Source organism: Centropristis striata, chromosome 23, assembly GCF_030273125.1.
Source record: "Centropristis striata isolate RG_2023a ecotype Rhode Island chromosome 23, C.striata_1.0, whole genome shotgun sequence".
NCBI classification, from domain to species: domain Eukaryota; kingdom Metazoa; phylum Chordata; class Actinopteri; order Perciformes; family Serranidae; genus Centropristis; species Centropristis striata.
In genome coordinates, this window is record NC_081539.1 from 10,113,505 (window position 1) to 10,683,115 (window position 569,611).

The window sequence follows — 569,611 nt, forward strand, 5'->3', positions numbered from 1 at the left end:
TCGAGGCATCTCAGAGCACTACGGATAATTACGAGAACAAACTTTTGACACTCTTTGGTGCATTTAACAAGTTTTTAGAACATGCATCTTTGAAATCACTAGAACATTTATATTTGATTTGTCTTGATGCTGTTTTATCAAGAGCATGTCAGCGTTGCAGAGTTGAAATCGGTGTCGAGACCGCAGGCGTTTCAGAAGCATTTCTCCCACTATGCAGTTACGGTTTCATTCTAATTAATGCAGCTGTCTGCACCAGCTCCATGCTGGCTCGTGTCTCACTTTCGTAAACACGACCTGAGGCTTTTATTTACACTTCAAGTTTATTTTTTTGACAATATGCAAATGCACAATAAAAAGGCAGTTATCCACATTTTTCAACCCAGGCTCTCTGGCTCTGAGCAGACAGCACACTGGGAAGTAATACAGGAACTTCTTTGGTTTTTGCTCTGTTTAATCGCAAACTGTAACCTACACTGTACTTTTTACTGCCACACACTGCACAGAAAGTTCGGCTACTCCTTCTCTGCTTATCGCTCTAAAATGGTGGAGCCGATACTTGCTACTGTGTGGTTGAAACTTTCTACCCTGGAAGAAGCTCTACTCAGTTGTCCTTGCAGAGGTCTGAGGGTGTACTTTTGTTCACTGTAAAATTTTATTTTAATTTTACAGAGCTTTTTCTACATTGAGTGCAAATGCCATAAAAAATTAATTACTTATTACAAATACTACATTAAAATCTGTAAATTATTATTATATGTACATTTTTTAAATATTTTTAAAATGTTAAATTACAGTGATTTAATGTTAAAATACAAACAACAGTTTTTTACAGTAAAAATTTTAATTTAACTGGAAAAAATGTAATAAGAAATCATAAAAAACTTGACAAACACATATTTAACAAAAAACATATTTAAGTAAAAAAAGGCAGATATTTACTGTAGATTATCTTATTTTTAAAGAAATTATCTGTAAAATAACATCTGGTTGTTTACCATTATTTGATGGCGTTGAACTTTTTTTCTACAATTTTTTTATTAGTGTAAAAATTTCCAGGAAAAATATATGATATGATAAAAAAATTATTTGACAATGTTGTTATATTACTGTAAGAAAACAGACATGGTAAAAGCAAGGAAGAGGAGCTAGCGTTTAACTTCTGCCACCTGCTCCACTTTAATCTTATCAACATGATGTTAACAGCGTAAAAGCTGCCACTTTAATTTGCCTCATGTCCACGTGTCCTTTTCATCCGTGCCAACAGATGTGTGGGAACCATGCATGGTGCGCTGAAACTCGATTTCATTTGATCGGATTGGATTGATTGAAGAAGGTAAGTGATTGGATACATACATATTTACAGAGAAAGGGAGAGAGAGGAGAGGCAGAGACTGGCCGAAAATGACTCATCCTTGAACTGGGTTGAAATCGATTGTGTCAAACGGAGAGGAAAATGTGTTCTCCCTGAGGAGAGGTAAAAGGATAAAGGACAGAGAAGAGGCAGGAGGTGCAAGAAGAAGAAAGCGATGAAGGGTGGTCAAAAAAGAAAAAAGGTCGTCACACAAAGGAGTAGAATCCCACAATAGTAAGAAGCATATACACTGCATTTACAGTGAACAATGAGGTAATATTCATGGCTCCTATACTGTGCAAAAAGTCATGACTTCATTTTCAGTCTGAAAACACCCATCTTTTTTCCTCAAGCTCAGCTCCTTTTGAGTTCTTTATTTTTGTTCTTATCTTGACTTTTTCTCGCTGTTTCCAAGATCTAACTGAAGCCTATTTACAGATGTTTTCATCTCGTAAAATGAACATTAAAGCCACCTTCCATTCAAAAATGTGTTTTTCTTATGTCAATGTCCCCTTAAATGTCTGACCTTGACTTGTATCTCTGCAAAGTAGGGTTGTCACGATACTAAAATTTTCAACTCGATACCGATACTCAGAAAATATTCGATACTCTATACCATTTTCGATACCACAAGGATAAAAACAAAGACCCCAAAATTTAACAGAAATATTTTTATTAACAAGAAAAATGCAACATGTAAAAATGAACAGAACCACAGGTTAAATATTTATAATAAAAAACAGTTGTGCAAAAAGAAACTACAACTATGACAACAAGCTTCAGGTCTGAGGTAGTGCAAAAAATAAATATATACAATAAACAATAACAATAAGAACAATATTTTGAGGTTGTATGGTTTAGCTGCTTAATAAGTTGTTGGATCGATCCTTTGGAAAATGAGTATTGTATCTGGATACAACGTTTTAGTATCGATACTTTTTTGAGTATCGATACTTTTGACAACCCTAATGCAAAGTTTATCATATAAAAAGGTTTTTTACGTTCTTCTACAGAAGGTAATGTCTGTGTTCTTCCCGAAACATTCACAAAGATTCTGTGTACATCAAAAGCTGCAAAAGAGACCTGAAACCTCCAGCACAGAGTGGACTTGTCAATCCAGAGAGTAAAAACACACGGTAGCATCGTAGCAGATATTATTATATGTGTATATAACACTGTTTCTGCCACTCTATTAGGGAAAGACTCTCTTTCCAGTTTGTAGAATTAGACACGCCCACTGAAAACCTTAAATATATTTTTTAATCCAAACTTTTTGAGATCTGAACCAATTTATTTTCAGTGGAAATGCTTTGAACGATTCAAAATTAGGTGCAGAAATCGGAACGGAGTCCATTCCATGTCGGTGGAAAAGGAATATCAGATTTTTTTAAGCCCTCCCTGCACACTCATTGTCATTGGATTGCAATCATGCAGACTTTACTTGAGGGAATTAATCACAATTTGCAGCACTCTCATGTTAAAAATCAGGGCTGAATGAGAAATCCAAATATATTAAATTACATTACATTAAAAGAGCTGACAAAAACAATATGGGCACAGAATGTCAGGATTCACCCTATTCCTCATTAGCTCCAATGAACATATAGGCTGAGCACCATTTGACCATGCCTGATGCTGAATCTTCATCAGCTGAAATCCAACAGAAAAAGATTTTAGAGTTTAAGTGTTGACGGTGCAGTAACTTCACAACAAGCCACGGCTGGGTTTATCTTTATTATTTACAGTTGTCCAGCGTGCCCTTTTATCAAGTTTTTATAATTTTAATTCTCTCTATTTTTTGTGTTATTTATTGTTTCTTTATTTTATTTATTAGTCTTTTTTGTTCTATGTCTCTGATATTTATTATTATTATAGATGATAATAATAATCATTATTTTATTTTTCTATAGATCATTTTTCATTATTTTATTTTGATTTATCTATTTTTTATTTTGTTTCTCTAGTTTTTGTTTTTAATTTTGTTTTTTGCCATATTTTTGTGAGGGCCTGACAGTGGCTATTTGAAGCGCATTTAACAATTATTAATAATTTTAGTAACAAATTAAATTATCTGGTTGCCATCAGTTAGTTTACGTCACGTGATTACCTGCGGCAGGTGAAAGGTCATCATGTGACGCGGCCTCCGTTTCGCTAACATGCACGCGCTGCAGGCACAGCGGGAACCTTTAGATGGTGAGTGTGTGATTTAATTATCACGTTTGATTTATACTGGTAGCGGCACGCAGCGTCACTTTAAAGTCGTGCATTATGCAGCAGTACTGACTGCTGCTTCTTCTGCTAAATAATTAGCGCTCACAGTGACGCTCACCTGTGGCTGTCTGTGAGGATTTAACTCTTTGCTGTGCAGTCACAGTGGCTGATGTTATGGAGGTCACATTATATGCTGCGTTTGATTTCCATGTGCACTGAATTCTTGATGTCTGCAGACATGGGGAGCAGTGACAGTGAGTCTGCAGAACTCTGAGTCTGAATTATGTTTTTTTTGCATTGGCAGTGGTTTTTCAGTCACCTGTTGATTTGTGTCAGTTGAATGAGCCTATGCAGCTCTGCTAGTAGCTTTGAGGATTTAAGTTCAGTCCTCTCCTGTAATAAGATCATGTGTTTGATACATGCATTGAAACTTTTGGCACTTTATTATGCTTTCTGTGTTCAATCTTTTCAGTATGCAGTACTGATCTGAGCCTTGTATTTGCATATATACTTTTGCAGGCTAAGAAGTAAGTCATGTGTCTGTGACATGTGCGTTATATGATAAACAATTTTAATGTTTTCTACAATATCTGCTGTATCTTGGTTCTGCATATCATTTAAATCAGTAATTTAATTACTTACTTTTTATCAGCTCCTCTTAAACGGGGATGAGATTAGAATCCAACCTCGGAGCAGCTCATCTAAACAAATAAACACATTCATGTATATATCTTTTTGAAATTGTTTTGGAAAGTAGTTTATTTTTTGGGTCTGATAACTTCAAAATTTCTATGAAAGAAAAACTTTTAATCGGTGCAAACTTAACATTGCCAAGTCGGGACTTGTACAACACTGTCAGTCCAGTTTCCAGGGCAGTTAAATTATTATAATTATGATATATTATAATAAATTATAGAGTGTTGAAGTAATTATGTATTTTTGGAGATATTCCCTTGACACAGCCTATGGGATTTTTCCATGGATTAGAAAATAAACTTTGTTGCAGACAAATGTTTATGACACCTATACACATTTTTGATTTTTGAAGCATGAATGCAAACACCAGGAGCAAAAAGCTGAGATAACATAAGATAGAACTTTATTTATCCTGAAGGAAATTCTGTTCTGTTGACATTCCAGAGTGCTCCAAAGTTACAGATCAATAACAAAAACAATCACATTATAGGATAATATAAGAAAAAGAATGAACAAAATAGGTAACAATATATAATATAAATATTACAGTATAAAAAAATAAATAAATAAACTGTTTAAGGAGTAAAGTGAATAGAGTGCAGATGACATGACAGGATGTAATATTCAGATATATTGCACATGATAATGAACATGATATAGTCTGTAAACATAATATAGTCCGTAAAGAATCTAAAGGAGCTACATCACGGTTTTAAGACTTCAGCATCACCACCATTACAGCCCCTGTAGTGCCATTATACCACTTGATAGCAATTCCCGTTCTTAATGGGCATAAAAGCTCTAAAATTCTCAAGTGGGGTTTTTTACTGAGGCAGAACAAAATGTGAAAATCACAGAAGTTATATTAACTACAGACCTTATTTCAGGCATCTAACCAAAACCCATCAACCTGAGACTTTTGGGTGGCCGTGGCTCAGTTGGTAGATCGGTCATCAACTGATCGGAAGGTTGGTGGTTCGATCCCTGACCATGGCAGCCTACATTTCAAAGTATCCTTGGGCAAGATACTGGACACCAAATTGCTCCCGTTCATTAGTGTATGAATGAATTCCCAATGGTGGCAGGTGGTCCCGTTTAGGGTAGCCTCTGCCACCAGCATGAATGTGTGTGTGAGAACAGCCTGTAGTGTAAAGCGCTTTGAGTGGTCACAAATCGACTAGAAAAGTGCTTCATAAGTGCAGGTCCATTTACAATTTGAGAGGAGGGAACCAAAATGAAAAAAAAAATGCTAATTCAGTTTCAGGTTTTAGGGCTGCAACTCTCTATTGTTTTGTTATCTGCTGCAGATCCTTAGACAATAGTTAACTCCATTACAAGAAGTAAAAGAACCCTCTGTTAACCCCCGATGGAAACAACTGGAACAACACAACTCCTACTGGAAAGCCTTTGGGGTTTTAGCAGAGGTCAAACCTGCGACCTTTTACTTGCAGGGAGTAATCCCTTGACACTGCTTCCTGCTGCAGTAACCTCAGAGTGCAGAGGTTGTTAAAAAGAGAAATAACTTCAGGCCTGGTGTTATTGATTGGCAGAGCGAGCATCTGGCTAATGCTGTTTGCCAGGATCTGTTGTTTCCTTCAGGTGGAAGAGGAGAGAGAGAAATCGTTTGCCGACTCTGCATCCCTCAGGGAGGTCCCGGGCTTTGTTTATCCTCTGCTAAGCCTTTATCTGATGCTGCTCTCTGTTTACTTATTTACATGAGGATCCTCTCCACCCAGTCAGCGGCGGCGATAAGCTCGACTGCCGATATTTAATTTACCCGCAGCTCGAACACATCGACACCGATGATCCTTTCATTACTGTTAATACTGACGTCAGGTGTGTTGTTAAATCTCAGGAAAAATATTATAAAAAATACGAACTCACCTGACTGAAGAGATGGTAATCCTGCTAGTGATTTATAAAGGGAAAAACGTGTAAATGCATGCCTGAATAATCAACAATTAATTATTATACAATGATAAAACAATATTGTTTGCATTTTAACACACTACAGCAGGTAAGCTTGCAGGCAGTGCTTGCAATTATTATTATTTGTATGCCATTATCTCCATCACAAGTTAATTATGTTGTTATCACACAAAAAACACCTTTTTTTTTTCTCGTGATAAGAAGATAAATGACTTGTTACCATGTGAAAATAAGCAGCTAAACAAATTGACATTTCCTGTTATTACTTTTAGTGTTTGGGTCAAAGTATTTTGATAATTTAAAAACATAAAATAAAGGACGCTCACATTCATTAGCTGCAAATTGCATTTATAAACATGAGCACCATCAATGAAAAACCTTCTTTATAAGCGTTCAACAACAACACTGCTGTCATGTATGGCTTTGTATATATATCCATTGAGGGGATATAGGTGGTACGACTGAAAGCAGCTGAAAGGTTTTGCAATTGCTGCGCATTCACGAGCAAAATATCCTATTATGTAAATGTGCGCACCACATCCGGCATGTATGGAGGCTTTGACAGCTACTGACAGTAAGTACAAGGTTGCTCCTAAATGGACAATCGTCAAAAAGACATTCTTCAATTTTAAGCTGTTGATCTTTTCAATCTGGACTCAATGCATCTTCAATCCTTGCTTTTTCCACAAGGTCACAGGGGGGGATAGAGCAGGAACAGGGTGACAATACAAGACCGGAAATCAATTTGCATGTCTTTTGGGCCGGAAAGTCGCAAAGCCTGAGGAGAGAGAGGGAGCAAGAGAGAGAGAGAGAGAGAGAGAGAGAAAAGAAACACTTGAGCTGGACACAAACTCCCCACAGAGAAACTTGTAACCTTTCTCACTTTGCAGAAAACCACCACCACTGGAGAGCTGTTTTTAAACCACAGCAGTGCTTGTGGGGGTGATGCATCCAACCTAACTGCCATAAACACATCACATACTTTGGTGCATTTTTGTTGTGGCATCTTGCAGCAGCAATCTCAATTCCTCCATTTGTGTTCAGATCGAAAATAGTTGCAGCAATGCATGAAAAAAAAATCACCTTTAAAAGCCCACAAGGGATCAGCAGTCAGATTCATGCATGAATATTATGACCACTGTGAACGGGGTGAAATAGGCCCCAAAAGTATCTCCCCAGCTCATTATTAATGTCAGGGCCTGGGGCAAAAAACGCCCCAAGCCCTTATTAATTTGTGACCCCGATGTTAACCCTCACTAGAATTTAATTGGCTGGGAGGTGAAGAGCCTGCAGATTCTGCTCGGAAAAGTTTAAGTAGTTTCTTGAAGTTTTTACATAATATCTTATACATCTCAATTAAAGGAGCACCGAGGAGAACTCAAAGACGAAATGATCGACTCATTTCTTGCCTCATCTGAAAACACCTCGTACACATATAAAGTATTTGTAGGTTATGCTTTTGGAGAAAACTCCTTTTCAGTGGCGTTGCCACATGTTTTTGACTGGGGTGTCCCAAGAGGTGTGAATCAGCAGAGTCCCCACGATACGATTTTTTCCCGATACTTCAGTCACGATATGATATTATTGCGATTTTAAGCATTTTGCGATATTGTGAGTATTGTGATACAAATATATTGCGATTTAGCTGTTTAACTGTGTCCACAAAATTAAATTTAATCAAGAATTGTTTTGTCAAATAAGAGAAAATTCTCAGTCTGTTCCTCTCACTTCAGTCTTTTTATTTCTCCACAATGAGAGTCAAACCCACAGACTGACTTATGAAGTATGTGTACGCTCATGTTGGAAAAACCCAAATTCATCATTTCTGGCTCCGCTACTTATGTGTTTAACATTTTAAATTTAGAATAAATAGGCCTACAAATCAAAACACCACAGATGCATCATATATCTCGGTACTTTATTATTTAAGTTCGTAAAAAAGAAATTGTGCATTCAAAAGTAGGCTGCATACAAAATACAATGCACATTCAAAAATTCAGTCACAGCACAAAATTTAAATAAGTAAGCCAAAGGTCAGGCTTATAACCTTACATCTACGAATACTTTTCATGCTTTGAGTAAATTAAGATCATAATACTTGCATACTTTAAATTAAAAAAGGTTTTGAATGCAGGACTTGTCCCAGCACTGCTTACTACTTTATCCTTATGTAAATGGGGAAAATAATGGTGCATTAAATCCATATTTTGTTGATTCAATGCACAGTCTAAATCCATATTGGAGTTGAGTTTTTGAGAGAAAACTGGAGCTTTTGTTATATTCACAACTATTCAGTAAATCCAAGATATGCAGAATTGTCTTTATTATTGCACAGAGCCATCAGAACTAAACTAAAATATCCATCTCTGTCTTTTCATAAAGTTCTAGTTCATTTCACCTCGGCAACATTGAACTTTCAGCTCTGTCTCTCTCTGCTTCTGCTCTCCTGTAATCACACGGCAGCACTTGCCAGAGGTCAAAGTGTCATCTTGTGGACTGGAGATTGGAGAGTGAACTCTGTGTGGTGCTGGTTGATGCGGGTAATGGTGTGGATAAATGGATTCTGATGCTTTTCCCAACTCAGCTGCTCACTCACGGCCAGACGAGTCCCCTGGCTGAACGAGAGAAAGAACCCGAGAAGGACGGAGAGAAAGCACAAATAAACTGCCTTTCATTCCCTCCTGTCCATTTCACTCGCCCCTCAATGAGAAGCAATCAACAAAGAGCTTTGATTGAAGGATATTTAGCTCACCCTTCTCTCCTTGATGCTTCTTCCCTCGCTACCCTTCCTTTGCTTTCCTGTTCAGTCATCAATTTTTTCACCCGACATGAAGAAAATCATCCAAAACGTGTTTCCTCACTTTGATGCTGTTGGTGTGTGATGAATAAATCTTGCATATCTTTGATTTTTTTCCCCTTATTGATCTAAATGTCGAATTTTCATTTGAAAATGTCTTTCAAAGGGGGCGGGCAACCAGCTGGCAGCTTTTTATAATATAATGATAATGATTTGAATCACAACTGGAACCATAGACTGGCGCTCAAAAGTTTGGGGTCACACAGAAAACGTCTGTGTTGTTTTCCATGAAAACAAACTGTTTTCATTAAATAAGCTACAAGATGAATAAAAAATACGTATACTAAAGACATTGACAAGGGTATAAATAATAATACTAACCTGTACAAATCTCCAACTTTACCTCTAGATACTCAACCAGCCTGAGGAAGGATCATTTTATTGCTTCTCAAATCAGCACAAAACAGATTTCAGCTGTGCTAACATAATGCTCAGGTGTTTTAATGCTCAATGAGCCTTTCAACAACTATAAACGTGGATTAACACAATGTGCCACTGGAACACAGGAGTGATGGTTGATGACAATATATAAAAAATATTACAACAAAATCTGCCATTTCCAGCTTAAATAGTCATTTACCACATTAACAATGTCTACACTGTATGTCTGTTATTTTAATTTTTTTAAAAGTGCTTTTCTTACAAAAATAAGGAAATTTCTATGTGACCCCAAACTTTTTGAGTGGTAGTGTAAAAGAAGGGATGTAAACAAGATCCCTTCTTTCTATAATGTTACACATCATTAATGTGCGGTGCTGCTGATGTTAAACATCAACAAAATGTAACATCTAGTGTGAGTCAGTATTGACATTATCAAGCCATGAATATGTAGGATAGCGAGTGGGATACCGACTTAACGGCAAAAACCGTAACCAAGGGTTGGCTCTTACTTGTTGGCCTCGTGCATTAATGTCTTTAGGCATCACAGAGCCATGATTGGCTTTTGTCATATGCAAGACACAGGAGATGATGTATCCATCCAGAGGCCTGAGGCTCAGACGATTCTCGGAAAAATGTCTAGCACAAAAGTGAGGGTGAAATTAATTTCATTTTCCATTTTCACTGCTAAAGATTGTTTTAGAGTAGTGGCAGCCAAACTTTTACCTGCCAGGCTTCCCTTTTATACAGAACATTCAAAAATATTCTAATCCTTGTGTTGTCTTAACTTTCAAAAATGACCCACCCTCCCTAAACCCCTTAAATAAAGCAGCTTGATTGAAACCCCATGAAGAAACAACCTGTCGTTCATCACAAACTTTGTGAATATCAAGGTTTTCCCTCTCACAGTGCAAAAAAATGGATTTTTTTTTTTTTAAAGATATTTTTTGGGGCATTTTGTAGCTTTATTGACATTACAGATATTGAGAGTGAAAGGGGGAGACAGAGGGGAAGACATGCGGGAAAGGGCTCTGAGCCGGATTCGAACCCGCTTACGAGGACTGGGCCTCTGTGGTACGCGCTCTACTAGGTGTGCCACTGGGAACGCCCCCCAAAAAATGGATTTAATCAGTGGAATCCACTCGTTTTTATTACAACACACAGAAATGGTTTACTGTTTTAGTAAAGTAGCGGATTATTTTTATTACTAAAGGTACTGCATAGGTGTAGACATAATTTTTTAGCAAGCGTGCATGCATACATGCATGTATACGGTCATGGTTTTTATGTTTTTTGTGGCATGATATTTTCTTTTTATAATTTATAGCTGCCAGGTCAAAAATGACCCCAAAAACTTGTAGGTACCCCGTTGTTACCTACATATTCCTACCCCGTTGCCAACTTACAAACAGTAGTAGAGCAGGAAAAGGTTGATTCTGATTGGCTGTTGTCACGCACATTTCCGACATGTTTGAGCGAGAAAATATGCTCACAGCTGATCACCGTAATCGACCTGAAATTTATTTTATTTATACACTAATCGCGATCATATAATTGCCCAGGCCTAGTCTACACTCCAGCTCTGTCCAGTTAGAAAACAAAACAAAGTGGAAACTGGGAGGAAGCCACAGCTAAGTTTTTAACAGCATATCTGATCACATAGTTGAATCAGACTGTGCTGTTGCATAACTGAGATATCAACTAAAGATGCAGTTCTCACATGACACACTTTACTGAACTCGGGGCTAAAGAAGAAGACAAGAAAAAAAGGAAGCTTGAACATCGTCTGTTAGGATTTCCATCCATGTCCTGTACTTGATCAAAGTAGCCTTTTTCGCCTTGAGGCAGGAAGTGCTGTTAATCCCGCCTCCCTGTCTCAACACTTGTCACTCATGTTGATGAGCTTAAGATGACGTCTTGCCTGAGGCGGCGGTGATCATGCTCCATGAAGACACGGCAGCGGCAGAAACCGGAGGAGCAGATGGTGAAAAATTACAACATCTGCTGTACAACTTTGAATGATTCTAATTAGGTCTCCTATGTGGCATATTAAGTTTTGCTGCCTTCCATTAATGTAACTACAACACACTTTATTCCAGATACACATAGATTTCATAGTATGCACCAGGAAGATCAGAAAACTGTGCATGTAATCAACTTAATCCAGAAACAAAGAGTCTTATAATAACGCAGATTATGTATTATTAATGTGCAAAGGCTGCATATTAAAGCTTTGATTTAAAAATAATTAACACTACATAGAATTCACGTAACTCTTTCTTTGTGTACGCCTCGTCCGCACACTTGAAATATGCCATTTTCAGCTCTGTGGAATAAAGCAGCTCCTTCACACTGGAGCCCCACTTCCGAATTCCTCTCTGTCGCTGCAGAAACACCTTTTTAAATGGCCACTGCAGCTCTCTCATTATGGGCACCTGGCCTTCTCCCCTTCAGCTCAATTAGCAATTAGATGGAAAACTGAGATCACATGCATTCCCTATAGAAACCAACACCAGGGTGAATGGATGAATCACTCAAGGCCGGCCTCCCTTTCCATCTGCAACCCTGCAATCTTTTATTTTCATTCTTATACTTTTCACACATTTAATCTTTCACCTGAGGTTACCCGGAAATTAGAAATCAATACAACCGCAGCGCATTTATTTTGAAGGCGATTCACGTATGTGCATGCTTTCCACAAAAAACACAGTAACCTTGTGAAAAACTCTACTTGCATAATGTTAATAAATTGCTGGTTTACTGCATAACAAAGGTGCTCTATATTGTTTTTGTGGTTTGAATGTATGTTGTGTTTAAAATAAGTGGAAAAGTGAGATAACGATTGGAGTTTTTACTATTTTTTACTGCTATATTCGACTTTAGGGGTGGGCGATATGGGCAAAAAAAAAAAACTTGATTCTTTTTTTAAATTTTCTGATAACGATAATTGAACGATGTCCTTTGAAATGTGATTTATTTACCAACAAATGCTGTTAAAATTCTTCTTGCTTACTTTAAATCATATTAAACATCTGCAGTAATCTGAGCAATTTCGTCAAATATGTCAGAAAGTTGCAGGAATTTCAATCCATTTCACAACCTTCAGCTATCAAAACAAATGTGATATATTACACCACATCCTGAGGTAATATCTGATTCGGGAGATTAGATTTAATGAATTCAGTTCACACCACTTCAAGTCCCCACTTGACCTAGAAATGCCAGAGATTAGTCTCCAGTGGATGCAGTCACGAAAACTACCTTCATCTCCATCTATTTGCATTGTTATGTTCCCTGTGCAGCGTTTTGATTATGACACTGAATACTGACAGAGTCCATTTTCTTTTGTAACTGAGCATTGACACATGTATGAAACAGTATTTTTATGTGTTTTATTTTGTCTTTGTTTGAGTTTTGAGGCCACAAGAACAGCATAAAGTAACGATTCTTCCAGGATTTAATGTTTAGACTGTAATATATATATATAAATATATATATATATATTACAGTCTAAACATTAAATCCTGGAAGAAATATATAAATATATATATATATATATATATATATATATATATATATATATATATAGGGTTTTTCTTGTTTTTTTCCTACATTAAGTTTAAACGTCAGTCTCCAGTATGTTCCGTAATCTTTTTGGTTTTTTCTCTTTTTTTCCTATTTCCTTTACCTTTATTTTTTTCTTTACGTATTTTTATCGTTGTCAAATGTCAAAAAGGTTGGTTTGCTGTTTGCACAGTGCACCTAAGTCTGCGGCCCTTTTCTGGATTTATTGAGACATTTGCTTGTGCTAATTGCAAATTGTCCGTTATGTGCATCCAAATTCAGATCGAATGTGATCAATTCCCATTATCTTGTAGCCAATACAGTATTGGCTGTTGCACACATTTCATGAATCCCAAATGAGATTTCATTATTTTTCCTCTTATTGCTATGTGTCAAATAGGGATGGGAATAATTAATCGATGATCGATGATTGATTAATGGTTGTTAAGAATTTGATCGATCACATGGAATTTTTAATCAATCTGTGTATTTTTTAATTTGTCTATGAATGCATATCAGTACTCACTGAACTGAAACACGCCGATCGTTCAGTTCTGTGGCTGTACGTCAATAAGCCAATGAGCTGAGAATTAAGTTGGATAAAGCTACAGTTTGCAAACTGAAAGTTGCACCAACAATTATAAAACACACAGAAATACAAGAGTATTAATTTGAGCAAAACTAGCTTAATGTATCAAACCTTTCTAGCATGAATTACTGAGTTTAATTTATCCAAAGCTTATTTATACACAAAACACATTTAAATATGCAGGATTACTGTTAAAACTAACCTCATGCCTCTTCGGGGGCTAAAAGATAACATTGAACTCCTTGATGTTGTCTTTACAGTTTAATCTTGCTTGAGTTAGTTTTACGATCGACAGGAAGTCTCTTTGCTTCCTTTTCAAAGTAAAAGTGTCCATTATTTATATATGTATATATTACTTTTATTTTCTCCCATGTATGCATGTTTTATACAATTTGGAGTATGTATAAAAACACAGCGATTAATTGATCGTCAACGTTATAGATCCTCAAGTTGGCAGGTTTATTGAAAACGCCCATCCCAAGTGTCAAAACAAAAATAAGAGGGAAAAAAATAAGAAAGCATTGATGCATGAGGTCCATCATCTCAAGCAGCATTGTTTGTGGCAGTTTAGCATAGTTGCTACAGTTCATGTTCGCATGATTTTTTGCAATTTATGGGTTGTAACCACACGTTTGAGCGCACTTTTTGGGCGTATCATAAGTTTCTTTGGATAAACGTGTAAGCTAACAAAATGTATTGCAGAGCCAGTGACTTTGCCTTTTAAGTAGCCAAGCAATCAGTCAAGTCACTGATCAAGTGAATGTCAAGTGTGAGTCAGTCAACAAATCAATCAAGGTCAAAGGGCCATTCAACCATAACATAACATTAACCCCAAATTAACCTCATCTTTTGACCAACATACACAACATTACACACATGCAACAACAGGCAATAACAGTGCATCATCTCTGTTCCAGTCTGATTACTGATCCTGTAGTTTGATTCCAGCTCATTTTCCCAAGGGCAGTCACTGCTCAGCTTCCATTTAGCATCAAACCGCGTGTTGTCTGGAAGCTCTAGTTCCCATTTAGATAAATGCTGTGGTGAAATTAGGTTTACACTAGGGATGCATGATATTATCGTCATGTTATCGGTATCTGCGGATATTGGCTTGAAGATGAACTATCCAACATCGAAGCTGCTTATATTTTTTGTACTTTTTGTGATTTTGTTTGCACGGTGCAGATTGAGTCACATATTGGGCTCCTGTTTTAAGTTAAATTTGAATTTAAGCAGCAGTCTGTAAGGTACATGCAGTTTTATTCAATTTGGGTTTAATTGCTGTACAGTTGCACTTTTCACATGTTCCCAGTGAACACAGGTTATGTTTACTTATTATGTCAATTGGGAAATTGGCCAAATTTGCCCTGATTGTGGGTATTAGTTGCGCGGGAAAAAAAATTGGTATCTGTAATTGGCTAAATGAGTTGTAAAAAAAATCGGCATGAAATCCAATATCATGCATCCCTGATTTTCACACCTATAACTTTACCTCATTGTAGCACAGGGTCAGATGCTATAGATTTTCATGAGGTAATCCAAAATTCAATAAAAGTAATTATCCCTTTTTTGGCAAACAGCATGGTAAGGAACTATCCGTGGTCATTTTGAAATATCTTGAAAATATATCTTGAAATTAGATGATTAAAAAAACCCTATTTCTGATATTAAAACATTAAAAGTTTGACCTGAGGACAAGAAGAAGGTTTTAAGTTTCCTAAATTCTAAATGACTTTAAATGACGCACTATCCTAAGAGGAGCGCTTAATTCATAATCTGATGTTTTTCCCCTGGGGTTAATTTAATGCCACATGAGCTCCGAACAAAATGTAATAAAAGTTTAAAAATACAATGTTTTGGTGGTATCCAGGGTAGCACTACTTTGATGGTTAAAAAGTGTGGAAAAACTCATGTCAAGCCCAGAATTTCCACTTTAAAATGACTCCACATGATGGTAAAACTAATCTAAAAGTCTGAACAAAGTTTTAAAGAAAACATTATGAGAGAATAAATCTTCTTATATTGTGTTACCCTGATTGCACAGCCGTATGTATAATGAATAGGTAGAAATGACAGGGATATTAGCCCTTAGGCCTCTGAGAGAAAAGGTGGCCTCTGCTTAAGTTTTCATGAACACAGCTGCATTTTTGATTAGGCAAATGTCATTAAATTAACTCATTTTGTTTAATTAATAATTCATCTCTCTGTGCAGGTGCAAGGGTGCATCTCTTAGCAAGGTTACAGTGGAAATCAAAGAAAAAGACTCGAGTAGGTGAGCAACACGTGTGTTATTACTACACGTGTTTCCGTACATGTAGTAATAAGTATGCAAGGCCATTATTTTATCTGACCGCCCCGTCCAGGAAAAAAATGACATAATTGATCCTTTTATTTAAATGTCTAAAAGACTCGCATCAACGATTTCCTGATGAGTGACAAGTGAATAATGCAGCCCGGTATATAGACACCTATAGGAAATGACTTCAAACCTTATGATTGACATATTTTGCAGATGAAGCACCTCTTTCATCACAGACCTTTTTATAGCCGTCTTTTCCAAACTTTGACTGTGGTTGACGTGTGCAGATATTGTAGAATAAAAGGCTTTTAAAGCTTTATTGCAGCACTTTAGTCAACATTGGTTTCTTTGGACCCCCGTGGAGTTATGTTTACATTTAGTGTTTCTTTCCAAAAGGAATTGTCTACAATGTAAAAAAAAAAAATTCCCCCAGAAATGTACTGTATTATATAAAAGGGTTTTTTTCTACATTAGGTGCAAATGGCTTTAAAATAGGATAATTACTTTTATTACAAACATTTCCCATAAAATAGAAGTTGAAATTTGTAAATTAATATTAGTATTATTATATATACATTTTTTACAGTGTTATTCAATACGTAATGGTCTTGAATGTTAAATTACAGTGAATTCTATGGGGGGAAAAAATCACATCATATTGGTGAATTTAAATGAAGGCAGCTTTCAGTTTCTTACACTTAAACTTTAAATTTGATGTAAAAATTTGATGGAGAAGCTGCTAGTGTCCTTCGACCGCTGCCACATGTTTGTTTGTTTGTTTGTTTATTTGTTTTTCCCCCTCTTTTTATATTTATACCATTTATTAATTTAGCTTTTTTTAAAATTTTAACAGGAATGCACTTAATTTTGTTGTGTGTGTATATATATGTATGTATGTGTGTATATGTGTATATATATATATGTGTGTGTGTGTATGTATTTATATATGTATATAAACTGTATATTATCTGTATTTTTAAAGAATTTATCTTTAAAATAACTTGTTTTGTTTTTTTGACAATGTAGGAAATGTTTTTTGTTTTTCATCTCTTAAAACACTTATAAACAATAATTTATTTTTAATATTTAAAATTCTGCATTGTTTACGTCTGCCTTCACTTGCTTGCGGTCTTAGTCACCTTCTTTCAGGTGAATCGCTGCAGTTCTTTGCACCTTTCTGCTACCAGCTGTCAGTCAGCTACAAGTGGCCAAAAACTCCACCGGATACCTTTTTTTGCAAACAGTGAAAGTTTGCTGATAAATTAAATATGGTCATTTAATCTCTGGGAGCTTCTCTCTGAGAGTCCTTCCTGTCTGCCCAGGGACTGAAAGCTGAACTCGCTGTGCTCCCGGCCTCTGCTGATGTGCCCCGTCACTCAGAATTCACACCGATGACGACCGACGGACCCACACTTTAAGATGCTTGGATGAGTTTTAATCTCGGAGCCCTCATGCATATAGTAGGTGTCATTTTCTGGGCCTGTGTCCCCAAAATCACATTAATAATGCAACTCATTTGCAGGTTTTCCCGAGCATAATGCTGCCTGGATCACATTCAGTATATAATTCCCCTTTTCTTCCAGTTGAAGCCATCGAGTGTCTGTATCTGTGTGCTGCTGTCGATGACGGACAGAGAGAGGAGAAGACATCTGCAACAAGTAGTGCAGAATAAGAAAGAGCAGAGGGAGCAACGGAGGGAGTTCTTTCACAGAGTAAAGGCAGTGCCATTGATTTCCCATGCTTGTGTTAATTACTTTCCTCGCCCCCGGACATGATCAGTCCATAAATCACTCTGACTCGTGAGAAGACTTCAAGTTACCCACAAATAAAAGTTATTACAATGAATATTTAGTCCAGATTTGATGCTTTGGTGGATGAAAAGCATCAGCAGAAACCAGATTTCAAAATAAATTTTATTTCTTACTGAACTATGTTCTGTTTTCTTAAAATATGACTATGCTTCATCTATACTTGAATACACTTTTATTGGAGTTAAATTAAAGACAAACATGTATATTAGTATATAACAAAGCACTTGAAAATAAGTATAATATTCCCAAGAACACTAAATAACCACCATAAGAAGATGAAGGAAGAGAAATCTGATCAACCAGAAAATCCAGGAGTCAAATGATGAAGACTAAAAATACTTCACTGCATGGCAGAAAGGAGTTCTGCACACTGTTAGGCTCCAAATAAATAGTTAATTTCTCTTTTATCATTTCAAGGCATAGGTCTACCTCAGGCGAAATTCTGCCTTCAAAAGTATTTATTTTAACCAAACAGTGTGTCTGCAGTGAAGTATCCTCATGCAAACATTGTTTGATGCCCCAAGTTCTTTCTTACTTTTCAAGCTTTTCTTGATTTTAAAGTAGCCGTGTGGAGGATTTATGGGGATCTATTGGCAGAACTGGAATATAATATCCATATTTTCATTAGTGTATCAACACTTCAAGCCTGTTGCACTGGCATGTTTCTACAGTGGTTAATTATCTACATCTTTTAACAAAAAATACTTTGACGATAAACAATTGAATCGCTGCAACACGTTTTCATTGTGACAGGTGACTACCAATGCTTAAACCATGCTGTAAACACTGGACGACTGCAAATCCATCGATTTAAATGGATAGTTCAGACTTTTTCCTGCGCATTTCCAGTTTGGAGAACCAGACGCACAGTCCAGGCAGGAAATTAATAAATGCATTGCTGCTACCCTTATATGCTTTGCACACTGCCGCAGATTAGGTGTTTTGGTAAGAATATGGTGGAATTCTACGGTTGAGAAAAGTCGTGCCAAGTGAAGTGGCTGTAGCAACAAAAATGGCGTACACATTAACGGGTATAACATTTTTAGGTTGGCCTTTAAGTGGTTCAATTTTTTATCCTATCTGGACCGTGCATCTGGTTCTCCAAACACACAGACCATCATCTACTGCAGCGACTGCGGGTAAGTACATCATATAATTTAAAAAAAATAAAAATTCCAACTATCCCTTTAAGGTTAGGTAAATATGAAAGGGTTAGGCTTAAAAGGTGTTAATTCCATTAGCCCGCCGTCTGAGTGACATTGAATGTATGCAGCTATAAACATATTTCTATGTCACAATCACACAAAAAACCTTGCTAATGGATGTATTCAGGTACAGTAGTGTTCAAAATAATAGCAGTCCAATGTGACTAACCAGATTAATCCAGGTTTTTAGTATATTTTGTATTGCTACATGGCAAACAAGGTACCAGTAGGTGCAGTAGATTCTCAGAAAAGCAACAAGACCCAGCATTCGTGATATGCACGCTCTTAAGGCTGTGCACTTGGGCAATAAGTTAAAAGGGGTGTGTTCAAAAATATAGCAGTGTAGCATTCAATCAGTGAGGTCATCAATTTTGTGAAAAAACAGGTGTGAATCAGGTGGCCTCTATTTAAGGATGAAGCCAGCACTTGTTGAACATGCATTTCTCTTTGAAAGCCTGAGGAAAATGTGTCGTTCAAGACATTGATCAGAAGAACGGCGTACTTTGATTAAAAAGTTGATTGGAGAACTTGTTGCTTTTCTGAGAATCTACTGCACCTACTGGTACCTTGTTTGCCATGTAGCAATAAAAAATATACTAAAAACCTGGATTAATGTGGTTAGTCACATTGGACTGCTATTATTTTGAACACTACTGTATGTTCAATGCCAACATTCAATTAGGAATTCAGTTGGCTGCAATCTGCAACCTCACCACTAGGTGCCACTAAATCCTACACTGGTTCTTTAATGGGGCAGCTTGACACAGAAGTGGTCACCTGTATTGATTGATTACAAAACTGGGCACAACCACTGATTACATGATGATTGATTTACTGGGTTTGAAATAATGATTGACCTTTTTATATATTTCAGATGAAATCAGTCCTTGTCCCTTGGCTGTAAAATAGTCGGCTGATTTCCTGTCAGATACTTTATCGACTCCCCCCCCTCCACTACCGACGTGAGAGGGTTTCTTTAAGTTAAACACATGGGGCATACAGTAGTACAGCAGTACGGCGCTGAGATCGACCATGAAGGTTTGCTCTGTGAAGAAAAGTCCTCACTCCTCCTTTAAGCTTTTCAGCCAGCTTCCTTTTAAGTTGCAGTGATTTATTTGTCACTTTGAATAATGTTATGCAATGCTTTCATTGACGGGTCTGCTGGTGGTGGTCTGAGATTGTTACACACATGCTTGCTGGCAGACACACACATGCACGGACCACCCCGCCGCTCCATGTTGAGAGGTTTTTGTCCCTGAGCGCGTTGAAAGGCGCTGTGAGTGATAAAAGCTCTGAGCGCACCTCTCCGAACCCGGAGCGCACAGCAGAGGGGCGGATCTGACCAGACACCTGCATCTGCCCTCTGAATTTTCACTTATTTGCCAAGTAGCTCTCTTGGACTGGATACATTCCCATTATTTTCCCTTCTTCACCCTTTATCAGAAGCTGCCACATGCGGTGCAACAGAGGACTCCACCGCGCACCTTCGCTTCTCCAGATGAGTTGACAGACTCCACGGACCGGATGGTTCCGTCCCGCCGTGGAAAGTTCGGGCTGGTGCAAACTTCGCTGCTCAGCCCGGTATGATCGTTTGCAACGTGAGCCTGAGCTGTGCGCACTGTCCCGGGGGAGGAGCCGGTGGCACGGCGGCGACGGACGCGTACGAGGAGGTGACCGGATCTCTCCCCCCGCCGTCCCTGAGCCCGAGGGGGCACCTGGTGGTGGCGGTGTGCCTGGGCTTCATCGGCACCATCGGGTTTCTCAGTAACTTCCTGGTGCTCGCGCTGTTCTGCAGGTACCGGGCTCTGCGCACGCCCATGAACCTCCTGCTGGTGAGCATCTCCGCCAGCGACCTGCTGGTCAGCATGCTGGGCACCCCGTTCAGCTTCGCGGCGAGCACCCAGGGGCGGTGGCTGATCGGACGCGCTGGGTGCGTTTGGTACGGGTTTGTTAACGCATGTTTAGGTGAGCAGTTGATTTCATTTTATTGTGAGTCACTGGAGACAGAAAAGAAACACCTTTCAGGTTCTTTAACGAATCAAATCTTTAAATTGCATTGTTTCTTTCTTATTTTCATGTCTAACCGTTAAAAAAGAGATGGAATATTAACGTGGCAGCATCTACTACTTTCCAGTCACAGTGTTTGTGTGTAATTTTGGACATTGCCTTCTTTTCTCAAAACATTTACTCTAAATGTTGCAGAATGTATGAAAATCTGGTCTCCAAAAACTCCTTTTTTCATTTTAACCACTTTGCACACCATGCACTTTCATCCAAAACAATTTCCAAGCACCAAAAGTAACATCATTTAATCAGTTCATCATCTTTAAACAAGAATTTATACATGTAAATGAACAGAATTCAGAGTTTTCAGCTTAAGCAGCAGCACGCCTCCCTTATAATATGTGAGATTTACTGTTCTATAACGTATTCTTCCTGTTCCAGCTTGCAGGAGCATGACGATATAATTTGATCGCTTTCACCAAGGGGCAGCATAAAACTCAATCAAAGCGTTAACATGATTAATACTCTGTTAACTAATTTTTATTCTGCAGTTAATTCCAATCAAAATCCCATTAAGTTGTGAAGTTAATGTGCTGTTCACAGCTCTCCAATTTCCTTCAGCAACGTGAATAATATGATAGGGTAATGTGTCATAATTCCTATTTAGTCCCCGGGGGTAACTTTACATTTTTGAACACTGTAAAAAAAAAAAAAATAATAAATAAAAGGACATGGAAAATGCATTTCTGACTGTATTACACAATACAGGGTTCATACGGATGCTTGAAATCCTTGAAAATGCTTAAACATTTTTTAATGTTGTATTTTGTTTGAAAAGTGCATGGATTTTGGATAAAGTGCTTGAAAATGCTTGAAATTCTTACTGTATTTCTCTTCTATGGTTGAGTGAAATTACCCCTTTTAGCATGTAAGCACTGATCTAAAACATGCAACTTCCAACCATTGTAAGGTCCTGGAAAAGCTTGAAAACGGACCTTGAAAGTCCTTGAAAAGTGCTTGAATCTGACCACTGAAAAAGTGTACGAACCTTGATAATAACTCTGCTTTTGTTTCGGCTTTTATCTTGATCCTTAGAGGAGTTGTTTCCTGGTGTTTAAATGTGTGCACACAGCTCTGTTGACAGAGCTCTTCTCCAGTTGCTGGGATCAAACCTGTGACCTCTGAGTTCCAGGACAATCACTCTAATGACTGCCGGGGCTTGATTAATGTCACCTCTGTGCCCGGGAACTAGGATCCTTGTTTTCCAGCCACTGGAGCAGAGATAACTAGAGAACAGAGACGATGATTGGGGGGTGTGCCTGCTGAGCCCGTCAGCTCATGACAGCTTCACTAAATGTAGATTTTTATCTTTTTGTACTGAAAGGACAAATGTGAATGGGTGCAAATTAAAATGAATAATCAATTTGTACAGACATCTCTCCTTCGATGCTCTCCTCCTCCTCCTCCTCCTCCTCATCTATCTCTGTAACTTTTACTGCTCTCAGGAGTGTTGTTGTTGCTCTTAAATCTCTTGTTTTCTCTTTGGGGTCTGGAATTGATCACTTAACAGTGCGGTAAAGTATTGTTGATGTTAAAATCAGTTGTTTCCTCTATGGAGTCTGGACTTGCGGTAAGTTGTTGTTGTTGCTCTTAAGTCAGGTGTTTTTTCTATGTATTCTGGTCATGCAGAAAGGTGTTGCTTTTAAAATCTGTTGTTTTCTCTGTGGAATCTGGACTTGCAGGAAGGTGTTGCTTATAAAATCTGTTATTTCCCTGTGGGGTTTGAACTTGCAGTAAAGTGTTCCTCCTCTTAAATAACTACTTTTCTCTGAAGTCAGGTTATTCACTAAGGTGATGCTGTTAAAAATCCTATTTCTCTGTGGAGTCCGGACTTGTAGTTAGGTCTCACTGCTTTTAAATCAGGTGTTTTTTCTATGAATTTTGGTCATGCAGAAAGGTGTTGTTTTTAAAATTGGTTGTTTTCTCTGTGGAGCCTTGTCATGCAGTAAGGTGTTGCTAATAAAATCTGTTCTCTCCCTGTGGGGTTTGAACTTGCGGTAAAGTGTTCTTGCTCTTAAATAACTACATTTCTCTGCAGTCAGGATATATACTAAGGTGATGCTGTTAGAAAACTCTTTTCCTTGTGGAGTCTGGACTTGCAGTTGGGTCTCACTGCTCTTAAATCAGGTGTTTTTTCTATGGAGTCTGGTCATGCAGTAAGATGTTACTAGAATCTGTTGTTTCCCTGTTGAGTTTGAACTTGCAGTGTTGCAAGTGTTGCTCTTAAATAAGTTGTCTTTTCTGCAGACTGGATATTTACATAAGTGTTGCTGTTAAATCTGTTTTCTCTGTGTAGTTTGTACTTGCAGTAAAGTGTTGTTGCTCTTAAATCAGGTGTTTTTTCTATGGAGTCTGGTCCTGCAGTAAGGTGTTACTAGAATCTGTTGGTTATTTGTGGAGTTTGAACCTGCAGAAATTTTTTCTTGCTCTTAAATATGTTGTTTTCTCTGCAGACTGGATATTTACATAAGTGTTGCTGTTATAAATCTGTTTTCCCTGTGTAGTCTGGACTTGCAGTAAGGTGTTGTTGCTCTTAAATCAGGTGTTTTTTCTATGGAGTCTGGTAAGATGTTGCTTTTAAAATCTGTTGCTTCTCTGTTGAGTCATGCTTGTTGCAGTGCGGTGCAGCACAGTGCTTTAAATATGTTGTTTTCTCTGCAGAGGTAAGGTGTTGCTCTTAAATCTGCCGTTTCCTCGGTGCAGTCTCGGACATGCAGGGAAATGCAGTGAAGAGTTATCGATGCTTTTAAATCAGTTGTTTTCTCTGCAGACTCTGGACGTGCACAAAGGTGTTGTTGCTCTTAAAATCTTATGTTTCTCTCCGGAGTCTGGTCATGCAGTTTCTGTTGTTTCTCTGTGGATTTTGAACTTGCAGTGAGGTGTTGTTTCACTTAAATAAGTTGATTTCTCTTTGGTATTTGGACTTGTACTAAGCTGCCACTGATATGAAATAAGTTTTCTTTGCAGCAGGGACTCTAGAGTCTGGTGTTTTTGCTCCTAAATCAGTTGTCTCCTCTCTGGAGTCTGGACTTTAATAGCAAGCTGTTGCTGTTGTTTCTCTGTGGAGTCTGATCTTAAATCAGTCGTCTTCTAAATTGAGTCTCATCCCACAGTAAGATACAGTAATGTTTAGTTTCTTTAAAATGAGTGGCTGGACTTGCAGTAAAGTGGTGTTTGCTCTTAAATCTGTTGTTGCCTGGCTGCAGTCTCCAGGACTTCCAGTAAAATGCAATGAAGAGTTATCGATGCTTTTAAATCAGTTGCTTTCTCTGGAGACTCTGGATGTGCAGGAAGGTGTTGTTGCTCTAAAAATGTTCTTAGTCGGTTCTTAAATCAGGTGTCTCCTAAATTAAGTCTCATCTCATAGTAAGATACAGTAATCTTTAGAGTTGCTTGACTTGCAGTAAAGTTGTGTTTCCTCTTAAATCTGTTGTTTTATCTTCAGAGTCTGGACGTGATGTAAGTCACACTAAGGTGATGCTCTTGCTCTTAAATTGCTTGATTTCTCTTGGGAGTCTGGACTGACAGTAGGCTACCTGCTCTCCTCAGACCTCCGCTGACTTGGACTCTTTCCTCAAAAACTCCTGGATCCATAACCCAACATGCACAGTTGATCTAATTTGCAGTTTATCCGTGACTTTAGAACTTTCATGATACATTTTGCACAAGGTTTCTCAGTGACTCAGCAGGTGATTGTTAAAAAAACAATAACCAATACCATTAAAACTGTATGTGTTAGGATCATCAGCTTGCTTCTGAAAAACATTCTTTAGAAATGTATTTCTGGACTTGCATCAAAGATTTATATGTGTGGTTTGGTCAGAATTGATCAGATTGAGGAAAAAAACAACAAAATGAAGGCCAAGTTGAACCAAGTTTTTCACTTTGAACCAGCGCTGATAAAAAAAAGAAGAAGAAGCTTGTAAGCGATAGTAAAGACAGAGTTCAGGTGTAACTGTGTAACTCTAGAAATAGTAATAGTAATTATTACCTGACACTATCAGGCGATTAACTGAGGCCGATCAACAAATCCTATGTAATCAATTATTCACATTTATTTGCTGCTTTCAGTGTCTTGTTGATTAAATCTCATTTGGTTTGTCTGGCAATAGAGAATGTAATCAATAATCAATAATAAGGATAACTGATCTGTGAAAGCACTTAAGTGAAAGGAAAAGCTATGACCTTTAGTGTAATTGAATTACTCTTATGAACTGAGTTAAATTTGATCTTTTCACATTCAGCAGGAGGTTTGAACTCTGCAGAGTTCAGACTAAATTGTATTTTAAGTGGGAAAAAACTGCAGCCTGAGGAGAAATCTTAGCATGAATTGCATTGCCTCTTTAAAGTGCACATTTAGCTGCCTTTTCTCTTGTGAAGTGCATTAAATGTGTGCAATAGCCGAGCAATTTTTCTCTGCATTCAAGAGGCTTTCCAGTGTACCTTTTTAGTCAGTGAACTGGTTAAAGTTTACATGCAAACTCCTGTTCAGTGGCTGGCCATTTGAGAACAAATTTTTATGCGCAAAGTGATTTCAACTGTGCGAGGTGCATCACAGTAAAGACCTATGTATCAACTAAAATGACCCACTCGGGGTTCATGCAGGGTTCACCAAGTTTAATGTAAGACTTTCAAAGGCATTTTTGACCTTGTCAGCCGACTTCCCAGCCTTCAGAGGCTGCAGCAGGCTCATGTTTAATGCTGCAGGGGAGATATTGACATCGTATGAGACCAGACCTCTGGAATCCATTGGTACTAACCACGTCTTGTCTAGCTTGTCAGTGTTTGATGTTGGATTCCCCAAAGTCACACAATAACGCAAATAAACTAACTGATGGAGGCAGCTGGAGACCAATTCACGTCCTCTTCTGTCTGGTAAAATTACTGTTTTAGTCATTGGAGTCTTTGAAGAGAGCATAGATAAAGGCTTCAATTACCCTCGTGTAAAGTTAAACAGGGCTGTTTAATGGCAAGGTAAAAAAAAAAAAAAAGATACATATATATACACTCATTTAAAGTACACACCTATATAAAATGTTAAAAAAAAAACCCTAATAATGAATAAAATATATTAAAAAACAACTTAATACATTTGAGACCTTTTTAGTCAGCTAAATTAAAAATTTTTTAAAACTTTTCAATACCTAGAAAGTCTGCTATTTAACCCTCCTTGTTTTTTCAGGAACAGCAATAACCTGGGGCATGTTTAATTATCCAAAAATGTCAGAAACATACCAATAGACATTGTTTATATTTCATTAATAACTCCATTGCTAATCATTTCAATCAATACTTAGTACAATGGTGTTCTGTACCTCTCACAGATCATGGTTCAATGACGATAATTCACTCGTTTCGTTTTTTTTATTTATTAAAAAAAATGCATGTTAAACCTTTTTTCATGTACATTAGAAAGACAAAATACAATGGTTTTACATGACATTGGTTTAAAAAAAATGTATCTTACACTTTTATTTTTTTTAATTTTTATGAAAAAATACTTTTATCTACTTTTTTTAAATTATTATTTTAGATTTTTAAACTTTGACCCACAACATAACAGGAGGGTTAACCAAAATCCCCCCCCCAAAATAAAAATGTACAAAAAAACCTGGGTGTTCTTGTTTCACCTTTTCGGAGCTCCTCTATTCAGAAGGAAGCTGCTAATCAAATAGGAAGCTGGTAATCAAGCCTCATCAGGTCAGTCCTGCTGGAGAAAAAAACCTTCATGAGCTCACACTGATGTGTCTGTCTTGTCTACTCTTATTCTATTTTTAGCATCTTTCTTTTCATCTGTATCTGTCTGCAATCGTCCTGCAGCAGTCCATAAATGCTGTATGGAGCAACAGGTGCAGGGGAAAAGTAAAGCTGGGTAATATCTGAAAGATATCCAGCATTATTAGTTGTAAATCTTGTGGGCATTTGTGCATTTTTTAAACTGCGATACAGAGAAATCTGACTCATAGTAACCTGCTTGTGAAACCTGCTTCCATCCAGGTAGCAGGTCAGCTCTAAGATCTCCCTCACACATAGTTTATTTTGACAATAAAGCTTTACTACTCTGTACGAGTGAGACAAGATGCACTTGTGGCTGGTTTTTACAGGCAGTCAGCTGCTCGGCTGTGAGCTGTTCAGACTTCCAGGAATTCCCAGCGTCATGGTTTCAGTCACACTTTGAATTAAATTATTTTGAATACAAGAAGATATTTCTCCATGCACAGCTTGGACCATTAATTGATTAATACACTGACAGCAAAATTATCAGCAGCTGTTTTGATCGTTGCCTAAAGGTTTAAAGACATCTCTCATGATCCATGAGAAGTGTGTGGCAGTATCTGTATCTGCAGAGACTCTTCACTCTGCCTGTATGTCTCTTTTCCTTTAAGATATTCCTGGAAGTGCCCCTGCTCTAAATATATATTTGCAGAATGCTAAAAAGCAGGCCACCTGTCACATTAGAAAGGTGGAGGGAAAAACATAAAATCTAAGTTCCCACGACTCTGATGGGACTTCAAATGCTTTTCAGTTGGTGTCCATAATAAAAGAGTAATAATCTTTTGGTTTAAACTGACAGGATAATCAATCTCAAGATGTCTCATGAGGCTTTATCGACTGAACAACTGATATATAATTCAAGAAAAATCTTTATTTGCAGCCCTCTGTACTCAAAATGTTTCCTTTCATCCCATCACATTGGTTTAAAAGCGATTTTTGTCATGCACACGTGCAAAAAGTGAATTAGAAGCATGAAAGATCATGTTTCTCTAACAAATGTAACTCTTGTTTCACTAATCAACAAACACATCAGATTATATGCATGATGTTTAAATGCACAATATGTCATTTTCTATAAAATGCATAGGCAGGAAGTTTTTAGAAGCAAATTGGTGCTGGGTGATATGTTTCATATTTTAGTAATGATATATGTGTTATGATAAAGCATGATTTCTGGTAATTCAATCTTTCTATGTGGTATAACCACATGGTAAAGCATTTTTCTATACTCTATAATCCATGTTACCAAAACCACGCCTCAGCTTTACTTCAACATGCACAGATCAGAATACAGACACTTAATGTAATTTGGCTGCTGGTTTATGATAGAAACAATGTGGGGAAAAATATATACGCTAGGCATTTTTATATTGTTTTGATGCTAGATTAGTCGTATTGCCCAGCCATACGCTGATTTATCTGCAGAGGTCTCATCCTCTGCTGTGGTTAAAATAAGCTCTTATTTAAGACCCAGACGTTCAGGAGGTTATACCAGGAGCTGAATTATCCACTAAGGTCTCCACCTTTGTTTTAAACCAAATGGACAAATCGATTAAAACTGTTTTAAAAAAAACCACACACACACACTGAATAAAGCAGTTTCACATTATAAATCAAGTGTTTCTCAGACATTTGCTCAGCTTGTTTCTCCTGTAACTTAAGATGTTAATCTTAAATAAATCCTAATAAAATCTGTAATCCTATTAAAGTATATAGTTAAAAATGATCACAATCTAAACTGGATAGAAAGTCAGTTTATATCAGCTTCAAACGCTCATTGTAACTACACCGGTCCAGTGAAATAATGGCCACGATTCATACAGATGTCCTTGAAGGTTTATTTGTTCTCTCTCTCTCTGTGACACACAAAACTCCCACTCACATAAACATAAAACATACAAAGGAAAAACACTAGAGGTGTGAATCAGCAGAGGCCCCACGATACGATTTTATCCCGATACTTGAGTCACGATACGATATTATTGCGATTTTAAGCATTTGCGATATGGTATTGCGATACAATATATTGAGATTTAACTGTTTAACTGCATTTTGTGTCCACAAAATTAAATTGAATCAATTGTTTTGTCAAATAAGAGAAAATTGTTTTGTCAAATAAGAGAAAATTCTCAGTCTATTAATCTTACTTCAGTCTTTTGATTTCTCCACAATGAGAGTCAAACCCACAGACTGACCAACAAAGTATTCAGTCAAACTGAACTGAACTGATATCAAACATGTATGGACGACAACAACTGCAGCATTTTATCAAACTTTCAAAAACTTTAAGCTTCACTGCTCTGAATTTTTTTTAATGAAACATTAAAAAAAGCCTAACTTTGCAGATGATACCAGTATTTCCAGTATAAAATACTGACTGCCCGCCAGCAGATTGATATAATATTGCCATGCAAAATATCCTGATACTATGCTGTATTGATTTCCCCCACCTCTACTCTAAAAACTACCGTGTGCACCACCTGCACCACCACATGCGGAATTGCCACTCTGAGTCGCACGTACATCTGCAATTATGTTGTTTTGACCCACAATGCACTCAACCAGACTGTGACCCTATTTTAAGTACCCTTTCGACACACCGCCCATCAACCTCTTTAAAATCGTATTTATTGCATTTCAAACCACCTTCCAATTACTTAAATGACCATGAACACTCATGCATAAAGGAGATTTTTACACCATTTAAAGGCAACCAAATTAACAGGAAAAGACTGTTGTGTAGATTAAAATTCTCAACAAAATATGTAACATTCTTTTTTTGGGGACATTTTAATGCAGGAAAGACATTATATTACTGCAAAAAGACTTGAGATCAACTCCGTCTCAGTGTGCTGAATCTAGCAAGTAACACCCAGATGTTGCACACTCAGCAAAGTGCTTTTGCTTTGCCATCATTTGGATCTGAAACAAGAGAGAAGAAGAGAGCGAGACAGAGGTGAGGTAGAAACTAACAGAGGGAGAGAAAGGAATAGGGTCATATAAATTGCGAGACACAGAAAGAGAAAAAGAGGGAGACAATGAAAGATGATTAGTTCCTGTGCTGACTCAGGCTTAGGACACCGGGTCATTCATTTCACCATAAATCTATTCCGCACCACTCCGGAGCTGTGTGAAGAAGAGTCAGGCCTCAGGTGAAAAAGCCATTAAAATGCATGGAGGAGAATCAAAGTGGGCCATGTTTGAATCAAAGCCAACGTTAGGGACCGATACGTCCCCCAGCAGGCTCAGAGGAGAGAGGCCGTGCAATCATTACGGGAAATAAATGGAAAAATGTTCACTGTTAAGAGAAGTTTCCCTGTTGCTGAGGTAGCAGACATTTCATAATAAATCAATCCATAAGAGTAGGCTGGAGACGGCGTTCAGTATTTATTTCTCCATGTTTTGTTTTCTTGACCTTTATGACATACTGCTTACATAATGACCCTGCAGGTGATCGATAGTGTGCCTGTGGCTATTAGCACAAAGGAGATATTGGATAATCTGTCAGCTGATTACGTCCAACTACATCATTATGTAAAGGTCACAAGACTTTAACGATCAAAAGAGAGACATAGCTAGTTAGGTGCCAAAAATATATGATTCCATGGTCATGGGAAAAACATTAAAGCTGCACTAATTGATGTTTCTTTATGTCACAAATAGATCAAGTGAAAATAAATGAGAGTTTCTCTGCCCCTCTTGAGGACTTCTGTTCTGGATACTGCTCAGAAATCGAATTATTGTCAATAGGAAAGCTATTCATACCCTTGACTTACATCATCACAAATTAATTTATATTTGTGCTCATTGAATCAATCAGAGTCTCAGTTTTCCATTTATACCCAATTTATGCCACTCCTAGACCGTTTTGGGAAACCAGTATACAACAATATATATAAAATCAGGGAAAATAAAACATTAGCTCTGCAGGTAAAACTGCATGATTTTGTTCCCAAACTGTGTGAAATTAGCAGAAAGTAAAGAGAGTCCCAAGGGTACCCATAGAATCAATTTTACAATTTTTTAAATAAACGTAGGCTACTTTTTGAATATTTTACATTTGAAGCACAGACTTAAAGTTTTCACATGGTTTTCTTGATAATGATTTTGGTAATTATCATGAAAACTATGAAAAATGGCTATTATATTTCCTCAATTTTTAAGCCTGAACAGAAACAATGCACACACAAACCCAGAAGAAAACTTTTGGATAGTTAAGTCAACAAAGACTGAAAGTATGGACACAGAAATGGAGGTTCTTTCCAAGCTGGTGCGGTAAACACTGTATAACAGTCACGTATGATTATTCAAAGCTGCAGGAAAGACGAGTATAATGTTCACTATAGCCGATGCATTCACTTAATTGATTAATTGATCATTTTCTTGATAATAACCAAAATCATTATCAAGAAAACAATGGAAAATGGCTAGATATCCGCTCTTAAATTAAACTCTTATGAGCTATTTTATTGTTATCATTATATTTGTCCAAACAAATGTACCTTTAGTTGTACCAGGCATTAAAATGAACAAGAAGTTTAAGAAAACAATGGTCTAATAATTTTTTCCATGATTGTATAATTGTCACCCTGCAGGGGTCCTGAACCCTCGGCTGGTAACCGCTTATAAAGCTGAAACTATCTCTCTTGATTTATGTTGTAAATGCTGCAGAACATACTTTTATGATTAACCATGGATGTGTAGATTTGCCACTTTTGTTCCTCTGTAATTTAGTTGTAGCTTTATTTCTTAAAACTCTTGATTAGTAGGATTTGAAAGTAATTTGATTTTGGCGACTTCTAGTGGTGGTAACAAAAATTGCAGGTCATTCAAAAGCCGATCGATCTAACAAGCTACAACTTATTCAACCAGAGTAGATTGATATTAATTAAGGACATCAATGGCATTATTTTGTCCTTTATACTTCTTCATAAATCAGTTTACTAATTTATCACAGAAAGAAACATCTTTTATTATATGATCATGGTATGTTGATGTTAAATAAGCATCTGTTTGACCCAAAAGGGCAGACCAGTTGAGTTCACATGTGTTATCTAACTGCCAGAAATGAAGACGATTCATCTCAATTATTCTCAAGATTCTCATTTATTGTTGCTGCAGACCTGTCTGCACTAAATATGCCACGGTGTCGGCCAATCAGAATCCTTCATCATGCACAGAGGTGCTGTGATTGTCTGTAATCAACGTCTCTGTCCCTTATGGAGCTAAAGTGCTCTTCAGCCTGCATGTGCTGATGAGCTCTGATTTAAGACTTCAGCAACAATTCACTTCAACACAACTCATTAATCGATTAGTAATTAACATGTAGAGAAAGACTTCACAGGGCTGTCCAGCTGTCTGCCCCCGCTCACAGGGAAATTAGTGTTTCTGTGCATGTTTCCTCTAGTGTGAACAACTGAGGATGTAAAGAGCCAATTAGCTCCCAACTTGTGTAGTCACGATTCACGACACAGCTAAAAGTCTACTTGCAACACTTTGACAGTGTTTAACTGAAAATGTAATAATGTATGATGGAAAATTTGTTTGTTTTATACAATATTCATTAGATTCAAAACAAAATGAATCAGTATCATTGCCAACAAATAAAAATGTCATAAATCATTCATCTCAGATTTTTCTTTTCTTACGTTACAGTAAATTGACTCGCTTTGGATTTCAGATTGTTGTACTTAATTTCTTTCTCTTATACTGTGTTACCTCACTTCTTCCTTAATTTCCATCAAAATTATGACCACTAGAGGTCACTGTCTACACTAAACGTAACAAAAGCTGTTTGTACAAATGACTCATGGGGTCGTTTTTGGAGAGGACAGTCTCTACTAGTTTTTATATGATACTTGTAATTTTAACTTCTTAAATACTTATCATCCTGTCAGAATTATTGCCGTTTTTTTTCTTTTCTGGAGGCCATAGCGGGCTCATTTTTAGGAATATACTGGAGATACTGGTATCATATGGAACTAGAAGATCTAATGAATCCATAGGTATATATGTGTGGGAAGTTTTCGAAATAACGCTGGAAAGTTATGTTATTTTTTTATGTTTCATGGTGATTTTCAAAGTGGTCATGTGACCTCTGATGTTATGCTATCTCAATGGAAATGGGCTCTCTGGTTTCCAGCAAGTCTCCTCTTTACATACATGGTTACTTCTATGTGGCATTTATTATTGACCTGCTATCTCCCCCTAAACATCCACATCCCACAACCACCAATTCTCAAAAAAAGTACATGGAATCGCACACTATCTATGTTAACAAAGTAAAGTAATGGAAAGAAACATAAACAAAACGATTCAGGAGATTCAATCATGAGAGACGAGCAAAGGGAGTAAACAAAATTGTTTATTATAACAGATGATATGAAGATTATTATAGCAGAGAATATGTGATGATTATCATAGCAGATGGTTAGGGGATTGGCAGAGTCTCTCGTGCTGAGACTCAACAGGGAGATTTGTTATAATCGTGACTGGAGGGACTGCACTGAGCAGCAGCAAGAGAAGAGCCCCCTGTGGAGGCTGGATGCTGGTGGGATGATGGAGCTGAGAGTCTGGGAACACTGGGCGGTGGAGAGGAGGTGGATGCTCGTATCTGTAGCATGAACTAGGGCTAGGCGATATGACCTTAACTCAAAATCATGATAAATTGAGTATTAACCTTGATTACGATTAATGAATGATTATTTCGTTTTTTGCCCTCATAGTTCACTGGCCTGACTCGACTGTAACTGTTAAAGCTGGGAAATGTTTTCTAGTGTAAGAGTGCATCTCTTTGTGATTTTAAATAAACGAAGGAAACACACAGATTAAGTATTTTGTGGTTATTTATTGAATATTTTCAACTGAGATCAAAGCATCGCTTGTAATGAAAACATCATATTTTATTTTTCAAGTAGAAATGAACTTCTCTAAAACAGTAGAAAATTAATAACTTGCATTTCTTGTAAACATTTGTTCTGCAGTTTTTACATTTGACTTTTTTGTTCTTTTTTCAAATCAATCAAATCAAAATTACTTTATTGATTCCCGAGGGGAAATTCAGTTAGTCTGGTAACTCTGTTAGAATGAGACAGCCTGATGGCTGTAGGAGCGAAGGATCTTTTGTATCTCTCCGTCCTGCAACGGAGAGAGAGAGGAGCCGTCCACTGCTGTTTTTTTGGTCCATAACGGTTTTGTGTAGCGGATGATCTGGGTATTTCAAGATAGCCTTGAACATCTTGACAGGTCATCTCTCCACCACCTCCTCCAGTGTGTCCAACCTGGCTCCAACCACAGAACCAGCTCTTTAGACCAGTCTGTCCAACCGCCTTGCATCTCTGTGTCTGATGCTGCCTCCCCAGCAGACTGCAGCATAAAACAACACACTACCACCACAGACTGATAAAACATCTGCACCATCTTACTACAGATGTCCAGAGATCTGAGCTTCCTTAAGAAAAAGAGGCAGCTCTGCCCCTTTTTGTAGAGAGCGTCTGTGTTTAGGGACCAGTCCAACTTATTATCCAGGTAAACACCTAGTAATCTGTGATCCAGGAGATGAAGGAAAGAACCACTCCCATCTCTGTGAGCTTGTTTTTGAGTTTGTTGGGTTGGATGGTGTTGAATGCGCTTGAAAACAAAATGTGTCCAAACGACAGACACAGCATTTTTCTCTCTGCCCTGAAAATAATCCAAATAATGCAATGGGCGAGATTACGTCGGTTAGAGAATCTGAATGTCGGTTTTGATTAATATTCCATTTATTGCCCAGCCCTAGCATGAACTAAGGGAGAGATCCTTGTTTCTGACTTCGGCTTAGGCTGCACTTGTGAATCCTCGCTTATTGCTCTTCTGTAAGTGCACGAAGCAATTAAGACATCCTTCAAGGTGGTTGGTCTTGACCGATTTACGGGTCAAGTGATGGAGGAGAGAGGAGGGATATTAAGATGAAGCCAGTGACTTGTTTAAAAGAGACAGCGGCGAGATGATAGGCTGACCACAAAAGTGTATGTGTGTGTGTGTGTGTGTGTGTGTGTGTGTGTGTGTGTGTGTGTGTGTGTGTCAGAGTGCTGTTGCATTGATATGATCAGCTGATGAGAATGCTGATAACACAACCCTTTGACAATGGAGGAAATGATGAATGAGCATGCCTGAGAAAGTTGGATGTAGGATAAATTAGAAATAAACTGGTCTATGCATGCAAATTACAGTCCTCACTAACTGAAATAAAGCTCTCTCAAAGGTTCAGTCAGAAGAGACAAGCGAGTGTTAATCATCACTTATCTGTTATAGTTAAGACTGAAAAGGACGATGAATGAGAAATATATTGCATGCAAATATATTGTCTTCCTGACTGAACTTTTAGGGTTTTATCTCTTTATCGTGCTGCAAATTAGGGCTGGGCGATATATCAATATAGTTCTTTTTCCCCCCTGTCTTTATATTATATTACTAGAGTTTGCCATATTAAGTTATTTTGTAATGTTTGTTATTCTTTTTTATTATAAATATATTTATTTCAGAAAAAGATTGGCCTATTTATTTTCATAGGCTATTTTTTTATTCAAATGTGCACTTTATGGAGCTTTGATTTTAAATACTCCTGATGTTCACTTAAATAAAAAGTTTCAATGAAACTACTTGCGGCATGACATATTTGGCTTTGACTTTGACTGAATCACTTTGCGATTAAAACATCAGGATATATATCATATATGGATACTCAGCCTAAATATATCGGGATATGACTTTTGGTCCATATCGCCCAGCCCTACTGCAAATTGAGACAAAACCTGCATATGCATGAGTTTTATGACTTCAATGACAAAAGCAGAAATATTTACTTGATATTGTGCTCCTTTTTTCACCCTTTTGTCACACACTTTCTCTCCTCCCCTTCCTCAGGCATCGTCTCCCTGATCTCGCTGGCCGTCCTGTCCTACGAGCGTTACTGCACCATGATAAGGCCCACCATAGCCGACGGCAGGGACTTCCGCCCAGCGATGGGGGGGATCTGCTTCTCCTGGCTCTACTCTATAGTCTGGACTGTACCGCCGCTGCTGGGTTGGAGCAGCTACGGGCCCGAGGGTCCCGGCACCACCTGCTCGGTGGACTGGAGGACCCAGACGACAAACAATGTCTCCTACATCCTCTGCCTGTTCTTTTTCTGCCTGGTCCTGCCGTTCAGCGTCATCCTCTACTCCTACGGCAAGCTGCTGTACGCCATCAGACAGGTGAGATCATTTGGGATCTTTTAGTAAAACATAATGCATACTGAGGTGGAGTCTGGGAGCAAAGAAAAACACTTCAAGGATGCATTTTTTCAGTATTTTTGTTTCTTTCTGGGGGTTTTTTGGGGGGTTTTCTGCTGTTTTTACATTTTACTCATTGTGGCCTTGTATTCCACTACAATCTATAAATCCTGCACCTCTATGGAATCAACATAATTATTGCTAGATGTGGGAATAACTCAAAAATGCATTTTGGGCAGAATAACACAGTTATAATGACATAATTCATAAAAAAAAAGAAAATGCAAGCTGAATTTTCTTTTTTTTCTTTTTTAAATTGGAATAAAATTTAATTTTTATACAAAATACTTTTCCAAGAACCTGCAAGTGTCATGAATATTGGAAAAAAATATATTTTTTTAAATTGTGTCTCCATATGCTATCCATATTGCGCTATTTGCATTTTTACAACCTCTACTTGCAACCTCTCCTGTCCTCTCCTCTCTGCTCTGTGTAAACAGATTTTCAGTGATTATTTGCCATTTGACCGTTTGCCTCAGCAAAATAAATCAGTTTCTTAGTTGCGCTGTGTAGTGCAGAATTTGATGTTTTTAACAGCATCTAGTTATTCCAAACAGTTTATTTCTGGTGACGTTTTCAATGAGACTTGTAGAATAAAGTGATTTGGACACAAATATCATAATTTTAAGCTTTGTTTTGGTTAGTTTTTATAACAGAACCTTTCTATGATACGTTCAAAGTCTGTTGGAAAGTTAAAATTCCAACAATGCCTGTTTTTCACAGTTTCTTTCTACAATAAAGGTTTAAATGTACACCAGCAGTGCAATCCCTTATCAGTGACCTCAGCTGTATCAAAATAAATTGAATGCTCAATCTGGAGCTGTGAAGTTGACAAGAAAAATAAAGGCATGCATAAGCTGAATTTAACAATCTCCAATCAGGTTTGACATCTCAACAAAGTTGTCTATTAAAGCTGCCAACACCAATTTATTCTGCTGTCGTCTGTCTCGCTCTGCCGGAGATGCCACTGTGAGATTTCTCAAACCTTTCTGCTGAATGTAATTTAGAGCTCGACGTAAGAGCAGTGGGGGACAGGGAGAGGTTAAGACATGATCCAATTCTCTGGATGACAGCCATAATTTATATGTCTGCTCCTGTCATGTATTCCTAAAAGTGCATTCTCTGCTCTAAAAGCTTCACTTTTAAAATTTTCATGGTGCATCATGCAAACAGCAAAGATGGAGGGTGAAAGTTTGGCCAATACTTTAAGTAATCAGTGATGGAAAAGTACCTTTACTGTACTGTTTTTTAACTTTATGCTTCTTTCTACTATTACCACATTTCAGAGGGAAATATTGTATTGTTCACTACACTGAATTAATCTGTTGACTTTAGTTACTTGCAGATAAAAATGTTAAAAACCTTTTTATAAGTATATAACAAATAATGCATTGTTATACAGTAGATTAAACCACACAACAGTATAAAAAATGAATAAAATGATCCCTATTGCACACATTAAAATGTTAATAATAATTAAAATAAAATAAATATATAATAAGAATATTATTATATAATATATAATAAGAATAGTTATAATAATCTAATGTTATAATAATGTTCCTTGGGCACAGATCCTGGGGGGACATGTCCCCTAAATATTCAGGACATGTGTCCCTCCTGAATAAAAACAATATTCCATAAAATGAAAGAATTGTAAATAAATGAGTTCAATTGGTCTACAGGAGAATACTTATTTAAAAGCAATACAGAATATATGAGTGCCTTAATAATAATAATTATAATAATAATAATAATAATAAATAACACATAATAATTGAACAATTTAGTAAACTGAATGAGGATGTAATAATAATAATAATAATAATAATAAATAACAAATAATAATTGAACAATTTAGTAAACAGAATGGGGATGTTATATGAAATGTTTAGGTACAGTATGCCAGTTTAAACATTTATTGCATTTTATTGCATTTATTTTATTTCTTCTTATAATTAGAATTTTGCCTAAATTTTGCTGGGTTTTTTTACGTGAATAATGGCATTCCATCTAGTGCATAAAGTAATATGCAAAATGTAATATCCATTAGATTTGTGTATTACTTTGAGGAAGGATACATTCTTCTCATTGCTCCACATAGATTTGATGTTTTTGTCTGCTGCTTTTTTCTCTTTAGTGTTGAATGACAAACATGCTTCATGCATGTCAGGATTTTGTGAATATAATTATACAGCAGCAATTCTCCACAGCCGAATAGAAAATATTCAATTTTGCAATATTTTACTTTTAAAAATCCACTCAGGGTTGTTTTCATGCACATAAAGGTGGATGGAGACACACTTACTGACAGGAACTAATAAATAAACGAATCCTGATAGATTGGGTGCTTTGAGCTCTCCTTGTTCTGTACGTGCTGGACTTTCACTGTGATTTATTGGATTTTTTTTAAAAGCTAATTTGAAATGCAACCTTGGTTCAAAGTTTCTTTGCACAACTACCATGCACAGAGAGCTAACCTGGATAATGTTATGGAGCATCATGTTAGTCTCAGGCAGAGTGCTCGCATTAACTGATTGGCACCAGCTGCTTCACTCAGGCTTCACCCTCAGCGCTCAACCTCGCTCAATAACTGCCTAGCTACCAGATGACAATCACACTCAGACACGTTCATGCAGGTGCACAGCTCGGCCTGATATTCATATAACAGGACACTTCTCACCACTGACGTATGGTCATATTTCTGTTAGATAAAATTGTGCTGCACTTTTCCCCCAAAAAGGACAGGAGAGGAGAGCAATGGTACAATTTTCTAGTCTGGTAATGTGATAATGTTATAAATATAGGCATGAATCACTTTTAAACAGTGTGTCAGTGTTTCTATTGGCTGACTGATGGAATCTGCTGGGTCAAAGTCGATCTTTGACAGGAAAATCAGCTTGAAAAACAGAAAAATGCATGCTGTTTTCCCCACCATTTGTTCACATTTTAATAGAAAATAATGGGCATATTCGTAGGCCGTAGGTGCACACTTGGGCAAAATACTTAATACACTTCACTGCAGGGCATAAAGGAGGCCTTTACACTGTTAGTCTTCAAATAAAATAGTTAATTTCCTCTATTTCTCTATTCAAGGAAGAGATCCTCTTCAGGTGAAGTGCTGCCTTGAAAAACAAAAGAAGAGAAAAGAGAGGAGAAATAAAGTATTTATTTTGAGCAAGCAACAGTGTGCAGACTGTTTTTGTGCCCTGCAGTGAAATATTTCTAGTACAGAAATGTAACACGACCGTACTTTTACTGTTGCAGACGTGTAAACACTGTTTGAGGCTTTTTCTGACATGTAAGCTTTTTATTTTTGTTTTTAAAGGAGCAGTCTGTATGATTTAATGGGGATTATTGGCAGAAATTACATAACTACATTTTCATTTGTCACCTGAAACAACGAATCATTTGTTTTTTGTTAGTTAGAATGAGCTCTTTATTCCTGAATGTCCAAATCAAACTGGCTGCAAATAGTGTCTTTTGATTTTGAATCATCTTAAAGGTATACTACACGATTTTCTGTAAAGCTGCGTGTTGATACGAACCATATTGGTGTTTCACATGACATGATCAGCTGATGAGAACGCTGATAACACAAATAGAAGCGCTTTGAAGGACATGATGAATGAGCGTGCCTGAGAAGAGTAAATGCATGATGAATGACAAATACACTGTGGCTGAAGCACGCAAAAATAATCTTTGTTGACTGAACTTTTCAGTCTTGAATTTCAATCAGGAGAGACGAGTGAACGAAGAGGAGAATCGTTAATCATCACTTATAATCTGGTGTAATTAAGACTGACTGGCAAGATGAATGAGGAATATATTGCATGCAATTATATCATCATCCTGACTCAACTTTTACTTTGTTTTATTTGTTTTTTGTGCTTGCATTTGCACGAGTTTCATGACATCAATATGCATGCAAACCTGTCAAGCTTTTGGGCTCCAGGCAGTATTTGGCGACCTGACATTAGATCAGGTTGTTACATGGCAGTGTGTTGTTATGTGCTTCAGTGTTTCCTCTGTCTTTCTCCTCTGCAGTACTTTTCTCTTTGGCTGCATTTATGCAAAATCCGGCACTGCTGCACCTTCCTGCAGGGTTGTGTGTGGAGGTGTGTTTATTTGCTTTTAAAGACGTACCCACTGTGAAACAATCTGAAAATAACGTTGTTTTTCTCCTCCGATTTACTGCTTTGTTCTGCCTGATGCTGCTCCTCTCTTCATTCAATGCCAAGCTCGCTCAACCGCCTGTGTTATCTCTCTGTCTGGCTCAGGGGCCTTTAAATGCCATGTTTACATACACAAACCAGTAATAACATTATACCTTAAAGGCCACTGTAGGTTCAACTACCTGCTTGGAAAGGGAGGGGTGATTGAAGGGTTATTCAGCTGGTTGCAATCTGCAATCTCACCACTAGACGCCACCAAATCTTACACACTGTACCTTTTAAGTCTCTGTTTGTTGAGGGGAAAATCAGCAAAAATGTTGTTGCTGCTCAGACTTAAAAACGTCCCAAAAAAGAGCATTTTTCGGCAAATCTAACTCTATAAATTGTCAATTTCTGTGCCGACTGTGAAGTTTTGCTGAGTTTTGATTTGCATAAAACAGAGTTGAGAACACTGTAAGAAAGTAGGTGCAAAGTCCCAGTTAAAAAAGACAAAGATTCAAAGTCTGTTTTGTCTGCACTCGCATGTGATTTTCGCACTTTATTCCTATAACAACTTGCACAAATTTGCACATATATCCTCTGCATTACATTACATTACATGTCATTTAGCTGACGCTTTTGTCCAAAGCGACTTACAATAAGTGCATTCAACCTGAAGGTGCTAGCCTTAGACCACAGGAATCAAGTAAGATAACTTTTAAGAGCCAACTGTAATCGCTACAGGAGTGCTTTGCATTAAAGAGCATTTTTTTAAAGGTTTTTTAGGTGACCATGACCTAACCAAGGTATTGTTGCACTTTATGTATTTTAAACTCAGCAGTTTTTGTTTTTTTGTTCTTCCTTTTTACCTGGCTGCAGCTAAATGTCTCCGATGGGTTATAATAAAGTTTGACTTAACTTGAAGAGCAGTTTAGAGAAAAGTTGAGTGTGATACCTACTGGTGGGAGATATTCAAAAAGTAAAGTAGAAAGTTGAACAGGAGTGCAGCACAGAGGTTTTGTCTACACGCTGGTGTTAATGACAGGATTACAGGCGACAGTGTTCATTACGCTCTGCAGAGGCGCCTCATTAAGCCTCAAGGCTACAGATCTCCACACCCACTGTCCGCTAATCACAAGAGACAAAAGCTGTGTGTGTTTGTATGTGTGTTGCAGTGACCACATTTCATATTGTTTTCTTGTAATGTGGGGTTTTTATGCACCCCGAGGAGGAGTAGATATTCTACATTTACGCACAAATTATCCACAGGTTTTGCAAGTTGATTATGCTATTGTTTAACTCCATTACTTTAACTTTAACCGGAGAGTATCTGATTTTCTGTTGTTTGCAGAATCAAAACGGTAACAAAAGACGAGAAGAGTTTGGTGATGTTGTGAAGTCGTGTGGGATCTTGTGTGGGAGTTGTCAGGATTCCTTCAGTGTTCATCATTGAGGTTTTTTTACCGGGAGCCAAATTATCCACAGAGGTCTCCTTCTCTCCAAAAACAAATGGACCAGGTAATTAAAATCTATAAAAGTGCAGAATAAAGCAGTTTCAAGTTTAAAATTTAGCGTTTCTTCAATGCTGTTTGGTGGACTGCTGCAACTGTCGCTCAGCTTGTTTCTCTGATAACTTCCAAACGTCCAATTAGTTAAAATACATAATTAAAAAGACAAGTAAGTTCGAAAAAATGATATTGAAAAAATGTGGCTTGAAAGTCAACTCATGACAACAATTAGAATTATGAATTCCTCTGGGTTTGAAAATTGTCATTCAACAAAATATATAACTAAGGTCTAGTTGTTGTTGTTTTTAGACATTTTAATGCCAAAAAGTTATATATTATGACTCTAACTATTTTTAGGAATTTGATAGGAGATGAAAATTGCAAGACAAGTACCGAGCCATTTTGACAAATTTATGCATTAATCTGAACAGATTGCATTGGTAGGTTTTGGACTCATTATGTCCAAAATCCTTGTTATAAATCTGTGTGTTTGTTTATGTAAGAGTGTAAGTGCTTTTACCTTCACCCTGATGATAAATGATGGCTTTTATTTGGCAGCTACATGCCTAAAACGAATTAGAGTTGCCTCTGCGTCATATGTCTTCTCCTAACTTTGTGTGTGATGGTTAAATGTGTTTGTTCGCGGCCGTGAACCTCACTGTTGGTCTCTGTGAGCCCTGGGTGTTGACGTGTCGATGCTGTTTGCACAAGAATTTAATTTGTCACACCATTTGCCGGTTCATGTGCCATGCCTCTTTTGGTGTTTGCAAAGCCTGCAAGTACACCAAACTATTATTTTGCTTGTGTGTTTTGAGTAGGATTTTAATTAAAAACTTAATAAATAAAGTAATAAAACTTAATTAAATAGAAAGCTTAAAATTGGTTAGGACTTCCTGAATCATTGAGTGCCCACTAGAAGGAAGTGGAAAAGAAGATTACACAAATTAATGTTGCAGTTTCATTAATGCACCTGTTGTGATAGTTGTATGAACATTAAATGGTGCATTTCCTGTTCTAATAAAAAAAAGCATAAATCAGCTGTGATTGCATAATAAAACTAATCTTTTTTAGTCATACTGATGGCATTGCTCCATGGATGGCAATGGCAGGGGATCCATTAATTTGGTCCAGACTAAACTGTGCACTTCTTGATAAAAGTAAGGACAACTAAACTCAACAACTGATTGGATGGATTGTCATGAAAGTTGGTGCAGATATCCATGTTCTCCTCTTGATAGATTGTATTGCCTTCTGTGATTTTCTGACGTTTCTTCTAGAGCAGTGGTCTCCAAAGTTGTGCTGAGTAAGCATTTTGAAGATTTGCATGAGAAAAGCTTGATGGAAACACCAAAATTTGAAAATGCACATTAAAATGTTTTTACTATTTTGAGAAGATGGAAACACTTTTTCCGAATAAGTTCTGACGTATTGAACATTTAACTGATCAGCTGATCAGAACTTTAACTGAACTGATCAGTTTCTGCTCTGCCCGAAACCCAAAAGAAGAAAACGAAACTGTTTGCGCTGTTGGCGTCTTCTCTCCATTTTCTCTCGTTGGTGGCAAAAGTTCTCTGATTAGCAAGCTCTTTTTTGTTCTTCTTTCTCTACTTCTACTTCTACTACTTCTTTCTGTTCTTTTCCTCTTTGCTGACGGAATAGCCAATAGCAATACGTTACACTGCCATCTTCTGACCAAAGTACGTTACTGCAGCTTTGTTTATTTGCTCTAAACCCGCTGATGGAAACGTCTCTAATTTGCATTTTCTGTAATGCAACATTTTAAACATTTTTGCTTTAATGGAGACATGGCTAGTGTATGTTAGAGGGTATTTATTGAACCAGTTAAAAACTCTTGGACTTTTTCAACAGCAGCCTGTATAAAATGTGAGCCATTGAAAGTAAAAGCAATTAAATAGACAGCTCAAGATTAAAACATATCACCTTCGAAGGCCGCACAAAATTTCAATATATGTAAAAAAAAATGCAAAGTACTTTCAGGAAACAAACAAACACAAAAATATATTTATTAAAAATAAAGGCCAAATAGCAGAAATTTATGTATAGAATGTCTATAGAATGTATGTATATTATGTATATATATGTTATGTATATATATGTATATTTTTTAATTCTTTATTCTGTCTTCTATATCTATGTGCCTGTATCTTAAGTACATTTCCCCACTGGATAAATAAAGTCATATCTTATCTTATCTTATCTTATTGCTCTGGTGTATGTACAAATGTTCACAGAACTGGTTACCTTCATTAAAAGCACCGTGGCGTCTGAGTATGGCTGTATTAAGAAAAGAACACAGCTCATAGAGCCTCAAGCATGACTGTTAGACTCTAAATTTGTTGTTTGTTTGTTCTACAAATCCGTTCTTGATTACAGATAAATTATTTCATTCCACCGCTGTATTGCAAGTTGTTTGTTTTTTTCTTTTTCTGACGTTTGTGTGAAAGTCGACAGGAAAAGCGTCCAAATCATGAATCATTTTCAAACCCCCTCGAGGGAAACATCTGTCAGGAGTCCTTAAAAAACATTCATGTGATCTAGCAAATATGAAAATGTCATGGTTTGTGTTTTCTCAGAAAAGAACAGTTGCTTCCTGCAGTATAAGGGATGATTATGCTTATGCTCTTAAGTCCTGATGCACTAGATCAGTGACTTCTGCCTGAAATTAATTTGAGCAATTTTCACCCTCTGGGGATGGGATGTTCTTCTCCATCGCAGCCTGAATTTGACCTTCGACAATAATAATAAATGATAAGGAGCATTTCCTTTAATGGTGCAGCTTTCAAAGTAGCAGATTAAATCACATCTTAAAACACCTTGAGGGAGTCAGGACACAGAGAGCGAGAAGGACTAACTTCTGAATTAATTAAACTGAGGTAAACAGCCATTTGTAGTGAGAAGTACAGGTGCAGAGTATACTGATGGATCCTTATAGGGAGGTTTAAAGGTTTTCGGTGATAACTTAAGTTTTGATGCATTATAGATTAGTTATGATTGGAGAAGGTTTTGGGTTGGCAGAAAAATTCCCCTGGATGATGTTTATCTTCCTGCACACTTTGCGTTTTGCTGCAAAGCATCTGGACAAAATGAAAAACAATAGCCCCCATAACCAACTCTGCAGTTCCACTCTGCATTAATACCATCTTTCAGTTCATTGTTGTACATTGTTTTTAATCCTCAACTTTACTGTTTTGTTTTACTTTCACCACCCTAATCAGTGCTGTTTCCATGCCCTAAAAACCATACAAGCATATCAGTTGTTTTTTCCTACCCTCAATACAACCCAAAATGAGTTCCCTTACCGGTAAAGTTGACTTGATATGAACATCACTGTAGAAAAATCCATCCACAAGTGCGTCCACAAAAATAAAGCCATATATTTCGCAATTACAGAGAAAAATGCATCTAGTAGATTCATATCTCCCAAAACAAAGTTAAAGAATGACTCAATATTGGACAAATATTCAGCTGGTGACACAATTCTAAATGGATGCCAATAGTGTATTGTTTGCTATCTCGCCAGCCATGTAAACTTTATAAGATATAGACACTTTTATACACAGTGTCACCAAAATATGCCTTTTAGGGGTGTGGCCTATCGGATCATTCACGATAATTCCGGTATGTTTTTCTATGATTAAAAAAAAATGCTTCTTGACATAGTGTCTGTCCGTCCGTCTGTCTGTCATATTCCAACAGCAGATTCACGTTGGACATTAATCTGAAAGGATCACGATCATTTCAAAGCAACGGGTGTTTCAGTGTAAGGAGTGACCGTATTAACTGGTAACTTTCTGTCTCACTAAATATTTGGTGTAGATCGGGAACACAGAAGTGTGGAGTTTCCATGTTCTCCCCGTGTCAGTGTGGGTTTTCTCCGAGTCTTCTTGCTTCCTCCCACAGTCCAAAGACACGCAGCTTAGGTTTTAATTAGTGACTCTAATTTGCCTGTAGGAGTAAATGAGAGCATGAATGGCTGTCTGTCTCTATGTGTCAGCCCTGTGATACTCTGGCAACCTGTCCAGGGTGAACACCGCCTCGCCAACGTCTGGTGGGATCGACTCCAGCCCCCTGCAACCCGAGTTCAGATACATGATCAGTTCATGCTTTTAACAGCCGATTGCCCTACAATAACCTCGACCCATCCAATCAACACGGTCACTTGTTACCCTGAAACAGCACTGGCGGCATGACTGCAAGTTGTGAAACGAGTTGGGCTCGATCAAAACTTCTCCTGTTTGTTGGAGCCCATTTAAAAACTGTGAAACTGAAAAGTATGATTTTTTATGATGTTCTGTACACCACAGATAACATGGTTGTAAGCAATGCGTGACTTTTTTGCGTCACACTAGGTTACTCCACCAAGAACATGAATTTATCCGGCCCTTAAACATTTGGCTACTTGTTAATCTATTCTCCGCACTCGCTAACAGCACACGGATCTGGAAGTCTGTCACCATGTGTCAGTTTGTTTCCGTAGCATTTGTGATCTTCGATGGTTAATGCACTTGCATCACTAGACACGCTTTTGCAATCTGCCAGACTGCATGCACACAATTATGCACACCATTAATGTTTACAACCATTTAAAGGTCTATGAACTGTCAGTTTTACTAACTGAGCAAACCAGTTTTTATCATTTCTTTTGACCACATCAGATGAACTGCTGAGCAATACAAACAAATTAAATAACAGTCAGTATGCAGTTGTTGCGACACATACTAATGACATTGTGGGAAAGTTTAGAAAGCTGTTTATGATTTTGATGGTAGATAAAAGTCCCATCTTTTTGCGGAGTTGTCAGCGAGCCAGAAGGGAGACAGATAACTGTCTTTATCTCACGTATTCGATTTGCAACTGCTTCGTCTTGCTTGGAGCTGCATGCAACACACACACACACACACACACACATACACACACACAGCTGATTTAAATCTTAAATTCACTGCAGCTGCCGGCTATCCGCTGCAGGCTATTAGACTATCAGTGATTCAACTCATTAAAACAAACATGTTGCCGGAATCTGAAAACAAGATAACGGACAAATAACAATCCTAATCATTTTCACAGCTTTGTCATGATGTGATGTTTTCATAATCTAATGTTGTGTGAAGATCTTTTGGCGGAACTGTTAATTAACCAGAATACAATATAATTTAATGGCGAGACAGACAAGAGAAAATGCTCAAGGTGATCAAGATTGGCATCAGTCGGGGACTGTGTCTAATTTTCTGCTGTCTGCATATTGCTTGTTTGGGCGAGAGTGTGTGTGTGTGTGTGTGTGTGTGTGTGTGTGTGTGTGTGTGTGTGTGTGTGTGTGTGTGTGTGTGTGTGTGTGTGTGTGTGTGTGTGTGTGTGTGTGTGTGTGTGTGTGTGTGTGTGTGTGTGTGTGTGTGTGTGTGTGTGTGTGTGTGTGTGGTTTGCTGTTGTCTCTCAGCAGCCGTGGTGTAACGTTACCTGGGGGAAGATAATCCCCTGCCAACACAGCATGCATTTTTCTCACTTGCATGGTGTACAAACACACACACACACACACAAAGTAATTCTCAGAGTTTTGCAGAATATGATTAAATCTCGTGTGTGTGTGTGTGTGTGTGTTTATACTGTATGTTGAAACTTGAACCTGCACAAGAGAAAGAAAGTGAGGGGAGGGGTGAGTTTCTGCAGGCTTCCACAGTTTTTCCTCTCACTGTGAGCTTAATTTGTTTTCATTTGGAATTCATAACCATTATTAAAAAGTCCATCTGCATATTTCTCTGTCTGAATTATATTAGTTTTTTCATATCACAGATATTACAGTAATAGCTCGCATTTGTAACAGTGATTACATATGCATCAGTGCTTGTAATACAGCAGCAGCACTGTTTCCTCTGCTTCCTCTGCTACATAATAGGTTTTTTATACTGCTAACAAAAACAGAAAGTGCCTTCGAATACTACCTCTGAAAGCAGGAACCACTTGGTCCTCCAATTATACAAAACATCACAAAGGCTTGAATATCGGCAGTCTAAAAGGGGCTTAAGATGCAGCTTCACAACAACTTATCTACAATTTCTCCATAGGTTTTCTTGGCCTTTAAATGCATCTGAATGCAGACCACTTCAGTATGTAGAGAAACCCAAAGTATGGTAGACATGTTGTACCTAGTTACAGTTGCTGAGCCATTATCGGACAACTGTTGCTGGGAGATGGCGTTAGGGAAACGTTAAATCAACCAAACATCAGCCACTTCATTGTTTTAACTTGTTTCATATGGAAGAGGATAAGGGCCAGGTAAGAGAAAAATGACAGGAATAATACAATGTCGAGAATAAAGTTGAAATGCGGAGAATAAAGTGAACTTTTTCAGTTTGGTAAAGTAGACTGCAAGCCACAACCTTATTTTCCTCAATACGTTTAATAACTTATAATTTTTTGTAGTGGCCTACTACAAAGAATATTGATTTTTGTGTAGGGGGATTTTAGTATTACTACACCCTTAAATGTTGAGGTTATTGCTCATTTTAAGACATTAATGGATATCAGGTTGTAGCTTGCAGTAACTGTTCGGATAGAAAACAATGTTCCTCTGACTTATTGACACTGGAACAACAAATCTGTGAATATCTTCACAACTTTACTGAACAAAAAAAGTTGTTTATATTCTTGCCATTTTGACTTTTCTCTCAAAGTGCATAATGGAAAAAAACCAAAACCTTCTCATTATTTTTTTCTCCTACCTCACCCCGATCCTCTTCCGACAAACAACTCTGAACTTTTCTTCAAACTTTTCTGACCCCTTACTTCATCATGGGTCCCCCACCCCTATCTGTGTCCATCCCTCGGGTTTACATCATTCTGGGTTTTAGGCTAGACTTCAGTTACTTATTCCTATCTTGTGCTCTCTCAGCCATGTGTCTTTGTAAGAAGAGAAAGGAGCTGCTTTGTCTCTTTGGCTGTCCTTGCACATAAAAAAAATGCAATAAATAGTCATGAAGGGGTTTGTATGATTTCCTACGAAAACTTTTGCAGATCCGATTCAGATATCCTATGAACTGCAACACATTGTTGACACGTGACTACCAGTGTTTTAATCATCATCATCATGGGCATGCAAACTACTTAGCTTTCAACCATAGACTGTATAAATAATGGAAGTAGTCACTGTGACGTCATTCATTGGTTTGTGGATTGCCCGTTTGAGGCATTGAGTTTGGCATTACACTTGTCGCCATCTTGCTTTTGGAAACAGGGAGCAGACCATATTTGGACTGTGGAGGAGCGAAAGGGAGCTGACGCCTCTGACTACATGCCACTCTACGCCTCAACCTGACTGAGCGAAGCCGCTGCTAATTCATGTTAGCATTAACTGGGATGTTAGTTTTGGCTAGCAAAAAACAAAAACAAAATGTTTGTTACTTACCTCAGAAAAATTAACAGTGACTCCTTGGAGTGTCTGTTAGTCCAACCAAACGCTGAACAAGACATTATAAAATGAACAAAATGTTCAAATAAACTCTCATTAATTGAAAAAACAGTGTGAAATGGTCAAAGTTATGATTCCAAACCAGTAAATGTTGCACAATTAACATCACATTGTCTTGAAGAAGATTGTTTACTAGCGATTAAGACCATAGTGTTGTCCTAAAAAAAAATTCTGAGGTATTAAATCAAGTGAGAAGTTTTCTGATTTTGTATTGAAATGGATGGACCCAAATGCTTTTGCAGCCGCTGTCAGCGCCCCCTGTTGGAATTTTTGGTAGAATGCAGCTTTAGGCACTTCCTGGTTTGCCTCACTGCTCAGACCCGGAGATTGCCGCTTGTTTTTAACACAACATTGTTTTGCCTCCGGTCAAAATTTTGTGGAGAACTTTCTGATTCAAGTATGTTAATTTGCTGTTCATAAGGGCAGCCTGAAATATACATTAAGTGATATATGAAGCAAGGAGAAGAAAAGTAAGATTTTTGGGGACATCGTCAAAGCTTTGCAGTTTGTATGAATATCGAGCTGTATCTATTTATACACCACAAAAAGTTTTGTGCATGCAGCTCTGACACAATGCATTTATCTCTAATCTCTGCCATGTTTCGGGACTTCTGTGCAGCTCTGGGGCGCCTCAGCGTTCCCCGCTCTGCTTAGTCAATTTAAGTTTGAGATTCAGGGAGGATTTTCAGTCCTTGCTTCTGCACAGAAATGCACAAATTTTCTCTCCTTTTGTCCTTTCCTTCAGTATGATGGACAGTCAAGCCGAAAACTTTCCACCTATTCGTGCCTTTCTCCTCTGAAGCATGGGCCGCTTTTCTAATTCGTTTTGTTTGGGACGAGTGTGCATGGGGACTGAATTGGAAACTTGCCCTTGGAGCGACAGGGTGACAACACAAAAAAGTTTTTACTTTGAGGAAACTTTATTCTGAAGTAACTTAAAAGTCATAATAATACCTCCTAAATATTAAATAGATCTGTAAATATAGAATATTTAAAGGAGTAGTCAACATTTGACATTTATATATTTGTAAATGCAGGGATTTGGTGTCTTGCTAGAAGTTGGATGAGAGGATCAATACTACTTTATTTAGGGAAGAGTGGCATTAACGTTCTCATGCATAAAAGCAAAGAAGCACCTTTCCTTTTCTAATTTTCTCCAAAAGTTGTTTGCACTTTTTAGAGCCATGTCTGCAGGGGAAATTGGGTAACACTTTGTATTAAGGTCCTTGTAATAACCATTAATTAACAAGTAATAAGGCCCTTGTAAGTCCTTACAAGATGCTTATTAACATTATTGTGTGTTTATAAGCTAATATAAGTGTTAATAATGGCATTGCAAACACCCATGACCCACCCATTATGTCTTTGCCATGCCTTTATTAATCTTATTTTGTTTGCTTATTGATATTAAAATATACTTTATTGCTCATCTATTATAAGTTAACTATAAGTTAACTATGCTTTTTGCAACTACCTGATCTAAAGTGAGAACAATGCCTTATTACTTGTTAATTAATGGTTATTAAGGACCTTATTATAAAGCGTTACTGGAAATTGTGCTGATTATTACCTAAAAACATGAATTTTCTGATACCTTGTTTCCCTGATCGTCCCATGTGCAGCATCGCTGGTGTTTAGGAAGATGATGGAGCATGTCCTTGATCATGTGACAGTGACAATGACATTATTGTCCTGACACTGTCACATGTTTTCACCACTTCCTCTGCACTCTGCCGTTAAGAATGACTCGGGGCAGTGGCTGCAGAGGCCTGAAATATTCTTTGACAAGCCGTCTGGCTGACACAGCACCTGTCACATGGATTGAGAGGCTGCAGTTTGCTCAGAGTCACATGGAAGAAAATGATTTAGTTCTGCAAATCTTTGTTTTAGAGGGTGGCAGCTCAAAGATTCAGACCTTGTGGAAAAGCAGTCTGTCTTCACACTGACACATTCAAGCTGCTTTGTGCTTTAGATGGACAGTCTGGGCATATTTTGGGTCCTACACTAATAGACGTGTTAATCAGCAGAGGCCCCAGGATATGATTTTATCCTGATACTTGAGTCACGGTACGATATTATTGTGATTTTTAAGCATTTTTTAATATGGTGACAATATAACATATTGCAATTTAACTGCTTAACTGCATTTTGTGTCCACGAAATTAAATCAAATCAAGAATTGTTTTGTCAAATTAGAGAAAATTTTCAGTCTATGATCTCACTTCAGTCTTTTTATTTCTCCACAATGAGAGTCAAACTCACAGACTGACCAATAATGTATTCAGTCAAACTGAACTGAACTGATATCAAACATGTACAGTATGGACGACAACTGCAGCGGTTTGTCAAACTTTGCTCAACTTTAAGCTTCACTGCTCTGAAATTGTTTTGAATGAAACATAAAAAAGCCTAAATTTGCAGCTTTATTTCAACAACTTTCCAACACGATATCCTGACCACTTGGTGCCTATAGATTCCTTCTAGATCTTCCAGTTTCATATGATGCCAGTATCTCCAGTATATTCCTAAATGTGAGCCCAATATTATATTGCCACGCAAAATATTGCGATACTATGCTGAATCTATATTTTTCCCCCACCTCTATACACTAATGAATTTCCTGTTTCAAGTTTCTTTTTTATGCCTCTGCATCAGTGACAGTCATGGCCAGAGGGGTCATGTAGAGAGGTTGTCTGTTCATATGAATGCGATATCTCAGGAATGGCAAGAGGAAATTTATTTTTTCTCATGGTTTTCAGTTCAGTTTCTACGCCCATATCCGCACAAGTCATTGTAATGTTCAGCATTAAGTGAATCAAATCAGTGAGTTAGTTAGCTAGTCTTCAACATTAGAAGATTTGATTCATGCCGCATTTAGTTTAAGAGCTCATTTCCATCTTCAGTCCCTGCGCAGGTTCATGAAGAACAATTAACAGACATTAAAATGATTCATTAACATGCAACACCACAACCCAGATTCTGTCACAGGACACGATCATGCAGATTAATCTACATACACACGCCAACATGTGTATACAAGCACACTCATATGTACGACGATAAAAGACAGTTTATTGCAATTAAATTCAAATCAATTAAATGAGTCAACTCAATCAAAATGAAGGATAAGCACCTGTGACTGTGACATTAGATAAATAATTTAATTATATTTCAGTACGAGTGTTTACATGTTTCTTCTCCTAATTGGACTTTCTGACATTGTAGTGTGTCAATGTAATAATTGATAGAAGCAATCAATCAGTTCTTGGAGCTGAAAACATCCCTGAATTCACCTCCAATAAGAGTCTTGAGAGTTCTGCTTGCAACTGCAATACGACTGTAACTTTTGCAAATAAATAAAAATTGAATTTTTGCATATTTTTGCATATCTTTTTAGAAACTGGTTTAGTACAATTTGTAAAAATGAATGTCTAAAAATGACAAATTATTGTATTTGGACAACCCAACTGTTTACTTTAAGCAAATGGCAATACTAACAATAAAAAGCAAAACCAGGAGTTTTTCTTCAAATTTTCTTATTTTTTATTCTTTTTTTTTTTTAAGAAACTGGTTAAGTTCAATTTGTACAAATTCACTACAACAAACTCAATTTTTTTTATCTCTAAAAATTGCTGTTTATATTGTTTGGACAACAGTTTTAAGGGAATGCCAATAATAATAAAAAACAAAACATTTTTTATCCTTTTGCGCAGCAAAACTAGGACATTATCTAGACAGAATTTCTTCTAATTTTCTTAAATTACATAGAGATTTGTGCAAACTGTGTGCAATTAAGTATGATATTATATAATGTTTTTTCTCTGCAAAGCCTATCAGGAACATTTCTGTAAGTTTGTTGGGTTTTTCTTTCTTTTTCTTTTTTTTTTTACATTTAAAAACAAATCAGAATACTATGTATATGTATTTATATTTTACAGCTTAGCTTTAAGGCAAAGATATTAAGTTGGTAAAAATGAGTAATATGTGAGAAAACATGCCTTGATTTGAAATGGGAAAACAATTTGGCAACGTTGTGCCTTTATCTCTGTAGCAGGTGCATTGCTTCATAATGCACTATGGGTGAAAAATGACTGGTCATGCATAAGCAGAAAATTGCACATGACATTTCATGGCTGTGTGAGCAGCCTGTAGCTTCTTCCCTCAATAGAAAAGTTGGCAGCAGTGGCTCTGGGTCTGTCTCTTCTCGTCTTGATGAGTTTGCCACTGATGCATGAGTTCAAATTATTACCTTAAACAAAAATTCATGAACCTCGAACACAGTCTAAATCTACCTTCTCCTGACTCGCTCATGTGTTTAATTTAGATTTTAAATTATATCGCCCTATTGTATGAATATTTAAGAGTTTCTTAATGCAATATTTATGTTGGCAGAAGGAGATGTGATTGTTTGGGTTTAAATGTCACTTGAGCATTGGCAGCTCCTCCTGGAAATGAAGAATGTAATAGTTGTGTTGTTGTGTCGTGGGATCTCTCTGTCGATGTACTGAATGATGGATTTATTGGATGTAACAAGCATCTGTTTCTGGCAGGAGAGGATTTTGGCAGCGTGTCACTCTCTGGGAGTCTCTGCAGTAAAACGAATCTGCAAAACAAATACCAGCATAAGACCCATAAACGAAGAGTATTTCTCAGACTTTCCTTGCTGGACGAGTTAGAGTAGAGAACATGATAACAAGAGGAAACAGCAGGGGGCATGTTCATGCTTGAAGGCTCCCTCTGGGAGTGTTAAATCTACTGCATCCCCCTTCTAGGCAGCATGATTGAAGAACCGTTGCCCCTGTGCACCCACAGCAGGGAGACTCCTGCCATCGACTTTATTGACAAGTCTTCACAGTGACGTTTTGAAGCCTTGTAGTGGTGGTTTGTTGTATACATAACACCGGAGAAGGAGGAAAAAGGCTTTGAACTTCACCCGCTTTTTTTCCTCAGCATCACAGATCAGTAAAATCTCAACGCAGAGACATCGTACTCACACTATTGGAATCAACAGGAGTTACACTTTACGCAGTTGGTGGTTGTTAATATAGGTGAATGTGCAGATGAAAGGGAATAACAACTGTAGGAGTTTTCTCCTCGGTTACCTCATAGTTGAATTATTTGGAGCTGGTTTCTGATGGATGCTACAGGGGCTGCGTCTTTCAGGCAGTTCAACATTGACATTTAGCAGCGGGAGGCATGCAGAGAGAAGTAAATGTCCTGCTGAGCCACAGTGGGAGCAACAAATAGACACAGCTTGATCCTATGACAGAGATTAAAACCACTGTGTGGAAAAAATACAGATCTTTCTCGTTAAAAAAAACTAAAACGGCCTCAAATTTGTCTGTGCAAGCAGATTATTACATTGATATTTCTGTTTGTTGTTAGGGTGTGACCTCTAGTGGCTCTAGTGATTATTACAGAAGCAAACTAGGATGTCAGGTTATGTGGTATAAAGAGTGACAAAGTCCGCAGAGGGAGGAGGTCAGGGTGGAACAAACACAGGACTCTCACCCAGGGAACTGCTGTTTTCCTTTACACAAAGACAATTTTCCACTATGAATTGATGCATAAAGTCACACCAGAATGCAGGAAATTATTTGTTTCATTCTCAAAATTCTTTTGGGGAAGACACCCTGTTACTTATTTATTTATTTTCTGTTTTTTCTGTTTTCCACCTCCAATGAAGAGCAGCAGTTTCTTCTTATGCAGTGACAGTCCCAAGCAGGATCTGAATAACAGACGATACTGAATTACTGATTTTTCTCATTAAATCGAAACTTTTTTCTCAAATTATGACAAATCTATTTCACGAAATATTATGGATTTATTCTTAAAATCGCAAAGAACACAGATATTAGGGATGGGAATAATTAATCGATAATAGATAAATGGTCGTTAAGAATTTGGTCGATAACGTGGAATTTTTAATCAATCTGTGTATTTTTTAATTTGTCTATGACTGCGTATCAATACTCACTGAACTGAAACAATGAGCCAATGAGATGAGAATTAAGTTGGATAAAGCTACAATTTGCAAACTGAAAGTTGAAATAACAATTATAAAACATACAGAAATACTGAAAGTATTAATTTGAGCAAAACTATCTTACTGTACCATACCTTGCCTTATCTTGCGAGCATGAATTACTGAGTTTAATTTGATCCAAAGCTTATTTAAACACAAAACACACTTAAATATGCAAGATTACAGTTAAAACTAACCTCATGCCTCTTTGGGGGCTAAAACATTAAACTCCTTGGCGTTATCTTTACAGTGAGTTAGTTTTACGATCATCAGGAAGTCTCTTTTTGTCCTTTCAAAATAAAAGCATCCGTTATCAAAACAGGCTTTTGCATAGTACTGTATATATATCTTTTATTTTGCCCATGTACGCATAGCGATTAATCTATTAATTAATCATTAACATTATAGATGCTCAATTTGGCAGGTTTCTTCCAAACGTCCATCCCTAACAGATATGAGATTTTCTTTTAATGTGCAGAAGAACATGAATAGAAAAGTTGTTGAAGGACATATGAGCTAAAGAACAACTAGAATTGTTGGCTGACTTTTCAAGCTAAATTGATTTAAATTGTACTAACAGAGTGTTCTTTCCGTGCCTCAGGTCCGCAGTGTGAGCTCAGTGGTGACGCGCCGCAGGGAGCAGCGGGTGCTGGTGATGGTCGTCACCATGGTGGTGTGCTACCTGGTCTGCTGGCTGCCCTACGGAGTGGCAGCTCTGCTTTCAACCTTCGGCCCCCGTGACCTTTTGACCCCGGAGGCAAGCATCACGCCGTCGCTGCTGGCCAAGTTCTCCACCGTCATCAACCCTTTTATCTATGTATTCATGAACAAGCAGGTGAGTCATCGCTCTTCTTCTCAGTTCCTTCTGTCTCCATCTCTCTGCTGAAGCTGTCCGTGTGTCTTCTGCCTCTTCTCCTATTATAACACATTTTTGCATTTTGTGGAATCAATACTGTCGACTTCGTATATGGGAGTGGGAGAAATGATTGAATGCACAAAACGTAGGTAACATCTGAGGACGTGAGGAGACATCAAAGCTCAGGAAAGTTATTTTAAACATGTTCAGTGATGTTGTTTAGCTAGATTTACACACGGCAGACCCCCCCAAGCTTATGTGCACATCAAATATGTCTTTTGATGAATTATTCTACAGTTTCTTTTGAAAATCAACAGGTACACTGACAGCTGAAAACAGCTCAAACAGCTCTATGAAGAACCGTGACTCACTGAAAACTCCTTGCTCCACTTATAACTCCTTCAGACCAGTCTTTCACCTGCTGTCTCTGACCTAAACGCATTTTTCCATGATACTAACAACACTAACAGCATCTAAGACCGACCTAAGTGGTACAAGGGAGCTCATAATTTCTCCTAATTTATTCAAAAATAAGAGGTCAAATTTAATTAGGTTTAAATGAGGCCTAATTTAATGGAAATTGAGTCTAAAAGTTGTGGTCATGAGTTGGAATCAATGAGGATCATTTATTCTTTATGCTTTATGAGCAGTAAAAACAGACCGGGGAGGACAAAAGTTGATTGGAGGAAAATACGAGAGTTAATATTAACGTAGGGAAAACCAGTCATCCTTTCAATTGTTGATGTATGATTTCATCACCAACGGGCACAAGCCTATTTAATACAAGTAGATTTGTGGCTGTGGCGAGCAACGTGATGTAAGAGAGATTGTCGAGAGAGAACACAAAGTTTTCTCCGAGGAAAAGTCTTCACAGGATTTCTAAAGTGCATCATGACTGGGAGAGTTTTATGATTAAGGAGGTGAAAGTAATGAATGTGATAAGCCGTGACTGTCAAAGCCTTTAATGCACTCATCTATAATAAAGTTTGTGAACGCACCTTGTGCTGAAGTGCAGCAGAAAGACTTGAGAAAGTGGCGGGGACAAAAAGTCTCAATTCCAATGCCAGTTCACCCACCTGCTTTCTTTAGAGACTTTACAGTCCCTTCTTCCCATGTCCAATCCAATCCACATTATTGATATTGCACATTTATAGCAAACACAGGGTTCCCAAAGTACTGCACGAAAAGGTAAACACAGTAAAAGCACAATAAAAAAGATAAGTAGGGATTAAAACGATAAAATACAACAAGATAAAATAGAATAAAAATTAAAATAAATAAAATGAACTGCCCGCACAAAATAAAATATGTATGTACACACATAAAATCATAAAATCAACATGTGTCTTTATCCACTATCACAGCCAACTTGGCAAAGCAAGCTGTTTTTGACAGATTTCTGTTGCTGTTTTGCTGAATAAAGTCACATGACTTTTGTAACTACTTCACTTCCAGCATTTACATGTATTTATTTACTGTTTAAACTATCTTTTATAACACATTACCGGGACGTTTTTTGCCCTAAACATACAGTCATGGAAAAAATTATTAGACCACCCTTGTTTTCTCTAATTTCTTGTTCATTTTAATGCCTGGTACAGCTACATTTGTTTGGACAAATATAATGATAACAACAAAAAATAAAGAATTTAATTTAAGTGCTGATATCTTGCTATTTTCCATGGTCTTCTTGATAATAGCCAAAATCATTATCAAGAAAACCATGGAAACTGGCTAGATATCAGCTCTTAAATTAAACTCTTATGAGCCATTTTTGTTGTTATCAGTGGGTGTTGCAGCAATTACCAGAAAACAATGGGTCTAATAAATTTTTCCATGACTGTAGGTCAGTGGTTTTACACATAAATCCACAAAAACTGCAGCCTTTTTTTTACAACCGCGGACCGCGGTACTGAAACACGACCTCTTCTGCCGCTTACCTTGGAAAACTTGTTGGTTCTATATTTAGGCAAAGACTGAGACACACACAGGTAGAGTTCACAGCCAGGGGAGGTTAATGTAGGTGTGAGCAGACCTCCATCTGCTAGCTCCTCATTTACACCTTCAGTCAGAAACACACACATCAAGCAATGAACACATGGACAAACGTACAGATAAAAGAGATGCAACATTATTATCAGGTGTAAATGCCTCAACAGCATCAATGCATAATGCATAACACCAGCAGCAGCTTCTGTGAGCGTGTGATACACACCTCTGACATTCAAGCACAAGAGGAAGTAATCTGGTTGATGCCGCCAGCCGTCCTAATTGACAGCGGAGCAAACTTCAAGGTTCTTTCTGCAGCATTTCACCTTCAAGAAATCATTAGCATAGTCATTAGTAGATTAGTTCAGTAACCACAAACAAATATGAGATCAGAGAGCGGGCAGCTCAGGCGTGACTGCACGCTGTGTGGGACATTTCGACAGGATCTTCTTTAATCTTCCTGTAAATAATATTAAGAAACAGTAAAAACAGTGTGAGTACTGTGAATATTTAGTTCAGATTATACAGTCCCTCTGGACTCTTTCTAATCACCATTTTATATGGCAAAACCCATTAAATGAAAGATGGTGGTCAAAAGGGAAGGGAAGAAAATGGAACACGAAGAAGAAGAAGCAATGAGATGGTGGAAGGAGAAAAAGAGGAAAGGAAGGAAGGGGAAATCAAGAATTAAGGAAGAGTTGAAAGTGGAAATTAAAATGGGCGGACTAAAAAATGACAGAAAGTGCAGTTAGTTTGGGTCAGAGGAGAAGAAATGATGAAGTAGAAAGATGTGTGAAGGAAAAAGAGAGAAAGAAAGAAAGAAGAAAAGGATAGGAAAGAAGGAAATAAATGAGAAAGGAAAGAAGGAAAGTGTATGAAAGAAGGAAATAAATGAGAAAAGAAAGAAGGAAAGGATAGGAAAAAAGGTGAAAATTGGGAGGAAAAGTGATGAGGAAGGAAAAAAAGTAGGCTTGAAAAGAGAATAAAAGAAAGAAGGAAAATAGGTAAGAAAGAAGGAAGTATAGAGAAAGAAAGAAAGAAAGAAAGAAAGAAAGAAAGAAAGAAAGAAAGAAAGAAAGAAAAATAAATTGCAAAGTAAACAGATGAGGAAGAAAAGAAATGAGAATAGAAAAAAGAGAAGGAAATAAATGAAACCCGCTTCCTATATTCTCACAAAACAGAGAAAAACACTCTGTTTACCGTCTCATACATACAAACATAGAAAATCTGTCCACACACCAACTATATAAAATTACACAACTGGCAATACATAAATCCATAACAAGCAGCTTCATACAGTGCAAACACATTAGATCAGATCCTGACAGTACACGCTGATCCCCTCCAGACCCCAAACACACATTATGAAACCTCATCATGTCATTTACCAGCGTTTAATGTGCATATTCTGCCCCAAACATCAGCAGAGGGTCAGCAGGGTCACTCTCCCTCAGGCTCCTCCTCATCACATGTGTCCAGTTTAGCAGCAAACACAACGACCTCCTGCTGAAAGAGTTCAGCTCTGAGAGGCTGCAGGCGTCAGACACTCATCACAGGGTCAGCGGGAGGAAAGAAAGGAGGACAGAAGAACTGAGAAAAGACATAATTGAGGAAAGAAAGCAAAAGAAAAGGATTGAGGAAAGAAAGAAAAAGAAAGAACTGATTAAGGAAAGATGGAAAAAACTGATTAAGGTAAGAAAGAACTGGTTAAAGGAAGGAAGGAAGGAAGGAAGGAAGGAAGAACTGATTAAGGAAAGAAGGAAATAAAGAACTGATTAAGGAAAGAAGGAATGAACTGGTTAAGGAAAGAATGAAAGAAGGAATGAACTGGTTAAGGAAAGAAGGAAAGAAGGAATTAACTGGTTAAGGAAAGAAGGAAAGAACTGGTTAAGGAAAGAAAAAATGAAAGAATAAACTGATTAAGGAAAGAAGGAAATAAAGAAAAAACTAATTAAGGAAAGAAGGAAAGAAAAATAATTGATAAAAGAATTGATAAAGGAAAGAAAGAAAGAAAGGAAAGAACTGATTAAAGAAAGAAAGAGAGACAGAGAAAACGGATTAAGGAAAACAAAGAAGGAAATGAAAGAAGGAAAGGAAAGAAAAGAGAGAAAGAATGTATAAAGTAAGGAAAGAAAGAATTGAGAAAGCAGAAAAGAGAGACTTGAGAAAGAAAGAGAGCAGTTGGTGTTTTAAAGTCAGGACGAAGTGATGAATGTCAGAAAGACAGTTGCAACAAACAGAAGGAAAGGGGAAAAGAGGAGATGGTCAATTAGAAAAGAGGGAATAAAGGACAGGAAGCAGCAGGGAAAGGAGGAGCGAATGAAAGAAAACATGAAGACATTAAGATGAAAGAAAAAGGTGACGGACAGGAGGAGAAAAGAAGGAAAGTTCTTTTTAATCTGCTTCGATTGTGATCAGCGTGTGATGTCACTATCAGGGAGCGACACGCCGCCACGCTGACCTTTCCTTCTTCTCTCTCTCTTTTATCTGCCTGTCGGAGCGCCGGAGACATTTAACTTTCTTTGACTCGTCACGACAGTCTGCTCTCTGTGATTGGAAAGTTTTTGCGTGTGTGTGTGTATGTGATGTTAAAGCCACTAACTGAACTTGCAGCGCTGCAGAGTAACTCCCAGAAGGCCGCGCTGTGTGGCACTTTCAGTCTTCAGTTCCTCCCAGCCCATAACTATGGCAGCAGTGTGTTGAGGCGAGTTGAAGACTTCAAGCGCTGCGCAGATTCATGCCCCGAACCGGAGCTGACGTCACAGGAATTACACCTTTTACTGCAGTCAGCACTTTCTGTGGATGGAGTTTTCATTTTTAAATCAACTTTTTTTTTTTACATCATTTGCACATTATTTGCTCTTTTATACTTCAACTTTACAGCATTTTAAGGGGAAATATTGCGCTTTTTGCTTGACTTTACTTATCTGGCAGCTGAATGAACAAATAACGTGATCGGAATAAATAAAGCAGTGGTCAAATGTAACTGTGTACATTTACTCAAGTATTGTACTTAAGTAAAATTTTGATGTACTAAATGTAACTTTATACTTCTACTTCCCTACAATTTGAGGCAAATATTGTAGTTTTTACTCCACTACACTTAGCTACCAGCTTTAGTTACTTTTCAGGTCGAGATATAACATGAAAAACATGATGAATTTGATATAATTAAACCACATAACAGTATATTAAGTAGTCAAAATGAGCCCTAGCTTGACAACATCCAAATGCTGCCTAAATAAGTGCATCAGTTAGCAGTCAGCACTTTCTGTGAATGGAGTTTTAATTTTCAAATCAACTTTTTTTTACATCATTTGCACATTATTTGCTCTTTTATACTTCAACTTCACAGCATTTTAAGGGGAAATATTGTTCTTTTTGCTGGACTTTACTTATCTGGCAGCTGAATGAACAAATAACGTGATTGAAATAAATAAAGCAGTGGTCAAATGTAACTAAGTACATTTACTCAAGTATTGAACTTAGGTGCAATTCTGACGTACTTGTACTTAACTTGAGTATACTATTTATGTAACTTTATACCTCTACTTCACTACATTCTGAGGTAAATGTTGCACTTTTTACTCCACTACATTTATCTGGCAGCCGACTTTACTTTACAGATTGAGATTTTATGAACAAAAAACATGATCAAAATAAGTCATTTCACAGTAATGGATATAAATACTTTTCCCACCACTGCAATAAAGCAGAAATGCCACAAATAAAAGAAAGAAATGTGCTCCAGCTGCACTAGCTGTAACATCAAAATGCTTCTTCTGTGTTAAATCATCAGTCATAAGATTCAAATAATATGACATAAGAAAATACAACTCTGAAAAGGATCATTCTTCCCAAATGTGCTTTAACTTTAATACTTTAAGTACATTCTGCTGTTAATACTTTTTTGCACATTTACTTAAAGGAAATATTTTTAATACACATTTCTCATGTTTTTGTGTGAATGTGATGGTTAAGACAACAAGCACAATCATGGCTAGAAGTGGCAATAATGTCCTTCATGCAGAATAACACATATTAATGAAAAATTAACATTATAATGACATACATAGTATAGGAAAAAAAAGTTACATTTCTCTGATAAATTATTTTTTCATACAACACCTTTCAAAGTGCCCACAAGTGTCATGAATATTAGGGAAAGAAATTGGGTCCATTTATTATACATATTGAGCTATTTGCGTTTTTACAGCTTTTTTACAGCTTCAATCACAATTTTAAGCTTTGTTTCCATTATTTTTCTCACAAACATTTGTAACCGATGATCCGTTCAAAGACTATGGGGTTCAGAGGGTTAATAGTGCAAAAATGTGTAACTTCATATAATAAAAACGTACAGCCGTGGTATTTACTGCTGCTCAGATGGCAGCTGTGTGTCCTGGTGCACCTTGTGGTGTTAATTCTAGCCACTATATTGATATAGAAAGTGCTGACAGGCAGCAAGAGTGCTTTTTTCAGACTGGAACGGGGAACATTGTAGTTATGTATACCCTTGATACCTCCGCTCCTTTTATTCCGATTTTTTGGGGGCTTTCTGTTGGAGTGAAGGCGTGTAACAGTGAGTGGCAGCATGACATGAAAGCTTTTGTCTACAGTGGAAGAGGAAGCAGGGATGTGTATTCAAAGGTGTATTTGAAAAATCTGCTTCCTTTATTACATCCTGTCTTTTTTATATATGCCAACTTCTTTTCTTCAGCCATATCAAAAGCCTTTTTTTATGACATTTTCTTCTTTTTCTGTATAATTTCCTGCCAGATTTAATGTTCGACAAATGTGTCATAACATATCACCATGCTGGAGTTCACTGCAGATACTCACCACACATATTTTTGCACACAAACGTGTCTGTTTGCCTTTGAGACACACAGGTTTGGAGTGGCAGGTGAGGATTTGGTCACTCCTTAGTCTTAAGATCCCAATCTGTGCCTGCTGTTACCTGCAATCCCTCCTGACGTCAGTTAGCCCTCCTGTTCTTTTATTCATCTCAGAGTATATTTCTCCCTACGCCCTCTCTTCATACATTCCCCCTTTTTGTTTCCTTTGGGGTTTTGCTTTGAAAAAAAACCAACAGCCCTTTTTTTTCCTATCCCCCCGCAAGCGCAGCTTTCCACTACATTAATACATTGGGATTCAAGAAGATTTAAAAAAAAACAAAAAAACGGAGTGCTAATTTTGAAAGCTGCATAATTTCCTCGGGGGAAACAGAAATTAATTGGCTCATATACGATGAATTGTCAGCCAGCTGCCCAAGTATCTTAGTTAAAAAGCACCACAAACTGGTCTCATTTGTCATATCAATCACTGCAGCGTGGAGACATGCTGGAGGAAACTGCTCGCTCTGATGATGTAATGAGATGATTCATGCAGCACGTCCGTTTGATCTGCGGCACCCTGGGGAAATGTAGTAGACTTAAAGTATACGTGTGGAACCAGAGAGTATACTAAGTACACTACGTTTATCCAGGGCAGCACGCTGTCTGCTGGACTCCCAACACGGAGGAAGGAAGAAGGATATCAGCAGAACTGTACTGCCTTCATATTTATTTATTTCTACTGATACCACTAGATCTACAGTTACTCATACAGTGACTCACTACTCGCACTACTTTTGCTGCTGTTATATTTACTTTCACTGCTCTTCTTTTTGAGCGCAATATTTAAAACTGGTATGGTAAAAACCTTATACAATTATTACAATTACTACAAATGGGTCTTTTTATTTTATTTTTTAACATATATTGTGTATAACTGTGATATAGAAACGGTATCCCAAATCGTACAACGTTCGGTGCTTATACTATCCCTGGTCGGACACATCTGCAATGCCGCACTTGCTGGTGTTTCACGGCCATTTTGAATAAGATCCCCACCACCAGTGTAATTGATTTAAATACATATTTCACAGTCTACAGCTGAATTTTAGTTTACCTACATGGATATTTACATGTCTAATTACAATGCAAAAGTAAATTTGATGAGAGAAAGCAATAAAAACACTCAGGCGACACTCAGGCAACGATCTTAAAAAGTAGCATCTGTATTTTTAGTGAACTGTATTTTATTGTGACAGAAGTATGGTCTGGGTGGTTGATAACAATGACATTTATGTGGCTTACCCAGAAACATCCAATTTCCCCTAAAAAACGTACGTGTCCGATTTAGGATAGGCTACAGTTAGCGAACGGCTAATTCACCGGCGTTAGTGTCCTTTAGCTGACTCTGGTAAATCCGAGCATAACGTAGACTGTAAAACGATTTTCAGTCTGAAAGATAAGAAGTTAGACTGTAGTTTCACACCACTTAATTAATTGGAAACCTAACATGATCATTTATATTAGTAGTTAATGTGAATGTTAGCCAAAAGCTGTCCGATGTGGGATACAGACAGTACTACAACTATTTCTGCTTGTGTGCTTGTGTGCTGACTATGGATACTAACAGGTACTCTATTGTTACTGTAGTTTTGCTACTGCTACCACTGGTTCATACATGCACACACTGCTGCTTGCAGAAGTACTTATACTGGTTCCATATACTACACTTACTATTGCTCTACTACTATTTCTACTACTACTTACTACAGTACTACAGTAATCTAGTTCTACAGCATCAACTACTTCTAAGAATATTCCATTGGTATTTAAGGACTTCTAGTGCATACGCTTAAAAGCACTGCTGCTTGCAGAAAAAAAGTAATTATACTTCTTCTATGCTACACTTTCTAATGTTCTACTATTACTACTTACTACAGCACTACAATAACCTTCTTCTATGGGTGCGACTACTACAGTACATCAACTACAACTACTATTCCACTTCTATTACCTGGCTGACTCCTTTCTACTTCTACTATTTCTATTGCATTCAATGTTACAAGTACTTTCCCACCATTCACATCTTCCTTATACTAAAACATGTACTTTTAATTGCTGTTTCTGCATTTTTACCGTTTAATGTGCTAGTAGGCCTGTTTTACATGCACTTCTACCAGTATTTGTTTTATTGCTTTTACACTTACTGCTATTACAAAAACTGTGACTATATGACTGCAGCTACTGCTGTCTGATTACTGTCACTAAAGCAGATAATAATTTGAATATTTAAAGCTTTTTTAATCAACCAACGAGGATTTTAGCAAAAGGATTGTCTAAAAAAATGTTTTACTGTTTTGCCCGTACAGCACCAGAATATATCTTTGGCTCCTGATGTGGATCCTACCTCTTTAATAATATGTGGGCTCAACTATATGTTTTTAAAATGTGTCCTATCATGACTATTACTGTGCACAACTTCTATCATTGCTAAACTCTTAATATAATCCTGTGTGTGTCTGTTTGTGTGTAGTTCTCCAGGTGTTTCAGAGGGTTCATCAGCTGCTCCGTCCCTGAGCGAGGCTCCACCTTAAAGACATTTTCACGGCCAACCAGGACGCTCCGCACCATCCGGCAGGAAAAGGAACTCCCTGTGTCCGCTCCGGCCCCTTCCTCCGTCCTACCCACGCCCAACTCCAACCACGAGTCCTCGCAGAGAGCCAGTTACACGGCTCCATCGCCATCGTCATCGAAGCAACACTCTGCTGCTGCACACAATCCTGCTACTAACACCCCCAAACCCAAACTGATTCTGGTGGCTCACTACAGGGAATAAACAGGAGCTTAACATTTAGAGAAAATAAAGTGACGAGCGGGCTCCAATTAACAAACAAATCCCCTTAATGGCAGTCTTGGGAGTCTTAAAAATCAAGCTGGGACACTTTAATTGCAGAACAGGTTATCACTGCTCTGTGAAGTTGGCAAACAGGGATACACACAAAATGCCAGTCGCTAAGCATAGTGCTCCATGGTGCTGTAACAACGCCAAAAAATGCCACAAATAGGCCAAGCTTTTGCAGCTCTTTGCTTGTATTGATGAAGCTTCTTTGTTGCATAACTCAATAATGTTCTTTCTTAATCTGAGGGATTCTTCAGGAGCAATTTAGAGAAGCACAACGTTCTTCGGTGAAGATTTCACAAATTGTTTGGTGTTTTTTTTTCACGGGGCAATGAGATGTTTTGTCGGCTGTTAGCAGGATTATTCTTTCCCTTTTTCGACGATGATTCGGTTGAAGGAGCGGGTAAGCGTTTTTGCCTGACCCCATTTCCATGCCTGATATTTGAGGATTTGATACAGAGTATTAAAGATTTGTTGAACAATTTTATGTAATTTAGAGCTGAGAAGGTTTTTTATTATGCCTTTATTTACACTTTGCTGCATATAGGCCCTACTGTCGTCGATTCTGGGACTGTTATGAAAGCAATTAAAGGGACATTTCACCATGTTATGAGGGATTTCACTGTTTTTGAGTTGTCTTCATGTTTCTGAAGCTGCTGTTTCTCTTTGCTCAGTGGAAACGTGCTTTTGTGTTGTCTCCCAGTGTATTTTTGTTTGCTTATGTAACATAAATTAAATCATGTCACAAACATATTTGACTGTCTCAATCTTTTACTGTTTACCTCACCCAAAGTGTGTTTGTGTGTCTTTTGTCAGAAACTGGAGCTCAGTGTCATTTTATCTCTCATTCTCTTTCCTTCACATGTTGATTAATCCATGAATTATTAAAAGAGGCATTATTTACAGGGAGGGGAGCAGATTAACGTTCTACATTACAGCCTCCGTCTCGTTTAGAAACAAACAGCATTTAGAGCGTTGGAGTAGAATATTACAACTGACTGCCATGAATGAATAATGAGCCGAGGGCTGCAAACAAACACACAGAGGCAAAAAAGTCAATTATATGTGTCTCGCAGCACATCTGGGCAGCTGCTCAACTTCAGTTCAGGTTGTATTCAAGTCCTGTAGGACTTTTAAAATGGCTGTGAAAAGTTTATAGTTTACTGTTGTTTGCAGAGGCTGTAGTAAACTTGAATTCCTGGTGGTGGATTCTCAGTTGATCACATTTCCAAGCATAATAAGATTATATGATTCCTGCAGCATAAATCCACATCTCCTCTGTCCATACAAATGATCAGGATAATCCCAAAAGATTTAGATGCATATGCAACTTTTGTGTCAAACATCAGTAGATTTTTTAGAAGTCAGGTAATGTAGTATAAAGAGCGACAAAGTCCGCATAGGGAGGAGGTGGCTGGATGGCTCACCCTGTGAATTTTGCATTACGTTCATAAGTTAAGTTACATAACAGACTTAGCTACATGACAAATATTCTTATCTCAACCCAAACCACAATCTTTTCCTAATCCTAACCAAGTTGTTTGCTGTGAATAGAGACATGTATTGTGAAAAGATGCATGCATGTAAGAAGCGGAAATTTGCAAAACTTGGAAAACTGAGACTAGAGAATCAAATTTACCATATTATACTAATTAGGAGCGAGAATGTGTTGGTTGTAGCTCTCCAAGCAGCAGCCCTTATGCAAAAACTAAAATAAAAATGTTTAGGACATGCAAAGTTTAAAGTATTTGAATAATTCAGTATGGTTGTATGAGTGCAGAGTTGGCCATTTGAGGGTTAAAAATATATAATACATTACAACATAACACCATATCAAAGGTGGGTTAAATACCCTTTAATGACTTTGGCTGACAAGAGACATCAGCATTTGTTGGCTTTAAGGTCGAGTGACCCAATGAAATGATAACCAGGTAATGAATTTAATGAAGACACTAGAAACACGATCCAAGAATTTAGAACTATGGGAAAAGTTATCACATTTTATCTTCTATATTTGTTGTTACACATAAAATATAACTTGCAGTAATGGATTACTTTCCTTATTGACTAAGGTGGAGAAATGAAATCAATTTAACTACTCGTTTCATTATTTTTGTGTCACTCTGCAACATCATCTGAGGTACATTGTCACACAATTGCCAGTAAACAATATAACTTTAAACCTTATATATGCACACAAATCAGGTCGGATGATGACGGATAAAAAGAAAGGGAAAGAAGAGTGCATTAATGGCCTAAAATCTCTCGCTCACCAAAAATGGCTTTATAAGAGACTACTCCAGCTTATTTGACATGTTTATTACTAAAGCAGTGGAGAGCCTCTCAACAGGCATAGCAGACTGTGTTGCTGTGTTGAATTACCAAACTTATGTAATGTAGTAACACAAAAAAAAACTTTAAAATGATGAGACATTTTGTGCATAATTTGGGTGAGCTGACCCTTGAAAAGCACTTCTTTTAGATTCCATAAAAACCAGGCCTGACCTTTTTTCAACAAGAATATAATCTGTCAGAACAAGGAACTTTGTGCCTGTGTGTGTGTGTGTGTGTGTGTGTGTGTGTGTGTGTGTGTGTGTTTGAGTCTGTCTGGGTTGCAGCTACAAACACCAGCCACGACCTTATCACTTGCAGAGATGCAGATGATGTAATCAAACAGATTAAATACTGAATCATTATCAGTTCCAGACATCAAAACTAACAGAAATACCCTTTATGTGATATTCTGTAATAATTTTTTTACTCTGTTGGGATTGGATGTCAGGACGCTGTGTTCACATTCTAATCGAATTATACTGAGAAGTAAAAGTCTCATGTTAACCCATTTCACACACTTTTTGTACAGGACATTGGACCCCCATGCACTATTATTTCATGATTAACTTCTCATTTCTTAGTGTCACAGAAACAGCAAAAAGACTGGTTGTGCTGGTTGTGATGATATTTGTGGTTAAGCACACTCCAAATTGCTCTGTATGTATGTCCTCACTTGTTTATTTACAAGTTTGTGTGTTTTTGAAGCAAGGCCAATTTTAATTTTTGCAGAAAATGATTCGTCACCCATCCTTGGACCCCGTTCCGCCTGAGAGATCCAGTTGATGAAGTAACACAGAATATGATGAGCAGGATAATTATCAACATGGCAATGAAAGTTTTCAATGTTACCAGCCGCTACGAGAAACTTCACAACTTTAGTTTTTTTTGTTGTTTTTTTACAGTTTAATATCGTGAGGTTATGATATTTAATGCATGAAATTGCCCCCAAAAGGCACAACAGCTCCAGGGCCCCAAATCAAATTAACCTGGCCATGTTTTGACATATTTTTCTGCTATAAAAAATTGGTCACTTTGTCATTTTTTCAGTTATCTACATGAAAAAAGTACAACCAATCAATCAAAAAGAACATTTTTTTGCCTATATGTTACTAAAGTTCATTCATTTCTACATATCATTATGGTGGCACGTTCAGCATGTTTCAGAGAACATAAAGAAGGACAGATTTGTTGTTGTTAATTATTTTTATTTTTATTTTTTTCTCTCTCAGAAGCACTCCAAGGACTTTTACAACAAATATAGATAATTTATTAAATTTTAAAACATTTATTCACACGTGGAAGGCGAGCCAGAAAGGATAAATGAGCTAATTTGCTGTGTCCCCTCGATGCAAGGAAACACTCAGCAAACAACAGAAAAACAATGCCATTAATAATAATTGATTGTTTGACATGTTCTTAGCATGTCCCGTCTCTGACTCAGTTATAATTGGATTGAGCAGAAATGTCCTCTATCGTCACATTGCTGTCTCATTTGTAACTGGACCAAATCCAATCCTCCCGGGAATCTTATTGGAAAAGTGAGTGGGCATCTCCACTAAAATCATGACATGAATCCTTATTAGCAGCTTGGTAAAGAGAGGGAGTGTCAAATTGGTTTTATAATCTTGACATTATCAGGATTAATGTGTAGTTCGAGCATTGACTCTATGTAAGAAATGGACGTAGCATACAAGATGTCACCCATTGGTTTGTAGACGATTTGACACCTTGAGTTTGGCATTTTGGCTGTTGCCATCTTGGTTTTTGGAGCCAGAAGTGATCATATTTGGGCGAGAAGATGGTACTAAGTAATCAGCTAGCACTTCACAGCCAGCTGAGTCCTAAAACAGATAGACATAATAGTTCAAAAAGGCATTCTTTCCCAATGAATATTTCAGTGAAGAAGAGAATTCATAAGGGTTTTTATATTTTGAAAACAACACAAAAGCCAAAGTTTAGAAAATAGATTTTTTTTTACATGTGTGAGGTATTTCCAATGTAAAATGTATGAGCCAATAAAAGCTTGAAAAAATGTTGAGCTTTTGTGTTAATTATTTCCTGTAACTGTCTAAAATCCATGACTCTTGTGTAGCAATTCCTATTCTGGTAGCAGAGGTTGAATAAACAGGTTTTTGTTTTTCACCCTGATATCTAAGCATATTAAATGCTGGTGTGACTGAGCTCCTCAACGGCTTCATCTTCAAAAAAAATCCCACTTCAGTTAATTAAATTATTTTTTATTTTAATGGGACCATTTGAATCCCTTTGTGTATGATATTAATCTAATTTTCCACCACTTAATTGAGGCCAGGTGAGCTGCAGTGTACTCAGTCAGGTGCTCACTGTGTGGCAGCTGGTTTGACTGATTGGACTCCATCAAGGGTGTTGAACTGGAGGGGGGGATAGAGAGTTTGTGTTTGATTTAATTGTTTAGTTCTCTTTTATCCTTTTTATTTTCTTCTGTCATGAAACTTCTAAAAAGTTATGTAATCTCCAAAAGGACTAATAAAGTCAGCCGCCACTGAAATAACCATTTACATTCACATTTTTTGTTGACTGAATCGTCCCTGCAGTTGATTTTAATGGTACATTCCAAACTGTATTAAAGCTCATGGTTTGGGGACTTGTTCCATTTTGACTCTTGGCAGATTTCTTTTTATGGAGGAAACTATGGCCTAAGTTTGAGTCAATAAAATCCCTTTAAAATAGTGTACTGCCACAACCACCATGTGCCAGCCTTTTTAAGAAAAGTGAAAACTTAGAATCACACTGCAACCAGAAACAAAGGCAGAAATAACACTGCAACATTCTGTTTTAAAATAGAAAATGTCAAACATGAGCTATGGGCACACATTGATGTGAATTCTGCAAGGGCTAGAACTTGCACATGTTTAAAAAAAAAACCATTAAATTATGGAGTTTCAAGCATGAACTCATGAGCACATAGTATAAAGTGTTCTAATATACTACCCTGTCATGCAGCAGTCTATAATTATAATAATTATTGGAGAGACTACATGCATTTGCAGAAATGGGGACTTATACTTGCTACCAGTAAGAAAACACCAGTCGTGCTTTCATCTCATTGAGAGTTTTCCTCTTAAAATGCATAGTAAAGATTTTACTGCCTAAGAGATAGGGACCCTCTATTGATAAATGGTCACTCTCCTCACAACTCCTTATCAATATGGAGAGGCTCTGGGGAAAACATCATCTGATGCAAGACAACCAAAACACCAGTTTGAACATTGATCACACAAACCTCCAATAGCTGCGCTGATGGGGAAATCCATCACAAAGCCACCGCTCTCTCAATCAAAACTGCAATTAAAATGTGTGTTTTATGTTTTTAGGGCAGAGAATTGATTCCTCAATCCTAAACGCATTAGCTCTTGATAGGGAAGTGGGATTATGGATGCTTCAAATCTGCCAAAAGTGAGTGGCAAATGGGGCTATTTATGGCAAAATAATTATTTTTAAAATAATTAATACAAACTATGTATATGACAGTAAGACTGAGAGCAAGAGAACAGAATAGATGAGATGTTAAGGATAAGAAGTTGTTTAAGCTTTAAATATATACTCAAGCTTTAATTATTTAGGGAGATCTTTTTTGCAAAAAAAGACCTGAAAGAAAATGACATTAATTCCATGTGTAGTATGATGGCTGTCTTGAGTCATAAATCAAATTGCATCTTTTGGTTTATGGGAACTGGCAGCAGCATGAATATATCTCCATAATTCAGTTGATCCAAATTTCAAGCAGTCCTTCGATTAGAGCTCCTTCAAGGGCATGGATTGGAGTGAAAATTAAACTTGTTTAAACACTTTTGAAAAGCAAGTTTACAACAAAGAATTTTAGTAATAAAGATACGGAAGTGGCCAGAAGCACACGGTAATCTGTAATTGGTTTTCAGAAGTACTGATTGCATACAAGAAAGCATCATCCGCATAGAACTGGACATTTTGGTCCTAAAATGGAAAATATTAACGTACACAGTACATTACATTACATTACATGTCATTTAGCAGATGCTTTTGTCCAAAGCGACTTACAATAAGTGCATTCAACCTGATGGTACTAGACATAGACCACAGGAATCAAGTAAGTACATAACTTTAAGAGCTAACTGTCATCGCTAAAGGAGTAAAAGAACAGAGGGCCTAATATTGATCCTTGTGGGACAACTTTTATCGCTTTGGTGACCACAACAACAGTCTAAACTCTACCAGACAGATACGATGGGTATTATTAAGTTTTCGGAAGACTGGCCCTTATATGTGCAAATATACACATCAAAGTTTATGTTCACATTGTTTTAAATTAATCTGTATGGTATTTTAAAACAAACTGAACATGACTGCTAATGGGGGAGATTAACTAGCTTGTCCAGTCACATTTGTCTGTCAATATTACAAGAAAAAAAGGTGTTCAAAAACCACCCTACTTCCCAAAACGTTTTTTTTCTTGTAATTCCAACATCATTTAATTTGCATTTGTCATAAAACACAGCTGTAACAACTGAGAACAAAAACATTGTTTTCCACAAGTAATATTGAAATTGTGTCAATGTTGGCAGAAGTTATACCAGATATAAAGAAATTCTGCAAGTTACATAGCTATTTTTTATGAGTTAAATTAAACATATGAGTGTTTAAAATTGAGGTAAAGTGGCAGATACTGCTGCTCCGAAAATACCCCATATATCCTTCCATCTACAACTGGGAGTATGTATGTCAAATTGTTTCTCTCCTTTGCTTCAGTTGGGTGTTGGTATTGTGCTGTAATTTGGAGACCAGGTGTGTTATGTGCACATGGGCAGTAGCTTTAACAAAAAAAATGTATCCTGCTGAGTGACTGTGTGCACACTCAACTGATTTTTCATACAAGTTTAATTAAACAACAAAATGGGTCATATGCACACCACCTGGGCTGGGCTCTTGAGGGAGCTGACTTAATTAGTCAAATTACCACAAACACTGACTCAACTTGAGCCAACAATTCAGTGTGACCCAGCCCTCTCTCCCAGCTCCCTCTTTGACTCAATTCAACCACACAAACAAACACATACACAAGATATTATTAGTGATCTTTCTCACAACAATGAGAAGCATTATCTGGCCCTTTTTAATGTGAATATAAATCATCTAATTTATTTATCAATGGCTTGTAAAGTACATATCCATTAATATTGCTGGTGCCACCATGTATTCATCCACTGCTCAGTTAATTATGACACTGGCAGTTTTGTCAACTGACTATATTCAGACAGACGTGGCAGCATACTGTTTAATATTCATCACTATAGTGCTGTAGAGCAAAAAGGTCTCTTTTCTATCCTCTTATGCCTGCCTCATTATACTCAACAAAGTGTAAAAAAAACCCTGCAAATTATCTCCTGGTGACTCACTGTGATGCCTATGACAGTAAATTGACATCTGTTGATCTCTCAAAAAGGCTGCACAGCCTAACGCCTTGCTCCCAGCATGCAACAGGAGGATGGCCATGTCTCTTAATTCTGCTGCTTTTATTTGTTTCTTCACCTTGTATCACCCACCTTTTTTGAGCGCTTTAAGCTGTTGTTTCTCAATTCTCTGTGTGATCATCAGCACATAGCCTCCCACTCTTTAACTCACATTCTTCCCCACATCTGTCTTAATTATCCCTGTGTTATCACCCTGTACACACATGGTGAAAGCATCCAAATTGTGGCGGCGAAAGGCAGCAGTATACCTGAAGAAGACATAATTATTCCAATGGACTTAAAGGCTAACATGTAGGCAATAATAATGTTATACTCATGCAAAAAATGTAGTTGTGGGAGAAATGCAAACCTGGGCTGTGTGAATTTTTGCAGAGTTAGTAAAACTGTCTGCGGGAGATCCCCAAATTAGGATGTCGGGGAAAAGTGCAGTGTGATCTGCGGTTTAAGAAGCTGTTGAATAATCCATCATGCACTTCATTTGAAGCATACTCGTGTGTTGAATCTCTTTTTTTTCCCCGTCTTTTGGTCCATAAAACAAAACCCTGTCTCGCAACATCTGAAGAGTAAAACAGACTCGGCTAGTTAATTTGATTTCAGCTCATAAATACTAAATATAATAAATATAAAGGTTTTATTGGCACAAAGGTATCTTACCTCATTCACATTAAAAACTTGTTTTTATTTGATGAACTGACTATTAAAACTGGCTATATCCTGACAGAATTACATGAGACAATCTTAGGGGGAAAAAGACAACAAACCAGCACAGGTGGTTCTCAAGAAAAGTTTGTACCAATTCCTATAAAAACAAATGCATAGCATAGAGTCCATAGCTATCCCTTAAAATGTCTGCTAAAGAAGCAATGTGATCTTTAGAATCACAAAGATTGACACATATAACCATGTGGATGGGTTCTGGGACCCCTCTAGTTTAAACTCTATATGCTGCCATTATGCAAAATCATACAAAATATCAAAGTTGCTTACCATAATTATGCAGATGACACACATATCACTTCCACCAGGTGATTATGGATCTGTAGAAAGTCTGTCACTGTATTGATCAAATAAATGGATGGATGCATCCCACTTTTCTTCAACGAAATAGCTAAAACAGACATTATTTGGTCTGCAGAAAGAGACACATTGTTGGTACCAACCATGAATCCCTCTCTCTTGAGTTAGGCAAAGAACCTTGGGGTTATTCTGAAAAGCCACATCAAATCAGTTACATCATCTGCCTACTACCATTTTAAAAGCATTGCTAGAGTCAGTGGAACATTGTCAAAACAAGACCTGGAAAGACTCACACGCATCTATTTCCAGTAGATTAGATTACGGTAGATAACCGTCTCTTCATAGGCCTTTCAAAACAAGCAGTTCGACAGCTTCAATTTATTCAGAATACAGCTGCTAGGGTCCTGACAAAAAACAGGAAGTATGAACACATTACTCATTGTTAAAATTATACTTCCTCCCTCTCACTCAGAGGATAGATTTCAATATCAGGCTGATTGTTTACAAGTCTCTCTGTAGCTCAGCTCCTAAATATCTCTGACATGCTTGTGACATATGAACTGCTTAAACCCTTAGTGGCTGGACTACTGATGTCCCAAGAGTTAAAACAAAGCATGGCGAAGCAGCGTTTTGTTTTAATGCAGCACAAACCTGGAATAACCTCTAGATACAAGTGAGACAAGCCTCGACTCAAGTTCAAGTGGAAGTTAAAAACCCACTTTGTAATTACTCTTTTAATGTTTGCGTCTTTTATCTACATTATTGTTGTTTTCATACATTTTTAATGGTAAATTTTTAATGGTAAATATTTAACCGTAAGTTTAACATGCAATTGGTGAGGGTTGGGCTGTGTGGTGACACTGCATCTGAGCTGTGACCAAACTGTGAGCCCATATCCTCAAGGGGAATAGGTTTTGTTGTGGATTGTTAAAATATATATTGGGCAAGACCAGGATCTTATCTGTGTCTGCCTGGACAGTAAGATTAACAGACCCAACACACAATTATAAGTACTTACTGATTTGAAAAATAATCTTTATCCTTTCATCTTCATGTTTTATACATTTTTAACTCTATTCTATATTATGTTCGATACCTACTTTCTCTATAAAGCAGTATTTGAATTGAATTGCAATCATGTATGAAATGTTCTACACAAACAGGCTGCCTTCTCGCCTATTTGCTTCCTATCACGTTTTTCATTGTGTCTTAAATCATCTATGACCAAAAAAGGTTTGTTCTGTAATCACATCTGTCTTCCAGTCCTTTCCTCCCTCTTTGTGTCGTGGTGGCTCATCTGTAACAGGCTGGGTGAACAGCTGAGATTGTATTCCTGCTGTAAACAAGACTTTAAACACACAAACACATGCACATGCATATTCATGCACATTCATTCACCCACTTTGTTTTGTGATTGTGATCTTCAGAGCTCTGAATGAGCTCCCAAAGGAAATGTCAAAGGGCATGTTGAGTAATAAGTATTCATCACAGCAAATTACACTCAAACACACACACATTCTGGTCTATACCTGGATGTGCACATGCAACATGAAAAACACCATGTGACACTTGTTTATGGTCCTGCCATTCACTTCCATGCACCACCCCTCATCTTTGTCCTTCTCTCCATCCCGCAGCTGATCACGTTGATGAAGACAAATGCTGCTTTTCCCCCTCATCTCATGAAAAACAACCCCCCCAATATCCTTGACCCCTCTGTTTCCTGCCTGAAAGCGGATCACTCCCGCTCTCCTTGCCCTTTTGCTCCTGCACTCTTTTTACTTGTGTAAGAGTCATGTGACACAATGGCTAGGATACACAAAAGAGTATGGACACAAATGCTATTCTTCCAGGAATGTCAAAATAGATCAAGGGAAAAAATACAAAAGATGTAGTGCTTGTGTATAACCAAAATATAATGAAAAATGGGCTGGAATGTATTAATATTTATTGGCTACTTGGAAACCTAGGCACCTGTGTTGCCTCTCACACAAGAGTGTCTTTCATTTTCTATATTTATAACTCCCATGTTGTTTGCTATCCAGTTTATGCTTAAATTATTTAGGACCACTGCATGAATTTCTCATTTCACAGAAAAAAACACAATTGAGTGTATTGCTGGTTAGATGTTTACCAGCTGTGAACATCTTGGCAAACAAACAATGAACAAGACAAGGCAAGCAGAGCTCAGCTGGGCTGTGATGGATCCGGTGGGGAAACTTGTCAGAGAGTAATTGTGCCTCTTCTCACATAGGTTGCTGAAGATTCTTCCTCATGACTTTAAGTCAGTGAGATGGGGGAGAGTTGCTGTTTGCTTGGAATTTAGATTGTGTTCAATATGAGCCTTTTTTTCTTCTATGTAAAGGAACAAATTCAGTACACCTACTGCCAACTGTTTTAAAATGTAAATTCACAAAAGATTGTTTGATACACAGTGTATCAAGGCATCACATATATTAAAATAGACCCCCTATCAGAACATGTCACTCAATCAGAAGTAGCCTTAAATACACAAGAAAACTTGTTGTAATTTGTTTTGATATGTCATGTTGTGCAGTTGGCTGCCAAAACTGAAAAGGAACTAATAAAAGTCTTCATTTTTATACATATACTGTACATTACAATATTATGTCATACATTTGCATATACATTTCCTTATAGTTGCCTACCCCCGAGTGACAAGTTGTTATAATATCGAGACAGCTTTTCAACAATATAAAGAAAAGTCCTATTTTTTTTTGCCAGTTAGTTTTCTTCAAGATCAGTGTTCTTACTGGTGGTCCATTTTTTTGCAACCAGCATGTGCATGCATTGTCAATGCTTGTATACAATAACTGAATTCAGAAGACCATCTATTTAACCTTTAACAGGATACAGTTAGGTTTTCTAAATATAATAGATTACTTTCATCTTTTAAATCCTCCTGACACACTGAAAGTAATAGAACCTGTTATGAAACCGGCTGAGCTGAGTGGATGAAATTGGCTGAAAAGCACGGAAACAGTGACTCCCTCCAAAGCGTATATATTCATGTGCACATTCACCCATGGTGTTCCTGCCACAACATTTGCCACTCCACTCTACACAAATGTGATACTACAAACACTTTAGGAAGTCTTCTAAGCCCTTCATCCCACTTCTTATTGCCTCACTGGTTTGGTGCACTCAAGTTCTTCTCTGGAGCTTATTAGAAGCACCTTCCTGAAGAAGTGCTTATGTTTGTCCCCATGTCCCCATTAAAGACTAGACTCCACTGACTTGCGCCTGGCCTGCACGTACACATGACACTCTTGTCCCTTCTGAAGCCGCTGGCCCCAGACATGATGACATAACTGAGGCTTAGAACAGAAGTTACCCTTTTTGTCACTTTACAAATAATGTCATGTTGGGGTTTACTGGGGCTCAAACCTGAGCACCAGTTATATTTGTCTAATGTTGGGGTTTACTAGGGCTCAAACCTGAGCACCATTTATATTTGGCTCACAGTCCAAAGGTGTGTGAAGGAAGCTGTTAATGATCATTTTAAAAAAAGATTAATTATATTGAATAATATGACTGTATTTAATCTAAGTCACCTCTGGTCTCATTAAATTACTAAACTAATCTCAATAAATATTATTAAAGGTTGAAGGATTTTGGAGTTCTTTGCATAGAAGAGGTTGGCGTCATCCACTCTTGTGCAATAATATAAGACAACAAGTATAATTCCAAAATGTAAACAAAAAAAAACCTCTGCATAATATCAAATCTAAGCAATAGCTACATACAGTACTAGTGTAAGTGTCGGTGTACATGGAAGAGTGTGTGTGTAACAGATTGGGGTTTTAACATAGGCAAGATGGATGCCTGATTTCCCAAAATGAACACATGGCTTACAAACACAGGAGGCCGGAACAAAGATGGTGGACAGAGGGATGGTTGGTCTTTGTTCTGCCTGAAACACTTGTGTGGAGAAAAGCAGGAAAAGGCTAGAACATTTGTTTCCTGTTGTCGGTACAGTCCTTGCTAAGTCCATCTTGCATACGGGTCGCTGTTGTCATCTTTCCTGAACAAGCAATTCGGTGCCCATTTCCTTTGTTGGCTCCTGTTGCTTTCAAAGTAAGCTGACAGACCTTGGGTTGTGCTCTCTGGGGCTGACTTGTTACTGTACTTAACGATGTGTTAACTAACAAAGGGTTTTGTTGCCACAAAAAACTATAGAAATCCTGATGCATCCACGCATCCTTTTAGTATTTTATATTTTGCAGGCTGGACAAACACAAGATGGAATTTGTAACAACATATGTTTAGACCTGTCTCATAGCACATTAGAAGAATATTGCCAATGAAATGTTACACTGAAAAAGTAATGATAAACAACACTGTGTGTCAGCTTCTCCTTTCTTGGTCATTCATCGTGTTTCCCAGTCAGCTCAACTGAGGCTTCTGTCTGCTAGTTCAGCTGCTAGTTTCCAAGCTGGTTAATCCTGTCTGCCTTTTTTGTGCCATAAACCTTGGCCATTTTGCCAACTCTGCCTGACTCCAGAGATCATTCTGAAATGACAGACTTTAGTGTCACTTTCCTACCCTTCCATAATTGGTTGGCACACCACACTCAGACGTCAAACAACGCTAAAACAATTTGTACTGTACCAGAAGGCACTGCTTTATAAGATTGCCATTGAAACATTTACATAAAATTTAATTGCCTTCAAGTTTGCAAAGCAAGCAGTATGTCAGAAAAATGGCTTCACTGAACTTCCACTGCAGAGACAGAAGAACAACCGTCTCTGTGGCACTTCTGAGTAAACGGCAATGACAGCTCGTCTGAGAGTTTTCACAAAGCACTTAAAATGACAGTTATCATGGATTCAGTCATCTAATGAAACAAAAAATGATCTTTTGTATTGCCAAAAGCTTAATCTGACAGAAACCAGGGCTCATTTCTCAATACTGGTGATTTTCCTGCAGCTGTGACTGGGAAGACAAGCCTCACACTTAATGGTGCTACGATTTCTATTTCAGCAAGTCAGTGACCTGACACACACAGCCAAAGCAAAGATGACTTGGGGACAAGCTTAAGGATAAGCCTCATTAAAAATGCATGAGAGGACATGAGAAACATGGGAGAAGAACACAAGATGTAGGGATGGTTTTGTTTTAAGAGGAAAATATCAGACTGAATAAAACAAGATCATTTGTCATGCACTCTTGCCTCCACTTCAATACAACAAGCTTGAAGTAGGCATGTTTTATGAAACCACATTAGACAAATTGGTGTATTCATTCATTTGAGACGGAGCTATTGATTGTGGGACCATGTGAGGCTATAAAACACACCACAAGCAGTTCAACAATGGCCTATTGAATCTTTTTAGACACTGACTCATAGAGATGTATTTTCCTTTTTGAAATATGGTGATACTGGCATCAACAAAAATGGTAAGGGCATTAAAGTGATTTGAGGGCTGTGTAGTAGCTTGTTATAATTGTGGTAAAATCATAACCCAGTCGCCAAAATAAACGTTGGCCTTGTACTTTTGTACAAAACCACAGATGTGTTGAATCACAACGTTTTAACTGGGACGAGTTTTAAACACATGGTTGATTTTGTGTTGTTCACAGAAAGCTACTTTGGTTTTTTTAGGCAACAAAACTACATGGTTATGGTAAGGAAATAAATTGGGGTTTGGGTTAAAAAAACAAACACTTTCTTTCATAATTGCTAGACACGGTTTCAATAAAGATTTGAAGAAAAAATGCTGTGACGTTTGAACGTGATACAAATATGTATGGAAATTCATATACAGGTTAACTTCAAGATTAAAAGTTTTTCTACTTGACTTTATTACATTAAAGCAGTGTCTGGCACAAAACCATACATCATTATAACCAATTATTGGTGATCTGTCTGACACAAAATGTCCACATTTTTATTTCTTGTGTTTTTTCATTTTTAGCTCATTTCGTTCTTTTTTTTAAGTGTTATTAAGGATCCATGTTGTCTGATTGTTGACTTAAAACTTGAGAAAAATAACTTAAACTTTTAAAGGTTTTAAAGGGGACTCAAAGACCAGTCTCCTGGGTGAAAGTCCGGTGTCTGTCCAAGCACAGAAGGGGTGCAGAAAATGTTTCATATCTGTTGTTTTACAGAAACTTACAATGTCAACAGTACATTTTTTGTGGCAACTGAGCTGTAAAATCAATACAAATGCAAAAGCTACCCTAATGTGGCTTCTCAGTTGTTCTCTCTTCTCAGCTGTTTTTACTGTTCAGTTTCATTATTGTGTGCCCTGCTAATATGGCTCTGTGTTCAAGAGACAGTTTGCAGTTGATCTTCCATAAAGAGTTCAAATCTGTGACAAAGAGCTTTTAGTTAACCCTTTATCAGGCGAAGAACCGTATTTGGTAACTTCAGCAGATATCCAAAATAAAAAATAAAAATATTTCGAGAAAAAAGTTGCAAATTTACTAGATTAAAGTGGCAGATCTACTAGAAAAAAGTAGCAGATTTAAGAGATTTAAAGTGGCAAATCTGCGTGGAAAAAAGTCACAGATTTACGAGAAAAAAGCAACTTTTCACATTTATACATTCTGGCAGTATGAAATATCCTCCAATATTCTCTAGAGTTGAAATTTGGAATTTGCAAGTATTTCAATGAGTGCCCTATTAAGGGTTAAAAGCTGTTCAATGTGGTTATTTATCAGCATAAATGGGATCATAATTTCATAACTGAAATAAATCAAAATTGAATAATGATCAAACAAATTTTAAGCCTGTAGGCTGTTTTCACATTTTCTCGTGCTTTTTTTCTGCACGAATGAACACTGCTGCTTTTATTTAAACCTTTACATAAGACAAACATAAGTCAATTTCTGCTTTGCTTTCCCCCACTTTAACTTCCCAATCAGGATTAAAGGCCCTGGGAGAGAGGGGGAGGAGCCATCTGTTGCTGTTTCAAACAGCTGCTGTTCAGATGTGCACGCACACACACAAACTGCAGGCGTCGGCGCTCCAGATGGCATGGCTTCACGGCCAAACATGGAAAGTTTGGAAAGCCTACACAGAAAGAGACACGCGGGCTTACATATTCAGACAAATTTTATTAGAATGGACTTCGTCACGCCGGGAAAATGGCTGCTCCACTTTCATGGCCCTTCAGATTTAATTTACAGAGCGTTCCATTACTTTGCTCTAATTAAATGTGGGAAAGGAGGCAGAGCTGTTAGTGATGGAAGCAAGTTGGGAAAACGGTTATTAGCCAACCAATCTGGACTTGAAAGAGTAGGGAAACACAAACACGCTGTATTTTGTGTGGGATACACAGTGTATCTGGCAGTGTTTTAAAAAGTGATTAATATTTAATCGGACATGCTGTTAGCGAGGGATGTGCCCCCTTTGAGCGGTCGGGTGATGAATGAGTGCTGCAGGCAAAGGGAGAGCAAGACAAACACCAGGGCTTTGCCAAGACGACAGCAGGAGGCGGGGTACATCTATCACACCAAGGTTGCCACGACAACCTGTCGCCCGTTGTCACCAGGCGACCGCTTGGCGCTGCTCGCCTCAGATAGCCGTGGCCCTCGAGCAGCACACTGAACATCTAATCACCAAGTTAAACAAGGAAAAGAGGAAACAAAAGGGGGAAACTTTTGAATGGGGACAGAATAGTAACACCCACACACACTGTTTGTTTGTATGTGTGTGTATATTTGTGTGGAGGTGTGACATCTGGCCTCCAAAAGCTTTTAAACCCCTTCCTGTTTTTGTTTTTCAAGTCCCAACAACAAGATGAACCATGTGTGTACCCCTCACATGGCGCAGAAACAAAATTGCATTTCCATAATAATGTCTGCATGTGGATTGCATAATTGTTCCCAACGTACCTAATATCTCTGAGTAATTAATAGTAATTTTAATCTAAATGTGGTATGAAATTAGTTCATGGGGTTTTGTCTCTGGGCGACCCTGCTTCACAATGATAAGAAAACACCGCCCCACCTCTCTTTCTGTCTCTTTCTCTGCAGTTTTCTCTCACATGTCCTTGTTAGAACAGTTTGTCTGTTTCCTCAGGGAACAAGAAGAACCTTAAAGACTAAGCTAGAAAGAGAAAAGATCCTACTGTACGTCTACAGTAAGAAAAGCCTGCTCTCCCCCCCTCCCTCCACATACAGTAGAAGTGAAATACTTTGTAATAAGAAGAAATGCAAGATTCAATTAGCTGCATCAACTGCAGGAGAGACATTCTAGGTGTACCATTTTCAAAATAAACCAACAACAGTGTGATCAGAGCTCAGAGGTTTGCTTTTATTAGCCCCTTTCATACTACGTTTCTGAAAAAGTATAATAACGACCACAACAACCTCTGCCGACATTTCTCCTTAAGACATTTATACTGATTCCGCAACGGTGTAATATTGGCAACCATTCACACTGCAATCTGGCATTGTGGAATGAAGTGGGAGGAGAGCGTAGTGGCGTATTACAGAGCAACGGCAGTATGTGCACAATAAGCAACGGCAGCTCGCCTCATACAGTCTCTATAATTTAACGTCTCTGTTACTACGTCCAAAGGAGGTACAGAGCCGGGATCACTTTGTCCTTTATTCTGCTCCTGGGACGTTCAGACTGAAGGCAAAACATCAGAGGCATAAATATCAGAAACGGCAGTTTTTAGGATTTTGAAATTGAAATTTTTTAGGAAAATGAAATGGAAAGTGTTTGCATGCAAGTGTATAGTTGTAGTTTGAGCTGTGACTTTGGTGTAGCCATCATACTCCCAAAGAAAGGGCAGCAATGTGTAACATTGTTACAATTTTAACCTAAAGTTAATGTACACAATACATTAAAGGTTACTATAGTATACAATAATAATTTCACTATCATTTATGGCATTTTAACTAATTTCTAAGTTTCTGTATGTGAGCTGTATTTTATTATACAGAAGCAATTCAACAATGTCATAATGAATCTTTGTAAACACTGACTCAGAGATGTATTTTCCTATTTGAGGGTGATGCTGTGGTCAACAGAATCTGCTTTTTAGGCATTTGTAGTTATTGGTAAGGGCATTAAAATTACTTTCGGGCTGTTTAGTGGCTTGTTTTATTTGTGGTAAAAACCCAGTCGCCAAAATAAATGTTATCATTGTACTTTTCTGCAAACCACAGATGTTTTGAATTACCATTTTTCAGGCACACTTTTTAATCACATGGTTAATGTTGTGAATTCAAACAAAAGCTACTTGGCCACTTTTACAGGGGATTTCCACCGGGTGTGGAACAGCCCTGCCGTGGTCTTGCTCCGTCTTCTGCCCGGCGTCACTTCGCACCGGCCGCGGAACGGCAGCATAGCGAGCCAGCCGTATACACGTGAGATAACCAGAACATGCGATAATCCTGAACATACAGCAAGATCCCATGATAAACCGTGTATATAAAGTAAACAACAACAACCAACGGCTTACTTTGCTTCTCTGACGTGGAAGATCTGTTGATCTGACCATCTATCCTTAATTAAAAAAACAATATGTTATGTCATAAATGATTGCACGTTGTTCCACTTTAACAATCAGTCTCTGGTCGTCCGTGTCGCCAATCAGACCCTTTGATTGATTGATTGATTGATGATCTGGTGCCTCGGTCATAACATAATTTTGATGTGAAGTAATTTTAGGCTGCATGAACTGCATATTGTGTTTTATTTTGAAAGGGGGCGGAAGTGTATTACATTGATTCTGAGTCGGACTTCCTGTCTGGTGCGATCTGCTCTGTTGAGATTTACGAGGTTTAGCAGCAGCTCATGGAGAAAATAAAAATGCTACGGTATGCTCGCGCTGCAAAGCAGCTAGGACGTTGCTGAACCGATCCGCAGCGCGCCGGTGGAAATGCTCTCATTGATTAGAGTGGCAGCGATCAGCAATGGCGACCGCGGCGCAGCCATTCTGCGGCCGTAACGTGCCCGGTGGAAATCGGGCTTTAAGCAACAAAACTACGTAGTTAAGGTAAGGAAAGAAATTGGGGTTTGGGTTAAAAAAAAACACTGATGGGCGTAGTAGAGTCTGAATCCAGAGAGAGTTAAGTTAGGTGTACATTGTCATGCCGATGTGTTGAGAAACTGGAGAGCACTACCGAACAAGAAGTCAGAGTTACACCTTCTCATAACTAAAGCATGAAGTTGGCAGAGGACTGCAGCTGTTGCTGCTCTGTTGTGTCAACACAAGCTGTGTTCAAGCACTCTATAGAGTGGAGGACCTTCCTCTTCTGCCTCCTCAAACAAACAAACAAGTGGAGGACAACATGTGCAGCTCAGTGGTTACACGCGGCCTCTCAGAGAACTCACATGTGGTTTTCCTTGAGATGTTAAATGCTTCTTTTCATTCATGTTTAAGGATTATAACAAGGTCAAGGATCTCACTTTCAAGAAAACAAACCGTAGCCAACTCCTCAACCACGGGTTTGCAGGTTCCAAGTGTGAAATTTCATAGAATGAATTGAATAGTTTGAAGCTTCATTCATTAAGTTGACACTGGAACATTTGAAGGTTGTCAATGTTTTTTTTCCCAGTGTAAACCAAGCATTACTGTACAGCTGCAGATAAAGGGAGTGAGGCAGAATGCTGTTGCTACCTTGGCGACTTTCTTGATGGATTTAGAAAACTTTCCCACACTTAGCAACTTTATCTCTATAAAGCAACAAGCGACAAATTCGAACCAACAGGGAAAAAGTGAGAAACACAACTGTGATTAATTCCCGTGCATGCTGCTTTGAATAATCCGTCCATTGCAGTCAACAACATGGGGTTTCCTTCTCTTGTGCCATGCGTTGCGCAGTCAGGCAGTAAATCAACACAGCTGATCTGTGGTGACGTCACTGATATGCAAATGAGTGTATGACATAATTTGGAGACTTTAGGCAACTGCTGGAGCAAATTCTTACTACTTAAATTGGAAAAGTCTTAGCAACACTGAGGTGGAGGACGCACAGGATTATTCAGAAAACTCAGTAGATGCTTGGATGTAAAAAAAAAAAAAAAAAATTGAAAAAAAAAAATTCAGTAGAACCCTAGAAATTTCAACAGGAACAGCCAGGGTTCTTGCTGTCCAAGTTGTGCATCAGCTTTAACAATACTGCGGTGATGCCAAGCCTTAAAGCAGGCCACCCTCTCCCTGAGGAAACATCTGTCTTGCTCAAATTGAGCTTTAGTTGGTATCGCTTGCATCATTCTTTGAGTGTCAACAGGGAATAAGTGCGTGTTCTAGAAATTCCTTTGAAATCAGATGTGTTTTGTAGTGATCCGACTTTAAAGTTTCCTTGCTTTTATCTAAATGTTTACATTTTAACCCAGATATTTGCCTTGAGACACTTCGCCGGGAGTTTGAGGCACACACACATAAAGCTGCACATTGTATCATAGCAGTGTCTTGTGGCAACCTTGTCATCCGTTTATTGGACTTTTTTTCTGATCAGCTTTTGGTTGAAAAATAGATGAAATCTCTTGGAAATGAAAATCAAATATTTATCGATATAAAATAAGATTTTGGAGGGAGAAGCTCAGATGCAGCTTAAATTCAAAGACATTAATTTCACTGAAACAAATCCAAAGTTAAAAAGTGAATGACCCAAGATCTTGGAAAATCCAGGTCTCCCATGTCCTTGATCAAGAGCAAAAGCAAAGTCTGGAAGCTGGAAAAGTTGGCGACAGGAAGGGGACGAAGAACTAATAAGGGTATTGAATAATAAGGAAGGGAAGGTTTCCCTCAAATCCCCTTGTATTAATATTATGGCCTCTTCTTCAGTCTAATCCTGCAGATATAGAGCCTGTGTGAATCTGCTGACTCTCTGTTCCTCTGACCTCTTTTTACTGAATGTGAACGCAGATAGATCTACGTACAGTGATGATTCATGGGGCTTTCACGTCTTCATGAATGTAAAGTAATGCAGCAACAACAGAGTCAGTGTCAGTGGGGGTCCTTGGCCTTTGCTTTCATCAGGAAGATGAAGAAAAGTTTTCTTTTTCTCCACCTGTAGCTGAATCTCATTTAGTTTACTGCACAGTGTGAAGTCTGCAGAGGCACATGAGCACTGACGCATTTCCTGCTGAGGGCACCTTTGACCAAACAGTTCACTTCTTCAGTGGAATAACTGGACAAACTGGATAAATTTGCCAAGGTTGTTTCCATTGCCGTCATGAGCTCTTTTCGGGTTAAAAGAACAGTGTTCCCCATTGTGGGACTAAAATGGATTCCTAATCTTAATCTTGATGCAATGTTTTTCGTCCTAGAACTGAATGAAATACTGAATTTTCAATAACCTCAGGATGGGCGAAGGCCAACATGACAAGCAAAAGGTTTCCTAAACTAATAACGCAATCTTAAGGTGATGGAAAAAAATCAATACAGCATAGTATAGGGATATTTTGCGTGGCAATATAATATCTATTCATGGCCGCCAGGTATCGATATTTAACGTTCTGATAATATAAACTAGATAAACTAGAAGATCTAAGGAATCTATAGAATGTATAGGCACCATGTGCGTTAGGATATCATGTCAGTAAGTTGTTGAAATAATGCTGCAAAATTTAGGCTTTTTTATGTTTCATTCCAAAAAATTTCAGAGCAGTGAAGCTTAAAGTTGAGGAAAATTTGATAAAATGCTGCAGTTGTTGTCGTCCATACATGTTTGATATCAGTTCAGTTTGACTGAATACTTTGTTGGTCAGTCTGTAGGTTTGACTCTCATTGTGGAGAAATAAAAAGACTGAAGTGAGATGAATAGACTGAGAATTTTCTCTTATTTGACAAAACAATTCTTGATTTAATTTAATTTTGTGGACACAAAATTCAGTTAAACAGTTAAATCGCAAAATGTTTAAAATCGCAATAATATCATATCGGGGGTCAAGTATTGGGATAAAATCGCATCTTGGGGCCTCTACTGATTACCACCTCTACACTCTATCTCCTAACAGAGATTGGATGTTGGTTGCTTTTCTTTTCTAACCTTCCTAACTCAATATAAACAATGGATAACTAAGGGTTAAAAATAATAGGCAGCTAATGCACAATTCTTGACGTTACAACTGTACTGATGTCTGATGGTGCTGGATGGAAGATAACGAAGTTGGTCCTGTGCATTGCTCTGTTCTTAAACCTGTCGGCGGCCCATCTGATTTTGTTCCATTTTTTTCTCGATCCAAAATTGTAGGGGGCTACATTTTAAGGCTAGAAAAGATATCATAGGAAACTAGAAGATCTTGGTATCAAGAATCCATTTGTACCAACCATGCCATGATATCTTGTCTGCAAGGGAAAGAAATTACACAAAAACATGTGATTTTTTTAAAGCGACCCTCTGACCTCAAAATATGATAATATGACACAAGATTTATGGCTAAAACAAATTTGTATACATTGCTGAGCTGCATCTGCAGATTCTCAGCTTTCAGATGATGTACACCACTTCTATGTGTCATCTACTGTTGACCTGCTATCTCCCCCTAAAAATCAACCGCCCACATCCCCCAATTCTCTATAAAGGGGGCCGATCTCTAAGGGGTTTTAATGTAGTAAATATCCATTTGAGACCAACCAATCGTCCGCTTTGTTGCAGTAGCTGAATCCACCAATGGCAACATTGTCACAATACACACCTGTTTGTTTGCAGTCATTTGCACACCAGGCACTCACTCCCTACAGTACCTAATCAAGACTTAATTTGTACTACAACTGCGGTCGTAATTGAGACAAGTGCACCAAGACAGAGGCTACCATCTGTTGCGCCATCTTTGATTGAAAATTGAGCTCAAAGGGACTCACCCCTCCACCATGATAAGCAGGGATAAGCATCCACCTCATAACCACGCTGCAGTTTTTGGCCACTTTGGAACTTTATTTGTCTATCAAGAACTTCACTTTTTCTTTTTCTCTGACCAACTCACCACTTACATGTCCAGTGTGCTTCAATAAGACAAATACACCTATGAGGATCTGATGTTTTTTAGATTGATCATTTAAATTTGATAAATTTTGTTCTAAAAAAGTAATAGTTTTCATTCAAAGATTCGTAGTAGAAAGATTGCACATGGAGAATTTCAGGAAAACTATCATAGTGTAAAGAACACACCACCTTTTTTTTGTCTCTCAATTTGATTTCAGTATCACAATATACTGAATGGTAGCTCCTGTTTCATGATGGAGGTGCAACTGTGGATCTGATGCATTGAACTGACTGGTGCTTGTGCAGTAAATGTTATGTGTAAGTATTTTTGAATTGTTGACTCTAGACTGTACTAGCCTTGGCTATGCCCTTTTGATGCACTGTTATGCTTTTTTCCCCCCAGCAATACTGATCCTCTAGGACTTTGCCTAAAATTGCACCTGTTGAAGCTCGCTTAACATAAAACGTTTCTCTATCCGAGCCTTCAGGTTCCCACCAGTTATAAACACAAGATTTTTAGTGGAAGAGCTTTTTCTTTTAAACTACAGTGTAGAAATACTAAAGTCTTCTTATCTCACTATTTGTGAGCAAGAACAGCATTTTGTTAAAAAAAAATGTCATGACTACATTGCTTTTCTGATGGAAGTTATGTTGAAATAGTATATACTATTGTGAATTTAAAAAAAGTATTGATGTAACTTACATTTACAGCAAACAAATATTAAATCAGAAAACAAATTACTTGCATGATAAAAATGTCATACTACGATTTTTGTCAAAAATGGTCAAATTTTAAAATGCCTGAAGATGCTAAAATTACTTGATCATAGTCGATATAGTTGATACATATTAAAACATAGTTTGTCCCGAAAAGAAAGAAAAACACCATTATGGGATTTTATTTTAAAAAGGCCAAGTAATTATCATTTTAAAGTAACAGCCTGCTTCTCTTTGCATTTGAGGTGAGTTCAGGCCACTGCTTGTAAATCGAAGGTGTTAATAAATGTCTTGTGTGTAACTTAAACAGCTATTGACAGGACAGAGGTGTAAACGATGTGCAGTAATTAGTCTGACAGTGAGATCTATTGTTGGCCCTGACAGACGTGACGGACGTGCAGCTTGTTTTCTCCTGAACATGAGCAGCCACAAGAGGGAGTCCTGTGTGTGTGTGTGTGTGTGTGTGTGTGTGTGTGTGTGTGTGTGTGTGTGTGTGTGTGTGTGGCCATTGCAGGGGGTATGACTTTGTCAGCAGCTGGAGGCAGACTCACAGATATATATAGGAGTGATGATCATTTTCTCTGTCACACACACACACACACACACACACATAGATGAGACCACATGCCATCATTCACTTCTTCGTCCACTTGGATGGAGTTTGTCTCATGCTGTCTCCTCTTTGATTTCTTTCTATTTATTCCCTTTAGCCCTGCAGGAGTCCAAGCACGGAAGTAAAGCTGAAGGCTGTCGTATCTGTTCTTTTATATATGTTGTGTAATCTCTATTTCTCTCTTAAAATCCCACTCGCCACCAACATTTCACAGGCTTGGGCCATTCAATGTAATGACTATCATTAGTGACACAGAGTTATATTGGCCAAGGGAGTCACAGCAGCCTGGTTTAATTTCACTCAATTTGGCTCCTTGTGTCTTCTCACTGAGACTCTATGCTGCCCCTCAGTGTTCAGCAACATGTGTTAAGATTTGTGTTTAGAAAAAAACACATTTCTCATTCATCCACCCTTTTTAAATAAGATTACATCAGCAATTTTGGTTTTTGTTTTGCTTTTTGTTTGAAAAGATAATAAAAGTTAATTTAGTACCTTACCTGGCTGTAGCCTACCTTAAGGCAATAATTTGCACAATAATAAGCGGAATTGCTTGTTTGCTATTTCTTCTTGAGATGGGAATCTCATTTTTGATTTAGCATTGGTAAACATCTAGTTTACTGATGGTTTGAATTATGAATTTCTCCACCTCAGTACAAGTAGTCTCATATTGCTGCAACATTGAAGTATAATTTTTCAAAGTTTCCAGCCCTCTGCTGACCTTTTCTCAGTGCATCTAATTACATTATAACAGAACAAGATGCTGTAAGATTGTAAAAAAAAAAAAAAAAAAGAGAGATAATATGGGGAAAGCATATTTTAGCTTTATACAGAAATAGTCTGATTTAAAACAAACTGCATTGGCTTTTCTTCAATGTGAATAAAAATCCATATATACATATAAAAACATATTTGGGGAAATACCATACAATAGATGGAACAAAGATTACAACATTTTATCAGAAATAAAATTGTAAACAATTGTGAATTTGTGTGTTTTACTTTTTGGATTGACAGATAGTATAGTTAGTATTGAATAACAGCTAATTCTTGCCAAGAAAGTGAAACCGTTTTCTCTCATTATTCTTTATTATAAAGGGTTCATATTGTCCTTTAAGGTCACAATAGACTGACTTTTTCAATCAAATTTTCTCATTATTTTTTACCTTACTTTTTCCATTGAGTTTCATTGGACGGAACACTTTAATCTGCTGTAATAAAGCTGACTGAAAACAGGTTGGTTTGTCTGTGGTCACTTTCCTAATGCTGATGATATACTGCAGGCTCTTTTCAGATATAGCTTAATTTCATAAAGACGCAAGACCCTAAAGACACATACATTAGATACATTTAGTTACATCAGATAAAAGAGAGTAGAACACAGACAAGAACCAGAGCTGTGGACAGAAAAGAAACATCAATAATGTGCAGGCACAACTTCACTTGCAGTGGAAAGTTTGTCGGAGCAGATTGATGGTAACTCAGGGGCTTTCCTGTACACACTTAAACACAAACAGGACAGCAGTAAAAGTCAAGATGAAGAGGTTGAAACATTGCTGTGGAGACGGACGTCTGGAATACCTTGCTTAGTCTGCTGCCCCCGCGACCCGGCCCGGATCAGCGGAAGAAAATGGATGGATGGATAATTACAAGGCTGAGGTTCAGTCTGCAAGCATATTTATGTTTCGTGCAGGAGGATATCAGCAATGACTCCACTCTTTATGGTGCAGCCACACCTATCAACAAGCCGCTGACTAAGTCTTAGTGTCAACAAGTGGTGGAAGAAGTTCTCACACAGGCATCCAGATGCTTACTTTTACTTTTGTACTTTTATGTATGTACAAACGTATCGGAGCAACTGCTGTTTGTGTGAAAAAACTCAGATGCACGTGTCACTGGTGGGCAAAAGCATCATTATCAATATAGTTACTTGGAAGCTATATGGAACCATTATTTACAAGAGTTCACTGTAAAGTTTCACAGTGTACTGTAAATACTGAGTAATTGACTTAGTAGGTGTGCTCTAAATTTACAGAAATACAGTAATATACTGCAAATGTATTTCTAGTAATACACCGTTTCTAAAATACAGTATGAAACTATAAAAAAAGTTAATTACTGTAAGTTTACACTGAAAGTTTTACAGTGAAGAATTCACCAAATTATTGTTACCTGATCGACACTTCAGGGATCTACACAAGATCATTTTAAAGTTTATGAAAACTTGGATGCATTCAGGTAAGAACTTGGGTTTAGGTTGATTTAACTTGATAATTCCAATTGTTCCATATTGAATTTTAAGGGACTTCTACACTCAGCTTTTCAGTTTTTCCCTGTTTCTCTCTGCAGACTTTTCCTTCCTGTTGGTTCAACTTTTTAAGACACTGAAGAAAAGTTTTTCCCCAGTGTTACGTGCCAGAGGACCGTTTGTGTGTGTTTCTGCCTCTCCTCCTCCCCCCCCCCCTCCTTTCTGTGTCCTTCCAGGTGCTAACTAGCTGATTGGATCCACCTGGAAAGCTGATTTCCACCTGTGGAGCTGGCCAATCAGAGGAGGTGTGTTCAGCCTGAAAAAGGACCGTTCTGAGGATCACGGAGGCCATCTTGTTCTTGTGGTGTCTCTGTCTGTGAGACTTGTTTTTGGGTGCTTTGACATTTAAAATTCGTCTTGTTAGTGCTGTTTGTGGTGGTGAGGTTGGGACTAGGTAAGTTGGGGGTACCCTGTACATTTTGCATCACGTAGGTTATTCTCTGTTACTCCATTAGGTTATTGGTTGTGCCACCCCTGTATTGTTTTGAAAGCCTTTTTTGTAGATAAGTTAGTTAGGCCTTTTGTTTGGTTGTTTTTCTTCACAGCTAGTTTAGATAGGCCTTGTTTTGTTATATTTGTTTCAACTTTCTTTTGGCACAATCACTTGTCTCATCCTCCCCCACCTTAGTGTGTCTTTGTTTGTTTTTTGTAAAATAAATCATCATTGTTCATATCACCTTTGACTTTGTCTAATTTTCTGATTGTTGTGTTATTGTCTGCTGGCTGGGTTTAGTCAGTGGACGTAACACCCAGCTTCTAGAAGAGTTTTCAAACTTTTTATCTTCAGCTATTTAGAAAGTTATTTGCTGTCAGAATTGACTTTTCTGAGCATCTATATCTAATAGGTTGGCATTTCCAAGACTGCACAACCTTTAGCTCAGATAATGGAATAGAAAACTCACTTTCTAAAAACTTATCTTGATCTGTAACTTATTGTACTTCCTCTAAATCTCTTTTATAGTTTTTCTTAACTTAAACCTTCAAAATCCATTTGTAGCTGCACAATTTAATTATAAATCATATAGTATGGACATGCAGATGCTGCTATACCATTGCATAAAAGTAATCCTGTTTTTATATTAAAGCTGAGGTTATCTGAGTAAGCATTCAGTAGCTTGATCTAAATGAATACTGATAAATATATATATTTTATATTTCTAAATGCCATGCCTTTATTTGCAGTGGTCATAAAGAGCCGCTCCAACTAAGGTAAAACAAAGGAGCACCTCTGTTAACCCCTTCACCACATCTCTTGACTTTTTTGTTGTTCCAGTTACAAATCTGCTGGAAAGGATCCACACTGAAGCTGATAACTGTGGTGAAATCTTCTAAAGGATAAAGTCTGATGTTTTGTTTTATCTCTCGGATCAATAAAGATTAAGATAAGATTGTTGTGGCTGAGCTGAGTAAGATCCAGTGAATAAAATGCAAAAACAGCTTTCTAGAGCTTTTTATTAGAACATTCAAAATGAAAAAAACTTTACATAACCATCACTGACAAAAAGTAACAAACCAATCTTTAAAAAAAGCGTGAGATGCATAGATACAGAAGCAAAGCTGAGCACTGAGAAGTCATTACACATTCGAGTGGTTTAAGGAGCTGGAAACTGGAAAGCAATAGGCCAAAGCAACTGGTCTGAAGCAGCTTAAAGAGATGAAAACATTGCTGAACACCCTCGGCTTTCTGAGCGTGCTCCTACAGCTGGAAGCTACGTGTGGATGTACTCGCTCATTGGGTCCATAGGCTTCTCTCGTGTCCCATATCTGGTCCAGGTAGGACTTACTGAGCGCTGCATGAGGCGGTCAATGGCTAGGCTACAAGAACGCATGGGACTGTGTATTCATGTCCATCTGCATGCATGTGTGTGTGTGTGTGTGTGTGTGTGTTAGCATGTTTATTTCTTGCGGTAGTCGTCTGCGTAAGCTCTGTGATCATCCTGCTCGGGGAACGCGTCCCCGTAGCGCCTCAGTATGTCCTGGAGGCTGGGCATACCCTGTGAGAGTTGCTGGTAGCCCATGTGAGGCTCCTCCTGGCCGCTCTGGTAGGGCTCCGCCTCGTACTGCTCCTGTTCCTGCTGCTCCTGCTGCTGCTCCACCTCTGCTGCCCCCTGGCTGTGGTCCTCCTCAGCGTGATGCTCAGGCTGGGCCTCGGGCTCTGGCTCGTAGCGGCGCAGGCGGCAGTCGCGGTCGTACTCGGGGTCACAGTGTGGGTTGGATGGCTCCATGACTCCTTTACGGGTGCCGTCGGCATTCAGGTGAGGCTCGTACGCCTCGGCGGGGTAGGGCACGCGGCGGTGAACTCCAGAACGAGGCTGAGCGGGTTTCACAGGGTAGCATTCACGATCGTAGCCGATGTAGCAGTCGTAGCCCTCCTTGGTTTTACCAGGGGGGCCCAGAGGGTGGCGCTCCTCCTGGGCAGGCTCCTCATAAGTGGGGGCAGAAAAGGGGGACTGCTGCCTCTGGGTGGGTGGGCCGCGGCGATGCATAGCAGCTGCCGCCTCACGGATTGCAGAGAAAGGATCATTGGGGTTGGACTCTGGAGCAGCCTCCATGCGTGGAGCATATGGGTCACTGCCGTGAGCTTGGGCCATGAATCGGCGCAACATGGCATATGGGTCATTAGCTGGAGCAGGAGCTGGAGTGCTAGGCTGACGGTACATAGCATAGGGATCAGAAACTCTGTTAGCATTAGCATAAGCATCCCTAAACATGGCATAGGGGTCGCTGCTCTGCTCTGCAGCAGGAGGAGCACGAATAGCAGCAGCCTCCTCTTTCTCCTCTGTTTTGTATGACTGTGGGGGAGAAGCAAATCTGGTGGCAGTAAGAGGGTTGCAGCCTTCTTCAAAAAGAGGGTTGCAGGATCCAGGGCCAGCAGCGGCAGGGGGGTTAGGGGCACGGGGAGCCTGGAAGAACACATCATAGCATTAGTCAAGGTAATCAAGGCATAGATGCTAATGTAATAATAATTTAAGAAAACTTTCATTGTGATAAATCACGCATACCACAAGGGAGGCAGCGTAGGCACAGAGGGGATCCCGTGGATCACAGTTGGGGTACTGCAGGTAGAGACCAGAGGGGGCTTTCTGCACCAGTTTGGCTTTGCAGGCAGGATCTTTCTTAGGGTCACAGCCGAGGTGGGCGTAGGAAGGCACAGGTCCAGCAGAGGGTGCATACCCGTGGGCCGCCCTCAAGTGGTACTGCAGACACTCCACATCATCAGCGGAGCAGATACGCAGCAGCTCGGCCTTTTGCTCCTGAAGGATGAAGAATGGAAGCGTGATTCAGTCACTGAGCCTAGAGAAAGTACTTCATCTGGCAGTTTAAAAGCACTATGTGGCATTGTCACTCCACAGATTGAGCCAATACGGGAAGTAAAGTCCAAAACTTTCAAATCCTACACAATTGCTTTTACGTACGATTCTTTGCAGAATGTCATACTTGTTAAGAGGTTAAGTAAATCTCTTGACCTCCAATATACTAATGATACCTTAAATGTCTGGACTCATACCTTGGAAAGGAGAGGCACTGCAGATGGAGCGTAGTAGTAATACCCCGACTGTGGGTCCTTGGCTGGAGCAGCGCTGCGGACATACAGAGGAGCTGGGGCCTTCACTGGTGCGGGGGCAGGGGTGGCTGCCGGGAGCACCAGGGGCAGGTAGGGGCTCTTGCCCTGGACCAAAGCAGCGTACAAGCAGTACGGGTCCTTGGTGGGGTCACAGGTTTTCACAGGTGCAGGTTTGGGGGCCTCTGGCTTAGGTTTGGGCCTGGTGGTGGAGGAAGCCACGCAGTTAGGGTCATCAGAGTCGGCGCAGGACTTGTAGATATCCCCCAGGTGGCGCAAGTAGGCCTTGTAGGAGCGACGTCCCTCAGCGCGGTTCTTGTTCTGCAGGTAGGCAAGGTAGATGCGGTCCATCTCCTGAACCTGAGAGGAAAGAAGAAGACTTGTTACTCATGAATGTTTTTTCTGTAACCCCCATGCTGCACAAGAGACTGAAAAAGAATCTGGAGTCTCGGAAGTCAACCTGGCTCTTAGAACTGTGCATGCACCATACAGAAACAAGATTTTGGATCTCATTCCCCTTTTAATTCCTCGGAAAAAAAACAATTCATTTGAAAATCTAACATCACTACAGGAGCTTATTGTTGAGCTGTTTCGGGTGACATTTTGGGAAACCACTCTAAAGTATTTTTAAATATTCATTTGAGGCTTAAAGGCAAGGTGCAGGTGTTTCATTCAAGTGACCTGAGAGAAAACTAGACTTCTGCACCTCATTTTGGATCTATTTTTCGGCGATAGAAAATCTCGCCTGTGATGGAGACTTTGGCCAATCACAGGTCATTTCAGAGAGAGGGCATGCACCTCAATTCAGATGGTGAAAGCATGGTTGAATGGTGGAAAATCCTGCAGACAAAGTTACTATTCCAACAACTGTATGAAACTTGCACATAGGGCCGTGTTCGTCAGGTGGGAGGGGCTTAGGACAGAAAGAAAACTACCTACCCCAGCTTTAAGTTGGATTGTCACTTTTCTGTGTGTGTGTGTGTGTGTGTGTACTTACTGCCTCTGCATTGCCGTTGTCAGTGAAGTACTTGTACCAGCCCCAGAAATCAGAGTTCTGCTGGTACCAGCTGATGTTCCTGCGGTTGCGGATCAGCCTCCTGTGCAACTCTGCAGCCGCCGCCTTCTCCTGGATACTTTCTCCTGCTGAAGGCAGAAAAGGAAAAGAGAAGGCGTTGATGAGCCCCAGGTTTCTGCACTCACTTGGACATCAAGTTCAAGGACTTTCTAGTGACTTTTAAAGTTTATAATGAGATAGTCATGGCCTCCAACAGACAACTGCTACTATATGACATTCGTTATTGATCACGGGGTAAGTGTTAAGCGAGTTGAGGTGATGGATTTGGGTGTCACTCTCGATTCAGAAAGCACTTTCACTGACTCATTTTTCTACTTTCATGGTCTTTCAGCCTTGGCAAATTGGTGTTTGTTTCTAAAGAGCACACAGTGGCAATGTTTAAGTCATGCAGTCAATGCTAAGGTTAAAATTATCCCATATTTACCATCTCCTTTTGTCTTTTGCACAATCGGTCCAGCAGACAAGAATGCTGCAGAAAAAAGAGAGAAAAGCAAAAACAGATGTAACATCCAAAAGTTGCTGAAGTCAACATTAAGTCATGGAAAATGCTTACTCTTTCTATTCTGACCTTGAAAAGTGTCTGCATTACATACGTGAAGATATATGACAAAAAAAACCCTCAAACACTTACAGGCAGATATTTATTCATTAAACAGTGCAGGGGTAATTGGCTGTGCCTGCAGCGCCGGCGACTGTGGCTCTTTGTAGATTTTATAGGTGAGCCTGTAACATCAAACCCCATGCTGCGCTTTCAAAGAGCTGTGTGTGCACACGTATGTGTACGTATGTGCACTGTTTGACCCCCGTGCAGCTGAGGGAACAGCATATTCAGCTCTGCTCCGGGTTTCTTTCATCTCCACGGGGAAAAGGTGTTAATGCCTCACAGAAGGAGAGGAAGAGGAGGAGAAAGAGGAAGAACAAGAGGGCAGCAGATGACTGGTTTAAAAGAGAGATCCAGGGGGGATAATTTACGGTTGTGTGACGCATGACGGAAGAGAGGAAAAACATCAATCTCCTGTTTAAAAAAGAGTTCTGATACGCTTTGATGGGTAATCAGGAAGATGTGATGCACACAGTACGGCGCGGAAGGTCACATATGGAGGAAAACAAGCATAGATATGAATTTGAAGAGTTTAAAAATAGACAAATAGAGACGTGAAGGTGACCCGAGGTGATGGAGTGATGTGGAGGAGGAGGGTGGGCTAAATGATGCTGCCTCAGTGTATCCGCTGTATTGTTTTTTACGAGCCTATAAAAAAAACGGGCTGGCACATCTGGAAACAGCAGATCTTTAAGAGGGCAGAGGAGGTGGTGATGCTGACAGGTACTAATTTTTTACAGGAGCAAGAACGATGAAAGGAACCTCTCCTCCCCCTTTAAGCAGCACACAGTGCTATTTTAAAAAACATTTTTAAACGAAAGATGAGACTTGCCCCTTTGTAAATATGTCAATCATTCGGAGAGGAGAACTGGAAACAGGTGGTGCAGGAGCCACCTGTCTTCATGTTGAAACATTATAGATGATTTATGAACACTTACAGTGGATGTTAGGGAGCCACATTATGATAAATATGAAGCACAGATGAGTCACAATCACTCTTAGCATGTTTGGCATTGACTTGTGTCCATGAACTGGTGAAGGGCAGAAACCCTGTGCAGTATAACTAACCCTTAGCCTTGAGATGCAGATTGTGAAGCAGTTACAGTAAAATTGATTTATTAAGAGTTTTAAGATGCAAGGTAACAAAGCAAACACAGGCACAGTATGTAAGTCAAGAGATGAAGCATGGATGTTGGGTAAATAACTTTGTGGCTGACAACAACGAAAATCTATTTATTCAAGTTCTTTACCTTCAATATTTCCATTTTATGATACTTTATACTTATTTTCCGTTACATTTCCAAGGCAAATACTTAATATATGATTACAATTGAGCATTGCGATGTTATGTTCTGTGATGCTGTATCAACTCTCAAAAACACTGTATTCATTTTTAATTAATAGCTTACATGCATAGATTTATAATAGCAGTTAATTTTAGGTTGTGTTTAACAACTTCTAATTCCCAAAAGTATCATATGCATCAAATCTGACTTTTCTTTCTTTCTATTTCAATTCCTGCTACTTAATACTTCTATTCATTTACATTTCAGAAGTAAATCTTGTTCTTTTGACTTCACTACATTTCTCTGACATTAGTTACTTTTGACTAATTTTTGGTGTTGAGATCATTAACACAGTCATTTATTAAATTCTGATGTTTTATTATGGATTAAGTTACCTGGCAGAAAATAAAATAATCCTTTACCTCTACTTTCACGAGCTGCAAATCAGTGATTAATACACATTAATGCACCAATATTTACAGTTTAATAATATATGGTAAATTATTATTTTGAACTGGATCATTCTGCATAATGACTACTTTTAATACATATATAGTTAAGTCATTATTTAATTCAGGAGTTTTACTATTTCTACATGGTGGAATTGCTGAGATCTGAGTACTTTTTCCACCTCTGATCAGCACTCCTAAGAAAATGTGATTATGCTGTGAGTTATTTTAAGGTTTCCTGAACTCCCAAATCTTTACAGTGCAGCTGTGAAAAGGAGACTGATTCCAACATACATACTGTGGCATGAAAAGCTCTATCACGTCATGATCATCACTAACCAGTCAGTGATGTCAGGTGCAAACTCAGTGGATCTTTTCTTTCATTAGGCAACATTACAGAAGCTCATCATTCAGTGCCTGCAAAAATTAATTACCATCATTTGGTGATTGTATCAAATTATTGCTTTGTTGTTTGTAAGAAAAAGCTCCAAATTAGGACCAATTACTGCCGTGTGTCTGCGAACATTAACAGATAATAGCTGACTTTTTTTCATCAAAGCATCCCTGTAATAATCAGGACATGGTGAATGGTAATTTGAAATATTACTCACCTATTTATAATCCTGAATGGATGATTGGGTGGAGAATGAATAATCAGTAAAGCCTAAAACTTACTTCAGAAATGAGAACAACTTTGTGTTTTTGTTTAGTTTTCTGTTTGTGTTTAACGTAGTCAGTTAAGATAGTGTACTAAAGTATTTGGCTGTTTCCATTTCATGCCCATTTATACTTCTACTTCACTACATTTTACAGGGGAATATTGTACTTTTTACTCAACTACATGTATACAACAGCTTCCCAACTTGTTGCTTTTTAGATTAAGACACACAAGTTTATGAAAATATTTCATTGTTATAAATTAAATAAGAGCTGAAGCAGTTTAATCGTTGATCAACCGGAAATGTGGGATTTTACTGCTTTTCTCCGTTGTTATTTATTGTAAACGGAATATTTTTAGGTTTTAGGTTATTTTTGTTGATCTGAACTACTTCAAATCTCTCAGGGGCATTTTCTGCCATGTTTTAGACTCAATATTTTTAATCATTGAACATTACAATAAATGACTAAACAATCATTAGTTGCAGCCCTAGAATAAATCACCAAGCAGTATACAAAACACTCAAATTTAGCTCCATCTCTACAGAAGTACCTACAGAGGACTGTTTTCTGCCCTGGGTGCTTTTTTTCAGTTGATACTTTCAGCACATTTTGCATTTATAACATTGCATTTTTACTTTTACTAAGGTAAAAGATATGAGCACTTCCTCCACTGCTTGTGATGTCACAGCAGATGGTTTTATTTCACCACATATACCACAGTAATGATCTAGATGGCAGGGTTTTCCCAACCATTATATGGCTTATAGGCTCAAGCTTAGCTGAATGATTATAAAATGAATGTGGAGAGAATCACAACAAGCTAAATTACTTTTACAAGTTGGTCCCCAGTGGCTTTCTTACTTTTGTTTAAGCTTTTTGGGTGTTTTTATGCACTACAGTAACTTTTCCAACTTTTTCTACATATATGTGGCAATAATAATGGTCCAAAATGATGAGAAATTGCATATTTGTTGTGGAAAACATACACATTTTCCAAATAAATGCACCTAAGTCTTCCACACACCTACATAAAAACACTGAGATGGGGGCAGATATGTCACAGCTCGACTCTGTGATCTCTGATCATCACTGTGTACTCACCTGGCAGCAGCACAACAGCCAGCAGGGTGGCGATGAAGACACCGGAGAAACTGGTTCTCCTCCTCACAGCCATGACTTCACCTCCTCTCCTGTAAAAGACACCAACAGTGATGCTTTACTCCCCCAAAAAAACTTCACAATCCACCACTTTCATCATGTCAGTGCTTTAAAATCAGATGTTTGTAGCGTCTTTTGGGTTGACATCAACTTTTTTGTCACCAATGTAAAACAAAAAACATTTTCTATAGATGCCAGGGTCATTTTCATCCACTTGTCAAGCTGTTTTTACCCAAATAGCTGCATTTTTACACAGATCTTCAGACCAAGGGCTCAAAAAGATCTTCAGTGCCTCCAATAGTGCAGAGAATCTTACAAACCTTATGATTCACTGGCTTAAGGTGTTAAATTTCCAATCCATTCAGAATCTAACACTCCAGATCTGTGCTAGTTTTCACCTGGAGAGCTGCTGAAGTGACCCCTGCAGCTTGGAAGTGAACTCTGATTTGAAGGCTTTAAACAAACATGTTGTTACAAAGTCTCCCGGCCAGGGCCAAGCTACTGGTTTTGCCATCGTAAAAACAGAACCAGGTGTTGCTGAGTAGTCAAACTTGACTTCAACCTGAACTTGAATCCCTCGTTAGATGCACCTTAAAGAATCACAAGTGTTTGTTTTTGAGTCTCTTACCTGTGGTTATCGTATCAGCGCGTCTGTCTGTGGATCCAGATGTGGACTGAAATGAAGCGGACAGACCAGGTGACTCAGTCCACCTGGGCTCAAACACAACGCGTGTGTGTTTGTGTGTGTGTGTGTGTGTGGGGGTGATAGAGGTTCCTGGTGCACCCTTGTCCCTGTGGCCCTTCTGACAGACTGCCCTGACGAGGAAATCTGCCAAGGTTTTAAACCGAGCCCGTTCATTAACGCTCGCACAGGAAAAACGCACGCTGGGACCACCTGAGGGGGTCAAGGGCCGCCTCGCGTGGGCACCTGATTGGTTGGGGCTTTCAGCCAATTGGAGGCACCGTAATTAAAGACAGGAAAAGAGAAAAGGTGGGAGGGCTTGAGGCAGAGATGGAGACGTGGAGCGATGAGAAGTTGTCTCAAAGGGGGTTTTTGAATTTGTTTATTCACGATGAGTCGAATTTGTTTATTCACTATGAGTCGTTTTTAAGATTATAGATCACACTCTGGGTCTTCTTTTTGTTTGCTTTTGGATGCAACAGCCACTCCCAAGCAAGAAAAGCAAAAAAAAAGCAACAGAAGAAAAGAGAGAAAACATCAGGAAATAATGAAGGGGAGCCGAGGTGCCACATAAGCACTTCTCAGAGACCCTCAATGAGGGCCAAACCACAGCTTCTGTCTAAACCTGAACACACACACATGCAGGGACAGCTGGTCTACACATGAGGAATTTGTTAATCTACAGTTTCCTCCTCAGTTTAACTGTGTTCAGGCATGCCAGCCTTGTAACACACACACACACACACACACATATATATACACTGCGGCTTTTAGTGGCTCTCTGAGAAAAAAAAAAGCCATATAGCTTGCTTGATGTGTGATGCAATATCAGCACATCTGATTGCATTAGTGTGTAATTTCTTTATAACACGGAGACGTTTGTGTCCAGGCCGGCTTCTCTGGAGCTTTTATTAAGTTTATAGAGAAGTCGGGGATCTGCTTTTTCACAGCAAAAGTGATTTAACCTCAAATAAATCATGTTTGTTGAGGACAAGATTAGGTTTTAAGCTTTGATCTTAGTTTAATTTAGAGAGAGAATACATTTTTTCTGTTATTAGTTTGGCAGTGTATTGGATTTTGAAAGCCATGTGAACATTGGCTCTAATGTAAGACACAGAGGCTCAAGTTCTTTATTTTATGTACATTGAGACACAGTGTTAAAGTGCAGTACTTTCTGTGATACTGGGGCTGTTTTTTTAAATACTTTGGGCTCTGTCCCTTGATTGCAATTGAGGGAAATCTTCATTTTTTTCTAATCTTAAAGCCCCTGAAAAAACCTTGTGTTTTACTGTGACTGCTGCAACATTCAGCATACATCTATATTCGTCATGCCTGTTTTTTTTTTAATGTTTTCAGTTTGGTTTGTTTGTCCGTCTGACAGCAAGATTACAGTTAAAAGAAGCTGCAGTCCATGGACAAGTTTTGCTGTAATCACCTGCCCTGAACATTCCTCTTCCTCTCTCTGTGGTAATGTTATGCAAATACATTAAACTAAACTTATCTTTAAGCCTACACATGCAGATGGTTTATGTAAGCCATCATCTCCTCAGGGAAAGTCAGAATTGAATACATTAAAAATGTAATTTGCACTGCAAAGTTCATGTAACAGTCATTACAAACAGTCGAAGGCACATAAGAAGTTTTCCTAATCTGAAAGTCAAATCACGGCTTTTCCATTTCCACTACCTGTAGAGTAGTGACACTTCCACAGCTTCCAGCCTGTGGGCTAAATGTGGCCTGGGATAAGGTGTCGTGGCCAACGGACTGTTTTCTAATTTACGAAGAAAAATCAATAGGTACACACTGGGTTCTATTGTGCTTTGAATGCAAATAAGGTGCATAAAAAAGCATAAAACATTTTATAACAAAAATAATGGCCAGAGGAGCCTCAAATGTCCTCAAATCCTAAAAACGTCCCTGTATACACCTAACAAAAGGTTGAAAAGACCCAATTACAAATACTTCTGCGATTACATTCATACAACAGCTGTCCCAACTAGTTGCTTTTCAGATTAAGACACAACAGTTAATTTGATTTATCAATAAGTCAAGAAACAAAAAATGAATCTGCAGTGACATTTTACTGCTTTTCGGTTTTTATTTTATTGTAAACTGAATATTTTTGGTTTTGGTTGGACAAAGCAAAGCATCTGAACTCCTTGGACTCTCTCAGGGCCATTTTCCTTAATTTAATGTTCTTTCATTTTCAATAATTGAACATAATAGATGATTAATCATTTTGTTTGGAGCCCTTTCTCCTTTTGTGGTAGCACAATTTCTTTATTTAGATCTGTGCACTTTGCTCATTTTATTTGCATATACACAATGTGCTCTTATGAATGCAAATGAGGTGCATAAACAAAGTATCAAAATAGACCTTTTATAACAGAAAAAAGGCCATTGGAGCCCTGAGTGTCCTCAAATCCTAAAAATATCCCTGTGCTGTGAGTAAATACATCTTTTGGCAAAGTAAGAGTGAATAAGCAGCAACTATCGAAAGGTTGAAAAAGCCAATTAAATGAAAAATTAAAAGCAGAATTTGTTTTCTGCAGATGTAATTGGATCATTTTTATCCCATAAATGTTTATTTCACACTAAAAGTGCTTAAATATGCTATTAATTCCAGTAGGAGTAGTTTTATGTTTATGGTTTGTTTGTTTGTTTATGAATCATTCCAGGCTATGTTTAATGCTAAATATATAATGAATATATTTATTTGTTGTATATGCCTTGTATCAATACATTTGCAAAGTTAATTTAGTCTTTTCATAAGTCAGATAATTTTAAAATAAATGATTGTAAATAAAGATGTGTTTCGGAGCTTTCAATGCCAATTTCTTTTATTTAATAATTAATAGTTCTTTAACTGGCCTCTGACTCTCCCTGATGAAGAGGCTACACCTGAATGCTTTATTTGCTCAGTATTTTTTTTTAGCATTTCCACATTTTTGCAGCCTCTTTCCTGTCCCATCGAGCCCCAACTGAACATTTAGTGGTCATGTTAACACTGTATCTCGTATGTAATTAAGTTTGCTAACAGGTGTTTCGCAGAGCCCGCAAACCTACAATCCAGCCAGGAGCAGATTCGAACACGAACACACCAAAACCATACTCATAATTTTCTCTAAAGCTGGAATGTAAGGGATTCTCAGAATTCACAGACACCTGGTTCACCACAACAGCTTTTTTGTAAAAACAAAAAGACTTTATTTCAGTGCGGTGGTGACATGTAGGAGGAGGGGGGCTGTACAAATAAGAGAGAGCCTGTTGTCAGAAAAAGACAGTTTTCATGATTTCTTCTTTTCTTATGTACACGTTCACAGCAGCACACAGGTGTTGATGCTGTCATCACTGCAGGTCGTCGTCATCGAACAGATCCTCAAAGTCTGGAGGCGGAAAAGAGAGCAGAGAGATGGAAGGAGAAGAGAGACAAGAAGACGAGAACAGGGTTAGAATTAGTCCAGCTGTTTCCCAGAACTCCTACATTCTCAGCTAATTAGGCTATACATCATGTTCTTCTTTTTCATTTTCGATTCTACCTTCTAAGTTTAAAAGCTAAAACTTCTCATAAGCAGTTTGGAGGACACTTCTATCCACAGTGTCTTTTACTTCTATTTAAAATGTGGCAAAGCACATAGAAGCTACAACTACATCTGCAAACATTAACATTTTCTTATAAAGGCAGATATCTGAGGACCCAAGCTGATCATGAGACAAAATTAATAATAATAATACTCATAAAAAAACAAAACAAAAACGGAACAAGAGCCTGTATACTTTTTCCTCTAGCAGCACAATTTCTAAATCTGGACATTTTCTTTGCATGTCCAAACAATTAAACTTAATTTACAAACTTGATCTACAGAAAAAAAATAACATCAGCTATTATCTATTAAGTAGGGGTGGGCGATATGGGCAACATAAAAAAAAATCTCAATTTTTTTTTTCTTTTTCCGACAACGATAATCTGACGATATCCTTTAAAATGTGATTTCTTTACCCAAAAAAAAGCTGTTAAAATTCTTCTTGCTTACAGGACATCTATGGATGGACACAATGTTTCAGAGCAACAGCTCGTTTATTTTCCTTAAACTTAAGCATTCAAGACACTCCCAGATAAACTTCAATGTAGTGTCATTAAATGGGTAAACATTTGTTCTTTTTGAGATACTATAAATACTCGATAATGTAAAGTTGCATACCGTCAAATGATTGTAGCAATATTATCGTAGACGATATATATCGCCCACCTCTACTATTAAGTACTTAAAAGTTTCTTTATGACAATGTGTTAAAATGTTGAATATATGTGTTAAAATGTTGAATACATCATCAGACTCTTCTTCAAGCATTTAAGTGAGCATGCACATCCTTGTAAGAAGAGCCGGAGGTGTGGTCTTATTTCATATGGTGCAGAATCACAGATCTTAAATTTGCCTTGAGGGGATTTGAGCTGTCTGCTGCTGTCCTAAACTCTACAGGCAGTATGCAATCATTTATATAAACTGTTTAGTATAATTGTATATATTTACACATTTGCCAGAATGTCCATAGGCTGAAACTGATTCAGCGCACCAGGCTCGAGAAACTTTTTCTTTCATGTCTCTGTGGTTTCCAGGAACAGGACATTCCTGTTTTGCCTAATAAGGGCCAGGCGAAGAGTCCAACAGCTTGCCCCTTGGCTACCCATAACCCCTTGCAGCTTTTAACACAAGCCTCTGCAGCACCACAGCAGAGACTGGGAGTCTTCTTTGAGAATGGGGCTTCAATGAAGCTTCATTAACATTATATTCATTCAGTTGATAAAGATTAGGCTTCACTGATATAATTAGTATCATACTAGTTTGAGAATTAGATTCCAGGAGTGTTTCTGACTCCAAACATTTCCAATAACTGCAGAGAATTTACTGAACAAGGATGGACGTAATCATTTCCAAAATACACAAAACTCTTCATCCAACAAAATATTCTGTTTTAATCAATATTTGTTGCTGTTTAGCCTTTCAAAAACATTTTCACTGCAGTCAAAAAACTGTTTGCTCTCTTGCTCCACGCACCTGTATTAACGGGGCGGTCTTGCACCATAAATCTACATTTATATGACAACAGAAACAGCAAATGTATTTAGGCTCAAACACTATTTTTGTTACTTAAGTTCTTACAAAAAAAGATAGCATTGTGTTCCATCAAGACGTCATCACTTAAAGACCAACAAGGACTTTAGAAAGATGTAAAACAAATCGCCAGTTCTGAAGCATTTTAAGATTCCTGATTATGAGCCCCAAACAAGCACAGTGCATAATCCATCACACTACTATAATTTTTTAACCATTATCTAATTAGTCTGCTGCCTACATTTGTTTATGCTGCTGAAATTTACCAGTTATATCACTTGTAAACAAAAATCCAGAGCTTCACTCGAAAACCTCAACAGAAGCTTTTTTTTAAACTAAATGACATCCAGTAAAGTCTTAATTTAGATACCCCTTTCTCACAGCACAATTTAAAAATATTTCCCATGTTTCCCACTGTTCAGATGACCTTTAGACACGGCTGAACATTGTACTGTCATGTCCACATGAAAGCAGAGAAACCTTAACCTGAGCTTACAGAGGCTGATTAAATGGGATTGTTGGTATCAAACAATGGTTTTATATTCTCAACCCAGTCTCTATCATCAGACAGAACTTTTTAACATGTCTTGCTTTTCCATTCGTCGCTGTTAAATCCTGCTTCGGGCTCAGGCTTTAGAGTCCCATTAGTGCTCTGTCTGCGGTCACTGAAAGAGCATTACAGGAAATTACAAGCTATTAAGTTGCATTATTTTGGACAGTGTGTCAATCTAACCATGCGTACCAGCTGTGTCTATTTCTGACTAAAACATGGCATTACAGTGCATTATTATCATGAAGGGCCCTTATGGGTCACGCTGTGAGCTGGGATGTGCCATACATGAGAATTCACTTAATGGCAGTTTTAGTAGTGTTAAAAACACAAGTGTGTGTATGAGTGTGTGTGTGTTTTACAACAGCTGACTGGCGAGGTGTCCCGCTGTGGATCAGTCTAACAGCAGCTATAAAACTCACTCCTCCTCTTAGCTTCTCTTTTTCCTCTTTTTTATTTTCTTTCATTCCCTCCTTTTTAACAATCAGCTCTTTTCTTTCTAGGTCATGTGCTGCTGAGCCAAACTTGTTTTGCCTGCAGCCTACGCTGCAAGACGGAAAACAGATTAGCTTGGTGCTTTTTGTGCGTCCTCTGTGTGTGTTCATGTGTGTGAAACTGGTGTTTACAGGGGAACAGCAGGATTTTTGAGGGCTAATTTGAGAAGACAATGTGGTTGGGGCAAGAAACAGGATAATGTGTTTACACTCAAACTCCAGTTTCATGCAGCTTGTCAACAATCTTGTTTCTCCCCCTTACATATTCATATTACTGAAAAAATACTGGAATATTTTAAGTGCGGTCCCATAGGAAACTCTCCCAGTGATATGATGCTTCCCTTTAAAAGATTTTTTACTTTACTGCCTACATGTGTTTGAGCCATTAGGTCAAAGTGTTTAAAAACACTTCACAAATGATCAAGTTTCTCTGTGTGTTAACAAGCTTTCTGTTTAATCTTTTGATCGTTTAACGAGAACTGGGTTTCTCATATAATTGTTGCAAATATCATACAACTCCCAAAAAACAAGAATAACTTAAATGCATGTAAACAGAGCCATCCATGTCTAGCCAGGCGCAATTTTACAAACAAATAAGCAATAAAGCACAAGGACAGATGGAAACAAATCAGAATGATTTGCTTGTGTTAGAAAAATAGTCTTAGTAACTATGTTTATCTGTTCTGTACAAAAGACTTTTATTACATGTGTCTGGAGGGGGGTCCCTCCTCTGTTGCGCTCCCTTAAATTTCTGCTTTTTTCCCCCCTCCTTGTTAAAGGTTTTATTAGAAGTTTTTCCTTGTTCGCTGTGAGGGTCAAAGGACAGAGGGTGTTGTACCCTGTTCAGTCTGTAAAGCCCTTTGAAGCAATTCTTTGCTTTGTGATTCTGGGCTATATAAATTAAATTAAATTAGGGCTACATTGGAGATGAATTGGGGTGTACTGGTTAGCACTTTTGCCTCACAGAAAGAGGGCCGCAGGTTGGAATCAAAGTCTGCAAATTCTTCACGTGTCAGCGTGGGTTCTCTACAGGTCCTCCAGCTTCCTTCCACACTCAAAATCGTGACTCTAAATTGCACGTAGTAGTGAATTAGAGTGTGAATGGTTGTCGATCACTATGTGTTGGCTTTTGGTTAAGGAGAATGAATGAATGACAAGCAAGAGGACAGATGGAAACAGCCCTGGAGGGGTTTTACTTCTTCACCTCTCATTTCTCACACAATTTCATCAGATATGATCCTTAAAAGCAAAGTATATTACTGCCTGTTTTGTTGCTTCATCCCATATGGCTTTCATCAATTTAGTTTTGGTCGAGACACAAATGGAAAGAATTTAAGATTACTTTTAAGACTGGAATAAAAGTAAGATAAAAGAAGATCTCTGTTTAATTTCCTCCAAATCAAAATTACTTTATTTATCCCTGAGGGGAAATTCAGTTAGTCTGGTAACTCTGGAAGAATGAGACAGCCTGCTGGCTGTAGGAGCGAAGGATCTTTTGTATCTCTCCGTCCTGCAACTGAGGAGCCGTCCACTGCTGTTTTTTTTGGTTTTGTGTATCGGATGATCCGGGTATTTCAAGATGGCCTTCTTCTCATTTCATGCAATCTTTCTTACATATTGTACATATATCTTCCTAAGTGTCTGCAGATTTGATCATCTGTGGCTTACCATTAAAAAAATCAGAGTGCACTGCTTTTTCATTGGCTGCCAGGTCCATCAGCAGGCCGCTGCTGCCTCCTGCCTGTTAACACACAGCAGTACAGACAGTTTAATGACTTTAGCAGAACACACACAGACACTCAAACACACACAATGATACATTCAATTTAAACAATAGGGATAGAGAAGCTACTTCAGGGCAGTGTGCATCCATAACATTGTACTTTATAATAATTTAATAACGTTATAATAAAGCGAACACTGTGTATTATGGAGGGTAATACATATTTTGCCTACACGTCCAGCCTTGTACGACAGGTAAGGTACCTTAATATGTTTGTTTTTGTCGTGTCTATCATTGTGGATATTATTTACCCCAAAATGCTGCAAATCGACTGTGTCTGAAAGCGTTATTCTTATAACAACACTATCGCTGCAAAGCTACTTAGCATTCGCCTGTGTTTTTAACGTTTCTTTCGCCATTTCCGGACCAACTTTGTTAAAAACCCACCTCGTCCAGATCCACATACGGTCCGGCTCCTTCAGGAAACATCTCATCCACTGCGGGTTTCATTGTGTTTTACTATCAGTTCAGCAGACGTTGTGGTTAAAGAGATGTTGTAGCGTTTAATTTGTGGCTAGCTAGGCTAGCGTTTCCGGTGCACGTAAACAAAACAAACGCGTGTAACACTAAATTGTGCTCGGATGTCTCTTAACAGTTCGTTTCAATAGTTCCGCTCTTCACTGTGACAGCAACATAGACTGTAAAGGATTTTTTTAGCATAATTAACCATATGAATTTACCATGGGACTGTTTTACCATGTTAGTGGTGGAGGAAGAATTCAGATATACTGTTTAATAGCGCTGTGGGGGATTATCATTTTACATGTTAACCGATACGACCTGACACATCTACTGAGAAACAACCCGCGGATTTTCCTAATGTAAAAAGTTTGTTTTAATCATACCTGAGTAGAAGTTATTAATAAGCAAAAAATATATAATTATGTGCCAGTATCAATCCAACATCTAAGGTATGAATACTAACCTAATTAGCTACATATCACTCAGCTCATAATAAAGTTTAATAAGTATAAGTGTAAGTTAAGTTTAAGTGTAAGTATCCGTAAACGTTATGTTTAAAAGTTCGACATCTGGTGTACAGTGTTTTAATATTCAAATGCCTGCTTTGATTATGATATTAAATAAAAAAGATAAAGTCTGGGGTTCTGCGCCGTCAAATTTTACGTTACCCAATATTTCAGTCTGAGTCTTAATCTTTTATACAGTCTATGATCAAAAGGAGTAAAAGGAGTATCAAAAGAACTAAGTACTAATTCTGCAGTAAAATGTCCCTTTATAACTTGTTTATTATTACATATTACATTATTAGATTGTAAATGGCCCTACTGAATCATCGATGTCTACTGTAGAGAGCATTTTATTGTCATAAAGTTTAGAAACCACTTGTTTAACAACAAAAGTTCAATATTTCACTCTGGAATTTTGTGGAACAGTACAAAATAGCTTAAAATGGAAGTATAGTACTTAAGTACAATTATGAGCTACTTTAATTGAATTTGAGAAAATAACTTTTTTCTGTCCCATATTAACTCCTTATATAAGTCTAAACTCTTCTGTGCTGTCACAGAGGATTTCTGGTCCATTCTATATGTAATAATGATTAAATTGGTGAAAAATAAAATATAAATAAATTGACATACAATGCAATATCAACTTGGGTTTTATCAGTGGTATTACTGTTTTATTACCAAAGAGTATTAACAAGATGATAATAGGTTGTATTGTATGTATTCTACTCTATTAAATGCTATTACCAACAAAATAAATATAAAAAATATTGCATTTACATTTACATTTAGTCATTTAGCAGACGCTTTTATCCAAGGCAGCTTACAGGAAGAAGAAAAAAAAGCAAACAATCAAGGTATAGTGCAGGTATAAGTTTTGTTGTGAATTTTAACTGGATTGTTGGGGATGCAGTGAAGTCACATGTATTTACTTCAAAAATACCAGGATTCTTTTAAGAGTTCATTTAAAAATATATATCAGAGAAAACAAGACAAGTTTTTAAATATAATTTCTAAACATTGAGAAGAATTAAAAAAAAAAATTTTAAGAAAAGAAAATTAGGTTATTTCATAGACACTCAGTACATATTTGGAAAATGTTTTATTTGTTTTTGGCACATTATATGAAGATATAATACATCTCTACAAAGGGCTACAAACTCTACATTTGTATTCTATATGTATGGCTATTCTACAAACAGTGATATATTGGGAAAATAAGAAACTCTAGTATTCACTTAATTTAATTTCTTGCATGTTAGATTTACTCTATATTATTTTTCCTTATTCCCTCATAATCTGTCCTTTCTATCAATATCAGAATATCTTTATAATTCCTTCCAGATGCCTCTCAGTGTTCGTGTCCCGCGTTGGTTTCGTATCCCAGGGTGTCTCCGAGGTGCTGGTGGGCGTAGAAGGCCCGGGCCAGCTCGTTGATGTGGTTGTAGGCGCCGATGGATCGGAAATACTCGATGTAGTTCCAGAAGTCAGAGGTGGAGTAGGGCCAGTAGGGAACAGCTGGTGGTTCATCATACGGCACTGAAGACACACAGCAGGTCAGAGAACTTAAAGGATAAAAACACTCTCACCATATACTGTTATATGTCACATTACAGTTGTTTCGGTTCATTTAGTTCAGTCAGAATATTAAAATCAGAATCAGATTTATTGCCAAGAAGGTTTTCACATACTAGGAATTTGCCTTTGTGTATTGGTGCAGTAAATATAATTTTATTATTATTATTATTATTATTATTATTAGTTTATAAAAATGAGTTTTAAAAAGCAGGTACCATAAAAGTCAAGAAATATAAAGATAAGATTATTTAAAATAATATATACAATACATTTTTTAAATTATTTTTATGAAATAAATATAAATAAAAATATAACAAAAATATTTAATATTATTTAATAGAAATATGAAGTGAAAATGTGACGTTTTACTTAAATCTGTGCAATATATCTCTTTTAAAATTAAAGAGCTGAACAGTTATTTGCAAACTATTAATCAGAGGCAAAGTTCACATGTGAAAATGTACACAATGTACAGAGATAAAGGTGCTAAATGTTAAAGTAAAGAAAAATTCCTAGAATGCCTTCACACAACCTTCAGTAAGCTTCAATCGGTGAATAGAGATGAAGAGCAAGTTCTTCCACTAAAGAAAACGTGAGCCACACCTCACATGCCACGTGTGTTGGGATCAGTTGTGGAAACTAAGTAGTTCCTTGAGTGTCTCCACTTTGTGCTACTTCATACCTTTACTCCACAACAATGTGGATGCCAATATTGTACTTTTTATTCAACTACATTTACAACATGAGCTGCTTTGCATATTCATGTTTTTTTAAATCCAAAATGTAATTCAAGTTCTTCAAATTCAAACTTTGATGTGTTATTATGGATTCATTAATATTAAGATTAATTACTTTTTTAATCCCACAATGGGGAAATTCAACCTCTGAATTTTACCCATCCTTTTTTTTTTTACACACAAGTGAACACTACATGCAAGGAGCAGTGTATATATAGTAATCATGCATGTTATTTTAAAATGTAATATCCTGCATAATGAGTAATTTTACTGTCTGTACTTTAAGTATATTGTGATGCTAAAACTATACCTTGTACTTTAACTCAAGTAAAAATCTTTAACGTAGGTCTTTTAGTTGTAACTTTATTTATACTTGTAAGAATATTACTACACTGTGATATTACTACTTTTACTAAAAGATCTGAGTAATTCTTCCATCTGGTTGTAGCTGCAATGCATTCTGGCCTACTGAGTCTTTTAATTGCCTCTTTGATGAATTTCACAATACTAATAAAACTTAAATAAATAACTAAATATAAAAATAAATGTGACAGTTGTAATTAGATACTTAACATTTTTGGAGGCTTTTTAAAAATGTTATAAACTTCACAAATAGGTACAATGGCTGAAAATGTGCCTAAAAGAGTGCCCTTATTTTTCAAATATTATGTTAAAATGAGAACCAGCTTCAGAAACTATTTTGAGTTTAGTACCTAATTTCAATCCTGATTTTACAAAACCATGCTTTTACAAATGCTTCTAATTCTGATACTTTATTTTTAGAGCACTGAGCTACTTATCAGTGCATTTACACCCCAAAAAGTTTGACTAAAATGCTTTCATGACAGTAGAAAACAAAGATTGAGGTTATCTCCTTTTAGATGCCTTCACACTTTGCAACAAAAATATAATGCCTCAAATATAACAGATAGCTTTCTATGTCTTCCACTTCTAAAATGGATGTCTGTGTTATTTATATACAGTACCTCCTTCTGGGATGACTCTGGCCTCTGTGAGGAGAGAGAGAGAGAGAGTCAAAAATTAACATTCCCGAGCATTCCAAGGCTTTCCTTGCACAAAGACGGGATTCAAGTGCGGAAAACTGAAAACTGAGTTTCCTCCCAGAGGGCTGCAGGATACCTGCTCCCTCCTCAAATATTATTGCTGACACACACACACACACACACACACACACACACATACACAGTCTGAAGCATAAAGAATTCATCCTCGGACAGAGTCCTCTTTGTACGCATGAAGTCGCCAAAAACAAAAACAAAAACGTTCCTATAGATGCAGTCACATCTGTTGTTGTACAAAATTCATATGCAGCATTATACATGCTTATATCAAGTGTATTGCATCACTGCTGCTTTTTTTTTTTACTGTACAAACAAACTAAACTTCAGTAACAACACACAAACTGTTGCCTTCAAGAGAATATTAAACCTGAAGTATAATTTACAGATTAAAAAAAGAGAAACTCACCGCTGAGGTAGAGGCAGAGGAGAACACCAAGCCAGACCAGCAGCTTCATCTTTCCTCCCTTAATGAACAAAAATCCAAAAGGATGCTCTTAAATCCACTGGTCAGCCTATGAGTACATATATTGATTCCTCATTTCTACAAACAACAACAATTTTCTTGTAGTTTACATTGTTTTGTGAGAGTAAAATGATATTAAGATGTTTACCTGTGAATGTTTTGTGAAGCCTTGCAGAGAGATGCTGCTGTTCTTCTGCTGGAGGACTGTGGTCTGTGGTGAGTGCAGCTCAGCGCAGGAAGACCCAGTGGACCTCCAGCAAACACACACACACACACACACACACACACACACACACACACACAGAGCCAAGCCTTGCCTTTCACAGATTATACTGTATTTACACAGAGAAGCCCTCCCTTGATATGCACATGATGCACAGATGCACATATTGCCCTCTCACTGTTTTTCTAAAATTATACTTTTGCATAATTATTACTTAAATAAAGTTTTGCTGTATAATATATGCATATGTTTTGTCTTCTTTTCATTATCTTCCTTCTGCTTTCCCTTCAGTGCACCAGATGGCTCGGACCTCATCTTCAATAACAAACAAAGTAAGAAAAAACATTTTTTCTTTCATTCTTTTCATTCTTTCATTTCTTCACCTGTTTTGCTCTACTGACAACCATGTGCATCACACCCATCACATAGGAATATTTTTTTCCAAATTGGATTCTGCTTTTGATAGTTGTGTTGTGCTGTTGCTTTGTAGACTGGCAGTGCAGAAAAAAAAAACTTGGGAAAACCAAAAAACATATTTTTCTTCAAAAAATGAAGAAAAGTTGGATTGGGGTGAATTGAAAAAGGTCATAGCTACCCTACTTTGACTCCACAAATCAGTTCTGGTTTATTAGATTTGATTTGTCAATGGACTAAATCTCATATCTTAACACTAATATGATATCCCAATTTTCAATAACATAATAACAAAAAATGTAAAACTTCTCACTTTGAACAGAAAATACTAGATCCCTCTCATTGTCCTGTTTTCTCTCAGTTATAGTCAGCAAAATGTTAACCAGATAAATTAAGAATGACCAAATGATCTGAATGATGAATACACCTTTAATATACATATAGAACTCACCCGTATACATGTTTTTTTGTTGCCATCACCATGAATATGTTTGTTTCATTGCAACACCATGTAACACATTATTTCCATTAACATATTTTACTAGATTACCACCACACTATACTATGTATTCCCAATGAACAGTAACTTCATTTAGCATTACCCTTTCACAAATTCCTACAGAATTTTAAGCAGTTTTAAAATATAAAAATATATTTTAAAGGATCTTTAAATGTTTTCATATCTGTCATACAACAGATTGAACTATTTTTTTTTATCAGGGTTTATGAGAAACAGTTGAAACGTGATAAAGATAAAGATAATTGGATAATTGCAACTCAAGGTGCTGTTGATCAAGTATTCAGCCTCGGCTCCTCTGGTCGGAGGTCTCCATAAATCCCTAGTCATCCTTGCAGCCCGTCTGATCTGTGGCCTTCATCCTGAACAGGTCGATCCCTTCGTCCATCATCAGCTCTTTGGCGTAGCTCACGGTCTCCGGAGGCAGGAATCGCGAGCGGCCGAGGATCCAGGCGTAGTCGATGTGGAAGATGTAGAGGATGTTGGTGCAGGAGTAGACGACGGACAAGCTCTCGTAGTCAGTGGTCAGAATCCAGTATGGGCCATAGGGAGTAACTGTAAGCAAAAGTCACATTTGTTATATATCCTATTGCTATAGCAGAGTTTAGAATTTATTTCTAATACTTTTAAGACTGTAGGTGAATTACAGAAAAAAGAAAACATTTTCTTTCAGATTTACATTTCAAATAAATGCCAGTATCATCTGCATACGACTCAAACACAACAACTTAAAAATACAGAGATGCAATGAAAGGTGGGATAGGTGGACTATTGCATGCAACATTTTTGTAAGTCACTCAGAGCATTTTGCATCGCCAGTTCCCGGGTATCACTCAGGGAAAATTGAGAAGAAGTAGGCATCCTATTTGGGAGTAGGGAGACTAAAGCCAGGTGTAACAGCTGGATTTCTTTCAAACCTCTGCAAAACATACATCTAAATGAACTGTAGAAGCTGTAGTTTTAAGCTGTAGCCTATCTGTTAAATTCCCATTTCAGTTGAATTATAAATAAATGCAAATGCAGCATCATAGGAATTTTAAATGATTCCCTTCAACGGAAAGATCAATCTATTTGGCGCTTTAAGCCCACAATTATTGCCCAATTTAAGGTAACTTCTGGAACAAACCATGCCCACCTCCGGTCTTCTCATATTATTTTGTTGGTAAAACAGATACAAAGTCAGATAATGATGTCTCCGAACACCTCTACTAAAATCCGTGCTAGCAGCTCTTTAAGACTTACGCCTGGATTCCACTGGATGCGTAACGACTCCGACAGGGGTCTGTCCGAAACGGCTGCGTATCTACGCAGTCCGTCAACACCCACCGGATCCGTCTGTGTCGGAGCTGTTGCGGACAGCAGAGTCCCGAGGACGCACGAGATCTCGCGAATTCACGCCTAATCAATTGATATAACTGGAAGAGAATCAACATCTCCTCGTTAATGACTGGAGACAAATCCAGCGACTCCGTCTTAACGAGCGCTAACGAGGTCGGCCGGCTTGTTAACGAGCCGGCCGACCTCGTTAGCAAACCCGAGGTATTTTATTTTGAAAATATACCGGTGTTTTATTTTGTGTCTGTGCAAGACTTCCTGTCCGGAACGATCTGCTCTGTGCTGAATTTATGCGTAGTGCTCCGTCGTCCGACAAAAATAGAAGCTCTGCGCAAGTGTTGCGAGGGCTGTCGGATGGCCCTGCGTTGTCGGACTCATTACGCAGCGGATCTGCAGTCGGTGGAATCTCACACATTGATTATAATGGGTGCGTAACGGCTCCGAAGACGGATCTGCAGCCGTTACGCATCCAGTGGAATCCAGGCGTTAGGCTCAATGGTGCCTTGAACCTTGTCACCTTAGCAGCTTCCCCAGTGGACAAAAACATCTACTGATAACTCAGTGGACCAGAATAGACGATGACATGTTTCACATTCAGTCACGTAGGCTCATTGTCAATTCACTTTACGAATGCAGTGAGGCTGATGCATCATGTGTCAGCCGATATGTCCTCATTCACCAGCTATGTGAACAAGATGAGCTCAAATAAGTTCAGTGATGAGTGGAAAGTCTACTAAAGTCTTGTTGAACAGTTTTTAAGGGATTGTAGAATCATTTTTACATAATTACCATAAACTTTATCTCTTAAACACAATAAATAAAAACAAATAGAATATCAAATAACATCGAGAAGAGGGGGAAGACAACAGTTACGATAACGGAAACAAAAACATTTAACAGTAAGGATGAAGAACAGTGCTTACAATATGAGAAGCTGACTCCCAGTTTGGCAGGTTCTCTCATGTCTTGAATCACTGCGGTCCCTTCTGCTGTCCTCACCTTGCCCTTACTGAGAGACAGAGAAACATTTGACTTTGTTAAGCTTATATGAGATATACCAAATACACCAAATCATTAGAAGTGCATGTTCAAGTAAAGAATGAATAACTCAACCAATAACACATTATTACAGAATCAATTGTCCATGGTCTCCAGAGGGTTTTGTCTTTCCTTTGTTTGATAATAACTCCACTCCACCCTGAGGTGTGGCTCCATTTGCTCTGTTTGTACATGAGTAATAAGTTATTTTATCATTTAATTATTACTCTTTGCATGTTTTGTTGAGTATTTTCCAAAATGCTGAACTGCTGTATCACTCAGATCCAGATCAAAAAGATGTACTAGACTAATGGGCTTGTTTCTCTGGCAGAATCTCTAATATTGACATCAAATTAAATGTACATTGAAGTCAAATCTTAAGCATGGGCAAGTAAGAGCCTAGTCTACCTTCTAGCAGGCTGGTAGGTTGTTAACAATGGCCGTATGTTGTTTCGTTACATTTCACTTCCAGTTTCGTTCGGTTTACGCACCGGAAAAGGCTGCAGTTTTGTTTGATATAGGCTAAAGAACTTTTTCTCTAAGGTTAGGGCAAAAAAAGTTCCTGGTTGGGTTTTTATAAAAGAGTAAAATAAATGTGCGTTAATGGCAATAATGCAGTTGTTACAAAGATGGCATACCAGAAATGTATGTTTGTTGTACGTAAAAATGTGATGCACCGAAGTTATGTGAAGTTGCTTTGAATATTTTGGTTTCATGCAGGAGATGAACACCGATCTCCTGAGTGAAAGTCTCTGACTTGTTTGACCCATCCATCCTGTCAGTTACTTTAGGCGTGTTTCCCTCTAGTGAGCCGCTATGGTTGTGGCTTGGGAGAGAGGATCCGCCAAAGATCCGCCCAACTTCACCGGTTAGCAGCTCAGAAAGTATCTGCCTTGGTTAGGTACTTTTCTGAGCCACTACTAACTAGTTGACGGTGATTGGATACGGTTGAGGCGAGATATGACGTGAATAGAACTCGACACTTTCGTTTATTTCAATCTCCTCCTTAATGGCTTGCATCCTTGTCTGGTGCACGGTCTCAAAGACCAGGTGTACAAACACGACGAACAGTAACACAGAAACCATCTCCTCTCCTTTCACGTTGATGTCTCGACTGTTTGGACTTGCCACGTCGGTCTGTTGTCGGTCGAGTCACTGATGTCACGGTCAAAATTGTCGCTGAATAATCACGTAAGTGTCGCAGAACTATTTACGTCACATTCGAACTCCATTGGTTGGCCACTACAGTACCTGTATGGGAACAGAGCCTGAGGGAAACTAACTAGTGGGTTACTTTCCAAAAAGTACTCAAAAAGAAATTAAAAAGTACTCGCGTTTTGCTTTCACGCTCCGTAACATCACTTCCACCTTTGCCTCATTCATAAATAATACGGCCACTAGATGGCGCCACTAGAACAGCACGTTAATATTGACTGATCTGATAACGACCTGCTGCACCTACTAGAAGGTGGAGTAGTCCCCGCTGAAATCAGTAAATAATATCCCACAATACTCACTAGAACTGTGTGTTCAGCACCTGAATGGTGCTGTCTCTTCTGACGGCGTAGTTGGCCGTGATACACTTTCCTCTCTCGAAGGAAGCAGGGAGCTTCTCGATCTCATACCACCTGCCCAAATACTGACAACAGAAAGGACTTCAATGTAGTTCAGTGCTTATAGTAAATGTATTGATTGAATGAATGCTTGTATGCATTGTGTTTACCTTTTCAAGATTGAAGTTGGGCTGCACCTTGGGCGTAGGACAGGGACCCCAGTGGTAGGTCTGTGCCGACACAAGCGGGAGCAGCAGGAGGAGGAGGTAGACTGCAGACATGGCTCCTAAAGTACAGTGGAAACCAAATACAGTGATTATGGTTAGAGTAATTAATGGATTAAATGGATCAAAAAGCTTGGGACAGAATAAATCCTGTACAAATGCCATTGAAATAATTAGCTTTTAGTAATAAAGTACTCCGCTTAAAGTGTTTTGGGGCCTTTTTCTTATCCGACAATATATAGACACTATTATAAATCATCTTTTTTTTCTCTTTACTTTACCACCATTATAGTCTGTGTTTCTTTCCAAAACCTGCTACCAGTTTGGCATCGACAGCCTTCAATTTTTTTTCCAGGCCTGTTTAAAATGTGAAAATGTGTAGTTTAGTAGCCTTTTCACAAATTTTAAAATTGTTTTTATGAACAGCACAATTGTGTTTTAGACTATAGTGTAATTATAATGTTAAATACACTCAGCTGCACTTTATATATAGTAGGCCTACTGTATTTTAATTATACACAGTAGAGTAATTTAATTTGTACAGTAATTTGAAAATATGTGTGTTTAGTTTAAACAAAAAGCTTTTAAAAAGTTGAAAATCCGATGATATTGGCTAATTTTAAAGTTTCTACTATGACGAACGGTGCAATTTTATTTTAAAGAAAACACCCTTTGGTACTCATTCTTGCAGCAAATCCCTCCCAAAAGCTTGTTTTTGCTGTCAGAAGATCAAATAAAAAAACCTTTAAAACTGCAAGAAAAGGGAAATTAAAAAGTAAAAAAATGGAGGGAAATACACCTGCAAATGGCATTGCTTCATTACTTTATAGTGATGTAATTTACAAATGTCAATTAGATTAAAATCTGCATGAAAAATAAAGAAAAAAGTTATAAAAATCATGTTTACTTTAAAACGGACATTCTACACAATACTGCGGAAAACCACTTTTAATGGCAAAGTAAAGAAAATATTTTATTTACCTTACTCAGTTGCTTTGAGTAGGAACATATTGGTTGAACAGATTTGTGTTTCTTGTAGATAGCCAAATTAAAAGACTTTTTCTTCATTTTTTAATTCTTGCTTTTGTATTTTGTATCAATGTAAAATATTGTCAGTAGATGACAATCATGAACCTTTGTAGAGGGTGTTGGCGTGTTATATATCTTCTATTATTGTTCACGGTTTTGTGAAATATGATAGCAGTGAAAAACATGCCAGAAAGCACCTTTTATCTCTCTCACACTGAGCTGCAGCAGAGAATGCAAACTCTTCTTTTGTCTTTTCACACGAAATCACATGTCGCCTCACCTGTTCTGCTGGTTTCACCTAACAGCTTCACCTGCATACACACTAACTGGCTGCCTTGTTTTGTAATAGCGGATACCATTGTATAACACCAAATATTACATTTATGAGTTTCTCAAGGGGTTTCAGCTGAATGTTAAATAAAAAGTAAATAAAATACTAATTTGTGACCACAGAGGATAAGAATAAGCAGGAAAAGTTCTTGTTTACTGCAGAAAAAATAATTTGTGTTATTTAAAACTGATAAATAATCATTTATCCTGTTAATACTGCATTTAATTATGACATTTAATGTTCCTACCTCAGGTGATGGGTTCGAGGTGTCCGTCTGTCCTGCTGGTTGCAGCTGCTGATACTAAACTGTCTCAAGTTCTCTGGACAAAACACAGACTGGGAGTGTTCACGTTTACGTTACATCACTCCCGCAGCACGAGGCAGCTCATTAGCTCAATTGTCATCATGTGCACATTCCAACATTGTGAAAAAGCAGACACTGTGTTAAAATAATTTGTCTGTCTCTGTTGTCGGTCACTATCAAATGCATGCGTAGTTCACTGTGTGTGTGCTCTCTCTCTACGCATTTATATACTAATCATGCGATATGATTTTGATACTATGATTATGTTTGTGTGTTAATATTGGTTTAGAAACTGTGATTACTTTAAATACATATATTCCATTCGCTTAAACTTTGATTAAGATTCTATAATCTGTGTCTCCAAATTATATCTGTAAGACATAACGAGGCAGAATGTTTGTCTTAACAAGTTTTGATAGCAGGTCAGGACACACAGTGTGACACGACGTGTCTCTATATTGATTAAAACTGATGAATCAGCGGATCAAGAATGCGGCACTTCCTGGAAGAAATCTACCGTCATGATTAGTAAACCATTGTGAGGATAAAATAATGGGTTTGAGGGAAAGGAGACTGGTTCAGACTTCATGACCTGAAACCAGTCTGCATGGAAGTGATGTTTGAACCTACAGAGATCTCTGTGCGTTCAAACATCACTGCAATCTTCTCTGCCTGGCACATTGTGTCCTGACCTGCTATCAAAACTTGTTAAGACAAACATTCTGCCTTATGTTTTACAGATATAATTTGGAGACACAGATTATAGAATCTTAATCAGTTTAAGCAAATAGATTATATATGTATTTAAGGTAATCACAGTTTCTAAACCAGTATTAACACACAAACATAAATATTGTATCAAAATCATATTGCATGATTAATATATAAATGCATAGAGAGAGAGCACACACACAGTGAACTACGCATGCATTTGATAGTGACCTTTGATAGTGACCTGCGTCATGCACAGAGAGACAACAGAGACGGACAAATTATTTTAACAACTGTGATGAGGGTTCAATATTTGATTCATTCAGGTCCAATAACACTTTTATTTACTTTTTACATCATTACAGCATCTCATCTGAACAATGTTTTATAATGCATATAGTTGATTTTTTTCTCAAACATACTACCAAGTTTTATATTATTTATTAAATCAAACTAATGTTGTTCTGTAGGTAATCTGATGATGCTTGTTTGTAAATTTGTTTCTTTGTTTTTTAACCTTATTTCAGCTTGGACCAGTAATTCTCTGTACTTTGTTGATTTTATTGTATTGTGTTGCTGATGTGTTTTTGTTTTCCAGTGTAAAGCACTTTGTAACAGTTTTGAAAAGTGTATGAGAATAAAGTTTAATATTATGAAAAATTGTGTATGTTGCTGTGTGTTATTCTCAATGTAACCACTAGAAGGTGCCAAAGTAAAACAAAATCTTTTAGTTTAGAAACTTTTAGGGCCCGAGCAGGCAACGACCTGCGAGGTCCCTATTGTATTTCGAATGATTTTTTTTTTTTTTCAGGCAATGAAATTCATTATCATTATCATGTTTTTTATCTTTTTATCTATGTTATTTACTTCATACTGCAAACAAAATCTACCTCTGGGTACAAATAGAGTCCTCATACACACACACACACACACACACACACACACACACACACACAAAAGAGGCACATATCACACATCATTCAACTTAAGACAGTGGGAGTTAAAAAATTGCAAGTTAAATAAAAAATAAAAAAAATAAATTAAAAATTATTAAAAGTTCTTAGAGGTCCTGACTATACTTAATATTGATGTGACCTAAAATACGAATAGCAAAAAAAAAAGAAGACAGAAAAATAAACAAAATAAAACAGCAAAATAAAATAAAACTTGTTTTGGCTGTAAAAAACGTAGATAAAGGTTAAAATGTATATATAGAAATAGTAAAAACATACATAAAAGCAACAATAAATAAACACCTGTGCAAAGCATAGCAGGGACAAAACAATTTTTGTGTCTTTTTGTTCTACACCTAGGGATTGTAAACCTACGCCCAGAGGAGAGGAGCTGAAACTCTGTGTGCAATGGATGGGAACTGTCATTTAAAATTGAACCAGTAATGCGCTGTAATTGTTTTGTGTACAAGGTTCACGTTGAGCTGTGGCTCACCAATCAGTCTGCTAGACCACTTTACTATTTGGTTGACTGAGTTTTTATTTTTCAATGAGAGGTTGCCGTCGGTGTGTGCGTTACAGGGGCCAGTCTATACCACCCCTATGAATTTCATTGCCTTAAGTGTTATAGTGTGGCCACGGTACCAAATATGAAATTAGACTGCCACCACAGTGCCACATAGGGGCCGATCAATAAATCCTTAAAGGGTTATCCTCAGGAGGGCATTGACAATAGTTGTACCAAGTTTTGTATAATAATGCACAAACTATCCCTTTAATCCTCATACAGCGTCTGAAGGAGGACTCTTAACTGATATGTATAAGTTAGAAGAGGCAGGTAGCAATGGTGGAAAGTAACTATGTACATTTACTCAAGTACTGGACTTAAAGTAAAATTTTGAGGTACTTTTATGTACATTTTATGTAACTTTATATTCCTCTACATTTAGCTGACAGCTTAACTTACTTTTCAGGTCAAGATTTAAAATGAAAAACATGATACATTTAAAATGATTACTCATTTTTATAAATTAAACCACTTAAAAGTTTATTAGGTAGTTAAAATGAGCGGAGTGGAGTCATTTCACAGTGTGGTATTAGTACTTTTACTGAAGTAAAGGATCTGAACACTTCTTCCACCACTGTCTTTTTTACTTCTTGACTTTTTTTTAAAACTTTTTTTACATTTATTTTTCTTTATTTTTTGTATTTTTTATTTATTTTTTTATTTATTTTTTTTATTTTTATTTTTATTTATTCATTTTTTTGTATTTTTTTTTTTTTTTAATTTTTTAATTATTTTTTAATTATAATTTTTTTTCTGGGCTTCTGCGCATGCGCGGCTTTTTTCCGCTTCTGCGCATGCGCGGCTTTCCCCCGCTTCTGCGCATGCGCGGGTTTTGCGCATGCGCATTGTCCAGGGAACCCGCGCATGCGCAGAACTGCAAAAAGCCGCGCATGCGCAGAAGCGAAAAAAGCCACGCATGCGCAGAAGCGGGGGAAAGCCGCGCATGCGCAGAAGCCCAGAAAAAAAATAATTAAAAAATAATTAAAAAATTTTAAAAAATAAAATAAAATAAATAAAAAAAATAAATAAAAAAAAAATAAAAAATAAAAAAAAATAAAAATACAAAAAATAAAGAAAAATAAATGTAAAAAAAGTTTTAAAAAAAAGTCAAGCAGTAAAAAAGACAGTGGTGGAAGAAGTGTTCAGATCCTTTACTTCAGTAAAAGTACTAATACCACACTGTGAAATGACTCCACTCCGCTCATTTTAACTACCTAATAAACTTTTAAGTGGTAGTTACTTTCCACCATAGCTACCTGCCTCTTCTAACTTATACATATCAGTTAAGAGTCCTCCTTCAGACACTGTATGATGATTAAAGGGATAGTTTGTGCATTATTATACAAAACTTGGTACAATTATTGTCAATGCCCTCCTGAGGATAACCCTTTAAGGTTTTATTGATCGGCCCCTAGGTGGCACTGTGGTGGCAGTCTAATTTCATATTTGGTACTGTAGCCACACTATAACACTTAATCCAAAGAAATTCATAGGGGTGGTATAGACTGGCCCCTGTAACGCACACACCTCAACGGCAGCATGCCCCGACACGCATGTACTGCGAGGGCCCGTTCAGTACTGCTTGCAGTCCGAGTTTATTTACTTTTTCTCATGCTGAAGTAAATCCTTAAAAATCTTACTACTAATATTACTAAAATGTGTCATAAAAATGCCACGAAAATATTAGAAACCTGACTGTATAAATTATAGGATAATGTGTATCATAAGCTATATTAGGATCATTTTTAACATTCTGAGGCATTTAAAAAAAATCACTTTAGACTATAATAGTCTTTTTTTTTTTTTTTTTTTTTTTTTACATTTTTGGGCATTTAAAAAAAAATCACTTTTTGACAATAAACGGCATACTATAGTATAGCTTTTTTTTCTTCTTCCAATTTCGGACCTCCTATAGTATGGTGTTTTTCTGTCATTTCTGCATACATTATATCATAATATGTATTAGTAAACTATAATAGGGTAATTTTAAGCATTACTGGCCATTATTTTTGCCATACTCTTGCATTTTGGGACTTTGGGACAGACTATATGACGTATGACATTTTTGGTTGTTTTAAAAAAAAAATTATAATATGGTGTCCTCTGTCATTTTTGGATATATTTTTGCAATAATATGCATCATTAAACTATAATAAGGCCATTTTATGCATTTTGGTGTATTTTAAATTTTGACCTTTTTTGGACACACTACGTATGTATAGTATGGTGTTTTTGGACAAATTATGCAATGTGTATCAATGACTATAAATCTAACCAAAAGAATGCCCATGAATATTTAAGTTTCAAGTTGTGATATGGATCAATAATAAATGCATATCCAAATTGTAATACTCCTGTTTTGTACTCTTGCAACAATAATATTGTGAAATAATTAATATCTTTTCCTTACAGCCCACACTGTACCATAATAAAAAACTATACTATATTAATAATTTCTATATTCTGCTAGTTTTACTAAATCAATGTGACTTCAGTAAAAAATACAGGCAAAAACATTTTTACATGTGGGCAAAGATTTATAATAAGATGTTTTTAACACTATAAACATGTGTAACAAGTGAAAGTCAATGAGAACAAAAACACACAAGAATCTAATAAAGATTATTTATTTCCAGTGTTTGTTGAGGGAGGGCATTGCACACCCATGTTTTGCTGTACACAGGCGAGATGTTCACTGTTCAGAAAACATTGTCTCATGCAGTTTTAAAGATAACTTGTTTTTTCTCCCAGGTTTTAAGCGCCCATGCATTTTACTGCACTGAAAAATACAGAGGGGGGAAAAATGAAGTAAAACTATAAATGAAACACAGACACTGACATACAATTGAATACTCAGATGTTGATGTGAGTTAAAAACTAAAAAGAGGAAAGACCCCACAACAAAAACATCTCTGGAATGCCTGTGAGATTATTGTCTCCTAAAAATGTTTTGTCTTGTAAACTGTTGGTAAAAACAGTTTTAAAAAAGGAAAAACAAGAGGCACTTTTTCTTTTTGAGATAAAAATAATGTGTAAAAACTTACTTTTTTGGACTATAACTGGACAAAGTTTGGAAATAAACTACTGTACCAAGCATTACATACTATAGTATCAGCATTTCATTACTGTTTTTTTCAGTCTTTATTTGATAAATCTATAATAATCTTCCAGTCCATCAAGCTAATATCTGGCTGTTGTGACTTGTACTGTGAAAAAACAAACTTCCCACAGTACCCAGCTCAGAAAGCAGCCCTCAGTTACATCCACATACTTCAAGTACAGGCAAAAAACACATACATACTGTTTTGAAAATGACAATATTGCCACAAGCAACTAGTGTTAGTCCAAAGAGAGTAATACATTCTTCATACCGCTTATAATAGGAAGAACTGAACCATGATTCCTTAATAAAAAAGCCTCCTCCTGCATTCAGTTGACCCCGTTACGTTTCATTAGTGCTGTTTAACAATCCACAGAGTCCTTTTCTGTCCCATTAACACCACATATCAAGTCACATTCTCGCATTTGTGGGGTTCGATCGTGCAGGAGGAAGTCCAAGTTTTGTCCACGTCTGTTCCAGTATGGCCAACGAGTCAGTGGAATTACACACATAAACATCTCTTCAGCATTATTTCAGTAACAATCACATAAGCCTATACACAGTATGTACAGTAGATACATAAAGTATACTTTGTAGAAAAAATATTGTGCAGTAACCTTAGCTAAAATACCCACATTCGTACATTTACGCATTCAATCACACTTCACACAAGACCACTCTTGCTGTTTCACAGATACTGGTAGAACCGTGAGCGGACAACTTGTGCTCCAGACAGTTTGTGTGGGTGAGCGTCCGCCCCGACGCTGCTTTTGTTTTTGCCCTGCAGCCCGCTACCGTTAACATGCTCTCCTGCTAGCGGCTGTGCGCCCGGGGACACAGAAGCAGGAGGTCTTTCAGGAGCTGCGTCCTGAACTTCCGGATGATCGTCCTCGGGGACGGCTTTGGGCGCGACCTCAACGCTTGAATCAGAGCCTCTGTGTCGCTCTCTAGTGATCCAGTCCCGGATGGAGAAGTCCTGAGAGGAACACCTGGGCTTGAGGCGGTCCAGAGCTGAGAGCTCGGCCGTCTGGTCCACCCCGCCCTGCTCCCTCCAGTCGTTGATGACCGCCAGCTCTGCAAAGTCCCTCTGCCCGCCCATGGTGTGCCTGCGGCGGATGTTTTTCTTCTTCCCGCGAGTATCTGCAGCTCGGTTCTTCTGCGTGAACATATCGTCAGCAGACGTGCGTAACCTGAATTTGAGCCGCTCTGTGATCTTAAGGTGCCAGGCTGGTTCGGGACGCTCCGACTCGCTGCGTGAGGACGAGCTGAGGCTGCTCGTAGACCGCCCCTTCTTCATCACCTCCAGGACTCGAGAGAGTCGCGTGGAAGACTCCGCTCTGCCCTCGCCACGCTCCCCACTCCCAGCGACACCCTCCACCGATGATTCACTGTCTGTTTTCTGTCTTAGCGACCACCTTCTGGAGAGGGTGTCGCACTCGATCATCCTGTGTGACGGGAAAAGGCGCCGCGCTTCCATTTTTGGCGTGCTGCCCTCGGCTGCTCCGCCTCCTCGTGGTTCAGTCTTGTCCAGACTCTGCTCGGGGCAGGGTGTGGACTGGCTACTGCCACCGCCCGGGGCAAAAACCGGGAAGTCGCTTTCGCTGTCCGTCTCCATGGGTCGACCCTCGCTAATGAGCTCACTGCGTTCGTCATCTGCCTCTTCTCCGCCCTGCAGCTCCGGACTGAGCGCGCTGGACTCCGCTCCAGTCAAGAATGTGATGGAGGAAGTTGTGGAGTAGTCTGAGGTGATGGAGCTCACCTCTGCACCGGCGGACGCCCCCGGACCTGCTACCAGTCCTGCAGGAATATCAGCAGACGTTCCGCTCCACTTTTTCGGTCTTGACCTTGGCACAGACGCTCCGGAGCTCATTGTGCCGAGGTCCGAGGTGTTCTCATCAAGCTGGGACGGAGGATCTGACAAGGAGGATTTGGGCTGAGGAGCAGTTTGGAAGCTAGAAATATTTGGGGTCGGGGAGGGGGCAGGAGAGGGGTGTCTGGGCGGAGTCTTGTCCTTCAGGAATAAGGAGTTTCTGTGCTCTCTCTTGGCTTTAGGTGTGAGCTCCACACTTCTCCCGTTCTCCTTCCTCTCCTCTACTCGCGCTGGCTGCTTTGCATTGGGTTTTGCGTTGGGGCTGGGGCGAGTCTCGCTCGGCACCTCAATCTGGAGGCCGTGGTGGTTCGGCTTCTGTCCAGGGATCTCCTTCTTGGGGAAGACAGCGTCCAGATCATCATCTGAGCTGCTAGGCTGCGGCTTCTCCTTTGACTTCTTTCTTTTGCGGCTGGCTGCAGCAAAGATGGAGGAGACCAGGAGCTCTCGGCTGCACTGGTCCTTCCCTGAGCCCCAGGAACCCTGCAGAGAGGAAGAGAGGATTCCCAAATGAGCATTTCTGATTCTGAGACACACAAGGAGGGAGCACGTCAAAGAGAACACAAACCCTTCACCCCTGCCTGTAAACCTGTACTCCACCTGCTCCCGTGAAGCACCACAAACCAGAGAAGTGGACAGAGAGAGGAACATTAACAGGCGTCAGTAACAGGGAGCACAGTATTGTTTTCATGCCAGCTTTAAAGCAGAAGCAGGAGAAGCAGTAGCACAGCATGAACTGAAGCATCCCTGCACGAGCCGGAGCTCCGGCATGATCGGCTTAAAAGCTGAAGGAAAGCAGCCACAGAACAGCAGTGCAGTGATGAAAGGCACCTGCTTTTGCTAATGACCCTTTTTTTTCTTTTCCATATCATAACGAACAACTGCAGGAGCCACAAGTCTGATGCAACATGAAGCAGAAAAGAGGCTGTGGCTCACTGGATGTGCTCAGCACTGACTGACTACTCATCACGTGAATTTTAAGAGTTGGTTCACCCAAATTACAAAAAAATGCAGATTTGATGCTGTCTTGTTTTCACACCAAATCCATAGCAGATTTTTACCTGGAGTTACTCATGAAGTTTGACTGTGAGTTTGGGATCATTTGTGTTCATTTACGTGAGACATGCTGGTTAAGATACCAACAAGTTTGCTTTTGTCATTTCAACAAAGCTGAAAATAACCACTATTATATATATATATATATATATATATATATATATATATACTTTTTGCCCATTGTGGAAGTCTGATACATTGGAAAACCATGTTTGGGCTCATTACATCACACAACTCTTCTAATTTCACTGCCTTCTCCACAAACTGCATCTGAATGACTGCCACGACTACAGCAGAATTAATCCAAAATAGATTTTGCCGTGATTTAGTTGCAATAAACTTAAATTATATAAATAATAATAAACATAAATTATATGATATGTTTAAATAAACTATGATAGTCATTTTAAAAAAAATCACTTTCTGACAAAAAACAACATATTATAGTATGACTTTTTTCCCTCCAAATTTTGGACAACCTATAATATGGTGTTATGGTGTCATTTCTGCCTTAATTATATGATAATATGTATCAACAAACTACAATAGGGTAGGTTTTAACATTTTTTAGGCATTTAAATTTTTTAAAAACTTTTTTTAACTGCAACAGACTTTAATAGGGCCATTTTAAGCATGACTGGCCATTATTTTTTGCCAGACTCTTGCATTTTGGGGCATTTTTAAATTTGACTTTTTTTTTACTTTATGATAATAAATACATATCCAAATTGTAATACTCCTGTTTTTTACTCAAGCAACAATAATATTGTGAAATAACTAATATCTTCACCTTACAGCCCACAGCGTACTATGAATGAATCCAAAATAAATAGATTTTGCCATGATTTAGTTGCAATAAACAGATCAAAGGGATGTCAAAGTATGACACGTTTAAACCATTCTATTACGTTCATTGCAGAAAAATGGGATATCTATATGAGCTGGGCACATGGAACTAAAACAATATGCATGGGACAAGACAGACCACAAGAGGGAAGTGAAATTTTATGTATTTATTTATTTTGTGATTTGGGTGAAACCCCTCTTTTAGAGGAGTAGTTCAGATTATTTGAAGTGAGGTTGCGTGAGGTACCCATTCAGGGTGAGTACCTACAGTAGAGTCAGTCAGCAGTTCCATAGAGCAGACAGGAGTACTGGCACAGAAGCTAAACAATGTTGGTAGTCGAAACTGCAGATAACAGGAGTTGCTGGTCTCCCGCTGCCTCGATCGGTCAGTTTCTTTGTGTTATTGTGTGACTTTGGTGTTTTAGGGGATTTCAGGGCAATAAAGACTAAAACAAACAGACCCAGGAACAGTTTACAATATTGTGGAACAAACAGTGCAATACATTTATATTTATTTTATGTGCAATAACTCCCATTAGTCCCTGTAAATATCCCAAACCTGCTGCTTCCCACTTCTTCTTCTTGTGCTTTTTTATAGGTTTTCTTGTATTTTTTTTTCACTATGTTTAAATTATTGTATTCTGCACTGTCTAATTTTGCTGTACTTCTGTGCAATGACAAATAAAAACTATTCTATTCTATTCTATTCTATTCTTAAGGGGTTAGTTCTGATTCATTAAGGTCACACAATAACACAAACTAACCGATCGAGGCAGCGGTAAACCAGCAACTCCTGTGTTCTGCGATGTAAAATTACTGCTTTTGTTAAAGGAGTCTTGTGGCTTTGAAGAGGGGAAAGATAACAGCTGTAGTTCCCTCCATGTTATCTTAAACAGGTCTGCCTAATGGCAAAGTAAAGCAGTAAAAATATTCTAAATATGGAATACACTTTATCTTATTTTAATCTGCTAAAAAGCAGCAGTACATTGCTTCAATTCCGTGTCAGTACTCCTGCAGGCTTCTCCAGCTGGTTCGACTGTCATCTACTGCAGCTAACACACAGACTGTAGACAAAAAGCACTTACAACCTCACTTCAAAAACTCCTAGCTGTCCCTGTAAGTGTATGTTGCGATGACTAGATGCTGATCTGTCCTGCTTGTCACCTACCTCCCGTCATCCTACACTACCAGCTGCCTGACAGCCTTAACACTGGGCGCACACACACTCACCTTTGATTTAGCTGAGTCACTAGTCGGTGAATCTGTAGGTAGGAGAGAAGAGAAGAGAGGGACGTGTTAGATGATTTTACAACAAAAATGAACACATCGATGAGGTGCAACATGGGAAAATGAATCAGGGAGAAAAAAAGGAGAATATGTTGATGAGAAGGATCGTGTGAAGCGAGAACACAGAACCAGACAGGTGAGCACAGACGTGAACAGACGACAGGCCATGCTTCACACAGGACAGGTGAGCTCTCTGTTACACTCAGGTCCACATCTAATGGCATGTGACGTTCTTCCCCCAACACACCCGAACATCGAGTCCAAGCCGAGTAAAGATAGTTCTGATCTTTCCTCTGAGTGATACTGAGTGCAACTTCAGCAACGAACACAACATGAACATTTACCAGCAGCTGAACAGCAGATAATGCGCCATGCAACACGAGGATGGTGAGGGATGTCCAGGTATGCAGACAGACGTGAACCCTATCCTAAAATGTCTTATTATTATTATAAAACACCTGAAACTACAAATAGAAGAAGCTGGGTATTGTATGGTATAGATTTGGTATCAGCAAAACAATCCATTCTTGATAAATTTCCAGTCTTCAAATGTTAAATGTCTAAACTGTTGAATATCCAAGTATTTTTCTCATAAATTTGCAGCTTTTGACTTTTTGGGGGGGGGGGGGGGGGGGGGGGGGTTTTCCTAGTAAAGTTATTTCTCAAATTTTAACGTAAGACATCACAACTTTTCCTCATAAATTTACAACTTTAATACTGGATTATCTATCTATCTATATATATATATATATGTGTGTGTGTGTATCTGTGTGTGTGTGTGTGTGTGTAGTAAATTTGTGAGTTTTTCTTGTGAATTCAACACTTATTCCTATATTTACAACTTTAATCTGGGAGTTTTTCTGAATATTACTCCCCTTTGTTTGCTCCTTATTTTTTTATTTTATTACATTTTTTTAAACCTAATAATAATTATTATTATTATTACAATACACCATTAATAAACCATTTTACCATCTAGTATTTTACAAAAAAAATTAAAAGTTATTTTTCCTGGTTATTATCTCATTGACCCCTTTGACTGATCTTTTTTCTCTCAGGTTGGGAACCACTGGTTTAAATAAACAGCCTTATCAGAACTTTCCCTGTAGAAAATCATCTAAAGTGACAAAATCTAGGTCTGTTAAGCAGGATAGAAGCAGTTTTCAGTACTTGCTACAGACACATTTCGGTTGATAATAATAAAATAAAAAATAAAGAGGGTGATGTTTGATATCCAACCACACAGATAGACTTTGACGATGCTTTTTTTAGCTGACCGGACGAAACAATGAGAGGTGACATGAGCGAGCTGCGATGACAACAGTGACACACGGTGATGACGGAGACGGCTATGGAGGAAACCAAAAGAATAACAGAGAAGTGACAGGGGGGTCACAGAGGGGCTAGCTATATGAAAAGAGGGGACACTACATGAGAGAGAGAGTGTCAGCGAGGAAAACCTATAATCAGTCCTCACCTGCTCTGTAATCACATATTTCATCCTTGTAGCTAAAATTTGTCTTTGTTTGTTTGTGTGACATAGCCGAGCCCCCCTATACACACCCCTTACAATACACATGATGGCACGATATGCAAGTGCACACTGACTGGTGACGTAGAAACCATACCATGCTATCTCTCCTGTTGGCAAGCTTGCGAGACAGTGAGGAGAGACAGCGGAGAGCCTTTCAGACAGTAGCACCGGCCTGTGTTAGGTATACTCTGACAGAAAACCCACAACACCGGACACCGAACAGTACCGTGTAGCCGCTTCGATTCCCCTTTTTTCTTGTCACGGTTTCTTTCTTTAATGCTTTTCTTTTTCTTTCTCTCTTTGGCACTTTAATAGAGCTGCGGGTTCCTGCAGACTAGGCAGCTACACTGCGGGCAACAATCCTCCTTCTTCCTACAGTTCCAGCTGTCCATCACGGACATTATAGAGTCCATCAGTGTCATCATGGTGTGATAGACTCCTCCCACCTGGCCTGTGTCAAGATCAGTATGTGTGAATGCTGGGAAAGCCTTTAGGACACCCGACAGAGCCTCACTAGAGACAAGAGGAATCAGAGGTCGCCTTTCACTGTAAAAACATCTATTTCTGACGTGGGAAAGAACATGCCTTATTAGTGCAACAGTAGGCAGGATAAAGGGAGGGAGGAAACACAGCCCAGGTGTGGAGTTTGACTAAAACGAGGGCAAAGGGGTGTTTAAAAAAAGGAAATCTGAATCTAACAAATACTGAGGAAGGGGGGATAAATCTCTGAAAGCAAATGAAGAAGCGCAACAATTTATTGCATCCTACAACTTTCTGTGATGCAAATAAATTGCTCACTGAAACCCACACAGGCATTTTGGTTAGCCATAGACATTTCTATCTAGTGGCAACAGCCAGAGAAGCAAAAGGAGAAGCTTGGCTATAGGGGAGAAGCAGCGTTATCATCAGTTTTCACACCGGTCCGCCTCCGACCACAGCGCTCAGCAGAGAAAAGGGTAGAGAAAGATTAAACCCACCAAAGAGTTGGTCTGCCAAAGGCAGCGCGTTACCTGATACTTCACCCTGCGACGTGCCCGTGCGGCCGATGTTGGTGAGCAGGTGGTCGATGTTGGGGACGGGCTGGGACTCCACCGCACTCTCCTCATGGGACATGGTCTGAAAGGAGCAGATGTGACACAGTTAGGAACAGATTCACAGGAAAGTTTGGAGAAATTTGCAACCCTGAAAGCCGCTTTCACACACTTTATCTACTTATCGTCCACTGTGTTGAATTGTACTTTAGTTTGTCTGTAAAACCAATAGGAGAAACCAATAAAAGGACATTTGGTTTTATTCCAGTAGCCATGAGAACTGTGAACAGTTGTACTACAAGAGATAGTTAGTTCCCTGTAGTCATGTAACGACAGTGTAGTGCAGTTACATGATCATATCTTGTACTGAATGAATGGCTTTTGTATTTTTATTTGCAAACTCACTTGACTAAAATGTGAATAAAGTGGTTTAAATTGAATTGAGTTTAAATTGATGCAAATTCCTTGAACAGAATGATGAAAATATGCAGAATTCACTTCATTCACACAAGTTAAAATTTTTCAACTCAGATGAGAAATTCACATAACGTTCTGTAACAAAAGCCTATCAGTGTTGAGATTTCCCTGCATAGCATCACCCTGGTGGAGCCAAACTCCATTCAGAAAATAAGCATTTTAAAAGTTGTTTGCTTGTCTTCATGTGAAAAAAACAGACAAACAACTAAATTCAGACTTTTTACACATTGGTATACTAATGTAGTTATTTCGGCACTCTTCTGATCCATTTATTGCAATTAAATCAAAGCTTATTTATGGTTGCAGAAGCTGCACTGATCCAGACAGAGTTCCTGGAGAACTTAAGTGTTGCATGCAAGTAACGCAAATAAACACAAATGATACTGCGATCAAACTCGTGCAACTAATGCAAGGTGAAGATTTGCCTTACATTTGGTGTGAACACAGAGTTAGGAGAGGACGGAGGCAGAGAGAAAATAATTGAATGGCAGTGATGCCTGTACCCACCACTGGATCTCCGTTTCCTTCTTCAGTGAAAAACCAGTCGTACTAGAAGAAATTAAAATAAAAGATTAAAAAATCATGTTTTGTGTTTCATAAATTTGGTTTAATACTTTTAATATCTTTAATAGCAGTAAGCATAAAGATCTCATGCTCACATTGTGAATGAGGGCCTCCACGATCCTGTACTGGTCTGGCATGTGTGTCACCATGTGGGTCATGTTGTCCTCGGTGGTGCGCACCAGAGTTGGACCAAACACGATGGCCAGGTTCCTTGGTTCCATCTAACAAACAAGATAGTGAGTTTTAATTTGGAATTTTAAAATTAAAATGTAAGTCTTATTAAGAGATTTGTAAGCTACGCACCTTGTTCTTCTCTGAGTTTTCAGCCACAGTTTTGAGGTGAGCTGAGAGGAACTTGAGGGTTTCGTAATGATGATCTGGCAACTCATGAAGCTGTAAAAGAGAAGAAACAGAAACATTATACAGATGTTTACCGACAAAATAATCTTCATCTATTAAAACATTTTTTGGTGCATTTCATAGGGACTTCATGAGGTTACAGCAGTGTTATAAAAGTGTGTGAAAAGCTTGTAAAAAAAAAAAGAAAAAGAAAAGCCAAATGTTTTAGAACCAAGTAAATGAACCAATAAATACGTATTTTAATAAATAATAAAATGAAAAATGTTTGAGACAAATAATCAGAGCAACTCACCAGCCTCTTGAGCACTTTGAGCCTCTCCACTGGGTCCTCTGTTCTGTTGGCATCTATAAAGTCTGCGTACCTGTCTGCAGGCAGAAATTAAACATTAAGCAAAGGCTGGAGGTGAAATATAGTCAACGTGTTAGTAGGTTGTAGTTCTTGTTTTTGGCCACTAGATGGCATGCATGACCTTTGGAAAGAGTGACTTACCATTGGTGAACAGCGGCTCAGGAAGTTTGCGGAAGAAGGACTTTAGTAAACTGCTGATCACATTGAGGTCCCTCCATTTCTGTCAAAAGAAAATTAAGGGTTTATTCAACATGCATGATGATTATATGCTCACAGGAAAATATCACATCCAGTGTCAGAGTGCTGCCGCTCTGACTGCTGCACCCCTTTGAGTTGGTTGTAAAGTTGATAATCACAAAATGCAAAATCCTGCTCTGGCATTCACTGACGGTTGCTGTGGCTGCCAAAAACAACCACATAATCATGTTTTAATTAGATTATAATACAGCAAGAAGACACATCCCTGGCAAGTATTCAGTGTAGGGAATTGTTCTCTGCACACACATCTACATCCATTTGTAATAGTCCCAAACACATTAAGGACTACAGCACTGCAGAGAGTGAAACTCCAAGGTGAGTTTAATTAAAGCAACACGGATCGATAGAGTGCCACTCACATCATCCTGGATATCGATATCATTCATGCCCTTGTTATTGAGCTCCTCCTGCATGTTGGAGATTGCGGCGTTGTTTCCTGGGACTCTGTAGATGCCCGTGTACTCCAGCCCCCTCTCCTCCACCAGCTTACAACAGACCTCCACAATCAGAGGCACAAACTAGAAAACAAAAGAAATGCAAAGAAATGTTTCACTAATTTGACATGTAGCAAGCTATTACTGTGAGGAGAGTACACATCTATTCATTATTTTTGCTGTTTCATTATGAATGAAACCAGTGCAGACCTTGTTGGTCTGTGCAGGAGGACAGTCGTCCAGCCTCACTCCAAACGTGACTCCAGGAGACGGCTTCTTCTCGAAGGGTTTCCTCATCAGCCCCGGGATGCCCTTCCTCCATGTCCCTTTGTCCTTGGGAGGACTGGTGTCATCTGCAAGCACAGTGCAACATATAGTGAGTTAGTATGAGTATGGCATATCTACCTGCGATAAAACAGGTTTCAGAACTGTTTTTTCTACCAAAATTACAATAAAATACTGATTTTAGAGGCTGGATCTGCCAGTCCAGATAAAACACATTAGATTGAATACATTTTATATCAATTACATATATAAGGACAACAAGAAAGGACAATATAAATCAGCTTCCTACTTTTCATTTTCAGATTCAATAAGCCACCAAATTCATTTAGACATCAGATTTCTCAGAACAGTATTAAAAGTTTTGTCTCCTGCAGCCACAAATTTCACTTCACTTGCACAATCTTGGTCTCCTCGGTAATATTCCAATTGCATCATTATAGGCTACTTGAAGTCCCTGCAAGCTTGCTTTTCTGTAGTTTGGTTGTGCATACATCATGCAGAAAACTATCTTCAACTTATGTTGTTTGTTTCTTAACAAAATGTCAAAAATCAGTCAACCTCATCAGTTTATAGCTATCAGTAAAGAGCATCTGAAAGACACATGAACTTATGAATTATTAAAAGTATCATATTATACTATAATGCACTGTAATGTTTTATGACTGTGCACCAAAAAGCATCATGTGTGTTTATCAGTTTAGTCATAAATGTCCTGTAGCACCCTATAATGTAATCATTTCCTGATAATGTAATAACGCCTGAAAATGTAAGAAAATGAAAATTTAATAAAACCCAACAATGTAATAACTTCACCAATAATGTAATAAAAAAGTCCTGACTGATATTTGGTTATTATCACTTTCAATGTCAAATATACATCTTACTCTATGTCAGCTTACATACTGTCATACTTTTAGTATATTATGAGATTTACTTGTATAAATAAAGATTAAATAAAAATGTCAGCATCAAAATGACAAAACATGATGACAACTGACATGGTAATTTTTCAAACTCCTTTTTGGGGTTTATACAGGGTTTCTGAAGTTGTATGTTGTTTCTAAGATTAAAGATTTCAAATCCTGTTTTATTGACGGGACATAATTTCTGCAACGATATCTGCTGATAATGTCAGTAACATGTTTATATTGGATTTTCCATTATACAGTCACTAGTTTCCCTATAAAAATTATGCTTTTGATATGTTAATTTATTTTATTACATTATTGGGTTTTATTACTTTTTCGATCAAATTAAGTGCAAATTTTATTACATTATCAGGAAATTATTACATTATAGGGTGCTACATGCCCTCATAATGCACTATAGATGTGATCTTCTTTTAGAATATTTTACTGTTTTTTTCTTGCAAAAAACATCATGTGCAAAGAAAAATCAAAATTAGATTAACTGTGATTTATTTCCTACCTTTGTGCATGTTCTTCTTCTCCTGCTCAGGTTTGGGTGTGAGTGGACTTGTTGCTTTGGTCTCTCCTTTCCCTCCCAGCAGCGTCTGCCTGATGCTCATGGACTGGCGTGAGGGTTTAGGCGACGGCTCCGTCTTGCTGCCTGTCGGGCTGGTGGGGGGAGACATGAACACAGAATGAGTTTTCCAATCAAGTTCCCCCTCCTCTCCCCCACCTACTCTCCTCCCTTTGCCCCCCTTACCTCATCAAGGTGTTGTACTCCTTGATCTTCCTGCTGATGAGGTCATGGCTGGTGAAGGCCGCGTTCTAAAAAAAGAAAGAAAAAGAAAGGAAGGAAGGAAGGAAGGAAGGAAAGGTGAGCAGAGCAGACAGAGGACACAATAGGTGATGGTTAGGGCATCAGGTGCAGCAGTTCCCCTCACAACCCCACCCAGAACAGGCCATAACGGATCTTTATATAACCTGCTGCTATCAGGTGACACAGGTTAGAACATTGGAATGTCACAGTATGGACAGAGTGGTCAGGTCCTAAAGAGAGGGGCTTAAATTTCTAATGAGGGGAGACTCGCCTATTAAAGACACAGTGCAGCATGTAGCAAGAAAAATCCAACATATATATTCACTGTATATATCCTATAGCATATTCAATTCACACCTGCACTATTTATACACTGTGTTCATATGTAAATATTTTGCACTTTACTTTACTGCACTTCTGGTTAGATGCTAAACTGCATTTCGTTGTCCTAGTACTTGTACTCTGTTCAATGACAATAAAGTTGAATCTAATCTAATATATTCTCATTATATGTTCAAAAGGGTCTTATGTTAAATGTTAATGCAATAGCAGTGTATGAAATTAACATATTTTCATATTTTCTCATCGTAAATCTTTCTGGCTTTTTTCCAAGAGGTTTTCCCATAAACTCTCAGAAAATGAAAAACTTTATGTTATCATTTGAAGCGCTGCAACAACTGTTTTTATTGTCAATTCATGCCGCTGACAATTGCTTACTACTCTCTTTCTAATTTGCTATTTAAAGCTTTTTATTTGCAAATTAAAAAGGAGCTCGCCTTTTGTTTTCACTGCCTTTTAAATGCAATATGTCTCTCATTTGCCTGTTCTCAGCTTTTGTTTATATTGTCTTTAAACTGCAGTATTAATGTTTTTAATGTTTAATGTATTTCTATGGCCCTGTGAAGCACTTTGGACTACTTTGTGTCTAAGTGGTGCCATATAAATAAACTTGCCTTGCTTTCTCAATTAATCAAATATGTGCTTGGACAAAAAAAAAAAAAAAGTGAAAAATGTTGATAAAAATATCACAATATACTTGTCTAACCAACATTCCCAAACCAAAAGACATTCAAATCACTGTCACTTAAGACAAATAAAACAGGCAAATATTCACATGTTAGAAGCTGTTTGATCAACAAAGCTCTACTTATTTGCAGAATTGACACACCCGAAAATTGCTATTTCAGGCTTCATGTTTACGCTCAGTTTGTGGACAACTTCTGTTCACAAAAACAAGAATAATTTCACAGCACATAGCTTCAGGTCCTGCTGGAAATCAGCAGATCATCACATAACAAAATTAACAGTGTCAGTGTCAGTATTAGGGGACCCGAAACAATCAGAAAATATTAATAATACAGCTGACTGTGACTGCACTGTGACAGAGGGAATGGTTTGACATAAAGTTAGATGCTCAAGAAAAGTAGGGCATGACTGAGACAGGAGGAGGATGTTACAGTCGCTGTGGGGCAGTAGGACAATTATATAGTAGGTGATGTCACACTGTCAGGTGTGTTATAACAGAGGATGTTCACCTGAACTGCGACCTGCATGGAGACATGAAGCAGCTGTTCTAGTGAGAACTACTCAGCTGTATAAGTTAAAAGCTAAATTATGCAAGAAAGGTCGCTTTCACATATAAAGTCTGGTGGAGTCACTGCAATTCAGTGGTGAAGTTGCAACATTGTAGCATTTCTAATTTGCTTTGCTTTGCTTTCACACTGTGCTTTATCAAGTGCACCAAGCTTCGTAAAGAATCTGTGCAATTCGCAGACTTTAACGTATTGTTGGCGAAGTTTTTTTCACTTTTATGAGGCATTAAACCACTGTGTGATTGAATCTGTCGCCAAATAATTTGAAGACTTTGTTGTTTTTGTGTTCTGTGATCATCTGACCATGTTTCGATAACAGCCTTTACTCCACGTCTGTCCATGAGACATTTTTCAAGCGTGTCTGGTGTTGATTCACAAATTTCCGCCCCAAATTCAACCCAGAATGCTCTGTGTTTTGGTTCGCTTCTTTCTTTTGGTTCAGACTGAGTTCTCACCTTCAGTGACCTGAACTCTGGTGCATTTGGAAGCAAACTGAAACCACATATTTTTAAGTGGAACAGAGTTCGGTTCTTTTGTCCACACTAGAGTTTGTTTGAGCATTCACAACAGCAAAAACCAAACAGACTTACAGACAAAACGCACCAGAGTTTGGTTCGACCAAACAGCTAAGGTATGAAAGCTGACTTGAACTCTAACAAGAACAATATGCTCAGGCCAGAGCAATGATAAGGAAGTTTAATCTTTTATTCTTATAATTTTGGCACCTCAATGATATCAATATTCACATTTTAAAAATGTAAGTAAAATAAGTATTTTCACCACATTGGAGGGAATCAGTTTGTAATAAAGTTTTTTTTACTTACATGTAGTCTTTTACAATTTGTAATTCAAATATTTTATTAGTGGTTCTTACATGAGGCCTAATTCTTGAGTAATTTTTTTGCGTTATAACTGCTCACTGCTCAAGGGTTCGAATGCATGATTCTCACCTCCTCCAGGTTGCTGTTCTCCTGTATGACTCTGATCCAGGCCAGCATGTCCTCTCGGTCCTCAGCCTGGAACAGGAACTCGCAGTCCGACGTGGTCAGCCGCAGCACGTTCTTCCGCTTCGTGTCGCTGTACGAGATGTCGATCAGACAGGCCTTGATGCTGATCGGCAGAGGCTCGTCGACTGCTTGGCAGTTGGCATGAGCCTGCCCCTCCTTCTTGTCTTTATATAGGCAGAGGTAGTGTCCTCTCAGCACGGCGTACATCTGTTTCCACGGGCGCATACCTCCTCCGACACGCTGCGGAAATAGGTCATGAGAAGGAGACGAGTTTGACACAGCAAAATGGAGGGATTTAAACTGTAATCTTTCTGTAAATGTTCCTATTGTTGGCATTATAACAGATAATCACTGCCTTGAGGACAATTTGAGTCCTCATACAAGGAGGTCAAAGGCAGCTATGAGTTCAAACCTGTCCAACAGGAGAGACATCCAGCACACAATATAAAGTCAGACAAATATAAACTTTGGAAACAAGGGCAGCACGGATATTGTTCATAAACAGAGTTGTACAGTAGGTCACGAAATGTGATTTCTGTGTCAGTGTGTCAGTTATATGATGTGTATGTGGAGACGGTCCACACCTTGCTCTTGTCTGTGTTCAGCTGCTTGAAGTGAAGCAAACCCTCCTTGGTGGCGTCACAGAAGACATCAGATGAAGAATCCCTCCTGGATCCCGAATCCTCCGATGACCTGTCCACCGCCTGAGATGGATAAGAAAATAACATAAAGCCATAAGATGCCTGTTTTGTTAAAGAAATAAAAATGTGGACAATGTGATGTTTGTGACCAAAAGCTTCTTTTATGTTCAACCCTCACAACGCAAACTACCAACGGGATCATAAGCTATATTTTCTCAGAAATTAGCAAAATTATATCATTTATCATAGGCCGAAACTGAAAAAACTGAATATATAATCTTTAAACAAATCATGTGTAAGGAACAATTCCATCAGGGGAAATAACAGAGTTCAAGCTTAAAATAGATTTATTTTTCCATGAATCGAAGCACTTTATTCAATTAAACCACTGAATTTTACATGATTCATTTAATTTTTTTCAACCAAAAATAAACCGTTTACACTAACTAGATGCTGTAAAAAAACATTAAATTCCGCGCTTCTCATTGCAACTGGGAAGCCATGAATGACTCAGCCCAGATCAAAAGTCACCCAACAAGAATTCTGTGAAAATTTGACTTAACTGTAAAATGTGTACAGTTAGTGGAGAGAGAGAGGCTGGAAGCAGAGGTTGTCAAAATGTAAATAACTAAGTATTTTAAGTATGTGGAGCCACCGTTTTTTTACATTATTGTTAACATTTAATAATAATAATAATAATAATAATACTTAATTGGAAAATTATGATATACAGATTTCATATTTTTTATTTATTCAAGTATACATAAAAGAAATAAAACTTCTGTCTGTTCTTCTTCATGATTTATGGCATTATAACTGTATTATATGTACAAAAGACAGTTCTTCCTATTTATAGCCATGCTTGTGCTGTTTCTATAGAGGTGCAGGACTTATATTGCAGTGAATTAAATGTGACAGGAGCAAAAAAAACACCCTTAAAATACTGGCGATTCATAGGGTTAAAATCAAGCATTGTACAGGGATCATCAGTATAAGATAAGGGCTGTAATGGCCTCGTTCATTAGTCAAATTTTCATAGATATATAAAGAATGATGTAAATAGTTAATACTTAGAAATAGACTTTCAATTAATTATTCACCAGCAATGCCTGATGTTATTTTTACAGCCGGTTCTGTTTTCCATAATATATTCCATAATATATTCACATTTCACTGGAATAAGGGTTGATCTACTGGGTGTGAACTAATGAGCTGATAAACGTTCAGGCAGGAAATGCAGATAAACCAGTCATGAGGCAGGTGAGATCAGCAGAACTCACCTTTCTTAGATTCTTCAGACCAGGTATTAAGGACCTCCTACATGGAAGAGAAGAAAGTCATTTAAACTGTGTGTCCCATCAAATATATATATAATGAGTAATGTTTGCTTGTTTTATCTGGCGATGACGCTGCTGTAGGTGTAACTCACCCTCGGCTCTCCTCCCTGTAGTTATCCAGGCCTTCATCATACGACTTGGACCGCTCGGTTTTAGTACCAGAATCTGACTCAATAATTGTGAGACGGAGAGAATCTATTAAGAGAGGGTTTAAACAATTACTCGTAACTGTTCATCACCGTTTCTGGCTAGTTCAGAAATTGTCATCGGCCTAATTTGGCTGCTTCGCCGTGGACATACCTTGATCGTGTGACAGCTGGCGTCGAATGAGAGGGGACGGCGAGGTGGGGCTGGGCGGGATGGTGGTGATGATGGGCGCTCCAGATATAACAGCACAGGCAGGAATGTGTGTGCTGTCCTGGTCAGTACTGGGACTGGATGGTTCATCTGAGGACAGAAAGAGACACATTTAGCTGCAGAGCAAGAAAACACTGACAATGAATTGATTGAAGTCGCTGATAGCAGCATGAATTGTGCATCACTTACAACTTCTATCTACCTGTCTCAAGGTCTGATTCATAAAAGATATTGCACGAATGATATTACAGCATAAACACAGCATTAAAGTTTAAATGTTGCCTTTGTGTCAAGAAAACAGATGAAAAGAGGGAAACAACTTTTGCAATTGTACATCTTGGCCAGTCTGATATTGCCAAAATCGTTTATCCTGATATAGGTAATTTCATATTTAGATAACGACATATATCACATTATAGCATGTCTGGTAATTCGATAAATGAACATTTATACAAAAAAAAAAACAACACATGGTAAGGTCCAAATTCCTACATGCAAGGATCAGAAGGTAAAGAATCCTCTACATCCCAATATAAACAAAATAGAATAATATATATACAATAGGCATTTTTATGTTGTTTTGATGATGTATACAGTCATGGAAAAAATGATTAGACCACCCTTGTTTTCTTCAGTTTCTTGTTCATTTTAATGTAACATTTTCCATGCTTTCCTTGATGATAACCAAAATCATTATCAAGAAAACCATGGAAAATGTCTAGATATCAGCTCTTAAATTAAACTCTTATGATATTTTTTTGTTGTTATCATTATATGTATCCAAACAAAAGTACATTCAGTGTACCAGGCATTAAAATGAACAAGAACCTGAAGAAAACAAGGGTAGTCTAATCATTTTTTCCATGACTGTATATCGTCACATCACCCGCCATATCTGAAGATGCAAATAATGCAATGTAACTCGTGTGGCTGTGAAGTGGACTGTTTTTGCAATGACACTCATTTGAATAAAAAGTGGCCAATTTTGCAGCCAATGTATGCATATGACCTCATTTGAAAGCATGCAAATGGCACAAAAGTGCAGAGATCCAATTTGCTTTGCAGTGCAGTAAGGTGTTCATTTTATTTATTTATTTTTTCTTTAATTAGTGCAGGTTTAGCAGCCGCAAAGGCTTTTTATGAATTTGCTGATGAGTAAAAAAAGACTTTGAAGGTTTTTTTTCTTTTTATAGCCTTTTGAAATCCAAAAACACAAGTGCAAGTGTGAGGAATGGATTAAATATGTTATTTATCTGCTCAAACATGGGCTGTACTTGTTAACTACTGTTAACTAACTAGCTTCCTACTTCCTCCATCATATAACAACCCCCAGATCCAACCCTTCTCTTTATTACTCTGGCTTAACCCCTGTACAATTTTGGCATAAATTCAGCTGTTGTCTGCAGCAGGAAATATCATATCATTGTAAATGAAATAATCCAATCATCCTGATTCATCTCTGCTATCTCCACTTGAATAAACATTTCAGCAGACAGCCATAACACGCTGGGCGCTGAAGCGGAGTGATGCAGACAGAGTCAGCCAGCAGGTAGGTGTTTCTGTTCCGATAAGCTAGTACACACCTTTCCTTTTAATACACATACGCAGGGCAGTCAGCTAACATTACATCATCGCAGACAAGACTGTGTCATAACTCCTGATAAGCTATATCGGCGAGATGGCAAGCCCTAAAAACAAATGAAGAGACGCTTACAATGAATCATATCTGCAACTGTGGTGATGCAGGTGAAGCGGAGCACAGCATTAACACAAGTAGAGCACTTCATATGTTTTAAACACACCATCTTTTACTAATCAAAACAAACAAGTAAAAAAACAGGTCCAAATGATAAAATTCTTCCAAATGCACTGATGCAAATGTTTAAATTTCAGTTGCATCGTTTTAATGTGAATCATCTGATCTGCTTGTTAGTTGCTGTGAAAACCTCAAAGACATCTCCCTTGACGCTTCAAACCTCATTTCAGCCCAGCCCGGCACATGCCTGCTCCATTTAATTACTTGTTTGTATACCTACAATCCTGTTTCTGGGAAAGCGGCGGCAGTTGGTGATGTCTGACACGTAAAATTACAATTTGTTTTTCAACTGACAGTGTTGACGTTATGTCACAGATGTCATTGTAGGCCTGTCCTGTCTTGTAATTCCATTTGTACCCCACCTTTATCTCACAGCAGGAAATGCATTTCCCAAAATGTCAAACTATTCCTCTTGTATTTCCATTCAGTGTTGTTTTTCCCACCCATTCAAAGATGCACGTTGTGGTTTTGATTATAGATCAGCATCTCAATAAATTAGAGTATCATGGAAAAGTCCATTTCCAGTAGTTCAAGTCAAATAGCCCCTACCAAGTATTGAGTGCATAAAGATGGACATACTTTTTTCAGAGGCCAACAGTTCTTTTGTAATATTACATTTTTTTGGAGACACTGAATTTTAGGTCTTCATTAAATGTAACCCATAATCATAATAATAATAAGATATTAAATAAATTAAGACATAAAATGTTTCATTCTGTGTATAATGGACCTATATAATGTGTTATTTCCACTTTTAGAATTTAATTACAGACATAAATAAACTTTTCTATGATATTCTAATTTATTGAGATGCACCTGTATATTTTGTAAATAAGCTTAGTGTTAAAACTTAATTCAGACCTGGTTTCTTTTAAGTTTTGTTCCATATTTACTCTCATTATGATCAACCAAGGATCTTTCCCGTTGTCAGTTCATTTGGTAGAAAATGAGCTTAATGAAATCTTAAGAATAAGAAGTAAAAATGACACCAAATACCAAAATACAGTTTGCACCACCCTGTCATTTGCATGTGCCTTCATCATTTCAAGTGTTATTGGAAAAAAATACTGTATAAAAACAAGATGAATGCTTTCCCTTCACAGCACATCACTGGTGTTAAACACAGAACACTGAAGTCTTATCTAATCTAGATCTAAATGTAGATAACTAAAAAGCGAGAGCTGAGGTGTGTCTGTGTATACAGAGGCAAATAGTGCTGGAAGAGGATGTGATTAACCCCTGCAGGTTACTGGGGCATGAAAAAAAGAGAGGAGACGTCTCTCATTGGCTGCCGATGAGTCAACATGACGACACGAACTGAAGATGCGAGGTCGAGTTCCAGCTTGTTTGGTTATGTCTGCTGATAAGTTGCCAGCGATGTGAAGATGAAACATTAATAGATTTTGTTTAATGTTCATTTGTGGTTTAAACACCACAAGTAAACATACAGTAGAGCGCAGCTTTACTATGATGCATTTGATTTGTTATGAATGTATGAAGTTTGCATGAACACAAAAAAAGCAATAATTTCTTCTCATCAGGGGGTACGTGACATTTTGCATGCACCAGTTGTGCTCTGTTCCCTGTATAAAATGTTTGGCAGGCATGTAATGTACAGCAGTTGTTCCACTTATTGTTTGGAACTTTACTATGAAATCTAATTGAGGCTGCAGGAATACTCATATTTCTCTGTTACGTCACAGTCCATTAGGACAATGTTCTTAGGTTTCTCTTGCTGTACGACACTAGGGGGGAAATTTGAGACATTTCAGGGAGTGGGTGGGGGCTGTATTGTGTGTGTGTGTGTGTGTGTGTGTGTGTGTATTGACTGTACTGTATGTTTCTGTGCTGCCCTGCTCAGATGCCAAGGGCGGTTTGAATACGTCATGGTTGCCTGCAGTACAGTGTCACGCTGTCACACACACCTGACTCGATGTCACCCCGAGTTCAAAATGCCACAAGGAGCCGATTTATTATTGCATTTACATACCTATATAACCTGTTCTACAGTGGGTGTAACTAATTCAAATTAAATGAAACTGCCTTTATGACAAGTGATTTTTATATTCAGTTGAACACCATTCTAACAAGCAACTAAATTCCCCACGGCATTTCCTGTAAGACATAAGACTACCATTATTTCTGATGATCCACAGTATATTCATGATGACATTTGGACACAATAGATGTCCTTGTACTGTAGTTTGATTTTTTTAAAAAGTCCACAATTGAAAAGCTTACACTTGATTTTCAATGCATTTTTGTAACTGAATGCACCAACCCCTGAAGCAAAAGGGAGCTTTGGGTTGTTTTTTTGTTTTGCAGAGAGGAGTGTTTTACTTTAGAACACAGGGAGATATTCATAAGTGTTATCACCCTTCTAATATTGGACAGACATACCAGATAGACCATGTTAAATTATAGATTTTCAACATGGATTGTATAAAAGAAGTGGACGTAGCCACCGTGACACCACCCTTCGGTTCGTGGACAACCACTTTGAGGGTTTAAGGCTGTCACCATTTATTTATTCATTTTTTTCTTTCAAAAGCTGCTGGGCTGCCTTAGCAAGGTACATTCGTAATTCACTTAATAGTGTCTTTTAGTACAACTGAAGAAGACATTTTGACAAAAATGTTCCAATTAACTTAGAAATCCTTGCTTTAATCTTTGTCAATTTAGTGAAGAAGACTTCAAAATAACAATTGAGACCATTAACTTATTAGGAAAATGTTTACTGAGGTAAGAAATCAAGTTCATTTTTGTATAAAATTTCATACAATTGGACTTATTTTTGAAAATAGTGGAGTCGCCATCTGCTGCTTATTAGAAAGAACGCGGTTTTAAAGCATGTCCGCATTTGGCTTCGGGGTTCAGACCCAGAGATTGCGGCTTAATTTTGGGACAGGAGTAAGAGTATATAGGACACCTCCCAGGATAAGAATCCCACCATTATACTGGTGCCAATACAATACCCAAGTTTCCACACATATCCCAAAACAACACTGTTGTTATATATTACATTTAGGAATATAACAATGTTTATCTACAATAAAAGCCAAACATCTTAATCCAAGCAGCAGTAAAAGGACTTTCCCTCAATAAAATACAGTCTGACGTTTCCTGATTTTCATCTGCAACACTTCCTGATTGTGATTGGGAAATTTCACATGTGTATGAAAACAAGACAAAGATCAGGCCAAGCATTCGATGACAACTTTAAATACTTGATGCTATAAACAGATTTTGGTCTGCAGTCAAACGTAATTAAGGTTCAAAGCTCAGCCGCAACTAGACGTGTCAGAACATGCAAGTAATCATGGTGTAACTTTGGTACATATTCATATTGAGTCCACCAGGCTTCATGCAATGACATTTTTCCACTCATATAAACACATGCTGTGCAACCACAGGACTACCCTGTCACTGCTGAAGTGGGTATAGAAAGTAGTGAAGTCTTACCTATGAAGGGGATCGAATCCAGGGAGTCGTCCAAGTTGTTGGAGCCAGACTTGTGTCGTGAGTCTCCAAGCTTCCTCAGATGCATCTCCCTAAAGCCCTCATTAGATGTCCAGCAAATTGCTCCATCTACAGATCCGGCCTTCACCAGTGGTGGCGACTTATGAGTCCCTCCTCCCTGGTTGTCATTAACAGCTAGTACATAGGATGGAGGGCGGAGTAGGGGAGGTCCAGAGTTTTTATCTCTTCTTAGTACGACAACTGTTGCATCCGGTCCTTCTACGCCTTCTGCAAGACCGCCATTAGTCCGTATTAGAGCGCTGGAGGAAGCAGAGATTTCTCTGACTTTTGGCTTTTGGGTCAAAGCTCCATTTGTAGTGGAGGAACCAGAAGAAGATGCAACCACAAAATGTTGTAGTTGTCTCTGCAAGGGCAGTTTAGAGGAGGTACCAGAGCAAGAGGAGGATCTGGCTGCCAACCCAGCCTCCGACCTGCTCTCCATTTTCAGACTGTCCGCCCTGCCTCTGAGCTGCAGGTGCAGAGGGGAGGAGTAGCCCAGGTGGTTGCCCACGATGTTAGCTCTTTGGTCTTTAAGAGGGTCTGTGGTTTTAGTGGAGGATAAGGCAGGTGAAGCGTCTGAGATGGAGTTTTTGACAGGCAGACGTGATGGTCTCATTATGACACTGTCTGTCCGTGATGTTAGTACAGAATCCTTGGTACCTTTAGTAAACACAGGAGAAGCTAGCGAAGAGTTTGATAGTCCACCTCCTCGCCCTTCCTCCTCCTGTCCAGTGAGACTCCTGTTCAGATGAGGTAAAGCTCTCAGGCCGCTTCCCTGCCTGCTCGCTCTGGCGTCCTCTCCCCGAGTCAGCAGCAGCCTGTCCTCCAACACCACTCTATCTCCAAAGACAGCCAGTGGTTCACCAGGCTGCTGCCCCAGGTAGTCACAAGACCGTGCCCGAGGTTTGGGGACCCCAGTCGGGGTCGAGAAAGGCAGGGCATCCTCGGAAGCACTCCGAGGCCAATTCCTGATTGTCCTCTCTGCTGTGCCTCCAAGCCTCTCTTGGGAGACGCTGCGTAATGGAGCCCCAGCAGTGCCCTTGCCACTTGCATCCAGCCCTCGATCATTGGAGGTGCTTCTCCGTCTGACCTGGGAGCCCAGTGCCCCTCTTTGATTGGCACTAGGAGGAGGCGGCGTACGTTGCTGTGTGTAGGCGGAGCTGGAATTGGCGGCCGCACGCAAGCTGTCCAATCGCTCCTGGATGGTGCGGCAGCCATACGTGTGCAGCCTCTTGGAGTCTATATAGTCCTTATAGGTGGTGTAGTTTTTCCAGTCAATGTTCTGGTGCGGAGAGGTGGAGGGGGCTGTGGGAGACGGGGAGTAGTGGTTGGCGCTGGGTGAGGCGGCAGTGGAGAAAGTGTCCGGTGAGGCAGTGGCGGCTCGTGTAGGTGTAGGTAACGTGTCAGGATAGATTGGAGCAGGTCTTGAGAATGGGGAGAAGACCGGGCTTTCGGAGGGACGGGAAGAGGGGAACTGCAGCTGTGCACCCCCAGGTACTGACGGAATGAGGGGTCTCGGTCGAGCTGAGCCAGAATCTCCTGGAGAACCGTACCGGTTTTCCTCCGTCCTGTGGCTGGGTCCAGCCCGTGCCACCCGGGACCCCCTGTCGACTGGATCAGGAGACATGGCCACTGTCCTCACATTCTCATTACAGACACACACCACTGCCTGAGGAGGAGGAGACGGCGGAACAGGGATTTCAACCCGGTAGCTCTTTTCAGCGACCCCCCCTCGTCTTCCTGGTCCCTGAGCCGCCCCCCGGAGGGTCTCTGTGACCGTGGCGGGCTCTGCAGCCTGAGCCATGCCCGCAGCCTTAACTTCTATCCGAGGGTAGCATATGGGAGGGGGCTCAGGGATGTTCTGGGCATTTCCGCTGTACGCATCATTTCCTTTGAGGTATGCATCCTGGGAATACGCCTGCAAGAGATTATAGGACATTATGTCACTTCAGCTGCTGAGAGGTTGGAAAGCTAAAATAGATCACATTAAACCCCAGGAGGACATCACACCCAACCAGGGACAGGATACATTACACGTACATGTACTGAACAGGGACCACTCTAGACCTTTATTTTTTAATTTTCCTGTTCGGACACTAAAGCTGAACTTTGGCACAACCTCATCTATCACAAAATGATGAATTTACTGCCAAATCTCAACGATGACTTCATCTTTCTTTGCTGCTACAGCAAAAGCATCAATCTTTTGATTCTAAAATACTTCAACTGTACCACGGCAACGTGGTTGCTCATATTTTCAGAGCAAAGAAAGAATGGTGAACCACTAGTGTCATTTATTGATAAGTGTATCTGTGCGAGCTGATGAGATTATCAGCAAGACAAACACTGTTACTGCATTCCCTTTGGAGTACTGTAAGTGACAGATAGACAACTGGATCCTCACTGTCTTTAACAATGAAACACCAGCATGCTAAAAGTAGACACAGCGCTCCAGTACTCCGTCTCCAAATCAAACACACTCTGCTTCAGTTACAGTTTCTCAATCTTTTCCTAGGAGACTCAAACGGCATGCCATGATACAAATTAACTGCCTGAGAAGTAACAGATGTGAAAGAGTGGAGAAAAAGGGGATAGCCAGAAAGGAAAATAAGTAGAGAAAGGAGGCTGGAAAGACCAGAATAAACCCTCGGAGCCAGGAGTGGAGATTAAGCTGGCATGGGCTTACCCACCTTTGGTACTGGAGAGTGTGCCCTGAGGCATGAGGAGAGAGTGAACGGGGGACGCCTCTGTCTGCCTTTGGCAGCTAACGCCACTTCTGTCAGCATGGCTCCGCGACTTTACTGTCACTGTAGCAACTATGGTAATTTCCTTGATTAAAAAATGGATGAAAAAAAAAGCTTGGCTACTTGTCAGCCCGTGCACACTGCTGTGAATGACAAATGGCTTCAAATAAAAGTCCTGGTTGCATATTGAACACGCTATATTTCCTCATCCCTTCAGCGCACAAGCTCTTGAGAAAATGAAAGGGAGAGAGTGGCAGTGTTGGACTTTAATCGATAGCACTCTACCTGAGGTGTCGGGTTACAATACAGCAGCAGCGGTAAGTCAGCTGCTTGGTGCCTCCCTCTGCATTTGCATAGAGTTAAACAGAAACCCATTTCCTTATTATGGAAAGTACAGGGCAGAGTGTCTGAAGTCTGCTGACAGATTTTACACAGATCATTTGTTTTTTCAGTGCACACATCTCTCTCTCAACCTGCTATTCTAGGAAATACCAAAAACGTGCACATACTAAACCACAGCAGATAGTGGAAAGAGGGGAAGTATATTTGGAGTTTTAGGGATTTACCAGCTTCTACATGTGCAAATACTAGAGGTGATGCCACATGTCATAAGAGCTGTGAAGCATCAGGAAAGAGAACTGAAAAGGAAAGTGGTTAGTTAGTAAAGCTTCCCATCTTACCAGAGCAGTGATATCCCTGGAAAACTGCAGTCCACAGGTTAGAGAAGGGCAAGCAGAGAGAAAAAAGAGGAATAAAGACACAGGTAAGCATAAAGAAATGGGAGGTACAACGGCATCGATGGAAGTGAGACAGGCAACTTCTGGGGCTAAAAATACACTCGCTGAGCAGAGGCATCACAGTCGGAGGAAGAAGAAAGAAGAATAGAGGTGAACTTCCACGCTGTTGGTATCCTTCTCAGACCTGAATATCTTCTGAGTTGCTCTTCATGCCCATTATTTTCTCCTTTTACCCCACTCCTTACTTCACCCAAGGCACAGCTGCAGTCAAAAAACATAATGTTTTCTGCTTGCTTTCTCTCTCTCCCTCTCAACATACTCAGCATTTCTTTCCTTTGCTCTGTCACTCTCACCTGCTCGCTGTGGTACCTCCCCTCCCCCTCTCTGGCTTCTCAGTGGCTCTCGCACTACACACACTCCTTACTAGCCTCTTTCATCTGTAAGACGCTGCTCTCTATCTATCATATGTTCACTTTCGGGGTGAGCATAAGAGCAAGCTTGCCTGATCTGCACTGGCTTCTTTCCCTCACTCACTCCTGCAAACAGTGAGCAGAGAGGAGTCAGCTGACTGCAGCTGCACTCCCTCTGGTACTGAGTGGGCTCAATGTCTCCCAAACACACAAAAACACAAACAAGACCACATTTAAAAACATAGACATAGAGAAATCTACAGACGCCACCATGTGAGACATCCATAAATCATAGAAAAAGCCCCAAATCATGTTTTCTCTTGAATAAACAGGGTGAAAAGGTCACACTGAGCAGCATTATCACACCTTGTATTCTACTATCCTTTACTTTTAATAGCTTAAACCCATAAAACTGTTCAACGGCAGCCAGATTTCTAAAGAACCGTAGTATAAAAAACAATCCCTAACTGGCACATCAAACCGTGCATCTAATTTTGAGTCATGTTTTCCTCAATGGGGAGAAAGAGCTAATTGCTTCACTGAAATCCCGCAGCCTTGTGAGTTCTCAGACTCATTCCAAATCGCCAAAAGCAAGTTTCTGTGGCTTTTGGTGAGCTGCGGCCAACATAACAAGCTATGTGTGGAATTTAGCAACACAGTGGGATCCGACTCAGTTCTCTTTCCCAAACAGAGGTGAATAAACGTGTGGCGACTGCTTTATCGTCTGTGGGGCTCTGGACCCTGACTGATGGCGTAGGCTGGTTGTTTGCATCACTGAGCTCATCAGCGTGATGAGGAGAGGGGGTGTTGAGCTGCGGCATGAAGTCTAGCTCTCGTTATTAGCTTTTTATCACTGAAAACACAAGCTTGCATTTTTGTGAAATTACCCCACCCGTATATCCACATTGTCTCATTTCAAATGTCAATGCAAATGTGGCCAATATCAGATTTCACTGTGAACTGACTGATAACAAAGACGTCACACACACACTACGCCGTCATGTGAAACTAGACACGGAGGCCGCTCACGTCATTAATGGTTTCACTTATAAAGTGATTTGCAATAGAATTCGCCGCATTTGTGACGAGATGATGATAAGCATGAGAATGAGGAAAAAGAGAGCCAGATTTTTTAATCTATTGTGGCTTTTTGTGGAGTAATGGACACCAATTCTGTACGCAGGTGTGTGTTTGTGGCTGCAGAGTCAGAGCCAGGAGTGACGAGATCCTGACGTAATAGGATGTAGGAGCTTTGTTGAGTGACATAAAATTGGCACGAATTTGGATATCTGTTCAGACAGAGCTTGCATTGCAAAATAGTTTTTGTCATATATATGTGTCTGTATCTTGAGCCACTGTGAAGACTAAATTTCCCCACTACGAGATAAATAAAGTCATATTTCATCTTATCTTATCTTAAAATAAAAAAGCAGACCTGTACCTGGTTTAGAACCAAATATCAAAGTGACCGAAATCAAAATTGGGAAAAAGATCAGATTCCATGTGGTTTGTGCTCACATTTTTATAAAAAAAAAAAAAGAAAAACATCTCATAAAAGCAAAAAATATAATCAGAATTTGGCCACTTCTACCTGCTGTCTTAATGTAGCGCAAGTATCTATTTGTTTTAGGAGTCAGATGTGAGTCTGATGTGAGTCAGAGGTGAGTTTTGCCTCTTCGAAAGTTTTCTGGGCAAAGCTTAAAGGAGTAGTTTCACATTTTGCAAGAACATAAATATCAATTTGTGTGGTAAGTACAGAGCTGGAGTCAGGACATGTTTAACTTAGCTTCACATAAAGCCTAGAAACATGGGGAAAACAGCTATCCAAGCTCTGTCCAAAGTTCAAAAACACTCCTACAAAACATACAAGCTGACCAATTAGACTGTTACATCACAGCTGTGTGCAACATCTCTAAGACTTGTCATCACAGTGAGGTTGCCAAATTTAGTAGCATTGTTTCTGCACAGAGACAAAAATCTGAGCTCACTGACTGTATCCGACAACCTACACTTTTCTGGGTGGAAATTTATTTTCACAGAGCACTGTTTACACTCAGCTACTCTCTCCAAAACCACAAATTGTGATTTGAAAACAAACAAGACATAGCCAAGATACGCCCTGAACAGCCAGGTTAAAAAAAGACACCTTAATTGCAAATAGATTAAGTTTGATAAGGCCACTGATCTGGTGTGAAAAACTGCACATGATGACAAGTCTTTCATGCATGTTTTTCTGCTCTATAATAAAAGAGCATTTTTTCAAGCACACTTGTAATATTTACTGATGAATGAATGCTTACCAGCTGCAAAATGTCCTCATCCTTTGGCATCACACAGAGTTCCAGTGAAGCATCGCTGAAGGAGGCGAGGGTGAGCAGGACGAGAGATGTTGAGTGAGAATGTGAGAGAAAGAGAGAGAGAGAGGCTGTTACAACACAGCGTTTAAACTTCGAAAAGTCATGGCACTTCTCAAGAGAGAAAGTTTAAAATCTAAACTTTAATAGCTGCGGTTTAATGAAGTGTGAGTGTTGTAGGTGTGCTCGTCAGCGATAAGGAAAATGATTCTCTCTGGAAAAAAAGTCATTGTGGTTTCATTCCTGGGAAGTTTCACAATGGCTCCGTCTCTTTTTGTGTGTTAGTGCACGAACATGCAGGGGAGTGTTGGCAGCGAAGAGACGAGATGGAAATTCTGGCATCAAGGTCTGAGTCAGCCAGGCTCTTTCACTCTGTGCAAATTTCCCTTAATAGAAAACCCCTAAAAAGAAGTGAAATGACGCATGTCTCACCTGTTCTGGATCAAGGCTATGACTTGCGAGTAGGTCTTCCCAATGATGCTCTCTCCATTCACCTTCACTATCCGGTCCCCTGGACAGAAACAGAGAAAAACTTACAAACTTGCTCTTTACTGCCAACAGCAGCATCAGCATTTCTTTAATAAATACATATTTAGATATTAATAAATAAACTTGACATTTAAGTAGGGCTGTCCTCCACTAAAGAAAGTCTTAGTTGTCAATATCACAAGTGTTATTTGACTAATAAACTATAAAGAATAATACAAAAACACCAATTTAATCTTTTTGTTTACCAGAGATGTGGTCATACATTTCTTGGAAATAAGTCCTCAGCATGACAAAAGCTTAAAAACGGACTAATCCAATAAAGAAATCTTAGGTGACTCAGAAACACTTGACTAGTGGACAAATCGTCTAAGCGAGATAAACATTTAGTGTTCAAATAACATGTACAGTTTAAGTATTGTGTTGTGAATGTGGTTCTGAATCATTGTATTACATTTTTGTTTGAGTTGCAGCACAAAACACTTCCAAGAACACTGTCTGACAAAAAGAAATACAAATATTATAAAAAAATATTTAAATTCTTTATTCATAGTACAAAATACTAGAGCCCAACTGATTTATGGACTACTACAGACATATGTACTGGTATCAGCAAATATGTCGTCTGATAATTACTGACATAAAAATCTTTTTTCACTTAACATAACATACCAAAAGGGATAGCAGGTTTGATTTTGAAATGGTGTAAGCTATAATATCTCATTTCTATTTATTGTTTATTTAAATCCTTTGGGATTCCAGTTTGGGATGGGAGTAAATATTAATATTTATCACGTGACTGGGACGGGAAAGGGAAAAAGTCTACCCTTGTTTTGGTTCGGTTTTAGCCATTTTCCATGGTTTTCTTGATAATGATTTTGGTTATCATCAAGAAAACTATGGAAAATGGCTAGATATCAGCTCTTAAATTAAACTCTTATGAGCTATTTTAGCTGAGCTACCTTTAGTTGTACCAGGCATTAAAATTAACAAGAAATTGAAGAAAAGGGGTGGTCTAATACTTATATATATATATATATATCCCTATAAAAGTGTGAGAAACAGAGATATAACAACTTGCCCTCGTTAGAAAAAGTAAATAGGCCCTTTACCGATGTGTTTTTTATGTTTTTATTCCCTTTAGTAAAGGCATTTTGGGTCTAAACACAGAAACATTTTCCAGGATTGGGACAGGACAGGAGTTTTTTGAGGGAGTAGAATGAGACAGGAGTGAAAACTGCTCCTGTGTCACCTCTTTAATCAGTAAACTGTGAATTATCTACCTCTAAACTCACTATCAGTCTCACGAATCCCTTATCGGTCAGGTTACACAAAGTTAACTATAATTACAGGAACTTAAAAAAAACAAGTTACCTGTGTCCCATATTAATTTAAAATTTAGAGGGAAATTAGTTTAACCTTGATTTCTTGGTGCACGAAAAAAATTCTGCTATTAACCGATACATTTTTATTAAAGACTGCTGTCAACTGTCAACATTCAACATTTTACTGTATTAATTTGACTTGAAAGACAAACTGTGTTTCTGCTCTTTGCTGCTCAGGAAAAAAAAGAAGATCCGGAGTCCAGTCAATATAGTTATTGACCAGAGAAACCACTCTGGAGTAGCTGCTTCCAGCACAAACACACATCTGTGTCTGGATCAAAAGGAGAACACCAATACTTGTTTATTTTGAAGGCCCCCCATGTGAAGACCCACATCCATTCAACTTTTCTGAAGATGGCCATCTAACAGGAAAAGAGGCGAGGTGAGTTTAGGAAAGAAACTAGATAATTGTGGGAAAACAGAGCACTCCTTTATCCCAGGAGAGGAGGGTGAACAGATGAAAGCAGACAGTTTAGAGGGCTTGTCCAGGCCACTTAACATTTCCTGTAACACAGAGCGCTAATCTGGCAATAACTCTGACAGAGCTTCAGCTGCCACCACCATTTCAGGGAAACTGGAAAGAGCTGATTCACTTTTTCACCAGAAGTTTGAAGGTGTTTTTTTTCCTATCTGCTTAAAATTCCATCATCAATAAGACACGAAACAAAGTTGGAGAGAAAACCGAATGGTTGCAATAACAGTGTGCATATTATTACACTTTGTTCAACCTCCCACGAAGGAGCCATCTGTTATTTTGTAACTTGTATCTGTTTTGCCTGGCGGGTTACAGGGAAGTGGAATTACCTACAGTACAAACGTGAAGAAATCTTGGCATCAAACGCCGCTTTGAGGTCAGATGTGAGACGGGCGGAGTTAATCATAAGATCAGCCGAGCTATCAGAGGCAGTGCAGGGATCTCCACAGAGACTGTGTGTGTGTGTGTGTGTGTGTGTACCTGTACAGAGTCCAGCTCCGTGGGCGGGGCCTCCCTCCTTCACTTGCTTGACGAAAATGGTGTCCATTGGCTCAAGACGGTTTCGCTGTCTCCCTGGCAACAAGAGAGCACATGCAGCGAGGCGATTGGTTGCACAGCGAGGAAGAGAAGCAGCAGCAGAATCACAACTAGGACACATTGCACTGGAACTGGAAAAACGACTGCAGCAACACTGATTTTTTTTTACCTGTGTTATGATTTGCAAATGATATTCTCACTCCCTCATGCCACACATATATGAATGATTTTGTGGTTGTAAAGTGAAATGAACACCGTATTTATGAGAGCCTGGACGATATGGTGGCTGAAATAATAATTTATTGAGCTAGAATGAAAATTGACCTTTTAAAATGGATTGTGCACCAATTTTTCATTTTGATAATGATTTTATTTATTATCAACAAAACCATGGAAAATGTCTAGATAGCAGCTCTTACATTAAACCCTTATTAGATATTTTTGTTGTTAACAAGAAATTAAAGAAAACAAGGGTGGTCTAATATTTTTTTATGACATAAAACTTTATTAAATAATATTTAACATTGGTATATATTATAATACATTATACAACCAATACATTACATTGTCAGCCAATTTTATAAATAACTGAGAAAAAAGAACAAATAGGAATAATCAGACATAAAATTAATCTGCAACTATTTTGACTATTTATTAATACTTTCATTCATTTTTAAAGCAAAAATAACACTAGTTTACAGCTTCTTAGCTGTGAGAATTTGCTGCTTATATTTGTCCTATGTGATAACAAATTGAAAACTTTTGAGTTTGACTGTTTAAAGACATCACCTTGGAACATTTTTCATAATTTGATGATATTTTGACCAAAACATTAACTGGTTATTTGAAAAACAGTCAGTCACAGATTAATCAATAACAAAAAAGCTTGATAGAGGCACGAACCTGCAAACTTGTCGTACTTGTGTCATTTGAAACTGGCAAAATAGTTTAAGTTCCTCAATGCTGTGCTGAGGATTTATTGATGCATTTAGCTGCTCTGCAAAATATCTAATTCTTATTTCAGATATACTATTATTATTGCCAGGTGATGGCTATTTCAGACAAATAAGCTCTAAGACACAAGGGGAAACTAATTCTTCATCTTCTTCAATATATTCCTTTACACTCAAAACACTGTCAGTCTGTTCCTCGTGCTACTGCATCACATGCTCTGTCCCTCGATACATCCATCCGTTTACTCCACTCTGCTGTGAGATGTGCGCTGAGCGGAGGATCAGGACAGTGAGGAGAGGTCAGAGTGTGCTGACAAGGCTACAAGCAAACAGGCTGCAAGGGAGTTTGGTTTCATACGGCAGAGGAGAGACAGCACGGTATGTCATGTAAAGGGCCAGTGCAGGAAATCCAGCTAAGGACAAGTAAATAATAACTACTTTTAATGTGTTTTTATGTGCGTGCGGTACAGACACGATGTTTGACTGTGATTAAGACTGCAAAAGACGGCAAAATCGTCTTTCCCTGAGCTATAAGCCTCAATCTCAGCCGGCCTCAGCTGCCTCTCAGAGCCATCAGGCTTTAAAGGAAGTGCAACATCAGAGCATCCCACTGTTCTCTCCTCGGGGAACGCTGACTAAGTATGCATGTGCTTTTTCATGAACGCCCTGCTTCACATTTACACAGCAGCAGATACTGTTCATGCATTTATGAGCCCCGAACAGCTGGACCGGAGCAGATGTGGTTCAAAGTGTTGCTGCGGAGCCACTTCAAAGGTGAGGAGGGGAAAGAGTTGCTTAATCACCAGTTTACTCAACTTGTTTCAGGGAATCCAAACCTGTAACATGATAGTCTGAAAGTCCTTTTTATTTTTCCCTGTGTCTCTATATTCTCATGCCAATAATTCCAGTATGAGCTGTTTCAATGTAAACATGTCACCTTAGATATCCTTCTGTGATGATGGCATGACAGTATGTTGCAAATATACTCTGCTGCCTCCCTCCTGTGGCTGGAAATGTTACTGCAAACTATAAAAATTTGATCTGATTCAGAGATTTACTGTCATAAAACATCGAAGTGCAACAACATTAACAGACTGACCCACTTACACCTTACAAACGCAATAAAATCATCAACAAAATCTGTGCCAGAAAGAAACTTCTACATAATCTTCATAATTTAAGTCACAGGTTTGATGCCCGTCATAGTGAACGTGCCCTTTTGAAGTGTCGCTGTAATACTAACCTGTTTTGTCACTGTGTTAAGTATTAAATACACTCCAGGTTTGACTGAGATGTTGAAAACAGGTGCAGGCTTGTTTTTGATCCAGTAGAAGGCAGTGCTGCACATAAAATGACTCATCCGTCTCTTAGCAAGGAACATTGTAAAATTGTTAGAGCATCACTGTATTCCCATTCGTTTTGTTATGGTTATGATCAGGTGGCTGATTTCATAACAGAAACTTGATATATTAAAAGAACTAAGGTGCCCCTCTGAACCCCAAAACCCACCAGCATGTTTAAAAAGTGCATGTCTTCTGCAAAAAAAGTAAAAAAAAATAAAAATACACCATTTATCATAGACATAAACTGTAAAAACAAGCATTATCTTCTAATTGTCCACTTTCTGACAATCCCTACATGGGTCATGAGGGATGTGTGTTTTCACTAGAAAAAGCAACCAAATAGAAGCTCAGAATTGTGATTTTTTTAATCAAAATCCATCTACATGTGTCATTTAACATTTAGCCAAAAACAAACTGTTTGCACTACCTAGATCCTGTAAAAAACATTACATTCTGCACTCTTCAACACAACTGGGAACCCATGAATGAATAAGCTGGCAACAACAGTCATGTGACAAAAATTCAGGGAATATTGGACAGAACTGCAGGCTGTTTACACTGTGCAGGTATTTCTGACATGGGTGGGCACTTGAAAAAATGTTTATATAGATTATATTTTATTCCATTTTTTAAAGGAGTTATGGCATTATAATGGTGCCATACTGAGCACAGGCTATGTATGTTTGTTTCCTCTACTTCTAGCTATGATTGTGCTGTTTCATAGAGGTGCAGGAGTATTTTTCTGCAGTTAAAAACAAGGCCACAGGGAGTAAAATGTGTCACCCTGAAATTGAGGTTCAGAGGGTTAAATGTGGCTCCAGTGCAGCCCCTCACAGAGAATGACTGCACTGAGGCAGTTCTGTGTCACATCACTGACATAATGTAGGACATGACTGACCCGAGGTAAAGGTACAGATGTTAACAAATGCTCCCCCTCCTCCCTCCCTCTCCCTCTCTGTGTACTCGGCAAATTCCCAATCCCGAGCCAATCTCACCGAGCTCCAACTCTGCAGCACAAATTGGATTTCTGGAAGTTTCCATGCCACGCAGCTGGATGAACAGGATTAAATGTGGAAATCTAAAGCTCTGGATATTTTTAATGCTCCCAACTGTCTTAGCAAAAGCATAAACTACTGTGTGGATTAATGAAATACATCAGCCTGCCTCAAAATGACTTTGGCTGTTCCAAAACACAGAATGAGAGTTGAGTAACCTCAGATGCTCTTGGGTCGTACTTGGGGCAAATGTTGCACCAGTGGCCACCACTACACTCTGGTGAACAGGTGCAGGCTTCAAGAAGAATATGGCCTGAGAGCAGATTTAAACAATTGCAGTTTGCTTAGATAAAGTTCACCACATCAACACTTTTCAGTACTAGAGCTGCAACGATTAGCCAACTTATCGTTACGTCGATCGGCAGAAAATATACGTCAACTTTTCTAATAATCAATTATTCATTGAGTAGTTTTTCATGCAAAAATAGCAGAAAATGGTGTTTTCAGCCTCTAAAATCTGGAGATTTCCTGCTTTTCTCTATCAAACTGGATATCTTTGGGTTTAGGGCTGACCATGGATTTTAATAAACTGGGATGGACATTTTCACTATTTTCTGACATTTTATAGACCAAACATATGGAGAAAATAATTGTCAGTTGCAGCCCTATTCAGTGTGGCGTTATGCAAGCTGCTAGTGCAGTAAACTGTAAGAAAACAAATTTCCTGTTTTATTTTGAGCTGCTTTGATTACTTTTGTGGCAAATAAAAGACTAAAATAAGCCAAAGCAAGTGGTGGTGGCTCAGTTGGTAGATCAGTTGCCCACTGATCGGAAGGTTGGTGGTTCGACCCCTGACCATGGCAGCCTACATGTCGAAGTGTCCTTGGGCAAGATACTGAACCACAAATTGCCCCTGATGCTGCGTTTATCGGTGTGTGAATGAATTCCCAATGGTGGCAGGTGGCACTCGGCCACGAGTATGAATGTGTGTGTGAATGTGCGCCGTCTGTAGTGTAAAGCGCTATATAAGTGCAGTCCATTTACCATTACTCTCTGAGCTTAATTTGCCACAAAAATGTGTGTTTTCTTTCAGAAATAGCTGAAGTTAAAGCAAACCCTTAATTTTAGTGTTATAAGTAGCTCTGCAACTAATGGTCATTATCAATATCTGATGTTTATTTTCTCAATGGATCTACCAATTGTTCTGTTTATAAAAATGTCATATAATATGTAATTTATCCCCAATTCTGCCATCCAACAATCCAAATCCCGAAGATATTTAGTTAACTGTCTTATATGATGGAAAAGTCAATTTCCAGTAGTTCAAGTCAAATAGCCCCAACCAAGTATTGAGTGCATATCGATGGACATACTTTTCAGAGGCCAACCTTTTACATATTTAGCATACTTTTTAAAATTGGTCTTTTGTAATATTCAAATGTTTTGAGACACCAAAGTTTAGGTCTTCATTAAATGTAAGCCATAATCATCATCAATCATTATAATTAAAATAAATTAAATAAATTAAGACATAAAATGTTTCATTCTGTGTGTAATGGATCTATATAATGTGTTATTTCCACTTTTTGAATTGAATTACCGACATGTATAAACTTTTCTATGACATTCTAATGTATTGAGATGCACCTGTGTGATAAAGAAAAGCATTGAAATATTGATGGACGTTGCCACACAATATGGATATCTGCAATTTCCAAAATGCAATAATGATGCAACTAATTTCAGATTTAAAGTTTGACACAGTTTCTCATCACTGTCTTCCTGTCTTGTGGAAAATCTTTACTCCAAAAGCTACTACTCCTTGTTGTTTAGAGTTTTCAAGGGCAGGAAAGCAGAAAAATGTCTCTATGTGAACCACAACTCATATTTCAATCATATACGAAGCAAAAAAAAAAAGTAATTTATTTTCCTTACTGTAAGTTTTACACAACCCTATCTGTTCTAATCTCGCAGTGCACAGTCTCTGGCTGGATGTCTCTCTGGCCTCAACAAGCTCTGGTTTGGCTGCGGTCCGCGGCTGCACAGCTGGGCCCGCTTGTGTCAGCCAGCTCCCCGCTCTCCCGTTGTTTTGGGTTAGATAATGTTATTCTTCAGAGGGCTGGGCCCGCTGCCCGCTCACTGCATTAACCCTGGCGTAATACCTCTCCCTCCAACTCGCTGTTCTTTACCATTTGTGTCACTCTTTTCAAACACCACACCCATGTAGAAATGTATAAAAATATACACAGACCTATGCAGATGTGTTGCTTGTTCTTCACACTAAGAAGATGTGTTTTTCTTTCCCAAACACTGAAGGAGGAGGATTGTCTATGTGTTTAGATGTCTATCTATATCACGTCTCTTCAGAGAAATATGGAAATGGGAGGCACACAATCTTGGCATACTGTATCCCCCCATAGTGTGGGGAGGTCAAAGCACAAGCACACTTTACATAAATCCAAAAGCTCCAGCTTCCCTCAAAGAAACGGGATTGCTTTAAGACAGCAGATGAAAATAAACACTGTAATTCTGCCTTTGTGTCTCCCATTCCCACGACCAAACACTCACACAAACTAGTCCAAACACAACTTTGAAAGCTTAAACTCGGTGAAGACACCTGCGTGGCCTTCTCCTGACCTCCTGTAAATACGTAATAAACCGCAATCCTCACAAACTGTGTCAATAGACTTTGTCAGATGGCGAAAACGACCTGTAGGTGCCAGGCTCAGACGGACGGGTCTCGTTTCACTAATCGCTGCACTTTGTAAACAGACGCAGCTTTATGTCAGAAACCTCGGCACACACTGTGGGAGGGACTGTCAATACGCCTTAAAGCAGCCGTCATTACAACACTGTCGAGTCGGCAGTTTGTCCTCACATGTAAGTAAACAAGTAGGTAAACTGTAGTTCTATAGCTTGATTCTAAACAGGAGTTACACAAAGAAAAGGGGTACAGGCCGACTAATATTACATTTTTTTCAGGGATACAGCCATTAAATTATTTGCCGCTTGCCCCCACCAACATTTTGCATTTTTTAAATAAAAATAAAACCACTTAATTATTAATTATTGTGTATTATTGCCTAGGTAAATCAACTAAAAAACATGTAAAAATACTAAGCATGTTACCAATACTTAGTTGGACAACAGACACTATCAATATCAACTCAAAGTGTCACAGCACAAAGTAGCATTACTCAGACTTTTTCTGGGGTTGAGACGATGGTGGAGGATTTGGTGTCAAAGCTAAAACCCAAAATTTGGCAATATTTTTGATTCAAAGTAAGGTGAAGATCTACATATATAATGTTAAAAATGTCAAAATAAACACCCTATATATTAGGCGCCACCAAAGAATCACATTTCTTGTAAAATGTCCGGTTTGATTAAGTTTTTATCTGGTGGGAAAATTTCCTCACCATGGCATTCCTAGTGTAGAGGCAACTTTTAAAAATCTGATAACAGTAAATCAGAGAATATTTAATACAATAAGGTAATATTTGAATCTTAATCAGCCGATATTTGTGTTTAATATTGACACATAATATAAACAAACATTTTTTGACGAGGATCCTTTATATTTTCTTATTAATAAGTTCTCACTGAGATTAATTGCATTAACAATTGATTATTGACCAGAACAAACTGAAGTTTGACATAAAAAATCCACATAATAGCTTTTTCCATACATTTTTCCTGTATCCATGAGGGTTGTCTCAGTTGTCACGGACCCAAGTATGTAACCTAACTAGTTGTATTTGATGACAAAAAACATCTTTCAACAGAGATAACTGAGCTATCTTTGTGAGGTGAACTCCATTGGCTGATAAAGGAAGGTTGTGGTGGATGAAAGCTCCGGAAAAAGCTAGCAAGAAGACCTTGATGACAGATTTTTTTTTTGTTTGAAATGACCTCCAACATAACTTTGTTGTTGCTGTAAACCAAATGTATTGCTGTGATACAAACTATAAACTAAAGATGCAACAAAGTACTTATTGGCTGCCATATCCACCATCATAAATATATCTGCAGGGCTGAATTCCTGGATGATTTCAAAATAAGTCACTTCCATGAATGTAACATTCCTAACCTGGGAGAGACATGCCGATGTAGAACATCAGATTCACAACACACACACGCTGACACACACACACACACACACACACACACACACACACACACACACAAACACGCTGACACACACACACACACACACACACGCACACACCTGGTGTTTTTTCCACACAGACAGGAAGGTGGTCGAGTACTTTCCATCACTTTTTTTTTTTCCTAGGAATTCCAAATACCAAAATCCACCCAGGGGGAAGAGGATATGTACTGACCACACAGCAAAAAAAATAATTCTGTGTTTTGTTTTCTTTCTGTAAAACAAGCCAAACTATCTACCGAGGGAGTTTAAGTTCAACTGAGGGAACAAGTGACAAACATCTGGAGACAGATGGGGTGATTTTAGCCCTAACCAAAAACAAAAGAGAGAGAAAGTGAAAAGAATGTAACTGTGTGTTTATCTGCTCTAATGGCAGCTGCAATCATTATCATGCTCCACTGACAAGCTTACTACCTTCAGGAGAACTTACTGCAGGGGTTTGTGGGGTTACAAGTTAACAAAAGCACATTCCCTCTTGTTTTTGTTCTCCATGCTGTGTGGGAGCCGGTCCTGGATGTGGCTTTATCAGTGTTTGCAGATTTGGGCAACCTCAGCTCACATTAGAGAGAGAGAGCATTGCATTTGCCAAACACATCTGTTCGTTCTCTTCCTGAAATTCTTGTCTTTTATAACCTCCAAACAACCTCCTACATTTTTCTTTATCCTACTTATAATGCAAGAACTAACTATCTCTGCACTAAAATGCTAAAATGCTGGAGATGCTGACTTTTTGCATTGAAAGTGCAGCTTCAGCCACAGATTTTGCCCGTTATCTTGTATGTAGTCATAAAGTTCCTATTTGAGACACCTTTCAAAGATTCTTGGTTCAAAACAAGTCACCAGGAAACATTTACAAAGGTAGCTGGAGACCACGTTTTCGTCAAAACTCATTGAATTCATTGACTGAAAGCCTGCTTTAATTGATTGTTTCAACAATTAGTGGCCTCATATCGGCTTATCAGGTTAAAATAAGAGTGATCTTCAAAATGTGCATAGCAATTTGTTGATGGAAACGCGAATACTGTCTAATAAAGCTGAAAATTTGCCAAAAAAAGAACCTTTAGTTTGCTTGTTTGCTGAGGCATGGAGCATGTTTGGACACCTTCATTGTGAAAAACTGTAACAATCAAAGAGGTATTACGTATAATAAAGTGTGTGGCTGCTTTGAGTGACGGGTTGGTGCCATCACAGCTTGTGTGTTTCAGCATCCAGGCTTCATTCGGACAGCCTCAACTAACTAATGCAGAAACTTTCAGAGACTACATCAATGTTTTATACAAGCTATGGTCATTAGCCTTTCTCTCTGCTCCCTTTCCAGTCTGCCTCTACACTGTCATCTGTAAATAAAGGCAAAAAATACCAAAAAAAAGTCTTAAAAAAACAAACAAAGTAGAACTGAATGGAGGGAACAGTCCATTGTTTTTGGATCTTTGCCTAAAAAAGCTTTTATGACTCAAGTCTTAATGTTAAACAGCTTCTATGTGGGTGGATGTATGTCATGCTAAATAAACAAGTTGTCAGATTTACAACTACTCACACTCAAGATAAAAAAACACTTTGTACAAAACACTAGATATTTACACATGGCCAGAATTAAATAAGAGTGAATATATGCTATTAAAATCAGCTGGAATTCAGTCAGTTTAAGGCCTCGTGGTAAAAAACCTCAAGTGTCAAAAAGTCGTTGAGAGCAGAAAGAAATCGATACAGAAAGAGAAAGAAAGACAGGAAGGTTAGAGGGTAGACTTGGAAGCAGAGAGAGGGGAAAAAAAGAAGACAAAACTTTGGACACAGCTTTGTTAAAGAAGGTGGGGCATTAAAAAGCCCACCGGAGAATACTGGGGAATTCTGTTTGCTTGTGCTGCATTACGTTCGCTCTGCAGACTTTATGGGAACGGAGCAAAATCTGCTGGAATAAATGTGGTATCTGCAGAGAAAAGTGTTTCACGATGAATGAAAAACAAATATTTGAACAGATGGAGGGCTTTTTTTTTTTATGCTGTTGAGGTACCACAGCTTCATAAGCAGAGCACGAAACGCCTCATTCGGATTTCACCCTTCAACAGCTAAAAAGAGCTAAAATACACAACTGAAGGGAAAAGAGATACAGGAAAGGGAGAGATGGACAGAGGAGGGAGGGAAGAAGAGAGGAAGTGAGATTTGGTATGTAGACAACTGCTGTGAAAAGAAATAAACAGATACATATTTGACACAGACGCACATCATTCCTTCGTCTCCAACGATGCACCTACACACTGCATATCAGTGTTTATGTTTGTTTATCTGTGCATCTACGTCAGTGTGTGTCTCTGTCTGTCTGTCTGTCTGTGTGTTTTCTGGAGGTTTGAAGTGTTTCCAGAGCCAACACCCAGCTAGTCAACATGCGGTCAGTGACCCCCCCCTCTCTCCACAAACAGCTTCATCACACACACACGCACACACACACACACACACACACACACGCACACACACGCACACACACACACACACACACACACGCTGGACCAGAGTCAAACAAATAAACTGCACTGTGGAGGCCGGGAGGCTGCAGCGAACATCACAGATCTGACTCGAGCAGAGAAAAACTGGAGAAAGCTGCAGAATGCAACTTAAAAAAAAAAAATGGTAAAAACAATTAAGCACATGGGACGTATTATCAGTCTGTGTCCATGTGTGTGTTGACTTGGTTTTACGATGATGTTGTGGGTGTTTTGGGACAAATGTTTGCAAAGAAACGTGACCAGCAGTGCGTCACATAGCAGCAATAACAGCTTGTAGGCATCAGGGAGAAATGACTCCAAAGCTGAAGTTAAATGACACATCAAATCTTTGGCTACATATTGTTTTATCAAATGTAAGCCAACATGGTCAAAAGAACCTTCAAGTACTGAAGAAATGTTTCAAAAGAATCGACTAATTCCATGTCTGCTGTGGATGAGTGTATAATGTAGTACGATCGAAAACTACAGAAAAGTGGCTAATTGGGCTTTGTGGTGAGACTGTTTTGGTTAACTGATGTCCCTCATTACGTTTACATGACACTTGAAAAAAAAACAATTATTGCCTTAATCCAACTATAACTGGACAACTGCTGTGCAGTCCGACTAATGTTGGAGTTCTCCAACTCTGATCAAGACACCCAGATAATGTAATTGGAATATGGTTTCGCTGGCATGTATGACAAGACAACGTACGTGCGCCACAAGGGATAGTGTGCCTCTTATCTGCACAACGAGTGACGTGTACATTACATAAAAAATTATCAAAGCAGTACTATTATCCATCTTGTTTTTCTTGCTGTTCTAAAATGCCATTTTCCCGCCTTTCTCCACTTGTTTATTGTGACGTAATAGGTCAACCGGAAGGGGGGCCGCAGCGAAATTAAAGTGGCAGCCTGGCTGTTGCAGGTTGTTATTCAGTGGCCTTTCTGTTGTCTAATAAACACAATCTACTGGCAGGTGTTTCTATAATATAACTTTCATGAAGGGATTTATTGCAGTACTATTGTATTAAACTGCTTTACATTTAGCAAGGTGTGACTACTGAGTGTATGTCTTAAGTCAAGATCCAGCTCTGTGTCCAGAAGCCAGTCCAAGCTATCATGCAAATTTGTGTGAGAAAAAAATATGAAATATTCCTAAACTAAGGGAAACTACCCAGCTTTTTAGCAATGCATACATTTCAGAAAATTCAATTGGTTCTGAAATGCATTTGGAGTTTTTTAGTTAAATAACAACCTTGAAGACCTCCGTTTTGTTCTCTTCACCTGTTTTTGTAAAATTTCATTGTCTGTAGTCATCGCTTCTTGTGCGGTTATAGTTACATTTTTCTATCGTAATGAACAGAAACCCAGTTTATAATACTGTAAATGAAAGGGCTTTCATCAGTGGACAAATCACTATTTTGTTATTTCATATGGCGAGATTTTGACTTAAGAGACATTTTTTAAATGTGTTTAATCATGTAAAATAATTTTCTCAATCCATGGAACACTTAAATGATAACCAAAAGACAAAGTTTCCACTGGACAGCGACCATGCTACAATAACCTTAACAATAAGGTATCATTTCATTCTTATTCCTGTTATATATATTATATCCTATCAGCTGTGGCCCCACTACCTGTCAGCATCATCACCACTGCTGAGCCTGCTGAGAGGCAAAGAAGGATTTATGAGAAGCTGGAAGCGAGCCAAGTGACTTCCTGTGGCGGCAGAAGGGGGGCTCACCAGTCCAGGATCATTATTCACCATCTATCGAGCGAACGGTTCTCATGCACTTACCACATACGACTTAATGACACGCAGAATCACACGTGGGTTTTACATGACTCTTTCAGGTAGAGTCACAAGAAGGAATTCAAGTTCAAGAATGTTGAGCCACGCAAATTCCCTGCAGGGTTTCCTCTTCCCTCAGCAGGGCCCTCGTGTGTGAGAGTTGTTTAATGTTTTGAGGCCTGTGTTGAATGAGGCGGGTGGGCACGGAGGGGTTAAAAAGGGTGGGGAGGAGGGGGTAGTGTGAGGAATGTGACACCGAGGGCCAAGAGGGATGATGAGGGACACTTACAGGAATCTCTCAATTTCCCGTTGAGAGGCATTTAAGAGTCAGAATTATCACAAAGCGCTGCGCTCACCCTCCTCTAACCCCGGGATTCTGCACTTCCACTGTCCACTCATGCCATAACAATTCACTGAATCACACCTGGTAGAGCTTTGGGTCCATTACAAGCCAAACAAACAGCTAATGATGATAGTCTTCTCCCTTTTTCCCCCCCAAAAAAACCAAACACTGCTGCTTCTGCCAGAAAGGTATCAGTTTGTTTTTAAAAAGAAAGATCTACCAAGCCCTGAACTTGGATGAGAAAATACAAAAGATTACATAAACTGTGGTACGGGAAACATCCAAAAAAGGATTAATAATGCAGTGGATTATTTCTTTATGACCGCACTGTTGCTGTTCGCGCACACGTGCTTTGTTTCTATATGCCACACAGACATGAGACGCAGGGCTGTTTAGGAAGGCTTGTGATGAGGCGCAGCAGAGCGATCCTCCTGCATTCACGCTGGGCTGCAGACGTGAGCAGAATACTGAGGGGACTGGAACGACGAGCTGGATGCTCTGAGGAATGCTGAGGCCTCGCCAAGCTAACAGCAAAGCTCTGACTGCCACTTCGAGGAGCAGAGATTCGCACACCAAAGTGCTGCACGACACCGCCGTCTGCCTCACAGCCTGCAGAAAAGACCGCTTCACCTGCAGCATGGTGTTTACTCCGACTTTTGTACCGTTCACGGGTCAACTCAGTGCATTTATAGAGCAATTAATAGGACTAAAGTGCCAATTCTAATGAAAGATTCAGACAAAGGTGCATCAAAATGCATCAATTTCAATCTATAAGGAGTGAGAATACATTAGAGTAATAGGCTGTCAATCCTCATTTGGTGCCTATTTTGTGGAGTCAATGAAGAATGTCTGACAGTAAATGGTTTCTGTGCTTTTCTTTTTGCAACACCTGAGGTCCCAGATCACAGAGAGCATCTCTCATGCATGCAGTGATTTAAAAAAGAAGTGAAAAAAACTGTTTTTTGACACTTACCTCTGCTGCCATTGTCTTCATCCTAGAAGACAAAAGACAAAAGGGAAATTATGATGATTTGTAAAGAGTTTTCCCTTTTTTGGGGAATTGCTTTGCATTAGTATATTAACAGGTCGATGCACCACAGTTAACTTGAATAAACCATGTAAATATGTGTTGAGAGATATCTGTTTTACATCACACAGTAAGTAAAAATACAGATCATTCTGCCCATCACATTCCCAAATTCTCCTCCATCTAACAATCCCGTCGATTAGTTGCTCAATAGAAATAATAATGACCAAGTTTCATAATTATTAATTATTAATGCAGAAAAATAATTGCAGCCTCTGGCTTCTCAGATAAACTTCTCAGGCTTCTTAGATTTAAAGAAAACTCCAAATTCTCTCTGTTTCGGCTACTTAACTTGGACTCTGAGGGTTTTTTTTATATATATACCATTTTATAACTTACTAGTTTCATGAAAACAGAACAATCAGACAGCATTTATTAGCAGCTTGGGTGAGATTTTTGTGATGAAGCTTTTTACTCGCAGATAACCAGTGTAAATCACTCCAATAACCATTGAAGGAGAAAAGACTTCAGCCACTAAACTATGAGATGATCATCTGCTATAATAAGGACAATACTAATGTGCTGCCCCCAAGTGGCCAAAAAGAACTAAAAAGTAACTGCAGGTTTGGATTATTTCTGACATTTTAACGACTAAACAATTAACTGATAAATCCGAATAATAATTAACAGATTGACTTTTAATCAAAGTAATGGTTTGTTACAGCCCTAAAGGGACTCTCTCAGCTGCACAGAGAAAAAGAGGCGTGTTCATTATTATTTATCACAGCTACATAATTAAAACTGTTGTGACAAAAGACACAACAGGGGACAGGAGGACAACTTCATAGCAGTGTTTATGTTTTTTTCCATTTCCTCAACACATAAAACCTTATTTTCCCTCCGAGTCCCGGTTCAAATCCACACACTCCAGCTTTAATCCCGCTCCCCTCAGTGACACATATGTTCTCCATGTATCCTTAAAGTCTCGCTGCTCTCCCAAGGCTTTCCTTAAGACGCTCTGACCCTCTTCAAGCTAACCCCAATATCCTCAAACTGCCATTAATCAAGAGCTCCAATCCAAGACCCTGAAAATAATTACAGTGAAATGTGATGAACGTACAAGGATGAGGATTTTTTTTTTGTCGGTTTGTATTACGTAATGGGAGGACTGGTCCGGGCGTACAGTGAGTGTGACCTGACGGATTGAAATTTAAAGCTTCGGTTTGAATATTTCCCAGAATCACGTCTTATGATAAGAAGGCCACAGCAGACTCAAGACTCAAGAATTAAGACTGAAGGCTAATCTTTGCTTTGTAAGGAGCTAAGAGGGATTTAAGGCAAATTTATTGCTTTATTTTTGCCTCTTAGACTGCTGGAGAAGAGATTTCCAGTTTGGAAATCGAAACCGAAATTGAATAGAATAATTTTGGAACTAACAGATACCCCCATGAAATGTTTCTAAAATTTCAAAATGTGCAAATGAGATGTGGACTCATTCAATATCTGAACATTGGATTTAGCACATTTCAAAGTTATTATTTTATTGTGGTGATATAATAAATTCAAAGTTTTTCGGAACAAAATGTTCTAAAAATAAGGGTATGGAAGATAAATAGACAAACATCTCTGTACAAACCTTCATAATATAGCTAGGAATAAAACTGGTACGTTTGGTGTCTGTAAGTGGAGCTGAAGCTGAGATTTCTGAGAAAACAGCCTTTAAAGGTTTGTATACATTCTTAAATGACTATTTGAAGACAAAGTATTGAATCTAATTCAGAGCAACAACAATATAGAACATGTAAAACACATAATATTGTGCAGGAGAGTGACAGCTTTGTAACGATGCCTGTGATGGTACTATAGTTTTCTATTTTTTTGTGAACTTAAGAGAAATCTACAAGCGAAAAATTGATCATATTTAGTAAAATATACACTGAAATGTTTGTCTTAGATGTTTTCATCCCACTTTTCTGAAAGAAGACATGTTACAGGTGAAAAAAGCCCAAAACATCAAACTTTAGTCCTTTTTTTCTGCAGTATCTTGCCTTTTTATCAAGTTCCAAAAAGATCACAAAGCACCTAGTGGCCCAGATTGGATTTAAAAGTGTCTGAAGCATCATTGTGATACCCAAGAAGAACTCTGGGAGAAACTGTCTATCTCTTCGGTTACACAAATGTCTGAACATCCTGACTATCGTGCCACAGTTTCTCCTTCAACACGCAGAGCGAAAGCCAAAAGCTATAAACAGAAAGCACTATGCTATCTTGGTGGGAAATCCTTCTGTGCAAACTGAAGAGGTTGTCAAAATAGACTTCAGAGAAAAGTAAACCCAACTCATCTTGAATTATCGCTAATAAAAATTAATAGTCAGGAGGCCGTCATGACTGGAAACACCGGCACATTTTATTATTAAAGAAGCCCTGTCGTATTTACCCAAAGCCCTTAAGTGTTGGTTAGTCTGTGCCCATTAGGAGCCGGAAGTGCTGTAACCTCAGGATTAATACCAAAGGGCAGATTGGTACTGATGTTATCCAGTGCACGGCTGGCAGACTGCCCAGGTGGGATGATACAAGTCAGAGAAGCTCTATAAAAAAAAAAAAGCCCTTGCTGCATTACTGACACGACATGTGTATAATAATAGAACAGTTTAACTGGAACACTGTCCTGCTCTTTAGTCTGTCAGTGTGGCCATAAATAAACAAGTTCCTGACTTTAACATCTCAAACAAATTAAATATTGATTATATTTCCTAGTGCTAATGCAGTAAGTACTGTAGATATCGTTTAAATAACCTAAGCTGTATCGAACTTCTATACTGCTTACTGTCACGTTTCTCCAAATACACAACACTATTAGGCTTTCAATCTCAAGGTCACAATTTGATTAAATTTTTGACTTTTCTCAGCACTTACAGCTGTTCCACTGTTAGTCTATCAAGTCTTAAATTCTTCAGTTCAGTGTGTAATGTATTCGTGTAATCTTTTGGATGGGAGGAGTGGTGATGAAATTTTACACAACTGAATGTTTCCATTTGCATGATGGGTATCGAATGAAGTAAAAAAAAAAAAGGCATCAATTTATGTATTTTATTTGTGTCATAGGATATTGGTATTGTAATATTTTTACACGATAACCTTCCCTACTCCATGTTGATAAAGTCACACAATTAAGAATTAAGTATCAAAGACATCAGTTTGTAAATAAATTAATCACGAATTAATCAATTAATTGATCATTTAATTTAAATAATATATTTTATAAAAAGTGAAAGATTACAGTTTCTAACAACCTAAAGCCCTAAAGACATCTTAAAATAATTTGCTTTGTCTGGCCAGCAGTCCAAAAACCCAAATATATTGAGTTTATTATCATATAAAATAAAGAAAAGCAGCAAATTCTTACAACTGAGAAGTTGGAAGTAGAGAATTTTTGCCTGTTTTGCTCGGAAAATGACTTCCAACTATGATCAAACTCGTTGCAGATTCAGGTTGTAATGGTGAATTGATCATCTAATGAAGTTATTATAGCAGCTCTAGCAGAGAGTTTAAAAATTTAGTGTGATGTCAAGTGGGAGTTGTTGTTTTCAGTTGCCCCTGTATTCCTGCTCCCATTAAATGTTCCCATAGACAATATTACAGGACAACTGAAGCCTTTTTATGGCTTCAATCGGTATGAAACTCTGCAGATTTAATCAGTACAAAAGATTAACAACTATGTGAGAAGATTTCTGGGTTTTGCAATGAAAAAGTCAAAGGAACAAGCTCATGTGCATAAAAATGTAAAGTTTTGTTTTCATGTGTCTTTGTAGACCTACACCTGCCCAGGGTCAACAGTTGAAAATTAGCCAATATTGCTAAACTGGCACTTTTACAGAGATGTTTATTGTTGTGCACTATCCCTGTACCTATAAACTGTATAAATAAGTAAAAAAAAGTAAAAGTGAGAAGTTAACTACTACGTTTGGTAAGAAACATCCAATGAAAAGCTTAAAAATTTAAGTTTAATTCTTTAATGTAAGCTGCTCAAGGCCGACAGAAGCTAAAAATGATGGTGTTGGTTGAACTGAAAACACAATCTGTTGCTTCCCTTTCAAATTTTGGGTCAATTTTGGATGAATTCAACTTCTGTGGCTCTGTAACTGAAAAAATGAAGTGCTTTTGTATTTGTTACAGCTCTGTTTTGCACCCCTAAATGTCTTCTTCTCATAGGCAACAACAATGGAAACTTGTGGGTTTTGTGGCATTTGACTAAGGACAAAACTTGATTTCTCCAAAGTAAATGATTAGAACTGGTGGCCCTAACACAAACCTATACAATCATATTATTATTCAGGAGAGTCTCTGGTGTCTGTGTTAACTAACACTGAGGATATCATTAAAAGAAACATCTGAAATGGGAATACAGAACAGAGAAAAACACTTCCTCCCACTTCACAACTCTGCTGCACAAAGGAAACAGAGGAGCTCCTCACAGCTGGAAAGGATTATAATAAGTGGTGGTGAAACAGCTTCAGGAGGCTCTCAGAACAGCAAAAGCATGATAAATATGATAAATAGTGGATACTTTATGTAATTAATAAACAGTGTGGAGCCGGGACACAGTTCTGATGTCCCAACAGCGCTAAAATACTGAGGTGTTAGTCTGGGAACGTGTTCAAACAGCAGCTGAAAGTCATGATTCTGGTTATTTTTTCCCCCTCGTGTCACACAAATCAGGTGTTTTCTAATCACTAAAGACACTAAAGAGCCAAATAAAGTCACATTTTATGATCATAATCTGCAACACTGACCAGTAGTTATAATTTTCAGGCTCTTGACAGAGAGGTCAGAGTTAGCACGGAGGACAAGAGCCAATAAAGTGTTGTATTTGGAAAAAGACCATGATTCAGCCGAAATACCAAAGAAAAATTATCTCATACTTTATAATGTTGAAATGGGTTGAGCCCTAGAGTCCACTTGAAAAGTATGCAGCTCTGATTCACTTTTCCCAATCAAATGCATATTCCGTAGCTGTTATTTTGGTTATTATGGTCCCAAAAATCATTTTTTCCTTAAACAATATATATTAAATCAGGTTTTGTTTCCTTAAAACTGACTGTGGTCTGAGATTTTTTCATCTGTTTCCTATATAAATCCCTTTTTTTAGTAAGACTTTTCTGACAGTGTCTTAAATTAAGTCCGGTCCTCCTGCTGGCCTGAGGCTTACATCACTTGATTCAACAAAAGTTTATTTACTTTGGAAACACGAGTGGGTTTATTACCTCAGCTGTCAGAATTTATTGCTTATTTTAAACCATTACTCAGCTCTAAATTGCATTACAAGGCTGTTTTGTTTTGTTATGTTTAGTGTCATCGGAGGGGGGAGAAACGGCGCTCTGTCACCTTCAGAGAGTTGTGGACGGCAGACTCCGGCGGGTAGACGATGAAGTGTCGCAGCGTGAAGCCGAAGCCCTGTGAGGTCCGGCGCAGGTGGAGCGTTTTGGGCCCCGGCCAGGAGAAAGGCTCCTCCTCCGGCCCGGGGGAGGCCACGCCCGACGCCTCGCTCTGATCGCGCCCATCCTTCTGCTTGGCCTGAAAGGAGGACAAACAAAAACAAACAGGTGTTAATCTTCATAGCATATACAGTGTGATGTTGGATAGGAGGGGAAACAAATTAATATTTAATCTTGTGAAATTTGCTTTCTTCTTAAGATGATAAGATTCCATTTGATTCAATTAAAACTATTTTATTACCACCACAAGGGACAATTCAATTTGAGCAGCTTGTAAACAGAGAAGCAATAAGCAACATACAAACAAATACACCAAGGAGCTAAAATATGGAATACAATCTAGAAAAAATGATGTTTCTGAGCCTTAATGTGACAATAAAAGATCAGATAAAGGTAAAAGAACCATAAAATGAGACGTTCAGAGCATTTAAAGTCAGACTGCAGAGGGGATGAATGATTTCAAATGGTTAGTTTTACACAACAACACCCTGATGGCAGCAGAGAGAACACATGACCTGAAGAAGCTAAAATGCTTTCTGCTCTCCAGAGGAATTTTTTGGTTGTGAAAAAACATTGAGGTCTCCTTGTTTCACTCTCATGTCAGATGCCAGTTAGCTTAGCATAAAGACTGAAAACAGGAGGAGTCAGCTGGTTCCCTGTTCCCAGTTTTTAAGCTAAGCTAAGCTAAGTGGTATTGATCTTACCCTTAAGCCCTTAATTATGCTGATGAATGCAAAAAAACCTGAACGAAAACATTACGATCAGTGGCTCTCAACCTCTTGTTAACCATCATCACAGGACTTTGAGTGGACATAAACTATAAGCAGTTCAATTAAGTAATTAGTTTTCCTACTCAGATTTCATTAAATTCAAAGGACTTTCACAGGTCAATAAGGTGAAAGTATCCTGTCTTTAACAAGCTTGAATTTACAAAAGCTGCTACAACTATGCATCCACATGTTCATTCACACAAACACACACACACAAAAACATCACAAACACTTAAAAATATGTAAAATAAAATAAAACATGGCAGAAGCTGGTGAATTTGCTCCACTCATCAGCCAAAAAAGTACTGTAATCTACTGAGTTGCTGCTAAAATTTGAACATTTACTAAAAAAAAAAGTTGAATTTGCACCCAGAGTGAAAACTGAGCGAGCAGAGGTATAGATCCTAATAAAAGTTCGAAAGAAAATAACCATAATCTTGTGCAAAATAAATATTTTTCTCTTTCTTTCCTCTTGAATCATTCATCACCTCCCATCTTGGGACCCCTCGGGTCGACTTCACAACCCAGTTTGGGAAGCTCTGCTGTAGATGACGCACCGCTCCTCCACAAAGAAATCAAACGTGGTTGTGAAAATAATGACGCACTGATAGTAAACTATCATTTCCATGTGTTGACTGTGGAGAGCAAACTGACAGCACAGTCGCTCTGCTCATCTCACTGACCCCTGGTTATTGTATAAAGAAAAGTGTTTTTGCTAAAACAAAGAAGAAGTGTGTTTCCCAGATGAATTAGAGATTTAAAAACACAAGAAATTCCCTGTTGATGAATCTTCACAGTTATCGGTCGTCTCTGCTGAGGTGCAATTTTTTGAGGTTTAAGCTTTTGGGCAAGATAAATAGTAAACAAGAGGGTTTATTGTTAAAAGGTGGCTGTAGGATGGTTCTAAAGCTGCATGCATAAATGATGACACGTTTGTTGTGCAAAAAAAAAAGGGTATTTTGGATACCTGGACCTGCAATTTTCTGCTGCCTGTCATCACAAACACTACGGAAGCCTGTTACAAACATACAACATGTGTCTACAGTCAAAGGATCAAACAAGCTCTAACGTGATGCTGCCAGATGATTTGTTACAGATTATCTGAGAAGCTGTCGTTGGAAAAGGGCGGACTCTTTCCAAATATACCTGGCAGTCGATCGGATTGGATGAACCATCTGTCTATCACTGCTTATCAATTGTTCTTATCTAACCTGTCTTATGAAATCATTTTCCATAACTGTATGCTCTCGGTTTGCTAATGATAGCGTCTGCACGTATAAAGAATTAGTCTTTTACATGTGTATAAGTTGGTGTTCCTGTCTTATAACTATGATTGATTCTTATACTTGTGTATCATTTGGACACAGGATGCACTGTGGTAAGTACAATGTTAACTGTGTCTTACTATGAAAAATAAAATAAAATTATTGATGGGTACATATAAATTGTGTATATTATGGGGAACCTGCCAACTTGATTATCTATACCGTTAACGATCAATTAATCGATTAATCGATATGTTGGTATGCATACTCCAGTATGTTTAAAACGTGCATACATGGGCAAAATAAAAAATATATATACAGTACTATGCAAAAGCCTGTGTTGATAACGGACGCTTTTATTTTGAAAAGATGAAAAGGGACTTCCTGTCAATCATAAAACTAACTCAAGCAAGATTAAACTGTAAAGATAACGTGTTTTATGTTTTAGCCTCTGAAGAGGCATAAGGTTAGTTTTCACAGTAATCTTCAATCAGTGTGTTTTGTGTTTAAATAAGTTTTGGATCAAATCAAACCTAGTAATTCGTGCAAGCAAGGTTGATACAGTAAGCTAGTTTTGCTCCAGTTAATACTCTTGTATGTCTGTGTGTTTTATAATTGTTTTTGCAACTTTCAGTTAACAAACTGTAGCTTTATCCAACTTAATTCTCAGCACGTTGGCTTATTGACGTACGGCCACAGAACTGAATGCTCGGCCATGTTTTATACCGTATCTTTTACTTTTTCATGTGTCTAGCTCCTCACAAGTTAAAGCCGCTGGTTGTTCGGACACAAACACATTACTTAATTCTTGATAAAAATAGATTTGTGATCTTTTGATTTACAAATTCTCACGGGTTCTTGTGATATTGCATGAATTTTGCTGCGCAAGGTAAACAAACCACCCCCTTGAAAAACTTCTGAACTGTCGCCTTTTACTTCACATACATTAAATGTCACCGACATTATCCCCTGACTCTTAATGCCATCACCAGTTAAACAAAAATGGCCTCAAATATGCAGCAGGCTGACATACACTGCTCCTCTGATCTGTCTAAAATGTTGGTGACAGAGGCCAAACATGCAGTCAAATAATTTAGTTCCCAACTTGTTATTACTGTCAGTGATCACAATATCTGTCAAAATAATCAGATTTGTCATTTAAGCCACATATGCACTGCCCCAAGCTGCACACAGACACACATATGGCTTTAGTTATGGTACATTTGGGGCTTTGCAGGGCTATTTGGCATGTTTGCATGATGACAGACTTATCTTCCACATTCCTACTGTGACTAACGCGGGGTGAAAACAACCCTTAAATGCTGGCAGCTCTCCGCTTGCGTAACTTTACATTTATGCCTACATAACACAGCGCATGCTTCACCTCAGCAGCAAAACTCAGATTTTAAAATGTATATCTATAACAAAAAGCTGTTTACGCTGACTCGGTCTCAAATGGCAACTGTAGCTAAGCTGAAAATACAGTGAGTCACCGCAGTTTACATTCATGACTCTCTTTTCCTGAAGATGATGTTACAAAACATACAGAAACACACACACGCACAGAGGGAGTACGGGTGGTCACACATCACATCTAAACTCAGAGGTTGCATTGTGATGAAAGGCTCCATAGTGTGATGTAGCACTGCAAATACAGATTGTTTTCATTAGTCATTATTAATGCACTGATTAATTGTTTGTTCATCACTGTTCCACAGGGGCTGAAATCACATATTCAAATGTCTGATTTCATCCATGTCTAACAAATCTGTGTACAAATAACAAATAAGACTTGCGTGCATATGATACGCACGGGAGCAGTTCTAAAAATATCGACTCTGTTGTAAAAAAACAAACAAACAAAGGCTGCAGTTTACCTGAATTTATGCTACAAAACCACTTCCCAAGTTTAGGGGAAAAACTTCTGTGTGAAGCGTTATAAAAGAAGTAAATAAATGCATTTTAAATGCTGAAAGTGAAGTGGTTACGAGGAGGACATGACAATCACATGTGACATGAATCCTGTTCTCCTCGGTGAAAGTCAGAGGATTGTTTGATCGCTGTTGCAACTTTTGTGCTTTATATTCCGCCTAGGCATCATTCATAACAACTGCAGTCGATATAGTGCACCACTAACTCCAAATGTAAACATGGGGATGGATTGGCGTATCATGCACGCAAAAAATTCATTTGGGCATTTACAGGTGCATCTCAATAACTTAGAATATCATTGAAAAGTTTATTTATGTCAGTAATTCAATTCAAAAAGTGGAAATATCACATTATATTGATCCGTTACACACAGAATGAAACATTTCATGTCTTAATTTATTTAATTTTTTCTAATTATAAGTATGTAAGTATGTCTATCTGTATGCACTCAATACTTTGTTGGGGCTATTTGACTTGAACTAGTGGAAATTAACTTTTCCATGATATTCTAATTTATTGAGATGCACCTGTATGTATATTGCACGTTATTTCAAGGTCTAAAGTTGTGTTATTTGTACGCAGAGTCAAGAAAATGGGCTGCTTTTTTTGTCCAACTAACAGTAAATAAAAACCAGCAAAGAGGAAAACATAATCAATTGCTGCAGCCCTACAAACTAGTATCATTTCCTTTAAGAGTATTTTTGATGTTTCAAGTTAAAAAAAAAAAAAGAAACAAACAAACCCGAGAACAGGACAACTCTCTGAATATCCAGGACTTTAACTCCATTTTTAATCTACTTCCCAAAGCATTTCAAGATCTTTGCAACCCAAATATATCACTATCATAAAAACAAAGCAGAAATATTCTATAACTCCTAATTACAATCTCTGTGTATTGAGCCATCGCTGAGAATCACTCTGACCTCCCCCGCTGCTGCGAGCTGTCTGAGCAGCGAGACTTCTGTCACATCCATCATCAAAGTCATGATGGAGCTGAACCGCTGCACCACAGGGCGTGCGTTAGCGGTTATTGCTAACACTGCCATAGTGACTCGGGGCTACGAGAGCCTGCCAAGAGTTTCAGCCTCAACCCAGATCTCTCTGCAGGCTCTTCTCCTACCAAAATACATCTTAGGTGTGGATCCAAAACAAAGACATTCTCCCCACCATCCCTCTGGCTTCTCTATCCACACCTCTCTCGGGCCTGTCTGGGAGCAGCAGATGTAGAGGCCTCCAGAGAGTGGGATGGGTGTGGGCTTAACGGTATGACTGGTGAAATCACAACCAATACCCAGTGGTGCAGAGCTGGAAGTGAGCCACAGTCCACACTGTAACCGAGAGAGGAGAGCAGAGCTGACGGTCCGGCTCAGCTGTTTGTTTTGATTTCATGCTTAAAATTTAATGCTGTATTATGCAATAGCTAAGCCGTTTGGCTCAAATGCCCCATGGAAGAGGTATACACACACACCCACACATTTTCCACCTCTCTTTCTATATATAACATGTTGAACTATACAGAAGCAGCATTGCAGAGTGTGAAGGGAAGCTACAGTGGTACAATACTGTAAATCTGCACCAAACAAGCTCACACAATTGCCTGATACTCTATTATGCATGCAATCTGTTCATCAAAACAGTCACCATTATGTGCACACTGAGGGTTTGATCTGCATGCTGCCATATGGTGCCATGGCCTGCGGGATGGTGCATTTGCATGCCCATTCCTGCTTCTTTATGTATATGAGATGAATTTGAATGGCATTACTTGTGGACTCAGCTTTTCTTTTTTTTTCTTCTTTTTTTTAGGTGTATGAGTCACGCCCGGGTCGCCTGACCTCATGGATCTACCTCTTTCACTCCCTCTCGCCTTTTCTTTCCAAACTTCTCTCCCTCTCTGACCACAGACTTTAAAATTAGTCACCCCTATTCACTATACTTTAGGAAAATATGCCTTCAGTTTCCTACTTTGGTCCATCACTGCACAAGGACTTTATTCCATTAAGCTCCAATCCTTGCTGTACGGCAGAAGGAGAAATTTGTGAAGCTGGAAAATAAACATCATGTTCCTCTGACAGCAAACAGCACCTTGAAACTAGCAACAATAAATGAAACCGAAAACCCAACACAAACACAGACAAGCTCACGTTACAAAAGATATCGGTCAGTGAAACAGGACTACCCTGCCGCTGGAGAGCAGGATGACGCACTCAAAATTCCTCAGACGGCACAACAAAGTGCAGCCGCCCCTAACCTCTCCTCCCCTATCAAATACTTCCTATGTAAACCTATGGATCTCTGCCAGATATCTCTTAAACACATACTTCAGCAAGTCAGGGGGTTTTACGGAAATGCCTCAAAACTGTTGCCTCCTCAAAATGCCAATTCACAAAGATGCTCTCCATCTTTCTCACACATGACTGTCCTTACCCGAGATCGGACACAGTTCTTCCTGGAGGCTTCCCTGAGCCGAGCCCAGGACACGCTGCGATTAGGACTGGTGAGCCCCAGTTCCACCTCTCCCCAGTAGGCTCTTGCCAAAAGCTGGAACCAGAGGCAGTACGGCTCCGACAGGCAGCCGTCCACCCCGGCCAGGCGAGCCCAGGGACAGCCTCCGGATGACGGGGAAGGAGAGAGGGAGCAGCACCCTTCGGCGTTCACGTCCACATCCCGCAGGTCTGGGTGATCCTTCAGAAGAACTGGCTTACAGCCCGGAGGTAGCCCGTTCCTCTGGGCCAGCATGGCATAGCCAGGTTTGACGTGGTAAGATCAAATAGCAGAATAGATGAAAACTATCCTCAAAAATGCTCCTGTTTCCGTTCCTTCTGATTCCTCTTTTTCAACGTACTCTACTCCAAGTTTCTGCTCGAGCCCATTCTGCGCCGTCTCCCTCCCTCGGTCCGTCTTCGACTGTCTGCTCTGGTCTCAGTTTGGAGAAACAGGGCTGTTCTTCTGGGCGTCCCACAGACACATGATGTTTCCACTCAGCCGAGAGGAGAGCACAGCGGCTGAGTGCTCTGCAGAGAGCCCGGGCCGACTGACTGACGCACCCACCCACTCACCACACAAAACTCTCTCTGAAGTATGCACACACACACATATTCACATACACACACCAGGCGGCCTGAAGTGAATTCTCTTCCCTTCCTGTCTCCTCCATCTCTCGTTCTCACTCTAACTCACCTCTCACGCTGCCAGCCTTTAAAAGTTTTAGCTGCGGTGTGCTTGCCCAAACAGACTCACGTGTCGAGGCTGATCAATAAATCATGAGAACAAATGAAAGGAGAATACAAGACGTACGCATGAGTCAAAGGTAAATATAAGGGAACATTTAGAAAAGTTTTTATCGGAGGAAGCACAAGCAGCACAGAGGTTCTATCTGTCAGGAGACAGGGTTGTTTTTACAGCTTGTGGAACAAGTCAAGTGGGGCTAATACAGATAAGGGAGCATACAGGTTCTGTGAAATCTATAAGGCACAAAAATTCACAGCCAACCCGCCCACCTTTGCATGCCTGCAACTCATCTGGCAACTACAAAGAGCTAATGCCTGGGTGGTAGGCTCTGTGGTCAGAGACAACCAGGAGTTGCATAAACACACACTAACTCCTGTATATTTATTTATTTGTTTCTGTTAACAAGGTCCATACGGATGAACTGAGTTACATAAGATAAGCAATGCAACAGATGTAATATATACAAGGTGGCTAATTAAAGTGAATCCGCAGCCCTGGCCCTGTTTAACCAGTTTTTATAATATTTAGTAGTCTAGCAGTCTATCTTAATTACCAGACAATCCAGCTACACACAAAGATGTGGCGATAAAGTTGACAAAGTGTCAGATTTGCAGGGATTATTTCATTAAACAAAGTGTAACAGAATGAATGCTGCAGAATGAAAAGCAGGGTTTGGTGATAGAACAATTGATTGGGTTGCATAACTCCTCATTAATTGATTGAATTTTTTCCTCAATGTGTTGAAGTGCCTTGATTTTTCAGATACGTCATTCACTAGATTAGAACATTTTTAAACAGACTTTTGAACTGAAGTCATAAAAAGTTATATAAAAAGATATTGCATTCACAATACAAAATAGCATCCACAATAATGGACCAACACACTTAATAGATTGTTTGGATTACAGACTGCTTGATTGACAGCTCCCTTACTAGTTTTGGAAAGAATCTCGTGATATAATATGGAATATATTGCAATACTGTAAGCAAGGCGAAAAGTTAACTTTTTTTAATCCAAGTAGTAATCTAATATAAAAAGCAAACCATAATTTGCATAAAAACTGATTAAAATAGTTTATTTTTTAATGTAATCAGAACAGTGGGCATTTACATTTATCATAACATCATTACTTGTGAAATTTGTGTGCTATGAATTAAATATAAATCGATACTGTGTTTGAGAATCAATATAATATCACAAAACATAATACTGCGATTCCCAAGTATATCGTTTTTTTCTTCCTTTGCTCCTACTTTCTTTGCATTTGTTAGGTCGAGACAGTTTTTGCCTTTATTGTTGTTATAAGTTTGTATAGCCACACCTATTTATGAGCTTTTTCTCTACCTGTCTGGAGGTCTGATGGGTAAAAACTGTGTGAATCAACATTTACACCAACTTCAATATCTCTTGTTAAACTCAATTTGATTTTTTTATTTGTCACCAAGGATTATCCATCTTCTTCTACAGGTTTGTGGATTTTACTTCAGTTGTCAAACTATACCAACTGGGTGCAGATGCCAACAGAAAGAATGGCAATACATCTGTCACAAACGCAAAGATTACATGTTCCAACCCTAAAACTGGCAAAAATCACCTTGTCCATGACAGTGAAACCTGACGTCTTTACTCATTTAAGAAAATCTGCTCTGAATTAGAACCTCAGCGAACATGTCAATTTAAACTCCACCACCTGCATCCACCAACTCTCCCTTCACACTCGCCTTGTAGTATTACGTAAGAGGCCGGCCATGCCACAGGGGAATACCTCTTCAATCCTTTCGAAGTAAACAAAACTCCGCAGAGGCTTGGCAACTGCCTTTATTTCAGGAGCAGTGAGAGGGTTGGAAGCAGGACGGACTCAGCCCTGATACCTTTTAGTAAATCTCTCCGGTAGAGAGCAGGGCCAAAACATCAATTTAATATTTAATCACATTTTCATCCCACGGCTCTCTGGAGCTTTCGTGCAGCAACATCAGGACCCCGCTCCGTCATTTGGCCTGTTACTAAATGTTGAATAAGTCTGAGTAACGTTGCTTGAGGACAATGGTTCCGCCTTTTGAATTTCAGCTCCTCACAAAGTCTCCAGGGTGACTTATTAGCCCGACAGATTGGCCCATAATTGTAAGTTTACCGGTTCACTGCCAACAACAGCTAATGCGTGTCCGTCAACAGCCGCTGTGGTTTATGAAGTCGCTCTGGATGAGATCGTCTGCTAAGCGGAGAAAATGTAAATACGGGTCTATTTTGATTCTGGGGGAATATTTGCCATTCGAGACTGCGGCGACCATGAAAACAACATCAGGAACCCAGTGGTGGAATGTTCCCTCTCAGCGTTTTGTTATGAGCATCTTGTTACCACATTCACTCAGCTCAATATAGCATGTGGTGTTCTGTATGGAAAGGACAGCAGAAATAGACGTCGTAGAACACAGACAGTTGAGGCACTTGACTCGTGGAAGCCAAAACAAGGATTAACTCTAACAAGAATAGGTTACGGTTATATATAGGAACTGTACAACCCAATACATACATATAGATACATTTACATTCAAGCACATCACCGTTAGAGGCTCAAATACCAGCCAAACAATACCTAGAAGTTAAAGAGTTTCAAGCTACATCATATACGTCTCTAAATTCCTGTAAATCTGAAACACATGATTAGAAAAAAACCCATCTTTGAATGGAATTCCTGTTGGCTAGGAAGTGGATTTGGTGCCATGCAGACACAAAAACTAGACAAATATTGTGCCGTTTTCATGGCAACAAACCACACCACAACAATGTCGGCCACTGGACCGGGGTGTTTCCCGTGGGCGCTCATGTGATTTCTTGTTTATGTATGGATCAGTGTGTCTAAGGGCGACATGAAGGCCAGGACATGGTGTGTTGAGGAGCCGAGTCGAGGATGCTTTCTACGGCAAAACGGGCCAAAGTGAAAGGAGGGATTTATGTGTGTGTTCTGGATTTAGCTCCGCTCCGTTTGTCTTAACTCGTGGGTAAACGGGATCATGTTTTAATGTCTGAGCAGCTTTAAGGATAATTCAGGTCGTCTCAGGTAGTCGAGCTGCAGAGTAAAGTCAGCTAAGGAGACAAATTCTGGTAAATGAATGATCTACAATACTGTAAACAATGCAAGGACTGTTCACAGAGGTGCGTTATGTCTATATATTCATCTAGCTGAACAATCAGAAAAACTGCTAAGAGCAATAAACGGAAAGAGAGGGTTTACCCGTGATGCTTTTACATTCCATCTATGAGCATATGTACACTAAGACCCTGTTTAGACTTGGTTATAAAATGTAGTCAGATCACAAGTGGACAAAACTAGAGGGTGAAATTGCCTAGCGCACATTTTTAGATCGGATAACAACAACAACAACAACTCAAGCCTGCATTGATGACGTATTTTCTAAGTCCTTGTTAAGGATGCATCAGGACACATCGGTGTTTACATCACAAAATATATGTGGTCAAATGCTTTCTAAACCACTTCGGCAAGTGGTGGTCTAGTTTACACTTGCATTTAGTACTGACCACTCATGATCCGACCGCCCAAGATGCATTTTGAAACCAAGTGTAAACTTAGTCACCTCATACGTCTTGGACAGACTGGGCAGTTATCCCAGCTAAGGTCACCATTGAGCCTAACATTGTGATTTAAAAGCCCCCCATTTGATCACCATTTGAGCCCTAGTGTCTTCCTTCAGTTGCACTCACAAAATCAATCTTTGCACCATTTTTTAGTCATCAATTAAGAAGTAAAAAAACAGCTCAAACAAATCAAAATCTTCTACTGGCTCCAATGATTTCAACACATACGCCAAACAGAAGTATTTATCTGAAAATTGAATGATACGTGTGAGAGTAAAGATGCAAAGCTTTTGTCTCGCTGTCTCTGTTCATTGTTGTAACTACTAACTGTTAATGTGCAGAAATTATTCATTTTCTGGCGTTACCAAAAAGCCACATGAGCAATCAGCTAGGTAAACTGGCATATATGAAACTGCATGTGTAAATATGGCCCATGTAAGTCAATAGGGAAAATTTCCCAGAGCCCAAAATCATTGCCTCAAATTGTTGATTTTGGCTGTCCAACAGCCAAACCCTAATCTATTCAGTTGACTTTGATGTAGAATAGAGAAATGGAGCAGCAGGTTAATGGGACAATGACCATGTTCAAACACACAATAAACTGGCCGCAGCTCTTTAAAACCAGCTCAGAAAAATGCTTTGAAGAGATTTACGAGATCACACAGAGGTGTAAATTGTAAGCAACGGTGTCCATCCAAGAAAAGCATCAACAACAAATAAGATCGACTTGAGCATTGACGCAGACGCCTGTGAGATTCCTCCAGCAGGTGTGGAGGGGAGAACTATGAATAACCGACCAGCTGATGTATGTGTTGTAACATATAGAGGTCTTTGTCGCTCTCTCTGCACCGTTACCATCCCAGCTGCTGGACCCAACACAGTGCAATTTGGTCTTGGAGTCCCCCTGCTGATAATTCTGCAAATGGCCTTGTGGCTTCACACAACATGACATGCCGGGCCAAAGACAACATCCAGACTGCGGCTGTGGTGAAATAAAGACAAGGATGGAGAAATCGACAAGCTTTTTTTAGAGACTGGTGTTTAAACTGAAAGTCCAGTTTGTGCAAGAAGCAAAACTGGTGAGAGGAAAATGTTTCTCTGCTGTGTTTTATATTTACATCTGAAGGAGTACGCCAACACTCACTGCAGAAAAATCCTTAAAATCCAAAAACTCTGACAGCCAAAAGTCGTGTTCCCTGAGATGTGAAACTCATTTCAGATGTTTACATTTCTGGAGAACACAACACAATGAAAGCCAGGTTGTTTCATGATGCCGTTTCATTTTAATCCACGCAAATCTTGGAGTCTAGGATTTATTAGACGATTATCTGCGGCTCTGATTTGTGTAACAAAGGCCCGTGGTCTGTAAGCAGCTGACAGGATCTCTGGACGGGGATTAAAGACACAAGGCACCGACAGGGCTCTAAAAACTACAATAAGTAATTTTGAAGTCTCCAATTGGTGCTTGTGTGTGACCAACTTTATATACTGTATGTGCGGCTGTGTGTGTGTGTGTGTGTCTGTGTGTGGTACAGGGAGCGAGAATAAAAGGGAAAGTCTTGCGGGAGGATTAGGCTCGATTCGGGGTGGCTTTTCAGGACTCCTGGCGGGTGTAAGATCTAATCTGGACATGCTGCATCTGGGCTCCGCGAGGTATGGCTTACTGTAACAAAGGACTGGCTAATGAGGGCCAGGGAACAGACTGCTACTTCTATGCTCCCACACCACTGCACACCCATAATGCCCTTCTTCATGTGGCCCTCAGGGGGTACCAAGGGGTACGCACCCCACAATCGACTAACCCTGGGGAGGAGGCAGTGCTGATCAGGCAGATACTGGAGCAGACTGATCGTGTTCCAGGCTCAGATAAGTGCCTCAATCTGAGTGTAGGAGGCAATAGTGGAGTCAGGTTCTGCATACGAGGGGCTATAATATAATTTTACTCTCATATGCCAATGCACCAGGAGGAGGGGAGGGTGGTTACACACACACAAAGCCAGACTTTCTTTCCTGGAGGGAAGGGAAGAAACTGAGATGGTAAACAAGGACAAAGAAAGTGAGTGGGGAAAGCTGTTTGCAGTTGGGAATATTATAAACAATGTGCTTAAAGCAATGAAAGAAATATAAAATCCGAAACAGGCTGCATGCCAAGATTTTCCTTTTGGTTGCTTTAGGGGAAAATAAAATTGTAACAGCAACACAAAACATATTTGGAAAAAATTGTGATGAGGGTTTTATATATGCAAGTGTTGAAATTATAGTTGTTGGACTGAACATTAAAGTCCATATTAATCACATTCTTTTCTGTTTTCGTCCACTTTCACAACCTCCGTAATGTTGTTTTCGGACATTTTTGGACTGTTGCTGGGACAAAACAGTGAACTATTTGTTAGTTGCAGCTTCAGACTACACACATATCTTAATTACAAGCACTACGAGCCAATGTTTTCCCTATCTAACAAACGAGCAGATCGTGTTACAACAAATGTCAAAGCTCCCATTAAAAGTCCTCATATTAAAATCCACCAGAAACACAATGCCTGCCTTTTCTCATGCATGCTTTTGTTGTGAGGAGGAAGTTGGCACCGGCCTTCGATTCAATTCAAGACGTATCCAACTCAAACATAAGTCATGACGCAACAACTCCAAAAGCTACCAGTTTAACTCCCTGTGAGTAATGCCCACGACACTTTTATGAGCCAGTGTATCTCTTTTCTTCCACTGGCAAAAACAACTATCAAAATTCACAGTTTGCTATGGAGACCATCTGTGCGGAGCAGAGAAGAAACACACGGCAGCACAAAATGTCCAGAAGAGAAAAAAAAATACAGGGGATTTCCTTCAAGACGGAGCTGTGGCTGCAGCGAGGAGAGGTTGTGGGTTGGACACTCACCCAAAAACTAACAGGGAAGACAAAAGCCGTGAGCCCAGAGGGGGGTTTGCATGAGCTTGGCGTATTAGCCGGCTCCCCTAGTGAAGGAGCCCTGCTTGATCTGGACAATTGTCTCCAGCGGTCCCTCGACACTTCAACACAAATGCCTCTGCCAATCAGGCATTCAGTAGCCGGCTCATTCACTCCTCAGCAGCTGCTCTCAGACAGCGAAAAAAGAAGCAAATATGTTTGTGATGACAGGCGCACCCCACCCCATCTGAATAAAAAAAAACACAAAAACCTGCTCTCTTGTCGTTGTTTAATTATTGCATCTCTCCTCATCGCTCAGACGGTTTCCCTCAGGGAGATACCACATGGTTAAAAAGAGGTGAGATGAGAAAGAGCCTCAGATCACCAGGAAGCACTAATGAAGACACAGTTATGCTCCTGTCAGGCTGACAGTGATGTGGGATAAGCTTGTGTTAGAGGTCAACGTGTATTATCTGACCCACATCTGAAGGCCTGCTTCTGTGCAGGTCTTCTACACTGCTTCGCATGGCTTCAGGATGAAGGAGGGAATGTGCATTTTTAGTAACTACGTGATAATAACACTGTGAAGTAGTGTAATTTTAATGCTAAATAAGATAAACACCAACTTTCTGTGTATTTTCTCATCCGTCAAAAGCCTTTAGAGTTGTTTGACCCCTCAGAGCCACGGTGGCGGTATATCAGTATTATGAGTTATATTGATGTATTTTAGAAAGAGATATGTAGTTGAGACAATACCGCCATACCGATATATAATATTTTGATGCTGCCTTAACAATGGTTCTGTAATTTGGAGGTATTTCAGATTTCGGATTGCAGATGAAGAGCATCTGAATCTGATGAAATTGCTTCAAAGGTTGGAAGGTTTTGCATTTGAAAAAAACTTTTAAAAAAACAAGTTGATGATGATTTCTTGTGACGTTGAATTAAAACGAAACACTTTGCATGTTTTGTGTAATATAACAATATATATATTGTATATCACCATTCAGCCTTAAAATACTGGGAGTAGAGTTTTAGTCCATATCGCCCTGCCCTACATGCAAACATTATCATGCAAAATAGCAGAGCAATGAAAAGAGCATGGTATCAGTATATATGTTGCCTGATATGAAAAGTTTTTCTACATATCATATATTGCAGAAAATGATGCTTGGGGTGATTAACTTATAATTTATATGAATGTTGAGAAATTGACTGATACTGACCATGGCACTGATGTTTATCTAACTTTTTTTTTTATTCTTTATTTTGTCAATGTTTATTTCTTGAATTGGTTGACAATGTACAACCCCCATTGCAAAAAAAGTTGGGACGTTGTCTAAAACAGAAAATAAAGCAGTAATTATCTAAACCTTTTTGACACAGAAAAGACTTGTTTTTGTTCTTTATCTTTGAGATTCCTGAACGTCATGTAGGCTGTATGCTGATGTATTAATCTTTTATTAGGAGCTTAAATAAACAAATAAAACAACTCATTCCATCCACATCCTCATTCCGACAGCATGTGCTATTTTCAGTGTAAGCACTGCACCAACCCCTTTTAATAAACTAAAGTTGGACAAATCTGTTTAGCCACTCTTTTTATACCGGGCCTGAAGTGCAGCAGCAGGAGCAGGTGTTGCGTGAGTGACCGGGGGATTAACCTGAGAGAGCAGTCTTTATCAATGGGTCAAGTTTAACACGTCAGACACAGGGTTTATGTGCTCAAGCAGGATTCACCCCACATACGACACCACCATTCTGTCCATTCACCCACCCAGCACCATTAACCGCACACGTCTGGAAACTCCACACAGACATCATCAATCAGACGCCAAGACGCACAGACAAACACCTGATTCAAGACGTGAGGCTACTAAAACACGAGAATAGGATGTATAGACTAACCCGTCCGCCCCGTATGTAAACTAACGTCTGAAAGGGCTCCTTTAAGAAAGTGTGACGCTGCCGTTAGCCAGCGTGTGCTTCATAAAGAGCCCATATAGCAACGGTGTAAGTTGATCTTGGAGTTCCCTCGGCTGAGGTTTGAGGTTGGACTGCTGTAGACTCTGAAGGGCGGAGGGTCCGCTCGTTCCAGACGCACGCCTGACGGATGCATAATTAGGGTGACAAGCCACGTGGAGGGAGAAAGAAACCTCATTAACTGAGGTGTTTATTCATTAAAAAGAGGATAAATAATCCAGGTTGTCTATATGGTTTAAGCGCTGGAGCAGGTTTAGTGAATTTGTGATGCATGAAGAAAACAAGTAAAGCTAACAATATTCGCCATTTTTTAAATGCTGCAAAAATTAAATCAACTTTAAATTTCGATTACTGAAGAAAAACAAAAATCTGACCATATGGCCTTAGTGTGGAAAATTCCAGGAAAATGTTATGCAGTTCTATCACACTTGACACCATGAAACCTGTCTTTTTAAATAATTTAAAATGTTGATCTTTATGAATCAAGACTTGATAGACAATGGGAAAGCAATCAGTGCTGAAAAAAATCAGTTCATAGTTTAGTTTGAAAATTGAATCAAATCTTGACCTTAAAATCAAGTCTGATGGAATCTGGTAAATTGTGAACCCCCTAGAATTAAAGCACATCTCTAACAATTGTTTTAATATGTCATTAACAACATATAAAAATCTAATTCTGGCAATTGTGAATGAGAATCCTAGACATTAAAAACACTGTTTTCAACCTTCCCTATAATGGTGATGTGGAACCAAGTACCTAAACACATGTAGAGATGAAATGACCAGGGAAATAATGAAGTAGATGGATGGTAGAGACTTAATTGGGCCCAATTAAGATAACTGATTAATACTTTAAGTCATTTATCAAGCAAAAAAGACACCGATTTCAGCTTTTAATGGCATGAAACAGACTTTTATGTCATTTCTTTGCCTTTATGTGAGATATTCAAAGCATAAAGAGTCAAGGTGGTGACACAGAACAAATGTCCCAGATGAGAAATCAAACCTGGACCTCTGTGATACATAAATAATAGAACATGTGACTTAGAATATACTAGAATAATAGAATATGTGTCAAACCACTCAACCCCCAAAAAAGTACCAGTTTGTCGGATAAAACAAGCTATTTTAAAGTTGTCATCTTTCCTCTGGGAGCTTGCAAACAATATTGTTTATCGCTTTATACACTAAACAATTATTCAGCTAATTGAAAAAGAATCTGAAGATTAATCAACAATAAAAAAAAATAACTATCAGGCCTACAGAGTACAGAGAAGTGTGAAAACACCTCTGACTGCATCCACCCAGGAAATACCAAACATGTCATCTCTTGCATCCGGCCCGGCTCTGCTGGCCGACTGGTGAAATATTCACAACTGCCATTTAAAATTCATAAGCGACTGGAGAGATGCTTCCAAACTCTAAAAATACTCCTTACAGCGTGATGGATATGAAATATTCATCTTGATATGAACTGCTTTGCCATGTCTGGCAATCTCGTGTTTACCTCTGTCACGTGCAGCCGCTCGAACATGTGTTCATGAACACTGAAGCCAAAACAGCAGCTGCTGTCCTCTTGATTGTAATTATTAGTGTAGGAACTCGTCCCACATGATAGGGGGGTCGACACACAGAGGAAGGGCTGGTCTGCTTAGAAGAAGTCTCAAGCTTTTGGCTCTTTAATGAGACTTTTTCATGTTTTCTCTCATGCTAAAATGATAAAATATTCATTAAAAACTATTTTGATACTTGCGCTTAAACAATAAATCAAGCAAAGATGGCAATATTTGCTCCTTCCAGCCTCTGAAGTTGGAGGATATGATGCTTTTCCCTCGTTTTTGTACTTATAAATTGAATATATTTTGTTTTTTGACTGTTGGACTAATAAAATAAGCAATTTAAATGCATCACTTTCCGTCCTTACCACTTTCTGACCAGCTGTTATGGATATTCTACCTATATTCTGCCCACTGAACATTCATATACATATGCTGAAATGATATTTTAATCATCAGCAATACTAATGCCATTGCGTTTTTGTAAAGGCATTCAGTGGACTGTAACAGATTTGGTATGAGACAGATCTGGTATTGGTTATGAAGAGAGGCGCTCTGCACTGGAGCCAACACTGATGAGGACTGTGGGACACGCCCTTTAAACAATACACACACACACACACATGCAGCCCCGGGCTGACCAAGAGCTGTAAATTACACCACTATTATTATGATTCAAGCAAGAGAAAGAGTGTGAGGGAGAAAAGGGAGCGAGAAAATGAGAGAAACAGACAGCAAAAGCGAGAGGAAGAGTTCAAAATGTGCACTGTGAGTCATGGTGGATGCCCGTAGTGTCTGTGAGAGGAATGATGGTGCTTGGAAAACACCATGGTGCTTTCCTATGTGCACACATGGTCTGAGTTGGAGCACATACAGTACTGTACATCCCCCCTCCTCCTCCTTTCTCCGCTTCCTTCCATCCTTCGCTTTCCTGCCAACGGGTGTGTCTTCTGAACTCCTCCCTTGTGCAGCCGCCCTTTGCTCCACTTCATCACACCATCCGAGTTTAGCCGCAGCCGCTTCATCAATTAAGACGCTCATGTGCAGACGCCCAGAAACTCACGCGGTGACATCATGTTGCAACCCATCAAACGGACCACGATGGTGTTGGGATGTAAAGAAACAGTGTCATCATGGTTGAGTTGCAATCCAGCAGATTAGTCAAAGTGTTGCAGATAAAAACTCAAATGGAAAAGCTGAAACACTTTGTCGATTAGTTGATTCTTCAAGCCCTAAAGGCTAGTATATTGTTAAACTATGGAGTCCTGATACATAAAGACACACAGATTATTGGCTTTATGTGCTAAAAACTGTCATTCCCATTTTCAAATTCTTCTTTAGAAGAATAGTCTGCATGGTATCAATTATGATGTAACCACCTTTTGTTTTGGCTGAAGCACACTAAAGCCATATGGTCAAATGTTGTCGATCATAGATCATGCGTTTGATTTGGACCATTTAATTTAAAAGCCAATTTCAATCGATTTTTGATTTTGAATTGTTATTGTGACACTTCCAATCCGCAACTATTTTGATAACTAATTAACATCTACGTAAATGTATAGTTATAATATTTTAAAGCATAAATCGTTAAAAACAAATGTGTCATTTTATAGTTACAGCTTCTCCAATGTGAAGATTTGCTGATTTTCTTTATTTTATATTGTTGTAAACCAAATGTCTTCTGTTTTTTTACTGTTAAAGACATAAACTTGAGAAATGGGATGGGGATTTTTTTACTATTTTCTGTCTTTTTTTTTAATGACCAATTAAGTAACCAAATAAATGATGATCAAATAAAATAATCATAACAAGTATAATAATTGAAATCTATAATTAAAATAATCGTTGGTTGCAGCTCTACTTATCAGTCTATCAGATAGGATTGTCAATACGATTCCCCAGGTAGGCTTCTGTGGTAGAAAGGCGTTCCTTCTGAGTTCATTTGGCATCTCAGAGAGGACACAGGTCAGATTTATAAGTAATCAGAGAGGGTTTTTTTTTTTTTACATCGTGTCTGAGCTGCTGTCTAATGTCAGCTGGTACTTGTCACTGAAGTCTGTGCAAGTACTGAGGGGTCGGAGCCTGGGTGTGTGGGACAAAGATAGGGATAGGAACTTGTTGCAAGAAGCTCGGAATGCAGACAGGAATAAGGAGAAGAAATGTTAAGCTACGGGTCAGAGTCTTTAGAGGCAGAGGGGCGCCGTGAGTAGTGGATGAGATAAGGCCGTGAATTCAGGGTGAAATGAGGGAATACAGACAATCCGAGAGCCCCGAGAGATGCTGTTGAAAAATGGTTTGGACGGTGCGTAGCTGTTAACGTCAGCCAGGACTGCCGTTCAGGGCGGGGTTCAAGAGAGTTCATGCGACCTGCTGCAGACATACAGACAGACATGGGATTTATACAGGGCGGGGCAGGTGTGACCGAACAGTAATGTCCTGTATTAGCTGAGTAGAGAAGAATGTCGTCTTTCAGCTGAGCAATAACGTCACTCGGTGGAGAATAGTTTGCAGCCGTTTGATGTCTGTCTGCCTGTTAACAAGCAGCCAGACACATGTGATGTACTGACCGACATCTAACAGCCCGTCAGGTTTCATTCACGGGAGCCCATCACACACATATCAAGTGGGATCAAAGCATTCTTTCAGCGCTGACTGTTTACCCCGAGCAGCATCTCCTTTAACGCCTGACATCAGAGGCTCCTTACAGCTACAGCAGTCCCTGCTTTTCTTAAGCCTGTTCTCCGTGTGTCTGTCCAACAAAACCCAGTTATGTAATGCGGACCTGGGCCAGATGAGCCGAAGAAAAGACTATTTAGCTCTCGGGCTCTCTCCCCGCAGCGTGGAGCAGCTCAGCCATTATTCACTGGAATGTTTTCCTCCCATGTTTGTCCAGGGGGGCTGAGACCCCGAAGCCGCAGGGCTGACGAATCGCTGCTCTGTGTGAGTGTGTGTTTGTTTGTATGGATTTTTCTAATCTAGGATGAATTAGTTAACTGGTGAGTAACCCTTTATGGGAACCACTTAATAATGAGTGGTTTTTACTCAATGATGTTCCCGTCAAAGAGTCAAATAAACATCACTGTTGCTATTCTTTTATGGCTTGTCATTAGAAAGACAGTCAGGGTGACAAATTTTCATCTACATAAATATCACTTTTGACACTATCACCAGTGCAAAAACTACACAAAAACGACCATTACACATATGGCAAGAAAAAAAGAATAAGAAAGAAACCACATCTAAAGTTGAGGTTTGGTAGAATTGTTCTTTGGGCTTGATCAAAGTTTTGTCTTTAAGCTTTTTGGGTGATTATTTATTATTTGCTCTACCGTTTACACAGATATAGTGACAATAGAGACGCAAAATGGTCCAAAATTGCATATTTTTAATTGAAAAATGTTTTCTTGGGAGAGTACCCACAAAGCGAGCAATGAGCAATGTTTCCATTAAAGTCAAAGCAAATTTTTAATTTAAATTTTGAAATGAGAATGCAAATTAGAGACGTTTCCATCAGCTGGTTTAGAGCGAATAAACAAAGCTGCATAAACATACTTTGTTCAGAATATGGCAGTGGAATGTATTGATGTAGGCTAATCTGTCAGTAATCAGTAGAAGAAGTAGAGGAAAAACAACAACTAAAAAAAGGTTGCTAATCGGACAACTTTGGCCACCGACGAGAGAAAATGGAGAGAAGTCTTCAGGAACTGGGCAACTTATAATTTCATGTCAGAGCAGAAACAGCTGATCACTCATGTGAGTGAAATGCTCATTAGGTCAGAAAAAAAGTTTCCATCTTCACGCCTTAACTGTTTTTAAAAAAAGACCAAAACCAAGCAAGCGTATAAAAATGTGTACATTTTCATTTCGTTTTATCAAATTTTGGTGTTTCCATCGAGCTTTTCTCATGCAAAACTTAAAAAAACACGAAAAATGTCACAGTTCTATTGTAAGATACTTGAGTTATGTCCGTACCAAATTTCATCACAACAAATTGTGTCAGTTTTCCTCATCATACTTAATACAGTCTTTGGGCACTAATGGGTTCGTGACATAATTTACTAAGTCACTGTCAGTCATTTTGGATTAACTCAGCAGCTAAATACCAAGAGTGTAACTGCAAAGGATTTAAAAAATTTCCTCATGGGCCGCCCCCGAGGACATCCTGCAGCTTAGCACCAGTACATGTGCTGAATATTGTGGTCTGTATGAAAGGCACAGGACGTACAGTTATGTAAATGTTAGAAACTTCTACTCACTCAACCAGCCCAGACTGTTACTCAGCTGGGTGCAATTACATCAGGTAGGTGTCTGACATCAAGGGCAGCCAGAAATTACACAGCAGTAAAATGCGTGGACTTCAGTTCTGGCCTTTGAAACAGTACGTTTGTGTTGGTTAAAAGATACCGTATGTTTCTAATGACCGAGACTCCCAGCAACTGGCAACTTTATTTTCTTAGACAGAGACCAGAATAACCAGAGCTAAGCTTTTCCTGCAGTGCATAAAGTTACTACACCTTTTCTGTAGTTAAATCAAGCACCTTAAAAGCACTTTTCGGGTTCATTTTAAAGCTTTCCCAGCACCTAATAGCTGTGGTACATTACTTATGTATACACAGCACATACAGAATACTGATTATTTCACTTCTTCGTCACATTAAATCAGATGTTATTGTGCTATAAACAACAAAAATCAGGATGATTTTCTATTCTGTGTGAAAGGTTAAAGCAGTTGGCTCATTTTAACTTCTTTTAAGTTTTCATCCAAAAGCAAACTATTCAACCCCTTTTTTAAAAAGATTTCCAGCACTTGTACAAAGCCGGAGAACATGACAGAGATATAATTAAGTTGATCTCTGTTTTCCCAACTTTCACCTGACTGAAGTCTCTCCAGCAGATGTTTTCTGTCACGCCTCATCTCCCGCTGGACATGAATGAGTCCTTGTTGCTTCGTCATGCTGGTTTGACTGCATGGCTTCTCTAAATGTGCAAAAAAGGTCTAAATATTAACAATCTACCAGACTGTGTCCACCAATCACACAGTCATTTGACAGGGAAATAGTTGGAGATGAATGCAGTGTCAACAGAGAGGGAAACGCTGCATGCACTGCTGCAAATCCAAAGAGGTTTAGTTTGTGAATTATTATTTCAGCCGAGCTGGAAACAAAATGTCTTATACTAACATGCTAAATGATTTTAACCACTGCAGGCAGCAAAGTGAATTTTTCAAATCCTCTATGGCTATTAATTATTTCAGTTAACTCTTGCCTTGCAGCAACCAATACAAATTATACATCACATGCAGTACATACATATTATGTATAATATATACAAATAAACACAACCTGTCCCCTTAAGAAACAACTATCAAACACAAACAAACTGGAAACCTGGAGGGCCAAACTTTAAACTACCCTTAATTAGAATATAAATATATGTCTCTAAAACTACAGAATGCCCAAAAACACCAGTTAAACACAAACCTGTGACTCAGCAGCAATTGTTTGTGTTGGGATGTGAGCTTATGTCTTACTGTAAGAGGCAAAGAGAAAAGGGCTGCTGGTGCTACTGCAAGCCCAGATTGAGGGCCAGATGGCTTCACCAGCAAACAAAATTATTGGGCTTGCCTATCTGCCAGTTTGGGACTGTGATTGGCCTGAAGCCGCATGACCATATTACCGGCCCATCTATGTGTGGGTGCCCCATTGGCTGATATGCATGTGTATGTATATGATTGGTTGTCTTTTATGTCATATTTGAACCTTTTAAAACGTCTTTTCTTGGTGGATTTGTGATGTCTTCACTGGCAAAGGCCACTGGCTGCCACTTGCTCATGTGCGTGGGAGGAGGGGCGGGCGGGAGTGTCTGTGTGTGTGTGTGTGTGTGTGTGTGTGATGTAGAAGAAGAAATCAGAGATGGTGGTGGGCTGAGCTAGAGCAACTGATTAAGCATTAAATCTGCTTCTAATCTGTTGACAGGAGAGTGGATGGTATCTGCTGGGGACAGAGAGGCCTCACACATGGCACCAACAAGTATTAATGCATGTGCACATACACTTATATACAAGGCTATGGAGGGTAAGCACAATGGAATAAGGTTTCAAGGTTAGGGCCAGAGGTGAAGGGTTACATGTGAGTAACAGCAGACAAGACACTTTGCCTTAATGGAGACCTTGAACAGATGAAACACTGCCTCTCAAGCCAGGTGGGTGGATGTCTGTGAGTCTGCAGCCCCAGGACTCACCCACTACTATTTGAAGCTGTTTTGTCATATGGATGTCGGACAATGTCTGGAGGATCAGGTGCAATCATTGTCCGGAGTTACCACAATGAAGGTAATCACAAGATTACACGAGAATCGTGGGATTATGAGATCGTAAATCCATCTCGCCAGGCTCTGGAGTAATGCGTTTGGGACCGACAACTGGAAGTTCAGCTGTCAGCGTCCTGTGAGCAGCTACTGGAAGCTATTTGTGTGGCTTAGGTCATTAAGGCGGTTTGTAAATTGTTCATAAACAACCAAGCCTCTTGTTGTAACTTGAATTTGGCTGGTGCTTTTTGGGGTCGACTCTTAAAGACATAAAATCCTGTCTCTTTTCATCTACAAAACATTTTTTGGACACTTTTGTGTAAATGTGACTTCTTCACCCTTTGGTGGTTGTTTTAATCCAGTTTCGCAGCAGCCACAGACTCTGTACTGGGAAACTTGCAGGGTTAATGGTGCATCTGATTCAGACATTTCCATTCCCACATACAGCTCCTCAGGGTGACTTCTAGACCGTTTCAGGTTTGCAGTGCGTGTGTGAAAAGGACTTCAGGAGAGATTTTCTGCAGAAAATCTTCTACTACTTGGGCAAAGAAAATAAATTCTGCATGTCATAAAACAGACTGCAACCACAAGTGTGTTTTTAATATTATGCCTGGCTTCCAATGACTTTGCAGATCTTCCTTAACATCAAACAACTTTCTAGCTATAAATGTGGCATCCCATAAAAAGAAGTATCACACTAAAGAGCTTCCTGCCTTTAACCTGTTTGACTCCAAAGCCAAGGAAAAGGCAGTGATAGTAGAGAAGAAAAGTAGTTGGAACAATGCAACAAGTTGTTCATATCCTATCAATGGCACATGGATCAAAGTGGCCATCAACCAGCCAATAGGGCAGGGGATTGTTGACAGGGCAACTACGTGATTAGAGGGCTAGGAAAGAGAAAGTGTAGAGAGACACAGGAAGACAGCAGCAGGGGGTTAACTAAATCCACAGCTAACTAATTTAGCACCTTGCCAGTCTAAATTGGCAAGGACGAATCAAGTTTGTGGAAGAAAGTGCAAGAGAGTGCAGGACTGCTTGGCAGCCGTGCAGTTGCAGACAGCTTTAAGCTACAGTAGCAACCATCAATGGATGCCTGGTGTCTACCCTATAGGTGCAGCCACTCTAATCCTTTTAGGAGTGCAGAGATCAGCTGCTAAACTGAGCAAACCTCACTCAGTCAATCCCATTGACAGGAATGTTCCACCATTGAGTCAGGAATAGTGGCAGAGGTCACTCTGTATCTGTTCTCTGCTGCATGAGGCCTTCACTGCAGTAAAGTGGCTGCAAAACCTGATGTTGGTGATACCTTTGCATACATGTTTGTCCATGCCCAATGATACTTTTTTGATTTGATGCCTAAGGGTGGATGTTGATACTCGATATCTTTAAGGTATTGACCAAAATAACCTAGTACCAAGTAGTACAAAAACGTCCTAATCGAATTAAATCTTCATTGGATCCTTTTTGTAGTCAGATCGAGAAAAAAGGACCATTTAATACCGTTTAATGCAACATGTGATTGGCCCACTATGTACATGTATGATCATGATCACATGCCTGTGGCATCTGATAAAAATAAATGCAGTGGTGTTTGTTTCATGCAACAGAATGCTTCTTTTCATATGATGGGTATAAAACTTTAAGGGTATTGGAAATTTTTTAAACATGACATAAACACAATGTTTGAGTAAAAATGACTACTTCAGAAACAAATGTAACAATAATAACAATATGACATGGTAAGGTGTGAGTGAATGATCTTGCTAAGGGTGAAAGTCTGTAGAAAATACTGTTTTTTTATTCCCTCCTATGCTCCCATCACAATTAATTTATCTTCTATTAGTTCAACATAAACTTGTCGTTTCAAGGAGCTCACTGAGGCGAGTGATGCTGTTATTTTTCTTAGCAGGACAGTCTCAAAGATCTGACCGAAGCTTGCCCTTTTTCATCAAAACTGGAAAGTCCCTTCGTTGTTCTTGTATCCACTTCTTTCTCTCGTCTTACTCTGCCTGCCAATTCGAGCATCACGGGGCAGCTAGTCTTCTCACATTTTGGCACGTAAGCCACATTCTCAGTATGGGGACAGGAACCTCTCTGCTGGGGATGAACTTTGAGGAACAACTCAGTGCGACGCTAGATCCCATTCCGCTCAGAATATGTGAGACGATCCCAGACATTTCCTGTAGTGCGGATGTGTAGTGACCTTCACCCAGGGCGTGCGCCCTGCGAGTATTAAGCCAACAGGCCTGTGCTGGGAACGAGGCGACGTCAGCCCCTGTAACGTGAGACCTCGGCAGTAAGTGGGAGAGGTGACGAGGGCAGAGAGGAAAGGGGAGATTAGTAGTATGGTATCCAGGTAACGGTCATAAACACTGTCAAAGCAAGACTTAACACGAAGCGAATCAAAGCACGAGATTGTATAATGACATGCTGACAAAGACCAGCTTTTGTGGCAGTTAAACAACTGGAGGGATGAAATTACTCTGTGTGTGCATGCTGTGTGTTGGTTTGGCTGCTATGCAAGAAAGAAAGTGAATTTTACACCTGCCAACATAATTCTTGCCATTGTGATCTTTCTTTTGGATTGCTGCTCTTCTGCACATTCAGAACTCCTATCTCCTTCTTCTTCCCTACCTTTCCCAATCCTAACTCGACAGGACGTGTGGGATGCCGACCAAAAGTGATGCTAGTACATCCATTAGGTCTTACTCCTAACCTGATTAGGCTGATACACACTGGGATAACAGATTCCATGCACATTCTGCACATTTCTTGCCTCATGGCCTGCATGTACAAGATCAAGACACTCTGTACTCAGTGAACTCAACATTACAGACATCTGAGAGGAAGAAAAAATTGCAATGTACACCTACATCTCTTCTCAAGACTGTAAAATTACATCCTGCGATGGCGCTCTCCAAAAGCACACAGTGCTCTTTTCAAAACACTCGGAGCATGCGAGTCTGACGATGGAAAATGTTAGCTAGTAAAAACGCTGGAAAAGTGAGAGCCTTAGAAATGCACGCGCTGAATGCAGCAGTGTAGCTCAAGCTGTCCAGCACGGGTCTCTGAGGAGGGTGACGCAATACAGGAGGGGAGGGGAGGGGATGCTGAGGATTGAGAAGTGGGGGCACAAATATGTTGACTATTACGAGCTCAAACCCCCCTCCTCCTCCTCCACCACGTCCGCGGCAGTCCCACCCAACGCTGAGGCCCATCTGGAGCGCCTCGTGACCCAACTGATTAAAAGCAGTTGGGGCCTTCGGTGAGATACGGCCAGTGGAATGTGGAGACTGTGGAAAGGCCCAGAATAAGTGTGTCTGAGAGGAGTGTGAATTTATACAATGTGAATGTGATACCCTGCACCCTGATGTGTTTGCATGCACCCATGTGTGTGTATTGTGTCACGTGTGTGAAGCCACATGTCCATTAGTGCCAGTGATTAGCAATCAATCAAATCAGAGAAGAAAAAGCCCTGAAGCTCAGTTGATGGATGCCCCCACTGGGACTGACGGGGTGAATGGTTGGGAGCATCTCTGCACCTGAATTATACCCTACTGTTTCTTGACCCCATTAGCCTCTACACAAACACACACACAAACCCTAATACAGATTTAGCGTTTAGGATTGTAGCCTCTACAGTAATCACAACTAGTAGAAACCAAACGTCTCCTCCACTTAGGATAAAATCTCTCTTCCTGGCTCTTCTACTCACCCATCTGCGCCTCATTCACCCCAGACCTGGCAACCTGGCTCTCTGCAGCCTCACCCTCCAAACCAGAAGGTATTTACTAGGTGCGCCTGTCGTGCAGCATCACCTTTGACGGAATGAAAACCAGGCCGAGAGTCTCATCACCGCTGATGGAGCATGATACATGAGCCCACGGTTGATCTTTACTGCTCTCGTCCCACTAGGGGATCCTGCGTGCGGTTAATGTTAAGCTTAACATGTGTTTTACGGCTTAATTGAATAATGAAGCGATGAGAGAAGAGGAAAAACCACACGGGCTGAGGACTGCACCAAACGAACTGCCAGAGGAGGATTGTGCGGTGAAGGCCGAATACTTTGGTTTTAAAGCGGCTTTTTTTATAAGAACTGTGGCTACATTTCTGTCAGCGACACTTTCATTATCTTTCTTACGTGCCAAAACCAAACCCTGCCAGGAGTAAGAAAGCTGACCACCCCACCTCACTTTGTCACACTCCATCCATCAATGTGATCCCAAAAGTAACTGTTTTAAGTGCAGCATCATGTTATGTAATTAAAGCCATGCTTTATAATTTAGTTTGGCTAATATAAACCAATTCAATCCATGTTAACTGGCGTTTTTACTAATGGAGCCTTTTCAAGGTCCATCTGGCAGCCTGTTTTCTTCCCGTAACTGTTTGGATGTTTGGCTGTTCTGGACATATTTGTTGCTTTTTCCATCTCATTTGAACACTGTGTTGAATCATATTTAATCTGTGGCGCAACACAATAATGTCTCCATGCAAATTAAGTTTAAAGTAATGATTAATTTGCAAGCGTTTGTTGCTTTTCGGGAAACTGAAACACGCAGAAAGAGCCTTTTCTTTTCCTGTCAGGCAACTCTCTCATGCAGCGTGACAAAAAAACTGCATTCACAGTTTGTCTCCCAATCATAGAAAGAGATGACACTGCTGACAATGTGGATATATGCCAGGCTGGACAGGAAGTGCTGACAGAGTTACACCCCTGTCACTACCTCAGCTGACCCTCAACAGAGAATAAAACATGTCAAAAACTGATGGTCGTCACAGCAAACAATAAAAAAATGAGCAGCCGTCCAATTAGATTTACGGCCCGGAGGCACATATTCCACTTGCTGGGTTTCCTACTATTTCAATAGATCATCCTGCAATGGAAACGGCACCAGACTGATTCCTGCAGCAGCTGATGTGTATCCTGCAGCTTGAAACTGCCTCAACCTGTTCCAATTTGCACAGAAATCCCCAAAATGTAAATATTTCAGAGCGAAACAATAATATCACCCAACAACACGATTATATCGCCATTAACTTGAACACATGCAGGACCATATGCAGACACAAAACAACACACAGAGAAGCCATTTGGCAGATGGGTCAGAGACTGTGAAGGAGGACTCGCAGCAGAACTGAACACAGCAGGTCTCCAGGCCATGATGACCACACCCAGGCCCAGCTGGAAACAATAAAAACCTTGTACTCCTCACTCCATCTCCTGTCCTTTATTGTCGCCCCTTCTCTCTGCAGCTCTGCACTTAAAACCCTCCAGATCTCAATCTTTAATCTCGTGTCTCCTTCACCTTCCATCTTTCTTTTGTCTGCCTTTCCTAATCATCCTCGAGGTCCCGTTTAACAGAGAGGAGAGGGAGTGTCCGCCGCATTCTCCATCACCACAGTAAACACTCAAAACGGAGTGAGCCATTCTCTCTGGCATGCACGCACAGGCCCCTTTTAAAAAATAAAAAAGCCAAAGGAAAACAGCGAGGGAGAAACAGATGGATGTCATTTGTGTTATAAAGACAGACAATGGCAGTGAAATAGCTTTCCTCGGGCGGGCGGAGGGTTATTCAGTTTTGCAAATATAGCAAATTTGGCTCCATCTTCCTCTGGTGACCTCTCGTGTGACACTGTCAGATTGGCTCTGCTTGCAATTCATCAGCGTTGATTAGTAAATCGGGGCTCAGCCTATCTCAGCCAGAGGACCATAGGTGCGGAGGTGCTCTGAATGCTAATGCGGCGTCTCGTCAGTGTCGGAACAAAAGCAGCGTGTGGACTGCACACTGACTGACGCGGGACAGAGGGCATTATTATCACCGTCTGGATCGGCGTGAAGCCCGGCCAATCACGTGCTCTGGCACCGAGCGGGCAGCCAATTAACGCCTCTTTTACTGGGATGCCTACAGGCTGTGTGAGGAAAACAGGAAAATATGCCAGGCTCGCCGTTTTATGGGATAGGACATGATGGTGATTGAGTTTTTTCTACAACTAAACTAATCTCTGAAAGTTATTGATCCATGCATGAGCTAAATGAGATTGTGAAGGACAAGTGTTTTCATGTGATGGCTCTGATGGCAGCAGTAGAGAGGGTTAGAGTATAGAGAGGGTGACCGACACACACCAGTGATCTATGGATTCTCTGTCAGGGCTCTGCAGAGGGATTATTCATTCCCCCTGCTCCACCCCTCTGACTGCCCTGCATGACGTAACTGCTCTTGATCAAGTTTACTTACATACCGTGCAGCACAAAGCGACACACAAATGCAACAAAACAAAAAAAAACACAGCAACCCTTTTCTCTTCCAGCGTGCCGGTTATATTTACAACCTCACCTCGAGAGAGCCTCGGAGGGGGAGGGAGGGGCTGGGAAAAAATGTGTAATCACTTATAGATGAAAACAAAACAACACCTCCTAACAAACGCACTCCTGCACGCACACATGCATGTACGTATAGATCCACCCACTGGCGAGGCTCCTCCCCCGCCCTGTCTGCATTGCACCAAAGAGAGCTGCATCTCTTCCGAGCCAGTTTTTTCATCATGCGAGCCAAGGAGATGCAGCAGCATCCAGCTACTTCTTATTCACATCCTCCACTGTCGTCTCTCTCTCTCTCTCTCTCTCTCTCTCTCTCCTTTTCTTTTCCCTGGCTGAGGAGAATAGCGTACTTGAAATATTACAGAAGAAAGGGGTCTTTATGTGCAATCCGTTCTACCAAGGTTACACTCCAAGGACAAGGTGTTTTTCTGGTTTTGAGACACTTTCTTTTCACCTTGTTTTCTGTAATTCAACAACACACAGACAAACCTTCACAAAGAGCATCACTGTATGTTTACTGCAGCTCAGTGCACATATGTCGTAGGGATTATGTGTCTGTGTGCCGGCGTGGGGAGGGGGGAGAGAGAGAGGGGTTACTGTGACAGTATGAGGTGAATCAGCATTCTGTTCACGCCGCTTTTCACTAAAAACTCAGCCAAACTGCTGAGGACTACCGTACAGCTCAAATTTACGACCACAAGCAGACATGCCCTGAGTGGAGAGCAAAAACAGCCGATATTCTGCAGCTGAATGGGACAATGACACAGCAATAGTAGCCACGGGAGGGATAGCTTACAATTCTTGGAGCTGGAGTATCAAATGTGACCCATTTTAGAAGTGGAGTAAGAACTACAAGCTGATTCATCAAAAGTTGTTCAGCACAATCTTTGGCATTCTGGCGGCAATTTTAATAATTGATCATATCTCTTTTATCATATCTTTTTCCTCTCAACCACAAAATCCAACTGCAGGTTTGAAAGACACATTTTCTCTGTGAAATAATCACCAAAATTACACAATATATCACAGAAAGACGATATATAAAAACATAAATTACCTTCATATTTTCACATTTCTGACTGTCCATGAATGCATCATGTGTCGGGAAAAAAAATCTAACTATAAGCTTAAAACAGTGACACTTCCTCAAAACCACATTTTTCTACATGTCTCATTTAATATTTAACAGTTTGCACTAACCACATCCTTTAAAAAACATTAAATTCTGTGTTCCTCATCGCAACTGGGAAGCCATGAATGACTTGGCTAAGACCAGCAATCACGAGACAAAAATTCAGTGAAAATTCAACTGAACTGCAAACTATTTACACAGAGCAGAAACTGCTGAAACCTCTCGGGTCCTTAGTTTTGTTATGGATTAACATGCTTATCTAAGCCCTCTTGATGTCACACACTAATAACTTAGCTATTTGAAACCAGTCATTGGTAAGAATTGACTTAATCAAACCTTATGTCTCCACTAACAGCTGATTGCTGCTTGTAACGAAATGCTTCGGGGTGCAAGTCCGAGGATCAGGTTTCCATGTTGCAGAACTTAAAACTGCCCTCTGTGTGTAAACATTAACCCGTCTCAGTGGGAGGTATGACTTCATAGTTTAATGCCTCAGTGCACCCTAACTCACTGACCCAACACACATGTTTTACAGTGTGTGCATCAGTGAGCTGCGTTCATTTCAAAATGCATCTTTTCCTCTAGAGGGAGGCTTCACACTTGAAAACAATTCCTTAAACGCTCTCTACTTCGAATAAATGTGAACAGTCACTGCAGTGTGGATAAATAATCCAAAATAATGATGATACATGCTTTCACAGACATGATCAGGAGCAGTTCAGCTTGTTTATGTTGTCAGCATAAAACATTGATCTGATTTCCAGATCAAATCACAATCAAAACAGAAAAATATGTCCTTCTAAAATGTGTGCTCTGCTACAATGAAATACAACACTGACCATGTAGAATAGAAGGACAGAGCAGAGATGAAAACTGCTTTGATTCAGCACAATAACCAGGTCAGTCCCATTCTTCTTCTTTTACCAAATGATGAAAATGACCAGAAAACACTTCATTTTCAAACACACACTGCATTCTCAGATGCAGCCACCTAACAATGCCATGTGGCCTCATTTGGGACCACATTAAGATCTCCCGGGAGCGAAGCAAATCCTTCAGATTGATTGATTTTATGCCTGAGAGAAGTGTATAAGGGGCAGGGAATATCACATCTTGAGTTGAAGACAAGAGTTGTTGCCAGTGGGTTGAAAAGATAAGCTTGTCAGTTATCAGTGACATGCTGCAACTGTCAGGCGGAACGGTTCCACAGAGCAATGATGTCCATGAATAAAACCATAGGGATGAGACAGAAAGCAGAATAACTAAGTTCTTTTTGCATTACAGTACAAAGGATTTCCCTAAGGGAAAAATGTGCCACATCGGCACATGTGCTACCATGAGGCTGATTAAAAGTTGTCTGCTTGGGACTGATTTGGAAGTTTTATGACTCCCCTTCCCTCCCTTTTTCCCGCCTCACTCGCTGCCCCTCGGCTGCTTTCATATGCTAATGGACGGGCAATTGTGCGGGCCAACAGCCTGGAATTCCTCCCCACAAAGAAGAAATGGAGATGGAAGGAGAGAGAAGAGAAAGGGACAGACAGACACGGAGAGAGAGAGAGAGACCAGAGAGAGAGAGAGAGAGACCAGAGAGACCAGAGAGAAGTGGGCTGATGCACATCAGAGGCTCAAATCTCTCCAAAGAAAGGTTCACTACCAGTACAAAGAGCCCAGGGGTGGCTTTCTACTCTACTGTGTGTCTAGTGTATGTTAGTGTACTACGCTGGTTTAGTTTCACAAAGAGCTGGACCAATTATTTTAATTATTCACTCATTTGCTGCTTATTTTCTTCCCAAATAGTCAACTAATATTGAGGCTGTACTCATCTGAATGATAGAAAAATATGTGTATAATATCATTCACGAGATTTAAGGGAAAGATAATTTGTTTGAGGATCTGTACCAAACAAAGATTGTAGGCCAACAACACCTGCTGTAATTTGGATATTGCACTAGTCCATGCTGTGATATAGAATTTCAATTTATTCTTCAGCCCTTGTCCGTACAACATTAGAAAAAATATGAAATGTTATTCAAGTGTCAAAATAGCTTGTTTTGAGTCCAAAACTCAAATATATTCTATTAGCTATCGTAGAGAATGGAGAAAAACAACAAATATTCACATTTCAGAACGCAACAATATGATTTTCACAATAAATTACTTATAAAACTTGCTAAAGATTTAGTTTCTGTCTCTTGATTTATTGACTAGTTGTTTAGTTTTGTTTCCATCACACCCACTTTCAGAATTTTAAACCATTTTACAGATTTTTATTAAACTTGGTTGAAGCATGGACAAAAGAAGAATGCATTGTATTTTGGGGCACAAGTGTCCTTCTAGATAACCATGCATCATATTCTTGGATTATACATAACTGAAATATACAGCCCCATAATTTTTTAGCAGACTGACATAAAAATGATCTCACTGTCAACTCAATACCTTTGAGTTTTTGGAGGTTGGGTGGGTAATTTTTTTTTACAAATTTCTGGCATTTTATAGATGGAACAATTGCATCTAACCATTGTTATTGTCGCTTAACTTCCTGGCTATTTTTCAATTTATCCATTCATGGTTTAGTCAATTAATTGTCTTAAAACAGTATACAAACTGGTGACGAAACTAAAAGTCCAACAGCAAAGGAAAAAACATTTATTGTAATTTTTAAAAATCGTTTCACGCTTGCAATCTAACTGCCTCTTAGTCGACAAACAGCACTGCAGGGCTCATGGGGAGCTCTTTCTGCTGTGTTGGGTGTGGTCCATCACCACAGGGATGTCAGCTGAAGTGGCTACCAATGCACCGCTGAGGAAGCCATCCCCCCACATGAAAGGCTCAGAGCTGGGGGCATCCAAACAAAGAGAGGACATGCACACCACCCTCACATCCAGCCCGCCACCTCGGCCAAACCCTTCAGAGACAGAGAGCAGGTGGGCCAATTAGGGTCCCCGGGGTCCCCCCACCCAGATGCGAGCAAAGCCTTGTATAATTGGTTTCCTCATCTATGAATTATTAATCCTGGTTGCTCTTTGAGGTTTTTGACAGCGTAGGGTCACGACAGTGCACCCTCTGACACGTAGACTCTCCTGTTTAACCCCCCAGTGCCATGTTAAAACCACTCCGAAGGACAAAGTGGGGAGACTCTGAGAGCTCACACAACAACCAGGGTCGGGTTGATGTCCTCTGAGAGATCATCCTCCATTACAGGGACATTGAACTGATGTATCTTGAGTTTTTTACCATATAAAAGTTTAATGAAACATTGTGTTATATCTAAATGCATCATAATTTCAGCTAAACTTGATGTTGGGACAAGAAATATTGCATTTTACAGTGTACTCCAATGGTGCATCAACTAGAGGATGAACTGGTCAAAAACCTGGTTTCAAACCTGTAAGCACAGAATGATGCAACCTCTGTTATGTTGGCGATAGTCTTATGGTCACAACCAACAATTCTCAATGACTTTCACCACCATTAATCTGATGTGTGAGAAAACAAAACATAAAAAAATGGCAATCACGAATCCCAAATGGCCAAAATTAAGTTGTTAAATGTCTTGGTTTGTTCGTCCATAACTCTTAAATCTAAAGATATTATTTACAATCAATGTATGGCAAAGAAAAGCAGCAGATCCCTTTGATTTAGTGAACGTTTTTTTGGTGAAGGCTTTTTTTTTTTCACAATCACTACTTAAAAAGAGATTGAAATGACTCATAGATTGCTTTTCTGTTGATCAACGAATCCATTAACTGACTAACCATTTCCACTCTGAATGCTTTTGTGAGCGTTTGTCATTCTTTGCTTCACTGAGACCTAAATGAATGCTGCTGTTCATGAGAATGCCAAAGATCAAACAATAACCAACCGAATATTTCTGGCAGGCCAACATATTAATAGAGCTGAGGCCTTGCCCTTATTATTGGTGGCAGTGTTGTTGATTCCCTGGCTCCTCTCTCTCTGTCTCACACCAGGTGTTAGCCTGTAAATATTTCATGAGGCCTCTGTGCTGTGCTACTGGCGCACAAAGGCCGTTTTCAGTGCCTCGGACAGCAGAGGCTCTCTGGAAACAGAGGCCTATCAGTTCGGCTTTGGGACGCAAACAATTTTCAGCACTGCTAAAATTAAATTAGGGGAAGGGGCATACCAGGGAGCAGCTCTGCCGCAATGCTTGACACGGCAAGACTTCTTTACTCCTCACATCAGGCATTCCATGGCGAAATGAAAAAGGGGAGAGGGGGAAAAATTCAGGAAACAATGGGCTGTCTGTGTGAGTTTCCAGGGAAAAAAGCCGAAAAGGCATGTATATGAGATATGAAGTGTTAGCGAGGGTGCCAAGTTGACTTCTAGGCATATAGAGACAAATGGACACATACAAGATAGCACCACAAAGAGCGCTGTATGATAGGGAGCACGTCCACATTCATATGCTTAGATTCACAGGCAGATACGTCATTCTCTGAACATAGACAGGCTTCGACCTTTGCACTCTTGCACTTAACATCCTGTCCCGTTAGAAGTGAACATCTTCCACTGGATTTTTACCAGCCAGCCTTTGATCTACGACTGCATCCAAAAGTTGTAGTTTCCCAAACTGCCAATGGGTGTCAAATGTCTAAATGAAGCCATTTACTACAAAAGAATCTTGCCAAACTTGCCAAGTAAAGAGAAAATGAGATTTAAGCCCAAGAATCACTTGTTAAATATCTTGATTTTCTTTAAAATTAAGTTTAGTCTACAAGCCACCTGAGGCTGCACGAGGCACTCAGTCTGCAAGAGCAGGACACTCAGAGGTCAGCATGCCAAGCGCTCCAGAGTCTCCAGTTCCAGGCTGCACTACTGAATGAATTCTGGCTATTAATACACGAGATGTCAGGGATGCCTTTCCTGGAGGACTACAGAGATGATATGGGACAGAGAGGAAGGCATTAACAAGGGTGAGGAAGGGTAATGAAAATCTACAGGTAGAAAAAAATCTGCTGCAAATCCAGCTGACGCAAGATTGACTCTTGTCTGTATGCAGTGCAATCCATTATGACTGCCTCTGTAAGGGGGACAGGGCTGGTTACATAAGGTTACTGGTTTCTTGAGGGGGTCATTTTTGGACGCCACATAATATGGTGTTTTCTGTCATTTCTGGCCATATTATGCTCTAATATGTATCAACAGATTATAAATGACCCATTTTAAGCATGTTTAGGCATTTTACAATGATGCCCCAATTGTGGCATTGTGGCGGCCTAGTGGTTAGGATGTATACTAGACAGTAATTGCAACATCCAAACTATCTATAAAAAATGTCAAAATAGATAAAAAAGGAAATCGGATTCCCTATTTGCCCAATCAGACTACTAAATGCCTACAACATAGAGTGAAAACTGACCTGATGGTTCCAGGCGCAGTACAGATCACAGATCAGACTCCAGTTGTTGTTAATCATACAGTCGAGAACTTTAAGATGAGCCATTTTTACGCTTCACCGAAGAAATCCAAGCTGCCCAGACACCTGCCCCTCAGCTGTGTGTACCAAACCCCTGCTGTTCCCAGCGGCGCCCTGCTGGCAGCGACGCTCCTCTGTGCCACCTTGACAGGAGAGGAGGGTGCAAGGAGACCGGAGGGGGATCATCAGCAGAAGGCGAAGGGTGCATCCCCGTGCCCATCTGCGAACCCAGCAGGCATCCTATCCGTCGTGGCCGTCGCCCCAGCCGCGCTTCATTAGCAATATGTTAATGATTCATGCTGCAAATAAACTCAGGGGATTCTCTTAGATGTACATAAAAAAAACAGCCTTCCTGAGAGAGGGGAAGAGTTGTCAGCAGTCCGGAGCAAAAAAGTCCACCTGGGTATCGCCGTGCAGGAGCTGCATCACCAGCAGACTGCAGGCTGAAGAAGCCTAATAGACGACAGAGCAGCCTGCACTTTTTCTTGTCATCTGCCTGTGCATTTTGGTAACCCTCCCTCCTTTTGATTCTCTTTCTGTGATGGTGTCTCTTCCCAGCTGGCTGTGCCTCCCTGTGCTCGTCTCCGCATTCGTACCAGGCTGAGGCAGATCTGAGAATCAGAGCAGCAAAGACTCACTCGTATGCATCAAGCATCAGGGCCGCAATGCAGGACGCAGCCGGGGACAGAGCGGTTTCCCTCTTCTCTCTCTGGACACAGCCAAGGAAAGGCAAAGGTTGATGTCATTGAATCAATGTGCACCTTTAACTGCCGCCTCTCGTTAAAGCGAAAATGCCCCTAAAGCTTGTAACACCTCAAGACGGTTTAAGTTGTCTGTGTGATCTTGTTAAAATCTACAGAGAGGACTGTGCAAGCTCTCTGCCTCTAACTACAAACCTGACTGATGCTGCACTTCGCCGGCAATGCGGACTCTATCCCGCCTGAGTTATTTATTTCATTACTCTGCAAAAAAAAAAATCTTCTCTCTAGTTTGCAGGGGCAAGACTGCCCCAACAAAATGCAAGAGAAGTGACGCAGCCCCCACCAACACACAGCAAAAACTCTTTTCTTTCTTGAGTAAATGAACGTGAAGTTAAAGACTTCCTGTCACGGTGGGATGTCAGAGAAATCACGCTTTTGTGGGAGGAAAAAATATGCCGGAAATGCACGAAGAAAGAATCAGGAAACTACTGGATGCCAGTAAATAGTTTTCTGGGGTTGTTTATGTTCCCTTCCAGCCTTTGATGCTGTGTGACGTCCAGATGGTTGTGATTGTGACATTAGCTGTGAGGCGGCTTCATCAGTGAGATGCTCTGAGCTCACTTCAAATGAGAAGCGCCACAAGCACTTAGGGGCAAAGAGCAGCCTGAGGTGGGGTTTAAGATATTCATACATTTTTAATAAACCTTTAGAACTAAATATCAATCCAGCCTTGGACCTTTTTCCCTTTCTGTCAATTACAGGGATCCCCAGGATGTCAACTGACCACGAGAGCTTAATATCCACTTAGATAAGGCCACCTAAAACAAACACACTGCTCTGGTAGCTGCACAGGTGCAGCTACATGCACGCTTATATTCAGCAGCAGTGTACTGTGAAGCAGTGGTACTGTCTTTCTTTGCACCGAATCTTGTGCAAAACATGTATTTCAACTTGAGCGATAACACAGACACAAGACTGTGTTAGGTCAGGAGGCTACACACACAGTCTGGTCAGAAAGGTCAGCCAAGTCCCACAGGCCACACTCCACACTCCAGACCAGACATGGCAACCCAGGGCCCCACAACACACTGTCAACAGACCCGTTTTTGGGAGGTGATCACTCACTGATCTGCTCTGCTTGGCCCCAATAACTCTTAAACCATCCCTATAATCATCACACAGCTTTTTTACTTTCCTTAACTTGGGAGGCCAGACCCCCAGTGGGAATGCTTCACTGAAGAAGGAGCTTATTCTCATACTGAAGTTGAAAAATGAGCACGTCAGGACTGTTGTCAGACGACCTTTAGAAGGACAAACCAAAACCTTGTTTTTACACTCATCACATAAAGGGAAAAATATGCAAGACATGACCAAGACAAATTCTCTCAGACCCAAGACTGACATCACTTGAAATGTGACGTCAGTCCAAACCACCCGGCTGTCTTCGCATTGCCAGATTTCTCCTGGCAAAATAAAACACATCAAAGTCCCTGTTTTGCCATCTTAAAACGCTTGAAACAAAACATTACAAATGCTTAAGAAGTCTAAGGGATTAATACAAGCAAATCTTCTACAAAGATCTGCATCACTGACGTACTTTTCACCAAATATCTAGGCCAGGCGAATCTAACTAATCGCCTGAATGCAGGGCAATGCTCCAAAACAATAAAATACTTTTTAAGTGAGATGAAAAAGCTCGCCCTAATGTTATTATTAACCCTCTGAACCCCAAGCATTTTTTTTGCTCCTGTAGACAAATAGGCAGAACTCAAACATTTATTTTGTGCAGTATATCAGTTATAATGCCATAAACCATATCTCTGATCATTTATTTTACACAACACAGTTACCACAAGTTTAGCAATATTGGAAAAAGAAATGGGGGCTCCACATGCTTTACATAATGAACCATTTACATTGTGACCATCTCTCTCGTCCGCTCCTCTCTGTTCTGTGTAAACTGAATTTTTGTCGCATGACTGTTGGTCTCAGCTAAATCATCCATGGCTTCACAGTTGCTTTGAAGACTGCAAAATTTAATGTTTTTTTTAGACAATCTGATTATTGAAATCTGATTACTTTTGGCAAAATTTGTAGAATGTAGAATAAAATTATTTTGATGAAAAATCAGTATTTTAAGCTTAATTTTGGTTATTTTTCCAGACGGAAGTGTTCATAACACAAAATTGGTTAAAGAACGATTGAAAATTTTAAAATCCAACAATATTTCTCTTTTAACAGATTCTGGCTATCATCTTTCAAATCTCCCAGAGGATTAAATGCATGCACTGTGTGAAAAAGGACTTTAATCGCTTGCTCCCTGATTATAAAAAATGCTACAAAGTAGGGGTGGACCGATTGCAATTTTCTGGCCGATCACCGATCACTAAAAAGCCTAACCTGCCGATTCCGATTTTGGCCGATACCAATTTTTTTATAACTTACAGCATACACCTTCAATGTTTGAATCTTATTTTATTGAAAAACGCAGCTGTATTTTTCTTTAACAAATAAAGGAAATCACAATGTCTGAGGTAGTTAATAAAATATTGAACTTCAAATAAATACTTTAGGACCTCTGCAGAGGTAGATAAGATCTCTAGATAAGATCGATTTGACGTAAAAGAATCGGCTGATCGATGATCCCGTAAAATTAAGGAAATCGGTGCCGATCGATCGGCCGGCCCTTCGACCAGTGCTCCCCTACTACAATGTATGCAGTTATGGGAAAATTGTGGACAACACTGTTGTTCACATTATCTCATGTTGAAATGCTTGCGCCTGGTATTGACTAAACCGCTGTGACATAATGCAGCAACATGTGCTTGAGCTGCGGCTGCAACCCCCCCTCCATCACAAGCCGCCAGCAGACCAGTAAACAGTAAAAGCATGTGCCCTACCCCCACGCTGTAGCCAATATAATCCAATCAATCCTGAGTTATGGATCTTGTGGCGCTCTCTGGACACACACAGTCAGTGGCACACACCCTCCTACAGTATTAAAAACAACAGGGAGTGCATGTGTGTCTAAGGATACTGAGGTCATTTCACTGACACAAAATAGACGAGGGCGTTAGGCAGAGAAATAAAACCCAGTGATGGTCATGTGAGGACCTGAAGCTTATTGAGATGGTTGACAGACCAAGTTATTAAATTCAGTGAGAAAAGGGAGTTATTACACATCAACAGCTGTCACCACTGCAGTTCAATCCAATTTAATAAGACTGCAGGTGAGAGTTTTGTGTCTATCAACAATTTTTAGACATTATTAACATTATTGATTAATCTGCAGCTGATTTCTTTCTTAATACCTTTAAAAAGCCAGAAAATAGTTAAGCAATCACAAGTCTCCAGAACCTCATGTTACATCTTCAAATTGCTTTTTTTGTCCAGCCAACAGGCAAAAATTCAAAGATATTAAATCTACAATGATAAAAAAAAACAATAAAAACAGGGTATTCTGACATTTTAAAAACAGGGTTTTGCTTGATTTATTGATTAAAGTTGTTTTGTTTCATATATATTTTGTCTCTTGGTTTCACTGCTAGTGATCTTCCAGTGAGCACTGAGGGAGGCCACATACTAAAATGTGCTGGTTTTAGGATTAAAACTTTGTTCTAAGTGTCCTTCTTGCCTGTCAGATATTTTTTATTAGCTGCGACCACCGGCTCGCTTTGAGGCTTCGAATTTAGGCATGTACTTGTATTTGCAGTTACTGCAAATTCACGCTTGTTTGACTGTCTTGTTAGCTCTGAAAATAATCCTCATTTACATTACAAGAACTCAAATGTGTGTAAAATCCTGTTTTGAAAATCCAGCCGTTTTAACTGACAGCCTGTTGGCCTTCTCCTAGATGACATAATCCCAGAGGTTTTTCTAGCAATAACTGCTAGTCTACAATTAAGCACTTGTGGTCAATTTTTGGGAATTATATTTACTGTCATGGACAACATGCTATGAGTTTGAAGCTTCCACAGCCAATCAGAGAGGACCAGAGCTCCCCAAAACAAGAGTGGTTGTGCCATTCGGTGGCTTCTCTGCCATCCATTCATGAAACCATTCCTTCATCAGAGTGCCCTTGTTAATTTCCACTGCTGACGCTGACAGGAAATAATGTGGTTTCCTGCCAAGACCTCAAAGCCCACACTAATACGGCGGGTTAAGATATGTCCCCGATAACACCCTGTTACATAAGAGTCGATTAAAAACAAATACAGCTCATACACACGTGGTTATGTACAGTTTTACGTGCAAAACAAAAAAAGTTAAAGTCTCTTCTAGGAGTCACAGGAAACACATTCATGAAAGAGACTCAAATCTCTCTCTACTTGCACTGTGATCTTAAATGTATGCTCTTTCCCGTGTGAAAGCATAGCTGCGGTCTATATATCTAGCAGCTACAGTGCATTACATAATTCATGGCTTATAAGAAGCCTGTAGGGTGTAAAATATGACACCGCCTTAAGATATGAGCTCCGCAGATAAACCGAGCACTAAATGCTCTTCACACACACACTCCTGACTGGTATATGTCATGTCTCCAAGCCAGAGATAGAGGAAGAGAGGGGTTGACTGTTTTGACGGAGATGCCTTGGGCATATGTAATGGATAGCGTCTCAGCCTCACTGAGCATTAGACTGGTTCTGTTCTGCCTGTCTGCCTGCATCTGCAACCCTTCCCCCCCAAACTCACACAACATCTCACCCCTTTATCTTACAGGAGCATCCAGGCAGAAGAGGCTGTGACATTGAGCCAAATGGCACAGAGAGAGAGAACAAAAAAAAAGATGAGAAAGGGTGGCATTTTTTTCCAGTGGTTAAACTTTCACCGCTGCCCTTTCCCCGCTCCCTCCCTCTACACATCCATCCATCAATCATCCATCCATGCCTGTGGTCAGCGGAATAATGGCGTCTAGTGTGGGCTTTTAGCAGACTGAAGGATGACATGCAGAGAAGCCGTGCCGAGCATGAACGAACATCACCTCTCCACAATTGGAAAAAGATAAGGGAGCCACCCGACACGCATATGCACACATATTTTTGGTTGACCTTGAGTGCAGCAGGCGTACATATTTCCCTTTCTGTGTTTTCCAGGGAAAAAAATAGCGACAATTGCTGGGAAGTTTGAGTCCGATAAGAGACGCCAAAACAAACACTCAGTTTCAGTTTGATGACGGTAACTGCGAGGTAGATCTGACGTTTCTAACTGGCGGGGGAACCCTTCAGAGAGCATGCTTCTGGTTATTCCCAGGACACTTTCTCTCTGTGAGTGTATGTGCTAAGACAGAAGCCGGGTCATGTCCAGGTCAGTGTCTTGTTTGCTGAATGGGAAAGAAGCCTGATGTGCTGCGTGAGACACATTTGCGTTTCAAATGTATGCAAATCGAAAGCGTTTTGTCTCTGCTCTGATTGATGAACTGCCACAGCTCTAAACACTGATAAAAGTGCAGGTCATTTCGTTTTGCAGACACTGTAATCTCTTTCCTGGTTGTTTTTTTTTCCTCTTGCACTGACTAAAATAAACCATAAGAGTTTTAAAAAGGTGAGATCATAGGGAGATTAATTAAAGCTGGGATGTGACATTGGAAATGTAAGTTGTTACCAGCTGGGTGGAAACTAAAAAGAGACTGAGATAGACTCTTCCTTGTTTCCACTGAAAAAAAAAAAAAAAAACAAGCCCTCACTATGGCACAAACTGACCACTGTCGCGTTCCCCGACCCCTGAAACGACACCGCCCTGACCGACATCCACATATTCGCGGCTTGTTTCAGCGTTCAGGAGAAAACAGACGTCGATTTCCAGTACAGTGATTCCATTTTTCCCTCACTGGCGTTCATCTTTCCACGGGTTAAATATAGCATCAGTGAAAACACGCGGGAATAGAGGACGGGTGAAAGACAAGCATGTGGACGGGGGAGAGAGAGAGAGAGAAAAAGAGCAGGGGTTTATAGAGCTGGGAGGGGCTATATTTAGAGCACAGCAGAGAGCATCAGCAGCACTCACAGCACCGCCATTGGTCTCATCCGCCCAAACATGAATGAGGGATGTGATCAATACATGCTGGAGACTGTTTCACCACTGTGTTTATCTGGATTGTTGCAATCTCCTTTATTGTCTATACATGCTGTCAACACAAATGTAAATATGTTACAGGTTTTGATGACTGAAATTGAAAATGTAAAACTGAATATGAGTGAGGAAAAGAGGGAGGGAGACAGACAGACAACCAGAAAAAAAATGAAGTGCTTAAACAGGCATACACCAAAGATTATTTTGTGAATGAATTCTTCTATTCATTTTTTTTGTTGTTCAATTAATCCATTAATCATTCGGGCTACCACATGTTTTATTTTGTCTAACCAACCGTTTAAAATCCAAAGAAATTCAGTGAATGATTAAAACAAAGCGAACACTCCAGTTGGAAAAGCTTGGAATTTGAAAAATTTAGCCATTTTTACCTTAAAAAAATGGAATAAATGATTAAAATATGATTGAAATAAGATGCTATTTTTTATTAAGCAGTGGAGAGATCTCAAAAAAGACGCAGGTGTCTCATGAAAGTTAAAGAACTAATCTTGAAGATTTTCACTTAAAAATATGTTATTCTATCTATCTATCTATCTATCTATCTATCTATCTATCTATCTATCTATCAAAGGTGGCATCACATCGGTGATAGAGCCTATGGCCGAATGATGAGAGCCTTTGCATTTGCAGTGTTATGAACGAGGAAAATCACAAGCAGCGCACAGTTAGTAACCATTTTCCATCCCCCAGCAGTCGTTGGTCTGGCAGAGAGCGTGTGTGAAGCCAACGTAACAGGTTCACTCTTCAATTCACTTGAGTGTGAAACGGCGTTTTTTCCGAACTCTGATAGTATTGTGAGTAAACAGATACTATGGCCGGAACAAAGAACTACAGAAACTACAGATGAAGACACTCCAAAAACGAGCAAAAAAGAAAGAAAAAGAAACTAATTTGTTGTTCAGAAGTAGGTAAATAGTGACAGTCACCAAGGAAAAACCAATCACCATTGGCGTTGACCTTGCCAGGAAGAGGGTCTGAAGGCACATACAGATGTGGCTCCGTTTCTCTTGGACAGGTAGGTACCCGTAACGTATAAAATCTCTCCCATGTGGATCCAAAAACAAACCTGCAATTACCACTTATCACCACTAAAGAGAACCAAGCCAAGATCTTCAAAATTGTATCTTTGCATGAAAACTGTCAACAACAACACCAGCAATAAAGCCAACTACTATGCTATCTGTGGCTTAAGCAATAAACAATTAGTCAACTGATCGATTAATAGATTGACACAGAAATAAATGGCAGCTATCTAGATAACTGATTAATCATTTCAGTCCTTCTTCAATATGAAATGTAAAAAATTCTGCAGTTTCACCTCCAAATTTTCACTATTTTCCAACACTTTATGGCCTTTGAGAAAACAACTGAAGGAGTAATCAATAATGAAAACAATCGTTAGCTCCAGCTCTAATTCTAACAACTAAAAAAAACGGAGCCTCAGCTGCTTTATTACACCGCTGTTGTTATCAGTGTGACAGCAGGGCGAGTAAGGTAGAGAATGTGAATGAGGCCGAGAGAGAGAGAGAGAGAGAGAGAGAGAGAGAGAGAGAGAGAGAGAGAGAGAGAGAGAGAGAGAGAGAGAGAGAGAGAGAGAGAAGCAGACGTTATACACGTGGGGTGTTTTTCCCTTAACGATTGGGGCAGCTGTGCTTAAATCACCCCGCCGTTGCTACCATCGCTGTGGTGGTAGCAGGGGTGGGTGCGTGTGTGTTGGGGGGAGAAAACGCCCTGTGCAATCTCCCTCATTAGTGAGCTGAGATGATGCAGTGGAGGGGAGGTGGAGGGGAGGCTCATCCCGCCTGGGGTTTCAACTCTCATTAGACCCCGGGGGGGAAAGCAGTTCATAAGCAGTGAAGCTTGAAAGTTGGGTGGGAATTGTGTTTGTGCTGTAGGAGGCATCAGGTACATAAAAATATTTTTTTTAAAAAGACCTGCCTCACTCCGATGTCGAGCCCCGGGCTGCGAGCAATCAGGATAAACATTCGGTACTGACTCACAGGTGACTCACGGTGCAGAGTGTGTGCCAAAAACGTTCTGGTCCTCGGGTTATTAAGAAACTGATGGAATCAAATGATGGTGATTCAGTGGGCAGCCGTGCACCTGCAAACCAGACTTTTTGCATCTTTCTTGTGATTTTTTAACTGATGAAAAGCTGAAATATCACCAAAAAAACTTTAAAAATCAGCTCACCAAAGCTCGAGAGTATGAAAGTCTAAGAAGTTAGAGTCGATGCAGCTTGTGTTGAGAAGTAATTGATGTATTTTTTATGCTACTCACAACAGCTGGGTGTTTGGTAGGCTGTAGTGGTTGTAGTTTTACTCAATGGAGGGAAAATTAAGGGATGTTAGGGGAAATATTTATTGCTGTAGCACAAAAAGGATGTGAGGAAAACCGCACATCCTGTTGTCCATGATAACTACAACTCACTCCTGTTAACCCCGCACCTGGAAACTCTCATTTTTTGATTTCCAAGTGGTGTCATCAACGGGTGCAGACAAAAATGGCTCTGAATAGTCCCACAACCAATCAGAGCAACAAAATGTGACCATCAAGAAGCAATGAAGAATCTGACAGTGACACATGTAGGTTGGGGTGGTGCTTGGCTGCCAACAACAAACATGGTTCACAGTCCAGGTCACAAACTTTCTCAAATTATAGCTAAACAGTGACTAAAATGTGTTTCTGAAAACGTTTGAGGTGAGAAATAGACCACGCAGTAACAGAATCTGGATTCAAATTTGGTCAGTGCTGCCTAGTTTGACAGTTTGATCGGAGTTTTGTGAGTTTTGCGGGACGTCGGTTATCCAATCAGAGCTGCCGATTGGCCCAGAGAGCGCCGGGCTGACTGGAAATCAGTCTCGATGGGGGAGGGTTATCAGACTCATCTGCTGGAGCAAATACAAATAAGCTTGGCAGATTCGTCTGGTTACAAGGCTACACTCCTATCGCTTTAATCTCAGAAATTCTCAAATCTATCAACGTGACAGTACACAAAAAAACATTGGAAGAAAAAATGGTGCCAAACTGCCAGAAACAACAACTTTTAAAAGCAGCAAAAGCGCTCAAACAACAGCACTCAAATTTCTCATTGAGACATTTTTTTAAACAAATAGCTGCTCCCCAAAAATTCTCACTGTGAGGTTTCTGCTTTACCCCATTCCCAGCGATTTATGTCGCCCATCCTCAGCTAGTTCTGACACTGTAAGAGGATTACAGCCACACACACACACACACACACACACACACACACAGCACTGTTGCCATTTTCTGATGATGGATTAATCCAAAACATGCCACCGCTGCAATGCTGTTATGACATGCATCAAGCCTAGCTGGACTATGATGATGATTATGATGATGTAACAGTCGAAGCTACCATGCATAAGAGGAAAAGGATGAGCTCCACAATGTGCCATTTTACCAGAGTTTGGCATGCAGACCCACAAAAGAGTCAGTAAGATTAGCACTGCAAGAATAAAACTCTCTTTGTGCACTTAAACAGTTGTCAGAGTGAGAAAGAAATGAACCTAGTCACCCCGGAGCACTGGCAGATGTGATGTGAGCTGCGCGCTGCAACACTTAGCTCACACTGTTTCGGTGCAGACACACTTCTTGCAGCACATCACGAGGTTTCCTCAGAGTGAGGACACCTTTGAAGCTGATGAAGTTACAGCTGCTAAGTCGTCTGATGGTTTTCATGGATGCTTCAGGTGAGTTAGATCCAGTAAATGTACATGCATGTTTTCCACTCCAGTCAAGTATAAAGCTTCTATTGTTTCAAAAATAGAAGAGGAATCTGGCAAATATGCACAACATTTCAGGATAATAATTCCTCTCTGCTACACTGCCAAAGGTCACACACAAGTATGCTTGATTAATATGGCAGCATAAACTTGTGAATGCCCCACAAGAGCATGCACACTGCAAAAAATTAAAAACTGCATAGTGAAGAGTAGCAGCCTGGGATGCAGACACATCCTTATTCAAAAGTCCTACCTCGCAAGACGGAGTTATGTCTGTGTGTTTATGCTCTTCATTGTCCTGTGGTGAATCACTCCAACGTGCTGCAGCCATCATTTCATTTCAAACCGCAGAGGAGGAAGAAGTCCTTTAGAGACCACATTGAGGTGAGGAGGATGAAGCCAAAAAACAAAAAAAGAAAGAAAAAAGGAAGAGGAAAAAAGATCCTAATCCACACCGTCCTCCTTCTTCATGTCCATCAGTGGCTGGAATCTAAACAAAAAGGACACGTTAGAAAAGTAGAGCACTGTGCCAAATTTGAGCCTGGGCATCCCAAATATCAGCACCATAGAGTAAGAGACACAAGAAGATACCCTTGAATGCATATCTGGAAATACTACAGCCATTAAACGTCGCATAAACAGCTTATAAGCCTGTGAATTTATGATGAGCCTGGTCAAACAAGGACACTCTGACATCTTCTCCAAACGAAGAATACCGTATAGATATTACAGCATAACTATAACCACCTTCATGCATGCACAGCCTATTTTCTGCAGTATTCAGCTCATCCTTGCACCTGTATATTTATTTCCCTATAGTTTGTCAGATTTTTTTATTATATTGCGTTGGCTTTAAAAGGTCCCTTAAATATCTTTAATGTTGATATTATGAGATTTAAAAAACAAAGTTCACTGAAATCAATATGAAGACAAAATATAAATGTTATGTTGATTTTTTTAGATCCTGTGGCATTATTTCATTGTTTCAGTTAATGGCGATTATTCACCTAAGACTTCTATTTGATTAATGGTGCATGCATTTGGCTTAACTCTATGGAGTCTTGGGCTATTTTGTCCATTTTTGAATCCTTTTCATGTCTTTCCGTGTCTTTTTTGTGGGGTTTTTTTTGTCATTTTGTGTCTGTCGTGGCTTTTTTTTGTCATTTTGTGTCTTCTGTGTTGTTGTTTTTGGTCATTCTGTCTTCTCATTTTGTGTCTTTTGGGTCATTTTGTGTCTTTTTTGGTCATTTTGTGTCTTTTTTTTTGTCATTTTGTGTCTTTTTTTAGTCATTTTGTGTCTCTTTTTTTGTCATTTTGTGTCATTTTTAGTCCTTTAGTCCAACATAAAATGTGATTTTTAATCTTTTTTTTACTTTCAAAACACTATCATCCTCAATAAAACATTTAAAATGTTGCAAATGTGAACAAAGATTGCAAATATAACATATAAGAGGGTTACATCCAGTTCTATAATTTTATCCAAAATATATTTGACCTTGTCTCCAGTTTTACTTGGTATATCATCAAACTGAAACTGGCCTCATGGACTTTACAGCCAGAACTTTAGAGGTAAATTTACAGTAGGGCTCCACGCTGCTTTGTTTTTACGCCTGGATGTGATGAAGAAGTCATGATTTGGCGCTTTTGGAGACTCCAGTGGGTTAAAGCAGGTGGATAGTCGAGTTTTTTTTTGCAGCCCTGGTTGAAAAAAATGTCATATTATTTGCACACTGGGAGGAGAAAACGAGACGTGCATGTCAAATAAAAGCGGAATGTGTGCCTCTCTGTGGGGGGAAAGTGCACATTTAAGGATTGCGGTGTAAAAGCGCCACACCAGCCATCATGAATTAAGCCATAGGCTAAATATAAACAGCCAGGGTTGGATGCTAAATACTCGACATGACACACATACACCACAACCGACCTATTATTATTTATTTTCCAGTCGCTTTAAGAAAGAGAATAAAAGCCCTGGTTGCTGTTACTATGGGTCGCTGTTGACAAATACAAGCCAACAAGGCGGACGACAGGTTGTTGGTATAATTGTGGAGAAAAAAAACCCTACCTGTTACAAATTCAGAAAACTACTCCGAAATGACACAAGAAACACATAGTCCATGTTTCTGGGCAGAGCAGCGTGTTCGTTTAAAAGCCTCCGTCGATCCAAAGATGGGTTAAAAAGGCTGTCAAGAGATTACAAAGCGGGATATTCAGTCTCCTTTCCACTGACTGACCGCTGAGGCTCACTACCTGTTAGGAAAAACACACTGCAAAAAACACGGTAAACGCCCTTCTGTGTGCATTTCTCCGTCCGGTAGACCCCACAAAAAATAAACCTCTGGTCTTCATTCATTTCCCATCATTTTCGAGCTTCAATTCGATGCCAAAACAGTCAAAATAGAAACAAAAAAGTAACATGTACTCCTACGTGGTCCCCGGTTGGCGGCGCGACAATCTCTATCTAGATTGACGAATCTCTCCCGACTCTGCTCAAGCCCCGCCCCCCAGTTTGCCCCCTCGAAGGGCGTTGTCCAATCATACACGCGGATTAAATTTGGAATTTTGAAGCGGGCCAATTGGAGGCGTTGTTACATAACAATTTCAATAAAGAGTGGAAGCGGGTCCATTCTGGTCCCTGGCTGAAAATCACTAGCAACTTTGTCTTTTATTTTATATTTAACACTGGTGAAATTGAACTGAGTACATTTACTCAAATACTTTGATTTCATTCAGCTTTTGGAAGCAAATATTCTACTTTAACTCAACTATATATGCTGTTTAATTGTTACTTTGCAGATTGAGGTTATCAATACACAATATTTCAAGATAATTGTATGTATTTATTGAAGCTATAGCTGTTTTCCCACTAGATGTATTTTTTTTTTAATTTGAATGTAGTTTCTTCCCATAAGAGGAAATACTATTTTTTATAGTCACAAACTTTTATTATTATAATATTATTACTTTATTTTTTGCCACTCTGTACTCCACTAAACTACTACTATAAAATGTATAACCACATTAAAAAAAAATGTACTTTTGACAAGTACCAAATGTAAAAAAAAATTCATGAATGAATTAAATAAATACATAGAGAAATAAATAATAAACCTCTACAAGGGACCATTTTGGTTTTTGACACTTTTAAAATAAAATAAGAAAATTAATTAATTAATTCATTAAAAAATAAATAAAAAAGGAAAAAAAACATTCTGGACATGAGTACTTTTACTATTGATACTTATAAATTAAATAAATAAAGAAATATTTATTCTTTCATTCATTCATTAAATAATGATTATAATAAATATGATGTTGCCTTTAATACAAACATTTTGAATGGTACTTTTACCTGAAACAGAAAATATGAACATCAACTTTAAAATGTATAAATACTTCAACCACTGATTGAACATGATAAGTATGGAGAAAAACACACTTTTTCACTTACACGATGCATTTAAAGGATCTAATAGCCATGAGCTGATAAACACTTTATTCCCACACTCTGTCATTAAGCCTTTCAGACCTTTAAAGTGACCAAATCAAATCACAGGGACATCATTGTGAGGGACGGAGGAAAAGCCCCGAGGCCTAACACATATGCTGAACTCTCCAATTTCCTAACGTTCAACATATTTGCCTTTCCATTATCAACTGTAACAGCAGTGTCCTTAACTTTATTATGGTGACATGTAGGGCATGGCAGCCACATGGGACTCCACAGAGCATGAAAAAAAGGGGCTGCACAGCTGATCCGGACAAAGACAAAGGCTGACAGTGTTCTGTTTGCAGGCTACTCCAGCAGCACAATAGAAGATAGGACAATAGGACTCTTTTGACCCACACTATGGCGAGGTTTCCCTGGTTTCAGAGAGGAGCTATTGTCTAAAGAGCTGGTGCACCCTCATTTAGACAATGGAGAACTTAAACTGATGTAAGTGGGACTCTGCATTATGTGATAGCAGACATGAGAATCCTACCCATTTAATGCAATTTGTTGATTAAACCCATATTAATGCAGCCAGAAATTCTGACTGATTTGACATAAAGTGTGAAATTTAACCAGATCTGGAAGAAGTCTTAATAACTTATACTTACCGAAAAGTACTAATACCACACTGCAAAGTCCTGCTTCAAAGTAAAAGTACAAAAGTATCAGCATATGAGCAAGTATCAATGGTAAAAGTACTTGTTATGCAGAATGTTCACACTCACATTGTTTTATATATTCCAAATATATTATTGGATTATTATTTTTGATGCAGTATTTCACATTTGTCAAGGTAGGGTTATTTTAACTAGTTAATATACTGTTTTGTGGTTTAATTTATAAAAGTGCATAATCATTTTAAATTCAATGCATGTTTTTCTTGTTAAATCTTGACCCGAAAAGTAACTCAAGATGTAAAAAGTACAATATTTGCCTCTAAAATGTAGTGAAGTAGAAGTATAAAGCTACATGAATGGAAATTCTTAAGTAAAGTACCTCAAAATTGTGCTTAAGTACAGTACTGGACTAAATGTACTCAGCTACATTCCACAACTGAAATTAACTTATTATAACATCCAGCTAATATGACATATGTGTGATGTTTCCCCACAATAACAACCCAAAATCTCTCTGGATTACATGTGCATAGAAAAATTCACAAGCAAAACTATAAAAATGTTTTACTGGTTCAGTGTTTAGAGAGCCAACAGTGATTGTTACTGTGGTGCTTTCCCAAAAAAACAAAAAAGCACTCAGCCCACTTGAGTTACTACAACAGTACACTGTGTGCAGAACACTGTTACAGCCTGAGACACACATGCTTGTTTTTTTATGAATGGCAAAGGAGAGGAAGAAAGAGGATTGCAGATCAATGAGCAGTGCACAAAGCTCATTGAGGAGTTGCAGTCTGCACCAATGACTGAATGCAAGTCTGCTGCACGGCTTAAAGCGCTGCTGTGTTACAGTCTTTGTGGTAAAGTAAGTTAATTTGATTGCTTTCTATCCAGGTTTTTCTATTCATAAAGTTTAGTTGAAGCATCCCTTTAGTTGCAGAGTCAGAGTGACTCAAACATCCAGCAGAAGAGAGATTACGAGCTCTCTCGTGGCAGCAAAATGTTTGGCTGGATTAGAACATCACATGAAACCCCAAGTTCAAAGCCCAGCAGTGTTAGGATTATACAGGTGGAAATGACTCGGTGAAAAACAGGTTATAATCATCATGCAAAACAGCCACCAGGCAAGACAATATACTGTATATTTCATCCCTTAACCCTTAATAGGGCACTCATTGAAATACTTGCAAATTCCAAATTTCAACCCTAGAGAATATTGGAGGATATTACATACTGCTAGAATTTGTAAAAAAAAAAAAAAAAAACATACGGACCCGGGGGAGGGGGGTAATATTTTGAAAAAGAAAAGTAAGTTTAGGAGATTAAAGTGGCAAATCTACGAGAAAAAAATGTGCAGATTTATGAGATTTAAAGTGGTGAATCTGCGAGGGAAAAGTTGCTTTTTTTCCCATTTTTTTCTTGTAAATCTGCAACTTTTTTCGCACAGATTTTCCACTTCAAATCTTTTAAATCTACCACTTATTTTCTTGTAGATTTGCCACTTTAATCTAGTAAATTTGCTACTTTTTTCTCGAAATATCCATGAGGTTCTATGACCAAAAAGAGAGACATGGGGACCCCATTTAGATATCCACTGAAGTATCCCAAATATAGTTCTTTGCCCGATAAAGGGTTAAAGACTCTCTAAACTCTAGTTGAGTTCAGAGTTCAAGAGGATGACGATCAATCCTCCACTCCAGGTTGTATAAGTGGAGCTGGCACTGAGTTTGATGACTGGATGAAACCCAGCAGCAGTCAATCTATCAGGCCCTGTGGCCAGCCAGTCCCTAATTGGAACACAATGAACACTGGAGAGGATGTTCTTTTCTATTTGTGTACCAAGATGCGTCAGTGAAGAAGTATTTATTAACTTCCAATCTGAGAATGTGATCGTTTAGCGACTGCCCGCTGAATTATGATCAAAAGTAAATGTTCTAGATTTTTAAATGAAGTCTGGTTTGTTCATATTGCCAAATCAACAGAAGTAAAAGGTCTGAAAATGATGTAGCTTTTGGGAAATATGCTTATTTGTTTTCTTGCTGAGAGTTATAGTTACCATTACCTTTAAAACTACAATTTATCATTTATTTATACTGATTAAAGCTAGAATGTGGGGCTTTTACATATAAATCAATGTCCGTTGCAATCAAACCCTTATCAAAAAGTTCACACAGTACTGATTAAAAGAACACTTCATCTGCAAAATGAACATTTGTATACATGGCGAGCAATTCATATTTGATTGCACAGATGTCATTTTTGGGTCTGGTATCCATCTAGGAAGGGAGGAGACCATAGCAGACAGAGCAGCAGCCAGGACTAAATTTAAGTGTCTGGCCTTCACTTTCAAAATGTCACTCAAAGTGACACATACTGACCACAAAGAAGCATAAAACCATTAAAAAGAGACAATGAAAAGGGGGTAAACAACCACAAAGAGACACAAAGCAAGAGACACAAAATGACCTCAAAGAAACAAATTCAACTAAGACTTACAATATGACCACAAAGAGTAATAAACAACTGCAAAGAGACACTTAAATGACCACATATAGACACAAAATAACAAGAAAGATGCGCAAAAATCCACAAAGAGACACAAAATAACTTCAGAGACTCCAAATGACCACAAAGAGTGAAAATGATAAAATTCACACAGTACTGATTAAAAGAACACTTCATCTGCAAAATGAACATTTGTATATATGGCGAGAAATTCATATTTGATTGCACAGGTGCCTTTTTTGGGTCCGGTATCCATCTAGGAAGGGAGGAGACCATAGCGGACAGAGCAGCAGCTAGGAGTAAGGTGGAAGCCATGACAGTGTTTATTTTATTACTCTCACTGCAAGAGGAGGAAGACAAAAGTTCTGCACTTGAGCTTTAAATAAACAACTGCTGGAGAGCTAAATCTGTTACCTTTGGACAGAGGCACACTTCATACTTCCCAAAATACCAAACTGTTGCTTTAAATATGAGCTAAAGCCAGAAGATGATTAGCCAAGCATAAAGTCTGGAAATGGGGAATTTTCTAGCCTGGCTTTGTCCAAATATAACAAAAAAATGCCTCTAAAGCTCACTAAATAGTGTTTAAACTGCACAAGTCTTTATGCTAAGACATGCCAACTGTCTCATAGCTTAAAAATGGAATAGATCTTACCATCTAACTCTTGGCTAAAAAGCAAATTTGTGAAAAAAAGTGTCATTTCCCAAAATGTCAAACTATTCCTTTAATTGGGAAGTTTAACCTTCCTGTTAAAGGGTTGTCAAATTGACCCATTTCAAAGTTAAAAAACAAAAAAAACAAAAAAAAACAAAAAAACGTAATAGTTTTTTTTCCGGCATGAAACTTCTTCTGCTTGGCTTAATAAGTGTAATTTACATATAAAATGAAAATGGATCATTCCACATATTTGCATGTTTATATTACATAGTTACTGTTCAATGGTCAATCTGACCCTGAACAGAAGAGGTGACTTGTGTTAATTTATCAACTCACTCCATGAAAGAATACATTTAAAAATGTAAAATACATTTTTCAATAACTCAATGTCATGTAAAACCATTGTATTTTACATGTAGGTCTTTCCAATGTACATAAAAAAAGTTTTAACATGCATTTTTATGAAAAAGGAGTGAATTATCCTCATTGAACCATGATCAGTGGGAAGTAAAGAACACCATTGCACTAAATATTGATTGAGATCGTTAGTAATGGAGTTAATCAAGAAATATAAACAATGTTTGTTGAGGTTTTTTGGTTTATGACACTTTTGGATAATTAAACACGCCCCTGGTCAAATTGACCCACAAACATAATTGCTGTTCCTGAGAAACAAACATAACAGGAGGTTAAAGGAATAGTTTGACATTTTGGCTTTAACTTTAGAGTTAGAGGCACCAGAATGAAAGGTTTCATGGGTTAATATGGTCTATCTGTTGTGCTGGTGAAGTGAAATAAAATCCCACCGCTCTGTCTCTAACCACAGGCTTCAAATGTCAAATGCGTCAATGTGCGGCCATTCAAATGTACAATTCACGTTTTGTTCCTTTTGTGCTGAGCGCACTTTACCTGCAGCCTACTTTTCCGCGGTCGGCCCCATCCTCAGTTCCCCTGACGGAGCTCTACAAAGCCGCGGCATGTGAAACCTGCAAGGCTTTTTGTCCCATCTCGCTTTCACCAAACTCTGCTTCAAGGTGAAGGACAATGGCCCCTGGGTTCCCAGGGCAGCGCGGGGGGCATCAGTGCCAGAGTAAGTTAGCCACCGCCGCCAAGTGCTGATGTTTTATGATAAGAACACACAGGGCTGCAGCCGGAGGTACAAAGGGGGTCTTTGTGGCCCAGGCTGCACAGATAGCACCCAACCAAAAAGCTGTGTAATTTGTTGAGTTTCTTCTCTCTTGCTTATCTCGCTCCTCTGCACCTCAGGGGTCAAGGACAAGTAATAAAACCTGACTGGATTAAGGGTTCCTTTAACTGTGGCAGTGAAGGTGTTGTTTACGACTACAGATGTGAAACCTGAGAGTGTTTTGAAAGCACAACACGGAAACTGAGTGATTCAAACCTCCCAGAACTCTCCTTTGTTTGCAGCCACTCATATTAGCCAAATAGCAACTCATTTATCAGGTCATTTAACTTGGAGAGGCCTTGTGGCTGGAGCTGGACCATTAGCTTTGGCTGAGAAACGTGTTTGGAGGAAATTAGGAAAACAAAGCACAGAGTATAATTATGTTTGAAAAACACAAAGGTTAGGATATGATGAAGGCCTATGATATGATATATTTTGTTTATCTTTAGCCATTAGTAACTGCACATCATGAATGGATTACTAGATAGGACAACCAGGGGCCCAAAGTGTCAGAGGGCCCCCTGGCCTTCACCTGCAAAATGTCACTCAAAGAGACACATACTGATCCTGAAGAAGCTTAAATGCATTACAAAAAGACACAAAGCAAGTACTAAGAGACACAAAATGACCTCAAAGAAACAAAACAACTACAAGGACATACAATACAACCACAAAGAGTCATAAAACAACTGCAAGGAGACACTTAAATGACCACAAAGAGACACAAAATAACAAGAAAGATACACTTAATTCCACAAGATGCCCAAAATAACCAAAAACAGACTCAAAACAACAACAAAGAAGCCCAAATTAACCACAAAGTAACACAAAACAACAACAAAGGAGCCCAAAATAACTACAAAGAGGCAGAAAACAACTACAAAGAAGCCTAAAATAACCACAAAGAGACACAAAACAATCACAAAGAAGCCCTAAATAACCACAAGAGACACAAAACAATCACAAAGAAGCCCTAAATAACCACAAGAGACACAAAACAATCACAAAGAAGCCCAAAAATAACCACAAAAAGATACAAAACAACAACAAAGAACCCCAAAATAACTAAAAATAGATACAAAACAACTACAACGAAGCCCAAAATAACCAAAAAGACACACAAAACAACAACAAAGACGCCCAAAATAACCACAAAGAAACACAAAACAACAACAAAGAGACTCGAAATGACCACAAAGAGGCACAAAACAATCACAAAGAAGCCCAAAATAACTAAAAAGAGACATAAAACAACAACAAAGAAGCTCGAAATAACCACAAAGAAACACAAAACAACAAAAAAGCAACTCCAAGACATCAAATAGACATCAAATAAGCACAGATGAAAAACAGGAACTACAAAAGACCAAAACAATTATAAGGTGATTCAAAACAACTGCAACGATGAGCAAAATAACCACAAAGAGGCAAAAAGACCACAAAGAATGGCTAAAAAACTAAAGAGATGAAAAAAGACTACAAAAGGAAGCAACAACAGACAAAAAACTTCAAAAAGACCAAAACAATTCCAAGGACATACCAAACAATAACAGAGAAGCACAACATGAGCAGAGAGAGGCACAAAGAGATACAAAACAACAGCATAAAGAGGATAAAAAACTATCAAGTCTGTGTGTTTTACTCCTCATATATATGACAAGTCGTGGTGCTGTTGTGATGGTCTGCACCCAGAGGCCCATTATCTCAGTACCCGCCTATGCTGCAGACCTTGGTGGTCTGTACATGGAGATGTTTGGGGTCTTGGGGTTAAGAGACAAAACTAATTATTGCACCATGCTTCGCTTGGAATGTTGTATCCCATCATAACAACAAATCATCTGTTAGAATAATAGCTGTGCGTGTGTGTGTGTGTGTTCCTGTTACGTGATGTGACGGCTGTTTGTAGTTTCAGGTGATTAAGAATCAAGAGTGTGCAGCCACATGATAACACTCCCCGAGTGCACGCTGCGAGAGGTGAAGCGTGTTCTGGTCTGTCTGTCGACACGCACAATTGACTCTTTTAGTCAACCCAATGATGGCAACAGAACACACAAAATGCCTCTGAGTGTGTGTATTTGTGTATGTGTGTGTGTGTGTGTGTGGTTCAGAGCAGACTGCAGCTATTATGTCTAACCTTTACAGGGAGTAGGGACTTATCTCCAGCTCTATAAACCTCGTCTTTTTGTGTGATTCGGTGAAATGAAGATCATATTTTAGTAGGAATTACTATTAAGGAATTTTAGATGAAAGAACTCCATATTTTTAATTTCCTTTCAGTTATTTGCTGGAGCTGTCGTGACATGTGAAGGTTCAGTAGCAGCTAGGTTTCTGTCCAAATCCAGCCTAAAAAAACAAGGTTGAATTTTAAAGTTTGGTCCAGTTCTCATGTATCTGGTCCTGATTTCCAGTAATGCCTGACTAAAGTTGGGAGCAAACAGATTCAGTGTGGTGTGGAGACGCTGTCCGGCCCGCCTGCTGCACCCACTGTGTGTTTTCCGTGAGTCAGAGTGGGCGTCATCCGGGCGCGGGGATGCCAACGTCCATAAGCTGTCTCCATCTGTCACCAACAGTCCTTTCCTGGTGGCCAAATTTCTTTTTATTCATCCATTTCTTTGTTACCGTGTGCATCACAACAAAACACAAAAAGGCAACGATTACATCACGTATTTATTTATTGAAAGGCATTTTATAAAGACATTTTGGATGGTTACGATTGCCTGCTTTGAGAGGAATAATGTTCTTTCAATTTAAAGCACTTACAAAAGTTTAAAAAAAGTTACATGTATATAAAAACACTGAAGTAAAGCATTGGCTGACTGTTACAGAAATTAGTTTTGTGCTGTTCATAAAAACTTTGCATCATATCTCAAACCTTGTACTTCATCTTCCCAGTCTTGCTGATGACACAGATATGCTGAAAGAGCAAGAAAAATGAACTTAAATGTCAGAAAACACACTCCAAAATGTTGCATCTGACGATGGCAAAATATTTGTTTAGGATCGCTCTGCACTATGGGAAATTCTAGTCTGTCCTGATATATATATATATATATATATATATATATATATATATATATATATATATATATATATATATATATATATATATATATATATATACAGTACGAAAAGTTGAAACTCGCAATCATTTGAAAGCAAAGAAGGTAATCTTCAAGATATGACACATTCATTAATCTAACTTTGGGTGTCCCAGGGGTTCAACTCATATTTCTCCTGCAGGATAAGGACAGATAAGAGGGGAAGCTTTAACTCTGCCTGATAATGAGATCCTAACCTCCACATTCCACAGGTCACCCCCCTTGCAGACTTTCGTAATGAATACCAACCCCCTCAAATATGCACAACACACACACACAATTGTACAGTACATACAGTACATGCAGCACACACACACACATACACACACACACACTCATGTGAATACACAGACAAGCTATGGGAGTCGGTCTTGGCTTAGTGTTTCACATGAGTCAGAGGTAAATTCCAGGCCACGTTTTTACAGATATAAAAATGACAAAGTTCACATAAGTTTGCACTTACTAATTTCAGACTGAGAAATCTGGCTTGAAACAAGAAGTCAGGGGCGTGGCAATAAAAACAGAGGATAGGTGGCACTCCTGACTCACAGCTTATGTCTGTACATAATTAATATGTGGTTTGTTTTTTGTTTTATTTTTGATTATTTTTTTCCAAGCCTTTGTCTTCTCTTTGTTTTATTTTTTACAAATATATTTATGTATTTTATTTATATTTTTATTATTATTATTATTATTATTATTATTATTAGTAGTAGTAGTAGTAGTAGTAGTAGTAGTAGTAGTAGTAGTACTACTACTACTACTACTACTAGTAATTGCAGTATATATGTGAATATTTGTGCATTTATTGGCTTTACTAATTTTTGACTTTTTCGTCTCTTTGTTTAATTTTATTATTATTATTATTATTATTATTATTATTATGTCATCAGTATTTGTGCATATATTGGCTTTACTAATTTTTGGACATTTAACATGGTTTATTATAATTAATATTTTATACAGATTACTTCTAATACTTTGCTTGAATGTTGAAGTATATTTGCATGTATCTGTACACATGCAAGTATCTGCTAATTTTTTATTTTATTGCAATTGCATTGTAAATTAAACATAATCTACTTTTCAATTAAATAAAACTTAAAACACAAACGCCAGACATTTTTCAGATACAAAAGGAATTTGATTCATTTTCATAGTGGGAAAATGTAAAATTTGACAATGACAGACATTTTATGCTGGAGTCCGGCTAAGTTAAATGGTCACTTTGTCAAATTATTGTTAACTATTGTATCGTACTATTGTTTACTCCAAAATAAGGTCCCATGATGGTCAACCGGAAAGGGGAGGGATTTCACCTCTCTATTAGTTTTGAAGGAATTCGGTCATAAACCAAGGCACTGACTGATTTGAGCTGCTTTGCCCACATTTAAAGTCTCCTCAGGCAGGGAGGATACCTGGTGGGTGAGTTCAGGTTTCAGGTGGAGGAGTGCATCTCTTTGATTCACTCCGTCTACGCCCTCAAACCCCTCACAGTGTCTTTCATGTCTCTCTCTTAGCTCTTCAAAAGGTCATGTGCTGTGTGCTGCAGCAGACTCACATTCAGGTCACGGAAGTATTCATTGTAGTCCAAAGCATAGCCAACAACGAAGTGGTTGGGGATTTCAAATCCAACATCTGGAAGAGCGAACACAGACATGAATGATGAAGACTGACATGATGTGCCTAAATTATGACATTCATTTAACATGAAAACTACATTTTATGTTTCTAAGATCATTAATTTAAATGAATTTGGTCCTTTATCCATTAAGCTATCAGGGCATCCCAGAACTTGGTACTTTCTCAATGGAGTTTTTGTTACAACTGTAAAGGTTCTCAGGTTTGTTGATTGGAAGCCCAAGATTAAACACAGCCGCAGAAAAATGACTGGTGTCGATGCAGCAGGCTTTTATTTAGGTCACAGGTTAAGTTATGCAGCGCTGACATAGCTCTTGCAGGACCCCAGACAGAATGAGCCCCGATCTCTGTAATAATTCACATTTAATTCTTCTTGGGCTAGGCCTGCTCCGTACAGAAAATGGACATACATGCAACCAAGTTCTATTGTCCAGTTACCAAAGACATGGACAGGCCAACAACTGTCTAAGTCTCGTTAGAGGATTGTGATACACAATGTGTGTGTGTGTATGTGTGTGTTGTTCTTACAGACACGTATCTATGAGCTGCAAAGCCTAAACATGATTGTAGTTCCATCTAACATTGTTGAGAACACAAACTGTCTCGATCCAACAGGTAATATCTGTGGAAAAGAGGAGAGCTACAGTGGAGAAAAACACAATTGCTTTCTGAGCTATCGGTCTTCTTATAATTATTCAAATATAGCACTCAAATATACAACTCAGCTGCAGTTGTTGCTGCTTTTAAATATGTGTATATCATAGGTTCGAAAGCCTGGGAGAAAAAGTGAGTTTTAAGAGAAGATTAAAAATGTCCAAAGTCTCTGACGAGCGGATATGCAGCGGTTAACTGTTCCACAGCTTAGGGGCAGCCACTGCAAAAGATCGATCACCTTTAGTTTTTAGCATTCTCACTCATACTCATTTGCAGACCTCAGAGCTCTGGTCGGTCTATGAACATGTATGAGTTCAGCTAACTACGCTGGGGCCAATCCGTTTAAAATTTTAAAAACAAACATCAGGATCTTAAAATCAATTCTGAAACGGACAGGAAGCCAGTGCAGAGAGGCCGGAACTGGGGATATGTGTTCCCGTTCCTTTGTGCCTGTTAAAAGACGAGCTGCAGCATTTTGCACAAGTTGTAGGCGTCGCAACGAGCACTGGTCTAAACCTATGTACAATGAGTTGCAAAAATCTAGTTTTGAGGAAATAAAAGCATGAATAACCTTCTCCAGGTCACTAGGAGAGAGGTATGGTTTTTAACTGGCCAGAAGTCGCAGCTGGACAAAGGCACTTTTTACCACATAGCCAATTTGCCTGTCAAACTTGAACTCACTGTCGAAAAAGACACCAAGGCTCTTAATGACAGCAGTTTTTTTAACCCAGGGAGGGGGGCAGAGCATCAGCACAATCACTGTAATGTTTATGACGCCCAAACACAATGACTTCTGTCTTGCTGTCATTTAGATTTGGGAAGCTGAGGCTCATCCAAGTCTTGATGTCAGTTATACAGGCAAGTAGAGTTTGTACAGAGTCTTTGCAATTAATTTGTAAGGGGAGATAAATCTGAACATCATCAGCGTAACAATGAAAAGATACATTATGTTTGCGGAGGATGGATCCAAGTGGCGACATGTACAGTGTAAACAGTAAAGGGCCTAGAATAGACCCTTGAGGCACCTCACAAGTAAGAGGGGTCACACTAGAAGAAAATTCTCCCAAATGTAAGAAGCTCCTGTCAGTAAGGTAGGACTGGAGCAACATGAGGGCAGCACACTTGATACACAACATAACATGAAGCTCCAGGCGTGAGAGCAGGGTCCTGTGATCTACCGTGTCAAATGCAGCAGTTAAATCTAATGTCACCATAATGGCAGCACACCCAGAATCAACAGTTAAAATAAGATCATTAAAAACTCTTAAAAGGGCAGATTCTGTACTATGTCGAGGTCTAAAACCAGACTGGAACTTTGCACAAATGTCATTTTTTTTATTCACATCGTCACTGTTTCAGTCAAACTTCTCAGGATTTCCTGGAGGAGGCTTATCAGGTCAGAAAACCTTCTTGATGATACATTACAAAGTGCAGAACGACACTTGTAATAATTTGAGAGAAAAGATGACATTAAAACCAGAGGTACTTACAGTCTGTTAGACCTTCAGCCATGTTCGGGACCCTCTTCACCAACAGACTGAAACACAACAAAAAAAACATATACTTAAGTTCCAAAATGCTGCAGTTCTGCAGTTACTAACCATGTCCGAGGACTCTAGAGTTTTAACCCTTGTTCATCACCACTGGCATTTATTTGGCTTTTTTTTTTAGAGTATTCTGACAATGCAAATGGCATACGTTTTGTAAGGGTGCAAGGTTATTTCTTTTTTTGACTTTTGGAATTGCGACTTCAGCTCCTATACAAAGTCTATAATAAACTGTACATCCAAACCATAGACACTCAGACCGTCAAGGATAAAAATGTCCTAATTTAAACCCATTAGAACCACAGCATAATGCATGTATTCTGTTATATTGGATTTTCAATCTGGAGCATTGGCTTAAAGAGCATTTTGATATTGATTACTTTGCACTTAATTGAGCCCTTCTCTCATATTTACTCTCTGGGGGCAAATATATGCTATTTTTCTGGTTTCCACTTGGATTCACTGCAGTGTTGTGGCTAATCAATAGAAAAACCCTAGCATTAAGTATAAAGGAAATTATGAAATTTGGGTGTATTTTTAATTAAAAACAGAACAACAATTGTATTTTGCATCATGTAAAGAAACTGGTATTTAAAGTAAAATGCAAACAACTAAAAATGTGAAAATTAATGAATATCTGGTAGTTATGACCAGGAAATAATATTTATGTTATTGTTATAAAACATAATAATACAGAGAAATGTTGTTGCTTTGCTATTCACTTTAACTGAAACATTTTTACTGTAACAAATACCACAAAGAGAACTTACATTTTGAGCAACATGCTAACATTTAAAGTGTTTACACATAGAGTCAAACAGGGAGATAAACTCTAACATGACCCATGTGCCGGGGGAGATAACTATCTTGTTTCTGTACATAGCAACAGCCAGCGGACACAAGATAGTGACTGTGGACAAGTGATATCTGCTCCTTCTGTTTGTCACACACTTGGCATTTCCCCTGCTGGGGAGATGATTGAAAAGCTGGCTCACCCTGCGACCTTGACCATCTTGGGTTCAAAGGTCTCCACATGCTTCAGAAGGGCCTTCATGGTCTTTCCTGTGTCAACGATGGCCTTAGGGAAGGGAAGAGCAAAGGAAAGGGGACACATGAAGAGGGAGGGACGTGGGACATCTGAGTTCTGACTTTGAAAGAGGACAAATATGCAGATTAGAGGATGAAAAACTTTCTTTTACACTTGATGTTTACACCTAAATTAACAATATTCACATATTAATAAAGAACTCCAGTATATGTAGTGATTTCACACATTGTCACAAGGGCTTTTACATGTGCAGAGGAAATGTGAAAGAGGAAATTTTAAGTGTTAAAGAGTGTTAAAAGGTCAAATCATGATTTTAAATGAACACTTTTTTTGGAGAATTTAAGCCTATTTGTTAAACCGAAATTTTAAAAAAGCTTATAACAAGAGAACTGTGAGACCAAACTGCATGTATATGATGCTTTATTTTGAAAGGTAACATCTTCTAGTTTCTGGAAATGTGCTTGTTTAGCATGTGGCAAAAACACAAACTAAACTACACCAGTTCAAACATGGCTAAAACAAGTTCTTGTGGTTCTCATCTATAATAGGCCATATTTTAATACAAATAGCTCTAACATTGTTTTATGCCAGAACTATATTATACACCTTGTCAACCACACCTGTAGAAAAGCTCTAAGTCTAACCTTATTGGAGCTAGTGGGTTTTGTTTGTGGTGCCACTGGTGTCCCTGGAACCTCTATGAACCTAGAAAAGTGTACTAAAAAGAGGCATGGGAAAAATATATAGAAAAAATGCATATTGGGGGGAAAAAAAGCCAGTTTCCTGCCGCAAACAACTGCTGTGGTATTGATTTTTAAAATCTTTTTGTCTTTAGTCCATAAACTTTTACAACTGAAACAACATTTTTTTTTTCGTTTTGCTTTGTAGAACAAAAACAAAAGAGGCTCTGACAAGAACAGTGGCTTCTCAATCAACAATAAAAGAAGTGCAAACGAAACATGGCAACGGCACCAAACAGGGTGAAAATTTGAAGGACATGCTTGAAAGAATTAATTTAGTTTAGAAAAAAGAAACTAAGTCAGAGCAGATGTGGAGAAGACACTCACCTCAACAATGAGAACACACTTGGTAACATGTAAAAAAAAGAAAAGAAAAGAAAAGAAAAACATCACCTTTGAATTTGAACACAGTTTAAACAAAGTCAGAATAAAGGCTGCATTGTTTGTGTGAAGTCGGTATCTATAGCTACAATGCTGGCAGCATCTCCAGCACCTTAACAATAACACAGAACAACTCATTCTCTCCTCCGCAGTAATGAACATCTGTGTCTACAGTGAGAGAAAGTCACTCCTAAGTGTCCGGGTGTTGCACACTTTCTCTGCCGCGGGGTTTCAAATGACTCCTTGTTCCCTTGGCCGGGTCTATGGGGCTCTTTGTGAGATCAGTGGAGAGTATCTATGGTTCGGGGAGAGTGATCGGAGAGAATGCAGGCGCCTGGCCAATGTTCCCTCGCTCTACACCTGAACTCTGTTACACAACACTCAGAGAGAGTCGACAGGGACGTGTGGAAAACACAAAAACTCAAACATAACTAACATATCTTGCTGCATGCTACAGTGCAAACATACTATACAGCCAGTTAAACAATAACTGTGCATTGGCAGTTATTTGATTGTGTGTAGTGTCAGTGTTTATAGTTATAGTTTATAGTTCTTCCAGAATCCCTGAATCACCAGCGTGTGATTCATGAAGCTCAATCAATCAGTCCTGGCTCTGGCAAAAACTTTGTTGATAATCAGTCACTGCTACTAAATGTAGGCACTGAGCAAAATGCTCTAAAAGAACAGAGAGCTGAAGACTGGTGATGGGGTTTATTTACTTCATCCCGGGGACAGGCAACAATTTATATACTTCATTAAACTAACAATGTGTTTTTATTCTTCAGTACTTCAGTACACTTGCTAATTTGAGTGCATAAGTGGACCAGTGGTGGAAAGTACATTAACTCAAGTACTGGACTTAAGTACAATTTTGAGGTACTTGTACTTTACTTGAGTATTTTCTATTCTATGTGACTTTGTACTTCTACTTCACTATATTTTGAGGCAAATATTGTACTTTTACTCCACTACATTTAGCTGACAGCTTTAGTTACTTTTTAGGTTGAGATTTAACATAAAAAACATGATCACATTAAAGTGAATAGACATTTTATTAAATCAAAGCGGGTATATTTAGTGGTTACAATGAGCCCTGGCTTGAGAAAATAAACCACTGTTTACATAATTGCATCAATAATAATAATCTGATAATATATTTGAGTGTGGCTGTACTACACTGAGTATTTTACTGTTGATACTTTAAGTACATTTTGATGCTGATACTTTTGTACTTTTACTGAAGTAAGTTTCGAATGCAGGACTTTTACTTGTAGTGGAGTCATTTCACAGTGTGGTATTAGTACTTTTACTTAAGTAAGGGATCTGTACATTTTTTAAACCAATGGTATACACAGTGTACTACATCTAAGTCTACTAAGAGAAGTATCAAATTGAGCCACAGCAAAATAATCTACAGTGATGCTAATACTAATGTCATGCATGCTGAAATGTACAAAATGACCATGCTAATACTCTGATGTTTGATCATGTTTTCGTGAAGTCATAATATAATCAAAATGAGTGCAATTCAAAATGTACCACATTTCATGGTATTATATCCAATCATTGTTGCACTCGATGGAAAGTGCAGGGATTATTTGGGTTTATCCTCTGGAGACCATAAATGTCTGTGCAAAATGTCATGGAAAAATTAATGACAATCCATTCAATAGTTACTGTAATATGTCTGTCTGGAATAAACTGGTGGACCGACCAACTAACCAACGACATTTAGGAAAACATGACTAAATGCTTATTATTATTAAATAAATACAGTTAAGGACAAATTCCATTTCTTTGTGAATATAAAGGTGTGCGGCTAGTTTTATCAGCCTCAAGCTTCAAGAAAAAACATCTCTTCTGCTACACAGAATCAGGTCTTTCATTCTTGATCCAATAGTTCCTTCTTCAGAAGTTCACACACTTTTTCACATTAAAAGCTTTGCTACATTTAAACTTAACTACTCAGATTACCTTAATAACACTTAAGATTAAGACATCTGAGTGCTGGGATTTCACAGTGAGGCCGGATGAATAACAATTGCATGAGAAACTTTCAACAGTGCTGGTAAATGCTGCTGGCTTGGATTCAACTCAGTGAAACCAGATCGCTGCTCATGCCACCTCACTCTTCAACATAACATTTACTTTATTCATACGCTGTCATTACGTTCACTTATCAAGGCGCAGATTAATAGGTTGAAAATGAGCAGTGTCATTAGATCCACACTCATAACCTACCTGGAGCTGTGACTCAACAACATTACTGTGTAAGACTCTGTGGGAGTTTAATATTTCCATCGAGGTGAAGAATTGTAACGAGAGCATTGACTTTAATAACACAGAGAAAGTGAAGTGATTCATGATGTCTGTGCAAGGTGGTGGTCAGTCTTTCTGTTTTTACTCCCACTGACATTTTTTTGCTCGCATTTAAAAAATGCTTAGCCGCAACACATGCTGACATCTCAGGGTTGTTTTTAAGCTAACGCGTGTGGGCATGTTTGAGCATCCATTCAGCTGAGTAAGTGAAGTTTCTGTCTGAGGCCTATCTCAGAGAATTATTGCCCTTGATGCTGCGTCATCTACAGACTCCTCAGTCCTCAATGCCAGAGCTCAACAGGAGTCAACAGTCAGTAAATCTGCCCTGAAATGTCTGATTAATGCCCAGGCTGTTAAAAGGCAAACCACTTTAACAAAGTGACACTCAGGAAATGAGCACAGAGAGGAGAGCTGTGAGGAGAAAGCTTTGAAAGTTGAAATACAACTTATTTTAATCTAGGGGCGAGACTGGGGCAAAATAAGCATGTCATTTATTAGAATATAAGAATGGAAATGTTATAGTATTAGGTATGTTTGCTAAAACAAATTCACAGTGAATTCTCTGTTGTTACACCTGTGTACCTGACAGTTTAACTGACAGCTCCCTCTTGAGGCCAAGGTACTTTATTTTACAATAAATTAAAAATGGATCACATTATATCCAAAGCAAAGTGGGAAACTGATTTATACACACCTTTCCACGCAGGAATGACAGATCTCGGCTTCCTATGATGTGCAGCTCCTCTGTTGATTGGTCATTCTGGAAAGGAGGAAAACACAACAATTTCAATATTTTTTGTAAATAATGTCATGGATGAATTATTGAATGGACGAAAAATCATTCAAATGGCCACAAATAGTAAAAAAAAAACTGAAATAAATTGAGACAAAATTATCACAGATGCAAATTGACTAAAATATGTGCAAAACAGCCACAAAGACGCATAAAGCACTTAAAAAGAGGCACAAAATGACCTTAAAGGAACAAAAAATGCTTACAAAAACACAAAAAAGCAACAAAAAAGGCACAAAACCACTCAGAGGTGTGAAACAACCACAACTAGATGCAAAATAGACAAAAAAACAACCACAAAATGAGGTGCAAATGAGGTGCAAAAAGACAAAAGTATTAAATAAAAACAACCAAAGGAAAAAAAAACACATACACAGCTGTGTTACTAGTGGTCGTTTTGTGAATCTTGTTCACTTGGCGGGATTTCTTGCTCCCTCATCGACACTTTGTTCACATAAAATCAAGATTTATAATTTTCAGCCACCAGAAATTACAATAAAGAGCCAGTTAGATAGATAAAAGAAATAGCACAGTATGTGTTTGAGAAGACATTTAACTATTAAAGAACTTGTTTCTACTGTCCAGTACTGAAGGCAGAAGTGTCTGCAGCATTAATTCAAGATGAATGCACAAAGGACTATGAGTATAAAATATTATCCTTTACACCAACAGAGCCAGACTCTCTTTGTCCCTGTGGGAAGCACGGTGAAACGAAGCTTTGAAGGACGACAGCTTTGAAGTTAGATTTGGTCGGCCACAGATGCATCACTTGGATAAGAGGAGCAGTGACATGGATAGAATCCTTCGCCTGGGGGCAGGTCACATGACTCCATCATGACCTGTGAGATTGACTCACAGCGCCATCACTCACACTGTCCTCTGGTGTAGTAATCGTGACTGCTGCTGTGTTGTTCGTTGACATCAAAACGTTAGGTAACGCTTTATAATAAGGTCCTTAATAACCATTAATTAACAAGTAATAAGCCATTGTTCTCGCTTTAGATCCGGTTGTTGCAAAAAGCATAGTTAACTAATAGTTAACTTATAATAGATGAGCAATTAAGTATATTTTAATATCAAAAAGCAAACAAAATAAGATTAATAAAAGCATGGCAAAGACATAATGGGTGGGTCATGGGTGTTTGTAATGCCATTATTAACACTAATATAAGCTTATAAACACACAATAATGTTAATAAGCATCTTGTAAGGACTTACAAGGGCCTTATTAATTGTTAATTAATGGTTATTACAAGGACCTTAATATAAAGCGTTTCCAAATGTTATTATGATGCTTGATCACTGTTTTTATGCTTTTTAGAGCCTTATTATTACTCTATAGACTTTTAAGAAATACTTTTATTTATTAATTATTTTACTTGTTTAATGTTTTGTTTTTACCAGAACACTTCCTGACATACCACCTAATAAAACTAATAAAAATAAAGAATAAATATATTAACACATACATTTAAAAAAGGAAATAAAGAAGTAATAAAAATAAAGAACTAAATAAAGAATAATGCATTAACAAAACAAGGTTAATTAATTTATGAATAAAATACCCTATAATAATAAAGAATACATAAATCAAGAAAAAATAATATGTAAAATAAAATCTTTAAATAAATAAGAAACAAAAATAAGGAATTAAATTAAGAAACTGACATTAACAAAAGAGGGTCCAGTAATGTATTCACATATTTATTCACCATAATAAAGAAAATAAAGAAAAAATAAATAATTCCACTAATTCAAATAAATAAGAAACTAAACTTAAGAACTAATAAAAAACAAAAGGGGATTCATTAATCTATTAATGTATGTATTACTAATTTTGCATATATTTTAAAAAGCTTATAGCCTTCAATTATGTCATTAACAGTTTTTTTTTCCCGTTTTCATTTGTATTTATTGACCTGGGTGGCAAGCTGCTGAAAATAATTGTCCTAACAGCAATAAATAAAGTTGCATTAAAGAAAATCACTGTCAACTCCCTGCAGGTGTATTTTGTCATATTGGGTGGTAAAAACTGAATTTTTTTGCCTTTTAGAAAACTTGTGCCAATATAATATGAACTCAGTGTGATTTAACAAGAAAATTTGTCCTGTAATTCAGTTTAGGCTGATCTTATAGCTATTTAAACCTCTGTGAAAGCCAGCTTTGAAAACCCTCCCTCTGTGCTGTAAAGGGAGAACAGGAATGTGACCACAAGCAGAGAAATATAAATCACATCATTCTGGATGTGATCCGTGCCAAAATACACAAAATAAACATAAAGCGACTATGGTGACAAGTGCAAAGGGACATTATTGTAAACATTACTATATCATTCCTAGAGTTAATTCCTCAGTTTATACATTCCAGGTGTTAGACAGTGTCATAAGCTGTTTCTGTTGGCAGTGGCAACCGCACCAATTAGCAGTGTGATGTTTTCATGAGCTGAGCTCTGCAGTGGCTCCACAATCAATCGTCCTTGAGGTGTCCTGCCTGCATGAGCTTTATCCTCACGAAACAAGAACAACAGAGACATCTGGTGGCCGAGCCAGAAGTCAGGTTCATTGCTTACAGCTACACAGCCTGAACCACCCATATGAAGGTTTGTACAAGTGACGGAGGAGAGCTATTTTGTTTTTTGTTTTGTTTTGTTTTTTCTTTGGCACAAAGACAATTTACAAGGGCCTGTTGTAGAAGTCATGTGCAGGCTTTACTAATAGATTGTATATTTTATAACTTAAATTATAGTAACTTACTTAAATATATAGAAAATCCATATAAATTATAAATTACATAGTAAGAGAAAGAATGTTCTTGCAAGAGGCCCAAATGTTTAACAGGGTAAAAATGTCACTAGATTGACAGTTATACTAAGACAGCTGTTTAACATGATAAATGTGTTTTTGCATGGATTTTCCAGAGCAAAATTCTGAACGTCTTATTTTATTGAATTTTAGAGTCAAGGGTTTTTACACAGTGAATTTTGAATATCTATTTTTATCACTCCATAAATAAAAAACACTGTGAAAATCAATTTTCATCATGTTTTCAGTAATAAAATGTTCTATAAGTCAGCCTATAAATAATATACAAACAACAACCTATGTAAAATGCTAAGAATATAAATAGGAATCAAACTGGGAGTGCCACTGAAGTGGAGAATGAGTATCAGAAACAACTAATTTTGAAAAAGAAAATAAATTCCATACATTTTCAATACATTACAGGTGACTAAGGTAAAAATGAATTAGTGAATAAATAAAAATCACCATGAAACTTCTCCAGTTTATTACTTACATTAAGGCAATCATTTTTTGTATTGCAAGTTTTCTGAAATGTTATGTTGAAAATGCAAATAATGCATTATCTAGGCTAATGCTAACTTTTGATTAAATCAGGAGAAATCTACAGATGCAAATAAAATAAATACACAAATGTGTATTTTGTATGTTTTATAATAATAATAATAATAATAATAATAATAATAATAATAACTTTATTTATATAGCACCTTTCAAAAACAAGTTACAAGGTGCTGTTTTCTCTTTTGTATGAAATAAAACATGTTATAGAAACAAAGTGGCAAAAGATCAGTAAAAAAAATCAGTACAGCACATGCATGTCAAAAAAATGTCTCACGTTAAAACTAAAGCATTTTTTTTAGTTTTAACCAGGGATGGGCAACTGGAGGCCCGGGGGCCGCATACGGCCCACACCCTCACTTGAAGTGGCCCACAGTACATCTTGCAAGTGCAGTGTAAAAATGCACAAAATTACTTCTTGCAATTAATATTGGTCATGCACTGAAAAAAAAAAGAAATCACAGTAAGTGGTTATTTTTTATTTTCTTCAAACCTTTTGTATTCCTATTTATACTGTTATACATGCATTTGAGCATGAAATATGTTATGTTACTGCACTGCAAACATATTTAAAATTGCAGTTTCATCATATCTGGTTAAGTGCACTGTCCTATATGTGGCCCTGTGGTAATGTCGATGAAAAATTGTGGCCCCCTCCAGCATTTTAGTTGCCCATCCCTGGTTTTAACGTTCAGAAATGATCTAACTCATCACACTGAGCATGCGCGTGTCGATGTAAACAGGAAGCAGACGGTTGCAGCTATCCATGCTGCTTTGTTGCAGAAACACTTCAGAGCAACAGAAAGCCGTCATGGCGAAAATCAGGTATCGAGACTTCTGGACCGACGACGAAGTGGAGCTGTTACTGAAAGTCACACACGAGTACAAGGAGGCCAAAGCGGCGGAAAACGTAGATTGGGAGTCGCTGCCAAGCAAATACGTCGACATTTTTGAGGAGTACAGGAAGCATTACCCATCACCAGAGGAAGCCATGGGTATGGAAAACGAGTACCCACACACCATTGCTGAAATCAGTAGAGGTAAGAAAGCGGTTAAAACGTTAAAAAGCATCTGCAGCGCTTAATAAGCAGTCCTATAAAAGCTTGATTTTTACCGATTTGTGTTAGAAAGTTGTACAAACCATTTGTTTCTACATTGAGTTTCATTTTGAGCTCATTTCGATTAAAAACATTTGTTTTCATCACCACTTATTCCCTGAAACTGTCCCGAACACCAAATTAAATGACGGACCAATCTTTCCACTTGCCATATCGTCACACTGTTAAAATAATCGCCTAAGTCATTTTTTGTCAAAATTGTTGTTTTTTAGCCTAAATCATCTCCTCATGATGCCGGCCACTTATGGTAAAATCGCCTACATCCTCTGTTGATCAGATCATGTGATTTTACCCCTTTAAGATCATCACTTCTTTGACAACTTGCCACATTCATAGGCATCAGATAAGAACCCAGCAAAGAAGAGCTAGATGGAGATTGTTTAGTTATCAGTTTAGTTTATCAGTGTTTTATTGTTGACACTAATATTGGTAACACTTTACTCTAAGGTGTCTACATAAGAGTGACATGAGCGTGTCATAAACATGACATGGGATGTGTCATGAACATTAATGACACTTTGAAGCAACATTAATGCTCATAATACTTGTCATGTCATGTTTCTGACAGGCTTGTGTGACTCTTATGTAGACACCTTCAAAATAAAGTGTTACTTGCTTAAGTCACAAAGGCATGTTCAAAAATTGCCTAAGTCATTTATTTCTCTAAAGTTACATAATTTACACACAGTGTTATTGCTATGCCAATAGCCATCCTTTGTTACATCCTTTTTGAGTGAAATGATCAATAAATTTAAATTTTATTTATTTATTTTTCCAACTTGGTCCATTGAACAACTCGTGTATATGCAAGTGCGCTGCATTTTTAACATCTGTAACACATCTGCAATGCATGTGGATTTTGAATCCAGGAGCATGGTTTACAAATCTGTATGAACAGATTTATGTTACCCAAGAGTGGGCTCTGTATAAATGGATAAATATGATGGATAAAAATGCTTGATTTGGTTTTCTTTAAGACTTTTTTCTCCACAGCACCAACACCACACAAGTGTAATTTTTTTTTTTTTTTTTTTTTTTTATCTTCACAGCTCAATTGACTACCAAAGTCAAGGCCATTCGAAACAGATTCAGGCATGCAGTCAGCGCAGGTACAAGAAACGGCCATGGACGAGTAATCTTGCTGTATTTTGAGCTCTGTGAGTCCATTTGGGGAAGCTCTCCTGCTTCTCCTGCGATATCCAAGGCTATCCAGACAAGAGAAGTAAAGGCAGAGACAGTGGTTTCGGTCAACAGCTCGCCTGAAGCTGTGTCGTCTTCAGTGCCAGGTGGGGACGCAGTAGCAGAAGCTGCAGAGGCTGCAGAGGCTGCAGAGGGTGCCGTGTCTGCGGAGACTGTAGAAAATCGGCGCCAGAGACTCCACGCTAGCCTGGGTGGCTACAGGAGAAAGAAATTCAAGAGAAAACTCTCCAGGGAATCTATCGCAATGGAGGATCTGAACATTAAGAGGCGGCTCCTTCAACGATTAGAGACAACCCACAATGAGTTTGTGCAGACAATGGGCCAGATGTCTGCTGCTATGGACCGTCTGAACTCTAATATCGAGAAGCTGGTGCAGCATATTGTGAGTTCAGGTCCCACAAACTCAACTCCGTGTTACATATGGGGTGTTAAAAATGGAGAAATGTCTTTGGTGCATGAATGTCATTCTGAAAGTAAGCATTAGTTTAATTGACCTGTCAGTAATTTTGTCTAAAATGTTTTAAACATAATGAAAAATGCTCATCACAAATTCCTAGAGCCCAATTTGATATCCTCAAATTGGTTGTTTTGTCCATCCAACTTTTCATAACAAAAAAGGTATTCAATCCCCTAGAGAAAGCATGTGAGAAGCTGGGAACTATTTTTCACTCAATAGAATGACAATGAAAAAAATCTCAGAATTAGTGGATTGACTAACTAAATAATTAACTTTTATTTATGTTATTGTAACACAGATGTTGTAACATGTACCATTGTAACATTTATGTTATTGTAACATAAATATATGTTTTAAACATGTAACATTTTTATTGTAACAACTTAGATGTTTTACCTTGTAACATTGTAACATTTATGTTATTGTAACATATAAAAAGAAAAGTCAAATAAATTATTATTTTTAAGTATTCTTGTGGGTGAGAATGTGGCGATGGGGGCATTTTTTTTGCCTTCATTAGAGAAAATTATAGGAAATAAGTTGTGACAAATGTTCCTGGGGGACCCGGAGAAGACAAGAATGTTGTTGTACTTGAAGAATTAAAGAGAGCGGGCACATTATTGAAAGAAAAGAAAATGTGTCAAGAAGCAACAGGCAAATCAGTGCAAGAAGTCTTGCTGTAAAATTACATAATGGAGAAATATTTTCCCCGTCCTTAAAAATGCACCTTGATATCTACTCCTTTTAAACCGCCATAAATTCAGCCATCATCTTATGTTCCATCATTTATTTCACTTTTAAGAGACTCCTACCTTAGTATATTCTAAGGAAACCAAGGAAATTGTAGCAGTGTATACAGGAATATATAGCTACTTAACCACTTTTTCTAAGGTATCCTGAGATGAAAATAATCCTAAGTGGTTTCATGCAACTAGGTAGTGATCTGCAATAAAAAAAAAAAATGATACACTCAAAAGAAATATAATACAATCAGTGGTGGGGAAAATATTCAGATCCCTTACTTAAGTAAAAGTACTAATACAACACTGTGAAATTACTCAACTATAAGTAAAAGTCCTGCATTCAAAACTTACTTAAGTAAAAGTACAAAAGTATCAGCATCAAAGCGTACTTAAAGTATCAAAAGTAAAAGTACTTGTTATGCAGAATGGCCCCACTTAGATTTTTTTATATATTACAGATATATTATTGTATTACTATTATTGATTATTATATTATATTATTATTATAAGCAGCATTTTCTCAAAGTTGGGTTCATTTCACTAATTAATATACTGTTTTGAGGTTTAGTTGAAAAAATAACAACTTTAAATTGCTCATGTTTTTTATAGTAGATCTCGACCTGAAAAGTAACTAAAGCTGTCAGCTAAATGTAGTGAAGTATAAAGTTACTTAAAATGGAAATACTCAAGTAAAGTATAAGTACCTCAAAATATACTTAAGTACAGTACTTGAGTAAATGTACTTAGTTACATTCCACCACTGGTGTATACTACGTACTTACTTAGGCAGTGCGTGAATTTTGACTGGGTAGTGTTGCCTCGGATTGAACATAGCTGTTGAATACGAACCAGAGATGATGATTGCAACATTTGGCTGCTTTTTCTCATTCTGTTTAATAGCAAATTGCAATAGGAGAGAGCATTGCCACCAGTATTTAACTGCTATAGTCAATTACCAAAATATCTGCTGGCTTGTTTGCTCCATAGACTGTATAAAACATGGGCGTAGTCTCTGTGAGGAGTTAAAGTATCAAAAGTAAAAGTTGTGTTTTATATATCCCAGATATATTATTGTATTATTATTACTGATGCATTATTATATGCAGCATTTTCTATGCTATCATGATTTTTATATTAGATATTGACCTGAAAAGTAACTTAAGCTTTCAGCTAAATGTAGTGAAGTAAAAAGTACAATACTTGCATCGAAATGTAGTGGAGTAGAAGTATGAAGTTACAGAAAAAGTACCTCAAAGTGTACTTAAGTACAGTACTTGAGTAAATGTACTTAGTTATATTCCACCACTGAATACAAGGCCTGTTTTACTGCATGTTGTAGTGTTTTAGTACAGTTCACCTACCAGGTAGCTCTTCAGACGGATGAACTCCACCCGAGTCTCCAGGTACTTGTTGGAGTTGCGTCCGAGGACCTTGATGAACTCCACCAGGTCTGCACAGAACTTGTAGCCTCCCTTCAAGACGCACAGCACCATTATGTTGTTGTCACCGAAGTCGTCCATAACGTAGCGGGCCAGACGCTCCACCCTGCAGGAGACAGAACATCAAGATACATACAAATGAGCAGGAAATAATCTTAAAACAAGATCACTGTGCAGGTGTGTTTATGTGTATTTTACCTGTTCATGATTACCCCATGAGGAATGTAAACACTCTCTATGTCTTCATGGTAGTGTTCAGGGTAAGTGAACAAGTTCAAACTGTATCCTGGCCAGTCATCTTTTATCTGGGACAGAAGAAAAATTAAAGAAATACATAGAAAACAGTAAATAGTAAATATATAGACACATATAATAAATTAAAATATATTTAAAAATAAAAATAGAAGATTTTAAATAAACCATAAAAGAAAAACAGCAAATAGTAAATAGAAAGACATATATAATATAAATATATAATTTTGATATATATAGAAGCATTTAAATAAACCTTAAAAAATAAGACATACAAAATATGATACAATAAAATATAATTTTAAATAAATAAAAATCATTTGAAAAATCCATTTAAGAAAAATAGTAAATATAAAGATACATAAAATATAACAAGCAATAAAAATGAATTAAAGAAATAGGTAAATAGTAAATATAAACATGTAAAACATAATATAACAAAATATAACAAGCAATAAAAAAAGGATTTCAATACAGAAATTCAGGGAAAATAAATGTAAAAAAGTAATTAAGGCAAGGATAATATGACAACAGTATAATTTATTTTGGAATTAGCCACAGCAGCAGGTAATGAAATATTTAGACCCTCCAAAAATTTTGCAAAGTAGGATTTGTTTATGCTTAAATTGATGGGGAAATAAAGATTGAATATAGAATATACACAAGGATTGTGAGCCCTAAGCATCTGTAACCTCTAAGCTCAGACAGGGAACTATTATACAACCATTACTGACTTTAGCTTAATTTTTCTGGGTCTGGATAAATAAAAACCTTGAAGGTTCTTTAAAAGCTGCTTACTGTAGAATTAGTCAAATAATGACTTCAAGGAATTCATTGAGAGAACAGCAGACATATTGTGTCTGTAATAGCTGAGCAAATAAGTAGAACAGTAAAAATGTGACTTAAATTAGCAATTTAGCGCCAGATTATTAAACTGAATGAGACAAGTATTGTGTTGAACATACCACAATTCCTCTTTTCACCCCGGCGTTGTCCATTTGTAGGAGATGAAAACAGTATTTACTGGGTATTTACTGATTCAGAATCAGATGCAGGTAGCAGTGACCTTTAGTGGGAATACACAGAAATTGTTTACTGTAACACTTGACCAATAGATGAACAACTTTCCAACCTACTCTGAACAGTTCCAGCACATGAAAAGGCTAGAACAAGAAGAAATAAACTCAGAGTTCATAAAATGTCTTGAAAATGCTAAATTTTTACACTTTTTTTCTCCAAGGTTAGGAATATGCTTGAATTTGAGTACTCTGCTTGAAAATTACTTGATTTTTCAACATAATTTGGTGTCATTTAAAACAAAAAACATTCTGTTGACAAGTCCTCTGTTGACTCAGAAAAATGCAAGCATTAAATAATCATGATCAAAACATACAATCACATTTATTCAAGACATTGACTGCTGTGGCCATAAAGGCATTTTGTAAACTTTAGTTACCTTGAAAGTGCTTAAATTTCTCTCTTAAAAAGCTGTAAGAGCCCTGAGGAAAAAGCTTGGACAACAAGAGAAACTACATCAGGTTTCCGATTCACAAATCCCAAATTATCCATCTTAAATTACATTCTCTCTATGCATGTGAGCTTCGGTTAACACTAGAGCAACATTTCGATGGCTTAATACTTACAGTTCTGTTGCCTTCTTTTCTCAAAACAAAGAAGAGAAAAACAAAGAAAATCAAAAGCTATCCGGAGTCGTCCTGGCCAGCCACATGGGCTGAGAGTGGGATCACGCTTGAGTCATTTGCGTAAATGGACAGCGTTGTGTTAGTCGTGGAGAATTACAGGGATAATCAGCTGCATGTGATGCTATGCTGGCTTGTGGCTGCATCACAGGCCACTGCAGGAGAATGAAACAATCTGACAACAAATAGTTGGTTCAGTTGTTATGCAGTAAAGTTTATTCAGTCAGAATAAAATGGATTTTTAAGGACACAGTCATTATTTTTTCTTTTGCTCTCATCTAAATTCCATTTGTGAGGCAGGAAGGCAAAAAAAGAAAGAAAGAGGACACAAAATGCAATCAATCTGATTAAATCAAGTTTTTTATGTCCTAGTTATTGCTTATGTAGATGGTCTTGAACCTCTCGATGAGGTTGATGTCGTTCTCCAGCTGCTTCATCGCCATTTCAAGACGCTCCTTGTGGGCCTTCTTGGACAGGTTGTCTGTGACGACTGAGAGGCCCTGGTACTCATGGTGCAGCTTATCCCAGTTCTTCTTCAGGCCCTGCATGGTGAAGCCACATAGGGAAACCCATCAGTGCCACAATAAAACCAGACTGATAAGGTTTTATAGAGCAAACAGTCATCAAATCAGAGGCATGGTCTGAGTGATAGGGATGGCTAAAGGGCTAACTCTCTGGTTATGGTGGGCATGAGGGATATTGCCTGTTGACAAATGTTGTTGGGGAGTTGTTTGTTCATTAATGGAGCTCTTAAAGTTTTGGAGCAGCAGTTCAGTAATACAGTATAGAAGTCATTCTACTTGGTAGCAAAACTCTACATGACAGATCCTAGGACATTTTAGTCCATTAGTCAACTAATTGGTTGTTTAAATGTCAGTCTGCAAAGCTTACTTTAGTCAGATAATCACTTTTTAATGCTTTTTTCATGCTGAATGACTTATTTCAAGAAACACAAGATTTAAAGTGTTTTTTTGCATGATTATTTGTGGAGAACATTACATGAACTAATGAATTATTCCATTTTTTTGTCAAGGACAGCCATAATAGACAGAACATTTTTTAAGGACTGAATAAAACTTTTTTTCTTAAAACTTCATTCAAAGTTCATCAAATTCTTCCCTGTACTCCTCCGGTTGTTCCAGATGCCTGTATGATCCCCTGCTGTTTGAGGGAAAGAATTGCCATTGTGCAGCCATGTGTTTTGGTACCTGGAGGACGGCTTGTCGCTCCTCGTCAGACAGGTCTTTCATGGCTCCCTGCTCCCTCTGTTCTCTCACAAAGTTGTCGTACTCCTCCTGAGCTCTCCGCTCTTCTTCATTGCGTTGCTGCAGGTACTCAGGAACCTCTCCGTAATGCTGCAGATAGAAACTGAAACATTTAGTTTTGAAATATGAAAGAAATATTACACCAGGTCCAAAGAAGGATCAGTTCATCACATAAGAGGAATTTACTTCAGGTTTTTCTATGTGCTACTTGCTACTAGTTGTTTTTTAAACATATCTGAAAAATACCTTTTTCTTGATGTATTTGGGGACAAGTCCTGAATTCTCAAGGAGCTGCTTGTGTCCCTTACTGGTGTCCACACAGGTAGGCTGGGGCTTCATCGGCACCACTGTAGTCGTCTTTATGAAGTCTCTCTTGGTTTGAATGCCCATCAGTGGGTTGTCTGTCCTCGCAGGGATCGGTGGTTTCCTCGCAGTGCGGGTGTTACGAACCTCTGTCAAACACTGGGTCTCTGAAAGGACACAATCAAGTTAAGTACAGAATCTTTGCTTAAAGACACAGCCACACATTGTTCAAATGGTCTGTAGGAGAACTCACTTTCAGGTAATTTGGGCTCTTTTGAATGCTTCTTGAGGTATTTCTCTGGGGATGGTACCTCTACTTTTGACGGCCCCATCGTCCTCATTGCATCCTTGGTTGACTTTTTCTCCAGAATAACTGTCTCCCTATACTTGGACATATACCTTCAGGTACAGCACATTGGACAAAATGGTCATTTAGTCATTCATTATATATGATTAAAATAAATCTGAGGGTAAAATTCAAATTACTAATTACTTTCCTTTTTGGGGGGTAAACAGGGTCTTTTTTTTAGTTAATACTGGAACCCATAGTTTAATGTACACATGAGGAAAAAGGCTCCCTTTTTAAAATAGATATTATTTTAATATGTAAATGTACACAATATAATAACCTGTATGCAAATGTACACAATATAATAACCATCGTTACACAGTATACAGAGATATATGTCACTGCAACGGAAGTCTACTAACATCCACCAACTCCTTGCACTCTCTTAGCTTAGTCTGAAACTTTAGTTAACTAGTTTCAGCTCTATAACTAACGTTAACTTAACCTAGTGTTAGCTTAACTAGCTAAAGTAAACGCAACATTTTAAAAGTAACGTTACCTTGGAGGTTTTTGAGTATAAACCTCTTCCTTTGGGATGAGATTGTAGACGCTTTCACGTGGATACACGACTTCAGACATTTTGAAATAATTAAAACTGGTGAAGGATTTAAAAAAACGTAAATAACTTCACCTGAGTTAGTTGGCTAACCTAACCGAGCTAACGTTAGCTAGAATTTCTTATGTCAAAGTGATTTGTTTGACAACACGCTGCCCGTTAGTTGCTAAGCAACAAAGGGAAAAAACGTTGCATTTCAAGACAGTTGTAAATTTGAAATATCTATTATTTATTCGTTTTTAATGCTTCTACGGCACACACTAGTAACTAATAATCAGCTGTCGTAAAGAGTAGATGTTTTACGATATATTTTTTTGTCTGTTTCCATGTCTTGGATAGTCAGAATTAGCATACAACTGTCGTGCTGTAAAATCAGGCTAAATAATGAACAACCTTCCGAAGAGCATTTGAACGCAACATAAAAGTCACTCATACTAGCAGTTTTAGATTAAAAAAGTAGGGTTTGTTGAATGGACATCATCTTTTATATCGTAGATATCGTGTATGTACTCGGGTATATTGCGCAGGAAATAACACATGAATGAAAATGTGTTTTGTTTTTGCAACGAAATATCGGTAAACCTTCGACATTTATCTATTTTGTCCCTCCAGGCTGACCGTAGTTGTTGTGAACGATCCTCCGGTCAAGTATATGCCATAGATATATGTAAGCACAATGCCGCTTTTTATGTTAAAACAAACCATTTAGCTGCAGCAGACTCCACTAATAGACTCACTATCGTGTTTGAAGTAGGGGAAGACACGATTTCACGTGAGTGTTTTTCTTATTATACTGTATTTTATGATCAAATGTCATGTACTACTGTCCTGGCTGCTAAACACGTGCAAAGTTATAGCAGCCACTTGCAGCACCTGTGCCAAAAACACGAGGTGGCTAGTCTGCAGTAAAACAAATGTGCTTAAAGTGCAAACTGCATTTAAGATGTGTTTATTTTTCACAGCTGCGGTCATTTAACTCCTCAATGGGTTTACTGAGTGCCAGCCAGCTTGCACTAAGAGCTGTCAGATGCTACCTGAGTCCCTTTCCAGCATCCAAATCATGGCTCTGCACCAAAGCATCCCTGCTCGGGGATCAGAACATCCTGCTCATGGGGCCCCCTGGAGCAGGAAAGACCACAGTGGGGAGGATAGTGGCCCACAGACTGGGACTACCTGTTGTTGATGTTGATGACGATGTTCTGGAGAAGACATGGAGGATGCCAGTGGCTGCCAAGCTGGCTGCAATCGGTGGGGAGCGTTTCCTGGAGGAAGAAGGCCAGGCTTTGTGTAACTTCTCTGCCTCTGGTTGTGTCGTCTCCCTGTCAGGCTCTAACCCTCTTCACACTGCATCGATGCACCACCTCAAAGAGTCTGGACTGGTCATCTACCTGGACGTGGACAGTGAAGACATCATTCAGAGACTAACAAGGATGAAGGTGAACAGGATCGTGGGGCAGGAGGCAGGGGTGTCCATGAGGGACATTCTGCGCTACAGGAAACAGTTTTATGAGAAGTGGCTTGACCTGCGGGTGCTGTGTGGGACAGGGGACACGGTGGAGGAAGTGGCGGAGAAGGTGCTGAAGGCGGTGGAGAGATATCAGAACCATGCTGCAGAAACATACGTGTCAACCAGGAGTGACAGCGAGGCATCATCCAATCATAAAACATACTTTAGTGATGTGGTTGTAGAGGGTCTGGCCACAGATGGAGGCCTCTATGTCCCCAGAAACGGCTTCCCAAACATTGATGCTCGTGAATGGCTGAGACTCATTGAAATGTCATACCCAGAACGAGCTTTAGTTTTACTCGAGAAGTGCATTCACCCGTTAGATGTCTCCGCTTTGGATCTCAGGACAATGATATTCAAAGCATATGGGTCGAACTTTGCTAGTGAGTCAGTGGCACCTGTGAAACATCTCATCCGCAATCAGTACGTGCAAGAGCTTTTTCACGGCCCCACAGCTTCATTCAAAGACCTCGCCTTGCAGCTGATGCCCCAACTCTTCGCCTACTGCCTCCCACAGATGTGCAACTACCTCATCCTGGTCGCCACCTCCGGGGACACAGGCAGCGCAGTGCTGAGTGGCTTCAGCAGGCTCAGTGGCGCCGACACACACAGGACCGGCGTGCTGGTGTTTTTCCCAGAGGAAGGCGTGAGTGAGATCCAGAAGCTTCAGATGACGAGCTTTAAGGAGGGCAACGCCAGGGCCGTGAGCGTCCGGTCAGACTTTGACTTCTGTCAGAGGAGCTTAAAGAGGATGTTTGGAGAGAGCGGGCTGACCGGGCACCTCGCCGTGGAGTACGCCACCGTCCTCAGCACCGCCAACTCCATCAACTGGGCGCGGCTGCTGCCACAGGTTGGTTGATCGCTGAGTAGGGCTCCAGAAAAAGAGCAATTTCTATAATAGGGCTTTTTCACAGGAGACATACTAATATAATAGCATATAATATTTTTATATTGCCCTGCATCACACAAAATCCTATCTTTGTAGTGCATATCTGGAAAAACAGTGAGATATTAAGTTTTATTTGTCTCTTATGGGACATATAGGGTTTTGGAAATGCTAAGGTCATGGATCTAAATCCAAATTTTAATCAGCCACCAAAAAAAAGTATTTTTAAAAATATTTTTTTTCCATTTGTTTAGGCAGTCACACATTTTCTGTAAATTTGGATTTTCTAACATATAGGGAGGCTGTCAGTAGTTTTTGCCTAAAAAATGGAATCCGCCAAGTTTAACAACTGAATTCAACTTGCATGTTGAGTATCAATAAAACATTTTGCGTGGCAATATTATATCGTATCATGGCCGTCAAGTATCGGTATTTAGCGTTCTGGTGGACAGTATTTTCTGTGTTTTTTTTCTGGAGGCTGTAGCGGGCTCACTTTTAGAAATATACTGGAGATACTGATATACGAAACTAGAGGAAACTTTTTTTATGTTTCATTCAAAAAAATTCAGAGCAGTGAAGCTTAAAGTTGAGGAAAATTTGAGAAAATGCTGCAGTCATTGTCGTCCATACATTTTTGAGCTCAGTTCAGTTCAGTTTGACTGAATACTTTGTTGGTCAGTCTGTGGGTTTGACTCTCATTGTGGAGAAATAAAAGGATTGAAGTGAGATGAACAGACTGGGAATTTCTGTTATTTGACAAAACAATTCTTTATTGAATTGAATTTTGTGGACACAAAAGGCAGTTAAACAATTAAATCGCAATATATTGTATCGCAATACTCACCATATCGCAAAATGCTTCAAATCACAATATCGTATCGTGACTCAAGTATCGGGATAAAATCGTATCTGGGGATTCACACCTCTAACTAAGCCCAAAAGTCAAATACTCGACTAAGATTGGGCAGCCTTACAACATGATTATTATCTTTTTTTTAAAACCTTTTTTCAGTCATAAACAGCAGCAGAAACAGTTTAAATCAGACTTGGAATTATTTTTCTCACTTGCCTCTCAGGGCTTCTGTACTCCTCATTGTGTAGATTGTGCAGTAACTACACACTGAAAGTTTTTGTCACAACTTTATTCTGCAGCATACAGTATCACAGAGTTTCATTAACTTTCCCTCCTCTTGCAGGTGGTTTACCATTCCTCAGCCTATCTGGATCTTTGCAGAGACGGTGTTATCAGGTTCGGGGAGCCCATTGATGTTTGCATCCCTTCTGGTAACTTTGGCAACGCCATGTCGGCCGTGTACGCCAAGCGAATGGGCGTCCCGATAAGAAAAGTCATCTGTGCGTCCAACCACAACCGCATCATCGCCGACTTTATCGCCACGGGCGAGTACGATCTCCGGGGACGGCCTCTGATGCTCTCCCACTCCCCGGCTATAGATATCCTGAAATCCTCCAACCTCGAGAGGTTTATCTTCCACGTCTCAGGCGGAGACAGCCGTCTTGTCAAGGAGCTGTTCACACGCTTAGACCGACAGCAGTCCTTTCAGGTTGCTGAGCCTCTCCTTGGCAGGATACAGCAGGAAGTGCTGGCTGGCTGGTGCTCTGAAGACGACTGCTTGGCCGCCATCCAGAGCGTCCACGCACAGACGGGCTACCTCATGGACACACACACGGCCGTGGCTAAAGTCGTGGCCGACAGGCTGCAGGACGGCTCGTGCCCCGCGGTGCTTTGTTCCACCGCTCACTACGGGAAATTCGCTCCCGCTGTGTTCAAAGCTTTGCAAATCCAAAATATTCCAGAGGATCCAGTGGAGCAGCTGAAGAAGCTCGGCTCGACTGCATCCAGACCCGAAACACACAGAGACATGATGAGATGCCTGGAGGACAGCGGCAGGAGGGGACACGCGGTCTGTCAGGCGGAGTACGGTGTGTTGGTGGAAGAGGTGGAGAACATGATACACGACTCCTTCCTCAAAGTTATGTAGCATTATTCTAGCGTTTGTTACTATCCACTTCAAATAAACATTAATTTAACTCAGAATTATTTAACCCATTTAAGCCGGGAAAGCATTACTGCATTTCTACCATTAAAACCAGGGGCACTGTTGTGTTATTCTACCATTAAAGCCGGGAAAGTGGATACGTCGTTTTGTAGTATTTGTAGTTTTTTCCACCTATTTTCGGCCTCTTGGCCAATGAAATGCATCAGAATACATGTGGGAGTGTCGCAATGCAACATGGGACTTTTACAGAACTGAAATCATGACGACTATAGCAGAGGGAGCTTAGATATAACAGGTATAAGCTCTCAAATACTTTTTGAATTTAATTTCTATCTGCTACAGTCTGAAAAATCGATTATTTAGTAGGTGTTGACACTTCTGTTGAATTTCCAGAAAAACTTTTTAGGCCTAAATGGGTTTTTAAAAAACTGATTAAAATGATATAACTCTGCTAATTATATATTTTATTGTATTGAAAGTACAGAAGCTATAAAATAAATATATAATATATATTTTTAATTATTCTATTGTGTGTTCTTAAGACTATTTTTTTCTTTTTGCCTTGGAATTGCATAAGTTATTGAGTTTATATATATTTTATCTACTTTTTCTGGCATTGTGGCAGCCTTCATTCAATTCATTTTTAAAGCAAATTTTTTTAAAAAAGTACAAGACATAAATAGGAAATTATTGCTTTAAAAAAATGTAATTCAAAATGGGAAAAAAATAATAAATAAAAAGTTTATAAGCAGGTGTAAAAAATAATTTTGAAGACCTAATTTAAAAGGCTGCAATTTCTCAGTCTACAATCAGATTGAACAATAGAGGAGAAAATTAGCTGGTCCTCAACTAGTATTTAAAAAAAAAAATCATGTTCCTGTTGGATAGTTGGTTTTTAACCTTGGTCTTGCAAGAGATAGAAAATATAATTTTTTTAATACTAGTATTGAAAAATAAAGTCTGAAATTCTGGCCTTGTGACTTCTTTTTTAAATAAATGTTACTTAAAAAGAAACTAATTCTACAATTACAGGACAAAAAGGTGAAATCTTGCTTAAAAAGAATGAATTTTAAACAGGGAAAAAAATCGATGACAAAATAGAATAAAAAGTGCCAGTTATAAGCAGGTGTGGTGATAAAATTGATTTTAAAGACCTGAGTCTGCAGGACTGAGAAAAGATGAGCAACATGTTCACTCTGATTATTCTATAATAGAGCTCTAAACTGGATTTAAAGCCTATTGATTATGCAGCATTTCTTTACATCATTACCCAGAGCCCTGGCCCACTAGATGGGGATGTCTACCTCTTGGCCACTGCTGTGTGGAAATAAGGTGGCAGCTTTGTATACAGTATATGAGCACTGCTGGAGGGGGAATTAATTACAGATCAAGTCAGAAGGTCAAATAAACTAGTAAATAGTGATGTAAAATCAATATCTGCAGTCAGGGAGATAATCATCTTCTTAAAGTTAATTGTATGCTTATGCATTGTACTCTACGTTGTAATAAATGTGGACATAAATGACTTTTCAATCATTTAGCTAATGTTTTATTGGCCTCATTCTCTTTCTTGTTACTTACACTTTTCTCTGCTGCTGTGAGGATGTCTGAAGGGTTATCACAGCTGCATGGCACAGTGGCATTAAAATAGAGCTAATGAATTGATCGCAGCAGTCCACTTATTGCCAGGTGAAGCTCAAGCAGCTGCTACACTCATCCAATCAGTGTCCACTGACTCATTAGCTGCCTTACTGAAGGTAGAAGGGGTTATTTTTCATTAAAAATAAACCCTTTTGAACCACATCCTTCCTGGCCTTTTCTCTTTCATGTGCTGCTCAGCTGCAAACATTCAGGACCACAACGTCTTTAATAAGCTGAGGTAAAACTGTTTTATTTTGTTCTGTCTAGAATCACACTGTTCAAGGAGTAGTTGGACTATTTTTGACATTATTCTAGACAAAAATCGCTACTTTCAGCTAGAGGCGGGCGATATATATCGTCTACGATAACGTTTTGATGATATGTGATTTTTACATGATCAGGTATTTATTATATCTCAAAAAGAAAAACTGATGTTTACCCATTTATTTTCTCTATATTGGAGTTTAACTGGGAGTCTTTTTGACTTTTCTTTTGGCAGAGAAATCCCATTTCAAGGGATACTGTCAGATTATTGTTATCAAAAAATAAAATAAAAAATAAAGATTTTTTTTTTTGCCAATATCGCCCACCCCTACTTTCAGCTCTTGTTTCCTCCTGACTTCTACAGTTTCTGTTATGATGTCTCAAAGGCAGAAACAAGGAAATTATCTTTCTGAAACGGTTTCATTTTGTGTTATATTTTACTGATGTTATATTTTGACTTATTAAGAGATGCTGATGATGTTATGCTTTGCTGTAGTTATTTTCCTCTTTTTATTTAGTTAGAAGTTTCTTATACAGCATATATCAAATTCAGAATTCAAAATGTATTTTTACAAACACAAAAATGTACCAGTTTGAACATTAAAGTCTTGCTTTTTGAGGTGCGACCCCCCCGAACACACCGTAAACTGTCCCCAAAATGTGTTAATTAACACAACAGCTTCTAAACTGAATTGTCACTGCAGAATTGAAGCATTAAATGCATGCCCTCTTTTTATCAATATATATTTTTCTACAAAGAAAAATATGTTTCTGGAAGTGAAAATATTCAGAATTAAATTTTTTAGGCATATTTACACCCAATATAATTTAAATGGAAAAAAATGAAAGATTGTGACTTCATAGTGGATGGATATATGGTAATACAAGCTTTCTGTAAGTGTCAACAGCTTTTGGTCTCCAACTAAGATTACAAGATTACTCTTTTTTTTTTTTTTTTTTTTGTCAGACATCTGTCAGAAGAAACGTCCTGTAATACAGAGCCGAGGCGGAGTGGGCGTGAGGGTAATTTTCCTTTCTCCGACGTCACATCATCCATAACAGGAGAACGTAGAAACGACTCCGGTCTCTGTGGCTATCAGTCGAGTCATTTAAATCCAGGTGCTGCCTCAGCAGCAGCGCGGAGAGGAGGGCGGAAGATAAGTTTCATAGATCTCCAGGACTGCTTATGACTGCAGTTGTTAAAATAGATGGAAAGTCAGGGCAGATTTGACAAAGCACTTTGCGGGCATGGCCTCTGATCTGGATCACTGTCTCTCTGAGTCTCTGCCAGAACTGGGAGGAAAAGAGTTTTCTTCACTTCTTCACTTCATACCTATACATGTGAAGTAGTAGCATATTTGCTTTTATACTTAGCAGCTAATATATGGGGACTTTACTCTCTCCCTATTCGAATGTGACGTAAATAGTTCTGCAACACTTACATGATTAATCAGCGACAATTTTGACTGTGATGCATTGACGCGACGCTGACAACAGACGCAGCAAGTCCAAACAGTTGAGACATCAACATGGAAGGAGAGGAGATGGTTTCTGTGTTTCTCTGTTTGTACGCCTGGTTCTCTCGTCTCAGTTTGCTCTGCAAATTTCTTTTAAAATGGTGCTGCTATGTTGTGGTTGTGTCGAGTTCTACTCATGTCATATTCTTGCCTCAATTGTATCCAGCGTTGACTAGTTGGTAGGGGCTCGGAAAAGTACGTACCCAAGGCAGGAACTTTCTGAGCCGCTACCTGAGAAGTTGGGCAGATCTTGGGCGGATCCTCTCTCCCAAGCCACACCCATAGCGGCTCACTAGAGGGAAAAGTACCTAATGGAAACGCACCTATTATTGTCTAAAACAGTGGTTCAGGACCCCAACAAGGGGCTGTAAGTTAAGTGTTAGCGGCACGAAACCTAACAGAATATAAAGCAGAAGAAAAACAAAAAAATACAATTTTTACGACACAAAATTATGTGACATTTGTTACAAGATCATCTGCGGAGTCAGTAACATTTTAACATAATTTCCCAAAATGTATCTTTAAAAGAAGACTTGTAATAATGCGAGCATGTGTTATTTAAAAAAACTCCTTCGGTTTTGAAATTAGTTGTATGGGTCAATCAAACCAAGGGCTTTCACCCAGGAGACTTCTTGTCCTGTGTGAAACCAAATGCAAAAATTTTATTTGAAGTAACGCCACTTGACATAAGTGCGCCACATTTTTTTACATGACCAACGTAACTATTCCGCTAACCGTAACTTCCTCGAACTACTTAATTTTTGCCTTTTATGTGCTTTTATTTTACCTGTTAAAGTATCTTCTATAACGCCTAACCTTGAACTTTTTTGCCCTAACCTTAGAGAACTAGTTTGGTAGCCTAAACGGCTGCCTTTTTTCGGTGCCTACACCCAATGAAACAGAAAGCGTAATGTAACGAAACAGCGCACAGCCAATGAATGTGCTGATAAGAACTTCTACGCCGCCACAGGATTGCATTCTTGAACCAGGAAGTAAGTTAGCATTTTAGCGCCCTAGCAATCTATCCTCTCAAACTCGATGAGGATTTTGAATGGGTTGGTGGTTAGATGCCTGAAATAAGGTCTATGGTCAACACAAGCTTAAGATGTTTGTGGTTTTTATACGACATAAAACATGTTATTAAATCCCCCCAACTTGTGAATTTTGAAGTTTTCATGTGTCCTTAAAAAGGCTGTTGCTAACAAGTGGCTAAATGAGACGACAGTGTTTGTCAGGGACATTAAACGTCACCATGGACGGGAACTCTCACTTGTTAGCCTCAAAACCTGTAGTTGTGTTTTTCAGTGCTCTTGCAAACTGGTAGATTTTAGATTAGGTTAAAAACAATTTATTAGGCTACGGTTTCTCTTTAGTGTCAAAACAGCTGGTTAGCTTGGAGGAGAGCGTCTGAAGCTAATGGTAATGACTCTGAAGTCACGCGACCGCGGTGTATTCACTATAGCATAAGATTAGCTCTTTACTTCTGAACACAAAAACATGTCAGCATCAGAAATTTGTGTTTGCCACAGAGCGTATTTTCTGCAATGATCCAAAATCCAATGTAAAAATTCCATAGGCTAAATCTCAATAGACCCATGGCAATGCTAACCTGGTCTACAAAAATACTTTTAATTTTTTCACTTTTTTCGATTCCTCTCTATTGTACCTGATAGAAAGTGGAGCAGCAAACACAACAGGGTTATGGAATCATTGCTTGATTTCCGTGGCCGCATATAGCACATTCAAACTATCAAAAGAAGGACATTTTTCAAAATACAGCAGCGTGTACAGCAGTCTGACGGTTTACTTGTCGGCGTTTGTGTGAAATTGAGAGAGAGCAACTGGAAGAAAGCCGTCTCTGTGGTTTGAAGTGATCCATTGCTCCTGACAGACCTGAGCTGTGCTGTTATTTGTGGCAAACAGACAGAGAGAAGGAGCGAGATGCTGAGGGACATCAAGATAAATTACGGCTTGTTTTTCTGAATCAGTGCAATATTTCACAATCACACCTCTGACTATACTTAAGTGTGTTTCCATGCTTACAGGATGAAGGATCCTTTTTTTTTTTTAGCTATGCATGAATATATTACACAGCACATGCTCACATACTGGAGGCTTCTTTGTACCGACTCTGTTCTTTCTGCCTTCCTCCCCTCTGTGTCTGTGGTTTGCTTCGCTGTGAGCATTGGCCTTATTAATCAAGCTGCTTGGCAGGTGAATGTGAGGAATGGGTGGGTAAAGTGTCTGAAGGGGGAGGAGGGATGTGTGCAGGTGCATGTGTGTGTGTGTGTGTGAGAGAGAGAGAGTGGTGAAGGGAAAGAGAGAGCCAGCTGTTGCTCAGCACCTAGTGGCCCACGGCTGGGTGAGCAAGGATAATTGCAGGTACCAGCCTGTTCCCATCTCCTTAATGTGAACCTGTGGCATAATGGAAACTGCTCTTTCACAGTGGAGGGAAATAGAAAGGAGAGAGGAGGAAATTAACGCATCGGAGGAGTTTGGAAAGAAGATCCGGTGGAGCGGGTTGATTCGAGCTCCTGCTCCTGAGATCCCTGACTGTAGAGTTTCTTTTCTCTCTGTTGAAAACCACATTGTAATACAAAGAATGTGATAAAACGGTATTTAGAACAGGCTTCACTTTGGACAACAAAGACGGCCTTTTCAGGATAACACTTTAATATCATTTTTGCCAGGCAACTTATTCACAAATACTTATGAGTCAGTTAATTTTTGACTTCCAATGGGCATTATCATTAAACCAAACCAAAATGTGCCTCGATAAGCCTACAACTGAGAGCAACAAAGCGTCTAACGTAGCATAACGTAGCAAAAAATTGTAGTGGTATGCAAATTTGGTCATTTTTTTCATTTTCGGTCTGCCACAAAATGTAATGCACAGTCCCTGACCCCTAGTCAAGCTTTTTGTATTATATAACAATCCTCTCAAACTCAATGAGAATTTTGAATGGGGTGGTGGTTTGATGCCTGAAATAAGGTCTTTGGTTAACACATGCTAAATAGATGCTCGCGTTTTGTTGTACGACATAAAATACCTTATTAAATACCCCCGCTTGTGAATTTTTAAGTTTTTACATGTCCTTAATAAGGCGGTTGCTAACAAGTGCCTAAATAAGACTACAGTTGGGGACATTAAATGTCATCACGCCGGACACGGACAGGAACTTTCTCACTAGTCCGCCTCATAGCCTCTAGTCGTGTTTTTCAGTGCTCTTCCAAACTCTTTTAGATTAGGTTAGTAAACAATTTTTTAGGCTACCGTATCATAGGCTACCGCCTACCGCTTTCCGTATCTGTAGCTTGTCAAAACAGCTGGTTAGCTTGTCGGAGACAGTCTGAAGCTGAGTGACACATGCAAGTTGTGGCAGTGTTCGGTCTGTTTTCAAGTCGAAAAAACACGGTGGCTTGGTCTCAAACTTTCCCAAATTGCAGTTAAACAATCACTAAAATGTCTTTCTGAAAACATTTGAGTCGAGAAAAAGGCAGTTTTAGTTTTGAAGCATCTGCAAGAGCAAATAAAATATGAGCTCTGCAGCTTCCACTGGTTTTCAGTCTAATTATTGCCAACTTTAACTGTCTGGAGTAGCTGTGATTAAAGTACATTACGTCCACATGACATCATGATGTAAAAACAAAGTGTTTCCTACCTCAGCTTCCCTCTAAAGTTCTTTCTCGAAACTCCATGGCAGTTTTTGTTTTTGACCAAGCAAAACTGGAGATATGGTCAAATACATTAAATATAAAAATTATAGAACTACATGTGTTATCCTCATTTAACTTTGATATGTAATATGTGCAACCTGTGATCCCATTTGCAACATTTAAGATACTTAATTGAGGGAAACAAATCTTTTTCCACATATCTAACAGGTGCTTAAATATATTATTGCAATTTTTCACGACTTTGTCAATGAATTTGTACCCAGTGACTCCATATCATTGTTTTCAGTTTCATGGTGAAATACAAATCCTCGGTGAGGAGAGGCTCACAGAGATAGATGGGCTCTAATATTCTAACTGATGTGAGATTTATTCGCATGAAATATTCTCATTTGGTATGAAAAGGCCTTAAGTCTTCGGGAAAAAGTATTTTTGTTTGGTCACAATGTAAAAATGTCTTCAAAGCCCGGCGTTGTTCCTGGAGCTTTTTGCATGACTGCATGCATTGCAGAACTTGCATATTTAATAGAAAAATTTGATATTAGGCAGTAATATTAGCAGTGTTAGTAGTGTTGGTATGTTTTAGACATTTAGCTTTTTCTAGTTGTACAAAATAATTTGTTAAACTTTTTAAATTGCACAATAATTTGTTTTCAAAGTGACTTTTCTAAATGTCCCCATTGACAAAGTGAATTGGATCAAAGCCTTAAAGAGAGTCATTAGCGTTGTTTTCAGTGGAATTGTTCTGTCCCATGATGGTTTAAATAAATTTTTCTTTCAGAGGCTTTTCCTGCCTCTGCCAAGAATAAAACCCACAGGGAGAACTGAGCATCTTTGTCCCTCTTTGGCACCAAAAACCGTCACATTTATAAATGTTGGCATGAAATACTGGCACCAATCATCGGTTCTGAAGTGGAGGTAAAACACTCGCCCACCACTGTAAAGACCTGAGCTGAATTCTTGGCAGCAGCAACTCTGCTTTTATCCAATGTGCTGTGACAAATTGTGAGTATTCAAGTGGGAAGCCAGTGAGGGATTTTGTCCTGGTCCAGCTCACATGTTATCTTATATAATTTAAGGGTTCAACATATACATTGTGCTTTGTAAATTGAATTAAAAATACAACAGTGTAATGCCCAGTTAGTCTAAAGTAGATTTACTTGCATGTCTACACCGTGTTGTAATTTTTTATAATTTTTTTTTTTTTTTTATAATTTATTACAACTACTGAATAGATCTGATGGCGTAATATCATAACTTGATATGATTGGTATTCAATTAATGTAAATGATACAGTGTTGAACTTAAGTTTAGTGTCAGAAAATTCAATGATTTTATTAGTTGCCACAAAAGATCTGTGTGATATTGTGAAGGACAGAAGCTGCCGAAATTAAAAAAAAATAATGAATAAATACAATTACTCTATAAATACAGTGATATGCCATTATATGCACTAAAATAATATGCATTAATTGAGAAAATGTAACATGAATTGATATTTCTGTTGGAATTTGCTTCTGTATTTATTTATTTTTACATTGTATTAATCACCCAATTTTTCTTAACTTACATTTTTCCATTAATTAATTATTTCATTTTCTAATATTTTTCCCCACACACATTCCATTTTGAATTAATATTAATTTAATTTTTTATACATATGTTTATCATTTGATTATTTGGCATTTATTTTTATTGATTTTAAATTCATTTATTTTATTTTTTATTAATTTTATATTTATTTATTTAATATTTGTTTATGTATTCATTATTTTCTTTAAACCTTTCAATGTTTCTGTTTTATTTTCTGAATTAATTTCGTCTCAGCATCCTTGAAATCCCTACTCATTTGTGTTAGATTCAGATATATATATATATAAATATAAAATCATATGTGACATAAAGGATATTTAATCAGAGTCGACTGTGAAACGGGAGAACATCCTGCACACAGGGTTCGTGACATTGTGCCCTTCCATTATGAAATGGCTGGAGGATGCTTGTTCTCCTGCACCGAAACAAGTCATTTGATCTGACACAGTGAAAACAGTGCATTTATGTGTGTGTGCTTGTGCGTTGTTGCCGTTTATACTGAGTATTATCACATAGCGAAGTATTTTTCTCAACGATCAATGTTTTTTTATTTTCTTGAAGCCAGAGCCAAACAATCAGCCAACACGTCTCAACATCGTGTTCACCCGAGGCTTCCCTGCTAATTACCTGAGACATTGATTCGCACCCCAACATACCTCTGTAAGGAAGTGTGAGGAGAGAAAGGAGAGCTAATGAAGGTGTCAACGGGAGCTTGCCACGAGAAGATGATTGTTATTGGATTGAACTCATTTGCATTTTGATGCAAACTCTGGGCTGAACAACACCCGTCGGTGCCTATCTGCTGTTAACAGTCTCTGATAAGCGCACAGACAAAAAGCAGATTCAATTCAAGGTGAACAAAATAACTGAAGGGTCCTGAAACAGATTACATTTAACTGATGCCTCCATCAGGCTTCTGGCGACCGTCTGCCAGGATCTTCTCCTCTCTGTGATGAAGGAAAGAGAATCCATTTCTCACTCGCAGAATGAGAAATCAATGACCCCGAGATGGTGCTGTGTGAAATGAGATATGAGCCTTGTCTCGGAGGACTCGACGGGGCTCAGATTGACAGCTGACTGACAGGGGTTAACTGCTAGGGAAGGCCGAGCGGCTCGGAGGTGTAAAGCTGACCCTCTCTGATCCTGTGTTGAGGGTCAGGGTTGATGCATGTAGGCCGGATGTTGCAGAATTCCCAAGATATTCCTGTAATTGACCGTTCGCTGAGCCCCAGACCCCTTACTGCCACGCCTGTCAGGCACATTTACAATGATAATGGTTGACTTACCACTTAAGATATGTAGTAATAGAGGTAGACAAAAGCAGCTGCGTACTTCGAGCTGGCCACTGGTCATTTTTCCAAGCTTAATGTCTGTGCATTATACAGAGGGGATATATTTTGTGGCAGACAAAAAAAAGCAGTCTGACAGAATTTTTGTGCCCCTTTTAAATGATCATTAAGGTTATTTGTTAGAATCTGAAAGAAATATAATATAAAATACTGGATGGTAAGCCAGGGTACTTTGTTCTTTCCAAGCAAAAAAGTTGTAGTGAGATGCAAATTCGGTCAGTTTTTTCATTTTTGGTCTGCCACAAAATGTAATTCACAGTCTCTGCCCCTTAGTCAAGCTTTTTATATTATATAAAAATCCTCTCAAACTCAATGAGGATTTTGAATGGGTTGGTGGTTTGATGCCTGAAATAAGGTCTGTGGTTAACACAAGCTGAAGAGATGCTCGGGTTTTGTTGTACGACATAAAATACCTTATTAAATACCCCAACTTGTGAAATTTTAAGTTTTTACGTGTCCTTAAAAAGGCTGTTGCTAACAAGTGGCTAAATGAGGCTACAGTGGTGGTCGGGACATTAAACGTCATCGGACACGGACATGAACTCTCTCACTAGTCGCCTTAAAGCCTCTATCTGTGTTTTTCAGTGCTCTTCCAAACTCTTATAGATTATATAGCTATTAGGTTAATAAACTATTTATCAGGCTACGGTTTCTCTAGCTTGTCAAAACTGCTGTTTAGCTTGTCAGAGATTGTTTGAAGCATAACGATAGTGATGTGAAGTAATTGGATTGTGGATTAGCAATAGCATAACGTTAGCTTTTTACTTCTGTTGACTGCATTAACGCTTCAAACATAAAAGTGGTGTTCATTTATGAAGATTATCCTGCTGAACAAAACACATTAGCAGAAATGTGTGTTTGCCACAGAGCTTATTTTCTGCAATGATCCAAAATCCAATGCAAAAATAAACCCCATTGAGATGCTAACTTCTAAGGTTGGCCTACAAAAGTGCTTCATTTTGTTTTAAGTAGTAATACAGTGTAGGAGACAGAGCCTTTCGAAATTCATTCAGACTAATGATGTAGGTCACTCAGACAAGACAGGGTTCAATACAAGTTAGCACACCAATTACATTGACGTTACTGCTTGTTGCTAATGCTAGCGTTAACTGAAAGGTTAGCTGCTAGACTCCAAAACTGAATGTTATAAACAGATGTCTGGATACTGCAATTCTGCAACTTTGTCTGTTCCGGCTTTAAATGAATGCTGGTGCCGTTCATTCTACCACACCTTTTCTGCCAAAATGGTGGCGTATCAAGACCATAGGCTGTATAAACAACTAACAATTAATAAATTAAGTCAAGTCATCCTTTGTTAAGCCCTGCCCCCATGGGTAAATGTTTCTAGGGCTGGCAAGCTTGGGGTTTTCAACTCTATCAGTGAGAGATACTCCAAACAAAATAATAGAACATTTCTCTAATAATTAGTCTAAAATATCTTCATACAAGTGTGAGCAGAATGAATGGCACCAGCATTCATTTCAAGCCATCATCACTGCATGCTTTAATTCAAAGGACTCTGAACAATATATTACAAAACGTGTTGGATTGAACATTACTGACCCATATAATCCCCCTGGACTTGACATGACGGTGTTGACATCTATAATATTCTGGAGAGTATGTTAAAGCCACAAAAGTCTGAAGGGGTTGAAATGGACAAAATGTGGATTTATAATATTCATTGTCGTCACTTGAAGGGTAGTGTCTTTTCATTAAACGTTAGCATTAGCAACAAGCAGTAATGTCAATGTAATCATGTGCTAACACGTGTTGAACCCTGACTTGCCTGTATCTTCGATAGAGTGACCTAAATCATTACTACCTTAATAAATTTCCAAAGGCACCGTCTCAGATATGAAAATACATTTACGGTAAACTGCAGTTATCTTAAGAGTGCCATAATATATTTATGTTTTATCACTGGTAAGTCATTCATAAAGATTAAACATCTCTCAGATGAAGCCATGGGTGGTGATAAGGACTAACGGGGTTGTGTTAGGACCATAAATTACTGCTACATGAATAACTGTAATCTATAGGCTACCTTATAGAGAGGTAAAGAAATTAAGCACTATAGAAGGCCAACCCTGAAGTTAGCATCTCCATGGGGTCTATTGAGAATTTGCTTATGATATTTTTGTATTGGATTATTTTGGTATGTTTGAAGTGTTAATGCAGCCGACAGAAGTTAAAAGCTAAAGTTATGGGGGTGGTCGGTAGCGTAGTGGGTTACGCAGGCGCCCCATGTGTAGAGGCTACAGTCCTCACTGCAGCTGGCCCCGGTTCGAGTCCCGCATCGGACGGCCCTTTACTGCATGTCATTCCCCTCTCTCTGCCCCCTGTTTCCTGTCTCTCTTCAACTATCCTGTCCATTAAAGGCATGAAAAAGCCCCAAAAAATACATTTAAAAAAAAAAGCTAAAGTTATGCTATAGCAACAACGGTGACATGACTACTGTTATGCTTAAGACAATCTCTGACAAGCTAACCAGCCATTTTGACAACCTAGCAAAATCGTAGCCTAATAATTTGTTGATTAACCTAATCTACAATCTACAAGAATTTGGAGGAGAAAAACATGAATAGAGGCTCTAAGGCGGACTAGTGAGAGAGTTCCTGTCCGTGTCTGGTGTGATGACGTTTAATGACCCAGATAACCATAGTAGTCTCATTTAGCCACTTGTTAGCAACCGCTAACATGTAAAATCTCCAAAATTCACAAGTGGGGGGGATTTACTACTGTATTTTAAGTTTTGTAACCAAAACTTGAACATCTTTTCAGCTTGTGTTAACCACAGACCTTATTTCAGGCGTCTAACCAAGAACCCATTCAAAATCCTCATTGAGTTTGAGGGGAGAGACCCCAGAGCACTAAAAATGCTAACTTGCTTTCGGGTTTGAAAACTCTTTCCTTTGGCTCCCTATTGTGGAGGACTTGAATACAAATAATTCAATTTAATGTCTGCCTGCACAGTTGCTGCCATTTGCAACTCACAGTAGTTAAACTTTAATCTCCAACACGTGCAGTACCAGTCTCTTTTTTATTACCTTGTTTTCACACATTCTTCTGTCTTGTTTATTTAATGAACACCAATCAAATGAACCAAATAAACTCTGATTTAGTTATATAGTTACTAAGTCAATCCCACATGTGCAAACTTGTGTTGTAAAGTAATAAAATGTTGCAGAGGTTTACTGTAAGGTCACGTTCGTTTCTGGGAACTCTTATCATTTCTCTGAGTTGAAATGTCTTTGAAGGGCCTTTTCTTCCCTCTCGGATAATTTTTACGGCCATGACTAAGCATGAGATTACCAGTAAAGACCAAATAGCTTTCCTTCTTCTTATTCTTTCCTGGTTTCAGACTGACTATCAAGCCTTTATTGGGCAAAGAGACTCCTTCAGGCTTTCCATAAATAGGTGTGTCAGGAGTTCTGTAATCTGCACAGCCTTTAAAAAGGATGCAGTTTCCCTCACATGAGTAAACTGTCCTTTAAGACTGAAGATGGGCTGCAGACGCACAGACTGCCTGGCAAAGCCTCTGTCAGGCCTTTTTGAAAGACTTGGATCACTCGTTGGCTCCTTTCCTTTTTACTTTTTTGTGATTCCTCTCGTTCTCACTGCAGCACTCGGCGGAGGCTTCTCTTTTCTGAAAGACAGGGAGGACAACGACTTTGAGCGGCAGTTCACACCCAAGAAAGGACCCTCGAAAGTGACGAGAGCTTTCATCCGGGAGAACTTCCCCTACAATGACTCCATGTTTTCTGAAGACAGACTGTACGACGATGGCAACTTTGCATCCCTCATTGCTTTGTCGACTAACAGGTCAAATATTCTCAAAAATCCGGCCTTTGAAGACATCATCAGACTCAACAACAAGATCCTTAACATCGCTGTGCTCAATAACAGCGTGGGATTCAGTGAGTTGTGTGCAAAAGCCAACGGACAGTGCGTCTCCAACGTCGTCCTGGAGCTGATCAGCTCTAATGAAAGCAGCATCATCTTCCCCGTGCACACGCACAGATCCAGCTCAGTGTTCCTGGGCTCGGTGCTCGGCGGGGTTATCACAGATGCCAACAGCTCAGTCATAAGAGCCCAGGCTATAAAACTCTTCTACTACTTAGATAACGAGGAAAGCAAAGCTGACGCCTCGAAATTATGGCTGAGAGGATTTAAAAAACTCTTATCAGATGAGCCGAAAAGCAAACACATTGAGGTGCGTGTCACACTTCTACTGATATTGTACTTTCTCACATATTCTTTAATATTTGCTGCTGTAGTGTGGGGTAAAATCTGAACCACTCTTTGTTTTAACCCTTGTGCATCCCTTTAAAAAAATATAAACTTTAAACTTTTCTATAAAATATGAATATTTTTTTAATTTTCACTGAATTAAATCGTTTAACGAACTTCACTCCTGATCATAACTACAAAATATTCATTGCTTAATGTTACTGTTTTGTTTTTTTAAATGAGAAAAACAAACAAACCGTAATTTTCAATTATTGTCTGTGTATTTAATCCTTTTTTTCACAGTCTAAGTCAATATATGTAAACTAACGAGCAACAACATATTTTTATTTTATTTTTATGTCTCCTTCCCTAAACAGCTCTATATATTCATATTATCTTATATTATATTTTAATATTTGCTGCTGTAGTGTAGGGTAAAATATCAACCACTCTTTGTAAATTATAAACTATAAATGATTATATAAAATATATAATTATTTTAAAATTTTCAAAGAGTTAAATCTCATATCATAACTCAAATCATAACTACCAAATATTCATTAATTTCAGAATTAAATAAAAGGTCTGTTTACATGATGCCACTGTTTTTTGCAGTGCTCCATAATACAGCAGGAATAACTGTTGTGGTAATCAGGAAAATAGCATGTATAAAACTACAATTTTGAAGTCAGGGCTCGAGATTTAGAGTCTGATGATAATATGACTGCATGATTTTATACCGCGATGGCCATGGGATCAAAATGTGTGATTATAATTGGTTTCAGTGGGAGCATTTTTGTCCTTAATGGTCTGAATGTCTGTATTTTGGATTATGAAAGACTTTTTTGAGCTAAGGTTCAACTTTCAACATTTGAAACAAACAAACAAACAAACAAACAAACTGAAAAACCTTGCCAAAATGTATTAACCATAGACTAAATGATTGAAAATATGCAAATGAAAACATCCAAAATGTTCATAAAGATGCGTGAGGGTTAACTTTAATATAACAGTGATTATTTCACTGAAAAACTACAGCACCCATGAGGCTTTAACAGTTTTCCATTTATTCATATTTCAGCTTTTCAGGAAGATTAATGATTAATGAATTAACAGAAAATTAATTGAAAATTACTTAGAGTGGTATTAGTGCCTTTATTTTTATTTTTTTTTACTGAAAATAAACACTGTACATGTGTGGTAAAAATAAGCATATAGAAGCATTTTGTGAACGTATTAGTTACAGCCTGTCTGCTCCAACTGTATCTTTACACTTCCTTTTCAGATAACGTGTTTGCAGACACATTGCTTTGTCCTGAAATCCAAGCTGTGCTGTCACACTGGTTTTATTGCTGTCGTGACATCCCTGAGTAAACACTGTTTTCTGACTCCATGCACTCTATTGTAGGTGTCTTACTACACCTCCAAATCCAAGCAGGAGGAGATTGACAGTCACACCACAGATGGCTTCCCCTTATTCCTCATCACTTATGCCTGTGCTATCACTTTCTCGGTGATATCCTGCCTGAGGTAAGAAGTGATCAGTGACTGTCACACAGTGAGCGATTTCCTGACTGCGGGCCAAGTCCCCGACACAGAGAGCTGTTGTTTATCAAAGTGACTGATACAGGAGAGCCACGTGCAGGTTACACCTCATTATCATAACAATTTCACCAAAGCAGAGCTTAAAAATTAGTCCTTTTACTTAAAATTCAGAAAGAACTTTTTTTGTTGTTGTTGTTGTTTTCCATGTAGATTTAAAGGTTTTTAGTTTAGGTTAAGCTTATGTAGGGTGAAAAATATTATAGTATTCTACAATTTTTGAGGTAATTGCACTAAAGTCTAATTTGAGGCTGGACAGAGGGCTGAAACAGAGAGAAAAAGATCAATTTAACTGGCTTATGTGGACGTATTCTGAAGGAGACACATGTCTTACAGTGTCCCATTTATGTCTTTTTGTAGTAATTTTGCATTCCTGGTCGTCATATTGTCTCAGTTTGTAGCCATTTTGTTGTTGTTTTGAGTCATTCTGAGGTTGTTTGGTTGACAGTCCAACAAGAAATATTAACAATGACTTGAAAAAAGCTCTGTTCTATGTAGATCTAAAGGTTTTTAGTTTAGATGTAGTTTCTGTAAGGTGGCATTTATAGCAAGTATGTTTGTATTGTACAACTTTGAGGTAATTGCACTTAATTTGAGTATTTCCCTTTTACAAAAAGTCTCATTTGAGGCTGGACAGAGGACTGAAACAGGGAGAAATAGATATATTTAGCTGGCTTATGTGGACGTATTCTGAAAGAGACACAAAATATGTCTCTCAAAGTGTCTCTTCTCAAATTTCATGTCTGTTCAAAGCCGTTTTGTTGCTCTTTGTTGCTGTTTTCAGTCATTTTGAGGTTGTTTGATTGACAGTCCAACAAGAAATGTTAACTTATTAATAATGAATAATTACTTCTTGTTCTAAGGCCCTTGTCCCAAATCCTTACATTTTTTGTGATGTATTTTCTACAAAATACAGTAAAGATAAGCAGACATGTTTTTTTTTTACCTCTATAAGTTGCATGATTTTGTCTGCTACACCAACAACACCTTCTCTTTACCTCCCCGACAGGTTGGACAATGTGAGGAACAAGGTGTGGGTGGCCGTCTTCGGCGTCCTCTCCTCTGGCCTGGCTGTCGTCTCCTCTTTTGGCTTGCTGCTCTACATCGGAGTGCCATTTGTTATTACCGTCGCCAACTCTCCTTTCCTGATACTCGGTGAGAAAAAGCACCCTCGTCCTATTATGTTCCAGACTGTAGTTTTAAGGATGTATAGTTTGGCATGCAACATCCATCGAGTAATATACTGCATTTACATAAAAGTGACAGTAAAAAATACCTCTTTGGTCTTCTGCAGAGCGTTAAATTGAACAGTCTTATAACCGCTTCATATATTTTGAGGTAGATTAGACTGTAACATCACTTTTTTATCAGCATTTTGTTTTACAGTAAAAAAAAAAGAGTCTCACAACTTGAAATACTCAAATAAAGTGCAGTAGAGAGATATAACAATGATTATTTATCAGCACTAAACAACTACAGCTCCCATGTGGCTTTGACAGTTTTCCATTTGAGCCATATAAGAGTACATACAAGTATATCTTGTGTGATTTGATCAATAAATTGACAAAAAATGAATAGGAATCTATTTAGATAATTGAATATTTTATTTTCAATGCAGGACTTTTACTTGAAACTAAATAGTTTGGTAACAATTTACAATAACCAACTAAGTAATGTTTATAGATGGTTTATAGACCAATTATTAACCATTTACAAAGTGCTATACATATTTAATCTTTAAATGTTTTCAACCAATTTCTTAAAGGTATATGAATCATTTAAAAATCATTAACATACTTAATATGGTGTTAAAAATGTTAAAGAGTGCAACTAGAACTATTTATAAACTATTAATTATAATGTAATTATTTGTTAATGGTAAAGTAACAGTAAACTTACATTAATATACCATCTATTTGCCATTTATAAATGATGAAGTTAGTTAAACATTAATAAATGATGTATTTACCATTCTAAATGGTCTATATACGGTTTATAAATGATGATTAAACATTAATAAACCATCTGTTTACCATTTATAAATGATTGTTATTGTAAAGTGTTACCAATAGTTTTAGTGTGGTGTTAGTATTTGTATCTAAACACTGTAAATGTGCAGTAAAATAAGCATATAGAATAATTTTGTGAACGTATTAGTTACAGCCTGTCTGCTCCAACTGTATCTCTACACTTCCTTTTCAGATAATGTGTTTGCAGACACATTGCTTTGTCTGACTCAAATAAAAATGTCATAAATTTGACATACTAAATTTTTTTTTTTCAGGAATCGGTCTGAACAACATGTTCATAATGGTGTCCGACTGGCAGCACACCAACGTGAAGGACCCGGTGCCGAAGAGGATGGCTCACTCCTATAAAGAAGCCATCATGTCCATCACCATCACCGCCCTCACAGACATCCTCAAGTTCTCCATCGGCGTCAAGTCCGACTTCGCGTCGGTGCAGTCGTTCTGCCTGTACACCGTCGCCTCCATCGTATTCTCCTACATCTACACCATCACCTTCTTCGGAGCCTTCCTGGCTCTGAACGGGAGGCGGGAAGCCAGCAACAGGCACTGGCTGACCTGCAGGAAAATACCATCAGACAATAAGGATCATCACATTACGATATCTAACATCTGCTGTGTGGGAGGCGGCTATGATGAGAACACTGGAGCGGAGAAAAAACAACCAGCGAGCAATTTCTTTAAGGATTACTACGGCCCGTTTTTGATCAAACCCTGTGTCAAGGGAGTTGTAATCTTCCTTTATGTGGTATATTTAGCTGTGAGTATTTATGGATGTTTGCACGTACAACAGGGGACTGAGCTGTATGATCTGGCAGCTGATGACTCCCACGTCACCAGGTTCAAAGTGAAGGATAGGCAGTATTTTTCTGATTACAGCCCATCTGTGATGCTTATTGTAAGTGAGGAATTCCCATATTGGGATAAAACCAGCAGGCACCAACTTCGGGGCTGTGTAGAGGACTTTAAAAAGCTGCAATTTGTCGACGAGGACGTCTTCACGTCCTGGTTGGAATCTTACTTGTCATATGGACAACACCAACGTTTAAACCTTGACGATAAAGACGTTTTCCTTAAGAATCTACCCCACTTTTTTGATTTATTCCCCTTTTTCAAGCAGGATGTGAACCTCACTGGAGACGCCATCCACGCATCCCGGTTCTTCATCCAGACTGTCAATATCTCCAACGCCAACATGGAGATTGAGATGCTTTCAGGTCTTAAAGCAACCGTAGAGAGATGCAACGCGGCGTCTTTATTAGCTTATAACCACAAATTCATCTTCTACGACCAGTACGACTTCGTAGTGAGCAGCACGATTAAAAACGTGGGCGTGATCACGGCCGCCATGTTGGTCGTCTCCCTCCTGCTGATCCCCGACCCGCTCTGCTCCTTATGGGTGACTTGTTCGATCGGTTCGGTGACCGCGGGGGTAACCGGTTTCATGGCGATTTGGAACATCAGCCTCGATTCCATATCCATGATCATTTTCACCGTCTGCATCGGTTTCACCGTCGACTTCTCCGCTCACATGTCTTACGTCTTCGTCTCCAGCGAGAAGAAGAGTCCTGACGACAAAGCTGTGGACGCTCTCTCCAGTCTGGGCTACCCCATTCTGCAAGGCGCCGTGTCCACTATTTTAGGGGTATCTGTGTTGTCCACGTCTGAATTTCACACATTCAGAACATTTTTTAAGATCTTCTTTCTTGTCATGTTTAACGGGATGATTCACGGCCTCGTTTTCATGCCAGTAATTCTTTCATTGTTTTCATGCAAATCAGAAAAAAATGAAAGTAAAGACGAGACTCTGAAAATCAGCAAACTATGACCACAGACACTGTGCTGGTCATCTAGAAATATAGAATTTAGAAATTATAAAATGCATTCAAAAACAACATTTGCTTTAACAGTGGTTATAAAGTCTGTATAAATCATTCTTCAAAGCAAAACATTTTTGTATTTATCTAAACATTTTTTCTAATTCAGTGAAGCCTTTGACATGTATGTATTTATGTGTAAGATAAATGTACAGTTATTCATTTTTATTTTTATCTTGTCTTTTCATCAATGGCTCTGGTGACATTTTTGTGATTTTGTAAAAATCTATTTTTGTATAAAATGTAATCATAACTCATTCTAGTTTAGTTTTCAATAAACAGAAACTCCACTGAAGTTTTACACCATTGTACAATTTTCCTTGACAATAAAGTCTTATTTTTCTTAAGAATTGTTTGCATACTTTGTCATTTTGCTGTTGCAAAGAAGCTGAGAAATCAAAACCAGCTGTTCCAGTACAGTCATTCAAGCAGTAAATTAATACATGATGGGACATTTATATGCAACGCTGTAAGGTCATTAATGTTTATTATCATAACTGTGTTGATTAATCTACAGTACCGCTTATTAGGCAACTTAAACTGTAATTAGTGGAGCACATTAATGTGCTGCTAAACTCTCAGAAAGTCTCTAACTCGATAATGGCAATAATCATCATCATGATCATTTTGGTCAATATTGACATATTGGGGGAAAAAAAGTAAATTTTAAATATAATTAAACTAAATCATGTTTTGAATGTGAGAAAAAGTACATATATATAGTTTTTAATATATAGAGTACTGTGAAAAAATGATATATATATATGATTATGACTATAATCAATATTGAGATCATGACTATTTAACATGGTTTGCTCATTGACATCATGCATTTATTGAACTTTTTTTAAACAGTAAATCTTATTTAACATAAAATATTCTTAAACTACTATATAAAAATGACAATTACATATATTATTTAATATATGTATAAATAAACAAACTTTTTATGAAAGCATTTTAAATGGACCTGCACTTATATAGCGCTTTTCTAGTCGCTTTGCGAGTTTCTGCTTTTAAAATCTGATACTTTTATTATTGTATCAAGTTCATGTCATAGTTTTTTTATCCTCTGTAGCACTTGAGATTGTTGAAATTTAAAGTGCAATGCAAATAAAATGTATTATTATTATTATTATTATTATGAAACCTGTTATATGGGGCAACAAAAAAAATCTGACTTTTCCTTCAGGTTGACACATTTTTCAAATGTCACATTACTTTAAACTGTGTGTAATTAAGCTGCTCCACAATTTCTCAATACAAGGAATTAGTGTTGATGAAATCTCATCTTTAGTCTCCAGCTGGCAGCACATTAACAGTGAGAGCCCACTGCCCATGCAGATGGTTCACACCTCCAGAGAAGGTGCTATGTCCACCTTCATCACTGTCATCATCACCATGACTGATGTTTTAGGATTTTTTATTTTTTTTGTATTTATTTAATTTCCCTCTCTGCAGGATTTTGGTAGCACCAATATCAAAACAGAAAGAGAAATTAAAGAAATGTTTGTTTATGAGTAAGGATAAAGGATAATAAATATCATATTAGATTGGAAAGTTGGCACCTTAAATTCATGCTCACATCTCAACATCATAGCTGAAAGACTACAATCAATAAGATATGAATTTGCGACTTCAACAATTTAAGAAAAAATGTAAATATGAGTTTGGCTGTGTTACTTTATGAATCTTAGTAGGTAAAGTGTATCCTGGGCCAATTTATGAAGTCTAATTTCTTAACCTTAACTTTTAACTCATTGCTCTTGTGACATTTTAGATAAAATTTTAATTAATCCACAGCATTGTATGTTTTTTAGTGAACGAGACACCTTGAACTCAATTTAAAGATATGTATCTTTAACATTTACTGGTCACTTTTTCTTTTAAATTCATACTTTTAATTTTAACTTCAAGGATCATTCATTTTACTCAGTACATTGTTTAACCTCATAACTGCCCTGTTATCCACCCATAACCATAAAACCTACATTTACCTTTTTTTTTTTTTGATTTTATGATCTAAAGTTGAAATTGACTTTGCTGTTGAGAATCTCATCAAACTGAATCATCAAAAACTAATAAAATCTGATCTACAGATAATTTTGGGGTATTTTTGTATGATGCAGCAATAAAGCAATGTGTTTGAGTAAAAAATGTTCTCCTTCATTTGATTCAAAACACCAGGTTTTTTTTAAAGACCTTCGCAATCAAATAAATGATAACCATAGCTGTCTGAGCTTTGTTCCAATAAAGAATACTGGACATGTATGAAATATTTAAACTTGAAACAGGTCAAATTTGACCAAACACAATTGGAGGTTTAGATATTTTACTTTAATGAATACAAATAAATAATAATTAAATTAAATGAGAGTATTGAGGCGGTGTAGCTTAAAATGCTGAGTTGTATAGTCGAGATAAGAAGTTGATTTTACTGCAGACTTTAAGTACAAATAATTTGGCTTTAAGTGTGCTTAAATTCAGTCATTTAAATTACAGATTACGTAATTTTTTTAAGGCAACTTGTCTCTGAGTTGAGTCTCTTGACTCACAGTGTTGACTAAATAAGTTTTTTCCACAGTTGTTCTGACACACTGACCAAACAGTTGTACAGGATCGAGCTTTCCCAATTATTTTCTGCACTTTAGGTACAAATAATTTGGCTTTAGGTGTACTTAAATTCAGTCGTTTTAATTACAGATTACTTATAATTTTTAAGGTAACTTGAGTTGAGTGTCTTGGCTCACAGTGTTGACTAAATATGTTTTTTCCACAGTTGTTCTGACATACTGACCAAACAGTTGTACAGGATCGAGCTTTCCCAATTATTTTCTGCACAGCGGTGCAGCAATGGCAGCTACAGGATTTCCCGTCTCAGGCCGTTTGCTTTGCAGATATCAAGATTTCCAGATAGGACAAGCCAGCAGCCTCTGGGATGCAGCTGAATGTATGTTGGTCAAGAGATTCCAGGAGGTGTTCAGGTTCCTGCCTCCAGCTTCCCCGGTGGCCCCTGCAGCACGCAGGTCGACTCTCAGCTCTGTCACCCTCCGTCACGCCTGTCTTCCTCACCCTCCTTCCAGGACGAGATGCCTCCAGCCCACACAGCGTGACGCGACATGCCCCTACACCCAGGAGAGGGAGGGAGAGAGCAGACCTCCCCTCCACTGCTTAATAAAGCTGGATTCTTCACTGTAGTTTGCTTGGCCAACACGTGAAAGAGCAACAGCTCGCCTCAACTATAAATTACTTTATTGATCAAAAGCATGTTGAGGTTGAAGGGAAGGCATGACTGGATTCCCACAAATATGCCCTGTAGGTTTAGAGATATGGTTGCCTAGTTTTATGTAAGACTAAAACACACAGTATGGTAGAGGATTAAAAGTGTAGGCGGTGAAGCCCAAAGGACATTGTGCTGAACCGTTTGTTGTTGTGCAGTAGTTGACGAAACTAAACAAAAAATAAACTCTAAAAGTTGATCTTGCAAATACAATAAACAGCCAAAAGCATGTGGACACACTTATTGTTTAACATCTCTTATGGGCATTAATATCTTACTTTAAAAAGGTACAAAATGGTATTATTTTTACTAAAATGTCTATAAAATGACTCAACCTTTCGGACTTGCATTATCTCAAATGTTTCCAACAATTTCCAAACCCAGAGAAAACTGTAACATTAAACTTGAATTCAGTAAATGGCATTTTATCCCCTTCTAGAGTCATAAAATTGACTTTTTATCTGTTTTAAAACCACATTTTTACAATTCAATTTTTAGATATTGCTGCATTTTAACTAGATGGCCAAACAGTGTAGTTCAAATGCAATTATTAATTGAGATTGAGGTTATCCATAGGATTATGTATTAGCAGTTGCATTCAACATTAGAAGTGAAGTGATTTGTCTACTAATTGATTAGTTTAAAGCCAGAAAATAGCCTCCAATTGATTAATCATTAAAGCAATTCTTTATGCAAATTGCAGAAAATTCAGCTTTTAGCCTAAAAAAATATGGAGGTTTTCTGCCTAATTTTTTAAAAAAATTTTTATTTCATATTAAACTGAATATCCTTGGATTTTGGACTGACAAAAGACATTTCAAGACATCACATTGGAGGCTGGATGGAAATATTTTTATAATTTATAGACCAAACAATTTAGGGAGAAAATAAAATGATAATAATATGTATAAAAATAATAATTCTCAGTTAAATCCCTATTCAACATTGATATTTTGAGGTATTTATACATGGGGAAAAAATGAAAAATAATTATTGTCTAATCACAGTGGCCACCAAAAATGAATAAATATAAATATAAATAAAATAAAATAAAATATACCTTTTTTTCTTTTTCTTTTCTCGCTTTAGCATCAGTGAATTCAGTTTAAATATATATATTGCTTTAATCTTTTACAACTTTTAATTAAAGTGGCTGTAAATATTATTTTTTTTACACTTCTCAACAGTAAAAAAAAAAAAAAAACGACTCTTGAATGCTTAAGTGGCGACCAATCTTTATCTATTGATCTGAATTAAGTGCTTAATTCTGATAAATCAGATGACGCTGACTTCATCTGTTTCAGCACCGGACAGCTCCTCACCGCTCCACCAAACGCTGCGCCGCCGTGATTGACACGAGAAGCGGCCATACGCGGATCAATGGCGCTTCTGGAGCCCTATGAGATGATGAAGAAGACGGGCTTTAAGGCGCGCGCTGCTCCTGATGTGTGTCTTCGCGGCTCTGGTAGCAGGCCTACTTAATGCTTGTTGTGGTCGGAAGAGGGCGGAGTGCGTTTGTCATCCAAGTGAGAAGCTCCCTGAAAAAAAAGAAATATATAAATATAATAATAACCTGCCCCCTTTACCCCTCCCTTCCTCCTCGTTTTGATTCAGTCTATGTAGCCTGCACGCAGAGGGAGAGCGTCCGCCGCACAGCAAAGCCAAGACAGTCTTGTCTACAGTGAGAGAGAGAAAGAGAGAGAGAGAGAGAGAGAGAGAGAGAGAGAGGTGGGGGGAAACAGCTGCAAGCGGATACTCAACATCAACAAGCTGTATGAGGCATCTGTGAAGAAGAGAAGAAGAAGAGCAGAAGAAGAAGGGATTTAGCGAAGACAGCGAGGGGGTTCCTTACGTTTCCCCCCTCCTCTGCTTGTTCATTTCAAGATCAGAGGCGTGGATCTTGCAAGAATATCCTACAAGTGGTGAAGCGATGGTTTAGCGGAGCAATTTGGCTGATTTTTTTTTTTACAGCACGCCCGCCCAACGACACTGTAATTCCGAGCACCCAAACATCTGTGGACGCTTTTTTTTTCCTCTCCTGGAGGGAGATGGCTGTGTTCCGGCTGTCGTTGCTGCTGCAAGTGGGATTTGTGATCGGATCGAACCATAAATACGCGGAATGGTCAGCGCACGGGGAAGATATGGGAGCACGAGAGGCGGTTCACGGCGCTCAGACGCACCGTCGGCAGCTGGCGCATCTCCGTGCGCCTCATCATCCACCCGGGGAGACGGCGGCGGAGCTGCCGCAGAAAATAGAGGAGCATCTCCCCAGGGTGGTCACGGCTTTCCTGCACACGGGGGACTCGACCATCTTAAAGCACGCCAACTGCTCGCGGAGGTACGAGCTCACCTCTCTGCGGGGAAGGTCACAAGCCACCCCGCATCACTCCATGAGCAGCGTGCTGGATACGGTGCTGCACGCCACAAACTTCCTCAACATGATCCTGCAAGCCAACAGGTCCAGGGAGCAGAGTCTCCGGCGAGACATTGAGTGGTACCATGCCTTAGTGAGGAGTATACTGGAGGGAGACGCCAAGATCCACCGGGCGGTCGTCACTTTTAACGCGGATCCGTCCGTGGCGGGGCCCTCGGTGCTCCTCCAAGCCACCAGGGCCGGTGGAGAGATAGTCCTCCAAGACCTGTCCAGCATGGCCCACCGCCATCTGCACAACCGCACGGTGGACACAGAGTGGTACCACGATGTCAGAGACAGGAAGAAGCCCAGTTTCCATAAGAGGGTGCTGAGCCAAGACATCAGAGCAGTTGACAATTCTTTAAGAAGAGGAGAGAGTTTTATCCCGGACAAGACACATGTCAAATGGTCTGCACCCTATCTGGAGTGTGAGAATGGGAATTTTGTCCCCCGGTGGCTTCTGACCTTATCAGCTGCTTTCTATGGCCTGAAGCCCAACCTGGCTCCTGAATTCAGGTAGGCACACCTGAGCGGTCATGTTGGTGTAAACAACAAGCTCAGCAAACATCACTTTTTTCTATTAAAAACCCTTGTAACACTAAAAAACTGCACATGTATGTGAGAAAGATTGAACCTGAAGGTGAGTTCAGGTGGGTTAAACCAGCACTTCATCTCCAAACACGGGTCATACCTTTCCTCCCCAAACATACTGCAGCTTCCCACTGGCCACCCCCTCCCCTCGTCATACCAGGGGGGGTTTTCTTCTCTCCTCCAGTCTGACAAGGCGGCGGGGTGCTAAAAATAACCCTGGATGTTACTGGATGTAGCAGCGGTGGAAACCTCTGGCTACAGGCCCTAATTCATTTTTCAAAAACTCACTGGGCTGCATGCTTTACTACTCAGGAAATGTCGTGTGCCCTTTCTTTTTGGGGGCGGCTGCTAAATCAGCGATGAGTCAGAACCTTCCTGAGATGAGAGACAGCCAATTTTCTGTTAAAGGAAAAAAAAAAGAAAAAAGCACAGCAGCAGCAGCAGCAGCAGCAGCCGGCATCAGAAGATGAAGAAATGCAGAAATATGTCTGATGTTTGGGTGTCTTGTACAAACCATGTCCTGAAGCCACCCCTGCTGCAGCCTGCATGTGTAATGTGCCATGTTTATGCCACTAGTCCTGATATGCATTGAGCGTTAAGGCTCCATATGATCCTGACCAACATCTTCCCAATGAATATTTAATCCGGATCACTAGTTGTGTGTGTACTGCCTTGGATGAATCTTTAATTGATACACTCGAGTCCCTCACAGGCAGGGACGGATTGCAAATGAGTCAAAACCTGCAGTGATTATACTGTAATAGGCTATCAGCTACCTGGTGTTATCCCAGACTAAAGCCTCTCAGAGCAGCTTCACACACTTAGTCTCCTACTGAAGCAATCTGATAGGAAATGAGCCTGTACACTCAACTGATGAGCAGCCAGAACTCCACTTCTATCTGTGAAGCCAAATATCTTTCATACGCCATGGATAGTTGCAGATTTAATCCAAGTATGGCTTTCCTTCCGTGGCCAAAAGGAGCCGTTTTGTTGTCCACCCCCCACCCCAATTTCGAGGCCTCCTCTGTTAGATCGAAGGTGTGACATGCGTGGGAGTTTGGTATTGTTTGATGTCCCCGGAGAGTGGTCTGTTCAGCGACACTAAAAGAAACATCCCGCTGCGCTCCGAGGAGCAAGAGACCAAGATCCATTCATGAATCTGTTTCCCGTACACTGGGGGAAAGTGGAGTGCAGCACCAATCAAAATAAGGACATTTCCACATTATGACCCTTTATCATCACAGCTTTAACAAATGCAGTGTGGGGATGCTTAGAAATCTTGTGGATTTATTGCAGAACGATTACTTTAAACACCCTGTGAGTGACTAATAAACAACAAGAAAATGCGATATGCTTGCTTGCAAATATCATGCATCAAACTATTCAAATCCTCAGTGAGTGAATTTGTGTTAGTTGCTAGACTAGATTTCCATTTCGTGAAAATGAAAGCTCCCTTTGGCAAACAATCAGTGTATTTATCTCAGGCTTTTATTGTAAAACGTAAGAATGGAACAGTGGATCTAGGTTAGCCTATGCCTCCTTTGTCAAGGCTGAAAAGAGTAATAATATATATATAATATAATATGCGGCCTTGCTTTGGCTCATAAAAATCGACCTTGTTCCGAAAAAAAATCTTCTTTTTTTTTTTTGCTTCATGAATTTCCTGTTCTTTGTGAAAGTTCTCAAAGCAAAAACAGTCAAAATAATTATTTATATATTGACTTGCCAATTTAACTTCCAAACCCCCCCAGCCCAGTGCGTAAAAGACAGTAAGACAACGCGTTTTTAACGGATTACATTTTCTCCAAGTTCTCAGTCTTTATGCTAAGCTGAGCTAACAAAGCTGTTGAGAGTGGTATCAATCTTTGTGTATTACTTCCAGCAAGAAATACGTATATGCGTAGTTCCCAAAATGTTGCCATTTCTTAAATAATAAAGCAGAGCTTCAGCCAAGAGACAAATATCATCTCAGAAATTAAAATGACGTCAAATCGTGCACACCACTGCTTTTTCGCACAAGTAGCCTGCACAGGGGAAAATGCAGTTCACAATTAAAAGTTCCCAAGTTTCGAATACATAGGAAGCTTCACAGATACCGAAGGCTGTCAGGAAAACTTGCTCATATCAAAAGAACTGTTATTTATAACCCTCTCGTGTTTATATGGCACCATTAGCAGCCAGTTAGCTTAGCTTAGAATAAATACTTGCAGTAGAGGAAAACAGCTAGCCTGACTTAGGAAGTCACTGCTCCTAGACGAGAAATAGTCTGTCACATAATCTCTCCTAAAACCACAAGTTGGCGTTTTTATACTGCGGTTTACACTGAAAATACCAGTGTAGGAAGGTGTAGAGAGAATCTGTAATCATAGCTGTACAAAAGCGTACAAAAAACAGAGCACACTTAATGTATAGTAAAAAGGAAACCAGATTAACAGATTTTAAAAAATCACAAGATTTAAGAGGTCGGATAATTTACAGTGTTACACGTGCGTATTATTATTATATTCTATTATTGAAAATATTCATCAGCATCAAAAGGCCTTCATTCTCTTCTCTCTTCTTTTCTTTTTCTACATCTGTGGTGAAAATTTGAATTTTCAAGCCGTAAACTCGAGTGCACTTTGTCAATCACACTTCAATTATGCTTAGTCAGCCTGTCAGTCACCCATCTTATGATATTGTCTTAAACAGCTTATAGTGGGATATTTCAGGCCACATCAAAACATCAGTTTCACCTTCTTGTGTCCTTTGTGCCACGCATCATCCTTCTGTTAGCTTGTTTCTTAACAGCCATCTTTCAGACGCTCGTATCAAAGTAGCAGGCGGCTCATCCTGCATCCTCCCTGAGCCTGAGCACCCTGCCAGATAAGAAACAGGAGAGGAGGGGATAATATAGCTGCCTCAGACATCAGCTCTCCTCCGCTTCCCCTCCAGATGAATACACAATCAATACAACAATGAATTAATAATGAAAGATGTAGAACAACAACCCGGCATGGGCCATCTTGATTCCAGCCTTTTAATGCTTCAGTCACTTCCTGTTTGGCGTGATGATCTTGCAAGAAGCAAGGTGACTTGTTTTTATTCATTTAGCATATGGACATAAATCAAAAAATATTTTTTCCCCTCCCCATTTGTTTGTTGAGCAGGCAGGTGCTAAACAACTAATGCGACTTGTTAGAGCAGGAGTGTGTGGACATGTGTTTGCGATAGATCGACCTGTTGTTTCTGTGAAGGTGTAAGAAATCGCACCTCTCACACTTCTTCTCTTCTCCTCCCGTCTGTCTCTTCAGCTGCACTCGAGGCACAGGGGAGACAGCTTAGACCACACAGAGAGGACTGGCTGTTTTCAAGCGTGCAGTGTGTAACTCTGTGTGCGTGTGTGTGTGTGTGTGCATGCTATTGTTAGAGGTTGAGACATTCTCCAGGATGATACAAACCATCCTAATTGGCAGATCACTCTCACTTCGGACACAAACTTGTAACTATACACACACACAAATGCAAAAACTAGTTTGAACAGACACACAAAGTGGAAAACACAGAAAAGGAAGCGAGGGAGGTTGTGTATGTGTAAGGTGAACACACTGTACTTCAAACTCACCTTTCACAACACAAACCTTAATTGCTTTGAGGCTGAAGCTCAGGCAGCAGCAGCAGTATAATCAGGCAAACTAGCTGAAAGTATCTAAAAAGTAAAACCCAACTGTAAAGCAGTGATTCCCAACCGGGGTTCTTATACCACAGGGCGTACTTATCTAAGAGATACATGGAAAGTTTGTTGGAAACCGATTTAAAAAAATAGAAATCACAATTTGATTTAAAGAATCTATTCACATGGTCAACAACACTTTGACATAGTATGTTGCAGTTATGCAAGAGTGAAAACTTGTTAGCAAGCAAATAAATGATTTGAATGAGGTAACTTAAAGTGATTAATAAAAGAAATGGTCAATAAATAGGTAAATATATTTATATAGAAATAGTTGAAAAGTAGGATAATTGATAAATGGTTGTAACTGTTAGCTAAAAGAACTGGATTAGGTGTTGAAATAGTTTTCTAAAAGTAGGCTAATATTAAACTGTTGAAATTGCTAGCTAATGGATAAATGGTTAAGTAGTTAGCTAAAAGTAAGCTAATGAGTAAATGGTTAAAAAGTTAGCAAAATTAACTCAAAAGTGTTGAAATTGTTAGCCAATAGGAGGAAAATTATTAAACCATTGAAATAGTTAGCTAAAAGTAGTCTAATGGATAAACAGTTTACATAGCTAGCTAAAAGTCACCTAATGGATGATTGGTGAAATAGTAAGCTAAAAGTACTGGATTTAGTATTAAAATAGTTTGCTAAAATTAGGTTAATGGATGAACAACTGAAATAGTTAGCTGAATGTAGGCTAATAATTAAACAGTTGAAATTGTTTACTAAAAGTACTGGATTAATAATACAAATTGCTAGCTAAAGTAGGCTAATGGATAAGCAGTTAAAATAGCTAGCTAAAAGCAGTCTAATTGATAAATGGTCTAAATTGTTCACTAAAAGAACTGGATAAAATGTCAAAATGGTAAGCTAATAGTAGGCGAATTGATAAACAGTTTAAATAGTTTGTTAAAAGTACTGGATATGAAATTGCTAAAGTACTGGAAAAACGGTTGAAATAGCTAGCAAAAAGTAGTCTAATGGATAAGTGGCTGAAATATTTAGGTTAAAAGTACTGTACACGGAATGGTTTAAAGAGTTAATAATAGTGGATAATGGTTGATTTAAATTAACATCCAGCTTTAGTAGTAGTTGCCGAGGTATGATCGCTGACCTTAATGTTAACAGTTCAATTATATGAAGAAAAAATAATTCACCACTTTAATATCCACTAGGATAGGTAGAACTACCTGAGTTGATCTGAGAGAGCTGTGGGCGTCCCTCAGATTAAAAAGTTTGGGAACCACTGTTGTAAAGGCATTTTTTTCAGCATATCCTCAAAGGCCAAATACTGTAGGTTCTAATTAGATGGCAAGATCGTCTTCATTTACGCTTGGCTTAGCGCCCTATTTTGCTGTACAAGCAGCTAAAGTCTGGACAGCCTGACTGCTGTGGGACGCCCAGCCGTCTAACAGAGTGGGAGGCCTCAAGCTCCAGGAGGAGCCAGCAGCATCTGCTTCGATGGACACCATCCAGAAACAAATAGGAAGGAAACCCCACTATTCCCGGGGCTAAACACCATAATATATGACGAGATGAAAGAGAGCAGGAGAAGAAAAAATGCAATCCAAGAGGAAAATTAGTGGATGCTCGGAGCTAAGTATTTAAGAGCAGGAAGCTTTCTTTCCTGATAAAGAAGAAATCATAAGTGCACCTGGAATTAGTCTGACCTTGTAGACTTTCCACTGAGTGCAACCTGAATCAAGCGGGGGTTAAAGATCCCTAAGGTGCTGCGTCTCTCACTGCTGACGTCATTGGGACTCCACTGCTCAGTAAGGCGGCCTGTCAATACGATGCCTTCAGCCAGTAAATGTCAGCGTTACAGAAATTCCAACTACCAGGCTTTCTGGCTTGCTGTAAAGAGAAACTGTATTCATATTAATACTGCTAATGATGGGAATAATCTCACTGCTTTTGATATTATGGTGATGTAATTTGGTTAGCATTCAAAGGATTATAAATCTGTAATATTGTTACAGTAGGTTTATCCTTCGCTAATCTGGAATACAGATTAGAGAGGAGGCCTCAGGATGAATGACAGAGTGCTTTGTTTGGTCAGTAAAGTTTAAAAAGACTTAAGGAATTCAGCTACTTTCAGGCTTTTGGACAAAAGGTGCAAAATACAGGAAATTCACTGTTAAACCTCATCCTTTCACAATGCACACTTTTTACAGTCTCATCATAAAGGAAGACAAGAAGCTAAGGAAAGTAGACAAGTTAAACTGCATTACGAAGCTTTATGACATCTCATATTGAATATGCATACAAAAAGTGCTGTAAGCTCGCAGATACCCTTGTGTCCTTGTGTCCATTTGGGGTATCTTACTATCATATTTCAACAGAGGGAACATAACAGCTTCTGTATCTTGCTGCTCTTAGCTATATTGTACGATTTTAAATTTGACGGCAAAATATAGAATTTAAATGCAATAATGCATTCAAATAAAATCCTGTAATACATATATAAATCTGTGTTCATTATATATATATATATATATATATATATATATATATATATCTGGGCACATTTATTTCACAATTCCACATTTATTTACTTCAGGGGACTTTTATTATTATTATTTTAAAATGAAAAACTACTTATTTATTCTTTGTTGACTCAATTATATAATAATATTTAAATGTATTTACATACTCATTGCCTAATTTATTAATTTCAGGATGTCTTTCAAAGCCATATTTGTTTATTTTATAGGCATATTTATTCATTTTATTATTATTATTATTATTATTATTATTATTATTATTATTATTATTATTAATAATAATAATAATAATAATAATAATAATAATCATTATTATTATTATTATTATTAAGGCCATTTTATAATATTAAGTGTGGAAACAACAAGGGCAAAGTTACTTTTTATTCAGAAACAGTAGCTTGTCACCAACTCTAGTCAGACAATCAATCAGCAAACGCTCTTCTCACAACTGTCAGGTTTCCTTTGTCAGCAGCTCAAATTATTGAGCGATCTTCTGACTTGGCGCTTGGTCTTCAGAGGACTGCTTTTAATGACAAGAGTGTCAAGAGTCCAGAATTGCCAGCTCTCAAAAAAAGAAAAAAAAGAAGTCTTTATTCGCTTTCTGTGACAGGAGCTTCGCCACGGGCGCTGTGTCTTTTTTTGATTACCAGTGACAGAACTCAATAAAATGACCCAGGTCGCACTGAAACGTGGGTAGACAAGCAGCATCCTGCCCAGCGGCTACACTCACATTAGCTTCTGCTCGTCCTGTCAGCTTAATGCATTTCCATCACATAAGAGACATTTTCCTTGGGAGGGCTGCACAGTTCTTGCATTGTGATTGTTCCCTGACATAATGCATGAACTGTGCCCTTCTAAAAGGACAGCAATGTGTTCTTGTCAAGACACTGGGGCAGGAGAAATGTGCATGCAAGTTCATCTGGGCGTGCAAGTCTTCTGGCTACACGGATAAGCAAAAGGATCATGTTTAAGCCTGTGCCAGTCTTCCATGTTCACCTCTCCTTTATATTATTCTTGGTTTATCCGCACACAGTCAGTGTAACTGGAGACGTCAGAGCTTATTTCTCTCGCTTCAGAAGAAACATCCAGATGCTCTTCATTCTTGTGCAAATATAGGCTATAAATATAAATATTCCAAAAATCACTCCTGCAGTATGCACTTATTTCCCAGTAAACGTAAAGTCTTACAGACAATTCTGTATTATTATTTATGTCCTTACTGACATTTTTTAATACATGTACATATATGTCCTACCACAGTAAGTCAATTATGTAACACCCACAGAAAGAAATTAAAAGTATCCACCATTAGCAAAAAGGTGTAATGATGCAAATGAGACATTTCTGTTTTTCAATTTTTTTATTTGGTTTCTGTTTTTGAAATTTATTGGTAGTGGCATTCCAAACTGTTTAAATGCTTTGACTATTCAATGTGCGTACCCTTCTTGGGCAGTTGCATTAAAAGGGCAAAGAAAGAATTATTAAAATACTTATAGATATTTTACATCTATAATAAATATGTCAAGAAAAAACAAAAAGATAAAAAAGAAGCCAACCAAAGGTAAATTAGAGATGTGGGTAAGTTTTGAAAATGTGGGCAAATTTGTGTAACATTGAGAAAGAATCCCATGATGGACTTAAAAAAGGGAAGAGACACAAAAAGAGAAAAGAAAGAAAAATATGGACAGCAAATTTACATTAGACAGATCACCAAATAACTGGTTATAATAATGCTTGGTACATTATTATGTTCCAGAGACTACATTAATGTAATAAAATCAGTTAGAAAACCTTGTAAACATTGGGATGATTTAGCAAATTTACATTTATATGGAATTTACAAAGCAGGAGATCATAAAATTCAACAAATTGACGTTTTCGCTTGCTTACGTCATCATTACGCAACGTTTGTTTACATTGTCGCTACGTTGTAGAAAGCGCGCATAATCCCAGGCTCATATAATACAGACACGCCTCGCATTTTGACTTTTATTGTTCATATTTGTGGGACAGTGTCAAGTACTTTTTTCACGCATGGACGTGTAGGTTGAGATCGGCGCACACGGAGATTTCGGAGGGAAACCGGCCTCGTTAAGAAATGTTTTTACAGCTTTACTCGCTGACTGCTGCTCGCGTTCGGCAATAAGATGAGACACAGACCAGTTATTGAGCAGAATATCATACTTTTTTCAACAATGACTTTCAAAAACTACCTACCTACCTTCAACCGGTGATAGAAGTTGTTGCAGTGACGCTGACAGCAGCACACCTCTGCTCAGGTAACCAGCAGCGGCGGAGGAAGTATTGAAACAGCGGTGTTACGGTTCAACTGGTGACCGGTTTATCTGGTGACAGGTACGGCAGCACTTAAGAACAAAAAGAGAATTCGTGCCTGCTCTCTTTATCTAGTTATTTTCTTACGAAGTAAAATGTTATCTCTGGAGTCTTCTTAAAAGTCTACATAAAAAGTGAGTGTGTTTTAAACCACAGACGCATTTGGCTGAAAGTCACCAGTTAACATGATCACCAGTTAACATGGTCACCAGTTAACATGGTCACCAGTTAAGCCATAACAGCGGTCCACTTTTGGTACAGTTGGTTTCTCCAGCCTTACCAGGGATGATAAAAATTACAATAGACTATCAAAACTAAGTGTCACTCCAGTTTATTTTATGACTCCTAGATAGATATCGTAATATAGGCAGGCTACTTTGTCAGACCAACAAGACAACACTGTGTACAGTTTAGTATCTGTATTGATATTGTACATAAGGGGATTATCAGTCAAAATAAGAAATACAGTAATAATAAAAATATATTAAAAAAATAAATAAATAAAAATATATATTTAGGTGATGGTGCTGTACAGTTTTGTGCAGGAATATGCATAGCAGTTAACCATGTAATGTTTGCATTCCTAAAAAAAAGGGAACGCTAATGATGTTGCATATGGGAAGCATTACAAATGATTCGCTACATTGCTCATATCAGCCTCATGTTATCACACTTTAGTCTCCACTGAGAGATAGCTAATAATAGCTGTTAATAGAATAGATTCTCATGCAGCGCTTGATCTGGTATTAGTCTTAATCCATTCACTGCACTTGTTTTACCACAGCTCTGTGCCAGTGGATTTACTATGAAATTAACTATGACAAAAAAAAATCATGAATAGATCTCTTCTGTGCTACAATTACTTGAAACTCAGACTTTAGACCGCAGCCTCCTGTTCCGTACAGAGTGGCTAAATGGGCAAATCAATCTCAGAGACCATTTTCTGGGCCTGAATGGAAACATACAGCTCAAAGCATATAGGCCTGGCATTCAGTATTCAATCATGAATACATCAAAGACTGACTTGTAACAAAGAGGGCACATGGAGGCCTTCATTGCGAGAATGTTTCAGTGACTATCCTTTTGTAGCCCATCAGCAATTGCCCAGATATATCTACAGTCAAGTTGATAATGCTGGGGCTAACATTAGCACAGTCTGACTGGTCTGTCAGAAAGACCAGAGCCCCTGCTGGTGGGATGCTCCTCTCTTTACTGGCCTGGCCTTTAGACCCACAAAGAATGGAGGATGAAAGGAGAGTGCACTCTGTTTCCTGGGGCACCACTATCTCCTGCTCTCTGTGATAATCCCGTCTTTATGCCCGAGGGCCTTGATGGCCACCATGATGCTTCTGCTTCACGTTGGCACTCTCAAGTTATGACCCAGTGCTTGTGCCGCCTGAACGCACTTTTAGTTGCTGTCTCCGTTTCAGCCTTCGCCCAATTTCTTTTATTTTATACAACATACAGTCATGGAAAAAAGTATTAGACCACCTTAGTTTTCTCCTTGCTTTCTTATTCATTTAAGAGCTGATATCTCGCCATTTTCCATGGTAGTGTTGATAATGATTTTGGCTATTATCAAGAAAACCATGGGAAATGGCTAGATATCAGCTCTTAAATTAAACGCTTGTTGTAGTCATTACTAGTGCAGTACCCGTAGGAAGTATGCAACGTCTGCAACTCCATAAAACACTTACTTTTCATAAGGTACGCACACCATCCAGCACATACACATTGAACATTGATATTCACTGGAAACTATTTGAATATCATTGGAAAATCGAACCTTGTAGCGCACTTTAAAACTCCAAAAGATAGGTAGGCTAAATAGACTTACAGATGAGATGAGTCAGGGTGGAAATCCAGAGTGAATTGTGTTACTGACCAGGTGTAGGCCTATCACACAAAGGGGCGGAGCTCCCCTAAAAGGTGTTGGATTGGAAACAGTCGAATCCAATTTTGAAAAATGAATTAAAAAATCTTCAAAATCAAGATGCACACCTTCATGCCATGCGCAAGCCACATACGAAATCTTAGGTCAGTCTGACTAACGGTCAGTGAGATATACCCTAGACACACATACACACACACACACACACACACGCACACACACAGACACTTCTTGTTTTTATAGATAGATATTTGTCCAAACAAATGTACTTAGTTAGTTGTACCAGGCTTTAAAATGAACAAGAAATTTGAGAAAACGATGGTCTTATCATTTTTTTCCATGACTGTATGTCCACTTTGGCTGGGATGCTAAAGACTGCCTGGAGATTTGGAAGATTGTCAGGAAAAAAGGAGAAATAATCTTTGTTTGTATCAGCTCACGCTTTAACATTTGCTTGTAAAATTGAAAGACTGTACAGACATTTTGATGACTCCTACATGCGGTTCTTGTGCTCTGTGCGATTCAGTGGGCTCTATCTTACCCTTATTACATACAGGAGAATTGAAACGGAGGTAATTTCTCAGCAAAACAACCAGCAGTGCAGAGAGAAAAAAAAGCGAGGTCAGTTTGCCCCAAGGCAGGACCGGAGCAGCAGTTATTAATAACAGAAGTACAGGCAACGAGAGCGTTGCACTCCCCCGGTCTCCACTGGGAGCTGGTTATAGTAAACCTGCTCCTATACACCTGGAGAACATGCCGCACAAGCAGTATTTGTCTGTGTGTGCGTGTGTGTGTGTGTGTGTGCAATGGACAGAGAGAATATTGGCTCCTCAGTGATGTCAGTGATTGTATGTTATGTCATATTTTAAATATTAATAGCAACTGAAATGTTTTTATCGCTACGTTGTCATTAATAATTGAAGATATTTTTTGACATAGTCAGATGTCAGCGCTGTAGTGGCAGTGCATTTGCTGCACATAATAAATCTGCTATGAACCGGAGAACTCACAATAGATATCACGTTTATTCTGGTTCACAGTTGTGATTGACTTTATTGATAATAAGATTTTCCTTTGTTTTCACCATGCAGCTTTTATTTATCCTGCTGAATAAGCAATAATACTGACCGCCAAATTAGGGCAAAGCGGGTCTCCCAACAAGCACACTAAATTTGTGTGTTATTTCATTAACTGCAAATTTATTTGGGAATATTCGATGACTAAAATAATATCAAACAAAATTGATAGGCAACCTTTTTTCAGTCCCTACATTTTGTTAAAAAAATGTGTTCAAGTAAATTACCATAAATTGGGAGAATAAGACATTTATTTTTTTTTATGTCATGATCCTGGCCGAAATAATTGTGTGTCACAATATTATCCAGATAATCATCAAAATATGCTCTTGAAGGGGCACTAAAGCATACCCGAATTCTTTACCTAATATTTTGTAAAGATTTTTTTTTTTTTTTTATTGCATTACTGGTTGGGCACAGGTTTTATTTTAGTAAACATCTGTTTCAAACATTCAAACAGTCTTAAATAATGTATCATATGTATCACAAATCAGAACCCCCTGCTGCAAGGGATACATAAATGCATAGCAACATTGTTTATAGTCCAGGGGTGTGCCATATCGTATCGTTCACGATAATATCGGTATATTTTTTTTATGGTTAAAAAAAATGCATATCATGATATTGGCAACATTCCTACTTCTTGATGTAGTGGTTGAAGTTGTTTTAATCACAAAAAGCTACTTAGATTCTGTCGCTAAACACATGCAGCTTTCAAAATAAGAGCACGGTGTGTTAACAGAATCCACTAAAGAACTTACAAGAAGACTGTCAAAATAAGAAGCCTTAAATAAATTTATTCTCCTTTACAAAGTGTAAAAATGTAAAAATATGCCCCCCGAAACCCCTAAATGGTTATTTTTTATTATTTGCTCATACTCAAGAGTCAAGAGTAAACGTTTTTGTATTTGGCAACTGTTGAGATTTGCACTTCACACTACATTTTAGATTTTTATTTATTTATACAGACTAAAAAAACATATTTTCTATATCTTTTTAAGTATTTAGTAATATCGTGAAGAATAATTATTATTGCAAAAATAGCCTGAAATATCGTGATATTCTTTAAGGGCCATACCTAAGATAGTCTGTTCTTTTTTACATGATAGTTGTCATTCAAAATCAGGCTTTATTTTTTTAGTTATTTACAATGGTAGACAGCAGTTTCATCAAATTGAATTAAATACAGAAATGATCATTTAACAACAATGAAGTCTGGCATTGTGGAGTCCAACTGTACTTCTTTGTACTAGATTGAAGTGTAAAAATGTCACCATGTTCACTTTATCTGGCTTTAGTTGTGCTCGTTGAGGTGTGAGAATGTGCCCACACGTCCAATTTAACTAATCTAACTTTTTTTCTTGGCCAAGCCTTCAGCCATGGTGACATGCTGAGGATTTTGGTACGAGTGGAAAAATGTGGGCACTCGCTTTGTGGCAATCTGGAATAAATTAGGGAATCAATATAAGACTGTTTGTTAGCGAGCTGGTGAGGAAATTTAGAATTACCCCGATTATAGAAATTCACCAAAATCAACTTATAGTGAGTGTTTTTATTGCGATATTTATATTATATTTATATATTTAGATTCGAAGAATGATGATACATTCTGAAAAGCGAAATCTTTGCACACTTCACATATGAAATTAATATGAAATAAACCAGTAAAACATCCAACACACTGACAGTTGTGTTGGATGTTTTACTGTTTTATTTCATATTCATTTCATATGTAGTGTTATTATTTGTTATTTGTGTACCAGAAACCCTTAGAGTGTAATACTGTGCTGACCATGTGTGTTTCACTAGTAAGTATTAGCTGGTAATATGGCACAAAACCACAATCCTGTTACCTGGAACATAACTTTTTAGGGTAAAACTCATGCCTGTAACAATATTTTTTGTATCTTGTGATGCAATGTGGTCAGACACCTGACACCCAATTAGAAACTAGTGTTTTCCATTTTAATAATAACAAATGAGACTGTGAAACTTCTACTTTTTAAATATTTTTTTTACAACTGACTTTTGACTTGTCACAGCAGAAAAATTCATAAGAATATTTACTTCAGTAAAAGTACTAATACCACACTGTGAAATTACTCCACTACAAGTAAAAGTCACGCATTCTAAACTTACTGAAGTAAAAGTAAAAAAGTATTAGCATCAAAATTTACTTAAAGTATCAAAAGTGGACCGACTTAGATTGTTTTATATATTCCAAATATATTATTGGATTACATTTATGTAAGCAGCGTTTGAATTGCGTTGAATCAAATTTAGTTTAAAAATCTAAAAAAAAAGTATTTTTTCGGGATGAAACTTCTGCTTGGCTTATCGAGTGTAATCAACATATAAAATGAAAAGGGTCACATATTTACATGTTTATATTACATACAAGAAATTACTCAGGTTGATTTATCAGTATCACTGAATAAAAGAAAAAAAATTAAAATGTGATATAAAATTTTCCAAAACTCAGTGTCATGTAAAACCATTGCATTTTACATGTAGATCTTTCGAATGTACATTTAAAAAAGTTTTAACATGCATTTTTTATGAAAAACTAGTAAACCATGATCTGTAAGAGGTAAAGAACATTGCGCTAAATGTTGATTAAGATGGTTAGTAATGGAGTTAATAATGAAATATAAACAATGTTTATTGTGATTTTTGATAATTAAACATGCCCGGGTCAAATTGTCCTTTGAACATTATTCCTGTTCCTGAGAAACGAACATAACAGAAGGGTTAACTACTTATTATACTGTTATGAGGTTTAATTTAAAAAATAACAATTTATTATGTTTTTTCATGTTAAATCTTGACCTGAAAAGTAACCAAAGCTGGTAGCTAAATTTAGTGGAATAAAAAGTACAATATTTGCTTTCAAATGTAGTGGAGTAGAAGTATAAAGTTACATAGAATAAAAAAATACTCAAGTAAAGTACAAATACCTCAAAATAGTTCTTGAGTAAATGTATTAAGTAACATTCCACCACTGCACAGGTGTAACCAGTAACACTGATCATGCCAGTCAGGGCCATGTGATTACTGTTATTAATCACACCTGTGCTTTCTCTGCTGTGACAAGTCAAAATGTGAGCTGCTGAATATAGATCAGTGGTGAGTTTGAACTGTTTGTCACCGTCGCAGTGTTCTGTGCTTTCTGCCATCTCGTCTTTAATTACACAAAACTGGAACCCTTTCTTCCCAAAAGTGATAAAGCAGCACTGACAACTTGCTCTGCCACTTTGTGTTTTGTGTGGCGTTTAGCTGAGTTACCACAAGAGATGGTTTGACTGAGCAGTGGATGGGACAAGGTGTTAACATGCCTCGACGTCCCAGATAATGTCAGCAGTGTCTTTTTGTTGTCCTGGCATTTACATTTGCCTACTCGTATACGGAATATTCTACATAAGAAACTATGAATTCATTATGTAAATTGATCCAGTGTGAGTTAGTTCTGCATCTTTTACCATTAATGAAGTTTGAGTTTGTACTGTTGGCGGTCTTTTCTTTGTCATTGCAGTTACGGTATCTCACGATAACTTTACAGTGCTTTGTCATTGCTGCTTTGTACTGTGTTTTAAATGCATCACTTACCACGAGTCTGTCTCTTTAAGTCAACACATGAACACTTTATTAATGGGTCCAAAGTGGGGATGGGAAGATTTAATAGATGATCGATTAATGGTCGTTAAGAATTTGTTCGATCACTTAGAATTTCTTATCGACCTGTGTATTTTTTTATTTTCATTTCATCTATGACTGCCTATCGGTACTCACTGAACTGAAACACGTCCGATCGTTCTGTTCTGCAGCCGTAGGTCAATAAGCCAATGAGCTGAGAATACGTGCATCACGTTTTTAAGTAACTATGTCACTTCTGGTAGTCATGTTGCCCTTGTACCTTGTAAGGCCCCTTCACTTCCTGCATTTACATACATTTATTTACTGTTTAATGTCTTATAGGGCTGGGCGATATGGACCCAAAGTCATGTTATATATATATATATATATATATATATATGTTAGATATATATCCCGATATTTTTATCGCAAAGTGAGAGCAAATGTTCAGCCAAAGTCAAAGCCAAGTATGACATGTCACAAGTAGTTTTATTGAAACTTTTTATTGAAAAACTTTTATGTATGAACATAAATACTGTATAACAACAGGAGTACCTTTTTTTTTCAAATCAAAGCTACATAAAGTGCACATGTGAATGAAAAATATCTTAAATAAAAATAGCCTATGAAATAAAATAGGGCAATCTTTTTCTGAAATAAATATATTTATATGAGAAAAGAATAATGAACATTACAAAATAACCAAATATGACAAACCCTAGTAAGAGCAGCATTTATATATAAAGAAAAAAAAAAAAAACTATATCGATATATGCAATATGGTCTAATTCTATATTACATTAAAAAATATATCCTTGTATCGCCCAGCCCTAGTCTTACCAGGAATTTTGGGCCCTAAACCTAGATCAGCGGTTTTGTAGCCTAAATTCAACGAAAACTGCAAAACTCTATAACGCGAACCACGAAATGATCATTGAGGTCGTTATGGGTGGTATTGACCAATGACCTATAATGTAATTTAGGCTGAAAATCTTGTTGCAATTAAATCAGGCTTTCACCATCTTAAAGGACGTGCACACACATCTAAATTAGTAGAGGAACACTCTCAGTTTGAAACTGGCCTGTGCTGTGACCGGCCAAAGTCTGCCGTCACATGCAAAAACCAAGCGGAGGTGCACGCGTCTAGTTTCCCCTCAGACCACTTAAATTACAACATCCTAAAAGATTATTATGAAAAAATGCCTAGCTCAGCTTTAAGAGCATATCACAGTTAAAATTGTCCTCCATTATTATCTCGCTGAGACCACTAAGGACTCTTTAACAAAGAGCACTGGAGGCAAAATGCATTAATAATACAAATCAATTCTAATAGAAGCCTTATTAGCCGATGAACGCTGGTATAAAACTCACTCTGAAGGGGAAATCAACCCTGAAACAGAGGTGACATTCATATTAGCTCAAGCTAGAAGCTGGAAGAGGTTAGCAGTGACTTTACTCTGCGTTTCTCTTTGCTTTCTGTTAATCCTCTAACAAAATAAAACCCATGAGAATGCTCAAACAAGCATCAAGGCAGTTAAAGGTTATTACAAAGTCACTCGCTGGTTTATTGTCAGTGAAGCAGCTCCAGGTTTTGCCTGATTAAACAGATTACAGCTGTGATTAAGAGTTGTGTATTTTATTCACACTAATCAAACTTTTGTGTCCTTCTTCATGCAGATGTTGTGCATGTTCGCCTTTTTTTCATGCTGCTGAGATTTACAGCTCTGGAGCATGTCCTCCACAAAGTTTAAGCCTTTATTGGGCGAAGAACTATATTTGGTAACTTCAGTGGATATCAAAATGGGGTCCCCATGTCTTGTATGAGGAGAACTTGACTATGATGGCATATTAAGGCCAAGTATGAATAAAAATAAAAATACAAACCGGGGGGGAGTTGCAAATTTACTATAAGTGCCAAATCTAAAAGAAAAAAATGTGCAGTTTTAAGATATTTAAAGTGGCAAATCTGCTCGAAAAAAGTCGCAGATTTACGAGACAAAAGTGGGGGGAAAAAACTACTTTTTTTCTCGCAGATTCACCACTTTAATCTCATAAATCTGCACATTTTTCTCCTAGATTTGACACCTTTATCTCGTAAACTTTTTTCTCAAAATATTACCCCCCTCCCCTGGGTCCGTATGTTTTTTTTTTACACATTCTGGCAGTATGTAATATCCTCCAATATTCTCCAGGGTTGAAATTTGGAATTTGCAAGTATTTCAATGAGTGCCCTATTAAGGGTTAAAGAAATACTGTATATACTTGCTGGTTTGTATACTGCATACACTGTAACAAATTTCTGTAAGAAAACAGCCAAATTGTGACAGTAACATACTGTTTTCCATTTAAAAAGGTATTATACTGTAGAAAACAATGCATTCTGGGCAATATTTGTAGGTAGCTTGCCGTTTCCCATAAATTATATGATATATATAAATGATATTTTCTAAGTCTCTTCTTGTCCACGTTTTTTAATGGCTGTATTTTACTTAACTAACTCATTCAGTATTTGGTATATTAAAATGACTGAGGTTACAGTGAAGACAGCGCTTAATTTGTAGTAATTGGGTTTCAGACAGTAATATGCTCTATTTACAGAAAATGACTGCATTGTATAATGCAACAATATTGCTACTACACTGTAAGACTTTGCTGTAAATTTACAGTAAAATTCTAACAGTAACTTGCTGTATTATGATTGTACAGTATATTGCTGTAAAAACAATGCATTGTGGGAGTTATCATGATTGCTCAGGCATTCCAACGGTCAAAATGATATTTTTACAGGAATTTACTGTTTTCAGCTGAGCATGTCGGGAAAATGAAGCCGTTATTATCGAAAAGAAGAAAAGTTTTATTTTATTTCTTTGTTTTGTTTGTTTTATTTATTTTGTCTGGGCTGAAATAATCATAATGTGTTTTTTCCAGTAATCCTAATATAGAGTTTAAATGGATTAGTTTTATCCATCAATTTTTTTTTCTTCGTTACGAGACAGTAAACAGACCTGTATTTCTATAATACACTAGAAGTACTGTCAATTTTACAGTAACTTACTGGCGAAACTGCTGCCAGTAATTTACTGTAATTTTACAGTAAAAAGTTTTACAGTGTAGCTTCAGCACTATACTGTGTTTTAGTCTACTGTAAAAACCAATGAAATGCAAGATTTTACTGTAATTCAGTATGTGGTTTTATCACAGTACCATACTGTAAAGTAAATAACAGTAAAGGAACTGTAAAATTAACAGTATAATGCTGGCAACCCTGCTGCCAGTATTTTACTGTTAATTTACAAGACAATTGTTTACAGTGTAGGCCTATATGGGGTTTGTCCTGTGTGCTGCAGCTGTCGGATAGAAAAAGACATATGCCACAGCAGTGAAAAGACGGCCAGAATCAGAGAGACTGACCTTCAGAATCACAGACGCTGACCTTCTCTTCATAGAGCTTTAGGCAGCTAAGTAAGTGTAAATCCTCAGCAGCCCTTTAGAAGTTCCCGCCTGGCTCAGCTGGCCGAAATGGAGCAAAGACTCAAAGCTTTCCAAGCCACCGTTGCTGAGTGTTTTGTTTTGTTAAGTGATCTATCGGCAGTTTATCGTCTGAGTTTCAGCTGAGCAGGAAGAGAGGAGATTAAGACGTGGAACAATTTATTTTCGGTTTCCCCAAAAAGCACATTTGTTTTACAGTTTTAACAGCCACTCAGTCATACATATTATTTCCTGAAATTGCATTATAGCCTGTTGGGTTACATGTGTTGTTTGAAAATGTTTTAACAATTTATTGTGCATCTGTGTGCAAATGCGATGTTGCCATTAAGTCAGTTAGTTAGCTAACAGGCTACTGCTTCAGAAATTTATTTTTAGAGTATATTAGTTAACCTTTTGGCAATTGATACCATTAATGCAAGGTCCAAGATGAACTTTTCTGTCTACTGGCCAGTGGCTGTTAAGCAGAACATTTTTTTAAAAACACATTTTTTTTAAACTGGCCATAAAACTGCATAAGATACAATATTATTAATTAGGTTAAGTTCCACTTATACAGAAGAGGATTAGGGCCAGGTTGGAGACACAAATAAATCATTATTAAGTTTGAGAAAAAAGTCGAAATGTCGAGAAAAAAAGTCGAAATACAAAGTTGAGAAAATATGTATATCATGCATAATATAATACAATTTATGTCTAAGAAATTCACATAAATTACATAAAAGCAGATTTTCCCCAAAACATAGTTCTGATAGCTACTACCAAGAGTAGCTCATATATGTTGGGGGATTTTAGCACTACTACACCCTTGAATATTGTAGTCATTGCAATATTTTATGAGATTTATGAAAATCAGGTTGTAGACACAAATTTTTGAATATCTTTCCAACTTTACCAAAAACAAAAAGTTGACTTTATTCTTGCGATTTCTACTTTTTTCTCGAAATCGTATTTTGACTTTGTTCTCGACATCTCAACTTTATTCTTGTTATTTCGCCTTTTTTCAAATTGCATAATGAAAAAAAAAATCATCATTATTTTTCCCCTACCTGGCCCCAGTCCTCTTCCATACACTTATGTACATTTACTTTAAACCTTACTTCCGCCGTGCCATGTGTCGCCACAAAGATTTGTGATTTTATCAATCATTAACGGTCATACGTTGCATGTTGCCACCAGTGTGCAAAGAGTCGATGCAAAACAAAAGTTGTCAATCAAGTTATTAGCTGCAGTGGTGAGAGTTTGCAGGGCAGTAGGCATATTTCATCAACCCGCCAATGGCTGACCTCATTCGTTTTTAATCACTGACATATATTTTACTTGCATTTGGCCAGTTCCGGGTGCTATTTTTGGAACCTGATTAAAAGTATGCCGAATTGTCTGATAGCAGTTCTTGTTTGCAGTGTACCCGTGGAAGCAGACATCTGTCAAGTGACTGCTTTGATGCCAAAGAAAAGTTATAAATGTTATATTTGTCGAGCAAGTTCTGAGTTATAAGGAGCATCGCTTTTTTTCTAAGCTGATTTATGGACCTTTATTTGCGATGGGTATTTGATATAATCATGTCCTCTGAAAATGTAAGTCGCACTGAATCTAAAAATATTTGTATCCTGCCTGTGTGTTTAGATTTCTGCCTCTGTGTCCCACTTTCTGTCTGTTGGAAAAGTGACCAACAAAATGATCATTCCTACCTTTTTTAACTACATTAATATAAACATGGAGTTTCTCCTTATGTCAATCTTGTTTATATCTTCCATTGACTTTCCCCCTGTTGTATTGGGCCTTCTTGCTGTTTTTAAAGTTCTATTAATAATTAATATAAGACTTTATTTATCCCACAGTGGGGAAATATAGTCGTCACAGCAGCTCAAGATACAAAAATATAGTTATAGAAAACAGAATAAGAATATAAAAAATAAGACATATACATACATTCTATACACATTATATACAAACATTTCTGCTATTCGGCATTTATTATTAATATATATTTTTTGTGTTTGTTTTCCTGAGAGTACTTTGCATTTTACAGATATTGCACATTGGAGAAAATATATTTTAGCATGTTAAATAAGTTAAATAAGTTGATATCATGCAAGAAAAATAAATGTATAATGATTTATAAGATAAATGCATTATTAATGCACTACTTCTGACTGTATTTGTATTACCACCTTTTGATTTGCCAAATATAAGCCTTTGTTTCTCCTCTTCCCTGTTAATTACCTAATCGCATGCATGTTTAAACACAAGACACTTTAAAAGGGTAAATAATAAATGTTGATCATGCGAATTGTCTGAGCTAATGAGGTGATCAGTGCGTGCGTGCACACAACAACAGCAGCAGAAATGCAAATACTGCAGCACATTGCTGACGCGCGCAGGATATGCTGGATCCATTTCTAATGCATATCGATCATATTGATTCGAAACAAGACTTTGTATCGGTTTCCACCACCATATTGACATCCAATCATGTATTTATCAGCATTTATCAAACGTATATTAACTGTTTACTCTATCATTGAAAAATATCTGTGTCATTTTCTCTAAACTTTCAGCGGATACAACCTGTAAAAACGCAGCATCGCTCACTTTTCCTTTCACTGACATTCTTAATTCTTCAGTAGCCGAGTTAATGGTGTCCTCCTGTCTTGCAGGGGCGTAGTGAGAGTGGACATTAATCTGCAGGATGTTGATATCGACCAGTGCTCCACTGACGGCTGGTTTGCTGGAACCCATCGATGCAACCTGACCACTATGGAGGTGAGTGTGCCGAACATGCGGATTAGACAGAAGATTGATTCGCTCTGGAAAACTGAACTGTAACGTACACGCATTGCAGTCACATCTCCACGAGGGCACTCAATGGAAAAGCACTAAATCTGTACACGTGTGATAAATGGATGGTAATCTGATTCCTCTTTAATGATACTGTTACAACCTACTACCACTTAACTGAAGGCTATCTTTTAAAATGCATACATAAAAATGTCCCCTTTTAGCATCTCCTTTAGGATAAGAAACATGTTTATGGGGGGCTTGTTTTCAAAGCAGATCAATGCTCTGCAAGTGAATTAGTACTTTGGTTGCTTTTTGTGTTTGCAATAAACATATACAGCACATTTGACAATAGTTACAACTAGGGATGGGTGTTTGGAAGAAACCTGTCAACTCCAGCATCTTTAACAAACAATTGATTAATCGCTACAAAATAAAAAATATATACAGTACTATGCAAAAGTGTTTTGATAACAGGCGCTTTTATTTTGAAAAGATGAAAACAGACTTCCTGTTGATCATAAAACTAACTCAAGCAAGATTAAACTGTTAAGATAATGTCAAGGAGTTCAATGTTTTATGTTTTAGCCCCCGAAGAGGCATGAGGTTAGTTTCCACAGTAATCTTGCATATTTAAGTGTGTTTTGTGTTTCAATAAGTTTTGGATCAAATTAAACCTAGTAATTCATGCTAGCAAGGTGTGATATAGTAAGCTAGTTTTGCTCAAATTAATATTCTTGTATTTCTGTGTGTTTTATAATTGTTATTGCAACTTTCAGTTTGCAAACTGTAGTTTTATCCAACTTAATTCTCAGCTCATTGTCTTATTGACGTACGGCCGCAGAACTGAACGATCGGTGTGTTTTAGTTCAGTGAGTAATGATATGTCAGAGATAAAATTAAAATTAAAAAATACACAGATCGGTTTGAAATTCCATGTGATCGACCAAATTCTTAACGGCCATTATACGATCGTCAATTAATTGTTCCCATCCCTAGTTACAACTGTGCAAATAATCACTTTATAGCTATCCTTATCTATTATCCAGTGTAGATGTTGCAATGAAAAAGCACCTTAATCTTTGTTAAACACACCTGCGCCTTGATATTACCTGTCAAGCTTCTGTTCCTATGAAGTATGATGTGTCTGTCTGGTGCGTGAAACTAGGTAGACAGATCGGCACAACACTTAATTTGTTGTTTTACTGCTCATCCGGATGACCCGACATTTTTTTTTTTTTGGTAATAGAGATACAGTATAAGGACGACACATCTTAAGGGACTGTTTACAGGGTCAAGAAATATATTTAACTTAAAAATTTAAGTGATGATGGAGATGGAGAGTTGGAAACGTGTTCAGCCTTGGTGGAGGAGAAAATAGCCCGGGCCATTTTCATACTGATGAAAAATAGCCTGTCTCAGAGCCTTGAAACATGTGGGCAGAGCTCTTGGACAAGATGATAAAACTCTCTGTGCTCTGCTATTTTTAAGAGGATGTCAAGTACCCACATCCTCCATTCTGAATTGGAGAACTGTCATTAATTTTTATTTCCAACAATGTGTACGCATAACCACTTTTTAAGATGATACATCAAACTTGTTTCTACATCCAGCAGTTATGGAGCAACATTACCATCCATCTAGAGTCGTGTTTGCATCCACTTGCCGAATATAAGTCTATGAATTCTCTTTTAGCTCTGTTTTTGGTCTCCACCAACCTCTGAGAGAAAAATCTGTCTTCTTAACTGCTAAATGTTCCAGTATGTTCACCAGCTAGTTGCACACTTTGCTTATTTGTGGTTTGATACTGGCTCAATACACCCTGTCCATAAAGTCTCTTTATGATTAAAAAAAATAAATTACAAAGGCAATTGATGATTACAATTGACATTACAAAAGAACTAAATATGACAAACCCTAGTAAGGGCACCATTTATATGTAAAGAAAGTAAAACATTGAAAATCGATATATCGCCCAGCCCTAATATCTGTTCCTCATTTTGTAATAATCTCCACATATTTGGTTAAACCATAGGTTTTATTTGCTTTTTTACAACATTTTTTAAGTCGTAAAGAGACTTAATGGATACTGTATATTGTTTTTGTTGTTTTTTAATCGTCATCATCATATACATTTGCGCGTTAAACACATTGCGAAAGACTGTCTATTTTTAAATTTTATCTCTGACTGCCTATCAGTATTCACTGAACTAAAGCCAATGAGCTGAGAATTAATTTGGATAAAGCTACAGTTTGCAAACTGAAAGTTGCAATAACAATTATAAAACACACAGAAATACAAGAGTATTAATTTGAGTAAAACTAGCTTACTGTATCAAACCTTGCTAGCATGAATTACTGGGTTTAATTGTATCCAAAACTTATTTAAACAAAAAACACATTTAAATATGCAAGATTACTGTGAAAACTAACCTCATGCCTCTTCTTGGGGCTAAAACATAAAACACTGAACTTCTTGACATTTTCTTTACAGTTTAATCTTACTTTATTTAGTTTTAAGATTGGCAGAAATTCTCTTTTCGTCCTTTCATAATAAAAGCATCCGTTATCAAAACTGCCTTTTTGCATAGTACTGTATATATATCTTTTATTTTGCCCATGTATGCATGTTTTCATACATACTGGAGTATGTATAAAAGCATAGCGATTAATCGATTAATTGATCGTTAACGCTAAAGATGCTCGAGTTGGCAGGTTTCGCCCATCCCTAATCACAACTCATTAATACTTTCCGCCTGCTTTCATAGTAACCTTTAATGTGGCGAGTGCTGCCGTCTAGCTAGCAGCTAGCCCTCCGGTCGATGCTTCCTACCTGCCCGCTCAGTCTCATCGTTAAGAGTGATAGATTTTGAAGAGGTGCTGTAGATCAGACTCCTTCATAATGCATGTGATGTAATGGATTGCAGTGAGCCTCTTTGAATAATTAATCACTCTCTTTGTCTGAGTACTTCCACCTTTCCGTGGACAGTCAATGCCAGAGACATTTGACATAGTGTGTGTCTGTGTGTGTGTGTGTGCTGTGTGTAGGGAGGCTACAAGGAGAGAAATACATTGTTACTGGTATAGATTTTAGCTGGGTTTGCAAAATAATGATCTCTGTGTGCTTACAGTGCAGAAGTGCGTTGGAAGTATGCTTGCTTACAGCTGAATGATGAAAGCTGTTGCGGTCGTGGCATGTTGCAGGATGCGTTGCGTGAAAGCTTTTTCACACAGGAGCGCTCATTATTGTCATATCTGCTCGATAAACAACGGATAGATGGAGGGAGGTGTAGAACGGCAGTGATTTTAACCACCTCGTTATCTCTCGTGAATGTGCAGAGTTCGTATCATAATTAAGCAAGTTCCTCTCCTTTCAGTCGTCTTGTGCAAATAGGAATTACAGAAAGCAATCTTTGCATCTAACCGCCTTCTTGCATGGCCAGGTAAATCAGAGGTGAGGTGGGAGGCTGTTTTTCCAGCTATGAATAGAAAGTATGACCACAATGTAATCAAGTCTTGCAGGGCTGTGTGTGTGTGTTTGTGTGTGTGTGATTAAAAACAGCATTGGGAGGGATGCCCCCTATTTGCAAACAGGGATTCATTTAGTGTTATTGCTGTATTTTTTTTCCTCATGCAGGTATTTCCTCTGCATGTGCAGTGGTTTGTTGCTTAATGGGTTTCTTTGGGGCCATTTGAATAGAAAAGACAATCACTTTAGGCTGCTATAGATCCACGTTAGGAGTATTTTATTTGAAACAAAGCAGTTGGTTTAGTTGGCGGTGCTGCAGTTTATTTACTAAAGTATATATTCCACCCTCTGATGCTCTTTATGTCAGCATTTGCAGCGACACTGCACTTCCACTTGCACGTGGACTCCACGTTCTGTTTTTGCACGCACAACTCTGACAGGATTCATCCAGCAGCGTCTGTGTATTCCTTTTATCACACATCCACTGTTGTTCTTCTGCTTCTTAGCAGCGTTTTTAAGTGCCACCATTCCAGCAATTGAATTTGACAAAATGCAGTTGTTCCAGCCAGGCAGCCAGCCGGACGGCCGGCTCCCTGGCCTCCCCTCACATCCTGCCTCTCAAGCTGCTGTTTGCCCAGCCAAGCATGCAGGCAGCCCAAACTCAGATGGAGGCAGATGCTATGGATGACTGATTCACCAGGCAAGCGGAGGAAGGCAAAACAAAATGAGGCTCGGACTGTTGACAAGAAAAATACAATAACCCAACAGTGTCAGAAGCCTATGGTTATTTGAAGGCAATGCTATTTTAAAATCTAACAATTGTTAACAGTTTTCTCTAGATTCTTCCTTCACTAGTGAATTTCACAAAACCCTGCTTATTTTCTTTTTCCTGAGTGGTGCCACAGTTCAGCTTAACCATAGGACAATCCCACCAAAACTCTGCATAATATGTCAGAATTGTAGCGCAATGTTTTTGTGTTGATGCTGATAAGTAGGGCTGGGCGATACGGCCAAAATCTCCGGTCCCATTATAGGTCATTATATCTTGTTAAAGATGTATATCAAGATGTAGCATGTTTTCATGTAGGTCAAAGCCAATTTAATATGAAATAACATGTTTAAGCCTATTAATACTACTTTTAAATCAAGTACTTAATAAAAAGTACTGTGTATTTTTAAGTACTGTAACATTTGTTACGTTACACATTATTCTCCACCATTATTATACAGAGAGAACCCTGTCCTGAGCTGAATGCACTGTTGTATTCTGGGTAATGAAGTCCATTAATATTTCAAATTAGATTTTCTGAGAAATGAACGTTTCATTCATGCTTGTATCATGCTATCTCAAAATATATGATTTCATGAAGATACAATTCCACTGAAAGATAATACACTTTTTTATATTGAATTATTGCCCAGCCCTACTTGCAATCTTCCAATGGATGGATGGATAGATGGGTGGACTGCAAACATGACAAAATGCTGCAGAGAAGACTATGAAACTTAATAGCAGAAAAAACAAACACTGTACCATTACCAGAGACTGTAAATCAGTTGTTTTTTTTCCAAATAGGCACTGCATATATCACCATCACATTACAGGAACTTGCATGCAACAGGAAAAATCAACCAGAATACGCCAACGCTGCTGTCAACAACCGGATAATATATAGCAATCAATTTTATTATAAACTCTGACTGCAGACCAGTTACCGCATGTATTAAGCCAAGAGCAAACATTGTATTTTCTTTGATTAACTATACAGTACAGCTCGGACTTGTGCCAATCACGGCGAAGCTAGATGAATCGTTACATAACCGAGCATGGAGCCCCAAGATTATCAACTCCAATCTCGACTTAATTTCCTGTTGAAAAGGTGTATACATGCTGTTAGAGGCTGACGTTTTCCTGTCTTTTTTCCCGACCTCTCATCTCTCACTAATGGCACTTCCATTAGTGTGTTTCACCGTTCTTCAAAAGTCTAGGACTTTGCCGCCCTGGGGGCACCTTTCATACGAGAACGCGGCTGTGGATGATGATGAATGTTTCAATCAATTAGCTTATTGCTCAGAACAAGTGGTGGGGCCCTGGGGGACCGTAGGCTGTGAAAGGCAGTGACACATAACCTGAATGATTACTCCAGCCGGCACGACAAGGACTCCTGACTCTGCGCTGTTTCTTGTCGAGGGCTGCTGAGTGAGAAGAGGGCGGGCCACTGGTTAAAAATGAACATTTATAAACTGAGAATGAGATGTAAGCGTCACAGTTTGACCATACATACATGGGAGCATTTAGAAATGTTTGATTTGGGGAGTTTCGTTTCTTTTGGTTTGCTTATCCATCTGTTAGCAGGGTTATAGTAAAAATACTGGTTTGATTTTGATGTAACTTGGTGGAAAGGTTTTACACGGGCCAAGGAAGACACCATTTAAAGCAGATCCAAATTACGGGGTGGCTACACAAATTATTTTTCACTTTTGTCAACATTGTGAGATAGGGCATGACCTTGACAGATGTTGGCACTGTCCCAAGTGCCCGTTTCGTTTATTGAATGTATTTAGAGGTGAAAAATGTGTTGTTTTGTGTCATCATATCTGGGCTTTCAGTTTTGCATCTCAGTAAAAGAAGTAGATTTTGATTAATATCAGTGACAGTACACAGGGTTGTGTTTTTGTCTTTGTTACGGCATTTTAAAGTCCACGTATTCCCAAATTTTGGTGACACTGAAGAAGGCCTGGGTGATTATATGATCGTGATTAGTGATTGCGATACATTTCAGGTTGATTACGGTAATCAGCTGTGAGCATATTTACTTGGTCAAACATGTCAGAAATGTGTGCGACAGTAGCCAATCCAAGAAGTAAACAGATTGACCGAACATGGAGCTAAACGTGGAGCTGAGGGCAGCAAAATAGATGTCAGCCATGACTTAGAGCAATAAACCAGGAAGGAACAGGTGAATGTTGGGAAAGAGCAAAGGAAATTACAATCTATCCACCACTGTATCGAGAGAAAACTAATATTCACAGCACGGCAATTCACACACAGGTATGGTGCATTCAATAGCGTCAGAACAGCTATAGTGCGTTCAAGAGCGTGGGATGTATGAAAACTTACAGAGAAACAAGTTATAACTGAATGGAACTTAGTTCAATAAACAAGTTAGCAAAACATTAACACCGTGGGCTTTCAAACAACAACAAATCTGTTTAATCATTTGAAGAAGTCACACCAAAGTGATTGTGCGGAAAGCATGCACAGCCAATGTCTAGTTTGTTTAGTTTTCAGTACAGATGCTTTAAAACTGGCAGTTTAAAATCGATACAAAATTGTGATAATAATCGTGATGGGATAATATGAAACAATATATTGTGATCATTTCTTTTTTGCCATATCGCCCAGCCCTACACTGAAGTACAAATTAACTTTCCAGAGCACATTTCCTGAAATATTCTGTTCATAAAATGCAATTTTGGGTTGGAATATCTTTGTAGCACAAACACACACAGAAACTGTATTTTTGTGTTGCTGTGTTCCTCTTTCTGCTGTTGAAAAGCTCAAGTGGATATTCCAGCTCCGCGTGTTGAATCACTGTTACATCTTGACCTTGGTTCACAAGGTTGTCCTGGCCCGGCCAGCTATCATCTCAATCACACGCTGATTTCTCCGCTGTGTACCTTGTGCTGCTGAATTAATAACGCCATCAGTGTTAAACAACTGCTGCTCTGTCTGCTCTCGCCTTCTGTCTCTTTCTCTCTCAGTTCTGCAAACAGGAAAGTGCACTTGTTGTCCTCACTTGTAAGGACTTTATATTGATTTACATTCATTCCCTCGAGGCTTGCCCTAGCCCCAAACATGATGACTATATCCCTAATAAACACTTACATGAACCAAGGTGATATTTTAAACCTCTGAAGTCCAGGAGATTTTGGTTCAACTTCCTATGCATTAATTTCTGTCTCTGTTTAGCATCTTTCAGTTTGTCCTTATACATCACATGAAAGGCTTCTTTTTCTCGACACAAACTTGGCTATCAGCCAGATTTTTCATTTTATTTTAATTAACAAAGTATAAAGCTGCCAGGAACCGAAAATACAAACAAAAGACACAGGTGTATGTGGAAATGCAGCTTTTTTTTCTTTTAATTTTTTTTTTTTTTTTTTTACCATTTATATACACAAAAACAGCAGAAAAAATAATAAATAATAAAACTATTGAACAGTCTATTTGCACATAAATTAAAAATAGTAAAAGTTTTCACTGTAGAAAGAAAATTCACATTTTAAAAATGGTCTAGAAACAAATGGCACACTGTGAAAGCTCCTATGATTGCACTTTCAACTGGCTTTCTCAGCTTGTCTACATATCATATATAAATAAAGATATTACTGTAAATAAAACATGTGTATATTCAATAAAGAGATGGACTCCAGAGGGTTAACCCGAACCAAAAACCTCTCTTGATTCTTGTCGAAGCCTTACTGTTCAACTGTTGCAGTTTGAAAATTAGCATTAACCCCAGTGGCGACCTACAGCCCAAGCTATTCATGTCATGCATTGTTTCTGTTATTTACATCTCATTGTCTCTTGTCCTGCAATCTTCACCCGCAGCTACCTATAACTTACAAAGATTAGACAAAGGCCATGTATTTTATTGACAGCTTTTATAACAAGCCCTTTATCTGTAAAGCACGGCCACAGAACAACGCATGTTTCCAGGATCCTGTAACGTACACTTATGAATTACTTGAGTGCACAAGAGCTGATCTGTTCGTTCCCTCCCTCGGCTTGAGAATGACACATGGCGGGTTAAATTGATGGGATTCATTTTAGAACACTTTGAAAACTGATTGCCAACTGAAACACATTAATCAGCATGTGTCACAAAAAAAGATTTATTAGGGCATCAGAAATGTTGCTTCATTTGCATGCAGAGGTGTTGGGCCTCATTCTGTCCCATAATGAGTTGTCTTTTGTGGCAGCAATCATTTTCTAACAGAAATTTCAAATGGGGGATGTACTGTAAACAAAACTGTGGGGCTTGGGCCAGCATTACGACTGAAATTAACTCAGACTGCAACATAAAAAACTATGAAATGTGCAATTAAGTTGTTTTTTTATTGACTTTTCTTTGTTAACTAGTAGCTCATTTCAGGGTGGTCATGTATCACAGATCATAGTATTACAATCTATTTCAGATGTGCTTTTGAAGATTTTTAATTTTTAGTCATTGTAAAAGAAAGACAGTACAATGATCTCTAGCTTGAATTGTTAATGCATATTTACCTCCGCCAAAAGATGTTTTTGGTTTGGTTTGTTTCTTTGTATGTTTGACTGTCAGCAGGATCACAGAAAAAAACTACTTGAATGTGAGGTTGGGCATTTCCGATCCATTATTGTCGTATTGGAAAAATCTGAAATATGAGTAGTGGATCATATTTCATGGCACACCTGATTCATTTGTTGCTCCTCATTGTTGCGCAAATACTGGAAACAGCTACCAATGTGTTGTTTAAACACAATAAAATACATCACATCTTTATAATGCGATGTTTTTATTTTTTACATAACGACTTAAACCTAATTTATGCTCCCTTTATTGACCAATATATCCATTAGAGGACTGTGCAGTTTAGGGTCCTAAAAATGTGCCTCTTACGGCAAAAGCAGAGGCAGCATTATAGAGAATAAATCTTTCACAACATAGATATTTCTTCTTTCTTCTTTCTTACTAATATTTCCTCAAAAGGTTCAGGCAACTATTGGCTACACTAAGCCCTTTCATATTGCCGTCCTGGAAATATCCCGCTATATTGCTTGAAAGATCTGTGCCAGCTTTTTGCCTTAGGGCGTTCATGGTGATCCCACGAAGGCATGATATTCATGCTCTTTTTCATATTCCGCCTTGCCGGGACAGCAAGAAAATTGGTGGGATCACTTGATCCTGACATCCCTCTTCTGGCGCGTTCGTAGTGCAGGTGAGACGTTACAGAGCCATAAATGTCCAGGCTTGAAACGGCACTATGAAAGTAACTACTGTCCCCACAGTTTCTGGTGGTAAGGCTCGGTTTCATTCGTGTACGTCAGCTTTTACAAAACATGCATAAAATATGGCCAAAATCAACACAGACACAAGCAGAAATCTCTGTCCATATGCATATTTAATGGTGAGCATAATTGAGCCCCCAAAGCTCATGAACACACCAAAGTCTGAAGAACGACTACTCAAAATGCATTATTGCCTTTGGTGGAAATCTGCGCAGTACCAACTTTAATACCTGATGAATAATAATGAATAACACTCTGATTTTGAAATGAAACCGCCCCTTTTGTTTTCTTAAAGTCAGAGGCGAATTCCAAAGATAGCAAGGCAAGGCAAGGCAAGGCAAGTTTATTTGTATAGCACAATTCAACACAAGGTAATTCAAAGTGCTTTACATACACATTAAAAACAGCAAGACACAATTGAAAACAGTAAAAACAGTCAATTAAAACAGGGAAATAGAAATAAAAATACAAAAATACAAATAAGATAAAATAAGATACAGCAGGATAAGAAAATAGATAAAATAATAAAAAGCACAAGCCAAACATTGCGTAGTTAAAAAGTAAGGGCAGATAAGTGTTAAAAAGTAAGGGGCAGATAAGTGTTAAAGTTAAGAGTACGCTGCAGTAAACAATAGTGTTTTTAGTCCTGATTTAAAGGAGCTGAGCGTTTGGGCAGACCTCAGATCTACAGGTAGCACATAGTTTACTTTATTGTTCATTTAACATGGTGCAAACTGATACACATGAATTGATGAGTACAGTTTATCTGCTTGTTTCTCTGACAGCCGCCCGTCAAAGTGTTCCCTCTAGTCTATACTCATTCAACAAAAATGCTTACCCCTCCATGTGCAGGCCTAGCCGCATATTGTAAGATAAAAATAGCCTTTTAGCATCTCGGGAATTCCCCCTTGCTGTTAGAAACACGGCATCGTACGGTAGTGGGGCAGGGATTCCCACAAGGGACCGATGTGGAGAGTGGTTTCACACCAGGCCACGGCCCTTTCAACCTGCTGATCTCGCTTCAGCAGTTTAGGTGGAGAAAAAGGGCGCAAAGCATCCTAATTAACTACATTCCTTGCAATGTTGCCTATTAGAATATGTTCAGGAGACTATAAATAGGGTAATTGCTAATTATCTACAGTGATCTCACCAAAGCTGTGATTATGCTTCAGAGTTGATAAGGGGGCTTGATAGGAAAGGAAATAGAATACCGCTGTGCACCAGCAGATTTAAATTCACCCTTCAATTTTAGCAGATCCTTTTGTGCTGGGTGAATTATGCAGCGTTGTATTAAAGAAGTAGAGAGACCATGATATTAACTTCTACTCAAGACCAGGAATAGGAAAAGCTCTAAATGTGAGTTTCTTTCCACTGTAGAGAGAAAGATTAAGGAGTTAAAGGATGAACAGAGATGTAGATCCGTCAGCCGCTCGGCAGATGGATGGAGTGTTACATCTTGGAAACACTTTTCAAAAGTTTTCAGTGCCGGAGAAAGAAAAATAAACTTAAAAAAAAAAAAGTTTTTAAAGCATCGCGAAAACGAAACATCCAATGGAATGTCCTGCCAACACATTCTGGGTCAGAATACTTGAGTACACTTAAAATATTTTCTGTATCATTGCCTAGATTTCTTCATTCAATATCCCAAAAAAAATATAGAAGATTCAGTTTGTAAGTGCGCTATCTTGTCATCCAAGGACATTTTTATGTCACAGATGAATAAAAGCACTGATATACAAAATTCAAATCCCACATTGGACAGTAGATTAGATGCTCTGTGTCCAGCTGTTGTGTCTCCTGAGGGGTATTGGAGATGAAAACATCAAGGTTGAGGGCTGCTGGCCATAACGCAGCAGGACGAGAGATCACAGGACACTTCTGGTTTTAACTCCGGCCCCCGGCCCTTCGCCACCGCAGCCCTTCCTTAACCACTGTCTCGCTAATTGGCTCTGTGGATAATGCTGGAACTCCGAATTTACATGGAAACACTTTGAAGACTTGAGTACACTCGCCCCCGGGCGCAGTCTTACATTCGCCGTGCCCAGCCTCGGCGGCGCACCGTAAACCCAGGCAGAAAGCAAACACTCAGTCCAGGGAGGATTGGAAAAAAGTGGAATCTAGAGGTAACATTTGTCTAGGGACCCATGAGATTGGATGTGAAATGAGTACAGCCGTGTGGTTACAAAGGATGGAAATAGACTGAGAAAGAGTGAGAGACACAGACAAAAATATAGAGTGACTGCAGCTTGTTTTACATACATAAAAGTCACACGGATGCATTTACTTCAGTTAAGGGCTGAATAAGCTGTTTACAGAATCTCAAGTCTGCAAAAATAAAGGGGAGTCTCAACCACTCTTATGTAACATTACATTCTCGTTACATTATACTCTTGCTTACTGAGAAAAGTAACTTGTGAGTAGAGGTGTGAATCAGCAGAGGCCCCACGAAACCATGTTATCCCGATACTTGAGTCCCGATAAGATATTATTGTAAGTTTAAGCATTTTGCGATATGTGATTATGAGTATTACAATACAATATATTGCGATTTAACTGCATTTTGTGCCCACAAAATTAAATTAAATCAAGAATTGTTTTGTCAAATAAGAGAAAATTCTCAGTCTGTTCATCTCACTTCCGTCTTTTTATTTCTCCACAATGAGAGTCAAACCCACAGACTGACCAACAAAGTATTCAGTCAAACTGAACTGAACTGATATCAAACATGTATGGACGACAACAACTGCAGCATTTTCTCAAACTTTCCTCAACTTTAAGCTTCACTGCTCTGAATTTGTTTTGGAATATAACATAAAAAAAGCCTAAATTTGCAGCGTTATTTCGACAACTTCCCGACACGATATCGTGGTACCTATTGATTCCTTAGATCTTTTAGTTTCATATGAAACCAGTATATACCTTAAAGTGAGCCTGCTACGGCCTTAGAGTACTTTCGCGTTACCAAAAATACTTAAGCCTAACGTAGGCTATGTCTACCTCTGAATGTACTGACTACTGATACTGCAGAGCTTCGTCTTCAGCCCATAATCTGTAAATCTGCAGGCTAATAATAGAATGACAGACACAATATCAACTTTATAGCTTCATTATGTTTGATTACAAGTAAACATGATTCAAGAGGGAACTGGTGCTCGTGCATGTACACTAACAAGTTCATACAATGTGTAATTTCATTTGCAATTCAACTTCAGTGAAAAGTGCATGAAAAAAAACCCAGAAACCCCCCAGAAACCTATGCTACAGTACCTGACGGCACCTCAGTCTGACAGCGAACACGGCAGAGGCATATTAAGCGAAGCTGCTTCTATAAAAAACATTAAAACACAGGCTCATATAGCATCCAGTATATCCTGTTTCAATATGGGTTAACTAGATCTATGCTTACTTTAACAATATAAAGGCTGTCCTGTCTGCCATCTCGCTAGCTGAGCTACACATGAGCACTGACACAACTGCTGGATTGGATGAACTTCTGCTAGTATGAAGGAAACAGAAATGGTGCAAATGCATCAGAGATTTTCTTTTTTATGGCAATAAAAGGACTAAAGAAATACAGTAAACATGTAACATAATAACTTAATAATCTGGATTGCAAAATGTTTGGGTAACGCTTTATATTAAGGTCCTTGTAATAACCATTAATTAGCAAGTAATAAGGCCCTTGTAAGTCCTTGCAAGATGCTTATTAACATTATTGTGTGTTTATAAGCTTATATAAGTGTTAATAATGGCATTACAAACACCCATGACCCACCCATTATGTCTTTGACATGCCTTTATTAATCTTATTTTGTTTGCTTATTGATATTAAAATATACTTTATTGCTCATCTATTATAAGTTAACTATAAGTTAACTATGCTTGTTAATTAATGGTTATTAAGGACCTTATTATAAAGCGTTACCAATGTTTGTGTTGCATTACTCGTTACAAGTAAAAAGTAATCTAAGTACCTATAGAACACTGCTCTCCACAGATAGAAACAGATCAATAAATTCTTGTCCACATGAAGTTTCCAGGACTTAATCGAAGCAATATAAAGCCCAGACATCCTTCTCCTCAGCCATCTCTTCTCCCGGGAGTTCCTGAGGCAATCCCATACCAGTAGGGACATATAATCCCTCTAGTGTGTTCTGGGTCTTTCACCGGGTCTCCTCCCAGTTGGACCAGCCAAGGAACTCCTCCACAGGGAGTCGTACGGAAGGATCAGATGCCCAAGACGTCTCAACTGGCTCCTTTCACCATTAAAGAGCAGGGGTTCTAATTTGGGCTTCTTGCCGATAATGAAGCTACTCAACATGTCGCTAAAGAGAACTTCCAGATAAAATCGTAAACATAAGCCAAAGTGACCTGCTACAGTAAGCTTACTCCTACAGTATGTATAAGATAGAGACAAAGGAATTCATTTTACAAGGTCAGCAAACAGACTTTTTATCCAGCATCTTTCCATCTGTGGTGTTCAATAACAGATGGTTGGGTGTCATGATTATCTGTGGAGCACAATTATTTTGCATCAACGAAGATAACATCAGAGACAGATACAGGAAATGACTCCTAAGTGCGCCGGAGTTCAAAAGTGACCATGAGTGCAGATTATCACAGATTCTCACGCCCCTGCAGTCAATAAAGTAATATTTTGAGAAAAAAGTGGCAAATACGAGAAAAAAGTCACAGATTTACGAGATTTAAATTTGCAAATCTATGAGAAAAACATAGCTGATTATTGAGGAAAAAAAGTCTGAATTTCTCTTAATCTCTTATATTTGCGACTTTTTTCTTGTTTCTTATTTCCCTTTTTTTTTTTCTTTTTTTTTTCATACTTGGCCCTAATATGCCGTCGTAGCAATATACTTTTAGACAGTATTGTTAAAAAAAAAAAAAAAAGGAAGTCATTTTTTTTAGGTAGGGTTAGGGTTATTTAAAAGTGGTAGAAAATCAGTTTTAACATTTTAATTTTTTTCTAGGGGTGAGGGGGGGGCCCAGATCTCCCGGCAAATTTAGTCCCCCCAATGTTGAATCCATGGCTACGGCCCTGTGAAAAGGATTTTAATGTTAAAAAGAACTCAAAATGTTGCAGTTGCTGTATATAAGGAGAGTTTAAGCAGCATTGGGTTGAGTGGACAGCAGCAGCAGACTTCCCTGTTCTTCATCAACCGTGGCACCATTTGTGCCCACTGTCCCTGGAGGCTGCTTTGAGGATGTCAGAAAACTTTGTGCATGCCTGATCCCTCCGTACTCACTGTCCTTGTTTTGTGTGCTCACATACACAACAGTGTGTACGTGCAGTGTGCCTATTTGCACGACCGTCCGTTGCAAGAGTCAACAACATCACTGTGCATTTTACCGTGCGAACGTGGAATAAATATGTACCCGGCTCCGTTCACTTTGACACTTACATAAGCTGTGAATGTGATTATGACAGCAGGATCCCAGTGGTGTCTGTCGTGTGTTTACTAGTCCCAGCCTGATGGCAGTGTTAAGCTCCCTCTAGGCCAGAGTGTTTATCTGACTGGTGTTTGGGCTTTGGTCTTTGGACTGCACCCAAAGCGAGGCCCCGCTGTCCGGGCAGCTCTGCTCCGGCTAACTCCTGCTAGTTGACCTCGTTTAAAGGCCTGGCTGGCTGTCTAGCTGTCCCTCTGAGCGCACAGCCACAGCCATCCAGCTCTCTGCAGCGTCTCTTTGTGTGTCTCAGGGAGAGTAATGCACAGGCCTGAAATTGTGGTCTGAACCAGACCCAGCGCCAATTTATTTAGCCCAGTCCATGCCCAATAGCGAAACACTTATTTATTTTTTTTAACCATGAAGCCGGCCTGAAGCTGAAGCAAAGATAATGATGTCAAAGCTCATTTCTCTTTCCTTTCTGGATCTTTTGCACTCGCATACAAAGAGCAACAGTACACACAAGCACTAGTTCACTCTTTCAGTTTGCTGAACTTAACCCTCTTGTTATGTTCGTTTCTCAGGAACAGCATAATGTTTAATTATTCAAAAGTGTCAGAAACAAAAAAAATCCCAATAAACATTGTTTATATTTCATTAATAACTCCATTACAGACCATCTCAATCAATATTTAGTGCAATGGTGTTCTTTACCTGTCACAGATCATGGTTCAATGAGGATAATTCACTAGTTTTTCATTAAAAAAAAAATGCATGTTTAAACGTTTTTGTGTACATTGGAAATACCTACATATAAAATACAATGGTTTTACATGACATTGATTTAAAAAATTAAAAAAATATATATATTTTTTCTTTTGTGGAGTGATGTTGATAAATTATCAGGAGTCACCTCTATGTAATACAAACATGCAAATATGTGAAATGAACCATTTTCATTTTATATGTTGTTTACACTTATTAAGCCAAGCAGAATAAGTTTTATCCCGAAAAAATACTTTAAACTTTGAAATGGGTCAGTTTGACCAGCAACATAAGGACCTATTTATCATGTAGCATTAGGTGACCAGGAAGCCTAATGTATACTGTGCCCTTTATATTGTCAATGCCTAATTGAGTGGAGTGTAATATTAGACTCAGTGTACTTTACATTGTACATTACTATTTATTGACTCCAACAATACAATGTAATCCAACCTATCATATTATTATAATGTAATATTCATTGCCTTCAATGTATATATTTTAGATTTTTTTTAAATGTATTTTTATTTCTATTATCTCTTATGATTTGTTATATTTTATTTAATATGTATTTTTTTAGATATATTTATGTTCTTTAATTTATGTTTTTCATTGCTTCTTATTTTTTGTGACTATATTTTTTATTTCATTATATTTTGTTAATGTCTCCTAAAAGCTACGTTCTCATACAACTAAACTGCATTCTCAATAATATTTCAAGGGAAGCATATTTTCTCCCAGACTCTGTTCTTGACGTACGACAAAAATATTTCTGATCTAAGTCTGCAGATGTCCACACAAGGAGTTGGTTAGGGTCGATGTACTTTAACCCAAACCATGTTCTTTTACTAAATCTAGCCAAGTAGTTTTGTTGCCTAAACTTAAACAAACTGAAAATGTTTCACAATGTGACTGTAAATTGGGAGAAAATGCCTTTAAAACATAGTTAAGATTGCAGATATTCTGTACAGGAACATCATTTTTTAGGAGACCAGGTTGCTTTTTATATTTCTATTTACTACTTCTCTTTAATAGAGCCTCCCAGCAAAAGTATTTCACACGATTGCACTTGTATAACTGTTAATAAATTGAATCTTGAACACAATACCTATTGCATGTCTGCCAGCCTGAAAAGAAGGATCTCACCTTTGTTGCTGATATTTTCCACCAATTTTCTCCTTCTAATATTTATATTTTAGGCTCAAACCTGGCCTGAATCAAGCCTATTGGCTCCCATTTTGTTCCATTACATAACATTTGTTTGGCAGAAGCTTTTGTCCAAACGGACTCCCAATAAGTGCATCCAAACTCAAAAGAAACAAGAGCTAGATGTCATTAAAAAAAATTGGAAGTGCCACCCACCAAAATAGCCTAAATAGCCAAGTCAAAAGAGCTTTCAGCAATTTATTCCCCATTAGGCTACCGAAGTTAGAAGAGTCGAGGGAAAAGAAAGAACAGTCACCAACTTTTAGTCCTCGAAATGGGTCAAACTCCCAAAGCCCTGGAGCCTACACATCCCTAAATGCAACTTGATGGTGTCTCTTTGTTAGGCCCTCCATGCCTAGTTAATGCCTCCCCGAGCCCAAGGCGAGATAACCCCGGTGGTGGTTATTTTCTCCGACTTGACAAATCTCCTCCAGAGCCACAAAAGACATTCTTCTTCATTGTTTAACCGAGCAGGCAACCTCCCCGTGTTTTTTATTCATCCTTTAAAACAAACGCCGTCTAATTTCCCCTGGTGCCTTCCACATCCTGAGCTGGCAGTTTACGGCACACTGCACATACATGCAAACACACAGCTGTACTGTATGTGCAGGGTAATCTGCCCTCCGGCCAGGTCTTCTCCTCCTAACCTCCTTTCTGTGCATTCTATAGTTCAATCTGTAATTATCGGACGATGAGCTTTCCTTTGGGTTTATGTTGCACTCTGCGGGATCATTACAAATATCTACAGAGGCCTATTAGCGGTTGATTAGGCACTGTGCTGGACCGGAAGAGCGTGGGCTTATATCAAAGAGAGGGAGAGTCCTTCGGCAGGCCTTAATTAGCCGACAGAATTGAGCAAGTTCCTGGTTTCCTGGTCAGGTGGAAGACAACTGGCCTCTGCATCAATTAGTGCTACTCTTAGAGTTGTTTTTTTATTCCCCTGCTTCAGAGAGGTGATGGAGGGGAACTGCTGCGTTTGATGTCAGGAGGAAGAGTATGTAGAGTGTGTGTACATTTGTGTGCAGGGAGTGCACAGATTAATGCAACAATCATTAGTGGATATGCAATTATAGCGAAGTTATAGACTTGATTTATTTTAAAAGTCTTTTAGGCTTGTTAGCACCAGTATTTACACTGTATTATGGTTCAAACAAGACGTACTTTGCACGCTCCTCTGATTTTGGAAAATTACATTTTTCACGTTATCACATATTCAAAACACATCCTCTTAGGGATAAAGCACTCTGTATCCCTTTATTTATTTGCATTTCTTTTTTTCCTACAAACAAAAAAAGTTTTCTTTCTGTTTATTTATTTATTATGAGCCTCTACGAAATAGTTTATTTGTGCATTTACAGGAAAAGCATGCTTTGAATTAGATTTTTTTTGCCATTAGAACATAATAAAAGACTCTGTGGAGAACATTGTGTATGACCCTTTGGGCTGCAGACTGACAGGAAGTCCTGCAGAGTAGGGTCGAGGTCAACTGTACAGCTCTTAAAACAGCCCAGAGTCATCACCAAAAAAGAAAGCCATCTTGTGCATAGTCATAGGCATGAAGAACATTTGAAAATATACTCTTATTCAGCCATAAGAGCCTTATTGAGTGGATTGGTATGGCCAGAGACCCACTTCACTAGATCTGCAACATGCAAGCTGCAACAAGTGATAATTCCTCTCACACTGGTTTCGACACGCTTAACAAATGACTAAATCTAATTTTATCTACCAATTTGCGAGTTATACTAATTTGTGACGTGAGTAATGGCGCCATTTGCGTGTTAATAGTAGTGTCTGTAAATGGCTGCTGGGAATCGGCCCCTGGCTCACACTGGTAGTTTTAGTTCATCCCAGAGGTGTTGGATGGGGTCGAGGTCCTCCACATCAAACTGGGAAATCCATTTCTTTATTGACCTGGCACAGGTGCACTTTCATGTGGAAACTGAACAAAAAAAAGGGCCAAACACAAACTGTTGCAACAAAGCTGGAAGCATGCTATAAAATACTAGTGGACCCACTGGGACACTGAAGAGGTCTCAAAAGAGATCAGAGGGGTCATGAGGTGGTACAAAGAATACAAAAGAGAAAAAAACATACAGTATTTTTGAAAAATGTGATTTTTCTGCTATCTACTATATGGTATTCTGTGTCAAAATCATTAAAACATTTGATCCGAATAACCTGTGCTAGGGAAATCAGATAAACTTATCACAGATCATTAACATATTACATGTGACTTTAAAGAGACTATGTAGAGCAGTTTTTTAGGCTGGCTGGTTAACTTGTCCGTCTCTGAAGCTGCCGTTGCTCTCCTCTCTGCTAAGTAACATTAGTCTCTAAGTGGTGGGGAGTGAGGCTGGCCACCAGCCCACTATTGAGCTAATTTTTTCTCATTTTACCAGTTTAGTATGAAAGAATGGCCGAGGTAGTAGGTTAATTTGTAGACTGCTGGCTAGCTCGCTAATTCCACCATGCTTTCATGCTGTGTTGGTAACAGTAAATAAGCCGAACACAGTTGTTACTCAAATGGCGATCGCAGAAACAAGTGTGTGTGGATGAAGCATTAAGTTGTTACATTTTACTCCTTGAGACACTGTTTAGTTAGCTAGTGGCTAAAATGGTCGGTTGTAAGAAACCTGCCAACTCAATTATCTGTAACTTTAACGATCAATTAATTGATTGATCGCTATGTTTTTACACATACTCCAGTATGTGTAAAACATACATGACGTACGTATAACATGAGGAAAATGTAATAAATAAGTATAAAAATAAACAAATGACTACTGAAAATGCTACAAAATTAAAGATGAGGTAGATTGTATGTCTTGCACATATCTTACACTGTAACACTGAAATAAACAGAGCAACATAAACCCAAATTCACCCTGAGTACCTTTGATTGTAGCGGCCGTAATCCTGCTCTGGTGTTTCTACTAAACGACCGCCCAGATGTCAAAGCAAACCTCGAACTTTAGCAGCAATAGGAGCTAAAAAAAGTCCCTCAAAACAGTTTTCTAAGAACTACAATCATTCCTTGTTCTTACATTGCAGACGTAATAAAAAAATGGTTCTTAGAACTATGTAAAATCATCTTAGCCTTTTAAAATCTCCCTTAACAGTGTAAGAAAAGTAACTAAGGGTTCAGTCAAAAATCCTGAAAAATAGCTCCAGACCAGGGCCGGTTCTAGCCCATTGGCTGCCCTAGGCGATATTGAGATTTTGCACCCCCCCCCCCCCCCCCCCCCCCCCGAACCACATCCATTCCATGTATTCATTCTGATATAGGTACACTATGTTATATGTATTGTGCTGTACACTAATATTTGATACATGAACTACAAGCAAGGTAATGGTCTCAGAACATTTTTATTTTTAGAAACTTTGGAACTTTACCAACAACAACTGAATTGAAAATACGAATAAATAAATAAGAAAACACAGATCTTCATCAAATTAAGAATGGCAAAGACTGAAAATAAATAAAATGTAGACATACAAATGCAATAAAAATAAACATAAGGATGAAATTTAAATGTACATTTATATTTGATACATGAACTACATACAGGCAATATAATGGTCTCAACATTTTAATTTTTAGAAACTTTGGAACTTTACCAACAACAACTGAATTGAAAATAAGAATAAATAAATGAGAAAACACAGATCTGTTGATTGTAAAGACTGAAAATAAATAAAATGTACAAATGCAATAAAAATAAATATAAAAAATTAAGAAATGTAAAAATGTAAGTACTATGGTATTTCACCATCAAAGGTTAAAGTAATATGGTATTTCACCATCAAAGTGTAAAGTAGTATGGTATTTCACCACCAAAGTTCAACACCAAAGTGTAAATTACTATGGTATTTCACAACCAACTGCTCACAATGGAACACGCCTAGCCTTCCTAATCGCGAATTCAAGCAACAAAGATGTATGCTTAAGGGCCCCACAAGGGGGCGCCCCCTGCCAATTTGGCACCCTAGGCAGCCGCCTTGGTGGCCTGTAGGAATAACCGGCCCTGCTCCAGACCAAAAGTGCACAATCTGACTGGTGTCCACATACTTTTGGCCATATTGTAATCAAGCCTTTTTCCCCTGGGTCAGTGCTGAGGATGGAGTTCTGGTTTGTGTTTATTGTTTCAATATGAGTTTAATTGACATTAGAGCACTATTAAATTATGAATTGATCACAACCACGTTACAAACACCACTGATGTAAGAAATTGCACCCAGGCCAGAGAGTAAGAGAGAGAGAAAGATAAGGGGAAAGAGACAGAAAGAGAGATAGGAGAGAGCAAGAGAGAGCGAGTGTGTGTTGTGTCTATTTTTGAGTCCTGCAGCCCTTTTATAAGTGCTCTGTCGCAGGCAGACCATGCTGGCCTGACAGCGTGACGCACTCCAATAAAAAGGCTCTCGCTCGCGGTCACACACATGTCACCATGGCAATTAGTATGTCAGAGCGTGTGTGATTGACAGCTGCCACAGCTGGCATGTAAACAACAATGAGCAGTGCTTGTGGGGAAACCTGGGGCACGGGAGACGTACAATACAAGCTCTCTGACATGTGACTGTCATAAGAATAAACAAGGAGATCATATGTACTATCCCTGCAGAAACACATTTTAAATCGTTAATTCATTTTCCTATTAGTGAAGTTATTCATCAGTTGAATTTATAATTTTTCTCACATCCATGTCAGATCTTATCAGAAACAGATTCTGTACAGACAAACACGTTATTCTCAATCATACAGCCTTAATTAATTATCAGTTAATTTGATGTGATTTCTGCTCTCGGGCAACACAGGCGCTGCCTTCAGCTCATTATGGAAGGAACAATATGGCTGCCTGTGTTGCTCTCCATCAATAGAACATCAGCAAACATAAATAATAGCATATGTCGTGCATGTAGAAGTAGGTCTCTGTCTAATCAGAAGATTAAGGCTGCAGATATATAGTACCTGCTTTAAACTGTTTGTTCCCTTGTGCATGATGGCTGCCTCGTGTATTCTGCATTGGTTTCTGCACATGGTCAGAAATTGATGCTTCACTACCGCAAGAAGCAACATGCACATGAACGGTAGGGGCAGTATAGGAGTAGTACCACTGTCACTTTTTTTTCTTCCATGATTTGTTGCCAGGTTGGTTATTTACATCGTGTAAATCAGGTATTTCTGGTCTGCCCACATCGGTATTGGCTCTAAAGTTCATTTAACTTTAAGATTTCAGACAGTATGATTTTTTGAAGTTTTTATCCTGAACAAACAAAAGTTCTGTTTACATTCAGCATTTCTAAACAATAATCATTGTTTGTTTCCACGGTCATTAACAGTCTTCTAGTACATTCTGTGGCGGACTCTGTTAACACATCCATGTGTTCTCATTTTGAAAGCTGCATGTGTTTGCTTTTATTTTGAAGTAGCGGCGGGCATAATTTAGCCGCTACTGAATGAATATAGCATTTCCCTAATCCAAAAAATATTTTCTTAACCAGTTAAAAGAAAGAAAAACATTGACATTTTGTGCTTGGCATTTTGTTAGCTCGCAGTCTTTTCATGAATTGCATTTTGCCTGCACATTGTTACTTTTCATACATTACAGCCACCTGTCGATCAGTGGAATAATGGAGAACGACTGGCAGGACTGTGTATCAACGCGTATGCACGCTTCTACACCCTAAGTTCAGAACGACATAGCAAAACATTGCTTCATAGTGCTACTAGTTGTTAAAATAATCTACATTTGTTACCTTTAATTTTCATTAGGCAAGGTAAGGCAAGTTTATTTGTATAGCACAATTCAACACAAGGTAATTCAAAGTGCTTTACATACACATTAAAACAGCAAGACACAATTGAAAACAGTAAAAACAGTCAATTAAAACAGGGAAATAGAAATAAAAATACAAATAAGAAAAAGTAAGATACAGCAGGATAAGAAAATAGATAAAATAATAAAAAGCACAAGTCAAACATTGCATAGTTAAAAAGTAAGGGCAGTAGAGTACAGCAGATACTTGTTACAATTTGTTCAACTCTAATTCAAGTGTAATTTTCAATTGATGATTTTGATAATCATCCTTATATAACTTCACTGTACACCTTGACATTCGTCCCAGGTGTCCTCAGCTCCTCCCTGTGTGGAGATCTTCCCACATCTGGCTCAAAAGCTGCGTTTTATCGCCTGTCGATATGAGTCTGGCTCCTTGCTGGACCGCTAAGATCACACATGACTGATGGCAGGTAGCTGGGAGGCAGGCCGCGCTGTCTTGGCCGCTTCCCCATTCAACATACTCCACATCCGAGCCCCCGCATCAATCACCGCAGCAGGCAGGAGTGGGATGCACTGCCAGGGCTATTCCTGGCTCCCCTGTCACACACACGAGAAATACGCATACTCACACACACACACACACACACACACACCTGTCTCTGGCTGTTTCTTCTGCGGTCTCTGTGAGGTGGGCATATTAACAGTGGCAGGCAGTAGCTGCAGCACGCTCCACCTGTCCTAAGGAGACAACTGTTGGAGAATCACAGATGAAATCACGTTGCACCACAGTGCTCATTTAAAGCTGCACCGGGCAGCTTTTTATAAAGGGATGCTCAACTCAGCAGCCCAAATCAAAACTCCAATATGGTGGACCATCTATCCTGCAGACTCATCCAATTTGCACAAATAAAATGTACACTTTGACGCTCACAAGATGTATGGGATGAAACTAATCCAAATTTACTGATTTACTGATTTTAGATTTGCCTCTTTAATACCTTTGCATTGCGTCCCCTTTTATAGAGAACTGGGGTCGGGAGACAGATTTTTAACAACGGGGAGATAGCAGGTCAACAGTAGATATCACATAGAAGTGCTTTTAGAACTTCATGATATGAGTATATCAAGTCCATTCCCATGCTTAGTTATGTTGTTTTAGAAATTTCTGGTTTGATACCAGTTGATATCACAGATTTGTAACTAAATTTGCCCTTTTTTTACACTCAGACATTGATAAAAATGCTCAAATATCCCCCATAATATCTCATTAAAACACCAACACCTTGCAGAATACTGTAGGGGAAAAAATGCTTTGATTTGGTGTCAAAAACTTTTGATATTTTACAGGTTTCTGCATTGCATTTTTCAGCAACTGGCTGACAAGTATTTCTGTTCTTTAAACTGCTGAAAACCCACTTATTGTTGTTATACCTTGGAAAGCCACAAATCCTCTGAATGCTCTCACTCTCTAATATGTGTTTGTAAAGTTTCATGAGGCTGTGATTATCCTAGTGGTCGCAGCAGGTCATTTCATACAGTCAGTGTCTGAGATTGACATTGTTTTGTTAAGAAAATAGACTGAGTTATCATAGTTAACTTGAATGCATCCGTTTTTAACACAATTTGCAGAGATGTTTATAATACTAATTGTGAGATAGCAGAATAAAAGCGTACAGGAGAGGTAGAGCGAGGGAAGATTGTTGACTAGTTAATAATCGATCATGGATGGTGTTTTTCTCTCAGACAGAAAAAAAATGCTAAAATGAGTCACCAAATACTTTAGCGGCCTTTAATACACTTTGGTGCCCCGTGCGAGTAAAGTCACAGTTTTAAACAAATATAATTAAATGTAAGAAGTGTTGAAATATCTCAATAGAAGTATTATTTCCATACTGTAACTGCTGAAATGAGGAGCTGTATTCGACACATTAGTGTAGTGCCACTTTAAGTACTCTGGTCTCTTCAGTGGAATTTGTTCGAGGGACTTATTCGCTGAATTGTAACCCGGTGATTATTACCTTGTGCTTTTGGGCCCCGGCCGGCCTCTCAAAGGCTTTGACTGAGGGCGTATACACTCTCAGCATTCAGACCTCACCGAAGACCTTGGGAGAGCGTCAGAAATAGCTGCCTCTTAAGACGTGCGGAGTCCAGTCGGCAGTGAAGAGCATCGCAGTGACTGATGCTTCATTTAGACGCTGCCACCGGCCTTGCCTCCAGATCTCGCAGTCAGGTCACAAACACTTCATAGCGTGTCAAGTGTCAGCTGAAGTACCGGTGCTATTCCGGGCCCCTCGTCATTTCTGGGGATTCACAAGCCATTAAAATCTCCGCTTAGAAAACCATGTTAAAATACGACCGTTATGTAGTTTGAGGGAGAGAGCGAGAAATTAGAGCTCTACGTCAATGACCCAAATGTGTTCATACAGAAGAGAAGATGGAATCTCATTCCCACAAGAAGAAGAATTAATGGTTCGCCTTTAATCATGCAAATAAGTCGGTTCTTAATTTAGATATTAATTATATCTTGTAATTTGGCAAACAGCACACAAAGTCTGCCAAGGATGCCCCCTGACGCCCCTCGTGTTTTTCTCAGCAGCCCTCAGTCTGTTTCCTATCAGACTTTTAATCAAATGGAGGCTTTACTAATTTAATATTGAGCGGCGAGAAGGCACAGTTAGACGGAGAGAGGAATCTCACAACTTAAATAATTAGACCCTTGTCCCTCCCACAAGACATTTGATCCCACATTCTCTTCTTTGATTTCACAGGCCGTACATTTGCTTCAGTATCAACACATTTTAATTGCTTTTATATTTGTGTCTTATCAGTCCAGAGTACAAGATTCAAAATTCTTCCAGTGAAATGTCTTTTTTTTTTTTTAAATCAAGGATGTTAAAAAAAAAACTGCACTCACTGTCTTCTCTGTGTGACTTATTTGTATGTTTTTGTCTCTCTGCAGTGTTTGCCGACCCACGGTCATGGATTTGTCTTGGACAAGTACTCGTGTCACTGCAAGAAAGGATTCTACCACCCCAACAGAGTGGCTGTCAACGGCTTTACCAGTAAGTCAGCGGCGAATCAATCACCTGTTCAAATACGTTCTTAATAAGAAGACAAACAGCAAGCAGAGGTCATTCTTAAGGCTTCGCCATCAGAATAATCTGTTGTTGTTTTTTGGCAAATTACAAGATGCTAACCTTGAACCATCAGTATTTGGATAGCTTTTGGTGAAGGTTTAAAAAAAAAAAAATAGGCTCCATAAATAGATTTTTGCATTTTCATTTGCATCATTATTTATTTAACTTTATAGTAAATCCTCTATTTTTTATTTACTTATTTAATTCTCCCAATTATTTATTAGTACATTTAATTATCCCAATTATTTATTAGTAAATTTATTTAAAAAAATGTAATTACACTTTTAATTATATAAAAATTATTTAAAATGTTTTATTTACACTGTCGCCCATCAAGACCCAATTCTCTGTGAATTGTGGTTTCATTTTCATTGTGATATGTTTGGAAGAGATTAATTAATAAGGTTTTGAGGAGATATACACTTTACCTGTCAAGAATAAGTCACATTGTCACATGTAAAATGTCACACACAAAAAATTCCAACTTTATGAGCAACTGTGTATTTATGTAGCCTAGTTTAGAATGTAAACACAGTGTACATATTTATGTCCATTAGGTTTATACATCCAGTTGGTTCAGCCATAAGAAACGATCTTACATAACGTTTCAGGCAGTCATGACTGCCTGGGGTTTTAGATTTCAGATTATTTTCTGCATTCATTCTTAATCTTTTAAGAGAGAATAAATCTAAGAATCTTTTATCCTAGAACATATTGCTGGAATCTGCAGGACTTAGGCTGTGTTACTGGAGGTTTTCACTTGAGGGCATACCATAAAAGTCACACTGTATGGAACTACCACATTTGAAGGATATAAATAACTGTCATAACCCGGCTCCTAGGCCATGACAAATATGGAACCGGACACAAAGGATGTCTAGAAATTAAATGAATTTATTAAATTAACTTAAACAACCGAGGTAATAAGTACAAATATGAAGTGTGTCAGTCAGTAACGTCAGTAATGTAGATGTGGATGTGTGAGCAATATGAAGTGTAAATGTTGTAAAGTGGAAACAAAGCAGAAACCAAACAAAGACAAAATGCTGCTGGCAGGATGCAGCCCAGAGAGAGTCCAGAGCGAAAGAAAGAGCCGCCTTGACTCTGGGTTTTTATGCTTTAAGGAGCACCTGAACCAGGTGCTCCCAATCTGCAGTCTGTTGATGGTGCCTTCAGGGACACATGGGAGAAACAACTGTCAGTCACATGATCAGCACCTCAACACTAGACGGGGACCGTCACAATAACAAACATGGCAACATCCCATGAGTTTATTATATTGTTAATTCAGAGATCATGGCAGGAAAAAGTGTCACCGTAGATTATATGCTGGCTCTTAAATCAAGCATGTCAAAAAAATGGTGAGTAGTACTCCTACACTGCCACTACTGTTCATGTCTGTATTGCATCTTGCATGAATCTCTGGCGATTTGCACAACCAGCGATCTAAAGAGAAGCAGGATAAGTGATGGACCCATCATGCACACACAATGTTTCCTCTAGGATTTTTTTCAGCAGCGGGGGTAAGGGTTATTTGTCCCCTGGATGTCCCCTGTGTGTAAATATCAATCAGTAATTTAGTGTAGTATAAAAAATTACACTCTGCAAATACTGCATACTAACGAGAATAAGGGTTTTTCTATATTTTATTTAAGGCATCATCCCTTGACAGTATTCTTGTAAATTACATGGCCGACACTGCTAACAAATCCATGTGCTCTTATTTTGAAAGCTACATGTGTTTGCTTTTATTTTGGAGCTGCCACTACTAAATTAACGTAGCGAAAACTGTGCACACATGGACGCATAGTTAACAGCAACATCCGGCTTCACTGTTGCAGTGATACCAGTTTTTACAAGGTTCTTCGAGGTTAAACAAATTCATATGCTTGAAAATCATGTAACTAGGCCTGTAACGATAGCAAATTTTTTAGGACGATATATTTTCCCAGAAACTATCACGATTAACGATAGTATTGTTGATGTTGTTTATTTTTTTGATATTAGAGCATAATAATTTAAGTACATCCTTTTTAAGAGCAATTAACTTTTAATTCTCAAGAATATTGAACATTGGAATTGAAATTCTGGAATGGCTGTTTGGGAAATGTACGTTTTTTTTAGGCAATTCGTACTGCCTATCAACAGTCTGCAGCATTTCTCTAAACGTCGGTTTCTCAACAGTGTTGAATGGCTGCATCTCTTTGGCTATAAAGCCAGTAACGATATCTGTGAGCATGCGCCATTTTGTGCTGTCACGTTTATATTTGCATTTTTCCATGTCCCTTGTGCCATGTTTTCTGTTCCCAGCTGAAGAAATTGGATGCGATGGTTGTGTTTTAACTTTTGTTTGTTTGGAGGTTTGTTGTGTTGCCAATTTTTGTTGTGACTATCTTCTTACAAATTTGACATACCGGCTCGTTGATGTTAGCGGGCTCTCTGCGTTCATCTGGCTTGAATCCAAAATGTTCCAAAATGAACTAATTCCATTTGTGCCACTCAACTTTCTGTAATTGTACAATTACAGCCGTCGGAAAACTTAGCTTCGAGTACAATAGTTATTTCTTTCTCTCTGCTTTACTTGCTTCAACGATGTCCACACGTCTGTCTGTGTGTGTGTGTGAGCCCCGCCTCCCCACAGGTTGACTGACAGGAGAGGGAAAGAAGCAGCGCGACTGAATGTTGATGACTTATGTAAACAAACACGCATGTAAACGACAATTTATCGACTCCGGGGAAACTATCGTGTCCACTTTTGTTTATCGAACGATAAGTCGATATATTGACTATCGTGACAGGCCTACATGTAACAATAGCCGTTCTTTAATGTATGGCGTGCCAAGTTGAGACATGCAATCATAACCCAGTTTTTAGCCAATACAGAGAGTGAAAACTGTTCAAAGAAAGACAGAAAAAAACAGGGGTTGGGCACTCTGTTTTGTGTCCTTTATCCAGCACAGTCCTGAGATGCATTTCAGACTATGAGCTCAGAACAAAATTTCATTAGATCACATTTCTTTTAAGTAATTTGCCAGTAAAGGTCAAAAACAACAAAGCAGTCGATTTGGAACAGACAAGTCTTTTCATGTAAATCCTGTTTCCTCTCATTCAGTACAAATATAGCAGATGAGCTCATTCTATTAGTTTCTGTCTCTGCTTCAAAGTTGCATGTATGTCGATCATCATGACCGGCAGCTGTTCACTTCTTCCTTATGCAACGTCTTCATTTTCTAACTATGGCGATGACAGAGGCACGTGTTACTGCCCTGTCTGAAAATTGAAGTAGCCTCACTACCTGGGGAGGCTAATCAGGTTCAAGATGGGAAATATCTTTTTAATGGTAGTTACTTTTCCCAGTTTATTCTGTCTGCTGTGAGTTAATTAAAAAAGGCTTTTGCAGACACAGAACCCCAGTGGTTTTCACCTGCCCTCCATCACTCTCGTACTTTCATTTCGATCCACTTTCCCTGCGTCTCATCCCACACACGCCTCAAACAGCATGTTCCTCTGTGTCTATCTCAATTCTACCTCTCTTTTCACCCATTCTCCTGCATCCCTCCCTCCCATCACCATCTTATTGCACCCATTTTTTACCCTAAAATATTTTCCCTTCATGCACAGAGAACCCCCCCCCCCCACTACAACACCTCTACAATTTGGTTCTCAGAGAGCTGGATATCTGTGCTGCCTGTTGGTTGCTGTTTGCTGTGCACACAAACTCGCGTGTTCATGTGTGCAAGTCTGCGTGAAAGCTCTGTGTGTGCGTGCATGTGTGTGTGTGTTTGAGAACACAATAATAGAGAGGAGAGGCAAGCCTGTTAGCGAGGCGTAGTGCTGCAGTCTGGCCCACCATGGGGCCAATAACAAGCCTGTTAATCCACAAGGGGACATCCTTGACACTCCTTTGCAGAGAGAGCCAGTGCAACTCACTTTCCTTTTGTCTCCCAGTGATCTTCCATTGTGCACGTTGCATGTAAATATACGAGAGAAGTTAGTTTCCTCCGACTGTCAGTCAACTGTAGCAGCAGCGAACCAATGGGAGTGAGCCGAAGGAGATGACTCACCGTTACGGAGATAAGTAGTCCTTTTTGAAGGGATCAATGATGTGCAGAGTCATAGCTTTGAAAAATAGGCCAGTTTCTTTTTAAAGGCAAAAATCCCTGCAAATCTCTGAGACAATGGCTGTTTCCAATAAAGCCTCCATAAAAGCTCTGTATAAGTCCACCATTCTTTATCTATCCAGCCATATGGGCATCTCTCAGGGGATTTCTATACAAACCACCAATAACAAGTCCACTAGCTCCTTGTTGTCCCGGTTTCATTTACCTTAGTTTACCCTTGGAAGAGGGTTTTCTTTTTAGCATCCACCGCTGTCCAGAGCAGGTTCTTTTGAAGCAGTTTATACCTCAGCCTCAGTGGTGTTCCTTGAATACATTTACCAAGATCTTGCGCCTCCAGAAGCATAGATTTTTACAGTTTCAGCCAATCTTCCCCGTCTTTAGACTCCCCACCGTCCCCGTCCTTGTCAGGATAAAAATGACAAAGTTGTCTCTGTGTGCTTTTTTTTTTTTTTCTCGAGGAAGCTGCAGTTATCAGCCTCGTATGATATGCCAGCGACCGAACAAGGTGCTGCAGTGTTGACTCTTCATGTTCACACATATAGATCCATCTCCCTCGTGTCGACACAATGTCGATGAATCCTTGTAAGGTCAGAGAGGGATAAGCATATATATACTCAGGACGTTTCAGTCTGTCATAGAAGCACTTCATCTCCTTTATCTGTTAATACTGCTCTCATAGCCAGAGGAAAAATCCAATAACAAAGGAAACTTAATATAGTTATCGCTACACAACCTGCTTCTATTCTAATGATTATGGAGACATGATGAACAAATTCTGAATTAGCATATGTAAATGTAAAAAGTAACAACCCTTATTAGCCCTGCATGCTAATAAAGTCTGTTTTGCTCATAGTTCCTCATGCACAAATCTTATTTTGCTGTATCATGTATCATTTTAAGCATTTTATTGTTTATAGATTAATTTGATCTATGAATGTCAACCATTTATCCACTTCTTATAACATTCTTCAATTATCCATTACTACTTGGTCATGATTTTGACTGTTAATTCCACTATTATCCATTACTTTTACCTAAGTATTTCTACTGTTTACCCATTACTTTTGGCCAAATATTTCCACAATTTATCCATTAATTTTAGCCAAATATTTCCACAATTTATCCATTATTTTTAGTTAAATGTTTCCACCATTTATCCATCACTTTTAGTTAAGTATTTTCACCATTTATCCATTACTTCTATCCAATATTTCCACCATTTATCCATTACTTTTAGTTAGGTATTTCCACCATTTATCCATTGCTTTGATCCAATATTTCTACCATTTATCCATTACTTTTATCCAATATTTCCACAATTTATCCATTACTTTTATCCAATATTTCCATCGTTTATCCATTACTTTTATCCAATATTTCTACAATTTATCCATTACTTTAAGCCAAATATTTCCACCATTTATCCATACTTTTATCCAATATTTCTACCATTTATCCATTAATTTTACCAGTATTTCCACCATTTATCCATTACTTTTAGTTAAGTATTTCCACCATATATCCATTACTTTAGCCATATATTTCCATCATTTAGAGTATTTTTTGCATTTATCCATTAATTTTAAGTATTTCTACTGTTTTGTCATCAGCTGCTCCTGTAACCTGTTTGTCTATTTGCTATCCACTCTTTCTAACCAGTTTTAATGCACTGTCAATTACAACAGATTTTGAGATATATTTATAACCAAATCATGATTTCAGTGTTTTTCAAATTAGCTGAGCTACTCTACAACCTTTCCATACATACCTCCTGGATTACAAGTACCTCTGGTTAGGAATCACTGTCTTTGAGCATCTAAAAAGCTTGGTTAATGCCAACGAAAAAAAAAAGGTTACTGGATCAGTTGCCGAGCTCAAACTCAATCCCAAATCTTTTTTTATAGAGATGGGGAGAAAGGGAAAAGCTGCAGACAGCGGTCCCAATGCCGACGAGGGTTCTTCCAGCGACTGCCTGCCGTGCCAGCCGGGCTGCGCCTACTGCAAGGACGACACCCCCTGTGTGGCACGAGAGGACGGAGCCCTGCGCATGGCCGTGCTCTCCTTCCAGTGTCTCTGCATGCTGATCGTCTTCGTTAGCATGGTCCTCATCTACCACTTTCGCAGGAACAAGGTATGAATTTGATCCGTTTATTCTAATTTAACTGTCATTGTTTTTTGGTTAATGAGCCTGTAGCATCCAGTCAAAATGAGTAAGCCAGGACTGATGGTTTAATGACTTTATTATTGGGTCCTTTGTAGGCCATATATATATATAATATATTAGCTTAACTCACATATTACACGTTTTTAAGGTAAGGTAAGGTTTTACCTTAATTTTTGACTCTGTATTTACCAAGGTTATTATAGATAACAAAAATTAACGAAATAACCAAAACTTTCGTCTTTGTCAACTTTTTTCGTACGTAAACCTTTTTGTTTGATATGATATCAATTTCATCTATCTGGTTTTATGAGTAAATAAACTTATTGGGGATGAGATGGATAAGGCAAAGGAAATGGACAACATTTATTGTGACCTTTTCAAATCTCGCACCAAATATTTACCCCATTAAAAAATGTTAAAACTAATAAAAACTACACTAAAACTAAGCATTTTCCAAAAAAATAAAAACTAATTAAAACTAACTGAATTAAAAAAAACCTTGGTATGTACCAAGAAGTCACCAAAATACATCTTCACAACAGCAAGACACAAATATATACATTTAGCAGCTTGTTGCCACTTTCGACCGAAGCTTAACTATTTAACTTGCTCTCCCTGTTTATCCTTTGTCATGTTTCTCCTTTAAGGTGCCGTTGTTACTCTTATTTCAACTTGCAGTCTGGTACAGAGTCCTTTTTAATACACCTCCGGGTCAACAGGAAATACAAAAATAAAAGCACAATAAAATATGTAATAAACATGAACTTTACCTTGGGGTGATAACAGAGCCCTTAGCTTTCTTTTTGTATAATTCCATTATTAAAATCTTGGAAGAACACTACACAATATCATTTTTCTGATGCCATTTAGAGTAAAAGTTTGAAAACGCAGCAGTGCATAAGAGACAGATTCAATTCACAAGTACAACCTCACATCAGTTACGTGTTTGATGTTTTCTGGGCCGTACGGTCATCAAAGCCCTTTGGATCAATAAACCAGCGTATGTGGGTGGTCACAATAAAGCTTTGAAATCATTTCAAACGGTTCAGGCACCGCAGATCAACACCACATCAGCAACTTGGACAGCCACCAGTGTGTGCAAATGAGACCACTAAAGCCAATTTACTCTGATTTATATATTGAGCAAAGTTTGAGTGATAAAATGTCCCCATATAAGCATGAAATCTGTTCTGGCATTCATGTCGTGTTTGTTTTTTTCACATCTGTCTATATTGTGAAATGGCAGTGAAAAGCCTTCTAATATAATCACTTTAGTAAATAATATATTCTCTACATTAGCTTGAAAGGTGATGACATTTTCACTGCATCATCAAAAGGTGAAACTACTTCACAGACACAGAACCTTCTGTATGGAAACAGAAGATTCATATTTAGCTCTTAGCACTCAATATTCATAAAAGCATCAAGAGTATCAAAGTCTCTCCAGCTTCAATGATGCCGTATGGTGCTATTATTGTAATGTTTTCTTTATGCAGATCAACAGAACATTGTCAGGTTATTTGATTATTATTAAAGTGATATTTCATGAGATTCTTGCTTTTTTTTCTGGCCAAAGCTGTGTTTCTGCCCGTGCATTTCACAGAAATAACCTGTCACAGCCGGGAGTGTATGTTGCAGGGAAGGACCCAGTTGCAGATGAAAACAGCCAGACTGGCGCAGTTTCATGATTTATTTAGAAAAGCTTACAATGGTCCAGCAGACAGGTAACGGCATTGAAATATAATGAAGTGACAAGAAGCAAAGAAACTGGGGCGGTATAATAGAGCTGGAGCTCATCAGAGGGATTGTGCAGCAGATTGGGTGCGGAGGACCTGGGGGTGCAGGGAAAGGATGGGGAACAGGTAGCGGTGTGAATCAGCAGAGGCCCCACAATACGATTACATCCCGATATTTGAGTCACAATACGATTATATCCCGATATTTGAGTCACAATACGATTATATCCCGATATTTGAGTCACAATACGATTATATCCTGATATTTGAGTTACAATACGATTATATCCCGATATTTGAGTTACAATACGATTATATCCCGATATTTGAGTCACAATACGATTATATCCTGATATTTGAGTCACAATACGATTATATCCCGATATTTGAGTCACAATACGATTACATCCCGGTATTTGAGTCACAATACGATTATATCCAGATATTTGAGTCACAATACGATTACATCCCGATATTTGAGTCACAATACGATTACATCCCGGTATTTGAGTCACAATACGATTATATCCCGATATTTGAATCACAATACGATTATATCCCGATATTTGAGTCACAATATGATTACATCCCGATATTTGAGTCACAATACGATTATATCCTGATATTTGAGTCACAATACGAGTATATCCTGATATTTGAGTCACAATATGATTATATCCTGATATTTGAGTCACAATACGATATTATTGCCATTTTAAGTATTTTCCAATATGGTGAGTATTGTGATACAATATATTGAGATTTAACTGATTAACCAGTTTCAACCAAAAGAGCAAGATCCAACCCTGCAAACACAAAAGATTTAAAACAACACATTAATTCTGCATAGAAGTGTATAATTACTACTTTTTAACTGTAGAATATGTTACAGGGAATAACCAGATTCAATTCAATTCAATCAAGAATTGTTTTGTCAAAAATACTGACAGCCTGCCAGAATGCTAAGTATCAATACCTGGCGGCCATGAAACGATGAACCTGGTCTCACAGGAATCCGTGAAATAACCACGGATTCGCTTAACTCAATATCCGTGGAATAGCCACGGAATAACTCAAATTTCTGTGAAACTGACACGGATTTCGCTACAATGCAAATTATTGACAGTCATATCCCGTGGCTATTCCATGGATATTTTTTCCTATTGGTTTGTTCCAAGTCACGTGACTTTCAAGGTCCAGGCGGTCAGAACAAAAAACATGGCGGACAGTTCTCTCATTTTTAGTGAAAAAATCAATATTTTGACTTCACATTTCTAGCGAGAAATATATGTTTTATTTTCTAAATATTCACTCAGTGAATGTACATAATCACTTTGTATGATGGAATAGCCACAGGATATGACTGTCATTAACTTGCATTGTAGCAAAATCCGTGTCAGTTTCATGGAAATTTGAGTGATTTCATGGCTATTCCACAGATTTTGAGTTAAGCGAATCCGTGGCTATTTCACGGATTCTTGTGAGACCATGTTGGAAACGATATAATATTGCCACGGAAAAATATCGCGATACCATGATGTATCGATTTCCCCCTCACACCTCTAGAATCTGAAGACTATGTTGAATTTATCTTGTGTGGTGTTACAGAGAGGCTGAGCTCAACTTAAAGAAAAGTTTGTTCTAAGTAAGCAAGTTTACTTTCTACCCAAGTAAACTTTTGGCCAAACTTCTAAATTCCTCTGAGCCTCCAGTTGCTACTGTCAATTAATTGGCTTAATTAAAGGCTTTGTCTTGAGCGTTCGACATGTGAGGATTAACCTTAAGATCCACCACACAGTCCTGACAGGGGAGCATCTCGCTGTTCTATCTCCTGCACACCTGCAGACTCGGCCATTATATCAAGCAGAGTTCAACAAAAGATGGCTCCTGTTAATAAAGCAGATAAAAGTTTGAGATACTCCAGGGCTTTGTCATCATTTAAAGCAACCACTTATGTAATCCTCATTAATCTTATCAAACTAAGTTTAGGAGCTTAGTTTCAAAGCTCCTTGCAGACTTTGTGATAAATTAAAAACGGTCCATTTTCATAAACAAATGAGTTCATTTGGGTTGCAGATTTTAATGTAGGAACACTCATCCGGTCTGCATAACTATGGCGAGTGTTTTGTGTCGTCTTTTCTCTGCGTTCTTAAATGGGCACAGTTGTCCTCTGCTCTTTGAAAGCCCCCTCAAGCATCTTGTCAGTTATTTTGTTAAATATCTTACACAAGAGGAGCACACAAAGTGCCTGAAACGGTGAACCCTTCTATAAAAAAGTCCTTGAGGCGGGAGCTTTCACTGTTCTTTGTTCTCTTTCAACCAGCAAAGAAGAAAGCTCCCTTCCCCTTTTTTTAAAAATCCTCCTGGAATATTTTGATACCCTGCTGTTTTAGACTTGTTTAGACCTGCTGCAACGTGAGGGGGGCAGCTTTAGAGTTTATTCCAAACTGTCCTAAATTCATTTTGTTGAAAGGAAAAACATTATTCTATTATAATGAAGAGCTTTTCAACATGAAATTATTTATTGCCATCGCAAAAATTAAGCTGCTGTAATCAATATTTTTTTTATTTTATATGTATTTTGTATCACTATTTGGTGAACACCTAAAACAAACAAAATCAGACTTTTTTATATTTTTTTTCTTCTATAGATAACAACCGTTTTAATTATATACAAGTGAACATGTGCAACTTTTAAAAAATAAAAATGGATAAAGAGTAAGCTTGTAATCTGCTATTATTTTAAAATAGTAACAAGAGTTGTTTGTAGTGTCAAAGCTTTACGAGGCGTTTTAGCTTCTTTCAGCTCATTGTTTTGGTTGTTGTTAGCAGTTTTCACTGAAAAAGCTTTGATTTGATTAACACGCCACACAAGTCTGCAAATAGCTGGTAAATGTACTGTACACAAAATTAATTCTAATGTTGCTCCATTTTTGCTGGATATGTAAATAAGACATTGTATTTAGAATAGAGGTGCTGATTTAGCCTTTTTTTGGGTGAATAATCAACCTCTAACCATTAACAGATGAGCCAGAAACTGAGTCCCAGTTCACCCGTGCAAGAGAGTTACATTTCAGATGGACTTTAAGCATTCTGTGGACAACATTTACTTGTAAATAAAACAAGCCAGTCCCTGATAAAAACAGTAGGAATAGTAACATTGCACCAGCGCCCATACTTCCCCCTACACTACACTAACACTACACTTTAATCATGTCATCGTGTCACTTTACCAGCTGCTGCTATGCTATGTTTTGCTGCATGCTTGCATTTTGCACTTCGCTATGTTTACACCTGCTGCTGCCGTACGTTGTGCAAATCTTGTCTTATTTTAGATTTTTTTTCTTTGTACTGACATTTATATATATATTTTTTTTAATTTTTTTTTTTTTATCTCAGTAACATTAACCGAGACTTGGGAAACTAAATTGCGATCTTCCATGCTGTGGTTTGAATGACAATAAAACTGTCTGAGTCTGAGTAATAGTAACAGTAAAAGGTGCAGGTAAAAAACAGCAAAACACGGCGAGGCATTCAGAAATGATCCAGGGCATCTAAGTTGTGGCCAGTGCAAGAGTTTGTTATGAAAGTGTAAAAACAAGCACCAGAATCAGGTGGAGGGACTGCACAGCCTGTGGAAAAAAACTGTTTCTCAGTCTGGTTGAATATTGTGGCATCTGTCACTTGAGTGTTGTCCTGCAGTCAGACATGAGAGCCACAAATGTACCAGAAAAAAGATCTTAAACCCATAGACTGTATAGCTTAAAACACAATTAAGACCTGTGTTTGAAGTATTCAGATCTCTTACTTAAGTAAAAGTACTAATACCACACTGCAGAATTACTGCACTACAAGTAAAAGTCCTGAATACAAAACATACTTCAGTAAAAGTACAAAAGTATCTGCATCAAAAATGTACTTTAAAGTATAAAAACTAAAAGTACTCGGATGCAGAGTGGCCACATTATTAGATTATTATTATTATTGGTGCATTTATGTATGCAGTGTTTTAATTTTCTAAAGGTAGGGCTCATTTTAACTATTTAATATAGTACTGTAATGTGGTTTAATTAAAAGAAAATATGCATAATCACTTTAAATGTATTAATCTTTTTATGTTGAATCTCCTGAAAAGTAATTAAAGCTGTCAGCTACATGTAGTGTAGTAAAAAGTACAATAGTTGCCTCAAAATGTAGTGGTATACGTACAGTATACAGTTAGATATGTGGAAATACTCAAATAAAATACACATACCTCAAAACTGTACTTGAGTAAATGTACTTAGTTGCATTCCACCACTGACTAAGACCTGTAAACTCAGTCGATAGTATCAACCCTTAGTTTTAATCAGTCAAAATTCCTCTTTTTGGTTAATGGCTTAATGGTGACTTGTTAACATATTCACAGCCCCGTGAGGCCAAAAAGCATGTGGTTGCAGCTTTAAGTATGTGATGCATAAATGATGAGTTTAATAATTGGTGTCTGTTTCTTTTTTGGTAGAGTATCAGAGCATCGGGTCTAGTCCTACTGGAGGCCATCCTGTGTGGAGCTCTGCTTCTCTACTTTCCGGTAAGCCTGAGACACTAATTTGTGTGTGTGTGTGTGTGTGTGTGTGTGTGTGTCTACCAATACTTTGAACTAAATTCTGCTCAATATTAATTTCATCACTTTATAAAAAGCAGTAAATTTTCTGGTTTTGAGCTGCTACAGGAAAGAATACATGTTATAATAAGTATGTTCATGTGGAGTAAGTCAAATATAGCAGTAAAAAATTGTAAAAACTCCAATCATATCTCACTTTTCCATTTATTGTAAACACAACAAACATTCAAATCACCAAAACAATATAGAGCATGCATGTAATGCAGTAAACCAGCAATTTATTAACTTCATGTAAAAAGCAATAAGTGTTTTTCACAAGGTAACAAGGTAACTCAGTGTTTTTTGTGGAACGCATTTCTGTGCATATGCGTGCACACACATACATAAATCGCCTTTAAAATAAAAGCACCATGGTTGTATTGATCTCTAATTTCCTGGTAACCTCACGCGGGCCGGACAGGGACAGCCAACTGGCCAGATGTGGCCCCCGGGCCGCCTATTGCCCAGGTTAGGGTTAGGATAAGGGGCTAGGGAATTCACTATTCTAATGAGGGCCCTCACAACGGTAGAAGTACAAGGATGTATGTGTGTGTGTGTGCAGGCTTGTATCCTTTCATGTGCTTGTTTCTTGACGTGTTTGCTGATAATCCTCATGCCATGCTCCTTTGAGCCGAAAACCAAAAAAAAATCTTCTCCTTGACTGAAGGTTGACATTCAGTTTGACCTTCAGTTCACGCTGTCGCTCATTCATCTAAAACAGAATAAAGTCTCATATCAGTGGCGGCGGCGGCGGCACGGAGCACGATTGTTTGCCTTGTCAGGTAGTACAAACCTCGGTCCATAAATCATACCTGGTGTGTTTTTTCCTGACGGCAGCTTGGAGCTGTGATAAGCAGGGTTTTCACAGCCGAGGTGTGCGTGTGATAAAACGGGGCTGGCAGAGACAAACATCCCCGGGCTTGTTGGTGACCCCCTGCTAACTGTACACTGAGCTGGCCAATGAACCCAGCAACCCGTCACCACGACCATCTGTTGACCAGCCATTCACGCTGCTCAAACAGGCCGCATTCATACAGACCTCAACGCTGAATAAACTCCTTTACATTTTATTTGACCTTAACCTTCCCAGACTTTTTATTCTTAATTCATAATCGTGCCATTTTTGATCTGGGACTTAATTTTCAAAGTTTTTCCATTAAGCAAGGCACTTTAAATGTATATGTCCTTAAAGAGGACTTATTATGCTTTTCCTTATACCTGCTGTCATATATGTTACGCTACGAGCCGAGGGACAGCAGAGCCAACACTGCCGGTAGACTGTGAGCTGAAACTACAGAGCAGCCAGAGTCAGAGAAAAACGTTGCAGAAGCCGAATTGAGCATTTTAGTCTCGAAGTAGAGATGGGCTAGTCCGGCTATGTAAACATCAATTTCTGTCGCTCTATATACGTCATCTGGTTATAACTGATACGATTGGCTAAGAGCTGCGTAAAGACGCTTTTAGACATTCGTAGCGCCCAATAAATGGCTCTGGAGGATCGTAAACCACGCCTCCTCTACGGAGAAATGAATGGCTGGTTTCCAGCCTAATCTCATTTGTGATTAGTCTGGCGTCGACAACTTTCCAACACGGAATACTGACATAATTGGTACCAATAGATTCCTTAGATCTTCTAGTTTCATAAGATACCAAAACCATGCAAAATATTGCGATACTATGCCCTGTCGATTTTTTCCTCCACCTTGTATCCTTATTTCATAATCATGCCAATTTTTTATTTTCCAAGTTTTTCCATTAAGCAAGGCACTTTAAATGTATATGTCCTTAAAGAGGGCTTATTATGCTTTTCCTTATACCTGCTGCCATATATGTTACGATGTTGGAAATTCATAATAAATGTAGCCAGAGTTTTAAATAATGAGGTAAATGTGGGTTAGAACCTCAGGCTTCAGACTGTTTTAAATACTCTGTTTCCAACAATGTTTCTACTTTTGCAACAAGCTGACATCAGCTTGTGACAGATTTCCTTATATGGTCATCTGCTCCAGGCACGTAACTGTAGTGTTTATATCACGTGGAGCTTTTGGTTAAAAAGCTTATATTGGTGATTTTTTACGGTCGAAAGTATTGCGATACTCTGTTGCAGCAATGCAGAAATCATTGATGTGAAAGACCTGGAAAGCGGGGACCAATCAGAGCAGACTGGGGTTTTTTGAGAGGGATATTTAATGTGACAGGTGCTAAAATGGAGCGTCCCAGACAGAGGGTGAATATGTTCAGACAGACATCAGGAGAAAATAACCCCCAACCTTAGCTGAACAACTACTGCAAACTACTATATAAAGAGCTGAAACGATTTATCATGTTATTTTTTCAAGTCAAATGTCAACCATCAGCCAGTTTCAGCTTGTCAAATGGGTTTTGCACTGTTGATCAGATAAATCAAGCAATTTAAATACATCACCTTGAGCTTTGGAAAATTAAAATGCAATTTTTTTTTTTACCTCAGACCCTTGATGAATTTGGACATAAAGTTATCGACACATTTTTTGGAAAGAAAGTGGTAAAGTTCACCGTGCATTGTACTTGGTTTGATCATGGCGTTCTTAAAATGACCACAGCGAGCGAAAAGGCAAGAGTCTAATCGATTGATACATATATTACTTGTTTATACCCATCAAACTTTCCATACCAGCGGTCTTTTAAAGTTTTACATTGGTGTCCTGCAGGGTGAAAGTGGGTGGTAAAAGGTTAAAGTGTAAGCAAAGAAAGTAGTAAAGTATTGGGCTAAGCTGCTGGATGTGTTATTACAGAGTAAACAATCAATGAGAACAGCAATCTCGATTTTCACTCTTGGCATTGATTGATTGTTTCTCTTGGCCCCCTACTGTTTGACTTCTTGGTATCGCCTAGTCCGAAATAAAAAGTCCAACAACTGAAAATGGTTTTATATGAGACTGTAGTATCTTTAACATCAGCAGGACAAGATTTTGGTATTGGAAGTGTTCTGGTTTTAGTTCCTTCCCCTCCTTTGGTTGCATGAAGGTAAACAGTCCATGTGGGGAGCAAGAAGGTGGTAACTCATTTGCCGAAATTCAACCATTTTGCTTTTTACTGGATTTTCTGTTTATAGAGATGAGCAGAAATCTTGTCTGGTTTCTTTTGGGACAGGAAACAATGACTGGAATAAGGAGGTCTTGGCGCTGATATCTGTTATCCAGATATCTTCTGGCACCACTGAAACGTCAGAAATATTGTCCGTTGCTCCCAGAGCCTAAATCATCATCAGACTGATGATTTCAGAGATTGGTGATGCTCTTTCTTCCTTTAGTCTATCAAAAAAGTGGCTGAATATAACCTGTAATAGAGATAAAACATGTGGAGACAATAACCACGTCCAGTTATTATTATCATTTACAGCCAAAATCAACCCATGTCTCTTTGTATAATATTAAAAAAAACAGTTGCAAACTTCCGAAGCACCTCATTTTTCATGCAGATGACCAGACTCTGTCCAACACCCACATATACCATCGATTTACATGGATCCACCATTATGTCTTCCTCCTGGGTGCTTGGGGCATCGGCTAATTGCAATTTAGTTGCAATCATGTGGAGCTATATGCTTAGCGAAGCAATGCAGGGTAAATGTAATTAACGCCAACTGATTTAGAGCCGGCTAATCAATGCAATTTGCTGCGACAAGGTCCTGGAAAGTAATAATGTTTGAAATTTGCAGAGTGTAAGCGAGCCGGGAGTTAGGGTTATTGGTTAGTGAATGGGCGAATAGTAGATGATAATCCTGCATCCAGCTGGTGTAGTGATGACACCAGGTGCTAAAAATAGACTGCTTGTAAAAAGGTAGTACAAAGGGAAGTTTGCAACAATAAATACTATTTTTTTTCTTCTTCTTCTTAGATTTAATTATTCTCCGTCATGCTGATATGGTCACCGGGAACATGGGTTTGGATAAAATATCTCAGCTCGATCATGTGAAAACTGCATCTTTCTGCATGGATCTGTGCAGCACGCTAGATTGATCTCCACCCTGATGCATTTCCATGTCTCCCCTGCGATTCCCACATGAGCTGCGAGGGTGAGACGCATCACTCCCAATCTAAATATAGATTCAGAAATATACCGCCACTGCTGCTGCTTCTATTTTAAATAATTCCACTGTTATTAAGCAGCAGGAGATACATCTCATCCTGCTCCCATGGCATTTGGCTTTGTGGAGTAATGCAATTTTTTTTCTCCCCCTTTTCTCTCCCGAGTGTGTCACATGCAATAACTTCAGCCCCCCCCCCTCTCCCTTCGCCCTCCTCCTGCTTTGAAATGAGAGGGGAGGAGGGAGGAACAGGGAGTGCAGAAGGAGAGAGGCAAAATTATGGCAGTGCCAAAGCCGGCTATTTCCGTCTGGCTGTGGAGATGAGAGAGGGGGGAGAGCGGACACGCATTTGTGATTCACAATGTGATCCCTGGATTAGCTCGCCAGCCCTGCGTTTGTCTCTTTGCAGCTTCTTATTGACGCTGCTGGGGAGGCTTAGATGGGAGGAAAAAAGTGACAGTGAGTTTGCCGCTGCTTCTTGTTTTTTTGTTTTTTTTCAGATGCCACCATCTCCTCCAGTCAAGACAAGAATACACACAGACAGAGAAAAATGAATCAGAAGTGTTGTGGTGCCACCTGGCCTCAGTTTAACAAAAAACACTGATAGGTGATTCACTTTAATAGGAAGGGAAAATGCAAAAAAAAAAAAAAAAAAAAAGCATGTGTCACAGAATAGCTTATAGAGGGGATACAATTTTTAGGAAACAATGACATTTCAACATTTTTTGTTTTTTTTTCCAGGTTCTGGTACTCTTGTTTATCTTTCGTCACTTGATTTCTTGATATGTTTGTGGTCATTTTGTGAGTCTTTTTAGATGTTTTCTTAGATATGTTATTGGTAGAAAACAGGTGAAAGCAGGATAAACTGCAGTCGAACAACTTTCCCATGCAGCACAATAGCTGTGTTTACATTCAGATGTAATTACAAGATTTTTTTTTTTCAGAAGTTGTTTGTTATCATTTGATGCTTTAAAGCCACAAAATTTGCATTGCCAGTAGGGCTGGGCGATATGCCAAAAAAAATGATCAAGATATATGTTTTCATATCGTCCGATCTTGATTATTATCACAATCTTTTTATATTATTTTAAACTGCCAGTTTTTAAAGCATCTGTACTGAAAACTGAAGAAACTGGAGATTAGTTCAATATTTTATTAACATACCAAGTAAATAATAAAGCAAATTAAATTAGATGAACACAGAAATAGTTTTCATATGTCCCACACTCTTGAACGCACAATAGCCGTTCCGACGCTATTAAATGCACCATAACTGTGTGTGAATTGCTGTGCTGTGAATGTTAGTTTTCTTTCAATAGAGTTGCAGATAGATTGTACTTTTCTTTGCTCTTTCCCAACATTCACCTCCCTAATTTATTGCTCCAAGTTATGGCTGACATCTATTTCCCTGCCCTCAGCTCTGCATTTAGCTCCATGTTCGTTCTTCTGTTTAAGGCCGACTCTGATTGGCTGTTTTCACGCACATTTCTGATATGTTTGATCAAGAAAATATGCTCACAGCTCACCGTAAATGACCTGAAAAAACCTAAATGCCCAGGCCTAATTATCAATAAATAGGGTTAGAAAATACTATATATTTTGAATACAGATACAGATTACTTTGTTGGTTGAATGAATACAGAAACGGACACATGCAAGACTGTTCTCCTAAACAGAAAAACAAAAACAGACGTCTAAAGAAGGAAGTTAAGTTATTAGAAAACAATCAAACATGCAGATGGAGGAGGTCGGCATGGACAGACTGTTCGCCGACACAGCAAGTAAGGTTACTGCAGAAAGATGTCAACAACTAAGCAACTTCCCTGCATGTAAACACAGGGTATGATTCTTATTTTCCCTTCGCTCCTTCGTACCCATCTGTGTGTGCAGCGGTGCAGGCGGCCCCAGAGACGGCGCTCGTCGTGTTTCTGTCCCTGCACGTTGTCCCCAGTGAGAGGAGTCACGCCTCCCGCTCTGCTGCTTATGCATTCATAAATGTTAACTCATATGTAAAAGTGGGAATCTGCACGTTTCTATTTTTAATGTTGATGACACCTTTTGTGTTATGCGCTCCTTGCTGCGGTGGATCAGTCGATGAGTTCCCGTGTCACTTTCACAGCTCATGTTAGCTGCTCAGATCTTCTGCTTATTTCACACCAGGGCTTTACAGAACAGTTAGAAGCTTCAGAGCTTTATTCGTAACGTTAACGTAATGTTCAAATTCAACATGCAAATGATGCACAGCTTTCTTTCTTTCTTCTGCAAGTTTAAAGCCGGTATTTCTGCACAACTACAAAAGCGTTTAGGCTCCACTAATATATAAGTACACTGTAAAAATGAAAAGTTTGTAGAAATTACAGTAAAGCACTGTCAAATTGCATAAGAAATAGTGCGTAAATTTTAAAAATGAACATCACCATAATAGACACTTTTAATTAGCGTAAATCAAGGAATGGTACAAAACTTTTAAACTGTAGGAAACAAAGTTTATTTCATGTAAAATTAAAGGAGAAACACCATTATGTCACAGGGACACAATAACCCTGAAAATAAAGGGACTACTCAGTCTAAATTACAGTTTTTGCAGATATCTACATTTAAATATACAGTAGAAAACACTCTCACCATATGTTTTTAAGGTGATGTTCTGGCAAGTCCCTCCGTTAACTACTTCACTTCCAGCATTTACGTACATTTATTTTCTGTTTAAACTGTCTTTTATAACGCCTTACTAGGAAGTTTTAAAACATGAATCCACTGAAACTGCTTTTTTTTTTACAACTGTGAACCGTACTTGTTTGCTATTTTTAGAACACTCCGTTATACCGCGCACCGCATTACGTACATATGTGCCGTAGTTAGTGGTACTGACACACGACCTCTTCTGCCGTTCATATTGGTGAACTTGTTGTTTTATAACATAAATCCATAGACACAGCAGCCTATTACAACTGTGAATTAAAAGTGTATGTATAATGATGTGTGTGCTATTTTTAGAACGTGCCGCTGTACCGCGATCCGCATAACGCGAGCCAGGATACGTATATACGTGTCGTAATGGGTGGCGTTGACACATGACCTATTCTGTTAGGTCTATTTAGGATGGAGATCTTGTTGAATATTTAAGACAAATCAAGGCTGTTAGATTAAAGACATACAATATACAGCTAAACAGACATCCCAGTCCAAATCCAAGCAGATATACATTGTTTAAATGCATGACCCTATGTATTGTTCCTTCTCTTGTTGAATTTGGACTCCAAAAGAACAGACAAACATAACAAGAGCGAGATTCACACGCTCACCCACTTACTCATTCAATCAGACAACGTAACTTGCATTTTTTAACCTAACTTGCGGCAGTCACGTGACGTGACCTTTGTAACTACTTCACTTCCGACATTACATTTTTTACTGTTCAAACTGTCTTTTATAACGGCTTCCCAGGAAGTTTTTTGCCCTGAACCTAGGTCAGTAGTTTTACACATAAATCCACAGAAATGGCAGCCTTTTTTTACAACTGTGGCTGTACGTGTGTGCCATTTTAAGAACGCGACGTTGTACCGCGAGCCGAGATACATACATATGTGCCGTAACTTGTGGTACTGACACACGACCTCTTCTGCCGTTTATGTTGGAGAACTTGTTGGAATCATGACGCTGAACTACCAATTTTGGACCTGCCCAAAATGATTACAACACCTTCCACCGTGAACCCAGTCCTCTTGTTGGGGACAGAGTAGAGAGCGTCATGGATGTCCTGCTCAAGAAAACCTTTGCAGTTTTGAAACCAGTGACCTTTAAGTGCTACTCCCCCGTCCTCCGTCTCTTGTCTTTCCACCTGTCCAATCTCAGCATTGTCTCGGTGCCAAGCTGGGCCAAGGTGCCACCTCAGCCCAACTCAGTGCATGGCAGGCAGGCAGGCAAGCAGGGCTTCACAGCACATCAGGGGGCTAATGAGAAACAGTATGGCCAGGGGATAATGTATCCTGACCTGACAGGCCATGAAACACAGTCTGCCAGCCATTTCTCTCCCTCCCGTGCTCTAGTCTGCCTTCCGTCCAAGCTGTTCTGACACTTCCAATCTGACTTTAAGTGGATCTGGAGGGTTCGCCGTTTGCATTTCCAGCCCTCTGCTCATACCCTGCTTCTTCTTTCCGCAAAGTGCCGTGGAGTCCCCCAAAACATACGGAGATGAGGATGCACTGGCGCAGCTGGAGAGTTCCTTCTATCTACACTAACAGAAATGATGAGAGATTGGAAAAAAAATAAAAGATAGCATCGCCACATGTTAGGCAGGCTATTCCCTCTCTGATACGTCCCTTTGTGCCCAAGCAAGATGGGAATATCTCTCAGGATCTGACTGGTGAGGAGGAGGGAAGGGAATTGTGGGAGGTGAGCGGCAGCCAGCTCTGGTCTTGACTGTGCAGAGTGTGAGCTGGATGTAATTTACACTCAGCCCACCTCAGGGAGCAGCGGGAGCAGAAGAAAGCATTACCTCCCTCCAGAAAGCTGCCCTTCCCATGTGGCAGTGAGTGTCGGCTTTCATATAAAAATGGATCCATTGCTATTACAACACCCCACCTCTCCTCTGCTCCCACCTCCCACTCTCTCAAACTGAAGGTGTTTTTAGAATAAGAATTAAAAAAAAAAAACAAGAGAGAGAGACGGGGAACAAGCAGGAGACGATGACCAGAAAAAGTGAGGCATGGGTGGACCGGATGGCTGTCACTATTATATGTCAAAACATTAAAAGTACCACGAGAGCTTTTGTTGTGACAGAACCGTTCCCGAGGCTGCACCATCCCATTCTCCACTCAGACGGAGACAGACACACTAAATGGCTGAAAGTCATTTTTCTCCCCTTTAGCTGGTGGCAGTTTCCAAAGAAACTGTGATAACAAAAGGCTGAAATTCAAGCGCCGTCTGTTCTTGTGACTGGAACTGGCTTTCAGTTTTAGTCACTTTAAAAATCTTCAAACTGATGTGTTTGTACAGCATCACTGACAGATGACTAATATATGATGTTTTATTTTGGCATTTTCATTTCAGTAAGTGCTCCATTAGTACGAGGTTGCTCTTCGAGCCGTCATAGCTGCCAACCATAATAATAATTCAGCATTCAAACCATAATTTAAAATTTCTACTACGTCCTAACTGAGGCACAGTTCAGAGGCAGTAAAACCATTTGGGTCACACTATCAGCTCTTTCATTTTAGAAAGTTCTGACCACATTTATTTATGAGTAATAACAAAATTAATATGAACATTTCTGAGAGGATTGGCAGCTGCAAATCACCTGCAATTTCCAATCAATTATCAAGTTTGATTTTGTGCCACAAAGGAAAATTTCTTTATGGTATAAAACCTAAAGATTAAGCTATAAAACTAAGTATTATCTTTAAGGCAGAATGCTGCAAGTTCAGTGGAGAGTGTGGTCTGTTTGGCTTTATGGTCAACAACTACTGTTTAAGTTTTCTCATACAGTTAAAAAAATAAATATAATCTAGTGACTAACTGGTGAACATATAGTAGAATTTGTATGGTGGAGACCAAAAACAGAGCTAAAATGGGAGTGAATATTCAACTTACAATCCTCAGGTGGTTATAAACACGAGTAAAAATGGATGCTAATGTTGCTCTGGTTGTGTAAATAAGTGTTTGTGCTAACCATAGACTGTATATAAATAATGGAAGTAGTGACCGTGACGTCATCCATTGGTTTGTGGCCTGTTGGAAGCATCGATTTAGTTTAGTTTCTTCATCAAACTAGTTTAGTTTCTTCATGAAACTAAAACCCACAATTACAAAAAAGTTGGGATGGACTGGACCGGATCGACAAATTGTACCGTAAATCAACCAGACTCCAATAATCTCCCCAATCAAAAACATTTATTTTGTGAGCAATTTATCTATAGATTGTCACTTTCTGCAGACAAAACTTAAGTATTGTAACAGACAACCAGTTTGTGAAGTAAGACAATGAGACTTGGAGCAGGTAGGAAAACAGAACACAGGTATTTTCACTCTTCTACTGAGTGCAGTAAACACATTTCACAGCATCTAGGGAGAGGTCTGACATCCTATGTGATCGATACCTGGTGGGACCCTGACCTTCACGGTAAAGGGGATCAATCCCTGAAGCTTTCACCCTCTGCATCGACCCCCCATGCACTCCCACATTAGCATTTTTATTGTCTACACATTACAAGTTAATTACAAACTGCAGCTTTTTGCTGCTCTTTTGCAAACTGCATTAATGTAATAAAAGAATCCACCTACTTTCTTTCTTCTTTTTTTAAGTGTTATTTGTTGAATATCTCCTGCTTGCCCTACAGCGAGAGCTAATTATCTAAAGCGGTCTAGCACAAAATTATTTGTGTATGCTCTGTGGTGCATCCAGTCGGGCGTCATATTTTGGTTGTGGGTGTGTTTCTGTTCTCACATAAAGCCTTCTGGGACTGCACAGTGCCAGAATTTGTGTTTTCATGACATTTAAGTTAGGTGCTATCACTAGCTCTGTTTATGGGGTAAACCTTAACCTTAAGTTAAGGTCTCAGTGTGAACAAACAAACTGGGTTGTACAATGTCTTGTACAACCCAGGAGGCCGACACTTGTGTCCCATGTGGAAACAAACGCACACAATGGTATTTGAAATAACGTCACTAAACTTCAGCGTGTCATGTTTTTATGTAACCAACGTTCTTATGTCACTTCCATTAGTAACATCGTCCCCATAACTACTTCACTTTCGGCATTTACGTGTATTTATTTTACTTTTATAACTATCTTTTGTAAGGCCTAACCAGGAATTTATTGCTCTAACATTAAAGAAGTGGTTTTGTAGGCTAAACTAAATGAAAGTGAAGCCTTTTAACTAAACATAAGCTTAATTTTGTTTACGATATTTAGTCCAAACCGTGCTGTATTTACCTACATCCAGCCACATCGATTTTATTTTCTAAACCTAACGTATAGACGTGGGGGACAAAAATCGATACAGCATAGTATTGGGATATTTTGCGTGGCATTAATCTAATATCTATTCAGGGCCGCCAAGTAATGATACTGGGATACTGGTATCATATGAAACTAGAAGATCTAAGGAATCTATAGGCACCATGTGCGTCAGGATATCGTGTCGGGAAGTTGTCAAAATAATACTGCAAAGTAAGCTTTTTTATGTTTGATTCAAAAAAATTCAGAGCGGTGAGGCTTAAAGTTGAGGAAAGTTTGATAAAATGCTGCAGTTGTTGTCGTCCATACATGTTTGATATCAGCTCATTTCAGTTTGACTGAATACTTTGTTGGTCAGTCTGTGGGTTTGACTCTCATTGTGGAGAAATAAAAAGATTGAAGTGAGATCAACAGACTGAGAATTTAATCTTATTTGACAAAACAATGCTTGATTGAATTTAATTTTGTGGATGCAAAATGCAGTTAAACTTAAATCGCAATATATTGTATTGCAATACTCACCATATCGCAAAATGCTTAAAATTGCAATAATGTCATATTGTGACTCAAGTATCACGATAAAATTGTATCATGGGGCCTCTGCTAACATATAGTTTCTCTACCTAAACCTGACAAAACCGAAACTGAAATGTAACAAAACAGCGACCTGCTATTGAATTGGCTGATAACAACCTGCTGGACCTACTAGTAGATGGAGCAGGCCCCTACTTGCCCATGATAACACTCATTCATTGTGTGATAACCCTGTTATTAGTTAAAGTTTAAACCCTAAAGCACGTTTGACAGCACCTGCTCATTCTGCTTGTATGTTTCTGCTGCATCAGTTAACTGTGGTGTGCCTGTGTAGGTTTCAAGGTGTCAGAGGAGCCTGATTACAGTCCCTGAGCCACATCTGGAGCACCTGGGCTCAGTGCTCCACAGGCTATAAAGACGCTCTCTCTTCCCTGCCAGCACCTGCAGACTCTTGTGCTTTGCTCAGCTTTTGGTTACCCTTTTTATTCACCCAACGCTACACACACCCAAATGAACATGACTGGTGTTCATGCGTTTTACTTGGTTTTCAGGTAGATATTAGTTTGATTTGGTGCAAGTCAATAAAATGGTAAATATGGACATTTAAACATACCATATGTTGTGATTATGATTTCCTGGCTATAGGTGTTTTCTTGTACTTCAGGTTTTTGTGATTAGCCGGAAACCCTGAACTAGATAGTAGTTGTTATTTCTTCAGTATTACCCAAATACTGTTTGGCATTAAACATAATTCCCTGTAATAAGGTAGCAGTGCAACAGAATGAAGTTTAGTATGAAACTTAACGTCATACTCAATCTTTTGTTAGAGCGGCAAGCTTTTACAGCTTCTACCTCTCACCCGGGTTCTTTTTTCTAAACTTGGTCTTACAAAACACTCAGGACAAAGGAATAAAGTCAACCATTTATTGAAAGAATCATAGCCAAATGCAATGCTCAGCGCTGGACTCTGCCATGTGACCCCGATGGCACCACAGGACAGAGTGATTACAAAAACCCTGATGTTACACACAGCTTCTTGGATTTTGGCGAAATCCCGGACAATGGGTGGGCTCTTTAATGCAATTGGTCAATTTGTAAATGATGTGCATTGGTTACCACCCCTTAACCAAGCATTTGGAGATTGAACATCTCACTGATCTTTCAAACTTTATGTGCGTGTCTGTTGTCCGCTGAAGCTCCACATCCTATCCTCTGCTCCCCCATGCATACCTTTCCCTGTACTCTGACCTCTCCTAACCGTAAATGACCAGTCCTGTCAGTGAATGACCCCGGTCAGAATTTTAAGTCTCAGGCAACCTGAGTATCCCCCGCTCCCACACTTTCAATCAATTTTCTGTGCAACAGGTGGCCGCACTTGTTTGTTTCCTTTCTTTCTCTCTAGTGTAAAATGCAACAATAATATCAACACTTTTTGAAGTTGGACAGAACATACAGATAACTCAAAACAAAAGTAAAAAATATGTTTCGTTGACCACGACAGGAGAGTTGAACACAGACGTATAGCCAGCATCACAGCATCTCCATGGAAAGCTGCTGCTCGCACCACAGCTGGCTGGCTTGCGTCACCGTCGTATCAACAGGGACACTCTCTAACGGGTAACCAACCCACTGAATGTGTGTGTGTGTGTGTGTGTGTGTGTGTGTGTGTGTGCGTGGAGCCAGCTGGTGGGTGCTGAAATGAGAGATGATTAGGAATGAAAGATAACTGCAAATTAAGTGACTGAGTGTTGATTGAATGAGTAAGTGGGTGAGCGTGTGAATCTTGCTCTTGTTATGTTTGTCTGTTCTTTTGGAGTCCAAATTCAACAAATATCTCAGATAGAAGGAACAATACATAGGGTCATGCATTAAAACAATGTAAATCTACTTGGATTTGGACTGGGATGTCTGTTCAGCTGTATATTGTATGTCTTTAATCTAACAGCCTTGATTTGTCTTAAATATTCAACAAGATCTCCATCCTAAATGACGGAAAAGGTCGTGTGTCAACACCACCCATAACGACATGTTTGTACGTATCGCGGCACATGTTACACGGCTTGCGGTACGGCGGAGCGTTTTTAAAAAATAACACGCATGTCATACATACATGTATGTTTCGCGGTTTTAATAGGCTGCCGTTTCTGTGGATTTATGTTCTAAAACAACAAGTTCTCCAACATAAATAGCAGAAGTACCACAAATTGCCGCACATAGGTATGTATCGCGACTCGCGTTTCACGGCACGTAGGTATGTATCGCGGTAAAACGGCACGCTCTAAAAATAGCACACGTACGGTCCGTGGTTGTAAAAAAGCTGCAGTTTTGTGGATTTATGATGTAAAACCACTGACATAGGTTTTGGGCAAAATCTTTTTGGTAAGGCGTTATAAAAGACAGTTTAAACAGTAGATAAATGTACGTTAATTCTGGAAGTGAAGTAGTTACTAGGGTCACGTAACTACTGCAAGTTACATAGAAAAACCTAAGTTAAGTTCAATAACATGATTTGCGTAACTTACATAAACGAGGTAACTTAAGTTAAAAATCGCATTGCAGCAGACAGTGTAATATGTAAATATAGCTCGGATTTCGCTACCTGTACACACAACCTATATGGACATTTCTAAGGGGAGAACAATCTTAAATATTTGAGCAAAGAAACATCTCAGTGGAAGTGGTAGTTACTGCAGGAATGGTCTCCTCTTTCTGTCGTCTGTATGTTACGCTCCATTGGTGGTGTTAATAGCCAAATGCAATGAGCAGCACTGGAATCTGCTGTGTTCATGCTGGGATCACAAGTCAGAGTGCCAAAAAGTTCCTTAATCCACAGTTTTCTTCTGGGTGTTGGACACAACCTGACAACAGGTTGGGCTGTGTCGCAAATGGTCAATTTTGGATGGTGACGCAGTAGCCAACCCGTACTGGACACCTTGTGATATTTAATTTCAAAACTAGACACCTACCCTTTCTTAGTTCCCTTTTTTGAAGCCTATGGTGTCTTGCATGTATGCTTTTTGCTTAAAAAGCTGCACCCTGATCTAGTTCTAAGGTTCAGTATGAGGGCACGATGTGCTCTCTTAACCTATTGCCAAATAGAGGAAGTGAGTCTTGCTCAGTATAAGGGCAGGATGTGCTCTATTGACCTGCAGTTCAATTGAGGAAGTAAGCCTTAAATGTTTGTTGAACAGCTTTTCTGCAAAGTCACTGAAGTTTTTTTTAACAAATAATAGTTTTAACACTTCAGTTACAGCTAAGTTAAGCTAAATGTCCCTATCCTTCAGTGGCACATTGATGTGGCGTCCGTTATCCACACCATGACAGTGTCAAACCCCAAAACAACAGCTGATGTCCCCTTCAACAGCCATCACGTCCAAAAACAAAACACTGACCACCCACCTGCTTAGTCACCGTCTCACAAGTCAGTGTTGATAAGAACATCAGCAAACGTGTTCCAACATCTGCTGTCAGGTTAATGTCTCTTTCACAAAGGGCCGTGTGCATCCTGGAGAAAACAGCAAATCAAATAAAAGACAACGTCAATTATTGCTTTATGTAATGCCAGTTTATAGAACTTCTAATGGGATGGAAAGAAACTTTCATAATTGTTGACTCAACTGTGTGGTCATCTTGGAGGATGCACTTTGTGGCGCTGTTGAATTGTGTTATCCTGACGGGTGTTTCTATTATTGTGTCAACCCTGTTTATATCAATGACAGCAGGATAATAACAGAGGCAACTCTGTGTATAATTTAATACAGCTCAACAGCACCGCAGACTGCACCCTCTGAAAATGTTCATACAGTTGAAGCTACACCAAGTTTCACCAAAAATTATAACTTTCATGAAGGGCTAGTTGCACTTAATAAACTGAGTATATATTAAAGTAATGTGTGATCAATAGGGCTGCATGACTTTGAAAACATATCTCACTGATATTGCAATATGATTCAAGATATAGAATGAGTTTTATCTCATAATTATGAATTTTTTAATGTAATAATTTTGACCTTTTTTTAATCTCATGATAATTACTTTTTTATCTCATAATTTTGTATTTTTATTTCATAATTTGGACTTTTTTTATCTCATAATAATTACTTTTTAATCTAATAATTTTGACTTTTTTATCTCATATTTTTTTACTTACATTTTTATTTTTAGAACTTTTAGAAATGGGCTTCCATAGGATCTGTACCAAACAAGGACCAAACAACTGTATTTGCTGTTTGCACTTGACTTTGAAATTATTTCAAATGTCTAAAGGAACAGTTTGGCATTTTGCTTTCCTGCCGAGACTTAGATGACAAGATCGATACCACTCATGTCCTATCTTAAGATGTTAGAGAAAGAGAAAAATAATTTAACTTATAAATGTGATCCACCCCAGTATTCACGGGGTTTTCTCTTGGGCTGTGCTACACACTTCAACCAATTTGAATAAAAATCAGACTAGTTTTTCTGTAATCCTGCTGACAAACTCACCAGAAACATCCCAACAGAAGTAAATCTAAAGCTACAGCCGCTTGCCAAGTAGCTTAGCTTAGCATAAACACTGTCCAAAGGATATAAAATCAGTAATTACCTTAAAAGATCACTAGTTAACTTTTTCATCTCATAAATATTTATTTGTTGGCCAGGATCAGTAACTTCCAGGCTGGTCTAGCCAAAGAAACCTCACTTTTTGTATGGACTAAATAGACAATTTATAAAATATTAATAAGTGAGCTATAGAGGGTTCTGGTAAGGAGATTTGGTTCCTTTCCGTTAGTTACTAATTTTCTTCAGACATCTGGTCTAAATTTGCTCTCTTTAATGAAGATTAAGGAAAAGGTCTGATGGAAAAAAAGTCCCAGGAAGAAGGTTGGTTATAAATAATTTAACTGAAATAAAGATAAGATAAGCCACGGAGGAGTGCTTCCGTCTGCCAGTTAGGCACCCGGCAGTCTTCCAAATGTGCCTTTGTGCACTTCCACAACTTAAAAAAAGTTTAATCTGCCTACGGAAGCTAAATGTTACACACTTTCAGGTGTGCGTTTGTAGAACACGCTGTTCTGTTTTGTAGTATCCACATGACAAGGCTTTATTTTGGAGGGCATTTGCTGAGCCAGGTTGTGTTAAGTCAGGTGTCTGGGGACGCTGTAGACCGGGCCGGCAGATGAACATAACGGTCAGGGCAAAAACATCCAGCTGGGACGTGTTCATCTGCCTTGAAAACTCCCTAGAAAATGTCCTAAAAATGCCTTCACTACCAGTTATGATATCCACCTTTTGAGCAGAGGGACGCTCTAAAGAACAAAAAAGATCTGTAACACTTACCTGATATTGTTATGACTGCAAATTTAAAAATGTTGGGTGCTAAAAGGTCTGCTGGATGTCGGCAGCGCTCACTCAGCATTTCCAGAAGCCTTTACTCGTGCTGTAACCGAGACGAGACAAACAGCGGGATGCATTCTGAAGAGTAGTAAGTGTGTTGATAATTGTCTCCTGGATATTGACGTCCATTAGATACAGTCGGTATACAGCGCCCTGATCCTCTCAATCCCCCCCAACACATAACACCTGATCCCTTTCCCTTCCCACAGCCCTGAATCTAAGATTCCCAGCACTTAGCATTGATTATTAATGGAAGGTTTGAAAAGAAAAAGGGGGGCAGAAACTGATCTCGCTTTTTATGCACGCTGGCGTTAAGAGAAACCTGCCGGGGGGTTCACGGCCAGGCTCTTCCCAGAAACCCTACGGATGGAAAGTGCATGGCTTGTGTAATGAATTTCTGCTCAGAAGTGTGCGATCTTGAGGTCATGGCAGTGAAGGATAGGATTGAGGACAGTAACGATGCTTACTTTTGCCCTAGAATATGAGTATTGACATTGGTCTGTGCAGCAGCGAGGACACTGGGGGATGGGGATATACCTTATTGTATCGGATGAACTGGGAGAGCTGAGAGTCCAGAGGGAGTTGACTGTTGGTTTTCTGTTACAGCAAGCACTGGAACTAGAATTTGAGCCTCATCATATTCTGTAATATTTTCTGAATATCCTCTTCTGGTTTAAGCTGCATGGAAACCAAGGAAGGATAACTGACATTTTTGTCACCTGTCCCAAAAGCTGAAGAATTTGGGAGTGTAGAAGCTGTCTGAACATGTATTTTCCATAATACACCTTTATCACCAACATGGAACTGGTTTGGTTCTGGTTTTCGCACGTAATTTTGAGCCGTTCAGACAATTTTTACCAAACATAAATTGGTTCAGAACCAGAAAAGTTTGTTCCCAGCCGTAACCAAAAACTAGCAGGTTTTTCTTGACCTGAAATACGAACAGTGACAACACCTCTGGACATTTTACATTCTACTGGTTGGAAAAAGAAGATAGAGTCTTGCACCTAATAGTCTTTTACGTTGTTTATCATTAATAGATGGTCAATGCTTCTCGATTCAAATGTTGTAAAGCTACTGACCCATATTTATTTTCCCTTTTAAACTATCTTCATACCAGCTAACCAGGAATTTTTCCCCCTAACCTTAGATAATTGGTTTTGTAATGTAATTGTAAGGAAACTGCTACGTTTTAAATAAACGTAGCCACTTTGTTTTCAGATATCGGTCATTGAATGGGCTGATAACACCCTTCTCAGCCTGCCAGCAGGTGGAGTAGGACCCTATACTCACCCATTCTTGTGGTAGTGATTACACCCATTTAATCATGTGATTATGTTTGAAACTGGTGGCCAAAGTCGTTGTACAAAACTTCCTGGAGATCCATAAAATATAGCTTGAGATATTTCAGTCTGGGACAAAGTGGTGGACACACTGACCAACGACTCGCAGAGCTGCGGTGCTTGTGCTCGGTCAATCAATAAATATAGAAATCTCCTGTGACCTGATGTGGACTTCCACCTTTAACCTTCTGCAGTATAGTATGAAGACACAGATCTGCAGAACAGTTACTCATGCTTGGAGAGCTTAGCATGACAAAATTAATATTATAAAGTGTTATATTTGAATAATTATAAGAAGGCAGATAGCCCATGTGTTTTTCTCCACTGTAACTTTTCTCACAGACCGACCTGAGACAGTGCGTTCCCACAGAAGTTATCATGTTTCGTGCCTGGAAGCACAACACACACACACACACACACACACACACACACACACAAATTGTGTATCACAACCTTTGAAGAGACTTGAACAGCTGTCATAGGTAACTGGCCAATAGAATTCGGTTTGTGTGTAAGTCCAATTTACGGGGCGGCTGTGGCTCAGTTGATAGAGCGGCCGCCCACTGATCGGAAGGTTGGTGGTTTGATCCCTGACCGTGGCAGCCTACATGTCAAAGTACCCTTGGGCAAAATACTGAACCCCAAATGGCTCCCGATGCTGTGTTCATCAGTGTATGAATGAATTCCCAATGGTGGCAGGTGGAACCAGTGTGCCCTCTGCCACCAGTATGAATGTGTGTGTGAATGGGTGAATGAGCGCAGTCTGTAGTGTAAAGCGCTTTGAATAAAAGTGCTATGTAAGTGCACTCCATTTACTATCTACCCTTTCTGTAGAAGATTAAATTGTGAATTATTACAAAAATCGGGGCTCATTCAGACTGGGATCCTGCGAGACCTGTGCCAGTCTGAGTCCAGCGCTGCATATCTTTACCTGTGACCTGAATAAAAAGCCTGCAGTGAGACCAGTCTTTTTTCTCCGGTGTGTGTTTACTGTTGGACTTCCATTCTACAAACCTGAGAGACCTTAACAAAAGTAAATAGAATGCATGCCTTAATGATAAATGGTCAATAAATGGACCAAGGATCACATCCCAGAAATGATACCTAATACGGAAAAGAGACTTTAAGAAACAATGAAGCAGCAAAAATGTTTTGTAATCATTACTTACTTCCAAAACTTTGTGTAATAAAAAACTTTACTAAAACGGTGTTACTTGTTGTTGGCAAACGTTAATCGGCAAACAACAAAATCTAAAACTTTTCCTTTGTGGTTTTGGCCGGTAAAAACAAACAGTGGGTGAGATCGCACCATTAAAAGAGGAGCTAAATGTGTTAAAAACTTTTCCTGACGACTCATGCCGATTGTTTGGAGCCGGGCCTCGAGGGAGCAGTGTTGCAGATAACACCTCCCCGTGACTGTCTCGTCGAAAACAACACCAGCCTGAAACTGGCACGTGATAGAGATCCAGATGCCGCTTTGTAGTTTATCTAAAATAGAGTCATGAGCTCTGTTTTCCCCCGGTGCTTTTTTACTCATCACCCTGTGCCCTCTTCTGTCCCTGTGGACCAAAACGTGCGTCAGCAAGTTGCTCAGCGCTGTCCCGGCCTGCTATCTCTTTATCGGCTCCTGTCCCTCTCCCTCTAGTTAAAAAAAGAAAGCACTGAGGAGCAGCTACACATTGTTATATAGATATTTCCTTTAACCTCAGTGAGTTCTGGTGTCTATGGATAGTCTAAAAATGTAGTTTCAGAGGCGGAAATAGAATCCAGCGTGAATCACCCTGTATGCATTTAAGATTAACAGCTCATCTATTCATTATTTGCTCTGTGCCACATTTCCTTTGCAAAGCTGAGTCAACTGGAGCGAGCTTTGTTTGAGTCACAAGTTTCTGCGTTTTGTCGGCCGGCCTTGCGAGGATGTGGGCCACCCTTTCTCCCGTGGGGTCCTCGGTGTCCCTCGACTGACTCAAACCTAGTGAGCAAAAATATCCACATGCCTGCGTCTTCTCCGCAGCCTGAGGGAACGTAATAATGCCTCAGCTAATCCGATTAACATTAACAATCCCACAGGGGAAATCGCTGCACATCTGCAGCGGACAGATAATTATGTTGCCTCAGATGTTTGTTTCTTTTTTTGTGTGTGTGTTTGTTTTGGCGCTTTCTTTGGAAGACCATCAGTGTTTGTCTTTGTGGGCATGGATGGGCATCGTTTCAGTGTGTTTCTAGGTCTTTGTAGCAAACATGGGTGGATGCCCTCCTCCTTGTCTCAAGGGCAAGCTTTATATGATGTTAGCGGGCTCAGATGGATTTGTGTTTTTTGAGTAATGCCATGGATGGTGATAAAACAACACTACACTTCACTGTTCTGTCTTGTTTTAACTGTTGCGGCCAAAAGAAATACATTTATTTTCTCTTTAATGTATAAGGCTTATATTTTCTTGAGAAAGCGACTCTACCTCTGAGGTTTACCACTGATAATAGTCGTAGTAATTGCAGATTAGTTAGTATGGGTTGCTTTAGTCATAGTAATTACAGCAGGGGCTAAGATGGGAATTTTGAACTGAGGGGGACGAAGCCACTAGTTATTTTTTTCCACTCCATGCCTTAACCAAAAGAAGTTTTATTTAATCATTTTTAAACGAACTTTAGTGTAAACAACAACCAACATATTTACAAAAATAAAAAGAAGTTTGTACATACCCTGAATATACTGCTGGGCAATTTCTTGTCTGTCAGGCTTTTCTGAGACTATGATGGAGGGACCCAAACAAAGTCCATGACTCTCTTTCTTATTTGTTCACACAACCGGCATTATTAAGGGCCCTGTACAGATGGAGATGATCTGGACAGAAAATGCAAAAGTGGAGTTGCATTCCCACTTTTTATTCCGCGTTCAGATGAGCATCTTTAGGGTGAAATCTACGTGGATACGGTGACGCAAAAGTCCTTGAAATTGGACGTAGTATGCACGCCAGGTGGCTAGACCACCAAGAGCTCCTGCATTCATAGACATTTCTCTTCTCTCCTACTTCTCTTACTAGTAGCACGAAATAGAATAGAAATAGAATTAGAAAAAATTGCCTTGGTAATTAATGCACTTCTCTGTTCTGCTATATTATCTGTGATAATTCTGCTTAACCGTTGAAATGACTCCTGGATAGTTATCAGAGCTGATTGAATGTCTGACTGATGGAAACAGTCCGAAATGTTTGTTGTCATTGGCACATGGATGTTACGTAAACATGTATGTGAGGAGAGCCAGCATGAGCTGATCAGAGACACTTTTCAACCCTTTAGACGGAAACGCAATGGTGGAGCGTTTTAAGATTTCCACTCTGGAGGGTGGTTTCATTTCTTGGCGTTTTTAAGCCTCAAAAACGCCGTCATGGTCTAAACAAAAGGCACATCTGCTAAAATATTTTTGTTGTTTTTAGCTGAGAGCGTTGTCGTGTAAACAGGCCCTCAGTCTTCTTCTCTCTCTCTTGCAGGTTGGGATTCTCTATTTCCAGCCGAGTGTTTTCCGCTGCATCCTGCTGCGATGGGTTCGACTGCTGGGTTTCGCTACCGTCTACGGGACGCTGACTCTTAAGTTGTACAGGTAACACACACACATTACACACACACACAAAAACCATTTGTCCAACATCATTATCCATCCCAGGAAATGCCGATCGGATTACATTGACCTCTTTAAGTGCAATTACTACGTGTCTCACATCTTAACATCTTGTAAAAGTAAGAGCCATATGAAGTGTCAAGGCAGCATGTTCCGCGGCTAATTCATCACCAAACTACGCCGCTGCACATGTTTAGGGGTGGATTCACTGCCTCATTAAACGGTAGAGGGAAATGCCAAGTAAAAGTAATTAAGAAAACACGGGGTGCTTTGGCCCCAAATGATCTCCATATATAACGTTGTATTGAATGATGGTTGGCAAGAGACAAAGGAGAGACAAGTGTGTGTGTGTGTGTGTGTGTGTGTGTGTGTGTGTGTGTGTGTGTGTGTGTGAGAGAGAGATCAGAGGAAGGGAGAGGACTGCTGGAGGATATAGTGAGGGGGAGACAAGAGGGGGAGTTATCCAGCACTGAATAGCTGATAATGAGACAGGGGGTCTGCTGTATTTAAAGTAATGCACTTGGAATTGTTCATCTGAGGGGCTTTTTGTCAGGTGAATCTGTCAAAAAGGCCTAATGAAGATGCTGATTAAGAGGATGTGGCTAATGCGAGCGGGAGCCGAGTAAACCCTTAGAGGTGCGAGTTAACATATTGCACAGATCAATTTTTGATGGGGGGCTCATTAGCGGGGAGCGCAGTGGACACTTCATCAATGTGCGTGAAGGGCACAGACTAAGAATAGCGACGGCTGGTCATGTGTTTGAGCTCAGTTTAATTCCGGTTACACAGTCTTTGTGTTTGTGGATTTAATACTGTCAATCAGAAACGCAAAAAAATAACAGCTCTGAATAATGATGCATTTCAGAGCTGAACATTTCTGCTTTGGTGCATGATATTAAAACTGATGGAAACAAAAAAAAAGAGCAGATTCTTTGATATTTCAGCTGTTTTCTATTGGACATGTATCATGTGTTTCTTACTTACTTTTATGTTTTGAATCGATCTGACATAATGCTAAGATATTTATAACATATTAGATAAGATATAAGATAAAATAAGATATACATTATAAAATATTGTGCAAATTTTCTTTCAATTTTCTTCCAAACTACACAACAATGTGGGTCATTTGCCTGAAAAAAAACCAAGGATATGAGCTTTGTTTTTGCCTGATCTTTCACCTTTTTGCCCAATCTCATGACCATTTCTGATGTACCACTTCTAAACTATCTTTAGTGTAAAGAAAACTACCTTTTCAGGGGTTAAGGGGAGATAAATATTGTCGTCATGGATAAATAAAGACCAACGTAGCAAAGGTTAGGTTTAGGAATGTGCCAATCTAATATGCCGGATCGCATAATTGAGAAAACGACAAATGCTGTTCTTCTTCTGGTGAGAATAGTACATATTACATTATATATCATAAACAAAGCCAGATGTACAGCAACTTAAGTTAATCCAAATCTTTTGCAAACACAAGAAAATAAACTTTTGCCTACACATAGTTACAGCAGCAGGTCGTATGAATTCATATTTTCCGACCTTTTGCAAGAAAAAATTTCAAATGGACTCAAAGTTCCTACTTGTAAACTTAAATTCATCCATCCCAACTTCATGAAGAAGGAGTAATCTGATGTCACACCACAACAGCAGCACCCATTAAAGTGCACATTATAAATGGCAAACCATCTGTCACGACCAAACTGTGAAGCCAAACCCAAATGCACAACTCTTTAGACCAAAGTTGCAAACTAAAGTTTTATTAAACAAAATGAAAATCCATCAACCACTAGAGTCTTCAATTTAAAACATGCATACCTTTTTATTGTAAACCCCTCTGTCGTTTATACATGTCTGCAGACTGCTGAGTTCACTTTGTGCACAAAAAAACCTCAGTTTGTCACAGTCCGCCTTTTTTTGTGTTTATGTTTGGCATTGTGCAACTTGGACGCTTTGAGGTCAAAAGTTAAAAATGTAATACTGTTCCCTGACGTTAGCTGGAACGCAGCATAAGGTTCAGGCTATGAGGGTTGCTAAAGGGAATTCTGGGAAATGTAGTAATTTACTAAAACAAGGAGGAAATTCAAGAAAAAAGAGCATAGTAAAAAATAAAGGGTGAATGATGCCCTAATTTGATGCTGTCTTTGTAGCTCTAAATTATTTTCCCATAGAAAATAATAGAATATCTTATTGTCACATGTACAACAAAATTAAGTGCATTCCTTGTTAGTGCCAGATTAAAAATAAATAAACAAGAGCAAAAATTTATAAATAATAGGTATATAAAAAACAGGGGAAAAAAATTAACAACAACAAACAGACATAAACAGTGAAAACAACATATCAAACAACTACATTTGCACAAGTCCTCATGGCATCATTTAAAGCCTTGACGGCTGTTTTTGAGTCTTTTCAATAATCTACTGTGATCTAAGTGTGAGTGTCTCCTCTCGCTCCCACAGGGTGCTGAAGGTGTTCCTGTCCCGCACAGCCCAGAGGATCCCCTATATGACCAGCTGGCGAGTGTTGCGTCTGCTTGGCATCATCCTGCTCATCGTCTGCTGGTTCCTGGTGGCGTGGACATCTGCCGTCTGTCAGAACCCGGACAGGAAGTTGGCTCTCATCGACGTGGGCTACACGCCCAACGGCCTGCAGTTCAGCATGTGCTTGCTGGATCGCTGGGACTACATGATGGCTGTCGGTAGGCGCCGCCTCTGCACTTTGCCTCCGTAGGGCGTTGTGAATTGATTTATACTAGTGCAGTGCCCGTAGGAAGTATGTATCCGTTAGCATGCTAATCGTTATTGTTATTCTGCATTATGCAGAATGCTGCACTAAAAGTACATTAACATGAACCCAATTAGCTGATATACTATATTGCATGTAAGTATCTCATATCAAATTATGGGCATTATGAATGTCATCCCTGAAAGAGTAATGCAACAAGTGAATAAAGCTAAAACTCTGCTTAGCATGCTAATCGCGAATAACATAATTTGCACATTACATGCAGACCACTACAACGTCTGCAACTCCATAAAACACTTACTTTTAATAAGGTACACACACCATCCAGCACATACACATTGAACATTGATATTCGCTGGAAACTATTCGAATATTATTGGAAAATCAAACCTTGTAGCGCACTTTAAAACTAGAGTAAATAGACTTACAGATGAGATGAGTCAGGCGTAGAAATCCAGAGCGAATTGGTTTACTGACCAGGTGTAGGCCTATCACACAATGGGGCGGAGCTCCCCTAAAAGGCCGATCAGAAACAGTGCAATGCCACAACACGTCCTTCGTAAATAATGATGATTATTTTCACACCTTTGTGCCATGTGCAAGCCACATACGAAATCTTAGGTCAGTCTGACTAGATAATGTCAGCTAGATATGCTCTAGACACACATTTACACACACAAACACACAGACGCTTCTTGCTTTTATAGATAGATGAAGTGAACTCTGCCACTGCGAGCAGGTTATTTGAGGTATTCGTGGCATAAAATCAAGAAGTAATTTGTTTGCCGTGATAGCATTTGGAGTTCAAAGAGAGTGAGGGAGACAAGAAAACAGAAGTTGGATGACTAAAACAGTTTACTTTTGGCGCTGCTCATGCATTTCCCAAAAGTAGACATTAATCCTCTCCACCGGGTGCTTTTACACTTTTGGATATTTTCCTGCGTGGAGGAGAGGGCGACCAGCGGCAGATGAAGGCAGATGAGAAATCAAAGATGCTCGCGTCGAAGAAAATCTGCATGCTGTTTTACGTCTGCTGACTCAGGCTTAAATGAGAGAGCAACTGTGGTCCTTTTTGACTTCTGGGAAAACAGACGGACCCCCAGCAGAGGCCGCACGCTGTGATACTGTATAACGAAGGCACATTTTCATTCGCTTTATTAGGAGGTAAAAATAGTCCATTAATAGGGAAATGCAAGTCAGCTCTGACGTCACCAGCTCATAAATTACAAACACACACAAATCCAGACGCAATAGATCTTTTTGATTTAGAAATCTGCACTTGCACACACTCACTGCAACTTTATTATTTACTTTATTTATTATTTGACCCAAGTATGCACAATAAAACTGCAGCTACAGCATTGCAATGATGTGTTCATAAAATCCAACACATTATATTTTATTGGATCGCATTTCCCTGATATCCTTGCAGACAAACCAGCATTATTTTACTGTTTATGCTCTGTAAAAATGGCATTTCGGTCAAGTCATGTATGTCAATTGCTGTACCGAATAGTTTGAAGCACATTTTTTTGCTTTTTTTCTATTTAAACCTGGTACTTTTGCACAGTAGCAGATAAAGATTAGGCCACACTAATATTATTAGTTTTAAATATTTGTATAATTAGATTCCAGTGGTGGCTGCACACAGCTCTACAATGGAATCAGTTTTTAACCATTTTAAATAGTTAAAAAATAAAATAAAATATAAGGTGGTTAATGTTGATATTGATGGCTGCCACAAATAAATTAAATAAATCACTTCATTCAAATTGAGGATTTTATTTGAGGATTTAAAAAAATAATTTAGGGTGATAAAATAAAATATTCAGCTTTTGTTTTTTTAAAGTACATCTTCTTTGTACAGCTTTTTAAGGCACCATTTATGAAAAATAAATCAATTTAATTTGTTAGAATATGATTTAAGTAAAAGTATGTAAGTATAATCAGGAAAATATAATAAGCATATTTAAAATACTCAATGCTGGTGTTCATCCTTCCCAAGTGTCTTACATGATAATAAATAATGTTTAAGGTTTATAATAACCAATAAAACATTTTAATAAGCTCTTAATAAAAAGTCCAGCTGCTCTGAAACACAAAGCAAGTACCATGCATAGACCAGCCCGAGAGATTTACATTTTCAAATCAAAAAATTTGTATTATTATATTTTATTAATGGAGGGAAAAATTATCTATTAAGCCGCAGTAAACAATCTGCCTGCCTCATTCTTTATTATTTTAAACATAGAGAAAATAATAGAGAAAAATAATGTTTCTATAAGGTCATAAAGGGAGCCAGTCCACCTATTTCTACAAAATACTATGCTGATTTCAATTGGTAATCAGGAGTTTTTTTAATTTATTTTTGTGTGTAAAGAATATGAGGTTTTTGAATTATAACCAGAAATTGCTCGGCCATATTTGACCCTCACCTGCCCTCACGTACCAATGACAAACAACACTTCTATGAGTGGCCAATTTCATTTAATGCTCACTACTGTTCCCGCAGTGAGGAATACATGTGATTCACTCCCCACGGTTCAAGCAGACGACACTATAAATGTGAAAATAATGGCACCAGGTTTTCATGGAAAAAGCAGCGTGTTTATTGCAGTGGAGTCGGCTGCCTAGGAGACATTACATGGGGTTGCCATGAAGGTGCGCGGGGATTCATTTATTGTCCGGAGAATACAACCACAGCTGTTACAAATGAGTCTGATAGCTCGTGTTAAACAGGGTATTTTCCTGTATGGCCGTGTTGTACAAGCAGCTCCATGAGAGCACTGAACTGTGAAGTGGCTGGTTGGTGGGTTCATGTCCCCTCTTTTTTGTGTTTTTTTTTGGCCTGAAAAGCCCGTGTGCTGCATATAAATTATTTTTTGGCTCCCGTATGTTCATTGTGTTCACCACCTCTTTTCTCATTCTTGCTCCACAGCTGAGTTCCTCTTCCTGCTGTGGGCCGTGTACCTGTGTTACGCTGTGAGGACGGTGCCGTCGGCGTTCCATGAGCCTCGCTACATGGCCATCGCCGTTCACAACGAGCTCATCCTGACGGCAATATTCTATGTCATCAGGTGAGAGCGCCTCCTCGCAGATCATTAGCCAAAGTCAAAGTCAGCTTTATTGTCAATTCTTCACATGTACCCAACACACAAAGGAATCAAAATTACGTTTCTAACTATCCCACAGTGAAGACAAGACATTTCTAACACTAAACTAAACAGCAAAGTGCACAGACACAACAAATAGAGACAAACTTATCCTAAAACTAAAATAGACAATAAATCAAATGCACAGTAGATTAGGGCTGGGCGATATGGACCAAAAGTCATATCCCGATATATTTAGGCTGAATATTGATATACGATATATATCCCGATATTTTTATCTCAAAGAGAGAGCAAATGTTCAGCCAAAGTCAAAGCCAAATATGATCATTTTGTTATTTTATATTAATATATGTCCGACCACTTCGGAACTAAGTTGGAAATTACGTAAATACATGGCCAAAATAAACACATTTCTATTTGATCAAATAATCATCTAGTTATATATTGTCAATAGCTTTACATGATTCCTTGACCCAGAAAATGTATATTTTGACACAAAGATTGACCTTCTAAGTGGCTTGGAAGATATATTGGTTCTCATAGATTTTATATGGCTGCTATCTCTGATGTGCCACCTTGATGAAGTGGCTCCCATCAAAAATTTAAACTTATGGAGATGCAGAACATGTGTAAAAAATGTGGCGCTTTTGTCCGGCGTGTCCCCATTCTTCTCAAATCTGGTCCTTAGCCGCCTGACTATTATTCTAAAGTGAAATATAGGTATCAGAGTATGCATATGGAGGAGGGGCTATTCACACATCTGACCATTGTCAATGTTTGTGTGATAATGTGCTGATATATATCTGCTGCACTGCGTTGTGGCATATTTACATGTTACCTAGTTAGCACATTTCACCCTGCACTGCACAAACTACTCAGATTGCACGACTTGTCCTTTCTGGTGTCGTCCTTATAAAAAAAGATCTGAGTCATGTGTGAGTCACATTTTAACCCCTGTAGTAGCCATTTCATTGCAGTGACAGCACTTTTTTAACCTTGACCTCACTGTATAAAATATCCTGCTGTGATCTCTAGGATAATCAAAGCCTCATTAAAACTTTACAACCATAAGCTAGAGACCTAGAGCATTCAGTCTTGGTGTCTTAATGTCGTATTCTGGAGTTGTTGGGTTTTTTTATAGCATTTTTATAAATTATCCAGTAAAAAAAAGGCAACATTTTGCACCAAATGTGTGTAACAAACGGTATCAACCCAAAAATTGCTGTAACAACTTATGAGACATAATTGAGCATGGAAATTATAGGTTTAAGGAAAACGGCAGACTTTTTTATTTTTTTTATTTCTGTATTTGCAGACTCCATACAATTGTCTCAAACAATACAACATACTTTATTTTGTGGAAACACCCCACTTTCTATATTTTTATGAAAACTTAGCAAGAAAAAACCCCCCCAAAAAACACACAAATACCCCTATATATACACAAGAGTAAAAATAAATTGAAAAAGTGGAGGTCAGTGTTGACATTGTAAATCAATGAATGGGAAACACAAGAAATATTTGTGCATTTTTTTGCAGTTGTGTGATGTTTATTCATCACGTCCCCGGTGTGTTAAGGCCTTTAGACAATCAAAACTGAATAAATATCAGTTCCTGGCACTATCTCAATAGTCCTTATGTGGTAACTCACATGCATCTGGGGCTCCAAGGAGGATAAAACAAACAACTACTATCAAAAAAAGCATCTTCCTCAACATGACTGACATTCGCATCATGCTCCACATTCACTCGCTCCATATTTATTATCATAGTCTTTGATTGCCCTGTGCTGTTGTCATTTTGACGTTCATGTCCTCCAGCAGATCGTCTCATTTCCATCACATATAGGATACCGTGTGAGGCTCAACCCCTCTGTTCATCCGGGAGTAGTTGTTTTTTTTTATTGTAGTGAAATCGGCCCGCTCCCTCCAGTCTACATGTCAAGTAGCTGCACTGTGCAGTTTATAAATGAGGCGTTTCAGCTGACACCGCCACTGCCATTCCTAGCTGGAGTCCCCTTAATTGAGAGCTCAGCTCCATCACATTATTTACTAATGAACCGTGTCAAAATGATTTATGTTTTGTTTTTTCAAGACGGTATAAGTAGCTTGAATTATCGGCAGCCATATTCCATTTATAAATCAACATCCATTACCAAAAAAAATGAAAGTGTGTATCATGGACGATAGTTTCTTAGAAAATGTTTTACTTTTTTACAGTTTTGATGGTAATTGAACACCCGGTTCTTTGTGATTTCTCTTTCGCCAACCCTTTTAATCTTCCTCTTCAGCCTTGTTGTGGGGCTTTTCTCTCAAACAACACCCCGAAATAAACTGGAAAGTTACCTGAATTGTTATACCACAGTCGGGACATCAGGTAAAATGGGACCAATTAGGTTTCACATCTTGAGGTATTTTACCTTAAAAAACCCTTTTAAAACATTATATTTTATTGAAATATATTTACCTCATATTCTTGCAGAACAACCAGCATTATTTCACCGTTTATGCTCTGTAAAACTGGTCTTTTGGTCAAGTCATTTTTGGCTGTAACGGATATATTGAAGCTTAATTTATTACGTTCATTCAAATTCAAAATCAACATAAGATTTTAAAATATTTTTGTATTTTATTTTCTATTTAAAGTACTTCTACACATTTGCAGATAAAGATTAGGTAACACAAATATTATTAGTTTTAAATATTTGTAGAACTCCAGGGGTGGCTTCATGCAGTCTACAATGAAATTCCCATAATAATTTATCTTCAATTACCAAATAAAAGTGTGTATCGTCGACATATAACCTTATAGCTTCTTGGTAGAAGTATTGGTAACGCTTTATAATAAGGTCCTTAATAACCATTTATTAACAAGTAATAAGGCATTGTTGTCGCTTTAGATCCGGTAGTTGCAAAAAGCATAGATAACTTATAGTTACCTTATAATAGATGAGCAATAAAGTATATTCTAATATCAATAAGCAAACAAAATAAGATTAATAAAGGCATGGCAAAGACATAATGGGTGGGTCATGGGTGTTTGTAATGCCATTATTAACTTATATAAGCTTATAAACACACAATAATGTTAATAAGCATCTTGTAAGGACTTACAAGGGCCTGATTACTTGTTAATTAATGGTTATTACAAGGACCTTAATATAAAGCGTTACCAAAGTATTTGATGGGATTTAAACATCTGGCTCTTTGTGATAATCTGCCTCTTGTGAAGCTTCTCTCTGCACAAAATGGCCAAACGAGACACCCTAATAAACTGGAAAGTTGCCTGGCGTGGCTAGTTATTCTGACCGGCTGCCACCAGAGACCGCAGCGTACACTGGGGCTTGTTAGAGGCATCCGGCGTCCATTTGTGTTCCTCAAACAACCTGCTATTCAATCCCACAGCAGCCAGTTAAAGCTGCTTGTTTCCTGTGATAGTCGTCAGGCTTTAGCCAGGTCCAGGTGCGAGTGGGATGCTGAGAGAAAATGAAGGGAGGGCGAAGTGTGAGTGATGGGGAGTGTTTTCAGTGAGAGGAAACGGCATGCCAAGGTTATTAAACCCTCATCTGCACAGAATCTCACAAAACATGAATGAGGGAAGACTTCAAAGCTTTGGGACATTTCATATGCTGGACCTTTGCCTTCATTCATGCCTCCAAGCTATTACCACAGTAACTGTTCGTTAATTAGCCATTTGCCACCTTCAACAACGTAATGAGCCTGCTGGATGACATTTTCTTGGGTAGAGGCTCTCTGGTGGTTGAATTAGCATCTGACAGGACGTACCTTCATATCTTTAGTGCACACGAGGTCTCACTGTGCTGAAAGCCTGTTTTAAATAAAAGGCTGGGGCACTGCTATTGTTTCTGCCAGTAATTATCTCATTTTCCACCAACTGCCGTGCCACAGTCCGCCCAGTGTGTTATTGTCTGATGTATAAATAGGCCGAATCTTGCAACCAGATCAAGGTCACTCCCCTTTTATTGTGAATCCAATTGAAAGAATGAGGAAAATATTGTGTCCTTGCCGGAGAAAAGGATCACCCAAGTGGAACGTTATATGAGGCAGTGGAATTGACGCCTAGACAGACAGTGTATAAATCTACTTTGGCTGAAAACACATTAAGTCTGCTGCTCTCACCCGGCTCCATCTGTATCTAAGAGGTTTTACTGCAGACGGAGCAACGTGTATGAATATCACGGCATAATTTAGTTATACTTCACTGCATTTGCTGTATGTACTTTTGGAATTTGACGCTTAGCAATCATAAAGATGTTTACAATGTGTTTATTAACATAACAGTTGTACTGGGCGGGGGGGAAATAGGAACACAAATATTAAAATACACTTTGTGTTATTAAAACTGTAGTTTAACTGATAGTAAATATATCCTCAACGAGTAAAATATTTGATTAACATTTTGTTGTTTTCTCTTTACGTCCTGACAGGTTCACTCTCGCTCCAGAGCTCCATCCAGACTGGATGCTGCTTCTGTTCTTCACCCACACCCACTTAACTGTGACAGTAACACTGGGTCTATTACTCATCCCCAAGGTAAACATCAACAACAACAAAAATGATGCTTTTTTCTTTTTTTGACAAAATGCTAGTACACCTTTTAAAATTAAACAAATGCTAAATAAAATTGTCGTATTCTTACTTTTGATTATGATGTTTTATTTTTTGATTATAGAATAATGAAATATTTATTTATATTTACTAAATATTTTTTACATACATTTCTAATAATAATTGTTTTTTTTTGTATTTTATTTTAAGGATAAAGCTTTCAATATTATATATTTTTGCTTATTGCCAACAAATCCCATAAAAAGACCAAAACCAACAATTAATTGATTCTAGTAACAAGTATAGTCTGTGTAGCTGAAGCCTGATATAACTTATTCATCTGTGCTAGAGAGAATAGAGAACGGAAAACTCCAAAATATGTCAATGAGTCACTTAATAAATAAATTATTATACCATTGAAATGTACCAAAAGATGAAGTGAAAAATGTAAGTAGGCATTACTTAATTGGTTTAATGTGATTTTGAAGTTTAATGTTTAATTTTTATTAATTGTTTTATTAATTATTATATTTTAATCAATGTAAAAAAAAAAAGTATTTATTTAATTAATTTTTAATGTATTATTTTATAAAAATATATTTTTCGTTATTTGCCTTTTGTATTTGCATTGTTTTATTTTCTTAAATAGATATCTTTATGCATTTCTTTTTCATTATGCAAATGAGGGGGCTGTCAGCACCAATGTGTATTAGTCATAGACTGTATAAAATGGTATTAGTGCACATCTGAAAATACTGAAGAAATGCACTATTTACTCCTAGTTGAGTGACAGTTTCTTAAAAACTACAGTACCAAGTTGTTTTAGAAAATAAGTTAGCCATGAAGTCATTATATATTATTATAGATAGCTTCACCATTTTACCTTAGTGTAACAACCCTTTTTTTTCTTCATGTCACTCCACTAGTTCCTGTTTGCTGGCACTCACATGAGAGATGATATTGCCTCCGAGGCCTATGAGGACGAGCTGGACATGGGTCGTTCTGGGTCGTATCTCAACAGCAGCATTACATCAGCGTGGAGCGAACACAGCCTGGACCCCGAGGACATCCGGGTAAGCAGTGTTTCCTTTTAAACCTTTCATTCCATTGTATAACCTGGTAACATCTCTTGAATCCTCCCAAAATACTGAGCAGTGGCAGTTTTTTATTACAGACACCAGACGAAATGGGCCCTCTCAGTTCTATTAATGGCTGTGGCGTAAGGTCTTGCGACAGTCTTTGGGAAAAACGTACCAACGTGAGCAGAGATTTCCGTTTGTCTGTTAGAGCTGAAGAAGTCTCTCAACCAAAAAATTTTGGGCAAGCTTATTTACCAGAAGGCACCTCTAGTATTGGATGGGTATACAAACAGAAATATGACAAATTAAAGACCTGAGCTTCGAGGCTGTTTCAGACCTAACATTAAAACACTCCGTTTTCTGATTTAATGCTGTCCAAGACTGTCCTGTCTTTGCTTTTTTTCAGCACGCATGTTATATTCCGTAGTGCATCATTTAACAGCCGTTTGTAGTCACGTGTCATGAACTTGAACTGCATGTTCTCTGTGCAGTAGAATGTCTGCTTTTTTTGTAACAGTGTTTTGATTAGAAATCCCTTTTTGTAAAGCCGTGTAACCGCTTTATTGTTCCAAACATGCAACTGATTGCTTTGCCTCTATCTTTTTTTCCTTGATTCTTTTCATGAATATGCAGGAGGAGCTGAAGAAACTCTACTCCCAGTTGGAGATTTACAAGAGGAAGAAGATGCTGGCAAACAACCCTCATCTCCAGAAGAAACGGAGCTCCAAGAAAGGATTGGGTCGCTCGCTGATGAGGCGCATCACAGAGATCCCAGAGTCAGTGCACCGGCAATGCAGCCGCGAAGACAAGGAGGCTGGAGAACACGGGAGCAACCGCAACAGCATCTGCATGTTGAAGAAGAACCCCTTCGATCCAACTCACCCTGGAAAGCCGGCGAAGGAGGAGACACTGAAGAACAAGGTTTTCTCGCTCAAGAAGTCCCACAGCAGCTACGACCACGTCCGCGATCAGAGTGAAGACTCCAACAGCTCGGCGACAGACAAGATGGAGGTGACCCCGGCTGAAGGCTCCCTCCTGGATACACTTATGGGCAAGAAACTGGTCAAGAAGAAGTCCAGTGAGAACATAAGTGTCCCCAGCGAATCTACGGAATCGGTTCCTTTGGTCTGCAAGTCAGCAAGCGCCCATAACCTCACTGCAGACAAGAAGCCAATTCATCCAAGAGCCTCCATGCTGCAGAAATCCCTCAGCGTCATTGCCAGTGCCAAAGAGAAGACTTTGGGCTTGACAGGAAAGACCCAGAGCACGGAGGACAGCAATAAGAAGAGTCAGCCAAAGAGCAAAGACACAAGGGCCAATGCAGAGTCGGAAAACGAGTGCCAACCCAAGATGATTATAAGTCAGTCAGTTGAGTACAAACAGACTGCGCCACTAGGCAGGATCATGAAGCAGCCAGTGAGCGGCAGCCAGCCTACGATCTGCTCCGATCCAGGCAAGGGAAAGGACCTCTACGATCTGTCAGAAGTGTGTCCCTGGGAAGTGGAGGATCTTCCGACTCCATCTGAAAACAAGGTGCAAAAGCATGTATCCATAGCGCCAAAGGAAACCACGACTGTGCATGGAGGCAGCACCAAGGGAGGCAAATCTCATCAGCAGAAGCAGAAAACTTCTGATCATTCTCCATCAAGTGGCAGGAATTCAAAGGAAATTCAAAAGTCGACAGCAGTGCGAGCAGATGTATGTCCGTGGGAAGATGGAGGTGAAAGTCAAGGCAGTCCATCGGAAGGCAAGCAACAAACGTACAGTCAGGCCAGCAAACCTGCAATGACCCAGCAGCCTCATTCTACGACAGAGAGCTCCAAAACACATCGGGTAGAGGTTTGTCCGTGGGACTTCCAAGAGGCCGAAACAACAACAGAGTTAGCTCGTTCACCAGATACGACAACACAAAGAAAAGGCACCTCTCCTGTAGATGGGAAAGGGAGAAGTAGCCTTTCCGATCCATCCAAAACAGGAGGCTCGCTCCAGCCGCCATCTTCAAAAGTCGATGTATGTCCTTGGGACTACGACAGCACTGCAGTATCTCCAAATTCTGAGAGGACACCGAGTCCCTCTCGAGCACCCAAAACCAAGGAATCCCCATCAAAAAAGAAGGGTACCCCTTCCACAAGAACAGTTGAGAAAGAGAAAACAAAAGACGCTGATGATGAGAAAAGTAGAACAAAAGCTAAGGACAAAAGCAAATCTTCAGACAAGCACGTGAGCCAACAGAAAATGGCTGAGGTATGCCCGTGGGATGTAGAGAGTCATCAGGAAGTGCCGGCAGTAGAAAAAAGGAAAAGCGCAAATGTTGGAGCGGCCAAACCGAAGCCTGCTGAAGTCTGTCCGTGGGATTTTGAGGATACTTCAGATAACAAAGGTACAGACAGAAGTGCTCCTGTAGTGAAACAGAGCAGTCCAAACCCTAAAGGCAGAGCTGCAGTTGCTCCTAAAAAGGCAGATGTTTGTCCCTGGGACTTTGAGGATAGCACATCGAGCAAGAAGGCATGACACTTAACCTTAATGGACCACTGAAAATTATAGTTATTGATGTATACTTTTTTTCACTTTGAAATCGTTAAATATTACCTTTTACTATTAGTGCGGTGACTTGGAAGAAAAGTTGATCAAGTTCCACAAGTTGCCTTCCTTCTGAGGTTTTGTTCCTGTTTTACCTATTTTGAAAAATAAGTAAAATGTACAAAAAAAAAAACTTAAAGTCATGACGAGCATTCCAGATTATTACAGGAAAAATCCTGAAGATAAATCTTAGACTAATTATGCAACTTTTGATTCCTTTTCACTTCATGAGCAATGTTGAAAATCTGCATTTACCATGTTCTGTATTTAGTCGACTATTTTTTTTTACACGGTTCTTTTTGTGCATTAACATCATCACTTAATGGACTAGGACATGACATGACAACAGGAGAAAAAAAAGAAGTATGAAATTAAGGTTGATGTACAAAAACAGCAAAAGTGAAAGCCAAAGAAAAAGGAAACATTTGCAAAGAGGCATGTTGATCTTAAGGCGGTAATATTAACTTATTAATTTGTGTCCAATCGTTGGCACAGAGGGAAGAACTCAATGAGGAAATCAGTCTATAGCACTTTAGCCAACTCCATAAAACAAGAACTGAGGACAGGCTCCGTTCTTCTTGTACATTTTGTCTTCATACTTTAAACTTCATGGCATGGCACCACACATGATCTCACACACCGACCAAACTTAGACATGTTCTGTTTTTGTTTAGATCTATTTAATTGTAGTTCTTTGCAGATAAAAATGCTTCCAAGTCTGCAGAGATGTACTGTATGTGCCTAACTAACTAGCGTTGTCTTGTATCAGTCCGAAGTGAAGCGAGTGGCTTCTCCTTCGGCACTTTGTGACGGTGAATTATATAAACAGCATGCACAGCCAGGTATTGAGAGTAGTTGGACCCTACCGGTTTGTCAACAAAAGCGGTTCATTTCTTGACAAATATATGTTGTTTTTTTATACCAGAGGCACTTCTTTTCCTGCTTTCATATTCCCAAAAGCCCATTCAGGGTGGTGAAGATTATACGAGAGCAGCATTAACATGAATGTGTGTCATATGTAAAAAGAAAAGTAGGGTTAGAAAAATACAGAAGGAAATAGTGAGGAATAATTTGCACCAGCTTTGTTTATGAATCCAGCATGGGTCTTTGTGTTGGCTTGCACCAAGTGTGTGTGTGTGTGTGTGTGGGTGTGTGTGTCTGTGTGTGTGTGTGTGTGTGTGTGTGTGTGTGTGTGTGTGTGTGTGTGTGTGGACACAATATAATGAATTAATGAAAATGTTATTCTGTAGTTGAACCTGATTATTCTCATACATGAAAGCTTTCTGTCCCTGTCTCACCAAAACTAACATTAATTAACATTTAATTCTACAAACAGCTGATAGAAACTGCTGCATAAAAGGAAAACATTGGTTTATTCTAACTTTATTTCCTTAATTGTGGTCATTTTTCCACTGGGTAAAAATAGCCGTGTTTCCATTCGTCCATTCCATTTTTATGCACATTCTTAAGTAACCTATTATAAAATTATATTATAAAACCAGCTAAATTTGATAAAGCATCCCTTAATTGCACAAAAGGTTTAATACTGGCTGAGTTGTTTTTTTTGCCCTTGTCTGAAAAATAGTTGATGCACTAAATGTAATATGGAAAAGCCTGAATAAGTTCTGACATAGCAAACATTTAACTCACATGACTGATCGGCGTCTTTGCAGATATTTAATTCATTTCTCTTCAAACAGTATGAAACATGATTCTCTATTTTTTTCATAACCTATAGCGCCAACGAAATTGCGCTGAAGCTGTGTTTATTCACTCAAAACCATGGACCGTATATAAAAATGGACGACATGAAAGCTCCCCAAAAGTGAAGCCAAAACATCTCGATCGCCCCCTGGTGGCTGGCTGCAGTGTCGGTTATAAACCCCACCCCTATATGTTAGTTGATGAGCCAAACTTAATTTTCCCCAAAGATGGTTTCTGTCTTTTTAGGTATGTTCTTATCATGCTGATGGTTGTTCAAGAATGCATTTTTCTGATAAGTTTGCTTTTTATTAATTATTTCTATAAAACGGGGGCGTAACGACATGATTGACAGCTGTAATTGACTCACGATTGGTTGGGTGGGTGTTTGGGCGGGAACTCGATACCGTAAGCGGCACTCTTTGTGCAGACTCTGGCTTCATATGACGTCACCAGTGCTAGACACATCGTCCATTTTTAATGCAGCCCATGCTCCAAATCAGTTGATGGAAACGGCCCTTAACTACCTTTTTTTTGAGCAACATTTCAAAAGTTTGCCTAAAAATTCGCTCTGCAATTGAATGGAAACACGGCTGGCAACATTGTACATTTATTGCATGTTCTTCCCAGTTTAAAGCAAAAGTATCATTTTAGAATTAAGCTTAGCAGTGTGGTTAACAATTAATAATCTGACTTTAAACCTTTTGAGGGTTTTGATTTTGTTCAGTGTTTTGTATCAAAATGTCCAAATATTCATCATGCACTATCCAAATGGAGAAAAAAAAAGTAATCTCCCACTTTTATTTAAAAATATGACTAACTGCAGTGGTGAGGATAACTATGTATCAATATAGCATCTACAGTACTTCATGGTATCTTGTGAGAATTACATGGTATCACTGAATGTTGTCACTGATTGTAATTATCTATAATTGCTGTCAAATTCCTCAATATCAGAGCTCTGTAGGAGTCTTTACTAACTGTGGTAAATAATAAAAAAAATCAGTGCTTGTCAGTCAGAATTTTACAAAGTCCTATTTAATGAATCACAATTGCTAAATTTCTTTGGCACAGAATAATCCAGAGATAAATAATTGCATTCTTTCTTATCCGATTGAGTTTAATCCTACAGCTAGCCTCTGTAAACATGATTTAGTTACTTTCTGAGAAATCACCTCTGCTACTGACCTGTTGGGGGCTCATGTGAAATATTTCAAAACGGGGAGCGTTTGCCTTACAGCGTGAGGTTTGTCATCACCCCTGCTTTATGAGCTCCTTAAGGAACCGCGTCTGAGAAGAGCTGTCGGCGTGCATGGATTGATTGTAATGATTTTGATGGATCTATGTTATATTTATGAACCACATGTTAGGTGTCATCCATCACATGAGTTGCTGTAGCTGGTGCAGGATCATACCGGAGGACAACAACGACATTTCAGAAGCCCTTTCTGTGTTTTTGTTTTCTTTAAGTGACTTTGGAATAACTGCCGCGTTGCATTTTACTGCCCTGGGTGAAGAATTATATGCTGTATATTTTTAAAATGAGGCTCCTTTTATGTCCTTAAAGGAATCTTAACAAGGAGATGTTTTTATTTCATGATCATTATTTTATTTTTAAATCTACAGGACAATTAGATTGAGCCCATACTGGTTCTGAAACAACTATAATTTTTGTAAAATTGAAACCATTTGTTATAACAAGCAATATATTATGACAGGAACATTTTTTTGTTTGTTTTTTCAGGCATTTATCTATTATCTTTTACACACTTCCAGGCCCCTTGAGATTTTCAGGTCCAGCCCTGTCTCCTAAAAACGTATATTTCCATGCAACAAAACTACATTTTGAATTCTGTTTTGAGGCGAACTTATTTTCTCCTGGAATATGTTTATTTTTGACCAATCACAAATAAGTTGCTAATCAAATTCTGTGCAGGGAGGAGGTCAATAAAAAGGACTTTTTGCTGCTCATTAACATTGACTTATATATGGATTTAATCAAGTTTTCTGAAAGCTTAGGGACAAAACAGAGCAGCGCCAACAGAAATCAGATCAAAGGGGCAGTTCAAGCAAGATATTCAGGACATAACCATGGATGTATTATAAGATCTGGATACTAGAATCGCTCGCCTTGTGCATACGCCAAAAAAGTTTTCCAGCTTCCATCAGGCATTTCAGACTGATCCATGAGAGGGCGGTGTGGCTGCAGGAGCACAAATGAAACAGCGAATCAACTGTGTGAAGAAAGTTCACTTGATTAAATGAGTGGAGTCAGGTGTTGCATGAATGAATTTGACATCCCAGCCTTAAACTGTGTTGATGTCACAGATTTTTCAAGTATAAAACCTCCATGGATCAAAAATTCCAGGTGTCCATACATGTCATTTGCCATTGTGGTTCATGGTGGAAAATGCTTCTTTTGGGCCTATGTGGGATTTTTCACTAGAATACCACAAGAAAAAGAAAAAAAAATTGGTTGCAAGGCCGAGCAGCGGCACCATATTCAGTTCTTATTGTACATTCATGGACACACAAAAATGTTTTTAAAAATAACATTCATTTTTCAGGAGAAATTAGTTCAAATAATTCTCTGTCCACGTATGCTTTTGCCCCAAATGGTACATTATTACGACCTCCTCCACAGATTGTTGTTTGCAGAAACTTTTGACTCTAAACTGCCCTTTATGCCCTCTATTATGCCAATAAAAAAGGACATAATTGAAGTATGTGGGCAGTGATGGTTTCATCTAATTTTCTATGAAAAGGAAGCATAACTGAGGCTTTATTTTAACTAATTATGTACGTGAGTTAACTTACTTAATGTACTGAACTTACGTCACAAACTTAACAAACATGCTTTTTTTTCCTAAACCTAACCAAGTACTTATGTTTCAATTCACACCAAAACTGTTTCCCTCAAAACATGATGAAGTTTCCTTGTGTGGTTGTGCACTTTTTAGGAGTCAGGGTTGCCAGATCAGTGACAGCTGGAGCACAAAGGGAACATAATTACAGTTTTAGTTTCTTAGAGCAGAAAAAAACAACAATGCAATATCCCACCATTACCAAATCACACTTTCAGCCAGTTTCTGTCGTTAAACTCACACTACTTCAGATAGCATGCACGCTGTAACATCCCTCAGTTCAGTCAGTCCATAGCTGTCTGTGTACTAACTCGTGTAAACATAACCAGTGTCTGTTTTCGATGGAGATTGTGTTTTGGCCGTATCATCAATGAGTCCGTGAACCTCATTGTCCTTGTACCATCCTGACATAGACGAAACTGTGTCCTGTAGCTCTTTGTTCTTCGATCGATCGGATCTTTACTTTCATGGTGCGTTGTGTTGGCTAGCTGCTTTCATTTCAAACCTCTCATCTCTCGTGACCAAACCAAGTCACCCGATGGCAAACACAACTACTACTATTGCTACTAACTACTATTCAATGCTGTAACGTCGTAAAACTTGCTCTTGTGGCTTCTGCATGAATTCAAGAAAAAATAAAAAATATTAATAATAGGACCGATGTTTCACTGCCCTTGATAGAACAAAAAAGAAAAAAAAATTGATCTTTTATGGACTGTTACAAGTTGTATAGTGAGTGATACTGTCCCTAACCCACTGTATTATGTGCTTGTTATAACTATTGCTCTATGACAAGCTTATAGCATCAATATATGGGAATATTTGGTAGATTTATATTGTGTTATATTGTGATAGCATGTACATAAAAGATACCTCCTCTGCAATAAATATTTATATAAAAAGTAAATGTGTTTCTCAGTGTTTTTCTAAATGTTTCTCTTGTTGTGCCATAAATGACAGTGGCTTAATGTACATTTACTTAAGAAAACTTTTATTTACTATTTTATAGCATTTTACTTGATTGTTTTTAACTTTATGTGACTTTATAATTCTATGCCACTACATTTCAGGGATACATATTGTACTTTTTACTTCACTGCATATATTTGATGACTTTAGTTAGCCACTTGTTATTTAATAAATTACTTAGTTACCTATAATAAGTACATAAAAAGCATTGTAATACAGTAAATTCAACCGCTCAGCTGTGATTTTTAAAAATGAATAAAGTTTGGCATTTTGCAGTCCTAACATTAAAAATGCATCTTACATGTTACTGCATAAATAATCACTTTAAATGATATAATAATGACTCTCAGCTTAGTTTATCATCAGGTTGCAGCTTTACTTACCACACTGAAAAAAATAAAAGATTACTCTATTATTTTACGGGGTTTTTCTGTGCAAATGCCATAAAAAAGGTAAATAACTTTTACTACAAATATGTTTTAAAAATATATTTATACATTTTTTTACAGTATTATTCAGTTGACCTAAATGTTAAATTACAGTGAATTCTATGTAAAAACGCAAAAAATATGAAATAACAGTAAACAAGGAGCCCATTTGGCTGTATATGAGTACTTTTTTATACTTTTTCTTGATTGTACTCATGGCCTATACATACTTTTACTTATGTAAGATTTTAAATGCAATTTAAGTCTTGGAATTAGTACTTTAGTAAAATATCTTAATACTTCTTATAACTAGGTACATTTACAAACTAGTATTTAAGTACTTACAAACTACAAGTAATTACAGATTATTATAGATTAAACTTACATAACATTATATTATGTAGTTTAAACTACCCTGCCTTGACAACATTAAAATGTTGCAGTATATATATAATAAATTAAACAATCTGAGTGAAATCATTTTCCATAACGAGTACTTTTACTTCTGATACTTTAAGTACATTTTGATGCTGATACTTCTGTACATTTACTTAAGTTTTTTTTTTTTTAGTGGAATAATTTAACAGTGTGGTATTATTCATTCATTCATTACCATTACCGATTATCCGCAATCGGGTCGCGGGGGGCTGGAGCCGATCCCAGCTGTCATTGGGCGAGAGGCGGCCTGGACAGGACGCCAGACTATCGCAGGGCTAACACATAGAGACAGACAATCACACAATCACACTCTCATTCACACCTATGGGCAATTTAGAGTCACCAATTAAACCTAAGTGCATGTTTTTGGACTGTGGGAGGAAGCCGGAGTACTCGGTGAGAACATGCAAACTCCACACAGAAGAGCCGCAGGCAGGAGGCGAACCGGCGACCCTCCAGCTGTGAGGCGAGAGCGCTAATCACTACACCACCGTAGCCCCCAGTGTGATATTAGTGTTATAAAAAATGTTTTTTCAAATAAAGTAATCATAGTTATGTTAGTCATGTCACACATTTTAAAAGTAATAATACATTTTATTTGTATAGTGCTTTAAAATGTACTCAAAGACACTTTATATTATAAAAACAAGCAGAATAAACAACTAAGGACATTTAAAGCAATAACATTTCTTATGATGATTATGATTTGCATTTCAAACCTTAAAAGGTGTCTGCAGAGAACTTTGAAAGAGAGCCTGTGTTTCTACTACAACTATTTCTATTTCCTTCCCATGATGCATTTATGCTTCTACTCACCCCTGTCTCAGGTTTGTTTGCTTACTCCCCATGTCGACAAGCAGTTTGGAGAAAACCGTGGCCTTTAAAAGCCTCGTGCATCATAACCACTTTAGGATATGCGCGTCTTGGCGACTGTCCTGAAATGCTTTCATGGCTCGATGTGGTCTTTTTGGACGGAGATCAATGGAGGCTCTGCAGGAAGCGAGAGATACAAGATGCTATCAAATGCTGACTCCAGATCCCTGCAGAAAATCTGAGCCCTGCTATTTACCAATCCCAAAATAATTATTGGCTCAGATGAAATTATTTATTCCCTGAGCCAACGGGAAAATAATTTCTTGCTCTATTAATACTATCCAACCCTATAAATTTGGCGTAATGAGCATTAGATAAAACCAACAGTGTCACAAGTACTTATGTCTCTATGAATATGGCAGACATGCAGCCAAATAACATTGCAAAAAGGGTATTGTGTAAAGCAAACATGTTAGCATTGATTCCTGTTTACAGGAGCACTTTCGGAGCCTTTGTAATAAATAGAAGATCAATACAGGCTGCTGCAGGGAGCTAAAATAGAAAAACATCAGAGAAGAAAACAGTTAACAATGAGAAACAACCTGTGACGGAGAGATACGGTAACAACTGATGTTCCATCTGATATTCATCAGGGTGAGATAGCAGTCTGTCCATAAAGGCTTAGTGAGTAGAACATTCAAAGCAGCTGAAATATTATTTATCATAGCAAAGTGTCAAATGTGAAATATGTCGCTCATATGAAGCTACAGGGAATAATCAGTTGAATCTGCAGCTCTGTGCGCCTTTACAGAGCTTTATTGTTAGTGTGTTCAGTTGTCTGGACCACAATTTAACTGTTTTTGTTCACTGTTTTCAGAGAAAAAGCTCTAAAATCCCACTGTACACTATTGTATCTGCAACAACCAGCAGAGACAGTTAGAGCATATTAACTAGAGATAATCACTTTTAAAACACATTTCATTACAGATTATTGAACATATGATTTAAAATGTACATACTCCATTAGATTACTCAAATTAAGTAATGTGAATATTTTTTATTACTTTTGAAATAATTTTGAAATAAGCTCATTTGTCTGAGTCTTAAATTTTAAAAACACACTCCTGTCACTGATGTGCTGCTACAAATGTTGTACTTTAAAGAAAAAATATCTGGTGCCCAAAGCAAATAAAATGAAAACAAACTAAAAGCATTCGGAGAGTGCAGACCTCCAACAGGGCCATGTCAAAAATAATTGTATACACGCCATTTGATTCAGATGTGCTCCACATTAAAAGGGGATCTTCCTTGAACCGTGCTACATGCTTCCACCAAGTTTCATGAAAATCTGACCAATAGTCTTTCTGTAATCCTGCTAACAACAAATGAAACAGATGAAAAAATTGTGCTTTTAGTGCTTTTTATCATTCAAATTTTCTGTAGTGAGACAAACCCGGATCACATGTATATTTTTTCTTTACTTGGCTTTAAACAAATTTGGAATCAAACTGCTACGTCACTGATAATAGATCCAAAATATGTTTGAGTGTGAAATTTGACTTAATGAAAACTATCTAAAGTGTTCTGAAGTGTTTAAGTCTTATAAAAACACCGTTCTTTTCCTCGTTTATCCACCAAATAAACTCATATCCAATCCTTTGCTCACTACTGGAGCCTTTAAATGGACAGAATTAACTCTATGGAGTCTTGGGCTATAATGTCCAGTTTTGAATCCTTTTCGTGTCTTTTTATGTGTCTTTTTGGGTCATTTTGTGTCTCTTGTGTCTTTTTGGGTCATTTTGTGTCTTTTTTTAGTCATTTTGTGTCTGTTTTAGTCATATTGTCTCTTTTTGTGTCTTTTTTAGTCATTTTGTGTCTATTTTTGGTCATGTTGTTTCTTTTTTAGTCCTTTAGTCCATCATACAATGTGATTTTGAACCTTTTTTTAACTTTCAAAACACTATAATGCTCAATAAATAATTTTAAATGTTGCAAATGTGAACAAAGGTTGCAAATATAAGATATAAGAGGGTTACATCCAGTTCTATCATTTAATACAAAATCTATTTGAGCTTGTCTCCAGTTTTACTTGGTATATCATCATCAAACTGAAACTGGCCTCATGGACTTTACAGCCAGAACTTTTAATGTCCACCAAACAAAGATTGTTAATAACAGAAAAGTTCTGAAGACAGCAGTTCTAAACAGCCTCCTCTGGATATCCCATGGTTTATGTGAGGATGGACATTCGTGTGCCTCCTGGTTGTCTTCTCAGGGACAGCGGGACACATCCTCCAGCGTGGCAGGACATATTTTTAAACCTGAGGCGGCGATCGGTGCATGAATCACAGCCTTTTTGTGGGTAGAGATGGACGGCGGCGGGGAGGAGGACAGACAGGAGATGAGAGGAAGCTGATCACTTTGGCACAAGCCAGCGTGCTCTGTCGCTGACTCATCTGTCTCTCAGATGCAGGGACGGACATGGGGGTGGCGGTGGTGGTGGTGGAGGAGGACATGGCATGTGGTGCTGTGACCTCATGACTCACAGATAAAGGTTGTGTGCGTGGGATGCACCTGGTGGGAGGCATAAAGGTGTCTAAAATGTCATTATAAAACAGAATGCAAGAATTTGCTAATCATTTGTGGCACATATTTAGTTCAAAACTGCACAAAGACGATATGTTTTATGCTCAAACTTATAAACTTTTTAAATTTATACATAACCATTGATATTACGGTTTACACAGCATACTAACTTTGGAATTGGGCATGTAGAAGTCTTTTTTTCTTGCATTTCACCTGACAACACCAGGGCTTCAACACTCAGAAATTGAACCAAGCATCAACAAAAAAAGAATGCATGTAGAGTCATTTTGTTTGGTATCAGTAGAGAGGACTCTGTCTTCTGTTTGGCAGCTTTATTCTCCCTGGTGCTGGTGTTTTTATGTTGGATTTTCCAGGATCAATCGAAAAATAATAATGAATACAAATGAAACAGGGGCATTTTTCTGTATTTCTATGTAAAAGCTTGTCCAGTAAAGTTTCTTTAAACTTGATATGGTTCAAAGGAGTCTAGGTCGCAACACAATTCTTGCTTTTTGCATGATTTCACCACAGCCACATTAGACCTTCAGAGTAAGTACTAAATAGGGAAGTCAGGTTAAAAGTCAAGTATAAAGAGCGAGAGAGTCCGTGTGTGGAAGAGATTGGGGTTGAACCTGCGGAAATCTATGATCATTTCCTTAGTCTTTGAGGTGTTGAGTAGGAGATAGTTCTTGTGACTCCAGTCACTGAAGGCTTTTATCAGATTCCTATATTCAGATTCCTGTCCATTCCTGATACACGCCACAATAGCAGTGTCGTCGGAGTACTTCTGGATGTGGCAGGACTCAGAGTTGTATTTGAAGTCCACTGTCTGAACAGGAATGCTACATAACGACCTTACCCACGGTTATTTATGCATTTATTTTAACAATCTTTTATAACACCAAACCATGTGTTCTTACCATAAGGAAGTAGTTTTGGAGCCTAAACGTTAAAAAAAATGCAGCTTTTTCACAACTTTAACTATGTTACAATTACGTTTATGTATGACGACGTGTTGATCTCTTGCCACAGTTAGGGGTTGTTAAATTTCGAAACAGTCCTATGGGTCTTATTTGAGGGAATGAAGAATATGATTTGGCAAATGTCTTTTCCTAAAACTAAGTAGCTATATTTCTCTACTTTTTCCACAGTCACTTGTTAAAAACTGTAACCATTTCACAATGTTAAATAGGACAGAGACTTAAATTGCAGGCAAAAAGCTTAAAACAATTAGACATGAAACGTAAATGCCCCTTAAAAGTTACGTGGTATTTAATCACTTTACCATAAGATCATGTTAAGAAATCATGTTCCTTTACCATCAAAGTTTTAATTTATACTCTGTTTTTCTGCACTTTGAATGCACTGACCCTTTAAGTAATCCCTCTTGCACAACCAGAATTGGATACAATTTTCTCCTGATTTAACACAGCCTCCTGTGATGCTCGATGTGTTGTAGCATCGAGTCTTGTAACGTTTTGACCTCAGCCAGTAGGCAGAGAGCCGCCCACCAGGTCCTGTTCCTCCATCCTCCGGAGCCACACTCTGGTCTGGACTCCTACACACACTCTCCCTGCCTCAATGGTGGCTTCATCATGAGAGGAGCCCCTGGTGATGTGAGCATGCATGACTCACACAGAGCCTCCGCCACCACTACCACCTCCACAGCTGGAGCAGAATCCACGATGCACACATTAACACATCTATGCACTTGCAGGTACGCAATCACATTTCAATCACTTACGCATGAATAGGTCAACAAATGAGTAATTCTTTGCCCCCATCAGATGAAAAAAAATGTCCTCGTTTAGCGGCTGCAGACATGAACAACTGGAAACAACAGCTCATCAAAACCTTGAACCTTGCGTCACTCTGCATTTTGTTGTGTTATGTAGGTTGATCAGCTATTAGCACCTGCTGACGCATCTGTGGAGGAGCTGACAAGCTGATGTCATGTGACAACATCTAGAAACATCCAGGACTAAAGTTAACATTCGCACCTTTCATTCACATCATCTGGACCTCTAAGGGGACACTTTACATCTGGATAGGGTTATTTTTTTATGGGTAAATAGGGTAAAAAAGGGGAAGAAAATTTGAAAAAAAAAATTGGCAAATTTTATGTTTAGATATGCAAATAAGATGCAAACTCATTAAATATGTGCTAATTTGCGTATATTTCCTGGACATAAATCTGACCATTGGATGAAGCAAATTTCAAAGTTATTTTATTTTGTTGATATATTAGATTAAAAGTTGTTGTTTTTTACAGAAGGATGTCTCCTTTTATCATTTCATAAATCAGAAAATAATGACACAATCTAAAAAGAAAATCAATTTTCGGCATGTTTTTCGGAACAAAATGTGCTATTAATCAGGGTATGAATGATATATAGACAAACCTCTCTGTAATAACCTTCAGAATATAGTTAGGAATAAAACCGGTAAGTTTGGTGTCTGTAAGTGGAGTTGAAGTTGAGATTTATGAAGAAAAACTCAATTTCGAGAAAACGGCCTTTAAAGGTTTTTATACATTCTTAATGGAAATGACTATTTGAAGACAAAATATTGAATCTAATCCATTGCAACAACAATACAGAACATGTAAATCATATAATATTGTGCAGGAGAGGTTTAGATTACATTCACAGTACTACATGCTGCAATACAATGCTAATTTTAAGTGAATTTAGGAGAAATCTACAAAATATAACAAAATATACATCTAAATGTTTTGGATGTTTTCTTTCCACTCTTCTAAAAGAAGACATGTTATGGGAGAAAATAGCCCCAAAACCTAAAATTGACCATTGACTATGAGCTAGCTGGTAATCTGGATGGTGTGTACTGGTGTGTGCCAGAGTCTGACATGATAACAAAGGCTCATTTATAAACAGGATAAACAGGATAAACAGGGCTATTAATCACATGCAGATATTTGTGGATATGAAGCAGCAGTTGGAACACAATCTTGACAAACATTTGTCACTATTCTCCAACATGTTGTAGCCTAAAATAAGTCTTAAAAAAGGATTCAAGAAGGAAGAATGGATGGATTAATGGATTATGAAAACAAATACTAATAATAGAACTACTGTACTCCTACCCATCTCACAGAAACAGACGCTTTATGAACACAATATAGGGACATTTTTGTAATTCTAAAATAAGACGAGCCTCCATTTGGCACCGATTCAAACAACATGATTGATTGCACAAAATTATAATAAACTCAAAAGGCTAATAGGCAATTTATCTCTCCGGTTGACAAGATGGAGGCCAGTTTTGGCTCGTCTCTGATATTGAATGACTAACTGGGTAATGGCCGATTTGCAGTATTTCTGGAGATGAACTCTTCAAATATTGGCAATCGATGTGGTTATTTATGTTACTGAAACTCAGGATGACATTAATCACTGAGCTCCTCCTCTACAACTGCCGTTCATTAGATATTTATGAGCCAGATTATACCTGAACAGTTTATCCAAGTCAAACAATACCAGTAACAGAGACGCACAGGGCTGTAAAATACAGTTTTACAGCCATTATCTCTGCTGCAGACTGGACTGATTACAATTATTTGAGCTCAGTGTCAATTAGAGTCCCTGTATACGTGACGGGAGGTTGTGAGTTTCCTGTACACATTCTGGTTTGTGTGTTCCCTTGTAGGAAAAAGGAGATGCTTTTGTCTCAAATGTTGAGTCCTCTCCCTTGCCTTAGATCATTGTGTTTAACTGCTGGAACCTATGACACCTCAACCAATTAGGGAAGCCCTTCAGCCACATGAAACTCTTGTCAGATAGTATACTGTATGCCATTTGGAAGACAAACATGGGCATTGTAGCTGCACACCTCCAACACACACACACTTTGTGCTTTCTGTATGAGTCTTGGCCTTTATGTGTTTTCGTTGATTGATGTGTATAATTGTCAGAATAAATGTCTTACATGTATTTCTGCAGAAAATACAAAACAGGCTCTCTTATTCCTCCCCATAAGGAGAATACGATTTGGATAGAAATGGACAAAAAAACAACAAAGAAAGAAAGGAAAAAGAGAAGGCGGAAAGAGATGTAATATGGTTGTGAGCTGGAGTTTTAATGCAAAACTAAAAATAAATATCAAAATAAAATGTGCCTATAAGCCAGGTGAAACATAGATTACACATGTACACAAGAATAAAAAGCTAAAATATTGGAAATTCTATTATATAAACCAAGCAGCAACCACTGGAGCTGAAAAGAAAAGTGAAGCCAAAAACTGCAGTTCCTCGACTGGCCACTTGAGGCTGGCAATTGAAAAGGGGATTCAATCATCAAGTCCCGCCCCCTAGCGCAACGTCGATCGCTACGTCGTGGCGTCATGAGAGGTCGACGTACATGACGTCATCATTGCAAAGATTTTGAATGTTTACAAACCGTTCACCGTAACCGCTCCAAGCGGTCAAACTTTTCACCTGGAACCATCACTTCAAGGTAATATCTTGTGCTTGTTTTACGGTTTTTAAGTACAAAATGTAAATCTGTTCGTTAATATAGTGTTTATTTTTGGACATGTCAGAATTTGTGGCAAAATACACACAAAATAAGACCAAAATTTGCCTTAAAAATGCAGACAAATGTTAGCAAAACTAGCTAATTAATTAGGCCTGTAACTGCCAATGCTGCCGCTCCCACTGTAACAATACAAATGCAAATGTTAAGGCATAAGCAATCACTATCTATCTATCTATCTATCTATCTATCTATCTATCTATCATCCAAGGAAAACCATGGAGTGTAAAGAGAAGTCACCATCCTATTTTCCTCAGTGCTCAGCTGGATCAGCAATGGTTTGTACATTTGATTTTGTTTTTTATTAGGGATTTAAAAGCAGAACAACTACAGAGAGTATACTTTTACATTATCCCACTATATTTAAAATCATTACTAAAAACACAAATTTCCAGATGTGGTCACTTAGAAATACGTGTAGAAACAAACAAACTATATAGGCCTAGGCCGACATACAAATATATGGTATGGTATTGTATTCTCTAACCACATCCCCTTTTATCTCCTCCAAGATGGAGATACTGTTATATCTGTGATAGGCCAGTATATTGACAGGCCAGTCACAATAACCTAATTTTGTCGGGCTATAAATTGTCCCAGAAATAGCTGTGATAAGAGACAATTTAATGCCAATGATGTAATGATAATATAGTGGCATAATATTACAAGTACACCCTTTTTAAAGCGCAATTAATTTATATTTGTTTGTGCATCCAGCTGCAACACAGAGCAGAGGAGAGGACCAGAAATGGCAGCACAGTTTTTTTCCCCTGTTCATTCAGCTTAGGTACTCTAGAAAAAAACACTTAACTGCTGCGCCCAAGTCTTATTATGATTGGGGAAAACCTTGTTGATTTTCTGGCATCATGTTTGGCTAAAATTTTGGTGACATTTGTACGTAAATAACAACAACAAGGATGTAAACACCATGGGTGATATGGTACAATGTATGGACATGACCACAAGTTGATATTGTTATTATTGAAACAGGCCTATATATGTCAGTCTTGCTCTGCTGGCAATAGGCTTTTTTTTCAACATTGTTGCCTGATTTTGTTTCCAGTTTCAAAATATTTGTTATTCTGATTTCTGCAGGGTAGGAGAAATGCTGAGGTGAAAAGTTTGGAGCCCAGCAGCGACATGCTTGAGTTGACAGTGGAGGTAAAAACATCCAAACCCATCGAGCTTTCTTCGTGCTTTTGTGAGGACAGTGAAGCCTGCATGTGAGCCACATACAGTAATAAAAGTTGTGTAACACTACTTGAAATCCAGCTCAGTAAATTAATGTAATTATTCCTGGGCTAATCATCATCACAGCGATGATGAATATGAGCGCTATTATGGCCCCGGCACTGTTTTTGTAAAAGCAGATTCATCACAAAAGGACAAAGGCAGGTCCAGTCATCTAATAATCCAATTTGTTTTGATTTTAGGTGCAAAAATGGCCTTTTTGACTCACTCTGTCTTTCACCAGCGACTGCTGCAGCACAAACACAGATGCCAAGCACAAAGCCCAAGGCCAGGACGCTGGTGAGTCACTGTCATACCGACGTGTGTGAATGAAGGCTAAGTGAATGTTCATTCAGTAAAAAAAAAAGTGGCTTTCATTTGACGTCATCGCTCTTAATCACTCAATTATAGCAATTTCCAGAAGGTAACTGTGCTTTATCTTCACTGATTCTGCCTCCAGGTAGCATGCAGACAGCTGACTGATGGGAACGAGGCGGCCTCTCTCAAGGACCAATGTGAGATCATTCACACACTGTTAGTCATTCACTCTCAATCATTTGTGCTGGAAATATATGAATCATACTCTGCGTGTGTGCGATGGTGCATTCATGATGTTTCACAAAAGATGACACGGGACAAACAAGAAAAGTATACAATGAAACTTTTATTGTAAGAGGCTTCAGAAGGCAGTAAAACAAGAATGATAGGAGCGATCAAATGTACACAATGTGGCCAAAAGTATGTGGACAGGCCACCGCAAGATCATTAAAGTGGTTTACCGAGTTTGGTGCAGAAGAAGTTGACTGATCCTGATCCTGACCCTGAGCCAAGACCTCATACAGGTGGAAAACCTGGACAGTGGAGGATGTTACAGCAGCCAATTAAAGGGATAGTTTGGAAATAAAAAAATAAGTGGGGCTGTATGAGGTACTTACCCATAGTCCCATCTGCACTTAACTCCTTGACACTTTATTCTTCATTATTATTTTTTTATATTGTTGTATTTATATTATATATTATTATTGGTACCTATTTTGTTTATTGTTTTTTCTTATATTATCCTATATTGTGATTGTTTTTGTAAATGTGGAGCAATCTGGAACAAGAATCTGGATAAAGTTCTAACATATCTTATCTATCTTATCTTATCTTATCTTAGTCTGTGTGGCTTTCTTCAAAGCCACCAGACTCCGGTGACAAAAACCGTAATTTTACTGATCATTACAATGATCAGTATGATTTCAGAATTATTTTTTCTGTGTTTTAAATTGAAGTTAAAGAGACAAATGGTTATGGCTAAAGGGGAACAGAGAGCAGAGAGATTAAATCCACATTGCAGGAGCATTGAAGTAGTTATATGATGAGGTTGAGACTCTTGAATGTTGTTCTGACTTTATGACAGCACATCTCCACCACACACACACACACACACACACACCTCCACTCACGGGAAGCCTGGCGTGTTTGCAGTCGCAGCCTGAGAGCGAACATGAGTCAGCCTCATAGTACAACTTATTATGAGTGGGCTCCACTACAGTGGGAGCTAAATGGATAACTCATGGAAAAGGCTTTTTGTAGGAGACTGTCTGGGTTACAAAATAGATTTATTGATTTATGTTATGTGAGTCCCTGCTTACTCCGAGCCATGCTATTAAGGGTTGGAATTTGAAACATATTTCACCAGAGAGGAATTTAGGTTCAAATCATGTCTTTTAGATTGATAATGGGTTCAGAAATGGCTTAAATTCCACAATATACGACAAAAAATTGCAGAAGACAGAGAAAGAACCATGACATAAAATGTAATATTGACATTACACAGATTAAATCTAACACTGTATGCTGTTATTGCTTATTTTCATGAATAAATTAATCTGGAGCTCCTTTTTTTGCAATGAAATGTAGAAAACATATCTGAGCAACAGTTTAAAACCAAAAAATATTACATTTTTCTTTTTAAAAAAGAGCAAAACCTCACATTTGAGAGGCCTTAACCTGAGAGTGCTTGGCAGATTGTCTAGATATAATAGCTAAAGTTATGAATATCTTGATTGCCATAATTATCATCAAGTATTTTTCTGTTGATGGACTAATCCATTAATCTACTTATTGTCTCAGCTCTACTTTCAAACAAACATACATTTCAGCAACAAGACAATTCAATGTGCTTTACATAAAATCATCCAGAAAAGGACATGAAACAGTTATGAAAAATGCCCAATGAATCGAAAAAAGAACAAGCTTAAAAATAATTAATCAGGAAGAACAAGATGTACAAGATGTACTGCCCAAATAAAAATAACCTAATCTCCTTTTATTTCAGCTGAATGTAACTGTTTCCTGTTCTTTTTCCCCAGCTCCTCTGTCGTTATTAACCCTCACAGGGACTGTAAGTCTGGCTGGCGCTGACCCCAAAAAGACCTCTTTGCTTCAAACCTCCATCACTGTAAGTTTTATAGTAACTGCACCAAAATTGCTGCTGTGTTTCCTTTTTTTCTTGCCTTAAAGGATAAAGCTATTGTTAACAAATCCCCCCAAAAAGCCACAACCATAAGTGTTAGATGGTCTCTTAATACTTTCTGACTTCCTCAGAAAGTCTGTGGCTCTAAGCTCAAAACACATTTTATTTCCATTGTGCTGTCCGCTAGATTTAACGTGAACTGAACACTTTGAGAACTATAACTAAAATGGGCAAGAGCAATGCTGTTTCCAGGGAATGTGCTGAGTATGCAACATCGACCAAGTGAACCAAGTGATCCAAGCTTTAGTTTTAGTTGTTTACAGCTAAGAAAGATCTAAAAAACCCTCCAAAATACTCAAAATAGAGCAGCCAGATTAGCTCTCCATTCTTCAAATGGACTGAAATCTCTCATGGCTTCCTGTATATAAGATAGTTACAAGTATGGTTTATTACTCAAGATATAGACTTGAAAAAAATCTCACAGAATAAAAGCCCTAAACACAAGCTTTATTCACAGTCAAGTGTCAGGGAGAAGAAAACACTGCATATAAAAATAAAAAACAAGCATATTAACTACATATGATTGTTAAAAATATTATTAAAATAGTATTAAAATTTACTAAAAATAATAGGAAAAGTCATCTCTGGTGCAACATTCACAGGAAATAATCTGCTGAAATTTCAGTCAAATTGCTTGTTTTGCACAAACATCATGCAGTTAATGGCTTCACTATTTGCATTAATAATAGTTTATCTGTATTGTTATTGTAATGCATTGAATATTGTAAGGAAATATCCATAAAATATGTTGATTAGTCAGGGCTCAGTTTACTCAATGGTAGAAAAACAGTCCCTTAATGAGAAAAGTTGGAGCCACTGCTTTTAAAGCAAATTTAAACTGTAGTGAGTGTATGTGACCCCTAGATAGAGCTGTTGATTCATGTTTAGCAGAATTCATGCAAAGCAAACAGGTGTTTCTTTCAGGGAAAAGCTTCAGTATCAGCTGCTGAACAGCATGAAGCCCAGAGCAGAAGGTCCTCTAACATCTCCAGAGAGGTCAGAATATATCTTCTGTCCAGACATTACTAAACTCTCTGTTACAATGTTCCTGTGTCAAATGTATGTTGTGTCTTCTTTAGGGAAACAAAAGTCAGTATTACAGAGACCTACGCCAGCAGGTAGAGGAGAGGAAACAACAGATGGAAAGGGAGAGAAGTAGAAACGCTGTTGACGAGCAAAAGGTTTTTATATATATATATATATATATATTTTTTTTTTTATTTTATTTTTTTTTTATTTTTTTTAAGGATTTCATGTCATAGGTTACTGTACTTTCATGATAAGATTGATGGCAGATTACCTATAAACCCTCCTGTTTAGTTTGTTTCTCAGGAACAGCAATAGTGTTCGTGGGCATGTTTAACTATTTCCAAAAATGTCAGAAACCAAAAAAATCATCAGATCATGGTTCAATGAGGATAATTCACTTTTTTTTTTTCATAAAAAATGCATGTTAAAACTTTGTTTTATGTACATTGGAAATACCTACATATAAAATACAATGGTTTTGCATGACATTGAGTTATTGAAAATTTTATTTTACATTTTAATTTTTTTTTCCTTTATGGAGTGATGTTGATAAATTAACAGGAGTCAAGTCTTCTGTTCAGGGTCAGATTGACTATTAAACAGTATCTATTTAATATTAACATGCAAATATGTGAATTGAACCATTTTAAGACAAAGAGAAAAAGTTTCATCCCGAGAAAATACTTTTAACAATTTTTTGGGGGATTTTTAAACTTTGAAATGGGTCAATTTGACCCGCAACATAACAGGAGGTTTAATTGTGTCACAATTTTCCTTCTATCTGCAGCACATGGAGACGATGCTGCACTCCGTCTGGGGGATGCCAGGAAGTGGCGCCCCAAACTTCCACCTGGGAACGGTGAAACGGACCAACAGCCTCTGCACCGCTGGGATTTTACCCCAGGAGCAGGTGAACAAAGCACCGTTTATTAGCCTGAGCATTGTTCCATGAAACAAAAGCCTAGTGTACTCTGAAGGTCTCCTGACCACACACTGGCTTTGACAGGAAAAGAAACTGAAAGAGAGTCTGCAGCCACGCAAATCCTTCTGTAACAAATAAGGATTGTGGTGCTGTTAGCATTTCAGGCACAGTACTGCCTCTGTAGTCATTTAAGGCCAGATACATACACTGCATGGTCAATTTTGAGATTTTTACCTCCATAACATGTCTTCTTTCAAACTAGTGTAATGAAAACATGTAGAATACACATTTACTTGTTCATTTTGCTATACGTTTTCAATTAAATCTAAATTTAAAATTCAGAAAACCTGTAAAACAAAAAAAGCCTTAATATAAGTCAGATAATATAATATTTAAGTTTCATGGTATCTTTTAGTTAACCATGTTTAACCTATTCACTTGTAGTGTCTTGCAAAATTTAATTTGACAATTTTCTATGAAATTTTAAAATTTCTATGTATATTTTTGAAGGTAGTTTTCTCAAAATATTTTTTCTTCTGATCTCCAGCATGCAACAAACTTTCCAGTTTCATCCCTATCTATATTCTGAAGGTTTTATTTACAGAGGGGATTGTTCATATATCATTTATAACCTGATTTATGTAATAGTTTATTCCTTATTGACAGTATTTTCTGCATAGTTTGTAGTCTTGATAGTTTGGAAAATGCTTAATTTTAACGTTTTCAAGGTTAAGGAAGGCTTGAATTAAAATAATCTCTCATTTAAACCAAAAATCTTTTAATATTTGAAGTGAAACAGTCCTGTTGTCGTATTGTTGTTTTGCTTTTTGCAAATTGCATTTATAGTACATATTTTCATATGATATTAAAGGCTTTAGGAGTCATTTTTGGTTTCGGTACTTTCAAAGTTCTTAAAAAATTCTTGGATTGTATTCTGAAAAAGCTGTGCAAACCCTGTTTCTGATTTAGAACCAGTTTAATGATTTAAAAAAATGTTATGGCTGTAACAGTATTTTCTCATTTATGGCGTGATAAAGAGAGATTTCAAACTTTACCTCTGTAAAAAAACAAAAACAACCTTTGACTCTGTTTTTGAATCACGCTTTATCCAATGTTTAGATTTCTGTTCTAGGAATAAGTAGTAAGTAATCAACTGGAGGAGTTTCTATTAGTTTTTCACCTGTAGTGTCTTGCCATAATATATACGCAGCAGCCCAGTAACAACAGAAAAGTAGAGGTAAAATCCTCTTTCCAAGATCTTTTTCTTTACTTTTGCCCCTGCAGAGCTTTGCACCGTTCTGACCTAATTTCCACACATCGTGTTTGTGTTGTAGCAGCTGAAACTCAAACCTCCGTCCGTGCTTATTAACAGTAGGAGCCGGTCAGACTCTAAACAAGTTGTGTTTGAGGTCTAAACATGAGTCTGGGTCCTGGGCCAGCGTCACATTACAGCCCGTTTCTTTGGCCGCGGCTCCTGAATGCTGTCTTTGTTTCCAGATCCGTGATAAAGGCTTCAGCGGGACCCCCTTCCACCGCCTGCGAAATGAAGACCATAACATCCCCAAACTGAGACCGCCGGGAGCTGCGGGGCAGCAAGGCAAATAGCATTCTCTGACTCTTTTCTTTGAGTTATGTTAGTTTTGCAGCCGTCGAGATATTTGGGCTTTTTCAGCAGCAAATTCTGATGGTGGCAAAAGAAATACAGTACCTCAATAAACTTAGACAGAGAGAACAAAAACAGGAAGAGTATGAACTCAACTCTCAATTCAACTCAACTTTATTTGTAAAGCACTTGAAAAACAACCACAGCCGCAACAAAGTGCTGTACATAAACAAGCAAACAAGAAACAATAAAATAAATAAAACAGGAATACACACTAAAATAAATAGTTGCATTGCTTTAAAAAAAACAATTTAAAAAACAACTCAAGAACTCTAAACAAGTGAGCCTCCTCTTTATGACTGCATGTGTTGCTACATGAACAGGTGCCTGCAACAGCAACACTTGGCAAACCAAGAGTGTACTCGTGGCTTCACTAATTCTTCTCGATGAGGGTTTTTGAGTTCGTTAGGGCAAGTCAGCTCTCAAGTTTGCATAAAGTTGCACTCAGTGATTTTTTTTCTTATACTTCCATAAAGCTGGGGGATTCATTTAAATAAGAATGGCCCAAAACGAAGCAGCAGAAGCGGCTGAAATATTTTAAACACTAAATCCTACACTTCCCATAATGCAACTCAGCAGCAGTAAAGTCAAGTCCTTAAATAATCTGAGTTTGAAAGTGCAATCTTGCAGAAGTCAAGTTTAAGTCAAGCCTTAAAGGAATAGTTTGACATTTTAAGGAGATGAGAAGACTGATGTCACTCTCATGCCTGTACAGAAAATAGGTAGAGCCAGCACCAGGTTAACTTAGCTTAGCATAAAGACCAAACGAGCACTGTATCAAGAAGTGGACATAGCTGTCCTCCATTGGTTTGTAGAATACTTATATGAAGCCTCAAGTTTGTCACATTGGCCGTCGCTTTCTTGGTATTTTTTTCAAGCCAGAAATAACCATTTTTGGACGAGAGGCTAGCCCCAGCTACCTTCCTTGGTTAGCAAAATACACCCAGAATTCATGTTAATTGTGGTATTAGTTGGCGACTTGTCAATCACAAAGTAACGATGCCCCAAAGCATACCCTGATTCATCGTCTATTTTATTCTAAATGGGACCACAAGTTTCTAAATGAATATCATCGTGTATTGAAGAAGATTTGAAACTTGAATGTTTGCTGAGATACAAATCGAGTGAGAAGTAGGGTCAGTTTCTTATAGATGGCACCACAATCTGACTTTTTTTTTTTTAAACCAGTGGAGTCGCCCCCTGCTGGCCGTTAGAAAGACTACAGATTTAAGCATTTTTTTATCTGGAAATGGGGTGAAACAGCTAGCTGGCTTGATCCAAAAGTAAGAAAATCAACCTAATCTGAGCTAACTGGCTCATTTTTTTTGGATAAAGTCCGACTCGGGTCAACAGATGTGATGTCAGGAGAAGCTGGGAATCAAATCAGAAAACCCGTGATTACAGGGAAACATATTCAACAGCTGACCTGCATGACTGAGCACTGAAACTGAATTAAAGGTTTGCAACGGTTGATTCTGTTTGCTGCAAAGCGTGAGATTAAATCGGCCTCAGTTAAAATGTTGTATTCCTGAAGTGGATATGTTGTTGCAGTAACTCAGTCACATCTTGCTTCGTGAAGACAGTTAAATTGTTTGAAGAACTAACTTACATACTTTGTCTCAGAAGTTTCCCTGATTGACCCTCCAGGTAATTTCCAGATAATTATATAGTGAGGAGAGATGATTCATCCGTGTCTAATTGCATGGCTTTGTGTGATGTTAGCAAGCTCTTAATTGGAACAGTTTACTCAGACACTGTGTGTATTTAGTTTACACGAGCCAAAGGGCCTTATTGTGGAGTGCAGCAGCAGCTCCACTCCTCAGTGGGTGAGTAATTATGATGCAGGGACGGTTATAACGGACGGTAACGTACCGATGGTTAGAGCGTAGGCTGGCAGGGTGGGTAATTATACTGTGGAGCACTAAATTGTACAGAAGATGCACCTTTTGAGTCATTGTTGTTCATGCAAACACCATGAGAGTAAAAACAGATAAACTATTCAACTAGTTATAACTTTACATTTGGGTAATTGTATAACAACTGTACAATCAGTTCTAAAAAGTATTTCATTCATTGTTTCTAATTGTCTACTCCAGAAACCAATGCTGAACTTTTTTATTTATTTATTTGACACCATTAGTTACTTTGGAGAGTCAGATTGTTACTAAAATATATAAGTTAAATTATGATGTACTGTTATGGATTGACATATAGATTCTTCTGAAATGGGCTATTCTGCATAATGGGTGTTTTTACTTTTGGTACTTTAAGTTTATTGTGATACTAAAAGTTTTGTACTTTTAGTAGTTTTGCATTACTTGCAACATAGTATTTCTACCCTCCAACTGTGGAGAGTACATTCACTCAAGTACTGTACTGAAGTACAGTATGTGAGGTAATTACAGTGTTTTACTTTTACTTATTTACTTTTTTGTTGAGTAAATCAGTATTTATTGCTACTTTATAATTGTACTCCACTACATTTCAGGGGAGAATACTGTATGCTTTACTTCATTAAATGTATTTGATGACTTTGGTTTGGTTACTCAGGTTGTTGAATTATCAATCTGCTAATAAGTAAATAAAATACAATGCATTGTCACCATAGACTGTATTGTCACTCAGTGAATAGTAAATTAAATCGCCCAATAGTATAATTTTTAAAAAGAAGTTCTATTGCAGCCCTATCATTACTTACTGCATAAATAATAACATTACAATATACAGTAATGCAACATTTGGCTGCATAGTAAGTATTTTTATACATTTTCTTGATTACACTTATAAGCTATTCATACTTATATAAGTGTTTTAAATTGTGGTTTTGTTACTTTCTCTGAAGAAAAAGATCTTAATACTTCTGACAAAGAAGTATTTTTCAGGTAAAGAAAAAAAAAAACATGATCAGTTTAAATTAATTACCCTTTTTCTATAAATCAAACATACAACAGTTCATAAATAGTCAATATTAGCCCTACTTTGACAACAGCGTGTATAAATTCATTATTATTAATAATAAACCAGTAATATTTGGAATATTGCTTTTACATGTTGATGCTGATACATTTGTACTTTAACTTAAGTAAGGTTTTGATAGAAGGACTTTTACTTGTAGTGGAGTAATTCCATAGTGTTGTATTAGAATTTTTTCTCAATTAAAATATCTTAGTACTCCGTCCACCACTGCGTATTACTATTTTAAAAGGATTTGAGTAGTTTATTTGCTCCTCCTCTGACTGCGCTCTTACTACAGTGGTTGTGGATGTAAATGGTTAACCCGACGGTGCAGCGGTCCGCGGTGACGTCACACGCTGGTTTCTTCAGCTCCGGGCCGCAGCTTGTACCAGGAGGACAAGTATCACAAACTACTCCACCACTTTTTACCCAACAGATCCGCAGCAGCAGCCGGAAAAACATCCTGAAAATGGGCAACTGTCAAGTAAGTACCATTTGCTTCATGAAAACGTGTGCTATAACGCGCTTCTTATAGAAATAAAAATATTTCTTTACCAATCAGCAGTTTGTGGTTTAGCATCAAGTGTGAGCGATCGCTCGAGTTTCACGAATGTGATTTAATCCGAGATAAACGCTACATTTCGGGGGGGTTATTTTTCAATTAAATGTATTTATTGCTGATTCTGCATCATGAATCCAAAAGTGAAACCCCTTTAATCGGCGTCATTCAATCTCTGCTGCGCACCACCGCCTACAATCCATGACGGAGCTCTTTTTCTTTCAGCTTTGAATTGAGAGGAATGATGTCACATTTTTTATTTTTCAGTGTTTCTTTAAATGCAAACGTCGCGAATGACACCGTTTGACAGACAACCGTGTCTGGGTTTACGCAGAGGAAAGGGCCACTCCCCTGCGGAATTCATCACAGCTCCGTTAGATGTGCGTGTGTGTGGATGAATGAGTGTGTGAGCGGCTCTGTATGTTATGCAAGACCAGAGTCCATATGTCCAAAGAGGGGGGAGGGTGTCCATTTTTGGGTCAGATTCCTGTGTTTTTAGGTGCCTCTGTGCTCATTTGTTTATTGTTTTAGTAAGGCGTAGAATGTAACTATAGGCCTGCATTGAGTCAAGTACTTTTCTTTACTTGAGTAGGCCTATTTTCATTTCGTGCCACTTTCTACTTAACTATAATTGTTTTTTTTAACCTACATTTTATTGACATTGTTAGTTAGGGTACTACTTATTAAAAAATATATAGATTTTTGCAGATAAAACATACAAAAAGCTTCTAAAAGTGCCATGTTTTGTTATAAATTAATCTACATAATTATATACTATGCAAGTACAGCAAAAGCAATTAATCAATTAATGAAAAATAAATTGGGAATTTTCTAACAGTTGGACTATTTTTTTGTGCAAAGATGACCAAAAATGTATGATGCCAGCCTCACCAATGTCAGGGGTTTTCTGCTTTTGCTTTAAATTATTGTAATCTTTCTCACATCTTTCAAGTTTATTTCTGCTTTTTTATCATTACAGGACTTTAACTTTACCAACCAAGTATTTGTACAGTGAGGTATTAGTACTGTTTAGTACTGGTTTTACTTCGTTCATTGGCAATTTAAATTACACCAAAGGACCTTAAAAACAGCTTTTGATAACCGAAAACATGTTTGTTTTAATCAAAGTAACCGCTAGAAAAGGAATTTACAGTTAAAAAACATTCAATATCCTCTTCAGAAAATGAGTTTTCTAACACAGAATATAAGCTTAACATAACAAAATGTGCAGTTCTATTGGAATTTTGGGAAGTAAATGATCCTTGTTATGGGGCAGAAAAGTGGCATTAACTCTTCTGTGTTGCTGGGGATGATATACAGTTCACTAGAACTGCCTCTCACAGCCCTGTTGGCCCAAACCCGTACTTTGGTCACTGCCTGGTATTCATGCAGGCCTCCACCAAGTTTGTTTAAAGACTTCTGGCCCTGAATTCCTCAACCGAAGCATTGTGTCATTGTGCTCCCCTCCCCCATCTGCCAGCTGCTCCTACATCGCTATCATGAACCCCTCTGAACTTAATTTAAACAGCAATCAGATTGTTATGGGGAGCTGTTTTTAGCTTCATCTACTGGACATAACAATCTCCTGTTATTCTTTCAGCCCACGATTGTGCCTTATGAGGATTTTGATGTCGTCCAGGACATCAAGGCCATCCGAAAAGCCTGCAAAGGGTTCGGTGAGTTGGAAATAAAATCATCAATAATGTCCCTGGAAGTAAAACTTACATATTGTTTATCATTGTACTGTATGTATTTTGTGTTTTCTGTAGGAACTGATGAGCAGGCCATCATTGACATCCTGGCAAACCGCTGTTCATTTCAGCGGCAGGAAATCAAAAACGCGTATTTTGAAAAGTATGACGATGTGAGTGTCGTCCAGTAATACACGGAATGATTTGAAATTTAAATTATTCGAGTTCTGCATCTTTCTACCAGTCACAATTATTCTCTGTCTCTGCTAGGAGTTGGTGGATGTGTTGAAGAGTGAGCTGTCGGGGAACTTTGAGAACGCCATCCTCGCCATGCTGGACCCGCCCGTCATCTTCGCCGTGAAGGAGCTGAGGAAGGCCATGAAGGGAGCGGGCACGGATGAAGACGTGCTGGTGGAGATCCTCTGCACCGCCACCAACGCTGTCAGTCACAAATTAAAAGCATCAAATTAATTTAAGAGTTAAATATCATCATTTTTGTGTGGAATATTAACCTTTCATCACTGTAATTGTCTCCCACAGGACATTGCCTTGTTCAAAGAATGCTACTTTCAAGGTAAGCCGTAAACATTACTTGACATCCACCCATCCATATTGGTTTGTAGATATTTTGTGTGGTATAAAAATAATATTTGTTCAACCTTTCCCCTAGAGAATAAATTATTAAATGTCAGTTTTGCCTTCCTGGTACTAACAGTGGAGGAAATGACTAACAGTGAGTCATTTGGAAGCCTGACATACTGTACTCTTGTCCCCTTTAGCAGCATAATGTACAGTCACAAGTTGTTTAGTCAAGGCCCATCCTGCTGCAACTTCCTGTTCATTATGATACCAGAGTTCACAGCTGATTATATTTCCAAACTTCTCCTTTCTTCATAACTTGAGGGTTCCTGTTGCTTCTTAGCTTGTTTTCCTCACTAAACTTTATTCCTCACGCTGTCTTTAAATTACCCAAAAGTGGGATGAGTCACTTTCTAGTAAGGCATTCCAAAAAACAAGTGATTAATTAAACTAATATATGAGTCACTGGGGCAAAGATACTGCAGGTGCATGTGTTGCAACAGGTTGTTAGCTCAAGAGGCTAGCTTGGTTAGCTAGCATGTTGTTAGCTGCTGGTTTTCTGCTAAGTATTAATTAAGTGCTAAGTAGTCCCCGCTCAAGTGAGAATAGGACAAAGCAGAGAAAGCATCAAAACATAATTAACATTACACCCTGTGTATTAATAACTAACACACATTTTTAGTAACAAATACATGTATAGACTTTACATATCAGTGAATATCTTAGTGGGTCGTTGTGTATGATCCTCCAGCATATTTTAACTTACTATTTATTGTAATAAAGCATTAATAATTGATTAATTGTCCACTATTGAGTAATTTAGGTGGTTAGCTTTAAATTTGTACATTAGCTAAAGGATGACTCAGCAGTCGTAAGCAGCTAGCTGTCTGCTAGCTGGCGAGCTGATGGGTTAAATTACAGTTGGGATTCATGTATCTCAACAGTCATTTTGTTAAGATATTACTTGTTTTACTGTTACTGTTGTTGACTTTATGTGTATATTAACTTATATAATTAATGTGCTGTTCTTCCTGTGGGGATTAAATGTTCATCTTTATCTCGTGTGTTTTTTCTGGCACTTCTGAGTAAACTGTTGCGTGTCCATTACATGGGGAGTGGACACAGACACGGCCCATGTCTTGCAAATCCACTGTTTGTGTCACTCTTCCAATCCATTTTTACAGTACCTTTGGTCTGTCTAATGCTTGTTTATGGAATCACATCTTTTTCTTATTTATAATCACTATAATCACATTTAGTTGCAGAACATTCTCAGTTATCTTTAAGTATTATTGTCTGTGTTTGAAGTGAAAGATACTTTCATGACTTAAAGTTCTTAGTGATACTTTGGGAATCATCAATAAAAAGGCTGTGATACTGCCTCAAAATATCATTATATTACAATGCACTGCAGGCATAGGACTTGAGGTTTTAAGAAGGAAATCAGGCCAGATTTGGAAATGTAGGAGAGGCTAATTGTTAATTTTACTTCATGGCTGGTTAAGGGAAAAATGGCTCACCAAAAAGCCTCTGAACCACAAGCTTTTCTTTTTTACATTTGACTCACTTTGGCCTTTTACTTCACTGCAGTATACAAGTCTTGCAGCTCTGTGGAATCAGGCATTTTAGCCGCCGTTTTAAATGAGATGTAGAATAAATAGATTTTGACAGAAATATCACAGTTCTAAGCTTAGTTTTGGTTGCTTTTTCTAACTGAAACTTTCCTAACCTATGAGCTGTTCAAGAACCGCTGGAAAATTCATATGATGATGCCTGTTTTTACAGTTTCTTTATATGATAATAATATAAGATAATATACGATACTGGTTGGATTCAGAGGGTTAGAAACAAACTGAACATGACAAACTACCTCGGGGTAGGCACTTCTACTTTAAATACTGAGACGTAAAATAAACATTGTGACGTGTGGTTTTATTTGACCTTTTTTGTGTTTACATTTCAGTGCACGAGCGTGATCTTGAAGCAGATATTGAGGGAGACACCAGCGGGGACGTAAGAAACCTGCTCATGGCTCTAATGGAGGTATGTAGCTTTGAGTTTCTACTCTACACTCGCGTAACTGAATTCCTCCCCGTCTGCTGTGGGACTGAAATCGAGCTCACTCTCCCTGTGCCCAATCCTTCCCTATGAAACACACACACACACACACACACACACACACTGGCCACAATCCAGACGCTCGCTCATTAGTAAAACGGAGGCCAGATACAGTTGCTTCAGCCGGACAGAAAGGCCTCAAAAGTCATCTTACTGTTCTTCCTGCAGGGGAACAGAGACGAGAGCTACGAGGTGGATGAAGATCTAGCTGAACAAGATGCTACATCTCTGTTTGAGGTACTATTTCACTGATATAATAATAAACTCACAGCAGGTTAAATAATCCTGAACAGTACTGATATTTGCTGTTTCTGATGCAGGCTGGCGAGGGTTGTTTCGGGACCGATGAGTCAACATTCAGCTACATCCTGGCCACCAGGAATTACCTGCAGCTCCAGGCCACATTTAAGATGTATGAGCAGGTAGGTGTTGGTGTCACTGACTCTGTCCAGAGATAGCGGCAGTGATATTACATATCAGTGTATATGAGCTGACATTTCATCTGCAGCTAGCCTGTGAATTGATCAGGGTTGGTGTCTTACATAAGTGTTGTTGGGTATCGTGCAGTGATGGATTGCAGCTAAGTACATTTACTCTACAAGTACTGCAATTAAGTACAATTTTGAGTGTTTTACTTTTACTTTTTTTTTTTTTTTTACTATTTTAGCTTGAATAAAGGGCTCATTTGGCTGCACATTGATTATTTTAAAACATTTTCTTGATTATAAGTAGGCTGCACATGGATTTATTAATGTAAGATTTTGAATGCAAAGAGTTTTAGAATCGTGGTTTTGTTACTTTCTATAAAGGAAAAAAAACTTGTAACAGCGTGTTTGACATCATGGTATTAGTATTGTACTAGTGTATTTCACTTGAGTATTTCCACATATGTAACCTTATACTTCTACTCCACTACATTTTAAAGGCAAATATTGTACATTTTAATCCACTACATTTAGCTGACAGTTTTAGTTACTTTTCAGGTCAAAATTTTAACACAAAAAAACCTGATTAATTTCAGCTAAGATTATTTTAAAGTATGTTAAGTAGTTTGAATGAGACAACAGCAAAATGCTGCTTACATAAATGCATCAATAATAATAATCCAATTCTTTATTTGGTACTTTTTACTTTAGTAAGGGGTCTGAATACTTGTCCCCCCACTGGTCTTATGCACATGCAGACTGCAGACAGACTTCATTCCCAGAACTATACTTTGTTGGGGCTTTTAAGTGTCCCGCACATCTTCTATTATAGGATTAGGAGGAAATCGTTCTGCAGAATGAAACGTTACCACTTCAAAGCTTTGCCAGCGCTTTGATTCAACTAGTCATTTTCTCTCCACAGCTCTCTGGAACTGAAATCCTGGACGCCATTGAGAACGAGACTTCTGGGACACTGAAGAAGTGCTACAAAGCTCTCGGTAAGTGTGGAATATAAAATGTTGAATGTTAAAGTACAGTCGGTCCATGACCTGAATTCGGACCTTTAATCAGTATTATTGTGCAAGAGAGATGACGCATAAAGAACAGGGGTAGAATAAAATAATAATGTGTACAGAGGTTAAGGAAAGTGTTGACTCAACAGAGTGTATGGGAGTAAACAGTAGTGGAATCTAATGAAAGCCTTTCTTTCCTCGTCCCAGTGAGAGTTGCTAAGAACCCTCAGCTCTACTTTGCCAGACGTCTGCATGATGCGATGAAAGGAGCAGGCACCGACGAGGACACCCTCATCCGCATCATCGTGTGTCGCTCCGAGGTAATTGCACAAAAACATCAACGGGTGGAGCCAAACCTTCAGAGCTGTTTTCTCTTTTTTGATGGATAAGTGAAGCCCAAGCTATTTTCTACAACAGACATGGCATCACACCTTTGACTACGTATTTAACTACCACTTTAAGTTTTTTTGTCAGTATTTAATTTATTGACTCCTGGGTTAGTGGGAGAAAACAGGTTATGTGCTCTTATTTGCACTGTTACTGTTCCCTGGTTAATGTAAAATCAGACACTATTGCCAACCCAACCTTATTTTATTACTTTTATTAATTTCTTCTGTATTTGTTTTTTTTTCTCACACTTCTCATAACCATATCAGTATGTGTTATTTTTAAAAAACATCCATTTTATTTATTTTAAAAACAGAAAAGAAAATGACCTGTTTATTTTGTTTTTAAAATAAAGAAGTATAATAATAATAATAATAATAATAATAATAATAATAATTTTAATAATATTTTCTGTTTATTTAACATGGACAATGTCATTTCTGACATCTTTTTATATGAAAAAAGGTAGGTTAGGTTAACAGTTTCCAACTTTACAAACGGTCATACTTTAAGATCTTAAAAGAGATATAACAGATATAAAAGATCTTATATATTCATACAATTCAGCATGAAAATGCATATAAAATAAATGAAATGACACTGAAATAACAGAAACATAACTGACAATATATAATTTATATAATTCTTCTTTTTCTTTTTAAAGAAAATAAAAATATCTGAGGTATTGCTTGTATTTTTTTTTTAAATGTATTTTATATTACCAACAATATTAGACTACAGCAGTGGATCACCTGTTGTCCAGTTCCTGTTGTCCATGTTTCTCTTAAAAAATCTTACAAATATGCCCTTTATTTTATTTTTTTTACATTATATAAATGCTTCTAAGAATAATTAATCACTTGGCATGCTTCCTAGCTTTATTTATATTGTTGTTGAAGCGTTTAAAATGGGAATTTTAATGCCTGTTCGGTTGCTTTGATTTGTTGTAGGTCTATTACATTTGTAATTTGCTCTGTTGATGCAGGGCTATGACTAAATGTGAACAGGTGGCAAAGAGGAAGAAAAAGGTACATTTAATTAATATGTCATCTGTTGTCAACAGTATGACTTGGAGACCATCAAAGACATGTACCTGGAGAAGTACGACGTCTCTCTGAAGGACGCCCTGAAGGACGAGTGCGGCGGCGACTTTAAACGCCTCCTCCTGGCCATCTGCCACTGAGAGACGGGAGCGTGAGGCGGGGGGGACGTGGACAGCAGAGTTTGTCCACACTGAGGACGCTGCTGTTCTCTGTCTAACAAACTAATACTACTCAGTCTCTCCATGTGACATTATGTAGGGAGCAGGAGGGTGGAAGTGATAGAAGAATTAGCTGTGAATTTGGGCTCTTTTTTAACTTTTTCCACATACATTAATTACAAAATTTGGATTGAACTGGGTGTTCTCATCAGTCAACTACTGCCTGTTTCTTAGTCAAATTTTAGCTCCAGTTCTTACCAGCATTTACACAGTGATATGTAAGTTTTATTCACTGTAAAAAAAGCACCAAGTTGATACATTTCCAGGAGCCGACTGTCGCCACACTGACACAATTACACTGAGTGAGGCTTGATAGGATAATCACATTGTAAACATGTTTGTACACTGGGAAAAACTCATCATTAGCCTCTGCATGTCTGTCTGCTACTGCATTTAACAGTATAATGAGACAATAGTGTTATATTATAACCAGAATATGAGTATTATACGGTTTTAGCTCAAGTAATTATAAATTTTTTCTATGTCTTTCACCCTCCGTGCACCAAACTCAGTGACTGTGATACTTCCCTGCTGTTATGACTAATGCAATCACTCCATGAGGCTTGAAATTCTAAATGAAGAAATGTGAAAGTTTGAAACGAAGGAAATATTAGCTGGGAATGCAATGAAGGTTATGCAATGTTAATGGATTGTAAGGATTTTTCCGATTCGGAGAAGAGAATATATATTTCATCAGTTGCTTATTGAAAGATACTATATATTGTTTTACAGTACATTTTTGTCCTTTTATTACAAACTAGAAAAAAACTTGACAAATCCAAATGCACCTCACCTTGTTATATATGTTTTTGTATTTTACGACTAACGCAGTAGAGTGTTTAATATATATTATTTAGTTTAGTGTTTTAGCTAGGCCAGAGAGTATACGAGAAGAAACCCGTCAGTCTGATGTCATTTGTGCGTCTCTATAAGGCAGCTGAGATTTATTAAAATTACCACTATTGTGACCTGCAGAACATGAGATAGTTTCAACATCAACCAGGACATCAGGTGGAGTCGTGTTTGTGTCTCTATAGCCAAAGAATTTTAGTTAAACTGCAAATAAAGTTTCCTGTAACGCCGTCAGTGACTGTTTGACTGTTTTTATTATTCTAATAAAACAATTCTATTAGTACACAAGGAGTTTAAATAGAAAAAAATACATTTTAAAATAAATAAAATATAAAATCTACTGCTCAGTCTGTAGAAAGGTTTTGAAGGTATAATATTTATATCTCACTTTTCTACCACTGTAGTTAATGAAAGGACACGCCCCCTTTCAAGCCCGTCACCGCTGTATTGCTGCCTTCAGGGGCTGTCGGAAATGTGCAGATTTAAAATTAATGTTTCATGTAAACCAACAAAGTGGGAAAGAATAATAGTAAACCGGATATTTAACAGCACATTGCTGATTATAATTGCCTTGTTCAAAATATAACCGAAAAACAAACTGGAATTGTGTTTTTAGAGGACCAATATCCCAATAGGGTGCTGTGAAGGTGTGCTTAAAAGTATAGGGGACTCAAATTACCAAGCTGGTGGAGCTTGCCCCTGTGTTTTGCCCCATGCCTACCAAGAATTTATCCAAAGGTATGTTTCCAGTCATGTGAGTATCAATTATACTTCAAGATCATAAAATTTGTAACTTTCTGTTTCTTTTTTTTTCTTTTTCTTTAGACATCGTAGACAATGCTATTTAATGTCTGCATCATCCCATCAACTCTATATGAATGTTTTATATACGTTATACTCATGATAATATGTTAGCATGAGTTAATAACAACTGGTTGAAGTCTTCTTTGTTAAAAGGTTGTGGTTCATTATTATTTTATTTTTCATTTCAATTAAATCTGTTTGTTTTGTTCTGAGAAAAACCAGAACAAAATGTAAATGAGACAAAGATCTGGGGCAAATCTATTTAAAATAACCCAGTTGCATTTAGCACAACAACACTGTATGTTTGCCTTTTTTTCGGGGGAACATTAGTAACTATTGTTACTTTGCAGATTCAGATTATTGATAAAAGATAAAAATGTACTAATAAATTATGATGGGTTTGCCACCCGACAGTATATTAAAAATGTGAAAATTAGTTCCAACTTCACCAGCTACGGCTTGCTCATACAATTACATAGTAATCCAGTATATATTATCATAAAATTGGCCATTCTGCATAATGAGTACATTTGATACTCTAGGTGTATTTTGATGCTGATACTTTTGTGGTTTTAGTTCAGGACTTTTATTCCAGTATTCCTACACAGTGGTGCTACTACTTTTACTTAAGTAAACAAATGTACGAGTTACATGCCATTGTACAGTCTTGTATTGTATGATGACAATAATAAATCATTGAATCCTTTCATCTTTTAATATAGATCTGAGAATTACGACTTTCTCTGAAGCCCGTGAACGCGGCTCAGTGGTACAGGCGCGTCAGGGCTCTCTGGCGCCGCCCCTCCCTCAGACATGCATGTTGTACTGTAGTCTCGCATTTTCACACTCGTCTCTGTTTATATTTGTAAAAAACGGGGCATTTTGACAAGAAGTGACACTTCAGCGTGCAGAAACAGAAAAACACGAACTCCTCCAACAACATTTGTACCCGCTGGACGCTCTTGAAGGTACGTTGATCTGTCTTTCACCGGCTTTTGTTGCTCCTTTTCCCCCTTTTTGCTGGTAATTACAGTCATTAGCATCCATCTTGGCAGAAGCTAATTAAACCCACTGCAAGGAAAAATGGTTGTCCCTTTAGCCCACTAAACGTTGCACCTTTTTGTCAGTTTTTTAAAGCTTATAACTTATGTTATGCCAAACATGCATGTTTAAATACTTAGCAATTAAAACATTTACATTTCTGCAATTAATCAATAAATAGGGATAAAGATAATAGGCCTGCTGACTTTGTCGTTGCACTATTGCACTTTATTAGTATGTTTTCCTCATGTGCTAGCTCTGAAAATTGTTAAAGTCTTTATAGTTCACTTCCCTGTGAGTGATTCTCATGATAACACATTGTGTCAAATGTTGAGGCCAGATTTATCACTGCAGCAGCATGGTATGTATGGTGTGTTTAGGTGCTGCAGCATGCACATGGTAAATGATACTTCATCATCTTATATATTTTCTGTTTTTGTTTTTTTTAAATGTTGCATCCAGCTATCAAGCACCTGCATGCACCATCTCCCAATAGTATAGATACAGACAATAACCGTATACTATAATAAGATTGCAAAACACATGCATAACTAATGCATGACTCATAATTATTTAATGCATCGTTAATGTATCATGAACTCGTGTTGCTCACTATGTGTTGATGTGATTAATTAAAGGGGCAGTGCACACATTTTAAACAATGAGATTTAATGGATTGCCTTAAATTGCATGATGAGAAATGCAGGATTTTTGGAACTTGACAGATTAAAAGTCTCGACACTGCTGCTTTGATTTTCACCCAACATTCAACAAACAATCTCTACTAATGCTGAGAAGTTACAATCATCTATATTTTTTAAATGTATCAGTTTTTCTTTCTCACTTTTTTAAATTGTGAACTGTTTTAAACCTCTTATCTCTACCCCTCTGCCACCACCAGGGCCTCTAAACATTTTTTTTTACCTCCAACAAGGAGGTCATGTTATCGCTTTGCTTGGAACCAGAGCAGATCTGAATCACAGGTCAAAACACAAATTATTTTTCATTTCAGGATAGTGTACAAACTAGTGGAGGTCTGAGTTCTCTGAGTCCTACTGTATATATTTACCCTCGACCTTGTTACTAAAGTCTCAATAGCTCCCATAAGGTTAGGACTAGAGGTCTGGGATTCTGTACAGGTGTGGTTGACAAGATGTAGAAGGCATGTGGTGGTTTGCATAATTCTGGTAAAAGCATGGGCTAGTTATTGACCTATTAAAGACACAAAGCTGACATAATTTAGTTTGATTTAGCCACATGCTAAACAAATCCTTTTTCAGAAACTTGACAGTTTTACCTTTCAAATTAAGCTTTATTTCTGGATCCTGGTCTTACAGTTCTTCCATTACTCTTTTTCATTTGTTAAATGTTGAATTTGTTAAAAATTCACGTGGATGACTTACAGTCGCAGATAAAATTATTAGACCACCCTTGCGTTATTCAATTTCTTGTTCATTTTAATGCCTGGTACAACTAAAGGTACATTTGTTTGGACAAATACAATGATAACAACAAAAATATCTCATAAGAGTTTGATTTAAGAGTTGTTATCTAGCCATTTTCCATGTTTTTCTTGATAATGGTTATTATCTTGATAATGGTTATTATCTTAATAATTTTGGTTATTATCAAGTGAACCATGGAAAATGGCCAGATAGTAGCTTTTAATTATGCTCTCCATTATATTTGCCCAAACAAATGCACCTTTAGTTGTGCCAAGCATTAAAATAAACAAGAAATTGAAGAAAAAGGGTAGTCTAATAATTTTTTTTCATGACTGTATGTACACACAAGATGTTTTTGTTTTTTAAGCTTCATTATCTTCCAGTGCCAGGTCCTTCAAAACCACAAATAAATGTAATAATAAAGTAGAATAGAAAGGAAAGGAAATCATATCTTCTTATGTTTCTTTCTTTATAATCTGCCACTGTTTCTCACACCTTCCTTTGTTTCAATAGAAAACCAACCAGGCAAAGCCCACAACACTTCAAAGAGTTGTAAATTACAGGGTGCATGTTTCTACCTGCTCTCATACAGAAACAGCTTGTGTGTTTTATTTTTGTTTTTTTGTTTTTAGTTATCATGTGAGAATAATATCTGCAATATTTACACCTAGGAAACATGCAGAAGACAAACACCTTTGTGTCTTGCAGGTCCTATAATGCCTATGTTGAGATTTTCCTGTATTGTATTTGAGCTTAAATCAAGAATAAGTCTCGCCTTTTTTCTTTTAGTGAGATTTTTTTGCAGAAGCTTTTACTTTAGAGGTTTGGCTCTGTAAACCATCTTAGCCAAATAAAAATAAATATACTCTGTGTACTATGAAAAGAGATGCACTCTCTAATTCCGACTTGCATGTGCAGTACAATAGCATAAATTAAAAATGACGAAGCCTGGCTTTAACATAGAATTACAAAAACTATACGTGCCTGCTCATTCCTAATTAATGCTGAACTAATGCATGATTCATCACGTTCTAATGAATTCATTAATGCTTCATATATCTTGAACTCATGAGGAACAGGAAGGATTAATAAATGATTCGGCGACTCAGTTCTGTCTCCCGTTATTAAGTTATTCAGTACAAAGGTAAACCTATTTTTATGTGCAGCGAGGATTGTTTGTCAATCATTAATAAACCGATAACTGAAACCTGACTGTGTCATGGAAACACTGAACACAGTTAATGAAGATTATAATACTCAATAGATGTGTTTATTCTCAAGAAGGACACCAACATGCAGAATATGAATTCTCTTATTATTATAATGATGAAAACACCTCAGTGCTCGCACTAATCAATTAGTGTATTTCTCTTGTATTCAGATGTGCATTAGTAAGTCCTTGTTCATTCATATGCATTAGTCATAACTCATGAAGCTTCATGCATTAATTAACGCTTATTTCCAAGTAGAAATTCATGTATGAATTAATGTAGCATACTTAAAGCTTTAAATGAAGCCTTATTGAATCAAAACATCTAATGCATTGCAGTCTTTTGTTTTTAGGAGTATTATTTCTTGCAGATAAGGAAATACACCACTGGCATGTTGCTTGTTTTTGCAAGCAACTGAATTTTGGGCTATTTTGTTTCCAAAACACCCAAAATACACATTTATGTGTTTATTTTACGACACTTTATTTGTGAGTGTAGATTTCTCCTATCACCCATGATACGGACAAATTCTAAGTATCATTGCATTACAAGTAAAGGAGTGAGAATATAGAAAAACTGCAGTGATGAAATGAAATCATTGTTTTGTTCGAAAGGCTTATGAAAAATGATATGCTAAATAAGTATAGGTTACAAGCTGGATGAGGACGTTCTCGTAACTGCCTTCAGGCTTTTGTTTTGTTGTTGTTGTTTGTTTTTTGTGTGGGAGTAATAGAAATTCTCTGATCTAAATTGTTTGATATACTATGGATGCTTGAAGAAAAAAAAAAACATATATATATATATTTACAATTTCACATTAAGTGGCTATATATAGAAATACCCTCTTATTTTAAGTGTGGAGTAACAGGGTCTAGATAAGTATTTTTTACTTCAGCCTACTTCCTTTTTTTTCTCGGATCAAAATGATAAAAGGAAATGCGCATTGAATATTAAGTCGACTGGGTCTTATATTTATTTTATTAATTAGAAGCGCAGATGCATATATATATGTATGGGGTTATATATACTGTATGTGTTTAAATGTTTATATGTACATCTGTATAATGGTGTCTATGTGAGTATGTATATATGCATCTAGCCTACGTTGTTGTTGTTTATTTTTCGATTTGAAAGAAGAATTAATAAATGAAATAAATTCCCCAAAAAGTAGCATCAGATAAAGCTTATTTTTTATATATAATTAGACATAAACTAAAAAAAAGTTTTAATGTGATGTAAAACACAGAAAAGCAAGAAACTTCCATATTTGGGGCTGAAAACAGGATTTTCTAAGTTCCTTTAGTCAGGAAAAATGCCTTTACAATGAATCAATGATAGAAATAGGTGGCTATTATTTTTGTATTGGTTCTTTGATCAAATCAAATAGTCGAGAACAAAGATTGTAGGCTTGTTTATACAAGTTCATTATCCAACAAGTAAAGTGAGAATATTTAGAATTTACAGGTGCATCTCAATGAATTAGAATATCATAGAAAAGATTATTTATGTCAGTAATTCAATTAAAAAAGTGGAAATAACATAATATATAGATATTATTAGATATTAGATAATTTATTTAGTTTCTTCTAATTATAATGATGATGGCTTACATTTAACAAAGACCTAAAATTCAGTGTCTCAAAAAATTTGAATATTACAAAAGACCAATTTTTAAAAGTATGTTTAATATGGAAATGTTGGCCTCTGAAAAGTATGTCCATCTATATGACTCAATACTTGGTTTGGGCTATTTGACTTGAACTACTGGAAATGGACTTTTCCATCATATTCTAATTTATTGAGATGCACCTGTACTTTTATCTACGGAGTTTCAATTCTGAATTTTAACAAAACCATTCATTTCTTTTCTGAATGTGTAAACCTGGACCCTCTACCTCCCTCTGCTCCTCTCCCAGGTAGCAGAGATGTCGTCCGTGTGGCAGCAGGAACCGTCGGGCTACTCGCCCTGCGTGGAGATCGACTCCAGCTCCGTGAGGTGCAAAGACAGACTCACGTCTCCGGTGTGGCTGAAGCAGGAACAGGACGACCTCCGCATCATCAAGTGGGAGAACTTTCAGACGGGGCCTTCAGCTGACGCTGTTCAGGACAACACGCCCAGCAGCGCCATGTCTGGTCAGAGCACTTTTTATACACTTTCAGCTGCGTTCTTGTGTCTGTATTGTCACAACCTGGCTCTCTGGGCCATGACAAAACCAGAATTGCACTGTTTACAAGGTTAACATGTTTCTTTATTTAACTTAAAGCAACGGAAAAACAGAACAAATGTTACAAATGGGATACATCTTAAAAAATTAGAATATCGTGAAAAAGTTCAATATTTTTTGTCGATTATTTCAAATAATTCAGTCAGATAAGTGAAACTTGTATATTATATAGATTCATTACACAGAGTGAAATATTTCATGCCTGTATTTCTTGTAATTTTGATGATAATGGCTTACAGATAATGAAAACACAAAACTCAGTGTCTCAGAAAATTAGAATATTACATAAGATCAATAAATAAAAAGGATATTTTAAACTCAAATGTCATGCTTCTGAAAAGTATGTTCACTTCTGTACACTCAATACTTGGTTGGTCTCCTTTTGCATGAATTACAGCATTAACCCATTTAAGCCGGGGAAACATTACCGCATTTCTACCATTAAAACCGTGAAAGCGGATGCGTCGTTTTGTAGTATTTGTAGTTTTTTCCACCTATTTTCGGTCTCTTGGCCAATGAAATGCATCAGAATACATGTGGGAGTGTTGCAATGCAACATGGGACTATTCCAGGGAGCTCAGATGTAACAGGTATAAGCTCCCAAATGCTTTTTGAATTTAGTTTCTATCTGCTACAGAGGCTGAAAAATCTATTATTTAGTAGGTGTTGACACTTCTGTTGAATTTCCAGAAAAACTTCAGGTTTTAGGGGGTTATTTTAAAATCGCCCAGAGGTTTTACAGGCATTTTTTACAGCCGTTTTAGGCCTAAATGGGTTAATACGGCGTGGACGTCATCTGCTTCTGGTGTCTCTCACCTTCCTCTTGACAATAGTCTATGGATTCTCTATGGGGTTCAGGTCAGAGTTTGCTGGCCGGTCCAGTCCAGTAACACCATGGTCATTGAACCAGCTTTTGCTACCTTTGCCAGTGTGGGCAGGTGCCAAGTCCTGTTGGAAATTAAATCTCCAAAGAGCTTGTGGAAGCACGAAGAGCTCTAAAATGTCCTGCTAGATGGCTGCTATGTTGACTGTGGACTTCAGAAAACACAGTGGACCAACAGCAGCAGAGGACATGGCCCCAAATCTCCACTGACTGTGGACTCCAATATTAAACTTTTTCACAATATTCAAATTTTCTGAGACACTGAGTTTTGGGTTTTCATTATCTCTAAGCCAGAATCATCAAAATTACGAGAAAAACAGGCTTGAAATATTTCACTCTACGTGTAATGACTCTATATAATGTATGAGTTTCACTTTCTGAAATGATTGATGAAAAATATTGAACTTTTTCATGATATTCTAATTTTTTGAGACATACCTGTAATCTCAAGGCACTGGGCCCAGGTGCCCCAATCAACAAACCCAGCCCACAGACCAAAGTCCCATCAGAAGGCCACTGCCTCAACAGCAGGGGCGCCACAGTATCCTATACAATGCTGCAGGGATGATGCACCTTTGTAGGCCAACCTGGAAGCGAGCATCACCCTCATTCCCTTCATTGGTTTTTTCATTATTGTATGGTATATTTCTGTAAGATTGATATTATGATATGCATATTCTGCAGTAAGGGTTAAAGTTCTGAACTGTTGAACCAGAAAATAAGCTTGGTGGTAAACAAAAGTGAAGGATACTTCCAAATGAACACCACTTTTTTCAAGATATTTTAAGCAAAAATGCAATATCTAGAAGTCAAAAGCTAACATTGTTCCACACTTTAAGCCTCAATATAAATGAAATGGCTGAGTTATAAAATAAAAAAATAAAAAAAATAGCCCTCACACTTTTCATGAATGGAGAAACTAACCATAGAGACCAAACTGTTGTTTTTAACCAACAGTTAAATTATATATTGTATATTCCTGCTCTGGAATCTGAGCCATTTTTTCCTGTTTTTTTTTTTTTTTTGTTAAATGCATGCATTTCTTCACCCCTTTAATGCAGAATAAAGTACACCATTTTTTCCAGGGCAACCAGTGCTGCCAGAATATGGCTTCTGTTTTTATGTTTATGAATGTGCAAAAAGTTATATAACCCAGAAGACAAAGGAAAAAATAAAGCGGAAATTTAATTGTACAGAAATATAGTCAGACCACACGCAAAAACATAAATGCAATAGTCTTTTGCAACTGAATGTTTTATTTCCAGGTCTTGGGGATCAGGGGGGAAATAAATGAACACTCCAGATTATACAAATCAAAAGATATTTACATATATGTACAAATAAGTTGAGACGTTTTTCTCCCTTTCTGTCAGAAAAGCTCAACTGTGCCACACCTCAAAGCAGTTCCTGTGTGGAGTGAAACAGAGGGCCACATCATAGGCTTTACACTTCCACATAGTGGACTGTTCAACCTGCTTGGTTTCCCTGCAGTGAACACAGGCCTTGTGTCCATAGGATGCCTTTTTGCTTTTGTCCGTTTGTTTGGAAATTGCCACAGGAACGTGGCCGGACTGTTTCCTGTTAGGAGGGACAGCAGCTGTGACACCACACAGCTGGACTGTCAGCTCCTTTAGGAAGGCTCTGAGAGTCATGGACTGCTTGTTGTGGTCTTTGCAGCGCATTTTCTAACTTGTTGTAGCCTTTAACCCTTTATCAGGCAAAGAACCGTATTTGGTAACTTCAGCAGATATCCAAAATGGGCTCCCTATGTCTCTTTCTGTGAGGTCGTAGAACCACATGGCTTTCTTCTGCTACATCATAGACAGTGACACCTTGACATTTGACCAAACAGTATGATAATAACATAATAATATTTTGAGAAAAAAAGTTGCAAATTTACTAGATTAAAGTGGCAAATCTTTTACGGGAACATTTTTTTTAAAAAGCAACTTTTTTCTCGCAGATTCACCACTTTAAATCTCATAAATCTGTGCATTTTTTTCTTGTAGATTTGTAGATTCTTGACTTTTATCTCGAAAACGTATTTCTCCAAATATTCCCCCCCTCCCCCGGGTCTGTATGTTTTTTTTACACATTCCGGCAGTATGTAATATCCTCCAATATTCTCTAGGGTTGAAATTTGGAATTTGTAAGTATTTCAATGAGTGCCCTATTAAGGGTTAAACTCTGGAATTTTTTTAATGATTATACTCCAATCTCAAAGTGAAAGTTATCATGATTTATTGATGTTTTAATGCTTTGTAAGGTATTTTTTTTATTACCCAACAGATCAAATGAGTGGGCTGAAACCACTAGAGGAAAAGTTTTTGCCACAAAAAAATGATGCCAATTAAGTGATTTAAAGAAGTTATTTTCACATAGTGGAACTATTAACTGTCTTGTCTTTCCTCCAGCTGGTTCACATGTAGAAAGCCTGCCCCCGCGGGTGCTGCTGACCATCACCAAGCTCCAGTGCATGCTGGAGAGCAAACAGGAGCGCATCGCCGCCCTGGAGAGGCAGGTGGAGGACCTGATGCAGGACCGCAAGTTCCTCAGGAGCCAGATCGAAAACCTCACAAGTAACCGCGGCATTCCAACGTTTGCATCCCCCAGCCCACACACCGAAGGTCAGTGTCTGAAGTGCTTTTTTCCCCCCTTCAATGCTTTATTGAAAATTACAAAAATAAGCATTTCTGGCACGTTTTTCACAGTACATACCTTGCATACGTGTAGAAAGAATGCTAGGTGAACATCAATCAACAGTAAAACTTATAATAATAACATCAATACTGTAAATTCAGAGCAGTTGAAATAAAAATAAAAAGATGTAAATGTTGTTTTCAATAAGGGGGATTCAAATTAGTTTTAACTGTTTATTTCAGTGGGAAGATTTCTCAAGATATTATATAATTTTTGTGCCTTTGTTATTTTTAGAATTTTTTTAGAGATTTTAAGTACAATTTGAATTCATTCATGAAGACAATAAATTTGGGGGATATAATGTTTATACTTATTGGATGCTCTTCTTCATGTCGTTTTTTTGTTGTTGCTCTTAACGCAGCTCCTAAATCCAGCAAAGTGCAGCACTCAGAAAACAAATCTCGGAAGAGAGAAAGAGCTTCGTCCTGTTCCTCGGACAGCAGCGTCAGCGGCTCCGAGGCGTCCGAATCGTCTGAAGTGTCAGCGGCTTCGAGTGAACACAGGAGGAAGAAACACCACAAGGACAAGAAAAGGTCAAAGAAAGGGAAGGACTACAGCAGGAAGAGAGGTAATAAACACGGCTTGTCATTATAAAGATAGTTAATAGGGCTGAAGGGTTTATTTTTGTGACTGACAAGTCGTCACCCTGTTAAAATAGTCGCCTAACTCATTTTTTCAAGTTTTGCAGGAAACACAAAAAACTTCACCAAAAGTGTAACATATGACATTTATTGATCATTTCACTCAAAAAGGATGTAACAAAGAATGGATTTTGGCATAGTAATAACACTGTGTGTAAATTATGTAACTTAAGAGAAATAAATGACAATTTTTTTTAACATGCCTTTGTGACACAAGCCTGTCAGAAACATGACATGACAAGTATCATGAGCATTAATGTTACTTCAAAGTGTCATTAATGCTCATGAAACATCCCATGTCATGTTTATGACATGCTCATGTCACTCTTATGTAGACACCTTCAAAATAAAGTGTTACCATATCTTGCTTAAGTCACAAAGGCATGTTCAAAAAATAGAAATAAAGTTTTTAATGGAACAGAAAGTCTAAGGCTGGTTAGTCTGCAGATAAAACACGTGTAATAGACGGTTATGCTTATTTTATGCTTGAATTTAATTTAATTATCATAATAATATAAATTTCAGTTTTTGACTATTTTTTTAATTTTGTGTTTTGTTTTCGTATTGTGTCATGTCTGGAATACAATTCTATGAATAAAATAATAAAATAATATACATTTCCTATAATCAGACAATAATACATTGGCCCAATATATACAGTTTTCAAAAAATGTTCAACTTTTCCCTGATAATTCAAGTCGTACCTGTTATATAAAAAAAATATTGCATTTGGTTTTTAGGGCAAAAACTAGTTGTGTGATGTGAGATAGATGTAAATTCCTAAGCCAGTAAAAATGATATATTTTTTCACTTTTGCACATGTTAATAAAGACAAAATATTCCTTATTACTACAATAATTGTGTAATAACATGCTTTGTCATTAATTCCACCAGCCACCGGCGTCCAGTACGTCATCCACCGCTACAAACAAGTCCTGTCAGCCTTCATCAAGAAGAAGAGCATGAGCGAAGCCTTCCGCCATCTTGGAATCGACCGGAACACCATCGCCAACACGGCGTCCATCGCCGAGCTCCACCTGGCCGGCAAAGACATGGTCCCCCTGGTGGGCATGTTCCGCCAGGGAGAGGAGACTCTGGTCAGCTACGCCCACAGGTGCACCCTGGTGATCGACAGCGACGCCGACCTGTCCAGGAAAATAGACCAAATGAAAGCTAACGGCGAGCTGCTGCCCATCTCAGGGAAACGGCCCAGGGTGCTGCACTCTCACCTGCAGCAGCTGGGGGGCGCCGCAGAGAGCATTTTAATAGGTTAATGATTGTTTCATTGCAAGGAGAAGGGGTGAGGAATATGGAAGCCCATTTCTGCCAATGTAATGGGAAAAAAAGATGCTATGAGTCGTTAATGATAATTGTTTTTAAATAATGACTTAATATCTCAAATTAATGACTTAGTTTCTCAAAATAATGACAAAGTATCTTTTGAGAAAGTCATTATAATGAGAAACATTCCCAAAATAATGTAGTTTCTCAAAATAACGACAAAGTTTCTCTAAATAATAAGAAACTTTCTCTAAATAACAACTTAGTTTCTCAAAATAAAGACTTGGTTTCTCAAAATAATGAGAAACTTTCTCAAAATAATGAGAAACTTTCTCAAAATAATGACTTAGTTTCTCAAAATAAAGACTTAGTTTCTCTAAATAATTTTTTCTTTTACTTGCTGAAATAGGCTCCCATATAAAACACAATGCCTTCACAAAATCATATTCTTCTGTTTGTTTCCCCCTCAATCTGAACTGCTGGTTCATGTAGCATTCTTTATTTTATTTTTGCATTTCTTAAAGCTGATGTAAGGCTCCACATAAACACATTCAGTATGTTTATTTTGTACGTAATAGCCATAAAAAGTGATTTGCAGCTGCTGTTGACTAATGGACTTTTATTATTTAAGAGCAGGAGTGTGTGTAGTGTTAGAAACCACCACAAGATGGCAGTGCTCCCATATGACATTATGTTTACAAGACTCTTGTCATTTACTCCAAAATGGTGGATAGTCAATTTCCATTTTCCAGCACCTTGTTTTTGTTGGAGGTGAAACTTTCTGTTAATTGACTTTGTTGACTTTATCCTGTGATTTATGATGCTGTAACTGAACTGAGCGATTTAAAAGTGTGTTAATGTTTCTGAACTGCCAACAAATGAAAAGAAAACTGTTTGTTCATACAAAGATTTCAGTTTGTTATTGTTTCATGTGATCAACGTGACCTTTTAGTAGAACCAGTAACCTTTCAGGAAGCTCGTCAAAGTCACTTGATCCCTTGTGAAGGTATGTAAATCATCAGCACCAAATCATATCACTTCTGTCTTCTGTAAACTTAAACATGATTGACCACAAATGCACCACAAATTCAATGTCTGTGCTATTGAATTTGATTTGATTTTTACAGGGTTTGCACCAAGAAAAATGTGTGGAAACTATTTAATTTAAACAATTATTTTTTCAAGGTTTGGAATATGCTGAAATTCAAATATAATCCCTTGAAAAGGCAACATTTCCAACATACTCTGGCGTTTAATCTACACAATCACAAACATTTTAATATTTGGGAAAAATGTATCTCCACAGGCCCCAGAATATGATCTTACTATGATTTTAAACATGTTGCAATATGCTGGGTAGCGCAATAACATATATTGTGATTTTTTTTTAACCTTTTATAAACTTTATATTAGGAAAACTTTGTCAAAATCTGTTATATCCAATACAACACAGATCCCCCAAAAAAGTAGGGATTCTGAAATCATCAAATTTAGAATGAGTAAATGTATGTATTTACAAAAAAAACTAAAACTCAACAGTTTGAACATCAAATATTGTCACTCTACTATAGTTACTTTAATGTTGCTTACTGTTTTTATTATAGTTTTTGCAAATTTTCAGTCTGTTCATCTCCCTTCGGTCATTGCTGCGAAATACAATTGTGAAGCAGACGGACTGACCAACACTGCTATAAAAACCTGTTCTAACTGTCGTTAACTGCTTATAGTTAGTTATAGCAGCCATGCGTGGACTACTGCACAGGAATTTTTAACTGAAGTTGTACAAAATCATATGCAACCCCTCTCAAGGAACTGGGGGTTTTAAAGTAAATTGCTGTTAAATATACATTAAATTAAAAAAAAAATCTTTATCTTAGCTCAGCACCATCTAGTGGACTGAAAAAGCAGTTTATTTGACTATTCTAGCGCCCAAAAAATTGTTTGCAATGTTTGTTATTTTTATAACAAAATGTCGATACTTGGCATTTGTGTTTTGATACAATATGGCAAAATACTGCAAAACTATCGATTTTCCCCTAATGAACAGCTGCAAAATGACAATATACATTGATCGCTGAGGGTTTAAAATAATTCAGTAAACTTTATTTTTCATTTTTGCATTTATAGTGACAATTTTAATGTGATGGTAAAGGCTTGGAGAGTTTCGGTGCCAGGAAAGTGTTTGTCAAAAATGGTAAAATTAAAAAAAAACCATTAATATGCTTAAAATTTTCATATTATAGTCTGTTGATACATGTATTAGTATAGTTTGTCCAAAAATGTCAGAAAAAAACCATATTATGCTATGTCCAAAAAAATAGTCATACTATATGGTATGTTGATTTTTGTCAAAAATTGCAAAATTTGAAAACATCTGGAAATTCTCAAAATAGTCTTGTTATAGTGTGTTGAAACGTGTAGTAGGGTGGCTTTTCCAGAAATGACATAAAAACACCATATTTTGAAATGTCCAAAATTTAAAAAAAAAAAAAAAAAAAGTCATACTATAATTAAATTATTTGGGGGAAAAGTTTGAAAAGTGCTGTATGTAAAACTGTATGAGCCCTGTTCTTATTGTGTCTCCTGACCAGAGGAGTGGGCTGCAGACAGATGGAAAAGCTTGCTAAGACATCCTCGGGGCGATGGTAAGTGTCAATGCAAATCGTCGCCGTTGCCTTCCCTGCTGTTTGCTTTTCACATGGAGTGACAAATTACTTGTGCAAAGCCATTACAGGGGCTGCACCCGGGCTGTTTATCTTTGCATGGGACTCTGTCACTGTCAGTCCCATTCTCACGCTGGCTATCTTCTTATCTTTCACGCTCGCATCCCAATCTCTCCGTCCCCTCCCCCCCCGCCAGGCCCCGCCCTCTCCTGTTTTGAACTCATTCAGTCATTTCTCATTACCTATCACTTCTCCATCTCTTCTTCACCCTTCCTTTTTCCCTTTTGACTCATCGTTTCACCTCAAACTTAAAAAAAATAAAATAAATTTAAAAAAAAGCTGGAGGAAGTTCAGATAAGTGTAGAAATGTTTTTCACGCCAGCAAAAGGGGGCGACCTTAAGTTCCTCTCAGCCTGTTCGCAGCCAGAGGGGACAGGTGCACGCTGGTCTGCTCAGTAGCGCGAGGTAGAAAAAAGGTGGGTGTATCTCTCTGCCAGCACTCATATCTTCCCACCTCCTGAGGCGTGTAAACGTCAGTGCTGCCCTCCTTGTCACGAGATGTGAAGGCAAAAATTTCTGCAAATCATGACACTAAAAATGGACTCTGAGAGGATGTTATTGAGGTATATTTCATTCCTGTTGGTCAGCACGTATCTAAAAAAAAGCAGCCTCCACCTGCTAATACTCCAGAGTGACAGCTGTGAATTTGGTGTTAATGACTCGGGTGATGGAGCTCAGAGCTGAAGATGGAGATAGGATGTGGGCCTAATCGAGCCTGAAGCATTCTCTCCTCCTCCCCCGGCCTTTTGACTCACACTGGTGCGGGGCCAGCTGGGACTCCATTTTGTGTCTTTCCTGGTTGCAGGTGCCACGTCATTGCGGAGGCTCCAAGTGCCTGATGGGAACAAAATCAACCCCCTCCTCGTCCTCCTCCTCCTTCTCGCTGTCCAGCTTTGATCCTGACCTTGACAAAAAGAGCATCTGGACGTTCTCACAGAGAGTAGCTTGTAATAACCACCAATCACCCTCTTAATGATGCAAGTAAAATGTGTCTGAACTGGTGAGTTCAAATGGGCCGGGGTTATGTTTTGTTGTTACACTGGCAGTGTGTGCCAGACCTGCTGCATAATAGAAAGCCTCAGACACATTATATAAAGAATTACAAGGCCGATAATGGAGCAAAAGAGCTCAGACTTGAGCAATTGGTTTTATGCTCTCTGGGGAAAATAGTTCTCTGCTTGAAAAACACTCGGTGTGATGTCACTTTTTCACAATTACTGAGATTATTTCAAGATATTGAGTAACCAGTTGTGTGGGCTTATTGTTTGTCCAGCAGGTTTTGAATGGTGTGCAATGATGTCTGGCACTCAAATGGAGTAATTACAAAAAATCTGATTTGTTTTGTTTTACATGTAAAAAGCAGCTCTCTGTGTTGTTTTCCTGTCTGGTTAAACTAATGCAAAGTTAAGTAGATTTTGGCCTACGAGTCCAGTTTTCGTGACCCATGTGAAAAAAAAGGTAATGTTAAGTTTTATAATGTATGTACTTCACTACATGTACTTATGTGCCAACGTAAGTTATGTTATTTATTCTAAACTCCCAAACAAAACCTAACCAAGTAGTTTTGTTCCTTAAACTTAACTAAATACAACTAGTTCTGTTTAACAACATTAACAACAGCCAGCGTTGAGGAAATTATTGAGGCAAAATTAAGAGGTTGGTCTGACCTTTAGCCAGGCTAGCTGTCTGTCTATTTCAAGTATTTGTGCTAAACTTAGCTGGAGCAAGGGAACTATTAGCTAAGGTTAGCATAAACACTGTAGACAGAGGAAAAAGCTAAATCTGACTCTGTCCTAAAGTAACATAATTATGTTGTATATCATTTTTTTAATGGATAGAGAATAAAAAAAAAAAAGATATGTGTCATAGTGAGCTTTAGATGTTCAACCTGTTTGTTTTTTACGGTTTTTCAAGGATTAAACAAATAGATATAATATGTTAAAAGTGAGCTTTAGATTTGTTAGTTTGTCTGACCTTTAGCCAGACTAGCGTCGCCCTGTTTTCTGCCTTTGTGCTAAACTAAGCTCATAGTGTAACCTACAATTAGCTTAGCTTAGCATAAACACTGAATATAAAGGGAAAAGCTAGTCTGGCTTGATCCTAAAGAAACAAAATCATTCTTTTTATCCATTTTTAATGGATATAAAGCATACAACAGGATACAATGTGTTATAGTGAGCTTAACATGTTCTTGTAGATGAACCTTTTTAGTAGCCTACTACTATCGGCTTAGCTTAGCATAAACACTATACAGAGGAAAAGGCTAGCCTGTCCAAAAGTAACAAAATCATATTGTTTATACTTTTTCTTGGTTTATATTTAACTTTAATTTCTTTAACACACTAGTAAAACCACAACCTGTGATTTTTACATGTTAAACAATATAAGATAATTAATGAGCTTTGGACAGAGCTGGGCTAGCATATTTAACAGATGAACTGAGTTCAGTCTTTTCATCTTAACTCTCAGCAAGAAAGCAAATTAAAGCATTTTCACCAAAACTAATTCTTTAAACTGTAGCCATCTTAGGTAGTAACCTTGTTTTCCTCTTTCGACCAAAGTATTTTTAAAGCATCCTATTTTGAGAACAAATTGAATTCAGTCTGGTTTTAAAGTTTAGCAGCTGAAGTTACCCGTGCTATTTAAATTGCTTTGCATCTTTAGTCTGGCTGCAGGGTTTGTCTGCTGTATTTGAACTGTAGTAGTGACAGCATCAAGCTTTAAACTGTATGATACATCCCCTGAGCAAAGAAATATCATCTTCATAACTGGAGGACTCGACAGCAAACCAGTAGTCATCAGAGTTACTCATATCTTGTCGTGCAGTTGGAAGCACGCACACCATTTGTGCACGGAAGCAGGACAGACACACTTCAAACAGATTTGAATTCCTAAAAGTGAGCGGACAGTTGATGTGACAGTGTGTCTGAGCCTCTTCACCTTTCCGTCGCCCTTGGTCTTTCCGTTAATGAAATCTTAAAATAACATGCTCGCTGCTGGATAAAAGTGGGTCAGCGCACCAATGCGAAAGCCAGTTCAATATAAAAGCATCAAGGAGTGCATTATGGGTATTTCCCCCTGTGGTAGAATTGAGGTGGGGGCCGGAGTCTGCGTACTGGTGGGTGCCTATTCTTGTCCCTTTTTTTCTGCAGTGACATCAGATGACTGGTGGAGCAGTCACCAGCGGTTTCTGTTAACGCGCCATCATAGTTTCGTCCTTAGGTTTTTTTTCGGGGAAGGAAAAACACACACACATGGACATGTTTTTGTTCTCCGAGCTCTAATCCTTGTGCTTTATTTACCAGCATTTCAGAGGCACACCCCCCGAGCTGCTGGTGGCGAGAGGCGCTAGAGGACAGTGTTGTATCCAGTTCACTCATGTCATGTTCTATTGTTTGTGGCCAGACGCATCATGCACACACACCCCTCGCTGCACAGTTTGCCTTACTGCAGCTGATTAGATTCGGTCTGATGGGTTAACAGTCATAAGCTTCCACCGCAGTGTCGGCCGACTCTTATTACACTCTTTAAATATGCACATTGAGCCAAAGACATGAAGAGGAAAACATGTTCAGACAAACCTCCTCAGACAAAATGTTTGCCGTGTCACATTCTCTTCCCCCTGCTGTTTTTGTAAACCCTTCAAGCTGTCGGATGAAATAATAGTCATTAATGAGACTTCTTTTGGCAATTATTAAAAAAAAGAGGAGAAAAAAACCCAGTGGAGATGCTAATCTGAAACCACAGAACCTCTCGACAATGACAGCCTTTCTGCCAGCACAGCTCGATCAACAAGTCTTGAGGTATTGCTGGTGTGCTCTCCATCTGGCTGCCACTGATAAGAACTTACTGGGGGCTGCTGGATAATAGTCTTGCAAGCTTAAAAGCAGAAGGGAGGGGGTGCATAATGTATTCTGGGGGGGGGGGGATCCAGCAAACAGGACCCTATAAACCAAACCTCATCTCCCCCCTCTGTGCACATTCAGGCAGCCCCTTCGATAGAGCCGGGGGGTGGAGGCGTCATGCTGCCATAGTCATGATTTGCCTTGAGTGTGATTTTATTCCTGGAAAGACAAGATGGCTGCCACAACATACGAGCTACATCCATGAGCGAGTGTTTACGGTACAATAATCAATCGTGATCCGAAGCTATAAAGCTGAGCTTCTATCTCTCTGTGCAGCACCTGCCTGGTTTTGCCTCTTTGCACTGCAGGAAATATGTAAAGCTGGTACGACCTCTATTTTCAGGGTCAGAGGCACTGACTGTTATTTTTTTTTTTAGGCTGTACCCCGCGGGTGTCCTCAGACTGACAGTGGTGCCTCATGGGAGATGAAAGAGCAAAAAATGATAAATGGTTGTGTGCTGTAGGTTCGAAAAGGTTGTTTGTAATACCTGACTGTAACTTCATGGACGGATTATGAGACAATGGACATTAAAGAGGCTCCCCATCCTGTTTACATAGGAAGATAAACAAACTCTTTATGCATCTGCATCTACCTTTAGTTATTGAGTGTCCCCAGTTGTTTTGCATCTATTTTGTGTGGATGTTTTGCATTTCCCTGCAAATGCTTTCCATCTTTTAGTCGTTTTGTCTCTCTCATAATTTTGGGTCCCTGTGGTCATTTTGATTGGCCTTGTAGATGTTGGGCATCTATCTTTACTAATCTAACTTTTCTGGTTTTATGGTATGTTTTAAGCCATTTTCCTTCAATTTTCTTAATTCAGCATCTGTTTATGGTCTTTTTGCATTTTTTTAGTCATTGTGTGTGTCTTTGTAGTCAGTTAGTTTATCTGTGTGTGGTGATTTAGCCTCTCTGTGTGACCCCTGACCCCTCAGGGCCTTGTACTTGTGCCCAGAAGGCCCATTCAGTAATCCATCCCTCTGTACTTATATTGTGTGGTAGTGTGGTCTTTTTAGGAATTCACTTAATGACACAACCTACAAAGACAAAAGGTAACCAGTGAAAAAATTAAAAAGAAAAAAATGTCAAAACTGCACAGGCATCCGTCTGTAAACAAGGTTTTTTTCCATTCTCCCCAGAAACCAGCAAAGTCATGTGACAGCTGCATGCACGAGTGCATCACTTGGACACAGAGGAGATGATGATATGTGACGTAGAGGAATACGCAAGATGACAGCATTAAGAACCCCCCCCCCCAACTCCACCTTCAAATCCTGTTGGTTGTTAGTCCAGTGACGCAGGACAAATCAGACATGTTTGGCACAGAAAAGAAAAAATCATTTGAAGGGGACTGGAAACAGACAAGCACAGTCTCACAATATGTTTCTGAATATTCAAGTCTGTCCGTCATGTTCAAAGTGGCCAACAACCAAAGTATTTATGAGTGGGCTTCATCTCAGCGGTGGTGTCTATTTCCTGATGTGTTTCAGCATGAGATGGGTTTTTTTACTCGGATGATTCAGTCACAGTTCTGTGGGTCTTCTCTCGCAGGGTTAATGACAGGAAGAAAGTGAATGGAAAGGGGAAAAAAAGGGAAAGTGGAGGAATGAAATGACTAAAATGCTACTGGCCATTAACCGCCGATCGGAGCTGTCATATTATCTGGAAACGCAGACAGATGGGAGTTTGGCCGTAGGGGAAATGCTTTCACTATCTGCCATGATAATAGTCTTGTATTGCCCAATAGAAGTGGGAGCTTGGTGAGAAAGATATGCTTCGGAAAATGATGGTGATTGCATGCCACACACTGTCACTGCAAATGATCTGAGGTCCAGTCTGGTTGTATTTTTTTTCCACTTTGGGAAGGAGGGATTCTGTCAGATTAGGGGAAGCTGGGCTTTTCTGTGTATTCTTTTCTACTTGACCTCTATTATGATAACAGATGTTAATTACACAGCGCCGGGTCTCCCAACAAATCTGTCCGTTGTTCTCACACATTGCAGGTTCCCCCTGCCAGCCTGGTGTCACCAAATGGCTGATGAAAAACGGGCCAATTACTTGAGTCATTTCACATTTTATCTCTAAATGTTTTTTTTCTTGCTTTTCATGCATAATTTCACAGCATTTAGTCTCTAATAACTTCAGGCTACGTAGTATAAAGTCTGTGTACACATTTTAGCCCAAACCATGATCTTTTATCATAAACCTGAGCAAGTACTAATGTTTAAATTCACAACATTATGCATGTGTTTAAACCCGCGACTAGGGATGGGAATAATTAATCGATGATCGATTAGTGGTCTTTAAGAATTTGGTCAATCACATGTAATTTTTAATTGATCTCTGTATTTTTTTATTTTAATTTTATCTATGACTGCGTATTAGTACTCACTGAACTGAAACACAGCCGATCGTTCTGCGGCCATACGTCAATAAACCAATGAGCTGAGAATTAAGTTGGATAAAGCTACAGTTTGCAAACTGAAAGTTGCAATAACAATTATAAAACACACAGAAATACAAGAGTATTAATTTGAGCAAAACTAGCTTACTGTATCACACCTTGCTAGTATAAATTACTAGGTTTAATTGTATCCAAACCTAACATTGAACTCCTTGCCGTTATCTTTACAGTATCACCTCACTTGAGTAAGTTTTACGATTGACAGGAAGTCTCTTTTCGTCCTTTCACAATAAAAGCGTCCGTTATCAAAATAAGCTCTGGTAAGCACTGTATATATATCTTTTGTTTTGCCCATGTATACATGTTTTTATACATACTGGATAAGTGTAAAAACATAGCGATTAATCGATCAATTGATGGTTAACGTTATAGATGCTCGAGTTGGCAGGTTTCTTCCAAACGCCCATCCCTACCTGCAACCTGACTTTTTAGTTTGATGCATAGGACTACTCATTGCATTTAAAAGTGACAACAAGGAGTCCTTAAAAATTGGGAATGAGAATGTGATGTGAAATAACATGAAATGCCTAAAATGTGTAGACATGACATGCAAAATGTCTTTAAAAGTGGCTATTTATATGCCTACCAATCTGCCCCTGCACGTCCCTTTAATTTTACATACTTACAGAACATGCACCGAGGTCTTTTTCTAAGCAAAACACATTTTCTTCTTGCACTCTGTGGTGCTATGGCAGATTTTATTGTGGTGCATGAGGTGGGTGTATTTGCTTGCGGCTGCGAATCTCAGCTAAACTTGGCAGCGCTGCCGAACATGGAAAACCATGTCTGCAGCCATATGGAGCAAAAGCCGATTCAGATTAATCAGAGTGTTCAATATGTTTGCTCCATCAGGGAATTCCAGCACTATGAAATAAGCTGAGGGAGGCAAAACTAAAAGTGAAACTCCAGAGGATACACTGAAAGTCAACAAATATTTTACGAATATTTTTGGCTGATCCAACACACGCTGATGCAGAGCTTATATTTGATTGTAAATTATTTTAAATGGCAAACTTTTACTTTGACTTCCAGGGAGATTAAAACACACAGATATATGTACTCATAAAATCTGGGCAGAGGAATGAATAATCAAGAGCAACAGAGGGCATTTGCATCAGCTAGTTATACAACTCCTCTCCACTGGGGAAGAGGACAAACTCTTTGACGATGAGTCACTGATGGGACTACTCAGCATCATGTCCTGAACCCCGCTGATTGTACTTATGTGGGATGGCAGGGGAGTGGGAGGGAAAAGGTCAAAAGCACTTTGTTGTTCGTGTTGTATTTTATGCATTTAATGCACTTACTGACTGAATTACCTGAGCATAAAGATTTATTTAAACACACCACAGTGGCGTGGCGTTATGGAAAGCGATGTTGCAGTAAATTGCAGTCTGTTGGTCCAGCTGCCATGAAATTTAGTTTTTGGTGATCCTCTTGCAGGAAGTTCCCATATTTAGTTTTGAGTGAAGCTAGTGCAGCGTCCCTTCAAAACGTGCCTGTTTAGAATGGGCTGATTGCCTAATATTGCTGCTTTTAGCATTCTGGAGAACAGTTCATTCAAACAACTTGCAACCTAGCAATGTTAGAGTATACGCATCATTCTGGTCAACGAGATCTCCAACATAAATGGTACGTATTGTGGCTCGCGTTTCACGGCACATATTTATGTACCGCAGCTCGTGGCTTGTGGTACAACGACGCGTTCTAAAAATAGCACGCACGTACGGTCCGCGGTTGTTAAAAAGGCTGCAGTTTCTGTGGATATATGTTGTAAAACCACTGACCTAGGTTTAGGGTGAAAAACTAAATAAATGTACATATAATATACATTAGTAACATTAAGTAAAACTATTATTACTGAATTAAAACAGGATTTCCTTCAGTACAGTGACAGTGGTTAATGTGCTTACACATTTGCAGAACACAAATCACAAACTGAATGTCCCGTCCCTTGAACAGGTGAAATGAACATGTGCAGAGGCTGCTGTGAACACGTCTCAAAGAAGCCTTGAGTTAAGATCTGCAATTACGGACGTCTAAATGAGAATTCAATTTTTTTGTATATCAAAGGCTGCTATAAATACGCCGTCATTCAACCGGCTCACATCAGACAACCTGCAACGAATCCATTAACATCACATGCAAACCGAGGCGCATAAGCTATATGCTTCCACAGTTAGATGAGCTTGTGTTCCTCAGCGTGGCGTTAAATCGAATACATTTATGCAAGCTTTTTTTTTTCCTCCCCTCGATTTTACCTTAAGGCATTTTTGCCTTCAAAATAATCAGCAAACAAGGTAAAATGCTTCTGACTGCTTTGTCCTCTGCACAAATTAAGATACAAGGAGAATAAGAATACAAATCATGGACTTTCATTTAATTCCTTCACAAAAAGCAGTAAAATGTAATGTAAAGAGTCCCAAAATGCTCGTATAAACATTGCAATGAGCAAGGCTGTCAGGTCAACTGAGTTCAAATTTAAAAATGGAGACTCGTGCATGTATGGTTGTACCAATGATATCCTAATGATCCTTCTATCAACTGCACAATCCCAATACTCATTTAAGTGGCTCATGATATGCTATGCACCACAGCTGGGGAAGTCACGGCCCAGTGGACCGCCACAATGGCAGCCAGTCATTGACGACAGCCACGGGCCTGTCAGGCATTCACACCACGTACCTACAGCCACAATAGCCTCATCAGTAGCCTTATTCAATCAGTCTTCACAGACAGAGTCGACTCGGGTGCCGCAGAGCCAGTCAGACGTCCGCTGATCTGCATCACAGAGGCGTCAACAATCAGAGCGTCCCGCCTTAAATCTCCTTGAAGTGATCTCTGATTTCTCCTGATTGTGTCCGACACTGTGCCATTATTCCACTCTGCGCTCTCAAGTACGACCATGTGATTGGTGCAGGGGAAGGAAAGGACAATAGTATCATGTTGTACTGTTGTATGAATTGTTTTAGCAGGCAGTGTACAAAATGAGTGGGCGTTTGAGTCGAGGGTTTTGAAGTGATAACACTCAGCCCATGTAGGTCACTCTACAAGCAAAATACATTATATTTACATGTGTGTTTGCCTTTCTGGGAACTCGAAACTAAAGATTGCAGGGTCTTTTTTACGCAGTCGAGTAACTCAGGCTGGAAATAACCTTGTAATGGCGGCACAGGACAGAGCAGGTCCAGTTGTTGGGGGTGTCAGAAGCAATTCGAGGCTGTAATTGATTCCCACATGTGCACACACAAAGAGGGAGACTGAGCTAATCAATTCTCTTATCAATCAATCAATCAACCTTCATGAACTGCTGCTTGTCCTTCAAACACAGTGTGTCGCCACTGCAGCAAAACTGCTGTCAAAGGCACCAGACATATTCTTTGGCCTGAAGAACTGACTGCAGGAAGAGCTGCTATGCTAATCAGTTTTTATTCATATTTCTTTGTCTGCACAGTGTGAATGTGAAGTCAAAGTCAGTTTCGCCAAGAAATGTGATTCTTGAATTAATCTTTTTAGCATTTTGTACTGGTATTGATCAAGCAGGACTGCTCAGCACATTTATACAACCAATAGCTTCTATAAACAGACTCTATAGCCCCTTTCATAGTGCCGACCCACCAAATTTCCGCCTCCAGAGGTAGTCACAGAGGTGGAAAATAGGTGGGACTGTTGGAAGCGGGACCACTACAGGACATCAGGGCGAAGCAGGATATTTGACGTTAAACACACACCTCCCACTTGGTCCGACAGTCATGGAATCACTGTTCACTGCAACCACCGCTAATTGTAAACAAAGCCGCATGCTAACTGTACACGTGGTGTCCGCCGCTGATCGTAAACAAACTGCCATCGCTAACTGTGCACATAGAGTCCGGTGCTTGTTGTAAACAAATGGAGGTCGCTAAGTGAACATATGCTGCTGCAGCACATACATACTGTACTGCTACAGAGCTAACTGTGTAGCCTATTAGCACTGTGCTACTGTGCAGCTATCGTCTCCTCCTACTATCCTCCCACCTTGTACCGCGACGGCAGACTGCACTATGAAAGGGTACGAATATCACGCCTTCGCAGTATCACTATGAACGCCTTAAGGCGGCACAGATCTTTCTGGCAATATAGCGAGACATTTGCGGGAAGGCACTATGAAAGGGGCTAAAATATGAGTATTCAGACTGTTTACCTGCATGCAACCAAAGCCTTTACAAACATGAGCTGTCAATATTACAAACTGATCCTGTTGCCTACATATTGCATTGGCCAAGAGCAATCTTGGAACCCCTCTGCTACTGTCTGACAATGATTTAGCTTTCTATTCCCTCAGCTACCTTAACTAAACTGGCCACTTGTGATAAATTCCAGTTGTCGTCTCTCACCTCCAACTCCATTTTCATGTTTCAAGTCGCTTTGGTGCGGCGTCAGCAGTGATGCAGGCGTTGTACCGGACTGTCGTGGTGACGAAGGAGCTGAGCCGGAAAGCAAAGCTCTCGATTTACCGGTCAATCTACGTTCCTACCCTCACCTATGGCCACAAGCTTTGGGTAGTGACCGGAAGAACGAGATTGTGGATACAAGTGACTGAAATGAGTTTCCTCTGTATCAGGCTGGGCTCAGCCTTAGAGATAGGGTGAGGAGCTCAGACATCCGGAGGGAGCTCGGAGTAGAGCTACTGCTCCTTTGCTTCGAAAGGAGTCAGCTGAGGTGGTTTGGGAATCTGGTAAGGATCCTCCCGGGCGCCTCCCGTTAGAGGTGTTCCAGGTATGTCCAACTGGTGGGAGGCCCTGTGGAAGACCCAGAACACGGTGGAGGGATTATATCTCTCGCCTGGCCTGGGAATGCCAGGAGGAGCTGGGGATTGTGGCAGGGGAGAGGGACTTCTGGATTACCTTGCTTAACCTGCTGCCCCCGGGAACCGGCCCCGGATAAGCGGATGAAAATGAATGGATGGATTTTTCTTGTTATTATTTCCTCTTTAATCTCACATTCTTTTAAGGCTGCTTTCTAGGCATGTGTTTTCTTTTTTGTGATAGCGACAAAGACAGAGCAGAAAGGGGAGAGAGAGGAGACGATAATGCAGCAAAGATCCCCAGACTCAAACCCAGACCACTTGGTAAGGACTTAATGGTATGTACTCTACCAGTGAGCAACTGGGCTCCCCATTTTGTTACTTCCTGTCTCCCACCTGTGTGATTACCTGCCTTGCCCTGATTAGTTTCACCTGTCCCTCGTTACCTTGCCACCTCATCATATTTATTCTGTGCCTTCCTCTTTTGTCTTCTGCCAATTTATCTTTTCTATTTCAGTGAGTTTCCAGCTGAAAGTAAGTGGTTTTTATTATTGTTAATTAAACCATTCCTCCGTTTCTTTGACTCAAGTGCTTTAAGACCGGTTGTGCAAAAAGACTGATTGTTCTGTAAAAGATGCTTTCTGTGTTTTTTCATTGAGGGTCTGCATTGGTCTTGCCGTACTTGCTATATATACAGTCTGCATGGCCACTTTTTTTGGGCTGCACTTTGACATCAGCACCCATGATAGTAAAGACATCAAAGTCACGTAGATCCTTGCGATCCCCCATAAAGTTTGAATCCTGCTCTACCTGTGTACCGAACAACCAATTTGGTGACTGTTTACTTTTACCCTTTCTGTGTTGAGTCCTTTTAATAAAACTTGGCTTTGCTTTCATATAGAATGTTGACTATTCCTGTCTGAAGCCAAGAAAATTCACTTAGTTCATGACACAAATGCAGAGATATTCATAATGACAATGCAGGCAGAGTTCAGTGTGTGGGCTGGAAGAGACTGAATGACTTGTCATTCCAGTGCCACTTAATTTCAACAACATAATTGTTCTCAAGCACTTACCCTGTTCTGAATCCTAACACATTTCATAAATGATTTGTCGGCGGAGTAGGTCTGAAAACATGTCTGAAAACAGCTACTTTAATTTCAGGTAAGACACTTTGTTCATTAAATCTTTCTGAATGTAGTTTAAAGCTGAAGAAGCTGGCTCGGTTGTTGTGTTTAGTGTCTTCGTGTAGCTTTGGATGTTCATATGAGCAATTATTTGATGACTTAAAGCTCCGACAGAGTATTTGCAAAAATAAATGGAAGTCAGCTTTTGTGCTCCCAATCAGATTGTGTTTAAGAGAACCAAGGATTTATTTGTTTGTCTCAGATTGAAATAGATAACATATTTCTTCATTGGATACTCTTAATCTGATTAAAGTTGTATTAATTATTAGGCCACTGTCAAAACATGCATGAAATGAGAAGACTAAAAATAGGCACATCAAAGTAAAAGGATGTACAGTTCTGTACAGTACGTGAGAAGGATTATTTGATCATGCAGCCATCTTGTGTGTTTCATAAGATATCAGTCAGAGAGGATGATTCTTCACGCTGTGGAGACTAGCGGCTGATCTGTGGGTGAGAAGCTCGCAGTGCAGCAGAGCTCTATGTAGGTTACCTGTCAGGAAATTAAGCCTATTAACTGCTTATGTAACACGTCACACATTTGTGAGTTCAATCCAATATTTCATATGTGGCAAAGAGAGGCAGGCTTTTGTCAAGATGGTGTACTCATTAGGAAGTTCTTTCACAGCCTTGATATAAACTTGTATTAGTTTTTCTGCAGTGTTACTGTTGCGTGACATTTTCATTATAATAAATATACATTTTCCACTCCAGTGGAAATTAAATGGTGATTAGATCTTTACTTTCACTTAATGAAAGCTTTACTTTTGCCTTTTATAACCATGTTGCATGTCTGCAGGAAGAAATTCATTTCTCAGCACCACAAGTATCTTGTTTAAAAAACTTAAGCTGTGTCTCAGTTTCAAGCTCGCCCTTACTTACATTTGCCATTTTGAGAGAATAAGCGTGTTCACACTAAAACTGGGTACCCGGATTGTGTAATCATAACGGTCAATAAGTTGAGGGTGAAACACTAGACACTTCTCACCTTCAATGGTCCGCATATTGGCTTCATAGCAGAAGGAACTGACTGGGGAAGCAACAAACATAAATGGCAAAAGAGGTTGTGTGTACGTATTGCAGCTTGCGGTACAATGGTGCTTGCTAAAATAGCACACACGTATGGTCCGTGGTTGTAAAAAGGCTGCAGTTTCTGTGGATTTATGTTGTGAAACAACTGACCTTAGGTTTAGGGCAAAAACAATCCTGGTGAGACGTTATAAAAGACAGTTTAAACAGTAAATAAATGTACGTAAATGCCAGACGTGAAGTAGTTACATGGGTCACGTGACTACCACAAGTTACATAAAAAAAAGTAAGTTACGTTGGACCCATCCATCACCCCAGTCTCCAACCAAAGTGCAATTTTAAATTTCTAGGTCTGCAAGATGGCGGCAGACACATTGCAGCGGTTGGTGAAATACGTCAATATCTCGTTTTTCGCTGTCTGTACCCACAACCTATATTGACATTTTTGACGAGAGAACAGGGTGGAGGAAGCTGCAGTTTTTCAGTTGCAAGCAAAAGGAAATCACATTCATTTTTATTACGTTTTAATACAATTGTCAAGTGAGCAAACTGGTGAGCAACAATCGCAGTTAAATGTTGGTGTTAATGCTTATTCCGGTTGCAATTTGCCATATCAAAGGCAAAGAATAAGTGGACAAATAATGCATTCAGCATTTTCAGTAGGAGCACGGCAGCCATGTTTGATTTAAGACTTCACAACCCTGTCAAAATTCATGCACTAAGTATCTAAGGATGCCTACATATTGTTTGAAGTGTACTGACAGAAATATCCAGATTTGGACACAGCATGAAAATACAGCTATGCTTACGATGATAATTTGAGCTAAATGCTAATGTAATAACTACTTCTGTAGGTAACATGACCTCATTACGTATGTGATGTATTACATATGAAGCCACATGGGTAATGTCAAATAACAACGTTGACTTTTGGTTTCACAGTGGACTGGAACAGCAGTCTCCTGGGCCCACCCCAACTTTCTCCTCCATATGCGGACTTTGTCGCTCCTTATACTTTGTCTGTCCTTTGTCTTTTTGTGGCTCTGTCCTTTGTTCTCTACATAATTACGATGTCCACTAGAGTTTGCCGCCTAACAACAAATGTAAATATGAGTTGCAATAAGATGCTCCTCCTGGCTAATGATAACATGAATTATTTACAAATTATACTGCATTACTTTTTCTTAGGTGTCAGTACAAAATGTGAGTGATGAAAGCCTCTTTTATGGACGTCTTCCATCATGTATTTTGCTGTTTTCATACTGGGCTAATAGTGAGGCAGGGGGGCAGGGATGTGCGTCCGGTCTGAGCACTGAGCTGGACCTTTGCCCACTCTAATCATACGGCCGTTATGGCCATCAGTGCATCCCCATCCTTGGTCTTGGTTCAGCTTCCAGGAGCCATTTGTAAAGCAGCAGAGCAGGAAATGAGGTTGGTTTGCTGCCGTTGCTCAAGCCTGGAGGATGTGCTCGTGGGAGGCACACTTAAGTCTGCACGTTGTTCACGCAGGGGCCCTCCAAGATGGAGAGAGAGAGAGACAGAGAGGAGGGGTCATTGGTACGAGGCAGAGTGGAAATTCACAGTGTGTTTGTAATGGAAAGAGACATCACTGGCCCCCAGATTTATTATTGGCTAACACCAGGGGCCCCAAAGCCGACTGATTGATGAGGCTCGATGGCCCGGTCAAAGCACTGGAACTATTGCAGTTTCTCTTTTAAAAATGAAAAATTACATCATCTCCTCAGCTGTTTGATAAAGAGTTTTTATAGGGTGTCTTCTTCTCAATTCCCTCTTTTTTCTTCTTTCCAGTAAAAATAAAAACAAGTCAGTCTTGTGGCCCTCTGTCTTCTGATATCTTTCTTGAAGTCCTTTGCCATATTTGATCCCTTAAGTGTAACTGTCATAAAACGTCAAAACCCACCTTCATATGTCCATAAATGTGGAGTTTTTTGAGCCTTTCTCTGTAGCTTGTCTGTAGATTACAGACTCACTCAGAAAAATATTATATAAACACAGTAAAATAATAGCCTTTTAGACCTCCAGTCACAGTTCAGAGGTAAAATGCAAACAAAAAGAAAAGCAAAAGCACAGCAGGAGCAGCCTTATATTTCTTATTCTGAGCTGATAATTGAGCAGCTGCCATTAATATTTAAACTAAGGGAGACCTCCGTATGAGTTTAACCTGCTGACTTGCAAATTTGGGTCATGTTTCATTGTACTCTGTGGAGAAACGTAGACCTAGACCTGAAAGGTGACCTCAGCAGACTGACCAAGTGGACTGGAGTGGGGTTGGTTTTCAGTAGGAGGGACTGGACTTCCTCTGATATTAAAATCTGATGTTAAACGGGACTTTTATAGTAAACAACAGCTGAAACAATAGAAAAATGAAAAAAATCTTCCATTTCATTTTCTATTCTAAAGAACAGCACTAAGTAGCTTTTAGCTTTGTTATTATTATATACTTTAACATGTCTAGATATTGAAATCAAAATGTTGATTGAGTTGGTGCAACAACAATTAGGTGAATACACGATCTAATAGAGATTGTTCAGTGAGAGTTTTTCTCTCTCCGATGGTTACGTGCCTCTGAGTGTTTAGGGGAAAACAATCACTGCGCCATCTGTTATTCTGTATGATGAATTAATAGCTTCACTGCTTGAGCAATTAGTTTCTGACAGTTTTTGAGCAGAATCAATAATTTGCAGGGAAAGTCATAGCTGCATGAAATCTCACTTTTCCCACTGTCGCAGGAAGTTTTAAACTCTTATTTGCATTGTCAAATTAAATATATCATGAATGTTAACACATCCTTCCCCAATGCCATCACTCTGATGAACACTTAATATCAGTCATACACAAAAAAAATTCACTATGTTGTATTATAGATTATATTATTACAATTATAATGCATCACTGTCTATATTTATTTGAAAAAAGGGACCATGTACATCAATTTATGTTATTAAATAAGCTTAAAAAACAGTTTTCATCAGTGGCCCCTTTGCCAGATGTTGTTGTGCAGTAACATCTGGCATATAAACATATATATTCTACATGCTTTATGTAGCCTTCAGATGCAAAACTGTACATATCCACCTGTTCAATATATATTTCTTTGCAGTATTTTTTTGGTTTATAACCTATATATGCCTACAGAAACACTTGTGTAAAGACATTTTATTCATACAGTTAATTCTTGGTGATTTCTACATACATTTATATGTATAGCATCTATTATTTTCCACATACTTTTTTATCCTGCATTATTGCCCTGTCTATTTCTTTATTTTTTCAGCTTTGTTGTTCTTTCTCAACTGTGGATTTGTGTTTACATTGAATGCAATGCAAAAACTAGTGTCAAATTCCTTGGATGTGCACACATGCTTGGACAATAATTTTGATTCTGACATGATTGCAAGGCAAATGACAACCTACTTCACACACCATTAGCATTGCTAGTGGCACTTTTCTCACAATTAAAATCACATTTTCTCTATACATGCACAACAAAGGAGGACAAACGTATTGTCAAATATGTTTTTCGTTGACCTTTCACTTAATCCCTGCTTGGCCTTTATGATAATAAAAGGTAATGAGATTTTAATTTAATAAGCTGTCAAGTCTGCAGCTTTACACATTAGCAGCTCATCAGGATAATGGAAGTTTCTAGGAAGCCAAACCATCAGCAAAAGTGCGCATGCTAAGTCATATCTAATATGATATAAACTTTTGTGATCAGCCATTGGTAAATTGCAACACCTAATCAAAGTTAAACACGTTCTCTGTGACCAAACTAAACAATGATTTTAGAGTAATTTAACTAGTTAAGTTAGCTAAAACGGATATTAGCTAAAGAAAGAGGTGTGTACATTTAGCTTTAACTGGTGTGGAAATAGTGGTTTTATTAAGGAGTCTAGTGCCTGGTGAAAAATTCTAAATTTCCCAGTTCTGGGGTGTGTTTTTTTTAGACATAGAGAACACCTTGGATACACTTCAACCTACAGGCATCAGTGCTGTACTCCATGATGTTTAATTTCTAATAAAGACTACAGGGTCTGTGGTTCATAAAGCCCCTACATGATACCCCTCAATAGCCATTTGTTCTGTTTTTGTCTTGAGATGCTTGCTTTACTTATAGATTTGGGGATTTCTAATTTATAAAGGCTCAAGCTTAATGCCTTTCAAAGCCCCATTTACTATGTGATGAAATAGTATGGTACTACTACTATAAGGTGGTGGTGCTAGCTGTTTGTATGGTTTTTTTTTCTATATTCACTGTGTAATAAGCATGTCTTCAATGTGTATGCCTCACAGTAACGAGATGGAGCTTCTGTGACCAAGCTGTGAACAGGTGCTTTGCAAACCACCAATGATTAAAATGGGATTGGTTACTTTAATTTGCCTGTCCCTTGTTGAATCATGCATGCTCTGATAAGGGTCTGTTACACCAAAAGCTCAAAATGTAGTTAAACACTGCATAGATGTAGAAGTGTGCAGATATCTCTTCTATCAGTTTGGATGAAATTTGATCCAATGCTCAGATACTGTTGACCTCCGCCACAATTGCTCCAGTTGATTACACATATCTCAAAAGAAGTGGCATTGACTATGATTTATTGGTATAAAAATGCTTTATCTCAGAGTTTATTAGGGCCAAACCTCAGATACCATCAGACCCTGAACTGAACTCTCAGTCCAGCTCTGGCTCAGCCCCACAGCGGCTCTTTCCCCAGCAGCGCCTGTGTAATGGGACACTGCTAAACGATGCTGAGAGCTCTCCAGTGCAGTCATGGCCTGTTGCACCTGACTCCCTCCTCGCTGCCGTCCATGCACCCGCCTGTTGTTAGCTTGTCTTCTACAGGCTAATTTATGACACTATCAGACTCATCGGCTGCCGGCTACTGGACGTGGTCATGCTAAAACTAATTACTTAAACTAATTACTTGAGCTTATTAACGTTAGTATGCTCTGCAATATTGTGTTCCTTATTCTTGGTGTATAATACATAGCAGAGGAGGTCGGGGCACACAGGAACTACATCCTGCTCCTGCTGCTAATGCTATCATCCACAACTCAAGCATGTAAATGCACCCAGAGTGAGTATAATAATGACTTGTGGCTTTTTTTTAATGTTATTAAATATGCTGGTAATGCTAAAATCTAAAAACTTAATGTTTAACTTGCTTCTCTAGACAGAAAGCCAGCATGACTGCTTCATTTGGATTTCTAATTTGCAAACTTTGGGAGTGGCTCAGCACATGGTGGTTGTGTATGTGTGTGTGTGTGTGTGTGTAACTTGTGCATGCAGTGAATGTGTGTGTGTGTTTCTGTGCATGTTTGTATGTGTCTGAATGTATGCTTTACCTGTACAATCCATGTATCTCTGTTCGTTGTGTTTCCTCTCACCATCTACCATCAAAGGTCAGTGGATATAAATATTGAAATAGTTATTGATCATTGCAGTTATTTGCCAAAAGTTAAATTTGTTCACAGCAGCATGGCTTGTGTTAAGTGTGTCGCAAAGATATGCTATCAGGAGTCTCTCAGCAGTAGTAGACTGAACAGATTGCCTTCTTATGATTAGAAATACTTTAATTACTGCTTGCAATTCAATTAGTTATCTGGTTGTTGCAATAATAGAATGCTATATATTTTTTTTCCTATCACTATTTTTCTTACTAATATTTATCTTCTGATGATGTTGTTAATTATATCACTTTGATTGGTGACTTTACATAGATGTATTTTCTATTTTAAAATCAATATGGTCCCTCATCTCCTTGTTGGCAGAAAAACTTTACTTCTTAAGACTTTTCTTGCTGCTTATTTTGTTACTTGCAGTGTCCAAAATAACATTTTCCCCAACTCATCCTCCCGCGGCCAGTAGATCAGAGTTTTACTAGCCCCTTATATTTTTATTGGCTGGAAGGGAAAAAAGAGAGAAATTGAAACACTTCTCCATAAAACTGATCATTTATTAATCATAAATACACTGTAATGACTCAACCAAACAATGAAATCCTATTGTGCAGCTACACATTTGTCAGTTTAGATGGATTACCATTCTAATATTTCCCACTCATTATAGATGAAATATTGTTTTAAATTAGGTGAAAGGCCAGACAGAGGCTCTATTAACACTTACACACACTCTTTGTAAATTCCCAAAGGAGATGATTGTAATGAATCAGTATTGTGTATTTTGGAAGCAATGATATTTTTTGTAATATGGTTTTAGTATTTTTTAAAGGTTAAAGTTCTCTGTACACATTCCCTCCTGGGCAACATTCAGGCTCACAAATCTGTTTTTGCCTTAAGCCCTGTATGTTTATTTTAGATCTTTAATCATTGCACATTCTTTATTTGTTGTGGTGTTATAGAATAGAATAGAATATCTTTATTGTCATTGTCGCATGTACAACGAAATTAAGTGCATTCCTGTCAGTGCAAGATTTAAAATAAATAAATAAATAAATAAAAGCAAAATTGATGAATAATAGGATTATAAAAAGCAGGAGAAAATTAAACACCAACAAACACACATAAAAAACCTTAAAATATAAAATGAAAAAAAAAAGACATGCACATCAGACAAATAGCAGATTTTTTAAAATTTAAAAATATATTTTAATAGAATATAATAAAATGTTCACTGGGCTATTTTCCTATCCTATCCTACTTTGCAGCTAGCTAGCACCTCATTCCTCTGTACATCAGAATCACAGCGTGCGTGTCCATCCTGTGTCGTGGTGGGTGCCGGCGATTGTTTGTTGACATTAGCATACTCTTTTTGTAAGCTAACAGTGTAAGCTAATGTTGCACATATAACATCCAATGACAAAGACCCAATGAGGCAACCAGTACTAGCCAGTCATAGGACAGTAGGGCAGGAAAATCCCTGATTCTGATTGCCGGAAACACTGTCGACTGGCTCAGTGACTGGCTAATCAACTGGTTGACCATACTTGTTTACTAGCCTCTGCCATTGGGCCATTGCTAATGTCCAACCCTGTACTAGTATTTGGTTTCTGATGCTGTTTGGATGATCTGTATCAGCCGCTTGGTTATCACTGGAAGTTTCCTGGCTGCAATTTAAGAGGGGTAACACGTCTCAGAAACACTGAGAAATGCATCTGTTTTATGATGCTGATATGCATCATAAAACATAAATATTGCATACTTATTTGCAAGTGCTAACGAAAAATTTCAGGTATGTAACCATTATACTCTCAAGACATTTGAGTTGAGTACAGTATCGTTTACGCTTTCATTAGCAACCACTTGCATCTCAGTGTTCCTTTAACAAAACTCAGGCACTCTTAAGTGAAAGTATTCTCTGTTCAGCGAGCCAGATTATCTTGGCTTGTAGACCAGCTGTCTTCTTGTGCCAAGGTTAAGCCGAAACTTTAACCCACCCATCAGCGTCACAGATTAGTCCACGTCGGTGTCCCCTTTTGCCAAATGGATCTTCTGTTTCCTCTTAGAGCTGCAAGCTGCCAAACCTCTGCTCAGACATCACTCAGATCAGAGGGTACATTTCCACTGAGGACTTTTTATTCATTTATCTTTAGTTTTCAATGTAAACAAAGTGATTCTTTGAGTCAAAATAAGTGTATTCTTTCTTTTTAAACTGCAGTAGTGCATCTGTTCATACAGTAAATGTTCAGCCAAACGTGCAGTTCGTTTTTTGTCCACTTGTACACAAACTGTGGTTAAAGCCACAAACAACTAACTTAAAGTGACAAGCAGCCAGCGCTGCAGGGCAGACAAGGTTAGATAACCCCACACAAACACACACAGACACACTCCGTCTCCTCCAAGGGGTCATTTCCCTGCGGCCTGTGCTCCTGTTGGAGGTGTCCAGTGTGAGTCCTTCGGTTTCGCCCTCCTGTCTCATGTGTCACAGCATGTTGTCACATATAGAGACAGTGATGTTTTATTGAACATGTCTGCTGGTTACTTAGGCACTGTACATTAGGAGAACATGAGTGCAATTACCTACACATGGATGCACATGTACGGGAGTCTAATTGCTCTGCATAGATAATTACTGATAATATCTCTGCAAAAATATTGCTTCTGTGCCAGTTTTTTGTTGCACTGGAGGGATTTATTCGCAGTAACTCAATTAAACTGATTTACAGTCAGGGAAAAAATTATTAGACCACCATTGTTTTCTTCAATTTCTTGTTCATTTTAATGCCTGGTACAACTAAAGGTAAATTTGTTTGGACAAATAGCTCATAAGAGTTTAACTTAAGAGCTGATATCTAGCAAATTTCAATGGTTTTCTTCATTATAACCAAAATCATTTTAATTTTTTATTAATTATCAAGAAAACTATGGAAAATGGCATAAAAATCAGCTCTTAGATTAAACTATTATGAGCTATTTTTGTTGTTATCAATATTTGTTCAAACAAATGTACCTTTAGTTGTACCAGGCATTAAAATGAACAAGAAACTGAAGAAAACAAGGGTGGTCTAATATTTTTTTCCCTGACTGTATATATCAACAGTTACTGAGTATATTTAGTGTATATCATCATAAAAATCATAACTAGTTGAGATAAAATTACTGCCAAACAGGTGAAGTGACCACTGATGCTAAAAGCAGGAGCGGCCCTCTGCAGCATGGTGCGCTTTGGCCCTCTAACCAGCTTTCCTTTGTGTATGAATGGGCGTCTATATGGGGAAAGGCTCACGGTGCAACAGCAGCTAATTCCTGCTAATCCCAGCGTATCTCCTACCACTTAGAGATGGTTTCCAATGGCAGCCCGGCATAGAGCAGGGGAATTGCTAGTGAGATTAGCTGGCGTTAGCTCCTCCTCTGTGGTTTCCACTCACAGCCAGGCCAGGTCGGCCTACCACTGCTAACCTTTTGCACAGAAATGGATTAACTATTTTTCAAAAATGTTTCAACAAGTCTTATTTTGAGAACAATGTAAGTGTGTTTCAAATTTATTCTGCTTCTTCTGTGGATTCAGTTTTTTATGCTAAACTGTGAGGGCTGCAACAGGCACCCTTATCTTGAAGGGTTTATGTACAGTGTGCTTGTGTAGGATTTAGTGGTGCTTTCCTTAACATGATAAGTTTGCTGGCTCTGACTGACTTTCCTTTGCACATTTCCAGGCAAAGATAAAGTCATAGTGTGACATTTTACAGCAATGCACAAAGAAAAAACAACATAGTGAGGCCGATTATTTATTTTGAAATTAAGACTTTGCTCTGTCTGCCTGTGAAAGCAGGAAAAACACACTGCTTTGAGAGTTTAGAGGCAAGCAAAAACAGACATAGAGAGTTGTTTGGACTGCAAAATTCTCAATTTTGCAGTTGTCAGTTATCAGATACTGTTTATGTAAATGTGATTTACAGTCCCAAATTGGCACCTTTACAGCACAGATTTAAAAGTATGCAAATATGAAGACTTCTCATGCTTTAAATTACTCTGCAATTATAGAAACTACTGGTGACTGAATGTCATGATGCATCAGTGTTTATATTGCTTTTTAAATCTCCCAATAATAAAACAGCTCCATGTCACCATGAGTCAGTCCTGCTCCAAAAAAGTCATAATGTCACCCAGTGCTTAGTTACAGTGTGTTAAATGCAATAGGATTGAAAGTAACATCAGTTCGGAAATAACTACAGACCCGGTCTTCTGAGACATGCATGAGTCCTTTCAGATTGAGCCAGCACAGAGAGAAATGTCTCATTTTTGTTGCACAAGAATGCAATGAAACACTGTAATCCCTGTAAGGGATTTATCACAGTTTAGGCTTATACCGGCCTGTGAAATATACCTAATAGAGCTACAAGGCTGCACATGTTTACTGCATGTATGTTTGTGTGTTTGATTTAACACTATAGCATCATGCAGCGCCATGCAAACCCCCCAAATGAACCTCCAGCTATCCAGCCACCACTGGATTATCCTCTAATTAAACTCTTGATGTGCCTCCAGTTTAATTCCCAAACAAAACCAGCATGACAGCAGCACTCTGAACACGAGACAAACCACTCATCTGGTTGCACTTCTGCACAGTGTAACCAGCATGATTGAACTGGAAATGCATTGAGTTCTGTATTTAGAAAGGTAACATCCAGGTGTGATACCCTAATGGGATGCCATGTGATACTTTTCTGTGTTTATGTGTATTCTGGGCTTTAAATCTCCTTCAGCTGAGCTCTTATGGATTAATAAGCACATCAGTCTGTGCATACTGCACGCTTGATAAGGTTTTCTCCACCTTCCTCTTTTCTAACAGAGGCCCATGTGCTGCTCTTTTCTAGGAGATCTCTCCTGAAGATGTTTCCACAACCAGGGAAATCGATTGTCTTTGACAACTTTCCAGATCCCACTGATGCCTGGGACATCATCGAGACAATCGGGAAAGGGACCTACGGAAAAGTCTATAAGGTGCTCAACAAACTTGATGGAAGTAAAGCGGCTGTCAAGATACTGGACCCCATCCATGTAAGCTGACTTTCCTATTCGAAACATTAACGTATTTCAGTTTAAAAGACTTATAGGCTAATAGAAGTAGTGTAAGTTCACGTCCTGATAGTGCTTTGGATAATGCCCTCACGCCGTGCCATGCACGTGTTGTAGTCAGTGTTTGTTAAAGCAGCTGTGAGCTTGTGGTGTGTTAACGCCTTTGGTGCAGACACAGGGAAGACAAGTTACTGTCCTGTTGCTCTATATCTGTCACATTTATAGTATCTGTACGTTAGAGTTTTAGACACCAGCACAGATTAGATCTGGGCCGTCTTTTCTCCTGCTGTTTGTTAGCAACTGGCAGCGAACCATAAAGTTAAGTCAGTATATTTTCTTCTTAACTTCCATTCTTTTGTCTCTATATATTTTATGCAGTATATCTGAATTATATATACTATATCATTCACAAACAGTACTGATTTGCAAATATAAATCTGGCTTCTCAGAACATACAACATATGCATTGTCAGGTCTGGGTTATTGTTTTTTTTATGCTTTTTATTGTTCATTGCCTGGCTACAGTCCACAACAAGACATGTTGATAATGTGTGCTGACTGTCTCACAAGAGTGTGTGTTACATTTTAGGTTATATCATAACCTTAGCCCACATTTACTCCAAAAAGTATTAAATCAAAATAACTTAAAAAACATACCGTAAACAATCAATCAATCTATAGATCAAACTTTATTTGTATAGCACTTTCCATACAAGTAATATGTATTTAAAATAATTGTAAAATAGTAACGTAGTAATCATTATAATAATTATCATCATTACATCATACAACCTCATTAAAGACTATACTAAAATAAATAAAGAAATATATATAGCTAATAAAGCTCACTTAAAAGTCTAAAAAAAATAAAATAAGATAAAAATAAAATATAGGTAGATGGATAAAACTCAGTTAAAAGCCAGACTAAATAAGTCTAGTCTACATTTTAAGCTTCTATATCATAGTCTTAGCCCACATTTACTCCAAAGAGTATCAAATCAAAATAACTTAAAAAAAAACCCATACCAGTCATAAACAATAAAAGAGCTAGACTTGAGGCCCATCTGTCCAGAAAGGATGCAAGTCTTTTAAATGGAGTATTTTATTAATAATCAGTGGAATAGGTGTACAAAGTTAGTAAAGTGTTGACAGATATCTAGTAGATGTGACAGAGTTCATCATCACCGTGGTGACAAGATAGACAAGCTGCTCTACATCTCTGCACAGGATGTTTATAAAAAGGTCTTTTCTTCCATCTACAACCATTATCTCAGGAAATTGCCTCTGATTAATTGTTCATCATCAGCTGGATGCACCGTGGCGGTACTCTATATAATTCTGGGCTCCTTTTGCTTGTGCAGGATTTTTTAGCATTGAGCCAAAACACATTTGGCACCTGTGCAGAATCGTGTGAAGCAAATTTGGCCTAAAGGAAGAACATTTTGACACAAAGCAGAGATACATGATGTTACTTCTGGTGGTGTGGTACTGATCCGGCCTATAAAGCAGAGATTTTTTTCCCTCTTTAACAGTCACAATATTTATTGATTACAGACTGTTACTAAGCAATAGGAACTACCATAAAGAAAGGTCACTATTTTCAGACAAAAGAACAATAATGGAGGCTTTCATACTATAGAATATTATCTGTTATGTTAGCTTTGTAGCTTCTCTTTTGTCTATTTTAAAGGTACAGTGAACTCTATGGCTTATTTAGCAGCTCTAATGAGCAGCCATTTTCATCTATTAAATCCAGCCTTCATGCTCATAAAAGTCTCATTAGTCTTTCGTGAATTTGTTACTCTTTCTCATTATTGAGAAATGATTATCTACAGACCACTAGCCTGTGAGGACCGTCATTACCAGCGTTTTAATTACTGACTTCATTATTTCATGTATAGACCTATTACATACAGTACAGCTGTTTTTCCAGCATGCTTGGTTTCAGGTTGTGACATTCATGAAACAATCCAGAAGATTACTTCTAGATTGTCTTGCATGACATTGCTGTTTTCTGTGCACAGAGGCAGTCAAGTATTTATGCTCCAGATACTGTATATACAGTAGAGTAGTGGTTCCCAGCCTGAGGTTTGGACTCCATGAAGGGGTTGCAAGATAAACCTGAGAGAGAATCAAACCATAATATTTCTTTTATGCAAAATATACGGTCATGTAAAACATTATTAGACCACCCTTGTTTTCTTTAATTTATTGTTCATTTTAATGCCAAATGCTTTGTTTGGACAAAAATACACTACAAAAATAGCTCATAAGAGTTCAATTTAAGAGCTGATATCTAGCCATTTTCCATGGTTTGCTTGATAATGATTTTGGTTGTTATCAAGCAAACCATGGAAAATGTCTAGATATCATGTCTTAAAATAAACTCTTATGAGCTATTTTTGTTGTTATCATTATATTTGTCATAACAAATGAACCTTTAGTTGTACCAGGCATTAAAATGAACAAGAAATTGAAGAAAAAGGGGGTAGTCTAATGTTTTTTTCCCCATACACCGCTATTTTTCTGTGAATAACTCAACAGTCATAGCCTTACTGGTGTCAAAAAAACCCCACACACACTTGAAAAGAAAAAAATCACTTTGTCTGAACATCTTATGACTCAGATCTTTAAAGTTGTGGTAGGAAGTTTTTCGCCATATCTTCCATGGCGAAAAGCCTAATTCATTGGAGAGAAATCCTACAAAAAAGTTGCTATTCCAGTGTTGGAAACAACTGCATATACTGCAAAGTAACCCAAGAAAGGGTTAATATTGTGTAAATATTAGTGTTTGAGAGATGGAGAGAAAATGTTGCTAATAGTTTAAATCTGTGCTAATTGTAGCCAATGACTCACGGCTGCAGCTAAATCTAGTTCATGATTATTGAGCTAGTTAGAGCCTACAGACCCACAGTTTTGAAAAGAAAACAGGCACTCTAAAACAGCATCAGGATCATGATGACTGAAATGTCTGACTAGTTCTCCTATTGGTTACTGAATGAAGTTCCTACCGCAGCTTTAAAACTTTAAAAGCAGGGTAAGAATCATTGCAATGCATATGTGTTTATTATGTCATGTGAGTTTACTGGACCCTTACGAATAAGTTAATTTAACTTTATCTTAATAAACTGTGTAAAACAGTATTACAGTTTTTTTTTTTCTATCATGTTGTTGTTGTCGTTCTTCTTCTTCTAGTCATGGCTGCAGGATGTGAAAAAGCTGCACAGACATGAAACATTTTTTTGTGCTTGTGGTGATCATAGTTTATATAGGCCTATGTTTAAAATAAATATGCAAGATCTCCATGTAAAATAGTCTATCACTTTCCTGTTGGCCTTAAACACACAGTAGAGCTTCAACAATAAATACAGTAAAAGAGTATCCCATAATTTATGTAGTTAAGATGTCCTGATTTGCCCTTTTCGTCCACATTAAAGTCATTAAATATATATCATAAATTTTCCTACAGAACAGCAACAGAGTGTGTAAATGCTCATTCGTTTTCTTGGCTCAGACAAGAAGATTGACACCCCTCTCTGTTGAAAGAGTGCTATAAATCTTCTCATCTACAAGTAATTCTCACCAAGAACTGGACTAAAACGTATTCTTTAATCAAGAGAACTGGTATCATTACCATTAGAACAATACGATTAATAAATGTACAAAAATGACTTCATATGTGTGCCTTTTTACCAATCTTTGTCATTTTTTTTTTAGGATATTGATGAGGAGATTGAAGCAGAGTACAACATCCTCAAAGCTCTTTCAGACCATGCCAACGTTGTCAAATTCTACGGGATGTACTACAAGAAGGATGTGAAGTGTGGAGACCAGTTGTGGCTCGTTCTGGAGGTAGGACCACTGGTTTTATTTGTATAGGAACGCCATTATATGTTTCCCACAACCCTTACATTTGACTGTGACCGTAAATAGCATTCACCTGTATACTGTGAGTGCATCGTGCAGACATAGAGCATTAAAGTGCAGATTAAAGGTCTGGTTCGACATCACACAGCATGTCTGGCCAGGTATATGCAGTGGTGACAAAATCTGCAGGGATTATGTAACAGTTTAAGCCAGCCCGGGCAGTCTAGGAGTTTACTTATAGACCACCTGGAGGGATTCGGTCTCAGGCCAACTCCATAGATGCGTTGGGGGTGGATGTTCGCGTGACGTGGCCACCCTGCTGAGAGCAGCAGAGCAGGGATTTCTGTTTACAGGGGCTGTCGCAGTCTATTAGTTTGTTCTGTACTAGTGCAGGTTGGAGCACGCCACAAATTTGTGGAAAGGATTCTACATTTTTTGAGGTGCAATTTGATTTAAACTAGCAAGTGAATACAAAATAGTGGATTTTGAACTTTAACATTTCTACATTTCAGTTTGCTCTCTTGCACCAGCTCACTTTGGCTTCAGTATTTCTTAAATTGTGATTCTTTTGCCTGATATTGCGAGTCCATATTTTAAATATTCCAATTCATTGTGCAGCCTATTTATGGCCTTTTTCCCCCCAAGTTTTGGACATCCTATAATATGGTGGGGTTTCTTGGTCATATTTGGATTTATTGTGCTATGAAATGTATCAACAGACTATAATAAGGCCATTTTTAGTGTTTTGTGACATTTTTTGATATACTATAGTATGGTGGGGTTTGTTTGTTTATTTTCAATTTTTGGACATCCTAAAATATGGTGATTTTCTGTTATTTTTGGACAGATTATGTCCAAATTGTCAGACAACTTTTGGCCATTTAAATAAAGAATAAATAGCTACATTACACCTTTCTAAATCTCCCACAGCATAGTGGATAGTCACCTACATCCGATTGGACATATTTACTGTAATATGTATCAACACGCTATAATACAACCATTTTAAGCATTTCGAGGTATTTTAAAATGTATGACCATTTTCAAATGTTTTGCCATCCTATGGTGTTTTTTTTTCTTTTCTTCAAATTTGGACATCATAAAATATGGCAATTTTTTTTTGTCATTTTTGACAGATTTTACTACAACATGTATTAACACATGACACACTTTGCCATACTATACTGCTGACATGCACGCATAGCTGGATGCAGGTATGAATTCACGAAAGTTGAAGATGACCTTGCTGCAGCTTTCTGTACATCTAAAAAAAAAACCTCCAGCTCCCCCGTTCTCCGTCTTTCATATTTCACTGCCCACTGTAGCCCTTTTCAAATGTCACCCTCCAGACAAATATGTAATGGAGGTCAACCTCAGAGGAGGGAGCGTGTTTGTGGGGTCAAACACTTTCTTGAGCGTGTAATTTGTGTTCCTGCTTTGATAGAGAGAAGAAGAAACCTTGAAACATCTGGTAAACATGGTCAGCAAGCTTGAGGAGGGATGATAAGTAAGAATGCATATAAAGTGACACAGCTATGGTGCTAAAGGTGTGATGTAATGTAACATTTTTAGTCATGCTATTGCCATGGCTCTTAGATTAGTTGGTCGTAGACAACCATGTTTCCCAGATGAGCAATCCCGATAATATTTTGGTGATTCTCTGGCTACTCTGCATTTGGCATTTTAGGTTTTCAGTGAAACTTCATACCAATAATATTTTCATAGTGCCCAGAGATTAAATCCTACAGACTCTGGTGACCCCTTAATTTTCCTTCAGGCATCACCAGCAGGTTGTTATTTTTGGTTAAAAGGAAAATGTCTTGACAGCTATTTTCCACCTTATTTATATTAGCTTTACTCTAAAAATGACAGGGTAACTGAAGCTGCCGAACTCCATTGAGAAAAACAGCAATTTTACCTCACAGGTCGGCTAGTTTTTGTCTTATTGTGTGACTTTGGTGTTTTAAATGGGTTAGGAACTAACAAACAAACGAAATAGAACTTTTGTGATTTGACTTTTCTAGCATCACCCTCAAGTCAAAATATTAATTTTTCTGTAACTACTTTTGTTTATGGCCATGTAATATCTGCAAACTAATGGTGTCACCTTCAGTCTCAGCTGTTCTAAGTGTTAAGTGCTACTTGAAACGTTAATTAAAATGCTTAACTGTGATAGCACCCACGGTAGAAATCCGCTGCTAAAACAATAGCATGTTAGCATGCTAACGCCAGCACTTAGCTGTGTGTAAGTATTTCATTTTAGTTTTGCATCACTGCTTTGGATATTGCAAACATTTTATTATTTTTAGGAATAAATATAAAATAACAGCAACAAAAATAGCATTGCATAAATTGATAAAAAAATAAAAATATCCAGTTCCCCAGCCCATCAAACACGGAGGAGAAATTTAAAAAAATATGGATATAAGGGTAGGATATGAAAAGGGATATTTTTATTTGTGTGCACCTTGCATATCCAGTACACCCTGTAATTATATGGCATTTATTTTGCTTTCCACAAAGAAACCATTTCTGACTGCACCTTAAAAAGAAATATCTATCAACAGTGTTCCACATTGTGCTGCTCCTTCCTCCATTATCAGTTACAGCAGTGCAGGAACACAGTGTCCATATTTCTGTAATCCAAGCTCAGTGGGCTTTGCATCAACAGTAGCAGTGTTATGCTAACCCAGTAGATAGTTTTCACCTCTCCAGCTTGTGTTTCTTTCCCTTTTCATCGCCGTCCTTCCTCCTGACCTTTGCAGAGGACCCTGCAATTACTTTGCTCCTATATCAAGTGTGATCCAAGATGCTGAATAATCAGACCACAGAGAAACACTTTCATCTGGTATCATAGCTTTTTATTTGCACTGTAATTAATCAAGGTTTATATCATGTTGTTTTCTTCTGCCAGGATTCATTTCTTGTGCAAAATACAAATCTGGTGTGAGGCGAGTTCACTCAGCTTTGCTACTTTGTTTACTCCCTGGTTCCACCATGGTTTGCATATCCCTTTTCAACATTTCACTTGCAAAAATCTGCAGCCAGCAGTCCAAATCTGGTGGCTAATCCTGAGGCTGAAATCACTGCCTGACAGTTTAGCAAGTGGCTGTGTGTGGCTGTGTGTGTGTGTGTGCTCTGAAGTAGATGCACATGGGCTTTGAGCAGCGGAGAGACAGGAAAGCAGGCAGTGAGGTGGTCATTCACCATGGTTACTGTCCCTCCTTTCTAAACTGTAATTTTCCATCCTTTAGCTCTGCTGAGAGGAGCCTTTCTCTGCCCCGCGCTGACAGCACACTGCTCATTATGAACAGAATACATACAAATTGCATCCTTTACTTTGTTAGCCCCTCATTGGGGTCCGCGAGCTTTTGGCTCTGCCTCTGTAGTGTGCTCCTTTATGATAGCGGATGTGGGCAGAAATGAGCAAGCTTTCATGTATGACGGCCTAATTCTGCTCCCAGAGAGCTCAAACGTACTTCAAAGATAGCGATGATGGAGCGACTTTTATTCTCTAATTGGAACTAAAAAACCTGATTTGGATGTGCATTTCATTTGTGAGCCCAGATAGCCTGTTAAAGGAAGGCCAGTGATTAGTGCAACCTTTAAAAGTCTGTCTTAAACATGTAGCCCATCTTCCATTATGCAAAAATAAACTAGTGCCAAATTGAAACTGTACTTTGTGCCTATATTGGATATTTAACTCTAACTTAAAAGGGTTGTTCATATAATTTAACTTCTAGTCCTTTTACTACTGCTTCATTGTTACTACCATTGGTAACAATGCTACTAGTAGAAGTAATAAAAGGGTAACTATTACATGGAAAAGCTGATTTTTACACTTGGCCAAAAGCTGCTGAGCTCTCTTGTCACCAACTCAATAATTTAAGTTACTTCGCAGAAAACATATCACTTGTTTTAAATATATTTTCACACCTCAGACATCATCCCTTTTTTAACAAATCTGTAAATATCATGATTAAAAACAGAAACACTATCGGAGTGTCACAGCAAAGACTCTGAAACTCTTTGTGCATGTGGCAGAGGTCATTAAAAGTGCAGCAATGGATGAGGAATGGTTCATCCAAAAGGCTGAAATGACGAGTTATCTGTAAGCTACATGCTTATTTCTATGATAACAGTTAAATAAGGTGGCAGCTGGCTGGAGGGAGGCGGCCAGGGATCTGAACAACCTACTAGCAGTTATCTTTATTGCATGTAATTTCCATTAAAAAACACAATATAAAACTTTTTTTTGTTGCTAAAAATTATAATCGTAGGAAGGTATCAAGTAGGCTGACAACCCATCTTTTAAGTTCTAAGTTTCCACTCCAGAGCTAATAGCTGATGGTTTGTTTACATGACGTAGAAGTCTGATTTTAACAGATTCAGTGTGGACAGAGAGTATCTCTAGTGCTGTTGTGTATGTAAACCAGATTTTGAGTTCTACATCAGGATGTTGTTTGGGGTTCAATGCATCAGAGTTACAGAGACAGCATGTAGAGACCAACTGTGAACTGTGATGATAACAGAGTCATATGCAGGAAAAACTCTGCAAATATCTAAAAAATTAATGCGTTCAGTCAGAAGGAAATGAAAGGAGTAAGTGAGCATGAAGGGCTTTCATCGGGACCCAAATTGCGTTGGCATCTTCAAGAGTTTCAGTTTCTGTGCGGAGATGGAAGAACTTGTCAAACTGTCTTTGTAGCACTACATTAAACATACCTTTATGGTAGAGTAGCTGAAAAGAATCATTCCTGAATAACAAGCCGTGTGACAGCAGAGGCAGAGTTTGTCAAACAGCACATGGAAGAAACCAAAGTATGCAAAGCTTGTAGAGGCAAACTGAAGATGACTTCGATCACATGGAATTTTTAATCAATCTGTTTTTTTTATTTAATTTTATCTCTGACTGCGTATCAGTACTCACTGAACTAAAACACGGCTGAGCGTTCAGTTCTGCGACCATACGTCAATAAGCCAATAAGCTGAAAATTAAGTTGGATAAAGCTCAATAACAATGATAAAACACACAGAAATAGGAGTATAGAGTAATTGTAGTAGTGTACTCTATAATGAAGGTGCATATTTGACATTAAAAGGCTACATTTTTTATCATGGAGCAAAAATGTTATTCTCTAAGTCCCTCCCTAGAACAACCACTGTCCAGTCTTACATTAGCAACTGTATTAACTTGAGCAAAACTAGCTTACTGTATCAAACCTTGCCAGCATGAAAACTTATTTAAACACAAAACACACATAAATGTGCAAGATTACTGTGAAAACTAACCTCATGCCTCTTCGGGGGCTAAAACATAAAAACTCCTTGACGTTATCTTTCCAGTATAATCTCACGTGAGTTAGTTTTACGATCGACAGGAAGTCTCTTTTCATCCTTTCAAAATAAAAGTGTCTGTTATCAAAACAGCCTTTGCATTGTATAGTATTTATATATATTTAATTTTGCCCATGCATGCATGTGTTTTTACATATTAGAGTACAGGTGCATATTAATAAATTAGAATATCATAGAAAAGTTTATTTATTGTCAGTAATTCAATTCAAAAAGTGGAAATAACACATTATATAGATCCATTACACACAGAATGAAACATGTCATATCTTAATTTATTTAATTTCTCCAAATTATAATGGTTATAGCTTACATTTACCTAAAATTCACTATCTCAATTTTTTTTTAATATTACAAAAGACCAATTTTAAAAAGTATGTTTAATATGGAAATGTTGGCCTCTGAAAAGCATGTCCATCTATATGCACTCAATTCTTGTGCTATATGACTTGAACTACTGGAAATGGACTTTTCCATGATATTCTAATTTATTGAGATGCACCTGTATAAAAACATAGTGATTAATCGGTTAATTGTTCGTTGGCAGGCTTCTTCCAAAAATCTCCATTTTAACCAGAGAAATTGATTTTTTTTCACCCTTCTGTTCGTCCTCTCTCATTGTCCCACATTGTTTTTTGTCATTCACCTTCTAAAAGTCAGAAATAAACCTCTGCGGCCTTCATTTACCTCCATTAGTCTCTGTCAGACCCGTCCTGCCCTCACACCCCAACCTCTACAGTCATTAATTGACAATGAGGTTTAAAATGTTATTCCAATCCGTGTTTGGACTTTTGAATAAATGGTGCCAGAAAGTAGACACCTCTGCTATTATGCCTGTGTAAACGATAAGCCCGCAGTAACAATAGGAGTGTTTTTCTCTGGAGACAATCCAGAGTGTAGCACACACAGGGACATGCTTATTGTTCAGTGCTGCAGACACGATGTGACTCCATACGTACAACAGGAAATATAATATTGATTTATATTTGCGGGGAAACGTAAAAAAGTCAGCACCTGTGTTCCTCCTCACCGTTTCATCTTTACATTTGTTTCATCCACTTCTTTTACTCGTCTTTGATCAACTAAGTTCATTTACATGACTAAACAAGCACCTGACCTCATTTGTAATGGAGAATATCCCGCTCAGTATTCAATGTATTCAGTTTGTTTCTTTGAAAATTGACAGTTGATAGTAGTGAAAATGAAACTCACGTGACATTCAAGATGAAGACGGCAGACGTTTATCTTAACAGACCTTTTATATTCACGGTTTCTATTTAGATTTTAAGAAAATCTGTGGTGGAAAATGCATATAAGGCAACTGTTTTAATATTTTTTTTTAGCAATAATATAATTACTTAGAGTTATTAGTCTTATTTTCCCAGCAGTGGAGGTGTTGTTGCCTTTCTATTTTAACATTATTTTGCTTCATGGTGATGATTTGTTGGCAGCTGGCGAAAAAGCCTGAAAAAACATGCTAAAATAAAGTTCATAAGACATATTTAAGTGAGAACTGATTACTTTTAAAAAATCATCTGTTCCACATTTGCTCTAGCATCCACCATCTGACAAAAATTGCACAAAAAATCTGACAGTTTTTACTTATTCACAGCACAATATAATAACATTATTATATAATGAGATAACCAATTACTTTGTGAAGTTCTGTAAAAGTGTGAGTGAGTATTTTATTTGCTTCTCAGGGTTATAGGATCTAGATTATGTCCATTATTGCACGTGGGTCCAATGGGAAAGGAATGTTTAACCAACTGCTTGTAGCCATTTTGAAAAAAATGGCTGCCACGGCAACCAGGGTCTGAGATTGTGATGGCCCAATATCCAGTTTTATTCCCCAAATTTGGTGTTTTTATCACAAAATAAACAATTGTTATGATATATTGAGCTATGCCACCCCACTAAAAGGCTGTTTTTCTCTTTCGTTGTCCTGGTGATCGGCACATATGAGTGATGCTGTCAAATGTGCATTAGCATGTAGGAGTTTACATTCACATAATGTGACCTTGCAACAGTGGAGCAACGCTGATACACCGTCCTCATCTTCCAAACAACTCTCTCTCAGTTGCTTTTGTAGTTGCCTGTAAATCTGCAAACGGCTCCAGGTCTGCAGTTTCATTTGTGCTCGGCTTCATGTGAATGAGTCGCAAGCTGATTTGTTGGCCTCGACAGATGTTGCTAATGGCATCAACTGGGGATGGGAATAAGTAATCGATGAACGATTAATGGTTGTTAAGAACTTGGTCGATCAAGTGAATTTTTAATCTATCTGTGTATTTTTTAATTTTGATTTTATCTCTGACTGCGTATCAGTACTCACTGAACTGAAACACAGCCAAGCATTCAGTTCTGCGGCCGTACGTCAATAAACCAATGAGCTGAGAATAAAGTTGGATAAAGCTACAGTTTGTAAACTGAAAGTAGTAATCACAATTATAAAACACACAGAAATACAAGAGTATTAATTTGAGCAAAACTAGCTTACTGTATCAAACCTTGTTAGCATGAATTACTAGGTTTCATTTATCAAAAAGTTATTTAAACAAATAACACACTTAAATATGCAGGTTTACTGTGAAAACTAACCTCATGCCTCTTCAGGAGCTAAAACATAAACATTGAACTCCTTGACGTTATCTTTACATTTTAATCTCAGTTGAGTTAGTTATATGATCGATAGGAAGTCTCTTTTCATCCTTTCAAAATAAAATTGTCTGTTATCAAAACAGGCTTTTGCATAGTAGGAGTATGTATAAAAACAGCGATAAATCAATGAATTGATCGTTAAAGTTATAGATGCTCGAGTTGGCAGGTATCTTCCAAATGCCCATCCCTAGCATCAACTAAAAGTTTTCAATAAAGTTTCAGAGTATGAACTTAATGTTCACTTACTGTCGCTCTTCTTTAATGACCTTTTCATTCAAAAACTCTGACGGCACTTTCTGTCTACTTCGCTGAGATATTTCAGGACTATTGTTAGAGAAATTTGCTATTATTTCCATTGGAATATCACTCACTGATGTCACTGAAAAGACCATATTGACTTGCCGGGTGCAAAAGCTTGACAGGCGTAGTAATAGTTATCAAGAGGGACAGGATTTAGTGAAGAGTTCATTTCCCATTTCTTTGTACCTGGATATAATGGATTAAGCTATTATCTCTTCATCTGCTTTGTGTTTCCCCACTGACTTTTACAATCACCATCATAGTTTAATGGTGTGATGCAAATCATTGGGAGTTGGTCTTTTGTGTAGAAGTTAGAGAAGAGAGCCCTAACACCAGTTGTGTTTAAATATCTGCGCCCAAAGGTTAGGAAATCTGGTTTAATCTAGACTAGATTTAAATCAAACCGGGCCTGAAGTTTCATATATCGTTTCCACTCTGCAGAGGTTTGAGTCTTCACCACATGTCAAATAATTAATGTTCATGTCGAGCATCACTTTCTGGAAGTGGGCACTGTGGCTAAGGTGAGCGCTCGAACGTTTAGCTCTGCTAAATCTAGGGCAGCGGACCTCTCATTAATATGGATTTGTCTGTCTGCCCCGTGTAATTTAATGATGACAGGTGATATGGCAGCGGTGATGTGGACTGACGTCAGGCGCGGCTCGTTGTCAGAGCGCCGTGCTGACTGTGAAAGCCTCGGCGGTATTCTCTGCTTAACTGCAGTTTGTCTGCACGTCTGATAGCAGAGAGCAGGAGTGATTAAGCTCCCCATGTGGCAGCTGAGATACATGCCATCCACTCTGCAACAGCTCTCTGGGCTCCTGATGGATAGGTAGATTGATGGGCGGATAGAAAACAGACACGAGGCACGGCGTTGAAAAACTTATGCCGTTGCTTAGTCAAGGTCAAAGACTTGCTTCACTCTCAGAGTCTGCTGCATGGAGAGATTACTGAATGGGTCTACCAGGAACAAGCCCTCATGGGGTCCTCTTATGTCATAAGTGACTTCCTGTTGGACAAGTCAGTCAAACTACTGCAATAATATGCAAAGAGATGCACAACTGCTATGTACAAAGAGACCCAAAACTACTACAAAGAGATTCAAAATGACAGCAAAGACTGAAAACAACCACAAAGAAATGTTAAATGACCAAAATAGATACAAAATGACCACAAGGAGATATAAATTGACAAGTTCTCCAACATAAACGGCAGAACAGGTTGTGTGTCAGTACCACAAATTACGGCATGTAGGTACGTATCGCGGCTTGCGTTCTAAAAATAGCACACACGTACGGTCCGTGGTTGTAGAAAAGGCTGCAGTTTCTGAGGATTTATGTTGTAAAACCACTGACCTAGGTTTAGGGCAATAAACTTCCTGGTAAGATGTTATAAAAGACAGTTTAAACAGTAAATAAATGGACGTAAGGTCGGAAGTGAAGTAGAAGAGTCACGTGACTACCGCAAGTTACATAAAAAAAGTAAGTTATGTTCAAAAACATAACTTCAGTTAAATATGGTTTACAGTTGTCTTCACACCGGACGCAAACCCCGATCTGCTGGGTGAAAGTCGGTTGTTTTAAATTAGCTTTGGTGTTAATTGCTACTGCATCAGCAAGTTGGCAGCGGACACATTGCAACAGTCGGTGGGATACGTCAATATCGCTCGTTGTTCGCTGCCTGTACACACAACCTATATTGACGTTTTTGACGGGAGAAGAGGCTGAAATTGAACACTAGGAGATGCTAAATTGTCACAAAAAGCAAAGTTCCATCAGGAGTTTGGTAGATTTCTGACAAAAACTTTTTCAACACAGTTCATATGATATCCAACAAATTAGGGGTTTGCAAGTAGATAACGCTGTGATGTGGAACTACTTAATGTAAGGAAATGTGGTTTTGTTTAAGGTTATGAAAAAACAACAGGGTTAGGCTTGAAATCACTGGAACTACTGGAAGCTGTTACATCTGTGACCTAGAACATAAGTAAAGAAGTTTCAAATGAAGCATTAATGGGACACAATCACTCATTTTAGCCATCCACCTCCCATCCTGCCCGCCCCTTAATGTGTCTATATGCAACATAATCTGATGGAATTTTGTGGGATATCTACACTGAAAAAAAAAATTGGGGCCCTGTAATTATTATTTCAATCATCTATATAAATTCTACAAATAAATATAAATTCAGTGCTTTAACTTTAAAATAGCAGTTTTTCACGTTGTGCATTATTTAGTGATTGTTTGTTATTATGTGTCGTCAGTTTTGTATGTAAATTGAATCATTCGTTCCAAGTAATATTCATTAAACCAGTTCATTGGCTTAATTAGTTTATATTTCCAAGTAAAATGCAATTGATGGACATCAGTGAATCTATAATTTACTTGTGTATTTTCATTTAAAAAAAAAAGTGGTTCTATTAAATAAATATTACTTAGAAACAGCCTGAGTAAAGATTACAAACACTTTCTGTATGGAAAAACTTGCCTAGCTTTTTTAAAGTAAATGTCACTCCAATTTTCAGTGTATGAAATTCATAGGAATACCTTCAAATGGTTGATGAGAACAGCCTGAAAAAAAGATGCAAGGGAGACAAAACAACTGCAATGAAACCAAATTAATACAAAGAGACTTAAAATGACTTTGTTGTTTGTCGAGGCTGTAGCTATTACATAGGAGGGATTGGGGCTTTTTAACATGTTTGTGTCGAGGGGCCTGTGTTACAAGATCTTGTTCAGAATATTTCTGATGTTCCAACATAGAAAAGGGACAATTATGACAAAGTCATGATTCATTTAAGTGCCTTCTAAAACCAAGCAGACCCGAGCTGAAACAATTAACAGACACACAAGACTGGTGGATATTGATACAATCTATTAAATCTTTTATTGAGCAAAAAAGCCATTTCATACACACATTTATTAATCACAGCTTCTCAAATGTGACAATTTGCTGCTTTTCTATCATTCTAGATCAAATGTGTTATCCTTTTTCATGTTTTAAACTGTTGTTTGGACAAAATAAGTCTGTTTTAGGCTGAACTGGTAATCAACTAATTGAGAAAGAGTCAAAATAATTATCAGTTATGACAATAATATGTATTTGCATCACTAAAATATGTGTTTTGTTCTTTAAAATGGGTTTGCTGTAAGTTGTAAGTGCAAGTAGCAATTTGTAGCTTCCTGCGGTTAGCTCAATTAGCTGCAGTAAGTTGTATTGAAACAGTTATATTGCACAAAATATGTGCAAAGGCAATCAAGCCCCGTGGGTGGAAGCATAATGGGTCCCTATTTGGAGATTTGTGCACACAGCTGCAAATATTATGTCTGTGTTATGATGCTACTATTGTATCAGTCAGCACTTTTTTGTCACGACTGCAGAACGTATTCATAGAGCCATAATGCATAACTTTTCTATCTAGTTCCACTATGCAACGTTTTTGTCAAATTGTACCATTCCCCCGACCATTTTGGGGACATAAATAATGCACTATACCCCCCGTTGTATACAATGCCCTGTCATTTTGAATTTAAACTGCAAAATACTATATTTGCGTTAAAGCTCTGGTTATTTACAAGTAACCGTTTCTGATATTTGCTGCTCAATCTCTTATTATGATCGCTGCAGGGGACTGATTCTTATCCTAAATATTAACCACACACCACTGCACGTCTTTTGCCTAATTAAGCTTTCAGTTTACAAGTGCAGGAAATTGGTGTAATTATACAAGAACAAGTGTTTAATACATAAAAATATGATGAATATGATGGAAATTTCCTGTCTGACACAAAATGTTTTGCCGTGCATTTAGGACTAAAGATGTGGGGTTGAAATTCAGTCAAAACAAATGGAAAAAGAGGCGTTTGTATGTTTAATGCATCTCTAGATGATATCTTTTACCACTCAAGTCTTTTGTTTACAAACTGTGCTCATATGCATGAATCTACAATTTCTGTTCACCAGCAGCACTGTGACTGACATCTTCTGAGCTTTTTATTTCCCATGTACCTCTGGCATCTCCTAAATAAAAGGCCCAAATTAAGGGTTATCATTGTTGCCAAGGCAACCTACTGGGTAATTTTCTGTAATTTTCCAAGAGGGATTGCTATTGACAGCAGAGTCCAAATCTAGATGCAGTATACCATAAGAAAACACACATAAACACATGGAATCCAATATTTTTTCTGTATGTGAAGAAGACAAAGTCCATTTAATCTTCTGTTTGTATGAAATGCAGTCCTATAAATGGCATAATTTCTGAAATAAATGGCGGCATTGTCTGAAAACATAAGAGGATGTAATTCATTTTAAGATGTTTAATATTTACCCTGCTTAGTCATCGCAGGGTAGATTAAAGCCTGCTTTCTCCTCGCGGGCACGATTTTCACCTCTCGCTAAGCTGCCTTTAGAAAGATAAGCAGCTAAAGATTGACAGAATTACCTCCAGCATCTCTTTTTCCTCTCTGTGTGAAATCTTGTGATCAAAACTTTTTCATCCTCTGCTGTTTCTCTGCGTGAAATTTTTTCCGAATATCTCAGATGCCCCAGATTTCAGCATATTGTATAAGCTCAGCTATAAGTGCTGACTCATGTGGGGCTTTTGCTCATTATTCTTTTTTCTTTGTTGGTTTTTCTGTTGCAGCTCTGCAACGGTGGCTCTGTGACAGATCTGGCTAAAGGCATGCTGAAGAGGGGAGACAGGATGGATGAAGCCATTATTGGTTACATCTTGCATGAGGCCCTCATGGTAAGTGTATCCCTTTGAATGTGCACGGGGGGAGACAATGCTGAGCTGTAGAGTTCATTAGAACAACCACCCACTGAATATGTTGCTCCAATGAAAAGGGCTTAAACGGGATCATTTTGGAGGCAGGTGCTTGTCAGAAAAAGCTGTTAACCTTTTTTTTTTTTTCCCCACAGGGCCTCCAGCACCTGCACATCAACAAGACCATCCACCGTGACGTCAAAGGCAACAACATCCTGTTGACGACACATGGAGGGGTCAAACTTGTGGACTTTGGTAAGCAATGTGTTTCTTTTTGCATCCATCCATCTATCTATCTATCTATCTATCTATCTATCTATCTATCTATCTATCTATCTATCTATCTATCTATCTATCTATCTATCTATCTATCTATCTATCTATCTATCTATCTATCTATCTATCTATCTATCTATCTATCTATCTATCTATCTATCTATCTATCTATCTATCTATCCATCCATCCATCCATCCATCCATCCATCCATCCATCCATCCATCCATCCATCCATCCATCCATCCATCCATCCATCCATCCATCCATCCATCCATCCATCCATCCATCCATCCATCCATCCATCCATCCATCCATCCATCCATCGAAAATGGCTTTTTTCCCCAACACTTTCATGTTATGCGTCTCAAATTTAATACCATAATGTATCATTACACTTGACACACCTCTTCATATGAAGTTTTAGCGCTTTTTCTATTTTATATAATATATATTATATATTAATAAAGAAAACTCCAGATTCCTTTTCCCAATTACTTCCAATAACTTGTGTCTTAGTGACTCAAAATAAATATATAATAAATAATAAAATGAATATAAAATCCTGTTGATGATACATTTTGATACTTTTATACATATTTCCATGAAAAAAACCTCTCTCTTCTGATGTTAAATTGTGGCAAGATTGTCAAACAAGTAAATACACTCAAGAATAAAAAATAATTGGTGCAGGTAGAAAAAAAATGAAGGGCATGTTTACTTTTAAAGTGATATGCACCAAATGATTTGTGTATGTGTGCATGTACAGAATAAAATTAATTTTCAAGGCCTGGACCAGCTTTGACAATGTTGCTTTTTTGTACTATCCTCCTATAATCAGTGAAAATCATGTTATGGCTCTATTTAACAGAAGAGGGTCAAATCCATTACCTTCAGCTGCTTGCCAAATAAATTGTGCCACTAATTAGTTTCCTTGAGAGGTTGGAATACGTTTACACAACCCGACAAGGTGGCAGTCGATTATACTTTTCCATTACAGGCTATCTTTTACATTCTCCGGCAGACAGCAGCGGACATTGTTGCTATTCACTCAGAGTTTGCACTGATTTGCTTTTGGGTTTTCTTAACCAAATGAGGCACTCGGAGCAGCACAGCCATAGTTCTTGGATTGAAGGCTCACGATAGGAAAAGTGATTGGGAGTATTTCCAGGGGATGACTCACCCCTGTTTTCTTCAGGGGCTGAAAAAAACCAGCTGCCTGTTTTCATTACAAATAAAATCCCCACTCAACATGTGTGTAGGTTTGCATTTAGTCTGCTAATTGTGGGCCTCTCTTAAAAGCCTTTTTTTGCGACGCATGCAGCACAAAGTGCACAGCTCTTATATAAGGAGGAGGAGGGGAGGTATTAATGGAATCACTTAATATGTGAATGTGAAGTAGCTAATATGAAGCAGGGCCACCGTTTTCATTCAGAGCAGCTTCTTCCTCCTCACAAGGCTGTCACAGATTCTCAACAGGCACAATTACAATGTCTTTAATAGCAACCTTTACAGGCTAGCTCGTGGTCCTTGGAGGTTTACTGTAAAGATACAACTGACAAATAAGTGATATACAGGAAAAGGTTGTAAATAGATACAAAAATCTAATCTTCTTCTTTGACTTCTTTCGGCATTTTCCCGTTAAGGGTTGCTACAGCGGATTATCCGTCTTCTATATCCTTGATCCGCATATTTGAATTGGCAAAATTTTTACGCCGGATGTTCTTCCTGCTCAGCCCTCGCTATTTATCCGGGCTTGGGACCGGCACTAATGCTACGCTGGTGTGACTCAACAGAGCCTAGATTAGATACAAAAATCGAATAATTTGTGTACTTTAACAGAAAACTAGGATGACACACAGAGAGCTCAGACCTCCACCAGAGCTACAAAGTTGTTTGACCATCTTTGGTGCATTCATGAGCTTTAAGTCGTAATGTGGAAACAGAGTGCGATAAAACTTGTTTAATCTATCTTCTTTCTAAAAGGTGCTGCAAAAGTGTCCTCTCTACGGTTGCCCTGAGAGCTCACAGCGCTGCACCTTAAGAAAACACATGCAAATACATAAAACACAAAGCAAATTGAGAAAAACATCTTTATCTATTTGACATGACAAGCGCAGCATTTAGAAAACACGCTGCAAAGACCACAACACAACACAATAAGAAAAAGTGCTACAAATAGGGCACAACACAACAGAAGTGTTTCCAGAGGACACTTAAAAGTGATGCACACGTCTGGACACGCTTGTGATATTATCACAGCATTTCAAGATAATGATATTTTTATGTTATAACGTGATATATAGCGTTAGCCCGCTAGCCCGTATCAATCACATTGCAGTTAAACTAATCAAATAAATGAATGACACACGTTTTAGTTGGTCTCTCTTAACGGCACCAACTTGGTTTTGGTCTTGCTAGCCCGCTAACGCTAGTACGCTATTGATCGTTGGCTAATGTTAGCACGCTATGATTGGCCACTAAGGTTAGCACACTATGATCATTAAAACGTTACAACTTGAAATTATCATTATCTTGAAATAACCTGATAATATCACAAGCGTGGCCAGACGTGTGCATCACTTTTAAGTGTCCTCTGGAAACACTTCTGTTGTGTTGTGGTCTTTGCAGCGTGTTTTCTAAATGCTGTGCTTGTGTTGTTAAATTGATGAAGATGTTTTCTCAATATGCTTGTGTTTTGTGTATTTGCATGTGTTTTCTTAAGTTGCAGCGCTGTGAACTCTCAGGGCCACCGTACATCTCTTTTGGTGTGAAATTTCAAAATATTTAAAGTAGTTAGTTGTCTTGTCAACTTTTACTTTATGAAATTAATGGAGTTTGAGAATTCAATTATTAAAACGGTAAACAATAGAGAAGTCCACAGACAAGGAAAAAGCTTTTACAATAGAAAAGCGAAAGCATTGCATGTTGCTTTAACTGCTGTAACGTCACAGGACAGAGCTGCACTGTGTGTCCATCTACAGCCACTTGAGCTACCAGAAGAGTCCTTGAGAAGGACACTGAACTGGTTATGCAGCATAAGTCCCTCTTGATAAGAGTGGCTGTTACATATCTGCAGGTAAATATCAAAAAAGCATATTTTAGGCTTTCTTGGAATAAGATTAAAAAAAAAGGAAAATGAAGATATTGCCTCAAATATTTATTTAGGAGTTATACAAAAGATATGAAATGTTTGGAAATATGAAATAATAAAAATTTCATGGGGAAATTGTCCTGTGTACTGAGTTAAATCTAACTTTGGAACAAAGCTTCTTACAGTGTTTTGCTTTTGAGGTCAAGTAGGTTTTGAACTAGTTACATACATAATCGTGCATGACACATCATACAAATCTGAATTATCAAATTAACGTTAACGTTATAGGTGCTTGAGTTGACAGGTTTCCTCAAAATTCCAACATCACGTTGAAACAGTGTTAAATAATGCAAATAACTGAGTAAGTATAGAACTCATATATGTATAAATAAATCTAAATACACTTGAAACATGGCTGACTTACTAGTTTTGTTACAAATAAAAGAAAATCCTGTAAGAACAAACTTTCACTGTTATTAGAGTTTTATGTAAATCATGAAAGGTCTCACAGAAGATATGCACATATGAGACTATTTGTTTTCTTTACAATCGAGGCATCACAAATATTAAGCTGTTGTTGTTTTGATATAGAGATTTTGTTTTCTCTTGAACCTCTTATCTGGTATTTATTGTTTCCTTGGCTGAACTCGTAATGAATCTCTAAGATAGAACAGGTACGGTATCTGTGGATCCGTTCCTGAGTAGAAATGCATTACAAAAAAACAGTGCAAGTTTCGACTCTTTGTTCACCACATTGTTCAGTGAGGAGCTCCTGAAACCCAGACAGGAAGTAATTACATTTAAAGTTGCAGCATTATCACCAATAAATCATTTCCACATTAATTTTGACAACCTAAGAGTAATTGCTGTAAAGCAATCGGACCATCGACCACAAAAGTTTCAACCTACATTTTAGCATATTTACTGCTATCTGCTCTTGTCTCTTCAAAACAAATGCACGAGAGGATGGAAGGTAAAATAAGCAACATTATCTTAGTGACAGTAAACAGTGGGGTTTATAATGAAAGGAACTCAATACTGAGTGCTCAACTGTGGACTAATTAAAGATAAGGGACATCTTGCGTCTAATTTCCACTGTATAGTTTGACTTGACTCGCTTTTGGTACCAGATGCTTTTCTTCATTTCATTTTCCACTGCAGATAGAGCGTAGGCAGCTGACACACTGCATGAAACTGCAGTGACGTTTAGGGCTGCCCCCTCTTAGGCAATTAGTCCACTAATTGGTCGTCTTGGTCGTCATCAACTAGTCATTTTTTAATGCTTTTTCAGGCTGAATTTGCAAGAAACTTATGATCACATCTCTGGTGAACAGTGTTGGAAGAAGTATTCAGATCCCTTACTTTAGTAGAAGTACTGATACCACACTGTGAAATCACTCCACTATAAGTAAAAGTCCTGCATTCAAAACTTACTGAAGTAAAAGTACAAAAGTATTGGCATCAAACTATACTTAAAGTATCATTATACTCATTATGCAGAATGAACCCATTCAGATTGTTCTATACATTCTAAATATATTATTAGGTTATTATTGTTGATTCATTTGTGTAAGCAGCATTGTATTGTTGTCTGGTATGGCTTTTTTTTGACAACTTAATATACTGTTTTGTGGTTTATTTATAAAAGTTTATCATCACTTTGAATGCATCATGTTTTTCATGTTAAATCTCAACCTGAAAAGTAACTAAACCTGTCAGCTAAATGTAGTGAAGTAAAAAGTACAATATTTGCCTCAAAATGTTGTGAAGTAGAAGTATAAAGTTACATAACATTGAAATACTCAAGTAAAGTACAAGTACCTCAAAATTATACTTAAGTACAGTACTTGAGTAAATGTACTTAGTTACATTCCACCACTGCTGATGGACACAAGATATAATATTGTTCTAGAAGTTACATCTTGTTAATATGCTTTAGCTTAACTTTCAGAAATAAGCTTAAAACTAGAACAAAATGCCTGCTGCACCTGTAATGTTAGGCATAAGTGTCTGTATTTTAGTTTTCCCATTGTCACTTCTCATGCCTCACATCAGTATATGTCTGTTCTTTTAAAAGTTCAGTTTCAGCCTATAAAAACTTAGTTTTGTGTTCTTTCCCCCTGTTGTTGCTGTATTTCATCACACAGCAGCTTTTAGGCAATTATCTGCTGTTTGCTAGCAGATGGAGTTGACAGTGAGGCAGCTTCAAGTCAAAGGAGAGAGAGAGATTGTTTCTGTACTTTGTGTTTATTGTTAATGTTAGCATGCTCTGCGATAATCTAAAATGGTGAACAGGACGAACAATATACCTGCTAAACAGCAGCATGTTGGCATTGTTGATGTTAGCTTGCTGACATTAGCATTTAGCTCTTCTGCGCCATAAATACAACCCTGACAGTGCTGCGAGCTTGGCTGAAGACTCTTAATCTTGTTTCATTTCTGATTTGTACCATGTGGAGTTTTAGTAAAAAAAATGGAACATCATCACATTGGGCATGCAACATTAATTTTGCATCTTAATACAAAAATCTGAATTTGTCAGCTTTCCATGAAACCACGTAAATGTCATGTCATCCATATGAGACGAAGGTGGCAGCGGACTGAGCAGATAAGACTCTTGTGTTATCACATTCCAGTTAAGTCTTTGCCAATTAAAACATCTGGGAGAAATCAAAAAAGAAATTAAAGCCCTTAGTGGATAGTCTCGGTTCGGGTGCAGGGCACGCACAAAAGGCCTCTAAAATCTTTTGTTATAGCTGCTTTGCAAGCCTTTAACATCGCTGACAGCTGAAATTTCTATCAGATATTGGTTATGACGCCATCAGGAAAGAGGGGGAAAAAAGGGAGCAGGGGCTTAGAAATAGCCCGAAAAAACTTGCAGAGTGACGAAAACGGCGGAAAAAAAGAGAAGCTGACTTGTGCCTGCCTCGGTGCTACACGCAGGCACTGCGTCACGCTGGGATTAATGGTTTTTCATGTGGAGGGGTGTACGCTACACTAAGCAGCTGAAGAGATAAAGCCCCCGCAGTGACTCATCACCAGCAGAGTAACAAAATAGCAGAGATGGACCCAAAAAAAAAAAAAAAGGCAGTGGAAGGAATGAGAGGCGCTGTTCGTTCATGGGCCTCTCATGAATATTCTAATTGACAGTGTTATCTCTGTGATGATTATTAAGTGTGGCCCACCAGGCTCCACTCCGGGCTAATGTACTGGAAAGAGAGGGTCTGTGAGAGCTTTAATAGGGGTCTCTTTGTGTTTCTGTATCGTCACACACTCATATACCTCATGCATGTTGCAGCAGATGTGTGTCTGTTTATTATTTGTGGGTGTTGTGTGGTGGTTCTGTGTTTTGGTGACAACACGTTTGTGTCAGCCCTATGCATATATCCCCTCCCGCACATGGTTATAATCCCTTTAGATGTTTGCCACTGAATCGTTTTCCTCTGCATTGCTCATCTCCACCTCTGGCTTTAACCCACCAGCAGCAGCAGAGCAGCAGCAGTGTGTTACTGTACTGTACCGACAGTAATGAAGTCGTCAAAAAACAGCTGCACAAAATGAGCTTTTACAGGAAACGACTGCTGGTGCTGCTAGAAATACATTTAGGTTGTGTAAACCGAGCACACATCTGCATGAGTGTCATGTTTTGAAAAGAGATGGCTATTTTGTTGCTACATTTTCAGGAAATTAGAAATAGAAAATAGTTACATTTTGCAGAGACTGTGATTTAAATTCACATAAAAAAATTTGCACAACATGCTGTCATTGTTATGAAACAGCATGTCGTGCATCGCTAGATCACCTTTTATTTGTTGGTAGCCTCTATTGTCTCGAGGCTCTGCTTTTGTCCTGGTTGCTGCTTCAGCTGAGCAAGCCCTGGGATACACTACAGTGAAGCGTAACACTGATTTGTCTGGACTGGACTGAAGTCACGATTGTGGGTCAGCATGTTCCTTGTCAGGCTTTGTACCACACATCCCTGCCCTCCTCTCTTTCTCTCTGCCAGCCCATTTTTTCTGAATATATTATCTCTGACTTGATTGTTGCAACATGACGTTGCCCTATTTTTTATATGTAGATAAAGCTCATAAATCACTTCAGGATTCAGAATATCTTGTTCTGCGAGACGGGGAAATCTCCAGCTGCTAAAGCCTGTTTACGGCTGAATTATATTCAAATGTTGTTCTTGAAGTGCCTGTGCAAAATCACCTGCAGTCACATAAGAATTTGTAATTCAAAGCAATCTATCATTTGAAGGCAAAAAACATTGCAGCACGATTGCTCCATGTGCATGCGTGTGTTTTGTGTTTGTCTCTGTGTCACTACAGTGACAGCTCTATCAGTGGGATACGAGAAAGCTCTGAGCTCCATTCAGCCTCATATCAGTTGAGCAGCACCCCGCTGTTTACTGTTCCCTGTTTCCCTCTTCACAGATCATCACTTTTACCAGCCAGTCTGGTGTTTCTGAATATAAAAAAAACATGTGAAGGAAGTTACTGAGATTGTCTCCACTGAGTGCATGTCCTCAGAGCGAGGCTGAAGTGTCTTAACTGCATATTCTCTGCCCTGCAGGTGTTTCAGCCCAGCTGACAAATACCCGTCTGAGGAGGAACACCTCTGTGGGAACTCCCTTCTGGATGGCTCCGGAGGTACAGTAAAAGTGGCCTATAAATGCTCCCGCAGCCTCATCTCTTTCCACTACATTAGCCTGGAGCAGATCCCAGTGGGCCACAGTTAATAATCATCAAAGAGATAACACTGTCAAATACAATGTGCATGAAAAAAAATGGAATGGACGGCCTCCATCATTCGGCTCCTGTCTAATCATAGCTCAGTGCACTAGCAGATCATATAGCCTCTATACAGAAATGATCATTTTATACCAGTTCATAGCCAGATCCTCTTGTCCATTACTTTTTATGGTACCAAACTGTCTCCTGTGCTGTGTAAGCGACAGTATAAAGATCCTTACTGCTGATTCATCTACATACTTTTGCTTGAAAATGTTTTTTTCTCACTTCAGTCATACAATATGGAAGCAGCTGCAGTTTCTGTGTATCTATAGGAGATATGCACTCACCAGCCACTTTATTAGGTACAAAGGTTCAACTGCTCATTAACGCAAATATCTAATTAGCCAATCATGTGGCAGCAACTCAATGCATCTAGGCATGTTGACATGGTGAAGACGAGCTGCTGAAGTTCAAAATGAGCATCAGAATGGGGAAGAAAGGTGTTTTAAGTCAAAATACTTTGAATGTGACATGGTTGTTGGTGCCAGACGGGCTGCTCTGAGTATTTCAGAAACTGCTGATCTCCTGGGATTTTCACGCATACCGTAGACCAGCAATTAAGGGGAACTAAAACCCAATTTTACACAGAAAAGTCTGTTTACAGGTCTCAAAGAGTAGAACTGGATACGTGGAAAGAAGGATGTGAACACTGTTCTCTAGTTTTAAAGTTTCTGGTTGCTTGGTGCCATCCAACTCCTGGTTTTAACATCACCATGCTTTGTCACTGGACAGAAATTTTTATTATCGGGGCGTTCCCGGTGGCACACCTGGTAGATCGCATACCACAGAGGCATTGTCCTTGTGGGCGGACGGCCCGGGTTCGAATCCGGCTCGGAGCCCTTTCCTGCATGTCTTCCCCTCTGTCTCCCCCTTTCACTCTCTGTACTGTCAATAAAGCTACAAATGCCCAAAAAATATCTTAAAAAAATAAATAAAAAAATCCCACATTATCTACCACTTAACACACCCAAGCTTCCCACCGAACATTAAGTTGCATTGTGAGTAATGTAGGCAGCAGGTTTTGACAAAGCATGAAATAAAAGACAAGATCCCATTTTAAGCCATTACAACTTTACCACCTCCTTAATCTTAAGTGTTTTATAGCCTAACCTTAAACACACAGTTACCATGAACAAAGACTGTAAAACTGAACATGGACCTTCAATTATGGAAGCTTACTTAAACTCATTTGTTTCATACTAAGATACAGCATGCTGAGAGCAAACTTTAATGTCATGGTCAACCAGAGTAAAGGCATGTTTGGGTTTATGAAACATTTATAATGTATTTTAGTGAAACCACAACACTCTAGGAAAACCTTAATACATCTTATAACCAGCCATCTGCACACTTAACCTCAACGCTGATTAGATTAGCTGAGATGAACCACAGTAACCTCTGTAGGGAAACCATGGCTGAACTCTTCCACAACTGCTGCATCTATTTTTAAATGTCCTCCAAGTGTAGATGCCGTCCCCTGATTTACCCTTTGTTTAGTCAAAATGGACATTTTTACATGAGGTTTGCATGCTGTGCAAATTGTGCATTAGAGTATACTTGCCTTACCTGCTTAGTCAGGACTCAAGGATTTTAATCTCATTTGTGTAAAATTTTCGTCATCAAAGTTTTTCACATTCACTCTCTGGACAAGAAAGTCTTTGGTTGGAAGGTTTATTGATGTAAGGAGTGAGATTGTAAAGAAGGCTCTACAGTTTTATTAGTACAAGAAAAAGAAGATTTTCACTGAGTTTTGAGGGGTTTTTTCTGGAAAATATACCTTCTGAAGACGATCTTGTTATGTAAATTTCAGTTGTGGGGTAAGTTGTTTTATATCTGCACAATGTTAAAAACTTCAGATTAAATTTATATATTTATGTTTTACTGTATTTGCTGATATTTGAAGTATTAGAGTATTCAATTTTGTTTTGGGGAATATTTTGATAGTCCTCATGAGGACTGATTTTACCGTGCTTTTTGTTCCTTCTGCTTGTGATGTAGAGGTATGACAGAATAATGAAGGACTCTGTGTTTTGTTTGTGTGCAGACTTGTGTTTTTGGTTGTCTTATTAGGGATCTGGCAATGATTTGTCTGCCTCTCTTGTCTGTGTACATAGAGTAAGTACATGCCTATTGGGGATTGGGAATAATTATATTGATTTCAGACCTTCGACAATAATGGCGAATGTCTGTTTTTGTGTGTGTGTGTTTGTGTGTTATGTGTGCACTTGCCTCCCACGCAGAGATGATTCATTTTGTTGATTGGGTACCATGTTGCCCTAAGGACACTGATGATAGACTGTGAGTGTGTGTGCTTTTGTGAGTGTGTGTCCACTATATTTGCCCACAGCAGATGATGATGAGACCGTAGCTTTGGCTGAGCTCTATATTAGGTTCTTTGATATAACATTAGCTCTCTTAAATGTTTGTTTAGCGTGTGGTTTGTCTGCAATGTCTGGGGGAAAAAAATCAAGAACAATACATGAATATTGACTCCCTAATAGGGAATTAGGCCCAGACTTTCCAACATTAGTCCAGGAGTATTGTATTACACAGAATGTGTAAAAGACTTGCTGTCTACCACTTTAAAGACCTGGAGTTTGATATTTTGGCTGTTACCATCTTGCTTTTTTGAAGCCAGAAGTGACCTTATTTGGACAAGAGGATTTATCTGACAACACTGTGTTACTGACTTGTCAATCATGAGGTAGCCACAGCCGAAAGCATGCCAAACTTTATCATCAATGTTAGTCTAAATGGGACCATATAATAATAGAATATAATGCCATATTGGAGAAGACTTCAAAAGCTATTGATTGAGACCATAAACTCACTAGAAAAAATATTTATTAAAGATATAAGTTGGACTATTTGCAACCAGCGGAGTCGCCCCCTGCTGGCCATTAGAAATAATGCAGACACTTCCGCATTGACTTCACATTTCAGACCTGGAGGCTACATTCACTTATTTCCATATATGAATATATAAGAAACGAGACCTTTTTTCTGTTCTTCTCTTGTTTGAGGGATGAAGAGCCTAGAGAAATAAGGTTTTATTGATGTTCTGATCAAATAATTGTTGAAGCCACTGAGGGCAAAGACTGTTGTACCTCCCGAGATAATTCTACAATGATGTTAGTTGATGGCTAACTTTAGCTTTTTGGCTTACAAAACATGTCTCATTTATGTAGCCGCTAATATGTTTTTTTTTTTTTTACATCTGCCTGCTGTAGGTAATAGCATGTGAGCAGCAGCTGGACTCAACCTACGATGCCCGTTGTGATGTGTGGTCCCTCGGCATCACCGCCATAGAGCTTGGAGATGGAGACCCGCCCCTGTCCGAACTCCACCCAATGAGAGCCCTTTTCAAAATACCCAGGTGAGCCTCCATCACACCTGAACAGTATTCTATGATCTTTAACCTTGACCCCCTAACCAGTTTGCCTATAGATGCCCTGAATGGGTATATGCACATATTCTGCTAACATAATCTTTGCAGATGAACTAAAAGTTGTAATTACTATGAATGTTTTTCAAAATAAGCTTGATTCACAAATGGCTTTGACTTAAGTTGTATTATGCTGAATTACTCCTTATTATGGCAAAATCACTATTTGCCTTGACATAATTGAACGTTTGGAGACACTAAAAGCCCTGTTTGTATATTTGTATTTGTCACTTGCAACGTGTGTTTTTTTATCTCCCTTATTACGATACAAAAAATAAATGACAGTGTCAAAGTAAAGAAACAACAGTGTTTTTATCCTGCTGACATCCTGCATATTTCTCACTCTGATTCATCTGCTCCTAAATTATAATTAGGAAATCACATTTCAGCAAATCTGAGCTCTCCTTAAATGTGAAGACTCGGTTTATGTCGGTCAAACAAATTAATACATTATTTCACTTGAAGTATTCAGCTTTTATAAAAGATAAAGTACTAATACTAGTGCTTTTGTTATTCATCTATTTTCCTTAAACTCTAATTATAAACTCGGGTCGCAGGGGCGTTGTAGCCAATCCCAGCTGACATTGGGTGAGAGGCAGCCTTCACCTTCAGGTCACCAGACTATCACAGTACTGACACATAGAGACAGACAAACACTGACACTCTCATTTACTCCTACGCTATTAAGGAGTCACCAACTAAACCTCAGCTGCATGGGTTTGGACTGTGGAGGAAGCTGGAGGACAGATGGAGATGCATGTTTGTTAACAGTCTGACTCTGCTAAGTAATTAAAGCTGTCACCTAAATGCAGTGGAGTAAAAAGTACAATATTAACCTCATAAATTTAGTGGAGTATACATATAAAAAATAGAAATAATTTAGAAGGTACAAGTACCTAAATAATGTAAACCAATGTACTTGTATGTACACTAGTGCTGAAAAGTTTGTGGCACCCAGAAAATGTCTGTTTTGTTTTCCCTGAAAACAAACGGTTTTATTCACAAAATGAATCGAAAATTTAGTAAAGACATTGACAAGAGTAGAAATGATCATTTTAACCTTTACAAATCTCCAACTTTACCTCTAAATACTCATCTAGCCTGCGGAAGAATCATTTTATTGCTTCTCAAATCAGCACAAAATAGCCTTTCAACTCTATAAATGTGAAATAACACAATGTGCCACTGGAACACAAGAGTGCTAGTTGCTGATATATAATATATAATGGATATTCCATAAGAAAATCAGCTTTAATAGTCATTTACTACTTTAACAATGTCTAGACCAGGGGTAGGCGAACCACAGCTCTCGAACCACAAGTGGCTCTTCAGGCCATCTGTTGCTCCCTGGGATTTATTTCTTTACATTTTAATTTAATTTATCATTGGTTTGGGCCCAAGGCAATTTGTATTCTTTGTATTCATATTGTAAAAATACGGCATTAAATATGTAAAAAAAAAAAAAAAGTCAACTCAAATGGGTATCGTAGCTTACAAAAGTCTACTTCAAGTCTAGTTTAGAGTTTCTCTAGCTAGGCTTGCTTTTGATATTTCTTCAGCCTCCCATTTGCACTTAATGTAATGTTAGTAGGCTGATTCAGATTTAGTTGGCTGTTTTATCCTCCTGTTTTTAGGTTTGCGGCTCTGTTCCAACATTTTTCTCTTTTTTTTTGGCCAACAATGGCTCTTTTGTTAGTAAAGGTTGCTGACCCCTGGTCTAGACTGTATGTCTGTTATTTAAATTTTAAAAAAATGTTCTTTTCTTTAAAAAAAAAAGGACATTTCTACAAACTTTTGAGCGGTAGTGTACATTCCACCACTGCTGTATGGACAAGATGTTTTAAACTAACCCTACCTTTCTTCAGCTGAGCTAAAAGAAGTTGATTTTTTTATTCACTGCACTGATGCAGACAGTCAGAATGTAAAGACAGGGAATTGCTGCAATCCTGCAGTCCAAAAAAAGCCATCTCCTGCTCCCCAACGCACTGATTAGCTTCTCTACACAGACTGTCACCAGACAAAGTAATGTACAGTCTTTTCATTTCAAATGGGTTTTTTTTGCTCGCAGGGGCTTATCCATAAACCACTCCCCTCCTGGCACTGATCCCATTCATCCCGTGGGTGGAGGCTGAGAGCACAGCCATCCTTTTCTCATCTGTGTGTTTTGTGGGCTGAAGGTGAAAAGTAATTGTTTATCGTCTTCTGATTCCAGCGTGAGAGCCGCATAAGCACTTACCGTCGCTGTCTTCTTAACGGCACAGCACTTTGTCCATCACTGTCCTGACATGCTGTGCCCCTACACACACACACACACACACACACACACACACACACACACACACATAAACACACACACACACCAGACAGCTCCTGTGACATGGCTGTCCTGTGTGTTTGCTGTGGGGGTCGTGCTCCACAGGAGACATCACACAGCTTTCTCTGAATCTATGTGACTGCTGCAGCCAGTGCTCCAGGCTGTCTGTTCACACTCCTCACTTTCCCTCCTCTCACTACTCTGGGTCTATTCGTCAAGCAGTCTTGGAAAAAGTCACGCTGAGGGCACTAATTCAAGAACACCCTGTCTTATTTAATTTAGGGTGCAAAATAGAAACAGAAGCTCACCAAGAACAACCCTCATTTTGATGTGTTTTCTGCATTTGTTATCCCTTGGTGCTGCTGTCTACAGTACAGTTTTTATCTGGAATTTTAGAGGTAGACACAATGCAATTCAGTATATACATTAAAATTATAGTGAAAATGTCCTTTGTTTCTTCTTTGTCAACTTTTTTCATACGTAAACCTTTTGGTTGACATGAAATCTATTTCATCTTGCTGGTTTTATGACTTAATAAACTCTTTTTGACAACAAATTCCCCATTACAAAAAACTAAAACTAATAAAAACTAAACTAAAACGAAGCATTTTCCAAAAAATAAAAACAAATTTAAACTAGCAAGCTCACTCTAAAAACAAATTCAAACTAACTGAATTTGAAAACAAAAAATCACAACTAAATTAAAACTAAAACTAATGAAAAATCCAAAACTATTATAACATTGGTATATAGTATTAACAATCTAAACAAGTAGACATATCTAAAAAATAGGAACAATATATGCAATATAGACAGACTCAACCATTTAAATTGCACCATTACACAGAGAAAAGTATTTATATTGTACAGTGAAATGTTTACACCTGATGGAAGTATTGGAGAGTACTGATATTGCACAGTTGGTGTACATTTTAGTGCATAGTTCTTTGAAAAAGTAGTTTCACATCTTACTGCAGGTTTACTATTGCTTTTTTAGCTATCTTAAGGCAATAGAAGACATTTTGTTTGTCCAGTGCTCTGCTGGACAAACTATGTGATGATGACACCATTTCTAAACCATCTCCAGCATCATTTGCTTGATTATATGTTCTGTAAAAAACATGTTATATCAGTTTATATTGGACAATATATTGATCTTGCTCTATATATTATACAAAATATAGCTTATTGGATTTCTTTGGGACATTGCTTGGATTGAACTAGACTAGGGGTAGGCAACCTGAGGCTCCGGAGCCGCATGTGGCTCTTCAGGCCATCTGCATTGGCTCTCTGTGAGAAAAACATTATACGAAATAAAATGTTTTTTTTTACATTAAAAATTTTAATTTATCATTGGTGTAGGCCCAAAGTATTGTATTCTTCAGCATTAAAAAATGTTTTCACATTTTAGTTAACTTTAATGTGCATCATAGCTCACAAAAGTCTACACCCTGGTGCCTGTAGCTCTAAATTGTGTCAACTTCGAAGCTAGTTTTGAGTTTTCCATAACTAGGCTAGCTTTCGATTCCAAATTTGTGCTTGGATTCTCGCTACATTCTGACAACATCATATTAATAAATGTTAATTGTGACCTATTGGTAATGCTGGTAGGCTAATTAAGACTTAGTAGGCTTTTGCATCTTCATTGAAAGGCTCCAAATAAGGTTTTTGCTCCAATCCAACATTCTTTGTCTCTTTTTGGCCAACAATGGCTCTTTTGTTAGTAAAGGTTGCTGATCCCTGACGTAGACTCAGGAAGAGAAAGATATTGCAAGCGTAGAAAGTCAAAATCAGCATACACAAGCACAAGTAAGACTCTGTCATGTGAGAAAGACTGGATCACGTTGGGACAGATAACAGTTTCTGTGCAGAAGTCAAATCCCTGCTCAGAGCGTCAGACCCTGGAGCAGGTGAAAGATTAAAAGTGCTCTTCTAATTATGCACACGTGTAAAGCTTTAAGCGTTTATCCTTCATTATGAGCAAAAGAGAAGATTTGAATTTTCCTCACACACTGTACAGAGAGAATTTATCACAGGGCAAAGTTTACCCCGTTAAGAGGGGTATAAACAGGACACTGCAATTAAAATGCATCCAAGGAATTAAAAACTTCAACTCGTTAAAATTTGAGTGTGACTCTCCTCTTCCATGTTTGTCTTCGGGATAAGAAAAACACTTTAATAGTCGCAGCATTAGCAGAACAGACTCCAAATAAATGTGCTGTTGCTGCCTATATTGGGTGTGTTGCGTGATAAACAGGAGATGCATGTCCTCTCATTAGACCCATATATCGCTGTCGGAGCCAATGTGAAGAAGGCCCCCGGTACATTAGCAGGCAGGAAACCTTTCGTAAAAAGATACTTAAAGCAGAACAAGGGGGTGGTCCGTAGCGTAGTGGGTTACACAGGCGCCCCATGTATAGAGGCTACAGTCCTCGCTGCGGTGGAGCCGGGTTCGAATCCGGCCTGAGCTCCCTTTACCGCATGTCCTCCCCTCTGTCACCCCCTTTCTATCTGTCTCTCGCTTTCAATAAAGCATGTAAAATGCCAAAAAAAAAAAAAAATCTTTAAAAGCAGAACAAGGAATTACAGCAAATTAGCTCAGTTGTTTGTAGGCTATGAGGCTTGACCCCTTAACGATGTCTGTCTGTTTGAGTGGGAATTTTACAGGGGAAAGCTTCAGATTTTAAGATCTGGCTGTATATTTGATAGCCGGTGTTACTCACTATTGCTTCTATGTCATAAAATCAGTTGTATCATGTCCTCAATGACGAATAGTTAAGATTTCACTCCATCGTTCCACTCTGTGCCTCGGCCTTTTGGTCTCCGGCCCGCCTGCATAAATCCCATCTCATCTTATCTTTCCATTTATCTTTTCCATTCCCTCCTTTAACAGAAATCCTCCGCCTACTCTCCACCAGCCGGAGCTCTGGTCAGACGACTTTAATGACTTCATCTGCAAGTGAGTGTGAATACTATTGTGTTTGTTATGCCTCTGTGAATAATACATATTTGCACTGATGGTACATAACCAGATGCAATTTGAATATAAATCCAAGAAATTCATTGCACTCCTCCTCCTCTCCCTTTTCTTCCTCCTCCCTCAGGTGTTTGATTAAGGACTTTGAGCTGAGGCCAAATGTGCTAGACCTGCTGCAGCACGTGTTCATCAAAAAGATTGTTGGCAGAGAGAAAATACTGCAGAAACAATTGCTCGAACTCATTGATCTCAACCAACAAATAGGAGTCATTGAAAAAACAAGGTACTGTCGGGAGTGTATTCACATGAACATTTCTTTTCTAAAATCTCACATTTCTAATCTATCATCACACAACAGTTCATACAATTTCTTACATCATTTTTTGTGTGTTATCCTACAAATGTCCAGCAACACAAGCGTTCGCTGCATCTGCTCAAGTCTCTGCAGTGCAGAACCTGTTCATGCAGCAAAACTACTTGGTTAGGTGTAGGAAAATATTGTGGTTTTGGTTAAATGAAGTTAGTTTGAAGGACTTGGTTACCTTTAGGAAAACATTGGTTTGGCTTTATCCGGGAAAACCTGAAAATGTTGAGACTAGTTTTCCAGTCAAAGAGAACTGTCAGGGTTTTCATTAGGTTTTGTTTAGGCAAATTACTCCCCTTAACTTACTGAAATTTGGGTAACTAGTGCAGTGCCTGTAGGAAGTATGTATTCGTACAGTGGGAGATTAAGTAGATTTTTAAATTATGGCCAAATGAGGTTGTGTGTGAAAGTGGGATGTACAATGAGGTGTAGTACTCTTGCGTAGTGTTAATATACCAAGTGTATATTGGGTAATTCATGGATGTACATTGAGATATAAAGTGACACAGAAATAGTTATTTTAAGAAAAAGAAACTTAATCATTCAACATGGTTAGACATATATACAGACAAAGATATAGGAGGGAATATGTTTACATGCAGCACAAACAGATGGATGTGAATAACAGAATTTGCACATTACATGCAGACCACAACAACATCTGAAACTCCATAAAACACTTACTTTTCATAAGGTATACACACCATCCAGCACATACACATTGAACGTTGATATTCGCTGGAAACGATTAAAATATTATTGGAAAATCGAACCTTGTAGCGCACTTTAAAACTCTGAAAGATAGGTAGGCTAAATAGAGTTCCAGATGAGATGAGTCAGGCATGAAAATCCAGAGTGAATTGTGTTACTGACCAGGTGTAGGCCGATCACAAAAAGGGGCGGAGCTCCCCTAAAAGGCGTCCGATTGGAAACAATGCAATGCCTCAACACGTCCTACGTAAATGATTATATTTTGAAAAATGAATTAAAAAATCTTTAAAATGTAATTCATTAGGTTTTGTTTAGGCAAATTAACTTACTGAAATTAGGGTAATGGGCCTATTATGTAGCAAATGTAACCCTGCAGCTCTTAATGTCACCAGAAGCCGGAGTTTCATTTGGGTGAAACCACCAGATCTTTTGACATTTCTCTTGACTGATTCAAATGTAGGCTAGCTGGAAACACAAGTTTTAATTCAGCCATCCCAACTCCAGTCGCTCCCAAAGGTGTCAGAGACAGTTGAGTCCTGCATGTGATATCAGATCACCAACTTGAGACACATTGTCAACAACTGAAAGACAATAGCAACGTATACACTTGAATATCTTTTTTTACAATATTATATACAGCACTTTTAACCTTTTTATTACCAGTAATGAAGCGGAGAGTTGTGGTCGTGAACGTCATGAAAAAACTGTTGTTGTTGTTTACATGATGCCGCCGCTACCACTAAGCTGTCAGCAGCAAACTGAAAAGGCACCCACGTGGAGGGCTGGAAAATGATCAATCATAAGAGAGTCCTTAATTCGAGTGAGCAGAGCTCCACCGCGAGCTTGCACGAGGGAGAGAGCGAGTGTTGTTGTGCGTGTTGCTGTTGTTTTTTACTCGCTCACGTCTGCCTCTGCTTCACTCGGTTGCTGAATATGTGCGCGAAGATCAAACAAGTGCGCGCGGCAGTTGAAATCTGCGTGCATGACGCAAAATAATTTACGTGCGCAGAGAGATCTGCGCGCGTGCAGATGTGTTATCGCTCGCGCAACTTTTGACTCAAATGTGACGCCATACTTAGTGCTCCTTGTTAGATTACGTACTTAACTAACATTGGTCTCCTGGTTGGAAGTCATGAGTTTGTTTGACTCATCCATCCTCGACCTCCTCCCTACGCCGACTTTGTTGCTCCTTATACTACGTCAACTAACTTCCTCTTTAGCCAGCCCTGCACGTCCTAGCTCACATTACTTGGGTGCATTATTTCCGTAGATCTAAGTACAAACAGTCTGATTTGTGACACGTTCAAAGTCACACTGCTCCTATTTGTCTAGTGTGAGCAGAATACTCACACCCCATAAAGCGTTAGATAGATTTTGTTATAAAACCCAAGAAAAACTTCTGCAAGCCTCGCTGTCAGTGGGTTTTATGTGGTAGGCTACAGCTTAGCTTTTGCAGACAGTATAATCCAAATTACTCTCCTTGCTGGATGTTTTACAAGCCCTGTCACTCTCACATAAACAACAGCTCTATCCTGCTCCGGCTCCACTCGAGGTGCCGGCTGCACGGCGTGTGTCGTATTAGACTGAAATGTTGGCCCAGAAAGTTTGTGTTGCTCGTACGGTCATGAAATGTTAATCTAATTTCCTTCATTTAAGCCATCATGGAAAGACAGAGAGAAGCACAGACAGTAATGACAGGTAACAAATGCCTATATGACCTTTATGCCACAGTAGGAGTAGATAAATGGCTCTTGTTGTAGCTGTGATCACACATGTATTTGAAGTCAACTACATGGGCTGATGTTAGATTGGTTACATGCTTCAACCCTGCCATCATACGCATTGTTGTCTTTCCTATGAACCATGTTGTTGTCACATTTTCCTCTGTTTTTTCTAGCTCTTCTATTTATACCGTCTTATCATTTGATGCTGAAGGTTAAAACCTTCTCTGTTAGCTAACTACAGCAGTTGATGAGCTAAAAAACACACCAGTGTTTATCATTAACCAGCAGATAAATGGTGATAATTTACCATCATGATTGCTAATCTGTCATGTGGCTGGTAATCAGACATAATCAAACTTATTCTGATATATTATCTGAGGAAACGGTAGATTGTGAATTCCTAAAATCCACTGTCTTTAATAACAAGGTGCTGTTCAGTTAGTAAAGCTGAAAGCTAATGAAGTCATTTTAAATACAGCAATGGATTTCGTGGCCACATTTCTTTTTGCCTGTATTTAAAATGATTTGTCTCAGTAAACAGAGCAGATATTTACAGTATTAGGGTCCGGTATAAGGGGAAAAATGAGGAGGAAGATTTTTTAAAAGTCTGGCCTTATAAGACTAAAGTCAAAATTTTAGTTTTAGTACCAGACACAAGAAAAAATTAATTGAAAAAAATGTGTGTTTTCCGAGAATAAAGTGAAAATGTTGAGAATAAACTTGACATTTCAAGATTAAAGTCAAACTTTTGAGCATTTACTGTATTCTGAACATTTGAACTTTATTCTCAAGATGCAAAAGAATAAAATAATTTTCCTCTGATTATTTTTTTCTCATGCCCGGCACTCATCCTGAAAGTTCGACTTAAGTCTTGTAATGCAAGATAAAGAAATAACCTTCTTCCCCTTCTCTAATTGTTTTCCCCTTTTACCTGTCTCTAATACTGCTCTGTACATATCAGCCATAAAGTTCAGGTTGTGTCTGTTTGACTAAATGTATAAAATTAAGCAGGCCTCCTGGTACCATTTTCCTATTATGTAAAAAAGAAAAACCTACATTACCAGATTTCTGCCTTCAATGATCTGCTCTCTTGGTGTATTGCCGTGCAGAAACCGTTGCGACTATGAGGTAGCCAGTAAAAATAGGAATAAAGGCAGATTTAACATTTTTCTAAAATGTAGTTTAAGTTTATTTCAGTCAGCATCTGGCCTCCTACACCTGGGGAAACAATCATTTAGTCTCAGGACCTTGACAGGAGAAAGAGGACTGCATACTGAGCAGCTCCATGACTCAGCATTTAGTCCATAGAGTTTTATGTTTACGTTTAGATCTTTATCGAGTCCAAAGCTTTGATTATATTTACATTGTTTAGGGCTTGCTTTAAATGAAGAAATGTACCGTTTTGCCTTAGCAAACACCATTGGCAACAATGTGCATTATGTCCTCATAATGCATTGAATTTAGATGGTATATTATATTCTCATGTAAAGGTTGCATACTTTGCTCAGTGAAAGTTGGTTGTGGGTTCTGTGAGTTCTAGGCATGAACGCATCCACACTAAAAGAGGAGGCCACATGAAGACGCAGACTGACCCAGAAGAGGTTGACGACCTCGCCACCCTAGAACTTCTAGATGAGGTAAGAGAGTCGACACTGGTCACTAATTTCAGTAAAATACAATACTTGGCTAGTGGTGGAATGATTCTACGTACATTTGTAGGATAAATCCATAGATGAATCTACATTGAAATGTAACCTAGGTACACAGGTGAAATATCAGATCATGGGAAAGGAAAACTTCTTGGACGAAAGTCAGCATAGCGTATCCTAAGCGGATGCTCTGGTTGATACGATAACATTAGAATAGGAACATAATCTCCCAAGTGTACTCGCATATCAAATGATTGTCATAACAGGAAAGTACAGGACATTAAAACCTTAGTTACAAAGAAACAATGACGCACGAACTGAAGTGAAATTAGCTGGTCAGAGGCGTTGTCCCTCAGAGTTGTTCTGAACCTTGGATGTGTTGTCATCTGTTTTTTACTATCTGCCAATTAAATCCCGCACAAGGCTGTTATTCGAATTCATCTGGTCGTCAAGTGTTTTTCTTTAAAGTTTTTCTACCATACTTAAGTACAATTTTAAGGTTCTTTACTTGAGTATTTCTTCAACTCCACTACATTTCAGAGGCAAATATTGTACTTTTTACTCTTTACTACATTTAGCTGCCAGCTTTAGTTACTTTTCAGGTCAAGATTTTACATGAACAAAAAACACAATCAATTTAGAATTATTACGCAAATTTAAAAAAAAGAAAAGAAGATAGTGTTATAGATTCAACCACATATAAAGTATTTTAAGTAGTAAAATCTAAGTGGGTCCATTCTGCAAAATTAGTACTTTTACTTTTCATGCTTAAAGCACATTAAGATGCTGATACGTTTTGAATGCTGGACTTTTACATAATTAAGAGATCTAAATACTTTTCCACCACTATGACTCCCCTCGAGATGTAAAGACGAGCAAAACGCAGATTCTGTTTACGGGCGTAAAACAAATAAAGCGCAAATAAATACAAAACATTCTCATAACAATTACAATAATATGTACAGGATACATAAATTAAATGCTTGCAGCTTAATTAAAATATGCGCTACAATGGCAAACATGCGCCTGCACATAATTAAAACAATAATAACGACATTATACAACAAACTAGTATACTTCATTGGCCGCATCGAGGGGATCAAAATAAACCTTCATGGAAACTCCGCACCAGCAGGAAATGAACAACAAAAAAACATTTAAAAAAACCCTTCTTTCTCAGTCACTCTTGCTCTTCTGCATGTGCGTATGTCAACAAAACAAACCTCCCAGAAGCTGCAAACAATAGTTCTGCTATTACCATAACCTTTAATATTAATTATACAAATATGAACTTAACTGTTTATGTATTTCCTTAAATGAATTAACATATTTATGACCAACTGAATTGACATTATTAAATGTACAACAAATATTTATTGTTTATTAAAACTGCTTTTGCTGGCAGTTACAACCACTGTACTTGGCTGTTGTCATGAGGGGAAAGCCATTTTCACAAGAGAAACAATAAAGCCAGATTTGTGCAAATGTATTATAATTGATTGAAACGGCGCAATACTCAACACTATTCATGAGAGAGGGCAACATTTTATTCTCTATTTTGAAAAAACATGGACTGCAGTTTATTTTACCACAAGACTCTCTGGCTTTCCTGTAGTCTTTGATTGTTAAACACAATATATTTTAATAGTTGAGTTTCAAGGCCATTCCTGACCTCGCATACAAAACGCTTTCAATCTCAATGCTGTAGCCACAAACTGTATAAAAGAAGTGCACTTAGCCACCCTGACATCACCTGTTGGTTCATGGATGAGCATTTTGTGGGGGTTTTTGCAGCCAGAAGTGACTATCTGCTAAGCATGATGCTAATCTGAACATCTACATCTCCTGAATAACCACTAAATTATTCCACTAAATGGACCTTTCATGTGTGATGTGTTTTCTCAGCTAGTTACTTGGTTTTAAATGTCCACTGTAGTTTAATTTATGTCTAAAAAAAAATCTATGGCATTCTTTTAAAACCAGTTATTGTATTGGTAAAAACAATATTCTTTTGTGATATAAAGTCGTAATGATTGCATGAAAAGGTATGAAAATTGTAGTTTAAGATAAGAGATAAGATATGACACTTAGATATAGAAGACGGAATAAAGAATATAAAAAATAAGACCTATACATACACTCTATACACATTATATACATACATTTCGGCTATTTGGCATTTATTATTAATATATATTTTTTATAAAGTCTTATGTTATGAAGTCTTAATGATTGCATTATGATTATTATGATTAATTATTATTAATATATATTTTTTGTGTTTGTTTGTTTGTTTGTTACCTGAAAGTACTTTGCATTTTTACAGATATTGCAAATATTTTAAAATATTTATATGCACAATTATTATTTCCCCCTCCGTTAACGAGGACATTTAGCATAATCTTTTACCCGATCACCTGTGCCATCAGTGAGAAATGCACGGCAGCATCTTTTGCACAAATGCCATTTAGAGCAATTTATCATATCTGAGCGCTGCATTGACGTATTGAATGAAACAGTTGGTCTCAGTTGCCAGCGGATATTTTCACCCATCCCTCAAGATGAGGAGCCGTGCTGGTACGAGGGAGGCAGAGCCGTCCTGCTGTTGTTGATGTACCTTTCCTGGCAGCATGAAGACAGGAGAATTAATCACAGCGTGACATGAAGATAATGCATTGACGTAACAGGCGTCACAGGCCTCGACTTGAGTCGGGACATACTGTAACCTAAAGTTCTGCTTGTTATCTCTCCTTAATATGCTTCTGACAATATTAATTTGTCCGGGACACATTGTGTGAATGTTTTTTTTTCAGAACACAGTCACAGAGCAGCTTCAGAATCGCTATGGACGAGATCAGATCTACACGTATGTGGGAGACATCCTCATCGCAGTCAATCCTTTCCATAAGATGGAGATATATACTCCTGAGGTCTGTGCAAACACGTCTTTCTGTGTTTCCTTTATATGCGTCTTTGCTTGCACATTTGGTCAATAATGCACTGAGTGTAACAGGGCACATCTCATTAGTGCTCCTGCAGTTCTTCAGTTGGCTGCATCTCATCTCACCTGCACACACACACACACACACACACACACACACACAATTGTACTTTTTTCTCTGCCATTCAATCAAATCAATCAAAATTACTTTATACATCCTTGAGGGGAAATTCAGTTAGTCTGGTAGAATCTCTGTTAGAATGAGACAGCCTGATTGCTGTAGGAGTGAAGGAGCTTTTGTATCTCTCCGTCCTGCAACGGAGAGAGAGGAGCCATCCTCTGCTGTTTTTTTGGTCCATAAAGGTTTTGTTTAGAGGATGATTCGGGTATTTCAGGATGCTTCGAACATCTTGACAGTGCACCACTCCACCACCTCCTACATCACTGACTGTATTTCTCCCTTTGTCTCAACTTTGTAGCTATTTTTCCATTTCTTTTCTCCCAGAACAAAAATATAATGTGTTGGAAATTTCCATCCTTTTGTCGTGAATAATTATGTAAGCCCATATCCACCAATGTGCCGGTAAACATTTTAATAAACAATAATAATAATAAAAGTCATTATTAGGGTTTAAATCACAATAGGATATTATATTGATTCTTTAGACAACAATGGTATTGCGATATTTTCTTTTGCAATGATAGGATTTAAATTTCACCCAATTTAGGGACCTTCAATCCATTTATATCAGCTCACAAAAAGAAACTAAAATATGATTGATTTTTCATTTTAAATCTGGAAGAGCTCAAACAAAATTGCCAATTACTCTTTTTAATAAAAAAGAATAAATATAAAGTGGCAATTTCAAAATAAAGGCATATCATAAAGATGATGATGTGAATCAACATTTTCACTTTGCATCAGTAATATTTGACGTCATATTAATGAGCAACTTTCTCATGTATTTGGAGATACTAAGTCATTATTATTTTTGTTTTTATTTATGTATTTATTTGTTTGTTTACACAATTTTATTGCAGACATGACACAAAACCAAAAATAAAAAAACAGACAAAATGAATAAAACACCCAAAACATTGAAATTAAATGAGGAAGTTTAACTCCTACCCACTACATAGTTGTACATCTCATGACAGTATGCTTATATACAACTATCTACATAGATTCACCTGTTATATCTTTATTTCTGATCAAGCATGTATAAATTAGTCAATTTACCGTTATATACACATCTCCCTACATCTAAACTAATCATATTAAAAGGCCAAAAAGAAAGAAATGAAATTGGGCTACAACATAGCATAACATAGCCTAGCATAGCATAGTGTAGCATAGCGTAGCATAGTATAGCTAAACATAACATAACATAACATAACATAACATAACATAACATAACATAACATAGCATAGCTAAACATAACATAGCATAGCATAGCATAGCATAGCATAGCATAACATAGCAAATCCACTACAATATAACAGTTATTTAACTTTCTTCCACATTATATTTACATTATGATACTCATGAAATGAATCTTCATGTTTTAAATGTTTTTTTTCTCTTTACTGTCAACTTTCTTCTCTTCACAGTACACCAAGATGTACATAGGAGCTAAGCGAACAGCTAACCCACCACACATCTTCGCTGTCGCCGATATGGCGTACCGGTCCATGGTGTCATACAACACAGACCAGGTAATGGAGTAGTACTCAATTATTATTTCATAGCATACTGAGAGCTGAAAGTAATTTTATATCAACTTGTTTTGATGAATCAAGCTGGGTGTTAGTTTCACACAAAAAATACAATTATTTCGTGTTAAAATGGTTATAGCAGTGATGGGTACAGTACTGGGAATCTTTAATTACTTAAAAGAACAAATACTTAAAAAATGCAAAAGTAAAAGTAAAAAAATCATTTGACTTGGAATTGGATGACAGACCATTTTCGGTAATGTAGCACAGTCGATAACGGTTGTAACGAAGATATAAATGTCAAAGTTATAAGTAGATTACTGGCCCAAAAAATACTTAAGAGTATATGTATACATTGGAACAGTTACCATATGAAGACGCGTAGGTCAGTTAATTTCAGCAGCATTCATTATTTCTTATTTATTTAGGTTATTATTTATTTTAACAGCTTTTTTTATTGTGAATGTCAGTTAGAGGTTGTAAATATTTCAACAGTCTTTGTGACTTCCTGTGCACAGTGTATTGTGATCAGTGGGGAAAGTGGAGCTGGGAAAACAGAGGGCGCTCATCTGTTGGTGCAGCAGCTGACAGTGCTCGGAAAGGTGAGTCCATAAACATAATGTTTGATTAACATTGCACTAATGAAATGCAGCATTAACATCCCACCTATCTGATATCCAAAAGGAGATAATTACGATAGAACTACTGAGAGTCTCAGACCACCAGGTCATCTTTGACCCTCATTAGTTAGAGAGTTTTGATCCGTGTGTCCTGAACAGAGAACCTGCACTCTTCCACCTCACAGTGAATGACTATGAGCTAAATAAAATGCACTCTCGAGGCAATTTGAACGTCCTATGATCAGTTTATTTGAGTTTCCAGCTGATGCCAGTCGTGATTTGCAACCCAATTTCAAAGAAAGTTCCCTTCAGTCACTCCTTTCATAGTGAGGTAATGAAAGAAGCAGTGGCGGTGTCACTTTTGATGGAAATAACATGAACAGGGAGGCACATGGCAGGAACGTGTGCATCATTTCTTGACAATATGATTATTATTCCGCTAAATTGATTTCACCAGTTACTGAGCCGGAATAATGTTGGTTTTTTTTCAGGCCAACAATCGGACGCTCCAGGAGAAAATCCTGCTGGTGAACAGCCTGGTGGAAGCGTTTGGAAACGCCTGCACCGCCATCAACGACAACTCCAGCCGATTTGGCAAATACCTGGAGATGAAGTTCACCTGCGGAGGAACGGTGGTTGGAGCGCAGATATCCGAGTACCTGCTGGAGAAATCCAGGGTCATCCACCAGGCAGTGTAAATACCACTAACTTCACTTTTCTTTCTGTTTGGTTTTAACCCTTGCGTTGTCTTAAAGGTCAAAATTTACTCGCCACTGGGTCCAGCTGAGGGTACTCCTGTAGGACTAATATTTACAACATGTGCAATAAAAAAACACAGACTATTATGTTTGTTATCATGTGCAATATACAGTCATAAAAATTATTAGACCACCCTTGTTTTCTTCAATTTCTTTTTCATTTTAATGCCTGGTACAACTAAAGGTACATTTGTTTGGACAAATATAATGATAAGAACAAAAATAGCTCATAAGAGTTTAATTTAAGAGCTGATATTTAGCCATTTTCCATGGTTTTATTGATAATAACCCAAATCATTATCAAGAAAACCATGGAAAATGGTGAGATATCAGCTCTTATTTTTTTTATGTTGTGACATTTATATTTATATTATATATTATTATTGTTACCTATTTTGTTCATTGCTTTCTTATAATATCATATCTTGTGAATGTTTTTGTAATATTTTTTGTCATTTTCGTACAATCTGGAACCAGAATTTCCTTCAGGATAAATAAAGTTCTGTCTAAATGTATCTGATCTTATCACTATATTTAACAGTAAAAGAAAACAACCTAAATGATATTTTTTCAAGATGAAAATTGGTTGAAAAGTTTTGTCTAATTTACTGTTGTTCACACACCTTGTGGTTGGAGGCAAATATTTAAAAAATGGGAGAAGATGAGTATTTTGTAGCCAGTTTCCTTATTGAACCGTCTATATGACCATATAACTTTAACGCCAAAGAAGTTCAAGTTTGTTGTTGTTCCACTTCAGTTTTTCTGAACTGTTACGACGAAAAACCACAAAGTTATCGATGCATGAGAGGATGTTTCTTTATGAAAAATATGATTCAGGGTTTGTAATTCAATGAAACCACTTTATTTTAGAGATTTAATTACGGTGGGTCATTTTTTACCCTTAGGACAAAGCGAGTATGCAGAATGTTAAGACTACATAAGGACTAATATAATCAACCTCATGACACTCAATGTTACAACCTTCATGTGACAATGATATTCATAGAAATGTAAATCATGTTTTCTGAAAGAACATTTCCCAGAAGGTTATTTTTCCGCCTGCTGGTCAGGGATCAGCGCGTAATTGACTCTGTCTCTCCTCCTCTCACCTTTACTTCTCCATCTGAAACCGCTGGCATTTCCCTTCAACCTGCGCTTCAGTCAATCCATCTTTCCTTCTTATCGTGTGTCTGGGGAGGGGACCAGGTCAAGTGGAGGGGCTAGCTTGTTTCCTGTTTGATCAAAGATTGTGGTCTTGCACGTGTCCTTAGTGGAGCTTCAAAGGCAGAGTCAAGTATTTCATTAGAAAACAGACACACGGTTCAGAGTGTTTGATTTGGCTCAGAGCATTGTGTGCAGCTACACTTTTCTGTAGCTGTGGATACTAATTTTGGGGGGAAAGCAAAGAAAGATGTGTCCATATTTACTTCTGCCAGGAACATTATGCTTCATGATTTGTTTGTGAGTGAGTATAAGGCTTTTGGTAAGTCGAATATCTAAAAGACTTGTTACCAGCAAGCCCTTGGCCTAGAGGTTAGGAGTCGGGCTTGTAACGGGAGAGTCGCCGGTTCAAATCCCAGTACTGACAGGTCTAGGACTGAAGTACCCTTGAGCAAAGGCACCTAACCCCCCTGCACAGCTCCTCGGGCACAGTAATGGGCTGCCCACTGCTCCTTGCATAGTGTGTTCACTTGAGTGTTAAAAAAAAAAAGCATGGGTTAAATGCAGAGGTTGAATTTCCCCATTGTGGGATTAATAAAGTAATCTTCTTAACACGTTTTTAATGGCATTTGGTGAAAAGTTAGGCTTAAAGTTTTGTTATAACTTCAGCCTAGCCAAGAATATTTAGTTGACATCAGGGTTTTTTCTCAGACCCATTGTCATTTTTGACTGCTCAAAGTGGTATTTTGTAGGGATTTTTGGCCATTTTTTTTTATCAATTCTTAAGACCCCTTGAAGACCTTGAAGAATACCATAGAACAGGGGTCAGCAACATTTACTAACAAAAGAGCCATTGTTGGCCAAAAAAAGAGAAAAAAACTCAGAATGGAGCCACCATTTTTTTTTAGCCTCACAGTGAAGATAAAGCTTTACTTGAAGGTCACAGTGAGCTGTTATTAATATTGTTTTGTCAGAATGCAATGAGGATCCAGTGCAAATTAGAGGCTAGACTCCTGAGAAATATCTCAGGAAAGCGAGCCTGGTGAGGGAAACTCAAAACTAGACTTGAAGTTCGCAAAATTTAGAGGTTATGAATAGGTGGTCTCCAGACTATATCTCATTTGTGATAATGTCTGGTGTTAGCCAGGCTACATTAGTCCTGTATGGAATTCACAAAAAGTGATCTGTAAAGGGAAGACTCATGGGTGCCAGTAGAACTAGCTTTCATTCAGATAATCTTGGGGTTGCTAGTTTTTTACTCAAATTTTGTCTAAATTTGAAATGTTATTCAATGTCCATCCTGAAGAGATATCACGACATAGTTGGCTTTTAGCACATTTTATTCCAATTGTCTTATATATTCAAAACAGGACTGAAATTAAACAAATAACAACATGGCTTAAAAGACATTTCTTATGCTTCTAACAGCTGATTTTGATTTTCTGAGCTGAGTCTTTGTATTTCCACAGAGGGGAGAGAAACTTCCACATCTTCTACTACATCTACGCTGGCCTGGCCGACAGGAAGAAACTCGCCCACTACAAGCTCTCCGACAGCAAAACACCTAAGTAGTCTTGACATTCCTTTGGCTCTTCTCTTAAACACTGTTATTTCCTTCCCACGATCGCAAACCTCTGAGACACCGATCCTGATCTGTGTGTGCGTTTCCTCTTTGATCCGCAGGTATCTGTGTAACGAGCACATTAAATTAGGGCCTGACATCGTGAGCAACACCTTCTACAAGGAGCAGTTTGATGCAGTGGAGCAGTGTTTCAAAGTCATTGGATTCACCCTGGAGGTAAGAAAAACTTCATTAATTACTGGACAGAAAGCTAAAGTTGTTTAACAGCATAACCTTTATCCTAACATCCATAAAGACAAGCGTCCTTTATTCTATACTGACCTACAAAGTCTAACTGCAGTAACGACGCAAAAGGTAAAACTGAGAAAAACTGCTTTAAAGTTTTGTTTATCTGGCCAGCCAAATTGGTTATATGTAGATAAGTGATATGACACTTATTTCTACATGTATTGATGATGTCATTTTTATGCTAAAAGTCATGATAATTTATTTCACCTTTGACCCCAAAAATGTGGTAACTGCACTCTGGTTTTGCTGTAAAAGGTTCTAATAGTAATGCACAAACAGAGTGCAGTAACTACAATGTTGTTGTCTTCTTTCAGCTTTTAAATTCAGTTTTCAGTGAATAAACATTTTCTAATTGATTTAGTTATCAGTGTATTCAAGTGTTTAACGACTCTATTCAAAGATTTGTGTATCTTAGACTTAATATTATAAATTAATGTTAAATTTTAGTCTTAATAACATTTTATCTCACTTTTTTTAAACTTCATCACTATCTAGATAATAATTTCTCTTTCAAATAAACTTATAATTTCTATTATTTTTATGTTTAAATTAGTATATATATCCAAAGCAGGCCGTGGTAAGTGCAATTACTGCTTGAGTTTGAGTTGGATTTTGTGGTTTTTATATCATTTTTTTCCTGAAATAAAGCAAAATTGAAATCTAAAACTTTGTCACAAGATAAAACAGACATCAAGGGGTTAATTTTTTAGTTATAACTCAATTTCGACCAAAAATGTAGTAACTTTAGGCTTTGTTGGACAGTATAGGTAATGTAGGAAAGTCAGTGTATAACTCAAGAACAACATGAATACAAGCATACTGTTCCAAAATATAGATGCATAACGTTTAAAATAGTGCTTTAGTAGTTCCTCAGGTCCACTATGTGCCGTGTGATGGAGCTTGAAGCTGCAGGCACATGTAGGCAGTCAGCTGTTGGCATTGTGAAGGCTAATGAGGCCCAGAGAACTGATTGCCTCTGAGATCTGCACGTCAATAGTACTTATCCTGTAATCACTTGGCAGTTCTGGGGGAACAACCTTCTCTCCCACAGTACGTCTCGTCTTGCATGAAATCACAGAATCTGTACGAAGATGATCTTCGAGGCAAGGTTATCTATTTCCAAACATCATTCTGAGACAGGAGCCGCCCGCCAGGAGAGTTCTCCTCGCTCCTGTCAGAACCCTCAGATTAATTAAGCGCACTGATGAATGAAGGCTTTACTTTGTTTTATTTTATTCTTTCAAATCCTAATTTTGTTGACATTTTCGGTGCCCGGTGATCCAATTTTAACATCTGAGAACAATTTTTATGTCAATAAAATGTAAGCTTTGTTTGATGGCCCACTGTTCTTTGTCAACGAGAGGCTAACAGAGCTGAACAGAGTCCCATTAGTCCACCAAAAGGACATTTGATTGGCCAAATCGAATATAATGAACATGCTGCAGGACTTGCATTTCAATCAGAATTAGGTTTTTGCAAAGAAGGTTTTCACATTAGAATTTGTCTCAGTGTTTGGTGCATGAAACATGGACATTTACAAAATTGACATTGAATAAAAAATGTTTTCAAAGAAGACCTGTACCCTTTTGCGCTAGCCTGGTTACGTCAGACTAATTCGCAGAGAAAGTACAAATGATCTTGGCAAATTAGTTTGGTTTCCAGGCTGCTTTTGTGCAGGAATGTGCAAACAATCACAGTATTAATGAAATACGGTCCTCTTTACACTTTGTCAGTAGCGCTGACATGTAGCAACTAGGAGCACAAACTGTGTACTGTTTTTAGGCTTGTAAATAAACAAAATAAACTTAGGAAATGTCAAGTATGTAAATATTCTTACGCTTTTTAAACAGAATAAATACAGCCACACACCTTACAATAAAATGTTTCACTTTCACTAAACTAATGATTAAATCATCCAAACACAAAAGAAACAAAATAAAACTCTCCAAAAATCTCTCGGTTAGTCTTACCACTTACACTATAAAAATCACCAGCTCTGGTTTGGTTGAAATAAATCCTTAATTAACAGAGTTAGAAGTGAAATTATACTGGCTGTAAAGCCGTTTTTCACCGTTCTATCTCTCTGACTTTGATACTTGGTTAGCTGAGTAGTCTCATATAGCCTCAGATAGGCACCATACTAGCTGCCCACTGAGCAGTGGCTCACTTGTTCTTTGGAGGCAAAAAATTAAATTAGCTAACTAAAATGACCCCAAAAAGCAATCACTGATGTCCTCAGCCAATCGCCAACTGCCGATACATTTTCCCCACTTAGTTATTTGATATTAAGATAACATCATACTGTCTCCAGCCTCTGGGGTTTTTACAGTAAGTGAATGTCTGTCACTTCTGCAGGAGCTGGGCAGTGTTTACAGCACGCTGGCTGCCATCCTCAACTCCGGCGATATTGAGTTTTCTCCGGTTGCCACGGAGCATCAAACAGACAAGAGTGACATCTCCAACATTTCAGTCCTGGAGAACGGTAAGAGAAGAGAGAGTGACTTGTTGTATGATGATAACAAACCAAACATGAGTCTGAATTTCCTCTGCTGGATCCCCACTCATCACCCTCCCTCTCTTCAGCATTAAACTATTATTCTGAAACAAATTATCCATCAGTGCAGACAAGCTACTGCAGCATTACCATACATACATCTGCAATGGTTAGACTTTAAAGGACATTATTTCCCTCTGGCAATATAATTTCTAAATTTAGACATCTGTGCTGACTGGTAATTCACAAAGTGTTCTAGATGAGGTTTATTAGTTTAATGTGATTGATGAGCGAGAGAACATGAGGGTTGGACATTTGCACGTGTACTTCTTGCACTTGTTTTACTTCAGAAGTGTTAACTCTCATCCCATTCCTTATCTAATGTCTCCTCAGTGGCCTCGCTGCTGTGCATCCGCTCAGACGAGCTCCAGGAAGCGCTGACCTCCCACTGCGTTGTGGCCCGGGGAGAGACGATCGTCAGGCCCAACACGGTGGAAAAAGCGGCGGAAGTGAGGGACGCCATGGGCAAGGCTCTCTACGGCCGCCTCTTTAGCTGGATCGTCAACCGCATCAACGCGCTGCTGCGGCCCGACAGCCACCTGGAGTGAGTTCAGGAGCAGAAACTGTGATGTGGAGTGTGTGGCTGTCGTGAATGCAGAATGAGGTCATCTTAGAAAGTTTTTACAGAGGAAAAAGTATCCTCAGTAAATGTGATCATTGCCAGCCCTTGTTAAAAAATATTAAAAGATGAAAGTTTCTAGGGATTGCAATGTCAGTCGGTCCCCTTTGGTCCAGACTTGTATCAAGAGCTATTAGATTGCCATGAAATTTTATACGGATATTCATGTTTCCCAGAAGATTAATCCTAATGACTTTAGTGATCCCAAACATTCACTTAATATCAAGGCAAGGCAAGTTCATTTGTATAGCACCTTTCAACAACAAGGCAATTTAAAGTGCTTTACACAAAACATTAAAAGCATTGGAAAGAGACATATATAAAATTATATTCAAATATAACATTTTAAAACCTTAAACAAGCAGATAAAATATTTAAGAAAAAAATATAAAAGTCTTCAAACTCATGTATGAACTTATTAGATTTTGGTGTTCAAAGGTAAGCATCTAGTGATATTCACAAAAGCTTTACATGATTCCTTGACCCAGATAATGTATACTTTGAAACAAAGATTGACCTTCTAAGTGGCTTGGAAGATATAATGGTTCTCATAGACTTTATATGGCTGCCATCTCTGATTTGCTACCTTGATGAAGTGGCTCCCATCAAAAATTGAAACCTATGGTGATTGAGAACAGGTGGAAAAAATGTGGTGCTTTTGCGTGTCCCCATTCTTCTCAAATCTGGTCCTTAGCTACCTGACTATTAGGAGTATGGACAAAAATAAGTTGTATTGGTGCTTATGTATTGTGTCTAACCCCTGTTTTCAATCATAATATTTACCCATATATTCTTTTGGATGTTGCTAAACTAAAATAGACATTTGGCACAAATGACAAAACCAAATAAACCGGGTTTAAATGAAGTGCCTTTTCATTCTTCTCACCTCTAGAGAGAATGAGAAGGGCCTGAACATCGGCATCCTGGACATCTTTGGCTTCGAGAACTTCAAGAAGAACTCATTTGAGCAGCTTTGCATCAACATCGCCAACGAGCAGATCCAGTTTTACTTCAACCAGCACATATTCGCCTGGGAGCAGGTAAAGGCTTCAGACGCCAAAGTGTCACTGAAACACTTTCTGAGTGCTTGAGTCCCTCCTGGAAAGCACTTTGTGTGCATTTTTCACCTTGGTACTGCCTCATTTCCATCTAAACAGTGATAACATGCCGTCATTTGTCACTCCGTGCTTTAAGTGAGATGGCAAGGATAAAATATGCTGCTGTCTTTATTTACGGGAGAATGAGGATCGCGTTTCTCCCTTTATGCAGTCTCGTGGGTGTGTTTTGCCTCGGGGTGGCAGAGAATGGTTTGCTAATGTTAAATGATTTGGTCTCACCCATGGAGAGGAGCAATAAATCATCCCCAACGAGGGTCAATTAGGAGTTGAAGACAGTTAGCGTTTGACTTAATCTCACTCTTGGGTATTGTTGGCACCGGGCCCAGAAATACATTTGTCCTATACTGCGTCCATATATACAGAGCACAGGGTAAATGTAGTGGGCTATATGATTAATAAGAATCACATAACTTGTCCGATCTACTGTGAAATGAAACAGATATGCTAACACATGTGGTTATGTATCGTCCCAATCCGCCTGCATCCCTGCAGATCTCCTGCTGTGGTTCGTTTACCTCACAGTGTGAACGTCACGCTGCAATAAGCACACTGATTTGATGTTGTTTGTTCACACTTTGTCCTTTTTCTTCCTTGACTAGAAGTCTCCAGTAATGTTGCTGAGTCATACTAGGAGCTCTGAGAGTCAGTCAACCTGATGTGATCAGGTTAGCTGAGTATGAAGTGGAGGCCTGAGCTCAGTTTGCCCTCCAGACCAGATTAATCCGAACGGGGGGAGGGGAGCCGGTCGCCAAGTATAAGACAACCACAGGCAGCACAATCTGGCATTTTCTTGGCTTGTTATTGTTCGGCTAATATCCAGCTTATGGTGCCAGATGTCTCTAGTGTCGCTGTTACTCTACAGTTTAGGATCAAACATGAGAATTTATTTTATATAGCACATTTCATTCCAGGTGAAAGCACAATGTGCTGCACAACGCATGACCTACCAAGGAAGTTTCAGCCACAAACATTATGTGGAAAGTGTGAAGATAAAACATCAGACATAGATATGAACATTCAACACAAACACATAATACATTCAGAACTAGGACTAAAAATGTAAGTAATTAAGATCAGTAACAACCAGTAAGACCTAACCAGTATTTGTTTCTGATTGACAGAATAAGTTGGAAAAAACAGCATGTAGAGCCGTTTCTCTCTATCGTTGCCGGTCTCTTTGTGCTTCTTGGTTAGCCCACTGAACGAGAGACTGTAGTTGTGTTTCTAGCAACAAATTTCTATGTGCATTTTGATTTGCATGCGAAAAGCTTGATTGAAACACTAAAATTCAATAACATTTTCGAAAAATGCACACTAAAGTTTTTATGCTCATTTAAGATGTTTCTTTTCTTTTTGAAAAATATTTAATGTGCTAAACGGGAGATGGAAGCACTTTTTCAAATAAGTTCTGATGTAGTGAACATTTAACTCACCTGACTGATCAGCTGTTTAAACTCAGACATGAAGGCGCAATTATAAGTTGCCCAATTGAATCCAATCCCTGAAGACTTCTCTTCATTTTCTCTCGTGGATGGCCAAAGTTGTCGGATTAGCAACCTTTTTTGTATTGTTGCTATTTTTTCTCTTGCGCAATCTCTACTCCCTCTACTGTTTACTGACGGATTAGCCTACAGCAACACATTACACTGCCATCTTCTGGCCATAGCATGTTAATGCAGCTTTGTTTATTCACTCTAAAGCAGTTGATGGAAACGTTCCTAATTCACATTTTCTTTAATGCAACATTTCAAAATTTCGCTAAACACGGCTTGTGGCTGAGTAGTACTCATTCTTTGAGGCAAACCATGAAATTTGCTCAATAAAATGACAAAAATCACCCAAAAAACCCACAGCGATGTAATCAGCCAATCGCCGATAGCAGATATATTCGTCCAATTGCCCAAAACTTTTTATGACCAACTGAGATTGATATTTAGGCCACAATAAAGTTGAACATTGCCTGGAAAAAAGAAAAGAATTCCACCGTCTTGTAAGCCATTATTGTATTCACTGTGTGCAGGATGAGTACCTGAATGAGGAGGTGGACGCTCGGATGATTGAGTACGAGGACAACCGGCCCCTCCTGGACCTGTTCTTGCAGAAGCCCATGGGGATGCTGTCACTTCTGGACGAGGAGAGTCGCTTCCCTCAGGCCACCGACCAGACCCTCGTAGGTCAGTGTCTTTATCTGTTTGAGGGTGGATTCACTGTTTACAACCTTTATTTGCCAGGGAAATAGTGACTGAGCATGTAAGGTCTTCCTCAGTAACCTCATCTAATGTTTTGCACTTACCAGCTCCAAAGAAACAAATAAGTTGTGGAGCAAGGGGAGACTAGAGGCCACTTATGTTTTATATCTTAATCAAACTATCTGAGTTGTAGTGTAGTGTTTCACTACCTCAGAGGGATGAACAGCTTTTTTTATTATAGCAATCAAAAACAGAATTAAATGTTCAGCTCCACAGTGCCAGAGAGAACAGCATGTATTTGATATTCAGAGGTATTTAAAACTTTTTAGATAAGTTAATATCAGGTATAATATACTTATGAGCAGAGGTGGGACCAAGTCATAAGTCACAAGTATTTGTGTCAAGTCTCAAATTTCAAGGCAAGTCTCAAGTCAAGTCCCAAGTCCTACAGTTTGAAGAATGATTTTAAAAGCATATATGATACATGTAAATATTATTACTCTGTTGTTGAAAGGACTCGAAACTCAAACACATTTGAAAAAAATACAAGTGCATAACAAGAGCATACTGCAATTAGTTTTTTGTTGACCACTTATACCCGAACAAAACTATCTTTGGTATAATTTTTGCCAACTGGCGCCGTCTTTTGACAGCTCTTTTTCATTGGTTGTCCTGCAATTGGATTGGATGGATGCTGTCGGATCAAAATAACGCAAAACGTCAGACACACACATCGAGAGATGCACACATTTACACAAAGAGAGATAGAGCGTTCCTTAGTAACAGACTTTTTAATCTTTGGGTTTTGGGGAAAGAAGCAAGTCTTTCCAAGTCAAAAGGCTCAAGCCCAAGTGAAGTCACAAGTTATTGGTCCAAGTCAAGTTGAAAGTCTCTTTACGTTTTGTCATCAAAGTCATCAAATTCATGCCACAAGTCTGATTCGAGACCTCTGCTTATGAGCTTCAGAGAGTATATTCATAGTGGTCATGGTGGTAATTCACTGTGTGTTTTTGGACATTTTAGAGAAATTTGAAGATAACCTGAAGACCAAAAGCTTCTGGAGACCAAAAAGGGTTGACCTCGGCTTTGGTATCCACCACTACGCTGGAAAGGTAACGTCTGTTTGATTCTAATATTGTGTGCACAAAGTTTTATATTGAACTGAAGCTACTGGACTTCACATCAGTGTTCTTTCTTTCTACTGAACTCTCAGGTGATTTACAACGCTGCAGGCTTCTTGGCCAAGAACAGGGACATGCTGCCGGCCGACATTGTTCTGCTGCTGAGGTCGTCAGAGAATGAGCTCACTCGCAAACTTGTCACCCACCCCCTCACCAAAACAGGTACAGGAGAAAAAATGTCCCCCTTAGAAAACAGGAAGAAATATAAGAGGGAAGTTTGTTTGCTACAGCCTTTTTTAATTAGGCAGTTGACAAGCAGCTCTAAGTACTTACAGTAAAACAAGAGGCTATTGTTGCCTATTTTAGCCGGGCTTTCCTCTCTCGTCTGCCAGACTTTTGTTGTAATAATCTGGCAGGGAGAGTAGAGCAGGCTGCCAGTTCTGTCAAAATTGAATCGTAAAGCCAATAATCGCATAATCACTCTCTTAAAGTCGTCTTAAAGCTGCGGTATCAAGTGTTGCTGTTTCATTCCTAATGACAGGAACTCTGCTATCTGCTCCATTCAGTTCATTAAGTTAAGTGTGAAATTATTAGAAGTGTTGTTTTTTTGTTCTGTATGACAAGACTAATCCATTTCTTCCAGTAAGAAAATAAAAAAAATTGAAAATAACTTTGACTTCGACTTTGAAAAAAGAACCTGAAACAATGATCCATGATGAGAAACTTTCTCAAAGCAATGAATTAGTATCTCAAAATATTGCAAAATTTCTTAAAATACTGACTCAGTATTTCACAATAATGACACTTTTTTTCAAATCATGACGTAGTTTCACAAAATAATGAGAAATATCTCAGAATAATGACTGAGTATCACAAACTAATGAGAAAATTGTCAAATTAATAACTTAATATCTCAAAAAAATACACATTCCTTAAAATAATTTATTTTCTCAAAAATAATGATGTAGCATCACAAAATAATGACTTAGTATCTCAGAATATTGATTTAATATGACAAAAAATGAGTAAATTTCTCAAAATAAGGATGTAGCATCACAAAATTTGACAATTCTCAAAATAAGGATGTAGTATCACAAAATAATGAGAAATATCTCAGAATAATGACTTAATATGACAAAAAATGTGAAATTTCTCAAAATAAGGATGTAGTATCATAAACTAATGAGAAAATATTCCAAATTATAACTCAATATCTCAAAATAATGACACATTCCTTCAGATAACAAATAACTATCTTAAAATGAATTAAAATAAGGAATCTCTATTTAGAAAGAGTTTCTTATTACTTTGCTACTAAGTCATTATTTTGAGAAAGATTTTCATTGTCTTTCATCACATTTTTGAAAATGGACTTCCATACTTGTGGCTGTTTTCTGCTAAAATAACCTCATTAATAAATCCCAACTGATAAAAATAGCTTCTTCGTGTGTATGACTAACTGTCCTGTGGTGAGTAAGTGCATTTTGTGTTCACTGACTCTCATCCTCTCTTTGTTTATTTCACAGGCAACCTTGCCCACACCAAGGGTAAAGGCATAAACACAATGCGCAGCCCGCGGACCCCGACACGCACCATCACCTTCGCCAAGGTACTTACAGCGGCGCCTGCATTATCACTGTATTATCTTCTTCATCAAGAACTTCCCCTGAAGAGTTGTTCAATCTATTGTTTCCCTTCTTGCTTCACTGCCAGAGCCAAAAACTGGTCTTGAATTACGATTCGGTCCCTCTCGTCTCTCTAGTGTTTTTCATTTCCGCTCTTACACACTTTAATTACAGTTCTTCTGTTCTAACCTTTTCTTGTCTTGTCTTTTTTCCCACCTCTCTGTCTCTGCCTTTCTGTTGTAAAAGATGGGAGTGCTAACCTTATACAGTTGTTTTTCTTTCAGTGAGGTAATCATCATATTTCCTTATAGTTTGTGTTTAGTTTTAGCAATGCAGACACCCTATTTCACTCTAGGACTCCTAAAATGTATAAATAGATCCACATTTAGTGAGCTGTATTTCTTTTAGTCAGTGGTACCTACACCCAGTGTAGATCCTAATGTGTTTTTTTTTGCAGTTATCAGTGATGTTGATAGGTACGCATCCCACATCTCTGATGCATTGGGCCAGGGGTGGGCAATTCATTTTCCCAAGGGGAAGGGGAAAATGAATTCAATCACTTTATAAAACACAGTAAATTATCTGGTTTTGAGCTGATACTTAAGAGAATACATGTTATGATAAGACTATGTTAATGTGCAGTAAGTCAAATATAGCAGTAAAAAAAATCATAAAAACGCCATTCGTTATCTCACTTTTCCATTTATTTTAAACACAGCATACATTCCAACCACAAAAACACTATAGAGCATGTGTGTTATGCAGTATAGCAGCAATTTATTAACTTTATGCAAAAAGCAATGAGTGTTTTTCCCAAGGTAACTGTTTTTTGGTGGAACGCACGCACATAAGTAAATCGCCTTCAAAATAAAAGCACTGCGGTTGTTTTGATTTCTAATTTCTGGGTAACCACATGTGGGCCTAATGCCCAGCTCTGCATCAGGCTGTGCTCACACATACACTCACCAGCCACTTTATTAGCCAGCAAGGTACCTAATAAAGTGGCAGTGTGGTCTTTTGCTTCTGTAGCATCTTGTAGCGGTTGTAACGAGTGGTTATTTGAGTTACTGTTGCCTTTCTATCATCTCCTCTGAATCTGGCACCAACAAGGCATTTTGGCTCAGAAAACTGCCGCTCACTGGATATTTTTGCCTCGATGCATTGAGTTGCTGTCATGTGATTGGCTGACTATATATTTGCGTTAACCAGCAGTTGCACAGTTCTACCTAAAGATGTGTGTTGTTGTGTTATTGTTGTTGTGTTATTGTTGTTATTGGTTGAGGCTGCGACTTTACAGGTCAAAGTTAATAAGAGTTTAATCCATGCGATGCAAATGCAAATTTCCCTTTTAAATGTGAACAATAAAATGTTGAAATTATAGAAACAAACAAATGAAACCTAGCTCTTAAAAAACCCAGTTCTAAACAATGCTTGTGATTCCACCAGACTTGTCACAAGAAAAATGTGCTGTCTGGCAGCCAAAACGCTCCACTTCTATAGCTCCTGGTGAGGTTTGAAGCTTTGTGGAGGACACAACAAAACTGGGTTGCAGCTAGGAAGTGGCACAGATTCCATTCCTTGCTGCAAAGTTTCACATAACTTATATCCCATTTGATTTACTTGATACTGAGGAAATGATTTTGTTGCTTTTTATACTACTCAAGATGATGTAATATTTCCTTTGTCAGATTTGGGATTTGACTTGTTTAATTTGCAGATACACTTTCAAAACACGTCATTGCAGCCATAATTATAGCTGCAGAACATCGCACAGTTACAATTTGACCACTCAAATAAGCACCTGTGGGTCCTGGGGCCTCACAATATTGAGAAACCTATTAACATCACTGGTGTCTGTAAAACAAGCTGTTTTCACTATATGCATACAGTCTGTGTACATATCATTGTGCTCATGCTTCTGTGCAACATGTAGCACTTCCCCTTCTTCATTTAGTCCTCTGAATGTATAAAATGTGTCTATCATATCCCTTGCTGCAGTGAATTGTCTGTTTATAGCACCATGCTTAATGCTGACAACTTATCTGACTACATAGTGAATCAACTTTTTAAAAATTGCTTAAGAAAGTATCAAAACTTTAAATTTTGCATTCAAAGCATTCAATAATCAGCCTGATTGTTGCCAACAAGCAGAATAAAAACTCCCTTTAGCGAATTTTGCACGATTGCACTGCCTGCTAAAGTGAGGCTTGAGGTAATTTGCTCACCTAAAAGCAATTGACAGAAGCTACATTTAAATGAACCGTGTTTGATGAGTTCTTGAATCTATTTCCATTCATCTGCATATGTTAGACAAAAAGCTCATCAAAGGCTTCGCTCTTAAGAGGCACAATGAGCATTCAAAATGCTACAAACAGTGTTAGGCTGATGGCTTGCTATAAACTGGTTTCCCTGGGGGGTAATTGTGGTGAGAATTAGATGTTAGGATTGTTAAAATGTTACCAGATATGTACAGGTTAATGCATTTTATGTGTAATTTTTAAAATTCATATTTATGTTCCATTCACTGTTGTTTTTATGAGAGAAAATTCAGTTTTTGTGGTTAATTAGAGTCGTTTTAATGCCTGTAGTTGTTGTTTGATTTTGAGTTTTTTAACTGACAATAATACTTTTTGAAGAGATGGCTTCAGCCGAGTCATATTTATGCAGGCAGTACACTTGATTTGGCACTTGTTCTTTTTTGTTTGCGTCTCTTCTGCAGTCTTCTCGGGATATAAGGCTCACCCCTGAAAAAAAACGCTTGCTTCCTGTGCCTCTTCATGACACAGAAACAATGCAAACGGTGATTTTTTTTTTAAAAGAAAGATTAATGATAAAACGTAGTATACAGAAAAACTGTAATGAAAATATGACCTAAATTGCATTTTAAAGATGTGAATCTCCTGCAGGTGTGCTTCAGTTAACACAGTTGCTAATGATATACTCTAACTTGGCTTTAAGAATGCTCCGCTGCATCTCAAGTTGTGTGTAAAGGCATTAGTCTGTAGAGATATACAGGGTGGCATTAATTATTGTGATTGTTGACCAGCTTTATGTTTGTTTGTTCAGACTGTTGACCATGGAGAAACGCCTTACCACCCGAGAGAAACCACCAACATGAGAACACAGACAGTGGCCTCCTACTTCAGAGTAAGATTTCTATTTTAAGAGGATAGTGTGGTTGTATGAGGTACTTTTCTATAGTCCGTGTAATACCTACAGTAGATGCCCCCAGGTTGGAGAAGTAGGCAGGAGTACCAGCACAGAAGCACAACAGTGTATTGCTGTTGAGGAGGGCAGCAGCAAAATATATTTTTAAAATCAATAGTTAGATTGGTGAGAATATTTTCACTGCTTTACCTTGCCATCAGAGGAGAACTCGGGGAGAACTGAAGCTGTTATCTTTAGGCATATTTCCACTGAGTACTTTCTGAGTACATTTTGGAGTACTTTTGGCGAATGTTTTGGCTACGCCCACTAGTTCGTTCCCCCCGGCCTCTGTTCCCATACAGGTACTTTTGTAGTTGCTAACCGTCGGAGTTTGAATGAGACAACAGACTGACACAGCAAGCAGTGCTGCCAACTTAGCCACTTTGTTGCAATATTTAGTGACTTTTCAGACCGCTCTAGCGACTCTTCTTTTTTTAAAAAGCGACTAGAGTCAAATCAAGCGACCTTTTCTGGTGTTATTGGAGACTTTTGGAGACTCGTTCCTACTCTTCTTAACGAGTAGCGCCGTCTCAAAGCACTCACAAGCGGCCCAGTCCTCCCGCAGCAGTCTGCAAATGAATCACCGATGCACGAAATTGTTGCAAAATATTCTGAGCCGCTAACCGGTGAAGTTGAGCAGATTTTGGGTGGATCCTCTCTCCCAAGCCACACCCATAGCAGCTCACTAGAGGGAAAAGTACCAAATGGAAACATGCCTTATTCTCTCCTCAAAGTTACCAGACTGTTTGGTGTTTTAAAGAATAAGTTCTCACAAAATTCACACAATAACACAAAGTCACACAATAGCACAAACAAACCAGTCAATCGAGGCAGTGGTAGACCAGCAACTCCCATGTTCTGAGGGATTAAATTACTATTTTTGCCAATGGAGTCTGGAGGCTTTGACAAGAGCATCGAATGGCTTCAGTTACACTCACTTAACCCTAAACAGGGCTGTCTGATGGCAAGGTAAAGGAGTAAAATATTCTAAAATATAATGTGCACTTGACCTTATATAGATTTTCCAATAGTTTCATTTTATCAGAAACATTTTACACAAAATACTTTTTTACTGGATTTTACTTGACAGAAAGAGTAAAAAATTGTAATCTGTAAAGTAACTAAAGCTATTAAATACATTTAGTGGTGTAATGAGTATATATATATATATATATATATATATATATATATATATATATATTATCACTGCCCTATAAATACTGTACAATATTTCTATCATTTAATTTATATGTGCAATATTCTCTGTGCAATGGTCCATATCCAACTGCTGACTGACTACATTGTATATAATGTTCCTAAAGTTTTAATTTTTTTTTTGTTTTAATTGTTAATACTTAATTATATTTTTACTTGTTTATGTGCTAATACTTCACTTATAGTTCTAGTTTATACTGCTGTTTACTATTTATTAGTTTTTTTGCTATCCACTTTGCTGCTGTAACTCTTGAAATGTCCCCGCTGTGGGACTAGTTAAGGAAATCTTAATCTTAATATCTGAGATGTAGTAGAGCAGGAATATAAAGCTGCATATGAAATAAATACTCAAGTACAAGTACCTTGAATTCATTGGATTCCTCCACTGCATGCTTCTTGTCCTCTTCAGTATTCTCTGATGGACCTGCTGTCAAAGATGGTGGCGGGGCAGCCTCACTTTGTTCGCTGCATTAAACCAAACAACGACCGACAAGCCAACAAGTTTGACCGAGAGAAAGTCCTGGTTCAGCTGCGATACACTGGAGTCCTGGAGACGGCCAAGATCAGACGGCAGGGATACTCTCACCGCATCCTGTTGGCCAACTTCATCAAGAGGTCAGCAGGCTGCACTTCATTTACAGCAGAGCAAGAAGTAGACTATCTAAGTCATGTTGTGTCAAATGGAAATCAGTGTGTGTCTGTGTGATGTATTCATGTCCAGCTGATTACACTGACTGTTTCAGATATTACATCCTGGCTTTCCAAGCTCACGAGGAGCCGGCTGTGACTCAAGAAACATGTTCTGCAATACTGGAGAAGGCCAAGCTGGAGAACTGGGCCATGGGGAAGACCAAGGTAAGTAGCTGGATGTACTGTTTACTAGGGATGGGAATAATTAATCGATGATCGACAAATTTAATTTTAATTTTTTTTATCTATGACTGCCTATCACTACTCACTGAACTGAAACACAGCCGAGCGTTCAGTTCTGCTGCCGTACGTCAATTAGCCAAGGAGCTGAGAATTAAGTTGAATAAAGCTACAGTTTGCAAACTGAAAGTAACAATAACAATTTGAAAACAAATAAATAAAGAGTATTAGTTTGAGCAAAACTAGCTTACTGTATCACACCTTGCTAGCATGAATTACTCGGTTTAATTTGATCTAAAACTTATTCAAACACAAAAAAATACTTAAATATGCAAGATTACTGATATGCCATTATTTTTATTTTTTTTATTTTGCCCATGTATGCATGTAATTAATCAATTAATTGATCGGTAACGTTAAAGAGAGCAAGCTTTTAATTTTTATATCAATGTAGTTATATGCGACCATATAAATCATTTTAATCTGTAAAAGCAGTGATAAGAAAGATTTATATTAAAAGCTAAATCAAAAAATTGCATTGCAAAGCCAAGTATTTTTTATAAGAAAATAACTGCTACAATTCATAACAATGCAACACAATATGTAATTTAAAAAAATACTCCACTGAAGTTTGGGATTATTGAAACTCTTACTAGGCTCTATCTTGTTGTATTTATATTTCAGTGTCTAAATGTATCATTACTGTTGTAGCCTAATTATTTGAACTATTAAAGAGATTGTTACTTTTATTTAGTCTTGTTATTTAGATATTTTATATATTATTGATATTTTCCCCTTTTTTGTGAGGTTATATTGTCATGTTCAGTGTATTATTTTGCAAGTATTTAATAAAATAAAATAAAAATGATAAAAATAAAGAAAATGGCAAAAGGAAGGGAAATTGCACTGATCTATGGATGAACCAAATTTCACTCACTGTGTGCAATGGCTTCCAAATATTGACACAGTGACAACAAAACTTGTAGCTCAAGCTGCATTTGCTCAGTAAAAACAAAAAAAATGCAATTTGCTGTTCCAATGCAGTTCATCAGTAAGTCAACAAGTGAAACAGATTCGATGTGTCTCCTGTATGTGTCTCATCTCTCAGGTTTTTCTGAAGTACTACCACGTAGAACATCTGAACCTGATGGTGCAGCAGGCCACGCTGCGGATCATTGTGCTCCAGGCGTACGTCCGAGGCTGGCTGGGAGCCAAACGATACCGGCGGATATTAAAGGAGCGAGAACAGAGTGCTCTGGTGCTGCAGTCAGGTTAATACACTGTACACTCTGTCTTCTAGAAGTTAACTTAGCCTCTGCCCCTCACTGGGGACATTTTTGTCTTTTTAATTTGTCATTTTTCAATCATTTTGGCAGTGGTATACATTTTTGATAGACTTCCAGACTAAAGTCATGAAAAAAAAAAATAGACCATCGTATTCTTCAATTTCTTGTTCATTTTAATGCCTGGTACAACTAAAGGTACATTTGTTTGGACAAATATAATGATGACAAACAAAAATATCTCATAAGAGTTCAATCATTATGTGGTCTAATAATTTTTTTCCATGACTGTATATCCAGACTTTTCTATCATATTATACCAGACTTTCTATATAAAAAATTATAGTTTTTACTCTTGTCCACCAGACTAATCAATCCATTTTCCTCATGTTTTCCCTATGGAACAAATACATGCTATTTTCCTGATTTCCACAAGATTTAATGCTGGAATTGTGGAGGGAAATCAAACTTGTTGCTTATCATTAACATATCCCATGATGAAAAAAAGAAAAGAAAGTCCCAACATTCAGTATAAAAAGAAAATACAGTTTTTTTTGTGTGTGTTTTGTTTTCTGTTGTGTGTGTGAGTGGCATTATCTAAACAAAAAGCTCAGTAAAAGTGAAAAATAATATTATTATTTTATTGTTTTTTTTAATGAATTTGTCCATTTGGGACAATAGAGCAACTTTTTAAAGGGATGCACAATGATTATAAAGCAATATTTTTCATGCCAATTCATGTTTTCATTTTTGATTCACACTTTCCAGCTTACAGAGGTCAGAAAGTTCGAAAGAAGGTGGCTGATGACAAAAGCAAAGCAAAGTTTGAGGCCTTCATAGTCCAATTTCAGGCTGGTAAGAACAATCTGAGATAGAATTAGTTATCCAACCTAATCTAAACATGGTGTGTGTTACATTATTTTACATTTCTCTTGTTGCTTCTTCAGTTTGCAGGGGCTATCTTGCAAAAAAGAAATACAAGGAGTTGGTAGATGAGAAGAACAAAGCTGCAACCAAGATTCAGGCTCGCTACAGAGGGCACAAGGAAAGGAAAAGCTTAAAAAAGAAACGGTATGCACGAGCGAGGAAATTTACACAGTATAGCACTGAAAATTGGCAGGGAATTGTTTTTGACTAAGATGTACCTATTTTTTTTGCAGGGAAGCCAAAGAGAAAGAGGAAGCAGAGAAGGCCCTAAAAGAAAAAGAAGAAGAGACTCCTGAACCAGAGAAGATCCCAGAGGAAGAAAGTTCTTCTGCTCCTGTTAACGAAGTGACGAATGAGGAAGATGAAACTAAAGCCGCTGTGGTTCTCCAGAGCAACTTCAGGGGCTACAAAGAGAGAAAAAAGTTTAAGGAGAGAAAAAAGACGATGGCTGGGGCCGAATTGGAGATACCAACGAGTGAAGAGGTGGAAGAAGAAGAAAAAGAGCCTGCCAGCAAAGACGGGGAAGCGGAAAAACCAGAGGAGAATGAAGATGAAGACGATAGTACGTTTGTAGCAGAGGAGAACGATGACAGTGATCACACACAGGTGCCAGAAGATGACGAACACACCGAAGTGGCAGATGAAGAAGTGATGGAGGATGCACCGGCAGCAGAAGCTGGAGAAGAAGAGCAGCAGGAGGAGAAGAAGGAGGAGAACGGACAAGAAATGGCTGCAGGAGAAGAGGCTGTAAATGTAGAAGAAGAAACCAAAGCTGCCACTGTCCTCCAGAGTAACTTCAGAGGCCACAAAGAGAGGAAGAGGCTGCAGGATGAAGGAAAGATCCCAGCGAAGAAACAGAAAGCAAAAAGTCCCACAGGTGAAGAAGAAGCACCAACAGTGAGCACTCCTACAGGTGAAGAGGAAGAAGAAGCAGCCACAGTGAGCAGCCCTGCAGGTGAGGAAGAGGTGCCAGTGGAGGAAGTCAGCAACGAGGCGACAGAAAAAGAAGAATCATCAACGGAAGCTCAAGATGCAGTTTCTCCAAATGATGTCGAGTTAGAAGTCGAGGAGGCGAAAGCAGCTGTGGTGCTACAGAGCAACTTCCGGGGACACAAGGAGCGCAAACGCCTCGAGGAGGAGGGAAAGATCCCTAAGAAGAAGAAGAAGAAGGAGGAGGAAGAAGTTGCACCAGAGCCTCCAAGAGAAGAAGAAGATCAGGTAGTTGAGACGGACGAATCGGTGCAAGAATCCCAGCCGGAAGCTTCTGCAGAGAGCCAGGACGGCCCGGATGAGGAAAAAGCTGCAACTGTCCTTCAGAGTAACTTCAGAGGCCACCGGGACCGAAAGAAACTGAAAGCAGAGCTAGAAGCAAAAAAGAAAACAAAAGAAGAAGAAGAAGCTGCCAATGATGCAGAAGAGGATATTATTGAAGAGGAGGCAGGAGAGGAAGAGGCCCTGGATGTTTGTGACGTGATGATAGAGCGTAAAGACGAGACAGATGCTGACCTGGAGAGGCTGGAGGAGGAGCAGGCTGCCGTGAAGATCCAGAGCAACTTCAGAGGGTACAAGGACCGGAAGAACCTCAAGGCCAACAAGCAGAAAGGTCGGAATGAAGCCGTGCGACTAGAGAGCTTCTCCAGACAGGTATTATCATTAAAGGGCCGGCTCAGGTTCCTTTGAAGTGGGATCGTGTGAGGTACTTATCCATAGTCAGTGTACAGGAGATGACGGTTTGGAGAAGCAGGCAATCAGTTTAAGTATATGTCATGTTTAGAATATTTTCCCCGCTTTATCTCGCCGTCATACCATTTTAAATAATTGCTTCAAAGCCACCAGACTCCTTTGATAAAAAAACTGTAATTTTACCTCAAAGAACACAAGAGTTGCTGATCTACCGCACTGATCGATTTGTTTGTTTGTGTTATTGTGTGACTTTGGTGTTTTAAAGGGTTTGTTCTGATTCGCCAAATCATAAAATAACACAGACAAATGAAACACTCGAGGCAGCGGTAGAGCAGCAACTCCCATGTTCTGTGAGGTAAAATTACTGTTTTTGTCAAAGGAGTCTGGTGGCTTTGAAAAGTGCACAGATAACTGCTCCAATTTTCGGTCAGAAAAGCCTGACTGACAGCAAGGTAAAGCAAAGAAAATATCCCAAATATAGCATGTACTTAAACTGATATTGATTTTTTTTAGACGGCCAAAACACATTTTGCTGCTGCCCTTCATCCACAGCAGTACATTGATTAGCATTCATGAGATTCTCTTGCCAACTGGGCACATGCCGACACCTAATACAGTCATGGAAATTATTATTAGACCACCATTCCCACCATCCCTCACCCGTTTTCTTCAATGTATTGTTCATTTTAATACCTGGTACAACTAAAGGTACATTTGTTTGGACAAATATAATGATAACAACAAAAATAGACCATAAGAGTTTAATTTAAGAGCTGATATCTAGATATTTTCCATGGTTTTCTTATTAATAACCAAAATCATTATCAAGAAAACCATGGAAAATGTCTAGATATCAGCTCTTAAATTAAATTCTTATGAACTATTTTTGTTGTTATCATTATATTTGTCCAAACAAATGTAACTTTAGTTGTACCAGGCATTAAACTGAACAAGAAATTAAAGGAAAAGGGTGGTCTAATAATTATTTCCATGACTGTACATTTAGTATGGATAAATACCCCACTTAAAAAAAACTAATCCACCCCTCTCAACACATTTTATTCTGTTCTCAATCACCTCCTCTTATTTTTTTCTACTCTTTTTCTACTCTTTTTTCAATCATTATTTTCCCAACAGATCACAAAGACTTCTCACGAGTTCGTGGCCCTGCAGCAGAAGTTGAACGAGATCATCCAGGCCCATCAATCAAACCCCGAGAACAACGGCATGTTTGTGAGAGGAAAAGCCGTCAATGGCTTCGCTCCTCAGAATCACCAATCAAGTAAGATAATTGAGATTGTGCTCTGTGAAAAACAGATTATAAACCAATAGATATAATTCATAATGTTGCCGTGGATTGACCCGAGGTTAATGCGCATTTTTGTTTTTGTAGCCATCAGATAATTAAGAAGGACAGGCTGTATCTCTTCTTTTGGTCCATCCATCCTTAACTAGAGTCTAGAGCTTATTCATCACACTGTGTCATTTCCTGCCACACTGGAGAAAAGACTTCATTCTTTAAATACAGGATTTGCAGCAGGAATTGCTGCTTCTTCAGTATTTATCATTTAAGTTAAAGGTGTGCGGGCCTTGTGCCAGTTATTTCCGCACTGTTCCTGTTTTCTTTATGTAAAAAAAGCCCCATAGATTTTATTACCGTCTCCTCACAGAAGCAGGTGATGCTATCGACGCACGCCGTTCTCTTTTCTCTCTCGTGACGCTCGATTAGATCAGGAAACCTGGGAAAGTCAAGTGCCAGTACAGGAAGCGCTTCTCTACTCAATGTGTCATCAGAAATAAAATTTGATTTGCACAGGTGATAGGTGTAATTGCTTTCGGGGCGGTGAGCGGGGGGAGACTGCAAATTGAAAGTTCGCCGTCTTAGCAAAACGGAGTTGGCAGCTGAAATGTCACCGTCCCCGTGGGTTCAGGTGCCTCGAGAGAATAATGTAATAATTATGTAATAACACCAATGACGCATCATGATTATTCTGCCATTCATTTGATCTCCGGTGGAGCTTCATCTGAAATAGTTTAGGCTTAAAACTATCTTTTAAGTCATTTGAATTGGTGTCTGTCGGATTCTCAGCATTCAAATTAGAGTTTTGCATGATTTGAAATAAAAACTCATTTAAGAAGATAATGTGCAATTCTGCAGCTCATTTATTATGTCCAATACCATACTCATTGCCAATGCAGAAACGAGTGCTTCCTATAGCAGGGTTGAGTATACAGTCATGGAAAAAAGACCACCCTTTTTCTTCAATTTCTTGTTCATTTTAATGCCTGGTACAATTTGTTTGGACAAATATAACAATAACAACAACATTAGCTCATGAGAGTTTAATTTAAGAGCTGATATCTAGACATTTTCCATGGTTTTCTTGATAATAACCAAAATCATTATCAGGAAAGCCATGGAAAATGGCTAGATATCAGCTTTTAAATGAAACTCTTAATAGCTATTTTTGTTGTTGTCATTGCAACAAGGGTGATCTAATAATTTTTTCCATGACTGTAAGTGTGGAGGTCAGGATGGTGGATGGACATGGAGCTAATCTCAGAACTTGTTGGATATCAGGCTGACGACAAATTAGCAAAGGGGAGTCAAACTGATACCTGAAAGAGCTGGTGTGGCTGCAGGTTTTTGGTCCAAATGATGCAGGACTACTCCTGATTTAGCTTCTGGTTGCAAGGCCCAATATTCTTGGATTCCAGTGGAGCAAATATCCTGATAACAGATATCTGAGCCAATTCTTTCTCTCCTTGCACCTGATGTTCTTTACAATCTAATTAGCAATTTAAGAGGCGAGAATGGAGTTGATGTCTACAACCCAGATTGTTTCACAAGTTTCACAATTTGCCTAAGCTAATAAAAAGCTAAAGAAATTGCATTTGGGCCAATATGCTCCCCTTTTTCACTGCAACATGATTGGTCAGTCCTACTTGGTCTACAGATTGACTAATAACAGAAACCAGAACACTGTCAATACCAAATTATGGTCCTGTTTCCAACAGATTCTGTATTTATATGCAGCAATGTGTTTTTATAGAGATGGACATGTAGCAAGGCCAACTACATGCTGGTGTCTGGAGTTCACTTACTGTCACAGACCAACTATGTTTCCCTAACTATAATCAAGTGATTTAGTTACCTTAAACCAAGAATACCTAAAGCTGGGCATAGTCTGTACCGTCCTTGAAATTCTCTTCTATTTCAACTCATACTGATACGAGTAAAAAACCTGCAATGGAAAGCCAAAGCTCCCGATTTATTTGCTCCGTTGTACAATCTGCCTGTTAAGCCACAACCTGTGCACTCACACAGTTCGACCATTCAGCCTTGGCGACCATTCTGGCTATGGGAAGGTTCCAATAAAGATTCACCTGAATTTCGACACAAAAGTTCTGTCAATTGACAAGCAACAGAGCAGGGAGAAGAAGCTGTTTGTAGAAGTTTGTTTGCTTGCACTAGTTTGCAGATTGTTCCGTCCTGTGTTCTGAAAAATTAAATGCATGTGATGTATCGTGTTGCCAATGCACTTTCAGATGTTTAGTTTGCCACTTTGCGTAGGCTTATTTAGGGAAAAGAGGCATACAGCTTGGGGAATTAGGCCTGGGCGATTTTTTTTTTTTTTTTTTAAGATATTTTTTTGGGCATTTTGTAGCTTTATTGAGAGAGGGAGATATTGAGAGTGAAAGGGGGAGACAGAGGGGAAGACATGCGGGAAAGGGCTCCGAGCCGGATTCGAACCCGGGCCGCCCGCTTACGGGGACTGGGCCTCTGTGGTACGCGCTCTACCAGGTGTGCCACCGGGAGCGCCCCAGGGTGATTATACGAGCACGTTTAGTGATTGCGATAAATTTCAGGTCGATTACGGTGATCAGCTGTGAGCATATTTACTCGATCAAACATGTCAGAAATGTGCGTGACAATAGCCAATCAGAGTTGACCTTTTCCTGCTCAACTAACGTTTGCAAGTTGCCTGAGAAGTAAACAGAAAGACTTGCAGCAATAAACCAAAAATGAATGTTGGGAAAGAGCAAAGGAAATTACAATCTATCCACCGCTGTATCAAGAGAAAACTAACATTCACAGCACGGCAATTCACACACAGGTACGGTGCATTCAATAGCATCGTTATGGGTATGGTGCATTCAAGAGCGTGGGGCATATGAAAACTGTGTTTAATCATTTGAAGAAGTACCACCCAAGTGATTATGAGAGAAGCAGAAAATGCAAAACAATAAAAAAAATTGTGATATTAATCGAGATCAGATGATATGAAAAAGTATATCATGATCTTTTTTTTTTGCCATATCGCCCAGCCCAATGGGGAATCGACTTGCTCTGTTTCAACTGTGAAACAGCTTGACAATGGCTGACCAAAATGTTACACTTTATGCTTCATATCTACTGTGCAGACAGGACAGGAGTGTCAATTGTATTTGTATCTAGCTATTGGGATGTGAGCAAATAAGGATGCTTTCTTAAATGTCAAAGTGAAATTCCCTTACATGGAGTTGCAACTGTGCCTTTAATCTGGGCATGTTTGCCCTTTACAGGCTTTTCTGTAGCACAGCACACTGCCTGAGGAGACGCAGAATAAATTATCTGTGTTATTTCTAAGGGCTACTGCAACTCACTTTTAAATTATGCTTCTCAGTCGCACTAGGTCGTCTCTCCATCTACGGGCCTAAGCTGTCCCCATAAATTCCTCTGACACAATAAACCTCATCAGAATCATTTGTGACACGCACAATGAGAGCAGAGGAACGCCAGTCACATTGTTCTTCATGGGAAAGGTCGTCAAATGTTAATCACGTTTTGTGAGCAAGCGTTTCCAACAATTATGGCGGGAATTAATAAGGGTGTGTGTGAAATTGGCTTTAGTTGTTTGAGCAATACACAATGACCTTTTAGATGGAGTTGTTCAATAATATTAGAAACTTTCACCTCCTCTACCTGAGAGCTTCTGCACATGATGGATTGCTGCATGTTTTCCTCTGAACTGTGATTAATAATGAGCAACAAGCAAAGGTCATTGTAATATGTTAATAATTGCAATTAAGATCAGATGAATATTGTAACAGTCCTGACATGTATGATAGATTACAACACATCCACTACAGTATGCATGAACACACAACACACCTCTCTCTTTATGTTCAGTAATGGATCGACACAAAGTTATAGGACACTTTGTTTGTGTCAAAGGTTGTTTCACATAATCTCTGTTGGAAAATTCAAACTGACCAAAGGCCTTAGGGTTAAACTACAGTATGTATGGAGGGCAGCTCAATAAGCACAGCAGAGTCAAAGGTCAGCGAGGTGCCAGATCACACTCAATAGTCTCTCTCCAACCAGCCATGTATGTAATGATCCAACTGGCGATGGGGCTGTTTATAATGATGGTCAGCCACGAAAGAGATGCTGTACTTTCAAATTAATCTCCTCTAAACATCCAAAAACACCAGATATCTTCACAATATGTTGTTAAGGTTTCTGCAGCCACTATTGCCTATATCACTTAATTTAAAGGTCGGCTAGAGAAAGGTTGGACTGACTCAACAAAGCACTGAATATAATTTAGCACAGTGATGAGAGGAAGCCAAGAAATATCCTTTATTTTGTCTCAAAGCTAGAAAAGAAAAAGGATGTTATGATGCTTTTAAATACCCTGGTGCAATGATTTTAAGAGAAAGTCCTTCAGTGCAGAGGGCTCTATTCCACTCTCTAATGACAGGCATAAAAGGCCCAAAAATACATTTAAAAATAACCAAAAAGCCCTTTAACTGATGAAACTAGAGATGGACGTGCACTTTTCTTCCGGCAGAGTAGTCCACCAGAGGCGGGGAGAGAGGCGGAGGGACTGACCAACTTATTCCTGTTTCATTTTTGGTCGATTAACAGTAAAATCATCAAGCAGCCGTCAAGACTTTTTGTCTGGTTTCATCTAAAGTGGGTTGAAAAAACAATGAACGAGAGTCCTGGATTTCAAAATAAAAGATTTAAATGTAAAACTGCCAAGTTTGCTATTTTTTTAACATTAAAAATTTAATTAAATATATACAGTACTGTGAAAAGGTTTTAGGCAGGTGTGAAAAAATGCTGTAAAATAAGAATACTTTCAAAAATAGAAATGTTTGTTATTTTTTTTAATCAATTAACAAAATTGCAAAGTGAGTGAACAGAAAGAAAAATCGAAATCAAATCAATATTTGAGGTGACCAGCATCAAAGACTTTTGCACAGTTCTGTATATATATTTAAAAAGAAGCACTAATGACATTCTATGTAAAGTTGAGGACACTCCAAATGTACATTGTATTTAAAGACAATTTTGTTATGTTTTTCATATACCTGGAGATTAATGTGAACATCCAAGATGTACATCCAGATGTATATGTTACATGATTTTTCTGATGCAAAAAAATAAATAAATACATTATGAAAAAAGAGTCATAAACTATTGTCCTTTACTGGGAGAAATCTATCACAAAATACAAATCCCCCCTCTTTAACATCAATCACAGTGAAACATAATGCAGGTCGATCATAAACTCTCAATATAAATGTCCAAAACCCACCTTTAATCCCAATAAACATTGTTTTTTTTTGTTTTTTATGTATAGGTGCATCTCAGTAAAATAGAATACAATGGTTTTACATGACATTGATTTTTTTATTTTATTTTATTTTATTTTTATGAAAAAAATACTTTAAATTATTATTTTTTTCGATTTTTAAACTTTGAAATGGGTCATTTTGACCTGCAACATAAGAAGGTTAATGGACAGATACGCTTTAAAACTTGTTGAAAGGAATTCTGGGAAATGTAGGAAATGGGAAAATGCAGGTTGATGGTAGATGGTTATATGAAAAAAATCATTAAACTTCATTAAAAAGCTACAATGGGTGTAATATTGCAGAGTAATGATGTTTAAAACTTCATTTTCTTGCTCTAACTGCTCAGTATAATCAACATAACACCCTCTGATGTTTTTGACGGTCTTTGTTGCTTTTCAGCCGACAAGCGACAGTCAAGGACCCCCCGCAGGACGCAGCAGCCAAAGACCCTGAACACACCAGAGGACTCCACCTATTACAACTTGATTCATGTGAGTCAGAGAGAGATGGAGAACGATTTCAGATATTTACCAGCACAAAGCTTTGCTGTCGGCTGTCACGTGACTCTGTAACTACTCCCCCTGCTATCGGCTCCCACAATGCACTATTGATTGGCAGTTGTTTTCTTTCTGTCGTACTCTTAACTACATGTGTTCCCAAGGAAAGAAATGTTACACAGTTGTCTGCAAAAGTATTTCACAGCAACAATTTGCTTTTTATTCAAAGTTCTCCTGATGTAATTATCTGTAATGATTTGTGATTTCAGCGAACAATAGCTCAGCGCAAAGTAGCTCATTTTGCAGCACTTAAGGTTTGTTTACAATGCTGTAAATTCTGTTTAGTCTACCCTAGATATATACTGAGTAATGAATCAATAATGCAATCATTTATTATAAAGCCTAGACGTTCAACATTTGAGAAAGAGTAAGAAACTTTAGCAATAGCTTTGAGAAAGTTTTTTAAGCCCTGTAGTTATAAACATGATTGACCAAATGATCTTGATTCCTAAGACAATAACATTTAATATTTTAGGAATGATTTTGTCAATTAAAAATAGAATAAATGTAACAAAGCATGTTCTTAAACAGTGGTTCCCATCTTAGGGCCACAACCCTCCAAGGGTTGAAAAAAACGGACGGACGGGTCATAAGACAAGAAAGGAAAAAGAGTATCTGAAAACACAGAATCATGTTGTTGTTTTTTATCTTTAGCCTAGAAAAACTTACATGTCATCAACTGGGAATCCAGAAACAAGACTGACTGGCCTCTTTCTATGACAAAAACAGTCCAATTTAATAATAATCATAATAATAATAATGATTTAAAAAAACTCTCTGTGGTACAGTGTTGCCCTCAGGCAACATACCCATTTTTGACCTGTCAAATTTCTACAATGCATCTTTTTGAATGATGCGATACTTTAAAAAAGAGGGAAGAGTATAGGGAACCAATAGCAATGCTTTAATTTGTCACATGACCTCCAGGAGGCCAAATTGAAACCCTAATTTGCAGACTTTTCCAAAGGTAACAGGTTTGCCATTTTGCGCCACAAAAAAAATCACTCAAAACATCATTTCCTGGCCCTTTTCCATCTGGAAAAAATATATTCCTACTAATAGGTGAGTAAACCTTCATTTTTGATGCCCCCCAAGAGAAAAAGACAAAAAAAAACACTCCAAACATTTTTTTTAGAGGGATAGAGGGATTACCATAGAGGGATAAGCACCTTTCTAAACACTCAAGGACACTGTACAATAATTAGAACAAGACAAAATGTTTACAAAAAAAATAAAACAAAGAAAAAAGTAGTGTGGTGCAATCATACCGAGTGAGCTAATCGGAACAGATGAGTTTTGCGTCTGGCTTTGAATAGTGGGAGAGAGTCAGTGTTACAGATGTCTGGTGGGAGTGAGTTCCAGAGTTGGGGATATTTCGGATATATATTTCGGTCCGTCGCTACTCTCTTGCTTACTGGTCACAACTTGCAAACAAATGCAACCTGTATTGGTCCAAACAGTTTGCTTCGTAATTAAGGGTTACAGGCCAAAAGGTTGGGAACCACTGTTGGAAAACCACTTTCTTTTACTTTTCCTGAACACAGAGATTAGGAGCGTTTGATTGACGTGTAGTTATCTGTCCTCTGTTTCTCTCCACCCAGCGGTCTGTCCAGGACGATAAACGCAAGCCCAGGAAAGAGGAGTAAGTGGCAAGTTCTTACTTTAACAACCTATTACTAAGGTTTGGCCTGCTGCCCGCTCGCTTGCTTGGCACACCGGGTCAGGAGTAATGACTGTAGCCCGGCACCAACATAAGGACAGCGTCTGGGCCCAAACTTAATGATCTGCAGCATCACACACACGCATATCCTGAAATTAATTAGCCTCATCTTTCACCTTGGTTACATTCCCTAAATATACTGTGAAATTTAATGTTAGGCACCAGAAATATAGAGATATGCTTCATGTACATTGCTTGAAAAAAAAAAAAAAAAAAAGGCGACTAGAGAGTGTGTGTGGATGTGTGTGTTCATGCATATGTATGTGTCGTACAGGCCACAAGGTGAGCATACCGCCCAGAGTGAGGGGGTGAAGATAGACCGATAGGGCTGTGCAGAACAAGAAGGGGCCAGGGTGCTTTATCACAGCAGTCTGATGCATACACACACACACACACACACACACACACACACACACACACACACAGTGCAACACAGCGCTGAACATCAAGGGTAATAATTTGTTAGCAGATAAATAAAGCCAGCGATGGACAGGAGCAGTTTACATGCATCATTAAGGATGAGAAGGTCAGCAGGAAAGATAGCGTCTCCGGCTAAAGTTGACAGCAGAGGAGGATGGGAGATGGGAGAGCGTGGGAGGTAAGAGGAGTGAAAACTGAGGCGTAGACAGAGGTGAGGATAGTGAACGGGAGTTAATACATAGTTCATTTTCACTATTTAATTCACCATTGAGGCCAGTGTGAGTCATAAGAGTGACTAATCTGATCAGAACTTTCACTTCCTCCACAGTTTTCTCCTCAACTGTTGAATTCAGGGCTTAGTCATATCCAACAAATAAAATCTATTCAGGTGGAGGCGCCTTGACATGAAAAAGGTCGAGAACCACTGATTTATATCATGTAATCATATGACGACAAGCTCTTGCAGCTGCAGGTGCGTCATTTTGTATTATACATATTGATAGGAAAGTTTTTCTTTCATGAAGTACATTGAGTAACTTATTTTTTTAACAACAGTGCTCTCCTTTTAGTGAGCATTAGATCAGATTTATGAGCAGACAAAGGTTTACGTGTCCGTCTAGCCCAAAATTTGTGACCATTGTCGCCCATAAAAGCAGCAGGAGATTCGTTCAGAGATTCATGCAGCAGAGTTTTATTGTTGCAAAGGTCAACAGATCAAAACTCAATGAGTTCCTTGATGCAACCACAGGAACTCACCTGCTACTTTTTGCCTCTATCAATTTTGAGTCTTAGTGTTTGGGGAAGATTTTGGTGCATGTGTTTTTTGGCAAGTTGGGTGGCCCTCTGCCCGTCTCATCTGGCCCTGGGGCTTTGAAGCTGCCTAATATGCCACAACCCATGCATCCATATACGCATAGCAATAATGTCAATGTTGCATGCTCCAGTTCATCTTTTGTTCCATTCTTCAGTTCAGTTGGTGGCAAATATACCTGTAGCAGGTCTAGCAAGAAAAAGAAGATGATAACAATGGATGATTGTTTTAAAAGAGAGTTCTTGTTAGAAGCTCTGTCATTACACACAGTGATATAATTCATCCCTAAAGGAATACAAGGACAACAAATAGCTTTAATCTTGTGGCAAGAAGTTGCACAAAAGCTTTGAATGAATTAAAATGTGGCTATCAAAAATGGAGATATCTGCGAGTCGGATATGTAAAGACCAAAAGCTAAAAAATTGTGCCAATCCATCCAATAGATGTTTAGATATTTCACTGGATAAATAAAAAATTTGGCCTTTGAAGTTAGGAACATCTGATAAGCAAAAAGTGTAATCAGAAACACTTCAACAAATACCTTTTGATTAAAAATGCTGTTTATTTGATGTTATACACTGGGAACGATATGTCAGCCTCTTCTATGAAAAGAACCCCAAATTCCTTGGTTATATTTTTCTCTGTTTTACAAAGTGGTGCCCTGAGCTAGATGACTAAGGTTAAATCAAGTCATATAATTCATTATAATTCATAATTATTTATGATAATCATTAATAATTCTGGATTTTATTCTGCCATTTAACCACACTTTTGAACCGCAAGATCCACACAAGTGTTGCTCAGGTTCATCCTTACACATTTGATATCCTTATGGGAGGGATAGCTTTTTTGATAACACCCTTTTGTTTACATATTTGACGTCCCGTGCAAGGTATCATTTATTCATAAAAGAGGCATCCTTATATTCCCAACAATACCATAACAAAATGTCTCTTAGTTGTCCTAAACTTGTATGTAAATATAAAAAGATCAGCTTTTGTTACTCACAATGCCAATATTGCCATGTTTTTTCCTAAAACCTAATGGTGGATTCATATGCCTCTTGGATTTTACCAAGTTTTTTTTTGCTGATTTTGGTGTGTGCATGAGCTTTAAGTAGTGGTAATGTGGAAATATTAAAGAAGATGTGTTACACATTATTGCTCAGAGCATTTGAACAACACGTTCATGTTTGTTTCCAGTACAACAAAGATCAGCCAGGTTAACCATGAAATGTATACCAAAACTTTGGTTGAGGGGGCGTTCACGTTAATTTTTCCAATCGAGAACTATTCCTCCCACTTGAATCCTGCTTTACTGCAGTTTTACTTGGCAATTTGTTTTCATTATTGATCCAGATCTGTGTGTAAGAAACTGTTTCAAGCACATATTTCAGCCAGAGAACGGTGGAGATAATTATACAATCAAGGGGGAAAATTTCATCCCAGCCCCAGAACAGCACATTCATCATGATTCATCAGAGGGATGATTGTGTCCCTTTAAGGTCACAGTGTTGGAATAAGATCATCAGAGTTTACTGGAAAACGTTGCAGCACTGTAGTCACAAAGACACTGATTTCCAATTGCACGTCACATATTTTAATAATGTATGAGACTTATTGGAAACTCTTTTTCTCACTTGTGTTTATGTGGAGGTCAGAGCATAGGTTCAGCTGGAGCTGAAGGGAGAATGTGTGCTGCTGATGGACAATTTACATGTACTGGCAGATACTGTGGGCTTGATAATTATCCTGTTTTTCTCCTTTCCTCTATAATCTGTCACTACGGTCAGTTAATTGCCAGGCAAAGGAGGTGTCTCAAAATAAATCCATACACGACATATGCTGTACATTTAAGCATTTATCTCCTTAAAGGTGCAGTACATGAAATCCAGAGCATTAACAACTATTTACTGTGTAAAAATCAGCCTATTCTCCCGTCAAAAACGCCAATACAGGTTGTGTGTACAGGCACCGAAAAAAAGAGTCCGTATTTCCGCTGTAATACGTCCGCCACCGTCTTGCTGACGTAGTAGTGATTGACAGCCAAGCAAAGTTTTAATGGGCATATTCCCACAATCAGTCAGAGGTTGGGGTGGTGGATTGGTCAAACAAACGGCAGATTTTCACCCAGGGCAGCGGGGTTCATGTCCCATGTGAAAACAAAAGTAAACCATTTTTAACGTAACTTAAGTTTTTTACGTGACCCTTGTAACTACTTCACTTCCAGCATTTACGTACATTTATTTACTGTTTAAACTGTCTTTATAATGGCTTACCAGGAAGTTTTTGCCTTAAACCAAAGGTCTGTGGTTTTAGAACATACATCCACAGAAACTGCAGCCTTAATTAAAACTGAACCTTACCTGTGTGCTATTTTAGAATGCACCGTTGTACCGCAAGCACCTACGTGGCGGTATTTGTGGGATAGACACACGACCTCTTCTTCCGCTTATCTTGGAGAACTTCTTGGTAAAAATAAAGGAGGGAGAATAAAGAATAAAGTCACGCTCCCTCCCTCGCCACCGCTCTGCACCACTCTCATACGGCCGTTACCACTGATAATGACTTCCCAACCTATGACGTTGTTGTGCAAGCTTAACCCGTCAGCCCCCACTCAGGTTACAGTTGTCGTGTTTCCATCAACAAATCTCAGTCTGAAACTAGGCTGGGACTAACAACTCTAAACACTTGTCTTTAGATGTGAGCAGGTGCGGGCCTATAGTTTTCCGGGAGTCTTTTCTAAATCTTTTCAAAGTCTTCTGGTGTATATAGGTAGCATAACTCATAAGAACAAATGAGCATGAGGATCTGATAAAGCAGCTCACATGTGGTAGGAAGCACAGAGAACAAGAAGACCTTCTGCATTTAGACCCAAATCTAGCTATATCTGTACTGTTTTGTACAAAAAAAATAAAAAAAAACATATTTGTTCAGAGGGCAAAGGAGAACTGAAAAAAAAAAAACACCACAGCATGTGGCAGTGTGTTTTACAGATCAGAGGACAAACAGGCTTTATATAAACCACACCCACTGAGGCAGACTGCTGCAATCAGGGCCAATAGATCTCAGGTGTGTGCTCTCTGAAACACTAGTTAAATATCTTGAATGGAAACAAGAAAATATCTGGATAATTTCTAAATATCAGACTTCTTAAAATTTAAATAAACACTTTTATTTTATACAGGATCAGAAGTGAAGACTGAGGCAAACATATGTACAGAAAGTGAAAAAAAGAAATAAGTTAGACAGGAGTCTTTCTGGAAAAAAAAATCTGTCACCAATATTTCAGTTTGAACAATTTCTAAACAATTTTGAACAGTGTGGTATGATTATTTAAAATGTGCAGCCATTGTGTAGGTAGGATTCTCTAAATTGCATGATAATGTTAACTGGAGCATTTTATGTATATTGTACACACATTGGTTATGTAAAGTTGAATAAAGTAAAATCAAAAAAATATTCTCCATGTTTACTCAACAACAAACTATGATGATACCCAGGATTTTTACACACTAGTTTATGCACTAAAGGAAGAAAGGCAGCTATGAACTTCAGAAAATGTATGAAGAGAAGAATATATAATACAGAGAGTATACTTTGTGGTTTTGAGAATATAGAGATTCCGCTTTAAGGCAAATGTATGTGTTGTTTATGTAAAAAGCCTTTGTTTGATAAGGTTTCCAATCAACATTTTTTTTAATAAAATATAAATTGCACCTCTGATAGTATCCTTCATGTTCATTTTATGTTAATATATTGGGGTTTAATGTCCTTTTTTAATCTTTTTGAGAGGACACACTTGTGAGAGAGGACACACCTGGGATCTATCAGGGATTGATTGCAGGAGGAGTCTATATGAAGCCTCTTTGCTCATAGATCTGTAAGAACTTGACTGAAATGCAGCAAGTGGTGTTGTAGGTCTACTTTATCTCCAAAAGCCAAAATAAAAAATAAAATGCACATTAAAACCAAAATTTGTGCCCAATTTTTTAGATAAATGCATAAAAATCTTTGGTTAACATCAAAACAAAACCATTTCCTATAAAGTGCAACCTACATTTCCATCCTTAATCTGGAATTTCAAAGTAATCTGGATAATTAACAAGGGAGAGAAATTTAAAGCAACATATTTCAGAAGAGACCTTATTTGTTCAAAATCTCAAAGGGACATCATCATCATAATAATAACAGCTTAAATTTATATAGTGCCTTTCAAGAAATCCAAGGACGCTTTACAATACAATACAATAGAATGACTAAAATTTGGGCGCTAATGAGGGGTTTAAATGATTCCAAAAGCCTTGTGAAGAGATGGTGCTTGAGAAGTTTTTTGAAAATGTCCAGGGAGGCAGCATTTTGTGTTTTGTAGGGAGGAAGTTCCAGAGGGTGGGGGCTGCAGAGCTGAAGGCATGAGCCCCGAAAGTGTTTAGTTTGGTGCGGGGGTGATGAGCAGACCTCTGCCAGAGAACTTCAGGTTTCAGGATGGTGTTTGGGATGGAGGAGATATGGAGGGGTGAGGTTTTTTTCAAGTTTTGCAGGAAAAACACAAAAAACTTCACCAAAAGTGTAACGTATGACATTTATTGATCATTTCACTCAAAAAGGATGTAACAAAGGATGGCTATTGGCATAGTAATAACATTGTGTGTAAATTATGTAATTTAAGAGAAATAAATGACTTAGGCAATTTTTGAACATGCCTTTGTGACTTAAGCAAGATATGGTAACACTTTATTTTGAAGGTGTCTACATAAGAGTCACACAAGCCTGTCAGAAACATGACATGACAAGAATCATGAGCATTAATGTTACTTCAAAGTGTCATTAATGTTCATGACACATCCCATGTCATGTTTATGAAATGCTCGTCACTCTTATGTAGACACCTTCAAAGTAAAGTGTTACCATATCTTGCTTAAGTCACAAAGGCATGTTCAAAAAATTGCCTAAGTCACATTTTATTTTGACTTAGGCATAATAAATCCGCTTAAGTCACACACTTGACATAGGCCATTATCTTAAAGGGGTAAAATCACATGATCTGATCAACTGAGGATGTAGGTGATTTCACCATGGGTAGCCGGCGTCATGAGGAGATGATTTAGGCAAAAAAAAAACAATTTTGACAAATGAGTTAGGTGATAATTTTAACAGGGTGACAATATGAACAATCACCATAAAAAACTGACCTCATGCTGGGACATTTTATATTCCTGTCTTCACATTCTCTTTCATTAAACTGGCTCTCTGTACATTTTAGATTTGATTTCAAGATTCTACTTTAACATATCAAATATTACACAAAGTTGCACCATTATACATACATCATATTACTTTTAATCACTCCTCATTTACCTGCTCTGGCTCTATGGTCCTAAAACTGAAACTATTCCAAAATAAATAAAACATCAGTGGGTGTTAGGGCCTTCTCTACACTCTCACAAACAGGATATGCTCATTTTGCCCATTGCTGTTTTTATTATATGGCTATAATAAACTTTGACTTCACAATTCATGCTGGATTTTTACACTTAAAATTGCTTCAAAGTACTGAAAATGCATAATCCTTTAGTGGAAAAACTGCACACGACACTTGACCACTCATTAGTTGTGTTCGGCTGCTTGAGAATACATTTGTTTTGTACTTGTAGTTTTTGATGAGGCTTAATGAGGCCTGAATGTCTGATAGTTTGTCCTCCTAACGTCCATCCATGTGTTTGTAGTCCGGGGAAGCTGCTGGACGTGGACGACCACTACTACCGGGAGCTGCCCACCAGCAGGTCGGCACCCTGCATCTCCACAGAGGACAGCAGCGAGCCTGAGAGGAGGCAGTCTATAGAGCGGAGAGGCTCCAAGGACAGGAGGCTGTCCGGAGAGGCAGCTGCTGTCAGCAGACCGACCAGAGAGAGAGCCGTCACTGAGCCAGAGCCTCCCAAACCGGACAGTGACAACAGGTCAGAGAAAGTCTTCATAACTCATGGGTCATAGATTTAACCTTAAATGTCCACCAGTGGTCCAGAAACAGCAACAATTCAGAATTATTTTTTAAAGCTGAGTGAGCGGTAGAAAACTGGCGGATTTTGGGGTGGTTTTTTCTCCTTTAAAGGCTGTATCAGGCTCAGTTTTAAGGCTATAGAAAAAAACTTGACCTTACTGTATAAAATGAGCTGTTGTGACCTCTTGGGTAATCACAGCCTTATGAAACTTTACAATCAAAGTAGAGACCTAGAGCATTTAGAAGATGTATGGCTTTCCTCGGTATAATGACAATAAAATACAGTCTCCAATCTCCAAAATGTCTAAAGCTTTTGAAACCAAATCAAAGCATGCACAAGCACAAAGCGTTTTCAATAGTGTGCCAAAGGTCTTTGTGCATTGATGTAATATTCTGAAGGGGTTTTAATGACTATTTTACCCATTCTCGATATATAAAAAAGCCTAATTGAGCACCAAATGTGTGTAACAAATGGTATCAACCCCAAATTTGCTGCAACAGAACAGAATAATGGACTTCAGAAAGCCAAACATTAATCTTCTGAACCCCTATACACCTTAATATGTTTGATTAATTGATTAATGAAGTCATTTTTTTTAGAGATTTATGACACACAATGCTGAGCTGCATCTGAAATTACTCTGCAGATTCTCAGCTGTCAGTTAATGTCCACCACTTTGATGGGGCATTTATTGTTGACCTGCTATCTCCCCCTTAAAATCCTCTGCCCACAACCCCAAATTCTCAAAAGGTGGCCGAACGCTGAAGGAACAACAAAACTCAGGTTCCGTTTACCCCGGTTAAACTTCAGAAACATAAAACTGATTCGATGTGACACTTTCTAAGAGTTGCAGCACTTGTGTACGTGCAGTCGTTGCAGCTATTAGAATCAGTGTTTCTTTCTTCACAGATCTTTTTTTCCCTCCTAAAAAAAACCCCGCCACACTTGCATTTTGCATTCCGGTTGGTCAAAGTGACAAATCCATGAACCAAATTTCATCTGTTTTCCTGGCCGGCCGCTGCCTCAGACAGGCCCACGCACAAGATAAATGACCGCCGAAGATGATAAACAATATGAAACATGAATCTTTTCATCTCCTTTCTCATTCTGGTATTGGGTTTAAATCTTTCAAACCATCTCTGGTTGTTCTTTTTCTCTGTCTCTGTGTTCACGGCTCTGACAGGCGCTCTGTTCCCAGAATGCCCTCCACAGAGAGCCGCACTGACGACAACCCATTCGACTTCAGACATCTACTGAGGAAGACCTCCCAGAGACGAAGGCTCATCAAACAGTACTGAACTTTTGGCCATTTGGCAAATAATCTGTCAAACACTGAATGTATTATCATATATTATACTATATTATACGTGAGCGTTTGATTCATCACAGCTTTTTCTGCAACTGTCAAGTTCTAAAAATGAATTTTAAGTCACCACCAGTCTCATAAATCTAAATACAGCACTTACAGGATGAAATTTAATGTAAATAATAAAATGCTTTACACTTGAATCTGTAAATGAAGGTTTTATTTATGTAATTGAAAACTAGAAATTGACATTTTGCTTATTTTGCTGCATTCATTTCCTCTCCGGTTGGGCAAATATTGTGTTTTGAGGTTGTGCATATCCATTTAATTAAATATGGAATAGAATTGTATAAAATATCTATAGATGATGTAAATATAAAGCCATTCTCTTACACTTGTATACTTTGCACTTCATTTCATTTTGAAGAATGTATGTTTTGTGGGAATAAGCACCTTGAGTGTTGTAAGAAATGTACATTCTCTCCTCTGGTGTAATGTGTTTTGTTCATTTAAACGTAAAAAAAAAAAAAATCAAATTCCTTGTGATTTTTTATTTATTTTACATTTAGCCATTATCATATGCAAGTGATAATGTGCCTATGTCCTCTTTCACTCATAACCTAGCCATTTTATTGTCCTCCTCACACAAAGAATGTCTAAGAGATCAGATATCTTCACGTATTCTTTCCAATGTCGCCTTGAGCGTTTCTTTGAGAGTCAACCTCTGACCTTTTGTTTGACATTTTAAAGAGGAAAAGCCCCACAGGGAGTGTTAGTGAATCCCCAACGACATGCTGACTGCACAAACTGACACAAAAAACTACTAGAGCCAAAGGAAATCCAGACAAAACACTGACAGAGAGGGGAAAAAAACTTGGATAGGTAAAGACCATCACTGGATTGGTGGATCATATAAATAAACATTTTAAAAGTGCTTCAAGAAAAATAGCTTTAAAGCTTTAACAAACCTATTTATAAGCATTATATACAATTTGAAATAACAAAAAATGACTCACACTAAAACATTCCAGATAGATAAATAGCAATACAGGTGAAATGATAATGGAAATTATTATATAAATATATGTATTTTTGATTGGGGGTAACTGTCCCTTTAAGGCCTTTTGAGTAAATCCACAGACTCACTGTAACTCCATCCACAAACATTACAGTGTTATCATGGCTTTGCCAAAGGGGCCAGTTAATTTTAATGAGTCTTTTGTGGCATTAAATGGTTGTTGGCGATTGCATTCATAAATCATAACAGATGTGGCTCCGGCTGGTGCCCTCAGGCTCCGTTTGTTCCCAGTCATGTCAGGAAAACAGCGCAGAACATGAATGTTGGAATGTAATATTATAATATATATATATATGGTAATGTTGGGAATTAGGCTCTGATACTATTTCAGTTCGTAATTTCTTTTTTCTTTTCTTTTTATCTTATGTCCAAAATCTACAAACCACAGTCCATTCATTTGTTATTTAATTTAAGGGTGTAAATCCATATTTTTAGGTGAAGAAAGCTCTCAATTAATTACATTTTTATGAGCAGATATTTAAAAAAACGATGGGAATTATTCTAAACTGTACTCACAAGTAACGTGTAATAAATACTTTTGGGGTAAGGTGCCCAAACACTGGCAGCAGAGAGGAGGGACCCATGCGCACTTTTCTCTATTTGAACCAAATCTCTCTCCCCGCCGCCCCCGCTGCTTCCTCCACCGGAGGCGCGCAATTAGAGCAGCCGGTCTCCAAGAAAATAGGTCTGCACTTCTCTTGCCGGGGCAGATGAATTAGTTGGCATTCACTGTCTGCATGGAGGGTGAGTTCGGCGCGCAGGGGGACAAAATGTTGGGGATGTATGGAGTCACGACGCACGACGCAACGCTGTTCGTCATGACCTGAAAGTGAATCACGATGGGATTTCTTTGGTGACGTGGTATTTAGGTTAGATGCAATTAGGCATGGCTTGTATGTGCTGCATATTTACCAGCAGCTTCAGCACATAGCTGCTTACTGACACAGCTTCATTTTTATTTTATTTTTAATCATCCAAAGCAGAAATTCCGCCGCTGATTTTTGCACCCTGAACTCTTGCACTATATTTTCCACGAAGTGAGGGGAGCGTGGCGCGCTGCTGGTGAAGTCAAGTGTTTGCGGATTTCTCTGGGAGGACGCTGCTTGATGCTTCGTGCACCTGTGGACGCACCGTGGACGCATTTTGTGTTTCTTTCTTGTGCGTTTTTATTTGATTTTTAGGGTCTTTCCTGTAGCGTAAAGCGTCTGTCGGATGCACGGCTGGATCTCCAGCAGTCGGAGAGGTCTGGTCAGCTTCAGCACCACATCAGCTTTGAACAGCGCCGGGTCTTCGCGTGTGGATGGGCTCCGTCGGTCTCCGTGTCTCCAGCAGCAGCAGCTCCTAACGACCGGCAGCGATGGCATCACAGGGTTTCTGGTCTCTCGGTGGAGATAATGCGGGGGCCAACACCGGGAGTCAGAGCCCCAGTACGCGTGAGTGGCGTTTTGTCTTCCAATCCACCTCTGATGGACAGCTCTAATCCCAGTGCATTGTCTCAAACCAGTGCGCTGCAGCCGCCGAATGCAAACCCAAACAGGCCTGCTGTATTTATAGATCTGCTTTTACGCATTTTCTCTGCAGGATGCAGGAACATTCTCTAAAGGATTCCTTTTCTGTAACTTGCATGGCGCTTTTTTATCTTAAAGTTGGACTCTGCAGCTGAAGCATGCTTATTTGATTTCTCTCTTGCAGCCAGGGCTTGGTGCCAAGCGGCGGCCCAGAAATTATCCGGAGGAATTGGATCGAAATTATGTGGTATGTTGGTTCATAGAGGGAAGGGTGCATGCTATGTCAATTATTATAAGCCATTCACGTCCGGGTACTAATTAAAAAAAAATCTCAATGCTTTTCTGTGCTCTCCAAAGCGCTGCTCAATGTCGGGGAGGTGGAGAAAGCCGCCGATCCGACCGCCAAGCAGCAGCCGGGCACAGAGGCTGCTGGCACCTGCGGCTGCAACAACAAATCCTGCAACTGCACCAAAACTGCCGTGGGCTTCTCCGACCTCTATTCAACAGGTAAAGAAGCAAGCTGCAAGAAAAAAAAAGAAAAGAAAAAAAAAGCTGGATATTAAACTCTGTCGGACTCCTGATGTGTCTCATTAAGTCACAGCTTGGCCTTGCCTTTGGATTATCGTCATTTAATCAGCGTAAAAACGCCACAAACAAGTCATTTTTATAATAAGTGTGCTCATTATCGTTGAAATAGGCCTAAATAAAAAATAATATATGAATTGACATTTTGCAAATCGACTTTTGCTCAATAATTGTCATTTATATGTCGTTTTATTGATATTCTTTGTTCCCACCATCAGTAAAATAGGCTACAAGTGAAAAAAAAAAAAAAAGAGAAACAACAATAGCCTATAAAATATGCTTTTTTATTAAATAAATCATTGTATGCATCTAAGCATTTAGATTTAATATCTGCAATATTCAGTGAGTTATGGTGAGCATTTTTTGCAGTTTTTCGGAGAGGTCACCTTCAGCAGAATCACGTGTTTTGAGGTGTTGCACGTCGCAGAAACTTTAAAAACTTCCATACATTTTAAGATATGATCAAATATTACAAAATATGTCCTGTTTATAGGCCTGCAGGATCGCTTTAAAGCAAAAATGCCTGCACACATATGCGTCTTAATGTTGCATGAAAGCATTTTTACGACGCTCCTGTGCACAGAAATATAAATCACAAAATGTCTCCTCTTCCCTGCTCTGCTCCTTCTGCTGCTGCTGCTTTTATTTTGTAATATTTTGATTTCTGCAGACCTGCTACCTGCCATGGACGGCGACGCCAAAACAATGACCTTCCTGCAGGAAGTTGTGGATATTTTACTGGCCTACATCGTGGAGTCTTTCGACCGGGAAACGAAAGTTATTGATTTTCATTATCCAAACGAGCTGCTTCAGATGAACAACTGGGAGCTGCAGGGCGAGCCGGCCACGCTGGATGATATCTTGATCAGCTGTCGCGCCACTCTCAAATACGCCATCAAAACAGGTCAGGCCTCAGCCTCAGTTTGAGACAAATAGCCTGCTTTGTTTCTCACTTTTCACATATGTTTTAGATTGGCATATTAGGGAACATTCCTGCTTTAAGGCTGCACTTTTACATATATGTGTAGGCCTGAAGTCTGGCCTGCTGCTCACTGTCTTTGTTTAAAATATGTAGGAATCTCAAAAATACACTTAATATCTCATACAGTGAACTGAAATAGGCTATTTGCATGCATAGACTACAATGGGAAATTAACCACACATATTACAGATTCAATGCAAGTCCTTAATTATAGCACATGAATATAACACAAAAAATAAAATATGTAACAGATGATAAAATCTACTAGAAAATCAGCAAAATAAAAGTTAGAAGAGTTAAAAGAGTTAAAAGATTATAAGTACAATTAAATAATTAATTTAATGGGGGGATATCATGCAAAAAATATGCATACAGAAGACAGAATTAAAAAAACATGAAAACATGTTTCAAATATATATATGTATAAAAAGAAAGGGGGGGAAATAATTGTCTATTTAAAAAAATCAACCTGGAAGTCCTCCTCCTCCTCCTCCTCTTGGCCACCAGACCGATAAATGCAGTGACGCAGTAAATCTGGTTCACCAAGTAGGAGATAATAGGCTAATAACCAGGCTTCATAGGCCAAGTCCATTATTCACTCATCGCTGACACATGCAGGAGAGCATTTACAGCAAAACACACACCCCAAAATACAAATACACATTTATTTTAAATATACATATTTGCAGCACTTTGCTTTAACCCCTTTTAGCAGCTTTTAGACATTGAATCAATTGCATAAGAGATATAAATACATTTTCAAATTGTTTTTTTTCCCTAATGGAGACACATTTTATATCATAAACTGTATTTTACTTGTCATCATTCAACATTTACTCATACAGCAGCATCTGCAGGAATAATACAGAAGTTGACAAATGCATTAAGAAAATAATATGCTTTAAACTACACCATAGTGTGTAACAAACCTTTTTATATTATGCTTTTAAATGCTGAATTGGAAGTGAAATGTGGTATGTTTCTAATATGAAATAAAGAATAATTCAAGTTCATCATTTTTAGGAAACCTTTAGTGTGATTGTTTTTTAAAAAGGCTCTATATTTAATTTATTCCTTCCAAAGCTCCTCAGTGTGTGATGGATCCTGCATTATAACACAAAGGTGGTGAACCTCAGTCTGAGTGTGTTTATATCCTCTACTAAATTCCTACAGCATGTAACTCCGAATGCTTTCATTATTTCTCAAGATGATTTCAGACGTCACTGCAGCTGCTGTTCAAACCTGCAATTAAAGCGTTTAGAAGATGACAGTTTCCCTGCAACTCAGCATAAACACACAGAAAGCTTATTTCTAATTTTCCTGACAGCAGATAAAATGTTCAGCCATCTCACACACCCTTCCTCTCTCATTTTGTCCCTTTTTTACTCCTGCTCCCTGCAGCCCACCCCAGGTACTTCAATCAGCTCTCTACAGGATTAGACATGGTCGGACTGGCAGCCGATTGGCTAACATCCACTGCCAACACCAATATGTAAGTATGTGGTGCTTCGTCGTGATTTCAAATGCTGATAATGATAATGACAATGAATTCCATTTCCGGTCCATCCGTGTGCCGTCTGCACGGCCTGATAGCGGCTTTTTTTTTTCACTCAATCACTGCAAATGAAAAGGGTGAAATGAAAGGCAGACCCCCTCCTTCTCCCCCTCTGCACCCCTCCCACCTCTGCCTTTTATCCCTCCCCCTCACCTCAGATCTCCATGGGGATTCAAGGGGAGAAAATTAGGCCTGAAATTAAATTCTGACTAATCTGAAGCTAATTGTGTGTGTGTGTGTGTGTGTGTGTGTGTGTGTGTGTGTGTGTGTGTGTGTTTTTGGGGTGATAAACTCAAGAGTCAGCCTTGGCAACTGTGAGGCGCCGCAAAATAAGCCTGCTGTTGACACGGGGGGGTTTAAAATTACTGCAGCTAACACACTATTTATTCGCAGAAAAATATATCAGGAGGCACATAGTGGAAATTTAGTTTTTAGTGCAGCGAGGATGATAAAAATGGGAGACATTTTGGGCGTGAAGAGGTGGAAAAAGAAACGGATGCTTGTTCATTTTGCTCCAAAGCATCAATGCCAATTAATATATTTTTCCCTTTTCAGAAATAAACTATTATTCTGTATCTTTAGGACACAAAATACTGATTTTATCCTTCAAGAACTTGACTGATTTATTGTTTTATCCGCATCTGCAAGAGCCATCAATTTCAACTCAAACACCCCAAACTGCAGGGAAAAATGTGCGTCTACAGGCTATTTTTTTGGGGGGATGAGTCACGGCACATATTGTGTAACCTGCGCCATGTGATGTCCCTTGTGTAACGCAGGTTCACCTATGAGGTGGCTCCTGTCTTTGTGCTGCTGGAATACGTCACTCTGAAGAAGATGAGGGAGATCATTGGCTGGACGGATGGGCGAGGAGATGGCATTTTCTCTCCTGGTATGTAAGGCGACGCCAAACACGCCACCCCTCCTGTTTCACTGCGAATGGAACTGCCTGCATGCATGTGTGTGTGTGCTGTAATGTGTCAATTTGCATTTTGATGATATAAATGGAACTCCTTTCAAAGCCAATTAGCATAACATAATTTTTCCAAACTTAAGCCCCCACCTCGTCGTTGTCTTTAATTTCTCTCATGCATTTCTGTTTGATGAGGAGCAATCATTGGAGGATTTGATGACAAAGGCCTTGATTGGCTCTGACATTGTGGACAGTCTGATGCTGTGTCATCCCTCGATACGCTCCTGATACGCTGTAAACAAAGGATTTTTTTTGCTCCTGTTGATGTTGTTTTTCATTATTTCAAACATGCACGGGCATTTTTAAACTCCGTTCTGAAGGCCCTGCATCGTTCATTCCCATGAGACTATGTGCCAGTTAGGGCTGTGACACGGATAAATCACTGCACCCTGTCTGTCCTGCAGGTGGTGCTATTTCTAATATGTATGCCATGCTGCTGGCTCGCTTCAAGATGTTCCCTGAAGTGAAGGAGAAAGGAATGTCATCTGTTCCCAGACTGGTGGCCTTCACATCCGAACACGTAGGCTTTTCTTTTTAAATTTAGTCATCAATATGTGTGTAATTGCATCAAATAATGAGCATTTTTACACAGTTTTCTCCAATCAAAAGTCAAACATTTTCCTCTCTTGTGCAGGATAGCTTCAAATATCCTTGCACATTAGCTGCAGCTGTGCTTGATGTGTGTTTTGAAAGTCACACTGATGTATAAAGCTGACATTCTGTGTGTCAGACGCTAGAGGACACGAGGTGACTGTCACATTATGTGTCACCTCCTTCATCTCTAAAGGACATTTGGAGAATGCTGTGGAGAAAAAAAAAGCATTGAAGCTCTTTGACAAATTTAATACACATTTCCAGATGTTTCCTCTCTCCTGTAACCTGCTGCAGAGACAGTTAAACACAATTCCTCTTTCATTTTTTCCTCTCTGTTATCTTTCAGAGCCATTTTTCAATCAAAAAAGGTGCCGCAGCTCTCGGCATCGGCACAGAGAGTGTGATCTGCATCAAAGTAGATGAAAGGTAAAGTCAGCCTCTGATTTCAGCCGTGTAACTGCAAGATAATATATTAGACATTGAATTATATAGTGGTGGAGAGTAACTACATTCATCTAAGTAGCATTCAACCCTCTGAACCACAAGCAGTTTCAGGGTGTTTTTTGCTCACATTTTACTCACAATCATGGTTAGAAGTGGGGAGGACTCAGAAATGTCCTTTGTGCAGTATAATATAGTTATAATATCATACATCATTTAAAAACAAGAAAACAAAAGTTGAACTTTTTGGCTTGTGACGCTGTCGAATTGTCTTGTTCGGCTCACATTCAGATGTCTGTCACAAATAACTCTTGGGACTTTTTTTCTCTATTTCCTCTCCAATAATCATCTTCATACACCTTTAACCCTCTATGGTCCACATTATGATGCCAGTTAGGGAAAAAAATGTTTGGAGTGTTTTTTTTTCTTTAAAATAGACTAAATAAACATAATCTAAAGAATTTTTATAATTCTTTTTTTTTGGGAAGTTTTTGGGGTTTGTTGCCCATACGCAACATTGTACCATAACAGTGCACAAGTGAAAAAGAAAGTTTTTTCAAATTAATTTTAACATAAATTATTTAAGAAATGTGTAAAAGATTCAGTAGCTTCAACAGGGTACAATGCATAACATTTTAAATTTAAAAACATTATAAAAGGAACTTTTTTAACCGGTTTCTTGTCTGAATTTTGCCTGTAGGCAACATTGAACCATTGAACCAACGACCCATTGAAATTAATGTCTTGAACAGTCTGTGTGTATGAAACCATCAAAAATGAAGGTTTACTCACCTATCAGTAGGAATATATTTTCCTCCAGATGGATGAAAGTGCGAGTAAGTTATGTTTTGAGTGATTTTTTGTGGCGCAAAATAGCAAAGCTGTTTACTTTGGAAAAGTCTGCAAAATAGGGTTTCAATATGGCCTCCTGGAGGTCATATGACAAATTAAAGCACTGCTATTGGTTCCATATACTCTGCCCCCTTTTTTAAAGTATCGCATCACTCAAAAAGATGCATTGTAGAAATTTGACAGGCCATAGAGGGTTAAATTATCGTTTGAGGAGTCTGAACTCAAAACTACTGACAGTAACTGTGTATAATGCAGTTAAAAGCTCCACCTCAACCATCTATAACAGTAAAATGCTGCGAACACATTGATGCTTGAGTATAAAGTTTATTTGATAACACTCAAGTGAATGCATGGCTTTCATTTTTTTATTTTCAGATGTCTTAGAGAGTCACTTCCCTTCTAATATTCTCAGATTATCTAATTTAAACAATCAAAAGAGATAAAATTATGAAAAAAAAAACACAAATAACAGCAGAGATTTGAGAAAAGTCCCAAAATAGAATCAGCAGAATTTACTGACTCCTCAGATTCTTCCTGTATCTGTAGAGAAATGTGTGTCACGTCTGTCCCAAACCACAATTCAATTAGACTTTTGTTTTAAAATCAATATTCAATTAATTAATTTGTAAGACTATCAAGAGTTATCAGGGCATAAAACCATTGATCTGTCGACTCATTTACATTTTAAAGTACTTCCTTAATGACTGACGCTTGTTTTTCTTTTGCAGCGGTAAAATGATCCCAGCTGACCTTGAGAGGAGAATACTGGAGGCCAAACAGAAGGTTAATATGATGCAAATTAGTAACACGGCTATAAATACTGCAGATATCACTTCATACATGCCTCATTTTCTGGTATTCAGCAGCTTAAACCAGACTGATGATTAAACAGATTGGCATTGTAACAACTGCAGCTGCTTTTAGGTCCAAACCTTTTCTATTTGTGCTTCTGCAGGGTTTTGTCCCTTTCTTTGTGAGTGCGACTGCTGGAACAACAGTGTACGGAGCCTTTGACCCTCTCATCGCCATTTCTGACATCTGCAAAAAGTACAACGTCTGGATGCACGTGGACGTGAGTGAAACAGATTTTCTTTTTTTTTTCATTTATCCTTTTTTTATTTTCTCGAGGAATCATTGAGGGCAACCCCTCATTTGCAATTATGTCGAGAGTACAGAGAAAACACAAAACAGAGTACAGAGAAAACACAAAACAGAGTACAGAGAAAACACGAAACAGTACAGACAAAACGCATGCAGAAACATTAAAAGCAGTTACAGTGAAAGGCAGAGTTATTGATTATCATAGTTTTGAACTGGCCCATAGTTATAATTGTGTTGAGTTTGAGTGAATGTTGTAAGATGTTCCAGGTAGATGCACCTTTTGTTTGGAATCTGCATAAAAACCTTGTTGTGACATTCAAAACACTCTTATTTCCTAAAACCATCCATGATGCACAACAGTGGAGACTTTAGGGAAGGAATACACAGAAATACTGAGCTCACCAGTGAGTTTGACAAATCTATTATGTCTGTCTCGCCTCTAACTGCTTGCGGTTGACCCAGATAGGAGCCAGCCATTTCCTATCTAACACTGGGGATTAGAAAAACTGGAACAGAGGCTGTAAATCATCTCCTCCCCTGACTTTGCCATCATGGGCCCTCTCACTGAAGGAACTCTATCTATTAATGAAGGTGATTTAGTCCTGACAGGGGGACACCTCTATTAAGAGCCATAAATGGCCTTATCTATCATTCCTCAACCGGCTGAGATGGAAAAAAAACACATCCTGCTTTCTTTGCAGTGTTGTGGCACCTGCTAAATGTGTCTGGTGGCCTTCTTCGCTCTCAGGAGTAAATTTATGAGGCCGGGAAATCCAGAGATGGCTCAGGAACATCAACACAAGCTTCTGACATTTAGGCTTTTTTGAAAGCTGACAGTGGCACCAGTGTGAAGAATTAGACCATCATGCAAAGCTGAACACCTTAATGCTCCTTAATAGAACAGCAACTAGTCATTTTTTTCACTATTGATTATCCTTGAAATGTTTTTCTCGATGAATTGATGAAAATGTCCTGAGCTGCTAGAGGTGATCAGCTGGAGGAGGAGCAGGACCTTTGGAGCGTTTAAAGGGATAAATAAAACATGTGTTTGTTGAGATAAACTTGCAGTAAAACTTTATGGAGAAAGCTTTCACCACATTTTAGAAGCACAACACTGCCCGAAGACTTTACAGTGGAGGCTGACGATTAAAAAATATATCAGCCATTATATCACAGCAAACACAAGGCCTCATGCAGCAACATTCTCTTAAATTTCTCTTAATTTTCTGACGAGAAAAAATTAGAGAAGTCAACTCCAGATGCAGCAAATGTTAATCATCCAAATCTGCGCCAACTCAGGTGTACTGAAAGACGAATCCCACTTTATAATAATCATTTATTATCATATGTAACGCCCATGAATCTCTATATAAGGGCAGGTGTTGTACCGTGTGAAAATACCTTGGAAAATGTACTAAAATTTGAAAGATTCCAACAAAAAAAGGGTTCAAGAATAAGAAAAACTTCAGCAGTAATGAAATCAGTGTACATACTTAAATTAATTAAATGTGAGTGTTCTTTACAGTAAAAAACAAAACTAAACATATCATGGCCCATGATAAGATTTAATAATCTAAATTTGATTATAAGATATTCCTGCATTTTCATGATCCTTATTTATGTTCTTCCGTTTTAAAACTTTTTATTATTTCCTGCACATAATTCTCTGTCAAAAGAAAAAAATAGAGAAGTCAACTCCAGATGCAGCAAATGTTCCTAATCATCCAAATCTGCGCTAACTCAGGTGTGCTGAAGATAAATCCCACTTGATCATAATTGTTTATTATCATAGGTAACTAAGGCCCCCAAAACTCTTTAACTTTAATACTTTGGAAAATGCACAAAATATATTTTAAAGATACAGACAAAATAAGGCTGTAAGAAGAAGAACTTCATCTAAAGTGAAATAGTTTTACTGTTAAAATCCTTAAATAAAGTAAATGTGATTAATTTCCATGAAATATAATAATCTAAATTTTATTATGAAATATGCTTTATTTGTTTATGTTCCTTAGATTAAATTTAGAAAGTATATTTCCTGCACATATTACACAGTCCATGGTTAGGGGTTGTACTGTTCCAATATTGAATGCAAAAGAAAGCTCTAAAACCCTTCAACCCTACATTTCCCATAATGCAACTTGATTATATATATATCGTTAGACTCTCTGCACCTGCAAAACTACAGGTCACATCTCTCAAACCTGACAAACCTCCTCCAGAGCAACACAAAGCTGTTTTTACAGCCTGAGGAGTGACTTGACTTTGCATTTAAAATCAGCGGAGTGTCTCTTTAATAAAAGCTTGACCTTGAAGTTGTATTTACAGCATCACATGTCTGATTATCATCCGTCTGTCCTGACAGGGTGCGTGGGGAGGAAGTCTCCTCATGTCCCGGAGACACAGGTGGAAGCTGGACGGAGTTGACAGGCAAGTTACATTTATTTTTGGAGGATTAACACAAGCTGACACGAATCTCGTGAGCAGCTGAAGTAACGCTGCACACTGGTTGTTTGATTTGATCTGCAGGGCCAATTCAGTCACATGGAACCCACACAAGATGATGTCCGTCCCTCTGCAGTGTTCAGCCCTGCTGGTCAGAGAGGAGGTACGACTCTTAGCCACATACATGCATCTTAAACCTCTGAAGTCCAGGAGATTTTGGTTCAAATTTGTCAACTTCCTATGCATTCGTTTATGTCTCTGTTCAGCATCTTTCAGTCTGTCCTTACATCACATGCATGGCTCCTTTTTCTCTACACAAGTTTGGTTATCAGTCAGATTTTTCCTTTTATTTTAATTAACAAAGTATAAAGCTGCCAGTAACCCAAAATGCAAACAATGTACCTTTTTAAACTATTTATACACACAAAAACAGCTGAAAAAATAACAAATAATAAAACTACAAAATAGTCTATTTGCATGTTAATTAAAAATAGTAATAGTTTTTGTTGTAGAAAGAAAATTCACATAAAAATGTTCTAGAAACATAAATGGCACACTGTGAAAGCTCCTATGATTGCACTTTCAACTGGCTTTCTCATCTTGTCTACAAATCATATATAAATAAAGTTATTACTGTAAATAAAACATGTCTATGTTCAATAAATAGATGGACTCCAGAGGTTAATATTTGTTTTTTTATGGATTCTGGAGGTAAATATAAACGTTCTGCGTCTGATTTCTCAGGGTCTGATGCAGAACTGCAACCAGATGCACGCCTGCTACCTGTTCCAGCAGGACAAACACTACGACCTCTCCTACGACACCGGAGACAAAGCGCTGCAGTGCGGACGCCACGTGGACATCTTCAAACTGTGGCTCATGTGGAGAGCTAAGGTAAAAGGAATTGTACTCTCCTCTTCAACTTTGCTTTGAAATACAGACTAATTTTGAGATGATAGACATCTCTAAATGAGTCAATATCACTATAAAGTGCCTTTTTGTGTCCTCATCAGAATCGCTCAGTCATCATGAAAATGTAGCAACATAATGAAACTCTGAGGTCGTATTATGAATGGCCAAACATTTACACACACATATCAGTACAATGATAGGTCCTCCTCCTAAAATTTATTTTTTTGGTTTTGGCATGTCCCACACACTGCTCCACTTACAGTGTGTGTAATTTGTGGTTAAATGATGCTAATTTAAATTAAAAAAATACATGATTATATTGTCCACAACAAGTTATTTGATAAAACGAGTCATTTTGATCATATATATTCTACTTTCATAATCATATGGAACATTTTTCATGTGTCCCTGAAATTTCAGTCCACCCTGTCATTATAGGGCAACTGCCCCTTTAAGAAATCCTCTGACGCTCTCAGTAACATTTTTCTAGTCAATTTGTCTTTCTTTAATGGAGTCTGAAACAGTGGATAGTTGCAGAATTATTAATTAAGTATTTACGCTTATATTTTGTAATTTTCTTCACAATGTGTGTAGCTGAATGTTGTCAAGCTTAACATGTTCACCCTGTTATAGTGAAATATCAATTAATTTAAAAACCTTTCTAAAATTTGATATTTGCTAAACAGTACACAGTCAACTTGCTGACTGAGTCATGTTGCTAAATTAAATGCTAAAATTAGCCAAATACATATATATATTTTGCTCTTTGTACATTGTCTGCCTATAGTTAATTTATAAAGTGTGGGAGCTTGACCAACATGCAGGTCTAACAGCATAATATCTACTTAATGCAATAAACATGAAGTTAAATGGAAAATTTCAGCTTTTGTTTTGGAAATGGGGAAGTCTCAAAGGCACTTTATGGTGATATTGACTCAAATTATGCATTTTGTCAGTGTGTATATTACATAGATACTGTTCAATGGTCAATCTGACCCTGAACAGAAGAGGTGACTCATGTTAGCCATCAACATCACTCCATAAAAAGAAAAAAATTAAAAATGTTAAAAAAAAAAAGTGCAATTACTCAATGTCATAAAGTTTTTGGTCAAATTGACCAATGAACATTATCTGTGTTCCCGAGAAACAAATATAATAAGAGGGTTAACTTATTTTTCTAACATTGTATATTCATGACAGATGTGTTAGTGTCAAAAAAACTGATTGAAATGCAAATGTTGGATGTTGGATCCAATTTTTCAGCACAAAATATGATTTGTGCTTCTTATTTACTCACTTACTCATATCCTTTCCATCTTACAATAACCACAGTTGTTCTAGTCTCAATAAACATTTCAAAACTAACAGATTAAAACCTTTTCTCCGGCAGGGCACCATTGGATTCGAGGCTCAGATTGACAAGTGTCTGGAGCTGTCGGAGTACCTCTACAACAAGATCAAAGACAGAGAAGGATACGAGATGGTCTTCGACGGGAAAGTATGTCCACTTTTAACTTTCCCTCGCCACAACGATAATGAATCCACATAATCAGAGAAGAGCAGCAAACATTAGTCCACGCTGCTTCTTTTACCTCTGTGTGTTCAGTGTCATTATGGGTGACTTGATTGACGCACAGTGTGCTCTTGCTTTGTGTTGAATGAATGCCATTTTTACCTCTAGCTGCCAGTATAATGTGCTGCCATTATGTTTAATGAATAGCATAACGGGCAGTAATTGCTCATATGCATATGAATAGCACAGCGTCTGAAATATCCTCTCCAGAGCAAAACCAGAACAGCACAAACATATGTGGTATGACGGGGTTATTAAGCTAAAAAACTGCTCTTATAATAGGAGTGCTTGGACACCCAGAGTCATTTATTGTGGAAGCTCTTTAATGTTTCAAGGCTTATTGTTTTCCTGCTGAGCCACAAAAGGCTAAGAGCATCATAACCCAGAGGGTGGCGGGGAGAAGCCAAATCCTCCGGGCACTGGCCCAGGTGTTCACTTGTCTCTACCTCCCATTGAGCCATTACATCAATCAGATGTTGAGGATACTGGGCTGTATAAATGAAGCTGGTGTGCATGACTAGTCAGCTGCCGGTAATGAATGCTTTACCTCTCGCAGAAAGGCAGGCGGGCCGCTGCAGCAGGGCTTCACATGCCAATAAATAGAGCCGTGTTGGCTTTCAGACGTACAGAGAGTATCTGAGGAGGAGGCAGCTACCTGTCTGCTGCTGCGAACTGCTAATGGATTTCCTTTTTGAGCTGCGGAAAACCATTTTCTAACACAATCTGCTCTGGCATGGAGAAAAATGGACGTGCTGCGGTTACTGCCAGCACTTTTTATTTTGAGCTTTCTCCAGGATTTCAGCTAAAGGATGATTGGTAAATATGTGTACTGCATATCTATATGTAACACGTTTTTATGGGTCGTATCTACTTGTGCATAGGGCTGGGTGGTATGTTTGATATTAAATATAATTTAATGATTTTAAAATATTGGAAAATGTATTTCACAACATAGTAAATACATGCCAAATTATACAAAAAATTATGTTAATATCAATTCATACGCTGATGTTAAAACAAGAACTGAAAATAAATGGACAACTTGTTTACAGGTACATCTCAATAAATAAAATAATATGATGGAAAAGTCCATTTCCAGTAGTTCAAGTCAAATAGCCCCAACCAAGTATTGAAAAAAATTGCTCTTTTGTAATATTAATAATTTTTTTGAGACACTGAATTTTAGGTCTTCATAAAATGTAAGCCATAATCATTATAGTTCGAAACATTTCATGACTTAATTTATCCAATTTATTCTTTCTGTGTGTAATGAATCTATATAATTATTATCTATATTGAGATGCACCTGTATGTGATGTGCAACAGGTTCATGTCATTATAGTAGGTACCAAGTTATTCTAATGGGCTAAAACCTCCTTTAATTTCATTTTAAATGTTTTACCACTTGATGGCAGAGCAACAAGTGGTGTGGTTCAGTCCCACACATCCATATTCATTTGACAGAATCACCTTATTAAGTTTATATGACTGACATGTTGGCAGCATAGACTGTATTCAGCATAGATGTAGATTTCCGAAGAATCATTTTGAAGCTCATTGTAGTAGCTCTTGTCGTCTTCATCTTAGTCAGTACCTGGAATTAACAATAAAATGAGATCCATAAAAAAGGGGCAAAGAGATGTATTGTGGCTGAGCTTAAATATGCATAACTTTAAGCTTTAATATAATATAAACAGGTGAATTATATCAAAATCCACCAACAGCACAGTTAAATTAGCTGTTAAAACCAAAATTGTTTTTTTAATCAGGCTGTAGACATGTTTATTTCTACTGTAAAGTTGTGCATTTTAACATGCGATCTGTGAGGATTGACTCACTTTTGGAGCAAGCCTCTAGTGGCTATCTGAGTAACTGCAGTTTTGGGCAGTTGGCTGAATTTTGCAGCCTTGGAGGTTTCCACTTTAGCTACTAAATGTTTGACTATTTGCTAGTTGCGAACTTAATCTGTCTGTCTGTCTGGACAGGTATTGGACTGTACAGAGGGTCTAATTATACTTCATCAGTGACAACAGCTGCCTGTTAAAATGAATGATGCAGGTCATAGAATCAAAACAATGAGCTAAAAGACACAAAAATGCTCAATGAAACCGAGATGACCTGCAGAGTTGGGGAAACACAACATACTATTCTGACTTCATTATTAAAATAAATTATTTTCAAATTACACATAGTTATTAAATCCATTGTTCATTCAAAAGCACTGGCTGGAACAGCTTTAAAAATACAACTTCTATTTGTATGTTATAATTACAATGTGCTGGTAATCATTTATATGTGATTATTGCATCTCTTATGATCATGCTACCACCGGGGGGCAGCAAAGACAAGAAATGTTCAAATTCTACACACAGTATCTTAAATTCTAACAACACAAACATGTCATCAGGATACAATGAAAGTCTGTAATGTTAAGCGTGCATGTTTTGCTTTTGCACGCCTGTGGCAGTTAATTCCTCTTGTCCTCTCTTGTCGCCTCTGTGTGTCCCCACAGCCTCAGCACACCAACGTCTGCTTCTGGTATCTCCCTCCTGGGATCCGCTACATGGAGGACAAAGAGGAGAGAAAGAAACACTTGCACAAGGTGGGTGAGCGCAGATAAGAAGCCCGACCAAAAACAGCTTCCACTGTTAGTCAGTCCTATCCAGCCTGACCATCACATGTCCTCCTCATTAGGGACAGTATGAGCATCCACTTATACCCAGGATAAAAAAAACATCTTATATATACTTATTAAAGTGTGACAGTCTTACTCACAGAGGGAGGGTATCACAGACCTGACTTAGAGTGAGTGAGGCTATTCAGTCAGCTAAAGTGGCGGTCATTCAGAGGCTCCCACTGCAGCAGGGGCCTACTAATTGACAATTAGGGCAAACAGATGGTGAATATGCCCGCCATACAAAGAGCTCCCTCTCTCTCTCTGTAAAACCATCCACCATAAATTGTTTGGAAAACAAAAGGAATGTGATGTGCTATGACAAAGTTTGATTGAAGAAAACGCCGTGGATACGCCTCACTGAGAGCGAGTGTTTGGACAGCTCGCTTTCTTTCCACACAATCTGACACTGAGATTGAGGGATGATGTAATGTTGAGGGAAAGTATAGGGAACTTTCCTGGTTTTCCACTTGCTTTAATGGCTGCTGCTAACTGGAAAATTGTCAAAAGCCTGATTTGAAGGAAATCCGCAGCTGCACCTGCAAGAGATTTAGAGGGAACCACTGATTATAGTACTGACCACAGCACTGCAGACTTTATTTACCTTATACAGTGGTGGAAAGTCATTAAGTGCATTTACTCAAGTACTGTACTTAAGTACAATTTTGAGGTACTTGTACTTTACTTGAGTATTTCCATTTTATGTAACTTTTTACTTCTACTCCACTACATTTTGAGGGAAATATTGTACTTTTTACTCGTATATACATCTAGCTGACAGCTTTAGTTACTTTACAGGTTGAGATTTAACATAAAATAGATGATCAATTTAAAGTGATTAGACTTTTTTAAATTAAATCTTACAACAGTATATTAAATAGTTAAAATTAGACATATCTTTACAAAGTTAAAAAATGCTTACATGAAAGCATCAATACAAATAATCTAATGATAAATTTAGAATATATAAAACAATCTGAGTCGGTCTATTCTGCATAATAAGTACTTTTACTTGTAGTGGAGTAATTTCATTATGTTGTATTAGTACTTTTACTTAAGCAAGGAATTGGAATACTTCTTCCACCATGGACCTTATATATTTCATTTCTTTTCTTTATCACTGCCATAGTGTAAAAATTATTCTTACAAGTCCTGCATTAGATATCTACTTGAGTAAAAGTGCATCAGTACAGAAGAGGATTGGGGCCAGGTAGGAGAAAAAAATAATGAGAGGAGGATTTTTTTTTCATTATGCAGTTTGAGAAAAAAAGTCTAAATGGCGGGAATAAAGTTGAGATGTTGAGAATTAGGTTGAAATACGATTTAGAGGGAAAAAAAGTCAAATGACGAAAATGAAGTCATTTTTTTGTGTTTTGTAAAGTTGGAAAGATATTACAGATTTGTGTCAATAAGTCATCAGAGGAACATTGTTTTCTATCCGAACAGTTACCGCAAGCTACAACCTGATTTTCATAAATAAAGCAATAACCACAATATTTAAGAGTGTAGTAGCACTAAAATCCTCCTACACATAAATGAGTTATTCTTGGTAGTAGCTACCACAACTATTGTTTTGGGGAAAATCTGCTTTTATGTCATTTATGTAAAACATTTTTTAGACATATTGTATTATTGTATTTCTCAACATTGTATTTCAACTTTATTCTCAACATTGTATGTCAACGATTCATTTTTATTTCTCCTAGCTGGCCCTAATCCTCGTCTGTAACATAAGTATTACGATTAGGGCATTGGAAATTTTGAAAGTCCGTTTTGATTTTTCAACCTAAAATGCACAGAGTTATTAAAGTTCTCGCAACATTATGCTCAACCTTGAGTACTGTAACTTCTTTAATAGTCACTAAACAGCTAAAGTGTTTCATATTTTGTGGTGTTTTTCCTCTGTAAAATGTCTCAAACGGTTGGTGTTGCTCATACCAAGAAGTTTCAAACTTCAGCAGCTCATCACAGCACAACAAAACTCTGCTGAGCACAAAATAAATGACTTTGACTGCTGCAGCCAAGCTGAGAGGTTATCTCTGAGAGCGGAGCAGTCAGAGTGCTGCTGTCAGATTTAGCTGTCAGACTGGTGTGGGAGATAATGGAGAACATGGACCAGGATCAGAGGGATCTAAGCACACAATGTGACTCGTTTAGATGCTGAAATAGAACAAAAAAGGCGAGAGATTATATGGTTTTCCAAAGTTATGATTGACTTATGTTTAGAGAGATAAGCAAATTAAAATGGCATTTAAGGAGTCAAGAGAGGAGACGATGAGGTTCACACAATCATTCCCTGCACTAAAAACTAAATATGTGTGAATCAGAGTCTAGTGTTTGTGTACACAAAAAACTTTTTGTGTGTAGTTTGTTTCAATTATATTTTTATCACAGCGTGGAGATTGAAAAAGGACTGACTCATATTTGCATACATTTATAAATCAATCAATTATTTGGTTGAACCGCATTAATATAATCTGCAGCAGTTTATAAATGAAGAAAACGAATCAATTACTAACATAAAAATCAAGCAGCAGTGATATTTTAGTGTGCAAGGACGGATTTATGAGCAACAGATTTAAAGGAATGATTTTACATTTTGAGAAATACGCTTTTTTGGTGTCCTTGCCGAGATATAGATAAGACATTAAGACCACTATCATGTTTGTCTGTTTAGTATTAAGCTAGTTGTGTAGGTTGGCTTCAAATAACAACAATTACTCTGGGTTATGAGCTGATTAAGTTCATAATTCTGACTCTAAATCAGGGGTCTCAAACTCAAATTACCTGGGGGCCGCTGGAGGCAGTATCAAAATGACCAAAAAAAGACACAAAATTACTAAAAAAAAAGACACAAAATGACAGAAAAAAACTAAATTACTTTAAAAAGACAGAAAATTACCAAAAAAAAAGACACAGAATTACCAAAAAAACACTAAATCATTTAAAAAAAAGACACAAATGTATTTTAAAAAGACAAAATTTAAAAAATAAATAAATAAAAAAATTTAAAAAGTAATTAAAGGGACCTTCCACACACAACACGGTAAAGTGCCATTCATATAAAACTCACATTAATCTTTCATATCAAGGTGGGGGCCACAAGGGCAGCAATTGGCCCTCGGGCCGCGAGTTTGAGACCCATGCTCTAAGTGCTCCAAATACTTCTTTTTAAGTCAAAAACTTGACACTTCAAGTTATTTCTATCAGCTGTCTTACTAAAAACATAACCTCCTGGGTTATGTTTTTATTTAGACAGCAATTAGTTTGTCAGCAGAATTATATAAAATCTACTGCCCTGTTGCAGTACCACTCTCTACCTGAACTGTTTCTGATGAGCTGGTGGGTCATGGGTCGCTGTTTCACCAAAACACAAATTTCACAAAAACAAATCAAAGAAAATGTATAAAAATCATATTTCAGTGAACTCCTTTGTTTTGTGGGTCCGGGCATGTATGCACGATCAAAATCTTTGCAAATGTGCTCTCTCAGTTTTTTTTGTGTGTGCTCATTTTCAACTAGTTTAATTTAAATACACTATACTCACCTGCCAAAATGAACCAAACCAATGGAGAGATATAACGTGTCCAGAGTTTATACAGTGCATGATTTTCTACTGTTTATTCCTCTAAATTCATGCTGTAACTTCCTGGATCTTCCAGGTGGCTCCGGTGATAAAAGCCAGGATGATGGAGTATGGGACAACCATGGTCAGCTACCAACCACAAGGAGACAAGGTCAACTTTTTCCGCATGGTGATCTCAAATCCGGCCGCTACCTTCGAGGACATCGACTTTCTTATTGAGGAGATTGAACGACTCGGCCAGGATCTATAAGACTCATCTCACCAAATCCCTCCTGTACTTTCCCCCCCTTGACGGATGAATTGTTTGTCGTGAATGTACTGGTAAACTTTTTTTCTTTCTCTCTCTCTTTCCTCCAAAGTCACATATTTAAGAGTATATTTGAGAAAAAAGATATATCCATATATTATGTATCGTAGCTTTGCCGTGGACTGACTTGGTCCAAAGTGCTTCTGTCTGCCTTTTCCTAAAGTGTAGTAGACCCCAGAGTAGTGTAAGTGACGTAACTTTATATGTACTTTTTGTGATATGAAATGCTTGTGCAATAGGTCGATGAGGGAGAGTTTTATTTTTGAATCATTTCTCATTTGCCGGGTATGTTGTTAAGTGCCAAACGTGGTTGTGTTCTATTGTAACTTTACATTTTTAAACTTCTGGTTTAAAACAAAAAAAAAAGCACTTCACCTTACCTCAGCTTAATCAAACTGCCTTTACATCTGCACATAGTACTCCAAGCATCCATATTCTCCTGCACATGTTAAATCCCAACTAGAGCAGAGCTACAATAGGAAACATGGAGGCATTTTCATCCAAATTACACACAGCAAAGTCAACTCAGAGTGTTTATGAATGCGTGTCGATCCATCGTGCATCACATCAGCCTTTGACAGTTCTTGGTCCGAAGCTTATAACGCTAATTTAATATCGCAGCTTATTACTTCTAACACTTTCTACTCTTTTTCTAGTGTATTTAAAGTGGTAAAAGGCTCGTTAAACCCATTTTGTTTGATGTCACCAGCTACACGCATATATATTAAAATGGGTCCCATTTCCAGTCAGGCTGTATATTTAGCTGTGCTGAGTGTGCTTTACATGTCGTAGTGATGATCTAAAATGAGAATATCTAACTTTTAAGAGGTGGCCTAAAGTTATAATCCTTAATTTGATAACCCATTTTTAGCTGCAATTAATGACCAGCACTTCTTTAGCCATTCAAACTAGTTGGGGTTTAGTGAAGTTAGTGGCCTTTACCACTTGACATTCAAACTGTGCAGCCAAGCACATGCGGACATTTTATTTTATGACCTATTGGATCAAAATTCTGATTCTGTTTGTACGCAATTTTCTTGTTTTAGGGGGAATTATTGTGCATGGGAAGTTAGGCTGGAGAATTGGAAACCGCCAAGGGGACCCCGACTCCAAGGGGCCAGCAAAGCCCTGAGTTCACTGCAGGTCATCTGGTTTTGATGTTGGACAGATCTAAAGTCCCGCCCCCTTGTTTCTGTTGCTATTTTAGCCTGGTTCCATTGAGATGCTGCAATGTTTGTGATAGATTCTGGGCGTTCAAGAAACCAAGAGTGAAGACTGCATGTTTTTCCTGCTGGGATGCTAGAAGTCGTGTATACCCAAATAAATATCACCAAAAGTTACTTCAGGGTGGAATGTAATCTCACAGAGAAATTACAAACAATGTAAGCCTTGATCTTTTATAGGAAATGATTCTACATGCCTTAAAAATGTAACGGCAACCAACCTATCTGTCCTTTTCTATCTCTTTACAATACAGATAAAGGAAGTATAGCTCACCAGTTATCTAACGTTTGGTAACGTTAGCTCGCTTAAGATGTGTCTATATGTAATGTAATGTGTCTGTGAAGATTGTGGCAGCTACTCCGAGCTCGCTCAGCTGTTATTGGAGCACAGAGTAAAAAGGGGCGGGACTCAGAAAGGGTCAGTTTGATGAATTGCAAATTTGCGCACTAACAACGATATCAATGGACCCTGCACCGTTAGCTAATCCATGCTAAATTTTGTCTTGCAAAAAGACGATTTGTCAAGGTCTAGTATTTACTTGACTTTTAATCGATTTATATGTTGCTCGCATGATGCATATTCCTGATAATCATTAGATTGACACTAATTAATACAAATTAGGTATTTTCCAGCATTGTATGGGTTGCAGTGGACTTTATGGGAACATGGTCACATGACCTGCAGTACCGACTTTGGCCACAACTCTAAAATCCCCGTGCAGCCCTTGGCGGTTTTGTTGCACGCTTCCTGTTATCACAATGACATTTTAAGGATTATAACTTCAAAGATGTAAAACCTCTCATCATACAGGACCATAATGAGAGAAGCGGTTTTGTCAGTGGTGTTTTCGGATGAGCACTTAAAGAAAGATCAAGGATCTTTAACGGAAAACTGGGAACGGGGCAATAATGGTGTTCAGTCAGATTCTAGGAATTTCATCAGACTTGCAGCAACTGCATACTGTACCTGACATCACTTGCACTAAATCATCGGGAGGAAGAGCATTGCAACTGAGATTTCTTCTTTATTCATTCACAAGCAATATTTGAGTATGGGTCCAATCTATAAACCCTGCAAAAATATGGAAAGAAGCGGTGAATTCAAGTGTACAATAGTTAACGATAATCAAGTTTGCTGCTAGTTGGCAAAAAAAAACATAAACTAAAAAAAAAAAAACATGCTTACTGTAGGCGGGTTAGTGGCTGGAGCGTGAACCCTGAGGTTCTGTAGCATTTTCATTAGAACAAGTTAGAAAAGCACAATTTGCTCAACACGGTCGCTCAGTGTACAATCACTTTTGATCATAGATTGTAAATAGTATTTCAAGATGTCCTAAGTACATATCTTTGTGTATACATAAGTGTATATAAGACATATAACCAGAGACTATTTGTGAGGTAAAGTTATTCATATTTTCTCTATCTCCAATATAGATTACTTGTATTTTCATCCTGTTTGTCCAAAAAGGCTTTTTTCCTGTGCGTATGTTTGTGTGTCAGATACTTGACTTGGTTTGTGACTCTTCTAGCTATTTCAAAGAAAACGTGTTTCAGGGACTGGCTTTAAAGAAAATCGACAGATTTCACCTTGCGAGTCCTGCTCAGAGACTGCCGCAGGTGTTTGGGTTTTAAATGAATATGCAAAGCCATTTTGACTCTGAAGCTCTGTGTTTTTTGTGCACAAGTGAATACTTGACGGTATGTGCCAATGTGTACCTTAGTGTGTTTGTAACTGTGTTGCCTTAGTATAAATTTGCCAGTATTGTCTAGTTTTTCCTCCGAAGGGGAGGTCGTGCACTTTAGAGTATACACATGACCTAATAACGTGCAATGTCCAATGGTTGTTCATAAGTTGATGTTAAAAAAATTTACTCAGAAATGTAACTTAAAGCTCTTTGGTCTGAATGTGATATGAATCAAGGGTCTGTTGGAAAAGCATTTATTTATAGAGATTATAAAAGTTTTACTGTCTTACATCCCAACTGAGATTAGCCTCGAGTTTAAGATACTTTTTTTAAGATTTACTAAATGAATACTTCACCCTTGAAATGATCATTTGTGTATATTGTGATATTTATCACGTTACTTTGAAGAAAACTTTTCCTGCATGACTCTGTGATGACTATGATGAACAAAGAATCCGAAAGCAAAGTAAATCCATGATGAAAGGCTACATTTAACAACAACAAAACTTTATAAAAACTAGAGGTGTCACAATTTTCCCAATCCACTACTCGACTTTCAATTTTAAGGTCAAAATCTGATTATTTAAAATATTTTCAGCACTGACAGTTATGAGATTTTAAAACCAGAGAGTCTTGATTCAAACAGATCAACAGATCATTGGTTTTTATGCTTCTGCTCTAAAACTGTCATTTGCATCATCAAACTCTTGTTTTAAAAGGCTTTTTTGGTATCAAGTGTGATTTAACAGCCATATTTTTTAATGTACCACAATTAGGCCGAATGGGTGAATTTCACTGATCACTAATCCTGCTTTTGAGTTTGATCATGGAAATTGGAAGATCATTTTGACTGATTTTTGGATTTTGAATTGAAATTGGAATATACCAAGCCCCATGCATCCATATGTAAGCTCAGTACTTCCAAAATACAAGCATATTACAATTTACTAGGGATGTAGTTCCTAAATCTGAATAGAGAAAACTCATTTAATGCAGCAGAAACTGATATTTCTTCTACCCGAAGTTGCTCAGTATTCAAGGCAGTTTCTTAAGATGATGAAAAGTAGAGTACAAGAATGCAGGAATATATTTCAAAAATAAACTACGTGCCAATATTATACCAAGTTGATGCTTTGAAGGCACAGTAATGGCATTGCCAAAGAATATTAGGTTAAAAAAAGTGACTTTCAGTACAAAACAGGCCCGATTTCAGTCTTCTATCCAAATCCAGGTTCAGATAATGACGTCTCTGTACACCTCTACTACTTCCACAACACATATGAACTAATGTTTAATGCCTTTGCAGGTGCTTTACAGCACAATGTAGACTGGTTTGCCTTTTTTTACCCATTTACTTCCATTCATCATGGATTCACTCTGTTTCCTCATGCAAGAAAAACAAACTTTTCTTCAAGAATTCGAGGCAAAACAAGCTAAATAACTGATATTCAAATGGTCATTTTAAGGGTGAAGCCTTCTCTTTATCCTAATTCTGTTCTCTGATGAGATTGGCGCACACACTGTGACACAGACAACATCAGATTCATAACAGCGACGCAGGAATCTCGCTGTGGCGGTGTTGGAAAGCCAGACATTTTCTCCTCTTGCTGCTGCTGCTGCTAGACTTGCTTCCTTTGCACGTGCATGCGATGCCTTGCCTATCCAGCTTGTTTGATATGTCCTATATATCTATTTCTATATATATATTTATATATACATATATACAGTACGTGTAGCTCCTGTAATTAGCTTTAGTGTCCGATGTATAGCTTTAGCCTGTAGATTAGTGCACTGTCGCTCTAGCCTTTACATGTGATTCTCTGTGTCTTGGGCTTCCTGTAAAGTTTCTCCGTGCTGCCAGCATGCTAACCTCGCCTCGCATTGTACTCCTCGCCGCGCTTGATCTGACTATCTCTATCCTCTGTCTTTTCTTCTTCTGCTTGAAGACTGTCGCAGCTCAGAACGTAGCGTATTATATCTATATGTGTAGTCCCTCAGCATGTCTCTGAAAGCTTTTCTCTGCTCTGCACCTGTACGACTTTTTCTCTCTTTCTCTTTCGCTTCGCCCTTTCTGGTAGCAGTGACCACGTATCCGCGCGCTTTCCTCTAACCCCGCTGCCCGCTGTCGTCCCGTTTGTCTGAGACGGCGTGTTGTCTCGTGTCATGGTGCCATAACGTCGCCGTTTCTGGTTTTTGTTTTCAAACCCTTGACTCGACGGGATGTATGAGAAACAGAATCAATAGGATTTTTAGACTTGATTGTCCAAAAAACTTGTCCAACGCAAGTGTTGTTAGCCTTTAACACAGACGTATAGAAAAAATATACACTGTTTTCTTGCTTACAGGAAATATTGTTTGTTCATGAGAAAAATTAAAATCCTCAGAGTGCAGTTCACTTTCACTAAATATGGTACGATTTTGAATCATATATTCTGCAAACTGCTGTGCTAGCTTCTCGAACATTCATTTGTCCTGAACTATATGTTACTATTGGGAGAATAGAAATAAATATTGTCAAAACAAACAGCATTGGAATCTTCTCCTTTCTTCTTTGTCTTGTTTTTTTTTTTTATCCATAACATTTTCAAAGTTAAGCGCACAATATGTAGTTTTCTGCCACTAGGGGTTTCTCAATTAAAAAAACAAAAACAAAAGACAGAGTTTGGTATGGAAGAGGATTAGGGTCAGGTAGGAGGGGAAAAATCATTATAAAATGTATTAAATATTGTGGTTATTGCTCATTATATGACGTTATGATAATCAGGTTGTAGCTTGCTGTCTACCTAACTGTTCTGATAGAAAACAATGTTACTCTGATGACTTATTGACACAAATCTGTGAATATCTTTCCAACAAAAAGTTTACCTTGAACGAGTATAAAGTAAACAAAAAGTTTGCTTTATACTCGTCATTTCAATTTTTTTCTCAAAATTGTATTTCAACTTTATTCTCGACACCTCGACTTTATTCCCGTCCTTTTGACTTTATTCTGGTTATTTCGATTTTTTTCCCCTTGAACTGCATAATGAAAAAATAAAATTAAAAATATTTTTTTTCTCCTACCTGGCCCCAATCCTCTTCCGTAGGGGAAGCATGGGATCATGGGAGTTGTTGTTTTCATCACCGTTTTGTCTTTGCAGTCAGCTTTTAAAGGTTATGATTCCTTCTGTGTTTATTGTCCAGGTTTTAACTGGGAATCGAATTTTCCACACTAGTGTCCAACTCTCCAAAAAGATCAGATTAAAGCCGGTAAAAACACAGAATAAAGCTTTAATAAGTCAGTGTTTCTCAAAAACTGTTTAGTGGACAAAGGACATTCTGAATGTGCTGTGAGCCGAACTGCTACAGATTGCATTTATAAACTAAAATGTGGCCTTAAACTTGTTAAAAGGTCAATTTATGATCGTTTCTGTCAGACAACTATAATGCCGATGCATGCACAAATGCCAAACAGACTCCAGAATTGATTAAAATGAGATTTTTCTGTATTTAAAATCATTGCAATAATTTGGGATAATGTATATTCAACAAAATATGTAACATGTTGAGTGATTTTAGGCATTATACCTTCAAACTTGTTGTGCTTCAAACTCAAAAGCTTGCTATTACATGAACAGAAGTGTTTAATTTATTACATAAACTGGTGAGAAAGTCCTTAAACTGCAAAGTGGGACCTGAAAAGTGGCACTTTCACAGCACTACAGGGTAATGATGTTGTCAGCGGGGCCAGTACAGTGTTAGTCATGTTTATGTCATTTTTCAAATTATGAACTGATGCTGGTCACAAAGCAGCAAATCAGCACAGAGGGTTTAAAATCATTGTCTAAAGCAGCAAAGTGTCTGTGTCCTAAGTGGATGCAGCACTTGTATAATTCCATGCAATGAAATACACTGATATATATATTTTTTAAGTTTATAAAATTGAAAATATTACCTTAACCAAAATAAATGATTATATGATCAGTGAATCAGGCCATTAAACGCTTTGTTGAGGTTTTTAAAATTCATTTTTATTATAGTACTTTACTGAGCCACTAACATTGTTTTTCTTCTTTGTTTATTACCTGTGGAGATTTATTTTGTTCTTTCTTTTAAAAAACATGGCAGACAATAGCAGTGTTAAATAAATGTTTATCTAAGCAATGTTATGTCATTTGTCTTTGTTATTAAATGGTTGCATTTAACAATGTGATATGTGCATTATGAATCAGCCATCCACCACTGAAAAACAACATTGGAGGACTACCAATATGTCCAATTTAAAACATTGGAAGCTAAAATGGTTGTTGCTTTTTATTTGCATGTATAATTTTAGGCAAAATAACAAAATGCTTCACAGTACAGAGCATTACATATGCAGGCATATATACATGCTACAAGATTAAAACAAACAAAACAATGCTAATCACATATGCAGTAGAAAAATGATTGACTCACATACCATAACCCTTCTCTCTAAAATAAAAATGATAATGATCATATTAGTGTCACAGTTTGGTGCTTTTTATGTCACTCCAGTGTAAAATGTGTCTTTTTAGTGAGCAGCATCAGTGTCAGGTCACTGACGTCTCTCTAGATGGCGCTGCTGTCCTACAGTTTAATGATGAGGCAGCAACAGAACAGAAAGTGTTTTTACCTTTATGCACTGCAAATGTGGCTGGAATTTCTGGCAAATGAAAATTTCGTGATTTTCCCGTTATCGAGTCAGTGAGTTGTTATTTTTTCGTTTACCTCTCAATCATTTCTGATTACAAAATCCTTTTCATGTCCAAACAAAAGAAGAAAAGACATCCAGAGCTATGGTGGAAGGTTCCCAGATGGTTCACCTCATCTTCCCTCTCACACTGACACACACACACACACAGTACATAAAGAGAGAAAGGACCACATGGGAACAATCCCCGACTCTGTTACGAAGATAAACCCACTACCAGACAGGGCATCACCCTATTTGTTAATTTAAGTGATATATATACAGGCCCAGATAAAAACAATTAATAACAAAAAGTTAGTATGTTTTAAAGGAAACATCTGGGCTGCACACAGTCAGCTGGCTCTGAATGAAGTGGATGGTTTTAACATTACAAATATGAACATGTAATCACTTCGTTAACTGTTTCCACACAGCAGGGTTTTCATGATGGGGTTCCTGATGGGTCACTGTAGTCATTGATCATTCTGTAACACTTTGCAGCTTCAGAGTTTAATATTATCTCATTGTTGAGCCTTCTGTAGTCATGTTATCCGGCTGGCAGCTGTAATGCTAAACTGTTGAGATGTCTTGGCTGCCATGTCACAATAAGTTACTGTGTAAAGCAAAAAAACCTTGAAATTAATTAACCCTCTGGTATCACTTTAATATACCCTTTAAGGCCATTAAGGACAAAAATGTCCACTTCAAAAAAAAACCCCGCTATAAAAACTTTACAGATTAATGTTTTTTTTCCTGCATAAACCTCTTAAACAACTTCCGCCCTGCTCAAAACTATGAAACATTAAATCATTTTGAGGATTTAAGCTTTTAAATACCAGTTTGATTACTTGATGTCACTGTCGTTATTTATGAAAAAAAAACAACACAAAAATGAGTTATTTTCCATATAATAAATGTTGGGTGGCTGGGGGATTTTTTTATTTCATCAGTCTTGCATATGTCAAAGATTTGCCAAAATATTGACTTTGATGCATTATTAGTTTTTGTGTAGCAACAGATTTAAAATTGACTACCCTCTTAAGTCAATAGCGGACAAAAATGTCCCATTAAGTCCCATAAAAACACATTTTAAGAGGGAAAAATTGCATATCCTCTTCATTTATTTGATATTTTTAGTTACTAGTTACTTATAAATATATAATATATGTGTATATAAATAATACTAGTAATATCAGAAGATAAAGATATTATTTTATTGATGAAAGGCAGAAGCAGTATATTCATAGAATGAAGATTGTAATAAATAAGTAAATAAGTATTACAATATAATTTAATCTGAAATGGGCCATTCTGCAAAATGAGGACTTTTACTTTTTGTACCTTTGTACTTTTATTTAAAGGTGCTGTCCAACAAAATCAAAACACCATACAGCAGTAAACAAATATTTGCTGTTAATAGAGTAAAGGCGTCCTGACTGAAGAATGAAGTCACGTGCCCTCTTTGTGTGCTTCAATCTGAGTTTCTCTGTTCTTTGTTGTGGTGGCTGTGTTTATGTTTGTGTGGTGAGTTCTCAGTACATTAAATACAGACAGAGGCATCCGCTAGTGTCTGTATGGGATAGAAGGGGATTAAAAACTGCTTTATATTCTTTTAGCAGCAAGCAAAAAGGCCATTGCCAGAAGATGGCTCAAGCCTGAGCAACCAAGAAATGAGGACTGGATCAACATTATACAAGAAATCTACAAAATGGAAAAAGTGACTTTTCAACTAAAATTGCAAATGGACTTATTTTAC

General features: G+C 38.3%; 17 protein-coding genes and 2 long non-coding RNA genes across 29 annotated transcripts; 11 read left to right on the plus strand and 8 right to left on the minus strand.

Annotated features, from left to right (window-relative positions):
• The first annotated feature begins 3,496 nt into the window (after positions 1–3,496).
• Positions 3,497–17,719, plus strand: LOC131962146 (uncharacterized). Of its 2 annotated transcripts, XR_009389914.1 has the most exons (4): positions 3,530–3,544; positions 15,788–15,847; positions 17,024–17,334; positions 17,458–17,719. It is a non-coding gene; the product is annotated as an uncharacterized LOC131962146 (long non-coding RNA). The 2 variants fall into 2 exon arrangements; XR_009389915.1 differs by lacking the exon at positions 15,788–15,847 and having other exon boundaries at positions 3,497–3,544.
• A 1,929-nt stretch (positions 17,720–19,648) lies between these two features.
• Positions 19,649–66,542, plus strand: tmtopsb (teleost multiple tissue opsin b). Its single transcript, XM_059327289.1, has 4 exons — positions 19,649–20,855; positions 35,634–35,962; positions 55,812–56,045; positions 65,424–66,542. Exons 1-4 carry the CDS (start codon positions 20,474–20,476, stop codon positions 65,724–65,726), a joined length of 1,248 nt encoding a protein of 415 aa, XP_059183272.1. The 5' UTR covers positions 19,649–20,473; the 3' UTR covers positions 65,727–66,542.
• Positions 66,543–94,073: 27,531 nt separating this feature from the next.
• Positions 94,074–100,985, minus strand: and1 (actinodin1). The gene is made up of 7 exons (XM_059327429.1): positions 100,913–100,985; positions 97,240–97,284; positions 96,738–96,880; positions 95,687–96,100; positions 95,181–95,432; positions 94,857–95,081; positions 94,074–94,637 (listed from the first exon to the last, which is right to left on the minus strand). Exons 1-7 carry the CDS (start codon positions 100,983–100,985, stop codon positions 94,074–94,076), a joined length of 1,716 nt encoding a protein of 571 aa, XP_059183412.1.
• Positions 100,986–104,843: 3,858 nt separating this feature from the next.
• cops9 (COP9 signalosome subunit 9) lies at positions 104,844–110,173 on the minus strand. The gene is made up of 3 exons (XM_059327139.1): positions 109,980–110,173; positions 109,478–109,550; positions 104,844–105,037 (listed from the first exon to the last, which is right to left on the minus strand). The coding sequence occupies exons 1-3, from the start codon at positions 110,040–110,042 to the stop codon at positions 105,000–105,002; spliced, it is 174 nt and encodes a 57-aa protein (XP_059183122.1). The 5' UTR covers positions 110,043–110,173; the 3' UTR covers positions 104,844–104,999.
• A 1,719-nt stretch (positions 110,174–111,892) lies between these two features.
• Positions 111,893–114,966, minus strand: otos (otospiralin). Its single transcript, XM_059326516.1, has 3 exons — positions 114,364–114,966; positions 113,862–113,885; positions 111,893–112,099 (listed from the first exon to the last, which is right to left on the minus strand). The coding sequence occupies exons 1-3, from the start codon at positions 114,410–114,412 to the stop codon at positions 111,912–111,914; spliced, it is 261 nt and encodes an 86-aa protein (XP_059182499.1). The 5' UTR covers positions 114,413–114,966; the 3' UTR covers positions 111,893–111,911.
• Positions 114,967–115,896: 930 nt separating this feature from the next.
• Positions 115,897–120,119, minus strand: apodb (apolipoprotein Db). Its single transcript, XM_059326514.1, has 4 exons — positions 119,671–120,119; positions 119,465–119,586; positions 117,833–117,918; positions 115,897–116,129 (listed from the first exon to the last, which is right to left on the minus strand). The coding sequence occupies exons 1-4, from the start codon at positions 119,887–119,889 to the stop codon at positions 115,897–115,899; spliced, it is 660 nt and encodes a 219-aa protein (XP_059182497.1). The 5' UTR covers positions 119,890–120,119.
• Positions 120,120–126,228: 6,109 nt separating this feature from the next.
• On the minus strand, positions 126,229–226,215 carry LOC131961760 (rho GTPase-activating protein 21). Of its 4 annotated transcripts, XM_059326640.1 has the most exons (26): positions 225,819–226,215; positions 224,007–224,243; positions 176,679–176,867; positions 171,240–171,261; positions 158,131–158,223; positions 155,737–155,815; positions 155,251–155,305; positions 152,484–152,507; positions 149,003–150,977; positions 143,668–143,814; positions 143,460–143,562; positions 143,311–143,347; positions 141,974–142,093; positions 141,333–141,629; positions 138,734–138,798; positions 138,494–138,642; positions 136,991–137,133; positions 136,706–136,864; positions 136,230–136,308; positions 136,032–136,105; positions 135,683–135,772; positions 135,475–135,600; positions 135,323–135,364; positions 134,318–134,423; positions 131,717–131,748; positions 126,229–129,067 (listed from the first exon to the last, which is right to left on the minus strand). In XM_059326640.1, the coding sequence occupies exons 2-26, from the start codon at positions 224,085–224,087 to the stop codon at positions 127,406–127,408; spliced, it is 5,949 nt and encodes a 1,982-aa protein (XP_059182623.1). In that variant the 5' UTR covers positions 224,088–224,243; positions 225,819–226,215; the 3' UTR covers positions 126,229–127,405. The 4 variants fall into 4 exon arrangements, with proteins under 4 accessions (XP_059182623.1, XP_059182625.1, XP_059182622.1 ...); XM_059326642.1 differs by lacking the exons at positions 224,007–224,243; positions 225,819–226,215 and adding an exon at positions 213,163–213,269 and having other exon boundaries at positions 143,460–143,532; XM_059326639.1 differs by lacking the exons at positions 224,007–224,243; positions 225,819–226,215 and adding an exon at positions 213,163–213,269.
• An 8,669-nt stretch (positions 226,216–234,884) lies between these two features.
• prtfdc1a (phosphoribosyl transferase domain containing 1a) lies at positions 234,885–258,387 on the minus strand. Its single transcript, XM_059327220.1, has 10 exons — positions 258,345–258,387; positions 253,964–254,064; positions 252,945–253,051; positions 252,669–252,852; positions 244,332–244,397; positions 241,265–241,282; positions 240,145–240,227; positions 239,093–239,139; positions 236,869–236,945; positions 234,885–235,123 (listed from the first exon to the last, which is right to left on the minus strand). The coding sequence occupies exons 2-10, from the start codon at positions 253,994–253,996 to the stop codon at positions 235,076–235,078; spliced, it is 663 nt and encodes a 220-aa protein (XP_059183203.1). The 5' UTR covers positions 253,997–254,064; positions 258,345–258,387; the 3' UTR covers positions 234,885–235,075.
• LOC131962245 (uncharacterized) lies at positions 248,553–250,978 on the plus strand. Its single transcript, XM_059327218.1, has 2 exons — positions 248,553–248,829; positions 249,957–250,978. The coding sequence occupies exons 1-2, from the start codon at positions 248,556–248,558 to the stop codon at positions 250,589–250,591; spliced, it is 909 nt and encodes a 302-aa protein (XP_059183201.1). The 5' UTR covers positions 248,553–248,555; the 3' UTR covers positions 250,592–250,978.
• On the minus strand, positions 254,892–257,384 carry enkur (enkurin, TRPC channel interacting protein). The gene is made up of 5 exons (XM_059327219.1): positions 257,115–257,384; positions 256,520–256,665; positions 256,210–256,433; positions 255,907–256,053; positions 254,892–255,240 (listed from the first exon to the last, which is right to left on the minus strand). The coding sequence occupies exons 1-5, from the start codon at positions 257,192–257,194 to the stop codon at positions 255,067–255,069; spliced, it is 771 nt and encodes a 256-aa protein (XP_059183202.1). The 5' UTR covers positions 257,195–257,384; the 3' UTR covers positions 254,892–255,066.
• LOC131962244 (threonine synthase-like 1) lies at positions 257,636–262,239 on the plus strand. Its single transcript, XM_059327217.1, has 3 exons — positions 257,636–257,943; positions 258,134–259,528; positions 260,761–262,239. Exons 2-3 carry the CDS (start codon positions 258,155–258,157, stop codon positions 261,562–261,564), a joined length of 2,178 nt encoding a protein of 725 aa, XP_059183200.1. The 5' UTR covers positions 257,636–257,943; positions 258,134–258,154; the 3' UTR covers positions 261,565–262,239.
• A 10,740-nt stretch (positions 262,240–272,979) lies between these two features.
• LOC131962095 (patched domain-containing protein 3-like) lies at positions 272,980–281,422 on the plus strand. Of its 2 annotated transcripts, XM_059327058.1 has the most exons (5): positions 272,980–273,322; positions 274,986–275,837; positions 277,263–277,384; positions 278,466–278,611; positions 279,741–281,422. In XM_059327058.1, exons 2-5 carry the CDS (start codon positions 275,127–275,129, stop codon positions 281,309–281,311), a joined length of 2,550 nt encoding a protein of 849 aa, XP_059183041.1. In that variant the 5' UTR covers positions 272,980–273,322; positions 274,986–275,126; the 3' UTR covers positions 281,312–281,422. The 2 variants fall into 2 exon arrangements, with proteins under 2 accessions (XP_059183041.1, XP_059183040.1); XM_059327057.1 differs by lacking the exon at positions 272,980–273,322 and having other exon boundaries at positions 274,576–275,837.
• A 4,469-nt stretch (positions 281,423–285,891) lies between these two features.
• LOC131962096 (uncharacterized) lies at positions 285,892–296,150 on the minus strand. Its single transcript, XR_009389910.1, has 3 exons — positions 296,068–296,150; positions 290,380–290,502; positions 285,892–286,178 (listed from the first exon to the last, which is right to left on the minus strand). It is a non-coding gene; the product is annotated as an uncharacterized LOC131962096 (long non-coding RNA).
• Positions 286,461–384,409, plus strand: gpr158a (G protein-coupled receptor 158a). Of its 2 annotated transcripts, XM_059327055.1 has the most exons (12): positions 286,461–287,569; positions 308,927–309,032; positions 334,679–334,781; positions 340,882–341,108; positions 347,379–347,447; positions 369,288–369,397; positions 371,878–372,116; positions 375,102–375,240; positions 379,724–379,829; positions 380,771–380,917; positions 381,019–381,102; positions 381,557–384,409. In XM_059327055.1, exons 1-12 carry the CDS (start codon positions 286,689–286,691, stop codon positions 383,432–383,434), a joined length of 4,089 nt encoding a protein of 1,362 aa, XP_059183038.1. In that variant the 5' UTR covers positions 286,461–286,688; the 3' UTR covers positions 383,435–384,409. The 2 variants fall into 2 exon arrangements, with proteins under 2 accessions (XP_059183038.1, XP_059183039.1); XM_059327056.1 differs by lacking the exon at positions 381,019–381,102.
• A 13,293-nt stretch (positions 384,410–397,702) lies between these two features.
• On the plus strand, positions 397,703–406,691 carry LOC131961642 (uncharacterized). Of its 4 annotated transcripts, none has more exons than XM_059326476.1 (10): positions 397,703–397,778; positions 398,069–398,133; positions 398,951–399,078; positions 399,289–399,385; positions 399,546–399,600; positions 401,443–401,531; positions 402,531–402,602; positions 402,686–402,787; positions 403,423–403,545; positions 405,055–406,691. In XM_059326476.1, exons 2-10 carry the CDS (start codon positions 398,074–398,076, stop codon positions 405,160–405,162), a joined length of 834 nt encoding a protein of 277 aa, XP_059182459.1. In that variant the 5' UTR covers positions 397,703–397,778; positions 398,069–398,073; the 3' UTR covers positions 405,163–406,691. The 4 variants fall into 4 exon arrangements, with proteins under 4 accessions (XP_059182459.1, XP_059182460.1, XP_059182461.1 ...); XM_059326477.1 differs by lacking the exon at positions 405,055–406,691 and adding an exon at positions 404,105–404,680; XM_059326478.1 differs by lacking the exon at positions 402,531–402,602.
• A 1,782-nt stretch (positions 406,692–408,473) lies between these two features.
• On the plus strand, positions 408,474–417,294 carry anxa13 (annexin A13). 2 transcript variants are annotated; one of them, XM_059327222.1, is made up of 11 exons: positions 408,474–408,659; positions 410,335–410,410; positions 410,504–410,598; positions 410,696–410,866; positions 410,966–410,999; positions 412,968–413,047; positions 413,291–413,359; positions 413,443–413,544; positions 414,470–414,545; positions 414,768–414,880; positions 416,011–417,294. In XM_059327222.1, the coding sequence occupies exons 1-11, from the start codon at positions 408,489–408,491 to the stop codon at positions 416,128–416,130; spliced, it is 1,107 nt and encodes a 368-aa protein (XP_059183205.1). In that variant the 5' UTR covers positions 408,474–408,488; the 3' UTR covers positions 416,131–417,294. The 2 variants fall into 2 exon arrangements, with proteins under 2 accessions (XP_059183205.1, XP_059183207.1); XM_059327224.1 differs by having other exon boundaries at positions 410,699–410,866.
• Positions 417,295–418,503: 1,209 nt separating this feature from the next.
• Positions 418,504–430,200, plus strand: LOC131961663 (coiled-coil domain-containing protein 106-like). Its single transcript, XM_059326502.1, has 5 exons — positions 418,504–418,832; positions 423,478–423,694; positions 427,084–427,296; positions 427,731–427,937; positions 428,905–430,200. The coding sequence occupies exons 2-5, from the start codon at positions 423,487–423,489 to the stop codon at positions 429,282–429,284; spliced, it is 1,008 nt and encodes a 335-aa protein (XP_059182485.1). The 5' UTR covers positions 418,504–418,832; positions 423,478–423,486; the 3' UTR covers positions 429,285–430,200.
• Positions 430,201–444,250: 14,050 nt separating this feature from the next.
• myo3a (myosin IIIA) lies at positions 444,251–539,590 on the plus strand. Its single transcript, XM_059327431.1, has 36 exons — positions 444,251–444,331; positions 455,676–455,859; positions 459,595–459,729; positions 472,701–472,805; positions 472,979–473,078; positions 480,764–480,840; positions 484,215–484,360; positions 489,637–489,702; positions 489,848–490,003; positions 494,060–494,156; positions 496,982–497,098; positions 498,722–498,826; positions 499,345–499,428; positions 499,938–500,140; positions 502,835–502,933; positions 503,049–503,163; positions 505,591–505,717; positions 506,123–506,333; positions 507,301–507,448; positions 509,547–509,700; positions 510,739–510,827; positions 510,929–511,058; positions 512,363–512,445; positions 512,708–512,749; positions 515,528–515,608; positions 517,293–517,498; positions 517,627–517,738; positions 518,862–519,024; positions 519,805–519,891; positions 519,984–520,107; positions 520,197–521,607; positions 522,784–522,928; positions 528,676–528,767; positions 530,435–530,475; positions 537,510–537,740; positions 538,966–539,590. The coding sequence occupies exons 1-36, from the start codon at positions 444,273–444,275 to the stop codon at positions 539,078–539,080; spliced, it is 5,640 nt and encodes a 1,879-aa protein (XP_059183414.1). The 5' UTR covers positions 444,251–444,272; the 3' UTR covers positions 539,081–539,590.
• A 1,281-nt stretch (positions 539,591–540,871) lies between these two features.
• On the plus strand, positions 540,872–563,032 carry gad2 (glutamate decarboxylase 2). Its single transcript, XM_059326702.1, has 16 exons — positions 540,872–541,599; positions 541,859–541,921; positions 542,032–542,181; positions 542,930–543,163; positions 544,643–544,733; positions 545,576–545,688; positions 546,174–546,289; positions 546,710–546,789; positions 548,385–548,439; positions 548,612–548,728; positions 551,123–551,187; positions 551,287–551,365; positions 551,947–552,096; positions 553,505–553,612; positions 556,200–556,289; positions 560,024–563,032. The coding sequence occupies exons 1-16, from the start codon at positions 541,524–541,526 to the stop codon at positions 560,195–560,197; spliced, it is 1,761 nt and encodes a 586-aa protein (XP_059182685.1). The 5' UTR covers positions 540,872–541,523; the 3' UTR covers positions 560,198–563,032.
• The last annotated feature ends 6,579 nt before the right edge of the window (positions 563,033–569,611 follow it).

Coding starts and splice junctions, on each gene's coding strand:
- tmtopsb (XM_059327289.1), top strand. CDS start 20,474: ATGATCGTTTGCAACGTGAGCCTGAGCTGTGCGCACTGTCCCGGGGGA. Junction 20,856..35,633: donor GTTTGTTAACGCATGTTTAG/GTGAGCAGTTGA, acceptor CCCCTTCCTCAG/GCATCGTCTCCCTGATCTCG. Junction 56,046..65,423: donor ATGTATTCATGAACAAGCAG/GTGAGTCATCGC, acceptor GTTTGTGTGTAG/TTCTCCAGGTGTTTCAGAGG.
- and1 (XM_059327429.1), bottom strand. CDS start 100,985: ATGGCTGTGAGGAGGAGAACCAGTTTCTCCGGTGTCTTCATCGCCACC. Junction 97,285..100,912: donor GGCTGTTGTGCTGCTGCCAG/GTGAGTACACAG, acceptor TTTTTTCTGCAG/CATTCTTGTCTGCTGGACCG. Junction 94,638..94,856: donor CTTATGCTAATGCTAACAGA/GTTTCTGATCCC, acceptor CCACCCACCCAG/AGGCAGCAGTCCCCCTTTTC.
- cops9 (XM_059327139.1), bottom strand. CDS start 110,042: ATGAAACCCGCAGTGGATGAGATGTTTCCTGAAGGAGCCGGACCGTAT. Junction 109,551..109,979: donor CGTATGTGGATCTGGACGAG/GTGGGTTTTTAA, acceptor GTGTGTTAACAG/GCAGGAGGCAGCAGCGGCCT. Junction 105,038..109,477: donor GCACTCTGATTTTTTTAATG/GTAAGCCACAGA, acceptor TTCCGCCTCCAG/ACTTTGAGGATCTGTTCGAT.
- otos (XM_059326516.1), bottom strand. CDS start 114,412: ATGAAGCTGCTGGTCTGGCTTGGTGTTCTCCTCTGCCTCTACCTCAGC. Junction 113,886..114,363: donor CCTCTGCCTCTACCTCAGCG/GTGAGTTTCTCT, acceptor CTCTCCTCACAG/AGGCCAGAGTCATCCCAGAA. Junction 112,100..113,861: donor CAGAGTCATCCCAGAAGGAG/GTACTGTATATA, acceptor GTGTGTCTTCAG/TGCCGTATGATGAACCACCA.
- apodb (XM_059326514.1), bottom strand. CDS start 119,889: ATGGCATTTGTACAGGATTTATTCTGTCCCAAGCTTTTTGATCCATTT. Junction 117,919..119,464: donor GTGCTGAACACACAGTTCTA/GTGAGTATTGTG, acceptor TCTGTCTCTCAG/TAAGGGCAAGGTGAGGACAG. Junction 116,130..117,832: donor GGGAGTCAGCTTCTCATATT/GTAAGCACTGTT, acceptor TTTTGCTTACAG/TTACTCCCTATGGCCCATAC.
- LOC131961760 (XM_059326639.1), bottom strand. CDS start 213,246: ATGGCTCATCTTAAAGTTCTCGACTGTATGATTAACAACAACTGGAGT. Junction 143,815..149,002: donor GGATTCGATCCCCTTCATAG/GTAAGACTTCAC, acceptor TTCTGTCCTCAG/ATGAACCATCCAGTCCCAGT. Junction 131,749..134,317: donor GTCGCAGGGTGAAGTATCAG/GTAACGCGCTGC, acceptor TCCTACCTACAG/ATTCACCGACTAGTGACTCA.
- LOC131962245 (XM_059327218.1), top strand. CDS start 248,556: ATGCTGCTTTGTTGCAGAAACACTTCAGAGCAACAGAAAGCCGTCATG. Junction 248,830..249,956: donor CATTGCTGAAATCAGTAGAG/GTAAGAAAGCGG, acceptor TTATCTTCACAG/CTCAATTGACTACCAAAGTC.
- prtfdc1a (XM_059327220.1), bottom strand. CDS start 253,996: ATGGACAACGCCGGGGTGAAAAGAGGAATTGTG. Junction 253,052..253,963: donor GGGTGAAAAGAGGAATTGTG/GTATGTTCAACA, acceptor CTTCTGTCCCAG/ATAAAAGATGACTGGCCAGG. Junction 239,140..240,144: donor AAGATGGTCAAGGTCGCAGG/GTGAGCCAGCTT, acceptor GTTGTGTTTCAG/TCTGTTGGTGAAGAGGGTCC.
- enkur (XM_059327219.1), bottom strand. CDS start 257,194: ATGTCTGAAGTCGTGTATCCACGTGAAAGCGTCTACAATCTCATCCCA. Junction 256,666..257,114: donor TATACTCAAAAACCTCCAAG/GTAACGTTACTT, acceptor CTGTACCTGAAG/GTATATGTCCAAGTATAGGG. Junction 255,241..255,906: donor AGCGACAAGCCGTCCTCCAG/GTACCAAAACAC, acceptor TTCACCATGCAG/GGCCTGAAGAAGAACTGGGA.
- LOC131962244 (XM_059327217.1), top strand. CDS start 258,155: ATGGGTTTACTGAGTGCCAGCCAGCTTGCACTAAGAGCTGTCAGATGC. Junction 259,529..260,760: donor GGGCGCGGCTGCTGCCACAG/GTTGGTTGATCG, acceptor CTCCTCTTGCAG/GTGGTTTACCATTCCTCAGC.
- LOC131962095 (XM_059327058.1), top strand. CDS start 275,127: ATGGGCTGCAGACGCACAGACTGCCTGGCAAAGCCTCTGTCAGGCCTT. Junction 275,838..277,262: donor CGAAAAGCAAACACATTGAG/GTGCGTGTCACA, acceptor ACTCTATTGTAG/GTGTCTTACTACACCTCCAA. Junction 278,612..279,740: donor CTCTCCTTTCCTGATACTCG/GTGAGAAAAAGC, acceptor TTTTTTTTTCAG/GAATCGGTCTGAACAACATG.
- gpr158a (XM_059327055.1), top strand. CDS start 286,689: ATGGCTGTGTTCCGGCTGTCGTTGCTGCTGCAAGTGGGATTTGTGATC. Junction 309,033..334,678: donor GCAACCTGACCACTATGGAG/GTGAGTGTGCCG, acceptor GTCTCTCTGCAG/TGTTTGCCGACCCACGGTCA. Junction 379,830..380,770: donor GTCTATTACTCATCCCCAAG/GTAAACATCAAC, acceptor TCACTCCACTAG/TTCCTGTTTGCTGGCACTCA.
- LOC131961642 (XM_059326476.1), top strand. CDS start 398,074: ATGGAGTGTAAAGAGAAGTCACCATCCTATTTTCCTCAGTGCTCAGCT. Junction 398,134..398,950: donor GCTCAGCTGGATCAGCAATG/GTTTGTACATTT, acceptor TGATTTCTGCAG/GGTAGGAGAAATGCTGAGGT. Junction 401,532..402,530: donor TGCTTCAAACCTCCATCACT/GTAAGTTTTATA, acceptor TGTTTCTTTCAG/GGAAAAGCTTCAGTATCAGC.
- anxa13 (XM_059327222.1), top strand. CDS start 408,489: ATGGTTAACCCGACGGTGCAGCGGTCCGCGGTGACGTCACACGCTGGT. Junction 413,360..413,442: donor ATGCTACATCTCTGTTTGAG/GTACTATTTCAC, acceptor TTTCTGATGCAG/GCTGGCGAGGGTTGTTTCGG. Junction 413,545..414,469: donor CATTTAAGATGTATGAGCAG/GTAGGTGTTGGT, acceptor TTCTCTCCACAG/CTCTCTGGAACTGAAATCCT.
- LOC131961663 (XM_059326502.1), top strand. CDS start 423,487: ATGTCGTCCGTGTGGCAGCAGGAACCGTCGGGCTACTCGCCCTGCGTG. Junction 427,297..427,730: donor CCCCAGCCCACACACCGAAG/GTCAGTGTCTGA, acceptor CTCTTAACGCAG/CTCCTAAATCCAGCAAAGTG. Junction 427,938..428,904: donor GGACTACAGCAGGAAGAGAG/GTAATAAACACG, acceptor TAATTCCACCAG/CCACCGGCGTCCAGTACGTC.
- myo3a (XM_059327431.1), top strand. CDS start 444,273: ATGATTTGTCGGCGGAGTAGGTCTGAAAACATGTCTGAAAACAGCTAC. Junction 509,701..510,738: donor CACCGACCAGACCCTCGTAG/GTCAGTGTCTTT, acceptor TGGACATTTTAG/AGAAATTTGAAGATAACCTG. Junction 517,499..517,626: donor TTGGCCAACTTCATCAAGAG/GTCAGCAGGCTG, acceptor TGACTGTTTCAG/ATATTACATCCTGGCTTTCC.
- gad2 (XM_059326702.1), top strand. CDS start 541,524: ATGGCATCACAGGGTTTCTGGTCTCTCGGTGGAGATAATGCGGGGGCC. Junction 551,188..551,286: donor AAGCTGGACGGAGTTGACAG/GCAAGTTACATT, acceptor TTTGATCTGCAG/GGCCAATTCAGTCACATGGA. Junction 556,290..560,023: donor GAAAGAAACACTTGCACAAG/GTGGGTGAGCGC, acceptor TGGATCTTCCAG/GTGGCTCCGGTGATAAAAGC.